A 576,716-nucleotide genomic window follows, 5' to 3' on the forward strand; every position below is an offset into this window, starting at 1 on the left:
GTTTGGGCGCCGGTGGCGGTATATCGTAGGATCAGCTTCTTCAAACAACGCTCGAGCCTTCGTAGGGTTAATTAAAAAAAAACTAACCTTTCAATATCCATATAGGATCTCCGTGAACGTTTCTCCTCATCCGGTTCCATGGTGGTATCTATCTCGTCCTCAAAGAACTCGTCTCTAGTTGTGGTAGGTGGCATGGTGGTGGTGGGTGGCTTGGGCGCAGGTGGCGGTATGTCGTAGGACCTCCTCGGCTTCTTGAGGCAGCGCCGGCAAGACTCCCAGTTTAGGCCAGGGTCATCTTTGTCGTAGTAGGATCTGCCATCACCCATTATGAGTTCTGATTCTGGAGGGAATCTGTCACTGGGAACAATGGAAAATATTATTATTATAGATCAATAGGTCTATGATGCTCCCTAAAAAATATTGCTGTCTCTTTCGTTGCGATGGGATGAAAGAGAGAGCAAAGGTGTCGATTCCACCGATATTGGTAGACACGAGAAATGCCTTTGACACATGCTAGGTATTATATTGTATGAAAAGTAGGGTGTATAGGGTTCCGTAGAGTAGCATTTTAAACCCTTATAATGCTTAAAATTACTGATAACGATATTCCACACTATGGGATAGACGAGAAAAAAACTATTGTCACTTTAATATACACATGTAGAGAAGTATTTTTTTTTATTACCATTTTATAGATGCTTTTACAAGATTATATATACCCATGCCAAATTACAAAAAAGCCGTGATAGCTCAGTGGATATGATCTCTGCCTCCGATTCCGGAGGGTGTGGGTTCCGATCAGGTCCAGGGCATGCACCACCAACTTTGCAGTTGTGTGCATTCAAAGAAATACCTGACAATTTTCTTAATTCTCTGCGTGTGTGAAGTCTGCCAATCCGCATTGGGCCAGCGTGGTGGACTATTGGCCTAACGCCTCTTATTCTGAGAAGAGACTCCAGCTCAGCAGTGAGCCAAATATGGGTTGATAATGATGATGCTAAATTACAGCTTTCTAGTAGTACAAACGGTAGTTTGTTGGTAAGTTGCTAAGGTAAGTTGGTTGTTGGTTGGTTGGTACATTGAATATGGCTTTAGTAGAGAGTTAAAGTTTACTTACTTTGAGAACACATCGGTGATATACGCCCCCAAAACTGGTTGGACCCCATGCGCCTCCTCATAGTCCACCACCGTCATGTCCCTCGGTGGGGGTAGGTTGCTCCAATCAGGGTGTGGTCTCAAACGCACTATGTATATCCTGGAAATAACAAAAAAAAAATATGTTAAATTCATATTCGTTAAGCACTTCTTGGCACTCAATTGAAGTCGTCACATTTGCAAATTTAACCTTAAAATCAATCCTTAATGTTGAATTTGCTCTAAATTGGACTATATTGAAAGGCCTTTAGGTATTATTTTCTTTACCAATAATTTTAAAACTGTCAAAGCAAAATTGGCCAGTTTTTAAGTGAAAAGGAGATGGTCCCTTTCAGGTCCAATCTTGTACCCCATATCATTAAAACTTAAAAATACAAGTATTTTATTAAAATCTAAATAAGTAAATAAATCTAACTAAATAAAATTAAAACCCAAGTTTTTAAATTTTATCAAGATGGCGTCGATATAGCAACTATGACATGACAATTGACATCAAACGTCAATACGACTACTGCATTGAAAACATCAATCCGCCATTAATACCCATGTCAGTGATGCATTACTTGGGAGAGAACGAATATTATTTCGAAAGAATTAAAGTAAATTCGTAGATTTGAATAATCAAAAATACTTTGAAAAAATATTTTTTTTATTTCCGCCAGGGTACAATGACTGATCCTGGGCTCCATACAATTTTGGACAATATCCTTTCTAAATGATTGTGCGTCTTTTTATCATAATAGGTCAATGATTACTATACATACCTGTAGCAACATATACGTCCGTTGCGTTCCGTTATTCGTGGTAGATCGACGGGAAACACGTATTTGTCGTCTGCGAACACCTGAAAAAGGGAAAAGTCTTTAGATGTTTCAACAAAAATATAGATGCAAAAGGATGAATCTAGCTCTAAATATCTAGGTAAGAAAACGCGGTTAAAAGACCAATAATGAACAATAGTGCAGTTTTTTTATTCAATGACTGCGATCTCAAAGTCACAGACATAGCTCAGCGAGTCGCGAAGCTGCAGTGGCAATAGGCAGGGTATACTTTGAAACTTCACTCGAAAATGAAACCCTAAATTGAAAGAAGTTTCAGGGAGCCGCTGGATGCTGGCGACCGTGGTGTTTGGAAGTCCATGCAAGAGACCTATGACCTGCAGTGGACGTCCATCAGTTGATGATGGTGATGATGATGATGATGATGATGATGATGATGATGTTGATGATGATTATGATGATGATTTCGATGATGATGACGATGATGCCGACGTCGACTTCGACGTCGACGACGATGACGACGATGCCGACGTCGACGACGACGACGATGAGGATGGTGATGACGATGATGCCGACGTCGACGACGACGACGATCGCGGTGTTTGGAAGTCTATGCAAGAGGCCTATGTCCTGCAGTGGATGTCCATCGGTTAATGATGACGATGATGATGATGATGATGATGATGATGATGATGATGATGATGATGATGATGATGATGATGATGATGATGATGATGATGATGATGATGATGATGATGATGATGATGATGATGATGATGATGATGATGACGATGACGATGATGACGATGATGACGATGACGATGATGATGACGATGATGATGATGAAGATTATGATGATGATGATAGTGATGTAGAAGATGGTGATGATGATGATGATGTAACAAATGTGAGTGCGCACCTTCCTCCAGCGCGGCTTGGGCGGCGTGTCGGGCGGCGCGGGCGCCGTGGTGCAGTGCCGCACCTCCTCGTCCCCCCGTCTGCGCGTGCGCGTCATGGCGCTCAGCCGGATCGTGTAGTTGGTGTTCGGCTGCAGCTCCTCGAATCTGATGGGTAAAACAGTGAAATCTCATTTGCCGTTCCTGTTTTCACTTTTAACTCTTTTAGTTATTTAGAAACTTGCAACTAACCTTTCGCTTCTGGAATCGTTTGTCTTGAACTTAGAGAGCGGTCCCCAGCTGTCCTTCTGCAATATCCCAAACCGATCTCTGTATGTTGCATTGCCAGTTAACTCCATCTAGTAGGGAAACATAAAACATTAAATGATAATTTTGATGATGATGATGATTATTTATATCCCAAGTAATTGCTAGAAGATCATAGACAAAGTTAAATGAGTCACGAAGCTGAAGTGACAATATAGATGATGATGTTGATGATTATGGTTATGGTGATGATGATTATGATGATGATGATGATGGTGATGACGATGATGATAGATGATGATGATGAGGATGATGATGATGATGATGATGATGGTGATGAGGATGTTGATAGATGATGATAACGATGACGATGGTGATGATGATGATGATGATGATGATGAATGAATCGTTAAAAATGATAAACCAAAATTCTCAAGTCTTCAGTCAGTACGTTTGACAGATTTCTTGGCTAGAGAAATTTTTGGGATACATGTATTTGGGCTGTCAGCCACCAAAGTTGATCTTGATGGTCATGTGGTGTGATGATGAGTCATACCGTATAGCCTTTGATCTCAGCGTTGGGCTTGAGCGGCGGCTGCCAGGTGAGGTTGATCCAGCTGCTGGCGCAGTGCACCGTGACGTTGCTGGGCCGGCCGGGGATGCCGTCGCCCGTCGCCGCCGGCATGGTGGCCGACCAGTTGCCGCAGCGCTTCGTGAAGTCGGAGCATGCGCATACCTACGAACAAAGATTTTTTACTGTTAGCAGAAAAATACTTTATTGCACACAATAATATTGAATATAAAAAAAACATAATAAAAAGAAAAATTAGCGTACAAATGCGGCCTATTGTCAAAAAAGCAATCTCTAACAGTTAACTCTTGAGTTATGGTTTTCAAAAATGTACTCATAGTCATAAAAATAAAATGATAACTTTTCAATCAAGATAATTTTCTTTCATATTACATATTGGACAAATGAGTTAAGTTCAAGATAACAGTGTAGTGATTGTGTATATATACACCGGTAGTGAGAGGGCAAGCAGTCTATCGCTGGCATCGAAAGGAGGCGGAGACGTGTGCTGCTGGCCATTATAGTGTAGTGGTGAGATGGTGACTTACTGCTATTACGGTAAGGACAAGGGACCTTACAAACAGTATAAATGTATTAATTTTATTACACAAATAGGAAAAGATATTACAAAGTATGTTTTTTAAAAATTCAACAACCATAATTATGGTATTTAGTGGTTTGTTTACATCAGTCAAGGTCCAAGACACTTTATTGCCAATCTCTATGTCACAGACCATAGCTACTTTTGTTCAGCTCAGTTTTGACCCGCTAGTGACATGGATGAAGATTTAACAGTTTCTTTGAAGTAAATGGACCTAATCAATACTGCTAAAAGTACAATTTACTTTGAAGAAAATTGAGGTTTAAATGTGTTTTTAGGGTCCCGGACCCATCTGGCCGTCTATCACCAGGCTATATTTGATAACTAGACAGTTAAAATTTTCAAAGCAATGCAAGATATTATATTTCATAGAGAACCTCTAATGTTCGTACACATGCGTTTGCTAAAAATCTAAAAATTTAAAAACGCAAAATACAATAAAGATACTTACCCTAAAAACATATGTGCTGTGGGGTTCCAGATTATCAAACATGTATGGCAGATTCCTGTTATCCCTGGAATGGTACGCTCTCCTCGGAGCCACCTCATTCATCTTCCTCGCCTCCAACAAATAGTAATGGATCAACTCCTCGATATCCTTAGGTGGAGCTGCCCAACCAATCGTCACAGATGTAGCCGAGAAACCATTAATTGAAATATTAGGCACAAATATCGGATCTTTATCCAAAGTTGTGACAGTAGATTCATAAGTATGAGGCTTACTCCTCCCATACGTTGTAGCAACTTCGAGTCTCAACTGGTATTGTGTAGACTTTTCCAAGCCCTCCATCACAAATGATATGTTTTTGACACCGATCTTCTCTTGCGTGTACTGATTGAAGTTTGTCGAAGGCAGTCTTCGGTACATCAAGTAGTAGCCAATTATATCTGAGTTGTATGACTTTATGGTCCAGTTTAGGAATAATTGTGACGCACTGATGGGTATGACAGTGTCTATGACAACTTGTGGTGCTGCGTATATTATGACGTCAATTTCTCCAGTGACATTGGTAGAATTGACAGGGTCGAAAACTTCGCAGACGTAAGTGCCGTTGTCTTCTGGGTTTCGGATGTGTAGATCGTATTGGCTTTTGATTTGCTTGAGATTGATTCGTTTCGCCGGTTTTGTTGTTAATTCGATTATGTCGTCGTCCTTTCCTCTCTTCCACCATCTAACTTCAGTGGTTTTGTAAACTGTAAGAAAGATGGGAGTTTAAATAGCAGCAAACTAAGGCTATGAGAGTATTATATGTACAATATCTAATTTACAACTGTTGCCTATATTTCTCTGAAAGTGTCGATATGGGTTAGAGATTAGATCGATAGGACACTGCTAAATTAAGCAAAAACGCGGCTATTAATTTGACGATAAGTTGTGTTTCTGATAAATTTAAGTGTTGTAAAAACGGAAAAAAATATCAATCAATGACGTTCGTTTCGAAATCAGAGATCTGTAACGCTATTCTGTAATGATGTTTACATAACTCGCTGATGCGAGTTTTAATTCACCTCTATCTCTCTCTAACATGATACTATAGAACGAGAAAGATAGAGGTGAATTCGAAACTCGCTCTGGTGGAGTTATACAATACATCGTTACAAATTAGTTTTTGGGTAGAAGTTTGAGGCATACTGAAAACTTATTTGTTACCTATAGTACCCTAACCCAGAACTAGAAACCTAGCTGGGGTATAGTAGTTTTTTTTTTAAATATCCCTGAGGCAATCTGATTTTTTATACCTTGAAATTGAACCGAAAAATGCTGACTAGCTTTTGGAGTAAACTGGAGGTTTGCCTTGACTATACATACCTGGAGAGAAGTGGGACTAATTTTCTCAAAAAACGTCTTTTAAAGTAATCTGAATTTTTTATACCTTGAAGTTTAACCAAAAATGCAGACTAACTTTTGGAGTAAACTGGAGTTTTGCCTTGACTACACATACCAGACTATACAGTAGTAGTATTTTTCTCAAAAAATATTCCTGGAGGCAATCTAAATTTTTTATACCTTTAAATTGAACCCAAAAATGTCAGCTCTCGGAATACGAGATAGACTGGCCTTAGATAAACATTTTTCGAATTACCTTCAAAAACACACATCATCGTAACATTAGCTTGCTCTGTGACATTTTCCTTTATCGGCCCCGCGGTTTTATTCACAAGTCTGCCAGGATAACTGAGGTCCAAAACAACACTCCTCTCCACCTTCGCATCCCCCAGTTTAGCTCTGCACGTATAGTTGCCGTCATCGGTGGTGGTAGCGTTGGTGAGGGTCAGGTTGTACGATTTGTACTTGCGCGGGTTGCCGTCGAGGTCTTTCTCTTGTAGCTGCCTCTCTTGGGCGTGTTGGTGTATTCTGTGGAGAGATTTTGTTTACTATGGTTGTCATGAGTAACTATTCTAATAGTACGGGAATTAAAAGGGGGTTTCTGGTTTTTTTTTTTGTGTAAGTAAACGCTTAGCTGCAATCACTCCTGATGGTAAGCGATGATGGTGGAACGCTCTTGCCTAGAAGATGCTTATTCACTCTTGACTTAAAGATACCCATGTTGTAGGTGGTGGGGAAAACGGACTCGGCAAATGGACCTATACCTAGGCAGTAGTATGCACTTCATAGATCTCACACACACACACCTTGAGACAAGACGGAGGTCCTGGGTTCGATCGCCGACTGGGCCGATTGAGGTTTTCTTAATTGGTCCAGGTTTGGCCAGTGGGAGGCTTCGGCTGTGATTAGTTGTCGCACCTTACTAGCAAAGTTGTATCGCCAAGCGATTTACCGTTCCAGTACGATGTCGTGTAGAAACCGAAAGGGTTGTGGATTTTCATCCTCCTTCTAACAAATTAGCCTGCTTGCATCTTAGATTACATCATCATTTACCATCAGGTGAGCTTGTAGACAAGGGCTAACTTGTAAAGAATGAAAAAAAGAGAAAAGGGAAGAAATGCACATAAGTCAAAGCGAAGTTAGTATTTTATAGAGGAAAAATTTGATAGTTTGTTTGAATTGAATATGATCTGAAACTGCAGAACCGATTTGAAAAATTCTTTCACTGTTGGGAAGTTGCACTATCCCCGAGTGCTATAGGCTACATTTTATCCCCATATTCCTACGGGAACGGGTACCACGCGGATAAAACCACGCGGCGTTTGATAGTACAGTTTATAAAACGTTTTTATTTGTTTTAGCTAGTTATTTAGCATTATTATTTAACTCACACGGCTATAGTAGGTTCCCCAATTTTCAAAAACACTTTTGACATTCAAAAAATAAATCATGCATCCCACTATGCAGTGAAACAATAAGGTGGCAGGGGGTTGGAATACAATCGAAAATGCAAGGGCAATTCTTGAGTGGCGACGGAGGGTGTAAGCTGTACATAGAGTTACTGTGGACTGGCAGACCCGACAGATGTCCTGGCTGATATTTAAGTTATATGATATTTAACTTATAAAACGGAGGTCCTGGGTTCGATCCCCGGCTGGGCAGATTGAGATTTTCTTAATTAGTCCAGATTTGGCCAGTGGGAAGTTTCGGTTGTGGCTAGTTGTGGCACCATACTGACAAAGTTGTATCGCCAAGCGATTTAACGTTCCGGTACGATGCCGTGTAGAAACCGAAAGGGGTGTGGATTTTCATCCTCCTCCTTACAAGTTAGCCCGCTTCCATCTAAGACTACATCATCACTTACCATCAGGTGAGATTGTAGTCAAGGGCTAACTTGTAAACAATAAAAAAATATATATTTTTTTATTTTTGAAAATATTGGATAATGATTTTTTCAATGCAAATAAAAATTAAAGTGCTTGTCTGCAATTTAAAAATAACATTTATTTGAATAAATTTAACATTGGAATAAGCCATTTAAAGGCCATCAGCTCTGTTTAAATCGACAAAGATAAGAATTACAACACCATCAGACTGATGCTTTTTTTACTAAGGAACCCAGTAATGGTTTTGTATTTACGAATCTTCAAATCAAAGAACTCCTGTATCATCATTATCAACTCATATTCGGCTCACTGCTGAGCACGAGTCTGCTCTCAGAATGAGAGGGGTTAGGCCAATAGTCCACCACGCTGACCCAATAAGAACATTCTCTGGTATGCAGGTATCCTCACGATGTTCCTTCACCGTTTGAGACACGTGATATTTAATTTCTTAAAATGCACACAACTGAAAAGTTAGAGATGCAAGCCCCGGACCGGATTCGAACCACACTCCGGAATCGGAGACAGAGTTCATATCCACTCTCATTCTCTCTCTTGTATGAAAATTATGAATTAATTTTGTGAGCTCCAAGCCGATGATAGTCCTTAGGCATTTGTCTACTTCGTCCAATGCAGAGTTTCCCAAACTTTTTTGTGTCGTAGACCCCTTGCCAAGTTTTTCCGTGTTGGATAGACCCCTAATTATTTGATATTGAGTTTCTGTATCATACAACTTACACAATTTTATAAACATTTATAATATTTTTTTTTATTCATACTAGTTTAATAATGTATATGTTTTGATATTATAAGATAATATGATGTAAAAAATTGGTACAATCAGTGTATGTGTTATGATCCACTATCGTGGAAACCATTTTCATTTAATGGAACCCCAAATTTTTTTTCACTGACATAGACCCCTCGGAGTTTGTCATAGACCCCTAGGGATCGAGATAGACCACTTTGGGAATCACTAGTCCAATGGTTAAGTCGGCCCTGTCTATTCATTACCAACTCTATGGTCACAGGTAGTCACTGTACGTATATGCAATAGCTCGCCGTCAAACCTACAAACATTCCTACCCTAGACACTTAGGAGCCCACTCAGTACATCTAACACGCACTCGAACCTAGACGGAAGCTTAAATGGGGGTACTTTACAATATTAGGCGGCATTTTTTACACCTGTCTTTACTACGAGAAAGATTGCTGAAAATAGGGATGATGACAAGGTTTGAATATATTGATTTTTATGATACACTAGCTGAAGCCGCGCGGTTTCACCCGCGTGGTTACCGTTCTTGTAGGTATACGGGGATAATGTACAGCCTAAAGCCTTCCTCGATAAATGGGCTATCAAACACTGAAAAAAAAATTCAAATCGGACCAGTAGTTCCTGAAATTAGCGCGCTCAATCAAATAAACAAACAAACTCATTAGTTTCATAATATTAGAATAGATTCGAGTAAATAAAGTCAATGTTAACTAATTTATACATATATTATTTATACATATATTATTGACTGGATATTTGCAAAGTAAATAAGATTAGAAAATTTCAAAATCTTATTATATATTCTTTGTGAATAACTCAAACAAAGTATTGGCAATTTGAACACCGGAAATCGAACGCAAAGCCTTTAGCCCTTGTTTACGAGGCGGTCGAGAACCGCTGACTCAGACATTTCTAAGAACTTCTTTGCAAAACGATCGCGTTTCGTCGGAATAATTTTCTCAGTATTAGTACATTTTGTTTTCGAGATTGGCAATGACATATTATGATTTAATAATAATAATAATGTCCTCCTGACTGAGTTTTAGTCGTGGTGGCCAACTTTTCCAAAAACTTTTAGCCTCAACCGAACCCACTCATACAATGGATCCACCTTATCTACTGGAATATTGTTGTACCCATTCCTAGCATATAGTTTACCCTTAGTTGGAGGGGAGAGAGATCTAACCAAAAATCCACATAATATAGAAAAATCACTTAAACCTGCAGCTGTATGCACGTGAGAAAGGGTAGCCAGACAGAGTTGTAAAGGTCCGTTTATATCTACAGACATTTAGCGTGCTAGACACTTGCCGTGGCAGACAAAATAATATTCTTCTAAGTGTTTATTAACATATTTATATCTATCGTAACGCGGCCGCGCAGAAGTTGAAAGACACGGGCCGCGCCCGGCCAGTATTAGCGGAAAAAATATTTTGTCTGTGCGGTTCATGTCTGTAGAGTCCTTTTCATGAAACCTGAACTAAAATTGACAGCGCCTTACACAAATGGCAATTAGACCGCCATTACCAAATGACAATGAGCGCCATTAAGACATTAGCGTCGCGTCTGGGGGACTTCTTTCATGAAAAGGACTTAATGTGTCTCTAGCTACCTGCTGGGCAGTGGAAATAGACGGTGTCTGTGGGTGTCTGCCACGCTACTTGTCTGTGAAGTACTGTGTCTGTACATATAAACGGACCTTTACAGTTTATCCTCCCATATGAAGTTATTACTTCAAAAACAAAAGAACTTACCTGCCATCAATTTTAAGTGGTTCACCATTGAATAGCCATTCCACAGTAACTTCGATTGGCATAACACTGCAGGTGATGTTGGCATCAAAGCCGAGGGTCCCGTTAAGTAGCTGCACGTCCAATATCTCTGGTGTATCTTGACCTGCAAATAAAATCATGACAAATCATACTAACATTTTAAAGGCGAAGGTTTGTGTATATGTTTGTTCCTTCTTTACGCTGCGGCTACTGAAACAATTTAGCTGAAATTTGGAAAGGAAATAGATTTTTCTCTGGATTAACACATAGGCTACTTTTCATCTTGGAAAAATCCATGGATCCCGCGGAATTTGTGAAAAGCTGAATTATACGCGGACGAAGTCGCGGGCGTCCGCTAATCACAATAAACACACTAATATTACAATGGCGAAAATTTGTGTGTGTTTGATCCTCTTTTACGCTGCGGCTACTGAAGCGATTTGGCTGAAATTTGGAATAGAAATAGATTTTTGTCTAGATTGTCATGGTTGAAATTATTGTGAAAAACTGAATCCACGCGGACGAAGTCACGGGCATCCGCTGGTATTAAATAATTCAATACATAAAACAAAATTGAAGTGTCTGTATGTGATTTCAAAATAACTATATTTTATCAAATGCTTATTATTTACACCGTACTACACACAACAAACAACTTTTTGATAATTCATGTCTGTATGTCTGTCTGTCTGGGTAGGGTAGAGGTAGGGTAGGAGTAGGGTAGTATAGGGTAAGGATAGGGAAGAAGTGCACATCAGTCAAAGTAAAACTTGACCGGGTCTGCTAGCATTAGTATAGGTAAAGAAATGCTGTTAAGTAGTATCAACCCATATTCGGCTCACTGCTGAGCTCGAGTCTCCTCTCAGAATGAGAGGGGTTAGGCCAATAGTCCACCACGCTGGCCCAATGCGGATTGGCAGACTTCACACACGCAGAGAATTAAGATAATTCTATGGTATGCAGGTTTCCTCACGATGTTTGCCTTCACCGTTTGAGACACGTGATATTTAATTTCTTAAAATGCACACAACTGAAAAGTTGGAGGTGCATGCCCCGGACCAGATTCGAACCGACACCCTCCGGAATCGGAGGCAGAGGTCATATCCACTGGGCTATCACAGCTCTTAAGTTAAGTAGTATAAGAAAATTCTGGAAAAAGGTTAAAAATAGTTTGGGGACCCCTGTGCTAAAACAAAAAATAGACATTTTTTGAATTGAAAAAAGCTTCAGTGTTTTTTATCGTAAGATACAAGAGTGAGCCACATTTTGCAATTCTAAGTGTATTATGAATTTCAATGAAGGTCGATTTCAGATGTAACCATAATATTTTTTTCCTTTGATATCCCAGTGTATAGTTACTTACTCCAAGTTAGCAACATATCTCATGGCGAGGCCGAATGACGAAGCGAAAACGCCTGTTGTTACTTATCTCAATTATGTATTGGAAAAGAAATTTTCCATTTTCTTTGTACAGTGCCTACCTTATTTAAAGACCTTGTGCACGCCACTGGACGAGAAATATATATACTGCATTACTGAGCAAAGAGCAACCTACATTGGTTCCTCAGCAACACTCCAAGAGGCAATCAGCAACCTGGGCGGCCTCCTAATCTTCTGGAGTGTGCTCGACTGCATATAATGAATGCAGCAGTGACCTACACCAAACGACCCATGCACAACTGCTAATCACTTGGTCAAGTGCTGATATAGCCCAGAAGGAAGGATATACTGTCAACCAATAATGGTAAAATTTTAAATATCCCAACATTTTTGGCTGGTGGGAGGCTTCGGCCGTGGCTAGTTACCACCCTACCGGCAAAGACGTACCGCCAAGCGATTTAGCGTTCCAGTATGATGCCGTGTAGAAACCGAAAGGGGTGTGGATTTTCATCCTCCTCCTAACAAGTTAGCCCGCTTCCATCTTAGACTGCATCATCATTTACCATCGGGTGAGATTGTAATCAAGGGCTAACTTGTAAAGAATAAAAAAAATAAAAAAATGACGAAAGAGATAGCAATATGTTAAACAAACAAAGACTTTCTTGTAAAGCAAATTCTAGGCTTGTATGACCAATGGCTTAAGATGGCCTCAAAGAGATAATTTTGACTACTAGTAGCTCTCTTTGGTCTCATCACAATGAAAGAGAGAGGGATAATTATACAGAGAGAGAACAATATGTAGGAAAACATAGACATTCTTGTGAAGCGCATCCTAGGCCCATAGCCTAAGTTAAACATCAAGAGATAATTTTGACTATTTTATTTTTAGTCTTGTTTTAGCCCCCCTCTCTGGTGATCTGATCCCATAGAAATGAAAGAGAGAGATAATTATTTATGCTATTTCTTTTGTTGAGATGGGATAAAAGAGAGTGACTTGGAATCAAAATTATCTGGCTTTTGCTTTAAGTGGTGTGCACTTCTTCCCTACTCTTACTCTACCCTTATTCTACGCAACCCTACCCCACCCTAAAAATAAACCTACTCTACCCTGCAATTTGATTTGATTAAATGAATTGTTGGTATGGGAGTGTAGAACAGTGTTGTTGTTTTTTAATTTGTAATTTTTGCATTATACAAATCTAGTCCCAACAATAATCAATCAATCAATCAATTTATTTATTTGCAGATACATGCATTATATATACAGGTGGTCGGTAGATGTAGATGGTAAATGTATCTTGCCAATTTGGCTTGCAAATTATTTATTAAGTATTTAAAGGTTTAAAATGACAATTTCATTATTTAAAATTTACATCTTTACAATAATTTTATAAGTAAAGAATGAATGTATAAACTAAGAATCATTCAAAATGGTATGGTACAGTTGTTCAAAAGTTATGCGGTCACATACATTTCGAAGACCCATTTTTATTTATCTAGATATCTCAGGTCTGCAGGACTTATACACATGACTTCTGATAGGAGTGCATCACTACTAACTTCTCACCAGTTTCTTACAAAGAAGGTAATACCCATAGTCTTATTTGCTATTAGAGATCAAATTAGTAAATTAGGATAATTGTTGTAAACATATATAGTAGTATTAGGATAATTGTTATGAACAATTGTTTCTAATCCAAGCAATACAGACAAAAAGGAAGTTAACAACACTGAATGATGTCCAAAGAAACATATTTTTTACCCTTTTATGTGTAAGTTGTTTATAACAGTTCATTAGAATCATCACAATGTTTTAACTAATCTTTCTAGAAAGGCTTACAAAACGGAATTTCAAAAGTTTTTGAAACACTACATTACCATTCACCAACAATAAATTGTCGCTGCACTGTGCAGCTGCGCTTTTTTATGCATTACTTCATCTCATTGCTTCGGTTTCGTACGAGAAAAATGTGCAATAGCGAAATGTATGTAAACGTAATCTCTATTGAATACACAACGGGCATGTAAATATTTAGTTTACTATCGGAATTGTATATAAATAATGCTGGTTACTCACCAAAAACCGGATAACAAGATAAGATACACCCAAAATAAAGCACAAACGTTATGGTGTACTTCCCGACCAAGTTCACCATTGTCATGGCGGAAGAAGCAGCTTTACACGTACACTACACACGATCCCGTAATATAAAACACATTGCACGATAGTTAAACCATCCTCCAGTTCATTTACCAAAAGATATGGCTGGTTATTAGTTTAATTATTACAATAAAAAATTTACAAAGCGGCTGACACCCAAAGCCGAACAAACAATCGCTCTGAGCTGTGTTGCCTGTTTTTATTATGTGCATTTATTTTTGTTGTTTGCTACAAACTTTTATAAGCGTACTACAATCTTGCCGAGGTCAGGCCAGGAGCACTCCGTGTTTTAGTTACAGCTTTTGGTAGAACGCTACAAGTAAACGGTCGGGCCAGTTTAGAGTAGTAAATTCATGCGGGTGTCTAGTGACTTTTCCAAGTAAGCCCGCTTCCATTTTAAATTGCATCGTCAGTTAACGTAAGCTGGTGCGATCATAGTTAACTTGTCATTGAATAAAAGCTATAACCGCTCAACTACCCACTGCGAATTTTACAAACACTTTTATATTATTAGATTTCAGTTCACCTACCTACTTTTAATATATTTTGTCTGATTTACAACTAAGATGTAAAGTTATAAGCACACAATACGTTTCGGTTTATTGTTGAAAATTAAAAGAACTAAGATTAAATAAAAGTCATCTAATGGTCTAAGGACGTATGTTATTATGTGCGTATGTATGTGCAGCGTGTTATAAAATAAAAGTGGAGGAGCATTGTACATCCAAAGATAACTTGTCGAGGGGATGCTCACGGTTCTTTGTCATGAGGCACAGACTGGAAAGAGATCGTTATTTTGAAATCTTCTAAATACTCGTTAATATGTTATTAGTTCTTCTTGAAGAAGAAGAAGAAGAAGAACTAATAATATTAAAACTAATAAAATAACTTATTATTTGTTAACCTACACCACACCACTAATATTTTAATTTATTCTTTCTTCTTTGATGATATTCAGTTGACAGTTCGTTCTAAGGATTAACAAATGCTTGTTCGTTATGAGTGTGGTAGTACTATACTCACTATAGAAAATCTATTATTATTTGTACTAAAAAAGCTAAACTGATGTTGTAGAAAAATCGCAATAAAAATAAAGATTACAAATAATGTGAATGAAGAATTTTCATCAACATTATAAAAATGTTTAATTAATTTAAAAAATAACTCGACGTCACCTACTAAAAAAAATAGCTCTTGGACTTTTTTCACGCAGCAACATTGGTTGTTTATTGACAAGGCCAATGACAGGCGGCGGGGTCCTAGTTCTATGGCAGCTTCATTGAAACAATTTGTAAGAAATAAATGACTTGATAAGATTATTGTGTCCGCCTTTAAGTTAAATTGAAGTGAAAATGTGGTGTATAAATATTGTGTAAACTTTTTTCTTACGAGAATTTTCAGTATACTGTAATTTAAGATGTATGTTCATTACTCTGTAGGAGCCATTTTTATTGTATTTATTTTGTGCGTTCATTGTGATAATGCTGCTACTAACAACGAAATCTTGGAAATATATGGTGAGTTTTATCAATTATGAATTACATTCCTACTGTTTACAGAATATCCGGTGTTGTGTGTTCCTGCACATTTCGATGTTCACGCCTTTACACTCGATCTGTCATTTGAATCGCACAATGCAAATCTTCCAAATTGTTAATCGTAAATTAATATTCAATAATACACTTCTCATTTTCTAATTAGGTTATAAATATCCCATCAATTTGACTGAACAGCTTTTTTCAGCTTTGTTAGCCCAAAATAAAACCATACAATATAATGGATTATAGATAAATGCGTCTGTTACGTTCTCACATAAAGACCGCTGAACCGATTTTGATGAAGTTGGATGCACTTATAGATTGGTTTTCTTGGAGGCTCTCTTCGGTTTTATTTTTATTTTCACACAAAAAGCAAGTAATAAACTCAATAATTCAAAGTAAAGGAGCCTGACTTATCACTGAAAGGATTTGACACCTTCTGAAAGCTCTTAGAAAGTACAAACAATTAAACAACTCTAAACAATCATCATCATCCATCATTAACAGCTGATAAAAGTCCACTGCTGGACATAGGCCTCTTGCATGGACTTCCAAACAAAACAGTCTTGAGCGGCCAGCATCCAGCTGCTCCCTGCAACCCTCTTGATGTCCTCAGTCCACCTAGTGGAGGTCGACCTACACTGCGCTTTGTGATGTTGGGTTGCCATTCCAGCACCTTGCGATTCTAACGGCCATTGGCTCTTTGAATTATGTGCCCTGCCCATTGCCACTTCTGCTCCTCTGTGGATCTTCTAATTTCTGATTCAAGCATGCAGAGAAACTCTAAGAATAGCTTGCTCCATCGCCCAAATATGGCAAATATGATTACTTATATGTAGGGTTGTTTATTGAAAATTCATCATCATTGCACGGTGCTATCCCCATAGCGGAATTTGCTGGTTAGTATAGTATGCCGAAAATCATTTCAATTGTGAGTAGTCGAGTCTAGTCTACTCTCTAATGTTATCCAACTATTTTCTCCTTGACGATCAGCTTCTCTGTGTGTGTGAAGTCTGCCAATGCCAATGGGCCAGTGTGGTGGACTATTGGCCTAACCCCGCTCATTCTGAGAGAAGATTCGAGCTCAGTAGTGAGCTCAATATGGGTTGATAATGATGATGATGATGATGATGATGATGATGATGATGACAATGTCTATGTTGGTAGTCTTTGTTGTGCTTGGAATCTGCTTACTGCTTTTACACTAAACATTAAATGGCTTTTCTATTATTTTAATAACCCAGTAACCTTAAGAATTATTTCTATATTTTGTACTTGCACTCGCGCCATTTATTACCAACTCCGCTGTTCCTTTGTAAAGTAAGTAGGCCATAAGACAACAAAAGGATGCATTTTTCAGAGTTCCGCCCATTGTTTCACACTTGAAAAGGAAATACTGGATTCGTGCTTGATTAAATTAAACCAAAAGAAACTAAACAAAACAATTTACATTGTTAATCTGTCGTTTATTTGCATAATTTATTTTTCAATTTGTAACATTGCAAAAACATAAAAAGCTTATAAAAAATAAATTGATCTTTCCATTGTATTTTGGATGGCCATTGCAAACCCAGGTCAGCAGACTAATTCACGAACTTTGGTGTCTGTTCGATTTTTTTTTTAAAAGAATATTTGCCATATCTTTATTTAAATATGACCAATATTCCCATTCCCCTCCAATTAGTAAAGACTATGTTAGGAGTGGGTATGACATTAGACCAACGGGGAGGGGATCGAACCATCACCGTGATGAGTCCGACCGCCCTTACCGTTGAGCTATTGAGGCTTTTAAAGTTTAGGTTAGTTGATATACAAATTTGAGATTCTATGTGATAAATGTCATCCAGTGCCGTCTGGCAACCGTTCCTGGATATCAGTAGGTAGATGACATTTCTCAGTTGTTTTGATGTTTATATTAATAAAGACCAAATAGTGAATAGGTCATCAAGTCACTGTTCAATATTTAATTTCTTAAAATGCACATTACTGAAAAGTTGGAGGTGCATGCCTAGGACCGGATACGAACCTAAGCCATCTGAATCATCGGCAGAGGTTGTATTCACTAGGCTATCACAGCTCTTACCAGTTTTACCAACTATTAATAATTATTCAATACTCTAAAAGTAAGTTTTGTCACTTTCCTTCTTTATATCAATTCACTAAAAACAGCTATGCATGGTGGAAAGCATGGTGGGTCCTAATCCTAATCTTACTGTAAAGTCTCGGATTATCTATACTAATATTATAAAGCTGAAGAGTTTGTTTGTTTGATTGAACGCACTAATCTTAGGAAGTACTGGTCTGATTTGAAAAATTCTTTCAGTGTTAGATAGCCCATATATTGAGGGAGGCTATAGGCTATATATTATACCCATATTTCTACGGGAACGGGAATCACGCGGGTGAAACTGCGCGGCGTTAGCTAGTCCGAGACTTTACAGTAAGCATTCAAAACTAGGCTAACAATGTGTTAAAAATGTGTAAATGATGCATTAAATATTGACACTAAAAAAAAGAAAAAAACTTTCATAAAAGTGAAACAACCATAAACAAGTAGAAACAATGAACTATAAAGTGACATAATGCGTTATGGTCATGGAAACTCAGTCATGGCTCTTATTTATAATTTTATGCTCTGTTTATATTGTTTACGCAACGCTAACTATTATTATCTCATTAATGCACGCGGTTTTGCGCACGCAGTTTTTTATTTAACCACCGCCATTCAACGATCTTATATGTTAACACTTCCTCTTTGTCAACATTAGAAAAAAAATACTTACCTTTTTTTTTTTTTAATTCATTACTATTGTGCAATCAGCTGCAACAGCTTTAAGCAAATTGCTTGTGGGTACTACATGGCATGTGTAGCTGACCTTCCATTGAAGGCCATGCTAATTTATTTTATTTGTTAATTTTTTTTTTATACAAAAAAAAAAATATTTGTTAATATAATACAATTTTATTTGTTAATACAAAAAAAAATTAACAAAAATACTTACTTAAGATTTTTTAACTTGACAGAAATTTTCCTTTACTTTTCAGTTAAGCGATACGCTTTGCTAGGAATACGATGTATAATGGAAGTTGGAATAAGGATATATTTTATATAATTAATTTATATCACTAATTTACACCCCAAAAAAATATTTTTCGAGAATTTACTTCACGACTCTTCCATAGGTAGTCTCTGAGCTAAGTCGCTAAAACGCACATGGCGAACTAGTTCCTAGTTGATCAAGGAACGAGATCTCATTCGTACGAGAGCTTTTTTAACGCCCGTTAAACAAACTCTCGTGCGAACGAGGGCTAAAAAGGTAATTTTGAAATTTAGAATCGTTCTGCTATGAAACTTGCGTAAGCAATAGATTCCTTCGAATCCAAACGTATATAGTTACAAATTACGAGTAAAACAGAAACTGTCAAGACGTAAGAGGAAGGTCATTTCCATTAGCCCTGTGACTCATTGTACTACCGGTGGGATATCGCCGTGATGCATATATAACAATGCTCCATCGTTGACACGAGTTACGTCATTGTTGCGTTCGTAATACGGTCTATTATGCGTTGGCAACATTGAAAGTGCATTGCGATAAAGTAATGGATGGGAAGGGCTACCAAAATTTTTGTTGTACGCACCAAGATTGGCTTACGAGTAAGGGTGCTTTCATATTAACCGTTTGTCGCGAGAAATGGTGCTGTCGTACTTTACTTGTAAAGATCAGAATACATCATCATCATTAACAGCCGATGGACGTCCACTGCTGGACATGGGCCTCTAGCATGGACTTCCAAAAGAAACAGTCTCGAACCACCAGAAGGTCGACCAACACTGCGCTTTCCGGGGTCGCACTTCCAGCACCTTGGGACTTCCATCGGCTCTTCGAACTATGTGGCCTGCCCATTGCCACTTCAGCTTCGCGACTCGCTGAGTTATGTCAGTGACTTTGGTTCGTCTGCGGATCACCTCATTTCTGATTCGATCACGCAGAGGAACTCCAAGCATAGCTCGCTCCATTGCCCGCTGAGTGACTTTGAGCCTTTTTATAAGGACACACCCACACGCTTTTTCATTGCGTTGAGCCAGCCACTGACGATCAAGTAATTTCATATGCCTGCAGCGCTAACGGCTTGACAGCCGATAAAATAGATCGTGCGTGTGTCGCGATGTGAATGACATCATGCCGATCGAGACCGACACACGATCAGTTTTATCGGACGTCAAGCCGTTGGCGCTGCAGGCATATGAAATTACTTGATCGTCAGAGAATTAGACAAAATATCGGACGATATTTTGTCTATTTCTCACTTAGTCGCATTTTAGCACTCCTTGTATTTGTAAGGTGGAGTGTGCTAACCTATGGTAGTAGCGTGGGTTTTAAAACTTTCAGCTTTTATACACAGACTAGCTGACGCCGCGCGGTTTCACCCGCGTGGTTCCCGTTCCCGTAGGAATACGGGGATAAAATATAGCCTATAGCCTTCCTCGATAAATGGGCTATCTAACACTGAAAGAATTTTTCAAATCGGACCAGTAGTTCCTGAGATTAGCGCGTTCAATCAAACAAACAAACAAACAAACAAACTCTTCAGCTTTATAATATTAGTATAGATAAAGAATGATACAGAACAAGCAGCGTGGTGGAGCCGGTGAAACACATAAAAAAACAAACCTCACGCGTCTCCTTGACATCCGCATATACAAACTTTTTCATAATTTGTATTTCAAGGTTACTAAACTAACAACAATTACGTAAATTAATACTCGTATAATAATCAATAATTATTTATTACCTATAAGAAAATACTCCATCTTATTTTTTTAGTTTTAGTGAACAGTTTTTAAAATATTTAAAAACATAAGACATAATTTTTCTTGAATAATGTTGAAAATTAGTGATGCGACGCTTCATGTCGTACTGACTCGAAAATGTATTCGTTTTTGAATTTGTATTTAGAATGGCATCCCTTCCTTGTTCCGTACGCTCTATCTGCCTATTATTCTTTAATCTGTGCTTATAAATAAATAACGTAGTTCTGGCCATCGCAGTCACTAAGTACATAACTGCTAAATGTTAGCGCGCTAATTAGTATGGCTACCATGCGCGAACAATTGCCAAATGATCTGTTTTCTTTGTTACCGGCTTGTATAGACTGTAGGCTGTTCAGCATACAATACAAAATGTAAACAAACCTTAGCCATAAAATAGGCGCCCTTAATGCCGGCGCATATCTTTCATAGTAAGACAATCTACTAGCAACTCGGTATTAATTTTTATTTCCACGCTAGACGCTACATTACTATCGTAAATAAAATAATAACATAAAATTAAAAATTTTGAAAACCCCCGAATGCTATGAAATTATTAATTACACTCTCGATCAACTCATCAATATTCCCTTTCAGTGCGCTTTCATTTGAGATCGCACTCGAGTATATTTGCAAACATTCGGTTGCTCTACCCCACTTTTACCCCCCACAACTTTTAAACGGCTCAACCGATTTTCATCAAACATGTCTAAGAACACCCGCCCGTAAGTCTCCTTTAATAAAAAAAAAACCAAATTGAAATCGCTTCATTTGTTACTACATTATTATTACTTAACTTTAACTATTAACGCGACACTTTTGTGCTTTATTTCGACAAATCAAAACGGGCAACTTTAATATGACTCTATGCCTCTTTATATGAGTTATAGAGTCAAAAATCAATCAAAAAACAATATCTAGAACACTAATATTATAAAGAGGGAAAGTTTGTAAGGTTATAGGGGATAATCACTGGATCTACTGAACCGATTTTTAAAATTTTCTTACCAATAGAAAGCCACGTTATTTGCGAGTGTCATATCCTATGTTTTATCCCCGTACTCATACGAGAACGGGAATTGCGCGGGTGAAACCGCGGGGCGTCTGCTAGTTGTACTATAATTTGCGACATTTTTTTTTAAATTTCGCAAAGCAGTAATAGTTTGTCAATAACAAACGTCAATGCCCCGCGTCTCGTCAAGTGTGCAGTGGCCTTAAGTGTTTAACTTAAGTATTTACGATGCCACGTACTGTAAGGTCAATTTGACCTGTAGTACCCGTGTCCACGGAGACCCAAGGGTCCCGGGGGTCATGGCCCATTAGTAATGACCGTGTTCCATCTATAAAAAAATATATATCTATCTATAGCTTTATTAGTTGGGCTCTGCGGTTTCACTCGGTTTGCGCTATGGGTTATATGGTAAAATATGGCCGATGACACTCACAAATAACGTGGCTTTCTAGTGGTAAAAGAAGTTTTAAACTCGGTACAGTATATCCGGATATTACCTGCTCCCTACAAAACCACAAACTTTACCTCTTTATAATATTAGTATAGATTAGCTGGGCTCTGCCGTTTCACCTGCGTATTTTGCATTCCTGTAGGAATATCGGGATAATATTGGGACTGCTACAAACTATGATAGACAGCAGACTATATTCTATCTCTAAGCTAAATTGCATCCACATTCGTTCAGCATTTGAGTCATGATTAAGTAACAAACTACAAACATAATCACAAAATAGTAGTTTTAGTTTTCTGAAAATTTCCTATTTTCTGAGCAATATTCTTATTTTTTTATACTACTACCGAGGAAAGATTTGATAGTTTTTTTGTTTGCATTGAATGAGCTCTGAAACTATTGCATTTGTCATTCCCATATATTTTTTTAATTTCCTATCGTCCTAGAAAATTGAAATGTAACATGGCTAAAGCGTTCATCCGGCCAACAATTTAACTATCTGCAAAGTCTAATAGTCCGGGATCCGTAGAACATTTTTTACAAGTGATATCAAGTTTATTTGTCGTGAGTAGATTCATCTCGATGAGACGATGAATTTTTTATTCTACGAGTTACTAGGAAATGAAAATTTCTGAGCGTCGGAACGAGATAATGTACCACGCAATTTGTAGGACATTGTGGCTGTTAAGTTGTATAACTATCAACTAACAACTGTAAAATAACAGCTGGTTTGTAACAACTTTTAATAATCTCTTTATTGGTACAAGTTGGGAGGAGGGTAGTATATCAAAAGTTGTTTCTAATCAGATGTTTTTATTTACTGTTGATTAATTAATAGTTATACATACTTAACAGCCACATGTCCTACAAATTGCGTGGTACATTATCTCGTCCCGACGTTGTGAAATGAGATGGTCCAAAATTGTATGGAACCCAAGATCAGTCATTGGACCCTGGCGGAATAAACAAAAAATAATTTTATTAACTATTTTCTATTATACAATTCTACGAATTTACTTTAATTCTTTCGAAATAATATTCATTATCTCCCAAGAAATGCAACATTATTATGAGTAACAATGGCGGATTGATGACGTTTTCGACGTAATAGTCGTTTTGACGTTTTGCTGTCAAATGTCATGTCATAGTTGCTTTATGGGCGTTAGAAAAAAAACAAGCTCAGTTCGGAAGTGTAGAAAGCAATTAGAAAACAGTCGGGACCTTAGATATTGGATACAATGATTTTCTTCTACATTATTTAATAGGTTCCGACTGTTTTCTAATTTCTTTCTACACTTCTGGACTGAGCTTGTTTTTTTCTTTTCAGTTTTTTTTATACTTTATGCAGTCGGGTTTTTTTATTTGTTTAATTAATTAATTTATTTCATTTTATTTAGTTACATTTATTCACTTATTTATATTTAAACAAATAACCTGTATTTTATAAATTTTTATGATACGGGGTACAAGAGTGGACCTGAAATGGAGCATCTCCTTTTCATTTCACGGTAACTTCGTTAGCTACCAGAATCAAGAATTTTCGCAAATAAAAAAGTAGACGTCTCATCGAGATGAAGCTACTCACATAAAATTAACTTGATAGTAATCACTTGTACAGAATCTTCTACGGATCCCGAACTATAAGCGGTTTTAGCGATTTCATATTATTGAATGAACAAGCGGGGTCAAGCAATAAATAATAAGTCAGTGGCTTAAACATTTGAATAATGATCAAACAATAATAGTTTTAACACGTTTAGGTTTCTCTTTTATTTCCATACCTACATCCTTCCATGCTAAAGTGATAAGACGGGAAGTGATACGTAGCCGATAGCCGATAGTCCTCACTCGTTAGCCGATAGTCGATACCCGCTCTCCAGTGTCGGAGTTAATCACATAATTGACTTTGACGGCTAATACTTAACTCTAGCTTAGTTGAAAAAGGATAGTTAGGTAGATAAAGTCGATGGATTACCACTTACCACGAAGTGGAACATATTATGAATAAAAAACTTTACATTACCATATATCTATCTATCAGATAAGTATAGGTACTTATAATAAAACTAAACTTATAATTCTGTACATTGAAGATATTTTGAAAATTTTTGTTGGAGGGCATTATATAATCGACCAGCTGACGCCGCGCGGTTTCACCCGCGTGGTTCCCGTTCCCGTAGGAATACGGGGATAAAATATAGCCTATAGCCTTCCTCAATAAATGGGCTATCTAACACTGAAAGAATTTTTCAAATCGGACCAGTAGTTCCTGAGATTAGTGTGTTCAATCAAACAAACAAACAAATAAACTCTTCAGCTTTATAATATTAGTATAGATAAGCCAAAAATATTTAAAATAAAAAGGGGGTGAAATAGGTGTTGAAAGTTTGTATATAAAGTCCTTCATTTTTAGAGTTACAGTTTTAAAAATTTGTTCATAAATCATATAAATAATACGAAATATAATGTGATTCAAAAGTTTTTAAAATTCAACCCTTAAAGTGGTGAAATAGTGCTTGAAAGTTTACATTGAATTCCACGCGAAGTCGCGGGCTAGTCATGAAATAAAGCATTTACTGATTACAGCCAATAATGATAAATTGCAACTATTGTGTTGGGGCTTTGGACTAATCTATTTAGTCTATTTTAATCACGGACAGACAGACAAAAAATCGAAATAAAATATTTTTGGCTTCAGTATCGATTATATGTATATATCCCTCCAACAAAACCCATTGCCAGAGTACCCCAGTCCCAGAGTACCCTAGGGGTACTAATTGGGAGGGGGGGAATTCCACTACAATTTTCTACCCCATTCTACCCGATTCCCCGAAGGTCCTATTAAATAAATTAATCGTCTTCGTCTTCGTCCGCGTGAAATTTAGTTTTAACAAATCCCGCGGGAACCGTGGATTTTTTCGTTATGAAAAGTAGCCTATGTGTTGTTAATCCATCTTTAAATCTATCAGCCAAATCAGTCCAGTAGTTGCGACGTTAAAGAGTAACAAACATCCGTTTATTAGTGAGATTAAATTAATAATTAACAAACCTACAAAGAATAAATCAGGAAAATTAACACCGCTAACGTGTGAAGGGGACTATCCTGTAACGCTTTACAAAGGGGGTGTCACTTCAATTGCAAGTAAAAAAAAAAAACATGTATCTATGGTGTTCATATGGTATGGCGGCGACCCTACGCATCTTCATGTCTCACAAGCGCCCGCATATAGTTAAATGGGAGAAGTGCTTAACTCTCGAGAGCAAGATACGAGTGCGTATAGACACGGGAGTTATTTTGTTTACCCTAACGCAGTCTCAGTACTGTCTATTCTTTATTGTCTTTGGTAGCAATATTTTGACGGCCTCCGTGGCGCAGTGGCATGCGGAGTGGATTTACAAGACGGAGGTTCGAGTCCCGGCTGGGTCGATTTAGGTTTACTTATTTAATTCGTTCAGGTCTTGATGACCGTGGCTAGTTACAACCCTAGGTGCCAATTTAGTTTTCCGGTACGATGTCGTGTAGAAACCGAAAGGGGTGTGGATTTTTATCCTTCTCCTAACAAGCCCGCTTCCATCTTAGATTGCATCATCACTTAGCATCAGGTGAGATTGCAGTCAAGGGCTCGGGCACGGGCAGGGCACGGCATCGTACCGGAACGCTAAATCGCTTGGCGGTACGTCTTTGCCGTAACTAGCCACGGCCGAAGCCTCCCACCAGCCAGACCTGGACTAATTAAGAAAATCTTAATCTGCCCAGCCGGGGATCGAACCCAGTACCTCCGTCTTGTAAATCCACCGCGCATACTACGTCGGCGATCTAACACTGAAAGATTTTTTCAAATCGCACCAGTAGTTCCTGAGATTACCGCGTTCAATCAAACAAATAAACTCTTCAGCTTTATAATATTAGCGTATATAAATATAGCGGATGTACGTTCATTCGTGGAAACACGTCGATATCTTTATCCTTAATAGGTATTTCCGATATTGTTATCTTTCTACCTTCGGAAGAATGTTTGCCTTCGGATGTAATGCTGGCTCCACATTAGTGCCGTGAATTCACGCGCGAATTCTCGCCATGAATTCACGGCACGAGTTCCACATTCACGGGATGCTCACAATCGCTTGAAAATGGACGTAGAATCTGCTGCAGCAAAAAAGGTACTTTTCACATCTAAAATAGCATGCTAAAAACGTGCTATTAAGCATGCTCCATACGAGCATGCTTATCATCAGTTTACATTACAATACAAAAATTAAAAACTTTTATCATGACTTACATCCCTTTTATTTACCACTTAGGAAGTTAGGAGTAGAATTTACAAAATTCTACGCTTTTCCCATAAAGAAAAAAAAAACAATAATTTCAAAAAAAAAAAACACGTAAAACAATTTGTCTTATTAACGTCCCGAACAGGGAATAAAGAAGGTGGTCGGAATAAAGTGTATAAATTATGCACGACATTAAACCCACCCACGCGTTCGCGTCATTTAATTGCTGTACCCTAAATGTGATTAGACGCAACCGTATACAGCTCGTGCAGATTAACTTGACACCTGGCTCTAATGACGTTTGTATTGTGTTTGGTAGTCAGGTGTCGAGTTAACGCGCACGAGTTATACCTACTGTCTACGGGTGATAATTCGACGCTGGGTCGATGTTTTTGAGATTGTATCCTTAAAAAAATATAAAAGACCAGTCTAAGGGCTCCCGCACACGGGCCGCCGGCCACTAAACGCCGCTACCGGCATATTTCCTGTAGTTTTCATATGTATATTTTACATAGACTCACCGCAGACGGTTGACACCGGTGGCTGCCACACGCTACAGTCGTCGCTGATCGCTTCTTGTGGCCCGCACCGGCCACTAAACGCCGACACAAAACGTCGCCACACACCACGCTCACTGCATGGGTTAAAAAAGTAGCAGCCACCAATGATATTAAATACTGTTAGATGTGTTACTAGCGACGCTCAAAACAGAAAATTTATACTCAACACAATGTTAGTCGTGGTCAACAACGAACGTTATTTACACAAATAATACCTAAATATCGTCTACAATGTGGAGTTGTATGTTCAGGAAGTGTAACAACTATATATCTATACTAATATTATAAAGCTAAAAAGTTTGTTTGATTAAACGCGCTAATCTCAGGAACTACTTAACCGATTTGAAAAAGTCTTTCAGTGTTAGATAGCCCATTTATCGAGGAAGGCTATATATATTTTATCACCGTATTCCTACGGGAACGGGAACCACGCGGGTAAAACCGCGCGGCGTCAGTTTGTTAGTTATTCATTTTATTATGGAATTAAAGACAAAATTGTGCATGTGTCCGCTCAGTGTTATAGCTTATTATTCGATCACTTTTTGCGGTGATTTTGTAGGGACGTAAACGATCTATAGTATAAAATTATCATTGGCAGCCACAAGTGTCGACCACCGGCCACAAGTGGCACGCTTCAGATACTTTTGTGGCCTCTTCTTGCTTCTTGTGGCGGCGTTTGTGGCTGTCGCGTGTGGCCCGTGTGCGGCGACACTTGGGATAGCTAGAGCATCATCATCATTAACAACCCATTTTCGTCTCACTGTTGAGCATGAGTCTCCTCTCAGAATAATAAATAGCCACTTGTGGCCGGTGGACGACACTTGCGGTCGGTGGCTGCCACTTTTTTAACCCATACCTACATACAATATCATAATCGCGCGAGTGGCGTGTGGCGGCTTTTTGTGTCGGCGTTTAGTGGCCCGTGTGGGAAGAAAGAAAGAAAAATATTTATTGGTCAGTAAAATTAAAACTAAGCTTTTATATTTTACAAAGAACAAGAAAAGTGAAAGTAAAAGCGCACTGGCCAAATAAAGGTCTCCCACTCAGCTTAAAGCTGCAGCTAGCTGCAGCGCTGGTTTTCAGTGGAAGCCTTTAAAAGGGTGACATCACGGGCGCAAACAAGAGTTATCAAAAATAATAAAATAAGTAAAAGCAAAAAAAAAAATACATAAAACAATATAAGTACAAAAATATAAAATACTAGCGGACGCCCGCGACTTCGTCCGCGTAAATTTCTATGTCAACTTTTCTACTACCCCTACCCTACCCTACCCCTACCCTACCACTACCCCAACCCTACCCTACCCAACCCCTACATCTACCCTACCCCCACCCTACCCCTACCCTACCCCAAACCTACCCCTACCCTACCCCTACCTTACCTACACCCTACCCCCATCCTACCCCTACCCTCCCCGTACCCTATCCCTTTCTTACCCCTATCCCACCCGTACCCCTATCTCACGCCTATCCTACCCTAACCCTACCGCTTCCCTATCCTACCCGTACCTCTACCCTACCTCTACCCCTACCCTACCACTACCCTAAACCCGGCCCTAAACCTACCCTACCCCTACACTTCCCCTACGCTTCCCTACCCGTACCCTACCCTACCCTGTAACTTTTCTATCTTACTCCTACCCTTAGCAAAATCGGTCCAGTTCTTCGAGAGTGGTGGTATGACCAAGAGACATAGAGACTTCTATGCTAATAATATAAAGGGTAAAGTTCGTGTGGTTGTAGGAGGTAATCTCTGGATCTACTGGACCGATTTGGAAAATTGTTTTACCAATAGAAAGCTACGTTATTTGCGAGTGTCATAGGCTATGTTTGATCCCCATATTCACACGGGAACGGGAACTACGTAAATGAAAGCGCCGGGCGTCATATAGCGGAATTTCTGCGTCTTTTAGAAATTTTGTAATATGTCCGAAACTATTTAAGTAATTAACATACTGTAAAGGGCAAATCTTATCTCCATAATATCCTTGTAATTATTAAATAATTTATTTTAATAAGGATTAAAGTTTAGTTGTATAAATAATGACGTAAACCTAAGTATATAAAATTAATAATTTTTAAAACACAAAAGGTACTATATCTGCTAATATATAGAAGATAGATATATGGCGTCGCGGACTTTTTTGTAGAACTTTTAAAGATACATAAAGCCTCCATACATTAATTTCAATTTTTCACAATGGTTAAGGCAGCGCATGCGAATAAGTCTGTTTAAAAGGTTTTTAATCTGACCTGTATGACATAAACTGGCATAACTCGGCTAATATATATGATACCAATATAAAATATAGCCTATAGCACTCCCCGATAATGTAGCATTCTACTGGTGAAAGAATTTTTGAAATCGGACCAGTAGTTCCGAAGATTACCCCATTTAAAAAATGTGACAAACTTACAAACTTACAAACTTTACCTCTTTATAATATTAGTATAGATAGATATAGAAGTATAGATAACTAAATAAACAATGCCTAAAAATAATAAAATCACTACAAGTACTACATTACACTAAAAACTAAAAAAAAAAAGAATCGAGCAGCGACGATTGGGGCGCGTGGCGGCCATTGGCGGCAACTGTGTGCGACGAGTCTTTTTTTTTTATTCTTTACAAGTTAGCCCTTGACTACAAACTCACCTGATGGTAAGTGATGATGCAGTCTAAGATGGAAGCGGTCTAACTTGTTAGGAGAAGGATAAAAATCCACACCTCTTTCGGTTTCTATACGGCATCGTACCGGAACGCTAAGTCGCTTGGCGGTACGACTTTACCGGTAGGGTGGTAACTAGACACGGCCGAAGCCTTCCACCAGCCAGACCTGGACAAATTAAGAAAATCTCAATCTGCCCAGCCGGGGATCGAACCCAGGACCTCCGTCTTGTATATCCACCGCGCATACCACTGCGCCACAGAGGCCGTAGAACCGTAGTCCATATAAAATGTGTGAAACTACATGAAATATGCCGGTAGCGACGTTTTGTGGTTATGGCCGGTGGCCCGTGTGCGAGAGCCCTAAGACAATGGGTCAAGTAGGTATGTTGTGTAAAATGAATCAATCAATAACGGAAACGGGCTTGTTTCCTTCGTTTATGTAGGTACGCGTTGAATCTATTATTAGCCTCAGCTCGGGAATATCTAGACATTGGGCCTGATAGGTTCACACATCGTTCATTGGTGACTCAGTTCCTTGAATGAGATTTGTTTTAGAAGCGATGCGAGGGTAAGCCGCTTCGTAACGTTACGCGTTACGGCGTCACTATGTCTGGCTTGCCTTTTTAACACTTTTACTATGTACCTATGTAAGAAAATCTTGGAATTTTTATTTGACCCACTTCCCGGTCTTCGATTAGGATGACATTTTGCACACGCTCTGAGTTCTGATGACAATACATGACTGGCTAAGAAACGTCATTACAAATCCAATATGGCGGCCTTCTCAATATGGCGAACTGGCTGTTTGAAATCCACCCCCATGATATGGATATCAAATGAAAGGGTTTGCTGTCAGGAATACGAAAAAAATAGTCACGTGACTTAAATCCAATATTTGTAATTTTTAAAACGTGTTTTTAAAACGTGTAAAACGTCTATTTTTCAAACTATTTAAAGTTATTTATTGAAATTATAACTTTTTATGGGCGGATAAACCGCTTTGTAACGTAACGCGTTACGGTTTCACTCTGTCTGGCTTCCCTTTCTCACGCATGCGGCAGTTAAGTTATCACTTCTGTCGAGCGTCTCGAGACGCACACATTTTTTTATTGAAGTGATAACTTATTATGGGAGGATAAACCGCTTCGTAACGTAACGCGTTACGGCGTCACTCTGTCTGCCTTGTCTTTCTCTCACGCATGCGGCAGCAGGTTTATGTTATCACTTCTGAATATCGTCCCGAGACGTATTTTTCATCAACCCATATTCGGCTCACTGCTGAGCTCGAGTCTCCTCTCAGAATGAGAGGGGTTAGGCCAATAGTCCACCACGCTGGCCCAATGCGGATTGGCAGACTTCACACACGCAGAGAATTAAGAAAACTCTCTGGTATGCAGGTTTCCTCACGATGTTTTCCTTCACCGTTTGAGACACGTGATATATAATTTCTTAAAATGCATACAACTGAAAAGTTCGAGGTGCATGCCCCGGACCGGATTCGAACCCACACCCTTCGGAATGCAGAGGTCATATCCACTGGGCTATCACATGCTCATGGCCCGAGACGTATACATTTTTTTATTCTTTGACAATTTAACCCTTGACTTGAGGCTTACTTGGAAGAAGTTAACGTTCCTTTGCTTTGACGGTTACTATGCGGCGTCGTACTGGAACGCTGAATCGGAACTGAAACTAACGGATGCATAAAGGTCTCGCGTAGAAAGAGCGGGAATATATATACAAATAAGTGATTAGCCTATCGGCAGAGTACGTAAAGGCGTATAGAAACAAGACCGGCTAAACTTGACCTAGCCTAATATCGCCTAGGGCTAGACAATGCCAACCGGCTGTGGAGAGCTCTCCGAGGTCTTGTGTCAGCAATACGCTCGGATTAGCGATGCTACACTTTGAAAACTAGTTTTTTACCCGACTGCGTCAAAAGGAGGGGTCAAGTTTGTATGGATGTTTGTTACTCTATAACGTCGCTACTACTGAAGCGATTTAGCTACTAGAAATTTAGAATGGAAATAGATTTTACTCTGGATTAACGCATAGGCTACTTTTTATCCCGAAAAATCCATGGTTTCCCGAGATTTGCGAAAACTGATGATTTTGATGATATGAATGTTTGTTACTCTTTCACGCCTCAACTACTGAATTGAATTAGCTGAAATTTGGTATTAAGATATAGTATAGCCTGGATTAACACATAGGCTACTTTCCATCCCGGAAAAGTCCATGGTGCCCGAGGGATTTGTAAAAAACTAAATTTCACGCGGACGAAATCGCGGGCGTCCACTAGTTGTCTGTATAAAATGGATAAAACATAGCGTGAAATTGTAAGTCGATAACAATAAAAAAAACCTAGGCTGAGTTTGAAGCTCGTCTCGAACCAGGGCACGTTTGGAACCGTCGTGATTTTTAGAAGTTTGCGAATCAGTCGTAACTTTTATTTCTGCTAATGTAAATAAATAATTCACATACCTGCGGAAGAAGGAATTCGAAAGGCGAATGAACTCATAAGTAATTTATTTATTACAAGCGGACGCTCGCGATTTCGTCCGCGTGAACATCGTCACTCACAAATAACGTGGCTTTGTGAGAGACGATGTCTCTTAACCGAAAGGACTTTGTGACCTGCGACTCCGATCTGCACACATTCCAACTAACACGTTTGGTTTCCTGATGGGAAAAGTTCCGTCACCAAATTGCCCAGACTGTGACAGGCCAGAAAACATCTACCACGTGTTGTTGGAGTGTGTCAGAAACGAGGCAATGCGACGGGAAGTACTGCTAAGACTTCCTGCACTAAGAGAGGTGGGCGGCTGTAATAGTGCACTGGCAGATCCTCAGTCAGAGGAGGCCAGGGCACTGGTACAGCTTTATAAGAAAAGTTTTAAGCTAATTAATTAAATTTTAAGATTAGCGTTGTTACAAAGGCGGCCTTACGGAACGGCATAGTCCAAAATGGACTCAGCTCCTTAATAAATAAGATATATTGAAAAAAAGAAATGAAAAAAAAACATGGCTTTCTATTGGTGAGAGAATTTTCAAAATCGGTTCAGCAGATCCAGAAATTACCACCTGAATCCTAAACATCTGTTTAATTTTCAATGGGAACTCTACAATGTTTCGATGCGAATTTCGCATTTGATTAGATTGATTTTCTGTAAAAACTAGGCGACGTTTTCGCTTGGATGCATCGGCTTTTCGCGGATAATAGCAAAATAAATTGATTAGTCACTAACAAAACAAAAGTTATTAAAATTCCGTTACTTTGCGGAATTTCATTATAAATAGTTTAATAATTATTGTGATAAATAATATACCGCTTTTATTTCATGTAATTTAATTTAAATCCATTTAATTAAATAACGTCAAGTGATTTTGAAATGTTCTGAAAAGCCGAGAATAAACCCGTTTGAATACGGGAATAAAATATGCCTCATGTTACTTCCTAATAATGTAGTTATCTATTGGTGAAAGAATTTTTCAAATCGATCTAGTCATAGAACATAAAAACACCAAAGCTAACGTGGGTCCAGTAGTTGATCTTATACCTTACATACAGACATACAAATCTTCCATCTATATATTAGTGTTGATAAATTCTTACTCGTATCATACATGCAGATAAAAGCATTTCACCATTAAAGCTGAAATTTTGTTTAAACTTATTTATGCATTGGCAGCTCCGAAATTGCTTTAGAAGGGATTTTATTATGGAAGCGTGTACCGACCCCTTTCTCATCTGAATATTGAGGCAGATACACAGCATTGTTCATTTCAGTGAATTGGGTGATATTCGAACTGATAATATTGCTAAGTGTGGTACGGAATACCCACGGTATAAACCTGCAGGCTTATTCACTATCTTGGTCGTAGTTGACATAATATATGAAATTGAGATTTTATGGAACAAACTAGCGGACACCCGCGACTTCGTCCGCCCTTATACCTCTTTAATCCAGACCTTACAGTAGTATCGCTGTAAAAATGGAGTACGTAACTTCTGCCGTTTTCCCAACATTTCCCTTCACTGCTCTGCTCCTATTAATCGTAGCGTGATGAAAAGTTTACTATAACCTGCCCAGGAGTATGAAGAATAATTGTACCAAGTTTCTTTAAAATCCATCGAGTGGTTTTTGTTGTTAAAACGAACATACAGACAGGCGAAAATTGTACTGATTGCATTATTGGTATCGATCACTAATCACCCCCTGATAGTTATTTTGGGAATATATTTCATGTACAGAATTGACTTTTCTACAGATTTATTATAAGTATAGATGAGTGAATGACTATCAGAGTGAGGGAATAGAGAGTGCACCAGAACTTGCGCACACATTTGTGCTCTATAATATCTCCTGTGTACATGGTTTATCTCACTGTAAAACAGCCATGGCCGAAAAAAAAATAGATTTTGTCTCTTATAAATAAACCTGAATTTTTGTAGACAATGGCATTAAACTATTCAATAAAAAATTGTAGCACGGTTTACCCGTGTGGTAAAGAACATTACCAAACGACCTGGACTCGTAGAAATTAATAGGTTTGAGGTTTTATATTGAGTACATTATGAAATGAGAGTGGAAAAACCATATAAATGTATGGTTTCTTTAATTTTCTTTTGCACTAAAACAAAATTTCTTTATTTTCCAGTTCCGTCCGCCCCGCAAAACATCACAGCGAACCGTGTCACATCGACAGAAATACACCTATTGTGGGCCCCGCCGATCACTTACACCGTACACGTACGATCCAACCCAGACACAGACAAACAGACGCCCAAACCTGAGTCGGAACCCAACCTGACTGTCATAGCCAAAGAAGACGCACAAGGGGACGAACCTAAAGCATCAATATACCCAGTAGATGACCATTTAATATTAGACACAACCAATCAGGAAAGACCAAAAGACATAGACTATACACTGTATAGAAATGACGAGCGAAAATACAACAACCAGTTCTCCGAATCGGATATATTGTATAGAAGTAAAAGGGATCCAAGATCCCATAGACATAGGAAGAGAAGACAGGACAGTGTGAGCGAAAAACATTTAGAAATGGAGACGCATCAGGCGTTTGAATTGCCGATTGGAGTGGTAAAGAAATCTATGTCGATTCCTTTAAAAAAGGACATCACCCAGATAGCTTATGTGCTGTATTATGAAGAAGGAGTCATAAAGAGAAAAGGGGGAAGCGATTCCTTACTCATATCTGGGGTACAGACCTCGGATCAAGTTAAAGGGAACGTATTTAGAAGCGACTTGGGAATCCAGGATTATTTGAATGCGACGAAGAATCTGACACTCTTGAATACTTCGGGAGCTCAGAGTTCGAAGTTAGTGGGATTTAGATTGAGGAACTTAAGTAAGTACTATTGTGAAATCCTTTACTGATAGATATTAGTTAACACTATCCTTTAATAATAGATTGTACACCTAGTCCTGTGCGAGGTCGCCATTCCACCACCGTTTATTTGGCTCTTCGAACCCCCAACTAGATAGATTGATGACATCAAGCGGTTAACAGATAACCGCTGGCTGCTGGCGGCTCAGGACTGTGATGTTTGGAAGTCTTTACAAGAGACCTTTGTTTTCTACAGAGAGGTCCTGGGTTCAATTCTTGGTTTATCTTGCATAACATGTATAAGAAACTTCCAACCAAACTGCCTAATACATAATATCCAATACTTAAGAGATATCAGATATCTGGAGACGTGAAAGCCCATTGGATATGACCTCGTCCCTCGATTTGTATGGCGTAGGTTCGAATTCTGTCCGGGTCATGCACCTCCAACTTTTCAGTTGTGTGCATTTTAAGAAACTAAATATCAAGAGCCTCAAACGGTGAATGCAAAACATCGTGAAGAGACCTGCATACCCTTGAATTTTCTTAATTACGCGTGTGAAGTCTGCCAATCCGCATTTGGCCAGCGTGGAGGACTACGGCCTCGCCCCTCTCATTCTGAGAGGAGACTCGTGCTCAGCAGTTGGCCGAATATGTATTTAACTTTTTTTAATAAAAATATTCTTTTTCTTTTTCAAGAACCATTCACCCCATACAAGGTGTGGGTGCGGGCGTTCTACAACTTCCCCCTAGAGGGGGTGATGTCCTCTGACCTGTTGGAACGTCTCGGGCCCGAGTCAGAGGCTCTGTACGTTCTGACCGACGTCAGACCGCCGTCTGCGCCTGTCATACTCAACTTGACATGCGAACAGCCAAGTGGTAAGTTAATTATTAACCACCGACGCAAAAGAGGAGTGTTATAAGTTTGACGTGTCAGTCTGTCTGTGGTACCATAGCTCTCCAACGGATAAAGCGATTTCAATTTAGTTGAGTGACTTACGGGCGAGTGTTCTTAGACATGTTTGATGAAAATCGGTTGAGCCGTTTAAAAGTTATGGGGGTGACAGTGGGGAAGAACAACCGAATGTTTGCAAATATACTTAAATGAAAGCATACTGAAAGAGAGTATTGACAACTTGATTGAGGGTGTATCATGATATTGGAGTTTAGGTCTGAAAAAACTGCTCAAAAGTATGGTAAACTTAAGGTTTGCCTTTATTGTGAATAATATTAAATGCACATTTCGTAATATAAAATTATTTCTTATCAAAATAAATACTTTATGACATCTTGTCTGGTATCTGGTAAGTAAATATTTTTATCTTAGAATAATGCGTTTCATTCACTATTTTAAATCTATATATATAAAAGAAAGTCGTGTTAGTTACACTATTTATAACTCAAGAACAGCTGATAATTGGTTGAGAGGTAGCTCAGATCCAGGAGACACATAGGATACTTAGCGTAGGGGTAAAGTTCGCGGGCATTCGCTAGTAATTACTATATTTATTGCAATTCCTGAGGCAAAAGTTTTATTAGAACCTAAATAATACTTTTGCCTCAGGAATTGCATTAAATCGCATAAAAAGAAAAGGTCAATAGTTCACAACATTTAGCAAAAAATTTTATAGAGGATTTTTTTTAGTTAACTTTTGATTTGCAGCACTCTAGAAGACTACTACCTTTAGGCAGGGAGGACAACACTAACAAAAGCAGAGTGTTAGTTAGCGAGTAATACAAAAATTCCTTAACCCTTCTCCCGGGTTTCTGGGCTTTGTATAGAGGAATTCTCTCTGCCACACGATGGACCCCGACGATGAATCTATCGGTTTTTTCTGCCACACAATGGACCCAGCACTCGCACAATGAACCTATTTCGATAGAATCATTGTGCGAGTGCTGGGTCCATTGCTAAGATGTTCATCTCTTTACAGGCATACTGTACTTGCAATGGCGTCAACCGCGGGAGTATGACAACTCGCTCGACCAGTACGTGGTAACATTGCGGAAGATACCGGAGCAGCAGCCGAGGACAAGACTCACCCTGCCCACAAACAAGGATGACATCGAAACCACTATCAGTGTCGTAAGTTTATTCGATACTAGCGGACGCCCGCGTGGAATTTAGTTTTTCACAAATCCCTCGGGAACCATGGATTTTTCCGGGATAAAAAGTAGTCTATGTGTTAATCCAGGCTAGGAATTTCAGTTAATTCGGTTCAGTAGTTGAGGCGTGATAGAGTAACAAACATTCATATCATCAAAATCATCAGTTTTCGCAAATCTCGGGAAACCATGGATTTTTTCGGGATACAAATTAACATTATGTGTTAATCCAGAGTAAAATGTATTTCCGTTCCAAATTTCAGCTAAATCGCTTTAGTAGTAGCGGCGTTATAGAGTAACAAACATCCAAACATCCATACAAACTTTCGCGTTTATAAAATTAGTAGGATTCGTTCTGACTTACGTCAGACAATCGTTTGCACTTAATATACTATATAATGCTCAACTTGACTCTAGTTGATGACCAGTAATGACACAGGATCACGACTACTGAACGGTTTCTAGTCAGAGGTTCTCTTCGTTCTGATTTACGTCAGAATACGCAGTTTCACCAAAGTTTAAGACCATTACGGAAGATAAATTAATTTGACAATTATAAATAACCTAGTTTTAACAGACCACTGTAGGATACCAAAGATTTGGCGTTTAGGCAGAGGCTCTTTGCGTTCTGATATACGTCAGACCGTTGTCTGCATTCAACATACTCAACTTGACTCTACACACAGAATCACAACCACTGCACGATACTGTATCGGTTCCAAATCAGAGGTTCTCTTCTTTGGGATGGGATGGGATGGGATAACGGTATCTATAGCGTTATCTAGATAGCGATGATAGCTATAGCGAACTTCGTTCCATCCGGGTGTCCCTTGACGCCTCTCAAGGTTTTTTATGTTCTCACTTACGTCAGACCATCGTGTGTGTTTATCGTATGTACTCAACTTACAAGGATAACATTGAGACAACTATCAGTGTTGTAAGTTAATATGTACATCATAAATATCACTGCGTGATGGAAATGTTTCGGCTTCTAGTCAGAGGCTGCTCGCTGCGTTCTGATCGACGTCAGACCGTGCGTTCTGACTGACGTCAGACTGCGATTTACCTCTTATGTTCTCCTACTTTCTCTACCACACGTTCACATATGGTTTCTGTTGGCAGAAAGTGGAGTTATGGAACGTGACGCGGTACGAGGTGAAGATATACGCTGTGACGTCATCCGTGACCAGTGCCAACAAGCTTATCAACGGATCGGAATCGCCGCCACAGGTAATCATTTGTCTCATGGTACTATCTACATCAATCTTTGGTGATCAGTATGCTGAAACATGGTAAAAATTTAATGTAGAATTTATCGACTTTTTTTGATAGCGCGACATCTAGTGAAATATTGGGAAGTTGAAAAGCCTTCTTGTCTTCCACAAGGCGCTTAAGTTGCTCGTCTTGTTACCTTTCTAATGTTTTTTTTTTCAATCTTTATTATGTTATGTTTAAAGAAAGGCTTTCGAATTATATTTACACTAAAAAACTTTCCTGAAAAATTGCATTTTTATAATCTATATCTATACTTATAATAAATCTGTAGAGAAGTCAATTCTGTACATGAAATATATTTCCAAAATAACTATCAGGGGGTGATTAGTGGTCGATACTGATGCCAAAAATGCAATCAGTAAAATTTTTGTCTGTCTGTCTGTCTGTCTGTCTGTATGTTCTTTATAGAAACGAAAACTACTCGACGGATATTAACGAAACTTGGTACAATTATTCTTCATACACCTGGGCAGGTTATAGTATACTTTTCATCACGCTACGATCAATAGGAGCAGAGCAGTGAAGGGAAATGTTGAGAAAACAGAAGTTACTCCATTTTTCAAGTTTCCGTCGCCGTCGCGTGGTAGGGTAGGGGTAGAGTAAAGGCCGGGTTGGGTTAGGGTAGGAGTAGGGTAGTGGTAGGGTAAGCATAGGATAGGGTACCCTACCGTAGAGGTAGGGTAGGGTAGGGGTAGGGGTAAAAGTAGGGTTTCAGGCGGACGAAGTCGTGGGCGTCCGCTAGTGTAAACATAAAATTTCTATCAGTGTGTGAGAATGTGCATAGATTTAGCTATCTTAATTAGAAATGTTATGGAGGTCGGTTTACCGGCACCTTTGCAGGTCGTGTGGAATATGGTCTTTATCAGTAGTTCGTGATTCGCATGAACGTGATGTTCTTTATAAGAAAAGGGTTTTTTTTTCTGATTATGTAAGTGCCGTAGGTGCTTTAATGGGACCTCGGCGGCGTCACCGAAGGCTTTGGGCGAGCACAGAAGTATCGCCTGATGGGACCCAAAGGCAGAAGCAAAGTAGATGGGTGTAACAACTCTCTAAGGGTGTCTCCTCTGAGGCTCGGACCTCGGCTTAGAGGCTTAATCTTAGCTTGTGTTGCCTAGGAAGCATTGTCGTTCGATATGTCATCATCAGGATCGTAAAGGACGTTTTTTGGGCGTCAAGATCTACAATCAGCGTTTTTTATTTAATTTTATTTAATACACTTTATTTGTACACCACAAAAATAAAAGAAAACAAGCAAAACAGAAACACAAGAAAAAGTAGAATACAAAAGGCGGCCTTATCGCTTAGTAGCGATCTCTTCCAGGCAACCTTAGGCTTAGGAACTTATTAGGACAACTGTAGGTGGTGTGTACGTAATAATATTGTACATATACATACATACAAATAACTACACACTAATACATAAACCATAATACACAAATTATATAATAATTATAAATATCATAAAATAAACTAATATATAAATATATCATTATGTCGTATGATAAATATTCTAATAAAATAAAATATGTAACTAGTGACTAAGATAATATGTCTTAACGGATTTTTTAAACATATCAAGGGATTTGGATTTCCGAATGTCGACTGGGAGTGCATTCCATAGCTTAACAGCACGAACAACAAATGAACACTTATAAAATTTACTCCTATGGAAAGGCATACACAGAGTAAGAGCACGACATGTTCTTAGCTCTGATTGCACTCCCAGAAATGTGAATTTCTCCTTAAGATAAGGAGGATATTTTGGATTAAAGAGCACACAGTACAGAAGAGAAAGTACATGCAGATCCCGGCGACGGCGAATAGGAAGCCACTTGAGTTTCTGACGAAATTCAGATATATGGTCATATTTGCGAAGGCTAAATATAAACCGAATTGCAACATTTTGAAGTCGCTCAAGTTTATTAAGATAGTCCTCAGTCAAACTGGGATAGCTTGCGTCCGCATAATCGAGAACAGAGAGTAGGAGAGAATTTGCTAACATAACTTTGGTAGGAATTGGAAGAAGAGAACGTTGAGCATTGGGGTCAGGGTGTAGTTGCAAGCTTTAACCACTTGGTTGGTTGGTTGGTTTGGGCGGCGGCTCTCTTAAAATAATTTTCTAGAGCTGTTTCATATAATGGGCTATTGTGGGAAGATTTAGGTCTCTATGTAAGTTGTTATTGCGTACAAACACGTAGCGTTCGTGGGCCGAGGCATAAATCGGTTTTGAAGGACTTATTAAACGGATGCAGGTCTTTTAGAGTGAACTTGAAACGGAGGAATAATTTGCTTTTAGCGCCTATGATAGAGTAGAGACGACGCATCACATGAACAGCTCTTTTTCTGACTTCCTTTTACAAGAATAGGGCACTTGTTCAAAATTCAAAATTCATTTATTTCAAGTAGGCTCAGTTTACAAGCACTTTTGACACGTCAGTTGACTATTTGTAAAGATTTTACCACCGGTTCGGAAGGCAGGTTCTGCTGAGAAGATACCGGCAAGAAACTCAACAGTTGCTCTTTTGTGAAAGTCATACAGTATTATAATTTACAATTGATAATAATTACAATTTCTTATAGTTTTATTTCCTGTGTGAAGGTGGAAGCTGATTTGAGCAAGCACCTTTATTATTACGTTAAGGAACTCATCAATAGTGTAGTAACCTCAACTAAGTAAATGTTTTTTAACACATTGCTTAAAGTGCATTGGCAAGTCCATCACAGTCTTGGGGATCTTGTTATAGTAGTAGAGGAGCGGAAGAGGGAATTTTTGCAGTTACTCGAGCGCGGCAGATAAACATAAAGGACTATACCTTACACTTTGTCGAGTACCTCCACCGAGTATGGGCCCTTAATATTGGTGGGTACGTTTAGGGCAACCAAAAAAAAACTAACTTCATAAATACTCAACCAGCACGTCAGATTAAGATAAGGTAGGTGAGTTGATAGCTAAAAACTGCACATTTCGAAAATCTGACGATTTGAGCGTAACGTAATGGAATGGGAGGGTTTCAAAGTTACAAAAATAAACCCTTATATTTTAGTGCTCGAGGTACGAGTGCGATTAATTTTTTACTTATTTTTAAGGAAACAATCTCCTAATTAATCGCTAAAATTTTCTTACAATTTCAGTAAGCCAAAGTAATAAAAATTGTTTTTAAAGTCTGTAGTTTTTTTTTCCACCGCTAAAAGCGGAAAAAGTAAATAACCATTTGTTCTTCCTATAATTTAATCTACCAAATGTAATCGGTCTCAATGACGCTCGAGTAACTGCAAATTTAGCATCCCGGGCTCCCCTACTATAGAAGAGTACACCCAAAGCCACAAGGATACAAACGTGTGGATCTTGACATTTCCCTGTCGTTCGCAGGAGGTGTCGAGCTCGCTGTGCTCCGCGCACTCGGAGGCGATGTCGCCCGCGGACGAGCTGCAGGTGACGGAGGCGGGCAACTCGCTGCTGGCGCTCGTGGCGGTGGCGCTGCTCACCGTGCTGGCCGCAGTCAGCGCCGCGCTGGTGTACTGGAGGTAGCTCATGTTGTTGGATACAAGCTGGCGTTGCTTTGCGGAAGTTCATCATGATTATATAATGAAAGAAAGAAAGAAAAGTTTATTCAGAATACACATCATACAAAGAAAAGAGAGAAAAAAAACAATATATTAAATACATTGCAACTTGCATGATGTGATCCTAAAAGGGTCACCACTCAGCATATTGCAGTGTCCGTAAGGATACCGCGCTGATCTTCCGTGGAGCCATTAGGGTGACGTTTGGACGGTATCGAGACGTGCGGAGCGCCTCTAACAAACTTCGACAAATATTAAAAAGAGACAGATACGTAAAATAAATACAAAAATATTACTAGTAGAAACAAGTAGTAAAATAAGCCAATTATAAATAATAATACAATAAATAAATGATAACATAATAATTTGGTAAATAAATATTATAATAAATTAAACAAAACAAAGGACCCATTACTTACATGTTTTGAATTAAAAGATAATGTTTTCTAATTTTGGTTTTAAAAGTGGTCTTGGATATTTCTAAATTACGAAGAGGAGGAGGCAAATCATTCCAGCACTTTGTTGCCGCGAATTTAAAGCTTCCTCGAAAGGCAGCTCTGAAATGTTGCGGCATTTTAAGGGTCCAGACTCGATTTGATCTTGTCAAGGATGTTTTGTTCCACTCTAGCTTATCAAAAAAGTAAGCAGGCTGCTGAGACTTCAATACTCCAAATAGAAGTGTGGCAAGGTGAAGATTCCGTCTCGCTTTCATATTGAGCAGTTTAGCTTCGTTTATAATAATTTATTTATTTTTATAATTTTTTTATTTATTTTTATCATCCATGCGACAACGTCACCCAGGTCCGATAAAATACGCTCTACGTACGTTTCACCCCGAAACCGGAGCATCCTCAAGAGATGTTGACTCTACAACGTGCAATTGCAAAAGCACGTTTTTGCAGTTGCACGCTGTAGAGTCAACATCTCCCCGCATGGGTCGATCCTTTTAGAAAGCATTAACACTCACCTCCCCTGCCCGACATGTTCTATATGCCCACACTAAACAATTTATGATCAATAATTACAACACGAAACATTATGGCACAAAATCACTAAGGCGACTAGCAGCGTGACGGTGTTCACGTTGCCTAACAAAGAATTTAATTCAAGTCATCTAATACCCTTTTATTTATACCATCACTGTTGCAACAACGTCGTACATACCTCCTTTTTATCGTAATTTTATCCTAATACTAGCTGACGCCGCGCGGTTTCACTCGCGTGGTTCCCGTCCCCGTAGGAATACGGGGATGATATATAGCCTATAGCCTTCCTCAATAAATGGGCTATCGAACACTTAAAGAATTTTTCAAAACGGACCAGTAGTTCCTGAGATTAGCGCGTTCAACAAACAAACAAACAAACCCTTCAGCTTTATAATATTAGTATAGATTATAAAGGCGAAAGTTTGTGTGTCTGTGTGTACGTTTGTTCCTCCTTTACGCTGCGGCTACTGAAGCGATTTGGCTGAAGTTTGGAATTGAAGTTTCACTACTCTACACATACTACACTACTCTAATGGTTCCCGTGGGATTTGTGAAATAATGAATTTGAATACTAAACGTACTATAGATATTTTGACGGCCTCCGTGGCGCAGTGGTATGCGCGGTGGATTTACAAGACGGAGGTCCTGGGTTCGATCCCCGGTTGGGCAGATTGAGATTTTCTTAATTGGTCTAGGTCTGGCTGGTGGGAGGCTTCGGCCGTGGCTAGTTACCACCCTACCGGCAAAGACGTACCGCCAAGCGATTTAGCGTTCCGGTACGATGCCGTGTAGAAACCGAAAGGGGTGTGGATTTTCATCCTCCTCCTAACAAGTTAGCCCGCTTCCATCTTAGACTGCATCATCACTTACCATCAGGTGAGATTGTAGTCAAGGGCTAACTTGTAAAGAATAAAAAAAAAAAAAGAAACTCGTAACATACTATCAAATCCAACATTCCAAGCCGTAAGCCCTCGTTATGGGAATGTCCTGACAGTCCCACAAGACTTGGTGTCTGTCCTCGTCGCCAAGGCGGCAATGTATTGAGAAGGGTGTGCTTCCCCAGGTGCAGGTCCCGAGTGAGCAAATGCATCAGCGCCGCCTACAACTACTTGGAGGAGGGGGGAGAGCGCGCCGCCAGAGCACCTCTCAACACGTATAAAAAACCTGGTGAGTTTTGTATGATAATCATCGTCATCAACCCATATTCGGCTCACTGCTGAGCACGAGTCTCCACTCAGAATGAGAGGGGTAAGGCCAATAGTCCACCACGCTGGCCTAATGCGGATTGGCAGACTTTACACACGCAGAGAATTAAGGTAATTCTCTGGTATGCAGGTTTCCTCACGATGTTTTCCTTCACCGATTGGGACACGTGATATTTAATTTTTTAAAATGCACACAACTGAAAAGTTGGAGGTGCATGCCCCGGACCGGATTCGAACCCACACCCTCTGGAATCGAAGGCAGAGGTCATATCTACTGGGCTATCACGGCTCATGTATAATAATAATTAAAACGATTATTGGCGATAGCGAAATATACTTCATTTTTGAAGTGATAACTTCTTATGCACAGAGGAAAGAATAATTCAGAGTTAGTCTTTACAAGCAGCGTGGTGAAGCCGGTGAAACCCACGAAAAAAAGGTCACGCGTCACATTGACGTCCGCATATACAAATTTTTTTCATAACTTGTATTTCAATATTTAACACTAACCACAATTACCTAAATAATATAATAATCGATAATTACCAATGAAAAAAATACTCCATCTTATTTCTTTAGTTTTCGTAAACAGTTTTTAAAATATTTAAAAACCACCGATGGGATGAAGCGATTTCGACTTAGGTTTTTTTTATGTTAATAATTTAATTTTTTTAATGTTTATGTGACTTATGCGCGAGTGTTTTAGACAATATATTTGATGAAAATCGGTTAAGCCGTTTAAAAATTCTGGGGGGTGAAAGTGTGGAAGAATATCAAAATGTCCGCAAATATACTCGAGCGAGATCTCAAATGAAAGAGAATATTGATGACTTGATCGAGAGTGTAATTAATAATTTCATGACCTACTACCTTTTTCAAAATTTTCAATTTTATGTTATTACTATAATCATGATCTAACTGCTAATCCATACGTTTTAAATGCAGTCATTCACATGCATCTAGTCTCGTATCTTGTCTAGTGTATAAAAAATCTCAAGGTGGCATTTTTATTAGAACTCTATACAGTTTATAAAATGTAACACATAAGTGTTATGTAGTACAACATTAGACTTATATTACAAAGACTTATACAACATATAGACTTGACAGAGTCACACAAGCGCACTATGCAAATAAAAATGTCGTATCAAGTTCCAACGTAGACAAATAAGTAAATAGACATGTGATTGGCGAGCCGTTGCAAGTCAAAGTACACGATTTTGGAATTTCATATATTATGGAATGCCTCGTTTCTGTTTTCCCTACAACTTATAATATATAGTGCCGTACACAAGACTTAGAACACATTACCTTTGTATTGCACTCAAATTCACCAACAAAATCGTCTGTCGTTCTTTCAGGGGAACGAGGTGAACTCACATATCGAAAATATTTAACACAAATAAATGTATTTTGTGTCCTTAAACTTAAATCGTAATACACACACGTGTAATTTTAACACAATGAAACACGTTAGATCGTGATCATATACTTTAGACAGAGGGGTAACGTCTAGCAAGGCAGGTCTATGGTGTATGAGACACAAAATTACTAAATAGAGTATATATAAATAAGGTAACAGACAGACACACTTTCGCATTTACTCGTAATATTAGTATGAATATATACGAATAAATCGTTGAAAGTTCCTTTCTCAATACAAATTGTAAATGAGTCTTAACAACTTCTCTGAGGTCCATCAGGCGTTATTGCAGTCAAACACTAATATAATATTATTTCAGAAATATATTTACATCTAATTGGTTATTTATAACTTGCAACAAATTAAGGCCTTAATTTCGTGTTCCCCTTACGGTTACTATTGTTTGGACCATCATCGTGCCTGAAAAAAGGCACGTGTCACAACACTAAATGCGAAATGCCTTGTCTCATTTTTTACTTCTACAATAAAATTGAAAATTTTGGAAAACCCACTACTAACTAAAAAATATTAATTACACTCTCGATCAAGTCATCAATATTATCTTTCAGTGCGTTTCCATTTGAGAAAATCCCATTTGAGAAAACCCCACTCTAGAAAATTTTTGCAGACATTCGGTTATTCTTCCACACTTTCACAACTTTTAAACGGCTCAAATAAAACGATTTTCATCAAACATATATATGCTCGCACATAAGTCACCTTTAATAATAAAAAAAAACTAAATCGCTTTGATCGCTAAATCGGGTTGATGCCACAGACAGACAGACATACACAAATACGTCAAACTTATAACGCGTCGGGGTTTAAAAATAGAACAATGTTTATATCTTTTTTTATTGAAAGCGACGGATGCTTCTTATCTGTCTATTTACTTGTCTGTCTACGACATACATAAACGTTTATGTGCAGATATATTGACATATTGTTTGACTTTGAGAATGAGAGAGAAGTTAGTTGTGTAGTATCGTTCAACAGTATGGGATGTGTTATATGTGGATTGTGTGTGTTGTGTTATTTTGCGTGTTAATGTGTATATTGTGGAGATTGTGTAAGTGTTGCTTTGCTATTCAAGTGATAGAATTATTAGTTTTTTATTTATTTATTTATATTATATTGTATAAAACTTTGGGGCTTGATAGCTGTCTATGTGTGTAAATGCTAAATGTCCAAATAATGTTATAAAGTTTTATTAATTTCCATATAAACCTGAAAAGTAACACAATCTAATATTACATTTCAAAAAATATTTTTTTCTTGACGTTTTGGAGATTAGCCAGGATAACCAGACAGACAGACAGATAAAAATTTTATTTTGTATCGTATAAATAACTCTCACTGGTATAAATGCTCCTTCAAGTTAGGTAACCTAGAGATCACTATTAGTGATAAGGTCGCCTCTGGTACTGCATTTTATACTTAGTTTTTAGATTTTGTATGTTTATTTATATGTTTGTTGCAATAAAGTTATTTAAATAAATAAAATAAGTACATAATAAAACGGTTATTTTGAGATCACAGTCAACACTTCAATTTTATTTATAACTCACTGACGCCACGCGGTTTCACCCGTGTGGTTCTCGTTCCCGTAGGAGTACGGGGATAATATACAGGAAGAAAATTTTTTTAGTGCGGATATTTTTATATTTTGTACATAAACAAAATTTAACGATCACGTATTTTTTCTTTTTTTTTTTAACTCAAAAATAACAAAATTATCGTTAGCTAAAGTTATAATATTTATTTTAACTTTTGAACAGAATTTTAGGGTCACCCTATTGTGCGTTTATTTTATTTTCGTTTGATACCTAAAGGACGTCACCAGATCACTTTTAAGCTGAATATATCTTGTTTAGTAATAATATGTACATTATTTTGTAATTTTAGAGACATAAATTAAAAAAAAAAATTACATAAAATGTATCGAACTGTTTGTAGATTTATATTCTATTAATGATACAGAACCACGAAAAAAAATATCCGCACTAAAGACCGAATCACCCTGTATAGCCTATAGTCTCCCTCGATAAATGGGCTATCTAACACTGAAAGAATTTTTCAAATCAGACCAGTAGTTCCCGAGATTAGGGCGTACAAACAAACAAACTCTTCAGGTTTATAATATTAGTATAGATTACTAGTTTTAAGGTTAATTATACCTACTCTCAGTTATTTATATAATGACATTTTTAACAAAGTTGATAACAAGGTTGTTTATTATTATTACATACCTCGTATATTAATAATTCCAATTCTGACAACAGGAAAGTTGTACATTATTCACTTTGCAAACCCCAAGCAACATTTTCATGATATTATTGTATTTGGTAATTTTACCTCATCATACATAAAACTTGTTTTGTGTGCCGTTTTGTCAAATAGCTCTCTTTGATATACAGGGTGCTCGGGAGGTATATACAGCATTTTGAAGTTATGGGAACTTCAAGGTGACGACGAGTCCACTTATAGGAGTCGAACTGCATAACTAATATTCTTCAACTAAAAAATAAAAACTTGCTAATAGGAGGATGTCAATCCACATCCACACCCCTTTCGGTTTCTACACGACATCGTCGACGCTAAATCGCTTGGCGTCTTTGTCAGTAGGGTGGTAACTAGCCACGGCTGAAACCTCCAACCAGCTAAATACATTGGTTTTTAGTCATAATATTGTTTGTTGGTGCACATCGAGCATGACTGTACAGTTCGTTTCATGTAGGATGGTGCGGGTGACAGCTAGTTTCGCTTTTGAAAGTTTGCCGCGATTCACGATAATAGTACGTATCAGGAACTTCATACAGGCAGTGGCGTGCATACGGTTGTCGATCAGGGTATGCACTAGTAATAAAATTGAGCAAACTGGAAAAATCTGTATTTAATAAGCAGTAAGAAGACAACTCTTATGGTATCAGTACTTTAATGCATGCATGAAGTGCACGCCACTGCATACAGGGGACTGTCACTGTACTCATGCTATCTGAAAAACACTTCAGTATACGTAACGTTTTTGTGGCGCAGTGGTATGCGCGGTGGATTTATAAGACGGAGGTCCTGGGTTCGATCCCCGGCTGGGTAGATTGAAATTTTCTTAATTTGTCCAGGTCTGGCTGGTGGGAGGCTTCGGCCGTGGCTAGTTACCACCCTACCGGCAAAGACGTACCGCCAAGCGATTTAGCATTCCGGTACGATGTCGTGTAGAAACCGAAAGGGGTGTGGATTTTCATCCTCCCCCTAACAAGTTAGCTCGCTTCGATTTTAGATTGCATCATCACTTACCATCAGGTGAGATTGTAGTCAAGGGCTAACTTTTAAAGAATAAAAAAAACAACCGTGAAAAGCCGGGGCGGATCGCTAGTGACTCATGATTGTTTACATCAATAAACAAAGTCGTCGAGACATTTATCTATAAGACCTTGAATCGATCGTAGATAATAATGAGTCAAGTTATTAATTATTTATTTGACACGCATTGCTAGGTAATATTTATCCTATACTTTGTTTTTAACTGGCACTGTATAAGGAAACCTTTAAGTTAAAAGTCTGGCTGATGCCCCGCGAATTCGCCTGCGTAGTTCCCGTTCCCATGGGAATGCGGCGATAAAATAAAGCCTACGTTATTCGCTAAAGCATTAAAAAATCGATTTGTTTTTGTTGGCCTAAGTTATCTGAATTTGTTTTTGTCTTTCAGAATTTATTCCGAACATACTTATTTATTTATTTATTTATTTATTTATTTATTTATTTGTAACGCCAACAATGACAGCAGAAAACATTATATATAAGTGAGTTACAAAATTCTTGAACTACTGCAGCCATCTTTTACAGGCATTCACAACACTGCAGAGTCCGGTTAAAAACTTAAAGTAAAAGATTAACCTACAATCTAAAATAATTTACCAAAAATTTACAATAATAATAATAAGCAAATACATTGTGACATGTTTACTAAATTATCTGTAATTTGTCAACATTTAACAAAAATTGTTTTAGTCTTTCAGACTTTATTCCGGAAACACTTCGTGACATAAGGTTACTTTAAAATAAATCTGTGACCTCTTATGAATATAGAGCTTTTACCCACCGAGTGTCTGTCTGCAGCCTGTTTTCGAGTTTTATGTAATGTCTGTCTGTGCATCTTATACAGCCTGTTGAGTTTTATGTAATGTCTGTCTTTGCATCTTGTACATCACATCACACATCTCTTGTTGTGTAATTCTTTATGGGTTACTTGGGATAGGCGGGGAGAGTGACTTGAGTGGAAAAGGGGAGTGTTTGATAACAGTCAAAGGATCATTTAACCCTATACACATCGTTCACAAGTGCGTGACTTCACTCAAGGTCATTCTCTGCCATTCTAGAGTCTTATTTTGGTTACAGTTTGATTTGTTAATTAAGTTGTCCTGACAAATGTTGTTCGACATTGGCTTTATTATTTTTGTAATCACTTTTGAGTCTGCTAAAAGGTACATCATATTCCGTAAATTCAATTATAATTTGAAACGTTTGACGTTGTTGTCAATTAGAGGAAAATGGCTCATTAAAAGCGATTGATCCAACACGCACGTACATTCATGGAATTGGCCGTATCACACTGTAAGTTGATATTTATAATAACTCGTACGATACTACCGGGAACATTATGAAAGATGACACTCTAGCGATAATGTTGAGCGTGTCAACAGTGTTCAGGGGAATCCCTCAGGCATATTGTGTGATATGACCTCTGCCTCCGATTCCGGAGGGTGTGGGTACGAATCCGGTCCGGGGTATGCACCTCTTTTCAGTTGTGTGCATTTTTAGAAATTAAATATCACGTGTCTCAAACGGTGAAGGATAACATCGTGATGAAACCTGCATTCCAGAGAATTTTCTTAATTCTCTGCGTGTGTGAAGTCTGCCACCTGTTGGACCTACGTACAACGGCCAACCCCTGGTGGCCAAGTTTAGAAAGAAAGAGTTTAAAAATCTACCGTTAAAATAAACTGACAATCACGATACCCTAGGGATTCCCTGTGTACAAATTCAAATATATGACTTTATACACAGGGAACTCCCTCTTTTCCTGTTACACTCTCGTTTCCTTCCACCATTGTCATCATTATTATTAACAACCCATATTAATGTCCAAATACAGCTAAAATGTCAATGTTCGATGCGTTGGAGTCTTTACTCAATGCAATTAATTATTTGATCCCCATACTATGGAGCGAGTTTATAGTGTTTACTATTATCTAAATATACCAATATCATAATATACCAATATCATAATATACCTAACCCCCACATTCTTTATCCACTATGGAAGCTTAAAAGACGCATCAACGCCTTAAGGTTCGTTTTTTTTTTCGTGTTGAGTAAGTGCCGATGGCTCCATGTGGGACCACTACGGCGTCACCGGGGGTTTGGACGAGCGCAGAAGCATCGCCTGATGAGACCCGAAGGCTGAAATAAAGATAGAGGACGGAACACCTCTCTAAGGGCGTCTCCTATGAGACTCGGACTAAATATTCGTAAACATAAATATAACGTACTAGGGAATCTTTTGGCGTTGTTACGTCGTTTGAGGTACGTCGTGTCCGTACTGTTTGTCTGTACGTGTGCATCTCTGTCAGTGGTAAACTGCTCGCCGCTAGTGTCGTGCGCGGGCGGCAACGGCGCGACAGTCGAGGGCGCGGCCGCGACGCGACCGCCGCGCATGGCGGGCGCGGCGCACCCGCTCGTGCGCGCGCGACAGTTCCCCGCACATGTCGCGTCGCTGCACGCGGACGGTGATATTGGCTTCAGGTGAGATTACCATGTGTTACTGTCTAGAAGTTTCCAGAAGGTTATTTATGTGCGGTGTACGATTACGAAAAAGATCGAAATAAGTTGATCAACTAACGTAATTTGATCTTTTTTTGTTTTTTAATTTATTTTACGGCCCTGGATAGATGTCCTTATAGGCCCTGCTTTAAATGCAAATAAATTTGATCCTTAAAGGTTTTTCGCACAGCATCATGCTGTGTCTATCAGCTGGGTAATTTTATATGTCAGTTACGATTCAAAGCACTATCAACTACATTGTCTTTCAACTATTTTTCGTTATTCAACTTTTTTCAACGAAATGACCTTGACAACTTCATTTTACTTCAAATGGCAGTGTATTTTTATTTTTATATAATCTAAATGTACGGCATAATGTTCAAAATATTATTTAACACGGACAATATAGTTTAATAGATTTGCCTCCCAAAAAATATAGTTAATATTTGTTTATATAAATAATTATCTAAATGCTTAGAGTTATTTTCTGATATAGTAACAGCGTTCTAAGTGCTATTCAAGTTAGTTCATTTGACAGGTAAATTTTAGCCATGTGCCTGTAGTCTATAACGTTACTGCTTGCTACTGCCACTTCTGTACTAATGCCACGTTCCTCTGAACTAAATATATAAAAAAAAACATTTAAATAAATTAAATTAATCTATAATTTGCAGTAAAGAATACGAAATCGTGGTGTCAAAATCAGCGGCATCGGGTCACACAAGTCATCACAGCTACAGACCAGAGAATAGACTGAAGAACAGATATCTAAATATTACTGCATGTAAGTACCTATCTAAGATTTGTCTCCCTGTGGTTATCGGACTCCCTTCCCCATTTGTTAGTTACTGGAAGCGATTTTGATGGTTTTATGACTCCACTGTGTGATTGAGTTTGTCTAGCCTATCATTTATCTCAAGTGAATATTTCAGGATATATCCCTTTAGTGTAAATGTATTCACTCATTATTTCTGTTTAGAAAAACTAGTAAATGTATAGTTAAGTAAAAAAAAATGTGACACCAAACAGACTGGGCATACAGTTTAGCATGAATGCCATGAATTGCAAAATGCAATAGCTTACGCTGACTTTTAGCTTCAAAAGAAAAAAAAAGGAGAAAAAAAGCCACAAAAGAAAAAAAATGGAGAAAACCATTTCTTAGAAAAGTTGTCGCATTGTTTCATTGTATTGGTTGCCAGAACTTCATCAGGAAGTATAAGATTTTATATTAATTTATGGTATTTTTACATTTTGCAAATTTAGATACCCGCGTCTACGTTTCAGCTTTGAAATCCATACTTATATTCTTATTAATGCGAATGCGAGTTTGTTTGTACTACTCAGACAGAAATCTATATTATCAGCGTGTAACATACGTTATGTCTCACAGACGACCACTCGCGCGTATGCGTGTCGTCGGGTGGGCGGTGCGGTGCGGCGGGCTGTGTGGGCGCGGGGCGCGGCGCGTCATGCGACTACGTCAACGCCAATTTCATCGACGGCATGCTGCCCGCGCTCACGGCGCAGGCCGCCCGCCGCGTCGAGCGACGCCTGGAGAGACGCGCGAGGCCCAACAGGTAATAGAATTCACAAGACATAAACTAAGCTACTAAGACTAAGCAAAGTGAAGCAATAATAAGTTCAGATAAAAAAAATCAGGTGTACTATAGACCACACGACTGAAGTGAAACTTCTTTCAAAATTAAAGCGCCATCTATGAGCCTCAGGCATAACTGCATCGCAATAGGTTTGCAATTGTTTTAAAGTTCTTTATGAACGCCATCTATTGGTGGTTTAGAATAACAAATACTGTTTCACTGTGCCTGTTACAATTTTCGCAACGCATTCACCAACTTACTTCTGAAGAAAATAAATTTTATTTCAAAGTCTCCTTCAGGGGGGGGGGGGGGAGGGATCTCCTTTAGATATATGTATCAGGAAGAGAAAGTGATTTATGTGAGACATTTCTACTAAAACTTGGTGACCACACCATGTGCATTTTACTTGATTACCTACCCTTCAGTTTATCTACATTATTAGCCATGTCCATATCTTTTACCTATAGTGTTTTTCAGATAGTATGGGAACGGTGACAGTCGCCTGTATGACGTTCATAATATGTACCATTATCGTGAATCGCGGCAAACTTTCTAAAGTGAAACAAACTGTCACCCGCACCATCCTACATGAAATGAACTGTACGCTGTCGCTAGCTGTCAGAGTTTACGATGTCTTATTTACAGCTTCATCATTAGTCCTCTTGTAAAAGCATGTAAACACCACGGATTCGAGCCGAATCTGAATCCAGTGTGGGGGTTAAATAATTTCATTGATATCAACAGGCAGCCCTCAGTGAAAGCGAGCAAACCGCCGCCCAACTTGGCGGAGGGGATAGAGTCCGCCTTCCTCAACATCGAGTTCTCCGGCATCGTGGAGTCGGAAGACCAGGCCGAGGACTCGGACAGCGAGAGAAGCGACGACGACTCGGAGTTGGATGATGTTTATGTGGATATTAGTAAGTTATATTAAAAGCTATATTGGTTACTAGACTACACCTATTGAAATTAAAACTTTTGTAAACCCTGCGTAAATCAAATATAGGACATTGTGACTGTTCATTTTATACTGTTGTTTTATTAAGCAACAGTAAAAAAACAGCTGATTACTTTTAATAACCTCGTTATTGATACAAGATACAAATTTTTCTCTCCTCCAGAATGGCCCTCTAAGCCGAGGTCCGAGTCTCATAGGAGACGCCCTTAGAGAGCCGTTCCGTCCTCTATTTTTCTTTCAGCCTTCGGATCACATCAGGCGATGTTTCTGCGCTCGCCCAACCCCCCCGTAGTGGTTCCGCAGGGAGCTATCGGCACCTACTCAGACAGAAAAAAAAAAAAAAACAAATTTTTATTTCCTGGTAACCAGAATCAAGAATTTTCGTAAAAAAAAGTTGATCGTCTCATCGAGATAAGCTAGGCACTCACGAAAAATTAACTTGATAGTAATCAGTTGTAAAAAATGTTCTACGGATCCCGAACTAATGAAGTATACAAAAAAGTATGACTATGAGTTACAAACGTGGCTTATAATATTGTGCTTGTGCTTTATAAATACGTTAATAATGTTAACTAGGGTTCGAGGATTTGGAATTAAATACCTGGTGACTCGTATAAAACTTTATTCCACTTCTTAATCCAAGTATCAATACACACTTCCAAACGTAGGCAATTCGTTGTCCAAAATCGTAGCCGAGTTCACTTTCACTTGAATCTTCACTTCACTCCGTTTCGAAGTTAACTGTTCCAGATAATTCTAGGACCGGCCTACACGCGTGTTGTTTATTCCACGCAGTTCATTAAATCAAAACAATAACATAATAATATGTGATCAAAACATCTCGACTTGTAAACAACTCGAAGGGGTGTGCGATTATGACCCCTGTGTCTGTAGTAATGGGGTTGTTAATTTGTTTCAGACGGTGTACCTCGTCAGATAAAATTGGAATGGGCGGTGTGGCGGCGGCGGTACATCGCCACGCAGGGGCCCACGCCGGCCACGCTCGACGCCTTCTGGCGTATGATCTGGCAGCACCGCGTGCACACGCTCGTCATGATCACCAACCTCGTGGAGAGAGGACGCGTGAGTACTCGTACCTCGCAGAGGCGGTATATCGTACGGGAATAAATATCCTCTGAAAAGTTGGTTTATATAGCGGAAATCAATGTAAACTTTCAACCCCTATTTCACCACTTAAGGGGTTAAATTTTAAAAATTCTTGAATCACATTGTTTCGTATTTTTTTTTATGATTTATGAATAAATTTTTAAAACTGTGACTCTAAAAATGAAGGACTTTCCATACAATTTACAACCCCTATTTCGCCCCCTTGTATTTTTATTTTAGGGTCAAAAAGTAACATATATTGTGCTCCAAGTTCTCATTTACCATTATACCAAAATTCATCTTGATCGATTAAGCCGTTTAGCAGTGAAAAGGTAACAAAGGTGACTTACTTTCGCATTTATAATATTAGTATAGATTTTATGTGATGACGTCATGTGAAAAAAATGCCTATATTTACGTAATTACACTACTCCATGAACTTTTTTCTTGTTATGTTCTGATAATGCCACTTGATGGTGTTGTATAAAATGTGTGATGATAAATTAAATGCCCCCGCTATCAATGGCCAAAAATTCAATTTTTACAAAAATAAAGTTTCATAATGATAGGTCAACTTTGAAATGGAAAAATTACGCTTTTTCATGCGTGCAGCCGATGTTCATCGACTTATAAGACGCTATCAAAAATATAATAATCCGCAAAATGATGTGCTCTGTTTGTTCATCACAGAGGAAGTGCGACATGTACTGGCCGGCGGGCGGGCGTGGCAGCTCTGCGGACTTCGGCGGCATCCACGTGACGTTGCTGTACGAGGACGTGCGCGCCGCGTACACCGTGCGACATTTGCGTGTGCGCGGGAAGCCGCAGCCGGTGAGGGGCGACTTGACAGAGCAATATGTATCGGAGGGGGGGGGGGGGGGATCTAGCATGCGACTAACGACATACTCGTGAAGAGAAATATACAAATTATTGTCGATCAATGGCGCCGGAGTAGTTCCAATCGCATCTTTTTAAGGTCAACTCGTGAAAATTTAAATAATTGTTAAAACACTTCTAATCTTAAATAATTACTAGAAGTGATTTCCTAAATTAATTCACAATTACAAATTACGCACTTCAATCTCGCTGCTTGAAGCGAACGCATCTCTGCAATCAAGAAGTGAAGATGTATCAATCAATTTGCGAAGTCTTAACACAACTACTACTAGGTTCCTTTGCTAATGCGGATGTGATTTGGACGTGAAACGAGTCTAGTGTATGTGGAGTATATATGTGTATCAGTAGAATAAACCTCTCGCCTTACAACAGTTCCAGTGACTCGAGGCGCTCTGCGGAGCGGCGTCTGGTACAGCAAACTCCAAGCATAAAGCTCTCGCTTTCAAATTATATCAGCAGGAGTTCATGATATAATGATAATGATATCACACCAAGTGACAGTGAAAGGCTTACTTGCGTGTCTATGAAAACAACATTCAAAGTCATAATTTACATTAATTCTTAATACTTTATATTTTAATAAAAATTTCAATATTTTGCCGTTAATTCAATAAATATTTTAAATTTGATAATGTCATAAAAAGAAGTAAAATACCAAAAAGAAATAATGCTAAAGAGGTTTTCTTTTTACATGTATTTTTAGTCTATCAAATATTATGGCACTTCCTGGGCCTGCTATGTCAAAGCTTGAAAAAAATGCTTGAAAGTGTAATCTTTTGTTTCAGATAATAATACCACAGGGCAGCGAATCAAGCAGCGAGTCGAGCTCGGCACAGACGGCGAGCAGCAACGAGGGTCGGCACATAGTGCAGTACCACTACACCGTGTGGCCCGACCACGGCACGCCGCGCCACCCGCTCGCCGTGCTGCCCTTCGTACGTGCCGCCGCCGACCCCGGCACGGTGCTGGTGCACTGCAGGTACCTCATCATTATCAACCCACTCAGACCAATTATTGTGTAGGACCTACCTCGCTAGACGTCCCTTTTCTGTCAAAGTATATGATCAAAGATCTAATGCGATTATAGAAACTGTCTCTATAGTATCGATGTTAAATAGTTGTAATCGTGTTCGTAGTTTAAAGAGCTCCGTAAAAATACCTTTTTGTGTAATTGAATTGTGTAAAAAACGGGCAAAAACTTCTACTTTAGTATAAGATATATACCAAATCTAAGCTCGTTTTCTTCAGAAATTGGCAGACAATTTTGTTCGTAACTATGGGTGCGATACAGGTCCTTCTATAATTGGTCTGAGTCAACCCATATTCGGCTCACTGCTGAGCTCGAATCTCCTCTCAGAATGAGAGACGTTAGGCCAAATAGTCCACCACGCTGGCCCAATGCGGATTGGCAGACTTCACACACGCAGAGAATTAAGAAAATTCTCTGGTATGCAGGTTTCCTCACGATGTTTTTCCTTCACCGATTGAGACACGTGATATTTAATTTCTTATAATGCACACAATCGGAAAGTTTGAGGTGCATGCCCCGGACCGGATTCGATTCCACACCCTCCGGAATCGGTGGCAGAGGTCATATCCACTGGGCTATCACGGCTTTTCTGCAGGTACCTAATAATATTGAATATGTTTCGCCAATCCAACATACAGGGTGTTCCGTAACTAATAGATGAAACGCAAAGGTATATACACTATCCAATTATCTAAACTGCACCTATTTTAAAACTAATTTTAACAGTTATGAAAAATCCCTAGATTTTTCTATATTGAATTAGATTTTCGATGTTGTTGCTGCTTTAATTAAGATTTTTAAAATCAGATTTTTGTTAAACATTTGCGTTTTATCCATTAACTGGCTGACGCCGCGCGGTTTTACCCGCGTGATAATATATAGCCTACAGTCTTCCTCGATAAATGGGCTATCTAACACTGAAAGAATTTTTGAAATCGGACCAGTAGTTCCTGAGATTAGCGCGTTCAATCAAACAAACAAACAAACAAACTCTTCAGCTTTATAATATTAGTATAGATTATGGGACACCCCGTAAATCCAAGTTTAAGGCGGACAATCCTACGTACCCAGAACCTACGTAACAGAACGACCAAAACAACTGGCGATTGCGTTGTCAGTATGCCTCCACGCCGCACGAAATACTCCATCATCAAAACGTTTGTTGCCTTTACGAAGATTTTGAAGAAGTAAGAAGAGGTGGAATCGCTTCATGCGTATATGTGCGTAATTTGCGTCCATATGGAGCGTGCAATTTTTGGTTACGCACGTGTATTTTTCGTTCTTTTGGCTCGGGTAATTCTTGTGGTCGCGTCATTATTGAAGGATCATTATTAGTCATTAGAACCACATTATTAACCCAGTTATTACGGATATGCCTTTTGTTGCTAGATCATTGTAATTTTTCGTACACAGTTTATTTATGATCTCAAAGGACCTAAAAAAATATCAAAAAAAATTTCATTCCTTTGGAAATTGTGGAAAATGGTGTTTGATAAAAGGAACGCTAGTAAAATGCCTTACTGTAAGCTGATTTGTATCGTGCTTGTATGTACTACGTATTATATTATAAATAAAAAGAAAAAAAATACCGTAACCAAGATAAGTTTTATTTTATATCACACGAGTATAGCATACCGCTGCATATTATTCAATTATTAGGCGTATGAAAAGCTTCAAAACAGCTTTTTGGATGAAGAGTTACAGAACATTTTTTACAAAACAAATTGGCATTTTTATGACAAAATGTACATTGCAGCTGTTCATTTTGATATCGGATTATATGGCCTATGTTGTCATAGCGAGAACTCTCATGATCATCTTATGACAATCCACCAGGCTTTCGGGGAATGCATTTATTGTATGTTTCTAACAAAAAAGTGGAAACACTCCTTCGAAATTTGAGATGGTCGTAATCTCCTCTGTTCATTTTATATAACTGCCATTCATTATGGACAGTCATATCCAAGCAGTGGAAGAGCAAATATATTTTTTTCCCAATAATAGAATATGTTCAGTACAGTCCAATATTTTGATCTGAGCGATCTACTCCATCCATCTTTTCATTATATATTTTTATCAAAGCTGACTGATGAATATGAATTTATTTTTTCTGTTGCTGCGGAAATCTTTTAATTTATATAGTCAGTTAGACTGTTGCTGCACTGGAAACCACAGTAACTACATACCATTTGCACACGACAATTTCTTCGGCTCTGGTAGATTTATACCTTATCCTGCCAGGTTCTGTTTTCTGCAAGTACTTATTTTTTCCTATTCTGTCGGATTGTTCCTGTGGCCTTTAGAACCCAGTGTTAGTAACTTCGTTATCTTCGTCGCTCATATCCGAATCTGGCGATGATATGCTGACGTTTATTTCAGCTGGAGCTTTCAATTGTGGCCCAAGTCAATTTGGAAGAGATATTTTCATCCCCAGAATCTTCATCGGTGATTTCAATGTTATTATTTTCAGGGGGAAATATAGTTAGGAGTCTGGAACAGATTGTTCTTCATTACGTTCCAGATCCTCAATAATCTCATTCAAGCTCAAAGCTTTTGTTTGACGCCTAAAAAAAACAAAATAATAGTAGTTGATATTACTACTGTTTGATATAAGGAACGCCAACTTTCATACAAATATAACTTCAGTAAATCTAATGCAATTGCAAATGTTTTTATACTTGTAAATAAAAGAAGTTCACTACTTTCATGATTTCACAAAACATATATAAATGTACAGATTAAACATGTTTTAACTTACATTGACAAATCCATAACGAAAAACCACTAAGTTACAACTTGCACAAGTAAATCACGGAACACGATAACAACCTCAAACCACTTCTAATAGCTTCACACACTGAACAACTAACTGCAAAGCCATAAATATTTTTTTAAAACTACCCACTTTTTTGTTTAGAATTTTATTTCTCACTTGATCTTTTTATCAAACGATAGTAACAAGTGGGTTAACATCTAAAAAAATTTTGATATAAATTTTGCAAATTATTGAGTTGGTAGATTTTTAATTATAACTCCTTTACCACCCACAGCGCGGGCGTAGGCAGAACCGGTACATACATAGTAATAGACGCACAACTAAACCAACTAAAGCTGACAGGCACACTGTCTCCCCTCGGTTTCCTCTGCAGAGCGAGAACACAAAGAAACCATCTAGTCCAAACAGAGGAGCAATACGTCTTCGTTCACGACGCATTATTAGAATACGTGCGTTCGGGTAACACAGAAGTGGAATTCACAAAAGCGAGGGAATACTTGGCGAAACTTCTCGAACCCATATCTGATGAGGAACTGGCGGTCATGGATCTCAACCCGCCGAAACGGAAAAGCGTGAACGATTTGACGAACGGTCTGAAAAATGACGTGTCGAGTTTAAAGTCGGTCAGTCACGAATGCAGCAGCGAACAGATAGTGGAGAATGGCAGCCAGGCGTCAATAAAGACGGATGAGTGTAACACTGAGAGTAAGTCTTCTGATAATCAGGAGAAAGATGTTTTGGTGAACGGGGAGGATGTGGAAGGTGTTTACGACCTGGCTCCTCGGTCAACGGATACGTACAGCAAGAAGATGCAGGCTTACAACAGTATGAACGAACAGGAGAAAGAAGAGATGAGGAGGTGAGTTTTGAAGTAACCTGTTATAGGTTTTATATTTTTAATAATAAAAGGTTTTTGTTACGGCATTTTTGTAAAGTTTAGACGTTTTTACTTTACTTTTCATATTTTTTTTTTTAAATATCACTTCTTTATGGATAAACCATCCCTATGTCATTGGCATCCCTAGAACTGGTACGAAACGATTGGTCCCTCATTTCTTATACGATGTCAGTATTGCCTAATTCTTACAACCTGGGCATCTTTAAGATGAGAGTGAATAGGCATCTTCTAGGCAAGCGCGTTTCACCTTAGGCCACATCTACTCTACCTACCATCTATCTATCATCAGGTGAGGTCGTAGTTAAACGCGTATTCCTTATGAAAAAAAAAAAAAACTCGAGACTTAACTCGACTGATTGCTCGTCTTCGCGATACAGGGTTTAATTTTTTTTTTCTAAAAAATAAAATTGGTATAACTAAAAGTACTTATCGAGACTAATCTCAACTGATTCCTCGTCTGCGCGAAACAGAGCTGCGCGGAATAATAGGGGAGGATCTAGTTTTATGAGTTTGTCTTTAAAAGAAATCTTTAATATATAAATGCTGTTTAAATTTGTTGGTGGTCCAAATAATAAATAAATAAATACAAAAAAATTAATGCGAAAAATCATTCATCACGAAATCTCGAAAACCACTTGACGTACAAAGATGTAATTTGGCAGGGAGGTAGATATTATTTAGTAGGTATCCACTAAGAACGGATTTTAAGATAGGGTCAGATTAATGAGGTCTAAGGGCGTACGAAGTCGCGGGCGTCCGCTAGTACTAATATAGGTACAATACTTCTCTGTGTCCACAGGGTGAACAGAGCCGAGAACTACGCGCTGTTAGAGAGGATGCGATCACTGTCGAACAGGCATCAACTGTACCAGGGACCGCCTCCTGTTAATTTGTTAGAAAAACAATTCCAGGTAAGCTAATTTTTTATTTTATTTTATTGAGGGCTTACAAACAACATCATAGTACATAATCATATTATCATAATAGTAATATAAATAAAAATTATAACTATGACACCAGCTTCGGAAACCACAGATTACAATACTATAAAGTAGACTCCTAAATATTTTATATAAAATTATTACAAACAAATTAAAAAAAAAAAGTTAAAATGAAAAGTGAATTAAAAAAAAAAATAGATGAAAAATAAAATGATGAAGAATAAAGACTGAAACTAAATTATTAAATTATTAAGTAAGCGTTTTATAACCAACCTCCTGAAGGTACCTACACGTGTGGAAAAAATATCAATATTATTGAAGCACTCATTGTAAGATTGCGTCATTCTATATAATGGAGAACGTTTGCCCGCATTTGTACGGCAGTTGGTGGTAGCAAAGAGCTGGTGCGAAATGATTTTGATTAGAAATAGTGTAAAACTAGTATGAAACTATGATTTGGTGTCGTGTTTTCTTTCAGAACCCTTTGAGTCACGAAGAGAAATGAACTATGTTATACCTCCAAGTTGATCGAAGTTGAATACAAATTGAAAACGATAGTGTAGACTGAAACTTTGCATTGATTCGTGCTTCCGATCGTTGTCAGTTTTGCGCCCGAGTCAAAGGACTCTAAAAGATCTGAGGTTACATATATAATAAAGAGTTAAATTTTGTAGTATTATAGGGGGTAATCTCTGAATATACCGAACCAATTTTGAAAATTCTATTACCACTAGAAAGTTTTGACGACCTCCGTGGCGCAGTGGTATGCGCGATGGATTTACAAGACGGAGGTCCTTGGTTCGATCCCCGGCTGGGCAGTTTGAGATTTTCTTAATTTGTCCAGGTCTGGCTGGTGGGAGGCTTCGGCCGTGGCTAGCTACCACCCCACCGGCAAAGACGTACCGCCAAGCGATTTAGCGTTCCTGTACGATGCCGTGTAGAAACCGAAAGGGATGTGGATTTTCATCCTCCTCCTAACAAGTTAGCCTGTTTCCATCTTAGACTGCATCATCACTTACCATCAGGTGAGATTGTAATTTGTAGTCAAGAGCTAACTTGTAAAGAATAAAATGAAATTTAAACTTCTTTTACCACTAGAAACTCCTGTTATTTGTAAGTACCATAAGCCGTACTTAATCCCAGTATTCTCACGGGAACGGGAACGACGCCGGTGAGACCGCGGGCCGTTAGCTACTGTATTAAAAATATAACATTGCTTTATATTGTTTCAGTTGATAACTCGTTCGTGCGTGGAGCCGAGCGTGTGCGCGCGCGCCGCCCACAACGCCGACAAGAACCGGCCCGGCGGCATCCTGCCGTCCGACGCCGCGCGGGTCATGCTGGTGCCTAAACCGGGAGTCGAAGGTCAACTTGATGATTGTGTACTAGTCTGTCAACTTGTAGGAGCCTTTGGGCGGGTTGCTAATAAATGTTTTTTTTTTATTAAAAAAAAATATTTATTCCAAGTAGTAGGCTTAGTTTACAAGCAGTTTTGAAACGTTAAGTTTGACTATTTGTAGAAACTCTACCACCGGTTGAAGGCACGAAGGTCCTGCTGAGAAGAGCCGGCAAGAAAGTCTGAAGATACTCTTTTGAAAAAAAAAACATACAATATTACAATAATTTACAATTGTCAACATCATTAACATGTTCTATAGAAGTCCGCCCGAGGGTCACGTCGAGAAAACGAATAAAACAAAATCCGTGTGTGCTGTAGTACACACAACTAAAGTGAAACTTCTTTTAAAAATAAAATAATAGCGCCATCTATGAGCCTAAGGCGTAACTGCATCGCAACAGGCTCTTAAAGTGTACAATAAGGTTTAAACTAACAAACACTGTTTTACTATGCCTCTAGATGGCAGCATTCATCGCCCGATTACAATTATTTTCGCAACCCTTTCGCCAACTTTCTCGTGAAGTCGAGGGTGCATAAAAAAGTTTTACTTCAAAAACTGAATTTTGTTAATTGGTAGATTTTAGCTTTTTTGAATGACTTTTGTCTTTAGCGAAATAGATTATTATTTTGAAACTAAATCGCTTGGCGGTACGTCTTTACCGGTAGAGTATTAACTAGCCACGGCCGAAGCCTCCCACCAGCCAGACCTGGACCAATTAAGAAAACTTTAATCGGCATTTCACTTATCACCAGGTGAGATTGTAGTCAAGGGCTAACTTTTAAAAAAATCCCAATTGGCTATGGTTTCCAGGTAGCGAGTACGTGAACGCGTCGTGGGTGTGCGGGCGGCGCCGCATGCGCGAGTACGCGGTGGCGCAGCACCCGGGCGACGCGCCCGAGCTGTGGCGCCTGCTGTGGGACCACACGGCGCAGCTCGTGCTGCTGCTGGCCGATAGCCCCGACGACCCCGTGAGCGATGTTTTTAATCCCCCTTACTCAGTGCACTGGGAATGTTAGGGGTAAAGGGAAAGCAAGAAAGAATATAAATTTATTTAAATCTAAGTTATAGACGGTCAGTACCCTATCCTTATGACAGCATGTCCGTCTGTAACCCTTAAATAGAAATGGTGTACAGCTCAGCATATGAGAGAATTTTGATTTCACTCCGTTTTTCGAAAATAGAGTTTTTGAGGCAATAAGAAGCTATTCTATTTTTTACGGTATTTGTGTGTTTGAATGCTTATGACTATGGTTTCAACGCAATTTCGGTCAAAACGTCTAAAACTAAAATTAAAAAAAAATTAATTGTCATTATTCGCTAACGTACTGAGTGTCAGAGCTTCGGTTGATCTCAATTTGTCACAAATCTAATGGCCTTGAAAACGTATAAAGTAGCCTTGGAATGTATGTATGTATGTATGGATTAGGAGATGTAGAGCAAAAATTAAAACTAGTCAAATTTCGTTTATAATTTTATTTCAGTATTGCAAATTTGGATATCCAAAACCCTTCATTGGGTTCAAACAATAGACTAAAAAATCAGAGATACATCATGTTTTGAGAATTTAGGGACGTTTTTACTTTCTTTAATAGATTTTTATATTTTTAGAGATTATTCTAAATAAAGAAGCTTATGCTTATAAGAATAATCTAATGTATTATCATCTTTATAGGAATGCGACGTTTTCTGGCCCACGGAAGAAGAAAGCGAGTTATTCGTGGCAAACTTTAGAGCGAGTTTCGTCGCCAAACACACGTACGTAGCGTCAAGGAGATCGGAACGAAAAGTGCAGCCCGAACCCACCGAGCCAGAGACGAACGGGTACAGGAGGACAGAGGGCAGTGACTGCGCTGATGATGAATGCCTCATACCAGAGAACAGTCCACCAGTCGAGTCCCCAGAACCAGGATACCGATTCGATAGGACGGAGCTGAGATTGGAACGTCTCAGTGGCAACAGAGATCTATCCGCCCGAAAATCAATAGCCAACGGAGACTTGTTTTCTTCTCTGTCAGAAAAGAAAAACGGCCCCAAGTCACCGAGAAGTCCATCGAAAATGTCGTTGAAAAACTTCAAATTAAGCTCCCCCACGAAATTCAAATTCCCCGAATGGGGGTCAAGGACGGCCGGTTCGCCCCCTGATACAGCACCCCCACCTCCTCCTATAGCCCCTTCGTTGACGGTGGCACAAGAAGCGGAGCTACGAAGACCAGTGTATGTGTTTCAAACGGTTTCGAACGTGCCAGAGGGTGTGTCTCCTGACAGGGTGATCGAGGTGACGACAGTGTCAGTGCATTCGCTACAGGACGATTACCAGTTGACAGTGAAGTTCCTCAAGTGCAGTGGTTGGTTGGACAGTCGCAACAGTGACTATGTGACGGGTAGGCCTGATGACAATGAGTGTGTTAGGGCAGTGAGGCAAGCCAGCTGTGAGAGTCAGAGGGAGGAGGCCATTGACAGGCTGATAGCACCGTTCCAAGACTCGTTCGCGTTGATCGAGTTTGTCGCGGCCAGTCAGATGGAGTTCAAGAATGGACCAGTGGTCGTTGTTGACAAGTATGTGGTTTTTGAAAACGGTTCTTATTTTTGGGTTCTGTAGGTCTGAATAAAAAAGAAAACATTGTAGGATCACTCGTGTTTATTCCGTTCGTCAATGTTCTCAAAATTAATAATCTGATTAAGGTGAAAAGTACTCAATGCTTGTGACCTGTGTAATGATAATAAAGGAGGTAACTTATTGTGGACAAGATGGAAAATTAAAAAACAATCGTTAATTGCATTGTGTGCATTAAACAAACGGTAGAACTTGTAGTGCAGATTTTTTTTTTTTATATTCTTTACAAGTTAGCCCTTGACTACAATCTCACCTGATGGTAAGTGATAATGCAGTCTAAGATGGAAGCGGGCTAACTTGTTAAGAGGATTTAAAATATGTGTAATTTTAAATTAAATAGTATTTAAGATTTTCAATGAAATATACGATAATTGAGCAATTGCCCTCCCCCTTATTTCAGAAACAAAACCTAGAATTTAAAAAAATATTGTAATGTTTTTAATGTAAATAAAATTCTGACTAAAGCAGCAAATGTGATTTTGAGACTTGTGCAGGAGATGTCCTAGTGCACAAGAGTGCGAGCATTAGGATTAGGATGGTGGGGTAGAAAGAAGTCAAAAATGGTAGAGTTCCTGCACAAACTCCAAAGTATATCTGTTATCTGTCTAAGTTCCTCGAGTACGGGTGGTATTAAAAATCCTTTAAAACCACACTCAAGGTCACAAGTCCCGGGACCTGCTCAAAGTGTTTCCTCTACCACAAAATGATGGTACACTCACTGTCGATGCTACCCGTCACACGTTAGTAAATCGATGATGAGTTGGCTATAAGACTATTTTTTGTAATTAATGAATTTCATTTTATTAACTGTAGATACGGAGGCTGGCGCGCGTTGACCTTCTGCTCGCTGAGCGCAGCGTGCGGCGGGGTGCGGAACCCGGCGGTGTCGGAGCCGGGCGCGGAGTTCGCGCCGCCCTGCACATCTGCGGATCTCTACTGTAGCAGCGCGCTCAATGCACACGCGAGATGCGCGCCGCAAAACGCACACAACGCACACAACGTAAGCAATCATCATTATCAACATATCAACCGATGGATCACGATCCTGAGCCGCCTGCATCCAGCAAATCCCAGAGACTCGCTTGGTTAACTAACACAGCGATTTCTTGGGACCCCAACTTTCATCTTCTCTTTGAACTACTACTTCTATATCTGTGATTTTGGTTCTTCTGCGGATCTCCTCATTTCTGATTCGATCACTTAGATCACTCAAAGCATAGCTCGTTCCATCGCCAGCGAGTCAAAAGGTTCTCAACAAAGTGCTCATTTAATTTTTTTCATATACAGGGTAACGCACAGAGCGCGTCGCCGAGCGGCAGTGGCACGTTGTCGGACGCCCCGCAGGCGCACTCCCCGAAGGCGCTGTTGGCGGCGTACAGCGCTCTCGCGGCGTATGCGGAGAAACTGCCCCGCCCCGACAGCTGAACCAGGTAAGTGACACGGTACATTTGCTTCATACTTCTGTGTTACCTCAGTAACTTCTGGTTCGAATTAAAAAAATATTTTTGTGTTGAATAGTCCGTTTATCGAGGAAGGTTTTATAACATCACGCAACGAGCTATTGTAACGTAGTACCAATGAAAACTGTAGCAAAGTTTATTTTGAGAGCTTCCTTAGCTTTAACAATAACGAAAACATTACATGTGGTACATAGTTCCCATTTAAAAAGTCAGCGTTAGCATATATCTTTTGAGGTTATGATATTAATACTATGATATTATCCTGATCCAAATGAGTACTTACAGTATTCGTCAAAAATATTTAGTTTTGAACAAAATAATTGCCCTTGGCATTAATTACTGGCACGGATGAATGACGTCATCGATCTTAGTGATCGTTAGATTTATATGGGCGTTCAAAACAATTTTTTTTTATATTTGTGCCTTTATGTTTATACTTCATACTATAAAAAATATGTTCATCTAATTACGATAAAAGAATTTTAATAGATTTAGACAGTTAATAATCTTATTTATTTTAAAACAATCTTTGTTTTTTTATGTATTAATCATTTTATATTAATGATAATGATAATGGCTTTATTTTGTAAATGTCTCATTATCATCATCATTATCAACCGATATTCGGCTCATTGCTGAGCTTGAGTCTCCTCTCAGAATGAGGGGTTAGGCTAATAGTCCACCACGCTGGCCCAATGCGGATTGGCAGATTTCACACACGCAGAAAATTAAGAAAAATCCTCACGATGTTTTTCCTTCACCGTTTGAGACACGTGATATTTAATTTCTTAAAATGCACACAACTGAAAAATGGGAGGATTTGAACCCACATCCTCCATCCATCAGAGGCAGAGGTCATCAGGTCAGGAGCTTTTATAGAAATGAATATATTCAAACCTAGTCATCATCCCCGTTATTATAATGATGAATTAATTAAAAATAAACAAAATATTATTAATATTATATAATTTCTTATTTCCAGGTCGCTGTCACCATCACAATCGGAGTCATTGTAAATGAACTGAAGCAGTACATTGATTTGTATGAACTGAATACTCAGTGTGTTGTGCGCTCTCGTATCACGTCACGTGACAGCTGTGATCACGCGTGATCATCACATCACATCACGTTCCACATCATCACATCACAGTAAGAACTGATTGGTGCAAACACTTGTGAATATTTCTGTTGAACCAATGAAAGTGACGACGGAACTATGACGTAATAAAACGCCTGTATTTGTATGTGTATCCTTATTAAAGTGTTACAACGTCAAAGTGAAATGGACTTTATGTATTTTGTTTTAGAGTTCAAATTTGTACACAGTAAAGTGATTATCTGCGGTATGGGATTTACAACTTTATAATATAGTCCGTTAGGTTAGTTTTCTATTGTTATGATATGGTTAGTCTTTTCTCCAGTACTATCAAAATATTATGACATCGAAATAAAAGTTTGTTCTATCGTGAGTGTCTATCGTGAGTGTTATTCATATTAATTGATTATGGAACACGGCTAAAACTCACGTGATATTACGTCGGAGTATGCCGGACTAGTTTCGAACCCATACGGGGCCCTTAGTCATGAGCTGGTTCTTGCATCGCGGCACGATCCAAACTTTGTTCATATTGTAATGATTGTCTGCGGTATGGAATTTACAACCTTAAAATATAGCCTGTTAGGTTTGTTTTCTAACGAACGTTTTTCTATTGTTATAACGAAGTGAAATCAAGTTTTATGTAGCTTATTTTGAAGCTCAAATATATATTTAACGATTTTTCTTAACTGTCATTAAAAATTAAAATAATTATTTATTATTTTTATATGTGCCATAACTTATTTTTCACTTTAAATTGTCCAACGTGAAATGATCTATCGGTTATGTGGTTTCCGATCATGACGTCCCGGGTTTGACTCCTGAGTCTGTCTATGCAATAATGGATTTTTGTTTCTTACAAGAACTTTTTAATAGCCGAAATTGGGAAGACGGTGATGTTATATTCCGTACATCGTAGTGATACGTCAACTCTCTTTCTACAAACGCTAACCCTTCGAAAACTAAAAAAGATGTGGGAATAACAGATCTGATCTATAACTTGATCAAGTCACCTATTATCGATAGGTCACAAATGTGACCTATCGATAATATGACACATTCTTCGTCTTTCCCGACTTATTGGAGGGAAAAGGGAATATTGGTCATATTTGAAAAAAAAAAAGATATGGCAAATATTCTTAAAAAAAAAAAAAAAAAACTAGGAAAGGAGGAAAGGTTTGGACTATGTGACACTTATCAGAAGGTAGTAAAAACCTTAATCTAATAGTGAATGTACAGATTTTGATCGTTACTATATTCGATGTAAACATATTAGGGATAGAGTCAGGCTATATTGAATGTATAGGGCATAAATTGGTAAGGTTTCGTCTATTATGAATATGCGGTTGTGTATAACTTGTAGATATCATAGAGTACGGGTAGTGTGGGGACTATTGCGCAGTGCAGTTGCAATCATATTGAATAGAAGCTAATTACAATATTTTTTTTTTATTTGAAGTTTTTTACCTAATATCTGATGAAGCTGGCGTTACTTTACAAAGGTTCATTATGAACATTGAATAATTAACAAATATCTGCAACAATACGAGAATTCCAAAGGACAGCTCCGCCTAGAGCCGATAAAAAAGTCGTGTGTGTTTACACTACAGAAGTTACAATAAAAAAACATAAATGACCTTAAAGTGAAGTGATGTTGGGTAGAAAAACGCAACGTTTTTAGCGACGCAAGAACGAATTTAATTGTCAACTTTCAGACCGGGCGCCTTATATATAAAGCGTTTCTTAAGGATTAAAATCCAAAAACATACTCATGGTCACTCCGAATCCGGATCCTACTCAGGATTCTTTACAATTGAACATTGTAGAGTGAACCTCTCTTCAGGATTCTTTGGCTTTGAAATATACGTAAAGAGAGGTGGTTTATTGTCGGGTCAGGGTCGCAATGTCGCTTGGATTTGTGAATTTTATGCGGAGAAGAGCAAAATAAATAATTTATTCATTGCATAAATTGCAATCAATCGGGCCATTTGAAACAAGTGTGAATTTGCGTTTTCGATATTACTTTATCGTACGATTGTAACTGCGTTACGCAATAAACTTTTCGCTTTTAATCAGTTTGTGTATTCTGTAAGTTAAATAATATGTTATAAAATATTCGATGTTTTCAACAATTTATATGTATTATTTAACTTTTAGAATAGAGTGACGTTGATTATGCAGGACACATTTTGTGAGATTTTTTCGAAATATTAATACTTCGAGAAGAAGCTTTGGTGTTTGAATATCCTTCGTATCGATACGCGATGTGAATAGTATTGATTTCTGTACAGACAGGTGATATAATTGGACAGTTGAAAAATGGTCAAATGTTTTATGGTCGCGTGCGATTTACCAACGGATCGACGGATGATGGTACGATGCTCTGTCTAAGCTCTGTTGTGACGATGTTCAGTGTTTTTCCATTGTTGAGACGGACTTAGTATGACGTGACGACGGGTACCAGCGACAGTGGTACCATCATTGTGTAGTAGAGGAAACAATTCGCTCAGGTCTCTGGACTTGTGACCTTGGGTGGGTCTCGGCGGCTGCTGCTGAGACGTCGCTGACTGCAGTCGGCGACCGCCGTCGACCGCCGCTGAGAGTCGTCAACTGCAGTCGTCGGTAGCAGCTGCCGCTCGTGTAAATGTACACTAAAGGAGGATCCCTTTAGTATGCATTGACACTCACCTCGCTAAACCTACACCCAAGGTCACAAGTCCTGAGACCTGCTCGAATTGTTTCCTCTACTACAAAATGATGGTACGTCACCGACTGCAGTCGACTGCGGTCGTCGGTAGCAGTTGTCGTTCGAGTAAATGAACCCATAGAATGCATCCCCTGCCAGACATGTTCTCCATGTTCACAATAAATGATCAATAATGACAATATAAAACATTATTAATATTACAACAACGCAATAATGCGTTTATTTAGTTTAATTAGCATCGCCGCCTCGTCCTTTTCCTGATCCCGTTTAGTATGCGGCGACCTTTAATAGGTTAACACTGCATGCAATAAAGTTGTTATCTTAGGTTTACAATTAACTAGCGGACGCCCGCGACTTCGTCCGCCCTTAGACCTCCTTAATCCGGCCCTATCGCTAAATCCGCTCTTGGCGGATACCTACCTGCCAAATTTAATTTTTATACGTCAAGCGGTTTCGAGATTTCGTTATGAGTGACCTTTCGCATTTATATATTGAGATTTCAGCGCGACATCTTCCGCCCTTAGACCTCTTTAATCCGACCCTCTCGCAAAACATGTCTATCTCTGCCAAATTTCATCTTAGTACGCCGTACTTTTATAATATATTGATTATGTGAATTATTTTGATCGTTTTCCCACTGTCCAAAATGTACTGCACACAAATAAAAAAAAGAAGAATACAATGGAGGTAAATTGTGTACTCGAGAAATTCCTACTAAATCAAGTAATGGTCCAGTATTTTATTATAGTAATAATCTAGTGTTGTAATATTGTATTATCGCGGAGACTGCTTTTGTGGTACGTCAATTATAATGTTTGGTTCCGTAGGGTGTCGTAGGGTGTCTCAGGCGGCAATTCTTGTGGGACAAACGTTTGAATTTCATTGATTTTGTTGAAGACAACAAAATATTTTTTTTTTAATATGTGAAAAAATAACTGAGCAAGTTGCAATTTTTCCAAGCGCCATTTTGAGACCAAGATACGTAAACGATTTATTAGAAAAACATGTATGTTTTAAATATTTTGTTACTAGCGGACCCGGTCAAGCTTCGCTTTGACTAATGTGCGCTTCTTCCCTACCCTTTCCCACCTACCCTACCCCTACCCTACCCCTACCTAAGGAGACAAAAACTAGCCTATGTCACTCTCTATCCTTTTAACTATCTCTACTTAAATCACGATAATTTGTCGCTCCGTTTTGCCGTGAAACAAAACAACAAACACACAGACAAACAAACAGACGCACACACTTTCACATTTATAATATTAAGTACGGATGTTACAATTTAAACTATCGTGAGTGTTATTCATTATATTATAATTATTTATTATAAAACACGGCTAAAACTCACGTGATACAACGACGGAGTATACCCGTCTAGTTTCAAATCCATACGGGGCCCTTAGTCATGAGCTGGTTCTTGCAACGCGATCCAGATTGACATACTCCAACTTGTAACTCACGTGAATTGTATCCGTATTTTATTATAAATTTATATGAATATAGTTACTACTCATGATAGTTTAAATTTTATAACATAACAAAATATTTAAAATATTGTGTTTTTCTAATAAACCTTTTACGTGTCTCGATCTCAATTTTTTTTTTTTCTCTTGTTTCTTGGTCTATCGGAGATCAGTTTCTGGACCATAATCCGATCAAATGACTATTTAGATCTCAAAATGGAGCACTAAAAATTGCCATTTTTAGTTATTTTTTTCATATATACTCAGAGGCACAATTATCCGCCCACTTTAATATACTCGCGTCATATTAAAGTGGGTGGATAATTGTGACTCTTGAGTATATTAAAAAAAAACAAAGAACACTTAAAAACGGTGTTTCACACAGAATTGTCTATCCGAGGTGTTTCTGCTAAGTGTTCGTAATATGGGAAAGATATAACCATGTATATATAATTCAGATTTATTACATAACTCTTTTCAGTTACATAATTAATATATTATTTTGAATCAGTTTTTCACTTCGTCCATAACCTGTAACTGTAATCCTATCCTGCCTAGTGGCAGTTTTCAATGTTTCTGTGACTATCGCGTTACCGTAAACGTGAATATCTAAGGAATTGAAACAGTTGTGCAGTACTGCCACTAGATGGCGCTGTTTCAATTCCTTCGAAATTCGCGTTGAAAAACGTTCAAAAACATTGAAAACTGCCACTAGGCATACATACATAATGTGTCTTATTTCGGCTGGTAGGAGGCTTCGGCCATGGCTAGTTACTACCCTAGCGGCAAAGACCTACCGCCAAGCGATTTAGCGTTCCGGTATGATGTCGTGTAGAAAGCGAAAGGGGAGTGGATTTTCAACCTACTCCTATCACTAAGTTAACCCGCTTCCTTAGATTGCGTCATCACTTGCCATGTCAAAGGTTAAATTGTAAAGAATATAAAAAACAATTAAAAATAGTAAATAGCCTTATTTTAAGTTGTACAATTAACCCAGACTTGATTAACAATAAAAAAAAAATCATGTCCGTCTAGCCATTTTTGAGTTTTAGCTATCTACTATGTAATGTATGTTAGTTTCTCTTTGCAGAAAATTAATTATAAGTGCCATAATAAAGATTTTGTGTATTATAAATAATTAACTGCTTGATTTATTAGGTAATCTTTATATTTGACAGTACTTTTTACACATCTATTAAGTAAAAAGAAAAGTTTGCCGTCACATGATGACGGTGACGGCAAATAGTATGACAGTGTTGTGCCGTTTGCCGTCACGGAATTTGAGTAGATTCTACTGTGAAGATGTCTCATATCAAAAATGTAACATGTACAAAAAATATTATAAAAGTTTTTGTTATAAACTAGCGGACTCGGTCAAGCTTCGCTTTGACTTACGCCTACCCCTACCCTTCCCCTGCCCTACCATATCCCTTTTTCTTTGCTATAAACCTCACGGAGCCCGAGACCTTTCCAACGAATGCAAAACCGTGGAAATCGGTTCGTGCGTTCTGGAGTTATAGCGTCAGGAAGGAAAACCCGACTTATTTTTATTATTATAAATGGATTAGCAAAACAAGTTATTTATAAAGAGAGCTTAAGTGAAAAACTGAGTCAAAATTGAACCGTGCAATCGAAATAATGTAAAGATGTACATATACAAAGCAAATAAAGGTCCGTTGAGCACAAATTTATGTTACGATATAATAGTATAACAGAATAGATGTTTTCATATCACGTACATTTTGCGCAACGGCAAAGGTTCACGGTGACGGTGGCTGTAACGGCAATGCAACGGCAACGGCAATGCAACGGCAACGGCAACACGACAGTGACAATACTTTACGTTTTCATAAACAGTAAATCCCGTTCGTATTCTTTATTACTGAAGCTCGTGTCTGAAGTGAAGTGTCCTTCACAATTTTGTTCCACTTAGTCCAGTCCTTTGTCTTTTTGATGGTAGTGGTAAGCTCGGTTTTTACCAAGTGGAGCGGACTTCTTAACAACAAGGCGAAATTGACTTTTTGATCGAATAGTTATGCGTTTTCACGAACAAAGAGTTTTGCTTGTTGATTGCACACTGCAGTTTTTTGCAATTTAAAAAAAAAACTTTGAATGACACACAATGATCAAAATGAGGGTAGTTGTTGTTTTTTTAACTCGACTATGCAATCGAATTCGTCTTTTGTCTCTATCTTTAGTATGGTATTAGACAGAGAGATATAGATATGATCTCGAGACTTGCACTATCACTCAGAGTTTTGAAAAAATGATTAAAAAGTTTCTGGTAATTCCCTTCCGCGTATACATAAATGTGTATTGTCCTTGTCGTGGACATATTGACGGACGCATTTGTGGTCGTGGACACGTCCACGAATGCGTCTAATCAGAACGGACGCATTTGCAATTTCACCGTGAACCAGCATAAGGCTGTGGTCGTACCACTCGAGCTGTAATATATTCAAAAGAGTCACTACTAATTAATATATTAATAAATAGAAATCTTATATCGAATCATGATTAAATATATTGTATGGCCTAAAAGAATGCTTATTATGTGATGTTACAGAGATATCAGTGTCTAACTTTCCGATTCAAATAAATTATATTCATTCATTCGCAATGTACTTTTGCAAGTTCCTCTGTATTATCGAAACTATTTACCGCTATTGACTAGTTTATCGCATGTTGCTATATAAATAAAATTGAATTTAAAACTCCAAAAATGTATAAATCTCTTAGAATACATAAATCTGAAATAAAAAAAAATATCTACTGCAAAAATGTTTTTAAGATTTTTAATATTATTTCATTGGTCGTTTATTTACCATTGTCATACATAGTGTTTAATGTTTATATATTAAATAGTATTTAGATAAATGTATATAGCATTATAATTAATTATTTATTAAACAACACGTATTTGAAGGATTTCTGTTTTTTTTTTTTGTTCGAAAGATATTTTATTTTGCGTGGTACGACCCCAGCCTTATATTGTTAGTATGGTTACGAGCGGACTATGTTTTGTGCGCTGGAAGCTATTGTATGTGCCATTTTAGGCTTAGTTAAGTATAATCGCGTAGTTAGTTTGAATTCTATTCCGTATACAATATAGATGTTTTTCGCTTAGCAAATTTTTTCTTACCCCCTTTTTTATATTCTATACCCGTATTCAATAAGGCTGGCACTCCATTAGAGATACGGCGATAAAGATATTCCGTGCAGTAAAAAATATGAATTAAATTAATAGATTTATCAGAATGCATTTCTTCATACCGACAATTTTTTCAAGTGTTTGATACACTTGAAAAAATTGTACTCATTTTAAACCATTATGTTAGAAAGTATAGCAAAACGTATTATACAGGATGTTCCGTAAACATTACCACATACTTTACAAGGTGATAGCTGATGGTGCATGCAGCATGGTATGACGAATCTGCGCTGAAGATAGGGATTTTTTGTATTTTGTACAAAAATCAATATAACTTGACAACCGTAAAATTTCTGCTAACATATATTGCGTTATTTTATTAGGCCTTGATGTCAGCTATCACCTTGTAAAGTATGTCGTAATATTTACGGAACACTCTGTATATCGATGTAGTATAAATAAAATGGAAAATGTGTAATTTATCTGTTTCACAGAAGTCATGTAAAACTGATTTAGTTTTAGTGGTAGGTAGGAGGTAGGTAATAAAAAATTGCTTACGGTTTTTTACTCACCAATCTCTAATAGAATGCCAGTCTACCTACAGTGTAACTAATGGACGACTGTTTATTATAAAATACTATAATATAATATTATATAATATAGTATAAGTACGTAGCAATCACCCGAACTATCATTTATTAACTGGCATACAGAAAAGAGCTTATTAGCTACGCACATTGTGTACAACATGCCTTACAACATTTGTTTAATTTTATTTTTATTAAACATTAAAAAATATTCATTAAAATTCGGATGTTACTAGCTCATAAATATTCATTCTTTTTGAAAACTACGAATATTGAAATTTTTTTAATCAATTTTTTTTATACTTCATGCACTTGTTCTCAAAGATTTTTGAAAAGTTGCCCACTTATTAGTAAAGTGGGACATGTCTTGTCTGATTTGGTAGTCGGTATATTTAAAATATTTGACAGAAAGTCCTTTTTTATATACAGAGCGAGTTAAAAGATACTGTAAAATATTTTAAATTACCCAATACAGTGTTTCTAGTCTGTGCGTACTTGTATTTGAGCAACTTTTTATAACTTTCTTTGAGCGTTTGTTTCAGTTTGTGTAATGTATTTTGTTATAATTTGAATTTAAGATATTTTATACTTTTCTATTTAATTATTATTAGATTTAGTTAAAATATCACTTTAATAATGGTATTTAAATGTATTTGTAATAACATAAACTTTACAAAATATTATATGTGACATATAGTGACATTTTATGGATATCAATTGTATCCAAGGTTTGTTTATGTTTAAAAAAATACTTTTTTCATAAAAAACATTATTGTCTTCGATTACCAAAGAAGTTGTACGAGATTCGTAGGAAATTTTTTTATTTTTGACACGATTGGTTTAAAAGCCGGCTTACTGTGCATTTATAATTTATATTAAATTAAATTAGGATTAAAAAAAACATTTGATAAACTTGTCATTGGTTGTAGATGTAAGTGATATTTTATCTGCAAATTTAAATTAATGGGTGATAATTTAAATTCAGCTATATTTTTCTGAAGTACCAAAAACTTCTGTCTTAGTCCTTTTTTTTTAATAATAATTAAAAACAAAAAACATTAATTAGGTTTGCAATAAAAAAGTATAATAAATAAGGTACAGACTTAATAACCTGGCATTGAAATAGAAAGGAAAAGTGTCGATCAGTTGCTCTAGTATAGACATTCCAATGTAGTACAAAATCATCCCATTAAAGTTAATAATACTCATAAACCATACACTAACAATATAGACCGATAACCATCACCCGACAAAAGACTTGCATATTGACCTGTATCTATATAAAATCTTTTTTTGATTTTTTTTTACAAATCTCAAACTACTATGTATACTGTTAGTATAAAATGAAGATACTGACTTAGCCAATAAAAGTAAAGGGCCCTAGCAAATCCACTGCAAAAATCAGTCAGTGTTTTGTTAAAGGTAAAGGAATTTTTGCTGTAGTATACATAGAAGTATTTGACACACAACTTCCATTTTTATAAAGATTTCTTTCGTAGATGATTTCGCCATAATCCCATCAAAAGTATAGTTTATCTACTTTTGGAAGTCTCATTGGCGTTTGACATTAAATAGTTGACAGATAGCGCGTTAGTGTATATAACGGAAGGTATGTTCTTATAGGAAATTAACCTAAAGGTTATACACACAAGCGCACTTGGTCTGTTATTACCACTACATTCAAAGGTAAAGAGATTTCCGGAATAGATAGCGCATAGCTGAGTCTTCGTCTTCGCAGTATAGAGGTGCAGAGTAGAGACCAGCAGGCGGCACCAAGCGTATCATTAATGAATGAATGAAGAATGCGCGTGCCATCTAGGGTTGTCAACCGTACTACGTAATATATATTGTACTATTTTTCGGGTCTGCGTGCTACTATACTGTTGAAGAAATATTATATAGAACGCAAAAAAACTATATTTTTCTGAAAAAATGTTGGCAACCCTACTGCCACCCGTGACTCTCTCCCTCTGTCGTCATATCTGCATCTCTGTACAGTGCAGGATAAGGATAATATGGATGTGGTTTGTCGTAAGTCATATCTACGATGATAATCTTTATCATTTTCTACATAAAACTAGTTATATCTTATAAGAAATTCCTCAACATAATGGACTGATACCCCTTAATTGCACAATTACAATAATTAAACGTCCCTTTTACAGTAGATTACTTTTAATCATTAGTGGACTAACCGTTTTTTACTATTTTATTAATTTTTACATGTATTAGTAAAGCACAATAACTAAACACTAACAAAGTCTGCAATAAAAAAATGCATGAAAATGTATCTTTATGCATAGGTTCCCAAATTGTTTTGAGTCGCCCACGTAATGACAATTTAAAAAAGCCGCGAAAAATTATTTATCAAAAAGTTTAATCGTTTCAAAATCGCTATCCTGGCTTGGTTCCACCAGGTTCTAATTGAACCTAAAGATTTTTACCTTTTCATAGTTATTTTAACTAAAATAATTGCTTTGCAATATTGATAAGATCGTTCTTGTCAATGTTTTGAAGCGATGCTTCTAAAGAAACCGAAGCGGCTATTGTATAGCTTTGCTTCTGTACAAAAGACAGTTTTTGTATTAATTATACTGCGAAGAATCAAAAAAATACATTCAAATGTACTAAATAATATTACAATACATTCAAATGTAATGTACTAAGAAACAGTCTGTTCCATTGTTTAGTCAACGTGATTGCTGTAGTGATATAATGTTACATCTATTTGCATAGAGTTAAAACTCGTAGAAACGCAATCGGTGCGAGCGAAATAAAGTCTTCTTAGCTTAGGTAGTAGGGCTCTTTATGACATAGTTGGTACAGGTGATTTTTGCTAAACAAAATAACTAGGTCTGAAGAGTATGGTTGTCGGTGAAATTAGTGGCCCATGAGGCTTATACATTAGACATCAGATTGACTGGCACAAGCTAGAGCATTGTAGGTGTACCTATTGAGTAAATAATACACTAAAATGTGTCTTTGCTTTTCAAAAAAATCTTTGTTTTTTCGTATCAATCGTTATAATGTTCAAAATCAAATTCAGTAGGAATAATGAGGTTTATTTTAAGCTATGAGTTTCCAATCTAACATGCTTCTGTTTGAGAATGTAACAATACCTCTTATTTACAAATCTATTGAGTTATGGAATTATAGTTAGCTTGAGTTTCTTATTGTGTTCTTTCTCAATAAAAAAGAAGTTATGGTGTAATAGACAAACTGAGATACGATACTACATACTCGCACATGAAATCAGAAGGCTTACTGCACTTTACTTTGCGTGCTCAGATTGTGTTTCTACGCGTAACAATTCTATGCGTTTTTTGTATTTTTTACTCATGTGTTTTGTGTACAGATTAATTAGTTATTATTAATTAATATTGAAAATGTATGTTTATCCTTAAGAAGTCGGAACATCACATGTTTGTCTGTGTAAATCAAATACGAAGATCTTATTTATTTCTTATGTAACCGCCTGTATTATTATTTGAAATGTAAAAAAATATATAAGAAATTGTCTACTCTGTGGTTTTTTTATTCATTCATCATTTGAATGTTGCAGATGTCCTATAAAAAAGAATTCGTACTAATAATATAAACGCGAAAGTTTGTATGGATGTTTGGATGTATGTTTAACGCCGCTACTACTGAAGCGATTTGGCTGAAATTAGAAATGGAAATAGATTTTACTCTGGATTAAAACATGGCTACTTTTATCCCGAAAAAATCCATGGCTTCCCGAGATTTCCGAAAACTGACGATTTTGATGAATGTTTGTTACTCTTTCACGTCTCGACTACTGAACCTAACTTGTATAATTCTTATATTGAATTATGTAATATGTGTGGTATAGTATTAAATAAATAAATGAATACCTTGTGCTCGCCACTGTACAAGATTGAAACTAAGCCTTGACTGAAGCAACTATCTGAACAATAACACTCAAAGTTCAACCCTCCACGTGGCGGTAATCTCTTAGACAAGGTCCAAGTTACGGAGAAAAAATATTGAAAGTTTATTTTTGTATTCTTGGACTAAAATAATAATTGTAAGATTTGTACAAAAACTTCCAGCTTATTTTAGATTGTTCGACTAAAAATAACATAAGCTTGTCATGGTCAGACTTACCTCATTCTATGAAGTCTGATATAGCTTGGCCACTTCGTTCGTAACACTCCCGATGTTGCGCGCGGGCCGGGCCGGCGTGTAGCGATGAATGAAAAACCCACGACTGATGCACGTCACTTCCCCGCACGCACGATTTCACACCCGCGCAGTTTTCCCCTGTCGCGCGCATATCATGGGAGTGTTATCAACGAACTTGCTAAACTATAGTCAGTTCATGAAATGGCATAGCTAGATAACCAAGGGCCCTGTAGCAAAAAGGGGCCCCACTACTAATTTAACTTGAATGGTTAGGTCTTATTACGTAAGAAAATTGAAAAGAGCAGTTCGTGCAATATATAAATTAAAATCACGCGAGTCCCTTCGTCAAAAGTTGAAAGAAATAGGTATACTAACAGTAGCCTGTCAATGTATATATAACAGCATAATCTATGTGAGACAAAATATTAATTTGTACAAACGAAAAGGAGATTTAAGCCCACGTCTTACTAGACACGGGCATAAGTTAGTTATTTCTGCATATCGTCTCCAAAGAGTAAAAAAATCTTTTGTAGGTTTGGGTGTACTCTTCTATAACAAGAACCCAAAGACTGTGATGGACCTGCCAATGCATAGCTTTGAGCAATGTGTTAAAAAACATTGCTTAGTCGAGGGTACTACAACATTGATGAGTTCCTTAATGATAAAGTTGCTTGGAGGCCGTTGGATCAGCTTCCACCTTCACACAGGAAGTAAAACTATAAGAAATTTTAATGTTGTCATCAACTGTAATTACCTATAATAATTATTGTATGATTTTTTTAAAAAGAGCAACTGTTGAGTTTCTTGCCGGTTTCTTCTCAGCAGAATCTACCTTCCGAACCGGTGGTAGAATCTTTACAAATAGTCAACTGACGTATCAAAAGTGCTTGTATACTGCACTACTTGAAATAAATGAATTTATGATTTTTTTGATTTTGATTTACGTAAAAAATTACAAAATATACTTTAGAAATGCTAAGCTACTTAAGTAAATATCAGCTTTTTATCATGCACTGCAGTGCAGGCAATAAAAATATTACACCAGAGATCTTCTGTCAATGATAATTTTATGCTGTAGATCGGTTACGTCCCTACGAAATCACCGCAAGAAGCCGATTTGAACGAAATTTGGTATTGAGATAAAGTGCACCTTGGAGCAGAACATAGGTTACATTTTCCTGGAATAATCCACGGACTAAAAAAAACATATTTTACGCGAATGAAGTTGCGTGCATCTGCTAGTATTATAGTCATTCTCATACTTGGACGGATGATGGTCCGGAAACCTTCCAAAGCCATCACACTAAAGTCAGCCATTGACGGTCAATTATTCTCACGTTTCAGCAGCGCAAACGGCAGCGAAAAAGTTTCATAAGTCGAGCCGTCATGCACGCAGCGACCAATACACGATCAGTTATAGTCGTGGGTGCTGCAGAAACGAGAGAATAATTGATCGTCAATGGCGTGCATAAACTATTATTAGCTTCCAGGCCGTGCTTAGGTGTACTTCGGTGCATACAAACTTACACCCTCGTACAATGAGGTAGGTCTGGTACTACATGCTCTTAGTCCATCAGTAAAAGCTACCTATGCTCTAAAAATATCTATAAAGGAAAATGTATAGAAGGGTATTCCTGTTACGTCTATCAAACCATATTCGGCTCACTGCTGAGCTCGAGTCTCCTCTCAGAATGAGAGGGGTTAGGCCAATAGTCCACCACGCTGGCCCAATGCGGATTGGCAGACTTCACACACGCAGAGAATTAAGATAATTCTCTGGTATGCAGGTTTCCTCACGATGTTTTCCTTCACCGATTGAGACACGTGATATTTAATTTCTTAAAATGCACACAACTGAAAAGTTGGAGGTGCATGCCCCGGAACGGATTCGAACCCACACCCTCCGGAATCGGAGGCAGAGGTCATATCCACTGGGCTATCACTGCGCTGCGTTACGTCTATAGTTCGTGTAAAAATACAATATTCGCACGGAACTATTAATAATCACACAGCGAGACGAAATAAGTTAAAGCTTCGAAAGAAATAAATATTTTGCACACTCGTGTGGAAACCGCGTCAAAATCTTGTCACGTAAGATAGATGACTGACGTAGATAAATTCACAACATTAAGTTTATTTACGTTACGTAGTTACGTAACTTACATCACATCTAAAAGCCTGGATGTGAAGGCCAAGATTTTGTAAAAAATCTGAATGAAGATACTATATTTACGTTACGTAGTTACGTAACTTACATCTAGAGTCTGCATTTGTGATGGACTACCTAGATTTTATAAAATAACCTAAAAGAAGACAATATTTGTTACTTATTTTATTTACCTGACAGGCTTTTAAAAATATTGTTGGTACTATGTTTCAGGGTTTCGTTTGTGTGTCTACGTTTAAAGTGCCAAATTTTGTTAAAGTCTACGTTCGTAAATATTCCTAACTAGCGGACGCCCGCGACTTCGTTTCAAAAAGTCGAAATTTAGTTTCTCACAAATCCCTCGGGAACTATGGATTTTTCCGGATTTCATCTAACGCCATTCTTAATGCCGGTGAAAATTAACGCGATAAATCGTGGCTACAATACGGTATAACCAGATATATAATGTATGATCTATGATAACTAGGGCCGGCCCGTCCATACGGCGAACGGAGCAGTCGCGCCAGGCGCCAAGTGCTAGAGAGTCCAATAATACATTGTAATCTTTGCTAGAGAGCGCCTAAATGATAATCCTAGTCAACCGTAGACGGTACTACGACTGTTATTTAATTGGTCACCCCAGAGTATGATCGAGATTAGTCACCCCAGAGTATGATCGAGATTAGTCACCCCAGAGTATGATCGAGTTCTTCGTGTTTCATTTTTACTTTACACTAATAATTTGGTATAGGTCTCATATAGACATATTATTAGGAGCAAACAGGAGAGGCGCCATAATTGGATCTCGCTCCATTTTAAAATTTGCTTCGGGCCGGTGGGTATAATGCCTTAATTCATTGCGTTTCCCGTTAGTGTGGCCCCAGCATCAAAGAGACAATATCAGTGACAATACACTAACAGCCAGTTTCTTCATGTAAAGCTAAAGTAATAGTAAAAGTAGTTAGTAGTAAAGAACACTTCATTTTTCCGTGATTAAAACCGTCACTTTTGCTTTATGACGTTTCTTTGACTGTTACTCACGATGAATAATAAACTGGCCGTTAGTCTATATAGTTAATATATTTTGAATAACATTTTATAAACAAGCAATAAATAATATAAAATAAATAAGTGACATGTGATTTCTACCTTCAAGGATGCGAATAAGGGACACATTTTAAGATCTATTTACAAAATAAATATTATTTACCCCAAAAATATTAATTTTAGAACACAAGTTCGTTGATCATTTTTAATTAATTTTCGATAAAGAATATAACCCCAGAGTTATGGGAAAAGGAAAACTATATCAGCTAAGTACCTAGTGATTACAACTGAAAGAGTTAGTCGGCAAATATTAAAATGTAGGTACTTGAAGCACGAACATTTAATACAAATTTCCTTGTTATTTAATTAGTAAAAGTTGTTATTTTTTATTAACTCAGAGACTCCAAAATGGAGTCATGGCCTGGTAATGGAGGATTACTATAATATTATGGAGGGGTTTGTTTTTACAAAAAAATGATTTTTGAGTAAGGGTTCTTCATGGACGTGTCGCGGTCATCTTCTACGTAAATAAGTAATCCATCCATCCAAATAAATTCCATGCAGCATAAAATAATTAATGAGAAAAGGACATTATACTTAAATTGGGTTCGTACCTACTCGTACCTATTTAACGGAAATTCTTTGCATTTCACGTTGGCACATTCGTCGGCTTACACGCTGGCCAATACTTTGGCCAATACGCTAAAGATGATGTCAATCAAGTAGTCTGGTTGATCCAAAGCTACCGCAATGTTGGCGCGAGCCGTGATAGCCCAGTGGATGACATCTGCCTCGATTCGGAAGGGGTAGGTTTGAATCCGGTTCGGGTCATGGACTCCATGGACTCTTCAATTAGGTGCGTTTAAAGAAATTAAATATCACGTGTCTCGTGGAAAAACATCGCAAGGAAACCTGCATATCTAACTTAATTCTCTAACCGTGTGTGAAGTCTGCCAATCCCTCTTATTCTGAGAGTGTTGTGTGATCCTATCGTGTTTAACAGTGAGCCGAATATAGGTTAATGATCAATAATGACAATGTTGGCCAACATGAAGACATTATTGGCCAACGTATTGGCCACCATACTGGCCAATATGTGGGGCAAAGTGAAGAGGAGGCGTTACGACATCGTCAGCCGCCTTTCCAATCCAACTTTACGCAATTTGTCCTTCAAACTTTTGCTCTCGTTAAATTATTACAACAGTGAAAAGCGTTTTCATAAAATGAAAATTTTACCTGAAGCTCATCGCAACTCTGTTTTGAGAGGTTTCCTTTTGTCGTCAAAAGAAGGCCACGTTTTGACGCTCTGTTACCAAGGTCACTATTATGATGAAATGTTAAGGCCAGGGATTTACTCGTATTTGACGGGGAAACGTGAATGGATGCCCATAGAAGTGAAAATTTCTATAGTTCAGTTGAGCAAAAGTAGCGATCATATTAGGAGTAGGTACTTTCAAGTTCTGGAGTGTATATTTTTTTCTGATTGTGTAAGTACCGAAGGCTTCATTATGGAACTTCAGCGGCATTACCGGGAGATATGGGCGAGCACAGAAGCATCGCCTGATGGGACTCGAAGGCAGAAGCAGAATAGATGGACAGAACGACTCTCTTAGAGCTCCTCTGAGACTGGATCTCGACTTAGAGGGCCATTTTGGAAGTGTGTTATGACCTGAGTGCATCAGTCCAGACGCCGCCGAGATAGTGAGTTCAAAAGCCCACGTCTGAGTTTCTAGAATTTCACAAATGTATAAAAGTTATAATACCGGACCTAATACAAGACCTTGTGAAACCCCAGCCTTCATATATGTATTTTAATTCTGAGTAGTCATTATCTTGTATTATTCTAAATGCTCTATTTGTACCTATAGGATTTTAGCAATTTTTTAGTTAACATTTTTCTTTTTTCCCAAATAAAACCTTGACGCCAGAGTGTATCGAAAGCTCTTCTAATATCAAAAACAAAATGAAAATCAAAATGCTCGGAGTAAACTATCTTTATTTCACCAAAATAAAACACCAATTAAAATACACTTTAAAATATTAAATGTTATGGATAGAGTTATTTGTATAATATATTATTCGTACACACGCGGCCAGCCTCTAATAAACTCTATCGCCTTACACACAAGGTCGATATTGGCTCCGTCCGTTTATTGTCAACATTATTGTCACATTTTCCTCAGACCGCGTCACAATCTTAATTAATTTAACATTAATTAATTTACGATTAAATAGTTTAGAGGTATTCCAAGCTATCGAAAGCATTAGTAACTATTTTTCAATAAATTATACGGTTTGAACGTTTAATCTTTTTAACGATTTATTTTTATTGTATTGGTTTTAGAAAGAAATCGATTATTTTGTCTGTGGATTTTACCGTGCTTGTATGTACTAATTACTTTTTCTTAATTATTATCTAATATTGTGTTAATGTTTTGTCATTTTCGATAACTTGAAATCCCTAGAACAACATTTATAATTTTCTTACATGATATGATTACTTCATAATATGTCGGTTAGGCAAGATACATTCGTTTAAGATTATACCAAGATATGTAAACGACAAACTATTTAAGTACATACAATAAAAATTTTCGAGTTTAGTCCGTTAATCGAAAACATCTAGTTATTTTGCAATACGCCATTCACAAATGCTACACAATATTACTTATATATGACAAATATTATGACAGTAAAAATAATTCATTACACCGGGTACAGACGTGTCATATTGAGCTGTGATGTGTCCAATGTTCATGTCATGATAAGTTTCGTTATTGGGCTATAGCTATTTAAGCTTGTGTACCCTTAGGTACAATATAATGTCGTCGGCTTGTCGTTGTACTCATCATCTCCTTTTCCTTTTTTCCAATTCTATTATTAATTATTACTTTTCCCATCGTTCTATCATTTGACATCTACTCCTTTTCCACGCACTCTCTCAAAGAGATGATTGCCTTTCTTTCTCTCTTTTTGGCCTTTCTCTTCTCATATGTCCATCCACTTGCAATTTCATAATTCTTCTGGCAATATGAGTTTCATCCCTTCGAATCATAAAATCACAAACCAAGTTAACCTTTTATTCCTCAACTTTTTCGTCACTAGCGCTATTTTCAGACCTCCCCTTATATTCATTCCTTATTTTACCTATCAAAGTCATATCACATCACATATCCACACCAACATACCCATTTCATTTGCATGAATTATTTTATAATACGTTTATTTTACTGCCAACTTTCATATCCATACATCACGACAGTGGTTTTCAAAATTTTCAACGTCTATTTAATTTTGATTTACTTATATTTGTTTTCTCATCGCATAAAAACACAAGTAAAGTTTGCAATATGATTTTCGTCCCTTCGAATCACATGCCTATACCAAGCTAGCCTTTCACTTAACTTTATCGTCACTGACGCTACTTTCACACCTCCTTTTATATTCCTAATTTTACCAATACTTTTTTTTTCAAAGGTTTTGTCGTTGTTTCACTCGAAGTTGGATTGACGATCGGCGTCCGCATGCCTCGATCTTTGTTACGTTCCACACTGGTCGTAGCATATCAACGTCTATTAATTTTTCATTTACTCATATTTGTTTTGTTATTGCACATTAAGAACAGAACAGATAAAAGCTAACACTTCTTGGTTCCAAAATTTATATCCTCCTTTAATTTATAAATAAAACTTTGATAGAAATTTAAATTATTTTATGATTAACCATAATTTCAAGTACAATATTATTGATCGTAAGCCAAAAGCTTACATATTTATAACGTTATCAGTTATAAGCCCTTTAAACCCAAAATAAAAATTTACTTTAGATAAAATAACACCTGTAAACTCCGCTAATGCTACCGGAAATATTTTCTACCATGACACCTCAATATGACAATACGTAAGCCCAGCAAAAAGCTATGGAATATATTGATATAGAAAATCATATTATATATAAATATAAATAAAATGTATATACGTTTTATATATCGCTAAATGCGTAGGATAGGACTGTTTGTCCGTCAATAAATAGAAGTTTAATGGAATTTGACTATAGCTTAAAGCCGTAAAATACATATGTTATATAAGTTAAAGCCAATGTTATAGTCTGTGAGGTTATGTCGACGAACTCAGTCGTTTAGTTTGTCGTGTCCACGATTCGCCATTCATTTTCATCTTGCGTTTTATTTTGTCGCATGTGTGTTATGCTTTTGTCTCTAATGCTGTGTGACTTATGACTTCGTATGACATATACATAAGATCAATAGGATAGTTGACTCATATCATATCAAAGGAGATGGTCCAAAATTGTATGGAGCCCAGGATCAGTCATTGTCCCTAGCGGAAATAAATGAAAATATTTTATTTACTATTTTTGAGTATACAAATCTACGAATTTACTTTAATTCTTTCGAAATAATATTCATTATCTCCCAAGAAATGCGACACTAATAAGGGTATAATAATGGCGGATTGATGACGTTTTCAATGCAGTAGTCGTTTTGACGTTTGCTGTCAATTGTCATGTCATAGATGCTTTAAGGGCGCCATCTTGTTATAATTCAAAAACTTGGGTTATAATTTTATTTATTTCTTTTTATTTAGTTAGATTTATTCACTTGTTTAGATTTTAGTAAAAACTTTGTATTTTATAAATTTTAATGATATGGTGTACAAGAGTGGATCTGAATTGGACCATATCCTTTAACTTAGACTGTATAATTTTGAGTAGTACTTGCATGGAATAAGGATTTCATTGGGTTTTATAAAAAACTTAATTTAGAAATAATGTATTTATTGAATTTTTTCAAACGTCAAAAACGCTGTCGTCCATTTTGTGACGTTACGATGTTAATTGGTGTCACTAAAAGAATAAACGTCAAACTAATTTACCAGCTAGTAATAATAATAATAATTTATTTGCTGAAACTGTGGGTTACAATGGTTCTTACACTATAGAAAAAAAAGTTCCAACACAATTTACCGTGTAAAATAATTTTTCCAAACACTCCGTTTGGTTAAGTTTTAGGTTTTAAGGTAGTGTTTAAGTTTATTTAATATTACATAAGTTCATTAATTAATAGTTAAGTTCATTAAGTAACACAAACTTCTGGATCGTTGGTAAAGTTTTTACAAATAATCGAAGTTTTCCAAAAACCACGTAACTGCGTGAAATATCCGAGTATTGATTTTGAACGCATGACAGCACGCTAATACCGTATCTTTGATGTATGCTAGTTAACATATACGAAATTGAGATTATTTATCTATGTAATATATAATGGGTTTAGTATTTTAATTGGTTGTTAGTAAAGATCAAAATGGTATATATGTCAGCTGTGTAGACGCAAGACGAGAACGAAAGATCACGGGTGAACACGCCAAAAACGAACACGTCAATAGATATAGACAATTAATATATAACTAGCACATAATAGTTAACAACATCCTTACATTCTAACTCATCTATACATACCATTTAGTGTTGTTGAGTAGTCATTTCTGCTAATCTGCTCACATCTGTGCATAGCTTTAGGATTGGTAGGATTTTTGGTAGGGGTTATGGTAGGATTTTTGGTAGGATTTGCGCGTCGCGGTAGAAATTGAGAAAATATATAGTTTTTAAAATAACCTTGTCACTGAGACATGAATATTATTCCATTCCTTCCTATCAATTAGTTGTTATTGAGCTACAGTCCCTTCTCACTTGGATTATTGAACTACGAAAATCGAAATATTGTTAAAAAATTCATTACACTACAATCCGCAGTTTAGGTCGTTATAATTTGTAAACCAGTCAAACTTGTACACAATCATATTAATATATAATCTACTGAAATACTATTATTAGTATTTCGTTAAAAGACTCGAAGACGAAAATTTTATTTTTCCCTGAAGTTATGCGAACATACTCGACTGGTAATATTTTGGCCTAATGTCAGTTGAACTTTTTAATGCCGGAAAACATTTTCATTTGTGATTTTAAATTTTGTGATCTTCTAAAATTCCGAAATAGAATAGATTTGTAAAATTTCAACAATTTGGTTAACTCAAAGCAAGTCATGATGTTGAGTTTGTAGGTATAATTTTTATTAAAAAAAGCATACGCGTTTAACTTACCCGCAGGGAAATGTTAGAAAACTTCAGCAACACTTTACAATTCAGTAAACCACTCCAAAAAGTATTTCCATCCGTATCATATACATCTAAAATTCATACAAGAGTAGATAGGTTGACAAGGCGCGACGCGCTTTCTACGAGTAATATACAAATAGGTAACTAACTTGAAACATTTAAATGTAGTTAAAGCATTTATCTGCCGGCTCGGCTGAGCGAATTTAGCCCTTTTACACACGCAATAAAGTCTACTCTTCCACAGTAACCGCCCACCGATACCGACTTAGCCGTCCTTTAGGCTGTTGGAATATATTACAGGATAATCTTAGTTCCTAATCACAACGACAGTTATACATATGTGTAGACATTCAAACTACGTGATCGTTTTAATTGTATATTATATAATTCAGCATATAATATAGCAACAATTATCAATTTTGAGAATAACCATGTCTTAATTATATTACATAATCTTAATGCGATTTCTAGGTAGGATATTGCATTGGGGTAACACGAAAACTATATGGGCAACACTTAAATTGAGCTATTTAAAGGAAAGGCCGTAAGTCTTTAGTCGATAACTCCGAGAATTATGAGTCGTTAATAAATACATGTTAGATATTTGCAGAAAGTTCCTATAGTATTGAACTTATTGTGTAAAATAAAAAAAAATATTTATTTAAGTAATAAAATTACTTAAACCACTACCTTTACTAAGATTTTTTAAAAGAGATCTTTATATTATTTATTGTCAGACTACATCTTGTATTATTGTCAATTTTTATTATCGTATATTGTAAAAATACTGAATTTAAGTACTTTTAATAATGTAAATATAGGTTTATTTTTAATTAATCAACTGAATATTATTAAAAAATGTATATAATTACTCATTCAAAAATACATCAAATGTAATTTAATGTCATCATGTGGTTAGATATTTAAATTAATTCAATTATTGTTTTGCTACATTTACTAATTAAGTACAACAATATCTATATAAAATCAGTAACCAAATACGCTGTACAAAATAGACTTAAAATTAATTCACTTATAAATTATAATATAATAACTTAATTGACAAAATTAATATACAAAGCTTTTTTATCTATACAATAACGTATAGCCATTACATATACACAATAAGTTATAGAAAGAATTATAAAACATTAACAAAAAGTTAATTCCCTTGTTATCTTTAACTAAAATGCTTAATATTATAAATAAATTTTTCTTCCACGAGCCGTCCGTCGGGCTCTCACAGAGTCCCGTGAAAATTAAAAAAGAACAACATAAATATCTACAAAATATTATACATAATAGACTGGCGAATCCAAAAAAATGTTTTCAATACTTGAATTACTTGTACTTGCACAATTTTCAATATATATACGCCGTTATTTTTGGAGTTTACTCCTTAAGAATCGATTTTTCATATACAGCTCCCGGTATGAAAAAATATGGGCAGTAAAATTCGATGAACGAATGACAGCGTTACGTTTTTTGTGCGCAACCTATTCTGCGCACCTTTCACATGTGTGCACCGCCAACAGTGTGCACACGCCAACAGCATGTGCACACTGTTGGCGGGCGCGCATGCCGCGGCCTGCTGCTCCTCAGTTGCGCACCTTTCACTTTTCAGGCGTATGTATTGAGACGTACATAGTGTATGCTACAAGGCAACATACATCTATTTAGACAGTCGATCTGAGAGAGTAAACTCCATTCGTGCGTCGGATTTGACACACACTTTTTTTTTAAATATACTTACAATACTAATAAATATTGAATTGAATTTTTAAATACAATAATATAATCATCTACAATTTTTTTTTGGGTAAAACGTTATTTTTTTTATTATCCATTTATTGTCATCTTGTAGTCTCGGAAATTGACAGTTCCCAGTTTGTTCAATTAAAAATTGATTAATAATTGATCTTAATAATTTTATATTATAATAAATTTTATTCAATAGAATTAAAAGTAAACATTATTGTCGACTCAAACCTGAAAAGGTTACACATTTCTAAGCCAGCCTAAAACTGGCACGAGGGAAAATCTTAATTCTATAAAAATACAATCTTAAAATTGGGATTCAAAATCGCGTATCTACAGACAAAATGCGTTTTATAAATATAAAAATACTGTAATAAGCGGCTGCAAGCTCGGTTTTCTTCAAAAAAAGCGAATAGAGGGATATGGTTTCCGATATGGCCATTTTTAATACTGATAGTGATTTTTTTAACTCAATAGTTTAGGAGCTTGTGGTAAGTTTGATACACTTCATTGTTTGACATATTTTAGGATTATCATACAAATTAAAAAAAAATATAGCAGCTGCCACTTTAAATGTTGATGCAACAGATTTTAGACAACATTTAGATTTCTCCGATTTTCTGATTTTCGTCTTGTGTTTTTTTTTGTATTTCCTTTTGTTTACATGTATTCCTTTGTCTTAAACCATGTATGTTTTATTAGCAAACTAAAAGAAAGCATTTACTCCGATTGAAAACATTAGACAATTTTTAACCGACTTAAAAAAAAGGAGGAGGTTATCAATTCGTCGGAATCTTTTTTTTTTCTTTTAGCGACCTTCTATTGACTGATTCAATACAGTTTTAACTTTTAGCGACGTTATAAACAGCATATTTTTGATTGAATTGTTTATTATTGTACCTACATCAGTGCTTGTAATATCAATGGCACAAGAGTGTATTGAAATTCATAGCGTGTTCAATTTAATTATGGTTCCACAGATAGGACAACGAAAACATATTATGTAATGTAATCGTCTTCTTTAAAAACTTTTTACGTTTAAGTAAGTGTATTAATACCTACGTCAAAAGTACCACAAGCTCCTTAAGTACAATTAATTAATTATAACAATGAATTGGAGTTATTAAAGCCAGAGAAGGTTTTGTACGTAAAGGAGTGTCCCGTATGGAATGTTCTGGATCGTTCTGGTATGTTCTGAGACGTTCTGGATGCGAGTGGCTCAGTAGTAGGGGCCGTATTCGGGGATGTAGTCGAAGTAGGGGTGGTAGAACGTGCGGCGCACCGGTGGTAGCATGACGTCAGAGTAGCGTGAGAACTGTGACACTTGACGACTGCCCGCTTGTGGTTTCCTGTGGACGAAGTCAAAAATTGAGTAATTACGAAAAAATTCTGTCGTAAAAAGCCAAGAGTTGGGTTTATTGTCTTACACTCCGGTTAACAATCGGTACGGTTAACTTCAAATCAGCGCTATTGTTAATCAGCGATTATGAAACGGTGGCTAAATGACGGTCATTAAAGCACTAGTTGGATTTTATAAAACGAACGAAGTGAGTTTTATAGTAGGGACACGAGTTAGTTAAGTTATGCACGTTTCATACTTTATCTAATCTCATGAAATAGGAACTTAACAAACTAAACAATTTCTACAAATTCAAAGCTAAAATGCACTTAAAATATAAATTTGTAATTAAATTAATAATGTAATTCGAGTGGCTCCAAAATTATATTACAAAATACAATATTTTTTTAAGTGGCAAAGATTGACACCGGTACAGCCATGTCTTCATTACTGTACTGTTCAAATTGTTAATGAATAAAATTAATTAATTATTTAATTACAATATACCAACTTGAAATTTTAAAATATAAAATATAAACAAAACATTCTTAAAAAATCAAGAACCCATGCTGTACAAAAGACCAAGAACAAAGAGCTCTAACTGTGCTATAATAGTAAAAAAGTTATATTATATCACATGATGATGATGACGATGATGATGATGATGATGATGATGATGATGATGATGATGATGATGATGATGATGATGATGATGATAATGATGATGATGATGATGATGACGATGATGATTATGATAATGATGATGCTGATAAAGATGATGATGATGATGATGATTATGACTATGCTAATGATGTTTTTTATTTTTTTTTTATTCTTTACAAGTTAGCCCTTGACTACAATCTCACCTGATGGTAAGTGATGATGCAGTCTAAGATGGAAGCGGGCTAACTTGTTAGGAGGAGGATGAAAATCCACACCCCTTTCGCTTTCTACACGACATCGTACCGGAACGCTAAATCGCTTGATGATGATGATGGATGATGATGATGATGGTGATGATGATGATGATGATAATGATGATGATGTGATGATGAAGTACTCACTTCCCGTGCCTGGCAGCGGGCTCGTCGGCTGCATACTCCAGCTGCTGCAGCTCACTCGGCTCTTGCTCCCCGTATGTTCCGTATACGTAGTCCTCGTTACTGCAACATTGATAGCATTGCTATACTTTGAGTTTGAGTCTATACTAAAACTCAAACTCTTAAATAGCTCAAAAGATATAGAAGAGTAAATGTATCTAAGATTGACAATATTTAGTTGTAAAATGTTCTTCGAGTTTGTTTTTTTTTGTCTGGCATTACGCTGAAACTATCGAGCGAATTAAAAAAAAAACTGAGCACGATTTGAGATCATAATACAATGACGGTTATACTCAGACCAATTATAGAGGGACCTGTATCGCACTCATAGTCACGAACAAAATTGTCTCTAATTTTCTGAGGAAATCAAGCTTAGGTTTGGTATATATCTTATACTAAACTAGAAGTTTTTGCCCGTTTTCTACACCATTCAATTACACAAAATGGTATTTTTACGGAGCACTTTAACCGACGAACTCGATTACAACTATTTAACATTGATTCTATAGATACAGTTTTTATAATCGCATTAGATCATTGATCATATACTTTGACAGAAAAGTAACGTCTAGCCAGGCAGGTCCCATACAATAATTGGTCTGAGCGGTTATAGGATACTTTTCGTCGCGAAAATAAAATCTGAGCCTGAAGGGGGTGAAATAGGGTTGTTTTTGAGTTATAACTATTTATTATTTCAACAACATAATCTTCTACTATATAAAAATAAGCCGGGTTTTCCTTCCTGACGCTGTAACTCCAGAACGCACGAACCGATTTCCACGGTTTTGCATTCGTTAAAAAGGTCTCGGGCTCCGTGAGGTTTATAGCAAAGAAAATTCAGGAAAAATTTCAACGTAGGGTAGGGGTAGGGTACAGGTAGTTGAATAAAAATGGGGCGAGCGAGAGCGAATTAGCGGTTGAAAGCAATTTTCTCACGGAATATACTTATAAAATAAAAATATTTTTTCTTTATTTATTACCAGATACTATAACAGTATCTGTGCCAAAAATTTTTGAATAATACTTTTCTTGTACAAAAATATACTATAAAATTCGACATGATTGATGTTTATAGGTCCTCGATAAAAACTCTTGAAGCGCGTTATAAAATAATAAAGCGCCATCTGTTGGCAACCACAAACCCATTTGCATTTTTTTTTACAGCTGACGCCGCGCGGTTTCACCCGTGTGGTTCCCGTTCCCGTAGGAATACGGGAATAATATATAGCCTATAGCCTTCCTCGATAAATAGGCTATCTAACACTGAAAGAATTTTTCAAATCGGACCAGTTATTCCTGAGATTAGCGCGATCAACCAAAGAAACAAACTCTTCAGCTGTTTAGATTAGTAGAGAACACCTATAACCGTCCAACTTTCCATACAGAAAGAATATTTGGATAAATGCCTCTCGATACCTCTATAATATAAACTAGCGGACGCCCGCGACTTCGTCGTAAAAATCGCTGTGAACTTTTTTCCCTATTTATACACACGCCAATTTTCATAAAAATGTGTTATTTACCCTATTTCACTCCCTGTTTTTTTTATTTATTTTGGCCTGTTTTATATTAAATCAATAAATTTATAACCATTACCCACTTTAAAACAAATACTAAATCGATGGTAGGCAATAATTCGTATCCCTGTGACATTTTTTTTAAAATTCTATACAAGTTAGTCCTTGACTACAATCTCGCGTGATGGTAAGTGATGATGCAGTCTAAGATGGTAGCGGGCTAACTTGTTAGGAGGAGGATGAAAATCCACACCCTTTCGGTTTCTACACGGCATCGTACCGGAACGCTAAATCGCTTGCCGGTACGTCTTTGCCGGTAGGCTGGTAACTAGCCACGGCCGAAGCCTCCTACCAGCCAGACCTGGACTAATTAAGAAAACCTCATTCTGCCCAGCCGGGGATCGAACCCAGGACCTCCGTTTTGTAAATCCTATAATCCTAGTCTATACTAATATTATAAAACTGAAGAGTTTGTTTGATTGAACGTGCTAATCTAAGGAACTACTGGTCCGATTTCAAAAATTCTTTCAGTGTTACATAGCCCATTTATCGAGGAAGGCTATAGGCTATATATTATCCCCGTATTCCTGCGGGAACGGGAACCACGCGGGTGAAACCGCGTGACGTCAGCTAGTATAGTATAAAATCTATGGGTCCGTGAGGTAAGACGGGCTTGAATCAAGAATGTAGACATTTTGCATAAAACATTAAGCACACACCCGTTCTTCGCGAGCGTCTTAAAACTTTGTGCTGAAAAATTGTTTGAATATCTTTTCCACAAGCTCTCAGCTTAAAACTTGCCTTCGTCTTGTAAACTTTTTTAATACAATAATTTTGTCGAACAAGGGGTGGAAATTAAAAAGATTGTCTTTTAGATTGAAATTCTCGTTGGCTTAAATAATGGTATGGGAAATTGGATTTTTAGACAATTTTTTGGAGTGTACTCCTTAAGAATCGATGTAATATGAATCCGGTATGAAAAAAACATGGGCAGTAAAATTCGATGAACGAATGACAGCGTTACGTTTTTTGTGCGCAACCTATTCTGCGCACTGTGCACACCTTTGCGCACCTTTGCGCACCTTTCACTATTCAGGCGTCAGTATTGAGACGTACATAGTGTATGCTGCGGGGCAACATACACCTATTTAGACAGTCGATCTGAATGAGTAAACTCCATTCGTGCGTCGGATTTGACACTTTTTTTAATTTTATACAAGTTAGCCTTCTCACCTGATGGTAACTTGGTAAGTGATGATGTAATCTTGGATGTAAGAGTAACTTGTAAGGAGTAGGATGAAAATTCACAACCCTTTCGGTTTTTACACGACATTGTATCGGAACACTAAATAGTACAACTAGAAATGTGTTTTTTTTATTCATTACAAGTGCCCTTGATTACAATCTCAGCTGATGGTAAGTGACGATGCAATCTAAGATAGAAGCGGGCTAACCTGTTAGGAGTAAGATGAAAATCCACACCCCTTTCGGTTTCTACAAGACATCGTACCGAAACATTAAATCGCTATGCGGTACGTCTTTGTCGGTAGGGTGGTAGCCTCCCACCAGTCAACTAATTAGGAAAACCTGAATCGGTCCAGCATAGGATCGAACCCAATAAATCCACCGCGCATACCACTGCGCCACGGAGGCTTTCAACAACTATGTAACTTCTATATCAAAATTCTGAAGCAACAAGTACTTTTATTTTGTGCTTGGATTTCATTTAACGTTACAAAGGCAACATCAAAAGTTAATCGTGATCCCCTAAACTAATTGCTTTCATGAAAAGCGTGGGCTGAGAGCTCATTAATCTTGACTCGTGATTTTTCATCTTATGATTGGAATGTAAACAAGAGAGGCATGATTGATTGCCAGCAACCAGTGGCAGGGGGCTTCGGCCGTGGCTATGTACCTACCGATTGGGATTTATTTTGAGTGCCCTTTGTTATTTAAAACTAGCGGTCTAGCTCTTTAATCCAGCCCTTACAGTAGTATCGCTGTAAAAATGGATACTCTTCTCCCGTTTTCCCAACATTTCCCTTCACTGCTCGGCTCCTATTGATCGTAGCGTGATGAAAAGTATACTTTAACCTGCCCAGGAGTATGAAGAACAATTGTACCAAGTTTCGTCAAAATCCGTGGAGTAGTTTTTGTTTCTATAACGAACGTACAGACTGACAGAAAGACAGTCAGACAGACAGACAAAAATTTTACTGATTACATTTTTTGCATCAGTATCGATCACTAATCACCCCCTGGTGGTTATTTTAGAAATATGTTTCATGTTCTAAAAGATACCAATATACTCACGAACGTACATAAGCGGAAACTAAAGAATTATTTTTTGGGACAGCCTGTGTAGCGTCGCAGCACCGGTTCACTCACACTTTTTTTTTTAACTACCCTATAATGTTTATTCTTGGTATTTATCCTCTTCTGTTTGTTAATCTGTTTATTTATCCTCTTCTGTTTGTTAATAATGTTCTGTTTCTTCCTAAATATTGTATTTATTGTATGCAATAATAACCAGTGCACAGTAAAACTAACTGTGGTTTGTGTTGCACTATGGTTAGGCTTAATTTCAATGTGTTGTTTGTTAAATAATAATAAATAAAAAAAAAATGTACAGAATTGACCTCTCTACAGATTTCTTATAAGTATAGATAAATAAAATAGCCTTTATTAATGAAGATTTTAGGTACAGATTTTAGGTACAGTTAAATTATGTCCCTAATCTTATTGTGCCTCATGGCAAAGGCCTCCTCCAGCTCCCGCCAGTGCAGTCCAGTCTTCTCCAGAATGGGCCAGCTGTAAGTTTCAGTCTTTTTGTATATATCGAGAAGATTGACTGTTATCTCACCTGACCTTAATTGGCGATGTAACCTGCCATTTTGGACCGACTTTTGGTAAATTATACAACATCGTTACGAGACTTTGTACCAGAAAAAGGTACATACAAGTAGGGGAAGCGAAGAGGAGGTTTTGGGTTGCTGGGTTTCCCATTCTAGCATCTTGGGAGCCCACCGATCGACTCTTTGAAGTAAGTATATTTTACCTACAATTTTAGCATTGGAACTCGTTGAGCTGTGTTGACCGGTTGAAAGCAGAAGTGCCAATGGGCGGGACATGTAGCTCGAAGAGCTGATGGATGGTGTGGTTCTAAGGTAAGTCATTTCATTCTCATTCTCTTACCCTCGTCCAGCCGCGATCTCCTTCAGCTCCTGCTTCTGCTCCGTCTCGAATTTCCGCTGCAGCTCACGCACATGCTCCTGGCGGATGAGTTTCTTCAGTGCCTCGAATCTAAAACAATAGTATTAATTATAGTACAGTCAGTATATTCATGGAAGTATTTTTGGTTTTAATGTAGTGGTAAGATGTACAGAAAAAAGTTTGACGGAAGCGTTCGGGCGTAACTGACTAGTATATCATCATCATTATGTATTAGGGGCGAAGTTTTAGAACGTACAAATGAAACTAGGAACTTGGGTGTTCTAACTGACAGTGACCTTCGGTTCGAAAATTATTTACTTAAAGTAGTCCGAACTTGTTTTTACAAGCTAAAAATTTTATACCGCGTGCGACATTTTCTTGACATACGAGTACGACTTAAGGTTTGCGAGTCTCTAATATTATCAAAATTAAATTACACCGATGCACTGTATGGTCCTGGCTTATTAGCCCGTACTCAACGATTAGTGCAGCGAATACAAAATGCTTGCATTCGGTACTGCTACGACATCCCTCCCAGATCTCACATTTCACCATATATTAATAATGGCAACTTGCTAAATATGGCAGCTAGAAGAAAATTGCACTTGGCAACTCTTTTGTTTGGCGTTCTTAAAGACAAAGAACCAAAATATCTCTTCGATAGATTGGGACTGGACATTGGGACAAAGAGTCTAGCGCCCGTTCTAACAGAGTCTGGACACTGAGAGCACCTCAACACTTTACTGCTGCGTTTCGGGGTAGTTTTAGATACGCTGCCACCAAGTGCTGGAATAATCTACCTCCCCCCATGCGCAATGTCAGTAAGTCCAAAGCCTGGTTTAGGAAATCGGTAAAAAACCTTTTACTTTTACAACAGCAGGGTAAGTAACAATCCCAGGCTCCTCACCTACCCTCTTTAAAAATTAATTAATATTAAATAGTCTCCGGGAAGGTTTTGAGGACCCAATAATTTAATTTTATTTATTTCTACTCTATATTATATTTCTCACTGACAACTACTAATAATTTATTTAACACACTATATATATATATATATATATAAATATAATTATAAAGGTATATATATATAATTATTTATTATGTTCTTATTATTAATTATCAATTAGTAACACTTCTTCTTGTTGTTTCCGCCCGCGTCACCACATGGTTCCACGGAAGACCAGCGCTGCGCTGGTGCATCCATCACTAGCGTAGCACATGCTGAGTGGAGACCATTTTGGTACCACACACATCATTTTTTTGGATTTAATTTAATCATTAGTTTAATATCTTTAAATTATTAGTTTACTATATTTTTAAAATTTCTGTCTTTTGTTTTAGGTATTTGTTGTCTTTTGTGTATTATGTGTGTGTGTGTCCAAATAAAATAATTTTCTTTCTTTCTTTCTTTATTAACAGCCGATGGATGCCCACTTCTGGACATAGGCCTCTTGCAGGGACGTCCTAACAAAACGGTCTCGAGCCGCCAGCATCCAGCGGCTCCCTGCAACTCGCTTGATGTCCTCGGACCACCTAGTGGAGGTAATACTTGGCGAGCGAGCGAGCTATGTTTGGAGTTTTTCTGCGTGAACGAATCAGAAATGAGGAGATCCGCAGAAGAACCAAAGTCACTGACATATATCAGCGAGTCGCGAAGCTGAATTGGCAATGTTCATACCACGTAGTTTGAAGAGCCGATGGACGTTGGGGTCCCAAGGTGCTGGAATGGCGACCCTGCACCGAAAAGCGCAGTTGATGGTCGACTAGTGCATACATAGAAATAAATAGTCGCCTTCGATGATGAGGATGAGGATGCTCCGTCGCATTCTCTCAAAAAAGAAGCAAACTTATGCGTGAATTCTGTTAAGAAACGAGACAAGTCGATTCGATATTCGGTGGTTTTACGCGTGGCCATTTTTACAGAACTGTTGTCAGATGGATCAGGATTTTGTATAAAATGTAATTGAATTGATTATGTCCCGCATTATACTACATCTACCAAAACATAATTAATATGGCGCTGATTGACTTAAAGGTTACCTTAGCTGTAACAAAAGGTTGCCTTACCTGTCCCTCTGAGGAGGCACCATGAAGGTGGGCTGGCCGCGAGGTCGGGAGGGTCCGGAGTAGCGCAGTATCTTGCCTGATGTGTGGGGCACGTTGAGCATGCCGAACATCTAACACAAACAAATAAATAATAAATAAATAAGCCGTTTATTCCATATTTACATTTACATTTCTAGATTACATTTCAAAAGTTGTTAGTAGTTTGTTAGCAAGTTTTCTTAAATTATGTTAGTAATATTTTTTAGTAAGTTCTTATTAAATATGGACCCCTGACATCTTCTTCCACAACTCCCTGTCTTTGCCAGATTTCATCCATTCGTTTCCGGCTATCTGAATGATATCATCAGCCCACCGTCGGATTGGTCTTCCTACATTTCTTTTTCCTAATGGACCTTTCCATCGTGTTGCTTCAATAGTCCATCTTTTGTCCACATATCTTGAGATGTGGCCGGCCCATTTCCATTTAAATGTGTGTGTGTGTGTGTAAATTACATAGATTAATCCTACTTAATTAAAATAAACGCGAAAGTTTGTATGGATGTATGTTTGGATGTTCGTTTAGATGTTTGTTACTCTTTAACGCCGCTACTACTGAAGCAATTTGGCTGAATCTTGGAATGGAATTAGATTTTACTCTGGTTTAACATATAGGCACTGAAAAAATCCATGGATGCCCGAGATTTGCGAAAACTGATGATTTTGATGGTATGAATGTTTGTCATGACGCGCCTCGGCTACTGAACCGTATAACCTGAAATTTGAAGTAGAGATAGGTTATAGGTCTGGATTAACACATAGGCTACTTTTTATCCCGAAAAAATCCATGGTTCCCGGGGGATTTGTGAAAAACTAAATTCCACGCGAAGTCGCGGGCGTCGGTTAGTTATTATTTATATAAGAACTGCCTTATTGAGCCTATAATTTCTGAGCATGGATGTCTTGGGGTCCATTGGTTAAAATCCCTTGATAAGTGTCACAGAGGTAGTAATAGGGTGGCAATGGTAGGCGTCCACTGATCCGCATCGGACGTATCTGACGGATTTTTAATTTTACGGTAGGTAAAATCTGTTCGATGCGATCTGTACGATGCGGATCATTGGACGGCTGCCATAATACAACCTTTTGAACTCTAATTTTGGCTAACAATTTCATTCAATATTTTCATACTTTCATCAGTTGTACCCATTACCAAAGACCACATGATCGCCAATTAATAAACTTCGTTATCCTTTAATTGAACGCCTCTTTCTTTTTAGTATAGAATTTCAAGGTAAGACATTACCTACTCAGTGAAACTGTGCACGCCATTAAGTGTTTCTCCCAGACGTGAAACACCGCTAAAGCATATACACTTATAGAGATTGTAGTACAAGAGACCAACCACGCAAAACAATAGGCTAGTTACCGTTGGTTGCTCTTTCACTCAAAATGCCCCGGAAATGCTGGATTATTTTACATTTTTCTCAATAAAGAAAGAAAGAAAGAAAGAAAAGTTTATTCAGAATACACATCATACAAAGAAAAGAGAGAAAAAAAAACAATAAATTAAATACATTGCAACTTGCATGATGTGATCCTAAAAGGGTCACCACTCAGCATATTGCAGTGTCCGTAAGGATACCGCGCTGATCTTCCGTTTCACAATAAAACATGTAAGTAAAAATATTGTGCAGACAAATACATTCTTTCGAATTTTCACATAATAATTGTTAATGACTAACTTAAATAAATAAAGGAAACTTTCATCTGAGGTATTTTATTATGCGTCCAGATCAGGTAAAAGACATTTGAGCTAAAAATTGCTGATCGACGTAGCGGTGACCAATTTTAAATAAATGTAGATAGTAACGATCTAAAACAGTATCTGGATACATGGACGCTTAGTAAACATTTCTAAGGAGAAAAGAAGACAATAATTATTATTGTTATCTATAATATCTATAAGAGGAAATATTTGATTGTTTGCTGAACCGATTTGAATAATTCTTTCACTGTTGTGAAGCACGGCTAAATTTCACGACATACAATGTCGGAGTACTGACTATTAAATTCTAAATTGTTATTGTTCTGCAAACTAAACAATTTTTACGATGTCTCTTAAACTATAACGTCAGCTAGGCATGCGTAGGTTGTAGGTAATGATCTAAACGGCAAGTCTCGAAGGTCAATTGCCCTATTACGTAGATACCCTGTGATAATATTGCGAATCTGTAGGGCTTCTTAGGGAAAACCTCGAATACTCCTAGGTTAAGGGAGCCGAGAGGTCTAGGATTCTATCTCGACTATAGATTTAAGATTCGGTACAGAGTAATATAATAATCATTATCATATTAGCCGATGGACGTCCACTGCAGGACATAGGCCTTTCGTAGGGACTTCACGATCCTGAGCTGCCTGCATCCAGCGAATCCCTGCGACTCGCTTGATGTCATCAGTCCACCTGGTAGGGGTTGACCAACACTGTGCTTTCTAGTGCGGGGTCGCCATTCCAGCACCTAGGGACCCCAACTTTCGTTCAAATTTCAGCTTCGCGACTCGTTGAGCTATGTCGGTGACTTTGGTTCCTCTGCGGATCTCCTCATTGCGGACTTTCTGATTCGATTACGCAGCTGAACTGAACTGCTGAACGCATTTATTACATCTTGGTCTTGAAATATTTGTGGAGAAAAATTGAAATAAAGGTGAGAAAAATTATAATAATAAAAATTACCCTCTTCTATTTCCTATACAAACGTTTAAGAGTCAAGCGGTAGGGTAAGGGTAGTGGTAGGGTAAGGGTAGTGGTAGGGTAAGGCTAGTGGTAGGGTAAGGGTAGTGGTAGGGTAAGGCTAGTGGTAGGGTAAGGCTAGTGGTAGGGTAAGGGTAGTGATAGGGTAGGAGTAGTGTAGTGTAGAGTAGAGATAGGGAAGTGCACATAAGTCAAAGCGAAGCTTGACCGGGTCCGCTAGTATTTTCTTCTTAATCGTACACTCTTGGCAGAGTGGTCGCGGTTGCAGTGATGAGCGACGCCTTCTGTGCAATGCTCCTCCACTTTTGGCGATTGGCTGCATTTTGAGTACACTCCGCCAAAGATGACTGTGTAGCAGCCTTAACTAAATCCGTCCAGCGCGTTGGAGATCGGCCTCTGGATCTTTTGCCTTGGACTTGCCTTGCACTACCAACCGTTCTATAGAATCATGATTTCTGGACTCAGACCAATTATAGAAGGACCTGTATCGCACTCATAGTCACGAACAAAATTGTCTGTCATTTTCTGAGGAAAACTAGCATAGATTTTGTATATATCTTATACTAAACTAGAAGTTTTTGCCCGTTTTTTACACAATTCTATTACTCAAAAAGGTATTTTTACGGAGTTCTTTAACCGACAAACACGATTACAACTATTTAACATCGATTCTATAGAGACAGTTTTTATAATCGCATTAGATCGTTGATCATATACTTTGACAGAAAAGTAACGTCTAGCGAGGCAGGTCCTATACAATAATTGGTCTGAGTTTCTGGAGATGTGGCCAAATAACTTTAAGACCCGTAAAAGCACAGTCGACGAAAGCCTTTCTTTTATTAGCTAGTATTTTATATAGTATCTAAAACTTAGTTAACTTTATCCCATTCCATGAAGTTAATTGTAAAAGAGCAGACATTTTATCACCTGACAGTACAACAATGGAACAGCGGCGCGATGTAAATTGTTCGCATTTGGTTTCACACGGCCTCTGCGCCATTGTGCCTTTGTAGCCGCGCTGCCTTTCATGCCGCTGCCATGTTGCCATTGAATGTAGCGTTTGAGCGACTTAACGAACTTTTACACTTCCCTACCTCATTAAAAAAGGTGCAGTTATTATAACATAGAATACGTAATAGTTGATCTGTCAAACGTTGTTTTGATTTATAAATTTTGTGGTGGATCAACCGCTTAATAATAATAATAATATAATTTATTTCAGAATTACAAATCCATATATTGTAAGTATATTAGTAGGTAACATTTTTATCTTACTTATTAAATTAAATTAGTACAGTTAGTAACATTGGAATTTTTAATAATATTTTAAACAAACAATCATCCCCTAGCCTAGGCCTAGTATCGGGCAGTCGGGCCTAGCAGACAATACCCTTATGCCATTGCTGCTAGCACGTAATCTCTGTAGGAGAGACACCGCTTTTTTACGCCTTATTGCAAAATAGTAGATTGTTATAAAAGGGGCTAAAAAGACCCATTATATACGAGGTATTTTTAGGGCCCGAGACGTAAGGCGAGGGCCGCCTAAATAGAAACCGAGTGTGTATTATTCATGCCAATTGTTTTTAAAATTCTCTCTTTTTAATTTTATTTTTTTCACATGAGAAAAAGGCAAAGGTATTATACCGTACATGTTGTCCCATGTCTTCAAATCTCGCTCTATTTGCAATTCAATAAAAATTAAATAAAAAAATTAACGCATTCCACCGACAAGAACGCTGCATTTCATTCCAATTTAAAGTTTTTTATTAATTTTACAAATCCATATATTGTTAGTATATTAGTAGGTAACATTTTTATCTAACTTATTAAATTAAATTAGTACAGTTAGTAACATTGGAAATTTTAATAATATTTTAAACAAACAATCATGAACGCCTTATAGCTACTTCCACACAGTGGCCTAGTATCGGGCAGTCGGGCCTAGCAGCCAATACCCTTAGGATGCCATTGTTGCTAGCACGTAATCTCTGTAGGAGAGACACCGCTTTTTTACGCCTTATTGCAAAATAGTAGATTGTTATACAAGGGGCTAAAAAGACCCATTAGGTATATACGAGGTATTTTTAGGGCCCGAGACGTAAGGCGAGGGCCGCCTAAATAGAAACCGAGTGTGTATTATTCACGCCAATTGTTTTTAAAATTCTCTCTTTTTAATTATATTTTTTTCACATGAGAAAAAGGCAAAGGTATTACACCGTAATGGATGACCCATGTCTTCAAATCTCGCTCTATTCGCAACTCAATAAAAATTAAATAAAAAAATAAACGCATTCCACAGACAAGAACGCTGCATTTCATTCCAATTTAAAGTTATTTTATTTATTTTTCAAAACAATCGGGGCCTTACCAATAATTATTTTATTTTTGAATAAAACCTCCTCCGTTTTATTGTAGGCTAGTACTTTGCTAGTACTCGTAACAGACAAGAATTAAAAAAATAAAATTACTTTAGCCCCTAGAGGCTGAAATGCTTGGTTAGCCCCGCTGTGGAGTGGTAATATGACAGTGTTTTTGAGCAAGAGTAGTGAAAAGTCATTTGTATGCGCGTCTGCTAACATTTTTGAGGCGCTACAGCACCATGGCAGCCTCAACAGCATCCTAAAGGCATTGTTATACTAAACACGCACAGATTTTATACTATTAGATAAATTACTAACGCGTCTAAACCAGACCTGTGCACGCTCTGTTCCTTCACTCTCATAGTTGTGACGCAGACCGACACGATCGGGGAAATATCAGGCGCAGGTACGATGCCTTTACGTGCTCTCAGAGGCACGGGTGGCACTAATCGCCGGTTACTGTAAAATATGTAGTTTAAACCCACCTCTCCATAATCGGGTGTGCGGACAACGTTAGGGGGTGCCTTGGTGATGACGCGGCCGTACGCCTCGCGTGGCACGGACGGGTACTGGTACCGGAATCTGTAAGAGATGTCATCTTTATATTATCAGGCTAACTGATGCCGTGGTTCCCGTTCCCGTAGGAATAATACAGCCTTCCTCGATAAATGAGCTACCAACTTATCTGATGACAGTGAAAGAATTTTTCAAATCAGACCAGTAGTTCGTTAGGTATACTTAATCTTTCATTCATCACCATTATCGACCCAATAGTAGACGCCTCCGCGGTTTCACCCGCGTGGTTGCCGTTTCCGTGGGAATACGGGGATAATATATATCCTATAGCCTTCCTCAATAAATGGGCTATCTAACAATGAAAGAATTTTTCAAATCGGACCAGTAGTTCCTGAGATTAGCGCGTTCAATCAAACAAACAAACAAACTCTTCTGCTTTATAATATTGCTCTTCAGCTTTATAGATATTCGGCTCACTGCTGAGCTTGAGTTTCCTCTCAGAATGAGAGGGGTTAGGCCAATAGTCCACCACGCTGGCCCAATACGGATTGGCAGACTTCACACACGCAGAGAATTAAGAAAATTCTCTGGTATGCAGGTTTCCTCACGATGTTTTCCTTCATCGTTTGTGACACGTGATATGCACACAACTGAAATGTTGGAGGTGCTTGCCCCGGACCGGATTCGAACCCACACCCTCCGGTATCGGAGGCAGAGGTCATATCCACTGGGCTATCACGGCTAATAATATAAATAAATGCTTATTTCATTTCATTTTATTTTTATCAGATCCACAGAGGCCTTGAAGATGTTATTATATATTTAATCCTACATACTTAATCCTATGAAGGATTTGTATTTTTATGCTGATATATTTATATAATTTTTAACCTTCAATCCGTTTCTAAAAGGAGGTTCGTTAATAATTTGTTTTTATGATAAAATAAACATTAAATTTCATTTTAAAATCTGTTTTAAACTGAATTCAATATTCAAGGAAAGGAATTACGCCTCCCACATGATAATATAAACATTCTCGGAAAATTATTTTACTGAAAGGTTGAAAGGTTGAAAGGGAAAGTTGGTATTACACGCCCACTGGGAAAGCGGTTCATACTTCAACGGTTTTGGATTGGCATGACTTCACACACTAAAATTCTCAGATATGCATGTTTTCTCATGATGTTTTTCCTCCACCGTTTTAAATACACATAACTGAAAAGAAAGTGCATGCCCCGGACCGGATTCTAACCTTCGCCCTCCGAATCGAAGGCACAGGCTATATACACTGGGCTATCACGGTTTGAAACTACGCACTACAAAGCGCAGTGTTGGTAGACCCCCCTCCAGGTGGACTGTCAACATCAAGCGAGTCGCAGGGATTCGCTGGATTCAGGTGGCTCAGTATCGTGATGTTTGGAAGTCCCTACAAAAGGACTATGTCCTGCAGTGGACGTCCATCGGCTGATATGATGATGATGATGATGATGATCAGGGCTTGAGATGTTATGTTACCTAATACCACCCTATAATACCTATATAACCTACAGCAAAGAATTTCCAAGAGGCATAAAAACTAAAATTGAATTCCAATGTCAACTCCCTAAGGCGCTACGATAAATATTCCTCTATACGCGGCTTATTTTGGGCGGCGAAGTTAAAAATAGATAGAATATTCCAGACATTTTTATTTGTATAACATTTTGTTGGGAACATTTTACGTACAGTTCTCGTATGTGTAAACATTGGTAAATGTAATAATGGAAAGGAAAAATACAAATGTAATCAAGTTTATTAAGTACTAGCGGATGCCAGCGACTTCGTCTGCGTGAAACTCGATGTAAACTTTCAACTACCCCTACCCTACCCCTACCCTTTTTTCTAAATATTATTAATATGAACTTTATATAATAACAATAAAGCTCAATTGATTACGTTTTAGTTAGAAAACTTTTGTAGAGGAAAAAGAAAAGTGTTATTTTTTATGGTTTTTCCATTCTGTTTTTCCGTAATGGTTTTTCCATTTCTTTATGGTTCCAGGAACTATCAACACAATAAGTGTGTTGAGGGTTCCTGCTCAAAATGTATCCCATTTGTGGTTGTACATCAGCGGGTCGCGGTAGGAGTTCACTTCGTTCATTATCTCGGGAGCTCGCGCTTGCCGTTTGTGATTACCTGGGTGCGGCGCGCGGCATGGCGGTGTAGACGGGCCACTCGTTGTACATCAGCGGGTCGCGGTAGGAGTTCACTTCGTTCATTATCTCGGGAGCTCGCGCTTGCCGTTTGTGATTACCTGGGTGCGGCGCGCGGCATGGCGGTGTAGACGGGCCACTCGTTGTACATCAGCGGGTCGCGGTAGGAGTTCACTTCGTTCATTATCTCGGGAGCTCGCGCTTGCCGTTTGTGATTACCTGGGTGCGGCGCGCGGCATGGCGGTGTAGACGGGCCACTCGTTGTACATCAGCGGGTCGCGGTAGGAGTTCACTTCGTTCATTATCTCGGGAGCTCGCGCTTGCCGTTTGTGATTACCTGGGTGCGGCGCGCGGCATGGCGGTGTAGACGGGCCACTCGTTGTACATCAGCGGGTCGCGGTAGGAGTTCACTTCGTTCATTATCTCGGGAGCTCGCGCTTGCCGTTTGTGATTACCTGGGTGCGGCGCGCGGCATGGCGGTGTAGACGGGCCACTCGTTGTACATCAGCGGGTCGCGGTAGGAGTTCACTTCGTTCATTATCTCGGGAGCTCGCGCTTGCCGTTTGTGATTACCTGGGTGCGGCGCGCGGCATGGCGGTGTAGACGGGCCACTCGTTGTACATCAGCGGGTCGCGGTAGGAGTTCACTTCGTTCATTATCTCGGGAGCTCGCGCTTGCCGTTTGTGATTACCTGGGTGCGGCGCGCGGCATGGCGGTGTAGACGGGCCACTCGTTGTACATCAGCGGGTCGCGGTAGGAGTTCACTTCGTTCATTATCTCGGGAGCTCGCGCTTGCCGTTTGTGATTACCTGGGTGCGGCGCGCGGCATGGCGGTGTAGACGGGCCACTCGTTGTACATCAGCGGGTCGCGGCAGGAGTTCACTTCGTTCATTATCTCGGGAGCTCGCGCTTGCCGTTTGTGATTACCTGGGTGCGGCGCGCGGCATGGCGGTGTAGACGGGCCACTCGTTGTACATCAGCGGGTCGCGGTAGGAGTTCACTTCGTTCATTATCTCGGGAGCTCGCGCTTGCCGTTTGTGATTACCTGGGTGCGGCGCGCGGCATGGCGGTGTAGACGGGCCACTCGTTGTACATCAGCGGGTCGCGGTAGGAGTTCACTTCGTTCATTATCTCGGGAGCTCGCGCTTGCCGTTTGTGATTACCTGGGTGCGGCGCGCGGCATGGCGGTGTAGACGGGCCACTCGTTGTACATCAGCGGGTCGCGGTAGGAGTTCACTTCGTTCATTATCTCGGGAGCTCGCGCTTGCCGTTTGTGATTACCTGGGTGCGGCGCGCGGCATGGCGGTGTAGACGGGCCACTCGTTGTACATCAGCGGGTCGCGGTAGGAGTTCACTTCGTTCATTATCTCGGGAGCTCGCGCTTGCCGTTTTGAGAACCTGCAGAAGAAAAATAAATTTGTAAACTTGTTAGATCAGTATTCGTTTAAAATCGAGCAAACAAAGTCGTGATAGCCCAGTGAGCCCTGCCTCCGATTCCAAAAAGTGTGGGTTTAAATCCGGTCCGAGGCATGCACCTACAACTTTTCAGTTGTATGCATTTTAAGAAATTAATTATCACGTGTCTCAAACGGTGAAGGAAAACATCGTAAGGAAACCTGCGTACCAGAGAATTTTCTCAATTCAATGCGTGTGTGAAGTCTGCCAATCCGCATTGGGCCAGCGTGGTGGACTGGAGAGGACACTCGAGCTAAGCAGTGAGCCGAATAACGACGACAATCATCCTAAAATTTAGAATAGAGGTTCTAACTTCAGTGGTTCGTCTTGAGGTATCAATCCATAGTTGCTTACGACATAGCTGGTAAGGGTCTGAGCTGACAAACTTTCAGCTTTTATAAAATGAAGAAAGTCTGGCACTGCGGGTACTTACACTATATGTAGGAAATAGTAGTCTGAAACGAATATGACTGGCGACATAAGGACATCTGACGGCCTCCGTGGCACAGTGGTATGCGCGTTGGATTTACAAAACGGAGGTCCTGGGTTCGATCCCCGGCTGGGCCGATTGAGATTTCCTTAATTGGTCCAGGTCTGGCTGGTGGGAGGCTACGGCCGTCAATAGTTACCACCCTACCGACAAAGACGTACCGCCAAGCGATTTAGCGTTCCGGTACGATGTCGTGTAGAAACCGAAAAGGCGTGTGGATTTTCATCCTCCTCCTAACAATTTAGCCCGTTTCCATTTTAGACTGCATCATCACTTACCATCAGGTGAGATTGTAGTCAAAGGCTAACTTATAAAGAATAAAAAAAAAAGGCGATCGTCCCCAACTCTTGTTGTGTAATCGTTCATGGGTTATTTGGGATAGGCGTATTATAGGACTCAAAAAGTGATTACAAATATAAGAAAGCTAATGTCGAACAAAGGTTATGATTCACAACACTTGTCAGGACAACTTAATTAACAAATCAAACTGTAACCGAAATAAGACCCTCAGAATGGCAGAGAATGACCTTGAGTGAAGTCACGTACTTGCGAACGATGTATGTAGGGTTAAAGGTACCTTTGACTGATATCAAACACTCCCCTTTTCCACTCAAGTCACTCTCCTCGCCTATCCCAAGTAACCCATTACACAACAAGAGATGTGGACGGCTCGAACGCCACGAGCACACTGAAGCCAACACGAGATCGAGCGACGTCATATCCGTCACAGACTACTATTTCCAACACTAAACGGTGATAACAGGCGGGATTTGGGATAACACCTTTGAAATAGATTTTACTCTAGGTTAACACATACTACTTTTCATCCCGGAAAAATCAATGGTTCCCGCGGCATTTGTGAAAAACTGAATTCCACGCGGGCGTCCGCTAATACTTTATATCGAGAATTATCGGATGCATAGAGCCGGACTGATGCGTTAACGCAAGAACGCATCGCTGAGCCTCACTCAACAACGCAAATCAGAAACAATACATTTTGTTAAACAAAAAGTGACTTTATAGTGTAAAACATAAAGTTCATTTTGATAATCATCTACTGTAAATGAAAATTCGTAATGATAATTTTCCATTTGATGTTTAATGAATATTAAACAAAATAAATGGGTTGCAATTGAATTGGTGGTAAATATTTTCACTATAATATTTTTCATTTACGTACGTGAATCGTTATTAATTAATTATTTTAATGTTATGCAAGGCTTACAATCTTAATATATAAATGCGAAAGGTCATTCATCACGAAATCTCAAAAACCGTTTGACGTACAAAGATGGAATTTGGCAGGGAGGTAGTTTAGAGATAGAAGAGGTCCGCTAAGAACGGATTTTGCGAGGAGGCCGGATTAAGGAGGTCTAAGGGCGGACGAAGTCGCGGGCGTCCGCTAGTATTAGATAATATAAATTTTCATTTTGGAACTACTTAATGGTCAAGAATGGAATTTGGACTGTGGTGGTTTTGGAAGGTAACTGGTTCGAAGGATCCAGACCCTCAATATTAGGCCTCCGTGGCGCAGTGGTATGCGCGGTGGATTTACAAAACGGAGGTCCTGGGTTTGATCCCCGGCTGGGCAGATTGAGATTTTCTTAATTGGTCCAGGTCTGGCTGGTGGGAGGCTTCGGCCAAGGCTATTTACCACCCTACCGGCAAAGACGTACCGCCAAGCGATTTAGCGTTCCGGTATAATGTCGTGTAGAAACCGAAACGGGTGTGGATTTTTTATCCTCCTCCTAACAAGTTAGCTTACCTTCAGGTGAGATTGTAGTCAAGGGCTAACTTGTAAAGAATAAAAATAAAAAATAAATAAAAATTGTACGCAGTTGTCAAATAAGAAAATTCACAATCTCTTTCTAATTAATCCCGATTTTCCCATCCCCTAGTCTGTGGAATGGAGCGAGGAGTAAATAATAAGTTTAAAAACGAGATAATGACATAATGTGCCGTGGTTAGCGGACCATGAAAACTTTTCTGTGCTCATATTACAAAAAGGAATGATATTTTCTACCCGACAGAAGATATATTATGTATATTTTTCACAAGTTAAACCTTGACTAAAATCTCACCTGATAGTAAGTGATGATCCAATCTAAGATGGAAGCGGGATAACTTGTTAGGAGGAGGATGGAAATCCACACCCCTTTCGGTTTCTACACGACATCGTACCGGTACGCTAAATCGCTTGGCGGTACGTCTTTGCCGGTACGGGTGGTAACTAGCCAAATATGTTTACCATGTAGGGTAGACTGAGGTGAAACGGATCAGTTTGAAGCATAATTATTTGGTTTTTTAGTTTGTGGTGTTGGGAGTAATCTCTGGATTTAGTAAACCGATTTGAAAATTCTTTTACCACTAGAATGCCACGTTATTTGTTAGTGTCATAGACTATATTTTATTCTCATATTCTCAATTATACGTGAGAGGAACTGCAGGGCTTCGGCTAGTGATATTATCAGGAGGTTCCTTCCCCGCTTCCATCTTAGATTGCATCATCACTTACCATCAGATGAGATTGTAGTCAAGGGCTAACTTGTAAAGAATATAAAAAAAAGGTAAAGTATGTGAATTTGTGAGATAGCAAGTATAAGCCGTGATAGCCCGATTCTGGAGGGTGTGGGTTTGAATCCGGGCCATGCAGCTTCAACTTTTCGGTTGTGTGCATTTTAGGAAATTTAATATCATATGTCTCAAGCGGTGAAGGAAAAACATCGTGAGAAAAACTGTATACCAGTGAATTTTCTTCATTCTCTGCTTGTGTGAAGTCTGCCCATCCGCATTGGGCCAGTGTGGTGGACTATTGTCATAACCCCTCTCATTCTGAGAGGAGACTCGAGCTCAGCAGTGAGTATGATTTTATAATGATGATGAGGTATAATCTCTTGATCTAATAAACCGATTTAAATTATTTAAAATATCACTAAGCGATGTAAATAGATAATTTAATTACACTTTATGACCAAAAATAAATTATAAACAGTGAAAATTAAAAATATTCTGCGGGTTTTTCTTGCGGGTGAATTGGCTCAAGTAAACTGAAAAATACTTGTAAAAATTTAATAAAAATCAAGTAAGTAATGCCCAAATATTAGTATAATTACTTAATTTTTTGTCACTTTTCGAATTTTTTTGGCTTGTTTGCAAATGTTGAATATATTTTTTTCATTTATTGTTTTTTTAATTACGCATAGATAAACGTAATAAATTAATAATGTTAAACATGCATGCGCACATTTGATGCGCTAGTGCCATATAAATTAAATAAAATAAATTGATTCTCCTTTTTTTGAAGTCGGTTAAAAATGGCGTTGCAAATAGGCATTAAAATTGACCTTTAATCATGTCATACAGCAATTTTTCGACCTTTTTTACAATATGTCAAATATATAAAAAGTTTCATTTCATTTCGTGTTTACCCCCTCCTCCTCCCACCATTATCGGGGAGCTCAGGAGGATTGGAAGGCCGTAATCTTTATACGCGAACTTCGCAGCTAATGATGCCTATTCAATAAGCAATGCCTACTTTTGTTAAGGGATTTCGTAAGTAGGGAATATCTGACATAAGCTTCTGCCCAACGACATTTTATACTAGACATGTTATACGCCTACAAAGACACCGCAAAATGTGACCCGAATTTTACTGCATTAAGTACATACTTGCACAATTTTATGTTTAATTTCATTACATTATAAACATGTATATACAGTTTTTAAGGTTTCTAAAGCTCAGACCAATTATTGTATAGGACCTGTCTCGCTAGACGTTATTTTTCTGTCAAAGTATATGATCAACGATCTAATGCGATTGTAAAAACTGTCTCTATAGAATCGATGTTAAATAGTTGTAATCGTGTTCGTCGGTTAAAGAGCTTCGTAAAAATACCTTTTTGTGTAATTGAATTGTGTAAAAAACGGGCAAAAACTTCTAGTTTAGTATAAGATATATACCAAATGTAAGCTCGTTTTCCTCAGAAAATGACAGACAATTTTGTTCGTGGCTATGAATGCGATACAGGTCCTTCTATAATTGGTCTGAGTTTTAAACACACAACTGGACATTGTACATTTATTATTTGCTTAAATAACTTTCGTTGTTTTCCTGACATTTCAAAAGTGCTTGTAAACTAAGCCTAGAATTGAGTTGAATTTTGAATTTCAAAAAAAAAACTATGCAATTCAATGAAATCATAAAAATACAACATGAAAAACATCTTCATTTATATTTCTATACTAATATTATGAAGAGGTAAAGTTTGTGGTGTTGTAGAGACAACTTTAATTAACTTTAATTCAAAGTAACTTTAATTCAGAGTTGACCCTCTGGTCATCTCTGAATCTACTGAACCGATTTTGAAAATTCTTTAACCAAACCACGTTATTTATGAGGCTATAATTTATGCCCGTATTCTCGCATGGGAGCGGCAACTATGCTGATGAAACCGCGGGGCGTCTATACTATTATTATAAAGATAAAAAATTATTTGTTTATATTGATTGGCTTTGAAACTACTAAACCGATTTGAAAAAATTATTTCACTGTTGGGAAGTTTACTATCCATGAGTGCTATAGGCATATATATAGGTAGGAATACGGGAATAAAATATATATATATATATATTATTCCCGTATTCCTACGGGAACGGGAACCACGCGGGTGAATCTATACTAATATTATAAAGCTTGTTTCTTTGTTTACTTGATCGCGCTAATCTCAGGAACCACTGGTCAGATTTAAAAAATTCTTTCAGTTTTAGATAGTTCATTTATCGAGGCAGGCTATGTGCTACAATATCCCCGTATTCCTACAGGAACGCGAACCACGCGGGTGAAACCGCGCGGCGTCAGCTATACTTAACCCTAGATAGCTAACCTCCGTCGATTCGACGGGCACCGCACAGAAATATCGCTGTAATTTTCTAACAGTACACCTAAATGTTTCATCTCGGCTAACTCTGTTGCCAGCAAGGTCTCCGCGGTAGTGTATGGGTCGGGTAGGTAAGTTTTATACTTGAGTTTTGCCCGTCGTTTCGACGGGTGGTTAGCTTAAACAGGGTATGTTAGAACGTTAGCTATCTAGAGTAGAAATATATACTATTTTCAACACTTTCTCTGCAAAATCTATTTAAACACTTTATAGTATAAACTGCATAGCATCCCAACTTGGCGTATTTAATGTTTAATATTGCTCTAGTCCTTTGACGTGTACTTATACCTCGGGGGGTATTTAAACAGGATGCTAGCGTGGAACTCACAAAGTTTTGCATGTAGCTTTTCTTATTTACGTACTGCTATATATGCTTAGATACTAATACCTAATTGTTGGGCGGTGAAAGGGATGGATAGTAAACGAATGCAAGTGAACGAAATGCGTATGTTGAGATGGATGTGTGGTGTGACAAGAATAGATAAAATAAGGAATGAGTATATAAGAGGAAGTCTGAAGGTGGCGCCAGTGACAGAAAAATTGAGGAGTAGGTTAGCTTGGTATGGACATGTAATGCGTAGGGAGGAAAGTCATATTACTAGAAAAATGTTGAATGTGCAAGTGGAAGGTCATAAGAGGAGAGGAAGGCCAAAGAAGAGATGGTTGGATTGTGTGAAAGAGGACATGTGTATAAAAGGAGTGGATGATGAATTGACGAGTAATAGAGACGAATGGAAAAGATTGACATATTTTTCCGACCCCACTTAAGTGGGATAAGGGTAAGGAGATGATGATGACTAATAACTAATATAAAAGTGAAAGTTTGTATGTAAGTGTGAAAGTGTGTTTATTCCTCTTTTACGCTATGGATACTGAAGCGATTTGGCTGAAATTTGGAATGGAAATAGATTTGACTCTGGATTAACACATAGACAACTTTTCACCCCGGAAAAATCCATGGTTGGAGCGGGGTTTGTGAAAAACTGAATTGCACGCGGACGAAGTCGGGCGTCCGCTAGTTATAGATATAGCCTGTGATAGAAAGACCTTCTAAAAATTACGCCCCCCCCCTCCCCCTTATATACGCCTATGGACATTGGTTTTTGAAAAAAAATCACATTTAAATAGGTTGCCTAGTTAAATTGCGGTCACATGTCACATTAATCATAAAAAGTGCAAAAACGAAAACACGATGAAAAACGATGAATTGACTAATTATTTTCATGGTACTCCGAGACACATAATGCTAGCCACAAACGGTCAATTATTCTCATGTTAGCACCCACGACTAATTGGTCACTGCATACATGACTTGTATAGTATGCCACGTGGGTACTGCCGTTTGTTTTTCAGAAACGTGAGAATAATTGACCGTCAATGGCGACCTTAATAACTCTGCAGGTGAGTGATCAGTTTGGTCCGTTACAACAAAAGAAAATCTATCCTGATTTATATTTATAAATCCCCACGTTATCCCGGATTATAATCCTAAAAGAAAATAATAAAAAGTTACACAGTCTATTAATATAAGAACCTCGTTAAAGACGGACATAATTACAAATTCTTTAATCAAAAGCCAGTTAAAGGGAGATCACTTGAAATTAATTAATCTGCCAATCTAATTTGAGCCTTACTTATTTAAATCAACTACCCGTTTTAATTGAAATGCTCTGAAGTTATATCCGGATACCGAGATAAGCTTTTTGTAACTTATCTTAGCATCCGGATATAACTCCGCTGCTGGAGTCTTGTAAAGTATCTAATGACCTGTTTTACCGCCATAGTTGGATAGTCTAAACCAGAGGTTCTCAAACCTGTTTTTCTCATAGGGATTTCTCTCTTTCTGAATAGGGATGATGACAGTTTTTTTAATTGTATATAGCCTATAGCCTTCCTCGATAAATGCTCTATCTAACACTTAACGAATTTTTCAAATCGAACCAGTAGTTCCTGAGATTAGCGCGTTCAGTCAAACAAACAAACAAACTCTTCAGCTTTATATCTTAGTATAGATACGTTATCAACCCATATACAGCTCACTGCTGAGCTCGAGTCTTCTCTCAGAATGAGAGGGGTTAGGCCAATGCGGATTGGCAGACTTCACACACGCAGAGAATTAAGAAATTCTCTGGTATGCAGGTTTCCTCACGATGTTTTCCTTCACCGTTTGAGACACGTGATATTTAATTTCTTAAAATGCACACAACTGAAAAGTTTGAGGTGCATGTCCCATACCGGATTCGAACCCATACCCTCCGGAATCGGCAGAGGTCATATCCACTGGGCTATCACGACTTTCAGAGTATAGATAGGTGAAGTATAAATACTATCACCGTTCCAATTCCAATTCCAGCCAAATCCATTTAGTGGTTTTTGCGTGAATGAGTAACAAATATCCATTCAAACTTTCGCATAATATAAGCAGGACATTTCCCATCCAGAAATAGAACCTGCGTTTTATTCCAGCTCGCTTGTTTCGCAACTAGGTCACGATAGCCTAAAACCCATTTCTCTTGTATTGTGACAAGGAGCTTTTTCGTTGTTTTTTTTTATTATTATTCGTAACAAGTTAGCCCGTCTACAATCTTACCTGATGGTAAGTATTGATGCAATCTAAGATGGCAGCGGGCTAACTTGTTAGAATGAAAATCCACATCCATTTCGGTTATTACACCACATCGTACCGGAACGCTAAATCGCTTGGCGGTACTACTTTGCCGGTAGGGTGGTAACTAGCCACGGCCGAAGTCTCCCCAGTCCGTCTTGTAAACCCACTGCGCCACGGAGGCCGACAAAAAATATAATGTATTTTCCCGTAGATATAACTCACAAGCAGCCATTATATTGTGAAGGCTTTTGAAGGCTTCGAGGCATTATGTGTGAAGGGTGTAGGCACTTTTGCATACCGTACGTTGACATGAGGAATTTCGCAAATCATCCCTCGGGAATTTAAAGGGATAACTTAATTGCAAGAATTCGCTCCGCGCCTAGATTGATTTGACGTAAGGTATTTCGCCTGTTGAAGGCTTGAGAATGGAAATTTCAAATCATTCCTAAATCTAAATTAAAATTGATTAGTAGTCAAGTAAGCTTAATATCTTATGAATCATAAATGGGAGCCAAATTGTATAACACAAATAAATGTGTCATTATCGATTATGCCAACAAAGAACTGATATCTAATTGGGTGCCAAATCTATAGATTATAGAACTTAGAATATATTAAAGCTGTCTGGGCTAATTTTTTAATAAAAGTATAAAAGTATCTTTATTAATAACTAGCTAATATTAAAATATTCATTTTAGAAAACATGTTCCTTGAGCATTTTAAATTGATTTTTGTTAGAGAAAACCCTAGTGTTATGCAAAATACTCCAGATCACTCTGTATATTTTTTAACCGACTTCAAAAAAGGAGGAGGTTATCAATTAAGTATGTTCACCGATTAGTAGAAGACGCCTGAACCGATTTGAATAATTCTTTTTTTATTTGAAAGGGTTAAGGTAAGGCCTTTCCAGTTGATCCCATAGTAATCATGTCAGGATCTGATGTATTAACCAAGTTAGTGATGTATTAATACAAGCGTTTAAATCATAAATATTTAAGATTTTCAGACATTTTTTCAGAAACGGCTTTAATTAACACATCACTATCTTGGTACCGCCTTCAAACTGATCGCACTGAGCAAACTGAGAATACAGCACATACGATGTTATTTTTCGCTTTTTAGTTTAGTTAAAAGCATTTTTATAATTTTCGGTTGTATTTAATTTTTTTTTTAACGATGGTATGCGCAGTGTATTTAACTGATTCTTGAGAATTCGTCTAATTTTTTTTTTATTCTTTATAAGTTAGCCCTTGACTACAATCTCACCTGATGGTAAGTGATGATGCAGTCTAAGATGGAAGCGGGCTAACTTGTTAGGAGAAGGATGAAAATCCACACCCCTTTTGGTTTCTACACGGCATCATACCGGAACGCTAAATCGCTTGGCAGTACGTCTTTGCAGGTAGGGTGGTAACTAGCCACGGCCGAAGCCAAAAATCAAAATCAAAATCATTTATTTCAACGTCAGTTGACTATTTATAAAGATTCTACCACCGGTTCGAAAGGCAGGTTCTGCTGAGAAGATACCGGCAAGAAACTCAACAGTTGCTCTTTTGAAATTAAAAAGTCATACAGTATTATAATTTACAATTGATAACAATTAGTGTTTACATTTCTTATAGTTTTACTTCCTGTGTGAAGGTGGAAGCTGATCCAACGGCCTCCAAGCATCTTTATCATTAAGGAACTCATCAATGTTGTAGTACCTAACCTCGACTAAGTAAATGTTTTTTAACACATTGCTTAAAGCTATGCATTGACAGGTCCATCACAGTCACCTCCCACCATCTTCTCAACAACAACAGTTCTCACTATTACATATAGGATATTTTAAATAAACTCGAACGAAACCGAAGTTAAAAGCTAGTAACCTAAAAAGCCATTTCGACCCACGCTCTCGATTGCGAAGCGCCTCATATTTAGCAAGTTCGTAAATTATTTTATCGATAATCCAATTTTAGATCAAAATTCTCGATAAAGTATTTTTCATTGAAACAAATTCTATTAATTAAAATTGGTCCGTGGATTCGTGCAAAGCGATGTAGCATGCGATCGCCAGACCTACCTTTTATTTAGGAAGGTTGAAAATACGTCAGCATATGGTTTAACTATTGGTAAGTACGTTAGCCAATTATGGAGTTTGTTGTTATCAACCCATATTCGGCTCATTGCTGAGCTCGAGTCTCCTCTCGGAATGAGAGGAGTTAGGCCAATAGTCCACCACGCTGGCCCAATGCGGATTGGCAGACTTCACACACGCAGAGAATTAAGAAAATTCTCTGGTATGCAGGTTTCCTCACGATGTTTTCCTTCACCGTTAGAGACATGTGATATTTAAATTCTTAAAATGCACACAACTGAAAAGTTGGAGGTGCATGCCCCGGACCCGATTTGAACCCACACCCTCCGGAATCGGAGGCCGAGGTTATATCCACTGGGCTATCACGGCTCTATACGGGATTATGGAGTTTAGACTGCTATTCAGTGGCGTGCATAAGGCTACTAAATATTGCCCGGCCGTTCAGAGATTGCGTATCCGACAGGTCGTGAGTGAATGGGACAAACATTCAATTACATTGTCTCGTTTTTTTTTTAAATTCTTTACAAGTTATCCCTTAATAACAATCTCACCTGATGGTAAGTGATGATGCAATCTAAGATGGAAGCGGGCTAACTTGTTAGGAGAAGGATGAGAATCCACATCCCTGGTGGTTTCTACTATATATTGATTATTATGATACATTCGGGTAAAGAAGGTCAATGTTAACTAATTTATACATAAAAAGCAAAGATTGTGTGGATATTTAAAAAAAAAAATTTGATTATAAAATTTCAACAAAAGGCCCATGTCCTGCAGTGGACGTCCATCGGCTGATATGATGATGATGATGATAATGAAGTATATCTGGCATTTACAGGTTCTCGGTCCAATAGATAGAAATATAAAAGAGGCATTATTCGGCCATTTTGAATTATCCACGTTTGACAGTTTTGTACAAAATTGTGAATAGTTTCATTAAAATTCCAGGCGCTAAAATTATATTGTAATTAATAATAATGATTGGTAGTGAAGGTATTTTGCAATTAGTAGATATTGTATGTTAGATACGCTATCGTGTGTAAATTAATAAACAGTTGATTGCATCGTTGGTCGAGTTACGGCTTCCGTGGCGCAGTGGTATGGGCGGTGGATTTACAAGACGGAGGTCCTGGGTTCGATTCCCGGCTGGGCCGATTGAGGTTTTCTTTATTTAGTTTGTTTTGTTAGTACGAATAGCGTGGTTAACCAAACAAAATTCAGAATTCATTTATTTCTCAAGTTTTATTTAGTTTACAAGCATTTTATAAACGTTGCCAAGCGTACTATAATATATTGTATTGTAGTATATTTCGTACTATATACTGTTGAAAAAATTATAGCACGCAAAAATATCATATTTTCATCACTGAAATCTAACAAACAAAATTTTCATTTCAAAACTTTATGAACATTATTTGACAGATGCAATGTATAAAAGTGAATAAATATTGTTTTATGAAAATAAATTTCGATTTTTTGCTTATTCCATAAAATACTATATTTTATTTAAGCGTATGTAGTATTTTTTTATTTTAACTACTAAAATTTTCTGTAAAAATGTTGTCAACCCAAATACTATGGTGATAAGTAAAGTCGACAACTTCGCATAGACGACTTTCCCATTTATAATTATTTAATACTTTATCAATACTTTTGTAATGCATTAAAGAACGAAATCATTACACATGAGGGTCAAATTGAGTATGTCACAGAGTATATATATTTGGGCCAACTAATATCCCCTAAGACGCAATGCACTGGAACTCAATATCGTTAGGGATGGGTAGGGGTACGGTTGGGTAGCGTAACGTAGCGTAGGGGAGAAGTGCACATATGACTTATGTGCACTTCTTGACCGCTAGTGTAAAATCTTTGACTGGGATGCTACTACGTCTCTCTGATTGTTGTACTCTTACCTCCACATAGCTTTGAGCTGGTCGCACGTCGGCTCATCAGGCTTGTTGTCCCGGTCGCGCACCCTGGCGGGCCGGGTAAGCACCGCCTCCTGGTCTATGCGCTGTGCCACGCATGCGCATATGCACACCACCAGGCTCCACACGCGCCAGATCAGCCACATCCTGGGGAAGACCATACGTGACATTCAATAAGGTTAGTTTTGAAATGAGAAAAGTTCTCTGCAATCGCAGTCTTAACCATTTGACTCCTAAATGGACGACCGGTCGCCCATCGTATCCGTTACGTGACATGTAAAAAATATAAAGTAAACTAAGGGCAATAGGCGAGCACAGTATCATGCTCCGCGCGATAGAGGAATATAAAGATTTTTTAAATGGCTCACAACGGTAGATTAAAACCGCATTCCCTCACTGTCGGCTTCTTCAACGCAGACGGGCTTTTCGATAAACTGAGGACATCAGGAAACGTATAGAAGCATTCGAAATATGGGCGTTTAGACGCATGCTGGCTATCAGTTGGACTCAAAGTGACGAATGCCGAAGTTCTGCGACGCGTCAAACAGAAGCGTGAACTTTTGCAGACCGTCAAGACGAAAAAAGTCGCGTATCTAGGGCACGTGCTACGACACGAGAGATACGAGCTTTTACAGCTCATCTTGATGGGAAAGGTTGCTGGTAGAAGAGGCGTTGGTCGCAGGAAGAAGTCTTGGCTGAGAAACATCCGAGAGTAGACCGGATCGCGAGCGCCGCACAATTATTTCGCCTCGTGAAGGATAGAGACGAGTTCAAGAAACTGACTGCCAACCTTCGCTAGTCGGAGAGGCACCCTAAGAAGAAGAAGTTTTGAAATAAGGGGGCATGAGGGAAGAGGGGGGATTAATAACAATAACAAACATAGGTCACTCAGTTGCTTTTCACGAAAAATGGCTGCTAGGTATTAATTATTCTTTGCAACGGACAAGGAAAGCTATCAACTATTGTCCGGGTTGGTGATAAGGTGAATAGTGACGTTGGGGACGAAAATTCAAGATTTTTAATATTTTCTTTTGTCTGATAATATGTAATGTTTTTAAATAGGAAAATCTAATATATTTATTATGTGTATTAAATTTTTCGCGATATCTTTTCGTCCGATTTTTGTTGCTAGTGATGACCTATGGTTCGGATACTTGGTCGCTAACTATGGGACTCATGAGAAGGCTCAGAGTCAAACAGTGGGCGATGGAACGAGCAATGCTAGGAGTGTCTCTGCGTGATCGCATTAGAATGAGGAGATCCGTAGACGAACCAAAGTCACCGACATAGCTCAACGAGTTGCGAAGTTGAAGTGGCAATGGGCGGGGCACATAGTTCGAAGAGCTGTTGTTCCCAAAGTGCTGGAATGGCGACCCCGCACTAGTAAGCGCAGTGTTGGCCGACCCCCCACCAGGTGGACTGACGACATCAAGCGAGTCGCAGGGATTCGCTGGATGCAGGCGGCTCAGGATCGTGATATTTGGAAGTTCCTACAAAATCTTTCAGTTCCTATGTCTTGCAGTGGACGCCCATTGGCTGATATGATGATGGTGCAGCACAATGCTGAGCTGGTACCTTTATAATGGTAGTGTTACATAGTTTAAGGTAGTTCTTTAATAATAATTGATTCCATATGTAATGCTCAAAAATACTTTTCTTCTTTGATTCTTACTGTGTATACAGTAAGAATCAATTTTATCGGCTATCGCGGTAGGGAAGGAACCTAAAAACCCCCAAAAAATTCATTTTTCAAACTTTCTTTTTACCACTTTATAGCCGTAATTGATATACATACGCAAACGGATAGACGGATGGACGGACGGACAGATAGACTTACATGGTAAAACTACAAGGGTTCCTTGTGGACTACGGAACCCTAAAAAGCTCGAAAGAAAGAAATACACTATCGAAATACAAAACACTTTTCGACCGAGTGATTTTTCATTACATCAAATCTAAAAACGTTCCTGGAAACATCAGAAAATAGGATACAAACGCTTGTTGCATTTTTCTTTTGCTTTTTGCTACCTTCCGACGATTTCTGGTCGAGATAGCGTTTCGCTCGAATTTTAGTTGAAATGGTTTCGTTGCAATTTTGGCGCAGTGCCCAAAATTAAACCACACCGGATACGCGAGTATTCTAGCTCAAACCACAGCGTTTATAGCTCCTAATGGCATTGACACAAAATCTATTGTAAATAGATTAAAATCAACTAATGTTAAGCCAAGAAAGAGCAGTGATAGCCCAGTGGATATCACCTCTGCCTCCGATTCCGGAGGGTGTGGGTTCGAATCCGGTCCGGGGCAAGCACCTCTAACTTTTCAGTTGAGTGCATTTTAAGAAATTAAATATCACGTGTCTTAATCGGTGAAGGAAAACATCGTGAGAAAACCTGCATATCAGAGAATTATCTTAATTCTCTGCGTGTGTGAAGTCTGCCAATCCGCATTGGGCCAGCGTGGTGGACTATTGGCCTTACCCCTCTCATTCTGAGAGGAGACTCAAGCTCAGCAGTGAGCCGAATATGGGTTGATGATGACGATGTTAAACATTTGACTGCACAAATTTTAGACGGAGGTCCTGGGTCGATTGTATTTTATTGTGGGGCAAGGCTGCCGATATACAATCTATATTTGTACTTCAAAAAAGAGCAATTCGAGCAATATATCAATTAAAATCACGCGAGTCAAAAGTTTAAAGAAATAGGTATACTAACAGTAGCCTGTCAATATATATATAACAGTATAGTCTATGTAAGACAAAATATTAATTTGTACAAACGAAAAGGAGATTTAAACCCACGTCTTACTAGACACGGGCATAAGTTAGTTATTTCTGCATATCGTCTCCAAAGAGTAAAAAAATCTTTTGTAGGTTTGGGTGTACTCTTCTATAACAAGATCCCCAAGACTGTGATGGACCTGCCAATGCATAGCTTTAAGCAATGTGTTAAAAAACATTTACTTAGTCGAGGTTACTACAACATTGATGAGTTCCTTAAAGATACAAGCGCTTGGAGGCCATTGGATCAGCTTCCACCTTCACACAGGAAATAAAACTATAAGAAATTGTAATTGTTATCAATTGTAAATTATAATACTGTATGACTTTTTCAAAAGAGCAACTGTTGAGTTTCTTGCCGGTATCTTCTCAGCAGAACCTGCCTTCCGAACCGGTGGTAGAATCTTTACAAATAGTCAACTGACGTGTCAAAAGTGCTTGTAAACTGAGCCTACTTGAAATAAATGATTTTTGATTTTTTGATTTTGATTGAAGTTTTCTTAATTGGTCCAGGTCTGGCTGGTGGAAGGCTTCGGCCTATAGTTACCACCCTATCGACAAAGATGTACCGCCAGGCGATTTAGCGTTCCGGTTAGATATGTAGAAACCGAAAGGAGTGTGGATTTCATGCTACTCATAACAATTTTGCCCGCTTCAGCTTAGATTGCATCATCACAATCACGTGAGATCGTAGTCTACTAGCCGTGGCATACTAATGGTAAAAGAATTTTCAAAATCGGTTAAGTAAATCCAGAGATTACCCCTACACTATCACAAACTTTACCTCTTTTTAATATAAGTACAGTTAATATAGATGACCAGAAGAATAAACTCACTATGTTGCGAAAAAAGGCAACTTTTTTACCAAACTAACACAAACTTGTACACATCGAAAATATTGTAACACCATTAAATATATTCTGTGTCTATACACCATACACAACTATTTTGATTCGCAATACACACACGCGTAATTTTTACACAGAATAACAAACACATCGCTTAGACTATCTACAGAATATATACCTAAATAGATTATTCGATTACTTGATCGATGTTTTGCTGTTCCGTCAAAATAATCGATTATTTTTAGATATTGTTTTTCTAATTAAGGTAGAAATACTTGCAAATGAAACGTTACTCCATCTTTCACTAAACTACAGGTTGTTGGCCATTTTTTGTTTAACTACATAAATCGGCATTTTTAGGGAGCTCTTTACACGACGAAAACGATTACAACAATGAAACATCGATTCTATAGCAACAGCTTTTATAAAGGCCTTAGATCATTGATTTTTTACCTTTGCCAGAGGGGTACTGCCTGTTATTAATGGTCGAAGATTTTACACTTTGTTTTGGCGCCCCCAAAATTTTTTTCGTTTCCCATCAGACTATAAATCCACTGAAATCTCGTACGAAATTCCTCTATGACTGAAATGGACCTTTACCGTAATACAGATTGTGAATCGTGCATTACAGCAGGTTTACATTTATTTTTAAACCAAAGCCTATCTCCCGCCGGATATTCGCGGCGCCATCCGGATATTGCCTCTGGCGGCTCCGGACCGGCATCCATTTTATCAGCGCTTCAACCGGAATGAATAATGGCTGCCAGTACTCTTTGCTACGGAACCGGACAAAGAAAGCTATCAAGTGTTGTCGGCTTTGGTGATAAGGGCGTATGACCAACCCCTGTAGCCAAGTGGCAAGTCGATTCTCTTTCTACAATCGCAAACGTTTCGAAAACTAGAAAAATGTATGGGAATATCGATAGCAAATGTCATTCTAGACTATAATCTATACCTACTTCAAATTTCAGATAATTCAGTTCAATAGCCGAGGCGTGAAAGAGTAACAAACATTCATAGCATCAAAATCATCAGTTTTTTGCAAATCTCGGGAAACCATAGATTTTTTCGGGACAAAGAGTAGCCTATGTGTTAATCAAGAGTAAAATCTATTTCCATTCCAAACTTCTGCTAAATCGGTTCAGTAGTTGCGGCGTTAAAGAGTAACAAACATCCAAACATCCATACAAACTTTCGCGTTTATAATATTAGTAGGATTGTAGAAAGTTTAAGGATATATGTATTTGTATTTATGTATGAATCTAGTTAAACCAGTAATACCCAAATCTATACTAATATTATAAAGCTGAAGAGTTTATTTGTTTGTTTGAACGCGCTAATCTCAGGAACTACTGGTCCAATTTGAAAAATTCCTTCAGTGTTAGATAGCCTATCGAGGAAGGCTATAGGCTATATTATCTCCATATTCCTACGGGAAAATCAATCAAGCGAGTAAAACCGCGCGGCGTCAGCTAGTTGGTATATATGGGGGGTTACTCCAATGGTATTAACTACCTTGCATGGGGTCGATGTTAGTGAAAAAGAGTAATTAGGAGTCTGGCGAGTGCAGAGCAGCATTTTCTTTTTATCAGCTTTTCACGAAAAATGGCGGCTAGGTATTATTCTTTGCAGACAAAGAAAGCTATCAACTATTGTCCGGGTTGGTGATAAAGTGAATAGTGACGTTGTCGAAAGTTCAAGAAAGTTTACACTTTTAAGATTTTCTTTTGTTTGATAATATGTAATGTTTTTAAACGGGAAAATCTAATATATACTCGTCAAAACAAAATAGGGGCCACCAGTAAATCTATACAATAAATTAAAATTACTTTTGTTTATTGACTCGAATGGTTTCTAAAGGGCGTCTTAAGGGTTGCTTAAAGTATCACTAACATTTCTGATGGTAAATTGGTCAAGTGTTAAAAGTTGTGCTTACTGATATGTAAAAAAGCTAAAAATATTAGATAGCCCTTATTTTGTTTTGACGGGTATGTTTATTATGTGTACTAAATTTTTCGTGATATCTTTTCGTCCTAATTTCATAGATAGATATTTTGTATAGATTTCTAAACATCACGATCCTGAGCCACCTGCATCCAGCGAATGCCTGCGACTCGCTTGATATCGTCAGTCTGCCTGGTGGGGGGTCGACCAACACTGCGCTACCCGGTGCGGGGTCGCTATTCCAGCACCTTGGGACCCCAACGTCCATCGGCTCTTCGTATGTGTTAAACACTGTATGAAAATGTAATTTGTGCGCCTCGTCTCTAACATCTGGAGTGCCGTCATTAGCTGAAGTCTGTAGACTTCATAACGATGTAGGGATAATGTTTATTTAACTACTTTTTATCTCGTTGCTCCGGTGGTTATCCCGATCACGAGGTCATGGGTTCGATTCCTGGGTTGAAGAAATTTTCAGCCATTAAGCCATTGCCAGCCATTATCATTACTGTTAGTAGTATTTAATGAAATTAACATTATCACCCTACGCTCACCAACCCATATAGGAGCAGTGTGATGGGTCTACACTCCACTCCATATCCCCTATGCTGTAGGTATAGAAAGCTTGGCCTGGCTAGTGGGCCGTTAAAATAGGCTGATATAAATAGTAATATAGCCCAGGACGACATGATCCGAGGTCACATAGGCCAAATTCAATTATTTTGTTCTATTAAATTATGCTTATAGTCATGAAAGAGACATTGTTAAGAAACTGTTTAACGTAAAGGAGAACTTTAGACTTCATCGACCCCTATTTTTATTTACTGTTACTGCTGACCCCCGAATCGAAAGCGACCCCTGGGAATACCGACCACTTTGGGAATGAATGAATCTATGTGATAGAATCAGAAATGAGGATATACGTAGAAGATACTAAAATCAACATATAAAACCTACTTATTATAACATCAATACATGAAAAAAAATCACTGGAAGATAGAAGAGCATGCGCAGTGGATTTACAAGACGGAGGTCCTGGGTTCGATCCCCGGCTGGACCGATTGAGGTTTTTTAATTGGTCCAGGTCTGGCTGGTGGGAGGCTTTGGCCGTGGCTAGTTACCACCCTACCGGCAAAGACGTACCGCCAAGCGATTTAGAGTTCCAGTACCGTGTAGAAACCGAAATGAGTGTGGATTATCATCCTACGCCTAACAAGTTAGCCCGCTTCCATCTTAGGTAGTATCATCATCACTTACCATTAGGTGAGATTGTAGTCAAGGGCTAACTTGTATAGTATAAAAAAAGGTATGAGCAAGATATAGGCTACTTTTTATCCTGATAAAATCCATAACTCCCACGGGTTTTTTGAGTCTGAATTTCACGCAGACGATATCGCGGACGCCCTGTAAATGAAAACTCAGTAACAAAAGGTATTAATTAAACAATGCCTGATTGATTGGACAGTAAAATTCCGCACGCAAATCCAATATTATGCTTATTTGTAATCACGCTTTTGAAAGCTGAACTCACATCTGCAATAAATAACAAAGGACAGTTAATAAGAGCTATATCATATCAATCTTTGACAAAAAATCAAGATGTACGAGGGGTGTTCAAAAAGCAAGGTTTTCAATTTTTACGGGCAACATACATACGATTATCGATTTTTTGATGTTGTTGTGTTGCTACACATCTCCCAAACTTATGTTCAGAGTTTCAAATTTATAGCAAACTTAGTTTGAATTTGACAGATAAAAGTAAGAGGTACTCTGTAGTGCTCGGCGATTTTTTATTATTATAAAAAAGTGGACCAAAGAATTTCAATCAAATTTTGTGTGAAAAATCAAGTACTCGTCAACACATCATCGACTCCCTTTACATACATTGTCCTCTTTCACACACTCCAACCATCTCTTCTTTCTTCCTCTAAGTGGAAAGACACAATAGGTGTCTCTTTCCACTTGTAATTTCAACATTCTTCTAGTAATATGACTTTCATCTCTCCGCATTACCATACCAAGCTAACCATAAATTTTGAATAACCCCGGAAGGTTATGAAATTGTAAATTACACTCTTGATCAATAAATAATAGTAGGCTGATAATAATTGGCGACCCCGCACTAGTAAGCGCAGTGTTGGCCGACCCCCCACCAGGTGGACTGACGACATCAAGCGAGTCGCAGGGATTCGCTGGATGCAGATGGCTCAGTATCGTGATGTTTGGAAGTCCCTACAAAAGGCCTATGTCCTGCAGTGGACGTCCATCGGCTGATATGATGATGATGATGATAATAATTAAAAGTGTGCGATACGAAGAGCCGTTATAGCCCAGTGGATATGACCTCTGCCTCCGATTCCGGAGGGTGTGGGTTCGAATCCGGTCCGGGGCATACACCTCCAACTTTTCAGTTGTGTGCATTTTAAGAAATTAAATATCACGTGTCTCAATCGGTGAAGGAAAACATCGTGAGGAAACCTGCATACCAGAGAGTTATCTTAATTCTCTGCGTGTGTGAAGTCTGCCAATCCGCATTGGGCCAGCGTGGTGGACAATTGGCCTAACCCCTCTCATTCTGAGAGGAGACTCGAGCTGAGCCGAATATGGGTTGATGACGACGTGCGATACGTACGGCGCGCTGTTGCGAATATGTGCGTTCGCCTTTAATCAAGCTTCCATTTAAATTGGGCATTTTATTCACGTCCCTGGCGCGTCGGATTAAAACTCAGCCCATTTGCAATTCAGCAGTAAATTGAAAGTCTAATTAGTGCTGGGAACACATTAGTGACATCTGGGGGGAGTCATTAGGACTGTTGGAGTTCTTTAGATGTTTGCTTCACGGAACCCTTAAGAAACTTTTACATTTTTCCTCTTTTGACGTCGAAGAGTTTTATTTTTATTTTATTTATTTATTGGATATGCTAACAATGGTAGCAGTAAAACGCTAAAAATAAAATAAAATTGAAAATTTTGAAAAACTCCTGAAGGTCATAAAATTGTTAATTACACTCTCGATCAGTAGTGATCAGAAGTGATCAGTATTTTCTTTCAGTGGGCTTTCATTTTGAGACCCTTTGATCGAATTTCTGCAAATAAACTCGATTTGCAGAAATTCGATCAATAATATTCGTAAAAAAAAAACGATGATCGTCTCATCGAGATGAACTATCAAGTTAATTTTTCTCACGATTTCTAATTGATCTGACTACTAAATGAATTCTATTTTTCCAACATTAGGTCCAGTTAGCGTCAATTATTTGTCTAGATATCTTGAAATCTAGACAGGTCGTTATAACTGGACAAAGACTACGAGTTTTTTATTATTATTCTTTACAAGTTAGCCCTTACAATCTCACCTGATGGTAAGTGATGTAATCTGAGTTGGAAGCGGGTAACTTGTTAGGAGAAGGATGAAAATCCACACTCCTTTCAGTTTCTACACGTCATCGTACCAGAACTTTAAATCGCTAGGCGTTCGTCTTTGCCGGTAACTAGCCACGGCCGAAACCTCCCACCAGCCAGACTTGGACCAATTAAAAAACCTAAATTGGTCTAGCCGGATATCGAATCCAGGACCTCCGTCATGTATTTTTTATTAAAAGGCCGTCCGTTAAAACGTTAAATTCATTCAATTTTCCAACGTTAGGTCCAGTTAGTGTTAATTATTGTCTAGATATCTTGAAATCTAGACAGCTCATTATGACTCGACAAAGCCCACGAAGTTTGCTTATGGAAGTTGTGGCTCCTACTTACAACGACCTTATACTAAAACTAGCGGACGCCCGCGACTTCGTCCGCGTGGAAATCAATGTAAACATTCAATCAAGCCTTATTTCACTATTTTAGAGTTTGAATAATAAAAATTTTTGAATCCCATTATATTTCGTATTTTTTTATGATTTATGAACAAATTTTTACAACTGTAACTCTAAAAATGAATTATATGAAATATTTCACCCCCTTTTTATTTTATTTTCGCAATAAAAAGTAACCTATAACCTTTTCCGTGTTATGGTTTTAAACCGTGTAAAGTTTTATTTAAATTCATACAGTAGTTTCAGCGTGATGCCTGAATAACAAAAGAACACGGACAGACAGACGAATATAATCGAAAAAAAAATTTTAGCTTCAGTATCGATTATATAATGCCCCTCAACAAAAATTTTTAAAATATCTTCAATGTAGTGAATGTACAAAATGTACAGAATTCGTATTATAAGTATAGATTCTAGATGGCGCTGGCGTCAGTTATGTCACGGTAACGTTTGTTGTTACAAATGTTATAAGTAAAATCTCAAATTGCGAATAAATGTATAGAATTCGACCAGTTTTATTATAAGTATAGATAGATAGTTTGATATTTTATAAACTGAGCAAAGACTTTCACAAAGAAATACAATATCGCTTCGAACAACAGCGATTTGTCGAGTTCTCTTGAGAGCTCAGCAACTTCGGGCGCTTTGTCAAGTTTTAACGAACATGTCCGGATTTTATGACTTTAGCTACCGTAGAATAGCTATAGACTAGTTTATAGTTAAACTAGCGATCGCCGCGACTTTGTCTGCGTGAAACCTATCCTATGTCCGTCTCCTGGTTCTTGCTACCTCTCCACCAATTTTCAGCCAAATCGGTCCTGCAGTTTTTGAGTAATCAATAGTGTAACTAACACGACTTTCTTTTATATACATAGATAGATATATCATATATATATTTTTTACCGTTTTCAGTAACCTACCCAAGATTACGGATAGATAACTATCCTCATCATCATCATCATCATATCAGCCGATGGACGTCCACTGCAGGACATAGGCCTTTTGTAGGAACTTCCAAACATCACGATACTGAGCCGCCTGCATCCAGCGAATCCCTGCGACTCGCTTGATGTCGTCAGTCCACCTGGTGGGGGACGCAGAAGAACCAAAGTCACCGACATAGCTCAACGAGTTGCGAAGCTGAAGTGGCAATGAGCGGGGCACATAGTTCGAAGAGCCGATGGACGTTGGGGTCCCAAAGTGCTAGAATGGCGACCCCGCACTAGTAAGCGCAGTGTTGGTCGACCCCCCACCAGGTGGACTAACTATCCTCGATTATCAGTAATTATCGATTACCAGACATTAATTTTCTCATTTTTGTAATCACCTCTGAGTGTGCTAAAAGATATAATTTATCCCCGTATTTCCACAGAAGCGGGTAAAACCGCGGGATGTCTGCTAGTTAGTACGTAAACATGTTAATCAATGTTTTCGTACCGTAACGTAAATGGTAATAAATAAAATTACGGCGGCAAAATAAACAACGTCTGGCGAGCGTGAGTTGGGAAATCAAGCGATTTGCATAATGTGTTTACCCTGCGCTTATTTGGCACGAAACAGCTTAATTTTGGTGTAAAAAAAGCTATAAAATTCACCAGATTAGCGTTTCTGGATCGTTGTATTCTATTTTTACAGGCTTTTAGTTAACTGGCACTTTACGCTATTTCGTGGATGCGTAATAGGCTAGTTGACACTTGTTATGGTCTTAAATTGTTTATTATCGTTATATGGATCACAGAGTAACCAGAGAGAGTCTTTGCCTTTACACAAACTGCGTGCTGAAGCCGGTGCAACCCATAAAAAAAAAAACAAAAGTCACGCGTCTCCTTGATATCCGCGTATACAAATTTTTTTCATAATTTGTATTTCAAAATTTAACACTAACAACAATTACTAATAATATAATAGCCAATAATAACCAATAAAAAAATACTCTATCTTATTTTTTTACTTTTTGTGAACAGTTTTTAAGATATTTAAAAACGTATGACGCCATTTTTAACCGACTTCAAAAAGGAGGAGGTTCTCAATTCGGTCGGTATTTTTTTTTTTTTTTTTAAAGAAGCAGGTAGAACATATTAAGATGTTATTTTTCGCTTTTTAGTTTAGCGGGTACGTTTTTAGGTTTTGAAGTCGGTTGTATTTTTTTTATTAATTCTTGAATAATATTGAAAATTACTGATGCGACGATTCGTATCGTACTGACAAGAGAACGTATTCGTTTTTTAATTTTGTATCCGTGACGGGTACGACACCGTCATCTCTATATTATTGGTTAATCTGTGTACTAGATTTAAAAAAAATCTACCGAGATCGAGACGGAATTAAATTGAAAATTTTAGTTTTTAAATATGTTTTTGACAATACGAGCCAAAACGCCTGTTGGACATGACGAACTATATTTTAATTGTTTCATGACGTCACTATAATAAATCTATTACAAACGGAGCGTTTGACAAAAATATTCGTTCGTTATTCGCACTTCGTTATCTGTGCAAAAATGACAAGCGTATAAAAATTGCATCTTATGGAAAACAGGCAAAGGTTCTGCATTAATTTTCAGAAAGTGTGTTCAAAGTGTGTTTCCTCGCAAATGTGTTATAAAACATCGTATTACATACGTGCGCTTTTAATAATTACAGCCTCTGCTTCCATACTATAGCTCTCGCCTTTGGCTCGAGCTGCAATACGCCTCGGCTGCAATTTTCACCTTATCGCACTGTTGGGAGGAGGGTAGTTTATAAAAAAATTGTATTATATAGATTTATAGAGAAACCTTTATAAAGTAAAGTGTTGTAATATTGCAAAGGGAAAGTATTCAGTAGGCGTGGATTACGTTTTCTGGTGCGAGGCAAAGAGTGAACCGGGAGCGTAGGCGACAGTCTGCGAAGGACTTAAATCTCGTTTATATAATTCCATTTCCATTCCAGACGGATTTACCCCGAGCTCCCCTTTCAGATGGAGTGCTTCAGCTACTTATAATTGTTGTATATCAAATTTAACAACCCTCTTTCGGCTTACTGTTGAACACGAGTCTCCTCTCAGAATGAGAGAATTAGGCTAATAGTCCACCATGCTGGCCCGAATAATGTTAACTATTTTTAAATGTTAGCTTTCTGTATTCTCCGTTGAAAACAAAAAATACTCGTGAAAGAATTATTTCGATTTCCATTCCAAATTTCAACCAAATCGCTTCAATAGTAGCGACGTTAAAGAGTAACAAACATCCAAACAAACATCCATACAAACTTTCGCGTTTATAATATTAGTAAGATTAGTAGGAAGTAGAATATAACAACTAAATAGCCGTGATAGTCCAGTGGACATAACCTCTGCCTCCGATTCCGGAGGGCGTAGGTTCGAATTCGGTCCGGGGAATTTATTAAAATGCACACAACTGAAAAGTTAGAGGTGTATCCTGTAACTTTTCAGTTGTGTGCATTTTAATAAATGAAATATTATCACGTGTCTCAAACGGTGAAGGAAAAAGATCGTGAGGAACCCATATATGCATACCTGAGAATTTTCTTAATTCTCTGACTATGAAGGCTGTTACCTCTTATTCTTAGCTCAACAGAGAGCTAAATATGGGTTGTTTATGATAATGATGATGAAGTTTAAATTCAAAAGTTATTAACTTATTTCTGGAAATATCTTTTGAGTAGTAATAAAGCGTTTAAAAATAACCTTTATCCATATCGAGCAGAGCTAAGTTTATCCAGCTCTTATCTCTATCCGTATTGAGAGAGTTATCTCTTAGATCTGGCAGCTTATTAAAACAGCGCCGGGTCCTTTCACCGTAATCTGACGGATGGTTATTGTTCGTGCCGCTTCTATTTCCTGTAGCTTAAGTCTGTGTATTTATGATGTTATTTTACTCAAAGGTTTCTCGTTTTTAGAATTGAAATTATGAATTTCTGGTGAATTATTAAAGTACTAGAACGTCTGTGAGTTAGTCTGCGTAGAATTCCAATTAATTGGTTTAATTCTTATTAATTAATTATTAAAATTAATTAGTTATTACTGGGAATGTGGAAGGAAAAAAAAACGGGGGCGCAACTAGGGATTGCAATCCAGCGGCGTTTTCAATCCAGCGGAATTTTTGCTGGATTGAACTGAATCCAGCTGGATCCAGCGCGGATCCAGCAAAACGTAGAACGAAAATAAAAAGACGACATTTTTTAGACTTTTTTTATTAATTTGTACTTCTTACGATAATCTTTGAAATCTTCCACTCATTTGGTGATATCTTATATTAATTTGCTTTGGTTTTTTAATAATTTGAGATCAAAATAATCAACATAAAATTAAATAACAAACATATAACCTTATATTCATATAACATTTAAGATAATGTTTCTAAGTAAGCACTATCTTATTAATTACGCTTATGTTAAATGATAGGACGGCTAATCAGTAGCAATCAGTCTCACAAATTCTTTTAAAATTAACTTAATTAACATTCTTTTAAAAAAGGACTCTCATAAACGCTCATTTCTTTTTTCAGGATCTTTTCGTAATCTAATTGACCACTTGGCTTTTGTTTATTAAAGTTCTCCTTCTCTCTTTTAAGTTCTATTTCAAGCTCTAGCTCTAAAGTCATTTTAACGGGTTCTGCGTCATCATCTACACGATCTTCTTCTATCTCCATGGTATCTTCTTGCACCGGCTCTACAATATATTGTTTATTTACTCGTTTTAACAATGTTTTTATCTCCTGCCGCATCGCATTCTTTTTGGCAATGGAAAATAGCCAGGTTTTTTTACTGCTTCTTCATACTTTTTTGGATTTTTCAAGTACACTAACGTACCAGTAACTTCGGAGAGGCGTCGTTCTGCGATTCTGTTGCGTAGTGCTTCAGCTAGCTGCGCGCTTAGGGAAGTGCCCTGGTTATTTAGCTTGTCTAAGACAAATTTCAGGGTTGTGTCGGCAGTTAACAATGTGGACTCTCTTCTGCAAAGAGCTTCTACAGCCAGTTTCAACGGTTGTAGACTGACAATCAACTCATTGATTATTGACCATTCATCGCCGGAAAATTTGATTCGAAAATGGCGGCAACTCAAAACTAAACAATAGAAATTGATACGTTTGCGGATCCGCATTGCTGGATCAAGATGTATGCTGGATCCAGCATGTTTAAAAAGGCGCTGGATCCAGCTGGATTGCTGTATGCTGGATCCAGCAATTGCAATCCCTAGGCGCAACCCGATGCGTTGGTCCACTGTTTACGATTCTCTTCGCGTAGCCGGAGATAGAAAAAGATATCATACCATAACTAAGGACAAAGATCAGAGATGGAGGTGGTCACGACCCTCACACATGAGGATTACGACTCACGGAGGAGGATTCTGTAACGATGGTTTGCCTAACTCGCAAATGCGAATTTCGAATTCCCCTCTATCTCTTTCTATAGTATCGTGTTAGAAAGAGAGAGACTTAGGTGAATTCGAATCTCACACTTGCGAGTTACACAAGACATCGTCCCAGAACAGACCTGCTGAGTGCCTGGTGGCCGTTTTCGTACTGTGACGGTCGCGTAACGTAAACGCGAATTTCTAAGGAATTGGAACAGCGCCATCTAGGGGCACTACTGGACAACAGTTTCAATTATATAGCCTCAATAGCTCAAATGAGGAGCAGAAGAACCGACACCGACGTAGCTCAGCGTGTCGCGAAGCTGAAGTGGCAATGGGCGGGGCACATAGTTCGAAGAGCCGATGGACGTTGGGGTCCCAAAGTACTGGAATGGCGACCCCGCACTAGTAAGCAGTGTTGGTCGACCAGGTGGATTGACGACATCAAGCGAGTCGCAGGGATTTGCTGGATGCAGGCGGCTCAGTATCGTGATGTTTGGAAGTCCCTACAAAAGGCCTATGTTCTGTGTACGTCCATCGGCTGATTTGATGATGATGATGTCGGGAAAAAAATCGATATAAATTTGCGTTTACGTTTACGCGATCGTCACAGTACGAAAACATTGAAAACTCCCACGAGGCAGTCTGATCCGATCACACAGAAAAAGTCTGAGCGTAGTGCGCTACAGAGTGCCCAGTGAAAAAGAAAATAATATGAATTCGATAGCCCAAGGGCCCAGATTGATCCGTCCCGACCGCGGGCATATGTCATTACAATACGTTTTACACACGATCCCACTTTTATTTGTTCATCCCTTCGTGAAATTGAAGAGGGATGATTTGATTTTGTCCATATACTGGACGAAATCTAATATAAGTGGTAATAAGATTAAAGAGTCGTGATTGCCCAGTGGTTTTGATTCTGAGGGTGAAGCAGCGCCGGCCCGAAGTAAATTTTAGAATGGAGCGAGATCCAATTATGGCGGCTCTCTAGTTTCCTAATAATATATACCTATACCAAATGTGAGTGCAAAGTAAGTATGGAACGTGAAGATCTCGACCATACTCTGGAGTGACCAACGTTCTTTACCATTTAAGCGCCCTCTAGGATTTGGCGCCTGGAGCGACTGCTCCGTTCGCCGTATGGGCGGGCCGGCCCTGGGGTGAAGACCTCCAACTTTTCAGTCATGTGCATTTTAAGAAATTAAATATCACGTGTCTCATACGGTGAAGGAAAAACATCGTGAGGAAACCTGCATACCTGAGAACTTTCTTAATTCTCTGCGTGCGTGTATCGCCGAAGAGATTTGGTATATTGTTACATGAATAAAGCGATCTGCCTCCGATTCTGCAGGGTGTGGGTTCGAATCAGGTCCGGGGCATGCACCTTCAACTTTTCAGTTGTGTGCATTTTAAGAAATTAAATATCACGTGTCTCAAACGGTGTAGGAAAAAAATCGGGAGGAAACCTGCAGACCAGGGATTTTTTTTAATTCTCTGCGTGTGCAGTCTGCCGCATTGCACGTGGTGGACTATTTGGCCTAACCCTTTTAATTCTAAGAGGAGACTCGTGCTCAACAGTGAGCCGAAAAGGGTTGTTAATGATAATAACGTATCTAATAAGATTTAGAATATAAAAAGCGGGCTGTTCATTTCAATAAAATAAAATCTTTGCCGTTTTATATATTTTCTACACATGTAAATAAATACATTGATTGATTGACTCATTGATTGAAATGGACTGATAATTACTGTGATAGCAGTAGGTATCTACTACTGTATAGCGGTCGGGTATCGAACCCAAAACCTCTCGGAGTTACGTTACCCTTAACCGATCTATTGAGTCTTGATGATGTAAAATATAATATCATCTAAGAACCGTCAATTGGAAGTGATAGCCCAGTTGACCTCTGCCTTCGATTCGGAGGGCGTAAGTTCGAATCCGGTCCGGGGCATGTACCCCCAACTTTTCAGTTGTGTGCATTTTGAGAAATTAAATATCGCATTTCTCAAACGGTGAAGGAAAAACATCGTGAGGAAACCTGCATACCTGAGATTTTTCTCTGCGTGTGTAAAGTTTGCCGCATTTGACTATTTGGCCTAACCCCTTTCATTCTGAGATGAGACTTGTGCTCAACAGTGAGCTAAATATAACATTTTATGCCTTTCTGGTTAGTAAAAGGTGTTTTAACGTTACGGTACGACATAAATCGATATCGGAACACGAGGATCACAGAGGTCATGAGAGTTGAACCGGCTTAGAATTGAATAAGAAAAGAAGTCTTGGAATAATATACTTAAGCTCTGTCGATAGGGTTGCCACAATAATAAAATTCAATTTATTTATCTTATTATGAATTATGTTTAGGAGTCTCACAATAATTGTCTAAAAAAGACATCTTTAAATAAAATATTCCTACATCTTACTGATATAAACGCGAAAGTTTGTATGGATGTATGTATGTTTGGATGTTTGTTACTCTTTAACGCAGCTACTACATAAGTGATTTGGCTGAAATTTGGAATGGAAATAGTTTATACCTATACCTACGCAAGGGTGCCATAATACCTTAATTATTCCATTACTAGCGGGCGCCCGCGACTTCGTCCGCGTGGAGTTCAGTTTTTTTTAATCCCGCGGGAACCATGGATTTTCCGGAATGAACATAGTTAACTATGTATTAATTCAGAGTAAATAATTTCCATTGCAAATTTTAACCAAATCGCTTCAATAGCGGCGTTAAAGAGAAACAAACTTCCAAACAAACTTCGCGTTTATAATATTAGTAGCATATTATGTATTTATGTTTTGCTTCTACATTATATAATATTATCTTTTGTATTACACATTCTAAAACATCATCATCATCTCCTTACCCTTATCCCACTTAAGTGGGGTCGGAAAAATATGTCAATCTTTTCCATTCGTCTCTATTACTCGTCAACTCATCAGTCGCTCCTTTTACACACATGTCCTCTTTCACACAATCCAACCATCTCTTCTTTGGCCTTCCTCTCCATTGACATTCAACATTTTTCTAGTAATATGACTTTCCTCCCTACGCATTACATGTCCATTCCAAGCTAACCTTCTACTCCTAAATTTTTCTGTCACTGGCGCCACCTTCAGACATTCTAAAACATACGAACATAAAAATGTCAACGAATTCACAACACAAGAATGTGTTACAAAACAATTATTTGTCCAGTTGCAACCCTACCAAAGCAATAACACAATTGTAATCATCCCTAGTTTAGGATTATCGTTTAAAATAGAAGCACTTTACATGCAAACTGTTTAGTCACAGTAGATATATTACAAGCAGTAGTTGGACTTCATACTAAAGGTCGAAACGCGAGCTATACCTACGCAGCTCGTACGTGGGGTGATCGTGGGGTGAAGACCGTTGCGACTGTGCCTCGGTGACGAACGCAGTGTATTGGATTTTTTAATTATGACGACTAGGAAAAAAGTTATTATTTTTATAAAGTTTGATTAATATTTTGTATTCTAAAGGCATAATTTAATAAATATATATATAAATAAATGCTTAAATGATAAAATTGTGTAAATAGGTAAATGACGTAAACGTTAATATAATATTATTAAATAATTATTTATTAAGAAGTTAATTTAGGTTGTTTTCTTTGATTATTATGTAATACATAGATTTAAATCTTATGACATGTATGTTTTGTATACCTGTATTTTAAGGTAATAAAGAAGTTACGTAAAGAAGTTGTTTGAATTTAACAACATTATCGTGTTGCTCATACTTTAATGTATGTAAGATAAAATTAGTTGTGTTGTAGAAAATAAACAAGAATGTGTTGTTTCTGAAACCAAAAATTTTATTTTACAAAACACACAGGTTATGTAGTTTGGTACTTAAAACAAAATTAACCAGACATACATCAAACAACTCACCTGAAACCAAAAAAAACAACATTCAAAGCTTATTATTCCACTGTTATGGTTAGGTGAGAAATTTATTACAAAATTAACAAAATTTTAACCTCAAAATAAAACCGTCCCTCTTATTGTTTTAAGTTTCTGTCAAATGTCAAATGACTCAAATGTCATTGTTGTCTCTGAAGGACAGACAATAAATGCGGGCAAATACAATAACAGAATATAAGTAGTTTTCTTTACATCCCCCCTCATCGGGTAAGAAAATATATTCATATATTTTCTAGCTTAGGAGCCGGAGTCAATTTGGTGACATGAAAGAGATTTGATTCAGGTTTTCTATGTCCAGTGTTGATTTTGTATATGGAGTTTGATATCTTCTCTATTATTTGGTACGGCCCCACTTTTAGCTCATCTAATTTTCTCCTGTTTAATTTGTTACCATTTTCTACAAAAACCATATCTCCTACATTGAACTCAAAGTATCTCCTATTTTTATCAAAAATATTTTTATTGTAATTGTGGGATCTCATACTATTTTTTAGAGCTATATTTCTATCTCTTGAAAGATCCATTTGCGTTGTTTTTTCTTTAAGTTCCTGTGGTATCAATGTAGTATTATCTCCTTGTAACAAGTAAATAGGTGTAAAGCCTGTAACCGTATGTTCAGTTTCATTGTATTTTTTCACACATTTTTGTGCAAGTGTTGACCAGGCTACTTTATTATTTTCTTCATTGATTTTACACCTTATTTTGTTAATCAGCGTTTGGTTGAGTCTTTCATTAATACCATTGGAAAATGGTGCATTTACTGCAGTAAAAATTATTGGGATATCTTTCTCTTTTAGAAATTGCTTAAATTCTTTAGAATTTATTCCTGGATACTGATCTGTCAGGATCATACCAATGTTATGATTGTCTTCAGTTACTTTTTTAAGAAGTTTTATAAAGTCGTTTGAGTTCTGTGTCTTTGAATTAACAATATATGCATACCTCGTAAAGTGATCTACTAATAGATGCATGTATCGTTTGGTAGATCTAGACCCACCAAATCCACCTATTGTGTCTATAGACATTATTTGAAATGGATATGTGGCAGGTCCCAAATGAGACATCAGTCCAAGTTTATCTTGACCTCGTGATTTGTTCTTAATGCAGACCTCACAATTTCTACATACATTTTTTATATTCTGTAAAAGATTTTTAGCTGTGTAAAATGGCATAATTTTATTCTGCATCTGCTTTATTCCCATGTGACAGTATCTTCTATGTACATTCTCAACAAAACCTTTGCTGAGGTCTTCAGTTAATACAATTTTTTCTCTATTCTTTATTTTCTTGTAGTAAATGTTTTGTTTTGATATTAATTTATTTTTTTCATTTTGTAGTACTTCATTTTTTTTCTGGTCATCTATGATATCCTTCAGGTTAAGTAAATTAACTACCCTTAATTGTTCTTCTTCATTATCATTTGCTTCTAAAACTGGATTCCGACTCAAACAGTCGGCTTCAACATTATTTTTACCTGGAGTATATCTAACTTCAAAATCATATTGAGAGAGGTAATATGATAATTCTCCCAATTCCTCGTCTGTTCGTGATTTGATATTCATTTTTTCCAAAGGTTTATGATCAGAAAACACAGTGAATTTCTTACCTATGAGCCAGTGTTGCCAGTATTTAACTGCTTCTTTGATTGCTAGGCATTCCAAATATATCGCCTTTTTTCTTTTTTGGACTTCATTGAGTTTCTTGGAAAAATATGCAACAGGTTTTTCTTTTGTATTTTTTTGTCTTTGTTTCAGTACAGCTCCTATACCAAGAATACTTGCATCAGTGTAAATTAATATAGGCAAATCTGGGTCATATATTTCTAATATAGGTTGAGAGCACAGTAAGTTTTTTATTTTCTCAAAGGATTGTTGACATTGCTCAGTCCAAACAAATTTTTGATTTTTTCTTAGCAAATTGTGCAGTGGATCTAGTGTTATTGCAATATTTGGAACATATTCATTATAGAAGTTAATCTTTCCTAAAAATTGTCGCACATTTTTTTGATTTTGTGGCACTGGAAAGCTTTGTATTGATACCAAGTTATCTTTTATTGGGCGAACTGAATTATTATGGATAATGTGTCCCAAATACTTCACAGAATCCGCTCCAAAAGTACATTTAGACAATTTTAATCGAAAGCCCTCTTTTTTTATTGTTTGTAACAGTTTTCTCAAGTGAATTATGTGTTCATCAAATGATTTAGAAAAGATCAATATGTCATCTATGTAGTTTACTGTGAAATCCGTAAGACCATGTCGTCTTATAATACTACTTAAAATCCTCTGAAATGTTGAGGGAGCTGTTTTTAAGCCGAACGGTAAACATGTCCACTGGAAATGCCCCTCTTGTGTAACAAACGCAGTCTTTCTTCTGTCTTCTATTCTTAACGGTATTGACCAAAAAGCAGAGTTAATATCAAGCGTTGAAAAATATTTGCAGTTTCTCGTTTTAACCATTAAATCTTTCATTAAAGGGAAAGGCTGTGATTGTGGAATTACTAGCTTGTTTAACTCTCGGAAGTCTATGCAAAGCCTTGATTTTCTATCCTCATCTTTTTTGAAGGCTAGTGTTACTGGAGCAGCAAATGGGCTGTATGACTCTTCAACTAGTTTTTTCTCTAATAGCTTCGATACTTGAAGTTCTATTTCTTTTTTATCCTCGACATTACATCTGTAAGGTCGTTTACTACAGTATTTATCTACTATTAAATCAATTCTGGCTTCGTAGTCCTTCACAGTTCCAATGTCATATTTATCTTTTGCAAAGATTGATTTAAACTCTTCAATTAATTTATTAATTTCTGTTTTTTGTTCGTATTCAAGATGATTTATTACCAGTTTGAAATTCATTTGATCTATATGTTCATTAAAATTAACTGTAATCATTTCACAGTTATTTATGGTTTCTTTCTGTGTAATACATTTCATTTCATTTTTTATATTTTTATTTACTTGTGACAATTTTTGTGTAATTTCTAATTTTTCATTTTGAATTAATTGAAAGAGTTTTATCATATCCAATCCAATTAAAAAGTCGTAATTGAAGTTTTCTTTGTTTATTACAAATACATTAACTTCTTTTTCCATATCAAAAATCTTTATTTTCAGTTTTACCATTCCATTTGTTTTTTTCACACCATTAATCGTAGTTAACTTCACACTCTGAGAATTATTTATTTCTCCATCTCTTATTTTTAACAATTTTGAATTTATCAATGATATATTGGAACCAGAGTCGTATATACCATATGCTTCTAGCTTATTGTTTAAAATTAGTTTAACTTTAATTAATGGCGGCACTATAAGTTTTTTTGATTCGTGTCATTTAATTCTGTTTCCAGTTCAGAGTTGTTTACAAAATTAATAACATTTTGTTTTTCTTTTATGCTTTCATTCCCTTTAAACCAGCACGAGTATTCAGAATGATATCTGTTACCTTTATTTAATTTTCTACAGATTTTGCATGGTTCTTTAGCCTCTTTTATTTTTATAGTCGGGTATAAAATTTTCCTTTTATCAAAATTTTTTTTATTGACTAGGTGTTCCAAGTTTTTCACCTCATTAAACAGATCTTTAGTTTCTTTTATTTCCTTTCTATTAATTCTGTCTGTTATGAAGTTAGGTAGACCTATTGCAATAAGATTTATTAAACTATTCTTATTGATTGTGTTATCCATTTCTAACAAATTTTTTTCTTTTTTAATGGCATAGTCTAATAAAGATCCTGTTTTATATTTAAATTCTATAGCGTATCTTATTGGTGTCCAGCCTTTATCTTCGTAGGTGTCACAAAAATCATCTCTCCATTGTTGCCATTTGGAGCTTAATGTTAGTTTTAATAGCATTGAACTATACCAGTTCAAACAGGATTTATCTAAAAACAATCGGAAAATTTCAATCTTTTGCTCATCTTCATATATTTCTAATCTCGCACATTCTCTTTCAAAAATTTCCATCCATTGAAAAACGTTTGAATTTTCCCCATTGAATTTTTCAATAACAAACTTATCGGAGACCTTATTTATATTAACCTGCTTCGGTAATTGTATATTCATATCAACAATCTTTTGAAGGACACTTGAGAGTGACTCCTCAGATATACCTTCACTTATTCGAGGTTTTGTCAGTCCAGATTTACTTGTCACTTCGTCTAAGAAGTAATCTTTAAAACAAATGTTTCCATCTGCATCTAGGTAGGTACTTCTTAGTTCATCGGACAAAGTTATCCATAAACTTCTTTTCTCATGTCTTTTTTGCAATGTATTTTTCAATTTTTAAAAGTTTCAGTCTTACTCAAATGCTCGTGATGTTTTATGGGCTGTAATTGTTCTGGTATAGAATAAATAATTTCGTCTATTGTTGTTATTGAAGTCACTGCCAATACATTTGTCTTTGGGTCATCAAAGCATTTTAGTGTAAATTCAAACTTGAGTTTGTCCATCCTAGTAGATTATTACAGTGAATGTTGTTTTGTAAGATAAAATTAGTTGTGTTGTAGAAAATAAACAAGAATGTGTTGTTTCTGAAACCAAAAATTTTATTTTACAAAACACACAGGTTATGTAGTTTGGTACTTAAAACAAAATTAACCAGACATACATCAAACAACTCACCTGAAACCAAAAAAAACAACATTCAAAGCTTATTATTCCACTGTTATGGTTAGGTGAGAAATTTATTACAAAATTAACAAAATTTTAACCTCAAAATAAAACCGTCCCTCTTATTGTTTTAAGTTTCTGTCAAATGTCAAATGACTCAAATGTCATTGTTGTCTCTGAAGGACAGACAATAAATGCGGGCAAATACAATAACAGAATATAAGTAGTTTTCTTTACATGTATTTGAATAAAAAAAGTAAAGAGCCAGCTGATATCAATATACCTATCCAGATTTTTTTATTAAACTACTAGCGAACCCGGTCAATCTCAATTTGTTTTTTGTAGTTCCTTCCCTACATGCCAAGTCAGGGTCAATTTTTTATCGTCTATTCTATAGTGTGGGGGTATCGTTATCGGTATTTTTGTACATTACATAAGGGGTTAAAGTGCTAACATAATCTACGGAACCCTACACTGCGCGTGGCCCGACACGCACTTCACCGATTTTTTATTATTTGGTCACCTAGTGTGGTGGTAATAGATAGATGGCATCACCAAAATAAATATATGAAGGTCCTTCAAGATCATTGATTAGAATCAGCCTTATTTAAATCTACCAATCAAAAAACAACACGCATTTTATTGATCACTTCCTATTTTACTACAATTTACAAAGTATTTTATTTGTTTATTAAAAAAAAAGTATATTTACAATCACATAACTAAATGGAAACACAAAGTTGGCAAATGTAATCCCTAGCCAATGTCAGCCCTATCACATGTTTACGGAGCGCGCGGCTGTAGGTATTTATTTCAAAAATATGGCCGAGTTATTATACTGCTTGTAATATATATACTGTGGTTTAGTGCTCAACTTAACCATTCGCGGCTTAAGGCTTCCTACACTCTGACATTTGAACTACGACATTTTAATACAGCTTAAGACTCGTTTGAGAAAGAGCTTTGTCCAAAAGTCTTTCTCTGCTAATTAGAATGTGTTTTTAAACATACGAAATATCACTATTTTCCGATGTTTTTTTCTTATTCTATACAAGTTAGCCCTTTACTACAATCTCACCTGGTGGTAAGTGATGATACAGTCTAAGATGAAAGCGGGCTAGGAGAAGGATGAAAATCCACACCCCTTTCGGTTTCTACACGGCATCGTACCGGAACGCTAAATCGCTTGGCGGTACGTCTTTGCCGGTAGGGTGGTAACTAGCCACGGCCGAAGCCTCCCACCAGCCAGACCTGGACAAATTAAGAAAATCTCAATCTGCCCAGCCGGGAATCGAACCCAGGACCTCCGTCTTGTATAACCACTGCGCATACCACTGCGCCACGGAGGCCGTCAAAAAATGTGTTTTTACGAAACATACGAAATACCACTATTTTTCGATGTAGGGATCTATCTGTATTATATATGTTAAGGTTTAAAAGCTAATTTTTGTTAGAGTCAAGTGCATAGATAGATGTTTGTTTGGATGTTTGTAACTCTTAAACTTAATTTCAGCCAAATCTGCCAAATCCAGCCAAATTTCAGCCAAAGATTTGGCTGAAATTTGGCTGGATTAACACATAGGCATCATTCCAGAAAAATCCATAGTTTCCGAGGGATTTGTAAAAAACTAAATTCCATGCGAACGAAGTCGCGGGCGTCCGCTAGTAACAAATATAACGGCGATTCAAAAAGTTCGGCTGGCTTATTCACTATTTTGGTCTATAACAACCTATTAAAATAAACATGAAACCAATTGACAAAATGTCCATTTGGCACCGGATGACATTTGTTACATATAATCTCAATTCCGTAAGAAGTTTAAAAAACATTAAATTGCATGTACCTAACTTCATAAATGGGTATGGTAAGCGAAGGTAAGAATATATTGTTCCAACAATCTTTAACGATTTTCCGGATACGGCCAAAAATCTTTTAAAAAATACGAATATATTTACGAACGCACATAAGCGGAAATTAAAGGAATACTTTTTGGGATGGCAGCGGTTCACTCACACTATAGTTATGATATTTATTTAACTACCCTCTAATGATTGTTTTTTGTTTGTTACCAAATGTTTACTTAAATATTGTATTATGTAATAATAACCAGTGCACAGTAAAACCAACTGTGGTTTCTGTTGCACTATGGTTAGGCTTAATTTAAATATGTTTTTGTAGAAGAACAAATAAAATAAAGTCAAAGTCAAAGTCAAAATTCATTTATTTCAAATAGGCTTAGTTTACAAGCTCTTTCGAAACGTCAGGTAATAATATTAAACTTAAGATAATGGTGATAATAATCATTCGAATACTTAAAATTAAAGTTACGAGGGTTCCAAATGCGCCTTGGTCCGAGAAGAGCCCACAACAAACTCAGCCAATGTTTATTTTTTTTTATTTATCACCATTTTACAAACTTATTTAAAACTAAGCACACAGTCGTATAATACAGTTTAACACAAAGCTTTTTTATCATTTAAATACTCATTGACACTATAATAAGACTTTACTAAAAGCTTGCGTTTAATAAACACTTTGAACTTTTTGAATGACATTCCAGTGGCTTCATGTGATAGTTTATTATAAAAACGTATGCAATTGCCCTTAAAAGAATTATAATTTTTTTGTAATCTAGTGTGGTGTGCAACAATTTTATTTTTATTTCTGACATTAATGTTATAAATAAATAACGTTCTTATTGAAATTACCAACGAAACTTTTAATATTTTTTGCGACCGTCGCGACTGTGTGATCAGCCTTAGGAATGGTTCAACCCAGCGTTGGAGTGCTCTCGCCGCGGGCACTGGGCGGGGCGTGCTATATTTAGCCCTTTGTGAGGATTATCATATTGAATGTTTATTCCTATACTTGCGTCATAAACGCGGTTATTGACTGAAGACAATTATTGAGGAAGCCTTTGCTGAATAAACTTACATACTGTCCAAGTGATGGGGGGAGGGGGCAGGATCTAGTGAAGAGGAAAACTGGGGCATCTGCCCCGATCGTCTGTTTTTAGCGGGAGCATAATATTAACTGGATCCAGTTAGGTAGGTCCAATTTCGAGGAAGAGGTGAACCGCCGAATCCACCTCAGCTGGGCTGCATTCGGGAACCTTCGCGACATCTTTTTGTCCGAAATTCCTCGGTGCCTGAAGACAAAAGTCTTCGAACAGTGCGTGTTGCCAGTGATGACCTATGGTTCCGAGACTTCGTCGCTAACTATGGGCCTGATAAGTAGGCTCAGAGTCACACAGCAGACGATGGAACGAGCTATATCAGGAGTATCTCTGCGTGATCGAATCAGAAATGAGGAGATCCGCAGAAGAACTAAAGTCACCGACATAGTTCAACGACTCGCGAAGCTGAAGTGGCAATGGGCGGGGCACATAGTTCGATTAGATTGGGGTCCTACAGTGGATGATGATGATGATGATGATGATGATAATATTTAGCCCTTTGTGAGGATTATTGTATTGAATGTTTATTCCTACTAGCGGACGCCCGCGAATTCGTCCGCGTGGAATTTAGTTTTCCACAAATTCCTCAGGAACCATAGATTTTTTCAGGATAAAAAGTGAACCTGAAAAAGGCCAGCAACTTCGTCGACATCCTCAACAGGAGCTTGGATGCAGAAGCTTCGAAGCTGTTAGCTGATTTGAGAGACGTCCGATTACCTAATAAGATCGAAACTACTAATAGACAGAAGTAAGTTTAGAAAGAAAGAAAGAAAGACTCCCTGCAACCCGGTTGATATCCTCGGTCCACCTATTAGGAGGTCAACCAACACTGTATTTTCCGGTGCTGGGTCGCCATTACCCATAGGAAAAGACTATGTGTTAATCCAGGCTATAATATATCTCCATACCAAATTTCACTTAATTCGGTCCAGTAGTCGAGGCGTGAAAGAGTAACAAACATTCATATCATCAAAATCATCAGTTTTCGCACATCTCGGGAAACCATGGATTTTTTCGGGATAAAAAGTAAAATCTATTTCCATTGCAAATTTCAGTCAAATCGCTTCAGTAGTAGCGGCGTTAGAGAGTAACAAACATCCAAACGTACATCCAAACATCCATACAAACTTTCGCGTTTATAGTATTAGTAGGATACTTGCGTCATAAACGCGGTTATTGACTGAAGACTGAATTATTGAAAAAGCTTTCGCTAAAAAGTAATTTAATGTAGGCCAGGTTATGTAATAAAGTTAGAGGATTTTTAATTTTTAATTTATATTGGAGGATTTTATAGAGACTCAAGATAAAGAGATTAGAGAAAGGAAGCGTGATGAGGCCTGTGTCGAAAGACAACCAGAACAACAAAGTACTTTTTATTTTCTACTTTGTTAAAAAAAAAGAATGATTTTGTTAATGTTAAGTAGTATATTTTAATTAGTATTTTTAGATTGTATTTATTGTAGGTTGTATTTATAAGTCAAAAATGAAATATTTTTTTCTTCTTTACAAGTTATCCTTTGACTACAATCTCACCTGTTAATAAGTGATGATGCAGTCTAAGATGGAAGCGGGATAACTTGTTAGGAGGAGAATGAAAATCCACACCCCTTTCGGTTTCTACACGGCATCGTACCGGAACGCTAAATCGTTTGGCGGTACGTCTTTGCCGGTAGGATGGTAACTAGCCACGAAGCCTCCCACCAGCCAGACCTGGACCAATTAAGAAAACCCAGCCGGGGATCGAATCCAGGACCTCCGTCTTGTAAATCCACCGCGCATACCACTGCCCACGAAGGCCGTCGTGTAATCAGGTGTTATTGATCCAAATCACAGAAAGCACATAACAGTAGCACACCTGACACCGAATATATCAAACTACGTTCTATTTGTAAGCCCCTGATTAAGCCCAATCAAAGGCTCTTGTAAAACTGAATGGACTAACTAAGAGCCTGTAATAGCCACACTTACCTCATTTTAACGTTGAAAGTTCTGTTAGGTTAAATAATTGAGCCGTGATAGCTCAGTGAGCCGTGATAGCTCAGTGGATATGACCTTTTTGCCTCTGATTCCGGAGAGCGTGGGTTCGAATCCGGTCCGGGGCATGCACCTCCAACTTTTCAATTGTGTGTATTTTAAGAAATTAAATATCATGTGTCTCAAAAAACGGTGAAGGAAAACATCGTGAGGAAACCGGCATACCAAAGAATTTTCTTAATTCTCTGCGTGTGTGACATCTGCCAATCCGCATTGGGCCAGCATGTTGGACTAATTGGCCTAACCCCTCTCATTCTGAGAGGAGACTCGAGCTCAGCAGTGAGCCGAATATAGGTTGAGAATGATGAAATAATTGGCTTAGTAAAATTGCAAGTAAATTAAACAACATAACGAAAAACAAAATAGCCATGTTCAAGATATGTACCTAATTAATTAAAAAAAAAAATATGAAAATAAGTTTGCTTTTCCTGAGATTGAAAGCAAAATGTGAGCAAAACATGTATTTTTCAAAAAAATAAATTATCGAGTAAAGTTTTACAAATTCTGCATTTTGTATAGTCATAACGAAGCTAACACTCTGAAATATCATTTACCCAAATATCAGGCTCCTAACTTTTCCAGAATCTGAGATCCAGAACCATTTGTAACCACCAAATTACATATTGCACACTTTTAATACTAAAAAGGTATGTCTGGCTAATGCAGGCTGTCGTCCTAAAATAGATTCTATTCCTGTACGCAGTTTATATCTGTCTGTAAATGCATTGGAAATCTAAATCCGTGCCTAAACTTTACAATTCGCGTTCGTTTGTGAACATTCGTGGGCGGATAGCGGGTTTTCAGTTCAATGGGCGAATGTATTATTTTTTCTTTTTGCTCGAATACGTGGTTTATGGTATGTTATTTGAGGATTACTTACTAGCTAACGCCCCGCGGTTTTTGCCGCGTAATTTCCGTTCCCGTGAAAGTCTAAATCTACATGATTTGACCCATAATCGGCTCACTGCTGAGCTCGAGTCTCCTCTCAGAATGAGAGGGGTTAAGGCAAATAGTCCACCACGCTGACCCAATGCGAATTGGCAGACTTCACATACGCAGAGAATTGCGAAAATTCTTTGGTATGCAGGTTTCCTCACGATGTTTTTCCTTCGCCGTTAGAGACACGTGATATTTAATTTCATAAAATATACATATATAACTTTAAATAGTTTAAAAAACTAAAACACACTTTTACTAGCACGCACAAAAAATTAGAAATATTGGATTTAAGTCACGTGACTATTTTTTCGTATTCCTTACAGAAAACCCTTTCATTTGATATCCATATCATGGGGGTGGATTTCAAAAAGCCAGACTGCCATCTTGGGGAGGCCACCATATTGGATTTGTAATGACATTTCTTAGCTGTATTGTCATCAGAACTCAGAGCGTGTGCAAAATTTCATCCTTATCGAAGATTGGGTCAAATTAAGATTCCAAGATTTTCTTACATAATCGTTAAATTGTAAAATACGTTATTTTATAATCTCACTCGTGATATAATAATCTACTGTCATATTGTGAACTGAAAATGCTGATTACAATTTAACGTGTTATTTTTTCGGTATATTATAATCTATCGGAAGTGAGAGGGAATGACATTTGATATCGACAGGTGACGTGATCAAGATCTGTCATTCCCATACATATTTCTACTTTTCGAAGCGTTTGCGATTGTAGAAAGAGAATAGACGTGCCACATGGCTACAGGGGATAGTTAGATGCTCCTGGACTCCGTTCTAATATAAATCTTAGCCATGTTATAAAGCCGAATACATTTTCTCCGACAACATTCTCTTAACAATCTATACTAATATTATAAAGCTGAAGAGTTTGTTTGTTTGATTAAACGCGATAATCTCAGGAACTACTGGTCCGATTTGAAAAATTCTTTCAGTGTTAGATAGCCCATTTATCGAGGAAGGCTATAGGCTATATTTTATTCCCGTATTCTTACGGAAACGGGAACCACGCGGGTGAAACCGCGCGGCGTCTACTACAAGTATATCGATAAATATGAAACTGTACTTGTTATGAAGATTCTATTAGTCGAGTAAATTGCCTTCGCTAAATAAGTTATCTACCTACGCTGGCAATTTTCGCTCGCATCATTTCAATAAGTAGGTACTTCGCTAAAACATAATGCATAGTGTTTTAACAAAAAAGGAGGAGTTTTTCAATCCGACGCGTAGGTATCTATGTTTGTTTTGTTACGTCATAACTTCGTCATTTACAAACCAATTTTGAAAATTCTTTTTATGTTTGAAAGAGTATACTTCCAAATTAGTCCTATTTCATTTTCATGAAAATCGGTTCAGTAATTTTGTGTTAAAATCAAAATAACTGAAACACGTCTTTGAAGTCGGTTCCACTATATGTTAAAAAGAATATTAGGGTACCGTACTTCAAATTGGGCAGGCCACATAGTTCGAAAAGCCGATGGACGTTAAATGTTGCTTGAGAAAACACAGACATACACTTCAATTTTATGTATATGTATTGATAAATAGGTAGCTTTTGTGGCGAGGGAGTTTATCCCGAAGGCCGTCGAAGTAAATAGTGCGAGATAATGGGATAGATTGAGTGGAAAATACGGATAATCTTACGATACATTGTGCGGAGAAGGTATTTAATCAACGTACATACAGAAGGTACTTTTTTATATTATTATATTGACGCTTGACTGCGTTCTTGATATTATTTAATCTCATTTATTTCGTCGTCATCAATCCATATTCGGCTCACTGCTGAGCTCGAGTCTCCTCTCAGAATGAGAGGGGTAAGGCCAATAGTCCACCACGCTGGCCAAATGCGGATTGGCAGACTTCACACACGCAGAGAATTAAGAAATTCTCTAGCGTGCAGGTTTCCTAACGATGTTTTCCTTCACCGTTTGAGACACGTGATATTTAATTTCTTAAAATGCACACAACTGAAAAGTTGGAGGTGCATGCCACGGACCGGATTTGAACCCACACTCTCCGGAATCGGAGGCAGAGGTCATATCCACTGGGATAGCACGGCTCATTTATTTATTTCTCCTTTTTTAATTTTTAACAATATTATACATACAAAATATACAAAACACTATTAAAACTTTTAAAAAAAATTGTCATTAAAAAATGTCATTGTCAATTAAAAGAGTGTCCAAGCAACCGGTGGTCAGGGCTCCAGAGTGAGGAACCTCCTCACAATACGCGCCGTCTCAAGAATCACTGCCTTCTGTATCCGACTCTAGATCCAACAGTTAAGTGAAAGCTTCTTAAGATGTTGGTCGAAGCTTTTCGCTATAAGACCATTGACTGAAACAACTATCGGAATTAATCTTGATATTATTGTTAAGTGATGTATAAGGTGATATTGCGTTATTCTTACTGTGGGTTCCGTATAAATTACAAATTAATTAACATTGCTCAAGTTTTTTTTATTCTTTACAAGTTAGCCCTAGATTATAATGTCACCTGATGGTAAGCGATGATGCAATCTAAGATGGAAGCGGGCTAACTTGTTAGGACTAGGATTAAAATCCACGCCCCTTTCGGTTTCTACACGACATCATACCGGTACGCTAAATCGCTTGGCGGTACGTCTTTGCCGGTAGGGTGGTAACTAGCCAAGGCCGAAGCCTTTTAACAGTCAGACCTGGACCAATCAAGCAAAACCTCAATCGGCCCAGCCGGGGATCGGACCCAGGACCTCGCGTCTTGTAATTTCACCGCGTCTTGTACATTCATTAATACCACTGCACCACTTAGGCCGTCAAAAAAGTTTTCTTATGCGTATTTTTTATAAATGGCCGGATATTTCATACCCTTAAGGGGCCTGCTAATTACTAAGAGTGCAGCATACGTTAAAATACCCTGCAAATGGAGGGAAAAGTTGTCCAAAATAAGGCTTTAAATAACTTAACACGTTCGCTGTGGAACGAGGTCAAATGACCTCGTATGTCTAGCGTGTTCGAGAGTTACGAGGTCGATGAACCTCGTACTGCACCAGAGGAAAGTACAGAAAAATCAGTGCCGAAACGGTTCTAAAATTAAGGAATGCCGTAAGACATTCCTTCATTTTAGAACGTATAAAAAGCGTAAGACAAAACTTAGGTCGCTTTAAAATTTCAGACGCTTTGCTGTATTCGGGAGGCTTAAACTTACTCAAACTTGCAAAAACTTTGGGAACTCTATATTGTTCGAGGGGCGATCTTTGGGAACACCTGGACGTCAGACGGCCAACTTTGACTTCAAGTTTATACGGATTTAAAAAATAATATTGCATTCGTGTACGAGCGTATTCCTATTCCTATCTTTTTCTTTTGTTATCTGCTTGGTCAGTCTTTTTTTTCTTTACGAGTTAGCCCTTGACTACAATCTCACCTGGGGTAATTGATGATGCAATCTAAGATGTAAGCGGGCTAACTTGTTAGGTGGAGGATGAAAATCCACATCCCTTTCGGTTTCTACACAAGATCGTACCGGAACGCTACATCGCTTGGCGGTACGTCTTTGTCGGTAGGGTGGTAACTAGCCACGGCTGCAGCCACCAGCCAGACATGGACCAATTTAAGAAAACCTCAATTGACCCAGCTGGGAATCGAACCCAGGACCTCCGTCTTGTAAATCCACCACGCTTACCACTGCGCCACGGAGGCCGTCAAAAGTCATCTAGTAAAGAAATGTTTTATTTCTTCGTTTACACTTGATTAACACCATTAAAAATCATGACATAACTTGACATTTCAAATGTTCTTGTTAATTACGTAGAATTGAAATACATGAACTGTGACTTTGACTTACAGAAAGATCTGTGTCAAAAATAACGAGCACAAAGGAATCATGTCGATACCATTTATCATGAAACATGAGTAGGTATGGAGACCCGTATCAGATTCCGTTCAAAATGGAGTATCTGCGTAAAAATCCGTGAATTATCAGCCGTGATAGCCCAGGTAGCCCAGTGGACATGACCACTGCCTTCGTTACGTAGGGCGTAAGTTTGATCCAGTCCGGGACATGCACCTCGAACTTGTCAGCTATGTGCATTATAAGAAATTAAAAAACACGTGTCTTAAACGGTGAAGGAAAAACATCGTGATGAAACCTGCATACCTGAGAATTTTCTTAATTCTCTACGTGTGTGTGTGTAAGTCTGCTAATCCGCATTGGGTAACCGTGGATTATTAATCACTCTCATTCTGAGAGGAGACTCGTGCTTAGTGAGCCGAATATGCGTTGTTATTCTGATGAATATACATTCCCATTGATGACCTATGGTTCCGAGACTTGATCGCTAACTATGGGCCCCATAAGAAGGCTCAGAGTCACACAGCGAGCGATGGAACGTGCTATGTTAGTAGTATCTCTGCGTGATCGAATCAGAAATGAGGAGATCCGCAGAAGAACCAAAGTTACCGACATCAACGAGTCACGAAGCTAAAGAGGCAATAGGCGGGGCACATAGTTCGAAGAGCCGATGGACGTTGGGGTGCCAAGGTGCTAGAACAAGACCTAGCACTAGAAAGCGCAGTGTCGATCGACCCCCCAACAGGTGGACTGACGACATCAAGCGAGTCGCAGGGATTCGCTGGATGCAGGTGGCTCAGTATCGTGATGTATGGAAGTCCCTACAAAAGGCCTATGTCCTGCAGTAGACGTCCATCAGCTGATATGATGATGATGATAGGAAATACTTAGTTATGTTATCGCCGCGTTGCAACGACTTGCGGTACGGACGGCTTCAGTGTGCTCGTGGCGTTCGAGCCGTCCACATCTCTTGTTGTGTAATTCTATATAGGTTACTTGGGATAGGTGGGGAGAGTGACTTGAGTGGAAAAGGGGAGTGTTTGTTAATATTCAAAGGATCCTTTAACCCTATACACATCGTTCACAAGTGCGTAACTCCACTCTTGGTCATTCTCTGGCATTCTAGGGTCTTATTTTGGTTACAATTTGATTTGTTAATTAAGTTGTCCTGACAAGTGTTGTGAATCATAACCTTTGTTCGACATTAGTTTTCTTATATTTGTAATCACTTTTGAGTCTGCTAAAAGTTATACAAACAATGCCATATAAATAACATAAAAGTTTCCTAAGAGCTTTTATACTCAGATTTTTCTAAAAAAAAATACAATAACGTTATAAATAGATTTATCAATGAGGGTGAAACTAAAAATAGCTTCCGTCAAACCAGACGTAGGTATAATGTGTCGCGGACAATTCAATAGAGAAGTTTTTCATCAAAGAAAGTATCTATTGTTGAAGAACAAAATCAGACGAGATAACTTGTTGACATTCTGTGGGCGGCAATACTTAGGGAGCTTTTCTACTGGTTCAAGATCCGGTATTAAAAATCTATAATATAAAAATGAATCGCTAAATGTGTTGGTAAGCGCTTGAGAACGGCTAGACCGATTTCAATATTTTTTTGATGTGGTTGTTATTATCAGAAGAAGGTTCTTACGATAGTAAAAAATTAAAAAATTGAAGGGTAAGGTAGGGGTAGTAGGGATAGGGAAGAAGTGCACATAAGTTAAAGCGAAGCTTGACCGGGTCTGCTAGTGTAATTAATAATAATAATTAGTGTCCAACCGAAAGCTCAGTTTCGGTTTCGGTTTCGTCCGAGTTTCGGCTAAAAATCAAATTTCGGCGGCAGTTTCGGTATCGGCCAAAATAGGCCGAAACTTTTGCCGAAACCGAAACTGATTTCGGAATTAAGACTAATAGTAATTTTAGTAATTATTATTTTTATTTAAGAGGTACCTAAAAGAGATTTTTTTTTAAACAAAGTATTTTTTTTATTATTATTGGGGTTAACAAACGGAATTACGACTAGTAGTTACACAAGAATATTAAGTTAAGTATTTTTGTTCTTCGTATCCAACACCGTTAACCACAAATTACAAGTAGTAAATTAATAAGATTTAATTTACTACTTGTAAAAATTAAGATTTAAAGAAAAAGGTTTAAAAAAAAAACACCGCCAACTTCCCAACTCCAGGTTGTTATTAAGATTTTTCTTGTAAGAAAAATCCCGATAACCTATTTTTTTTGAGGTATCGCCCTAGCTAGAAACAGAACTAAACTGTTTTCCCGAATTATATTATTTATCTGAACCAAGCTAAGTTAATGAAACATACCAGAAATATAAAGGAAATTCTTATCTCAATTAGAGATCGCTTTTCTTTGTTTCAATAAATTATCAATAGCAGCCCGGAGTTAGGATGTCGGTGGTACTAGCCCTCATTCGCACGAGAGTTTTTTTGACGAACGTTAAAAAAACGTTCAAATATAATATGAACCTGAATGAAGGTCTATTTCCAACGCCCTAAACTTGAAAATGGAACACTGCTCAAAATAACACGAAAAAGAAAATTTTGAAAAGCCCCCGAAGGTCGTGAAATTCTTAACTACGCTCTCGATCAAGTCATCAATATTCTCTTTCAGTGCACTTTCATTTGTGACCCCACTCGCATATTTGCAGACATTCGGTTATTCTTCCCCACTTTACCACCCACAACTTTTAAACGGCTCAACCGATTTTCATCAAACATATCTAAAAACACTCGCCCCTGAGTCACCTTTCATAAAAAAAAAACTAAATTGAAATCGCTTCATCCGTTCGGGAGCTATGGTGTCACAGACTGACTGACAGACAGACACTCTTTATCTTCTATTTTTTCTCTTGGGGGTTAAAAAAGCGTCGTGTTTCAAAAACGCTGTCGTGTGAACTATGGCTGGTGGGAGACTTCGGCCGAGGCTAGTTACCACTCTACCGGCAAAGACGTACCGCCAAGCGATTTAGCGTTCTGGTATGATGTCGTGTAGAAACCGATTGGGGTGTGGATTTTCACCCTCCTCCTAACAAGTTAGCCCGCTTCCATCTTAGACTGCATCATCACTTAACACACAAGTTAAGGGCTAACTTGTAAAGAATTAAAAAAAAACTTGGGAATGCATTTGTTGTATTTGAACGCTTTTTTGACATCCGTTAAAAAAGCTCTCGTGCGAATGAAGGCTTACTCCCACGCTTCAATGAGCACGGTAAGCCGTCGCGTTAGTACCGGTCATTCGTTATACTACACGATACGACTACAATCGTGACAGAGTCATGTTTTATGGACTAGTCACAGATTAAAGAATAATAGACGTAGAGCATACGTTTTTATAATAAACTACCGCATAAAACCATTGGAATGTCTCTCAAAAAGTTCAAAGTGCTTATTAAATGATAAAAAAGCTCGGTGTTAAACTGTATTGTACGACTGTGTGCTTAGTTTTAAATAAGTTTGTAAAATGGTGGTCAAAAAACAAAACCTTGGCTGAGTTTGTTGTGGGCTCTTCTCGGACCAAGGCGCGCTTGGAGCCCTCGTAACTTAAATTTCAAGTTTTCGACTATTATTAACACCATTAGATTAAATTAAATTATGACATAATCCTGACTTTTCAAAAGCGCTTGTAAACTAAGCCTAATTGAAATAAATGAATTTTGAATTTTGAATTAGTGTGCGCACGGAGAACAAGTAAGGTGAGTGTTAAAACATACCAAGGACCCTTGAAACCTACACCATGAACCTACACAAGTCCTGACAACTACTCGAGATGTTTCCTCTACCACAAAATAATGTTACAATCCGTCGTTGCTACCCGTCGTATTATAATCGTACTCGTATCGTATAGTGTAAAGAAAAACCGGGGTCTTAAGACCGCCAATCCGCATTGTAGCAGCTTGGTCGAAGCTCCAAATCTCTCCTTATAGGAAAAAGGAAATATAGAAAATCTGTTATCACGTGTACTGCATAGTCGCTTCAGTGGTTAGGCTATGTGGTTTTTTACCCGACTGCGTCAGAAGGAGGGTAATGATTACCTGAAGGACAACCCTTCAAGGAGACACTTGACCCAGTCTTAGGCCATTAAAATAGGCTGGTTCAGATAAGGACCTAACAAAGCTTCATCATCATCATAACTACAATTTTCACATATTAAATGTGTTAAAAAATCATTTATTACGTCGAGGAACACAATAATTGATGAATTTATTAATGATGCAGAGCCTAGTGGATATGACCTGCCTCCAATTCCGGAGGGTGTGGGTTCTAATCCGGTCCGGGGCATGCACTTTCAACTTTTCAGTTGTGTGCATTTTAAGATATAATATTAAATATCACGTGTCTCAAACGGAAACCTGCATACCAGAGAATTTTCTTAATTCTCTGCGTGTGTTAAGTCTGCCAATCCGTTTTGGGCCAGCGTGGTGGACTATTAGCCTAACATCACTCATTCTGAGAGGAGACTCGTGCTCAACAGTGAGCCGACTATGAATATATTAATATTGATTTTATCTAACCCGATAGAAACTGTCGCTGTCTAATCTATTGCCACATAGTTATTATGTTAAAGTGCAGATTCAACTTGCGGGAAGCATAACTTCAATAGTTTACAAGTTAGTTTACAATGTAGGGGTTATTGAAGATAGCTTCTTCAATAAATCGTTAAGTAATATATAAATGAGATTAAACTTGGATAGGCAGCGGGTTGCGTGGGCACTATGCGTTGCGCCGTCTGTGCTGATGCGGGCTTGTCGTCGGGGCACATAATGGGGAGCAACAGCTGTTGCCCCCCTTCTGTTAAAGGAGGAAACGACCCCCAGCCGCGGGCCAGTGAAAAGAGTCCAGCGCGGGAGGATATGCCGTCATGACCAGACACACCATATTAGCGTCCTCCAGATGAAGCGAAGAGCGCGTCGGGATGTCAAAGTGCATGCACTTCGCGATCCTTTTACATCCCAATATGACGCAGGTGGCCCCGCTGGGTTTTAGTGGGTATTCTGGTGTTCAGCGAGTCCCACATACCCGACCGTAGACTGCACAGCTCCGACTGTGGAGTCTCCGGGCGGGATGCGTAAACGCATTTCCCAGCGACAAAAAAAAATAAAAGATTAAACTTGGATAGAGTAACTAGCTAACGCTAGCGAGGGAGCGTAGTGGAGAAACGGATTAATGCGGAGTTGCTGCGAATGTAAGAAAATAATGTGAAGCGGAGTTGCAGACTATCTTCTCCACTTCCCCGTACGTGAATCCCCGCTCTGCTTACTGGTTTTATATGAATTTTTAAACTAGCTCGTAAGTGGTAAATTATCTACTATTTCCATTATTCTCATAATTTTTATATTACTCGTATATACTTATACAACTAAATACAATAATATTTAAATTATTAGTAACTAACCTAACCTAAACTTATTATAAAAATAAATAAAGGATATGACCTCTGCTTCTGATTCCGGAGGGTGTGAGTTCGCATCCGGTCCGGGGCATGCTCCTTTAACTTTTCAGTTGTGTGCGTTTTAAGATATTAAAAATCACGCGTCTCAAACGGTGAAGGAAAACATCGTTAGGAAACCTGCATATCAGAAAATTTTCTTAATTCTCTGCGTGTGTGAAGCCTGCCAATCCGCATTGGGCCAGCATGGTGAACTATTGGCCTAACCCCTGTCATTCTGAGAGGAGACTCGAGCTCAGCAGTGAGCCGAATATGGGTCGTAAATAAGACGGTTATAGCTTAGTCGGCTATCTAACCGCGAGTCCCTGCTTATTATTCCAAGGTCTTCATTACATAGCACAATGTACATACATGTTATATAGGGTGGCATCCATTAGCCCTAACCTTTATGTAAATGTACATTATGTTTGTTTTCAGGGGCCAGGTCGTTTCTCACGGGGAACAATTTATAGTACGATGTTTAAAAGATTTACGGACAGATATTTAAGTAAGAAATTATATCAGACTCAGAAGTGATTACAAAAATAAATAAACTAATGTCGAACAAAGGTTATGATTCATAACACTTGTCAGGACAACTTAATTAACAAATCAAACTGTAACCAAAGTAAGACCCTAGAATGGCAGAGAATGACCTTGAGTGAAGTCACGCACTCGTGAACGATGTGTGTAGGGTTAAAGGTACCTTTGACTGTTAACAAACACTCCCCTTTACCACTCAAGTCACTCTCCCCGCCTATCCCAAGTAACCCATAAAGAATTCCACAACAAGAGATGTGGACGGCTCGAACGCCACGAGCACACTGAAGTAGTCCGTACCGCAAGTCGTTGCAACGCGGCGATAACAGAAATAAGTGTAAAATAATGGCCACTTTGTTGATTACACGCCCATAAATTGCGGGCGACTGGCGGAGAAGAACTGCGCGGGTGTGAAGTCGTGCGAGCGGGAAAGATAAGGACTGCGTGGGCATGAAGTCGTGCAAGGGGGCATCGCTTCCCCTCTCCCGGATCCCGCGGACCATCGGGAGTGTTACGAACGAATTTGAATATAATAGGTGTTGGTTGTTGTTGTTGGTCTACCCCCCACTTGGTGGTCCGAGAACATCAAGCGAGTTGCAGGGAGCCGCTGGATGCTGGCAGCTCGAGACCGTTGTATTTAGAAGTCCATGCTTGGGCCTATGTCCAGCAGTGGACGTCTGTCGGCTGATAATGAGGATGATGAATTTTTTTTTTATTTACCTCGGCATAAAATGAGAAATCATGATATTGATGAATTTCTTAACGACAAAGATGCCTGAATCAGCTTGCACCTTCACACAAGAATTAAATGAAACAGTTAGATACCAATATAGAACCAATGTATATTATAGATACATAGATAGTGGTATGGGTTTATGGATTTACAAGACGGAGGTCCTGGGTTCGATCCCGGCTGGGCCGTTTGAGGTTTTCTTAATTTGTCCAGGTCTGACTGGCGGAAGGCTTCGACCATGGCTAGCAAGCGATTTAGCGTCCCGGTGCAATGTCGTGTAGAAACCGAAAGGGGTGTGGATTTTCAACCTCGTTCTAACAAGTTAGCTCGCTTCCATTTTACATTGCATCATTATTTACCATCAGGTGAGATTATAAAGAAATAAAAAGGGCTAACTTTTAAAAGAAAACAAAAACACCTTTTAAACTAAGCAATAGGTAGTTATCTCTCCATATTTTTACCAAATCACCACCATAATTAAATTCTACCATAATAGAACCTTCAGGCCCGAAATGTTATTTCCAAGGTCATTTGCAAAGGCTCAAACCATTAGGAGACATATAATTTGCGTAGACATTCCTGAAACTTCGTCCCCGACGAGGGACATTTAAACAACGCGCTAGCGACACCTGAATGTTGGTATGCTGCCTTCATTCCTTCCCTCATTACTTTGCCAAGGTCTCCATTATAAGGGTGAGGTAACATCTAACCTTGAACCTTACACTTATAAAAATGGATTAAAATACTGAACATTCATACAAAAGGTCTATCCCATTTCCTTCTCTGGAAATTTCCTAAATTTAAAATATACTCAGAGGCACAATTATCCGCCAACTTTAATATGCTCGCGTCATATTAAAGAGGGCAGATAATTATGTCTCTGAGTAGGTATAGATTGAAAACACCGAAATTTCCTCTATCATCATCATCATCATTATCTATCCATATTCGGCTTACTCCCGAGTTCGAGTCTCCTCTCAGAATGAGAAGGTTTAGTCCAATAGTCCATAGATCCAATTGGCAGACTTCACACACGCAGAGAATTGAGAAAATTCTCTGATATGCAGGTTTCCTCACGATGTTTATCCTTCACCATGGTTTGCCACCAGGAAAAACATCGTGAGGAAACCTACATACCTAAAAATTGTTAATTCTCTGCGTGAAGTCTGCCACTCAGCATTGGACCGGCGTGGATTTCTTCGCCTAAGCCCTCATTCTAAGAGGAGACTCAAGCTGAGCAGTGAGCTGAATATGGCTTGATAATAGTACTTGGTATAACATTCATTAGGTACATAACGTTTCTCAAAGCCATAAAAGAATAAAAACGTGTTGAAAACGATCAAATGCAATCCCGATTTCTTTTAACTGGATTAAAACTCGGGCTTTGTTGAAAACTGTAATTAGAAAAGGTATCGGAAACTACTCCGAGATCCATCTTTACAGGAATAATAAAATCACGTAGAGTTTTCTATGCAAAATTGTTCTCGCTTACCTTGCAAGGTAAAACGTGTTTTATTCCCAGAGTCATAAAGGTCAAAGTGGAGGTGATCGCTTTTATAGTACAAGAGAAGGTCGTGCGAACTCGTCAGCCTTTATGTCGGTGCTATCGGTTAGATGCAGGCGTTAATCGGGAGACGTTAAGTGAATTAGGGTTGCCACCCTTCGAAATTGAATTATTTAAAATCTTACCTTGTGAAATTTTAATCTACATTTACATTGACGAGCTACCTGGCAGTAGAATTTTTGATTCTTAAGTCAAAAAATTTTACGTAATATTTTTCAAATCTACTTAAAAGTAGGTGCGAAAGGATACAAAATTCAAAATTCAAAATTCATTTATTTCATGTAGGCTCAGTTTACAAGCACTTTTGATACGTCAGTTGACTATTTGTAAAGATTCTACCACCATGATTCATAATTCGTATTTCAAAATTTAAAACTATAAAATTACGTAAATTAATATAATAATCAATTACCAATAAAAATACTTCATTTTATTTCTTTAGTTTTTGTGAACCGTTTTTAAAATATTTAAAAACATAAGACGTTATTTTTCTTAAATATTATTGAAAATAACAGATGCGACGGTTCGTGTCGTACTGACTCGATAATTTATTACTTTGTATTCGGAGCGGCTACGATACCGTCGTGTTCCGTACGCTCCATCTGTATATTATTGATTCATCTGTAGTTGCACATTAAAAAAACACAAAATTCTTACAAACTTTTCATTGTAAAAGTTTTGTGTTTTGTTTCTTCTTATAGCGACAACCCTATTGTTAACAAGTTTCAGAACAGTCTGAGAATCCCAGCGGAGAGTCGGCTTCAGCGCAAGGCAGAAACGCGCGGGGGGCTCCCGGTAATCAAGGTAAGCTTGCAGTAATCACTGGGGTATCTCACTGTAGACTACCTTCATAGTCACACTATATATATTTTTTTATTCTTTACTAGCGAACGCAAGCGACTTCGTCCGCGTAAAAGTCGATATAAACTTTCAACGACCCCTACCATACCCCTACCGTACCCTACCCCTACCCTACCCCTACCGTATCCTACCCCTACCCTACCCTACCATACCCTACCCCTACCTTACCCCTACCCTACCCAACAAGGAGGTCGTCAAACAATAAAGTTTTTATAGAACGCAAGCTTATACAAAAATCTCAATACGGTGATAAAGATTACACATAAAATAGGATTTAAGCCTCAAATTTAATGAAATCTCCACTTTACTATAAAGAAAATTAAGTTTTAAATCTCAATCCATGCTTATGAATATGGCGGTAAATTTTCTAAAAAGGCTTCCACTCGGACAAAGTCGCAAGCTATGGCTAGTTGTAACAATTTTACTTAACTTATTAACATAAAATATATACTTCAAAAACATAGGTATTTCTGTTATTTTGATTTTAACACCAAATTACTAAGCCAATTTTAATGAAAATAAAATGGTACCATCTCTTTCAAACAAAAAAATAATAATTGTTCAAAATATGTATTATATATATCAAACAAAGTCGGGTTTGTTACAACACTTATAAATTGATCTGCTGGACCGATTTCATGGTTTTTGATTCGTTGTATAGGTCTCCGCCCCCGAATAGCAGAATACATCTTAAAAACAATGAAAAATGATTTCAGGGGTAGGGTAAAGGTAAGGTAAACTAGGGAAGGGTAAGGGTAGGATGGGGATAGGGAAGAAGTGCACATAAAACAAAGCGAAGCTTGACCGGGTTCGCTAGTTAGTTAATAAATGACGAAGTTATGACGTAACAAACATAAAAAAAATACATACGCGAATAAAAAACCTCCTCCATTTTTGAAATCGGGTAATAAAGCACCAATAAGTCCAATTTATCCACGCGGCAACATCAATCTAACCGAAATCAATTTCTCTATAATCGGCCGCACGCAATTCCATCATCAATCATCACAACCAAATCAATATACAGACCACAACATACGTACATACATATATATGTCATATAACTCATTCCAATTTACTGAACTCTGTTTATTTTGCCCGACCGATCGTTGAGCAAACTTATCAAAAAACTTGCGTTTATTGCACACGGTTAAGCTCGCTCGTATATACTTTGCGATTTCGTCCGCGTGGAATTCAGTTTTTCACAAATCTTGTGGGAATCATGGATTTTTTCGGGATGAAAAGTAGCCTATGTGTTAATCCAGAGTAAAATCTATTTCCATTACAAATTTCAGCTAATTCGGTTCAGTAGCCGAGGCGCGAAAGAGTAACAAACATTCATATCATCAAAATCATCAGTTTTCGCAATTCTCGGGAAACCATGGATTTGTTAATCCAGAGTAAAATCTATTTCCATTCCAAATTTATCATAAATTGTTTAGTGTGGGCATAGAAAACACGTCTGGCAGGGAAGGTGAGTGTTTATGCATTCTGAAAGGATCCTTGAGCCTACACCCAAGGTCACAAGTCCTGGGACCTGCTAGAGGTGTTTCTTCTACCACAAACTGATGGTACAATTCTATTCCGTATAAGCCGTTCCAGAGGTTTCACTCGGACAAAAAGAAACCGACAGACAAACGCGTGAAACTCGATGTAAACTTTCCACTACCCCTACCCTACCCCTACCCCTTCAATTTTTTATTTTTTTTCTGTCATAAGAACCTTCTCCTGACAATAACAAACACATCAAAAAAATTGTGAATTCGGCCCAGCCGTTCACGCGTGATGTCGTGACCAAGGGATATATAGATTCATTTTTATATATTTAAGCATATAGGTATTTATTTAATTATAGTGTTTAAAGGAATTATTTAACTTAAATAAGTATAATTATATCAATCGAACTTAGGATCTCGAGACAAGTCGATTATATTAATCAGTTGGTCTACTGATGAGGCAGCTAAAATATTAATTATGTAAATACAGTTCAAATATTCAACTTACTCGTTATAATTCATCTCGGTTCTCTCGAAATATTTTCTTTATTCAAAGTATTTTAACGCAAAATGCGTGGGTGGCAAATTATGAACCTACATTTTTGGCCTCTCAGTCCGCCCGTAATAGGGTCGACAGGACCTTTTGTGAATCTAGGACATAATCCGTAAAATGGAACGAAAATAAGAGACAAAATAATTGGACATTTATTATACAATATCAAAGACAATAAATAATATTCGTTAAGATAAAAGAAAACAAAAATGAAAAATAGAATGATGATGTTACATAAAAATACGTTTATTTTAATAGTTGTCAAAGAACAAATTAGTGAATAGCCCGGCAGATCTAATGGGGATGATGACTAGGTTTGAATATATTGATTTATATGAAACATTCGGGTAAATAAGGTCAATATAAACTAACTAATATGTAAAAACAGAGATTGTCTGGATGTTTGCAAAATAAATAGGATTATAAATGTCTACTATATTCCTTATATAAAATTCTTTTGATAATAGGATTATAAAAAGAATTTTATGTAAGGAAGCTAAAAAATCATACATCTTTTTTTTCCTTCATTAAATTAATTAATTAATGTTCCTTACATTAAACATGACATTTTTAATATTTGTACATTATACATTGACGCACAAATAACAAAGTTATTTGTAATTTAGTTTGAACGCCCACACAAATCTAACGATCTACGACGTCATTAATTCGTGCTATTTTGTATGAAACGTTTTTTAGGGATCCGTGGTAATGATCGCAGATATCCTGTTACTTTTAGAAAATTGTTTTACTATTAGCATACTCCTAATTTGTGTACCTACAATTTAAAAAACACCATTTGTCACCATCCCTACCGTACCTCACCGTACCCCACCATACCTACCTACTACATATTTTTGACTTTACCGATATTGGCCAACAATATAGCATCTCTTTCATCACAATGTCTTTGTAGTATGTTGACCTTTGATATTGGTATATAGGGTTAGGCGTAGGAACTACAGATGATCCTCAAAAATGTCCGAAAAGAGAACCAGACGTTAAATGGTCACCGAAGTCCAAACTAAGCTCAAAATAAATTCTACTAATTTATGTAATTTCTACTTAAAACTTTTCACGGACTCGAGGGAATATTAATTTTGTTTAAGTAAATAAGTTAAATTGCCTCGATGGTTCAGTGGTTAGCTTATGTGGGTATGGGTCATAGGGTCTTGTATTCAAATCGGTTTGTGAAATATTGAGAGCAACCCGGAGGTTGGAAGTTATAGTGGAAAGACGTAAAGCCGGGTCCAGACGTGAGTAACGCGTAATGTAATCCACCGTGTAATGTAAAGCGAATTCCACGTGTGGACGGCACTACGAGCATTTTATACGAACGCGGGGTTCGGGCTGATTCGTCGATTTTATGCAAAGGTGTTTGCTGCTCGCTACTGTTAGAAACAGCTTTTGAAATAGATTCGCGTAGACAATGGGGATGATGACTAGGTTTGAATAAATTGATTTTTATGATACATTCGGGTAAATAAGGTCAATGTTAACTAATTTATACATAAAGATTGACTGGATATTTGCAAAATAAATTAGATTATAAAATTTCAAAATCTATTAAAAATCTTTTATCGTAATTAGATGAAAATTCTTACAGTTTTAGCTTTCTTACATTAAATGTGACATTTTTTAATTTATGAACTATAAACATAAACGCACAAATAACAAAGATATTAGTAATTTTGTTTGAACGCACATACAAATCTAACGATCATTACATTGCCTACGACGTCATTAGTTCGTGCCATTTTGTATGGGGCGTTTTTCAGGGATCCGTGGCAGCGCCGCAAATCTGACCCTTTAAATCCCTGTAGCTCCGAAAGTAATGATCGCAGATACCCTGTTCCTTTTACAAAATTGCTTTATTATTAGCAATCTCTTAATTTATATACAATTAAAAAAAACTGTCATCATCCCTATTCGCTTTGATTTCGTGTGCCGTCCACACTGTTGAAACTAAATAGGCTACTCGCCTGCTGTATAAAACTAAGAAGATTTTTGCATATAGGCAGTTTAGATGCCTAGAAACTCTAATCACATTTATATTTGTGAAAATAATCTCGTAATTGTAATATTGTTATAAAACAAAATTGTATTTTTATCACGTCACCGCAAACGCCAATCATAAACTGAGACGTCAATCGCTACAAGGCATCGATTTGTGATTGGCGTTTGCGGTGACGTGATTATATCACATCACTGCAAACGCCGATCACGCTGTTATCTCTATGAATGACGTCACTTGCTAATGTGTTGTGTTTCGGCGGCAAAAATTTTACGTAGATATTTTTTTATTTATATTAAATTTTTTACTGGTTATTAATGACTGGACAAAATAAAATATAGCTTATAATGCTTCCATAAATCAGTTTAAACACTGTTTACAAAAGAGGTAAGTAGCCGATAATTACACGTAAGCTTACATTACGCGTTACACACGTGTGGACGCGGCTTAAAGTTTATACAAGGCCACGTTATTTTTGAGTATTTAGGCTGTATTTTATTCCCGTATTTTTACGAGAACGCGAGAATTACGCGGGTAAAACAAATATAATTGAAGGAAATCTCAGAAATAATAATAATTATTTATATTAATAATAATTAAAAAATTGAGATCCAACAAAATATTTTCTTTAACATTTTTCTATACATTATGTAAAACACATTTCCAAACTTAATATAAGGCTGTTGATTCGATGGTTTTACCATATTTGCCTAAGCCTAACGGCACTCGACTAGTGGTGTTAATAATGAAAAAGAAAGACAGAAAGAAAGAATATATGTTTTGCAATGCATCTTATTTCTGCCTGGATCTTATATTATATTTTCGATAGACGTTGGGGTCCCAAGGTGCTGGAATGGCGACCCTGCACTGGAAAGCGCCGTGTTGGTGGACCCCCCACCAGTTGGACTGACGACATCAAGCGAGTCGCAGGGATTCGCTGGATGCAGGTGGCTCAGTATCGTGATGTTTGGAAGTCCCTACAAAAGGCCTGTGTCCTGCAGTGGACTGCCATCGACTTCCTTCAGCTGATATGATGATGATGATGAACCTCATAACCAATAGCTGAATTACAATAGGGATGATGACAGTTTTTTAAATTGTGTATAAATTAAGAGTATACTAATAGCAAAGCAATTTTGTAAAAGTAACAGGGTATCTGCGATCATTACTTTCGAAGCTACAGGGATTTAAAGGGTCAGATTTGCGGCGCTGCCGCGGGTCCCTGAAAAACGCTCCATACAAAATGGCACGATTTAGTGACGTCGTTGGCTCGCTGATTGTTAGGTTTGTATGGGCGTTCAAACAAAATTACTAATATCTTTGTTATTTGTGCGTTTATGTCTATAGTTCATTTATTGAAAAATGTCACATTTAATGTAAGGAAGCTAAAACTGTATGAATTTTCATCTAATTACGATAAAAAAAATTTAATAGATTTTGAAATTTTATAATCTTATTTATTTTGCAAATATCCAGACAATCTTTGCTTTTATGTATAAATCAGTTAACATTGACCTTATGTACCTGAATGTATCATAAAAATCAATATATTAAGACCTAGTCATCATCCCCATTGGAACAACGAGGCAGTACCTATAATATAACCGACTGCAGAATACTGACTGCGAGCTCGGATAAAGGATTGCCTGTTATATCCGAGATATGATTGGATTACAACAATACGACTCGCAAACTGGAAAACATGTCACGGGGTGTAGGGCTGCCACATCTAAGTTTTCTATACAGGGTGCTCGGAAGTATTTTCCATTACTCTATGGTTTTCTTTAACCCCTTATTGCATGAATTATGAAGCAGATGGAAATAAAAAGATTTTTTGATGAAAATATATTTTATGTTCTTTAAATTATAATTAGTCATAATTAGAAAAAATAAATATAATTTTAGGAAATTGTATACAAAGCCTATTATAAGGATATAACTTCTGCCTCCGATTCCGGAGGGTGTGGGTTCGAATCCGGTCCGGGGCATGCACCTCCAACTTTTCAGTTGTGTGCATTTTAAGAAATTAAATATCACGTGTCTCAATCGGTGAAGGAAAACATCGTGAGGAAACCTGCATACCAGAGAATTATCTTAATTCTCTGCGTGTGTGAAGTCTGCCAATCCGCATTGGGCCAGCGTGGTGGACTATTGGCCTTATCCCTCTCATTCTGAGAGGAGACTCGAGCTCAGCAGTGAGCCGAATATGGGTTGATGACGACGACGATACAAAGCCATGTATGGCTTCGTATGCAATCTCGTCGAACAGTATAAGTTTGACGACGGGGCATACTAAATACTACTTCTGATAACGGAGAAGCTGTAGCCTCAGAGCAGGTTCTAAGCTTTACGTGTCAAGGATGGCAGATACACAAAGTATACATACACACTATCGGTCATTACTGGAACGACCATTTAACTTGCTGATACAGTTTCACTATGCTTTATGCTATCCTCTAACTACAATATTGATCAAGTACAGCGCCGATACCGTCACATGTAAACCAGGGTTATCTATCATAGGGCAGGTAGTCAAGCACGAGCGAGATTACGGGCTGGCAAACGCTAGTAACTGGGTTAAAGGGCCCTTTTATTACATGTAAACGCTCCCCATCCCCGCTCGTGTTGGCTCCTAGCAAGTAACTAACAATGAAATGGTCGGACTATACTGATAACTCACCCACTGAAGTTCCAAAACACTATCACTATTTTAACATTGCATCATTACTATTTCACAAATGGAAGACGACCATCCATTCCAATAACTTGATTACACTGAACTGCTCAACCAGCAGGCTACAAAGCGGCAGGGCGTCTCTACTCCGTAAAGCGTACCGCCTACGCGCCATTTCAACGCAATACTATTTGACGAGAGTCACGTGATTAATCTTTCACAGTCTTATTTATTTAAACAGTAAATAATTAAATCCTTATTACATGAAAATCTGATTCTAATATTATCACAATAATTATCCTAGATTTAGCTAACCGATCAAATAACTCATTCGCCGACAAGTTCATAAATGGCTACGTATGCATTTAGTGCAAAATACATTTTGGTCTAAATGCATTACATACCATAGTCGCCAACCCTAAGCAATCCAATCCAAACATAATTATATTTTCCATGTCCCAGGATAGAGTTGGAAACTCGCTTGATATTACATTCAATATTACGTACGGAAAACTATGATCGTCAAAACCTGACACGAAGTCATGTCAAGTAATACAGAGCCTAACTTGATTAATTAAATCTATACTTACATATATAGAACAAAATCTACACTCTGTCTATTTCATTCTTTACATGTAAGCCTTTGATTACAATCACACCTGATGGTAAGTGATTGTAGTCTAAATGGAAGCGGGACTTGTTAGGAGCTGGATAAAATCCACACTCCAAATAGAAACCGAACTACACGATATTGTACCTGAACGCTAAATCGCTTGGCGGTACCATCTTTGCCGGTAGGGTGGTAACTAGCTACTACCAAAGCCTCCTACCTGCCAGACTTGGACCAATTAAGAAATCCTCAATCGGCCCAGTCGATTAATCAATCTAATGAACCGATTTTAAAAATTCCTTTACTGACAGAAAGTCACGATATTTGCTAGTGCCAAAAGCTATATTTTATCCCCGTAATCTCACGAGAACGGGAACTACACGGGTGAAACCACCGGTCGGCTAGTTTATAAAAAAAACTCAAATTGTAAATACTTATGAAATGAATGCTCAGTAGGCAGAATTCACAACGAATGCGACATAAAACGAAGTCAGCGATAAAAGGCGGCTAAATTGCGCGTTTTCAGCTAAATTCACCCCATTTGTGTACGCGTTAAGCCTGACTGAGCCGTGCTAAGCCTGGCTAAGCCGAAATGACGCACGATCTTAGACAAACATCTTTTAGGTAATCTTCTAATTAGCGCGTGGAAATGGGCCTTCGCACATGGGCCTTTTGTAGTGAGGTTGAGCTAACTTTTCGGCCCTTGTAAAGACCCAAATCAAAGAAATCTATATTTGCCTAATCAGTTAAATTACTTGTTACAGGTGGGCAATAATTCGTATCCCTTAGACATGAAATTCGTTGCATTTTAATTCATCTCATTCATTCATTTACTTTGACATTGCGTTAGAAAAGACAACAGACAATCAGTGAAAAGTGCATCAAAGAGGATAATAAATCACTACGATCGGTGTGAAAATAATGCTAATACAAATTATTTCGGTTAAAATTCTAATGGAGTAATCTAGTAAAATATACATGATTTTTAGTACATTTTTCATTTCTGTATCGTTCTGAAAAGGGCCCAATTTCGGACATCTCCTTTGCTGATAGAGCTTACTTCTGGGCCTTTGCAGCCATCTATTAATTAGCTGATATATCTGTTGGATCAAGGTAATTTATCTAAATGGAATAAAAATAGGCATTTTTACATTGACGATGCGTCTTGGATCGAGGTTCGAGCTAACTATTGGGCCCTTGTACGAGTAACCATCTATAAATTAGGTGTTATATCTTTTGATCCAGGTAACTTCCCTATCATGCCCATGGCACTTATGATTTAACAATGATTTGTTTTTAAAAGCAATAAACAAACATTATTTTATATGTTGTTACTGGATCAAGCAGAAAGCATCGTGGTCATATGTAGAACCTTAACATTTTAATTAAAGTTTGTTATTTGGTGGCACAAGACACGGCCATCGTCAGAACATACAATATTAAATTTGCCAATATATTCAACATTATCATCATCATATCAGCAGATGGACGTCCACTGCAGGACATAGGCCTTTTGTAAGGACTTCCAAACATCACGATACTGAGCCACCTGCATCCAGCGAATCCCTGCGACTCGCTTGATGTCGTCAGTCCACCTGGTTGGGGGTCGGCCAACACTGCGCTTACTAGTGCGGGGTCGCCATTCCAGCAGTTTGGGACCCCAACGTTCATCGGCTCTTCGAACTATCCAATATATTATATTACATTAAATGTATATTACCAAAACGACGATGTAGATTACGACGACGTGATAGCCCAGTGGATATGACCTCTGCCTCCGATTCCGGAGGGTGTGGGTTCGAATCCGGTCCGGGGCATGCACCTCCAACTTTTCAGTTGTGTGCATTTTAAGAAATTAAATATCACGTGTCTCAATCGGTGAAGGAAAACATCGTGAGGAAACCTGCATACCAGAGAATTATCTTAATTCTCTGCGTGTGTGAAGTCTGCCAATCCGCATTGGGCCAGCGTGGTGGACTATTGGCCTAAGCCCTCTCATTCTGAGAGGAGACTCGAGCTCAGCAGTGAGCCGAATATGGGTTGATGACGAATATTACCAAAGCCTGAAGACAAAAGTCTTTAATGAGTGTGTCTTGCCTGTGATGACGTATGGAGCGGAAACGTGGACACTGACGATTGGCCTTATCCACAAATTTAACGTCGCTCAGCGAGCTATGGAGTGGACTATGTTAGGAGTCTCTCTGAAGGATAAAATTCGGAACGAGGAAATCTACGGATAACTAACTATATCTAATCTACGGATATCTAACGATAATAATTGATGTAGTCCAAATGATTAGCAAAATGAAGTGGCAGTGGGCGGACCATTTCTGTCGTAGAACAGATGGCCGTTGGGCCAGACGTGTTCTGGAGTAGAGACCGCGTACCAGCAAACGCAGTGTAGGACGCCCTCCAGCTAGATGGTCCGACGACATCCAGAAGTTAGTGGGAAGTGGCTGGATGAGGAAGGCTGAGGATCGTGTGTGGCGCGCTCTCGGAAAGGCCTATGTCCAGGAGGCCTATGGACGAATACGGGCTATTGATGAAATGTATATTATGTTTTTTTTTATTTTTTTCATTTTTTTTTTATTATTCTTTACAAGTTAGCCCTTGATTACAATTTCACCTGATGGTAAGTAATGATACAGTCTAAGATGGAAGCGGGCTAACTTGTTAGGAGGATGATGAAAATCCACACCCCTTTCTGTTTCTACACGACATCGTATCGGAACGCTAAATCACTTGGCGGCATGTCTGTGCCGGTACGGTGGTAACTAGCCACGGCCGAAGCCTCCCACCTGCCTCAGCCAGACCTGACCGGACCAATTAAGAAAATCTCAATCGACCCAGCCGGGGATCGAACCCAGGACCTCCGTCTTGTAAATAAACTTATTTATTAACTCCCGACTTCAACTGCTCAATTAAATCCTGATTTATGGAGATGTGGAAGAACTTTAAATTAGCATAACATTACCTACTGAAAAATTGCGTACAAAATTCAGTTCACTTTAAAAAGTTAGATAAATTTTTAACGGGTAAATTACTACCGCACGAAACTCACAAGTTAAATAATAGTTGTTTGGCGGAGTTCCTCGTACCCACCAGTGTATGTTTCAACGTTCTAGTTAAATTGTAACTGTTGCAGAAAATCGTAAAACACAAAATTGTGTTGTAAAACTGTGCCAAAAGCTTTTTAACTAACTTATACGGGCACTCTAGTTTGTACGTACATTTTCGTTAAAGTTTATCGTGCACAGGGTTATTTTATAAATGTCACCAGTGCCGGATTGACCGCGTAAAGAGTAGGTGATATGGGCCCTGAGCAAATAAGAGCCGTATCGAAACCAATATGTACTCGTATATGGTGGTGATAATAAAGAACTTGGCTTATTTTGTTTTCGGTTTTCCTCAGGCTAGACCGCATTTCGAGCTTTTAAACGTTTGCTAAAAATGGTTTGAAGTCTTTACTTATATCCATTTTTTAATATAACATATGAAACAAAATAAACTACAAATGTTTCAGCGAATCAAAATTTAATTATTGTTATTGATAAGTATTAAAAACATTGAAATACTAGCAGACGCCCGCGACTTCGTCCGCGTGGAATTCTGTTTTCACAAATCCCGCGGGAATAATGGATTTTTCTGAGATGAAAAGTAGCCTATAGGTGTAAATACAGAGTAAAATCTATTTCTATTCCAAATTTCAGCCAAATCGCTTCAGTATCCGCAGCGCAAAGGAGGAAGAAACATACACACTTACACACAAACTTTCGCCTTTATAATATTAGTGTGATTAGTATGATGTACCAGTATAGTAAAAAGATTAACAATTACGTACTTAAATTATAACATCATAAGTTTTAAACTATTAGCTTCTAATTTCAGAGGCAACCTCATTTCAGACTTTATGCACTTATTTTTTTTGAAATTTGCTACGGGCACATCTACTTAATCCGGCCCTGGATGTTGTAAAATTAAGCCAACGTTACCACATATTTGTAATAAACATTTTATCTTAATTGCATGCGAGAGCTTGCTGCCTTTGTCTATCCCACTGAATTAGTGTCAAAGTATAATAAAACAGAATTAGCAATGCTTTACTGACGAAACCCTTTTCTATACAGCCTTGTACGGCTTAGAACTTAACACATACTATTTTATAATATAATGTAGGAAATAGTAGTCTGAGACGGATCTGACGTCAGGTGATGCGACTTGTTTCGTAAAGAGTAGGGATTTAGAGAGGGGTAGCGATCGGTTGGCGGGAACGATTTGCGATATAAAGAGCTTGTCGTATTGTCGGCGTCAATACGCTCGTGGCGTTTCAACCGTCTACAGTCCACATTTCTTGTTGTGTAATTCTTTATGAGAGTGACTTGAATGGAAAAGGGGAGTATTTGTTAACTGTCAAACACGTCTTTAACCCTACACAACGTTCACAAGTGCGTGAATCCACTCAAGGTCATTCTCTGTCATTCTAGGGTCTTAGTTTGGTTACATTTTGATTTGTTAATTAAGTTGTCCTGACAAATGTTGTGAATCATAACCTTTGTTCGACATCAGTTTTCTTATTGTTTGTAAGTCACATCTGTGTCTAATAAAAATAAGTTCTAACTTCTAATTTTTGATTATTCAAAGCTATCTTTTAATTGGATGAAATCATGTAATATCCCCAAATCCTGGAATTGAATTTATTTATTTCGATTTATTCGTGGAATTTAGTTTTTCTCTCTGTTTTTATTTAAGCTTTCACGCCTAAATCATAAAAACCGATTTTAAAGTAATTCTTTCACCAATGAAAAGCTACGTTATCAGCGAGCAACATATTACAGATAAAAGAGCCGGGCGTTTGCTAGTATTCACTTAAACATGGTATTAAAAAGGCAATGTTCTTTAAATAACACCGTGGTGACACCAAAGAATAACTTTGCCGAGTTTGTTTACAAAGGTTCATAGACAAATAACATTGTGGTAAGGTTACACCAAAGAATAACTTTGCCGAGTTTGTTTTAGGTTCATAGACAATATATTTCAATAATGCTCAGTTACCTCACTGACCACAGAGCTGTCTCATTGAACTTGTAGCAACAAGAACAAAACAACTGAATAAAACAAAAACAACAGCACAAAGTAGGTGTAATTTGTTTGTTGTTTTGTTTGAAACTAAAAGCTTTTGTACCGAGTTAGTAAAGTTCTACTTCCGTTTCATTTATTACTAACTAGCTAACTAGCGGAGGCCATGTGGTTTTACCGCGTAGTTCCCGTTCCCGTGGGAATATGGATACAAATTTGCCTTTGTTCATCATTATCAACCCATATACAGAATTAGAGGGGTTAGGCAAATAGTCAACCACGCTGGCCCAATGCGGATTGGCAGACTTCACACACGCAGAGAATTAAGAAAATTCTCTGGTGTGCAGGTTTCCTCACGATGTTTTCCTTCACCGTTTGAGACACGTGATATTTAATTTCTTAAAATGCACACAACTGAAAATTTGTAGTTGCATGCCGCGGACCGGATTCGATCCCACACCCTCCGGAATCGGAGGCAGAGGTCATATCACAGCGCATAGCCTTTGTTCTTCAAGGATATAATGTAGGATTCTAATGGTGAAAGAATTTTTTAAATCGGTCTAGGATACAAGAAGCCTATGTCCAGCAGTGGTATGCGTGGTGGATTTACAAAACGGAGGTCCTGGGTTCGATCCCCGGCTGGGAGATTGAGATTTTCTTAATTTGTCCAGGTCTGGCTGGTGGGAAGCTTCGGCCGTAGCTAGTTACCACCCTACCGGCAAAGACTTACCGCCAAGCGATTTAGCGTTCCGCTACGATGCCGTGTAGAAACCGAAAGAGGTGTGGATTTTCATCCGTCTCCTAACAAGTTAGCCCGCTTCCATCTTAGACTGCATCATCGCTTACCATCAGGTGAGATTGTAGTCAAGGGCTAGCTTGTAAAGAATAAAAAAAAAGGATACAAGAGGCCTATGTCCAGCAGTGGATGTCCAACGGCTCATATGATGATGATGATATAAAGTATGCGATTACTATCAAATGTATTAGTATTCTAAAAGTATAATAAAGTAATTTAGCAGAAGTACAACTCCCCATATTTTTGTGTTATATTACAACGTTAACTTGTATGGGCGTACAAACATAATTAACTACAGCTTCGTTATTAATTTTAGAATTAAAATATTTTCATTAACGAAGCCCCAACCCACGCGTATTTATTCTAAGCAGAATCAAGACCTCGATTCTCCTTCTACGATCGCAAACGCTTCGAAAATTCAAAACGTAAAGGAATGACATTCGCTATTGACAAGTCACGTGATCAAGTTGTCGATCGGATCTGTCATCCCCATACTATATTCCCTTTTGTTACTTTTCGAAACGTTAGCGTTTGTAGAAATAGAATCGACGTGCCACATAACTACAGGGCCAGATTCTTTAACCGCCCACAACTTATGAATAATTGCTTTATAATATATATAGCGTCATGTAAATTAATTTATATAAATACAAGGCTCTTGAAAATGTCGACGTTTCTCCTTATAATATTAGTTATTAGGCCTTTCAATAACACCTCTTATTCTAATTCTGAAAAAAATCTGAATTTAATTCTTCATATTTACATTACTAAAAAAAATTTTAATAAAAAAAATTCAACCGACTTCCAACTCAAAAAATAACTTTAACTAAAAAGCAAAAAATAACATCCTACCTATGTGCTACCTTCTGATCAGTTTGAAGGCGGTGCCAAGCCAGTGATGTTTTAATTAAATACGTTTAAACTACAAAATTTCTGTGGTTATTCCAGAAAGAGCTTTAATTAAAACATGACACTGGCTTGGCACCGCCTTCAAACTGATCAGAAGGTAGCACATAGGTAGGATGTTATTTTTTGCTTTTTAGTTAAAGTTATTTTTTGAGTTGGAAGTCGGTTGAATTTTTTTTATTAAAATTTTTATTTTTTTATTTTTAGTTTTAGCATACCCACTGCGTGTGTACAGTCACAACCTATTTAAGTGGAAAGTTCTTATCAATACAATATTATCAAGTCCAAACACAAGGTAGCTACTGTGAACCGTCGAGGAGTTCTCTTCACTGGCCCTCGTCTTCATCACCAGACCCTTAATACAGTCACAACCCATATAGGTGGAAAGTACTCATCAATACAAATTAATCAAGCCTAAACATAAGATGACTGCTGTAAATCCTTGACGAGTTCCATCGTTTGTGTTTCGGCTCCATCATCAGACCAACTCCAAACTTTCATAAAGTTGTAGTGGTTTAAAATACCTTATGGAAACACTAACAAACGTACTAGCCGTCTCTACAACTTTCGAAAGTTCCCCTCAATTTCTCCAGGATGCCATCATCAGATCCTGGCATGAAAAAAATGGGACCACCCTGGAAGTAAACCCTACAAAACAAAAAAAGAATTTTCAAAATCGGTCCATAATTGACGGAATTATCGCTGGACATACATAAAAAAAAAAAAAAAAAAACATACATACAGCCGAACGTAGAACCTCCTCCTTTTTGGAAGTCGGTTAACAATTGAGCATTGTCAATTACAGTTCAATTTTAGCATCAAAATCTTTCTCTGAGGGATAGTTGGTACAATAATCCTTTTTACTCCGTCCAACTAAATCCCCGGCTGAGTGAGAAATTGACAATTTATACCTGACCTTTGGTTTAGTTTGAATTATCTTTCACCAAATTGTTATCTAATAGACAATTTTAAACCTCTAAAATTGATAGTCGACAGCTGTGATAGCCCAGTAGATATGACCTCTGTCTCCAAATCCAGATGGCGTGTGTACGAATTTGATCCGGTGCATGCACCTCCAACTTTTCAGTTGAGTGCATTTAAAAAAATTAAATATCACGTGTCTCAAACGGTGAAGGAGAAACATCGTTAAGAAACCTGCATACCAGAGAATTTTCTTAATTCTCTGCGTGTGTGAAGTCTGCCGATCCGCGTTGGGCCAGCTTGGTGGACTATTGGCCTAACCCCTCTCATTCTGAGAGGAAACTCTAGCTCAGCAGTGAGCTGAATATGGGCTATACAATACTACATACACTATCTCATGTACATTGGTAGTGGGGGCATAACAACAACAGTCTGTCATCGGCGCTTGACCGGGGTTGTCGTGTGTGGTTTACTTGTCATACCAGTGTAGGAATGAGCCAGTGCATTACTTATCTCATAGTAAGTACGAGGGTCCTTACAACTGTAATATTGTGTTACAATAACGTTTAACTAAAACAATTGAGCATTGTAAATTACATTCCAATTTAGCCTCAAAATCAATCTCGATGGGATAGTTGTTACAATAATCCCTTTTACTTCGTCCGTCCAACTAAATCCCCGGCTGAGTGAGAAATTGACAATTAACACCGACGAACTGACCTTTGGCTTAGTTCGAATTATCTTTCACCAAATTGTTATCTAATAATATTACTGTCTAATAGACAATTATAGACCTCTAGAATTGTCATTTAATTAGGTTTTGCGAATGTAGCACAATATCACAATTAATTACAACACAATAATTAAAACACAATTAATGACGGCCGCGTGGCGCAGTGGGTAGTGACCCTGCCTCTCTGCATCCACGGCCGTGGGTTCGATTCCCACAACTGGAAAATATTTGTGTGATGAGCATGAGTGTTTTCCAGTGTCTGTGTATTTATACATTATATATAAGTATTTATATGTAGTATATAATTGTATATGAATATTATAATATCAACTATCTTAGCACCCATAACACAAGCTACTCTGTATGCTTACTTTGGGGCTAGATAGTGATGTGTATTGTTTAAGTATATTTATTTAAAAAAAAAAAAAAAATTACAGTATAATGATTAATATTGTATTGTAATAAAATGAGTATTTATTATAGAGTTGCAATTAGTTTCCAAATTGACAATCATCATTATTTATTTGTGCCCGAAACAGCCTAGTATTATAAAGTTTGTGTGTGTGTATGTTTATTACGTCTTATCGCCGCAACTATTGAATCAGTGAAGCTGAAAGGGAATTAATTGCCCCTCCCCAGCCCTGGCCTACCCTAAGCACCTGACATTTTACTAATATCTAAAAACTCTTGATAATTCTACTTTGTTTTTTTTTTAAATAATAAAATCATTCCTTTATCAAAAAGTTTGCCTTTATTTTATTCACATGCCTGCAGCGCTAACGGCTTGACAGCTGATCGTGTGTTCGATCAGCTTCCATCACCATCACCATCAATCCGCATGGTCGCAATCATGCTGATTGAGACCATCAATGCGGATTGGCAGACTTAACACACACAGAGAATCAAGAAAATTCTCTGGTATGCAGGTTTCCTCACGATGTTCTCCTTCACCGTTTGAGTCACGTGATATTTAATTTCTAAAAATGCACATACCTGAAAATTGGAGGTACATGCCCCGGACTGGATTTGAACCCACACCCTCCGGATTCGGAGGCAGCGGTCATATCCACTAGGCTATCACGGCTCACACATATTTTAAACACGAGCGTTTCTTCATGTTCGAAGTAGTCAAATTTTAGTTCGGGTTAGCCCGCTTCCCACCAATCCACATTGCAACAGCGGGGTGAGACAGCGCTTCATAATATCCGCTCTCACAAAAGAATTTAGGCCCTGTAGTCATAAACAATGTCTCGATATTCCCACAAAAAAAGAATCTACACGGGTTAAACCACGAAGCAAGCCATTGTATAGATAAAGCTAAGCATCTTAACCCTAAATAAATTCTTGCTTTCTCCTCGACATTTTACTACCCCTCGCTCCCTTATCTCCGCCAGGAGGTTTAAATTCCCCTTTGCATCCGGGCTAAAGGAAGACGGAATAATTCCCTAACGATGTGCGAGCTCACGGCGAAATTTTGCGACAGTTTGTGTCGAAAACTCCTGAAAACACACGGCGGTGTATTGCGATTAGCATATTTAACAGGTTACCTAAACTTCTAGCAACATTGGGATAACTTTAGTAACCCCCCACGCAAAAAGGTCATAAGTTTATTGTATGTTTATGTGATTTTTAACTGCCGCCTTGGTCTAGTTTTTTTTTTTTTTTTTTTATTCTTTACGAGGTAGCCCTTGACTACAATCACACCTGATGGTAAGTTATGATGCAGTCTAAGATGGAAGCGGTATAACTTGTTAGGAGGAGGAAGAAAATCCACACCCCTTTCGGTTTCTACACGACATCGTACCGGAACGCAAAATCGCTTGGCAGTACGTCTTTGTCGGTAGGGTGGTAACTAGCCAAGGCCGAAGCCTCCCACCAGCCAGACCTGGACCAATTAAGAAAACCTCAATCGGCCCAGCCGGGGATCGAACCCTGGACCTCCGTCTTGTAAATCCACCGCGCATACCACTGCGCCACGAAAGCCGTCTAGTTTGTTTAAGATAATGAGTTCCTGGATCAAAGAGTCAAACGAGACGATGTCTCAAGACGTTCCCTGTCGCCGTCGAATTAAGTCGTAGCACCGCCTTCAATTTGATCAGCAGGTAATCAACAGAAAAGCAGGAGGAACATAATAGGATGTTATTTTTCCGCTTTATAGTTTAGTACGTTACGTTTTATGTTTTTGCAGTCAGTTGAAGTTTTTTTTTATTCATTTGTGTACTATATTAAAACGTCTCGAGAGTTCCCAACAAGTTTATGAATGAAACTCGTTTCAGACTAGGGTTGCCAACCGTACTATATAATATATATATACAATACATATAGTATTGTACTATATTTCGGGTCTGCGTACTATATACTGTTGAAGAAATACGAGATACTAATATATAGTAAAACGGTGAAGGAAAACATCGTGAGGAAACCTGCATACCAGAGAATTTTCTTAATTGTGTGCGTGTGTGAAGTCTGCTTATCCGCATTGGGCCAGCGTGGTGGACTATTGGCCTAACCCCTCTCATTCTGAGAGGAGACTCGAGCTCAGTAGTGAGCCGAATATGGGTTGATAACGACGACTATATAGTACGCAAAAATACTATATTTTCAACAACTATACAAATTTTTTCAAACATCTTTTATTTTAAAACTAGAGACACTAGCATCCAATTTGAACTTAAAATTAACGATCAAAAAGTTGAGTTTCTGGTTTTTGAAATATTTAACGTGAAAAATGAAAAAAAGCATATCTGTTAAGACAAACAGACGTATTTTTTCGTTTATTTCGTAATATACTATATTTTCTTAAAGCGTACTATATTCTTTATGGCTGAATCCGAAAAATAGGTGCTATATTTATGAACCGACTTCAAAAAGGAGGATTTCAAGGAGAAGACTATAAAAAGGTTCTGAATTCGACTAGTATGTTTTTTGTTTTTTTTTTTAATAATGTTTGTTGCCTCACAACTTCGTCATTTATTGACCGATTTTGAAAATTCTTTTTTTGTTTCAAAGAGATTCCAGATTGATCCCATTTCATATATCGGTATAGAAGCATGTTAATATTGAGCAGTTGCTACTTACTAGCATGTGTATCGCAACATTGCTAATAATGAGCATGCTTATTTTGAGCTTGCTCAAAAATCAACAGTCGTGCGATTTATGAGCATGCTACATGCTGCGCGGATGGAAGGAGGTGTGCTTTTAGCGCGCCTGAACAGGTTTGCTTATTGAGTATGCTAGTCGATCAGCATTGCTATTCTGTATTCTGTTCACCTTCATCTCTCATACAGCGATAGATACAATTAGCATGTGTAATTAGAATGTTGGTTTTGAGCATGCTTATTCAGGAGCATACTTAAAAATAGCATGCTTATTGCTAGCAAATGTAAACTGATGAGAAGCATGCTCGTATGGAGCATACTTAATAGTACGTTTTTAGCATGCTATTTTAGTGCATGTGTAACAGTACCTTAAGTCTTTGAAGTCGGTTCCATTTTCATTTTAAATAGATTATTTTAAGAAATGTTGGCAACCCTATCTCAGACAGTGTTTACATCCGCACAGTTGACGTCATGTCCAGTAATATCACAGACTCCTGACGTCATGACGTCACGCGTGCGTCAGGCGACACTACACATGTTGTCGCGAAGATCAAAGATTTACTGTGATACGCAGGGGGAGGCAACTTTGTATGGAGTCACTGCAGACTTTTCATGGAAACATTTAAAATGAGACAAAGAGATTCTTTGTCTCATTCTTACTGTGACTACAGGCTTCAAAGGGCTAGAACCCAGAGCCGTAAATCCAGTTTTAAAAAAGTTTTTTTGTACTTTATACTTTATCACTGTACGTGGTATTTTTTTTTTACTGGTCACTGGTTTAAAAATAAGAAAGTTTTCTTCCCGAAGTTTTCATATTTTTAGTGGTTTTTCATGTGATTTAGTGATAAAGTGTTTCTATTTTTCTCTCCCTGTTAGCTTGAGGATACTCGCAGCAGTGTGATTGAGACTAATAGCAAATTGAAGACAGTGACTTTTGTTATTTTGAGTTTGTGACTCTTTTCTAGTTTGTTAGATATTTTAACATGTCTGACAAATATAGAAAGTGTGTTAAGTGCGGTGCATCAGCTTTTAAGGACCCAACGCTTACTTTCCATTCTTTTCCAAGAGCCGGAAAGGCATCTAGTTGTTCAAGGTAAATATGATCATGTCTCTCATTTTCGTCTCCCTTTTTTCCCTTAAAAAAATCAAAATATGTGAGCAAAGCTCAAATCTGTGATGAATTTTGGTTTATTTTAAAATATTGTGATTTTTCAGGCTTCGAATTTGGGCAGAATATTGTTTTGCAAATGTAACTGAGAAAGAGTTGAAAGGCTTGCACGGAAGCCACAAGTTATTGTGTAGTAAGCATTTTCATCGCAGTGCATATACAGATGATACAATGAAAAAGTTAAACCGTAATGCTGTACCAAATGTGTCAAGTTCACCAGTCGAAACATCCCAGCAACATTTCGTTTCAGAGGTATGAAATTTATTACTAGAAATTTATACTATCTTTATATTAAACAAAGCCATTACCTGTATGCCTCTTTTTTGGAATTAAATTTAAAAAGCTACTACAGAGCAAAGTTTTGGTATATAATTTTCAAGATTTTGTATAAATTGGTAGAAGTATGGCAATAATTGTTGGAAGAGTCAGTTCTGTTCTGTTTAAAATAAAACAATAACGTGCATGGTAGGTGCAAACTCTTCTATGATTCTACACCAAGTCTGTGATGGCATATATGAGTAGGTATCTTATAGCATCTGCAGATTTTGTACCTCAGAGCCATGTTAAGCCATCAGTACTGGTTATTATCATTAACATCTGATAGTCATTAATGGATTTAACATTATCACCTTATGCCTGTCAACTAGCATCAGAGCAGCATGGTGGGCTTAAGCTCCAAATCAACTCTCCTATAAGGAGGAAAGCTGGGCGTTGTAGTGGGATTTTAAAATAGGCTGATGATGATGAACATGTACATATTGTATTCCCATGGGTATGGAATCTATACAGGTGAAACAGCAGTGTTCTGCTAGTACGTTATTGTAAATAGAAAATAGGAAAAGGGGAATGCCTATCCCCTGCCCAGGCTTATCCTAACCACCCAGCAATTTACTTAAGTATATTAGCAGCTGATAATTTATTAATTACATTGGAATAGAGTAAAGAATAAAGCAATCATAGCTTGTCCCCGTTGTTGATTTTGAATGTTTTTCCTTATTTCAGGAATTGTCAGTGCCTCTACAACCCACTATACCAAATGTACCCATCTTGTCTCAGCCACCAGATACACCACATAAATATTTAAGTCAAGTGGTATGTAATAATATATAAATATGTTGAAATATTTCATGTAATTTTAAAAATAGTATGATTTTATGCTATAATAAAAATTGCCTTATTTCAGAATCCTTCTGTGCCTTCACAGTTATCTGTACTGGATGAGCCTATATTGGTTCTGCCAGATCCATCACCGCAAACTATAATTCTAAAGGTATGTAATGTAAGATGCAAAATATTTTTTTTAAATATTAACTTAAGATAGTAATTTCACTGAACTAAATGTTTTAAATAATAATTATGACCTATGTGGCAAAAAAGTCAGAGCTGTGGTCTTATAAATGGAATGTCCTGGGTTTGATTCCTGCTAAGGAAATTCAAAACATTTATAACAAGTGGACGCCTGTGACTTTGTCCATGAAATGCAGTTTTTCACAAATACTGTGTGAATCATAGATTGTTTTGGGATAAAAAGTAGCCTTTATAACTTGCTTTCAGTTGTGTGCATTTTAAGTAATTAAATATAATATTAAATTTAAGTAATTAAATATATATGTTACATGGCCTTTGTGGCGCAGTGGTATGCACGGTGGATTTACAAAATGGAGGTCCTGGGTTCGATCCCCGGCAGGGCCGATTGAGATTTTCTTAATAGATCCACCTTACCGACAAAGACGTACCACCAAGCGATTTAGCATTCCGGTACAATGTCATGTAGAAACTGAAAATTAAGGGGTGTGGATTTTCATCCTCCTTCTAACAAGTTAGCCCGCTTCTATCTTAGACTGCACCATCACTTACCATCAGGTGAGATTGTAGTCAAGGGCTAACTTTTAAAGAATAAAAAAAAAATATATCATGTGTCTCAAACAAGGACATGAGACAGTGCGTGCATGAAGTTTGCCAATCCACATTGGACCAGTGTGGTGGACTGGAATTGGCCTATCCCCTCTCATTCTGAGAGGAGTCTCGAGCTCAGCAGTGAGCCAAACATGGGTTGATAACGACAACATTCAGATACATAGTAACCCAGTTGGTCTGGTGAGAGGCTTTATCTAGTTATTATCCTACTGACAGAATACAATCAATTTAGCAATCTGGTATTATACGGAGTTTTAACTGCCAGGTTAGGTGCTCCCATCTTAGACTGCTATCAAATACCCTCAAGTGATATTACAGTCAGGGGCTAATTTGTATCATTAATAGCATCTTTCTCTATAATTTATATTGATTACTAATAATGCACATTGCACTTTATTATTCCAGAGCCCTTCTGTGTCAAAATCTATACACCCAGAAAACCAACTTGGCAAGCAACAACTTAAAAAATGCAAAAAATATCTGAATAAAATATATAGGCTGAAAATGGCCTTGAAAAAAAAGAAAAATGTTAAAGGAAATAGAAAATGCTTTTTAGAAGCTCTGACAAAAACTGAATACTTAGAAAAATTTAATCAATACTTAAATCCAGCTTTTGGTGTGCTTCTACAGAGTCAAATGACAAATTCACGTAGGAAACTACAGGGCCGACGTTGGACTTTAAATGAAAAAATTTTAGCATTAGCTATTTATAAAAAATCTAGTGCCTGTTACAAATTGCTGCGAAGAATGATGTGCTTGCCAAACCCAGGTACATTAAAATGCCTTTTAAACAGAGTATATTTACCATGTGGAGTGAATAAAAAAGTTATGGCAAGTTTAAAAGAAATTTCACAAGGTGAAGAAAAAAAAGATAACTTATGGGTTTTATTATTTGATGAGATGTCAATACGAAAAAATTTGATTTATAACCCAAAAACGGATGCCATTGAGGGGTACCAAGACCATGGCTCTCAAGGTAGAAACCAGCAAATGGCTTCACATGCCTTAGTTTTCATGTTAGTGGGACTGAGAAAAAGGTGGAAGCAACCCATAGCCCACTTCTTCTCAGGAGACTCAGTGACGGCAGATAGACTTCAAGCCATTATTAAAGAGGTATTAACTTAAGCCATACTCAATGTTCACTGTTACCAATAAACAAATTAAAAGTGTGGGTATAAATCGCTAGTCATTACACACATAATAATAATTATACTTAACTTGTTCCAAAGTTAGTGAAAATAGATTAATAAGCTTAGAACAATTAGACATATTTAGTTATGAAATTATCAAATGACATGCATTCTCTACCTTTATTTCTAATTATGTTTGTTGGTGCACAGTACACTACATACTTAAGCCATACTCTATGTATAAGTAGGTAGATTATATATTTCTGTAATATAATATAATAATAGAGTAGTTGACTCATATCAATTTCAATTACTATATTAATTTTGTGTAGTACATGGAATAAAAGTCCGAAATATACTGATACTGAATAATAAAATTTAAGAATTTCTTGTAAAGCTTAATTCACATCACATTTTTTTTCAAATTTTCCTAATGGTAAAAATGCTGTAGTACAATTTGTAACGTGACAATTTTACTTGATATTGATCCTAATCTTATTATTGTTAACTAATATTTTTGTCAAATGTTCCGATTGGTATAGGATTTGTTAAAGTGACATCATGAAACATAAACCATCATGGCCAACAGTGTTTTGGCTCGTATTGTCAAAACAATATTTACAAATAAAGATTTTCAGGTACTTAATCACATCTTGAGAAAAAAATTTAATCTAGCAGAACAATAATGGACAATTTGAGACTGTTTTAAAAAAAGTGTCAACTAGCCTATTGCTCAATGTGTACTAAGACAACAATTTTTCTGTCTGATTTTTATAAATTGTGTATACTTGTTTTAAAGTTAATTTTTTTTAGGTATTGGCTGAGTGTTTCTCACATAACTTGGTTGTGGTTGCAACTGTTTGTGACATGGATGGAGTAAATATGAGGGCGTTAAATGCGTTAGGATCCACAGTTGATAGACCTTTTTTCATATATAATGAAAATGAAATTGTAACCATAATGGATCCTCCGCACCTATTAAAATGTTTTAGAAATAATTTTCTTAAACACAACATAAAGTGTCCAGATAATTTTGCAACCAATGCAGTATCAGGTACTGATATTTTTTTAGAATTAATAATTGACTTTATACTGGAAAAGATTGAAGTATTTGCAAGTCTGGCTAATTTATTTCTTTATTTACACTTTACAGGAATAGCAAAATGGGAGCACATTAAAGAGTTTTTTAAAAATGACAATAATAATCCGAATTTTGTTTTTGCACCTGCACTCACAGACCAACATATACATCCAAATGGGAAACAAAAAATGAAAGTAAAATTAGCAGCGCAAGTGTTAAGCCACTCAGTTGCAGCTGGGATTTTTGCAAAAGTAGCCAGAAGTAAGTCATCATCATCAGCCTATTTTAACCCACTACAGGGGCAGGCCTCCCTCCTATAGAGAGGGACCCACCATGCTGCTCCAATGTGGGAGTATGCAGGATAAGAGTGATGTTGTTAATTTAACGGCCACTATCAGATGTTATTGATATTGCTCAAGACCAACAGGTATATCTGAGGTGCTCTCTGAAGTATGAGGCAGAGAGGTATAAACCACCAACTTTTCAACTAAATGATTAGGATTCTTAATGAATTTAGAAGATAGAATAGCTCAGTACTAGGTATGCCATTACCCAACCCAGGAGTCTAACCAAGGATGGACCTTGTGATTCAAAGGCAAATGGGTTTATCAATATCATTCCATTGGATCAACGAGGGGAATAAAGTAATTTAAGTGTTTAAATTCAGTGATAGTAATTATAGTTCATACAAGATTATTCCATAAAATTAATTGCATATATTTTTTTTTTTCAGATGAAATTTCACCTGAAGCAGTTGTTACAGCCACCTTAATTAGTAAAATGGACAACATATTTGACTCACTGAATGCAGATACTCCAGATTTAAAAAGAGGAAAACGATATTTTACAAATATAACGAAAAAAAGTGAACATTTACAGTTGTTTCATGATATGAAAACACTGTTTCAAAATATTTGTTTCATTGGGGTTCGCTGCGCTCCTCCTTCTGTCAATGGTTGGATCCGTACCATTAGGGCTGTGGAAAGGCTTTGGCATAACTTGCAAAAACTCAACATTAATGCGTTAGCTACCCGACGACTAAATCAAGATCCTCTAGAAAATTTATTTGGTTGCATAAGAGGTCACTGCGGGTCTAACCCGAATCCAAATGTACCACAATTTATTGCAGGATTGAAAACAAGTATTGTCAATAATTTAAAATATAAAAGTAGCCTCAAAAATTGTGAAGAAGATGCAAACTCATTGATGACAAATATGACCACTTTCTTAAAAACAAACACATATACATTGTCCACAAATTCAAATACATTGTCAACATCTAATAATATTCCTGACGATAATACCATTATGCCAGACGCAGAGTCTGATGAAATGCAGGCATGCGCATATGTGTGTGGGTTTATTTTTAAAAAACTTAAAAACAATACTTGTAAGTTTTGTAAAAATATAATGATTACTAAAAATGTTGAACCCATACATATATTCACTACTTTTAAAGAATATAATGACAATAAAGAAAGTTTAAATTATATGAATATTGCATTTGTTCAATGTGTAGAAACATCTGCCATAATTATTAACGAATATTTAGTAAATCATTCACATACTTCAGAATTAAAAAAGAATATCAAAATAAAATTAAATGAGGTAATTACATTTAATTGGTTAGATGGATGTCTGAAGCATAAAATAGAGAATATTGATGACATTATTAATTGTGTGTCAGCAATATGCATCAAAAGATTCTGCACATTAAAAAATAGAATGTTTTCTGCAGAAGCATCCAAAAATGCGCTGCATCGGAAAATTAAAATTCTTAAACATGACTGATTAAGGTTAAAAATCAATTATTAACCTTCTTATCATGTGAGATTCGTGCTTAGTAGTGAGCCGAATATGAGTTGTCAATGTTAATGATGCAAAGATAATAATTAAGATTAACTATAATCTATATAGGTAACTCATTAATAGACCTATGGTGAATTTCTAGAGGATCTAGAATAAATTAACTTTTCACAACCCTCATGATGCATCCACTAATGATTAAATATCTTGAAAGAAGGGACAAGAGACCTTCCATTGGTACAGGGGGCAAGCAAATTCATGGTAGGCCAAAGGCTAATTGGAAGTGGCCCTTAAAAGCGTAGATGTAGGCTGCCAATCTGTCCTGGATTATGCTAAAAAATACAGCCTTTGGCTTAATTTAACCTGTTACTGTGATTTTTTTTATACATGCTGTGATTGCTGTGCTGATCATTATGACTATGTAATAAAACACTTAAAAAAAATAATTTTGTTTGCCTTTTGTCATTCATCTAATATCTTCAGAAAAATATAAGTTAAATGATTTAACTTTGTTAAAATCTTGCATGTTTAGTAACAATAATGCTGTATAATACAGGTTTATTTTGATGCAGCTTTGTTACTGGGCTGCTTTTCAATTGCAATATGATTTTGACTGAGAAATAAACTCTGTTAAAATTATTTTGCGATTGAAAAGCAGCCGTATGAGAAAAAAATTTCAAATTTTGTGGTTCGTAATTTCGCGCCAAAACTTAGTTAGATAATTCGTAATTTCGCGCCAAAATCTTAGATAGTTCGTAATTTCGCGCCAAAAGTATAGTTTAATGGAACCACTACTAGTTAGCGTGACAGCGCACAGTCTGCACCTATTTTATACGTAGTTGTGCTTCTTCTCCGTGAGTATTTGTATTCTATGGTGATACGTCAATACTGGAGTGAAGGAAGACGAAAATTGCGCAACCACTTTTACTGTTAGTCAAAATGTCTCAGTCTAAAGTTCGTTTGAGCCGCGAAGCTGAAGTGGCAATGGGCAGGCCACATAGTTCGAAGAGCTGATGGACTTTGGGGTCCCAAGGTGCTGGAATGGCGACCCCGCACCGGAAAGATCGGTGTAGATCTGTGCGATGCCTAGCAGTCCTGTGGTAGAAGTGGTGGCACAAGATCGAATAGTTCCTGAGCGCACTCCCCGAAATATATATTGTAAAACACCGACAGACAGGACAACTTTTCGTCGATGCCCTAAGCTTTGAAGTTAAGAGTTTGTTGCCTCATTACCAATGAGTCTTCTAGTCACGTTTATCCACTGAATCCAAAGCTGCAAATGATTTTAAACGGGTTCATACCACGATAAAACGACGAGATTAGCTGATGTCAACTTCGCATCTCACAACTTCAGTCCCGTCGTGACCACGATCCATGCAACTGGGTCGAAATATCGACATTAAAAATCTCGTTGTTTTTTCGTGGTATGTACCTGATTATTCAAACTCATTACTTCAATGGAGTCGCTGTAAGCTTATTCCAGCTTCTTAACAACAACAACATAACAACAAAGTTACACAACATCACGAAATCCTTCAAAACTCCATAACAGTTCAATTTCGCCAAAAGTTGTTTCTTTCATAATAAGTAAACAATACAAAAAGTTCCAGCCGGTGGAATGTATAAAAGTTTCGCAAAATTTTTTGTCGCGGAAGAATTTTATATGGCTGCTTGTATGATGTTTTAATTAAATACGTTTAAACTACAAAATTTCTGTGGTTATTCCAGAAAGAGCTTTAATTAAAACATGACACTGGCTTGGCACCGCCTTCAAACTGATCAGAAGGTAGCACATAGGTAGGATGTTATTTTTTGCTTTTTAGTTAAAGTTATTTTTTGAGTTGGAAGTCGGTTGAATTTTTTTTATTAAAATTTTTATTTTTTTATTTTTAGTTTTAGCATACCCACTGCGTGTGTACAGTCACAACCTATTTAAGTGGAAAGTTCTTATCAATACAATATTATCAAGTCCAAACACAAGGTAGCTACTGTGAACCGTCGAGGAGTTCTCTTCACTGGCCCTCGTCTTCATCACCAGACCCTTAATACAGTCACAACCCATATAGGTGGAAAGTACTCATCAATACAAATTAATCAAGCCTAAACATAAGATGACTGCTGTAAATCCTTGACGAGTTCCATCGTTTGTGTTTCGGCTCCATCATCAGACCAACTCCAAACTTTCATAAAGTTGTAGTGGTTTAAAATACCTTATGGAAACACTAACAAACGTACTAGCCGTCTCTACAACTTTCGAAAGTTCCCCTCAATTTCTCCAGGATGCCATCATCAGATCCTGGCATGAAAAAAATGGGACCACCCTGGAAGTAAACCCTACAAAACAAAAAAAGAATTTTCAAAATCGGTCCATAATTGACGGAATTATCGCTGGACATACATAAAAAAAAAAAAAAAAAAAAAAAACATACATACAGCCGAACGTAGAACCTCCTCCTTTTTGGAAGTCGGTTAACAATTGAGCATTGTCAATTACAGTTCAATTTTAGCATCAAAATCTTTCTCTGAGGGATAGTTGGTACAATAATCCTTTTTACTCCGTCCAACTAAATCCCCGGCTGAGTGAGAAATTGACAATTTATACCTGACCTTTGGTTTAGTTTGAATTATCTTTCACCAAATTGTTATCTAATAGACAATTTTAAACCTCTAAAATTGATAGTCGACAGCTGTGATAGCCCAGTAGATATGACCTCTGTCTCCAAATCCAGATGGCGTGTGTACGAATTTGATCCGGTGCATGCACCTCCAACTTTTCAGTTGAGTGCATTTAAAAAAATTAAATATCACGTGTCTCAAACGGTGAAGGAGAAACATCGTTAAGAAACCTGCATACCAGAGAATTTTCTTAATTCTCTGCGTGTGTGAAGTCTGCCGATCCGCGTTGGGCCAGCTTGGTGGACTATTGGCCTAACCCCTCTCATTCTGAGAGGAAACTCTAGCTCAGCAGTGAGCTGAATATGGGCTATACAATACTACATACACTATCTCATGTACATTGGTAGTGGGGGCATAACAACAACAGTCTGTCATCGGCGCTTGACCGGGGTTGTCGTGTGTGGTTTACTTGTCATACCAGTGTAGGAATGAGCCAGTGCATTACTTATCTCATAGTAAGTACGAGGGTCCTTACAACTGTAATATTGTGTTACAATAACGTTTAACTAAAACAATTGAGCATTGTAAATTACATTCCAATTTAGCCTCAAAATCAATCTCGATGGGATAGTTGTTACAATAATCCCTTTTACTTCGTCCGTCCAACTAAATCCCCGGCTGAGTGAGAAATTGACAATTAACACCGACGAACTGACCTTTGGCTTAGTTCGAATTATCTTTCACCAAATTGTTATCTAATAATATTACTGTCTAATAGACAATTATAGACCTCTAGAATTGTCATTTAATTAGGTTTTGCGAATGTAGCACAATATCACAATTAATTACAACACAATAATTAAAACACAATTAATGACGGCCGCGTGGCGCAGTGGGTAGTGACCCTGCCTCTCTGCATCCACGGCCGTGGGTTCGATTCCCACAACTGGAAAATATTTGTGTGATGAGCATGAGTGTTTTCCAGTGTCTGTGTATTTATACATTATATATAAGTATTTATATGTAGTATATAATTGTATATGAATATTATAATATCAACTATCTTAGCACCCATAACACAAGCTACTCTGTATGCTTACTTTGGGGCTAGATAGTGATGTGTATTGTTTAAGTATATTTATTTAAAAAAAAAAAAAAAAATTACAGTATAATGATTAATATTGTATTGTAATAAAATGAGTATTTATTATAGAGTTGCAATTAGTTTCCAAATTGACAATCATCATTATTTATTTGTGCCCGAAACAGCCTAGTATTATAAAGTTTGTGTGTGTGTATGTTTATTACGTCTTATCGCCGCAACTATTGAATCAGTGAAGCTGAAAGGGAATTAATTGCCCCTCCCCAGCCCTGGCCTACCCTAAGCACCTGACATTTTACTAATATCTAAAAACTCTTGATAATTCTACTTTGTTTTTTTTTTAAATAATAAAATCATTCCTTTATCAAAAAGTTTGCCTTTATTTTATTCACATGCCTGCAGCGCTAACGGCTTGACAGCTGATCGTGTGTTCGATCAGCTTCCATCACCATCACCATCAATCCGCATGGTCGCAATCATGCTGATTGAGACCATCAATGCGGATTGGCAGACTTAACACACACAGAGAATCAAGAAAATTCTCTGGTATGCAGGTTTCCTCACGATGTTCTCCTTCACCGTTTGAGTCACGTGATATTTAATTTCTAAAAATGCACATACCTGAAAATTGGAGGTACATGCCCCGGACTGGATTTGAACCCACACCCTCCGGATTCGGAGGCAGCGGTCATATCCACTAGGCTATCACGGCTCACACATATTTTAAACACGAGCGTTTCTTCATGTTCGAAGTAGTCAAATTTTAGTTCGGGTTAGCCCGCTTCCCACCAATCCACATTGCAACAGCGGGGTGAGACAGCGCTTCATAATATCCGCTCTCACAAAAGAATTTAGGCCCTGTAGTCATAAACAATGTCTCGATATTCCCACAAAAAAAGAATCTACACGGGTTAAACCACGAAGCAAGCCATTGTATAGATAAAGCTAAGCATCTTAACCCTAAATAAATTCTTGCTTTCTCCTCGACATTTTACTACCCCTCGCTCCCTTATCTCCGCCAGGAGGTTTAAATTCCCCTTTGCATCCGGGCTAAAGGAAGACGGAATAATTCCCTAACGATGTGCGAGCTCACGGCGAAATTTTGCGACAGTTTGTGTCGAAAACTCCTGAAAACACACGGCGGTGTATTACGATTAGCATATTTAACAGGTTACCAAAACTTGTAGCAACGTTCGGATAACTTTAGTAACCCCCACGCAAAAAGGTCATAAGTTTATTGTATGTTTATGTGATTTTTAACTGCCACCTTGGTCTAGTTTTTTTTTTTTTTTTTTTTTATTCTTTACGAGGTAGCCCTTGACTACAATCACACCTGATGGTAAGTGATGATGCAGTCTAAGATGGAAGCGGTATAACTTGTTAGGAGGAGGAAGAAAATCCACACCCCTTTCGGTTTCTACACGACATCGTACCGGAACGCAAAATCGCTTGGCAGTACGTCTTTGTCGGTAGGGTGGTAACTAGCCAAGGCCGAAGCCTCCCACCAGCCAGACCTGGACCAATTAAGAAAACCTCAATCGGCCCAGCCGGGGATCGAACCCAGGACCTCCGTCTTGTAAATCCACCGCGCATACCACTGCGCCACGAAAGCCGTCTAGTTTGTTTAAGATAATGAGTTCCTGGATCCACAAGTCAAACGAGACGATGTCTTAAGACGTTCCCTGTCGCCGTCGAATTAAGTCCTAGCACCGCCTTCAATTTGATCAGCAGGTAATCAACAGAAAATCAGCAGGATCATAATAGGATAACTTTTCGCTTTTTAGTTTAGTACGTTACGTTTCATGTTTTTGCAGTCAGTTGAAGTTTTTTTTATTCATTTGTGTACTATTTTAAAACGTCTCGAGAGTTCCCAACAAGTTTATGAATGAAACTCGTTTCAGACTAGGGTTGCCAACCGTACTATATATACACATATAGTATTGTACTATATTTCGGGTCTGCGTACTATATACTGTTGAAGAAATACGAGATACTACTATATAGTAAAACGGTGAAGGAAAACATCGTGAGGAAACCTGTATACCAGAGAATTTTCTTAATTGTGTGCGTGTGTGAAGTCTGCTTATCCGCATTGGGCCAGCGTGGTGGACTATTGGCCTAACTCCTCTCATTCTGAGACTCGAACTCAGCAGTGAGCCGAATATGGGTTGATAACGACGACTATATAGTACGCAAAAATACTATATTTTCAACAACTTTACAAATTTTTTCAAACATTATTCATTTTAAAACTAGGACATTATTATCCAATTTGAATTTAAAATTAACGATCAAAAACTTGAGCATCTGGTTTTTTAAATATTTAACGTGAAAAATGAAAAAAAGCATATCTGATAAGACAAACATTCTTGAAAAATGCAATAAGTGTAAATAAATATAGTTTTTATAAAAACAGACGTATTTTTCGCTTATTTCGTAATGCCTACTATATTCTTTATGGCTAAATACTATATCCAAGGACAGGACTATAAAAACAGTTCTCAATTCGACGCGTATGTTTTTTGTTACCTCCTTAACTTCGTCATTTATTGACCAATTTTGAAAATTCTTTTTTTTTTGTTTCGGAGAGTATTCCAGATTGATTCCATTTCAGTTTTATGAAAAGTATTTCAAATATCGCTTTAGTATTTTTGCGTTCAAATCAAAATAACTGAAATACAGCTACTGTTACACATGCTCATTTCACGAAAGCATGCTTCTAATGAGCAGTTGCTACTTATTAGCATGTGCATCGCAACGTTGCTAATAATGAGCATGATTATTTCGAGCTTGCTCAAGAATCAACAGTCGTGCGATTTATGAGCATGCTATTTGCTGCGCTGACGCGGAACGGCGCGTGACTTTAGCGCGTCTGAACAAGTTTACTTATTGAGTATGCTAGTCGATCAGCATACTCAATAAGTAAACTTGTTACAGCGATATACAGCGATAGATACAATTACCATGTGTAATTGGAATGTTGGTTTTGAGCATGCTTATTCAGGAGCATACTGCTAGCAAATGTAAACTGATGATAAGCATGCTCGTATGGAGCATACTTAATAGCACGTTTTAGTATGTTTGTATGTAGTTTTAGCATGCTATTTTAGAGCATGTGTAACAGTACCTTAAGTCTTTGAAGTCGGTTCCATTTTCATTTTAAATAGATTATCATAAGAAATGTTGGCAACCCTATCTCAGACAGTGTTTACATCCGCACAGTTGACGTCATGTCCAGTAATATCACAGACTCCTGACGTCATGACGTCACGCGTGCGTCAGGCGACACTACACATGTTGTCGCGAAGATCAAAGATTTACTGTGATACGTCAATACTGGAGTGAAGGAAGACGAAAATTGCGCAACCACTTTTACTTTTAGTCAAAATGTCTCAGTCTAAAGTTCGTTTGAGCCGCGAAGCTGAAGTGGCAATGGGCAGGCCACATAGTTCGAAGAGCCGATGGACTTTGGGGTCCCAAGGTGCTGGAATGGCGACCCCGCACCGGAAAGATCGGTGTAGATCTATGCGATGCCTAGCAGTCCTGTGGTAGAAGTGGTGGCACAAGATCGAACAGTTCCTGAGCGCACTCCCCGAAATATATATTGTAAAACACCGACAGACAGGACAACCTTTCAGCGATGCCCTAAGCTTTGAAGTTTAGAGTTTGTTGCCTCATTGCCAATGAGTCTTCTAGCACGTTTATCCACTGAATCCAGAAAATGATTGTAAACTTATTTCGTGGTTGTTCATTATGAATATTATTTAAACGAATATATACCACGATAAAACTACGAGATTAACAGCTGATGTCAACTTCGCATCTCGCAACTTCAGTCCCGTCGTGACCACGATCCATGCAACTGGGTCGAAATATCGACATTAAAAAACTCGTCGTTTTATCGTGGTATGTACCTGATTAGTCAAACTCATTACTTCAATGGAGTCGCTGTAAGCTTATTCCAGCTTCTTAACAACAACAACATAACAACAAAGTTACACAACATCACGAAATCCTTCAAAACTCCATAACAGTTCAATTTCGCCAAAAGTTGTTTCTTTCATAATAAGTAAACAATACAAAAAGTTCCAGCCGGTGGAATGTATAAAAGTTTCGTAGAATTTTTTTGTCGCGGAAGAATTTTATATGGCTGCTTGTTTTGCTCCAATCCGTTTATATTTCGTAATATTTTAATTAGAATGTTTTTATTCGGCGAACTCTTAAAAACTTTCAAATTTCATAATTAATTTATTTACTAAGTAAATAAATGAATTTGTGATGAGTTTTTGACACATTGCTTAAAGCTATGCATTGGCAGGTCCATCACAGTCTTGGGGATCTTGTTATAGAAGAGTACACCCAAACCTACTAAAGATTTTTATACTCTTTGGAGACGATATGCAGAAATAACTAACTTATGCCCGTGTCTAGTAAGACGTGGGTTTCTCCTTTTGTACAAATTAATATTTTGTCTCACATAGATTATGCTGTTATATATATATTGACAGGCTACTGTTAGTATACCTATTTCTTTAAACTTTTGACGAAGGGACTCGCGTGATTTTAATTGATATATTGCTATTGATATATCGAATTGCTCTTTTTCAAACAGCTTGTCTTGTACAGACAAAGGCTTCCTCTAATATTTTCTACGTATTTCTGTCTTTTGCTAATCGCATCCATTGTGGTCCTCCTATTTTCTTAAAATCATCTTCCCATCTCTTCATCTGTCTTCCTCTATCTCCTCTCAGAATGAGAGGGTTTAGGCCAATAGTCCACCACGCTGGCCTAATGCGGATTAGCAGACTTCACACACGCAGAGAATTAAGAAATTTTCTGGTGTGCAGGTTTCCTCACGATGTTTTCCTTCACCGTTTGAGACACGTGATATTTAATTTCTTAAAATGCACACAACTGAAAAGTTGGAGGTGCATGCCCCGAACCGGATTCGAACCCACACCCTCTGGAGTCGGAGGCAGAGGTCATATCCACTGGGCTATCACAGCTCTCTAGGGTACCATTTCGTTATTATTTTTGTCTATTCCAGAGAGATCAATCGGATAGAAAATTACTATTTTAGCTAGTTGTTAACCCTATATTTTATTAACATTGTTAGCAAGTAACTACTTGTATGTAATGATAAAACCAGCAATAAAGGCTTATTTTATTTTTATTTTTTATTTGCTCTTTTTTGAAGTACAAATATAGAATGTATATCAGCAGCCTTGCCCCACAACAAAATACCGTAAGATATTATGCTTTCTAAATAAATAGTCATACATCCCTAGAATATTTTGTAGAACTGATTACTAACAAGCTAATTTTTCGTGCGCAGCTTCTATAATGACTTGATGAGACGATCTACTTTTTCATTTATAAAAATTCTTGATTCTGGTAGCTAACTGAGTTACCAGGAAATGAAAATTTCAGAACGTCGGAACGACGGCCTCGTGCTATGCGCGATGGATTTACAAAACGGAGGTCCTCGGTTCGATCCCCGGCTGGGCAGATTAAGATTTTCTTAATTAGTCCAGGTCTGGCTGGTGGGAGGCTTTGGCCATGGCTAGTTACCACCCTACCGACAAAGACGTATCGCCAAGCGATTTAGCGTTCCGGTACGATGCCGTGTAGAAACCGAAAGGTGTGTGGATTTTCATCCTTCTCCTAACAAGTTAGCCCGCTTCCATTTTAGACTGCATCATCACTTACCATCAGGTGAGATTGTAGTGAAGGGCTAACTTTGTAAAGAATAAAAAAAAAAAAACGAGGTAATGTACCACGCAATTTGTAGGTCATTGTGGGTGTTAAATTATTTAACTATTAATTAAACCCGTGATATTAAATTTCTTAAATTGCACATAAATGAAAAGTTGGAAGTGCATGCCTCGGTCCGGATTCGAACCTACACCCTCCGAATAGAAGGCAGAGGTCACAGCTCTAATGTATTCTAATGTGCACGCGTAATAATATAATCAAGCCTTATGTGCCTGTAATTATACCGCTTTTACTTCTACTTAGTGTAAAAGCTTTGGTTTCTTTCAATACTGACAGACCCCTTATGTACACCCCGGTGCGGCGGTGAGGGGTCCATCTAAGAATTAATCTAAGAGAGTGTCAAGATTGTGGATCACATCAAGCGTAAACCTGTCATGTATAAATAGAAAAGATAGGCTACGTTCTTATTGGGCTTTGGCGAATCTCACTGATGATTTTAGCCATTTATTTTATTTATTTATTTATTTTATTATTAGGATAACCAACAGCTATTACAATTTCACATGTTAAAGATTTACATTCAAATAAATATATGAGTAGTTATTGCACAGCTAATTATAGGTTAACACAGCGTACACAAATTAATATTATGTCAATACTACAGTTGTCAGAAATGAATGAATGTCAAATTACACAATACAAATTAATATGCAACAAATGTCAGACTTCAATAAACTAAAAGCAATAAAATTAAAAAACAAGTCACATAAAATTAAATATAAAAAACAAAAAAAAAATGCTATCTAAAAATTACAAAAAAAAAAAAAAAATTACATTACTAAAGATTACAATACAATTACAATTAAAATATTATGTTATAACTATTATTACATGTCATTATTATTATGTTTCGCAGCTTCATTCTTTGCGATTTACAGGTTTACATAGTGTAGTAGTGCCCCCACGCATTAGCCTTGCACGGATGTTTAAATTTGACTTCTTTTTAAAACTTTTTTACGTTACCCCCACCGTCGATACCCCCGCCGCCATTGCTGTCGGCAAGTTGTCAGAAATGAATGGATGTCAAATTAAACAATGCAAATTAGTATGCTAAAAATGTCATGAAAAATTATATAGATGTTTGTTATTTTTTCAGGCAAAAACTATAGCTTGGCAACTTCGTCCGTAACACTCGCGATAGCCCGCGCGGGCCGGCGGGCGTGTGGTGATGAATGTAAAACCCACGACTGACTCACTTCCCCGCACGCACGATTTCACACCCGCGCAGTTTTCCCTCCGTCGCCCGCATATCATGGGAGTGTCATAAACAAACTTGCCAGACTATAATAAAAGGATTAGGCTGAAACTTTGAAAGCTATTAGAATATATCTTGTTTTTATGCTTAACATTTTTTCTTTATTATGGTAGAATTTTATTATGGGGGTGCTTTGGTAAAAATATAGAGATATAACTTTTTTTTTTAATTTATTTTATACTATGATGGTAAGTGATGACGCAATCTTAGATGGATTAGATGAAAATCCACACTCATTTCGGATTCTACACGACATCGTATAATAACGATAAATCGTTTGGCGGTACGTCTTTGTCGGTACCTGGACAAATTAAGAAAATCTTAATCTGCCCAGCCGGGGATCGAACCCAGGACCTCCGTCTAGTAAATCCACGGAGCATACCACTGCGCCACGGAGCCCGTCAAAAATAAATAAAGGAGAGAAATAACTAAGTTTCAAAGGGTTAGATTCTATGCAATTCAAAGGAAAAATAGTCAAAATACTCTTAGATAAAGGATATGTTGTGGGCTCTTCTCGGACCAAGGCGCGTTTGGAACCTTCGTAAGTTTAATTTCAAGTTTTCGACTATTATTACCATCATTAGATTAAATTAAATTATGATATACTCTTGACCTTTGAAAAGTGCTTGGAAACTAAGCCTAATTGAAATAAATGAACTTTGAATTTGTATTTACACAGTAGCAGAGTTCCTTAATGACAAATTATTTTATATCAATAAAAAAATGAATACCTAATGTTTTGACAGTATTTTACCCTTGGTTTAATCTTATTTTATTATTTTTGTTCGTTGACTTTAATTTATGAAACGACATTGTAGATAATTGACAATTGTAAAATAACTAAATAAAAATTATTATAATGTACTCTGCTTGCACACCTATGTTATAGATTGTTTATGAACATTAAAATGTAACAATGTGGGACGGTGCTAATGTGGGACGCTACATGCGTTGACACATTAGCACCGTGTCATAACAGGGAGACAGAATCAAGACCGGGAGCCGCAGCAGAAAAATCTGAAACCGGTAAGTGGCTCAAGTATGACAGAGAGTTACATATTTGTACCTTTTGCCATGGAGACCCTTGGGCCATGGAGTCGCAGTGCCAAAAAAAATTACCGAATCATTTCAGCGCGCCTAGTTGCTTCGACTGGTGACAGAAGGGCTGGCTCATTTTTTGCGCAAAGGATCAGCCTGGCTGTCCAGCGCGAAAATGCAGCCAGTATTCTTGCCACCATTCCACGTGGGCATGATTTGTATAGTTATTAGGATAAGTTAGCTTAAGTTCCATAATGTATTCTTTCCCAAAAAAAAAATAACAATATCCATATATGACCACATTCTGGCAATAAATGATTTATGGTTTGTCAATGCCTACATGCTACGAAGCACAGACCAATTAATATAGTGCTACGAAGGTCGTAGACGTAGCGAAGACGCCATGAAAACTACACGTAGCTTCTTAGACCCTTCACTAGAGGGGTTGAACCTTTGAAGTTTTTTTTAACCAACTTCAAAAAAGGACTGCAGTCAAAATTCAAAATTCATTTATTTCAAGTAGGCTCAGTTTACAAGCACTTTTGATACGTCAGTTGACTATTTGTAAAGAATCTACCACCGGTTCACCGGTAAGAAACTCAACAGTTGCTCTTTTAAAAAAATCATACAATATTATAATTTACAATTGATAACAACAATACAATTTCTTATAGTTTTACTTCCAGTGTGAAGGTGGAAGCTGATCCAATGGCCTCCAAGCATCTTTATCATTGAGGAACTTATCAATGGTGTAGTAACCTCGACTAAGTAAATGTTTTTTGACAAATTGCTTAAAGCATTGGCAGGTCCGTCACAGTCTTGGGGATCTTGTTATAGAAGACTACACCCAAACCAGTCAGCCTTGGGATGGTTCTGCAAAATATCAGCTTGATGCATAAGAATCGGTAGATCGCCGCCAGAAGGATAATTGATAATAAACCGTTGACACAGGCGAAATTGCAGACATTGCAACATCGTCGCAATGTATCTTTCTTTCGGTTTTTTACCGGATATACTTTTATGAGTTAGCTCAGGAATTTCACCATCTGTTGCGGTAGTTTAAGAAATGTTCCCGTGGCTCAGTCATCAGGCGGCAAATCGGTATACCGTGGTGTTTTAGTCGGTTGAAGTCCGACATAACCTTCTTGGCGAGATCCATGAGGATTTCCCCACGTTAAAAAAAAATAAAAGGAATTTCTAGAACCATCTAGTTCCTCCTTTCTACCACAGAACAGCAAGACGTCGCGAATGCTGGCATCCATATATTGTGGATGTCCAGGCAAGTCGTACGAAAAGATTTGCATCCACATTTCTAGTTCGTACAGCAAAAATTTGGAATGCTCTTCCGGCGTTTGTGTTTCCTGACACTTATAATTTGAATATCTTCAAAGCAAGAGTGAATAGGCATCTTCTAGGTAATCGCGCTCCAACTTAGACCGTATTAATGATTCAGGCTTAATTGTAGTCAAGCGCTGGCCTATCACACTAATATTATAAAGGCGAAAGTTTGTGTGTAAGTGTGAAAGTGTGTAACTATGTTTGTTCCTCTTTTACGCTGCGGCTACTGAAGCGATTTGGCTGAAATTTGGAATTGAAAAAGATTTTACTTTGAATTAACGCATAAGGTACTTTTCATCCCGGAAAAATCCATGGTTCCCTCGGGAATTGTGTTAAACTGAATTCCACGCGGACGAAGTCGCGGGCGTCCGCTAGTGTTCGATATTTCATAATCATCATCATTATTTTCCACTGCTGGACATAGGCCTCTTGCATGGACTTCCAAGCACAACGGTCTCGAGCCGCCAGCATCCAGCGGCTCCCTGCAACCCTCTGCTTGATGTCCTCAGTCCACCTAGTGAGGGGTTGACCAACACTGCGCTTTTCGGTGCGGTGCTTGATATTTAATTTCTTGTAAATTGCTACTTCCTAAAGTCAGCACAGTACGAGTTCAAGCTAGATTTACTGACGGCCTCCGTGGCGCAGTGGTATGCGCAGTGGACTTACAAGACGGAGGTCCTGGGTTCAATCCCCGGCTGGGCTGATTGAGTTTTTCTTAATTTGTCCAGGTCTGGCTGGTGGGAGGCTTCAGCCGTTAGTTACCACCCTACCGACAAAGACGTACCGCCAAGCGATTTAGCGTTCCGGTATGATGTCGTGTAGAAACCGAAAGGAGTGTGGATTTTCATCCTCCTCCTAACAAGTTAGCCCGCTTCCATCTTAGACTGCATCATCACTTACCATCAGGTGAGATTGTAGTCAAGGGCTAACTTGTACAGAATAAAAAAAAATACTCTGGCAAGTTCGTTGATAACACTCCCATGGTATGCGGGCGACAGGAGGAAAGACTGCACGTGTGTGAAATCGTGCGGGGAAGTGACGTGCATCAGTCGTGGGTTTTTCATTCATTGCTACACGCCCTCCGTCCTGCGCGGAACACCGGGAGTGTTACGAACGAAGTTGCCAAGCTATAGTTTCCTACCTTACTTACCTACGGTAATAAATATTCAGCTTATATATAAGAAAATGAGGGTTTTTTTAACTGGTTAGGAGCAGGAAATCCACACTCCTTTTGGTTTCTACACGACATCATACCGGAACGCTAAATCGCGTGGTACGTCTTTGTCGGTAGGGTGGTAACTAGCCACGGAAGCCTCCCACCAGCCAGACAGACCCAGCCGGGGATCGAACCCAGGACCTCTCCGTCTTGTAAATCCACGGAGGTCGTCAAAAATGCCGGACGTTCTGACATTCACAGACCAACGGGCGCTGGGTACTAGTATCTACGTGCCGCGGTGATTTAGAGAGATTTATGATAGCCTTCAGTTGACCTCACATTGGGTGTGCCCAGTGGCGCGCACAAGGACTTTAACAGGGTATGCATTTAGCGTGTACAAACTACACGAAGTGATAAAGGAGATTGACCATTTTACATACCTTGCTGGGCGTTTAAACTGCTTACTCCGCCAATTTCGCGTAATCGTCATCAACCCATATTCGGCTCACTGCTGAGCTCGAGTCTCCTCTCAGAATGAGAGACCACGCTGGCCCAATGCGGATTGGCAGACTTTACACACGCAGAGAATTAAGATAATTCTCTGGTATGCAGGTTTCCTCACGATGTTTTCCTTCACCGATTGAGACACGTGATATTTAATTTCTTAAAATGCACACAACTGAAAAGTTGGAGGTGCATGCCCCGGACCGGATTCAAACCCACACCCTCCGGAATCGGAGGCAGAGGTCATATCCACTGGGCTATCACGGCTCTTATTATTTCTTCTCTTATTTCGCGTAATATTGAATGGGATTTGTCTATACTCTCTAGCCACAGTTAGGTTATCGTTAAAAATGCATTCGTTCGATGTTTCGCTTAGTATTAGAACAAAATTTTTCTTCGATATTCGAGGAAAACATTTTAGGCCAAATGCACACTTACCATCAGGTGAAATCGTAGTTAAAAACACTGGCAGGAAGTGGAAGAAGCATATATCATGCTCTTTTAGAATTACTGAAAACATTTTTTAAAAAGAGTTTCGAAAATTAGAATGCGACGGAAAATCAATAAAAAAAAATACTTAATAAATAATTATTTGAATACTTATTGATATTATTATAATTTTTAACGGAACGATGATTTATATTGTATTTAGTTTTTAAACACAAATATTAATAAAGTAACATAAAATTAAAAGAATTAAAAATTACGAATAAAAATTATACATACAAGATTTTGTGCGATGTCAAAAACGCGGAAAAATTAGCGGAATCGATAGCCGCGTTACGCATACGAAAACATAATTTCCCACAGAAGAAAATGAATGATGAAAATTGTGAATGGATGCTCACCTGTTGGCTGCCACTAGCGCCACCTCGTGCCACAAAACCTCGAAAAAAAAATCAAATTTTCACGTCAAAAAAATACGCGAAAAAAATTACAAAACGCTCAAGAATTATTATTGTTGAATATACTCGCGGAACGGGTGTCAAATCGACATACCCCGATCAAAATTCGATCCGTTTGAAAATTTTCATTCGCCGATGACGTGTGCTCTGCACCGCTGTCGGAGCGATACTGAGCTGAAACGGGGCTGAATCGGTTTCACGTAGGAGCTTGAGTGGGTGTCTTTCAGAACGGGATGAAAATATACAAATAGCGTAAGTGTGACAGAGAAAGTGCTAGAGGTAAGGGAGACCGCTCACGTAGTAGGCTCTTGAAAGAAATTTGTAGGCCTTGGCGATTTAGAGTACGTCACAGTTGAGATAACTGCTAATATTATAATAGGCCATTAGGGTTTTAGTGATACCGGGTATTCTTTGTTGATAGCTTCCCAACGTCATTAATGGGTTCATATTCAGCTCACTGCTGAGCTCGAGTCTTCTCTCATGAGAGGGGTTAGGCCAATAGTCCACCACGCTGGCCCAATGCGGATTGGCAGACTTCACACACGCAGATAATTAAGAAAATTCTCTGGTATGCAGGTTTCCTCATGATGTTTTTCCGTTTGAGACACGTGATATATAATTTCTTAAAATGAACACAACTGCAAAGTTGAAGGTGCATGCCCCGGACCGGATTCGAACCCACACCTTTCGGAATCGGAGGCAGAGGACATATCCACTGGGCTATCACGGCTTTTACTGGGCTATCTCGGCTTTTAATGGGTTACCTAATCATAAATACCAATAAGCCTCATATGCAGTGCAGATAGATCATTGGTTCCCAAAGTGGTCCAGGATCCACGGAAGACTCAACAGGGGTCTACGTTGTCGTAACAAAAAAACGAACGTGAACGAACCGTGAACCTCATTGGTTCACGGTTCGTAAACGGGGATCCATGAAATTGTATCTACGGGTATAGCTTGGCAAGTTCGTTGATGACACTCCTATGATATGCGGGCGACGGGGGGGAAAGACTGGGTGTGAAATCGTGCGTACGGGGAAGTGAGGTGCATGAGTCGTGGTTCATTCATCGCTACTCGCCCTCCGGCCCGCGCGGACAATCGGGTGTGTCACGAACGAACTTGCCAAGCTATAGTTTCATACTGAACGTTGTGAACGTCGGGTTAAAGGATCCTTTGACTGTTAAAAACACTCCTCTTTTTATCCGCACTCGCCCTTTACCACAGAGTATTTCAGCCACAACATTTATTATATAGTCCGATTGCGTGGGCGAATGTCAGAACTGTAATTTACATTCCAAATTAACAAACAACAGGTATTCAACTATAGATAGATAGATAGATAGATAGATAGATAGATAGATAGATAGATATTGCACACCACAAAGACAAATACAAGTGAAATAAAAACATATTAAGAAGAGATCAGCTCAAAGAGAGATCAAAAGGCGGCCTATCGCTAAGTAGCGATTTCTTCCAGGCAACCTTCGGTTTGGAAAACTTAAGGACATCAGCAGGTGGCGTAAAACAAAAATAACCATAGTATTAGTAATACACATACATACAAATAATTAACATCCTAATACATAAACAATATTACACAAATACCTACAATAATGAATAAAATACATATCAAAATAATAGTAGACGCCACGCGGTTTCACCCGCGTGGTTCCCGTTCCCGTAGGAATACGGGGATAATATATAGCCTTCCTCGATAAATGGGCTATCTAACACTGAAAGATTTTTTCAAATCGGACCAGTATTTCTTGAGATTAGCGCGTTCAATCAAACAAACAATCTCTTCAGCTTTATAATATTAGTATAGATACTAATAAATACATTATATTGAAGAGAAATAATATATACAGATCGTCTTTACTGCACCAGATAGTGAGTCTTTACGGCATTTTTAAAAATGCAGACTATAGCAGAGTTCCCCAAACTTTTTTGTGTCGTAGACCCCTTGCCATTTTTTTCCGTGTTGGGTAGACCCCCTACTTAAATGATATTGATTTCCTGTAAGCTGTAGTAAAGTTTAGTGTTAAAAACTTAAAATAAAAACACATGTTAATTTATACATTTATTAATTAAATTTAAATGAAAACTACTCAAAATCAAATTTTGTATCTGTTATGTAAAATAGTATAAAATTATCATTGGGTTGTATGAATATTTGTTACTGTTTCACGTAAAAACTACTTATTGGATTTGGATAAAATTTGGAATGGATACGATTTATGAAAAAACTTTGGTGAATCCTCCGGACCGGATTCGAACCTACGTCCTCCGAATTGAAGGCAGAGGTTATATCCACTGGGCTATCAGGGTTCTGTCACATAACTATGCATAACGGCAAACATCACGATCAAGTGTGGAAAAGATACAAAAAGTAGGTAGATAGGAAATCTCTGAAAATTTTGTGGTAATTGCCAGGGAATGATCTCGGCCAAATTGCGGTCAGTAACTATCATCGATTGTAATTAACAACAATACAAATGTCTCAAACCAATTTCCCAAAGTTTATTTCTAGCTATTGTTGTGTAAATCACATTAATTTTGATCTGAACAGCTTTATTCGAAACTCCATTGTAGGTATAATAATAGAACAAATTGTATCGCCGGAGTTTGTAAATCCAAAATTAGAAACAATGCTACGTAACTACTAAACTCGTCAATAAACTAGGGGTTTCAAATTAATTGAACAATAGGTAGCCACGGTTTAATTATTGTACAGTTCGGTATTAAACTGAAGAACAATTTTTTTATTTATTTATTTATTTAATTATATATAATAATTACATGATAAAAATTAAAAGGTGCAGACATAAACTTGTTAAAGTTTTTCTGCGCACCCTTTGCCGTTGACAATACTGTAATTAAATCTACTACTATATAATACTATAATACTAATCTACTATGAACTTAAATAATAACTAGCACGGGGCAGTTGGAATAAAGTAAGATAAAGGAAAAAAAGAAGAGCCGTGATAGCCCAGTGGATATGACCTCTGCCTCCGATTATGGAGGGTGTGGGTTCGAATCCGGTCGGGCACGCACCTCCAACTTTTCAGTTATGTGCATTTTAAGAAATTAAATATCACGTGTCTCAATCGGTGAAGGAAAACATCGTGAGGAAACCTGCATACTAGAGAATTTTCTTAATTCCCCTGTCATTCTGAGAGGAGACTCAAGCCTCAGTGAGCCGAATATGGGTTGATAACGACAAACTATTTTTTCTCCTTTTTTCAAGTGCCGCAGGTACTTAATGGGACTTCAGCGGCATCAGCGGGGTGGTTTGGGTGATTGCAGAAGCATCTACTGATGGGAACCGAGGGCAGAAGCAGAACAGATGGAAGGACTGTCTAAATCTCCTCTGAAACTTAGACCTCGACTTAAACGACCGTTCTGGAACTTCTGGAAGGGTAGGGTAACTAACATAGCGAGGCTTCGCAGGACGTACAAAGAACACTTCCAACAAAGTGCCGCCGTACTTCTTTTGGTAGTAACTTGCACAAAATCTCAGAAAGTGCTTTGTGCATTTGTAATCTAATCTAGGGCGTTTATGTCGTCACCAGTAGTATATTTTTTTAGGGCCATTGCAAGACCAGGTTCAAATTCAAACCTCTTTCCTTGTTCCACGGACTTTTTTTCACGAACCTGTTTTATTAAACAACGCTTTACATAAACGGGTTGGTGGACTTTTGACTCTATATCGAATCACTATTAGACATTAATGCTCATCGTCATCGTCAAGGGACTGACGGCTGGATCAATACACAATTGCACAGCCAAAAACTACTAGAGTTACACCATTAGCACTTTTCATATTTAATTTTTTTTTTATTAACAAAAATGTACTTATAAAAGTTGTCAAATAAAAGCACAGGTCACAAGCATACATTAACAATAGATTTAGCCACTTGACTAATAAATCAATCATCGATGGTCATCTCTCTGAACTGTACACTCACTAAACCGCGGTGGCACTAAGGGTTTCTTACCCCAAACTTAATAAAACTCAAACAAGTGGGACACAAAGCCATCAAAAAGTTTCTCAAATGCGTCCATTTCAGTTTGTAGTTAAATTGACGCCATCAAACGGTAACGAATTGACGTATTAACCCACTTTAAGTTTTTGATAGATGAAGAAAAAACCACCCTGACTGAGTTTTATGGGGACTTCTTTTTTACACTGGGCATTTGGTACACTCATAGCTTTAAATCATCATTATCAACCTATATTTGGCTCACTGCTGAGCACGAGTATCCTCTCAGAATGAGAGGAGTTAGGTCGATAGTCCACCACGCTGGTCCAATGTAGATTGGCAGATTACACACACGCAGATAGTTTCCTCACGATGTTTTTCCTTCATCGTTTGAGACACGTGATATTTAGTTTCTTAAAATGCACACAACTGAAAAGGTGGAGGTGCATGCACCGGGCCGGATTCGAACCCACACTCTCCGGAATCGGAGGTAGAGCATCATCATCATCGGCTTATTTTAACAGCCCACTCCAAAACCAGCTTTGGCGTGTGGTGGGTATAAACTCCATATCTCCTTACTAAAAGGAAGGCTTGATCGTAAAAATGGGCTGATGAACACATCTGCCTCCTATTCCGGAGGGTGTGGGTTCGCATCCGGTCCGGGGCATGCATCTCCAACTTTTGAGTTAGTTAAAAATCCCGGAACCATGGATTTTTCCGGGATAAAAAGTAGCCTTGTGTATTAGCCTTGTAGTAAAATTGTTAATCCAGAGTAAAATCTATTTCCATTCCAAATTTCAACCAAATCGCTTCAGTAGCCGCAGCGTAAAAGAGGAACAATCATACACATTTACACAAAAACTTTCGCCTTTATAATTTGATTAGTGTGATTTTGAAAATATTTTATTATTGGTCCCATTTAATTTTTACGAAAGTCAGTAATTTTGTGTTTAAATTGCCCATACTGTGGTGTTTAGAATGCTATGACACACTAGCACAGAAAAATAAAATATGATTAACAAAAAATTTAATCGATTTCAAAGGTACATTACTATAAAACGCTTTACGCTTTAAAGTTGGTTCAATTAAAAAAAAAAGAATTTATTGTAATTATGAAACTGAATGAGTGAATAGGACAGCTGACCAACAACTATCTCGCTCACTCTTAGTACCGGGTACGTCGGCTGAATTACAATAGGGCGTAACAAAGGACGCGTGTAAGAAAATGTCAAGATATTTTTAAAACAAGAATGGCCTATTATACTCTTAAGTGAAGGAGATTGCTAAAGCTGAATGGCGAAAATACGTAAACTGTAGTAATAAATATATTTTCTTTCTTTCTTTCTAAACTTTAAGACATATTGTTGACCAATTGTTTCGTAGTCTTTCTAATTTCTATAGTGTCATTAAAAGTATCGACAAAATGCATAGAGTATGACATAAATCAGGGAAGGACATGTCCCAAAATGGGCCTTTATTATTTGTAATTTATAAGCAGGTCGATAGTATATTTTACGGATAGAAGATACAAATTGCTATTGAGAAAATAATTTTCAGAATTTTTGGAAACCGTATACATTATATAAATATTTTTTTTTGTTTCGCTCCCTTGTCTACAAATTAAACATAGACTATACAGTAAGTGTTCAAAACGGCCAATAAAAACACCTGAAATTGAATTCATATCCGGTGTAAGCTGTCAATGTTACGTAATATTGTCAAATGTCAATAAGACACAAGTTAAAAAGAAACATAAATCGTAGACAGAGAAGCTTTAAACCAAAAAATCCTTAAATTGCTGTAAAAACGCCATATACGAACGCTACTACTTAAAAACACTAACAATCTGTCAAGGTGTGAGTTACAAGCATGTTGCCATGATAAAAATTCTTAATTAATGTTGTCAGCTAAAAAAAAATGCGGGTTCCAAAATATTTTTGATTTCGGTTATTTTATGTTCTTTTAAGATAAAAATAATTTGTTCTGCTTAGTTGACACTCGAAATTGGCCCAGGTTCCATACAAAATTGGGGCATGTCCTTTGTTCAGACGTATCCGTACGTCATCAGCTGTCAGCTGTCAACTGTCACTTGTCAGTCAACACAAGTAGGACCGAGAGCCTATTCTACTTCAAACGCTCTGAACAACACGTCGGTGTTCATATATTATCATCCATCCATACAATCAATCGTACCAAGTTGACAGCCAATATTCAAAATAGCCAGACCTGCAGCTACCTACAGACGAGAGGTACACCGGAAAAAAGATCGCGCTAGCAAGACAAGGTACATCCAACATCTTTCCTGGTTGCTCCTACTTTCGGCTCCACGAACCCCTGTTAAAATTTCCAAGTGATAGAGAAACCCCTTACTAACTAATGGACCCCCCCCCCCCCAAAAAATACTGTTGAAGATTGAAAGTAAGGTATAAAAGAGGATTTCAATATCATAAAAGAGGATTTCAATATCACGTGTCTCAAACGGTGAAGGAAAACATCGGGTGGAAACCTGCATACCAGAGAATTTTCTTAATTCTCTACGTATGTGAAGACTGCCAATCATCATCGCAATCAATCGCATTGGGCCAGCGTGGTGGACTATTGGCCTAACCCCTCTCATTCTGAGAGGATACTCGAGCTCAGCAGTGAGCCGAATATGGGTTGATAATGAATGAATAAAAGAAGGAAAGTAAGGTATAAAAAGTAGCAACAAAGTACCAAAAGAAATGTCTGCAATATTAATGTTATGGGTGTGCTTGTTTCTTGTCGCAAATGTTTTCAATGTTAGGAGTAATTACGAACAATTTTAACCTTAATTCTGACTTGGTATCGGTTATCAAGCCACCATTACGTAAATCTTGTCGCGAACCCCCTACCGTCGAATGGCGAACCCCTAGGGGTACGCGTACCCCACTTTGAGAAACCTGGTCCTACACCATCATATTTTGTTACTACCTAATATTTTTCGGTGAATATTCTATTCAATAAAAATTAATAAAACTTTATTGCATCCATGACAAAGGTAATTCAAATCGCATTTCCATTTTCAACATTGAGGCGAAATGTCTGCATTTGAATACAATATCAAAATTCTCTTTGATCTGATATTCATAATTCCCTATATCTTTCTATGAATGAAAATTCTTTTGACGTGTGACAGAGAACTTACTAAAGTCAGACATCCCTTATTTTCTGAAGGCTGGAATATTGACATCATCATCATCATCATCATTATCATATCAGCTGATGGACGTCCACTGCAGGACATAGGCCTTTCGTAGGGACTTCCAAACATCACGATACTGAGCCACCTGCATCCAGCGAATCTCTGCGACTCGCTTGATGTCGTCCGTCCACCTAGTGGGGGGTCGACCAACACAAATATTGTCATAGTCCAGTAGAATTATTATTAACAACCCATATTTGGCTCACTGCTGATCACGAGTCTCCTCTCAGAATGCTAAGTTAGGCCTTAGTCCACCTTGGCCAAATGCCGATTGGCAGACTTCGCATACGTAGATTTTTAAGAAAATTCTCAGGTTTCCTCACGATGTTTTTACTTCACCGTTTGAGACACGTGATATTAAATTTCTTTAAATACCCATAACTGAAAAGTTGCGGAGCATGCCACGGACCATATTCGAACCTATGACTTCCGAATTGAAGGCAGAGGTCATATCCACTAGGCTATTACGTAATCCCTGTCTGTAATGAAAAGCCACGACTGATGCACCTCACTTCCTCGCACGCACGATTTCACACCCGCGCGTCTTTCCCCCGTCGCCCGCATATCATGGGAGTGACATTAACGAACTCGCTAGACTTTAATGCAGTATTTATTTCCTAACAGGTATGTCAGGCCACTGCAGGCCCTTTTTCAAATGAATCCATCAATGAATGAACATTCTTTTGACGCACAAAAGACCGTGTCGAAATGAGTGATATTTAAGGAAATCAATGAAGTTCACGTGAAATTCGTAAATAACTTGACATGTAAATGGGATCTCATTTCATTCATTGATTTTATCTTGAGAGTGGATATTTCTTTACATGATTAACTACATGACTAACTAACGCTTACGACTTCGCTCGTTCGCAAAATGGCATATGTGTAACACGACTTTCCTATAGTATCTTGTTACTCACTATTTCACCTACCTCACTTTTCACCTACAAAAAAATCTTTTTGGGTTTGGGTGTACTCTTCTATAATAAGATCCCCAAGACTGTGATGGACCTGCCAATGCATAGCTTTAAGCAATGTGTTAAAAAACATTTACTTAGTCGAGGGTACTACAACATTGATGAGTTCCTTAATGATAAAGATGCTTGGAGGCCGTTGGATCAGCTTCCACCTTCACACAGGAAGTAAAACTATAAGAAATGTAAATTATTAGTAATTGTTATCAATTGTAAATTATAATACTGTATGACTTTTTCAAAAGAGCAACTGTTGAGTTTCTTGCCGGTATCTTCTCAGCAGAACCTGCCTTCCGAACCGGTGGTAGAATCTTTACAAATAGTCAACTGACGTGTCAAAAGTGCTTGTAAATTGAGCCTACTTGAAATAAATAATTTTTGATTTTTGATTTTGATTTTATTTATATGTTGTCTGTGGTTGTATCTATGAGTGGGTCGCCATGTTTTTTTCAGAATTACAGAGAGGAACGGCTTATAAAAACTAAGGTGGAAGCAGGCTTATTAAGAGGAGGATGAAGATCCACAACCATTTCAGTTTCTACACGGTATTGTACCAGAACGCTAAACCATTGCAGTCTTTGCTTTGATTACGAGAGTGTGGCCCACACAGGCTGTTAGATCATAAAGGTTATTTTGCGGAGGTTTTCCGTGGGCGGTGGAAAGGCAAATCAAAGTGGAGTATTATGAAATATTACAGTAAATTCTCTGAAGTTTTCATTTCAATAGCTCTTAAAGCTCGATAATTAACATACTTATTTATGAACTGATTAAGGAAAAGAAGATATTTTAAAAGTTTAAATAATAAAAATTTTAATAAAAAAAATACAACCGACTTCAAAACCTTAAAACGTACCCACTAAACTAAAAAGCGAAAAATAACATCATAGTATGTTCTACCTGCTGATCAGTATGAAGGCGGTGCTATCGTATCGGCGGCGTCACAACCTATCTATGTGGAAAGTTCTCATTAATACAAATTAATCAAGCCCAAACACAAGGTAACTGCTGTAAATCGCCGAGGAGTTCCCTCGTATGTTTTATGGCTCCATCATCAGATAGATTTTAAACCTTCATGAAATTGTAGTGCTTAAAAGTACTAAATGGAAGAGTTTACGAACACACTAGACACCCATATAATTTTCGAAAGTTCCCCTCAATTCCTCCAGGATTCCATCATCAGATCTTGACATGATGGCAATGGGACCCAATGGGGACTATACCGTTTCAAACAAAAAAAGAATTTTTGAAATCGGTCCAGGCGTCTTTGAGTAATCGGTGTACATACATAAAAAAAAAAATACCGACCGAATTGAGAACCTCCTCCTTTTTGAAGTCGGTTAACAAAAAAGTTTTTTTTTTAATCACGCGACGCCTGGCAGATGTGAAACATTGACATTATTTTGTAAAAGTTAAACACTGTATACATTACGGAGTATACACTATATGTATCCGAGCTCAGTGTAGCGAGAGAGATGGCTTAACGCCGGATCGAGTGGGAGAGAATCGCACAGCCGATTGCGCATGGCGACGCGTCGCCACACCGTACACACTATTGCATATAGACTGTATATATGTACCATCATATAGATACCACCGATTTCTGGCGTGGCGATGTGTCGAGAAATCGGTTAAAAAAAAAATTACTACGGTTTATCGGTTTAAAAAAAAATTACTACGGTCTTACTCAAGTTCTCTTCAAACCATGTGCCCCGCTTATGGACGTTGGAGTCCCAAGATGCTGGAATGGCGACCCCGCACCCGAAAGCGCAGTATTGGTCGACCACCAGGCGAACCAGCGGACGGCGGACGACATCGATCGAGTCGCAGGGATTCGCTGGATGCAGGCGGCTTAGTATTGTGATGTTTGGAAGTCCCTACAAAAGGCCTATGTCCTGCAGTGGACGTCCATCGGCTGATATGACGATGATGATGATTCGCTGGATGCAGGCGGCTCAGGCTCCAACTCGACTGGGCTGCATTCGGTAAAGACTAAAGTTCGCGACATCTTTTCGTCCGATATTCCTCAGTGCCTGAAGACAAAAGTCTTCGAACAGCGTGTTGCCCGTGATGACCTTTGGTTCTGAGACTTGGTCGCTAACTATGGGCATTATAAGAAGGCGAAGAGTCACACAGCGGGCGATGGAACGAGCTATGTTAGGAGTATCTCTGCGTGATCGAATCAGAAATGAGGAGATCCGCAGAAGAACCAAAGTCACCGACATAGCTCAACGAGTTGCGAAGCTAAAGTGGCAATGAGCGGGGCACATAGTTCGAAGAGCCGATGGACGTTGGGGTCCCAAAGTGCTGGAATGGCGACCCCGCACTAGAAAGCGCAGTGTTGGTCGACCTCCCGCCGGGTGGACTGACGATATCAAGCGAGTCGCAGGGATTCGCTGGATGCAGGTGGCTCAGGCTCGTAATGTTTGAAAGTCCCTACAAAAGGCCTATTACCTGCAGTGGATGTCCATCGGCTATGATGATGTTGATGACGTAATTGCTGGTGAGTAGTAAGGCGTTTATTTAAAAACTGTTGCTTAGTAAATACTTACAGATAGATGATATCGTCGTTATCAACCCATATTCGGCTCACTTCTGAGCTCGAGTACCCTCTCAGAATGAGAGGGGTTAGGCCAATAGTCCACCACGACTTCAAACATGCAGAAAATTATATGGTTTCCTCACGATGTTTTCACATGTGATATTTAATTTCTTAAAATGCACAAAACTGAAAAGTTGGAGGTGCATGTCTTGGACCAGATTCGAACCCACGCCCTCCGGAATAGGAGGCAGAGGTCATATCTACTGGGCTATCGCGGTTCATAGATGATATAATTAAACAAAATTTAATAAATAAGTTTCTGTTTTACTAAAACTACTTTAACTTCACACACAATTGTCTGTCTGTACTTACTATTACAGTGAAGTCAAACCGATTTCCAAAAATAAAAAAAAATCCATACTAACTTGAATCGTAAAAAATCTCGCGAGTTGTGACTTAAAACGGTCTCGCTAACCTCCCCCCTCCGCTCTTACGGTAAGGGTATCACAAAATCAATATCCTTCATATAATGTCAATGTAAATATCACCCACGCGCAAATCATATTACCACAGAGCTGTGAAACTAGAAGTGGCAAAAGGGAAATATACAAAAAATCGGAGGAGTGCGACCAAACACCGTTACACCAGATTTAATATTAGACTAGCTGACGCCACGCGGTTTTAACCGCGTGGTTCCCGTTCCCGTAGGAATACGGGGATAATATATAGCATATAGCCTTCCTCAATAAATAGGCTATCGAACACTGAAAGAATTTTTCAAATCGGACCAGTAGTTCCTGAGATTAACGCGTTCAACCAAACAAACTAACCAACAAACTCTTCAGCTTTATAATCTTAATATAAATCAAGTTTTGCCTCAAAAATTTTATATTTCCTACTTATATGTGTTTTATTGTACATACGTGTAGTTATTATTCAATTTTATCTATTCTTCTTTGCACGGAGTTATCTCTGGATCTACAGAATCGTTACTGACTTTACCAATAGAAAGTCACGTTATTTGTGAGAGTTAGTACTTATTATTTTATTCCTATAATATTCCCATGGGAACTTCACAGTGCGGTGATACCGCAGGTAGTTTAGTCTTATAATGGTAATGGTGATGATTAAGAATAGAAAGTCACGTTAGTTGTGAGAGTCATGAATTATATTTTATTCCCTTATTTCCATGGGAAGGGAACAATGCGGTCGATACCGCAGGTCTAGTCTAGACTAGACTATGTCAGTCTGGTCTAGTAAAGTATATCTGTGTGGATTTTGTTCTTATGAGAATACGAGTATATAAGTACAATATTGTACTGTGAAGTTGAAAATAGTAAGCTTGTTTGTTGATAGTAATAATGCTGCCTTTGTAGATATCGTAGGCTAAGAGCCAGCTGTTGTAAATTACTTATTATTATTTTATTTTATTTTTTCTTCTTCAAAATATATATATTGAAATTTAGCTTGACCATAATGCAACACAAACCACAGTTGGTTGGTTGGTATAATAATTATACAATATTAAAAGCTAAGAAACAAACAAAAAGAGAAAAAAAAATAATTAGCGGATAGTAAAACAGCATAATTATCGTGTGAGTGTATCGCTGCTGTGACGCTATACAGGCTGTCGAAAAAGTATTCCTTCAATTTCCGCTTAGGCACGTTAAAATTACATGTACGTTTCGTATATGTAATCATGCCTTAAACTACTCGATCAAGCATCGTGTCTATGTATTTTGTCATGCGTATTAATATGTTTAATTAGTTTAAAAAACTAAAAAACACACTTTTAGCACTCACTAAAAATTATGAATATTAGATATAAGTCACGTGACTTTTTTTTTCGTATTCCTGACAGCAAACCTCTTCATTTGGGGTTTTCCAACAGCCAGACACAGCCATATCGGATTTGTAATGACGTTTCTTAGCTAGTCATATTGTCATCAGAATTCAGAGCGTGTGCAAAATTTCATCCTAATTGAAGAACGGGAAGTGGGTCAAATTAACACAAGTGAAGCTAATATAAGCGTGTTAAAAAGCATCAAGGGTACGATTTATCTAAAAAAAGTACTTTACCTGAATGATAAAATAGTAGTATTAGACTTCGTAGTAGAAATTTTTAAACTTCATACAATATGTGTTTTACCTATTACAAATAAATAAATATTGATCATCTTTAACAACCCATATTCGTATCACTGTTGAGCACGAGTCTATTCTCAGAATGAGAGAGGTCAGACCTTAGACCACCTCGCTGGCCAAATGCGGATTTGCAGACGCATCCTTCACACACATAGATAATGAAGAAAATTCTCTGGTGTGCAGATTTCCTCACGAGGTCATATCCACTGGGCTATCATGTCATTCCAATGTAAATATGATTCATATAATAATTCTTAGGCACAATAACTGATATCAGGAGATTTATAATACTAGAAAATAGCAAAAAACAAATTTCACTACCTAATTTTTTACTTATCTCAATAGGTAGAAAATGTATTTATATATAATGTATGTAATAGAACCTTAAATGGAGGAGTAAAAATGTAAAGAGCTTATAAAATGCAACCAAAAAATAAAATATGTATCAAAATTTCGTATCTTGACGAAGACGAAGACGAGTTAAAAACTGAATTCAACCCTTTTTCAAGATGGCGGAAAATATACAAAATTTTTATATATTTTCCGAATATTTTGTATATTTGTTAGTAAAGACAGAGAAAAAATATAGACATTAATAACAAGGTTCAACAAAAAGTATTATGATGATGATAAAAAGAAAAACCTTTTTTTATCATCATCAAAAATTAAAAAAAAAATGTATACAAGTTTTATTTTTTACATACAAAATAAATTATATACATACATTTTATTGTCTGCTTGCTCTTGGTCTACGTCGACGATCATCTATTACCGCAAAGCCAATATCATGGCTTCGTAATAAATGTCGTTGATTGCACTCAACTGGCTACTCAGTCTGGAAAATAATGGAAAATGTGGTTACGTATTATAATAAAACATAAATCCAATAAGCTTTTACATGAAAATCATAAAAAACCTATAGGTAAAAATGTATATAAACTTATTCTCTGTTTACGAGGATTTTTAGTGTTCAGAGGCAACCGGCGGTCTTGGATGTTGTGGTGGTGGTGTAGTTTAGAGGATGTATACGAACCTTGATATACAAGTTAAAAGAAAAGTTAAGGTTACTCAAAGCATTTTATTAAGTTACTAGCGGACCCGGTCAAGCTTCGCTTTGACTTATGTGCACTTCTTCTTACCCTACCCTACCCCTACCCTACTCCTACCCCTAGCCTACCCCTAGCCTACCCCTACCCTACCCTTACTCTACCCTACCCTACCCCTTTAATTTTTTAATTTTTTATCTATCATAAGAACCTTCTCTTGATAATAACAAACACATCAAAAAAAATTATTGAAGTCGGTCTAGCCGTTCTCGAGATTTGCGCTTACCAACACATTTAGCGATTCATTTTTATATTATAGATTACCCACATCATTCACTGAATCGACTATCGCAATAATAAATAGTTGACTCAACCAATCAACCTAACCTAACACCATCCATTATCCATCCAAAAAAATACAAATTTCTATTAAAAAAAATCTAAAACATTCATAATAGGTAAATCTAAATACAAACTAAATCCTTTTTTAAATTGTAACTTAAAATAGTTTTCGTGTTCTGACATATTTATCTCCAAAAAGAGTTTTTTGTAGGAGGTGAATTGAAAATTTTTCACTTTAAAATAGGCTTTAAAATGCACCAAATTAAATATAACCTTATAGTTTGTAATTTTAATTTAAATATTAAATTTAGACTAGTAAATTGAATTACGGAGCGACAGTATCACCCTGTGACAGATCAAAAATAAAATTAAAAATAAACCATTAGGATAATAAGTAAAAACAGCAAAAGTTGAGAAAATCGCAGTACAAACGATTCTCGTCTCATGTAGGAAAATTAAGGCTTTAGTAACAGTCTTAAGTAAAGCTATTTCCATTTCATTGTTGAATAAAGTTTCGCACATAGAAGCTTTCAAAGTTAATTAAATTTTCCATGCCTTTTGATATATTTGACAGGGGTAGGAAATTTTGGAGCGTGGCTCGGAGTTTTCACTTTCAATCATGTATAATTAACATTTTATTTCATCAAATCCAAACATGAGCAAACGCAAGCTCGCTTTCATCTCGAGACTGCATCGCCATTTAACATCATGTGAGATCGCAGTCAAGGGCTAACATTTTTTTTTGTTTTTTCTTTACAAGTTAGCCCTTGACTACAATCTTACCTGATGGTCAGTGATGATGCAATCTAAAATCGAAGCGAGCTAACTTAAATAAAATAAACAAATAATGGTTTCTACACGACATCATACCGGAACGCTAAATCGCTTGGCGGTACGTCTTTGTCGGTAAGGTGGTAACTAGCCACGGCCGAAACCTCCCACCAGCTAGCTTGTATTAGAATAAAAAAAAAAATCTTATCCTAGGTCGATAACAGATGAGGGTATATATTCCTTCACCGTTTGAGACACGTGATATTTAATTTCTTAAAAAACACATAACTGAATAGTTTGAGGTGCATGCCCCGGATTCGAACCTACGAGCTCAATCGAAGGCAGAGGTCATATCCACTGGGCTATCACGGCTCTCTTACTATACGGACTATACTAGTTCTGTGAAATACACGGCCGATATCGAAACCAATTTGGAATTTGGGTCTCCGCCTACGCTGTGGAGTACATACCTACTAAGGGTGACATTTCATCACAGATCAGTGCCGATTAACTGTCTGTGACGTCAAATTCTTGATGTCAGTCTTTATGACGTAGTTCATTGTTTCAAGGTTTTCATTTAGTTTGTTGTTTGTTTGTTTGCGTCAAATCTCTTTTGAAATAGTTATTGTCCAACCCTTTGATCTATAAATACATTTTTTTAATTACAACCGATCTCACCCTTTTGATCTATAAATATATTCTTTTGATTAAAACCGATTTCATAATCATACCCACGAAACTAAAAAAAGAAAAACAAAATTATTATATTTTCTTTTTACTTACTAATCACTTTGAAGGTAGTGCCAAATGATATATTATCTGATACTTACATCAAAAGAAAGAACTTGATAAGAGGATCTTAAATATATTTTAGGTATTTTTTGTAATACTAATAATAATAAAGCTTTCAAGTTATATAAATATAAAATAATTATAGAAATAGACGAAAATTGCCTCCACAGTCCTTTTCTCCGAAATTATCGAATCTAAAATTTCGCAAAAAAAAATTAACTTTCTACTTGAATATTTTTGGAAAATCGACTATTAAAAAATGTCTTGACCTAAAAGTGACCCTTAAAAGCTACAACGGAGTTTTTACACCCAGGTGATTTATGTTTGTTTGTTTGTTTTTAAAGAATATATTTTAATTTTTTATAATATGACCAATATTCCCAAACCCCTCCAACTAGTCGGGAAAGACTGTGCTAGGAGTGGGTACGACAATAGACCAACGGGGCGGGGATCGAACCACCACCCCTCGGTGATGAGTCCGACGGCTCTTACCGTTGAGCTATTGAGGCTATATATAGTTTTGTGTCTAACTTTTTTCGTTTTTAGCACAGCGTCATGAGATTTCGTGTATTTTCCTAAGTCTACAGTGGCCCTAGAACACGCGGAGAAAAGAGTTTTGAGCGAGCCCTGGTTTTGAGATGTAATCGTAACCCGGTGTTTTTACACCCATTGTAGTCGTAGTGGGGTACATAATTTATTCCAATAATTAAAAGATTTAATTTACATAACTAGCTGACGGCGCGCGGTTTCACCCACGTAGTTCCCGTTCCCGTAGGAATACGGGAATAATATATAGCTTATAGCCTTTCTCGATAAATGGGCTATCTGACACTGAAAGAATTTTTCTAATCCGACCAGAAGTTCCTGAGATTAGCGCGTTCAAGCAAACAAACAAACTCTTCAGCCTTGTAATATTAGTATAGATTTATTTCAATAATTAAAACCGGAAGTATTTTCACCCATTGTAGTCATAGTGGTATATAAAATCATTTTAGCCTTTAAGGGTTAAAAAAAACTTAATATAACGGTTACTTTTGGGTCATGACACATTTCAAATTAGACCAGAGCTATGCTAGCCCAATAGATTTGACCTCTGTCTTCGATTTAGAGGGCGTAGATCAATACGGTACGGGGCATACCTCCAACTTTTCAGTTATGTGCATTTAAAAAAAATAAACATCGCATGATCGCATAACGGAAAAACATCGTGAGGAAACCTGCATACCTGAGAATTTTCTTAATTCTCTGCGTGTGTGAAGTCAGCCATATTGGACCAGCGTGGTAGATTATTACCCTAACTAATCATTTTGAGAGGAGACTCGTGCTCAACAGTGAGACAAATATGGGTTGTTAATGATGATGATGATTATGTTTTTTAAACAAGTTAAAAAAATAATCATCATCATCAAACTATCTTGACATAGTCAAACTATCTGTCAGTTGGTTATTGAAAACCAGATAAGAACAAAAAGATAGATATTATTTTTATTAAAGATAGATAGATTTTTTTTTATTATTCTTTACAAGTTAGCCCTTGACTACAATCTCACCTGATGGTAAGTGATGATGCAATCTAAGATGGAAGCGGGCTAACTTGTTAGGAGGAGGATGAAAATCCACACCTATTTCGGTTTCTACACGACATCGTATCGGAATGCAAAATCGCTTGGCGGTACGTCTTTGTCGGTAGGGTGGTAACTAGCCGCGGCGGAAGCCTCCCACCAGCAAGACCTGGATTAATTAAGAAAAACTAAATCGACCCAGCCGGCAAAGACGTACCGCCAAGCGATTTAGCGTCCCGGTACGATGCCGTGTAGAAACCGAAAAGAGTGTGGATTTTCGTCCTCCTCCTAACAAGTTAGCCCGCTTCCATCTTAAATTGCATCATCACTTTCCATCAGGTGAGATTGTAGTCAAGGATTAACTTGTAAAGAATAAAAAAAAAAGCCGGGGATCGAACCCAGGACCTCCGTCATGTAAATCCACCGCGCATACCGTCAAAGATTTTCTTATCTTTACTAAGCGAAATGGATAGATAGGTTATTGAAAACGTCTGTAAGTGTACCGTGACATAACATCACCCTGTATATACATATAGCTGAATGTAACGCGGTTCATTCTAAAGGCACCAGTTGCGCCATGAATGGGTCCATTCAATACTGCGGCGGCGACCGCGCGTGCGCCGCATCGACCGGGCCCGCGACCGCGCGGGGCGACGCGCGGTTTCCACTGTCGCACGTCACCTAGGGCGTGTTCTTTTACTTTTGCTATTTTTTTTTGTATTATTATTTTTTTGTTATTTACAAGTTAGCCCTTGATTACAATCTAACCTGATGGTAAGTAATGATGCAGACTAAGATGGAAGCGGGCTAATTTGTTAGGAGAAGGAGGAAAATCCACACCTTTGGTTTCTACACGACATCGTACCGGAATGCTAAATCGTTTGGCGGTACGTCTTTGTCGGTAGAGTGGTAACTAACCGCGGCCGAAGCCTCCCACCAGATAAATGTCACCTTGGGCGTGTTCTTTTACTTTTGCTATTATTTTTTTTAATGCGGATTCAGATATACAGAGTGCTGGGTATTTCCTATAACTTCAAGGTGTTGACGAGTCCACTTATAGGAGCCGAACTGCTAATAACTAATATTTAAAAAAAAATCGGTTGTCTTTAAAGTCGGTTTAATGACGACAGTTGAACGTGACTACGTCATAAGAAAATACTGATGGAATGTTTGCATTTTTGAAAAGAAATTGTTCGTTTTTCTAAAATAAAATACTTAATAATCTTCATAGACTAGAATATACTTATTTCTTGTAAAGAAAATTGGCAACCCTAGAGCGAGGGAACGACGCATGACGTCATCTTTTTTCGAGCATGCAGACGGCTTCATCGAATTATAAGACGTTGTCACGTCAAAAAAAAATTTTTTTTCAAAGTAATTCAAATAATTCCGACTATCCATGTAACACACGACTTGTTCAATCCTTGCATGTTAAAATTTTAAAGTTTGGCTACGTCATAATTGTAAGGATTCGTTTAAGGGACACATTTTAAGATCTATTTGCAAAAGATATATTATTTACTTCGAAAATATTAATTTTAGAACACGTACAAATTTTACAACAACGAACACGAACACGTCTTTGAATGTTTTAAATTAATTTTTGATAAAGAATATAGCGTCAGATTTATAGTAAATACTTCCGATCATCTTGTATATTAATGACGTCGCAGGCACTTAATGATTGTTAGATTTGTATGGGCGTTTAAACAAAATTACTAATATCTTTGTTATTTGTGCGTTTCTGTTTATAATTGAAATATTAAAAAATGTCACATTTAATGTTAGGAAGCTAAAACTGTATGAATTTTCATCTAATTACGATAAAAGATTTTGAAATTTTATAATCTTATTTATTTTGCAAATCTTCGATCTTTGCTTTTTATGTATAAATTAGTTAACATTGACCTTATTTACCCGAATGTATCATAACAATCAATATATTCAAACCTAGTCCCCATTCCCATTGTCATGATAATTCGTCGACCGTATATCGGAAGTGTCACTGAGGAACTCATCAAATTGTTACGTTTATTGTCGACCGTATGTCGGGAGCAGTGGACAACCGCCCCGCCCGGAGCGTTACGTCGCCACGTAGTACCTCACCCACACACACATACACACTATTTATTGCCTATAAATATCGGTTTTAATATTTTTAGCGGTTTCGCTCGCTAAAGTGCCTCTTCCACGAGCTTTACCACTACTTTTGCATGTTATTTAAAACATACACGATTTTGAGTTTTATTTTTTTAATCCATACTTCATGCTTATTTATATTAGACTTATTTACTCGTATTAAAAGAAGCCGTGATAGCCCAGTGGATATGACCTCTGCCTCCAATTCCGGAGAGTGTGATTTCGAATCCGGTCGGAGCATGTACCTCCAACTTTTCAGTTTTGTGCATTTTAAGAAATTAAATATTACGTGTCTCAATCGGTGAAGGAAAACATCGTGAGGAAACCTGCATACCAGAAAATTTTCTTAACGTGTGTGAAGTCTGCCAATCCGCATTGGGCCAGCGTGGTGGACTATTGGCCTTAACCTCTCACATTCTGAGAGGAGACTCGAGCTCAGTAGTGAGCCGAATATGGGTTGATAACGACTCGTATTATAAACTTGCCGATGTCCCGTGGTTTCACCTGCATAGTCCCCGTTCCCGTTAGAATACGGCAATAATCAACGGGTTATGACACTCATAAATAACGTGGATTTCTAGTGATAAAATTATTTTCAAAATCGGTTCAGTAGATTCATAGATTACCCTTACAATACCACAAACTTTACCTCTTTATAACATTAGTATAGAACATGTGAAAGTCCGTCTGTTTGTCCGTCTGACCTTTTCACAATTAAATCACTGAACCGATTTTTATAGATTTAGTTAAAAAAAAATTGTACCTTGAGGCAGAACTTAACCTACTTTTATCCCGGAAAAATCGATGGTCCTTGGCGTTAGTACAGTCATTTGGTGCTAAAAAATGAGGTTACCGGTTAAAAAATGAGGTAAGTTTTTCGGGAGTTCTGAAAATTTGTAATCTTATAGGTTTCGATGCGCTCTTTGTGAATTTCAACTTTGCCACCTCGTATCTTTGCTGCTTGCGCCGCCATTTTGTAAAGATGGTGTCTAGAAGGAAAATCATCGCGAGGAAACTTGCATACCTGAAAATTTTCCTAATTATCTGCGTGTGTGAAGTCTGCCAATCCGCATTGGGCCAGCGTGGTGGACTATTGGCCTCTAACCCCTCTCATTCTGAGAGGAGACTCGTGCTCAACAGTGAGCAGAATATAGGTTGTTAATAATGAAAAAAAATCACGACTCTCACTCACTAATCGCACACTCCTTTAGAATCGAAGATAGAGGTCATATCCACTGGGTTATCGCGTCTCTCATTAAGTAAACCTTATTAATTAAACTGTAACCGACTAAATAATTACTGAAATTAATAATTCTAATGTATATTCATGTATTATATTACGTAACTTCATTCACGTGAGCTCAGTAAAGCTAACGTATGCGAACATTAATTCACACTGTGCTTCAATGGCTCTCCATAATGCCTGCTAATTCCTATTTACTGAAATGCTAATGCTACGCGATTTAAATTAATTTACTTGGCGTAAATCACAGATTAATCAATAATATACAGATGGAGCGTACGGAACACGACGGTGTCGTAGCCGCTTCGAATACAAAATTCAAAAAGTAATACATTCTCGAGTCAGTTCGACACGAACCGTCGCATTAGTAATTTTCAATATTATTCAAGAAAAATGGCGTCTTATATTTTTAAATTTTTTAAAAACTGTTCACAAGAACTAAAGAAATAAGATGGAGTTTTTATTATATGTATTGAGATGTGGGGGCTAAGGAAAATGTTCAAAATTTCCTGGAAAGATTTCGTCTCGAATGATCAAGTTTTAAAAAGAGCCAATTGTGACCGAAGCCTCATGACAATCATTAAGAGGAGGAAAATTGCATTTTTCGGGCATCTGTAAAGGGGATCCCTCTATGAGTGTCCTAGGTTGATCCTAGAAGGTAAGATACCCGGAAAACCTGCTCCAGGAAGACAGCGAAGACAGTGGATAGATGATGTCAAAGAGTGGACCAAGTTAACACACAAACAAACAAACAGATACACACAGCTTAAAAATATTGCAAAAGACCGGAAGAGTTTTCTACACATGACTGCCAAACTTCAGCTGGAAGAAGGCACCTAATGGTGATGATTTTTTATTAGTAACTAGCTGACGCCGCGCGGTTTCACCCGCGTGGTTCCCGTTCCCGCAGGAGTACAGGGATAATATATAGCCTATAGCCTTCCTTGATAAATGGGCTATCTAACACTGAAAGAATTTTTCAAATCGGACCAGTAGTTCCTGAGATTAGCGCGTTCAATCAAACAAACAAACAAACTCTTCAGCTTTATATATTAGTATAGAGTATAGATTAATGATATTAATTTACGTAATTGTTGTTAGTGTTAAATTTTGAAATCCAAATTATGAAAAAAGTTTGTAGGCGGAAGAAGTCACGGTCGTCCGCTAGTCAATCTACCTATAAGTGTTTTCCGATTTCATTCGATTTTTCACTCACGCAAACTGAATTGACTCACGCAAGAGTGTGATGGACAGAGTGACGGCGTGTTAATAGGCTCTGTCGACTGGCCCCAATACTTGACGGGTAGAGTGGTCATTTGAGATGGGTCCATTCGGGAGCTACGTAATTGCAATGTGAAAACCTTTTCGAAGAACACGTCCTTCAAAGGTTTACAGGCTCGAATATCGCCTTAAAATTAAGATTCAAGATAGAAAATTTTGAAAAATCCGTAAATAAAAATCTAACTTGGTCATCTAATTTTCGTATAGCGATAACAAGTTAGGTGAAAACTCTGTCCATTTGAGTTTTGTGAATTTGTTATAAGATTTGTTAACGAGTTAGACCTTTGATTTTCTTTAAATTTTTATTACAAAGTACATGTGTGTGTAAATAAATTATTTGTATGTCGTAATTTTTATTAAATTACCCAACTGGTTCCTAAAATTTTTGGAAAGGATGCAAATATGAAATTTGGCAGGGTAGTTTATAGATAGTAGAGGTCCACTAAGAACGGATATTACGAGAGAGCCGGATTAAAGAGGTCTAAGGGCGGATGAAATCGCAGGTGTCCGCTAGTAAGACATATTTCTTATACCTCTTTTTTTTAAATAAAAGAACATTTGCCATATCTTTTATAATATGACCACTAGCTAGGAGTGAGTACGATAATAGACCAACGGGGCGGGGATCGAACCACCACCGCTATGTGATGAGTCCAACCACTCTTACCGTTGAGCTATTGAGGCTTTTTATCTGACTACGACGGATAACAGGAAGGGTAACGATTTTAGCAGTCTATAGATAGATATAGATTATAGTCAGCTATGTATGGTTGATTTGTTACATTTCTCCGTAGCAGCTAAACTATTTATTATTTTTTTATGAACAACTAGAGACGCCCCGCGGTTTCTCCACGTATCCTGGTCCCGTTAGAATATGGGGATAAAATAAAGCCTATGATATTAACAAATATGATTTTCTAGTGGTAGAAGAAATTTGGCCGATGAGGTTTTCTTAATTGATTCAGGCCTGGCTGATGGGAGGCTTCGAGCGAGACTAGTTACCATCCTACCGGCAGAACGTACCGCCAAGTGATTTAGCTTCACTTCACATCATCTTAGATTGCATCGTAACTTACCATCAGGTGAGATTGTAGTCAAGGGCTAACTTGTGAATAATAAAAAAGTAGATCTAGAGATACCCCCTATAAGAGAGACACCACAAACTTTACCTCTGATTTACCTTTTAATTTTTATGCGACTACGACGGCCAAAAGGAAAAGTAATGAAATCATATCATCTATCAACTTTATGTTAATGGAGCAAGCTATGTTAGGAGTTTCTCTGCGTGATAGAATCAGAAATAAGGAGATCCGCAGACGAACCAAAATTAACTGACATAGCTCAGCGAGTCGCAAAGTTGAAGTGGTAATGGGCAGGCCACATAGTTCGAAGAGCCGATGGCCGTTGGGGCCCCAAGGTGCTGGAATGGTGACCCCGCACCTGGAAGCGCAGTGTTGGTCGACTTCCCACTAGGTGGACTGAGGACATCCAGCGGGTTGCAATGAGCCATTGGATGCTGGCGGCTCGAGACTGTTGTTATTGAAAGTCCATGCAAGAGACCTATGTCCAGCAGGGACGTGCATCGGTTGATAAGGTAAGGTAAGTTAATTTTCCGTTATTAGCTTCATCTTGATGAGACGTTCAGAATCAACAATGTTCGTAAATGTAGAAGTTGAGCGTCTCAATATGCAGCTACTCACGGAAAATTAACTTGATAGTAATTAATCAATTGTAAAAATGCTCCTCGGATCCTGGCTATTATCAGTCTATGTAAGTTTGTGTACGTTCCTCCAGTTAACTATTCATTCGAATTTGATGAAGAATGTCTCAATCAATTCGTTATTATAACGCAAGGTAACATGGGCTGCATTTTAACCAATTTTAATCATAAGGGGAGTCGGATTTACCTTGTAAACCTATATTTTAACTGATTTGTGTCATTGTATTATACCTTTGAAAAGCCATGCATTTTCATTGCACTGTATCTAAATATATGAAAAAGCGGAGTTTGTATCACATTAGATGAATTTCCTTTTTTTTGGGACTGCTTACTTTCATCTAAATTCCATCCTTCGACACTGCTAGGTGTGTAATATTTTAGTATATTTATTTAACTTTGCGGGGCTTAAAAAATTACAATGTTCAAGGTTGAAAGAAAACTGCAAAATCTTTATATATTCTCATTTATTTCCTAAAACTCATGAGGTAAACAACACTAAACTATTTGTCATACCAATCAATTTTAATCTCAACAGTCTGCTACATTAATAATTCGTAATCAGATACAAAGTTACTACTTACAAAATTGGTTGAAAACAGTTTGTACGAAAACCCTTAAATTTTTATGACAGAAGGTATTAAAAACAATCCATTTGTTATATGGGTACAATACTGCATTTGATAGAGGAATTCAACTTAAACACTAATAATTTACACTACATAATACTAAATACATAAATAGTCGAGTAATTAAAGTTTGTGAATAGATGAAAACGTAAAAGAATCGAAATTAAAAAACATGAACGTAAAATTAGATAACGTAACAAAGAATAACAACCAATAATTATGTTTGAAATACTAACTTTATTGCGGAGAAATTGTTTGTGACAGAGAAATTGATTTAAATAAAACTACCGGTGTTTTTAAAGGATTACACAACATTTAAGTGAGTAAGTGAGAATAATATTTCGTCTACATTGAGTGAACACACTAATACAAATAAAGTTACAAATACAAAATAAATTGAAACGATGACTAAATATTTATGGCACGGCCTTTTTATCGTAATAAACGAAAGAACTGCTAATGTATAAAGTTACGAAAAAATAACTAGTGAAATAAACTGCTTTATAGTTGATACAGAATCGTAGGAACAATAGGAAAGGTCTACAACTAAACAAATACTGATACAAGCTAGGAATTGAAGAACTGATAGACTTGTCGAATAATATCTTTTTAACTTAAAAACAGACTTCAGTGACATATTTCACTTAAAGACAAAATTACTGTTTCAAACAAAAAAGAATTTTCAAAATTGGTTAATAAATGACGAAGTTATGAGCAAACATAAAAAAAGACATATGCGTCTAATCACCTCCTTTTTTGAAGTCGGTTAAAAAGTATATCGACTCATCGAAACAGTTCATCAAAAGTCGTCTATAACTAAACACGGGAATGGACTATAAATGTAGCCGGGAATAAAACAGGAATGCAAAGGTTCATAAATATTGTAACTAATACTGATCTTGATTGTGCAGAACTTTATTTTAATTTTAAAATCATTAAAATGAAATAATATGGCATTTTATGGCTACTTCATGGATCACATTATGTTAGCACTCGTTTACTGTACAGTGACCAATTTATTTGTTTTTTATACATTAATATTTTTTTTTACCAATAATCGTATAACAATAAGATTTTATTTAACATATCTTTTTTTTCATATATCTAATCTTATTTACATTTTATAAAATTGACGGCTTTTTTTTTCTTTCATTAAATACGTTTAATAGCTTTTTTTATATATAAATTTGTGTGTTTACTAATACTAGTTGTTTTTTGAAATAGTTTTCAACAATGTTAACAATTAAGTATTTTATACTTCTGAGAATGTATTTTAAATTAATGTTTTTAATGTGACTTTTTAGTTCACAGAAAGTTCTTTTTTTATATATTTTTTTGTTTAAATCACAGGAATATTGTTAACCATTCTGAAAACTATTTCAAATTAAGATTGTATTGTCACGAATTCACCTCCGAGGCACAAAATGGCGTTCTTAACCCAATTGTTATCGCCCTCTATAATTTTACGAAACCTAAATTAATAATACTATTCGTAAAAATGTCTTTTTCACGGGAAGTAATAAATATAAATACTTTTATATTAACTATACCTACATTGGTCAGGATTTAGGATACACACTTATATGACATGCACTTAATTTATTAGACTCATTTCTAAAATCTCTTCTCTATGAAATCCTATCGAGTTGTATAAAATGCATTTCAAAAGTTATTCGAGAAATGAATTACATATAAATATTATATACATGCATCGAGTATACTTCATGTAATTTATAATTGTCAACAATGTACAAATTGTTAATATCATAAAATTTGGCACACATTTCGCCAACCACCTTAAAATTTAATCTCAGAAACTATTTTGCGTCTAAGGCACAATTTTCGAGGGACTTTTCATCAAGAGTACTACTAAGTTTACAATTTTATTGCGTGGAGTGATGCAGGGTACATCGGGTCCAGTATTATTTAATATAGTTAACAATGATATAGTAGTCCAAATTTGTTGGATTAAAGTTAACATTAGTATAGTAGTACCATAAATATTTTGCAGTTATCAAATATAATATAGAAAACTACGCAAATATTCACAAGAGTTGGTATTTTAAAAAATCCCATCAAGACAAAAATATCAATTTTATAGTACATTAACTGATAGTCTACGATTCTATTCGATTGTTTGCACTATATAATGTCTTTCATATCAAAACTTGTATAGATAAATCTAAAGATTTGAACTGGTAGAGAATATGTCAGTTAGTCGCACTGGTGGAAGGGCCAAGGTTGGCCTCCTGATGTTTGTACTTGTGGGACGTCATTTGAGAGAGCCCGAGTACTGCAAAACCACATTGTAGGCAGTGGTAGTGAGTTTGCTTCTTGCTGTGGATGCATTGAGGCTCGTAACCACAACCTGTAAACAAAAAATAAATAATGTAATACTTATACAAAAAAATATTTAAAATTTTGTATATTTGATTAATCTGGTAAAAATATTAAGAGTTATTGTAATTTTACTTGATTGAGATTGCAAAAAGATAACGTTAAGACAATAATATTGTTTAGATTTGATATAACTTCTGTAAGGATAAAATACTAATTATCACAATCTCAAAATTGATAAAGAATGTCAACCTTAATGTTCGTAAAGGTCCTTATTACAAATACAGAAGTGAATTTATTTATTTGGCTTTATCGATTTTACTCTTTAAAGCGACCACCGTGAAAATTTGATTATTACCAATGGATAAAAAAACACTCTTATGACCGAGTGAAATAAGTAAGAAATGTGAAAAAAACCTCACCTTTGCTTGGTTGGAATTTGTCAAAGCCAGCCGCCTGTATCGAGTCAAGCTTCTGATGTTGTCTACGATGAGCCACCACTTTGTTAGTATCAGTGCAAACGAAGTCGCACTTCAGACAGTGGAAATGGGACGCTTTGTTTTGACCTGTACCTACAATAAAAGTATTAAAACAATTAAATCACTTATAAACAAAAATAAAGACTGAAAAATAAGGAATATTTTATTAAAGAGCAAATGGGTTCAAAAATGCGTGTATACAAAAGCTTCTTGAAATAAATAGATTTGAAATTAACTTCGAATTTGAATGAAAAACATAATCGTAAAATAGATATTAAATAATGTTTAAGTTTACTGCAAAAAGGAAATAAATGAAAGACGGGAAAAATTTAAATAAGGTAAAATAAAAGTTAACTATAATCAGGATAAAAACAAAAAAAAAATCTTTCAAACTATGCAATTTATATTGCAATCTCAAAACTTGAATAATTTAATAAACGTAGATAATTAAAATAATATGACATTTACCGAAAGTCGAAGCGTGTGGACACTCAGGTCTTTGGCAGTACACATTTGCTCGGTACTGTTGGAAGTCTCCGCCCATCAATGTGTCTAATCTGTAACAAAATATAAATCTTAGATAAATAGCTGATTAAATGGTGGCGGCAGTTATAGAAACTATGTAACAAAATGTAAATCTTAGATAAAGACCAAATTTTATTTGTGTCCTTTTGAATTAAAGAAACAAAGGCTTTTTAAAAGAGTAATAAATAAAGACCTAATTAAATTGAAATATCCATTTCTGTTAATAGTTTCTTCATAGGCTTTTTGGAGAAAGCCAAACAACAAATGAAATTAAAATGGTGCCCTCTTATAGAAAACAAGGCAAATTTTCGGAAATTAGAATAAATACTAAATTACACATGCTACCAAGATTTTCTTTTTAGATTCTTGTAATTGAAGTAGTGGTAGAGTTTTTGCAAATATTCAAACTTGCCGTTTCAACAGTCATATCCTAAGCCTGCTTGAAATAAATTAATTTAAATTTTTGATTTTAGATATAAAGCAAAGCAAGTCTTTCTCGTATTTCGATGCCTTGTGATTTTATCCTTAAGAAACTTTGGTTGAAACTAGCAGTACAAAAGCTTTTAATCGATTTAATAATCGTATCTTAAAACTACGAGTATCAATGATCTGAAAATCATCTTACCTTTCATGTCTCGCCGTATGTTGGACGAATCTTGTTTTGTCGCAGAAAGAGTAGCCACAGTCCTTTCTGGTGCAGTGGAAGTGGGTTTGATGTTCCCTAAAAATTATAATTGAAATTAAAAACTAAATATTTATTTATTTATATTTTTCATGTAATATATTACTTTATCTAATTTTACTAGCATGCATGAGCCATGGTTTATTTACCGAGAAGTCTCCAAAGACGTCGTGGGACGTCAAATAAAATGAAATAAACACAGTTAAACATAGGGTTCAAGATTTTGATGATAACGATGATAAAAATATGACTAGAGGGAGCCTAACTGCACCGGTTTGACTCTTAGTTGTTTCTCACCAAAAATTATCAGTTTTAAATTTACTCATCAAGAACATAAAGATTATTATTAAGGATTTCAATAATCGAGTTAACTTAGCAGTAATTATGATTTTACCTGTAACCACATTGCTGATAACCGCAGTCCTCATTGAACCGGAATCGAAGGTAGCCTTCAGGGATGGGCTCGTCCTTCAGCACCCTCATGTGAGGTCCTCTGGGAGTGTGAGTGCGCCTGCTAACGAAATGAAAAAGCTCAATTACATACATGTGTCTGATTATTTATTAATCAAATTAAAATTTAGTTCAAACAAAAGAAAAAAAAGATTAAGTAAAATTATTACGTTCGTTTCCATAGCAAGTTTCTTTGTGAGTTTGTAACGAAAAGTTAATTTTAATTTTGGCCTATAGTTGACATTCGATAAGACGTGTTATGGGTGAAAAGTCGATGAGTGTAAAATACCTTTAAATCAATAATAAGTCAAGGTAATCATTTAAAAAATTAAGAATTAAGTAAGAAAATAAATCCCAGGAGAATAGAGTTATGACAACTAGGGTAACAGTAACCGGATACCAGACCGGATATTTTGAGTTCAAGCAGGTCTCACACGGTCTAAAGCCTTAAAGGTAAAGGTCCAGCAGTTGCAGTTGACATCCATAGGCTGAAAATGATAATGAATAAGTGAAATTAGAATAACAAGATAAACTCACGATTTAGCAATAAGCTCGGCTTCTTTGTCCATTCCAGGCGGAAGACCGTGACCTTGGAGCAGACTCTGCTCTAGCAGCAGTTCCGGTGGGTACATCATCGTTGGGTACAACGGGAAAGCAGAACCTCTGGAATGAAAACAATTCAATTTATCAGTATTTTAGGAATATCATTTATTATTATTATTATACGAGCCACGACCAAAATGCGTAAAGATGAAAGTCATATTACCAGAGGAATGTTGAAATTGCAAGTGAAAGGACACAAGAGGAGAGAAAAACCAAAGAAAACATGGTTGGATTGTGTAAAAGGGTAGCTTATGTATGAAAAGGGAGGGAATGAAAACAATTCAATTATTAATATTTTTAATAATTTTATATATTATTATTATCATATGAGTAACCAAAATGCGGAGAGATGAATACAGAAGAATGTTGAAATTATACATGGAAGGACACAAGATGAGAAGAAGGCCAAAGAAGATATGGTTGGAGTATGTTAAAGAGGACATGTGTGGACATGGAGGAGATTGACATATTTTGCCCACTCAAGTGGGTCAAGAGATGATGATAATGATGAAACGAGTGACCAAAATATAAATGCTGTAAAATGATAGCACCAGTAAAATAAGCTCAAGCTCGGAAACTTCAAAGTACTATGTAAGTACACATATAAAATTAATATAAATGATATAAATAACATTAAAGAATTAAAAAATATCTCACCCCTGCGAAAACAGAGCAACTTGAGCAAGTCCTGGAAGACCAGCAAGAGATGCTGTGTACTGTTGCTGCATCTTCAGCTGTTCTTGGAGACTTCCTTTCCGGCCACCTGCCAGATACTGCTGGAGGAGTAGACTTTGGACTGCCTGTACCTAAAACGGTAAAATAAATTATTTTTAAGTGATTTAATAGGGAAACGAATATGATGCTAGAATAGAAAATCTGACAACCTCAGTTAAATATACTTGTGAAATCTTAGTTGCTTATGTCAGATGTGTAAAATTGTTAAAAAATAATATGCTTACTTGCTCTGCAGGATTCGGAGGTCGTTGACATGGTGACAAAGATTGTGCATTTGATGACGTAGCAGTCGAAGGCAGTATTGAAATTTCTGGATACTCTCTCTCAAGGGTTTCCTAAAAAGACAAGGTTAATTTTGAATAAAAAAAGCTTGGAAGAGAAAGCAGTTAATAGTAAAAGACAAAATTGAAACAATTAAACTTAAGAGTACAGTTTAGATAGTTTAATTTTTTTTACTGTAAGTGAAAGATAGACAAAACTCAAAGATGAAATTTATAAACTTAGACTATTTGCTTACCTTGGTAGCAGCTAATCCTATGGGCCCAGGATCCATGGTGTTGCTATGTTTCTTTACCATATGGCTAAACAGGAGTTTCAAATCCACATACGCCTGACTGCAATGAGGACAGTGGTAGTGCAGATTCATTCCTCCAGCGTTCTTATTCAAAGGACAAGCCTGATCATGACACGATGGTGGTATGGTCGGTCCTGGCATTTTTGGGGCATCGAAGGGTTTTTTCTCAAACTCTCTCATTTTCATCTCCTTTGACGGTGACGCATCATAGATGCTTCTTGGTGAAGGAGATGATGTGTTGCTTCGGAGGTGAGACGACGGATAAAATGTTCCAGTCGCTTTTACTACTGAAATTAAGATTTAGACTTAAGATAATGAGATAAAAATATGGAACATGAGTGTTATTTTCAATATATTTTTTATAAACTGACATCAGCAATACACTATCAGTTCGAGTATGTGATATTGTCAGAATTGCACGGTTCTTTTACATATTAATATTAATCCGCAGTTTATAAACATGTGTGCCAAATTTCATAAAAATATATGTATCTGTGTGTTTTTCTGCACATATTTCTAACACTACAATTTTTAATTACTAGTTTATTAAATTACACGTTTTGGAAAGTTACAATAGAAAAATGCTTACCCGAAATATTGTCCTGTTCTTTTTCAAACTCATTTTTGATAGAGAAATTAGTAGGGCCATAGTCCATTTGCTCTTTCATAGAGGCGATGCTATCAGCTGATGCCCTTTCTTTAATAGAATAATCTTTGGCTTCATCATACGACTTCTCTTGTTCTTCACTCTTTATGACAGGAGTTCCTCTACCATGTTTATGTGTTGCCAGCGCTGAATATTGTGTCAGGATTGCTGGACAATTGTTTCCCTGGGCGCAATGGAAGTGGGATCTTAATTGGTTTTTGAAGCAACTCTTTCCACCGCATTGGTCGAAAGATGAGAAGTAATCAAACCCTTCTAACAGTGGGGCTAAAGCATGGGATTCTCTCATGTGGGTTTCCATGGTGATGTGTGTTTCACTGGTGAAGCTGCAGTAGAAGCAGTGGAGATGAATTCTTGTTGAGCGTAACTGACAGTTAGGATAGTATTGCGAGCAAGTCTCGGATACGGTGAATACTTCGAAATGTTGGAATTTTATGCGCTGTAAGATTAAAGAGAAATATGTTATAATCAACTTGTTTAAGTAAGAATACATGGACTTAATATTTAATGCTAGAGAAGCTAAGAAAAATCATGCAACCTGATTGAAATATTTTTGATTTAACTAACTTAAAGATTACTGTTTCTTTGCGACTAAAACGTCACGTAATTCATGGTGTTTACGCATTTCGCTCAACAAAGTAAGTTAGCAAGATAACGTTTTTCTCATTATAATATTTTTAACATGGTCATGATGTACCATTTTAAAATCCTAATAATTATCCCTTTAATTTGATACCCATATTGTATAAAAAAATCACTTCGAGTCTATAGTGTCTCACACGATATGTTGTTTTTTTTTTCATCTATTACTCACACTTGGGTGATATGATAATAATAATTCGCAGTAGGGTAAAAAAAAGAAGTGCAACGATATCGCCGCATTTTAATGAAAGTCTGATGTGAGTCTTCTCTAGTACTTAGTACATGTAACTCAATGGTAAGATAGAGTTATTTTTAGTTGTATTGATACTCACAGGAAACTCCTCCACAGTAGTGATGACTGGTGTTTGTATGACAGGAGGTAGTTGATTGCTTTTTGGAAGTTTGAAAGATGTGAATATAGCTTGTGGAGTCACCTGAAATAAGAAGTTTTCTTTTTAGTCTTTTATTTTACTATTTCTTTTTTAATTCTTTACATGTAAACCCTTCACTACAATCTCATCTGATAATAAGTGATGATGCAATCTTAGATGGAAGCAGGCTATGTTGTTAGGAGGTAAATGAAAGTCCACGCCCCTTTTGGTTTCTACACCACATCTATTAGTTCTACTGCCTTAATAGTTATTGTGCAATTTTTATAATTATTTCGGGCGTAAGTTTAAATGCTTAATTTACATGATTCAATATATTTGGTAACAATTTTTGTTAACTTACGTTGTCGGTCCAAACTTCTACAACCCGGTTTTTGGGTGGTCTTCCCCTCTTCCTGCTAAACATCTCATCCAAAGAAGTTGACGGATTCACATGTTGAGGTACTATTCCAGTGTTTGGCCCAAGACTTAGTTGAGCTTGCAAATTCGGGGTCAACTGGGTTGATAGGCTTGGAGTCATTTGAGCCAAATGTGCCAAATTTGTTGGCAGGTTTGGTAGATTGGCAACTTGGCCGAGTTGTGCTGCCATATTTGGATGTAACTGCGCTGAGAGTTGCGGAGTGAAGTTTGGTGCGAATCTCGCCGCTAAGTTCGGTGACATAGGGCTCAGAATCGCATGTTGACGATGGTGTTCAAGACGTCTAAATGGATGTTCTTCTGAGGAGAGGATTACTGCTCCACAGTTTTCCTGTAAAAGAAGAAAAACAATTATTTATGAGTGAGCTATGCACTGTTTCTTTAAAAAATAAGACAATTATCCTTTTTTTCGAAATAAGTATAATTATATTAGTATTGAATAAAAAATGTTCCTACGACTTTGCTTTACTACGGGTGGAATTTTAAAAAAAAGTATTTGTATAACATTAAAAACGTAGCCTGAATTATTCCTCATACCATCAGCTATCTGTCAGTGAAAGTCCCGCAATCAGTTCAGAATTTACTCGTAACAAACACATAGACAAATGAACAAAAATTTTGAAGTGGCAATGGGCAGGGCACATAGTTTCAAGAGCCGATAGGGAATGTACCCCGCATTGGAAAGCGCAATGTCGGTCGACCCCCTACTTGGTGAACTGAGGACATCAAGCGTTTTGAGACGCTAGATACTGGCGGCTCAAGACAGTAGTGAAAGTCTATACAAGAGATCTAATAACCAGCAATGAATCATCGACTGATGATGATGATAATGATATTTATGATGAAGATGATGATGATGATGATGATGATGATGATGAAGATGATGATGATGAAGATGATGATGATTACTCACCCAAGTGCAATGGTAATGTGTGATGTCCCGGATGTGCTGGCAGGCGGAGTTGGTGCAGGGGTTGTTGCGGGTGTAGGTGACGAAGTACGCCTCCGTCACCTGGTTCTGCTGCTCGTGCTCCATCACGTGCTTCACCATCGTGTTGTGGCAGCTGTAATGAGGAATTTACTATTGACTCACTGCCCGTATAACTATAGACTATAGTTTGGCAAATTAGTTCGAAACACTCCCGATGGTCTGCGGGGGCCGGGGGTAGCATTGCCCCGCGCACACTCCCGTTACCCGCATATCATGAGAGTGTCATCAACGAACTTTCTAAGCTATGACTAATTAACTATTGACTCATCGTTATAAAGTTCAAATTATTATCATTTCCCGTAAAGACTAAAGTCTGACGAATTGACTGAACGTTACCTGTCTAACGAATTGTCTATTGATTTATTACCCGTAAAGTTCAAGTTAACTATTGACTCATTATCCGTAAATTTAATATCAACTATTGACTCATTTTCCATAAAGTTCAAATTGACTATTGATTCATTGTTTCCTATACAATCTAACGAATTGACAATGACATGATAAGAGATTATCTACGTTAAATAAAAATACACATAGACAGCTAAAAATAAAATAATGTTTAATGTATATGTTAATGATAAATTACCTATGAGCTAACTTGCATCCTTCAGCCAAGCAATGGTAATGCTTGTTGCAAGCGCTGCATTTGTTGCATTTGTCCTCCAGATCCTTTCCGCCGTTGAATGTCTCTATGTACTTGCGCGATACTTCGTCCACTAGCGATTGGTTCTGCAATATAAAGTTGGACATTGTAAAACTACTGTCTCAATCCTAAATAATCAATATTAATCTAAAGATTAAGGGTTGATCTGCAGCAAATGAGTGAGATTGATTTTATAAGTCACAGAAGTCAAAAAATGAGAGAAAAAAATTAACACGGAGCAACGAAAGATCATTTAATACAAGTCTCGGTTTTACTGATTTAACTTTTGAGAAGAGAGGGGTCTCAATGTCCAATTTGAAATTGTGTGCTCCCATTGTGACTTGTTGAGTTACGAGCAGTAATTTTGAATTTTCTGTAGATCTCCTCGTTTTTTAATCGATCACGCAGCAATACTTCGTGTATTGTTTGCACTATCAATGAGTGACCCTTATTAGGCTCATATCTCCAACCGATCTTTGGATCCAAGGGTGGCAACTGGCACGCACTGTTCGAAGAAATATGTCTTGAGGCACTAAGGCTTGGATTTTGGATGCGACGATATCACGAAGTTTCCCAAAATCTGCCTAGCCTAGAGCCCAGATAGAATTAAGAAAATTCTCTGGTACGCAGAGTGCCTCATGATGTTTTTCCTTTACCGTTTTGTCTTGAGGCACTAAGGAATTTTGGATAAAACGATATCGCGAAGTTTACCAAATGCTGCCTAGCCCATTTAGAGCCGAGACAGATTTAAGAAAAATCTCAGGTATACAGGTTACCTCATGATGTTTGACCTTCACCGTTTGAGATGTGATACTTAATTTTTAAAATGAAGCGAAAAATTGGAGGTGCATGCCTTGGGTCGAATCGAAGGCAGAGGTCATATTCACTAGGCCATCACGGCTCAGTTACACTTAGAGTTAGGTTAGTTTTATAATATTGAAATAAATAGTACTTACAAATGGCTGAGCATAGTCATCCATGATGGAGCTGGACATGTCGTCGTCGTGCATGGTGCTACCGGGCGAGTACATGCTGAGGTCAGCGCCTTGCTGCAGCAGCGCGCTCTGGATCACCGAGGGGGGTAAGCTGTAGACAGAAATATGAAAATTAAATACTATTAAGGCATTCTTTAGTACAAAATTTTGCGGCCCTGGTGGGTTACATCCTGTGTCTAAAAAAGAACGATATCATTATCATAATGACCGTCAGGGGTTAAAATATTCAGTGCCATGAAACGTACTTTAGCAGTCAGTTGCGGTCATTTCTCGACTACCATTTTGGACTACGGTTGATATATTTGGCACTCGTATTAAAGAGTCCTTGATTATTTTGGTCACATTAACAGGAGAGAACGAGATAACATGGAGAAACTTATTATCATTGACAAAATGGAAGGAAAGAGACCTCGAGGACGTAGCCCGATGCGTTGGTTAAATCAAATCAGCACCAGTCTCAGTATACAAAATTCTACAAGTCACGAAAAGTCAGCCAAACGGAAAACAACTCAAAAATGATTATCAGTAATGAGGAATACGAGGATCTAAATATCCAAAGCTATCAATAATTTTACCTAAACATCGGAAAAAAGTTAAAAATTCCACTAACCCAAAACTCATCTCTTGCTCCTTCCTCTCATGCTTTCTCTTATGAGTGAAGATCTGACTGCTGGAGTGCAGCACGTAGTTGCAGTGAGGCCTGATGCAGTGGATGTGGTTGCAGGTGCGGCTGAACCGGCAGTCGCGGTAGGGGCAGGCCTCGTTCTTCATGTACTTCTTGAAGCCGTCCTTGGACAAGGCCTCGTCCTTGATGTGGTAGGTTTTGTGCTTTTCTAGAAAGAAACAGAATTTATCTATATTAATATAGAAAGGTAAATTTTGTGAGGTAAGGTTAATCTCAAAATATACTGAATGAAATATGACAATTCTTTTACCAAAGGAAGAGTTCATCTAAATTGAATTTAATATTATAGAGTTAACATTTGTGAGGTAACTTCTGAATCTATTTAACTGAATTTGAAAATTCTTTTACCAAAAAATACACATTATTTGTTAGTGTTATAACCTTGCATATATATGCATGTTTTTATCTTCGTATCCCTACGGGAATGGAAACTAAATGTGTGAAATCTGCCAGTATTAATTATTTAACAAGTTCACATTCTAAAAAGTATTCTAGTTCTCTACTATAGATGATTACTAGTGCTACGTGATAACTGGCCATTCAAAATACTTCAATTACATTTCAGTTTTGTTCGTACAATTTTCCTGTGTTCTTCGAAATCATAAAATTTAAATGTTCAATTGGTTGAATTGCTTACTGTCGTGAATACTTATACAAGATCACATTCGCTCATTTTGCATGGTCATTCTTAGTCATATTGGAATGTTACTGTATTAAGGTAAATGTCATTTTTCAGAGATCTCTGATGCCTTATTTTCTAGATGTCCTTGTTCTATTGTCAATCGAAAGCTATTGATGTGTTGGTCGTAGCTTTTTGATGGAAGACCAATAACAAACAATAACCATTGGCTCAACATTCCACATCGGAAAACCTCGTAAACAAGGTTGAAGTATTTATATTTTAGTATCTTGAAATCGGTATTTTGATTATCAGCTAAATGATTTGTGTGCTACGCATGAATCACACTATAAATTACACAAATATTAAAGAATAAAGATGATGGTGATGATGATGATGATGATGATGATGATGAAAAGATGAATGTGCTTACCCATATCAGCTTTATTCTTAAACGTGTATGTACAGCCAGGCCTCCTGCAGTGGAAATGTGTGGTTCTTTGGCCAGCAAAGATGCAGTGAGGAGCTGAACAACTCTCAGTCGCACGGAACCTTTGGAACCCTTCCTGCAGGATAGCAGAGTCCTTGCGGTGGTAGTTCGCATGCATTTGAACATCTGACGTGGATATGTACACCTGGAAATTCGAAAATTAAAAACTTAATAAAATATTACAACAAGACTTATAGGAATAGTTAATGGAAAACCATTGTCAATAATAGAGCAGCACTTCCCAGGACATACAAAAAAGTCTTCCAACGAATTGCTCAAAAGTCAACCTGAGGCATAGTACTTTCTTGGAAGAGTAAGTTGCAAAAATCTCTAATACTACAATACTGCCTACTAGATACTTTGATATCTAACAACTTCTATTACAAAATACATTGAGATCTAAATATTATTCTACATTTCAGTGTGATGTTGCTAATCAAAAGCCTATTACAAATCCAAAATAAGAAGCAAGCGTACATTATAGACATAGATTTCACCTATATGGAAATGTTATGACAATAAAGCTCGCTCATGATAATATTATAGAAAATGTTCAAATTTAATAACAAATTGATATAAGTACTAAAATATTTAGAAATCAGTTTGTTGTATTTTATCTATATTTACAATAAACAAGTAAAAATACTGTAAATCAAAATCCAAATTTTTTATCTTAGCTTTGATTTCGGAAACTACTCAACAGATTTTCATGCGGTTTGAGGTTAAACAAATCAGAAATATTCAAGCTTTGTTTCATCAATATCGTGATATATATACGAGTAAGTAAAAAAAGTTATCCAAAAAACAATGAAACGGTGTTTTACTCGTTAAAAATTATTTTACCTTATCACAACCATCTTGTATGCAATGGTAGTGGGTTTGACTCCTGTTGTGAGGACAATCGCTGAAGCGCTCGGAACAGTCGTCCAGAGGAGAATATCTCATGAACCCATGCGCTAAGGACTCGTCACGTTTCTTGTGCCACTGAAAGAAATAATATAAGCTTTTGTTTAATTCCCCTGTTGTTTGATAATGTTAATATTATGTCTATGGAAGTCTTTCCTTTTCACCAGTCGAACCTATTAAGCATCGATTGGATACAGAAGTTTTGACACCTTTTTAGCGCAAAGGATCAGTCTGGCTGTCCATCGCAAAAATTTAGCCAGTATTCTTGCCATTCCAAGTGAGTATGATTTGTTCACTATTAGGATAAATTAACTAAGTCTAAGCTACAATGGTTCTAATTCCACAGTTGCTTACTGCACCTATTGTAGGAGCAAAAACTTTAGTTTTCATAAAACGACAAAAGTCTCTTAGACCATTTGGACGTACTTTTTGAGCAAGATAAGTGAAAATGGCATATATTTTTATTCACGTCCGCGACTTCATTACCTTTAGACCTCCTTAATCCCTCTTGCAAAATCCTAAAAATTTCTTGCCAAATTTCATCTTTGATTACGTCAACCGGTTTCGTGATGACCCTTTCGCTTTTATATTAAACAGAAGATTGTGTTGTGTAAATGTGAATTTACCTTAAAATGCCTGATCATCTCCTCCTTCTTGCAGAAGACCCTGGCAGTGCAGTCCATGCAGTGGAAGTGCTCCCGGTAGCCCAAGTCCTTGCAGTACGAAGAACCGCATTCCAGAGTTGAACTGTACCTACAAATAATTGCAGTGAAACGGTTAAAAATATAAATAACAAGCGCGGCTTCGTCAACCCTTAGATTTCCTTAACCCTTCCATGATGCAAAACGTCTAATAATAGCAGACGTCTAATAACTATAAACTACCTCTACTGCTTTACTGGTCTTCTATCTTATAAGAAAGAAAATATTTCATAGCCCAACCCAGGATTCGAAACCAGGACCTTGTGATCAAAAACCAGCTAACCAATAGATCAACAAGGCAACTTAAACTAAAATACACTGTCATAATTATGAAAACTGTTACACGTCAGATATACACTATCTGACGTCACGCGGTTTCACCCGCTTGATTCCCGTTCCCGCAGGAATACGGGAATTATATAGCCTTCCTATAGCCTTCCTCGATAAATGGACTATCTAACACTGAAATAATTTTTCAAATCGGACCAGTAGTTCCTGAGATTAGCGCGTTCAATCAAACAAACAAAGAAACAAACAAACTCTTTAGCTTTATAATATTAGTATAGATTAAAGCTTAATTTCATAAGGAATTCAATCATAAAAAGCTTCTTCGTAAAATTAAATTTCACATGAAGCACATCATCTTTAATTTGGATACTTTCTCTGCAATAATCTCATAATTTGTTGTATTCTAGAAAAAGTAGAAAGTTATCCATCAAACTAATACCTAACCTAGACGCATTCATACATTAAGTAGGCGTGCTTGATCTATTCAATTAAAGTATCCCATACAAAACTAGGATGTAACCGTAGAATAAATGGAGGATTATGTAAATGTTATAAAAGTATTTTTTAATACTATTAAAGGAGGATTATCTCTGACACTAAATCGTTTACCTTTTGACGTATCTGGAGTAATCCACGGTCGTTTGCATAGAGTTCTTGCGCGCCTGATCCAAGTGATTTAAGGCTGACAGCAGACCTAAACAAAAAATAATGGCTTAGTACAAAAACTCACTATAAAAAAAGAAAAAATATGTTAAAGATCAAATTCTAAGGGTCGCTAGAGAGAAGCTGCCACAAGGCTAAGTGTCTGATGATTTGGGATTTCTAATCATCATCATTAACAATCCATATTCGGCTCACTGTTGAGCACAAGTCCCCTGACAGAATGAGAGGAGTTAGGCTAAGAGTCCACCAAGATTCGGTGCACCAGTGCGAATTGGTAGACTTCGCACACGTAGAATTAAGAAAATTATCAGGTATACAGGTTTGTTTTCCATTACCGTTTGAGACACGTGATATTTAATTTCTTAAAATGCTCATGACTGAATAGTTAGATGTTTATGCCCCGGACCGGACTCCTTTTCTCATGACATCCCGCAGAGAAGATCAACAAAGAATATTTTATGTTTGATAATAGATAATTTGGATCTTAAAAACCTACTATCTCCCAAAACCACCAAGTTCCAAGCTTTCTACTTGCCTAACATAATTAGAGCATAATCTGACAAAGTTTCAGATTTTATAAAATGTGGAATATCTAGCCCCACAAGCTTAGTCCGTGCGTATTATGCTAATAGTGGCAACAACAATAAGCGAGCGATACATTCAACCGTTCCTTTTCCTCAAAAGTTATTCTTTTGTTTGGAACAGCCAAATCACCTCGATGCATCATATTCAAAACGAACAATGTACTGTTTTCATCGTGTAGGAAATATTTAATAACTTCCAAGTCGGTATCATTCAAATCACAGACGTTTGCTTTAGTATTAGTGCGCTTGTGCACTACACACGACTTAAATTCCGACTTTTGAAATATCTCATTTTCAACTGTACACAAAATCACTAAAAATATTCATTTGTTTTAATTTTGATTGAAATAAATGTTCTGAATTGAAAATTCGTTGATTTTTAATAATCGTCGACTCTAACGCCGATTTGGAGGGTAGGATTAGATAAATGGAGAATTAGTGAATCCCAAAAAGTACAGGATTTAAAAAACGGGAATCTCAGAAATATATAAAGAATTTGGGTATTTGGGAAATTACAGAGTAAAGAATTATAAAACTACTGTTGTTTGTACTATTGTTGTACAGACACTGGCTACTGGCTACTGGCTGGTGGGAGGCTTCGGCCGTGGCTAGTTACCACCCTACCGCCAAAGACGCACCGCCAAGCGATTTAGCGTTCCGGTACGATGCCGTATAGAAACCGAAAGGGGTGTGGATTTTCATCTTCCTCCTAACAAGTTAGCCCGCTTCCATCTTAGACTGCATCATCACTTACCATCAGGTGAGATTGTAGTCAAGGGCTAACTTGTAAAGAATAATAAAAAAAAAGACATGCTGTCATAAGGATAGGGTATTTATTGACTGTATGTAACTTTTAGATATTAATAAATTTATTTTCTTGCTTTCTTTCTTCTTATTTCTTAAAAAGCAATGCTAAGGAATAATTGTAATAATTGCTGAATAAGAAGGCATGTCTGTGCGTATTGTCTCGGTTTTATATCGGATGTAGTGCACAACCGATCGCAAGCGTGAAGCGGCGTACTTTTTTAGTTCAAAAGAACTTAAACTAGCTCGTAGAACCGGCCCCTCCCCACATCAAGTTTTGGAGTATCAAATAAATTATTATGGTAATTAATCAATGTTTTCTCCAAGTCACTCTGGGCCATGCCATTGTGAGTGATCGTTGACTCGTCTACATACATTACATCACAAATCCGTTTTTGTGTATCAACGTTTTTGGAATGGCAGCCGATTTTATCAGTTAATAAAAAATCTGTATCTATTAGTATTGATACAGTTACTTGATCTAACTTTTTGAACTATATCATTCGATTTGTTTCTTACACAGTCATTGCGAAATGAATTAATAGATTCTGAAGGCTCCTCGTAATTTCTTATTGTTTGAAGTTTTCACAATTCCTTTTAGTGTTACAATTGTAAGTTGCGTATTTCACAATCGTTAATAGAATTAAATCGATAATTATATTTGTGATCTTATCGATGTATAACACTTTAAGTGCTAATATAATGGCCTACAAAATGATGTTAATATGAGTATATATTTCTCTATAGAAAATTAATGGTGTAATGACAGATTTGGTAAGATTTTTGGTAAAAAATCTGTGGTGGCAAAAAATGGTCTCCAAAAATTTAAAATTGAACTACCGATGACGATTGACTTATATGATTGATGAGGATTAAAACAAAGTAGTTTAGAAGACATAGTTAGTACCACGTTGGTTACCTAACATACGTTATACATATTAAACAATATATTATAAACGATTGTGTTGGATTACTTTAAATAAGAATGGATACATTCTCATTCTTTGCAAACGTCGCTTTGCTGTATAGTAAATTTGAATTACCAGTTTTACTACAATTGAAATATGTCGAAACCCACACCTCCGTAATTTTTTTAACTGTTAGAAAGAACCCTTAGAAAGAGTTTGAATCTTTCCTCTAGCTCGAATCATATTCATCTCCGAGTATCAAGCACACATTTATTTTGTAAAAATAGTTCAAAATATTATTCTAATGAATATTAATATAATTAATATTATTATTAATATTAATATAACTATGATTGCACAAAATATAAAATTAAAATAAAAAAGAAAACTAGACAACTGAATACAAAAATGCCTCAATAGACACTGACAACACTTCTTCAATTGCTCCTAATATTCTGTTTCATAAGTAATAAGGCTTAATCGTGTTATGTTTACGAATGTGAATCAACTTGTGTGTTGTATTGATGTATCGATGTTAGAGAAAACTATTTATTTTCCTAAACCTTCGACCAAGGCTCTTATTACTCCAACTCTAAAAGTATCAATATTGAAAAGAAGTAAGAAAATCATATAAATTACTCGATCATCGATCATAGTTCCCAAAACCATCGATTCAAGCGACTAGCGAGTACCAACCTCGTGCTAAGGGCACGCAACAGTTTTGCAAGACGAATTAATACCTATATTTATGTAGATTAGCGCTCAAGACACAATGGCCGCTAACATACGGACTGATAATTCGTGCGTTACATAACACGCGTGTAATAATAGACGCGAGAGAGCAGGTTATTACAAATGAGGGAGAGATCTCTCTTGTTCTTAAGTTTCGGTACTTGCGGTGTTTTTCCATTGTACATATTATATACGTCGCGTCACGTTAGTGAAACGTTTTAGTTTTTTTTTTCGGTGATAATTCTCTTAATAACAGCTGTTATATTCACGTAACTATGATCTGTTTTGTATTGTTTTGTCAATTAAGTAATATATACATTTTTAAAAAACTAATTTGTTGATATCTGTCTATTTGTATTTTATTGTGGACAAATTAATCAGTTCGTTGTCGTGAGTGTTAAAATATTTAATTGATCATACGATTGATACAATTAAAAAATAGTTATGGTTAATATAAGTAACTTAAAATTTAAAGTTACGAGGTTTCTAAACGTGACTTGGTCCGAGTTGGTAGGCCCAATACAAACTTAGTCACTTATTCTTTGTCTATACTTAGTGGTAATAAATACTTCGTGGTATTAGTTGCATGGTTAGTTCTAGATTCTGAGTTATCTGAGTTATCTAAGATTACTTCTATTGTAACCATGACAATTCCAAAAATCAAATTGGTTGACTTAACATACCAGTTGATTTATTTCATCCGGCAAAATAATTGGACGCTACATGACGATGTATAACGGAAACGTGGTCGTAATAGTTCACGATTTTGTAAGTGATTGTGCGAAAAACGATATAGAAAACGTAAGTTTAGTATATTGTTACGTCTGTCCGTGTGTGAAGAGTATTTATTGCTTTTAATCCGTGGATTTGATTGGAGATATGGGGGATATAATGTGGATTTTTTGAAACAATGGGGTCTTTGTTTACGGACCTCCTCGTGGATGAGATCGTATTCATTACGTTTCCGCTGTAGCATGAGAGAGTGATAGTGACGAATGTATAAACCGAAATTTAGTAATCATCATCATCAAAATCTTTACATGGCCCACTGTAGGGAAAGCTACTTCATGGGAGAGGGTTTATGGAGTTTAAACCCGCCAGGCTGTATGGAGTTTAAACGTCAATGGGGGTTGACATATAGAGTGGTAATAAATATTATATTTGCCTCTTTAACGATCACATTTTTTGTAAATCTCAAAGATGTTAATGATAATGATTAGTACAGACGGCTTAACGTGCTCTCCGTGGTACAGAGATACCATAAAATCGGAAGAAATTATTACTCAAAATACATTATTACGTTATAAATGGGATCTAAATTCTTCACTACTTCTGCTGCCTTGGTACTTTATTTTTGGTTTCAGCGTTATCTTACTATTGCTGCCAGTTCAGTTTACTAACCAGCGTAAAAGAACTTCGTTCTACAAAATTTCAGTATGTCGAGATTAGCATACGAACCTAAGATCTCGTGAAGCCAAATAACCAAGTGATAATTATCAAAGTTTTATTTTTAATATTGATAATTTGAGGTTCTTAAATGTTTAAATTTCGTCATATAATTTTCTATATCGTTTATATAACCTATGCCAGTCGGGCTAATGTTACAATTCTTTGAAATCTCATTCATTAAAATCGGTACATAGATACATATATATAAAGATACTACCAAAATCATTACCCTTCATTTTGACTTCGCCGTAATCGGGTAAAAAGGTTTTGAAACAAAAATCAGTTTGCACAATGCGAAAGTGCTTGCCAATGGCACGGCGGGCGTAAATGCAAAATGATCTACACACCTTCAAGCGTGCCGCCTTCTTTGTTTACGAGGCACGCCCTCTTCTAGCTCATTCCATGGCTTTAAAGTGTATTTTTGTCATACATTTACGTGTTACATGAATACTTATATGCTGCATTAATTATGCTGATAATGTTAAAGTTATCCTGATGGCCATAGAAATTCTTAAATGAAAGAAGCCCATAAAGATTCTGATTTGATTTTTCAATCACTCAGGCGATTTTTTGTTGAAATTTTGTGCATTCATGATACTGACAATGATAAAGTTAGTCTGATATGTCAAAATACGGCTAAAAGAATTCTTAAATGAAAGTCCTTGGAGCTAATTAGCTCATCGAGTAGAGGCATATTTCCGCACAAGTTTTCCAGTTCTGGAAATCGAATCCATAGCAGAGGATGCAGAAGTAGGGACACTACCCACTATGCCACACGACCTACATTTTAATGATGCTTATAACGATTGCACTAGTCTTAATAAGTCAGAAGACGCCCATAGAAACTGTATCGAAGAAGGTGAGTTGAGATTCATTTATTTTTGCAAACACCTAGGTGGTTCTAGTTAAGATATTAAGCGATAATTTTTGTTTACAAACTAATGTTAACTAACTCTACACTGGTAGACAACAAAACAATCGCATATATTCTTATTTTTTATGAATTTGGTTTAGATGATGACGAAAAGTTAATTATTGCGAACCCACAAAAACGACGACGAACACAAAACATAATAGGACAGACGTAAATTACACCAAAATAAAATTAAACGAACCCAAAGATTGGAACTCTCAAATCGTAAAACACGAATCAAAAACCTCAGAACCATAAAATCGTCGAGAACCCAAAAACAAAACTCCCATACACGAAAATATCATAAACGAAATCCATCAAGCGTAAAGAAATTCCGGCAACTTTAAACCAATTCTGTTCTTTACGAACGTCTAATTTTCTCAAATGTAAATTCACATCATCTCATTTTGACGGCTGCCACGATATAAAATAAGATCGCTTTCAGATAGACAGCTCGGCCGCGCGATTCTATCGTGCCGGTAAATCGCCTTTTTAATTTACACTCTATAGTCTGTTTCGTAATTTTTATAGGTTTCAAAATGTAACAAATAGAACTTTTCGTTTATATTTAGAAAAAATAAAAAAATGGCTTAAAAATATTGACAACGTGTGTTTTACAATAATTATTTAGTTTTTCAATAACTAATGATGGCTTAGTTATTGAAAAACGTTTAAGCCAATTTTTTATCTAAATCTAAACGGAAAGTTGGTTTCTAAAAGGGGATAAGTAGGACTCTAAAGAATTATTGAGATTTTTAACTTTCCAATCGTAATTCTTTAGTTTATGGTATGATGTTGTTTACTTAAAACTAGTAATACATTTGATTTACTTTTAGTTTTAACATATTTTAATATTAAATATTAATTATTGACATTTAGAATATTACAATGCATCAGCAGAATAGTAGTAGAAGTAGTTAGCTTAGTAGCGATTTAGAATTTTTTAATGCTAGTGTTAGTCGCGCGTTAATTCACCATTATGACAGAGGTCTTAGCCTATGGGGGAAAACAAAAAAAAAAGACAATGGTGAACTCGAAACCACATCAGATAATGTTGGACATAATACACATTTATACTAAGGTGGTTTTTTAGGAAATTTCGTAAGATATTGTGCCGGTCCATTCAACCGAAACAATGGGGTCCTCATAATGTACAACATAATGGGTTTTTGAATTCACTCATTGGAACCATACGTTGTGATCGAAAGTTTTTAAGGCGTACCATACATCATAATTTCATAGATCGTTTTTGTTGGGAACGCTACACGAAAATTATTGGAAAATTTTTAATCTGTATAAGGACAGGCATTTTGTTACGAACAATGAAGTTGATAATGAGAAATTAAATCGATATTTTATCAACAATTTTGCGGGCCTTACATGAGTGGAATAAGGACATGAAGGTGAGAACCAAACTAGCTAAGATTTCAGCGCTTTACAAATAATATTATTACAAAGGTAAGGTTAAATTTAATACTCAGCTTTAGGACTTTTAATATTGCTCTCAGAATTCAAATAATTTCGAAGATTTTATCTGTTATAGCAATTTCAATATACAATTTGAAAAATATCAATATACACGAGAATTACGCTAAATTTTTGATAAATTTGTGTGTTTGTATACTTAATACTGCAACCATTGAATCGTTATGTTAACTCCTAGATTACCATACAAGCTACTTTTTGTGCCATTTAATTACACGGTTTCCGCGGGATTTGTGAAAATCACAATGTGTAAAATCGTGGGATTTGCGGAAGTCGCTTCTTTGGATGAGTACTAAGCGGTTTGGTTCCTCATTCCTTATACGCATTGCAAATATATGAAATGCCCTTCCAGCTTCTAGTTCCTAGTTTTTCCTAGCACCTATAACATGGGTATTTTTAAGTCAAGAGTGAACAGGCATCTTCTTGGCTAGCGCGTTACTCCAAAGGCTGCATTAGCATTATATCAAAAATAGCATGTAAATAGTATGAGGTTGTGGAATGTACAGATACCCTTAACTTAGCATCTGATTCGAAGAAACGGGTGTGCCCACAAACCAACCGATCGATACTTTTCTAAACGGCTACCGGTTTCAAAGTCTTTATTTTAATACAATGCTTCAATCAATATCCGATTGAAAGTTACAAATGATTTCGTTTGACCCGTTTGAACCTTTTTGGCGTTCCGTAACTACGTCCTGTTGTGATGAAACGTTATGTTTATAATAATTAGCTGATTATATCGACTCAGTGGTACAAGAACTACATATTTATGTTATATTGTTGCTTCTTTCTTTTCTTCTATTTTAATTTCTAAGTGTCTATTTTTGCTATCTTTGTAGTCTAGCTAACCTATTCACTAATTTGGTATTTATTAAACACCTATTAAAATAAACATCAAATCAACAGGTAATGTCATCTAAAAGGGCAGCGGATGACATCTGTTACATAGAATCTCAATTTCCTAATGTCAACTAAAATACGTCAAAAATAGGGACTTAACCTGCTAGTCCTAATCTGTAATTTAGTTCTAATGCATTACTTTTTATCTCGAAAAAATATAAAGGTTTCGAGTGTTTTGTGAAAAGATAACACGAAATTCATAGATAATTAAAACTCATCAGTAACAATTGTCATACCTACTTAATTACCAAATCTTGTGTTTACGTGTTTGTAGGTTATTAAGTAGTCATATTTTATGTAAATACTACTATTTATAGAACTACTATAAATTAACGATATATATTTATTTAAATCGATTCGTTGGACTTTGGACGATGTTTTCTAGGAAATAAATCACTTTTAGAGGATAAATCTTTCAAACAAAATTGAGTTCAGCAAATAGAATATCGCGGGTATATTCGGTTGCCCAATCACCAATTCGGAATAGAGTATGCGATTGACTGTACGATAAACGTTTGATGGATTTACTGTACCCAATTTAATCAGTTCGAGATAATTTGTCAGACTTCTTTTTTTTTTTGGTTGCGTTAACTTGAGCTCCTGTTTCACGTCTGTATGATTATTGAAGTAATTATTAAAATTTTGATTGCGTCAACTAACTACTTTTACGATTGCAAAGTTATGTGTAAGATAAATGATAGTATTGTAAGTAAGCCGTCGTTTTGCAGTTTCATCTTTATATTCGTCGTTCCCGTTTCAGTAAGTTATATGGAGATAAAATATAGCCTATTTTACTCGGTGTGTAGCTTTTTACTGGTGAAATCATTTTTTGGAAGGGGACAGTTTTTTATTTTTTTTATTTTTAATAAACAAGCGTTTAGCTGCAATCATGCCTGATGGTAAGCGATGATGCAGCCTATGGTGGAACGCGCTTGCCTAGAAGATGCCTATTCACTCTTGACTTGAAGATAACCATATTGTAGGTGGTGGAGAAAACAGTGATTTAATCGTGAAAGCGTAATAAACAAACAAAATCACATTCACATTTGTAATTACAGTTAGGATACTTATGTCAATTAACTTAAATATTAACCACAGAACATAGAAAACGCTAAAGCAGACGCTTTAGTAGTTTTAACAAAGTATTTATATGTAAAAATACTGATAGAGTTCTTTGTATTGTAGAACAAAAGAATAATTTCTACAATGCTGCTTCTGATGGATTTGATTTAGATGGTTTTCTATTAAATACTTCTTTGAAATAAATTTTGTTGATATTTTGAAATAATATTATGAGAGTTTAAACAAGATCTCAAATATAAAACTTCTTTTCTAAGTAAATTATTATTAAATATACGTGTGTAATTGAAAAGAAGTTTGTTCGTACATCGCAATATATTCCCATGTCATTTAACGATATGACACAAAAATTACTATCTGTAATCCGTTCCTGACATTCAACGGAGTGAAAAATGGATAAATGTCAGTACCGTCGAAACATCTTGAGCTAAATCTCTCATTCTTTTCCTTCTAACTGTATTTTAGATAAACACATTTTAAAGGTCGCCATATACGTGTACGCCGGTTTCTGTTAACAATCTCATCGATATCCAAAATCATTGAAGCAAATGTTTGACTAGAAATGATTTCTCTATCATCTACTAGTAAACGATCGACTTCGTTTTTACAATGTGACTTTTGCTAATGAAAAGCTAAAATTTTTACCATTAAAATTATCAACGAATCCAATAATAATATCTATTTTGTTTTCTTTGTTATTGTTTTTGTTTTGTGCAATAAAGTATAAATAAAATAAAATAAATAAAAACTATTTTTTTTTTGTCGAATTCGGTAGACATAGTCGCATAGATTTATCAGTTTTTTGCGGAGAATAGTAAAATTAATCAACTATTACATACACATCAAAAGTATTTTGTTAGTGTATTAAATTTTTTTGTTTTTATGCCTGAAGTAACAGATAATGAGGTAATACTGCTTGTCAATTTTGGTTGATTGGTTTTTTACGGTACATATTAAAATTAGGTATTTTGTTAGTTATGTTTGTTGTTTTTGTGTCATCCTCAGTCACAATGAAATAATACAGTTCTAATAAGAGCACGTTTATTTCCCCCTGCCCATCTACAATCTGATTATTATCATCGAGTTCAATAACTGCATCATCAATTCTTCGCATCCGCGCTCGGTCTTCCATCTCAATTGACATTTATTCCCTGCAAGTATCTCTAAAATGTAAATGCGGTTATACGCACCAACCCACAACTACCCAACATTACCCACCCCAAACACAATATCCACCTCTATTCCAAAGCAATAAGAATCAAATGCATCATTTCCAACTGCATCATCATCGTGTCTTTCACCACGTACGTCTGTTGTAACTTGATACATTGTAATGATTGGTTTATTAAGAGCATGTATAGAAACGAGGGTTCACGCTACGTTGGTGTGGTGGTATAGTAAATTTCATAGCGCTATGAAAGAGGCAATGAGGCGGGGCGATAGGTGTACGTACGGACAAAGATCTGGCTATTGACACACAGTATAACCACCTACTTTGGGTTTATTAATGAACTTATGTGCGCATGTTAATAACTACTTTTCAACTGACTGATGACTGCGTTGGAATTTATTCTTATTATCAACAAAAAGGTCTGCCAGACTCATATTTCTAAGAAAACTGGAATTCGATAACATCTTGTATAATAAATTCTTTTATTTGAAGGCTTTTATATGCTAGGGCTTTTGAAAAGTCAAGTCTGCGAATCTACAACCAGTTTGGAAAACAGATTCGGTCTAGACCGGCTGTTTTGGGTTTTGAGTTTTACAATCTGTAATCAACAAATCAGATAGGCTTGCTATCAAGTTTTGTGTGTAAAGTAAAAACGATAGATTCCGTGGTTATTAAAAAAACATTAATTTTATAATCTTAACCATTTAAAACTAAAGAAAAGTCTAAAACTACCTTTGAAATTGACAATTGCTTTCTACCATCATCATCATTATCAGCCTATTTTAGTTGTAGCTATAGAATTAGGCCTCAGATGAAGGGTTAAATGATTGTTTGTTTCTATTGCATTTTGTATTACGTTTAATTGTACAATACAGAACTCTATCTGCCTTTTTACATATAAATACTCAGTTGCACCACCAAAAGCGACAGCTTTATCGTTTTTTATGCTTTATGATTGAAATTTAAGGGTTAAGCCTCAGGTGAAGGATTATAGAGCTTATATCCACCACGCTGCTTCAATGATTTCTGTGCTCTGCTCAAAATATGATATTTCATACAAAGAGTACATTGAAACCATGCAAGAAGTTAACAAAGAAAACAATGATCCATAGGGTACGCTTATTATAAATTTAAAACAATTACTGCCCCCGACTTAATTCAATTGACATTAATAAAACAAAAATGGATTCCACTTGAGACTGCGGCGTATCTGGAATCTCGATGTACACGGAACAAAACAAAACGAAAAATCACCCGCAGATATTATTGATGATAAAGATTACAAAGGAAAACGAGTAAAAGAAGTACTGCACTGTGTGCCTGCAATAATCAGACTTACCTCATTTTAGAAAGGCAAATAACTGTCAGTTTATGCTTCTAACATAGATAAGTACGGCCTATACGATAACAGTTTTTTTAAATGTATCAAAATACTTGGACCTTGGTCATGAAATTACTGCCATGTGGAATGTTGAGTCAACTATTATTGTTTTGATAGTTGTGGTCCAATGGTCTTATAGCGAAAAGCTTCGAGCAACATCTTATAAAGCTTTCGCTTAACTGTTGGATCAAGAGTCGGATACAGAAGGTAGTGATTCTTGAGACAACGCGTAGCTTTGGTAAATAGCATGTTTCCAGGCTCCTCAATTGTCCAAGTATATACAATTTTTTTGATATTTTCTTCAAAATATAATGAGGAATAACTCCTCCAGTTACCAGATTCATACCTTTGTGACCATACGCTAGAGACCCTTAAAGCTTTTTTTAAAAAAATCTTCCACAGTGTTTTTTGAAGGGTCGTCGCGAAGCTGTGATTATAATGATATTAAATTGCTGAGGAAAATATTAATAATATACAAAAAAAGTCTTATATACTTGGACGGTTGAAGGTATAAATATTTGAAAACTACCTTCCAAAGCTACCAATTATGAAATTCTGATACAGGTCTACCAACTGTACTACCAACACTCAATAGAACCAGCCCAATCAGTTATGTAAACTTGATAAAACTTGATACTTATTGCTTAAAATTAGAATTTGGCTGCCGCTCTTTCGCGCGTCTCGGTAATAAAAAATCTTTCTTCCTATAAATGCGGTATGTCTGACTGTCGCAGTCTCTCGGTCTATACGCGATTCTTTTACAAAACATGACTATATTTTCTGAGTATGAAAACGTTTATGGACGTTCCTGGATACCTAATTGAATTAAAATAGAATGCTCATGTCCATGGTATGGAACGAGATGAATCATAATACATGTCGATTGCGTCAATGTGCTGGTACTTAATATGTTTTGCTGTCATTAGTTTTAGGAGATTATTTTAAACCTTAAGGCATTGGGTTAAGATCGTTTTTGACGTTGTTTGTTTTAAAATAATATAAGTTTGTTGTAAAAGTTTAGATATTATCAAAATATTTCGTCTTTATAGAGCCTTCATACTAGCGTTTATTTAGCATAAGCGTTATAAAAATAAATGCGCAGCGAAGTCACCTAAAACACGTCACTGATAAAGATTTAATTGTTTTTTCGTGTGTTTGTATTTGATAAACAGGCAGACCAAACAGAGTTTGCAACTTTGAAGATAAGTCATAAACTTGTTTGACGGTATCGTCACTTAACATCATAAGATTATAAATAGGTGATAGAATCATCATCATCATCATCATCATCATCATATCAGCCGATGGACGTCCACTGCAGGACATAGGCCTTTTGTAGGGACTTCCAAACATCACGATACTGAGCCACCTGCATCCAGCGAATCCCTGCGACTCGCTTGATGTCGTCAGTCCACCTGGTGGGGGGTCAACACTGCGCTTACTAGTGCGATAGAGTAGTCAAGAGTAATCTTTAAAAAGTTGCTGGACCCCTAATTTTCGATGGTACAAATGCTTTAGTTAGTTTTATGAACTAAATATACCCTTAGCATCGTGCTACTATAGTTATATTATTATATATTAAATGGAATTAGTAACTTAAGTATTATTAACTTAAGTATTATAGTGTTAATGAGTATTTAAATGATAAAAAAGCTTGCTGTTAAACTGTATTATACGACTTTGCTTAGTTTTAAATATGTTTGTAAAATGGTGATAAATAAAAAAAAATAAACCTTATTGTTAAGTTTAATTTGTTGTGGGCTCTTCTCGGACCAAGGCGCGTTTGGAACCCTCGTAACTTTAATTTTAAGTTTTCGAATGATTATTATCTTAAGTTTAATATTATTACCTGTCATAAATGAATTTTGACTTTGAATTTTGACTTTGACTTTGACTAAGTAGTTATTAAGTAGTAGTAACTTAATCATTACAATTATTAGCATTGTGCTACTATAGTTATAATTTTGTTTTCTCTGGCATTAGTAACGTAAGGTTAACCTCGCGTTTTTGCAGCGTCACCTAAACGCTCCACAAACGCCTACGCTAGTATACGTACGTCAACCAAGCACTCATTTTCTATTGAAGCTGATCTGAGATTGGGAATAATATTACATTTTCCTGTATAGATAAAAATACATATACTCTGTGTTTCATTGTTATTTCGCACCGTGGGATCTTTTTGTGTTCGTACACCCAGATCGGTAATAATTCAAATTTATACCAATCCTTTTTTGTTGGCTTGTTTTGTTGAGTTTTTTTCTTTATCTGCTTATTTTTTATAATCTCCGCGGCATATAGTATCATTTTTCTGATAAATCTTTGTTTGCTCACCGGTTAAAAATACCAGTTTCATTCCAATCCACTTGATTTATTATGGCTGATTTGCGTTGGATAACTTCAATGGTTTTGTCTAATGCTAACAGTATTTTTTTATAATTTACAATTTTAAATTGCTGATTTAAAATGTACGCTTGTCAATCAAGCTTGACGTTCACTAAGATACACGTTAGAGTGGAAGATTTCTAGTGAATTAAACATATTTAAAGGAAACGTTGTAAAATAATGAAAGTGCTCAGAACTTTAATTGTAAAACAGTGGATCATTAATCTATACTAATATTATAAAGCTGAAAAGTTTGTTTGCTTCAACGCGCTAATCTCAGGAACTACTGGTTGGATTTGAAAAATCTTTTCAGTGTTAGATAGCCCATTTATCGAGGAAGTCTATAGGCTACATATTTATCCCCGTATTTCTACAGAAACGGGAACCACGTGGGTGAAACAGCGCGTCCTCAGCTAGTCATTTATATAATTATAGTTCCTAGTTAATGTCTGCTTGCTTGTAGAAGCTTGTTTCTTTTTCATAGGAAGAGATATAGTTTTTTGGTGAATCCATGAAATGCCAAGATATTCGTCTCATTTTTACAAATTTTTATATTAGCTTCACTTGTAACTATGTATGTAAGAAAATCTTGGAATCTTAATTTGATTCTCTTCCCGGTCTTCGATTAGGATGATATTTTGCACACGCTCTGAGCTCTGATGACATTATTTTTATACTATTGCTTATTTGTATACCAAATCTGATTTTGTTCAGTTGAGTATAAAATCCGTAACAAACGAAGAAAGTCTTTGTTGTAATTTTGATAATATCAGTATGTGTTTCACACTTTCCAGTGAAAAGGTAAAAAAAACACTTTATAACAAGAAATACATTCGAAAAATTGTTTTGTTTTATAGGGTCCAAAAACTGGGCAAAGAATATGCCGTCTCTTTCTGAAAACTTTAATACAACATAATGGTAGCGTTCATTAATTACATACGTTGTTCTTATACATTTTTATAATAACCTTCGTTGCAAAAATACCTTATTACGAGCATTACTCATCAATCGTATAAATGGATACTTTATTATTGGTATTAAGTAAAGTCAATTAATTACTTGGCAGTATGAACGGAGACGTTTACATAGTACAGGCGGCCATAAACTTCGGTCGGCGGATGAAAGGGCAGATAATTATGAACGTACGCATGCGTAGATCAAATCGGGGCCCGACGATCGATAAAGGATCTAGATTATGTTGAGATCGATCCCTCGTTGCATTTAATAGTTGAATAGAAATATAGACTGAAATCTTAGAACACGATGGCCGCTGTAATGCTTTTTTAGTTTCTGAATGTCATTTTAAATGTAGAAAAGTTGTTTTACAAAACTGTTTTACATAAAGTTTTGTTTTGAGAGTTTTGTGATCGAGTTATTTTGTTTATTTACTATAATTAATTTATCTTCAATTAATAGTTTTGATTTTACGTGATCGCTTTTTGAGGTATGGGCATTGAATAAATTAAAGTACCTAGTCAATATTTGTATCAATAGAACCGTGATAACCCAGTGGATATAACTTCTGTCTCCGATTCTGGAGGGTTCGAATCCGGTCCGGGGCATGCACCTCCAAATTTTAAGAAAATAAATATCACGTGTCTCAAACGGTGAAGGAAAACATTTTAAGGAAACCTGTATACCAGAGAATTTTCTTAATTTTCTGCATGTGTGTAGTCTGCCAATTCGCATTGGGCCAGCGTGGTGGACTGTTAGCCTAACCCCTCTCATTCTGAAAGGAGACTTGAGCTCAGCAGTGTGCCGAATATGGGTTGATAGCGAACCTAGTCAATAAAATAAATTAAAAAATTAAAGTTTTGTTGTAGCTATTTGCAATATTGACGACTTAATCTTTCAAGCGAATAGATGTAAATTGCTGAATTTCTTGCTACAGCAAGAATTGTCAGTAATTGCAATGTACAATAGCTAGCACCGGTAAATCTTCGGCTTTGTTCGTCCATCTCCGCTCCACCCTGGGCCGTGATTGGCGTAAATGGATCGCGTCATCTTGTTCAGTTTTTGCTCTCTTTACACTGCCGTCTGCTAAGTTTTTCGTTTTTACACACGGCATGATATAGCGCCTGTAATGGTCAGGCTTACCTCATTTTAATTCAGCCAATAGGAAAAATGAGAACAGTTTTTTAAATTGTATTTAAATTAAGAGTATGCTAAATGTTATGCGATATCTGGTATTACTTTCGGAGTTACAGGGATTTAAAGGGTAAAGTTTGCGGTACTGCCATGCAAAATGCCAAAACGCTCCATATTAAATGGCACAAAAGAATGACGTCGTCGCTAAGAGAGATCTTCAAATTTGTATGCGTTCAAACAAAGTTACAAATAGCTGTGTTATTTGATATTTTTATCTGTGGTAGCAGCATCATCATTATCAGCAGATGGACGTCCACTGCTAGACATAGGGCAAGGACTTCCAAACACAAGGAGTCATCTCGAGCCGCCAGCATCCAGCGGCTCTCTGCAACCCGCTTGATGTCCTCGATTCACCTAGTGGAGGGTCGACCAACACTGTACTGTACAGAGTCGCTATTCCAGCACCTTGGGAACTCTTCGAACTATGTGGCCTGCCCATTGCCACTTCAGCTTCGCGACTCGCTGAGCTATGTCAGTGACTTCGGTGCGTCTGTGGATCTCCTCATTTCTGATTCGATCACAAAGAAACATCGATCATAACTCACTCCATTCCCCGCTGAGTGACTTTGAGTGGTAGTAGCATAGGCTGCGAATTTTTCAGCCTTAAGGCAGAGATATACGTGAATTCGGCGTCAATATGGGTACATCGTTCGCATTTTTCTCTGTAATTTTAATCCAAAAAAATATGGAAAATATATATGTTGATCTCCACAATATAACGCATGTCCTTGTGATTTTCAACAATATTAATTTAATTTTCAAACGTCCTATATAAATACGCAAAGCAGCCTCTGTTTTTGTAACTTGTATCGGTTTTACTTCCAAATTATGACTCTTGAGTTTTTTTTGTTTTTTTTATCATATGAAAGAACACAATACTTACGAATTCATGCTATTATTAATGTAAATAACGTTCTTAATGATTTTATTTCATAACTAGCTGACAGCGCGCGGTTTTACCCACGTGGTTCCCGTTCCCGTAAGAATATAGGGATAATATATAGCCTTCCTCGATAAAGGGGCTATCTAACACTGAAAGAATTTTTCAAATCGGACCAGTAGTTCCTGAGATTAGCGCGTTCAATCAAACAAACAAACAAATTCTTCAGCTTAATAATATTAGTATAGATTAAAAAATGTGGTAAGTGTGGCTGCTGCAGGCACTTAGTCCAGTAGTCAATTAGTGCTTTGAAACCTCCCTTTTTTGTCTAATTCAACCCGATATGTATCGGAATCTCGGAACGACGTAAGTGATTTAATTGGTGACGGACCGATGTTCAGCTTTTAAGATAATTGTTTGCACGATTTATCTACTTTGTTTTTTGTCTGTTTGTTTGTTATTTTCAAATTGTTGCCCTGTGTAATTAGTTCAAAATTGTTTTCAGTATTTAGATGGTTACCGAGTATACACCGGCTGGTGTATAAATACCAAGACTTTTTAATGATAAATCGGTTTTTGAAGTCGACCACCCGAAATTTTAATTCTTAGTCTATACTAATATTACAAACAGGTAAAGTTTTTACAAGTTAGCCCTTGAGATTGGAAGCGGGCTAACTTGTTAGGAGGAGGATGAAAATCCACACCCGTTTCGGTTTCTACACGACATCGTACCGGAACGCTAAATCGCTTGGTACGTCGGTAAGGTGGTAACAGAAAGGGGTGTGGATTTTCATCCTCTTCCTAACAAGTTAGCCCGCTTCCATCTAAGACCACATCATCACTTACCATCAGGTGAGATTGTAGTCAAGAGCTAACTTGTAAAGAATAAAAAAAAAATATTGTATTTATCCTAGATAAAATACTTCAGTCCCTGATTGTATAGTTTATGCTTAGAGGAATTCAATGGTATATTGTTGGGTTAATATAAAATCGATTACCCATCGATTCTATCGTGTCCCGATCGATCAACTCTCTCGGATCTTTTCTCTTAGAACGTCTCATACAAGCACTGCTAATTGGCCAGCCGATTTATTTGCGATTGTGTAATTATTTTCAGCTCTCCTCTATCATACAATTCTATTACATGTTCAATCTATGTTATTCATTGGTGTGATAACCACATTGATTTAGTTGTTAGTTGGAGCTTCGAATTGGGGTTCTTAGTTCAAGTTCTGTGTCGGGTTTTGATATTACTAGAAGACGACACGCGGTTTTACCCGCGTGGTTCATGTTGTAGGAATACGGGAATAAAATGTAACCTATAGCATTCCTCGATAAATGGACTATCTAACACTAAAAGATTTTTCAAATCAGACCAGTAGTTCCTGAGATAGTGCGTTCAATCAAATAAACAAACTCTTCAGCTTTATAATATTAGTATAGATTAAGCTTCTCTATCTTTCGAGAAATTCTCAGTAGCAGATCAGATTTGATACTATAGGTGATGTTACACTCCCGTGCCTAGAATAGAACCTTGAAATGTTAGTCCCGGTCATTATCATAATCATCTGATAGTGATTGTTATCATCATAATCATCATCATCATCATTATTATTAACAGCCGATGGACGTTGGCCTCTTGTATAGACCAAACATCACGATCTCGACCCGCCAGCATCCAGCGGCTCCCTGCAACCCAGTTAATTTTTTTTTTTTTTTTTTTTCCGGTGCGAGGTCACCATTGCATCTTGGAACCCCAAATGTAAGTGCCGTGAACGTTCTGATTGGCTAGTGGCAGTTTGATACTGTTACTATCGCGTTAACGTAAACACGAATTTCTAAGGTATTAAAACAGCGCCATCTCGTACTACTGCACAACAGTCTCAATTCCATATAAATTCGCGTTTACGTCAACGCGACAGTAACAGTATGAAAATATTGAAAACTCCCACTGAACGCTCAACAAACAAACGTAAACAAGTGACTTATATTCTGACAAAGCAAGTGTCAAATGTAAAAAGATGTTATTTTTATATTTCATTTGGAAGAGATGACCTGATCTTACTCTCTTTTTAAAAAACTAATCATGAAAATTTCTGACAGAGAGTCTGTATTTTTACCACAAACCAGAATTTATTTAAATTTGACACAAGCAAAACCGCAGGTCACGACATAATTACGTAAATAAAGTTGTTCAATCATAATACATAACGGTTGTTTCGCTAAAAGAAGTTTAAAAGATAATAATTTTCTTATAATTGATTTGTGTGATGCGGATATTATAAACGACGGACTAAATTAAATCATTCAAGTTTATAGTTTTAAGGTCGAGTCACACTTGACAGGTGCATTTAACGCACGCAACGCACTATAAGTATAACAGACTTAGCAGTCATCACACGGTTTCTTCCGCGTAGTTCCCGTTCCAGTAGGAATACGGGGATAATATATAGCCTTCCTCGATAAATAGGCTATCTAACACTGAAAGAATTTTTCTTGAAAAATGGAAAATGGAAAAAAGTTGCTTGCACTCGAATGTCCCACAACGGGAGGGTTGTTTTTTTTTATAAAATTTCAATAGTTTTTTGTATTTATCAACATTGTTGAAACTAAATGTAAGAAAAGGATGATACCTATATAAATTATTATATGATCGTCGATTCGGACGAATTCTACGACGCCTGAGTCTTTAGATATAATTTAATTTAAATTAAGTATATTTCCTTTTAAATTTTTAATAATATGTAGTTATAGATAGGTACGTTGTTTTAATATTATTGTAAAATTTAAATACACCAATAAAGTTATTCATTTCCTACAAAAAAAAAAACAAAATATATAAATTATCTAAAGTTTTTATTAAATGTTCGTGGTCAGATTCGCATGTAACAGTGCGTTGCGGTTGTAAGCATCAGATAAGTCTGATAGTACCTTTATGTAGAACTGAATTATTGGACGTAATTATGAGTTATATCGATCGAATTATGAGATTATCTCGTTCGGATCGAGAACATGTTCCGATTATCACCTGCTTGAGAATCGATTATAGATTATAATCGATTAAAACATCGAGACATTATTAGGTTTCCATTTGATAATTACTCTATGTTAAAAATTTCGCGCGAATATTGAAAAATCAGAAGCAAACAAAATCCTGTCCTCAAAAGTCTTAGAACTAAGATAGCAATTGTATTCCTTGTCATAAAATAACAAATAAAATGTTGTTAAGTAGCCTCAGTAGGTATAATCCTGTATTTGTAAAGTTATTAGTAGTAACTGTACAACAAAATAATTTTATATATATAAGTATATAAGTTTCATAAATTGATTTTAAGTATTTACTGCCCCGTATTCTGTAAAGTTACAGCGATGTGACATCGCTCGTTTCCATGGCAACTTCGTTGTTAGTGACATAGACATAAAGTTCAAAAACTAATAAAACTTCTTAAAGGCGAATATTAACATTGTCAAGTGTAAAATAGTGGAATCACAACACTGAAGTCAAATCAACCACTATAGAAAACGTCAAAAATCATAAAAGTTATCGCACATTACATAACATTGCACTTCCCAGAACGTCTGTACTCCGTAGACATAATATTTAATAGCTCAACGAATTGCGAAGCTGAAGTGGCAATGGGCGGGGCACATAATGCGAAGAGCCGATGGACGTTGGGGTCCCAAAGTGCTGGAATGGCGACCCCGCACTAGTAAGCGCAGTGTTGGCCGACCCCCCACCAGGTGGACTGACGACATCAAGCGAGTCGCAGGGATTCGCTGGATGCAGATGGCTCAGTATCGTGATGTTTGGAAGTCCCTACAAAAGGCCTATGTCCTGCAGTGGACGTCCATCGGCTGATATGATGATGATGATGATGATGATGATGATGATGATGACTTCAAATCGTGAAATATGAATGCAAATTTCTTTACTGAGAAATCAGTTTTACTTAATTTTCAATTTATTTCACGTAGAATATGGTGTTGAGATTGATGGCGTCGTTATATTAATAAAATAGAAGTGACTGGTGTAAAACACTCTATATGGTATAATTAATGTGACAATATTTCTATTGTCAAGCCTACTTTATGATGTTGCGTAAAAAAACTTTGAGTTTTATTAAAAAGTGTCTAAAAATGGTTTTTGTATGCCTTACCTACCTCGAAAACTTTACCTTAGTTTTAAGTTTACTGACCAAATAAAAATATTTTTCTTTCTTTCTTTCTTTCAAAAACAACCCAGTGAGAAAGCTTCTGCAGATATCGAGGTATAGCTATACAACTTGAAGGTGAAAGCTTTTGTGATAAGACCGCCTTTGCACAACGTAAATCGTTTAAGTTCATTTTTATGTTCCTTGTATATTTGGGTTTTCAATAAAGATTTCAAATAAATAAATTACTTAAAATTAATCTTGCGAATTGGGACGCATTTTGTACATAATTAAAAAAACGATTGGAAACAAAGAAAACAAAAGGGACCGAATTTAACATGAACCCGTCTTTTGTACACGATTATAAATAAACGCAAATATTACCGCAAAGTTTAACTTATTCGAAGAAATCTAAAGTTATTGCTTCAACCGAAAACTTGAGCCGATAATACAAGTTTTGGTTTCGCAGTTTTTTATCAATCGGCTCAATTTTTGGGTGTTGTTCGCGGCTGATTTAAAGTGGGAAAAGTCAATTTTACAATTATCGTAAGTCAAGTAAGCCGGGATTAAAGATGGATGCTTTCAGATAAGGAGATTGAACCTAAGAGGCCTTTTAAAAACTTTTAAAACAGTTTTAAACTTGACACTTCAAGATGTAGTCTGTCATGAATGACGAAATTATTTGCATTGTTAAAAAGGTTTTTGACAATACAAAAAACACAGATGTATCTCTTTAGATAAAAAATTTTAATAAAAAAAAATTCAACCGACTTCCAACTCAAAAATTAACTTAAACTAAAAAGCAAAAAATAACATCTTGTATATGCGCTAACTTCTGATCAGTTTGAAGGCGGTGCCAAGCCAGTGATGTTTTAATTAAACCCGTTTAAACTACAAAATTTCTGTGGTTCTTTCAGAAACAGCTTTAATTAAAACACAACACTAAATTGGCACCGCCTTTAAACTGATCAGAAGGTAGCCGAACGTAGAAACTCCTCCTTTTTGGAAGTCGGTTAAAAAGCCTAAAATTAAATAAATAAGTAAATTGAATTATAATTGATCTATATTGAATATAGAAACCTTCTAAATTATTAAGAATACGATAATTTGTGAATTCATTTCAAAATAGTTTTTTAGACTATCAGTGACCTCTAAATTTTAATTTTTATTGTTGTGATTAAGCGTTGCCCAATCAAAACAATTAAATAGTTATTTTCAGCCTCGTAATTATCAAGCTAGTTAACAAATAAATATGAAATCCACTCAAAGAATTAAATCCTCACATTTAGAGTGCACACAAGAATCATAAATTTCTGTGCGCGAAGACGTTACTAGGCCTTTTTATTAACAAAAAGAAGCGACGCATGGTCGGGTCACATAATGCATTATAATTTTATACCGCGATACAAGACTCAAATGAATATGCAAAAGATATGTGTGCACGATTGAGTTATTGTTGGGCGCGGTGTTAGTGTGCGTACGCCTTTATGTCGACGAGCCATATTCACATTAAAGAGGATGACTTGACGGGCTCGGTGGCTTAATGGTGAAAATGTGTATTTGTGGAAAAAAGTCCCGGAGTACGCAGACTATAAAAATTAGAATTTGGCTTACATTGAAGATTTGTCATGTAAAGCGTAAATCAAACTACTAGGATAACAGAGATCTATAGGAGATTGACTTATACACTCGCTACAATATGTTTTTTTTTATTTTTTACGAGAAAGTGCTAATGCCGACGAAGTCATACACAATCTCCAAGTACCAGAGTAACAGAGAGATTAGGAGGCTGATTTATATACTCACTTCTCTCTTAGTTATAGTCACTATAATGAGCCCGGAGTACCAGGGTTATAGAAATTGTTAAGAGGTTGATAATTCACTCTATATACGTATCTTTCGCATTTGCCCCATTTTTAGAAAACACCCCCGTTACGTGTATGCTTAACAAACATACAAACTCACTTGCACATTTAAAATGTAAGAATTTAACTTCTTATATCGTATAAATAATTTACTGTAAAAAAAATAACTTGAAAAAAAAATAAGGATCAGTATATTATGAAGTCTTCCTTTTGTAGGTCGGTTGGAAACAAGACAAACTCATATTAATAAATTGTAATCGTTTCAATTATATGCTCTTCATTCGAGCATAATTTCTTTATTTCCATTTAGCTGTATAAAAGGTCAGTAATAATGAATGCATTAATAAAAAACACAAAAAAACACAACCTCCGGGCGATGTTAAAGGACCTTTTTGCTTCGTATGAGTGCATGGAATACACTAAAACGAATCTAAATGTAGGGTTGTCACTCATTGGATGTAACAGTCATGGGTATATTGCAATAATTAATTCTACAAATAGATGTTATATTCTGTATGTTCTAGTGTATTTAAACAAATAACGGAAATAAAATCCATCAATGCAAACGTTGTCGTGGGCAGGACTTCGTTAGCATTGGTGGATTTTCATACAAGTTTTCAATCCCTTTATCTAGTGGTGAATGTTTGTATAAAAATCCTTCCAAGGTGGACTATTTTGGGGTTCAAGTTTTTAAAACTTTACTAAATTAATATCACCCAGTGACTTTTCTTTTATATAAAATAAATGTTTCCATTAAATCGACTTTAGTTTATGTTAAGTTTTATGTCATTTTACAATGTAAGACTTGGATGACGAGTTAAGATTATGCAGTCTTATATTCCTTGGTACCTACTATATATTATAGTAGGTAACAAGGAACATCAATTTTATATTTTACATTTTCAAGAGGAATTCCTGTACTTTCCTTAACAAACACATAACTGTTAGTCATTGGCAACTGCAGATATAATTTTATAAAAGACAAAAATAATATTTTTTTTATTAAAAAAATAAATTTTCTGAAACTTGTCAACCCTATCCACATGCGCAAGAGTGTGCCACGCGTAACTAAAAAGATTTCGCGTGTGTGCAACACTTATGACAAACGAATAGTTTACATGTGTGCGTCTACGTATCACGAACACATAGAGAATATGGGGAGAATAATTGTTTATGTGCGCATCCACGCACACATGTGAATATAGGAAGAAATGCAAACTTTATGATGTCTGCTCACATTCTCGCGGTGCCACAAAGAAATTATACGGACATTAAATCCGTGGAGGTGTTATTTTTTTTTATTATCTTTTTATCATGCCTACACGTATACAATAACTAGTGTATCCTGGATTCGTTCGATATCACTTCGAGGACGATTTATTCTGGCATTCAACTCGGTTTGCTCTTTGTTTTTGGCGTTCCTTTTTTTGTAAGTGCCAAGGATAAGCGGAATATTACATGTAAATGACTGCGATGTTTGAGAGATGGGCACGGAATTGTTCTTGATGGACTGGAAACGTCTTTTTATAAGAATTTTTAATAAGTAGGTAACTAAGTAAGCATTATTATCAATGTATTTTTAATTAACTTCTACTCTATGTTAATTATAGAGGGGGATTTGGAGTTGACTTAGGCCTACGTGAATTTTCCAGTGCGAGATGGCCTTAGTGTGATAATGTTTGAATCTTTAACAATCACTATCGTTACAAAATTAAACATTACCACCCTAAGCCAGCCAACTCGCATTAGAGCAGTGTGGTGGGTCGAAGCTCCATATTCTGTTTATATGGAGGAAGGTCTAGCCTTATATTGACCAGTTAAATAAGGCTGATAATCAAAAAAGTTCGTTAAAAGAAAAAAATATTAACATAAATGGTAAAAATATAGTTTAAAGTAATTTGCTCTGTAAAATGGAAAAATACATCGGTATTTAAACTATTAATATGGAACGCATATTGTTTTAACTCGTACATACCCATTTTTGAGCAAATAAATCTTATTTTAAAAGTTTGACAAATAATATACAAGGCGACTCCATTCATCCCATGTTCCAGCGTTCAGAGGATACGATGTTAATTAACGAAGGCTGACACATGTTTCTGAATGGATGCCGTTTCCTCTAACCCGCGGAGATGTAGGAAGCTAAGGAAATCGAATAGCCCCATTATATCGATTAAGTAGTCGGCAATAAATGTCTAATCGAACTATTCGACTCGATCTATAAGTTTATTTTTTAATACTTTTTGGGTTGAGTTCTGAGCTTTTGCGTTTCTAGCTCTCTATTGAGTTTTCATAAGGTTTTCTCAATGAATTCCGTTTCTCTTAGCCCGTGGTGATTTAGGAAGCTTAAGAAATCGATTAGCCCCATTATATCGATTAAGTAGTCGGCAATAAATGTCTAATCGAACCTTTCGATTTAACATCTATAAGTTCTTTCTTTTTCATTATTTTGCGCAGAGTTCTGAGCTTTTGCGTTTCTAGCTCTCTATTTAGTTTTCATAAGGTTTTCTCAATGAATTCAGTTTCCTTTAGTCCGTGGATATATAGGAAGCTTAGGAAATAGATTAGCCCTAATAAATCGATTAAATGTCACTAACAATGAAGTTGCCATGGAAACGAACGATGTCACATATTTGTATAAATAAATGTAATGTTTCTGACAAATAAATGATTCTGATTCTGATAAGTTCAATAATAAATACTTAATGATCATAATTATAACAGTTAAAGAAACAGCTTCCAGCGAAATTGAGTTGCTTTAGCATATTTTATGGCTTATTCGCTTAGATTTACAACAGCATAACGATCTATGAAATAATTGACCTTTTATTGCCCGAAACATCGATTTAGATGAACGATTATCATAATCGATAACTAATTAACAGTTTAATCGATTTATTTATCGATTAATACAAAACCGTTCTCGGTTAGGTATTGTTATGGTAACTGTCTTTTTGATAACCAAATGTTGCTTTAAATTACAAGCTTTTGAATTGGAATAAAAAAATCTTATAAAAAAACTAGCGGACGCCTGCGAGGAAATCGATATTAAACTTTCAATCCCTATTTCACCCTCTTGAATTTATATTTTCACATGTTTTATAAATAATAAATAGTTCAATAATCGTTTAACAAAACTATCAATAACTCAAAATTTAAACAATTTATATTTAAACAACTTCAACCTATTTTTAACCTTAAAGAGGTAGAATTTATTTTCCAAGTTTCATCTAAATTCATTTAGTAGTTTCAGCGTGATGCCCGGTCAACAAAAATACGGACAGACAGACATACTCCCCTGGCTAAGTTTGTTGTGGGCGTTAAGGCGCGTTTGGAACCCTCGTAACTTCAATTTTAAGTTTTTTGACTATAATTATCACCATTACATCAAAACATAATTTGTTTCAAAAGTGCTTTTAAACTAAGCCTAATTGAAATAAATAAACTTTGAACTTGTATATGTATAGTGCATACCCTAGTTAATAAGTGCTGTGCAAGCCATTCCCACGTGACCCCAATTATAAATCCGTGTTGGTTACGGAAACCGATGTTTTATGGATATTAATATACAAAAAGTAGTTAATAATAACTAGTATGTGATAGAAACAGTCTTAATAACCGTAATTAAAGATTTTAACCAATGAATAATGACTTCATCGCCTCGGGATTGGTCCAAAACTTGTTACAGAGAGATTGTGACGTATTGAAAAGAGTTAGAGAGATGTGGGAATGTTTTTTTAGTTACCTAACTATAGTAGACTAGCGAACGCCCTGCGGTTTTTGCCCGTGTAGTTCCCGTTCCCGTGAGAATACTGGGATAAAATATAGTTTATGACACTCACAGATAACGTGGCTTTCTAGTAGTAAAAGATTTTTTAAAATCGGTTCAGTAGATACAGTTACCTCCTACAACACCTCTTTATAATATAGGTATAGATGAAAAGTTGTTTTATTTTTTTTTTTATTATAACAAAAAATACAGCAATTTTATAGGCAAAAGACGACCTTATTACTAATAATGATCTCTTACAGGCAACCTAAAATGTCACAAAATCGTTTCTGTTTTCTTTAGTACTCTTCCAATTTTAAAAGATTTTGTTTCAAAAAAAAATCCAAAAAAAGTATGAAATTATGGGAGTCTTCTAGTATTTTACCTTGATGGTTACTAAGTTACAAATTAACACTAAATTCCCGCCTAATCATATTGAACGAGCATAGTGGGCCTGAGCTTTAGAAAACCTATTCCCAACAGTGGGACTCGACTACGCCTTAGATAACAGGAAGTGTTAACAATAGAAGCATTAAAGAGAATTTACACTCAAATGATAGTCTAGATTATGCGGTATAAATTAGCTTTGAATACATAACATCTGATATTGTAAATGGTACTGCATATTCAGAAATAAAGGCCCCTTCACACGCGCGTTTTTCGAATAAGCTTCGACTGAACAACGCTAACGGAAATGAATCAATTTCAGGGGAAAAATTCATTGCTATTATTCGTATTTCATACGAGTAATAGCAATGAATTTTTATTTTTTGATAATAAATTATGCGCTTTTAAAATATACTAAAACGTTCCCAGATAATATAGCTTAATTGATTAGTGAAATCCCCATCTAAATGGATTGTATGAATGGATTAGAACGAATAATAGAGTTGTTTTTGACATAATCGCTGAAATCCAGAATATAAAATTACATTCATAAATACGGAATGAATACAAAACCTCTTTCCAAAAGAAAAAATCTATAATTATTAGTTAGATTCGCGGTCTTAAAGCAGCATATTGAGATTTAGAAATATTTTACACTTATAATATGGATTTTGGTTGTAACTAATAGCAATGTCTATTTTTTACTCTTTTAATTAAATATTATGCTATTAACTTTTGACACTGCGTAATCTGTGCCGTTTATAATTGCATAGTTTACTACAGATAATGCATCTTAAATAAAATATCGTTATATCTTGTAGAGTCGAAGCGCTAGTGTGTAAGGGCCTTTACACTAATTTGCATATATGTCTAGACCCCAACCCGTTGCGAGTTTCGGAGAAATTAATGTCAAGCTACAATGTCAACGCGAACTAATCGTATAATTAGATACGTATTAAATATCAGGGTAATCGAGATCATTGATCTTAGACTATAATTAAAGCAAGTTACAGTAAGAGCTGTTTGTTTTTTGCATTAAATTACTAGTTAGACATTGATTTTTAAGGGTTCCGTAAACTTATTTCAAAAGGTTGGTTTTAAGCTCTGTAGGTATTTCAAGACCTACCGCTTCTCTAATTAATTTAAGTGTAGCCCGATTTTTAGGCATTATCTTTTTATTTTAGACGTAAGTATAAATAAATCTCCTTTATTTCCTACTTTTTTAAAGAGAATATTAGCCATGTATTTAAAAAAAAAAGATGATTAGATCCCCTTTCTTTCCTTCAATAGAAAAATACTGTGTAAAAAGTGTAAGAAGCGACAGAGGCTTACGAAACAGTTCAGTCAGACTGTATTACTTTAAAAAACGGATAATAAGACAGTCGTTCGTGTACGAGGTGCCTAATCCAAAGTTTCCGAGGACGGTGGGGCACGCAATAGGCAAATAGTTTCCCATTTAATGTAATAGTGGCGACGCGTCCGGTGCGCGCCGATTTGCTTTATTGTCGTGCGACCGCCAGCACGCCTCGCCGCGGAGTGGCGGGTCACCTGCACTTTAGCTCTCGACAATTACTGTTTGTTATCTATTGTCTATTGCGGTGACAGACAATGAAACAACTTCTATTGGTGGATTCCAGTAGTTTATTTTTAATCAAACAAGTGTTGACAATGCCTACTGATTCTGCCTCATTGGTCCAATGGTTAACATATGGGGTTTCAAATCGCGTGATCCTGGATTCGAAATGGGTCGAGTCATGCAATAACTACTGATACTTTCTCTCTTCCAATTAATTTGCAGTAAAACTCTCAGCTGGTGTTGGAAAGTTTTTTTTCCACTCCCATTTCGTCTACTCAATATAAAATAGTGGGCGCATAATTGTGCCTCTGAGTATACTTCCGCAGCATTGGCTACGAAAATTCAGACTTCCATAAAAGAGACAAAATCGAGGAGGCCAAGACCAACGCCAATTGCAGGGGATCTACTGAACCGATTTTAATTTTTTTTCGTCAGTGTCAGTTATATTTTATTCCCGTATTCTCACGGATACGGGAACTACTAAAATAATAGCGTACATTTTCAAATCATAAAGTGGTTAATTTTTTTTACCAAATCATAACGCAACTGTAAAATGATCTAATAACAGAGTGTGTCATAAGTAGTTATGACATACGGACTGTATAATGTTATGATGGAAATAAACTACATTTTCGCCGAGTAACAATTATAGTAAGGCTAGAACGCGTTATGTACAAGGCTATATCCCCGTATTTATAGGATCGGGGACTACGCCGGTCAAAACGCAGTGTGTCTCTACTTTGTAGCGTACCAAAAACTAGTTTAGGGTGGTGTTGTAAGTTTAATTTTTAATAAATACTAGTCAAAACGGACAAGTGTAGAATGATCTATTAGCAGAGCGTGTCACAGTTGCGACACCGCAGTGAGTCGCTCCCAGGCGCTCAATTGAGTGAATTCGCTCCATTGAGGAGATTAGCTGAGGTTTCCACTATTAGCGCTGGGGCCACAGGAAGGATCTAAAACAACTCAATTGCTACCATTTTTTATTGCTCAACTGGATTTATTTTGGTAACGGATTTGACTTCTTTTTGTAATGGATCATCTGGTAGACTTTTTATCTCAATAGATTCACGATTACGAACAGAATACAAATCTGAAAGGACTAGGGTTTGGCTAGTGGGAGGCTTCGGCCGTGCCTAGTTACAACCCTACCGGCAAAGACGTACCGCCAAGCGATTTAGCGTTCCGGTATAATGCCGTGTAGAAACCGAAAGGGGTGTGGATTTTCATTCTCCTCCTAACAAGTTAGCCCGCTTCCATCTTAGACTGCATCATCACTTACCATCAGGTGAGAATGTAGTCAAGGGCTAACTTGTAAATAATGAAAAAAAAAAAAAATATTTTTGTTATATGTCAACCGACCTGTTAGACTTTGTACCATCTTATATAACTTTCAGTAGCTCTAAGACAAGGTAAAATTGTCCAAAATTACTCCTAATTGAATCGATTTGCAACAAGAAACAAGCACACCCATCACATTAATACTACAAAGACATTTGTTTTGGTACTTTATGTGCTACCTTTTATTCAAACAAAAACTTTATTTTCTTCAACAGTCAAATATTTTTTCTTTGGGGGGGGGGGGGGGGGTTTCCCCATTAGTTAGTAGGAAATTTTCACAAGGGTTCGTGGAGAAACTCTGCTCTAAGGTATCTAAGGTTTTTCAAGGTCAGAATAACGAAATGGTCGGGACCTAAAGGATAATGAGGCAATGGCAAATGAATTTCATCGGCAAAACTGGCTACTGAAGGCAAAAGACCAATCAAATTGACCGCATCTTCACCGCAAAGAAGGATTTCTTCTTTTAAATAAAAGAAAAAATCATTTCAAATTATAACGCACTTATAAAATTAAAACACTTAGTATTGAATCAATTGTAAACTATTAAGAAGAAATAAAAGGTTTTTTTAAATTTATTTTTTATTTTTATTTTATTTATCTAAGATTTTATCTTTAGGTAGTGAATATTAGTCTGTTAGTATATCGTATAATTTTGAATATTATAACAATTTCCGATTTTGTCCATAGCATTCATGATTTTTTGTTATTACCTCAATAATTTCATAGTATCTTTGACTTATTAAAAGGCTTTTGACACATTTTTTGAATTAGGTTATAAAATATGTAAACAGCGTAACACCGTCTCACACTCAGTTGACTTTACAAGTGTGAACTAGCCCTAAAGGTCAACGCACACAAAACCAAATATTCCAGTAATGCGATATTGATAATGTAACACTGTCTTATACTCAACTGACATAACAAGTGTTAACTAATCCGGATAATTCTCTGGATCTTCTGAACCGATTTTGAAAATTCTTTTATTATTAGAATGCCACGTTATTTGTGAATGTCATAAGCTATATTTTATCCCCATAATCTCGCGGGAACGGCAACTACGAGGGTGATTCGATAGTAATGTAAGATTGTCTCATTGTTTGTACAAGTGTGAACTAGCCCTTAAGGTCAACGCACACAAAACCAAATATTCCGGTAATGCGGTATCGATAATTAAAACAAAACCGAAGCGCACCGGCCATCGAATAAATTAGTGAGATGTCACATTTCGCGGCAAAGTGTAAAATATCCCCGGTTTTTCAAAAATGTCATACTTATGTCGGTTTTACTGAGATCTCGAATTTTAATTCTGTTTGCCTTGTATACAATTAGTGTGACAGTTATGTTTTATATACGCGGCACGATATGAAGACCGTTATGACTTTAATAAAGCTTTATAAAATTTAAACATTTTTTTTTATAGGAACAATTTTTGACTACCTTTCAGGCGCAATCGGAAAGCATTGCTTCGTTACCGAGTATTTTAGTTAGTAGTTAGTCTGTTAGTAGGTTTCGGTCGTGGCTAAATATCGTCAAAGAGATACCGCTTAGCATTTAAGCGATTTTTTGTAACCTATACAAGAGCTGGTTTAGATTCCTAGCTTAATTTAGGATTTTAATATCTTCGATATTGGCAAAAGTTTGGTCTGTTAGTAGATTTCGTGGTTAGTTACCAGAAAAATAAATTGCCAAGTATTTTAGCGATTTAGAACAATGCCGCGTGGAAACCAATCGACGATTTAATTCAAAATTCAAAGTCTTTTACTTTGAAATTTAATCTGTAACCAACTTCCTCTTCTTCTTTTTGGTTTATTGGCTCTAGGCGTCTAAAGATTGAGCCACTGACAAGTGTTTTTAGTTTTTGTTTAGACAGAAAACACGTAATTTCGAAAAAGGCAACGCAGTTTTGGATAGGATCAAATGTGCTCTAGTCTACACCTAATCAATTAAAAAGTTCAAAGTGAAACTATTCTACATCTAGGAAATACAATATTGTGCAACCACAAGATATTGGCCGTTGCTCGGTTAGGTGCTGGCGACACATTTTTGTGCTAATTAAGCCAATTCACGGCGTACGCATAATTGGTGCAAACTGCTGAGGACGGGAATTAGCAACTTTACTTTGTTGTGGAAAGTTTTGTTACAGATGCACAACCTACAAGTTTAGTTTAAATCTTAAATCTAGAATAAGGCTGCCTTTGCAATTTTTTTTTTTTTTTGTGTACATAAAGTATTTCTTCTTCTAGCATGTGAACCAATGTTTTAAATATCAAAGGAAATAACTAAGTAAAGATTATTTGATTTGAACTGTGATAGCCCAATTGATATGACGTCTGCCTTCGATTCGGTGGGTGTAGGTTCGAATTCGGTCCGGGGCTTGCACCACTATTTTTTCAGTTGTGTGCATTTTAAGAAATTAAATAACACATGTATCAAACGTTGAAAGAAAAACATCGTGAGGAAACCTGCATACCAGAGAATTTTCTTAATTCTCTGCGCGTGTGAAGTCTGCCAATTCGCATATTTCTAAATCTAGTAAATGATATTCAATAAAGTTACAACTAAACTCACCGCTAGCTTGCATTTTCCTTTCTTGCGAATCTTCTGCATCCATCATTGATTGCTTTTGGAAGAAATTCTGTGGAAATTAAATAAAAAAGTTTATTTCATCTGTATGATAACACTGAGTTTAATGTTTAAAAAAGATAGATGAAGTTATTTTATTGCTTTTCTTAACAAAATATGAGTATTATAGAGGTGTCTGCCAAGGGACAATTATGTGTCCCAATTCTTTAGGAACGTACGCTTTGCACTTTTACCCACCAAGGTCGCATTTCCGTATGAATACAGGGATAAATATAAACAAAATTTCTCGCTGATGATGTAGCTTTCCATTGGTGAAAGAATGTTTTTAATCGGTTCAGTTGTTTAGCCATAAAAGAGTAACAAAAAAAAACTTTAATTCACATACAGATTTAAGATACCTGAAAAATATCTATACACAATATTTAAATAAGTGGACTTTTGTTACCTGCATTTGTAAATTGGACAGGTCTTCTAGATTCTTCCTCATCATCATGTTCTGATCAAACTCGGAGACGCTGTTTCCTGCACTTGACGTCGTCGACTGCTCCTGTGCAAATAACCTCATAAATATTATATTAATTGCAAAAATAAGCCTGTCTGTCTGTTTTCAGCTTTTGATGGCTAAGCTGCTGAACCGATTTAGATGAACTTTGGTTAATAAGTTGGTTTTTGGGTGAGAACAAAGTTTTATCTACTTTTTATTTTTTATCATATATAGCGTTACTTAATAGGATGTGGTCACATACCTGTCCATCAGCATCCTTGGATACGCTGAGGTCTAGGGTTTGTTCTCCGTCATCTGAACTTGCTTCTTCATCTTTACTTAGCAGCCTCATTATGTTTAATGTCCTTTGCCTGTTCAAATAAACGCTTATTAAAAAACATATATTTTTAATTTGACAAACAAGTAAGAAAAATAAAACGTGCTTTATTAAACATCAATAAACGATTGATCACAAAAAAAATATTATCTCTGTTTGTCAATATCTGTATATATTATGAACTAGGTAGTGTTTTTTGCAATTAGAAGTTATTTCTGTAAAAATAAATTCTATAGATTTTTTTTTGTATTTTACTTGTATTCTTTGTTTTTTTTTATCTAACGTAAAATACTGAATATAGGTGTATGTTATGCTATATCTAAAAATAAATAATAATAAAAACGTACACTTGAATTGAGAACTTCCTCCTTTCTTAAGTAATTTAAGAAAGTGAGTAAAATGTCTTTTACACAATTTGAAAATTTTTAAACACTTCTTTTTTTATACAGATGTTTAATATATGGCTTTACATATTTATTAAAAATACTTACATTGTAGATTTGATGTAATTGTCAGGTGTTTTCGGTGGAGTGATGTTGGTGGACCCCTCGTCCTCCGTAGCTGATGAGGACCTTCGTAAGCTCCTGTCTGTTCCATCGCCGGAGTCGTGACGACGTTTCAGACTTCGAGGTAGTTCGGTGAAAGGCTTTGGGACTGTCAAAAATATATAAGAGGTCAAAAGCTTTACCTATTTCAATTTTCAGTAAATGATATTAGAAATAAGCACAATTATCAGTAACTTTACAAAAACTTTTCGACTTATGATGAAATTTCATACTTATCATATATTAATACAAAAAAAAATTTACACTACTTTGCTCTGCGTTGTCATGTTAGCATTATATTTTTGTTTCCGTCAAAATAACAGTACACAATATTAAATAAGTTCTAGTCGAGCGAAATTCCGTGTGCAAAAACAACGAATTAGCTGTTTTTTATGCATATAATTAGGATATTAGATTTACTGCAATATAAAACCTAATCACAGAATATTAAAATCAACGAGTACATTTTTATATATCGACTAGCGGATGCCCGCGCCTATTTTTTTTTAAATCACACACATACTTCGGTATATATTCATTTATAAAAACTCAACAAATACAATAGTAACGATTATGAGTGCTCTTACCTTGTAGTGCTTGGAGTGCTAATATTTGCCCACTTATAGCGTCAGCCACTTCATTTGACGATAGACCGTATATACCCAGTAGTTCCTTCATAGTATTCATTGCGTAGTCCCTTAAAATTCTATTCGTAGCGTTCGACGCATCACCGTTCTGTTGAGGCTCAGTCGTCTCCAGAACTTGTGGGTTCTCTAATCTCACACTGGTATTCACATCCTGGTCTTTCCCCTCATCGTCACTATCTGAATCCCTTCTTCTAGGCGGTGAATTAGTCTTTATTAACTGGGATATAGCAAACGGATTTTTGGCACAGAAGGTTTTGTTTTGTAAATTACTAAAGTTTAACACTGTACGATCCCTGTCCGCATCCTGGTTCATTTGTAAGCTATGGATATAGGAACGCTGGAAGGAGTCGACTTTTTTGTCATCTGACAAATTGTTTTGGTAATTTGCGTCTATGTTTTCATTTGATTCAGTGCTCAATCTCCTACTGAGATCTACTGCACCGCTTTTTAGTAAACTAAAGTTTTTAACACCTATTTTAGCGTAGGTTTCATCTGTTTCATCGACTTGATCAGGTGTCGTCCTTCCATTGACAGGGCTTGGTAGTTCACAGTTGGCACCATTGGATTCGTCTGAGAATGTTGTCGTGTTTGGAGCACATCGCGGTTTGAAGTTCTTCCTCTTGTTTCTTTTGGGCATGTTGTAGTAAGAAGACATATCTGTGCTGTGCTCTTCTTGGTGATCAGAACTATCCCATGTGTGCATGTAGAGGGGTTCCTCGGGTCCAGCTTGCAGCCTCTCGTGTAAAGGATCCTGGTGCGCTGCCATCGCAGTAGTCATCTCTGGCAACTCGACGCAACTCCGACCTGACAATACAAACTTACTTTCAACAGATTGTAAACAATCGAATTTGAATTCAACACATTTTACCGTCCAATAATAACAGTGATTCATTTTCGTTAATTTTAAATGGAGACAATGTGTCAAGATGAGACAATGGGCCTTTGTTGACGCGCAGATTAGCTGAATGCTGTTTTGGATTCGATTTGAAATTTTCTCGCTGCTGTTTTTTAAATAATAAAAGTGTATCGGTTTTCATTTTTAATTGTATTATTGAACTTTGACCTCGTAACTTATAGAGCCGTGATAGCCTCCGATTCCGGAGGGTGTGTAAATATCACTTGTATCCAACGGTGAAGTCAAAAAATATCATGAGGAATACCAGAGAATTTTTTTGATTCTCTGCGTGTGTGAAGAACAGCGTGGTGGACTATTGGCCTAACCTCTCTTATTCTGAAAGAATACTCGAGCTCGGCCGAATATATGTTGATAATGATGGTGATGATGAACTTACCGAGGATTTGGTTTGTTGTAATTTACATTCTAGTTTGATTGGTACATAATTGATCAGTCTTCCAAATCAGCCAACGTTGTCACCTGAAACAAACAAACAAAATTTAAGTTTGTTATATTGACAATAGTTTAACAAAGATGATTAGATACAATGTTATCAGTATTTTTATAAAATATAAAATCTACTCTACAAAATAGTACTACAAACAGTAAATTGCAAAAACTTTTCAAAATTGAAAAAAAAATACTGTAAACGAAATTAATTACCGCATTTTTAAGTTCCGAAAGACAAACTACATACTATATGTATACTCGTGTGTCCGTCTATCTTGTCACATTATTTGTATTTAATTGTAACATGTCAAATAGTATTTTTCTAGCATGATGAAATGATTTTAAATCAATATAGATTAGTATGGATTAGTAGAACGCTTAAGATAAATCCAGTTATGTATCTATAGTTAAAGTCATAACGTATTTAAGTAACGTAACGGTATATAGAAATATCCACGTAATATATTACTCAAAAAACTTAATAATTCCGTAATCTATAGTAATAAAGAAAAACTTGTAGGTAGATAATTACTCTAGTTCGGTAATGCTATATGATTACAGTGCGCGATGTCTGCTAAGATTAAATGTTTAGAGTTGGCCAGAGAATTAAGTGCTGTAAACAAAATCGACTAACACGCCAAAATCGCGTAAACCGATATTATATAAAATAGTTGAAGAGACAGTGGCCTTTATAGGGAGGTCAGTTTATAATTGCGTCGAAAATTTTCGTGTCTTAAGTTTTATAATTTAAGAAGGAAACACGTCGGATGAATTCGATTTAATTTGACAAGAAGAAGGTTCGGTTCCTGATCATATCTATGCAGATAAATGTAGCCCCATTCGGGAAATTCAAGAAAACTGTTTACTGGTTGTTTGTTGGTAAACGCTTTATGACTTTTTAAATGCATTATCATTTAGAAAATGTTTTTATTTTGGTAGTGGTCTTGTGTTGTCTACAATAATATTCGAAATAATAGCAATACAAGTACAATAGGCAATTCTCAAGTTCCAGAAAATTAAGAAAATCAATGCATACTTCGAAATGAATTCATTTCGTTTATGACTTTTTGAATACAATGTAATTTAGAAAATGTTTTTATTTTTGGTAGAGGTCTTGTCTTGTCTTGTCTACAATAACATTCAAAATAATAGGAATACAAGTACAAGATAATAGGCAAGTTTCCAAAAAATTAAGAAAATCAAAGCTTACTTCGAAATTAACAAATTCAGATTCTAAATCACTTTAAAGGCTTCTAAATTGGTTTTATATTTTACGATTATTTTAAAAAAACGTCGGTAAGTATTATTTACAACAAAAGACTACTTAAGCACATATTAAAATTTTCCCACTGGCTCTTTGCACAAAATACACCGTTCCGTTTTCTAGGCGAATTGACGTAATTCGGCCGTAATTTAAAGATAATGATACAGAAAAAAACACACCACACCGTAGCAAGTATTTCTTGTATCACGCATCGATCAACCCGGTATGAAATTAATTATATTCAACGTATTAGATCTATTTTCGAGAAAACGAGATTGCTTTAAGCGGACCGCGAGAAAAAACCAACGTATTCAATATTCATGTTGAAATTGGTTTAACATATTTCTGGTGTACCGGTTTGTTTTGTTTTTTTTTTTTTTTTGAATAAAAAGTTTTGCATCCAAAATATGATATGTCATACATGTATGACATGTCATATGTAATACATAACTGGTCTGGTCTTAAATGTTGTTTTTTTTATTATGCTACGGTCTCTAGCAAAAGGTAACAAAACTAAATAACCAGCGACATTATTTATCATTTTCATTAACAACCTTTATTCAGCTCACTGTTGAGCACGAGTGTCCTTTCAAAATGAGAGGGGTTAGGCTAATAGTCCACCGCGCTGGCCTAAGACGGATTGGCAGACTTCACACACGTAGAGAATTATGAAAATTCTCGCAGGTTTCCTCAAGATGTTTTCCTTCACCGTTTGAGACACGTGATATTTAATTTATTAAAATGCACTTATAAAAGTTGTAGGACCGGATTCGAACTTACGCAGTTCGTATCGAAGGCAGGGATCACATCTACTGGGCTATAGGAGACAATTGCCTTTAAGAAATCAAATCTAAGACTTATTTTCTTGTGGCAGTAATTTGTCATTAGTGGGTGTAGGTACCAGCGGCGAAGAGTTCATCCAAGCCGATTCATACCAGGTTACCTTCAAAAATCCATGCATATTCATTGTTGTACTGTATCTAAATATATGAAAAAATCAGATTTTGTATCGTGTTATATGAATTTCCTTTTCTTTGGGACAATCGGCATCTAAATTCCATTCTTCGCCACTGGTAGGTACATAAGTCTGTGCATAATATCACGTCTCCAAAAATTTTGTATTAGTAGTAGGTAGGTAGGATAATAAACGGGTAATAAGTATTTCATTGAATGCAAATTTTATTATGCAAATTCACGATTTTTTACACAGAATTATGTTATCATTCAAATAATATACGCGACGAGGATATAAATTTTTATTTTATTTATTGATAGACAGGATCATTTGAAGCGCTAATTGTCCAGTTTATCATTTTGCGTCCATTAAAAAAAATTAAAGTTTGATCAGAAAAAAAAGGGCATATAAGTACCTTTTTCTTGTAATTACATAGTAGATAAGAGGATTTTTTTTCTTTTATTTTTTGGTCGGTTGAATTGTAGAAAAGTAGTCGTTCGTTTACCGTTTTTGAGGAATAATAAAAAGTTAATTGCAGATAGAGCCGCGGGCAATATCCAGCATCTAAAAACGTTTTACTGAATTTATTTACGGGAGATCCGATTGGGTTTGAATGTAGTGGTGAGACAGCGCATTTGTATGTATACATTTAGTTCTACATACCAACGCTGTCAATTAACTGTCTACTGTCAAATGCTTATACAACCTTACCATTACATTTTGTAATGGTAAGGTTAAGACAAACAGACTTGCAAAAGTTGTCAATTTATAACAATAAAAGTTGCCCATAGCCGCTCTATTTTTGTTAAATCTCTCCGTTACTTACATATTTACAAAATGGCGAACACGATTGTATTCTTCAAGTTTTTGTCGGCGGTTCGTTAAATATTTTAATAAATCATTTTTCTGAGTAAAGAATTAAATTGATGGCGGAAAAAATTGCGCTCCGACGGCTGTTTCGTGTTATTGTAACAAAAACTTGGTAAATGTGTGTTAGCGAGCGTTAACATTAGTTAACGGCATAGATAATTGTCTATGGATTTGATGAACTAGAAAAAAAAATCTACTATAAACTAAACTAAACTGTATATTTTTCCACAATCTCAATGTGCAATGTGGTTTGCTACCAAGGTCCTGGGTTCGATTGCAGTTTGGGTACATTTAGGATTTTATATTTTACTAACAGACGCCCGCGACTTCGTTGTCGTTTTTTTAAAAATCCCGTGGGATTTTTGGGACAAAAAATAGCCTACGTTCTGCTCCTAAGGTAACTGTGGACCAATCTATCTCTATACCTACAAATTTTCAAGGGTTAACCATCATTTTACAATTAAAACTAACTACCTAATTATAAAGAAATGCAACTAATTTCAAAGAAATGAAGAGCCGTGATAACAAAGTGCGTATAACCTCTGCATAAGAAATTAAATAAGTATGACTTTTTCAAAAGAGCAACTGTTGAGTTTCTTGCCGGTATCTTCTCAGCAGAACCTGCCTTCCGAACCGGTGGTAGAATCTTTACAAATAGTCAACTGACGTGTCAAAAGTGCTTGTAAACTGAGCCTACTTGAAATAAATGATTTTTGATTTTTCTTTTTGATTGAAATATCACGTGTCTCAAACGGTGAAGAAAAAACTTCGTCAGAAAACCTGTATAACTGAGAATTTTTTAAAATTCTCTGTGTGTGAAGTCTGCCAATCCGCATTGGGTTTAGCGTGGTGGACTATTAGCCTAACCCCTCTCATTCTCCGAGACTCGTGCTCAACAGTGAGCTCAGTCTATTACATTTTTATTGTTAATGATGAACCGGTTTCTACAATAGGTATACGTTATGGACAACACATTGTCAGTTATATAATTCAACACAAACAGCTTTTAAAACTAATCACAGATAAGTCAACAAACGCTCATTAGTAAGTATAAATGTATGTGTTGCCTCACATACGTAAGGCTAAATCTTATCAAAACGGGTTTCCGAAAATGCCGATTGACACATATCGATAAAACCACGTCACTAGTTGTCACATCACAAGGTTTTGACAACGCGTACGATGTCGACGTGTCTCGTCACTAGTCTTTTAAAACAATAGATGATTTATTGTTGTTGTTGTTATGAAAACTTTAATTTTTTTTTGTTTTCCTTGCCATTTATTGTAAACCCGTTGTGAAAATCAGGAGTTCGGATTGTGTGTTTAAATTAAAAAATTCATTTATTTCTAATACACATATTGTACTAATTTAAAAGTGTGTACGTATATAAATGAAAAAACATACATACAGCCGAACGTAGAACCTCCTCCTTTTTGGAAGTCGGTTAATAAATAAAATTGGAATCCTCGGGCTTTCATTCCAAAGGAGTGCCGGTAGGCTATCTCGGCATGGCATAAACGATATAAAACTGAAATCAAAGTTACTTATTTCAAGAAGGTTTAGTTTACAAGCACTTTGTTAACGTCAAGGTTGATTATTTGTAAAGCTTCTACCACCGGTTCGGAAGGCAGTTTCTGCTGAAAAGAGCCGGCAAGTAACTCAAATTTGCCGTCCTTCTCATTCGTTACTGCCTCCTTAAGCTCATCGACACATGAGTCACTACGAGATTTGATTTTCGGTAGAATTAGGTTTTTTGAGTTAAAGTGATTTTTGACTTTAGAATTGATTCTGTAGATCGTTAGTATACAAACAATACCTATCAAATTATGATAATTCTAGTGTTAGTTAGGTATTTTTTTGTTTCGTAACCCATAGCGGGGTTAGCAGTTCTGTTTGAGATTGCCATCTGACCTCTGTGCGCTATGTCGAGTACTGCTACTACACTGGTCACTTCAGCTTTCTACACACGTTCCAACAAGTTCACTACCAACTCATATCAGCTCTGACTATGTTTTTCTACGTATTCAAGAACAAGCTACCGGCATAGTTCAATGAATCGCTATGCTAAAGTGGCAATCAGTCGGAAACGAAAGAACCGATGGACGTTAAGGTACCAAGGTATTGGAATCTCTGTGTTGGTTGATCCCCTTTCATAGCTAACTGACAGCAATAAAGCTGGATGCAGGCGGCTTAATATCGTGGTGTTTAGATGTCCTTACAACAAGGTTATGTCCAGCAGTGGACGCCCATATCGGTGATAATGACGACGATGATGAATATTATTAATAGTTTGACTGTAACAAACACAGTTTCATCGCAACTTGTTAATTGTCTCATCATTATTAACACATATTCGACTCACTGCTAAACTCGAGTCTCCTCTCAGAATGAGAGGGGTTAGACCTATAGTCCACCACGCTGGCCCAATGCGGATTGGCAGCCTTCATACACGCAGAGGATTAATAAAATTCTCTGGTATGCAGGTTTTCCTCACGATGTTTCTCCTTCACCGCTTGAGACACGTGATATTTAATTTCTTAAAATGCACACAACTGAAAAGTTGGAGGTGCATGCCCAGAAGTCATACCCACTGAGCTATTACAGATCTTAAACCAATTAAGAGCCGTGATAGCCCAGTGGGTATAATTATTTGTCTACCGGTTCTGTATTGAAGTCGGCAGTTGGAGCGTCTATAGTCGGCTTTAAACGCGTTAGATCGAATTAATCGCGTACCAAGTGAAGTGACCAGAGAGATCGCTATCACACTATCGTGATGACCCGAGACTGACAGATATGAGCGTATCACGTCTGGTGAAAGGGGAAAAGGTGACGGGATTATATGGACCAGTTCCCTTCATGTGGAACTAATTGGAAAAATGGGAGGCATTCAAAATCACTGAGCTGTGTTAGCCCAGTGGATATGACCTCTGCCTCCAATTCCGGAAAGCGTAGGTTTGAATCCGGTCCGAGGCATGCACTTCCAACTTTTCAGTTAGTTAGTTTAGTTTCAGTTCAGTTTTCGGTGATGGAAAAACATCGTGAGGAAACTTGCATACCTGAGAATTTTCTTAATTCTACGTGTGTGAAGTCTGCCAATTCGCATTGGGCCAGCTATTGGACTATTGGTCCTCCTCTATCATTCTGAGAGGAGACTCGTGCTTAGCAGTGAGCCGAATATGGGTTGATAATGATAATCCACACTAATATTATAAATTGGTAATTAAGCCTAACTAGACTAGACTGCTACCTTTTTACGATTTGGATGAATTTTTGTATATATTTTAGAATGAAAATAGAAATAAAAATATATATGTAAATGTAAGCATGAACGAAATGTATTAGCGATTAATTTTCCAATATAAATAAATAAACTAAGAAAACTTTTCTAATTTAGTAATAATTTATAGACGAAAATAATGTATTAAAAATTGGGATAGTTACAACTAGTAGCAATTCATATAACTATAAATACGAATTATAGCCTTTCACGATAAAATCCATGTATCAAAATCCTTAACAATATATTTTTTAATCAAATCGATAAACAAAATATCATTATTTCAAAGAACAAAAGACACTTTCAGTCGCTTTGTCCGAAAGTCGGTCAAATCTTAACCGTTTCATTACATGAAGGCTAAAGGTCATAGATAATAGTTAATTGCAATCACAATTACTGATTTCGTAACTATGCTCTATGGTTAGAGATTTTGTAGTAATTAAAGAATATAAATGAGTATGATTTGTCTATGCTATAAACCTAAATATAAGATACGTAGATTAAAGCGTGTTTGGCATATTCGTAGTTTTACTTTTATAGCTAGCAAACGCACAGTTTCACACGCGTAGTTCTTGTTCCCGTAGAAATACAGGCATATAATATAGCCTACAGCATTCGGGGATATTGTACCTTTACAACAGTAAAAAAAAATCTAAACAGTTCAGTAGTTATATGATATATGATGATGCCTATTCAATGCAAATAAACGAACAATCAAATCTTTCCTCTTTATAATATTGGTATATTCTTGTACATATGTATTGTATGGTATAGAATATAGATTATAGACAACCTACCAGCTAGTAATGATTAAGATCGCGACTTTCTAGGGGTTTTTTTGGTGTATAGAAAAATGTTTTGTTAAATCCTTATTTTTCTGTGCTGTTCTCATTCGTTAAGACACGGTTTTTCTCGCGTAAATACCGATCTCAGAGGAATTACAGAATAAAAAGTAGACTTTATATTTCTCAATATTGCTCTATCTCTCAGCAAAAGTCCCATTAAAATCGATTCAGTTGAAAAAAGCATGAAAAAAGACAGACAGGACTAGAATCCAGTACCATAAGATCAAAAGCCACAGGCTAGCTGCATCAACAAGGCATTAAGGCATTATATCTTTAAAACTCGAGCACCAATAAAAACTACTGTCAAACAAGTCACGCACGTAATAATGAGGTGTGGCATGTAATTGTATTAAATCGTAAAAAAAGCCTTTATTACGAAACACAATACAATCCGTGTGCCGCAAATACTTGTGAAACTTTAAGCTCTGTTTGAGCAACTTCCGGTGTCCTTCAGCCATCTTTGAAGTTAAGTTTAAGAGTGTGCAATATGTAATTTTGTGGTTACAAATGGTTCTGGATCTCAGATTCTGGAAAAGTTAGGAGCCTGATATTTGGGTAAATGATATTTCAAAGTGTTAGCTTCGTTATGACTATACAAAATACACAATTTGTAAAACTTTTCTCGATAGTTTATTTTTTTGAAAAATACATGTTTTGCTTTCAATCTCAAGAAAAGCAAACTTATTTTGTTAAATTTTTGTTTTGTATAGAAAATTAGGTATATATCTTGAACATGGCCATTTTGTTTTTCGTTATGTTGTTTAATTTACTTGCAATTAGGTAAAAATGGTTTTGACGTTCACGTCATAAAATTTGCGTCGCGCGTCAATCGCTCCGTGCTTTTCACTCACGTGAAAGTCATAATTCGGCGTCTCGCTTGCGCTTCGAATTTTATCCATATCGTACCGACGCGCTGCGCGCTCTTAAGTCAACGATTTTATGCTATAAGACTAGCTGACGCCGCGCAGTTTCACCCGCATGGTTTCCGATCCCGAAAGAATTCGAGGATAATTTAAAACTTATAGCCTTCCTTAATAAATGGGCTATCTAACACTGGAAGAATTTTTCAAATCGGACCAGTATGTAAATAGACTAAGATTAGCGCATTCAAACAAACAAACTCTTCAGCTTTATAATATTAGTATAGATACGTCAGTAGCGCGTCAAAACTGAGGCGAATCGGCTAATTGTCTTAATTTCATTGAGTCGCATAGTAAACAAAGAAAGTAATTTAAACAAATAATACCTAAATATTGTGTGTTTAGGAAGTGGAAAAAAGTTATATACAAATCAATATAAAATGAAAACACGATATCACTTTTTGCGGTTATTTTTGTTTTTATCAGCCTGAAAACCCACATTAGAGTTGTGGGTCTCATTGTCTCCCTATCATTGAAGCAGCATGTCGGGTCTAAGCTCCATATTCCTTACAATGAGTACCTCCTTTCAATTTTAATTTTCACGGCCTCCATGACGCAGTGGTATGCGCGGTGGATTTACAAGACGGAGGTCCTACGTTGGCTCCCCGGCTGGGCCAATTGAGATTTTCTTAATTGGTCCAGGTCTAGCTGGTGGGAGGCTTCGGCCGTGGCTAGTTACCACCCTACCGACAAAGACGTACCGCCAAGCGATTTAGCGTTCCGAGACGATGTCGTGTAGAAATCGAAAGGGGTGATTTTCATCCTACTCCTAACAAGTTAGCCCGCTTCCATCTTAGATTGCATTATCACTTACCGTCAGGTGAGATTGTAGTCAAGGGCTAACTTGTAAAGAATTAAAAAAAAAACAAAACCTCCCAATAGTAGCCGCGAAATCGATTGAATGAGTTACACGCATACTAAACCCATAACATTAACGGATCCAAACCCCATCAAAGCACACCAAGCGAACGAGCAAGGGCCACATTATCCTCAGCACGTCCAAACTAAATCCATAAAAGTGTTAAGCGTCGCCATAAACGTTGGTCATGCCTTTTTTGCGCCAACCTTGGGCCAAACAATATCCAATAATAACAATAAAACAGTCACAATTACGCGCGCGTGCATTATTAATACTGATCGGGACAAAATGGCGGATGTCCCACACTGGTGCATTTTGATACCGTAAACACAGATTAAAGAATAATAGGCAGATGGAGGATAATAGGCAAAAAGTAATACATTCTCGAGTCAGAACGACACAAGGCACCACGTTGTGTTGCGATGCATCAGTAATTTTCAATATTATTCAAGAAAAATGGTGTTTTAAAAAAAATTAAAAACTGTTCACAAAAACTAAAAAAACAAGATTGTAAAAAAACAAGAGTGTATTTTTTATAGATACTGATTGATGAGTCTATTACAATATTAATTGTTGTAATTGTTGTAAGTGAAATTAAAATTATGAAAAGTTTGTATATGGTAGATAGCAACATTATGCGGATGTCGAGGAGACGCACGCGTCACGTTTGTCTTTTTAAATGTGGTTTACCGGCTTTAATGCGCGGCTTGTAAAGACTCATTCTGTATCATTCTCTATTTTATGATCGTAAATTGGATCTACAAAATTATGGGGTTCCCAAAATGTCCTTTACTGGCTTTTGAAAATTAATGAAAAGCGAAGCTTAGGCACCTGCCACGAATAACAACAACAACAAATCAAATCAAATTAATGAGAATTACTTGTAATTCCTACAATTTTTTTTTTCTTTATTCTTTCCTGTATGTAATTCCTACAATTTTAAATACAATGTTCTTCCTCTTTCTGGTTTATTGGCTCCACGCGTCAGGCGATTGAGCCAAATTATTTTTTTTTAAATGAGGTTACAATTTTAATACGTACGAGAATGTGATACTATCAATTTAATATGCTATTATTATATTTGTAATTTATTTAATAGCTACAAATTAATTTTAATTTAAAAAATAAAAATGTTGAATTTCTATTAACAACGAAAAATGCAAATCTAAAAATTATTTTTAGGGGTATAGAAAGGAAGTTATCGTCCAATGTTTTTATTTTACCTAAAAGCAATTCTTTTTTTTTTATTTATATTATGTTTTAAAAATTATTATTACCGAGGCTTGAAAGTTAAGTCATCCTAAACAGTTGTAACCTTAACCGTTACACTATCTGGTTAGTTACAGCTAACGTAACCATACCACATGTTAATTAAATGAAATGAAAAACTTAAAACACAGTTTTCAGTAGCAATAAAAACGTATACAAAGGACACCTGCGTGCAGTGCAAAAACCAACACCCACATTACATTTCATCAAACAATTGCTTTAGGAACATAACCTTTATTTTCTTAACAATAAAGCTTACATGTAATTTTAGGAAGTGCAAATAACATGTTTGTAAACGCACGCGTTCCAATTTCTAATATTTCCACTTAAATTCAAATCTTATTGCGACAATATAACATTTGCGTCTATTGTACAACTTATACGACTTTACGGTGTTTGTATTAGAGTTTAATTTAGTGTGACATTCTGTTTGACGTGTGTCGAGTTAATTGTACTTATGTTTTGATATGGCGGAGTGTTCCAAGAAGAAACTGAGGTCCTCTTTATAACAATAACAGTTTTGTTTATATCTCCGGTGTTAAGTTACGTTTGATTAGTCTCGATTCGCAGATTTGTGCGTAGGTTTTTTTTTTTCTCTTTGTTTGATAATCGTGGTAGGTCTGTAATGAAACCATAGACGGGAATTTTACTTGCCTACTTTTGTGTTATATTTTTTTTAATGACCGGCTCTGGGTTCTAGCTCTTTCGATATTTTTTTGTTAGTATTTAAATAACGTATTTTTAATTAAGTACCTACCTTTGTGTAGATTACTATAGCATAGTGGCGTAAGTACTCACTTTTATAAATTCTCGTTTATATGTATATAAGTAGACTTTTTTATTTATTTATTTGTTCACCTAATTAGGTATTTATTATTTGAATTGTAGGAGTACATTTAAGTTAATTGATTTATTTTTTACCGTAAACTGTATAAAGGGCACAGACCTCATACTGATAGAAGAGTAAGATATATGACTTAGACTCACCACGCCCCACTGCAAATTGACAGACTTAGGGTAGTAATGTCTGCATAACGATCACTATCAAGTGTAAACGATAATGACCCAACCTTGCACGATTACCAGGGCCAACTTAATGTCCTCGAGGCACGGCCACTTACTTCCTAATTACCACAAAATTACTAATTATCAATTTATGAAATTAAAAAAAAAACAAATGTCCTCCAAACCCCGACTCAAAACTTGAAACTAGCACCTCATAGTCTACAATCTACATCAATACTAAATCAACAAGGTAATTTGTAAAAAGAATCAATACCCAAACCTAGGACTTTTACAAATTGTAATTAGTACTAACAGTCGAGTTAAGTGTTATCAATTATAACAATTTGATGACATCTCATAATTAAGAATGTCGATTTGTATATGTAAACCGACACTCCGTCGCTGGGTGGTGTGGCGTGTCAAGACATATTTATCTGCTTGGAATTTGTCGATTTTGTTATTGTAATATTATACTCTGCGTTCTTTAATTAAATTTTGCAAAATAGGCGTTATTTGTCATGCCATTGTTCAGTTACTAACGACTTGCTGGAAGAGATACGAGTAAAATGCTTATCTGGTTTAATCGACTTCTAAAAAGGTAACGTATATTTGTATGTATGTACCTTTTATGTTTGTATAAACGTAATGTACATAATATTACTATTATTAATGACTTGCTGACGCTACGCGGTTTTTCCCGCGTGGTTCCCGTTCCCGTAGGAATACCGGGATAATATATAGCCTATAGCGTTCCTCGATAAATGGGCTATCTAACACTGAAAGAATTTTTCAAATCAGACCAGTAGTTCCTAAGATAAGCGAGTTCAATCAAACAAACAAACAAATAAACTCTTCAGCTTTATAATATTAGTATAGATAATAATGGTCTTTTTTTATTTCAATGCAAAATTTTCATGCAACCTTTTCTCGTATAATTTGAAAGTGGTGTATTTTTTCATACTTTTACACACAGCTTTTGTATTCAATGGCTTAGGTATAATCTAAATAGTGCGTAGTCCAGAAGCGGTAAAAAATTATTATAATAAACACACAAAGTTTAATTTAAAGGGCTTTTCTTTATTTCAATGCATTTTCAGCAAGTTTTTCTCGTATAATTTGTAAGTGGTGTATTTTTCATACTTTTATACATACAACATATTTTGTATTCATTAGTTACTGTCTAATCTAAATAGTAAGTAGTCTAGGAACGGTAAAGAATTATTATAATAAACACACAAAGTTTATTGTTAAAGAGAAGTGAACTCTTGAAATATTTGTTGGCACAAAACAAAAACAATATTTCAAGCACCTTTTAAACTTTAAAATAAATAACGCCACTCGAATGTAATGAACGATTTTTATCGAATACCAAAAAGTTAAAATCGATTTCAAAACCACCTCGCCCGGATGCATTCACATCTAATAAATCTTAAAAAGACTCGAATCCTGCACGAAAAATGATTAAAAAAGCAAAAGAAAAAAAAATACACATAAGCGGTAGTCGGCCATAAAAAAGGAATTAAAAATTCAAATAAAAGAATGGAGGATTCCTTTAAGATAATGCTTATTCATTCCACATTTAAAATCAAATTTTCAAATAAAGGCGCGGCGACCGATCGAGCGCGACCGAGCGAGACAAACGTATAACGGGCCGTGTAACAGAGAGAGACAGATAGCGTGTTATGATTGACAGTTGAGAACGGTTAGCCTTGAAATATTTGAAACATTATATTATTATGAAGTACACTATCTTCGTTGAACATACGAGCAGAGCGGCCATTTGTTTATTTGAAGTAAAAGCTCGTTATCGAGCTTTTTATTGCTCACATCTGGGCAAGACTTATTTATTGCTGTACTTCGTTTATGCCTACGCTAGGTTATAAAAATCAATATTTGAGTCAAAAGTTAAGTAACTCTAAAAATGTATTTTTTTTTCTAGGAGTAGCTTATTTTGTGGTAAATGTGTATTGAATATTAGGTATCTTCTATATTGAAAAACATACAAATTCCTTATTTCTATGTAATAATCACTTCGCTCTTGCTTATCTAACTTATAATATGTTATATTATTCAAGTAGTACAAAACCGAAATATTCAACAATAACATTTTCAAGCTATGATTGTTTATTCAAAATTATACAACAACATTTTTTTTTACAATTTGAAATTTTTTTTTTTCTCCAAAAGTCCGGTTCGCTCGTAAGCAAGTCTCTCATTACCCGTATGTATAATGACGTCGGTCGTCGCCGCTAGATGTTCGTTTTTAGAAACGTCGAGTTTCTCCGGAACACGTTTTAAATCATAATTCGAACGCCATTTTTGAATTAGAACGTTGACTTTTTAAAATCTTATTCTGTAATCTCTGGCCCGTAATATGTTTGAGTAAGAAGTTTTTAATGCTGAATCGATTTTATGGTTCGTATAAAATGAATTGGTAATAATTATATGAAATTGATAGAGTGTGTGATTTAGAAAGAGTTTTTTTTTATGATTATATGCGTTGTGGCTTCTGAACGTACTTAACTTTAGACATCTAAATCTATTTTGACCTAATGTTACGAAGTATAAGCAATATTTTTTTTATTTATAGTAGGCATGGCATGTATATTTGAATAAAAAGATATTTTTAACAAAGTTTGAGATTTAATTGAAGATACTAATATGACAAAAACTAATTATTTATGATGAAGTAAGAACACTTTACAAATACCTTGCTAAATTATAATAAGAAAAATTAAGTTATTACAAAAATCTTGCTAGCGTAACTGCAAACACGATTCTTACGTAGGTTTTTGTCTGTGTATTAAGTGTTCTTTTTTTTTAATTGACAATTGTGGAATACTAGTTTAAGTTGTACGCTTTGAGTTGACAGCGTTTAATAGATTAGCTTCGGTATTCGGTACGGACGGTTAACTACCTTAGGGCACAGATTATGGGAAAAATGTAGACGAGATGGAAATTCAAATTTCAAAAACTTACTGTATGTACGGTACAATACAGTAAATTTCGTACACATTATAACTTTTTAAAATGACTTTACTGTAATAAATAAAAATTTAATAAATTAAAATATTTGCCGGAGCTTTTAATTTTCTAGATGGCATGGATTTTCTTTGTATTCGGACGAATGAAACAAAACAAACATGTAAACATACTTTGGAGCGATAAAAAGTCTCAAACGTATTGGTTATATTTATTCATTGGTACTGAATTAAACAAATTATTATTAATTGCATCTGTGGGACTCTCATTGTTTTTGTAGATACGCCAATTTTTAACCGATGCTTCTATGTTTTTGGTGGATCTGTGCGTTTGGTTGTGGTATGTAATATCTAATATTAGGCTCGCGCCTTTAATTGGTCCACCGTTTTTTAATCGTTTTAGTTCCGAATTACGTAACCATGTCTAAATTTATTTAAATACCTTAGTTTTACGTATGTTATGAGAGAGAACAAATTATCGAAGTAATTTTGAATTTAAAAATAACTAAGTTTTTGTCATCATAATATGTTCGACTAGATACAAATTTGTACGTTTAGAGTTCTTTTAGTCATGACCCTGTTCTAGCAACGCTATGTAAATATTTATTCGTAAAAAGTAAGGTATGAATTGGATGTAAGCAAACAAACATTCGAGCCTATATTATACTTTTTACTATTAATGGAAATTAAAATTATTACTCGTTTAATCTAAGTAGATAATTGCAAAAAAAACATATTGACATGTAACAAGTTACTAAATATTTAAATTAAAATTAGCGGAAACGGTTTTGCGCACAGCAGTTAGCAGTAGTATCATGTTTAATGTAGAAGCTTGACTTCCGGTTCCGCGTTTACGAAGAGCTACGAATCTCGTAGACCGTACTACGAAATTTACGTAGATACTATTTTTTTTATTTAATTTATGGTTTATGCAACTTTATGGTAATGGTTTATAATTATTTATTTATGTAAACAAACTCAATTAATTATTGATTACATTCATTATTAAGCTATGTATAAAATCAACAGAAAGTCAACAAAAATCAATTATAAAATTCTCACTATAAATGTCAAAAAACTTGTTAGATTCTGTAATCTACATTTTCTGTGAAACAATCGAAATACAGAGAAATAAAATAAAGACCTTAAAACCGATAAACAAGTCAATATAATAAGACGACTGTCAGACTTAAATGAACACATCAACAATTTTATACGACGTCTTCTCAAGTCTGTGGCATTAAATATTCGAGTGTTTGAATATTCACGGCGCTAATCTGTTTTATCGGCGACTTTACGGCCTATAATGATCACTTGTGGATCGGTCGCGTTCTTATATACGAGATCGACATTCTTTTTTCAAATTTCATCAAACAAAATTGTGTTTTAAAAAAAGAACGTCTTGTTTCATTCATCTGTTGAATAATTAGTTTATAAAAGGAATTTAATAGCATTCTTTTGTCGGAAATTAATTATCTATACTTTAAATTAATGTTCTTTTTTATTTCTATATTAAAATGTTTTGTTCTTACTCTTAAAATCTCGCCATTTGAATAAAAACGTTACAAGACATTGGCTTTGACATATTTTTTTTTATAATCATTGTTGAGGCAAATACCTCATATCATCCATTTATCTATTAATTTTATTTTTTGAAAATTACTATTATTTTTTACTTTGCATTATATTGTATTTAATTTGATTTTAAACAGAAATACTTTAGATATGTAAGTAATATAATTTTCCTTATATTACATAAGCCTATTGATTTTAATACTTTTTATGAGTAGAATGATTGATTAATATTTTATATCAACAGAAATAAAACAACAATATCTTCTACTTACACCAATGAAGACATGTGATACCCTTTTTTTCTCCGCAGCTTTAGATTCGGGCCCTTTTGACCGCGTAACACTTTCTAAATGTGTCATAGACAAATTTTCTTATTAAAAACTAATTAAAATATACATGTACACGAGTAATAGACACCGCGTTTATAATATAATATAACCAAATATAATCTGTACTGATTTGTAATCAATGACTACATAATTTAATTAGTTGATCGCGTAGGTAGAGCGTGTTAGCTGTTTTCCATTCGATATTAATTTTAAAACGTTGGATTTTCGTTCGTTATTTATTACTCGCTAGCGGCGGTATCTTGTAAACTAGCTCGCTTTGGTTTTTTATTAGGCTTTGCTTCGATTTGACTTGCTATATAATGTGTTTTTAACCCATTATGCTCTTGATTCTATAAACTCTATGTATAGAGCTCATTTATGACTTCATCAATACTTAACATAAGATATGATACAAACAGCAAGCTAATTGGAAAGTTTTTATACCTATTTATAAGTGGTTACCACGACGGATTATTATTTATAAATTTCAAAGTACCCACGGATTATTTTGAAATTCAGAGGTTTTTTAAAATATAAAGAGAAAAAATGTATTTAAAAAATTGTGCCATACTTCACAATGTCCAAGAAAGCACTATTGTAGTGTCCGATGCTTCAAACATCTGAACAATTGAAAATCAAAAAATACAAAATAAAATGAAAATAAATAAAAAAAAGTAAATAAGTAAAGTTTTTTTTTTTTAAAGGAAATATCCGCCTTTTATAACCTCCTAATAAAACATTTCTTGCAAATTCACCCATCAAAATAACATTCTAAGTTTGTAAGAAATTTGCTATTATACCAACGAAACCTTATTTCATTAAAGTCGGTTAAACCGCACAGAAATTACCACAAAAACAATTTTACAATACATTTCAAACGTACATAAATTATGTAGATGGGAGACGTAGGCAGAAGAAATTAGTTATAGCGAATTGATTACGGCAAATAATTAATGAGCTACATTATTGAATTAACAGCTTCTATCAATTTATTGGATCCATTTTGATGTGATTCCTCCAAATATGACTCGAAATTAGGCATCTGTAGCCTAAAATGGCCAATGTTTTAGCATTTAAGTACGATGCCCTGTAGATAGAGTGGCTTGATGATGTGAAAAATATTAATAACTATTTGACTAATTAACTATAGACTAAAAGACTATAGTCCAAGTGGTGGCACGCAAAAAGTTTTGACTAGTGGAAATACTATACGTATAAATTGTAGAAGAAGAAGAAGAAGAAATACTTTATTGCACACCAAAATACAATTATAAATTGAAACATTAAAAACATAAATTAAACTTAGCATGCAAAGGCGGCCTTATTACTATAAGTAATCTCTACCAGGCAACCCCTGACGAAAGAACTTGCGAAGAAAGAGAGGGAAGGTGCAATACACTATATGTAAATTATGTACAAATGTATTGTACTAAATGGAATAAATTGACGATTTACATGACGGAGGTCCTGGGTACGATCCCCGGCTGGCCGATTGAGGTTTCTTAATTGGTCCAGGTCTGGCTGGTGGGAGGCTTCGACCAATGCTATTTGCCACCCTACAAAGACGTACCGCCAAGCGATTTAGCGTTCCGCTAAAAGGGGTGTAGATTTCATCCTACTCTTAACAAGTTAGCCCGCTTCCATCTTAGATTGCATCATTGAAATTGTAGTCAAGGGTTAATGTGTAAAGAACAAAAATGAATTTTTGGATTAGTCCATTTTTGCATCCATGAAGTGCACCTCACTGAGTTCACTTTGGGCATCTATGTCTTACACTCCAATATTATAAAGAGGTTACGTTTGTGAGGTTGTAGGAAGTAATCTAAAAATTATCCTAATAGAATACTGTACCAATAGAAAGCCACGTTTTTTGGATATGCCATAGGCCATATATTGTCCACGTATTCCTAAGGAAGCGAGAACTATTCGAGTGAATCCGCGGTTCGTCTACTAGCTAAATATGTTAAATGAAATATGTACTCAATAACTGCATTTAAAATGGACGGCATCAGTCATAATAAAATACAAAACGACATGAGTGTTAATTAAAAATGGATGTGTGCGCACAGTGGCACAATTTCTGCTTATTATTATACATATAACACCTTGCGAACCTTTATTGCAAATGTGCACAGTGCACACTGTGGAATTTGTCGCTGCGGTGCAATTAAACGAAAATAGGAAATAAATTTAGATGTTTCTTTACTGTCGTTCGTTATGAATGCATTGTTGATTAGTTATTCTATTCTCCGTGAAAAATCAATTAAAGCTGAGGTGCACAACGCAATAGAAGTCTTTGATGCACACTTTACATGACTACACTTAGCAATTCTACATTGTAGAGTCGACATATCCTGGAGTCTATGGAAAGTGAAGCATATCGCTTCACTTTCCATAGCGGAACAGTCATTCCAACACCATAGACTCCAATGGCTTTTTGGTAGTTAGATTGATTGACTTAAGGCAAAATTATTATAACTCAAACAATATAAATAATTTTCAGTTGTATTTTTCGTGGTGTTTGTAAGTTCTTACAACAAGCCTGTGTCTAGCGTGGACGTCCATCGACTGATAATGTTGATGATTGATGAAGTAATACGCAACGCAGCGGCGATCTCGGCAGTGAGTACACAGCCTAAGCCGATATTGCAATAAGTCATCGTGATGCGTCAATTAGGCATTCCGACCACGGGCGCGTAGACGAGCGCATTCTAAGCGACGCGCGTCCGCCGCGGCCTCCAGCGCAGGAAAATAGCGACCGATTTGACGGAAAATTTACATTTTATTATATAAACTGATAGTTTCCATTGTAATGTATACTATATGATACATACCAGAACGAAGAAAACATAGTACAAGAGTACTGAAAGGGTTTTCCGTTGGATCTGCGTGATGTTGTTGTTCAGATTCGTCGGCAATAGATAAAATAAATCAATTATTTAATATATGAATAAAATGAAACAATTGAGTGCGTGGTGAACGTACTTTGACTTCTAGGGTGACTATTAAGGCAGTAGTGAAACCCATAGAAAAATAGATTGACCGTTGAGAGAGACATGGGCTAGTAAAAAATTGGCATTGATAATGTTTTGAAATATCATTACAGTCACTGAATGTTTAATGATATGAAAACGTTTTAAGGTATGATTTGAATTATAAAAGAAAAGAGAAAATAATTTAGGGGATCCAGAAAATTAACATATTCAAAAGAAGCGGTGGAAAAGATAAGTTTAAGAACCTATGATCTATGGGTATCGTGTAATTATAATAAAGTTCAGACAGCAGTTTAGACCTATCCCTCACATAGACAACTATTAAGTAGACTTATAACAACTTTTTAAATAGTATTCCATTCTTAAAGTAGCAGCTAAAAACGTACTTTAAAAACAATAGATACAAGGCGTTAGCTATCGAAAATTCAAAATAGTTATTTAGTGACATCATTGTTTGTAACATTACGATCCCTTCAATTGATGTGTTGACTCACATATGATACATTGTAATATATTATGGTAATCATTCGATGATAAAAGCCGTGATAGCCCAGTGGATATGACCTCTGCCTCCGTTTCCGGAGGGTGTGGGTTCGAATCCGGTCCGGGGCATGCACCTCCAACTTTTCAGTTGTGTGCATTTTAAGAAATTAAATATCACGTGTCTCAATCGGTGAAGGAAAACATCGTGAGGAAACCTGCATACCAGAGAATTGCCTTAATTCTCTGCGTGTGTGAAGTCTGCCAATCCGCATTGGGCCAGCGTGGTGGACTATCGGCCTAACCCCTCTCATTCTGAGAGGAGACTCGAGCTCAGCAGTGAGCCGAATATGGGTTGATGACGTAATCATTCGATGAGTTATTGTAATTCATTTAACAATGATATTTTGTTCAAAAATATACATAGAAGCAGAAGGAGAAAATAGTTATTACATAAACAGAAACACCAAAAAGCAAATATACATTACTAACTGACTACGCGCGGTTTCACCCGCGTGGTTCCCGTTCCCGTAGGAATACGGGGAAAATATATAGCTTATAGCCTTCCTCGATAAATGGGCTATCTAACACTGAATGAATTTTTCTAATCGGACCAGTAGTTCCTGAGATTAGCGCGTTCAATCAAACAAACAAACAAACAGACAAACAAACTCTTCAGTTTTATAATACTAGTATAAATAGGAAAATAATAATATCAATGAAGGTCAAATTAATAAGTGCGAGCTCTTCGAACTAATTAAAAACTGTATTTCTTAGCACCTAACTAGTTAAATACTTGAGTTGAAGCAGGCTTTGCAGAAGTATAAATAGAAACTTATTTATTTTGCTATTATTTGCGAAAAACCGACGAATCCAAATGACAACCTCACTCAGATTCAACAGAAAACCAATCACATCTAATTCAACACCTAAGGAGTCTCCAGCACAGAATATATATGTACGTATAAGTACCAGTTTCAGATGAGGATTTTCTGTCGATTCTGAGTGACGTTGTCGCTTGGATTCGTCGGTTTTTCGCAGACAATAGCAAACTAAATAAATTAATCACTAGCAAAAATATAAATTAACTTTGTGCTATTTATTTTATTTACATAGATTACTTTGTGATGAAGCTCTTTCGAATTTTTTCCCTATATTTATATTATATTAATTGCCAACTTTTATAGTTCTAGGGCAATAAAAAGTATTCCATGACTTTTGATTTCTTTGAGAGTGTCGAAATGTACGTTTTTTGCGGAATAAACAGTGCAGTATCTCTTTTTTACGTTTAACTTAGAAGCTTCAATGCAAAAAAAACAACAAAATCTTATCCAAAGATCAGCCTTGTATCTCAAATCCGATATAATAAATACGACATTAGAGGAATAAAAGCTTGAAAAAAAAAAAAACTAAATTCAATATTTCGTAAACCGGATGTGCTGTGGCAATGAACTAGTTGCCTGACAGCTCGTTGTAACCGCGTTAACCGGATATTGAAGTTTTACTTATAACACGCTGTTTAGTTTCGATTAGAGTGATTAAAACATTTTAAGTAATTGTCATTTAACTAGGCCTATGTTTAATGTATGTTTATAAAAAGTGAGAGTGGTGTTACATCAGGTTAATTAATTAGTTTGGTAGAACCTCTATAGTGTTTATAGAGTTTGGATAAATATATTAATAATAATATAGAATAAACCGAGGACATCAAAATGCAGGGAGCCGCTGGCGGCTCGAAACCGTGATGTTTGGAGGCCTATGTCCAGCAGTGGATATTCATCGGCTAATAATGATGATGATGACGAATATAGAATTGCAGTATGTTTATTTCATTGGTATTTTGTTTTTATATAGTAGGTAATCATGGACGGACTAAGCAGAAAACCTTTTTAGAGTTCTGTAGTCAACAAGGAATCTTTATAGTTTCGCCATACCCGTCTGTGATTTAGTTTAAGATTATTAGCTACTACGAGTACTAGAAAGCTGTACTTTAGCATGAGTTACAAACTAGCTGACGCCTCGCGGTTTCACCCGCATGGTGCCCGTCCCCGTAGGAATATGAGGATAATATATAGCCTATAGCCTTCCTCGATAAATGGGTTATCTAACACTGAAAAATTTTTTCAAATTCAACAATTAATAAAAAACGTACGTCTAGTTTTCCAAATATAACCTACAAGCAATGAAAGCTATAAAGGAATTCCACTCTTGCCTCGAGATTACAATTTTTTGGTACAATGAAAAAAACTCAAGCGAGCATTACGAGATTACAGATTCAGTTTAGGGCCTATATTTTACCTACTACTGTAGGTACCTACGTCTGGTTTTCCAAATATTATAAGTACAAGCAATGAAAGCTATGAAGGAATTCCACTCTGGCCTCGAGGTAACAATTTTTTGGTACAACGAAATAAACTCAAGCGAGTATTACGAGATTATAGATTCAGTTTAGGGCCTATATTTCATGACTCAAGGCATTATAAAATCCAGCTAGTACGTCTAGTTTTCCAAATATTACAAGTACAAGCAATGAAAGCTATGAAGGAATTCCACTCTTGCCTCGAGATTACAATTTTTTGGGACAACGAAATAAACTCAAGCGAGCATTACGAGATTACAGATTCAGTTTAGGGCCTGTATTTTATGACTCAAAGCATTATGAAACCCAGCAAGCAATAAAATAGGTACCTACGTCTGGTTTTCCAAATATTACAAGTACAAGCAATAAAAGCTATGAAGGACCTCCACTCAGATGACAATTTGGTGGGGCAAAACTCAAGCGAGCATAACGAGATTACAGATTCAGTTTAGGTCTTGTATTTTATGACTCAAGGCATTATAAAATCCAGCTAGTACCTACGTCTAGTTTTCCAAATATTACAAGTACAAGCAATGAAAGCTATGAAGGAATTCCACTCTTGCCTCGAGATTACAATTTGGTGGGGCTAGATAATTCACTATTAGCATACAAAGGGGAATTACCGTGCGTGGCCGGGCTTATGCCACGCCTTGTGGCTGTCATATGTAGCCCAATTAGGAATGCGTTGGGCTGTTACTGTAGCCTGTACTGGGCTATTGTTGTTGTCGTGTTACGAAAAATTACACGTTTTGCGCGACAGTGGGTAAAGTTGCGTTTTCTACGCTGGTTGTGAGAAACTATCTTGGTTTGTTGCTATATCAGGTTTTTTTTTAAATTTAAACTACCGTGTTTGCCGGGACCCAGTGCTCGTTGGTAGAGCTGAGGTTGATGGGCTCACGACGCGTGCTAAGAACCAGCTAATGATTAAGGGCCCCGTATGGATTCGAAACTAGTCGGGCATACCCCGGTATTGTATCATGTATGTTTCAGAAGTCTTTTTTAATATACTATATCGAGATTTTAACCTATTGTCATATTACGAAAAATTATACGTTTCATGCAACAGTGAGAAAAGTTTAGTTTTCTTCATTACTTGTAAGAAACTATCCTGTGATTGCAACTATATTAAGATTTTGATCTGTTGTCATGTTATGAAATATTTAATGTTTTGTGCGACAGTGGGTAAAGTTATGTTTTCGTCACTGGTTGTAAGAAACCCGGAGTTTGCTACTATATCAAGATTTTAACCTTTCGTCGTTGTATCTATACCGTTGAGCTATTGATGCTTCGTTGCAGGATTGAACTCAGGACCTCGCGATTAGATTCCAATCATTAAACTTAAAAGAGTGAGTTAAGTAGGTACTTACGTTTATTGGCGGGCATGTGATATGAAGTTTTATTCCTGAAACAATAAAGTACATTATAAGTTAAACAGTTTTAGAACATAAATTCAAATAACAAAAGTACGCAAACTTTTTGACTGCCTCCGTGGTGCAGCGGTAAATTTACAAAAAACGGAGGTCCTGGGTTCGATCCCCGGCTGGGCCGATTGAGATTTTCTTAATTGGTCCAGGTCTGGCTGGTGGGAGACTTCGGCCGTGGCTAGTTACCACCCTACCGACAAAGACGTACCGCCAAGCGATTTAGCGTTCCGGTACGATGTCGTGTAGAAACCGAAAAGGGGTGTGGATTTTCATCCTCCTCCTAACAAGATAGCCCGCTTCCATCTTAGACTGCATCATCACTTACCATCAGGTGAGATTGTAGTCAAGGGCTAACTTGTAAAGAATAAAAAAGAAACTTTCAATTTTAAAATAAGAACTCAAAGGAAACGTCGACAGTTATATCTGTAGAAAATTGTCTATGCGACGTCGTTTCGACCATAAACAATGAAACTATTCAATATTTATATAATAGGGCACCAGGAAGACATGGCGCGGTTTACATAGAACTCTGTCATTAAATTCCTAACACTTTTCTCATTTAAATTCATAAATTTCCGGTGTTAGTGAGCCCATTGTGACACGGGGCACGTTCGACCGATTGCACACAACACACACACATTCCTACTAGTGATAGACACATGAAATTGTGTCTGTATCACACACATTCCTAGACACTTAGGAAATTAAGTCTACATATACCATTCGAAATTCGAATTTGGAATACATTGCGAATTAAACGAGTAAGTTTAATTGGTGTTCGAAATTCAATTATTTTATTATTTTGAATTGTTTATCACACATTCCTAGACACTCAGGAAATTAATTCTACATAAAGAATTCGAAATTCAAATTTGGAATACATCGCGAATTAGACGAGTAAGTCTAATTTGTGTTCGAAATTCAAATAATTCTAAAAAATTATGTTTTGAATTGTTCCACAACTGCAATAGATTGTATTTGAAATTAGAACAAATTGTCTTTTTTTTAGTTTGTTAGAGCATTAGCAATAGTTCCCATTTTTGTGGGAATACGGGAATAAAATATAACGTACTCGGTGATAATGTAGCTTTCCATTGGAGAATATTATGTAGTTAGGTATTATAAATCCAACCGATTTCATTCCGAAAATACAGTATAAATTAAAGTTGAAAAATTTCGTTTGTTTACCAGCAAGTCAATTAAAACCCGAGGTAAGTAAGACTTTGAAATTAATTGACTATTTTGTTTTGTACATTATTTCTAGGCCGCAGTTGAGTAATAGGCACCATTTTACGTAAATTCAAATTACGTAACGGAACGCGTATTTTTTTATCTGAGTCGATCTCTATTAGAACATTTTTTGCAAAACTATCGTTTTGTATTCGACGACCATTTCGTAGTGATCTACCGATTTGTGATAAGAGCTAGTGCAATATTCATTCGGAGTGTTTATACACTTTTAAACTCGATCAAAATCATTCGTATTGTTTATTAATTTATATTTAAAACTCCGATAGTATGATGAATGGATGTTTTATCGAAAGTTAGACAATTTATATTTAAATCATGTTTACATAATTAATAGTTTACATTAATGTCAATGTGTTTGTTTGCTTGATTCATCATGAAATTTTGAATATAATTACATACATACACATATCGTCTTGAAAAAAAATAATCTTTATAAATAGAATAATTTATACTGACAGTCATTCAGCAAGGTAAATCGAATAATATTATCTAACCAAATAGGTACGAGTACATTGGCGAACAAATCCGTGAGCAAAAAATAGTTCTATTTTATTAAAATTGCTAATTCTCTAAATCGGCCGCTTATTCTACATTTTTGTATTGATGTACAAAAGTATACATCTCATTAGATTTAGGTTTTTTGTAAAGATTTCTAAGACACGGCCTTGGAACGCGGGTCCCTGTCGTTTGATATCGTCTGTCTACCTCGTAGGGGGTCAAACAACACTATTCGACGCGTGCTGGAATGGCGACCTCGCACCGGATTCAAATTTATTACAGTCTTTTTGATACATAGATTAAGCAATACAAATATATTAATGTTATAATTTGTTGTCATTCTTATTTAATAATAGTTTTATATTTAAGTTTTATTAATAAGTATTCGTTTTATTGTTTGTATAAAAGGTAAACTAGTGTGTTAATACCGTTTTTCATACCAAGTTTTCATTTATTTCTTTTGTTAAACTTATACCACGATAACTCGATTAATTGTAGCTAACAATTAACAATACTACCTACTAGTAGTATTGGACACTCAGTAATATAGGTTTCCCTTAATTTTAATTAAAAAAAAATTATAAAATATTTTATCACTTAATTTTAATTTTACGGTTAGGGTTAAAGTATAAAAAAATTAAAAGTTATATTTTTTACGGTCAATCATGGTTCATCTCCTAGACTATCATCTACGGGTCAATATAGAGTGGTTACAAACAACAAAGTTGAAGTAACAAAATACGCAACTAGAATTTCATTTGCCACACAATACAGCACACACGATTCCGACATCGAATTCAAAAAACTTAAAAAAAAAAGAACAGAGGCGTAGGTAACGAACCGGCCACGAGAATTTCAAATATGGAACCATTATGGAACGCATTCTATTCTGATTTCGTATTCTTAATTCGAATTCAATTATTATTTTTCAATTACCGTGGGTTTGGTCGTGAGCCGAGTTGTGCTATTGTCCTACATTCTTTTTTATAGTTTCAATATGAAACAATGATCTTGTGTTTATGGTAAAATTGTAATAAGGTTTTTGTAGACTGACATGGTTGTTACTTCTTTTTACCATCGATAGAAACTAGTGTTGTACTTATGTTTGAAAACTCATTTTATGCATAAAAATTGTCATTTTTTTTGTTCTGTTTCAGGTTATTACAGACGATTTAGAGCTGTCTTTAATTTAAGTTTCTTTCGTTTTAACAACCCGTACAAGTCGAAAAGACTGTTAGTGGTGGATACGACAACAGTCCATCGGGTGGAGATCGAACCCATGATCTTACTCGTATCTTGGAGCTTTTGAGACTTATTATTATTATTTTATTATTGCAAGAGACCTACTTATAAAGCAACCTAGACTCGTATTTCATAATACCTTGATTAAGAAATCAACGAATGTTTGCATATTGCTCTGTATTTTCCTAATTACAATTATTATTATTAAAAACTGACTCCACCAGTTCAACGTAAGTACATTTTCAAACAAACAGACAGTTTCGGATCACGCCAGATTAATGACCCCCCGACGAACCGTTCAAAATATCGCAACTCTCATTCTAATACCAACCGGTTAGCGACTTCTTTGTAAATTGTAATAAACAACTTTTTTTTTGCATCTGTACACACCGTTTAATTTTATCATGGGAATAACGTGAGTGTCGAGTTTCGAGAATTCGATATTTAAAAATATTTCCTTGCCTAGTTCGATATTTAAAATATTTAAACATCATTTTAGCTAGTCTTAGCTAAAATTAAAAAGAAACTGTACTGCCAACATGACGTAAGAGCTTAATACGTGTATTGAACTTTATAAGTTCAAATCAGTTTTAAAAAAATCAGTTTTAAATATTTTTTTTATTTTATTTTAGCTAGTCAGTACTGTCAACATGATGTAATGAGCATAGTACGTGTATTGAACTTTATAAGTTCGATATTTAAAAATATTTAAATACCTTTTCTTAGTTAGGTGATAATAAGCATGTTTTCAATAAGAATACTCAAAAATAACAAAAGTATCGATTTTTTTAAATTCGATGTTTAAATAATAATTTGAATATATCTGCTTTCCTAGTATAATAAAATACGATTTTAATTGCAAAAGTGAACATTTTACGAGTTAATGCAAAACCATTATCAGAAATAGACGATGCAGTAAAACGCAGAATTGACATTTGAATTTAGAATATACTATTCTAATAATAAAATTCTTTGCATACAATAAACATCGTTGTTTTATTATTTGAAATACAAACGACAAATATTCGTTTTCAATATTGTATTTCAGTAGTCAGTTCATTCTGAATTTTTTTCTTCTTTGATTATTAATATTTAATTTTTTAATATTAACTATTCACTTGTGCACTTCTTCTCTACCCCTACCCTACCCCTACCTAGCCCTACTTTGCACAGGCTCGAATAAAATGAAGTTTAATTCAAATTTTATTGTAATTCAATTACCCGTTTTAACAATTCATTCTCAATTCAAAAAATGCACACAAATTTGAAACTGTTCCACAAATCAAAAGTTCCAAATACAAAAATTTGAAAATCGAACACAAAGTTCGAATTCGAACGAGTTAATACGTAGAACATAATGATGCTGTCAATCGTACCAACCGATATATTTATAATGAAAATAAACGATACCAAACATTTCGAATAAGGCCAGGCCGGGCTAGTAAACAGTAGGAGAAAAAAAAACGGGGTCAACGACCCGAAAGTGTTCCCAGCCACTCGAGTTTTATGAAGAAAACACTTCAAAACACATATAACTATTTCCATACTTTAATTACATACGCACCCACGTTGATATTATGATACGCACTCACACTACCATCTGGCGTCTGTTTTTTAAAAAAGGTATAATTTGAGGTTGTCATAACTTTAAGAAGAGAATTAACTTAAATAAAAGTTAGTAAATTAACTAATTTCTATAATTTATTTAGTAAGCTAGTAATTCATTTCTAAGGAATGATATCGACCGATCTTTGCTTAGTGTTTTGTTTTTACATAAAATTACGAGTGTTCTAAAATTAAAATTTTCGGGGTAATTTTCTTTGTAAATAGATCTTGAAATGGGTCCTTTATAAATGCATCCTTATAATTAAGACTAATCATTTTAAAATACGTAAAACTTAGCTACAGTTTTACGTATTTTAAAATGCAAGGTTATCTAATGCTAGTCACAAACGGTCAATTATTCTCACGTTTCTGTAGCACCCACGACTATAATTGATCGTGTGTTGGTCACTGCGTACATGACTTGTATAGTATGCCGCGTGGGTACTGCCATTTGCTTTTCAGAAACGTGATAATAATTGACCGTCAATGGCGACCTTTAAGGCGTGTGTTAGGTACATGGATAGTCGGAATTATTTGAATTACTTTGTATGTAGTTATGGGAAGTCCCGAGCACCCTGTATAGTTTCGTATGTAACACCATAAGATTAAAAAGATGAATTGTCTTTAGTACCTTAAAAATAATCTGTAAGTCATTAGATATTTTAAAACTTTAATTATCATCTTAATTCAGTTCATTAATAGAAGAGCCTAATGAACTTTATAAAAACGTTATTACTTTAAACAATAGCCTACCATCGACTAGAGAAAAAAACAGTAGGTACCAACCTAATTGCTTATTGTGTTATCTGTGAAAACGTTGGCAACACGCGCCGCCAACAGGAATAAAAGAACTCGTTCGACATTTAAATTAGTTAGGAATTTGAATACGCGATTGTCATTGGTTGACAATCAATCATTATAGTTTTTTTTCGAAATTCAAATTCCATCGCGTTTGATTCGATCAAACTGACGTATGGTAGGGACTTACCTATGTTAGGCTTTTTTGTTTATTCAAATCTGCAGTAATCATTATGGTAACGGTTTATTAAAAGTTTTATGAAATTTCGTCAATTAAACTCATACTTATTAGTTACAGGGGTAGTTGGATTACAAAAATATATATGCTAATCGCTATATTATTTATTATGCTAGGGGATGCCCGCGACTTCGCCAGCGTGAATATATTTTTTTCAAATTCTTACTTTTTTCCTACTTTAGACCTAAATGAGAACAAGCTGATAAGCAGGAAAACTATTGGAAACTAACTGCTAAATATTAACTGTTTTATGCAATAGTTGACGCCGCGCGGTTTTACCCGCGTGGTTCCCGTTCCCGTAAGAAAACGGGGATAACATATAGCTTATAGCCTTCCTCGAGAAATGGGCTATCAACACTGAAAGAATTTTTCAGATCGGACCTGTAGTTCCTGAGATTAGCGCGTTCAATCAAACAAACTCTTCAGCTTTATAATATTAGTATATATTCATTTTTTAATTAATAGATTTTATTCTATAAATTGGTTTACTTATATTACATATTACCTTTTAGCACTAACCTCTAAAATTAAATAAAGTTACGATCTTAGAAGTTATGAATAAAATAAATATTCCAACACAAGTGTCATAAAATTTTTGACATGTCGCATGTTTACATTCAAAATACAGAAGCGGTGAATGTAAACAATAAAACCGAGTGTCATTTTGTTTGTATTCCACCCAAATCTTTGTGTAAATATACTCAGAAAACGAGAAATTTCGATTTTCGATTTACGACTTTTCCAAGTGTTTGATCGCGGGCTTTGAGATTTTTTGAAACAACATGTTTGAGGGTACTTGTGTGCGTGTTGTTTTGTGTTCGAGAGGGTGTTATCTTGGTAACGGTGAATGAGTTGTAGGGCTTTGCGATCGGGGAAGTACTACAGTATATAATTTTTTTTTTATTTATTCTATGCAATCTCACGTGATGATGCAGTCTTAGATGGAAGCGGGCTAACTTGTCAGGCGAAGGATGAAAATCCACACCCATTTCGATTTCTACACGATATCTTACGTTTCGCTTCGCAAATCGCTTAGCGGTACGTTTTTGCCGGTAGGGTGTGTCGGAGAAAAGGGGTTTGATATCAGGAGCGGTTGTCTGCGAAACACAATTATTGAATGAAAGTCTGTCAGGTCTAACAATTCCCACTAAGAATGTTACCAATAAACCCTGAGTGGCAGAGACTGACCTTGAGTGGAGTCACGCACTTGTGATCGATGTGTGTAGGGTTAAAAGCGCCTTTGACAGATATCTAACAATCCCCTTTTCCACTCAAGTCACTCTTCCCGCCTATCCCTAGTAACCCATAAAGAGTTACACAACAAGAGATGTGGACGGCTCGAACGCCACGAGCACACTGAAACCGTCCGTACCGCAAATCGTTGCAACGCGGCGATAACAGATGGTCACTTGCCACGGCCGAAGCCTCCCACCAAACTTGGACCAATTAAGAAAAATTCAATCAATCCAGCTGGGGAACCTCCTCTTTTTTGAAGTCGGTATAAAAATATTCGTTTACACGCTAGATACATGAGTAGGCTAGGTATACCTAAAAGTATTATTCAATCAAAACAACTTACGTCCATCATAAAAATCACAGCCTTTCTATCTCAATTGCTGAGTGAAACTCAAAAAAGCACAAAATTACAACTTGCGCACAATAAAAATGCGTAAATGTCGGTAATTATGATCGTTTCACACGGAATGTGTTATCCGAGCCCACTGATAGTAATCGCTGGCTCGGACTCCGTGCACATCGTGCCGGAACGATATAAAATGTTACAAATTATATTTTATGTTCCAAAAAATATTTTATGTTACAAAAAATATTTTATGTAACAAAAAAATATTTTTTGTTACAAGAATTGTTTTATGTTATAAAAAAGTAAACATTTTATAATGGAACTGTAAATAATTTAATTGAAATGTAATTTATAATATAATTTTATACAAAATTTTAAAAGTTTTTATTTATTCGTAACTAATTAATGACCTATTTTGCATGCAAATTTTTGGACAAAATGCTCTCAAACTTCTTCTAAACTTAGTACTGGTTAGATATTTAACCATGCGTATTTTTGTTAATTTCACAGCATTTTAATAAAACAATACTTTTTATTAAATAATCACTAGTGTATAGTGTAGTGTGTGTTATTTCATTTAAATCTTACTATTTTACACAGATTAAGAAGCAAACTATAAATATTTTTTTAATACCTTACGACAACCATACGATATTTTTTTCTTCCCGACTCCCGAGTACACAGTGAAAACGTGCTACAGTTTTCCATCAAACCGGAGTTTCTAATCGGATTCTGACATAAGAATTTGGAGCGAAGTTTTGTAGTTAGTACCGTAATAGCCCGCGGCGGTCAGTGCAACCGGTGTCTTTACAGTTTACCTTTTTTTTACCAAGTCGGTTATTTACGGCCAGTTCATATTGTTCAAGTAAATATACTTGAGTTATTAATGAAATAATTTACGCAATATCTGAAACCGATTTTAATGGGATTTTCGCTAGAAGGTAGAGGTTCATCATCATTACCAGCCTATTTTAACAGTTCACTACATTGTTCAGGCCAGGCCTCATTTACACACGGTGTAGAGCAGACCCACCACGGTGCTTCAATGCGAGTTGGTGGGATATAATGTTTAACTCTTTATTATATTTATAAGTACTATTTCGGCAATGTATTGTCTATTGTGATTTGATTTTCTTTTAACTAGTATGATACTGTTTTGTAATGAGTGCTGTTGCCAAAGAAAAAATCCCGCCAACCCTCAATGGAACAGCGTGGGTCTATGGTCCATATTCCGTTTTCAATAAGGAGGAAAGTCTGCGATGGATCGTTAATTATCGCCTGAGAGGTCGTCAGAAGTGGTGAGCCTCGCTTGCTAGTGCCATTCACTGGAACAATGTGAATCGGCCTTAATGATTGTAATTTAAGTGGATAATATCGAAATTGCGTTTTGTATTACAACGCGAGTTTTGAAAGTTTTGGGTTTTCTCAGTAATTTTGTTATTGCATACAGCTGTTATGATTTTATTATTTATTAGATTACATCTAGTTGTTTTCCCAAGTTTGAAAGTATTAATAGATTAACTATCAACAACTTTGTGTATTATTAGTTGTATGTAGTAAATAAATAAACTTATTTAAATTCGAATTATTTATTATTTTCTACACATAAAGGGGTATAATTAGTTATCAAATATGTACAATTATTATTTACACCAACTAAAACAATAATATTTAAATAAATTACCTCAACCTAATATAAAAATAAAATAAACCTATTATAATAAACAATAATTTATTATTAAAATAAAAATAATAATTATTTTTAACGAAAGAATAAATTAAAACTGAAACTAACTATATCTATTGTTACGCATACATCCTACGTATTTACAAACACACAGATTTTGTTTATTTTTCGCGCTAACTTCACACTACTCGACTTCGGATTTTCATAAAATTTTCACCAATAAAAATCATCAACCATCACTATCAGATATAGTAACCGGTTCTTCGAGGCACAAGGAAAATCCTCGCTCCGAGCTAAAATGATTTTCCAAAAGTTTTTCAAAAGAAAGAAAAGCTTAGTATTTCATAAGCAGGCATCGAACCCAGAACTAGTATTCCAAAGAAACTTAAGCTAACCAGCAGTGGAGTGTCTTCTATAGATGTTAAAATGCCTTATTAATATAACCTTTTGCACGCCAGTGCAAACCACCGTACCATCGAGGCAGTTTACTTATAATATTCATCATTATCAACCCATTAACGGCTCATTGCTGAGCTCGAGTCTCCTCTCAGAATGAGAGGGGTTAGGCCATGAGTCCAACACGCTGGCCCAATGCGGATTGGCAAAATTCACACACGCAGACAATTAAGAAAATGCAGGTTTCCTCACGATGTTTTTTCTTCACCAATTTATTTATAAATAGATATTTAATTTCTTAAAATGCACAAAACTGTACTGTACGATATAAATAGAACTAAATTACATTATTCCTGTAAATTTCTGGTTACCTTACTAGTTAAAATACATCCAATAAATTATCTGTACAAAAGTTATGAGGTCCAAAAATAAATATTAACTTAAACGCTTTTAAGTAATAAAGATAACAGAGTAACCATCGAGTCTTTCGACGGCGTTAATCTTCTCATTTGCATTTATTAGTGTAGTCCAAGAGCGTGTGGCAGCCACATCTTCGTCATTTTATAAAAGATGAATGTTTGTCAGCACATGATCTTCTAAGTTCAGTAAGTAACTTCATAGTTTTGATCGATGTTTTAGGAGCTAATAAATGACAAGGCTTTCAATCTTCCAATTAATATAAAGCGTTATTTAATATTTTCTTCGATAATAATAATATATAAAACATAAGAAATAAAGTCTTCAGTCACAAGACATCAACTTCATGGCAACCCTTCGAGATACATCTTTGCAGGTAGGGTGGTAACTAGACACGGTCAAAGCCTCCCACCAGCCAGAGTAATTAAGAAAATCTCAATCGGTCCAGCCGGGGATCGAACCCAGAACTTCTGTTTTAGAAACCCACCGTGCATACACTGACTGCGTCACTGAGAAATGAATGATTTTAGAAATATGTATTCATGAGTTATTTGCTCAGCACACTTCCGAACCGGTAGTAGAGTCATTATTAATAGTTAACTCTTTAAAACAAATTTTAATTTGATTATCCCAGACAAAAATAACGCTGAATACTTGGACATTTGCGGATCTCCGCATGTTACATTAGGTAAAATAATTTTAAGATCAAAACATGTACAATATTCTAGCATATAAAAAATAATGGTTTAGTTGATTTGTTGCTTGTCACGTCTCTCAACGCCACTATGATCCATGCTCTTACTTATTTATGGTAAATTCGCTGACAAACTTTCATGTGTTATAAAATGACAAAGGTCTGGGTACCACAGGCTCTTATACCAATTTATTAGTAGACCGATACAGACGCTCATTCGGTTGTTGATATAAAAGTCATATTTGATGGACGTTTTATATTTATTACTATTGTGTTTGTATTCAATGAAATTACTTATTTTAAAATGTGTCTTTATTATTGGATTCCATTTTTGAAGTTTGGTTCTAAAATAATATAATTTTAATTTTGCTAATTCTGAAAAGATAATTCTATGATTGAATTATTTTATTTTCTTATTATAAACAAATAATTACTCAAATAAATCTTATGTCTAATAAATTATTTCTAATAGATAAATATTATTTTAACAAACCTGTAAAAAATAATATACATAAATTATAATTATTATTGTAATCTTTATGAATAAATAATGTGTTACTTATTATAAAAATTGAAACCCTAATTTGCTTGTCTTTGTGTTTGTCAACGTAATATTAATTATTACTGTCGTAATACAAAACAAATATTTTGTATAAATCGTGTAATATTTCACAGAATACTTTACCTTAAAGCGACAGATTGTCCAAACCCAAAATTTGCATAATATTAGCCTTTAAATAATTCCACGATTTAGTGTAGTGCTGAGTACCGTTAGCAAACCACTATTAGGTTATTAGATAATAATAAGTTACATTATAATTCTAAATTTTTGAATTTTGTATTAATTATAATAATCCCATCCTTCAATCGAAGGGTAAGTTAAGCATATTATGTAGAACATAAAATATTTAAATTTAGAATTGAAATGTAGATTCATTCTATTCTAAATTTATTTCTAAATCAGCTGTTAAAAAAATATGTTTGTCCACATTGTCTGATTGTTTATTGCAGTAGTACACAGAATCACTATTGATTGATCTCTATGTGGCTTCACTAATATATTCGTAAGGGTTTATTTAATTGATTGAAAAAAATTTTAATTAGCACATGTGTTATTATATATTAAGTGAATTTAGTATCCACAATTTTGATTTTTTCTTCTTCTTCATGAGTGACTACAACCTCCGAAGGTCAGCTTCATAATATAGTCTTCCTTATTTAATATACATAAATATATTAAATCTAATACTCTAATGTCATGTTAATTTATAGCAATGTTACCTCAAGCGACTCACGCGTGCATGAGATTAACCGTTCAATTTACCAAGAATTGATCCAGTTCCCCGAATTCTATGATCAATTAGAAACAAGAAAAATACCATTCGCGGTCGACAATGTATCGAGATAAACATAATTAATCGCCCTTGAAAAATTACACTTTCGAAACACAAATGCAAATACAAAAGCGTGGCACAGTTTTATCCGCACAAGATCACGATTTCGAAGTTACTGTTACTTGTCACTTACAAACAAACAAACAGATTTAAACCTATGTGATCGATCCGGACAGCGCATGAAATTAATTAACTGATGCAACTGGCTTGCGCAAGTAAGTCGGCTTAGGAAAAAAACCGGTACGACAATCCCGTCGACTTTGGATTTTTTAGTGACAGATAAGTGATCTAATTTATATATGAAATAGCGAAACAATGGGCGGAGATAAGACGCGAAATTGGAACCAAATCCCGTTGCAGTCAATAATCTATTGGTAATTAGCATTAGTTACAAAACAGCTCCAATGACGAATAGAAATTATCATACCGGCTGTTTTTTTCAACCCACACACGATTTTTTAATAACGTCTTCTTGTTACATATAGTCAAATCGTAAGGAATTCAAATCTGTACATTATTTTTTTAATGTAAGTATAAAAGTGAATAGGTAAATATATAAAAACAAAACCCAAAACAAGCGTTATTTAAATTTTTATTTAATATTTATTAAAGTACAAAATAACGGGCTTATTTTTCATATTTCCGTTGGTATAGATTAAAGGAGCATAATTAGTTCTGTTGAAATACGGCTTAATAAAAAAGAAAAATATCCAAAAAACAGAATTATATCCACAGTCGACGGCGTTTGCTAGTTCATTAAAAATATGCGAGATTATTTCTAGTTTTTATGATAAAAATAACATGTAAAGTTACTTAAAATTTGCGCGTAGGTTTCGGTGATTTTGTCTCAATAACGCCCATAGTTGATTTGATTGATCAGTATATTTTAGTTTCTTATTTTCGGACAAAAATAATACAATACAACTTGAGATTTTACATCTATAATAATTTATGTAATAATATTTGTAGATTCGTTAGTAAAAAGTTCGTTTATTAAGAGTTATAGTTTAAAGATAATAGTGTAGTATCGTTATCATTTATAGTCATAAATCTGTAGATAATTAATTTATTACTGTTCAAGAATAATCAATATACTTAATTCATTACAAATTATAATTAATCAAGCAACAATTAATTATGCTATAAAATTAATTCTTGAGAATAAATTATAGTGTTTAATTGAATTGAATTACATTCTCATGTAAAGTTGCGAATGTAACGAAATAAATACGATTTTAACTAAAATTGCAATTTTTAAACTATTCCATTACCAAAAAAGAATATGTTTTTAATTTTATAAATAGTTAAATGTATTCTGAAAAAATAATTATTATGAATAATTCAAATGAAAATCCAAATTTCAAATTTTCAAAGTGTAAAGCCGAGAGCGTGTATTATTAAAACAAAAAAATGTTTTTAAGAACATTATCGAAATGAGAAAATTTGTAGAAAAAATCTATTTAAAAAAAAGGAGATGTCGAATAGTTTAAATAAAGAATCCACTACAATACCTACATCAGAGCTACTGTTAGTTACGAGCTGAGACAGCCGTATCGTGGTAGCTGGCGACCGTACCGCCGCTTATCACGGTCGTGCATCAAACTTAGCATTATTTTGAGAAGTAATTATTAATGTACTGGCGGTTACCGAATTTCAGGTCGATCGGGAGATGAGGCAAGGGAGGGGGAGATACAATGAGCTAATGAATAATAGAAAAGCGACTGTCCAAGTAGCCGATATTGGTCGTAGATAAATGATGAATGGGTTTTCGGTAGAGATTTTTCTTTTTGAGTAATTATCGATTGTTACGTACTTTCTTTAAGGCTGGGACAGACTTATTAATATTTCGGTATTGTAATTTTATAAATCGACCAAAAAAGGAGCGGGTTCTCTATTCGACGCGTATGTTTTTATTAGTTTGTTACTTTATAACTTTGTCATTTGTTACCTAGGCAATGTTGTTTTTTTTAATGTAAAAAAACCTAATGAGCCTATTTGGCTTAGACCACCTTCAATGTGATCAGTTTTCACTTTTATGTGTGTGTTAAGAAAATTCAATCGACTGTGGTTGAATCTTTTTGACAATAATTTTACTGCGTTTTAAAATATAAATGAATTCGATGATTATTGTACTACCTCCATTTAATCACAGCAAAGCAGTTCTTATAAAACTCTTGATTGAGGCATTCTCATAAAAATATGTCAATAAAAAATTATTGAACAAATTAAATGATAAGCAATGTCTTTCCGCTTACATGGAAGCTACAGCCCACCGTGATTGCACCGCTAAAGGCAGATACACATTAACTTCCAACCCATAAAAATAGGTGACGTTCATTAGGAAAATCCAAACATTGTAATCGATGACGACTAAGTAGTGTTGCCAGGTCCAGTGTACTGAATATTGGAATTTGCGATAGTTGAAAGACCTATAAAAACAGGATTTTGGTAATCAACATTTTATTTTTTGCGAATTCTTCGTTATTATAAATAAATAAAATAAAAAAAAAAACTGTAAAATCAAGATATTCATAAGAGTAAAACTACGGATCTCATAAGAAGGATCAGAGTCACTCAGCGCGCGAAGAAGTACTTCTGCGTATTATTGGAGTACTTCTGCGTGATCGAATCAGAAACGAAGATATATGCAAAAGAAGCAAAGTTACACGACATAGCTAAAAGCAACAGGTGGGGCACATAGTTCAGAGCCAATTGACGTTTGGGTCCCAAGATGCTGTAATGGTGACCCAACGCTGGGAGACGCAGTGTTGTTTGACTTCCTACTAGGTGCACGAGCGGGTTGCAGGGAGCTGAATGCTTTCGAATCAAGCCGTGGTGTTTGAAAGTCCACACAAGAAGCTTATGGTTAGCAGTAATAGGAACATTCGATTGATTTTGTATAGTCCATAATATGAACATTCAATCAAAGTAATGCAAATATACCGAAAGTGGGTACATCTCGCATATATCGGGTAAACCTGGCAACACTAAAAATACGATGTTCGCGCAAATTTCGGGAATTTCAAAGTCGTATACTCTCTAATGGGACAAGTGAAATGTTTCCATGCGTACACACGTAAGATAATAACCGGCAGAAAAACGCCAGTAGACGATGATTTCGGTAAAGAATCCCCCACATGGCCACTTTATCGGGAGCCGCGGACGAAATTTGACAAAAGAATTTTATTAACGTATAAATTCAACATGTCCGTCCGTCGGCCGATCGGTGTACTTTGGTACTTGGCTCAATTTCGGAGAAACATCGGCTTTTTGCCCCCAAAGACTCCAACTCGTTCAATTAAAGGCACAAAATTAACGATTGAACACATTTTATAGTTGTACAGACAATGCAACAGTCGCATTGATTCATTGATTCAAAGGAAAACAAAATTCAAAATTAAAAAATATATTATATTTATTTTTTACATTGTACAATAGTGTAATAATCTAAGACTAATAAAATCAATGTAAAGCGCTAAACCAATTCGTTTATTCATTAAACTTTCTATTTTTTTTGAAAATTGTTAGTTTTAATAAATAAATAAATTCTAATTATGATAAGATAATTATTCAAAAATAATATTCTGTTAGAATAATTAAAGCATTATAATTTCACAGATTATTTTACTTGTTACGTTAAAGAATAATATGTTGCCTGTAAAATGATATATTGTTTTCATCATTAAATTTGAATGTAAATATTTTCTGATTTTTAGTATTATCGTTGATGTTTTAATGTTTATCAAAAAACTGTAATTTGTAAGTTAGGGACATACATATTTTTGCACTTCAAATTTGAATTTTGGCATTTATTAAAAGAGATTTTCTCCACTCATCTGTTGTCAAAATTCTTTCAGTACATATTTCATTTAGTGATTGTATACTAATTAGTACTTATTGTAAGCTGGCTTTTAATAACTACTCAACCTACTACCGGTTCAAAGCAGATTCTAACTGAGAAGGCAGCAAAAAACTCATATTCTTTATACGGTGTGGATTAATACTTCGTGATATTATAAACACAAAAATGTCTGTAATAATACTTTGTATTAGTATAAATGGAAGTACGTAATTAAACAACAGAATTCGATATCTACCAGACATACGCACTCACATGTAGCCTGGATCGGTACAATAGGATTACATAGCCATAAATGGATCGGAGCAACCAGTTATGACCGCTTATGATTCTACTATACGATACTTAACATTTTTGTACCTTTTGTTTTGTATAGAACTTGTGTTCTTGCATTTTAATTTAGGCTTAGGGGGCAATGAATTAAATGCGTGCGCTGTAAGCTTTATTTCTGTTCTTAATGCTTTTGATTTTGTGTCAATGCGCGCTCGGCTTTAAGCTTTACGTAATGTTGTTCTATGTATTTACGTGTACTGTAATGACGTCCGTCCGTCTATATTATACAACTTTAACAAAATTATGAAATATTAGAAATACTAAATATGAAATGTAGTTTATATCATAAACAAGCTACATTGTCTGATTCGGTTTATTTGCAAAACCAACACAAAGTTAGATGAGTTTTACTTTTCTGTTATTAATATTTCATGAAAAATTATCAGAGATAGTTTATAATATAGTCTTAAAAGCTTTCTATAGCAAGATTGAGTAATTAATATAATTATAGCATTAGAGAAACAAACATCATAGAAATATAGAGCTAGAGTTGCGTAGCTAACTCAACTGACATAAATAAATAACTAGAAATGTTTTATTAAGTAATTGAACTCAACATTGTTAAAGGCAGTAATTAAAAGAAAGAAAAAAGGAAATGCAATATAAAATCTCATATTATAATGATGGCAGAAACAGTTTTCTTATTATTAAAAATTAAAGGAGCATTAATCACGTAAGACACTTACGCATATTGAAAAAACTTACATACATAGATTATTTATGTACCTACCGATATATCATAATCGTGTACATTACAAATATATTCAAAGTTATGCCAGTAATATAAACCTGTTGAATAAAAAAAAACGTAGATCTCTTAAAAGGCGATCGCGCGGCGCGATTTTAGTTTGGAAGCGGGCTATTATCAATCTTTGTAAAGATATAAAATTACTTAACGATATTTTACAACCATTTATTCCTCTTTTATGGATTACCGAGACCATTAAGAACATCAAACGGAAGCCCAACAACAGAATATGTAGACGAAATAAATTTTAATAAACCATGCGATGTTGAATCGAAAAGAAAAAAAAGATCCACACACAAAGACTGGAGTCCGGAGCGAACGGGTCAATATTAAAAAAATTAGGAACAATTCAAATCAAATTCGAATTCTTGTTAGAGAAGGACGCTTGTAGGGTTGATGACCCGTTGAAATGTCAGCACACATCTGTCTCGTTCTCTCCACGGGCCGATGTATACACTTATCGCATTCTATGAGATGTTGATCTTGATACGTCACATTTTTAATAAACGAACTCCATATGACATGGCGCACGGAAATTCGTTCCAATGATTAATATGGCCGCCGCTTACGTATACGAAACTAATACTTTGTTTCTGAACGTTATTAGAAATATTGATAGTTTCATGTCATTGCTCGTGTTTGTGATCGTCCGATAAACGATTCGAAGATAGAAAGTCTGTCGAGTAGAGAATTGAATGCATGAGAGAATAGACAATAATATGTAGGCAGCGAACGCAAAAAACACAATTCGAATCCCACTATCTCTGTATCTTAAATAGTTATAAATGTCTAAATTATTATTATTTGTTTCAATTCTTTTTTTATTATGCTCGTATCTGATAAGTGCTAGCTAACGTTTTGCGCACAACATGTATTAATTAGGACGTTTCTTACGGTTGAGCGAGTTCAATAACGTAATAATCTTGTCGCCTTTGGCATTCTTAGCTGTTGCTCGGATTCCTATTTTAATTTTGACATTAATAAGTACAGCAGACGGACAGACAAAACGAATGAAAAACGAGCGCCGCGATCCAACAAAAACCTCGTCGAAGTGTACTTACTAGGCATCACACTGAGCCGTTTCATTACAACGGAAATAAAAAAGTTCATATTTGACGTTTAACAAATTGTTCCTTTTTCAAATCGACCAATGAGACCATTGTATTCTGTTCCTAATGGCGTGTTCTATTTTCAAATCTCATTCTCTTTTCAAATCTCGCCCGCCTTTCAGATTCATTCGAATTTGGAATGTGTTGCGTCGGATACGTTTTCCCACACGTCTTTTTGAGTTGTTTGTCTTTTAAATGAGTTGATTAATAGGAGGTTGCGTTAGTGCCGATTGTTAAGACTCTTTACATGTGACGACTTGTGGTGATATCTAGAGTACAAGAAACACATTCGCCGGTCGGGCCGATGTTACGTGGACTTGTCGGAACATGTAACAAAAGTGAAAATGATTTATTGTGATCATATAAATTGTCGACGGCGCATTTGAGCACGGGTAGAGTGGCATTAAAGTTTTAATCTAAAATATGCATCAGCGAAATCCTCGAAATGGCCAAATGTCGTATCTATCCGGGCGGGAGTTATTGCCAAAATGCATAAACATCAAAGGGGTTTTTTGAAAAAAGATTTAAAATTGAAGGGCGCGTCCCTAGTGTAGGCAAAAATGGCGTCCGAGATTATAATAACGATTTTAAAGTCCCCTTCGTCTATTTTTTTTTATTTTTAGTATTTTTTGGTAGGGTTGCGTAAGTGGACGCGGGGTCCGGTGGAAATTTTGACGCTGATGCGAAATCTAAAATGGGGTGAACCTCGACACGTATCTCAATTTCGTAACTCTATTATGAATACGCTTTACACACACACACACATGTAAACTATACTAAAGCTTTTATTAAATTACATATTCTAGTTAAATATAGAAAAACCATGGGTAAATGGGCAAAGCAAATGTAGAAAATAGAAATAAATAAAATAAAACAAATTAAAAGCACTTTTACAATTTCAAAAGAAACCTTTAATTAATTTTGAATTTTGTAAAAATAACTAATAAAGAAATAAAAAATATATGGAATTAGCATTTTAAGTACGAGTAAGTGTGTAAAAAGAAGATTTACATAATTTCTTTTCAATAAAAATCAAAGAATCCAAACTATTATTGTTGATGTACTATGTACTATGACATGAGTAGAGTACGTAAAAGACATTTCACAATGGCGTACTCGATTCGAGTCAATTCAAGACCAAATCTGTACCAATTGTCCCGTCGCTTTATCAATAAAAATAAAAATCCTCGAGGAAGTCACCAATTTGTGTAGCGAGTACCATAGGACGAGCGTAGTGCAAATAGCGATCCTATTCCATAAGCGATTAAGTTTGTTTTTTATTATAAACCGTTTTATGGGGACAATCATTATTGTTTATGCCGTCAAGAGCATGGTTTTGATATTGATTATTTTATGTGAAGATGAAATATCTGTAAATTTATGGAATTGCTTTTAGTAAATTACCTTTAGTACTTTTATAACTATATTTTCTTTAGATAATCTAAATAACTTGGTTATGGTCATTATGCTTATAATTTTGTGTAAGTGTTTTTAATGTAATGTTAAGTCTGTCTTTACTTAATATAATACCTGTATTTTCACTAATAAACCAGATAGCAGAAATTGCGCGAGTTTGCAAAAGTAGGACTTTTAAAATATCAGCAACATTTTCATTATTATTATTAGCATAATCATCATCATTATCATTATCATCGTCATCGTATCAGCCGATACGATGGACGTCCACTGCTATCGTCTTTTAGTAGCGACCAAAAATAGAGTTCAATGGTAATCCAAGTCGGTCAAAAGCAGGAAGTACAAGAAACCTAATACATTGTACCGCATTATAAGGTACTTGATCTGAGGGTCCATTTTCGCCAATACCGTTAGAAACTGATTATATACAAATGATAGCAGATATTTGAAATTCAATTTTCTAATATGAAATAGAATCAGGTGTTACTTTCCGGAAGTTCTTTGAGTAATTATTTTTTTTTCGCAAGATACTTTCATATAGGTACGTTAAAACTCACCCGTATTTCGTCAGTCCTTTCTTAGTACGTAGAGCGACTTGGATAAAAATTAAATTGCATTTTACTTAATGCTTAATTTACTTTGTGTTTTAATAACGTTTTATCTAAGTCAGTTAAAGTTCAAGTCTTCTATAAGAATTATGCTATGCATATTAATTATCTTACACAGAACGATCTCTTATCAAATAAATAAAAGAAAAATCATAATATATTACCAGTTTAAATTTCTAGTATGTACCTATTCCTAGTATTTCATTAGGTTCTATTTAATATTCCACAGCCATATTCCACAGGCTACCGGTTTTTATATCACGTAGTTTTCAAACATCGAACGCCGATGCCTATCTACACCCGGGTTTACGTATTAAACGGATATTGTCGTAGCGTTCCAATTTCAAATTTCAAAAAAATATATACAAAAAGAACAATCGGAAAACGCCAGCACGTCGCGGCGATAACGCAACGGATTCGAAATTTTAAATAGTTCCATATTCAAACGCCGATTTCAAATATGGCCGGCCGATTGTTTCCCGTTTTCGCCGGCCGTTTAGTCCGAGCGATGGTTTTTAATATGCGGGCTACGCATTTATTGAAGTTTCACAATGGGGCAATATGGCTACTAGAATTACTGCCCATATAATTGTTGGTCCTTTCCTTTCCTTAGCTACTAGTGCGTAAGTCATTTTTTTATCAACACGAATATGTTTGTTGTTGTGATTTTTCATAATGTTAAGACACGGACTAACGTGTACTAAAGGTTTTAAAGTGATGTTTTAGTTTTAAGACCTTTGATTATTTTTATTGATAACAATGTTAATAATATTCATTCATGAAATATTTCCAATCACATAAACTTCCTTGTTTATACGTCGAAATTTAAATTTAACATCAACTAACATACAAAATACATTACATATCGCCAAATATTTAATTGCAACTGAAATGTATTTGAAATTTAACTGCGATTTGCATTATCAAAGTTTACACCCCCGCTCTATTTTATTTATCTTTTAATTTATTTTCTTTATGCTTTCAGAAATATTTTTTTTTATTTAGTGTTGCCATTTCAACTAAATCATATTCAGCGTTTAATTCATTAAAGTTTTGTAAAGTTATATCTTACTCAAAGTATTATTTACATACCAATTAAAATACAATGCTCAAATGTCACACCAATAAGCAGACTAAGTCACGGGCATTAGCTAGTAATTAATATGTTGTATTATAATGTATATGTGTTACTCACTGACATTTTACACGCGCGATCCAAATAGAAATGTCAGTGGTATTTTAAATTTGTCATAGGTGCCCTTGCGCAACTCAGATAGCCTTTGTAAATATTGATTTACTTTATAAAATCTGTTTTCAAGGTTGCCATCTTGTAAAATATCACCTACGACAACTTTTTTACTAACATATTCAAATTATTCAATTACCAGAATATCCATTACAAGGTAATTTAAAAATCGAACGCTTGTGGTAGAAATTATAAATTATACTTAGAGTCAATACTATCTAATCTATCTCTTTATAATATTTTGAATTGCAAGCATAATTCATAATACATAAACTAAAATAACTTATTATTTTAATATAATATAATATGTATTTTAATAAAATTGTTATCTTTATTATTTTAAATCTAATTATTCCTGAATAATTGAGTTCTTTATACTTTTACGTAATATTTTTTTGTCTTTTACATTAAAATTAAATTCTAACGGATATTTCTTATACCTAATAATTTATTTTAATTAATTTAAGAGTTTTAAAGTTTCTTATATTAACAATCAAACTGCACAGCAGTTTGTTCGTTAATGAAGGAAAAATAATGAAAAAATAATAAGTCATCTAGTGAAATAATATTTTCTATAGTAGGTATTCTTTATTATTTTACGTGAGATACATGCAACGTATATTCGATAAAAAAGAAGCATTTACAGACTGTTTTAAATTACGTTCGTTATATGGAATTTTAGTTTAAAACGATGTATTTTTTTTGCTTTAATAAAAATCACACTCAAAACACGTAAGTTAGTTACAAAAATTAAAAAGCCAATCAGTATGCGTTCCAAGATTCGATTCCTGCTCACGTCCTGTAGAAATTAAAGTGTACCGTACATATAATGTTATTACGACTTTCTATACCGTTTTCGGCGTATCAAGTGTCCATTATAGGTGGAAAAATGTATTTTGTCGCTTTTGCATAATCCGACGTTATGATTGCCCACTGCCCATTGTTGTAAGGCTGTGGTCTTTGAATATTAAATGGCAGTATGTAGGCCGTTGTTCGTTCAAATGTCTAAATATTTGTTTAGCGGAAAATGTTATTTAGATTTATAAATTTATTGTTCTGCTTTGTAATGTCATTGTCACTAAATAATCTTTGGGTCTATAATGTTAAGCCTATTTTTTATATATTTACCAGCAAGTGTTATCTGGATACAGATGCTGACTGTAGAACCAAAAATATTTATTTAATATTTTTGGTTCTACAATAATTAATATATATTTTTATTATTGTGATTAAGTATAATAAAAGACTGGATAAAGGATGTATCAATGAGCAATGACAAACGACAATAATTTTACTATCACACTATAAATATTATACTTACGACCAAACATAGAAACTCCTACTTTTTGGATGTTGGTCAGAAAAATATGAATAAGCGATATTCAGTCTAAGAGTGACATATCTAAAATCAACGAAATTCACTTTGCATTTAATTACTTAAAAAAGTCCTCCTAGTAAATAGCCTTTGAAAGTATTATGCATATTTCTAACATGATTATGATGATTCTTTTGGTGGGGATGATAATGCTGCCATAGCTGATTATGATGATATTAATGATGACTCAGATAAAAGTGAATGCCCAATCATTCAGTTTATAAAAGTATTAACAAAATATTATGTGCCACTATACTTAATTAGCCCCAACTACAGTTACAAATCAACGTTTTACAATCTACCAATTTATATATCATAAATAAAACGAGCAAATATAAGCACTGTTATTTAAACAATAAGGGCAGTATTCGCTTGCATGTATTTTTCTGTTTTCGGTAGATAATGTCATGCACTATTACAGATGGGATCGAATGTACGGAGTGAGATTTTAGAAGCGGTCAGCGAAGAGAAACTTAATCTTATTGTTTGTAGCAAACTTGTAGATTTGCTTAGTTAATTTTAAAATTAAATCGGAATCCAAAGTAGAAACTATCAGAATAAAGTTTGGCCCCAAAAAGCTCATTTTTAGTAAATAGAAACATATTTTCTCAAAAACCCTGTGACTAAACCAAAAACAAATAAACTGGCTGACTAGGCAAACGCGTCCCTTCGACCTAATTATAGCTTTTCATCAGCCTTGATTGTAGATAGGTTCAAGCATCTGTAACTGAATAATAAAGAGAAAATATTTTTTTATTTATTTCTTTGTGACAAACAGGCTAAGCTATTAAGTATTTTCCACCAATAGAGATCTAGATTATCAACGAGTGACGCAGTCAAGGCAGAAAAGTGTCTGCTAGTGTGATGTACAAAAATAATAACTATAAAAAAGTTAGTCTAGCCTCACTGACCGTTCTCAAAACCCCACCCTCCATCGATACCAAATGAACACAATGTATTGATATTAAAAATCGTGTTTTTGTTCCGTCCCGACTTGAAACAAAGCGTCAGTAACTAATTCGTATGGAATGACTTGCACTCTGCAACCATTGTCCGTTGCTATACAAAAAAAAAGTATCGTACATTTTTTTTCTAATCATAGATAATTGTCGTTAATAATTGTATTCGTTACTTGCTTTTACATGCTGCTCGGACTGTGTTTTGTAATAACGAAAGTACCCAGATACCAATTTGTTACACTTTTTTTAACTAAGGCCAACGTAGGGCTTCAATCTTATATTGCATCGTCACTTAACACGTTCACAGTTTAGAGACTCCGAAAGGAGTAGTAATGGAGCTTTTCGCACTTCTATGACTCCTCGAGGAGTCTCGCACCTGAAATGGTTAATGTAGTATTATTAGAAGAAAGACAAGATGGTATCTCCAATCATAAGAGGAATAAGATCGCCTATAACAGGATATCATGTTGTAAGGCATATATGGTGCAATTTCCAGCACTTCACAGATGCATAAATGCCCTGAGGACTCATTACGAGATTGGTTAAGTTATGTTATACATAAACTTAAATTAAATATTTTTTTAAATGAAAATGAAATATCAATAATTGAATAATATTTCTTATGAAAAAAAACTTACATTTTTTTTATAACTACAAGTTAAAGTTTTTAAATACAATTTTACTTGGTATATGTATATAAAGTTAATAATTTATATACATATACCAAGTGAATATATAAAGTGCACGCTTGTTGTGTGGAACGTTGGTTGTTGGAGGTTTAATTCGAAAATCGATTCGTCACTCGATTATAATGACGCCCGTATACGGAATGAAATTTCAAAACGATTTCTCGATGAACTGAAGTTTTGTCTCGAAAACTTTTATTTTTCTGGAATCGGCAACTTTATGTGTTGAATAATTTATGAACAACTCACTTTCCGGGGCTTTTGGGTAACGTTTTTCGATAAAAATTCGTTCGAAAAACGCCTTTTATATACACATTAACATTATTTATGTGGTTTGGAAAGAGCGGTTGAATATAATGTGCGGATTGTCAAAAGTTTTTGTAGCCTTTTATAGGAAATTCTTTTTTAAACTTTATTACAATATTATTACAGCAAAAACCTGACTTGTTGTATTTAGCATGCATTTATGAAACCATTGTCAAAAAATAATAATAATTAAGTATTATTTAATTATTTATAATATATGAATATCTATTATTACTATATTAAGTACTAGCGGACGCCCGCGACTACGACCGCGTGATATTCAGTTTTTTACAAATCCCTCAAATTCCCAAAATTTCAGCCAAATCGGTACAGTAGTTGTGGCGTTAAAGAGTAAGTAAAAAACATCCATACATACTAATTTTCAATTTTATGTAAATAAAGTAGAAAGAATAAAAGTAAATATTAATTGCAAAATTAAAACATGGTAATTAACAAGTTGTCAATTTTAGGTAGGTACATATGAAATCCACCCACTCGGCTATTATAGTAAAATAATATTATATTTCATGAATAATTTACTAAAGATTGTTAGTTAGATTATTCCGTAAACTAAATATACCAGCAAATATTAGAAAAAACATATTTTTTAATATAATTAAAAATTGTAAGTTTTATTTTAAAAATTTTGTTTAAAACGCTCGCGGATTATTCCATTTCTCAGTACGTAAACGGAATCGTAATATTTTCATCAAACAGCTGCAATAATCACATTGTTGCGAAGTATCTCACGATGCAATCATCCCGTGTAAGAACTCGCGGAACTTTTTAACGCTAAATATGGTATTCATAAAATCCAGAAGCTTTTCGTAGAAAAATACACGCGTATTTAGTGTGTCGGATTTTGGTAATGGTTCTGTAATTTGCACTTTGTTAAAGCTGTTTTCATGTTTTAGTATTAACCTGTAAATGATCGGTAGGTGTAAGTATTTTAAACATGTATTTATTTCTTAAAAATCATTATAGATGCCAAAGCGAGTTTGTTTTGTTACGTTTTTTCTCAAGAGTGAATAGGCACTTTCAATTTGTAGTAAAGCGCAAACATATTATATTAAAATAATTAATTTTAGTACTTAAATATATTATATAAAAATAATATTTCACTAAATTAAAAAGAAAATTAAAATACTCGCACACGTGTTCGTCACACATACACACATATACAATAATCGTATGGATGCGTAAATAACTTGTGTCTGTACGTATCCCTCATAGCGGGATTATGAAAGGGGTGAGTCCAGTTCCATCATCAATTATTACACGAAAACGCGAGCTTTCCATTTTTTAAAATAAACTCCAATGGGGGACTGTAATAAAATTACACATGGGGAACGAAAGCTGCTGGTTTATAGATAAATGTATTTTTAAGAATAAATAATACATTTGGTTCTTATAATCCGTCGTTTAGAAATGGATGCCTTTTAAATGCTAAAAAGTTGTTAATTGCAGAGTTTTTTTTATTACCGCATGCGTTTTTTGTTTCTAATGGCTCAAAGCCCGTTAGGAGACATCCAAAATGTTGATAAATTTTCAAGGCAAATTTGGCTGATAAGAGATTGCATCACGCATGACATAAAAACTTATTAGAAGTTGAAATATCATTATTAAAATAAAATAGTGTCAGAAGTATGAACATTATTTATAAGTATAAATCAATCAATTGTAAAATAAAAGATATTAGATTATATTATTTTATTTTACAGTTTAAAAGTGATATTAGGGTTTAAAATAAAACATTTAAACATTGGGTGAACAATTAGATGGCGTATATTTTTTGGTAATATATTATTCTTTTTAAATTTACATTTAACATTTGTAAAGCCTTAGTTTTAGTATACTACATTAAATTATATACATTCTTGTACCTAACATAACAGAAACAAACTTTCAACCTTAAAGCAAATATTATAATAAAATAATTATTATCATCGGTATTCTAATAAAATAAGCTTAACAAAAAGTTCAAGATCTTCAGAATTCGAAACCAAATTGAGAAATAAACGTTTATATATAATTTTGACTCATAGAATTCAAACCAACGAAGTCATATTGGACAATTCGAATTTCAAGATTCTCTTTTTATAATATCCGTTCAAAAACTTTTATTCCAATTAGGATGTAATCACTCACGTCTTCTCGGAAAAGTTCGTGACAATTTGCGCCTTTCCGTTGCACCTTCGACTCCGCCGCAAATTTCTAAACGAGATTAGGATTGTTACCTGGAAATAAGGAATACAAATTTAAAAATCGAATTCCAATACTATTATAATTTTTTTTCAGCTAACTTTACGGCTCTGAATTGTAGCCCTTTCAGGCTACTTTATCTGCATGATTAATACCATTTATACAACATTAGCCTTTTGCTTATTTGGAGAGAAATATTGGATATTAAGAACAAAAAACATGTGTGGCTTTAGAATCGCTTCCTGTTCAAAGCTTAATTTATAAGTCACGCGTTATTAGGTACAATATTTTTAAAATCTCCCTCATTAACCCTTCTAATAATCTAATGAATCTCTATGTACAAGTACATTTAAAGTTCGAATTCGAACCCAATCGGAATCGATTCCAAATTTAAAATCTGATAGACGCAACAGCCGCCGTATTGCCGATACAAAGGAATGGAACGAGCATGACGTTTCAAATATTTTTGAAAATGGAATATTAAGTGAAGCTATTATACGATCGGATGATTACTATTGCTTTTTGGGAAGCGCATAGACACGTTACTCTATTATTAATATCTACTTTTGTATACGAAACATATAAATTATTTGTAATATCTGCCGGCCATTACGACTTTACGATGTTTCAATCGATAACGAGACAGACAATGTACATACCTACGAGATGAATACAGTCGTTTATTTTTTCTTTGCTTATATTGTTTCACAGATTAAACAAAAAAGTGTAGACGCTGGCTGTTTTTTTTTTTGTTTAGACCAGTACTCTATTTTACAAAGTTTAATTTCAGTGTAAAAAATTATTCCAAGGATTGGTTAGGATCGATAACATAATCGAATACGAAATTATTTCTTAATTGCAATTTTAAAATTTATGTTGCTACTTCAGAGAGTCTATAGAGTAAAATAGTCATCAGTTATATTAAGAATACCTACAATATCTATATTGTGAAAAAAAACAATTTTATTTCTAAAAGTAATTAAGTTTATCTTGTACATAGTGTAAAACAGACAGTGCACTAAACATAAATACATTGATTGTATGTATAGGAGATTCCGTATATTTCTAAATACGAGGTTTTAATAATAAATAATAATATATAATATAAAATCTACAACCAATCCCAATTTTGAAAGTACACAGATTAAAATAGATATTCTATTTATAGGCACACAATATCTTATGGTATCCGTATAATACTTTTTTAAAAGTCAACCACTTTTAAAAGTATGTAGGTACATAGAGTAATATATTCAGTAGCTCCATTCATAATCTAAGACGTAATATGTGTCGATTATATAGGTGTCTTAATAAAGGAGCCCCGTATCATATTTTTAAATTCCAATTTTAAAAATTCAATCAATTTCATCTCTAAAAGTTCGTGCGTCGATAGAGTAAAATATTCAGTAGCTCCATTCATAATCTAAGACATTATATGTGTCGATTATATAGGTGTCATAATAAAGGAGCCCCGTATCATATTTTTAAATTCCAATTTTAAAAATTCAATCAATTTCATTTCTGAAAGTTCGTGCGTAGATAGAGTAAAATAGTCAGTAGCTCCATTCATGATCTAAGGCATAAAGTGTCGATTATATAGGTGTCATAATAAGGAGCCCCCATTTGCGTATCGGGGTCAACGACTTGCGTATGCTACCAGCGTACTGTGCCTCAAGTGACCCCTTAATGCGACTTATTGGTTACTCATAAGCACGAATTGACACAGAATAGTCGAGTTGCATTCACACGCTGTTTACATACTGCTGTGTTACTTCGTACGGGCGTCATTTTGTTATACTGTGGTTGCAAGTCTTATTGCCTTATTGGTTTCTCATACTTTTTCTAAATGCAGAACTGCGTACAAAATAAGATTTAAAAAATGCAATTTTTATTATTAAATATACACTGATAATATTCATCGTCATATCTAAATATACAAAAACGAAAGGTCACGAAACGAAATGTAATCAAAAAAATTATCATACTTTTGAGACATGAATACATAATACTTTTCATTTTTAAGTATTAATTAGTTTGTCTTTTATTCTTTCAGTAACATAAATTAATATCGTGACGTCACAAAATGGACGACAGCGTTTTTGAAGTTTGGAAAAAATTAAAAGAACACATGATTTTTAAATTGAGTTTTCTATGAAATCCTATTAATTAATATCGATATATTTTGGACCCTTATTCCATGCACTATACGAAATTAATATTGTTTATATAATAAATTTGTTATGAATCTACTACCCTATTTATCAGAAAGACTATAATATGGAATGGGTACAAGAACACTTAGCGGTAATCGAACCCATGAACACTCGGTGTTGAATCCAGGTCCTTTACCGTAGAGATTGATCTTATTGGTTTCTTATAAGGACACATTGCCACAGCATAAGGAAGTCCCGTTCAAAATTAACTTACATACTGCTCTATTACTCCCAATAATGTGGAGACTATTCTACGCTGTGGCCGTATCAAGTCTTATTGAAATCCCATAAGGGCTCATTGTGATACTAAACAAATTGCCAGTTAATCGAACGCTGGATATAAAACTTTATAGCACATACTCTCTTATTAATGTCAATAAATTTTGAATAACAATTCATAATAACGTATCTCCGTCTATGCGTAATACATCTTCTTTATCATAGACGTGGAGAATATAGAGATATGCCAAAAAGCTATAAATCAAGCAAGATATTATAGTGCTCCTTTTTCAAAGTATAGGACCACTTGGTCAAAGAAATAAGTCTTTAGTGACGTTTACGTTTGTCTTTTGTTTGCAGATAAACTGATTTTTGTGTTAAAAATTTAAGTTTCTGTTAGAAGGTTTTGTCAATATGACTGTTTTTTGTTTGTCAAACTATAACCAATTTATTCAGTTTTACCCGTGTTGTTCAGTTAACAGCTGTTTTATAAGTCGTGAATATGATACAACAATTTATTAGAAATAGGATATTCACTAGATTAAAATCTAAAATATGTGGATAGAGATTGAACGTAGTAATCTGCCCACGCGCAGAATAAAAACAGATCCGCGGAGAGTTCCACAGAACATCATTAAATTCAAAATTTCGTTTAAAAAGCACTCCACATATCTCGACCATTAATCACTAAAACTACCGACCTTCAAGGAGAAACATCGGAATAAAATCGGCAATCGAAATAAAGCACTTAAAACCGAAACGTCATTATCGCACAACATAAATAAAAAATAAGAAACGGCGGAAAAAATTGAATATCGGAGTCGATTTAAAGTCAGAATACCGATTTTAAAAAATACGGGGCACAGTCGAGCGGCATTAATTAAAAATTCTCGGTAGAATATTCAAAAATAGAATTCGCATTCGAACACTCCTTGTACGGGCTTGAAGTTTGAATTTGGAAGCAACAAAAGCAGAGCGCGGGAGCAACCCTTTTAGCGCTGATAATCTGTTCCCCGGCCGTGTAGTGTTGTGCTTTATTTTTATCTGTTGTCACTTTTTTGTACACAACATTCTTTACTTCGAAACGAAGCTTTTTGAACTCCTCGAGGCTAAAACCTTTTTTTTGGTCCCTTTAATAACGAGTCCCCTTCCATTTTAATTGATGAATGATCTCGGGGAATATTAAGCCCAAAGATTAAGTTGAATGGTTTTTTTTTCGAGGTCAAATTGTTGTTTGACATTTTATAGAGTTGAATCGCTACCGAAATACTTAGACCATTTAATTCAATAGTACATAACTACATAGTAATAAATAAAAATACATAAAGATTGAATTGAATTAGACTTTCAATCATAATCAATGTAAAAATAGTGATGTTACTAAAAATGTGCCCTATTAATTAATCGTTATCGAAATTCGAAACACTTCCAATTTCGAACGTCGAATTCTCGATCATACGCGATAAACCAATACATACGACAAGCCGTTTCTGTTGCATCGGAAATAAATAAATACCGTCGTGTATTGTTGAAAGTATAATTTAAAATCAGAAATGGAATATAAAATAATGATTACAGTTAAAGACGAATTCCGACGTTATAATTATTGATATTTATTTTTACATTGTTTAAAAAAAATAACAAGTATTGATTCTTATTTTTTTAATACATAATGTAATTTTTTTTAATAATATACTATTGATGAGTCTTAAAATAGTAAATAGTTGATTGTTGCACCCGATGATGAGTGGTAAATAGTAATATATCGACTATAAACTCCAATAACAGAGCAACACTAATTCACAGGACATGCAAGGAACATATCCTACTAGAGTTTCTCTACGTCAGTCAATCTAAGGCATAGGTGTTAAGCCTCAAATGCCTGTAATTAATTAACCTTCAGACCAGGACACACAGCAATGTAGAGACAAAGTTAGTAAAAACAATATGCTACTAAAATTTTTGATTAAAATAATAAATGCGAGTGTTCCAAATACGAAACTAATTAAAATCAAATTTCGTATCAATTCGAATTTCAAACGTCGAACGCGCGAAACAAAAATATATGACGGGCAAAAAAACGTAAAACCGTTTTTTATTGGAATGGAAATAAATAAATCGCTCCGGTACAAAGAGTCTGGTCGCAGTGAATTGTTGAAATATAAAAATTTAAAAATAGAACTCAATCCTTCCGCCCTCGGCTTGGTTAGTGCTTTACATGAAATATTATTTTATGGAATCAACATCTGCGGCTACGCGTGTGTGTGCGTGGAGGGCTTTATGCCTTTATGTACACAAGTGAAATTACTTAAAAGTAAAACACTCTCAAGTGGATGGGAACATTTGAAACTCTGTTTTCACTCATGTTAATTTTAGATTTGAGTGCTTCTTTCATTATAAAAATATTTTCGTTTCGTTTGTGGGTATGTTGTACTTGAAATGTTCATTTGTAAAGATTAGTTGAGTAAGGAATTCTTTATTTAATGCGTAGAGAACGTTCGAGATTGTGTAGTGTTTTTTTACGTCTTAATCGATCTAGTTCTTGAGTGAGTTTTAAATGTAAAATCATATTTCATGAAACGAAAGTTATAATGTTTTCAAACTGATCCTGTCAAACGTATTGATCAATAAAGACTTTTTATATTTACATAGCATGTTGTAATTTAAGCGTTGCAATATTTAAATATTCATTACAGAGTACATTATTCTTTTTCCAGTGGCATATTCAATTTTACTATAATTTTAAGTAACTTGAAAAACTTTTTTTGTGCAGGAATTGTAAAAGGTGATTGCCGTATTTATGGATTTTAACTCTAAGCTGTAACTCCAATTTTAATGCCTTACAAAAAAGTACAAAATAAAAAAAACAAAAATAAAAAATTATAACTAGCTCGTTACTGCATGTCGCATCCATTTTACAATCCGTTCGAGTCGTCAAATCACTCGTCGCGAGTTCATTTTTGTGGAATTGGAACGCAAAGCGAAACCCTACCATTTTCAAATTGCGTTCGTCATGCTGGCTCCCTTGCCTTTTTCTATACAAAGAGGTTACCAATGTAACTGGACACAAAGAAATTTAAATTTGGAATTCATAAAAAATTCTTTGTGCTTTCCGAATTATGTTAATAAATCGTATATGGAACGAGATTTTTGAACGTTATTCTTAATTTAAAATTGATAACGATGAATTATTTTTACAACAAAATTAATTTAGTTTTTGCATTAATTTAAATACTGATTACTAAATAAATAGACTGCTATGTTCTTATTTTTAAATTTGGAAACGAATAACTATTGAGTAAGGTCGTAAAAGTTTTGTCATTGTTTAAAATAGGAAGGCTTAGTTATCCTTGAGGCGTAATTATTTCATGTTATACTAAATTAAGTTTTAACATAATTACTAAAGGATATTGTTTGTTAACCTTTTAATTTCAGCATTAGCTAAAAGTACATTATTTTTTTACCACAGATAGCAATCGATACAATAAACAAGCTATTGTGTTTTGAATTAATTGTGTTTTGTTTGTTCGATACAATAATGTTTGCGTAATACATCTGTGCGTTTACATTTTGCGCAAACATTTTTTGTATTTTGATTTTAGAACAGTGAGATGTTTTTACTTCTAGAGTAACTTCAAATTATAGACCTTTTTTAATCATGGATATTTGTGATTTGAACTTGTGGAGTTTTTAATCATGATCTTAAATTTAAATTGAAGTAACCAATATATTAGTATAGTTTTCTTAATCATTCAATGAAAGGTTGCCTGTGCAAAATGATGATCAATGACTTGTTGACCCAATCCCAACAATCTGGGAATCGAACCCTGGTCCTTACCGACCACAGCATTCTTGCCAGAAAGATCGTCAAAATTTTATTTTTCATATTATTTTTTTTTGAAAAACAACATACATACTATGATTCTAACTAAACCTATTAGGTACGTCTATAACAAAGCGGTCCAAAGCGCTTGTATCGCTAAAAATAAAGCGATTTAAAGCGCTTGAAATATAAAACTAGTCGTTATATTGTGGGATCCGCTCAGCTGTGTTAGTTTACGGATTAAGTTTTTTTTGTGACTACCCCCGATTTTAATTTTAACTCTTTTGACTATTTTAATATTTCTGGAACATTTTTCGGATGGGGCGATGGTAGGGTTGCCACTCGCAAACATTTTTGTGCAAAGTTTTTTTATTACAGATTAGTTTACGCATGGTAATAATAAACGTTTTAAAATGTGAATCTAATTTAACCATGCCCTTCAGACTGTAATACAGCATTGCTACTTAGTGGTAGTGTTTCTCCGGATGAGTTATGTTACAAAAATATCTTCTACTTCTTATATTGACATATGTTAAATACAATCAATGTACTTTTGACAACATTTTACATGTTCGTCTAAATCAAACTACATTTTTGAAAACTATCCGTTATTACAGCATCTCGTATCCATTAGTAACTCATTTTTTGTACTTTATTGACTCTTTTTTTTATTTACTTACTTCCGTCATGAGCTTATGGGTTCGGGTACTTCATCCGGTTTCATTATCATGCGTAACCCGTCTAACAGCATTGAATCAGAGTGTTGGGTTTAAGTCCTAATCTTAAATGAGGCAGGCCTGGCCCTGCCAACTTGAGTTTTTTTCGGGTCTTTATAGCAGAACCTGCCTTCCGAACCAGGCAAACTAACTACAAATAGTAAAAACTAACAATTCATTAGTATTGAATTAAAACTACTAGATATAAATGTTTTTTTTTGTTTGAATTAGAATTATTTTTTAACTAACAGCGTGGTGGCAACCCTGCAAGGGGGAGGTGTTTTTGTACACAAAGGGTTACATTTTCTATATGCGGGCGTCTAATTTTATTTTTTAAATTGATCGAAACGTGCCGTCTCTACTCTGAATGGGTTTTTATTCTCTTAGCTATGGTTTTTAAACCTCGCGCTCCTTTTATTGTTCCGAATTGATTTTTATCATAAAAATATAGTGAGATTGGATTCGATTGTTCGGAACGAATTGTAATTTGTTGTTTTAAATTCCCCGATCATTGTGTCTTGTTGCTACTTTGTTTTTAATAGAAACATTAATTGGTGTTGCTTTTTTGTTGTTTTCGTTGCTGCCAACATATTTTTCTGTAAGTTTCCTTTGAGTTGTTGTTTTGTTCAATAAGTTGCAAGTCTGTGTTTCAATCTGCCTTACATAGTCTAGTCGTATATCATTATGATTGAGCCACGATATCCCAGTAGATATGACCTCTGACTTCGATTCCGAGGGTGTAAGTTCGAATTCGGCATGCACTACTAACTTTTCAGTTATGTGCATCATAAGATTCCTCGATATATGGGCTATCTAACACTGAAAGAATTTTTCGACATTGAAAGAATAGGACCAGTTGTTTCTGAGCTTAGCGCGTTCAAACAATCAAACTCTTCAGCTTTTTAGTATAGATTCTGTGCTCAAAATTCTAAATTGTTTCAATTTATTACGATTACGGGCCAGAATCCTCCGAGCAGGCACAGATGAATCAAAACGGCTGTCAACAGTGACGTAGGCGCACAAAAACCATCACAATTAAAATTGTATAAAAACCGTGTGGGGATAAAAAGGAAGTATAATGCCCGGCGCAGACCGGCGGACGGGAAAGCAGAGGACTTTAATGTTTGCGACTTTTCTTATCACCATTAGATTTTTTGTATAATATTGAAGTAAATTTTCATGACTATTCAAAATTAAAATGTAAAACATTTAATGAGTTTTGAATGATTTTTTACTTTGCCTTTTAAAGTTTATTTTTATTTGGGCAGCGACAATTTTTTTTCAACGGCTATAAGTAATTGTAAATAGTAGATTTGATTAAAAAATAATTTTACTTAATTTAAATTTTATATTGCAACTGAGATTATTAAAGTTGTTAATTTAATGTTTTTCCAACCAAAATAAGTTATATATTTCAATGCTTAGTGATTTAATTCGGAGCATTAAGGCGCAGTTTTTGCTACTAGTCTGCGCTAATATGCGCTATTGTGCTGTGGAGTCCGCCAAAGTGCTCTCTTATCATCGGCCTGTGCATCATCATCATCCATTTCATGGCATTTTGTAAGGTTAAACCTACCATGCAGCTCTTATGCAGGATAGTGGGCTAAGAATGACAAAGTTTTATTTCTAACCACCACTATCTGAGTGCCTAGTAGAAGCAATGTTTTCATACTGTGACGATCGAGTAAACGTAACCGCGAATTTCAAAGGAATTTAAACAGTTGTGCAGAAGTGCCACTAGCTGGCGCTGTTTAAATTCCTTATTAATTCGCGTTTATGTTTACGCGATAGTCACAGTATGAAAACATTGACAACTCCCACTAGGCACTCAGATGTTAAAGATAATAACCAAGACCGATGTTATAAAGTGTTCTCCGCTGCGCTCCGGCAGTGTGCGCAGGGCATTAGAATCGTATAAAAACCGTACGGGGATAAAAAGGAAGCTATATGTTTCGTGGAAAAAAAGGCTAGGGTTAACGTCCTTAAGGGCTGAAAGTTATTACAACTGTATCGAATATTATATAATACATCGCTCGTTGTGTATGGTCATTGTTGCCAATGGATCGGTAGTAATGCGTCGATGTATACGGATATGTTGGGAATGTTGGAATGTGTTATGTTACAGGATGTTCACTTGAAGAGTTCTCGTTACGATTGCGGTGTAAGAGACAGCCGTCGATTTTTTTAAGATAATTGATTTTTTTTTTGAGTAATATAAAAATTGCCACTGAAAAAAATCTGTACGGCTATTCTATAACGTTGTTTTGTATAACTCGCAAGTGCGAGTTTCAAAATCACCGCTATCTTTCTCATTCTATAGTATCGTGTTAGACAGAGAGAGATAGAGATGAATTCGAAACTCGCACTTGCGAGTTATAAAAATTTCGTTACAGAACAGCCTAGCATAACAGTTATTTTAATTAATTCTTACGTCTGCTAATCTATTCTAAAGTAAAATCTAGCTAATAATTATTATTTTATTTCTATAGTAAAACTAATGCAATATTTAAACTATATTGAATGTTATTCATATTAAATTGTAAAAAATGGCTTAAAGGGTTTTAGCCGTGTTTTATAATAATTTAATTCATTAGTATATATGTATTACTTATAATTTACATTCTCAATACTTATTATTATATTATCCGTATTCATTAACAATTTACCAGTCAAATAGTTTTATTTAAAAAAACAATAGATAGATAAGTGTGTAGCAATACACTATTACTATCTATACTAATATTATAAAGCTGAAGAGTTTGTTTGTTTGATTGAACGCGCTAATCTCAGGGACTACTGGTCTGATTTGAAAAATTCTTTCAGTGTTAGGTAGCACATTTATCGAGGAAGGCTTTAGGCTATATATTATCCCCATATTCCTACGGGAACGGGTACCACGCTGGTGAAACCGCGCGGCTCAGCTAGTAATTAATATGAGTAATATAAAAAGATTCTATCAATACATTTTTACAATTTTTTATGAAAAAGAATACAATAACTAACATAAAATAAGTTAATTTAAGTTTTTTATTGTTTTGTTTTTCAATTAATGGCATAAAAATATGGGCAATTTTAAATTAAAAATATTACCAAGTGGACAATTACTTGTGACACCGTCTCCTAGCCTATAAGAATATTACGTATTAGATCACGTCAGTAAAAAAGCTAAGGAAAGCACACAGCTGTCACACACTGCTATACAAATATGAGTTTTAAAACTATAGCATTTGGGTACATTATTGCTTGAATTGATGTGTAATTGAATTTTTCAAGTATTTTTTTCTTAGTACGGCATTTATTGTACTAAGATTATGGTATTTAAGTTATTAATAGTACTAAGATCATGGTATTTGGTTTATTCATTGCAATAAATTTCAAATATTAAGGGAAAAATAAATGTGACTCAAGAGTAGGAGTGCTGTCTTGCAGTCTATGCAAAAGATCCATGTTCAGAACAGAATAACCATCGGATGATGATGATGATGATGATGATGATGATGATGATGATGGAGTATGGTGAAAGGTAGTAAAAATGACATATGCTCTAAGAAATATTATAAAGCTTTGACGTACCTACCAACATCGTAAACTTTTAATAAAAATAATAGATTCTAAAAGTTGAAATATCACCTATAAGATACTCGTAGGTACATATGCTAACTTTCTCAAATTAAAATATAAATTTAAATTACCTCCCTATACAATTCGATTCATATTAGAATAAACTGTCTCTGACAAAAAACACAGTCGAATTGGATCAGTAGTTTTAAAAAAATCGCTTTAAAAACTTTTATACCAACATATTATATTATGTAAATACTTTTTAATTTTTTTTTTATTCTTTCCCGTAGGGAAAAGGCAAAGGTATTACACCGTACAGCCACCTACTTTTTAGGTTAAATGTTATTTATATAAAGTTTCAATTCTCAAACGTTCAAAGCATAATTTAATTTCGTTCATAAGTTCAGTTTCACATAACACTGTAATGCTCTATACTTCATAGAAGCCATGAAAGGTTTACGACTGCTTTAACAATAAACAAGTGGGCAGTTAACTCGCTCTAAGTATTACTGATGGTGGTAAATGTTGTTAACTTTAAAGCTTTTTAACCCGCTGTTACGTCTGACTCCCGTTCTTAACCGATTTTTGTATAAACCAATTTTTTTTCACAAATATTAACTAAAAACTTATGGCTGTATGAATGATGACCTTTGCCTCAGTTCAGAGGATTTAAAAAAAATGTTTTAAATCTTAATCTCAGATTGAGCTGTATATATCTTTGCTTATTTAACAAGATTTGAAAAAACAACTGATTCTGAAATTATAGAGCATATTTGTGTTCATCAAAAATATTATTTTTATATTTTTTTTTGGTCTTGCTAGTATTTATATTTACTTGAATAACTTAGTTATACACAAAATAATTAATAACACAAACACAAAAGTACTTCCTATATTTTTTTTTGGTATTTATGAGTAAAATTTTAAAAGTAGTAAAAAAACTCGTAACTTTAGAAACTTACAAAATCTAATTCTAAACCTGTCCCATTCTCACAGATAAAAGGATAAAAGTTCGATATTCGAAATTACAACCGTCATGTAAAACGCAATCCAGATTATGACGTAACGGAATACAAAAATAATCCGCGTACCGCGATGTAACACACGCGAATTATGTCTCGGAACAACAAAACGTACGTACTTACCTACGCCGCAAATAACCAGACGTCTGCCGCGGCTGTGTCACCGACAACGTCACATCCATACTCAGACCAATTATTGTAAAGGACCTGCCTCGCTAGACGTTACTTTTCAGTCAAAGTATATGATCAACGATCTAATGCGATTATAAAAACTGTCTCTATAGAATCGATGTTAAATAGTTGTAATCGTGTTCGTCGGTTAAGTAGCTCCATAAAAATACCTTTTGTGTAATTGAATTGTGTAAAAAACGGGCAAAAACTTCTAGTTTAGTATAAGATATATACCAAATCTAAGCTAGTTTTCTTCAGAAAATGACAGACAATTTTGTTCGTGACTATGAGTGCGATACAGGTCCTTCTATAATTGGTCTGAGCATCCATACTACGATACAACGCTGAACTTTTTCGATTAATTAGTTTGCTTTTTTTTTCTCTCAATTTTGTGGCAAAGATCTGTGAGCATACAGCCTTTATTTGTTGAGATTGTTCTATGCCAAAGTTAATGCTTTTTTTTCCATTTGAATTACTAAAAATAGAATTTCATTATTATATTATTAATTTATTATATTTTGTATTAAACGTAATCAATCTTGAGTTGTGTTATAATTAAAAGATTATTGTTAAAAAATCCTGTTCTATTCTATTTTTATTTTTTTATATTTCTAATTTTTTGGATTTTATCTATAATTCACGTAATCAGTTTTAGTTCGAAGGCCTGAAAGGACTAGTATTCGGGGCTGTAAAATAAATAAAAAACAGTTTTAGTTCAGTATTTTATCGGAATGGGATCTGTTGTAGTGCACAAACGGTGATACAGTCACAATGTGTGACGAGGTAACGTAGTGCATGGTCACAAGTCACAGCACGTCAATGGAACGACTAGCGGCTGTTGACATCACTCTATCGAAACCTCGCTCGATCTTTTATAGTGACAAACCGAAGATTACACAAAAGTTATAATTGTAATACAGTTAATTAATTATTTAATGGATGATATTCGTCGTGGTAATTACAATTGCTGAATTTTAGCTGACTCTAATAAAAGTTTTGCACTGCAAACACTTTTTAAAAGCGTTTATATACTCGTAAGTAAGCCTACTTGGTGGTTTTTTTCAATAGATTCTGAACTGTATTTTTTTTTAAAAGCATATTTACAATTTTACCATATCTTTTTAATTTAATATTTTGACCAATACCCTATATTATAAAATATGTATATTCATTTAGTCCGGTGGGAGGTCTCAAGCCGTGGCTATTTGTCACCCTACCGGCTAAAAATTGAATTTTGAACTTGAAATATTCGAAGTTTCACATTTTTTTCTGCATTTTTAAATTATCTTTTTGACACATTGCATAGTGTGCGAGTTGTAAGCGCGCACTATTTTATGGAACAACAAAACGTGGCCTGGAAATAGCTAGACACTGCTCTAGAGCGTTTGTGATGTCCGAAATAACGTTTCAGACGCTGTGGTTATACTCCTGTCTTTACTCATAAACTAGTCAATTAATTATTATTAGTAAAATTTAAATACTAAGAAAAAGTATATCTTGTTAGAACTGTCGTTATGTCGTTAAATATGTAAAGGATTAAAATTGTCTGCTCGCAGTATATCGAAAATGGAGAAGAATTATAAAAAAATGGAGGTTTAAAATTATGAAAACTTGGAAAAAAATAATTGAACTATGATAAATTTACAAATAAGTACATTGAAATAGTGTAGGATTCAAATGAAATGGAGTACTACTTACTTGGTTGTCTTGTTGTGCTTAGCGAATATGTCAATTTCTTTATTCAAATGTAATCTTACCATGATGTTTATATTTCAAATTCCAACTGTAAATCAGCGCATACCTGTTGAACAAAATTATAAAATTAATAACAAAACTCTCAGATTTAGAGATTCAGAAGCGTTGTTGGACATATACTTAACCAACATATTACTAAACGAAGTTTTCTTTATCTATTTTGTACATTTACAGAATTGCATTTTTGATATCTACAATAATTTTATAAATAAGTGACGTTTGTGATATTAAGGGGGAGTAGGTAATCTCTGGTCACACTGAACTGATTTTGAAAATTGATTCACCAATAAAAAGCCACGTTATTTGTGAATATCATAGGCTATATTTTAGCCCCATTTTCTCACGGGGACAGGAAGTGAAAAGTGCGAGTGAAACCGCAGGACAGGGGATAATTCTTTATATCACAAAATGACATACAAACAGCAAACATCCAAATGATAAATAATGATGCACAGTTCACACAGTTGCACGTAAACGACATTTAAGCAACGTCTAAGACATTCCTTGTTTTGTTCCACATTATTCCTTGTTTTGTTCCACATTATTCCTTGTTTTGTTCCACATATTCCTTGTTTTGTCCCGCACATTGAATGCAGACGCATAAATAACAACAATATTTCGTCGGGACTTAGAATAGTAATATTAATTAACCTGAGCGTGTCCCGTATTTCATACGCGGCCAGAACTCCGGTTTGTCTGTTCTTTTGGTTTCGATCTCGCACACCTGCCATGCAGTGTATTACGATTTTAGTTTATTGTTTTAATAGTAATTCTTTATTGTTAATTTATTTTTAGTGAATTCATTCTTCATTTTTTAATGATTGATTTTTCTTTCATTAATTCTACATTGTTATTTATTTTTATTTTATCTCTCATGTGTATACAAAAAAAATAACATAAGCGTTTACTAGTATACAGAATCAGCTTTTAAAGCCGGTGTATAATTATTTTTCTGTGTATTCATTCTTGATTTTTTATTTTTATTTTTGTGTCATATCTTCACTATTTAAGTGTATTGTTATTTGTTTTTTTGGGCGTTTTTCCTTCTATATTACTTTTTTTAACTTAACATTTGATAATAAAAACAATTGATATCCATTAGACTTAAGTTTTAAAGTAGAAAAACAAGTAGAAAAGTAACTCATAATAATATTTATCATAATTATATCAATGTTTCCATTGCTAATAATTTTTTGAACATTGAATCTTAATTGTCAAATAATTTATTTAATAAAGGAGTCTTCAGGATTTACAAATCTAATCAATTTTAATTATCTTTAATTTCTTATTTTAATTGATTTTCATGATTAAAATGTGCATCTAGCACACCATTTTGAATTCAATTACGATATCGAGTATTCTGTAAAAAAAAACAAAATCTGATAATACAGAAATTTCAACCGATACCCTTCATTCTTAATCAGTATCATAATTTATTTAACAGAAAACGTATCGCATTCGGCTTTTCAGCTTACAAGGAAATAATAAACAGTTTAACAAAAGAGAGAGGCTCATTAATTTTCAAAAACACAGCCCATCCGTGCGTTATTACCAACGGATCAATAAATTACAATCATTTGCATATCATCGCAACATGCAACATGCATGCATATACATGCATACGAAAGATAATACGCGTACGCGATAATAGACTACGCAGAAAGCGAAACGATAAATCTGCGCGTATTTTTCGCAAACGCATAAAATTCCGAACGCACTATATAATTGAATTGAGAAACACTGACATACAACATTCATCTCTTTCTATCTATATACACGCGTCTCTGTTTAACAGTGCACGCGCCGATAACACAGCTCAGTGTTAAAACGTTCTATTAAAATTTAATTGTTATTAGAATTTGTGTTCTATTCCGTTATAATACAGTTCGATTTCACTAAACGGTTTACTTGGATAAACGTCTTCACTTTAGTCACGGAGGCAATTGTATCCATCGCGACTGTCAGATAGCTCTGCGTCTCGTTTCACCGCGCTAGCTCCGTCCCTCTCGGTCACATGTCAATGCAGTTTATTGTGAACGTTAATGGCTCTGATTACAAATGTAAATTTTTAGCTCGCGTCGGCTTTGGTTTGCTTTTTTCGATGCAAACTAAATATGGTGTTAAATAATGGAATTGTATTATGTTTATAGAAAAAGTTTTCCTCGAGCTTTTCGCCTTTTACGTAAAACTCGAAAAGTTATCCGACTGATTTAAGTATTTCTGACTTAATGTATTATGGGATAATATTACGGTAATGGAAATATTTCCTAATAAATATTTAAATATATAGTAGATAGTAGATAACTATTTCCTGTAGACTTTTTCAGTCGGGAAAGTAGTCTAATGTCTGACTGAAGTGGTTTTATCTGTTTCAATGTAGAATAGGTAATTATTTAAATTAAAATGCCTAATTTAATAATTTACTTGCAATTCATTTTATTAAACTAAATATTAAAAAGTCGAATATAAGTACGTTTGAAATAAATTCAAAATGGCGTTCGATCGTAACTATTTTAGGTGACGATAACGCGTTATTGTGTCAAACAGAGATTATCATTTTGGAGGCAGCAACTGTTCTAGATATTTTAGGTATAATTATATATTTATGACGACAATTAAGGTTTAAACCTCGAATTAAATTGTTTAAACAGGTATTTATAATTATTTTACTAATTATTCATGCAGGTATACAGATGGAGAACAAAATTTCAGGGGTACTTAATAATTTTAAAATAAAATTACGAATTAAACAATTATTTTATAATTAAATTCTTTTTTTTTCAGGAACCTCATCCAGCGACCCTTACGAATCGTTTTAAGTCGTCAGTTCTAGTGGGGGGTTGACCAACACTGCAATTTCCGGTGCGTGGTCGTTATTCCAACACATTGGGACTCTTAAAAATTTAAAAAAAGTTAGCTTCGTGACTTTGTGAGCTACTTTAACTCTACCGATAATTTCCTGATTCGATTTCGAAGAGGTACATCGCGCTATAATTTAATCTGAGCCTTCTTACGAGGCCCACAGTTAGCAGCCAAGTCTCGGAACCACAGACCATCACTGGCAAAACTAAATGATAATGATACCACAATATTTTATACATATAGAAATTCAGCAGCAGCCTTTGTGACAAACACTAAACCTCTAACCTTTAACTGCATCGTTATAAATCCTTCAGCGCGCATGCAAATAGGAAAATAGAAATAAATCACAAATACTTCACACGTACTTGTCTATTATTCACATTACAGGGTTTTATTTATACAACCGACCAGTCAACGATGGCACATCCCTCAGTGTGATTTCATCTGAGATTGTTTGTACGCGGGGTCGTATCACGGCTCTTGGTAAACTGGTGAGTTGATTCCGCAGCGACCAGCGTAATGTGGTATATCCATCAGTTCTAATGCATACAAATGATGTGTTTCCTTGCACTGGTCAACTGTTTCTCAACCGAATGCCTTTCTGTTAGATGTACGGCGCTGCCAATTTTCAGAAAGACAGAACTAAAATAATTGCAAAGTCGCCCTATTTCGAGTCGGCGGCACTGTAGATACGATTTAATTCTAGTTGTGATCGAATCATTCTTATAATGTGACTCATGTGTAAATTGTCCGATTTCAATTTATTCTTCTTTGTATGGTGATTTTTACTAATTTTATTTTAAAATGAAGTTATTCTTCTTTAGATGAGATATTTAGTGTAGTTAGGTTATTAAGTTTCAAAAAAAAATATTAATTTAAAAAAAATTACAAAACCAAAAAATAATTATTCATAAAAAGATGTAGAAGTCAAGCAATATTTTCATAAAATACGATATTTTGACGATATCTCTCGAGCGCAGTTGGTAAAGTTTGGCTACTGAAAGTATACACTGAAATCGCTCAACAAATAAAAAAAAAATCGGAAAATAAAAAAAAAGCATAAGATTGAAAACGTTACTAAATATACAAAAATAAATTAAATTGCAAGTATCAAACTGAGTTATTCCAATATTTGCACTATAATTTTGGGATTGTCGTCCGAATTCTTTTTTAATTTACCAGCTTATTTCAGTGTTTATTTTTTAGCCAAACTAATCTTTCAATGGAGAGGAGACTTGGAGAAGACCGACTGAAGAGAAAACCGCATACAATTCGCACTTCTTCCAACTAAGTCGCTACCATCTTTGACTGCATCGTCATTTAGCATATAAGTTACTAAAACCTTACATATATACATAAATTAAGTAAATTACTCTATACCTTCTTAGTTTGGCGGGAAAATCTTAGGAATCGCCATGTACTCTCATTTTAGAGTTTTATTGCATAAAGTTGCATTTTAATCAATATAGTCCTGTAAAAATTCACTCCACTTCACTTGTGTCCTGCAGATTTTGTGGAGTGATTAATTAAATTTTCTCGGTGGACTCTATCAAAAGTTTTAGTAAAGAAAAGTTTAGTACAGATGATACAGTGTCATGCAAATTTTAGTAGATATTTTAGTATTTTATTACAATATTAGTTAAATTTCCAATACCCGATTTTTCCATGTGTATTTAGACATGTTTTTCTTTATTTCCGTTACAAAATTAAGGTTACCTTCGCCTTACTAAAGCATGACTTAACCAGGACTACGTATATCTTCTTCTATTAATACATCTCCTATCGGTTAGCAATCATTAAAGCTAATTTTACTTTATCCACTACACACATAAGACACAACATTAGAACACAAAAAGGGCGTCAAGCCAATAAATTGTCTATTCCGCACCAATAAACAGTATCTGTGGGCAGATTAATAAATTCCGCTAACGAACAATCGGCGTTGGGCGCCAAAAATAATGTCCTATATCCGAGACACAGCGAAATCTATCTTCGCCATTATCTCTCGTGATAAATAACTTTTGATACGCGGACGGATATATTTAAAATGCATCCGTCTCGTCCACGTCGCTGTGACGGGCTGCGGAATTCCTAATGGTCGATCTTTGTGCAATTTGTTACGTTATGCATTTGTAATTAATTCATTAATTTATCTTAATCGTGCGTGTGTTAAATAATTTTACTTTTTACAGATATTAATGTAGATAATTACAATTTGCTTGTCACAGATCTACGACATACATACAGGGCTCATATAGAAATTTAAAATAAGTAAAAGATGTTAAGTATATGTTAATAAAAAGTTAGATTTAATTATAGGCTATATAGAAAAAGTTTTAGGATTTTATAATACACAACCGTATAATATTGTAATCTAATATGTATATTGTGTATAAAAAAAAATAAAAAAAAAACAATCATCTTGATAATCTCTTTCTATTTGAAGTTGGTTAAAAAGCGAAATTACCAAAGTTAAATTTGGCAGGGGTTATAGTTAGGAGACGTTCGCTAAGAGAGGATTTTTCGAGAGGGCCGGATTAAAGAGGTCCAAGGGCATTTTGAAATGTCAACTTTGACTAATCATAAATAATACCACTGTTTCGGAAGGTAGGTTCTGCTGAGAAGACATGGCAAGAAACTCTGAAACAGTTGCTATTTAATAAGACATTCATTATTATAATTTAATTTATATCATATTCTTGTTTTTTTTACTTCCTTGTACCTGTTAATTCACCAGCAACTAAACCTTACAGAGTGGAATTCAACAATGCTGCAAACATTTGCAAATTCTTTAATTGAATTCAAATAATTTTCATTTCATCAAAACATTTTCTTAAATTGAATTAAAATCTCCTCAGTTCGATCTAAGTACATGGCTATTGTTGTAATGCAATGTTTTAAGAATTGTGACACGAACAACAGAATTTTTGGCAGTATGTCGCTGGCACACAAGAGATACATTACCTAAGACGTGTATGTGCATATTCGGAGATGGATTGCTGGATTGTGCATTTTTGATGTATATTTATATGTATTTGTAATTCGTTTACTATAAAAACTTTAAATTAGCGGATTTCAATTCAATCTATGTAGGTTGGAGCCACTGAATTGCATAATAATATTTACAATCAATTTACGAAGAAATATTCTCCAAATACTCTAAAGTTACCAGACTTGAGTCACCGAAATAAAAACTAATATAATATAAATATTATTGTAAAGTAATGAATAAAATAACAAAATTAAAATTGACAATTATCATGTTTTATATAGATATATAAGCAATACTTTGTGAGCCAAAGAAACTTTGTTAGCAAGCAAAGAAAACTCCTACGCAACATTGACAAGCCATTTACGTCTTGCAAGAAGAAAATATTCCCCAATCTCTGCATTTACCAGACTTGAGTCACGGAAATAAAAACTAATATAATATAAATATTATGAAGTATATAATAATGAATAAAATAAAAGAATAAAAGTGAATTAAATTCGCATAGTAAACATTAACAGACATAATATTTTGCATGGAATTAAACGCAATTCTTTGTTAGCAAGCAAAGAAAAGTCCTACGCAACATTGACAAGCCATGTACGAAGTCTTGCAAGAAGAAAATATTCCCCAATCTCTGCATTTACCAGACTTGAGTCAATAAAAACTAATATAATATAAATATTATGAAGTAATGAATAAAAGTGAATTAAATTCGCATAGTAAAAATTAACAGACATAATATTTTGCATGGAATTAAACGCAATCCTTTGTTAGCAAGCAAATAAAAGTCCTACGCAACATTGACAAGCCATTTACGAAGTCTTGCAAGAAGAAATAGTTCCCAATCTCTCCATCTACACTGGAGTCGGGCTAAACAAAATAAAAATGAATATTTAATTCACTTAGTTAAAATCGACGGGGAACAATCAAGAGTGGCGGACTTGTGTATGAAATGCGGAATTTGTCCGTTTTTAGCGGCATTCCCGTGCCGCGGCCGCAAATTAAAAATGTAAGAATTCTCGCTTCCCAAAGGAATTTATATTTTATTTCATTTCATTAAAATCCGCCATCTTTTGTTTCCCCGCCCGTTCCGATCGGAATTCATATTTTTCTGTGTTTTGTTGTCGGTTTGCTGGCGTATTGTTTTATTGTTCCACCCGCTCGGATAGTGTGAGAGCTAGTGGGTAATTTGTTCTTATTAGCTATTAGCGGACCCGACATTGTAGGTACCGTACTCTTTGCATTGGATACGCAATCACAAGACTACATTCTTTATGATTCAGTAGTATTTCTAAACCATCTAGGGACCTATTCAACATTACACATACATGTACACAATTTCATCTAACTCAATCCCACAGTTTTGGAGGATTTTGCTGACAAAGGTGCTTAGAAAATAACGCAAAGGGAATAAGAGAATAAGGGAATAAGTAGCCCAAAAGAACAGTTGTAAAAATTTTAATTTCGCATAATTAATAATTAATTACCGAATAATTTCACTGCGGCTAGTTGCCTCGACTGGTAACAGAAGGGCTGGCTCATTTTTTGCGCAAAGGATCAGCCTGGCTGTCCAGCGCGGAAATGCAGCCAGTATTCTTGCCACCATTCCACGTGGGCATGATTTGTATAGTTATTAGGATAAGTTAGCTTAAGTTTCATATTGTATTCTTTCTCAATTAAAAAAAAACGCATTGCAAAATATTAGTGAAATTATCGTACTAAGTCTCCTAAACCGTATTATTGTTAAAGTAGATCTAGATTCCTTTCAGTTTCCTTGTATTTAAGTATTTCTGAAACACTATGTATGTTTTGTATGATTAAACTAATATATAGTTATTTATACCCAAAATATCAGCGGTCGAAAAGGTGACGAAGCTATGTAACTGTTTTAGTTTTAATGACGATCTATGTTTGATTAAGGATTACCTAGAAATTTACCACTGCCTCTTCGACTATTAAAGTCTAAACGCAGCGGTTCACGTTCCGGACGCGGGTATTAATTATTTTCTTATTTTTGATGAATGCGCCCGACGAATTTTAAGACGTCTTTTAGTGCCGATTAAGCGGGCCGATTATGACTCGGATTTTAGGACCTCAATGACCGATTTTCGTTTGAAATCCGCAGGTGCGATCGGACCGATTTCTTTATTCATTTCATACGTGAGTATTATCTTTTGATTATCGAGTTTTTTTATTGCTTTGACGTAGTTACAATTACATTTAATTGTGATATTTTGCCTCGTGTGTTCAGTGGTTATTATGTTTGAATGGTCCTGGATTCGAGTCTTTGTTTGGGCTATAAAATACTGGTCCTGTTTATCACTACTGGGATAAAAATTCGATGGTATAACATCCCCATGCTTCAGAGAGCATGTTATATTATTTATCGCGGTTATTTTTTTTTTAAAACTCTCTCGCTCATTTCTTTATTTGTCCTTTTTTTTAAGTTTTCACCAAACCGCATTGTAACAGCGTGGTGGTTTATTCCAAGTTCCAATTCTACGATTTGTTGGTAGCTCAATAGCTCAGCGTTTAGAGCCGGACTCATCTCCGAGGGGTGGTGGTTCGATCCCCGCCCCGTTGGTCTATAATCGTACCCACTCTTAATTCAGCCTTTTTCGACTAGTTGGAGGGGAATGAAAATATTGGTCATATTTAAAAAAAAGATATAACAAATATTCTTTAAAAAAAAATAGATAAATTGATTGATAAAATCAATCTGATCTGATATTTCACTTTCATTTCGTAAAGATCACGTAAGGGAGCAGTAGTCAAACCCACCAACCTGCATTGAACCAGCGTAGTGGTTCACTCCACGCTCCCGTGCTAAGATAAAGTTCGCTCTATAGTTGGCCTTTATAATACGAGCTACAGACGATGTAAGCTGCGTTGTAGACGTTTAGAGGGGCTTAAGTTGTTTTCTTTCCTACATTGTGTGCAAATTCTATTGTTTGTTTGTGTTGTTGTTACGTTTATACCATAACATGATGGTTCAAGACTTGTACTATACTAGCAATACTAAGTAACAGCGGCGAAGAGTTCATGCAAGGCGATTCCCGTCGGTTTATTATACAAAGATCGTCAATATCGAACCAAAAACGATTTACGGAGCATTCATTTAATACACATCAACATAAGACTGTAGAGTTTGCAACAAAAACAAATATTCCGTAACTTTGTTGCCAGCATCAAGTTTATCGTGCAAAGCTAAATAAATAAGCCAATTCCAGTTACAGACGCGTTTACTGGAATCAAGAAAAGCCTTCATAAATATACCAGATTGGACGGACGCTCGTAAAGATTATTTGTATGACGTATGTATTGCCCTATTGGTTCAGTGGTTAGGATATGGCTGTGGTAAGAAGATCCAGGGTTCGAGCCTCGGGCTATAAAATACTGAGCTCCTACGAAATTTTCAATAAAAACGTTAATTAATCGATCGTGATCTTTATCATTTATAATTAACAACTCATATTCGGCTCACTGTTGAGCACGAGTCTCCTCAGAATAAAAGCGGTTGATGCAACTGTCACCATAATCAAGTAACTACTTAAAAAACGTTCGATTTCAAAAAATATTAATTTGAATTCTAATTATTTGGTTACTTTGATTAAAGAAAGAATTTTTCGTAATTTTTTTTTCTGTAAAGTGGCTCAAAATGGTCGCTCTCCTTTCATGTAAAAATTCTCAGCACGGAGTTGTTTTTACACCCCGTGAATTTTTCTATATACAAGTTTTATCAAGATGGCGCCTTTAAAGCAACTATGACATGACAATTGACAGCAAACGTCAAATCGACTACTGCAGATTTCACACCCGCGCAGTCTTTCCCCCCGTCGCCCGCATATGGGAGTCATGATATGCGGGCGACGGGGGGACAGGGGTCATCGACGAACTTGGCAGACTATAATCAGACGGCCGAAGCGAAGCGTACGCTGGTATGTATAAAATATCGTTCCGTTTGCGACGCAGAAGCAATCCAGATGCGTTTAGTTATTGAGCAGGCGATTGATTCGTTTTTATTTATTTTCCAAACACTTGTAAGTAAATTATGTCAGTCTATACACGCTATCTCATAAAAACGTCTTTATCGAAAACACGGGAATATTTCACAGCTGTCCCAATAAAGGTTATTAATTAAAATGAATTTACGATTTTAAAAGAATTGAGAATCAAAAGAGATGGTCCAAAATTGTATGGTGCCCAATCATTGTACCCTGGCGGAAATAAAAGAAGATATATTTTTTAATTATTTTTGATTATACAAATCTACGAATTTACTTTAATTCTTTCCAAATAATATTCACTATCTCCCAAAAAATGCAACATTATTGTGGGTAATAATGGCGGATAGATGACGTTTTCAATACATTAATCGATTTGACGTTTGCTGTCAATTGTCATGTCATATTGCATCTTGATACAACTCAAAAACTTAGGTTTTTATTTTATTTATTTCGTTTTATTTAGTTAGATTTATTCACTTTAATAAATTATAATAAAATCCTTGATTTTTTTAAATTATAATGACACGGGGTACAACAGTGGACCTGAAATGGACCATCTCCTTTCTTAGAAAGAGGAATAACTCAGTAGAACTAGAAGCCACGACCTTGTGATCCCAAAATCATAGAGGCTTACCACTGGACTAGAGGGATTAAATTGGGGTGAATATTTGTCATACATTAAATTTAGCGCCTAAACTGCACTACAGAATAAAATTATAAAAAAAAATATATACATAATTTACAAAAATAAACCAACCGGGCATCGAAACCCGTACCAGTATTTAATAAATGCACCGAAACGGGAATGGCAAGTTAATTATCAACATCGACAAAGTTATATTAATTAATTGAGTTTAATAAAAAAAAAGATGGCTACATATGGATAAGAGTAGATTACCTAATTGCTTTATAAACTATGTGTCGATAACATCCTTTTCGATACGATACCTGTAAATAAAACCTTATTAATAAATTACCTTTTTGAAAAGCCAAGTACAAAATACGACATGCTAATTTTGCGTAACTACAGTACCAACTAGCTTTTATGAGTAATTGTTAAGTAAAGTGATTTTGCATTCACTATTTACTTGCTAACTGATTAAAATTACTAATCAGTGTGTTAAACATTGAGATTTTAGTTAAAAATGGGCTTTACGGAATACGACAAATGCGGTTATTATTGATTAGATGTTAATTATATTAAGTGGCTAATAAACCAAAGTTAAAGGAACTAGATATTGTTAGTGACCATTCTCAGACCAGTGATCTTTTATATATTAAGATTGGTAATACAATATTATAAGCACAGAGAAAAGAATAATCCAGAGTGAGTCTTTACAAGCAGCGTGGTGGAGCCGATGAAACCCATTAAAAAAACGTCAGGCGTCTCCTAGACATCCGCATATACAAACTTTTTTCATAATTTGTATTTAAAAATTTAACACTAACAACAATCCATTGTATCAACAAGCAATTTAAAAATAAAATATTTTAATACCAAATTAAAAGACGTATCTACGTATTTTTAATAGTCTGCCTTTTCTAAGTAGACTTTCTGTAGTTGATCGTTTAAACGTGATCCGTTTGATCGATCGATCGGTAACTTTCGAACGATCAACAAAAAACAACATTAAGCTTCTTAAAAGTAAACCCGCCGTTGAGTAATATTCCAAAATAATTACACCGCAGTATGAATTAGGTAAAAGCACGTATATGTATAAGGGATGGATCACACTGCAGGATTTTTTTCAAGGCTTTTTGCTGATCGTTTTGGTTTTTAAATTATAGAAACACAAACTTATTTGACACGGTCAGGATGGTGCGGTTGTCGTGCTTTGAGTATATTTTGTTGCAATTTTTTTTTTGCCAAAATTGGAAAGAACCTTCTCGTTGTTGGTTCCAATTTAGGCCTTGAAAATTTTGTGGCACTATAACTTATATTAATTTAATTTGAATTTGGACTTTGGTTTAAAATTAACTTACGTTTAATAATAGTTATCACATATATTTTAAAGAAAACAATTCGCGTGTTGTATGTATGTAACTTTCATGTTGCAACTAATCTAATAAAATTCAAACCCTGCAAAATGGATTTTTTTTTAAATTTTATCGGAGGTGTTGTATATATTGTAACAAAATTACTTATTACTACTTTCTAACAAAAAAAGAATCATCAGAATTGGTCCATAAGCGACGAGGCTATGCGCGAACACACATAAAAAAACAAATATATATATATATACGGTCGAATTGAGAAACCTCTTCCTTTTTTTAAAGTCGGTTAAAAAAGTGTATTTAAATAAATAATGAATCGATTCGCTCATATTCTTATTTTAAAAGTTTTCTACCGGATATAGCGACATTTCGTAAAACTATCCCGCGCGTGTGTTCTTTGCGCTATAAAAAAAAACCACCCATCTATCTAACTTATCGCGCGCACTCAGGAATTCTATTTTTAAAAAGAAAACCGCGTTCGATATATCGAAATGTAAAAATCATATCGGCCGTTACTGGATACATGATTGATTTTATTGCCATACGAAATGATGTTTGTATTCTCGGCCGGGTTTTTGTGTTGCCGTGTTATTCCGGGAATCATTCCGCCCGGTTATTGGGAACGATGACAGATTTTATTGTCTATGGATACCGCTGGCTTTTTTTTTATTAATTCATATAGTGCGATTTTATTGAATAGCAATAGTTTGGAATATAGTTTATTTTATTATTTTTAATAAAACCGAAAAAGTGACTGTAGGTTTTTTTATTAAGAATTCAGAATATCTACTTACTCTTTTATTAAGTATTCAGAATATCTACTTACTCTTTTTGTAATACATGCAAATTTGCATAACTACCCTTTTTTGCAATTAACTTATTTTCACTTTAATTTTATTAAAGTGTAATTGCAAAAAAGGGAACCAATTAAAGTGTACCTAATTGCAAACCACCAATATTTATTTTAAAATTGTAAAATTCCTTTCACAGTGGTTTCCTTATCTTAAGGGCAATATAATACCAAAATATATCTAATAAAAAAATTAACAAAAATTGAAAAAAAATTCACTCTTTAGTACTTACTGGTTTCTGACATAAAATAGTGGTAGTGGTTACTCAAACTGTTTCACTAAAAACACTACTCTACTCAAAGATAATTTTATACTAGGTATAGATCGGTTACGTCCCTACAAAATCACGTGATCAAGTGATCTGAATAATTTGCTACAACACTGAGCGCACACATCCACATTTTTGTCTTTAATTCCATTATATATTTATGTGTATATAGTTTTTACACTTCCTGAACACACAACACGACATTGTAGATATTTAGTTATTATTTGTATAAATAACGTTCGTTGTTGACCACAACTAACATGTGTATAAATTTCCTCTTTTGAGCGCCTCATTTTTCATGCGCTAGTAACAGATCTAACAGTATTTAATATCATTGACTTTATTTAATGTTTGTCCTTCGCTCCAATCTAATTTTACTTACTATAGATATGTGGATACATAGTAGTATATTATTTATCTATTTTAAATTTGGAAACAAACAACGCAACGCTCTCCCGATCAATCCGTGACTCAGACCAATTATAGAAGGACCTGTATCGCACTCATAGTCACGAACAAAATTGTCTGTCATTTTCCGAAGAAAACGAGCTTAGATTTGGTATGTATCTTAAACTAAACTAGAAGTTTTTGCCCGTTTTTTACACAATTCAATTACAAAAAAAGGTATTTTTACGGAGCTTTTTAACCGACGAACACGATAACAACTATGAAACATCGATACTATAGAGACAGGTTTATAATCACATTAGATCGTTGATCATATACTTTGACAGAAAAGTAATGTCTAGCGAGGCAGGTCCTATACAATAATTGGTCTGAGGTCCGTGAGCACACCCTGGGGTCATGCCTGGAAATCAGCGCTACAGTTACTTAGCTGTAGCATAGAGCTGAGGCAGCGCCCCATTCAGCCGAAGCCTTAGTATTAAGTTAGTATTAATTCCCTTTTTTTTTTTTTATTTATGTTGTGTTTTTTTTGGCTAAATAAATGTTTTTATTATTATTATTATTATTTCATTGTATACGGTAGTGCTTCCTAGAACATTTTTCTATCACAAATCGCCCTACTACGCGGCGCACGTACCGGCACGCGCTGGAATGCGTGCCACCCCGCGGTAGCACGCGCCGCTCACAATGGTTACGCAACCACACGCGACCAGAATGACCACGAGCGGTTTCACTCTAAACGTCACTTTGTCGCCGGTTGACCATAAAAATTGTCTAGACATTGCTTTTTTAAAATCTAACAGTATACTGAGCCTTGATAGCCCAGTGGATATGACCTCTGCCTCCGATTCCGGAGGGTGTGGGTTCGAATCCGGTCCGGGGCATGCACCTCTAACTTTTCAGTTGTGTGCATTTTAAGAAATTAAATATCACGTGTCTCAAACGGTGAAGGTAACATCGTGAGGAAACCTAAGAATTTTCTTAATTCTCTGCGTGTGTGAAGTCTGCCAATCCGCATTGGGAAAGATTGGTGGACAATTGACCTAACCCCTCTCATTCTGAGAGGAGACTCGAGCTCAGCAGTGAGCCGAATATAGGTTGATAATGATAATAATGATCTTTGTTTATTTTTCTTTCTAATAAATAAAACTCTGTAAGTTCCTTCGAATTCATGTACGTTAGCAAAATTTAACAAAAACCCTGCATTTACAATTCTCGTACGATACTATCACCACGTCGAGGAGATTCACAATGGCGGGCGTGGCGAGGTGGGGGGTAATTACCCCTCCTTCATTGAGCATTGTCTCGTTCTGACCCCTAGCATTGTCAGAACGAGAACGAGAGCGGTTCTGATGACGATATTCCTCAACAAATCCTAAAACACGTATATTTCAAATAAATTCGAAACAAGGCCTACGTCTTGCATTCTCAGACCAATTATAGAAGGACCTGTATCGCACTCATAGTCACGAACAAAATTGTCTGTCATTTTCTGAGAAAAACGAGCTTAGATTTGGTATACATCTTATACTAAACTAGAAGTTGCCCGTTTTTTACACAATTCAATTACACAAAAAGGTATTTTTACAGAGCTCTTTAACCGACGAACACGACTACAACTATATATGGAGACAGTTTTTATAATCGCATTAGATCGTTGACCATATACTTTGACACAAAATAACGTCTAGCGAGGCAGGTCCTATACAATAATTGGTCTGAGTCTTGCATTGGACATCTATCGGCTGATAATGACATTCGACTATCCAAATTTCATTTGTAAATCGATAATGATGATTAAATCGTATAAAACATTAAAATAGTTAAGTCGATATCTATTGGGGATAAATAAAAAAATAATCCATTCTATTTTCAAAATAAGAACAGCGGAAGATGGGAGACGTAAAAAACTAAAACAATAATTCTCGAAAACAGACCGTTCCAAATTCAAAATAATACGAGTGGAGTGAAGCAATTGAAAAACGAAACGTTTCAAACTTCATATTACAAGCGCGTTCCAAATTTAAGTGTATTCGAATTTCGAATGTCGGGATTATGACGAGGATGAGCTGGAAGTTTCCGAGTCAAATTGCACTAAAATAATATGAATTATGAAATACTTGAATAAAATAACGTAAATCATGAAAATATTTTGAATAAAAATGTTTATATACCTTCAACAAACATACTCAAGTTTTGATGAATTACTTAAACAGATTTTCAGTTTTCACAGATATTTTCAGATGATCTCTCCTTACGTCCGATCTTATTTATTTTGTGTACAGTGTTATATTTTCAGGGGATGTCTTTTTCAGGTGATCTTTTTGTGTGATGCCTAAACAAATAAACAAACATGAAACTGTTGTTATTTATTCCAAAAAACATTAAACATACAGATTTGGCTTCCTTACCAATATATTGTAATATATCTATAGATCAAGTGAACAGTACACGGAATTAAAATTCAATTTTCCATCGATAGATAGTTTATCACCAATCAATCCGCCATTGATTGGGAATTAAATATTCTTACAAACACGGGGGCGGTCGTGCTATGCAATACATTCTTTTAAACCCTCTACAGACTATCTGATCACAGTTGGTTACACGACGTGATCAAGTTGGTCGACTCTACGGACTCTACTGAGCCGTGATAGCTCAGTGGATATGACCTCTGCCTCTGATTTGCCTAACCCTTCTTATTGTGAGAGGAGACCCGAGCTCAGCAGTGAGCCGAATGTGGGTTGATAATAATGATGATGATTACTAGCAAAATAACGGATTCATAAAAAGATTTACATGTTCCTGGATTCAATATAATATAAACATATTACTATTATAAGCGTTTCTCCACTAACTAAACTATATAACATATACTACATATATGTATTTGTGATAAAATCGCTTGGCGTTTTTAAAGTGTGTAAACTAACACACTTGAAACTAACTTATTTTAATTTGAATTTTAATTCTGGTAGGACTGAGTATGATAATAGTTCTAATATTTATAAATATACATTTTTAATTTATTTGCCGAATGCTCGTGTATTAATTAAAATTAAAAACCTAACTTTTATAGGATAAATAGAAATATAATTGTGACATTTATTTAAGATATCTGGAAGTAACCAACCTACCGACCATCCGACCATAAGTCGGTGCGTCTAAAGAGGCCAATCTCTTTGTACATTTTTAATTAAGTCCAAAACATCGGTACATTCTAGCGCGCCACACACTTGGGGTCAACACTCTTAGAGCAGCAGATCACCGCTCTACCGTGACACCTACACGCGCTTCACAGCCATACTGCTTACAGGTCAAACTGGTTTGGACGCGGGATTAGGGTTGGCAGATTTCAATTTTTTTTTATTAATGTAAATATAATTTTTATAAGTATATTTATATTTTTTCTACTCTAATAGATAATACTGCTCACTTAAATTACTATCAACACATAAATACAACTTTGGAATGTAAAATAGAATAGACACTCTGTACATCAAATCCTATATTATATTACAGCCCATGTCCAACGGCGAAAGATCAGCTTTTTGTCATTACCGGAAAATGTGATTTTTTAATCACACTAATATTATAAAGGCGAAGTCTGTGTGTAAGTGTGTATGTTTGTTTCTAATTTGCGCTGCGGCTACTGAAGCGATTTGGCTGAAATTTTAAATGGAAATAGATTTTACTCTGGATTAACACAGGCTACCATGGATTTTTTTTTCATTCCGGTAAAATCCTTGGTTTCCACTGGCTTTGTGAAAATATGAATTCCACGCGGACAAAGTCGCAGGTGTCCGCTAAGATTATATGGATACAGTCAGTATATAACGCACTGTTTTAAGTACTGGTTTAATTTAAAAAAAAACTTTTTTTTCAGTAAGTGGCAACCCTGTCCCATAGCCCGCAGCGTGGTCACCCATCAATCAATGGGATCATATCTCCGCCGAAACGAAACTAGCCGCGTTCAACGTTATGAGTTTACGTTCCACTCATATTTTATTCAAATCTGTTTAGTTTGTCTATGATTGAACGATTTAGTTAACATGTTCTGTTTTTATTACATCCAAAAAGATTATATTTTTATTTAAAATATTACCTATTCATCTTGTTACGGATTTCATTTGCAATTTAAATAACATTATAGATCTTTTTATATTGCTTTGAAGTCGTGCAGAATACGTGCTAATATGTCAAATATGACACCTTTTCTTTCGATAACTATCATAATTATAATCGCAAATTATGATTATCAAATAAAAATTTTTAATAAACAATTTAAAGGATCCTTAATTATGACTCACTCAAAGTAACCAGTAAAAACTACATTCTAAATTCAAAATAATTTGCTATTCCATTTTTAAATACGTTAAAACATTTTACTGATATTGGATGACTTCAACTCATCTTCGAGAATTAACATTCTATTATTTCATTTAAAAACTTTTGAAATAAAGAATGGCATTCATCTAATTTCCTGAACGCGTCGTATGACTCAAGGCACTTAGAACGTAGAGTTTTCTAAAAACGAGTTCTAATTCCGAAAGTGTTCTATTTTCAAAACAGAAAGAATATGAACCCCCGTGCTGGATGATCGAACGCTCCCCGTTTGTAATTCGAAATTGGAACGTCTTGCTCTTATTATGAATTCGTTAACCCGTTGTGTGCACTGACAAGGAAAATGGGGTATTTTGGTAACATAAGTAAGCCAATCTCGAAAATTATAAGATTGTAGAAAATTGTATATGATTACAAAATAATGCCAATTTTCGTAATAGATATTGCAAAGATATTATCAAATTATTATTAACTTGTTTTGTTAAAGTTCAGTTACTTAAAATCAGTAAAGTTCTGTATGTATGTATAGTGTATAAAAATTACTAAGTAGTCACATTTGTTGGGTGGAGTTTAGAATGTATTATAAAGATTAATAATTTTGTAAAATTATCATCTAATGATGGTACTTACCTGAAAAATATTTATTTAAAACCAGGATCAAACTTTTTTGAAAAATCGAGGACATAACGTAAGTTAACTTTTGCGTCACATAAAGAACATTAGGCAATTTTCTAAAATTGTTGTAAAACAAACAAATGCAATGACGCTACAAAAGCACCGTCATAAAGTAGATTTTAATAAAGGAAAAATCTTTACGGTTAGACTTACTGTGGGTATATCAGACCCCAGCATACCCGTGTAATGTGTTATAAGTAACCTAGCAAGTGGAGGGTTAAGGATGCGCAAGAGCATGCCCCTGACGGTTTAGTAACTGATGCATTAATGCCTCGAATGATCTCTTTTCTTTCTCTTTTTTTTTTGTCCGCCGCCCGGAGATTGGTCATTACACATCTGAATATGTGTTCCTTCACAAAAAGACGGATCACGATTTGGTAAAAAGTTTTTGAAACGGGTCTTTGTACACAGAGTAATGGGTATAGACGAAGTGTTGAATAGATGATGAATCGGCTTTGCTGTAAGCTATCGCATCGTTCTGATAAAAATTCAAAGAAAAGAAAATCTTTATTTATAACTTTTGCCTGACACACACCACAATATTCTAAATCTAGATAATCAGTATTCTATTATGTGATAGCATGCTATGCATCCTTCCTTTCAATCCTTGTTTTTGTAATTGATAAACTAACTGTTTTTGTAATTGATAAACAAACAAACAATCGATTAAAACAAAACTTAAAGAACTACCTGTTTGGTTTGGCACCGCCTTTAAAACGATTAGCAGATACGATTGATACTAGACTTCAGAAAATATTTTATTATTTGAAGGCGTTGATTTACCTCTACTCTAATTTGTATATTTTTTACAGCCACTTAACTTTTGGCTATTCTTAATGGCTTCCGAACTGGTGATAGAGTTAAGAGTCATTACAAACAAACAACCCTGATGTTTCAAAAGTGCGTGTAAAGCTTTCTTGATATAAATGAATTTTGAATTTTAACAGCGAAACAGATTCCGTCTATTTTCCGTTTAGTCTGTGTCATAGTGATGTAAGTAGTAACTAGTAAGTGAGCAGCAAACGTGCTTTTTATGTTGTTAGAATTTGAAGTTTCCGGACCGAATTGAAAGTGGGTACGCGTTCATGCCTCACTTAATTGATGTTATTCAAATATTGATTTGTTCTATTTATGAAAGAATACAGGAACCATAGACAAACTTTTTTTTTTCATTTTCTTAAAACGGCAAAGGTTGACCGCATACAGCCTAACAATAAATTTGATCGATAATCTACATTTAAAAATATAAAATTGTTTGGTCATTTAAGACAACATCACGTTTGTTATTTCGACAAATATTCGTAAAAGTTTGAAAAGAACAAAAAATTTGTATCCAATCTGGGACAAAAATTTTTGTCTTTGACTTTGTCTTAAATCTAATATCATAATAGCTACCTAATACGTTTTATGTAACCTCACATGAAATCATTATATCTTACGTAGCTATATTTCGTTAAGCCAAAAAGTAGCACACCAATTAAATAATAAATGATCAAAATGAAAAAAAAACTTCTCAGACACGATAGAGCAATTTGCATCAAATGAAATAATTTTAAAAGCTCTAAAGTCCAAAATACATTTTATGGCTTTGTAAAAAGAATATAAAGTAGTAGGCCAAAACAAATATTTGTATACATCAAACAAATACTCCTGGCACGCTGTATGATAGTGACATCGAATAGCATTGCCTTAAAAACTAAAGAAAAAGAAATAATTCAGCAGTGTGCGCTTCATAGATAATATGCAAGTGTTCCATTTTCCAATCAATAAGTGTATACTTGCTCTTAGGTGTATATTTATTACTAAATTATTGTGCCTATAAGGACTTGTATCCAAGGCCGTAAAATAAATTAAAAAAAAACTAAATTATTGTTCCATTTTCAAAAGAACACTTTTCAGAATCTATGTATCTTGATGTTGTAATATCGATGTCTTTTTTCTCTCTATTTCTCAAGCGTACGTCAGTGCGTAATTAAACTCCACATATTCCTTAAACACGGGAATTAACCCCAATTGAGGGATCGCTCTATTTAAATTACTCGTGGCCGTACTATAATTCAGCTTTCTGGAAGTTTGACACGTCATTTTAATCTATTTTGTCTATGAGGCCCATAAGAAGCGCTCGACATGTAGATTTGAAAATGGAACAATTATAATATCATAGATATTTTTTGCTTTTTGTTTTAAATTTAAACTTAAGTGCACCACCTTACTGTTACAGATTTTATTAATTTCAAACATAGAACGCAAATTTTTTGATATTACGCAATAAGAAGTTAGGTACCTAGATAATATTTGGTGCTTTTTAAAATTAGAATGCATTAATTTATCTAACAACGTGTAATTTTAAAAACAGAACGTATTAAGAAAATATATAAATTGTCTATTGCCAAAATAAAGCTTTCTACACATTCCATTTCAAAGCGACTGAACCAGTGGTCAAATCTTGTTCCATGTTTGAATTTAGCGATTGGAACAGACTTGCATTTTATTGGTAAACGCATGGGTATTGGCCTTGATATGTAATTAAAAAGTTTTGTGTTATTTTGTAGATAACATTTGGAGGTTGTAATACCTTGTAAGTACATGTATTATTTCTATCTAATAAATGTTACTTAGTGTTATTTGTAATAATATTTGCATTTTTATCGTTTCACTGTCGATTTCAATTAGTTTAATTACTTTACTTTTATGACAATACTCAAGTTTATATGTAAGTATAACAAGCTTTTACAAAAACATTATTATAATGGAAAGAGTTTTATAAGCAATGGTAGTGCATGGGAATATCTGCTGACATATAAAGTGTATGTATATAGTAAATATGTACATCATAATAGATGGTGATAACAAAACGGATTAATTTAGTTTATTAAAGGGAATCTTGTCTTTTGAAGACGTACTTCAGGATTATTATAAAAATCTTTTATGTGTACGATCCAACCAAATCATATTACCTATGTGCTTATTATTTTCGTTCTTTTGAAAGTTTTCTTAGTGAAAGAAAACTTGACAAGAAAATAACTTCATAAAGAAACATGATTAAGTTACATTGTATCGCCCATCAACCCACACTATCGTAACATGGTGAGCTACAAACGAGTCGTCAATTTTCAAGTTTTTCGTTTTATAAATTCGATCAAGACGCATAAAAGCTTGTAAAACAACATTATCGCAAACCTGTGCTTATTAATAATCTCATATTTGAGCTCGTCCGGCAGCCATCTTTAAAAACAATGAACGTTATTGTCTCTTCTTAATTCCATTTTTGAAAAAATAATCCATTTCGCATTTCATAACCAAGAGACTCGTTGATTGTTCATACACATTCTAATATGAACTTTAGTAACATACAATAAAAGTTCAATTTCATTTATCTTTAAATCAAGCAGCTGGATTTTGTATATCTTATTTATTCAAGCAAAACTAGATGTTACAGTAATGCTGTTAAGAGTTACTTTCGCTTGTCAATTATTTAATGACAATTGCATGTGTGGGAAACGAGACGGCTATAGCGTGTGAGCGAGAGGTCAAATAATGCACGATTCTTCAATGTGTTCGTTTATTATGATAATTATGACAAAATTGTAATAAATGTTACTTTGAATGAGTCATAAATAATGACATGATTTTTTTGTCAAGTTTCATTACTTATTCCGTTAAAAACAATTCTGAGGATGAGTATAAAAGAAAACATAAAAGAAAGACTATCCTTTTTAATTCTGAATCGTGTTAAATATATAGTGTAAAGATGAAATTATTTAAATTTTGTGTGGAAACGAATATGACATAGAAAAGTACTAAGAAATCCCCTAATAAGTAGTCAATTACTACTAGCTCATTATAATCCAGAACCATAAAGATCATAGTTATTTTTAAACAGAATTTATGCAGATAGGCACCTACTTACCGAGTTCCAACGACATAACAACAATGCACATAAACACATTGCATACACCTACAGATAATTAAGTCTGTAATAACTTCATTAGTATTTCAAAAAAAGAACATCACAAAACAGATAATTACATTTCGAAAAAAGAACACCATAAATATTCCAATTCATCCTCTTAAAGGTGCGCGCGCATTCTATTTTAATATATCGCCAATAATAATGAGGTATTACCATCAAATGTCAAAAATAATAGTTCCCATTCCGGTAATGGAGACATCGGCTGAATAAATTGGTGATCTACAATTGTAAGCTACAATTAATGATCTGTATATGGTTGCGTGGATCGTACTGTGACAGACAGACGGCTTGTTACGGACCGCCAGTACCGAGATGGCTTCTTCTTGTTTAGAGTTGATGTAAGTTGATGGGAGTTGATTTGGTTTGGTCACAGAGTTTTAGTTCAATATACGGAATTGGTGAAATAACAAACACTCTACCTACTTTAACTTTATGAGTACGGTATCAATTTTAGAATTCGTGTTAGAATCTAAGAATGTTTTCAAATAAGAAAAAGTTGCAAATCGCAAATTCCCTAACTATTAGGGAAAACAAAAATGAAATACTCAGAAATTCAATATTCACTTATTTATCTGTGCATACTTAGCCTAATAAAATACTCCTAATATATTTCTCATGAAAAATTTATATTTTTGTGTTCTTTTACTGCCGTAATGTGCGTCGTTCATTATAAGGATTTCACTGAGACTCCAAATTTGGCAACAGAACGAGGCTGTATGATTTATGCTCTTTGCCTATCTATGACTCTATGGTATTAAAAAAGGAAACATTTGAAATTGGAATGCCGTGCTCCGTCAGAGGATTGAGTACTTTTAAAAATCGAACACTTATCGAAATCATTCTTATATTTGAATGAGTCACGTGATATGAGTCAATACTATTGTTCTGTTCCTATCGAAGACTTTGATTCAGTAAATAGAAAGGCTAACAGATTTTTTTATGTTATATACTTTATTACAGTTCTACCATTATTATATGAAACAATAGTATGTAAACGACAAATTAATACTCTCTTGATTAACACAACTTATTATATTTTAAAGAATGTTTAGACCATAACCACATTCGACTGTACCGAATTAGTAGTGCGTGGAAAAAATTACTATCTACTTTCGCTTTCAAATCGAAATCAAAATACGATTGTCTATGTTATGTTGTTTGTTAGACGTTGCTGACGTTGCTGACTTTACTTATACAACAATGAAATATTCATTTTATAAAACTTTACACACAAACGCATTTATGTTAATACTCCATCCAATAGACCTGAAATAGGATAACTTTAACTATACCTAACTTGTTAAAACATCACGTAGTGTCGGTAACTAATGTTGTTAGTGCAAGTAAGTCCTCTCTTTCATTAAATTAAATTAAATATCCTCGTCAACAATACCGCGTAGGTACCAACACAATACTCGAGTCCGAGTAAATTAGGAAATGTGTTTTTTATTGGAAATCCATTTGGAATTACAATTGGAAGATATAATATTATGATACACGTACGATTCCAGTTAGCACCGTGAGAGTATTTGAATATTATCGGAGCTCCTTTAGCGGTGTTACAAACCGATGCTCCCTTTGTATTTGTGTGTGTTCTTTGTCAAATTACCGGACCACATGGTCTTATTGTTTTGGTGATTCAAGTAAAACAGATAATAATACAAAATTTATTGCTATTTATATGACAACGGCGCATGTTGCATTCTGATTCCATTCGATAGCATCTTTAGAAGATTATAAAAAATGTGATCGTAACTAATTAAATAGCCAAAGCTGCTATGCTATGGGCTTTTTCTCAGGACGGGGGTGCTTGAAAGCACCATAGCTTTTTGAAGTTTATGACTTAACATAAAAGCTACTTTATAATATTTTGTTAGAAAGTATAAACCTATCGATACATAAAATGCCAAAAGTAAGTGTACTAAAGGGATGTGAAGAACAGCGATATAAATACAAAGGTACTGAGTTTCTTGCCAGGTCTATTCAGTATTCCGTACCGGTATAGTAGACAAATAGACATAATAGGATTTTCAAAAGTGCTTGTTGCACATTAAAGACTTTATATAATTATTGTAGATTAACTTTTTTGTATTGCCTTTTTAGGAGAAAATAATTTCAATTGTGAAAAAGTGTCTTATTTGAATTTTTCGAACTCTATCAGGGGTCTGACCCCAGTCAGAATCACTAAAGACTATGTCAGCTCTTTAACCATATCACTCAATGCCGCGTGTCGTACGAAATGTTTATGGTCGCATCACAGCGGCTGTATAACAAAGACCTTTGCCTCGAAACACAATGATAAATTTAAAAGAAAAACAATTGTTTATGGTCATAAACTTTTTTAAATTACATTTCCACACCATTGATGTATAATAATAAAGATAGAAAGATGTATGAGGATACGCGTTATAAATACAGCTAAAAATACTAATCAAGCCATGTCATGCTGTAGTAAAGCGAAGGCTTTTACCAAAACTTTTTTTTTTTAACCTCCACTTCATTTGTGTTTCTGTACAGAACTATATTGAATAAAATAAAAGGCGTTGCTATGCCAAATAGGCTCTTGAAGTTCATTTTGATTTTTTGGCACCGCTTTCAAATCGATCAATATAAAGGACATAGTGCGTCCTAGCATAGAGACCATAAACACAACATTATGGGCAATTTTGTGTAGGTAGTTATTTTTATTTTAACACAAAACTATTGAATTGTGAAATTAAATGGGATCAATCTGGAAGTATACTCTTTCAACTAAATACAGAATTTTCAAAATTGTATAATAGTTATGAGGTAACATTAAAAAAAACAAAAAAAACATACGCGTCGTTTTGAGAACATATTCTTTTTTTTGATGTCGATTAAAAATGCATTCTACTTTGAGCAATAAAACTCTAAAATGCAACAAATTAATGAAAATAAAGCGAAAGCTGCATGTGATTTTCTTTTTATTCTTTACAAGTTAGCCCTTGATTACAATCTCACCTGATGGTAAGTGTCGATGCAATCTAAAATGGAAGCGGGCTAACTTGATAGGAGAAGGATGAAAGTCCACACCCCTTTCGGTTTCTACACGACATCGCTAAATCGCTTGGCGGTACATCTTTGTCGTTAGGGTGATAACTAGACATGGCCAAAACCAGCCATCGGCCCAGCTGGGGATCGAACCCAGGACCTCCGTCTTATAAATCCACGGAGGCCGTCAAAAACGGATTGCTACGATTTCCCGCCTTTCCTTTCCAAGAGCTACAGCAAAAATCCAAACTTTCCTTTCGCTTCCCGCCATAACATCCTCGTATCGGATAAGGTCGCGAGCCGTTCGTTCGATCATTCGTTCAGGATTTCGACCGGAAGCCGGCCTTATCAGGCGGGCGGAGATGACGTCACACCAAACAATCAATATGAACCGAACGTGAGTGTTGTATAAATAAAAAAATGCTTCTCCGTAAAACAATGCGAACCGGGAAACGTTTTACTGTATAAACACACGAATGAATAACAATAAACCTGTGCAGTAAAATTATATTATAGCTGTAATATAACTTTATTAAAATGTGATATCCACAAAACAATAAAAGGAATCCATGGAAATAACCACATAGGTTTGTAGAGGCGATCATGTCTGCTTTTGCTGATGTTCGAACAAGTGAGAAATTTTTCTGACAAGTTCTTTGATGACACTCCCATGATATGCGGGTGACGGGGGGACTGCGCGGGTGTGAAGAATTCTTCGCTACACGCCCCCCGGCCCGCGCGGGAGTGTTACTTTGGACTGACGACATCAAGCGAGTCGCTGGGATTCGCTGGATGGAGGCGGCTCAGAATCGTGATGTTTGGAAGTCCCTACAAAAGGCCTATGACCTGCAGTGGACGTCCATCGACTGACATGATGATCTCCTTTATACCTAAAAATGTTTTCACGTATCTATACTAATATTATAAAGAGGTAAAGTTTGTGGTATTGTAGGTGGTAATCTCTGGATCTACTGAGCTGATTTTAAAAACTCTTTTATCACTAGATAGCTATATGTGAGTGTCATAGGCTATATTTTATCCTCGTTTTGTTATGGAAATGGGGACGAAAACTAAGCGGGTTAAACCGCGAATAAAATATAATTATAGATTGTTATAAGACAGACAGACATTATAAGAAATGGGTGTTTGTGTTATTTTAATCTCCTTTTATATTACTAGTAGGTATACCATACATTGAAAACGCGTATAGTGACCGAATGGGTGAACGAATTGAACGAAACGACCGAATTGAACGAAACCGAACAAATTCAACTTTGCACAGTTAGAGGACGGTCCTGATAACGAGAGGGCGTGACCAATCGATGCGTCAACGTTTATGTGCATGCATAATTTTGGGAATTTGCATTTTTTAATGCATGCGGCGCTTTATAATATATTTTTTTTGTGTTTTTAGATAAGCTAACGCATAAGACTTCCCACTTGGGAATTGTGAAAAGTGAAAACTGCTTATGGTAAACCGCTTCGTAACGTAACGCGTTACGGCGCCATTCTCTCTGTCTTCCCTTTCTCTCACGCATTCGAGTGTTCCAAGACGCACTGTTTTTTTCAGTTTACTTAAAAAATTGCGAATATGATATGCAGATTCTGAAATTTAACACAAAATACAATGATTTTACAATACCTATATTAATGAAAATTATTTAACTTAAAATACTTAAATATCAATATCAGTTAAACAAGAACAAACACCAATTAATTAACTTTACTTACGTAGGTAAATAATATCATAATTAATAAATTTTCTTATTTTTCATTTTCTTGAAATATAGCTGTTTTTCCAACGCAAGACAATCCGTATTACTGAGTTAAAATTTAAAAATCTTTTAACGCAATTAAGTAAAATTCATACATTTTTAGCTGGCTTACATTAAATGTGGATTTTTTTATTATTTGAAGTATAAACGCACAAATAACACCCTTACTAATCTTTTTTCCATAAAGTGACATAAGCCGAAAATTCATCATTATCATCATTATCTCAGAACGAGAGGGGTTAGGCCAACAATCCACCACGCTGGCCCAATGCGGATTGGCATTCACACACGTAAAGAATTGAGAAAATTCTCTGGTATACAGATTTCCTCACGATGTTTTCCTTCACCGTTTGAGACACGTGATATTTAATTTCTTAAGCCGAAAATTATAATTTTATTATTTTATAATCGATCGCATTATAAAGTAAAATACACTTGTCCGTCTTTTGAAGTCACTTAAAAATAAAACCGAAATAGCAATACAACAAAAAGGTCGAACTTTTTTATAAAACCTACTTAGAACATTATAAAAACACACTGACGTAATTTGCTAAATAACAAATTTTCCTTAATTTTGTTAAAAGCATAAACAAAAAACCCATTTTAAATTCTCAATTGTGTAATAATTTAAAAAGAATGTTACAAAAAACATGAGGAAAATTACAAGTTTACTGGAATCGTATGAAATCATCTCGTCAGCAAAAAAGAATTAGTATTTATTAGACCTTTTGAGCTCCACTGAATGTATCTTTACTTAAATACTAATATTATAAAGGTAGGTAAAGTTTGTAAGGTTATAGAGTCTATAATCTATGCACCAATTATTTGTTTATTTTACTACCCGCAAAAAAATCCTTTTTTCTTATTTTGTTTTTTTTTTTTGTTTTTATTATAATAAATTATAAAAGTGGATATGACCTCTGCCTCGGATTTCGGAGGGCGTAGGCTTGAATCCGATCCGGGTTATGCACCTCCAACTTTTCAGTTATGTGCATTTTAAGAAATTAAATATCACGTGTCTCAAATGGTGAAGGAATAACATCGTGAGGAAACCTGCATATGAGAGAATTTCCTTATTACTCTACGTGTGTGAAGTCTGCCAATCCGCATTTGGCCAGCGTGGTGGACTATTGGCCTAAACCCTCTCATTCCGAATATGGGTTGATAATGATGAAATATAATTAAACAGTGCACAGTAAAACCAACAGTGGTTTGTGTTGCATTATGGTAAGGCTTAAATTAAATATGTATTTTGTATAATAAATAAATAAAATAAAATGTTCTTTTACTGATAATTTGGAGTATTTTGGAACAAGGATCTGATACAGAAAGATGAGGAAGAAGAGAGAAGAAATTAATAAAGAAGGTGCTTAATGTGAAGAAGTTTCTCACTCTAGTTTTATCCGCCGGATACTTGGACGTCAAGCTTTACAATCAAAGGAGCGGGTTAATTTAGAAAGAAAGAAAGAAAAGATCATTTAAAATATACATCACACAATAAAACAGAGAGAGAAAAAAACTCTCATTAAAATAGATTACAACTAGTATAATGTGAATGTGATCCTAAAACAGTCTCAGCATATAGCTAAGTGGAGATTTTAGATAAATAAAGTAAAGTTTTTAAAAACTTATCATTTAAATTGAAATAACTAAATGAGATAGCTTATACATTATGATATTTTTATCATACTTATTACGAGTGTATCTGCTCAATAATGAAAAAAAATGGTGCAAGAACGTGAAAGAAAGAAAGCAAAATGCCTATGTTTGCTTTTAGATGAGGTTATTTCGAAACTACTGTATGGATTTTCATGCAGTTTTCACCAATATAAAGAGGTAAAACAAGCGCAAGCTTTAAATATGTGATGGTTAAATATGACGCAGGAAAATGCTACTGGTACGATAATAATATTTTTAACGTAACTAAAATTTCTTTACTTTCCTTATATTAAGTACGCTGCTACATTTTAAATGCAAAAATAACTGGTAGGATGCTTAAAATTTAAAGATATTTTGAAGATGCTTAATATTTTAATGTAATACCTAATTGTTTTTTATATCTTACTCATATCATAAGCATTTGTAATCTTGTAGATACTTCTCAGATACATAACTAAGAATAAATTATAAACTAAGTAAGCAAATGGTTAACAAAAAAAAATCAAAAAGTAATTACAACATATATCAAGCTAACTACTTGCTAGTAAAAACCAATTTATGATTACAAAAAAACCATAGTTTCTGGCCCTTAGAAGTGAATAAAAAGCAGTTTTTTGTCGGTGCTATTTGCTCGACTTTCTGCCCTGCGGTGTTAATTACGCTTTTTCTGTAATTACTCTACCTAAATTGGTAGCTGTGATTGCCTTCCATTAGAAAGGTATCTAAAAGAATTTCATGTAGATATAGAATGAATTACTTAAAGAAAAGGTGCGATAAATTAATTAAATTTACCATATCGGTCCAAACAATTTTAAATGAGCTGAAATTACTTAATTTATTTATTAGTTTTGTTACTTTTAGGCGTAACTAATAGATGCTTGCGAGTTTGTCTGCGTTTTTTTTTTTTTTTTTAATTATTTGGTTAACCAACAACCTTACATTTCTTACAAGCTATATAATATTTTAATTATATAAAAAGTTTTAAAGGATATAGAGGAAAAATTCCAATATTACAGTAGATATATCGATTTTTTTTTCGTAAACGGCATAAAACTACTCAAAAATTAGGTATCTAAGTAAGTTTACATTTACGCAGCGACACACAACAGTCGAAACCTTTCAAAAAGCGATATCTTTTTCTTGTTTTTTCCACATTTTCTTTTATGCATTGCTCTTTTTAGTCATAACGTATTTTTATATAGCCTATAGTCCTCGATAAATGGACTATATAACCCAAAAAGCCTTTTCAATTGCTGAGAATTGCGCGTTAAAAAAAATCAGCTTTTTAATATTCCTAGCTGATACCCCGAGGTTAAACCCACGTAATTCCATTTTCCAGGGGAATACGGGGATAAAATGTAACCTATGTTACTCCTAGATAATGTAGTTTTCCAGTGGTGAAAGGATTTTTGAAATCGATTTTTTTCAAAGCCTTTCAATGCAAACAAACAATCAAATCTTTCCTCTTTATACATGTTATTATTTATTAAAGTTGTTACAAAAATAGCTATTTTTGTACAACTTTTCACTTATCTCAAGATAATATTTTATTTTATTTAGATTTACTTAAGTATCACTATAATATATTAAAAAACAAAATTTTCCGCCGCGTCCATAAGTTTGCGATAATCTTACAAAGTAACGAACAGATTTCCAAAAAGGAGGAGGCTCTACGTTCGGCTGTATGTATGTTTTTTCACTAATAGAGTGAATTAAAAAGTAAACAGTTTGTCAATGTATTATGTAAATTGGTTGACGTTTGTTGTTGAAAATGTCATGAGTAGTTTCATTGAAAATGCTACCTAATCTCTTTGAAATACCTATTATAACAAAACTATTGCTATGCATAGTGAATTATGCACGCATATGTTATGCATGGTGAAATATTCCTCAAAATACAAAATTCTTCATTTTAGTTTTTTTTAATATAAATAGAGTGATCGCTTTACCGATTTTGCCTGTAAAACTATTCCCACGTAATTACGCAAAACCTACATATATTAATTTATTGAAGATCTACTAAAATTTGTAATTTCAAGATGTTAAAAGATGCACATTCTGGGATGGCAAAGGATTAAAAAAACATTTTGTTTTAATTAAACTTTTGTTAATTTAATCAATGAAATTTGAATTTCAAATATAATGGAAATTAATGATGTTGAAATTGAAATATCTTATTTCAATTTCAACATCATTAATGTCTTTATAACTACTCTTTGTGAATAATTTTACTTTTTAATCAAATTTTCTTGGTTTTTACTAAAACGGACAATAAATTTATCCTACAAATGTTCCGATTATTTTTACAGAGGCCTAATAAGTAAATAGTTTTAGACACTTAAGTATGTAGATTGTTTTAGAAAACGATTTTATGAGTTAACAAGATTGCAATGAAATTAGGCATTCCGTTCCATCGAGATCGAACTATGAACCTTTGCTCTTTAGATTGTTTTCTCAGACTTCTCCGTACCTAGGTATAAATCTTCTTAAAGTTTATGCATTGCATATTTATTTGCTCAACAAAATAACTTAACCATTACTAAAAAATACTCATTTAGATACATTATTCTATGTTAAAATTGTTAATTTGAGTTTTTAAAGGTCTAAGTAATTTTTACCATTATACTTTACAAAGAACCTATTATAAATATTTAGAAAAAAGCCTTTCTAGGTAATTTAAACTGTCAATTTACTTTGTAAATAAGCTATAATGTATGTAAATATACCATGTTAAGGATTAATACTTCATGAATTATTATTAATTTTATGCGTCTACCTTATTTTAATAAAAAAAAATATTGTGATCTTACCTTAATCTATGACATCCAAACACGCAAAGAAAGAAGAAACAAACATCAAAGTCACACGTCACAAAATCCAATTACGATCACACACACAGTTTTGTAACGCAATAGAAAAAAAGTTTGTACTAAAAACTTGCACAACTGAAAAAAAAATAAAGTTTCTAAACGCCCACTCGCTGGGAGCGCGCGAAAATATTCGAAAAAAGAACGCGAAATCGGAACTCAACGGGAAGGATACAGCCGCGCGCGCTTTACACACGCGACTGAAAAAATTGCCACAACCGCGTAAGACTCGGAAACTAAATCAAAATACTCGATAGGAGAGGGACGAGTCAGCGTAGGCCCCACCCTTCCCCCACCGCCGCGCGACACGCAAAAACATTCATAAAAACCACGCACGATTCCAACGCGAAATTAAAATGTTTATAACATACAAAAATGTAAACTCCGCTCAATCCCAGGGATTCATTAAACAATTAACATTATAACACAATACAATATAACCGAACGGTGTCGAAATTATTTTAAAACAATAACCCACCGCTTAAATTGTATTGAAACATAACATAAACATGTTCGTGTTATTGAAAATATTCGATTCTTCGAAACGCTTCGTTCGACCGCCGGTTTCTATCTTCTCTTCTCTGTTATCTATGATATGTATGACGGCTGTCAAATTTTCCCGCGCTCCCAATATGTTCGAAAATTCGAAATTTGAATTACGTTGTATGCGACCGCTCGTTGCAGCCGCTTGGGCACGAATACTGGAGCGGGTTGAATAAGGCGTTCGTAGAGTTTTTTTTACGCCAAAAAACGTAAGCAAGGGTCCTTAGCTGTTTAGTTTAGGGTTAACTGTAAGGTCGGACGATGTTTTTATTCTCATATTGAGATGGAATCTGGGCCGAGATGGTACGTTTGACCTTCGACCGAACAATGTTTTCGATATTGTTTGATTGGCAATTTTTCTTGTTTATTTTCAATCGAGACGAATTCGTACATATTTATAAGCTTCATCATTGTTGTACTGTACGAATAAGCAAACATACTTCGACAAATAAGGCAGTTTCAAATTATTATTATAATTTTATGCGTATGTGAATTTTTATTCAAGAATGAATAGGCATCTTCTAGGCAAACGCGTTTCATTGGATAGATTGCATTTTCACTTACCAGCAGGCGTGATTGCTGCCAAATGCTTACCATAGAGACTATAGTCATAATTATAACCAGTCTTTAAAATGACCCATTACCGTGCCTCCCTCTTTATAAGAGAGAGAATATGGAACTTGGACCCACCATGCTGTCCAATGTCTATACAGAATACAGAGTAAAAAAATACCTTGACAAAAAAAGTCGCATAATTATCAATGCTAATATTGATTTGCATGCCTAATAAAAACTATCATAAATAGATCTGTTATGATTTCATCAAAATTAGCTAAATAGATTTTCAGGGTAAAAAAAATTCGCTATAGAAAAAACTTCACAACACCACAGATTTAGATTCGAAATTAGGTATACCTACTACTGTAAGACTTATGACTCATCAATTTCTTTTTCATTAAATGTCGTTAAATATCATAAAATAAATAGTATGTTAATAATTAATTATTAATGAGATAGAAACAGTTGAAAAACAAAACATTAATAAACTATTTCTTGTCAAAACTTTCTGAAATTATTATAAATCTGAAGTAGGTAATTGTTAGTACCTAGTACAAACTAATTTCAGGAAAAAAAAATGATTTTTTTTTATAATTTTTCGCATTTAAATTCTTTCAGTTTTGGATAATCCATAACGATCTTGTGTTTTGAATTCGTCTCTACCTCTCTTTTTTAACACCATATAGACAGAAAGAGATAGAGACGATTTGGAAACGTTGAGTTACATAGAATAGTGCTCTTTGTTGCAAAAATACCTATAGTTATATATAATCTACTTTGTCCTAAAGATCGAACGGAGAAGTACCGGTAAATGATTATTTCTGTTCATAAGCAGCTTTGCTGTGTGTTGTTGTTATTGTTCTAAATGAAAGTCAGCATTGCTTGATTATTAGCAACCCATTTGAACTCAGACATATTACATTTAGACTATGGGCCTTATTAGAAGGCTCAAAGTCACTCAGCGGGCGATGGAGCGAGCTATACTTGGAGTTTCTCTGCGTGATCGAATCAGAAATGAGGAGATCCGCTGACGAACCAAAGTCACTGACATAGCTCAGCGACTCGCGAAGCTGAAGTGGCAATGGGCAGGCCACATAGTTCGAAGAGCCGATGGACGTTGTCCCAAGGTGCTGGAATGGCGACACCGCACCGGAAAGCGCAGTGTTGGTGGACCCCTCACTATGTGGACTGAGGACATCAAGCGGGTTGCAGGGAGCCGCTGGATGCTGGTGGCTCGAGACCGTTGTTTGGAAGTCCATATAAGATACCAGATACTGGACATACCTACCGAAGTAGACGTGTCATTCCCAATTCAGCTTGCAACTCGTTGAGCTATGTCGGTGACTTTGGTTCTTCTGCGGATCTCCTCATTTCTGATTCGATCACACAGAGACACTCCTAGCATAGCTTGTTCCATATATATCTTAACTATTAATAAATAATCTTTTTAACATGAAAATTTAACCGACTTCAAAACGTACCTATTTCACTTATTTTGATTTAAACACAAAATTACTAAACCGATTTTCATGAAAATAAAATGGGACCAATCAAGTCATAATTGGATTTCTAGAAAATAAGCGCTTTAATATCATTAATTGCCTACGACGTCATAAGTTCGTACCATTTTGTATGGGGCGTTTGTCAGGGATCCGCGGCAGCGCCGCAAATCTGGCCCTTTAAATCCCTGTAGCTCCGAAAGTAATGATCGCAGATACCCTGTTACTTTTACAAAATTGCTTTACTATTAGCGTGCTCTTAATTTATATACAATTTAAAAACTGTCATTATCCTTATTGTTAATACTTCTAAACGTAATGACACCATAGACACAGTACACAATGTGAATCGAGACAGTAACCACAGCGGTTAGATTCTCTCAGTCGTGCAAATGTCACGGTTTATTTCTGCGTCGCACAATGTACCGGATTGTCTCTCGTACGTAGCGCTGTTGCTTCTTTATTTGCTTTACTAAAATGACTAATCCTAATGGTGTAAGAGCCAACGTCAGAAAATTGTACCCTCATCTGTTATTTATTATTGACTAGCGGACGCCCGCGACTTCGTCCGCGTAAAAATTGATGTAAACTTCTCTACCTCTACTTTACCCGGCTCGTAAACCTACCCAACCCTACCATACCCTACCCCTACCTTACTCCTACCCCACCGCTAACGCTAACCCTACCCTCCAACCACCTTACCCCTACCCTAACTTTACCCGTAACCTATTCATACCCTATCCTACCCTACCCCTAATCTACCCTTACCCTACCCCTACCTTACTCCTACCCTACCGCTAACCATAACCCTTCCCTACCCCTACCTTATTCCTACCCTAACCCTACCCGTAACCTATTCATACCCTATCCTACCCTACCCCTAATCTACCCTTACCCTACCCCTACCTTACTCCTACCCTAACCCTACCCGTAACCTATTCATACCCTATCCTACCCTACCCCTAATCTACCCTTACCCTACCCCTACCTTACTCCTACCCTACCGCTAACCCTAACCCTTCCCTACCCCTACCTTATCCCTACCCTAACCCTACCCGTAACCTATTCATACCCTATCCTACCCTACCCCTAATCTACCCTTACCCTACCCCTACCTTACTCCTACCCTACCGCTAACCCTAACCCTTCCCTTCCCCTACCTTATCCCTACCCTAACCCTACCCTACCCGTACCCTACCCCTACCCTACCCTACCCCTATCCTACTCCTCCCCTACCCTATACGTTCCATATCCTTCCCCTACCTCTACCTTGCCCCTACCCTACACTACCCCTAGCTTATCCGTACCCTACCCTACCCTACCCTACACTTTCACTGAATTACCCCTACCCTACCTCTATCCTACCCCTTCCCTACCCCTATCCTATCCCTACCCTCAGCAAAATTGGTCCAGCCTTTTGTGCGTGGTGCATTGACTAAAAAACTATAATTTCCCAAGCGACTTCTATATTAATACTATAAAGAGGTAAAGTTTGTGTGGTTGTCGGGGGTAATCTCTGGATCTACTGGACCGATTTGGAAAATTCTTTTACCAATAGAAAGCTACATTATTTGCGAGTGTCATAGGCTATGTTTGGTTCTCATATTCACACGGGAACGGGAACCACGTAATTGAAACCGCGGGGCGTCATATAGCGGCATTTCTGCGGCTTTCAGAAATTTTGTATTATCTCCGAAACTATATAACTGATTAACATACTGTAAAGGGCAAATCTTATTTCTATAATATCCTTGTGATTATTAAATAATTTATTTTGATAAGGATTTAAGTTTAGTTGTGTAAATAATGACGTAAACCTTAGTTTAAAATTTAAATAATTTATTAAAGTACTAAAGGTACTATATCTGCTAAAATATAAAAGATAGATATATGGTGTCGCGGACTTTTTTGTAGAACTTTTAAAGGTTCAAAAAGCCTCCATACATTTATTTCAGTTATACGCAATGGTTGAGGCAGCGCATGCGAATAAGTAAGTTTTTCGGCCCGACCTGTAAGAGAAAACCCGCGATAACTCAGTAGTTATAAATGATAGAAATATAAAATATAGCCTATAGCACTCCCCGATAACGTAGCAATCTACTGGTGAAAGAATTTTTAAAATCGGACCAGTAGTTCCGAAGATTACCCCATTTCAAATAATTGTTACAAACTTACAAACTTACAAACTTACAAACTTACAAACTTACAAACTTACAAACTTTACCTCTTTATAATATTAGTATAGATAAGAAATAAATCTATACTAATATTATAAAGCTGAAGAGTTTTGGTTTTGGTTGAACGCGCTAATCTCAGGAACTACTGGTCCGATTTGAAAAATTCTTTCAGTGTTAGATAGTCCATTTATCGAGGAAGGCTATAGGCTATATATTATCCTCATATTATTATGGGAACGAGAACCACAAGGGTGAAACCGCGCGGCGTCAGCAAGTGACAGATAAATACAGTGACACATTGCAAATAGGTAAATTGCGGCTAAACACAGTGTTCATATAAAATCTAGGAAATCATGAACTATAACAAAAGAATTTTAGTTTTAAAGTAAAATTAAGCAAAAAATAAGATTTAATTTGACATTTTAGACGACTGAATAACTGATGAGAGTATTTATATAAAATTAATTAATTGTTTATATCTGGCAACCCCACAGTAGCAGTGTCAAAGCAGGCACCTTTACGTTTTTAATTCTGTTGGGTATATTCGTTTAACTACTGTACGATTTTTATTAATAAAGCAAAGATATTAAATAAATTAAATAAAAAAAATAATAATCTAATACTCACCGGGCGCAATTTTACTAGACAACCTATTTGCAATGTGTCACTGAATATTTTATATCATTTATTTCTTACCCCAAATAAATAACAGATGATGGTATATAATCCTTATGCTGGATCGCGTACTATAATGTATTTCATCAATATAAAAATGAGAAAGAATACAATAATAAATACATATTTTTGTAGATACATAGGTTTAAAGACATTTTGCTGTTGCTGGCAAAAACTCAACAGTTAAGTTTAGCTTAACACCCCACTATAGGGCTTTCTTCTTTGGATAAAGGATATAAGCTTACCTTAGATTACAGGCACAAACACTTTTGAAATGTCCAATATATATTTTTGTAGATACATAGCTTTAAAGGCAATTTCTGCTGCTGGCAAAAACTCAACAGTTAAATTTAGCTTAACATCCCACTACAGGGCTTTCTTCTTGGATAAAGGATATAGTGCTTGTGCTAACCATGCTACTTCAATGCGAGTTAGATTGATAATGTTTGATTTTTTCCAGGACCAGGACCCGCGTGTCTTGTAGAGCACGTTAAGCCGTAACGTGCTCTACGAGGCACGCGGATGTATCATCATCAACTTCCCAACTCCGGACTGAATTCGATTGAAAATTTCTAGGACGAAAGAAAACCTTCGAAGGGACTAAACCCGTGATTCAAAACCATCATATTATTAAGTACTGGCCGACGCCCCGCGGTTTTTCTTGCGTAGTTACCGTTCAAATGATAATGTGGAGATAAAATATAGCTTATGACACTCACAAATAACGTGGATTACTAGTGGTCAAAGAGTTTTCAAAATCGGTTTAGTAGATCCAGAGATAACCCTCTACAACACCAAAAACTTAATCTCTTATTACCTAGATGGAAATGGTATAATTAATTTTGTAACTGCCACTTTGAAGTCTAAAATGCCCGTATAACGTATAAACAAACGTTGTATTTTTTTTATTTTTACATTCGCTTAAGTTAGCCATTGACGGTCAATTATTCTCACGTTTCTGCAGCGCAAACGGCAGCGAAGACGTTTCATAAGTCGAGCCGTCATGCACTACTCGTGGGTGCTGCAGAAACGTGGGAATAATTGATCGTCAATGGCGTGCATTACATAGTTGATTAATTTCCACTAATGTATAAGCTCCTTGTCGGTTTTGATATATTGATTACTCAAATCAACGATCACGTAATCAAATAAATAGATAATCAATTAATTGAAATGCGTCGTTTTTGACATTTCATTAGTTACTAAAATATTATTTTTTGCGAACTTGAATACCTACCTCGGTTTTTATAATTATGTACTTACTTACTGTACGTAATGAAGTGTAAATATTATGATTATCAATTACTAAATTAGCTCCACGGATTTAAACCGGAATTAAAACTGAAAGTTCCTAGGTTCGATTGTCCTAATATTTTAATTGCTGGGTTTGGGGTAAAGTGAATGTATATTATGATAATTAAACACAGTAGACATAAATACAATACATAAACATACTTACGATTTATATTATTAGTTTAAATTAGCGGTCGGCCGCGTTTTAACCCGTTAATTCCACTTCCGAGGATAAAATATAGCATATTTTACTCGCTGATAATGGTGTTTTCCATTGAAAGGATTTTTAAATAGGTATTAGTTATTAAAACGAAATTAGATATACATACATACAAACGCACAAACTCTTCCTCTTTACAATATTACTATAGTCTAACCGAAGCCGCGCGGCTTCGTCTGCGTAATTCCAGTTCTTGCGAGAATACGTGGATAAAACATAGCTTAGACACTCAAAAACAACGTTTTTCATTTTGATCATTCTTTTAGCAGTACAGTACTGAAAGAATTTTCAAAATCGGTCAGTAGAGCTAGATATATTACAAACTTACAATACCACAAACTTTACCTCTTCATATTATTACTAGATATAGATATTATAGATTATTGAACAGTATCGTAAGCAATGTAGACCCACACACACGCGAGTCTTTGTGTGCGTGTGTGTATACACGCCGACGCGATAAATCATATCAATGTATTTGTGATCGGCGCGCGTAGAGATGTCTCTGCGCTGTGACATCGATATCAACTAATCTATACTAATATTATAAAGCTGAAGAGTTTGTTTGTAGAACGCGCTAATCTCAAGAACTACTGGTCCGATTTGAAAAATTATTTCAGTGTTAGATAGCCCATTTATGGAGGATGCTATAGGCTATATATTAACCCCGTATTTCTATGGGAATTGAAACCACGCGAGTGAAATCGCGCGGCGTAAGCTAGTAATATCCTAAGACCGGCCGCATACACTCGTTTTTTTCCGAAACACTTTTCCGTTTTCGGAAAACCGAATGCATGAAATCAATATATAATACATTAACTGATACATACTCAGATACGTTTTCTTTCCGAATGGAACATCTTCCCCGTGTACGTAATGAATGCATCCCTTGCGATGTTATTAAACATACCGAATGAAGAAAAATGAAAGTAGTTTTACGGAATTCCAAATCGGAATTACGATTAAAATTAAATTATATTAACAAGTCCTATATCAGAACGGGTATCCAAAGCTGCTCTAATAGGATCTTACCAAATTTGGTTAGGCAGGGAGAACAATACAAGCCGAGAAGGGGAGTGTTAATCGATTGTCAAAGAATTCCTTAGCCCTACGTCCTGTATTCACAAGTCCAGGGCTCGGAGAATTTTCTCTCTACCAAGCGATGGACCCGGCACCCGCACAGTGAATCCATGGAATGCTAAGGTATTTGTCTCTTAGGAAAACGAATTTATGCGGCCGGCCTTAAGCTTAGGCCAACCACCATTCAATAAGTCCACGTGCCTTGCAGCGCTAATGGTTGGACATCCGATAAAACTGATCATGTCGCGATCGACATCATGTCGAGATGATGATCGGTCGCGATTTGCATGACGGCTCGACTTGAACCTATTTTTTTTTCTAATCTGCCGATCTACGCTTATATTACGGCCATTTTGCATGAAGCGTTATGATAAAGTTTTATACGGTTGTGGACCCATAAAGTTTCCCCTGAAAACCAGTTCCACCTCACTTACTTAACGTGCTTTCGTGATGAGGATTATTAGAAACCTAATAATAAGCATATTTCCCATATCTTTTAAATATGACCAATATTCACATTCCCCTCCAACTAATCGGAAATACTGTATTTATATGTTTCGTATATCTCAGTTATTTTGAGTAATTTTCTATTGTGTGTGTGGAAAAAAGTATAACTCTATACACTATTAATGAATGATGTTATTTTTAGTTACATTTCAGTGCGACGTCATATTTTTCGCTCCATAGCAGCCACAGTTATTTAATATTTTAGTATTTTGACACAATATTCCACATCACACCACTTTATACTTTATTTGCACGTTTGATAGATCTGAGAATAGATCGTATAAGTATCTTTAACACTTGTATTGATAGTGATTTAATATCTTTGCATAAAAGAAATTTACAACGTTTGCCGGATCAACTAGCTTACTTACAAATATATCGATCAAATTAATTCGAAGTCGATAGTTACAATACATCCCTATAAATTTAAATGTGTGCATCAATAAACACGATCGTAGTTTGTCAGTGTGCGTGTCGTGTTGCACTTCTTTCTCGTATTGTAATTTATTGGGCTGTAACGAAGTTAATTAATGCGATTTTTGTATTAAACGATGGAACTCCAATGGGAGATTATTTTTAGCTCGCAGTCTTTTACTAAGAAACTGTTTTGAATCGTTTTCACATAATAAGCGAATGATTTGCAAGTTTTACGTTTTTATAAATAAATAAATATATAAATAAACAATACACATCACTATCTAGCCCCAAAGTAAGCATACAGAGTAGCTTGTGTTATGGGTGCTAAGATATTATAATATTAATATACTATTATATACTACATTTAAATACTTATATAATGTATAAATACACACAGACACTGGAAAACACCCATGCTCATCACACAAATATTTTCCAGTTGTGGGAATCGAACCCACGACCGTGGATGCAGAAAGCACTACCCACTGCGCCACGTAGCCGTCAAATAAAAAACTTTTATAATTTTTATTTAACAAGTGATAACCCAGATATGACTTCTGCCTTTGATTCGGAAAGCCTAGGTTCGAATCTGGTCCCGGGCATGCAATTCCAACTTTTCAGTTATATGCATTTCAAGATTATAAATATCACGTCTCTTAGGTGTGTCAGGAAAAACATCGTGAGGAAAGCTGCATACCTGAGAATTTTCTTAATTATCTGCGTGTGTGAAGTCTGCCAATCCGCTTTGGACAAGCAATGGTGACTCACTATTGAGCTTGAGTCTCCTCTCAAAATGAGAGGGGTTAGGCTAATAGTCAGTGACTAATAGGCTAGTTGACACTTTTTTTAATGGTCTTAAATTGATCATTATCGTTCTACTAGATGAAAAAAAAATTACCATATATTTTAAAACGTGATTAGGTACATGAAAATTTTAATTTTTAAATATTTATTTGACAATTCGAGCCAAAACGCTGCCGGCCATGACGGTCTATATTTTAACTGTTTCATGACGTCACGTTAAAAATCCCGGAGTACATACAGTCGGAGCGTTTGATAAAAATGTTAGTTATTAATAATTAGATTGACATTTAGTAAATCAAGTAACATTGTGACGTCCCAAAATGGACGACAGCGTTTTTGACGTGTTGAAAATTCGGAAAAATACATGATTTTTTAAATTAAATTTTATTAGAAATCTCTAATCTATAATATCCTCCTCTCCCTCCTTCCTCTGCCTCCGATTCCGGAGGGTGTGGGTTCGAATCCGGTCCGGGGCATGTACCTCCAACTTTTCAGTTGTGTGCATTTTAAGAAATTAAATATCACGTGTCTCAATCGGTGAAGGAAAAACATCGTGAGGAAACCTGCGCATACCAGAGAATTATCTTAATTCTCTGCGTGTGTGAAGTCTGCCAATCCGCATTGGGCCAGCGTGGTGGACTATTGGCCTTACCCCTCTCATTCTGAGAGGAGACTCGAGCTCAGCAGTGAGCCGAATATGGGTTGATGACACAATCTATAATATAAAAATGAATCGCAAAATGCGTTGGTAAGCGCATAACTCAACAACGCCTGGACCAATTTGGCCAATTCTTTTTTTTAAATGTTCGTTGAAGTTCTAGGGTGGTTTTTACGGCGACAAAAATTCGAATAATTGCCGGAAAAACCATAAAAATAGCCCCTTTCTTTTTCCCATACGAATGTTTTCAAACTAAAACGTAGTCTATTTGAGCTTTATTGTTATTGTATAAAGTTCATATTAAAAATAATTAGAAAACGGTGTACCGGTAGGGTAGGGTAGGGTAAGGGTTGGGTAGGGGTAGGGTAGGGGTATGGTAGGGTAGGGTAGGGGGGAGGGTAGGGGTAGTTGAAAGTTTAGTTTCAAGTTTCACGCGGACGAAGTCGCGGGCGCCCGCTAGTTTTTAATAAAACTTTCAATAATATCGATATAGTCGTATTTAGGACTCTTATTCCATGTACTACATGAAATTAGTATTGTTTATATAAAATTTGATCAACAACCCTATCCCAAACCCAATCAACTACCCTAATAACAATAAACAACAATCATTATCATTACAATCGATGTTTTTGTAAGAAAACATTTTCAATATTTAATACAATAACTTGTACTTATTACAAAGCACTTTATACACTTTATATGGCGATGTAAAAAAACAAGCAACGCCGCAGAACTGGTACTAGTTATTTAATATTGAAGCAATTATATAGGATTCTTAATAACTGATGGAATTAATTTTAAATGGAATTTTCTGTTGCTTGTCGTTCGATGCTTGGGATAAAAACGATTTTCTTAAAAAAATGTCGGCTATCTTTTTTTTATTAACTTGCGATAGCCACATACCTCATCATCAATCTTCACCATCATCAATACATTTTGACGGCCTCCGTGGCGCAGTGGTATGCGTGGTGGATTTACAAAACGGAGGTCCTGGGTTCGATCTACGTCTGGGCCGATTGAGATTTTCTTAATTGGTCCAGGTCTGGCTGGTCCAATTCTCGGCCATGGCTAGTTACCACCCTACCGACAAAGACGTACCGCCAAGCGATTTAGCGTTCCGGCACGATGTCGTGTAGAAACCAAAAGGGGTGTGGATTTTCATCCTCCTCCTAACAAGTTAGCCCGCTTCCATCTTAGACTGCATCATCACTTACCATCAGGTGAGATTGTAGTCAAGAGCTAACTTGTAAAGAATAAAAAAAAAAAAAAAAAAAAAAAAAAAAAGAGTGAACTACCCTATTAACATCCTAATAACAATAAACAACAATCATTATCATTACAATCGATGTTTTCGCAAGAAAACATTTTCAATATTTCATACAATAACTTGTACTTATTACAAAGGACTTTATACACTTTATATGGCGATGTAAAAAAACAAGCAACACCGCAGAACTGGTACTAGTTATTTAATATTGAAGCAATTATATAGGATTCTTAATAACTGATGGAATTAATTTTAAATGGAATTTTCTGTTGCTTGTCGTTCGATGCTTGGGATAAAAACGATTTTCTTTAAAAAATGTCGGCCATCTTTTTTTTATTTTGATAATAGATCGAGAACTTGCGATAGCCATCGCATCATCAATTTTCATCATCATCAATACATATAAATAAAATTGAAGTGCTTGTCTGTGATTTTAAAATAACTGTGTTCAAGTCATCATCATCATCGGCTCACTGTTGAGCACGAGACTCCTATCAGAATGAGAGGGGTTAAAATGCACACAACTGAAAATTTGAAGTGTTACCTAGTTTAATATTTGAGAGACCATGATAGCCCAGTGAATATGACCTCTGCCCCTGATTCCGGGAGGTGTGGGTTTGAATCCGGGCCGGGGCATGCACCTCCAACTTTTCAGTTGCGTGCATTTTAAGAAAATTGAATATCACGTGTCTCAAACGGTGAAGGAAAACATCGTGAGGAAGACTGCATACCGGCGAGTTTTCTTAATTCTCTGCGTGTGTGAAGTCTGCCAATCCGCATTGGGCCAGCGTGGTGGACTATTGGACTAACCCCACTCATTCTGAGAGGAGATTCGAGCTCAGCACTGAGCCGAATATGGGTTAATGTGGGTTATCTTTGTGGCCTTAGTTTTAAGTTTAAGTTATCCAATTAATATATACAGTAACGCTGTTGATTACAAATAAATATATAACATAAAAATATATATATATAAGAGTAGGTACTTAATCAACACCAAAGAACGCTTGAACTATTAATATCTAGATATTACACTTCGTCATAGTCTCACGAGAACTCCCATCACCTGCAAAAAAAATTTAAAAAAAACTGTATCGAATTTCAAAAAACCCGGGGTTAAGTCTAGTTCACAATGTCGAGACCTCATCAGGAAACGGGGTCACATGCTTTTATCATTTTTAACCAAAAAAAATACGCGATTTCGAAAAAAGATGCACTTTTAAACGTATCAGCGTTTTAATGCTCGAGATAACCCTAAAATTGGGGTGAATCGTGGGAATTGGTACTGGTTGTACGAATGGGGTCTCTCAGACCGCGGATTGAATAGAAGATGCCAAGGTTAAACTACATTAAATATGGTTTTTTTATCTGTATAAAATTATACGCGATTAATATTTTTGTTAAAGAGTCTTAAGGTTTTGTTTTTTTTTCTTGGTTTTATTATTCAAAGAGATATTGTGTTGTTAAAGTTAAAAATATATATGTTTTAGCAGCTGGTTTATTCTTCTGGTTGATTGCATTACATTTAATTAGTTTATAATAAAAAAATATTAAAAAGTTATAAATTCATAAAATAAGCATATTTAAAAAAAAATTAAATACAGATTACTTTAGATTTCATGTATTAATTATATGTATAGTGCAATCATTGACCAGAAAATCGGTGAGTGCAATCTACTACTAATTACGAAAAACTTTTTGCACAGCGAAGTTACAGTAAAATTTTTAAACAAAAAGATAATTTCGAAACTGCTAATAATTGTATAAAAAGTTTCAAGATTATTGAACCTCACAAACTTACATATAAAATAATAATTTATTGGTAACTAATGTATTTCTATGATTTTTTCCACAAGTCACACAAATATTACATTTCTTATAAAATTTACAATTAAAAAAATCATTTGTCAATAACTATAACCTTTGACTTCCTTTAACCCTTTTGTCTGTACCTAAAAAGTGACCCCGGGTCACACCGATATCGAATTACCTTAAGAAAACACACAATTCTGGAATCCAACCCGAATATTTGCAATATAGAATAAATTTGACCCTCATTTCTTTAAAAGTGGGCCAATAAACAATTTCTTTGTCCACACAATGGTGTATCGTGCGACTCCTGACCCCAATGACCTTTTTCCTTCCCTGACCAAGGCGGTCGGATAAGAACACCTCTATTGTAAAGTGGACAATACCGTTTGATTGGGAGAAACGCAAAAAACGCGACAATGTGTAGAAAAAAATTACAAAAAATGCCCGGTCGTGTGGACCCGTAATAGGTGGACAATAGGTTAAATAATGTGTTTATTAGAAACCAGCGCCCTACTGCCGGTTTGACCGTCATCTAACGCAGTAGAAAAAAAGTATTTAATGGATAATTGGACAACTTTGGAACGTATGCAGTTATCTAATCGAATAAAGATAAATATTAACAACGGTAAAAAGTAATGGACAAACATAAGTATGTCAATATTTTTACTAGTAGAAATACCGTAAAATAACAACAGTTTAAAGTATTTCGTAATTCAATTAATTTTAATTAACACATAATATAGATAGTATTAGGAATTTTAATTCATTTGAGTATGCACAAACTTAAAACAAACAAACTTCTTCATGACCCAGATGATATAGGTATGAGTAGGTTGTTATGGTTACATATCTGACTACCTAATGTAACTTATAAATCGATATTTTACGGAAAGCCGTTATTATAAATCCCGAAAAGATTCAAAAAATCCTCCACAACGGTAAAAATGTCTATAAAAGTCTCAAATTACTGCAAACAGTAATAAATCAAGCGCACAAAAGTGTTATAATGAAAAAAAAGAATCTCACGGCGTATCATCTGTTACTTCCTAAAAGGGGTGAATTTAAAAAAAATACATTTAATTCCAAAAACGGTACCCTACAACAGTTAGGTGAGTTAGCAATACAAAAAAGAGCACGGAATATATCATCTTTCGGGAAAAGGGAGCTTGCTAACTCTTTCCCATGGGTCTTAACCTTGGCGAAACTGTTTTTTGTTAAAAATTGAGACACCTTTGCCATCTTTCCCGTTTTTTGTAAATTTTTTGCGTGGAACAGACACAGGGTGAGGGGTCGAGGTCTTTGTGCTTGCCCTTTCATTGTGTTGCGCTAAGATTTTGCAGGTGGGTCATGCGGACCCCTGATGTTATTTGAGTGTTAGATCACAAATTATCATATTAAAGTTGTGCGAATTTAACTTAGGTATCTAAATTAAATTAAAAACCGGAACTTTTTATTGAAAAGTAAGCATATTTTCAAGTTATTTTTACTTCGCACTACAGTACATTCAGACATCGCGAGTGCTCAAGATATCATGATAAAACAATGAATAGTTGATTTTTTTTGTTATTCTTTAAACGCTACATTTATCCCCGTATTCCCATAGGAATTGAAATACGCGCGTAAAGCTGCGTGGTGCTTGCTAGTTTAACATACGACAAAATTAATCAAACTACAAGAAAATTACAAATTGTTTCAAAAAATTAGCTGGCCTATTCACTATTTTGGTCTTTATTATCAACTTATTAAAATAAACATCAAATCAAATTGACAAAATGTCATTTAGTTTACTACTGTATGTTAGACACCAGTAGGCACTGGATGAGATTTGTTATATAGAATTACAATTTCGTATATGTCAACTAGCATACGTCAAAGTTAGTGAATTAGCATGCAGTTGCAGACTTTACCATTAATTGTTTTCAGTATTAGAGTCCTTATAGACGTCCACTGCTGGACATAGGCCTCTTTCATGGACTTCCAAACAAAACGGTCTCGAGCCGCCAGCATCCAGCGGCTCCCTGCAACCCGCTCGATGTCTTCGGTCCACCTAGTGGGGGGTCGACCAACACTGCGCTTTCCGGTGCGGGGTCGCCATTCCAGCACCTTGTGACACCAACGTCCATCGGCTGTTCGAACTGCCACTTCGCGACTTACTGAGCTATGTCAGTGACTTTGCTTCGTCTGCGGATCTCCTCATTTCTGATTCGATCACGCAGAGACAGTCCAAGCATAGCTCGCTCCATCGCCCGCTGAGTGACTTTGAGCCTTCTAATAAGGCCCATAGTTAGCGACCAAGATCACATCCGTAGGTCATCACTGGCAACACGCACTGTTCAAAGACTTTCGTCTTCAAGTACTGTCGGTAACGTGTATTTTACTAATTGTGTCGTATAGATTCGCCGACTTACGAAATTTAAATTGAAATAAAGATCGTTTTGATTAAAATAAAATTGGTTTGTCTAAATTAATTCAATTTATTTCTTCTACTTTATAGATAGCTAGGGAGATATTTTTAAATATACTTTAATTTATTTCAAACTAGCGGACGCCCGCAACTTCGTCAGCCTTTAGACCTCTTTAATCCAGCCCTTACAGTAGTATCGCTGTAAAAATGGAGTAACTTTCCCCCGGTTTCCCAATATTTCCCTTCACTGCTCTGCTCTTATTGATCGTAGCGTGATGAAAAGTATACTATAACCATAGTCCAACAGTATGAAGAATAATTGTAAATTTCGTTAAAATCCGACGAGTTGTTATTTCTATAACGTAATGATATATTCAGACAGACAGACAAAAATTTTACTGCTTGCATTTTTGGCATCAGTATCGATCACTAATCACCACCTGATAGTTATTTTGGAAATATATTTCATGTACAGTATTGACCTATCTACATATTTATTATAAGTATAGATTAATAAGAAACTAAAATTCCATTCAATATTTCTTACTATCCCGGCGGCCAAGCCGCGGTTCGTATTTCCAGAATACAAGCTACTTTTTTGGCGCGTAATTTTCTCAAAATCGTCGCCACCGATCGCTTAGCGGATGCGCAATTATGCCTATTTTGATGGAGCTTTTTCCAACAGCCACTTAATACATCATTGTGTATATTTTTATGCCGAATTGCGTCGGCAATTTGATTGGCCTAAACACGGCATACGTTTGAAAGTGGACAATTTTTTATTCGCTCAAATGTTTGAACGAAAATGGCTTGTTGCACTTGAAAGAATGAAATTATTCTGTTCTGAAACTGGACTAAAGGCCTGCTTTAGCCAGACATATTTTTGGGTCTATACTTCTACCATTCGTCAAATGCAAAGTCAAAATCCATTAGTTTCAATTAGGCTTAGTTTATAATCACTTTCGAAATATCAGATAATTTTCATGAATTATCAATACATATTCGGCTCATTGCTGAGCTCGAGTCAGCTGCACATTTTTGCTTTTACCTAAGAATTTCGAAAAAGTAAAAAAAACCATCATTAGCAACAGTTGAAAAAATCGAAAGATTTTTTATTTCGAAAAAAAAAATGTCGTTTCATAACGCGTTTTCTTGCACCCGGCTGTAACATGAGTCGGCAGTATTGTCAAAATATTACACTGTAGACATTTTTTTTTTTTACAAAATTACCCCGTTTTCTGTGCACTGCGGAAGGGTTAGCCTATTATCGGTAGACATGTGATATTTTTTGCGATCTAAGATAAACTGAATCAAGAAATAGTTTTTAAAATCTCACTGTAGGTTACTTTGCTATATAATTGGGGGTTTTGGGTTTGATTTTCAAAATAAAAATGTCAGCTCCGATAAATATACAGCATACATTTAAGTATATTAATAAAAGTTTTTTTTTTAATAACTTCGTAAAGCAAGTTATTTAGCCATTTCTTAGTTTAAATATTTGCTGATATTTGGTCTAATAAAGTAATACATATTTTTAGTTTATTTTTTGAATCATCATGATTGTGGTGGTGGTGGTGATGATGGTGATAATAAAATAATCGTCAAATTTTCAAGCCGTTTTCGCTTTTAACTTGATAATTAGCGCTATTCTGTAATTTTTATGAAGCGAGTTTCGAACTCAAAAATATCTCTCTCTATTTATAGTATCGTGTTAGACAGAGAGAGATACAGTTAGTTGCTGTTTTTCTGTTTGTGACGTATGAAATTCAATACAAATATTATATTATAACATATTATATACAAATATTATATTGTATATAATATTATGTTATATTGTATATAATATAATGTTATATTTGTATATAATTATATACAAATATAATATATTATATTATTTTATTGAATGAAAAGGTAAGCAACCTAAAGAATGACCGAATTCCATGCGGACGAAATCGCTGGAACCCGCTACTTAAGAAAAAATTGGCAATTTCGCTTAAAGCACAGATGAAAAATATTCCAATAGCAAAAACCTCTGCTGTAAAAATTATAAAAAAAAAATTGTATTCACAAAATCACGAAATATTTCTAATTAAATCACCCGACCCGTAGGACGCGCAGGAATTCGTCGGCGGCCGGTATATTAATTTTCGAAATTTAAACAAAACTGACATTTCTCCGTTCAACAACAATGTCGGTAAAAGCGCGGCAAATATTTCTGCGTTCCATTTTTAAGCGCTCCGTTTGTGACGCCATTTCTTCTGAACGAAACAGATGCGTGCGGAAATCAAAAATTAAGTTTCGAACTGAGAGTTTGGCGGGACAATCGTAGGAACGTTTAAGAAGCTTTCGTTTTATTTTCGTTAATTTGCTGCATTTTAGAGTTTACATAAAGTAGAATGCATTCACAGAGTAACCAGAGTGAGTCTTAAAACCATTAAAAACGAAGCCGGTTAAACCCATTAAAAAAAAACAAACGTCACGCGTCTCCTTGCTCATCACACACTTTTTCCATAATTTGTATTTCAAAATTTAACACTAACAACAATTACGAAAACTAATATAATAATCAATAAAAAAATACTCCATCTTATTTCTTTAGTTTTGGTGAACAGTTTTTAAAATATTTAAAAACATATGACGCCATTTTCTTAAATATTATTGAAAATTACTGATGCGTTGATTCGTGTCGTACTGTCTCGAGAATGTATTACTTTTTGAATTTTGTATTTGGAGCGACTACGACACTGTCCTGTTCCGTACGCTCCATCTGTATATTATTGATTAATCTGTGTTTCGAACGTACGCGTACCTACATCAAATCGACTGACACTGGTCTAGTGGTTAGCGAGTGTGATTTCGGATCACGAGGTCGTAGGTTTGAGTCTTGTGTCGGACTTAAAATAATGAGCTTTGCTCTTTTTTATGAAATTTTTAAGTGCTAAAAAACTCAGGAGTCCTTGGTATATGAAAGCTTTTCTCTTTTAAGAACTTCTCAGTAAATATTTATATTATCAGCCCGGAGTTGGGAAGGGAGTCCGTCGAAATTATAGTTCCATAGACCATAAATCACAATACTTACGATAACCTACATAAGTATTAAGTATCTGTAAGTGGATAACAAAATCAATAAATAGCGTAACTTATCTCATTTTAAATACAAAATAGGCTCGTGCTAGACAATCATGTCTAACTCTTCAACACATTCCGGGAAATTGTTGAAAGAAAGAATAAACAGCCACAATCGGCTTATGCTAACCGCTAGACCAAAGAAGCAGTTATAAGAAGAGTACATTAGAGATGCCATTTAACAAAACAAAAATAAATAAAGGCAATTCCATAAATATAAAAGAGAGGATTCCGTTATTTTCGCTTATCCATATTTCGAAGTTTTAAATGCATCCTTCCATTTTAGAACAGTTTCTAAATTCAAATATTTCAAAAGAACTAAATTCTTATTCCGTCCGCGTCGCGTTCTAAATATAAAAACGCTTTTTTGTCAAATATGGAAGGGTTAAGTTAAAAACGTTCTATTTTCGAATTGTTAAAAAGTCTACATTGTATGGAATACGTCAAAACTCTAAAGCTTGAAAGCATGTGGATAATATTTAGATAAATCATTATGCATTCTAGTTTAACATTTTAGCTGGCTTTTAGAAGATTTTTAATAATAAGGATATTTAGGAATTTATAATTCTTTTTCGGCCTAAGCGTAATCCAAGAGTGTATTACCAGCCTACCTAATTTTTGTAGTGACAAAATGTAAGCATAGTTTAGCCTCGCAAAACAGTTCACAAAAATTATAGAAATAAGATAGAGTATTTTTTTTATTGATTAATATTATATTAATTTACGTAATTGTTGTTAGTGTTAAATTTTGAAATACAAATTATGATAAAAGTTTGTATATGCGGATGTCAAGGAGGATTCCGTGCACACAGTCAAATCTTTACTCTTTTAAATAGTAGTAGCGATTAAGTTTTATCTCACAAACGCGCATACACTATGAAAATATGATTCGTTTTTCAAATGATACCAAAGACACAGGAAGCGTGAGTTTTTTGTCACTTCCACATATCGCCCAAACAGATTCACGTCTAACATCCTTGTCACTCCTACACACTTTAACATACGTACAACAGTGACAGCACGATTCGCCTTCAGGTGTGTTGACAATAACAGATGTTTAGAAGATGGCGGGGCATATTACACAATTACAATTCTATTTAATTATTTTTTTCTCGTTTGTTATTTAGTATCCGTGGGTGTTAGACTGTTCGTAGAAGAACAATTGAAGGTTTCTGAACGTGTCATGTTAACTGAGGTGAGTCGTTCCGTTACTTTCCTAATTTTGTAATTCGTAATGACGTTTATTTTTTTTATGCGTAGGAGGCAAAGATCGCTGCGGTTGATGTTTTAATTGTTCCTATTTCTTTGTTTAGGGATGTATGTTAGTTTCTATGTCTATGTCTGGCCCAAATATGTTACTTAATATGATATTAGAGTAAATTAAGTATTTCAGAGAATATTCACAGCTTGACAAAAAAAGACGCTATTTTTAACTGTGCAATTTTAGCTGTACAACCGAAAAGTTCATTTAAATGCGTCATCATTATCAACCCATATTCGGCTCACTGCTGAGCTCGAGTCTCCTCTCAGAATGAAAGGGGTAAGGCCAACCTGCTGGCCCAATGCGAATTGGCAGACTTCACACACGCATAGAATTAAGAAAATTCTCTGGTATGCAGGTTTCCTCGCGATGTTTTTCCTTGGCCGTTTGAGACACGTGATATTTAATACCATGCAAAGTCCCGCTACGTAATATTAAAAAAGTTCGTTTTATTTGCACGAGTAAATCACGCGCATGTAATCTAAAACGCACAAAATTCTAAACTTAAAACTCACAAAGGGCCCAGCACAATACAATATCTCATTATTGTAGGAATCAATGAGAAAATACCAGATTTGACCCAAAAAACTACACCCTTCGCACTAAAGGGTTAAAGAGCGAGAGGGAAGATCATTTTTGCCGTATTAAGCTGTGGTTACATTGGTCGATGGTGAAAAAAATTGCGCAGGTAATTAGGGTTTACTATTACTGGAACAATTTATGATTTATTTAACATAATTGTTTCAGTAACATTTCTGCGCTTAGTAACTTTCTAATTTTTTGTTTATGTAACAACTATCTATTTTTTTTATTCTTTACAAGTTAGCTCTTGACTACAATCTCACCTGATGGTAAGTGATGATGCAATCTAAGATGGAAGCGGACTAACTTGTTAGGAGGAGGATGAAAATCCACACACCTTTTCGGTTTCTACACGACATCGTAACGGAACGCTAAATCGCTTGGCGGTACGTCTTTGCCGGTAGGGTGGTAACTAACCTCAGCCGAAGCCTCCCACCAGCCAGACCTGGACAAATTAAGAAAATCTCAATCTGCCCAGCCGGGGATCGAACCTAGGACCTCCGTTTTGTAAATCCACCACGCATACCACTGTGACACGGAGCCCGTCAAAATATGAATAAAATAAAATCGGTTGAATCTCAAGTTATGGCGTGATCAATATAGGGATTTATTTTTATACTTTTTTATAAAGATTAATATCACTGATTTTTATTTTAAAAACATGTTTTGAAGTTAAGTAAGAGAAAAACCTTCTTTTAAGATCCTCTTTTGTAACCTACGCTATGTGAATAGACGTTTCATGTCAAAAGTCAAACAAGGAACTTTAACACAATTGAGATTTTACGAGAAGGCATTTTCATTTCTAAAATTACGTCACAGATAACCAGTATGTAACCTCGCCTTTAAACTGAGATAAAACGCCGAGTTAACCCTTCCACCGCACCTGGACCGCTTTTTTATGTCGAACCTTTTTTTGTGTCCAAATTTAAAAAAGTGCAAAATTTCGCTTTGTTTGGGGTCAATATTGATTTTTTTGGGTTCAAATAGACCTTTGTACAATGCGAGTTCGTTATCACACTGTTCAAATGAGGCCATTACTCTTTGCTATGAGGTTAATGTCAGTTTCCTAATAGAAATGAACTATATTCAATATCTATAATAAAAAATATGTTCTTTGTCAAGTTTATATTGTTTACTTCTGCCGCCATGTCAATGGCTCAAAGTCACTCACCGGGCGATGGAGTGAGGGGGTTCTCTGCGTGATCGAATCAGAAATGAGGAGATCCGCAGACGAACCAAAGTCACAGACATAGCTCAGCGAGTCGCGAAGCTGAAGTGGCAATGGGCAGGCCACATAGTGCCACCACAAGAGCCGATGGACGTTGGGGTTTCAAGGTGGCGACCCCGCACCTGAAAGCGCAGTATTGGTAGACCCCCACTATGTGGACCGAGGATATCAAGCGGGTTGCAGGGAGCCGCTGGATGCTGGCGGCTCGAGACCGTTTTGTTTGGAAGTCCATGCAAGAGGCCTATGTCTAGCAGTGGACGTCCATCTGCTGTTAATGATAATGATGTGATGAATTTTATAACAAGATCCCCAAGACTGTGATGGACCTGCCAATGCATAGCTTTAAGCAATGTGTTAAAAACATTTACTTAGTCGAGGTTACTACAACATTGATGAGTTCCTTAATGATAAAGATGCTTGGAGGCCATTGGATCAGCTTCCACCTTCACACAGAAAGTAAAACTATAAGAAATTTATTTATTTATTTGTTTTATAAATTGCAATGTTGTCATCAATTGTAAATTATAATATTGTATGATTTTTTTAAAAGAGCAACTGTTTTCGGAAGGAAAAAGAGTTTCTTGCCGGTATCTTCTCAGCAGAACCTGCCTTCCGAACCGGTGGTAGAATCTTTACAAATAGTCAACTGACGTATCAAAAGTGTTTGTAAACAGCCTACTTGACATAAATGAATTATGAATGTTTTGTATTTTGATGATGATGACTTCTGCCATCATGGTACATCGCTCATGTCAACCTAAAGGGTATACAATAATATGGTATATATAGGGTTTTTGATGCTTAAGATATCTGCCTAAGATTGACAGACGTGAGACGTAAGGTAGGGTGGTAACTAGCCACGGCCGAAGCGTCCCACCAGCCAGATCAGGACCATTTAAGAAAACTTAAATCGGCCCAGCGCATATCACTACGCCACGGAGACCGTCAATATATTTAGAAAGACAACGTTTAAAAGCCCAAAGTCCCGGGACAAAAGCACCGATTTCGCCCCGGGCGAACGTCCCGTAAACTTATAAAACAAAAATTATAAATTAAAACGTCTCAATGCGATGCGAACAAACGCGTAATGCAAAAACGAAGACCGTGCGGAGTTACATTTTGAAAAAACATCAAAAAGAGCACAAAGAGTAAGACAATCAAATGAGGGACGCACAAAAACGGGAATAAAAGGAGAGACAAAAAGCAATATGGCGGATTGTTTTTAATTATCGAGTATCGGCATAAATCGATGCCCGTCGCCGCGGGCCCGCCGACGCGCGCGCAGGCGCATCCGAGGAGACGATGGTTATTAAAAATATTTAAGTAAGAATGATATAATAATAACTCAATGAATAAATTGTGCCATGCAATAATTTAATTGTTGATATTACCGTCCCACATGACGATGGTTAAAGCCGGAAATTAAAAGTATCAAAATAGACCTCGCTCACGAGATTAAAAACCATGTGGAATGTTGAGTCAACTATTGTTGTTCCGGTAGTTGTTTTAGTCAATGGTCTTATAGCGAAAAGCTTCGACCAACACCTTAAGAAGCTTTCGCTTAACTGTTGGATCAAGAGTCAGATACAGAAGGCAGTGATTCTTGAGACGGCGCTGTGAGGAGGTTCCCCACTCTGGAGCCACAGGTTGCTTGGACATTCAAATGTCCCGCAGCGGGATGGTTAGTTTTTTTTTAAATAGTGTTTACTTTAGTATTAATTGTTAAAAATTAAAAAAGGACAAATAAATAAATGAATATTAAAGTATTGAATAGAAATTCCATAATAATAATTAATCTAATTTGCGAGAAACTGACGAAGTAAATTTACACATGCACTTGAACGTTGTAGTCAACATCTAAGGATACTCCAGTTTCAAACATTTGTAGAAAGTTTTCAATTCAATTCAATTTATTTATTTGCAATTTTTTGAGGTGACGTTGTCGCATGGATTCGTCAGTTTTTCATGGATATTAGTCATTATTTATTTATCAACAGTTAAAGAGGCCAGGCACATAGATATCCTAAGTCTGTAACTATAAAATACACCCACAAACGATTTTTTTTTGTATCACCTTACTAGGCACTACATCCATAGCGAAACTGTCTTACAGAAATAGAATATCAGCTACATGAAGAGATTTCCCTACGACTTCGCACGCAGCACTACGTAAGTATATTTATGTTTCTCACCATTAATTCCAATAATTAAATTATCAAGAAAATTATCAAGAAATAACTTAGTGAAGTTCACAAAAAACTCAGCCAAGTGTTTTTTATTATCATCATCTCACAGTAATAAAAATTTATATAAAAAAGTTAGAGCACAAACATCGTCTCTACGCTATCGCTGTGCTCTATTCATAAAATTCATATGTATGGGTGAAGCCAGCATCTCGCGGATGTACGATATATTTAACTTATAAATAAGGGAACATTGTTGTGCGTCTGTGCAGTTGTGCCTTTGTCGTGCCGGCTGTGCTGGTCTGTGCATCAACTGTGCATCAACTGTGCATCAACTGTGCAGCAACTGCGCATCAACTGTGCATGCGCTTTGCTGGGAACGAATTAGTCGAACGGTGTTAATTACGTTGCTCCTTAAATTAAATCCTTGGATTTTAAAAATTCAAAATCTAAAAATTCAAAACTCAAAATTCATAATTCAAATTCAAAATTAATCCCACTTTTAATTTCACGTATTGTTTTTCCCTTGGGATTTAAAAAAAATCAGGTCAATAAATTACCCGATGCAAATGCGAGATATCGTGATCTAGCCGCTATAATTTTATGAATTTAAAAATTTTAGCAACCATTGTTTAATGAGTAAGTGGTGTAGAGGGTGACCCTGACTTCTGCATCGTGGTCGTGGGTTCGATTCCCACAACTAGACAATATGACACCCACCAATAATACCCATATTATCGTAAACTAGAGTACTTAATCTATATTACCTATTTCACTTCTCCACCCAAAACTATGATTTTCGTACTTTGGTGCTCGTTGTTTTTTTTTTTTCTGATTGTGTAAGTGCCGTAGGCTCCTTATGGGACCTCAGCGGCGTCACCGGGGGGTTTGGGCGAGCGCAGAAGCATCGCCTGATGGGGCCCGAAGGCAGAAGAAAGTAGTGGGCGGAACGACTCTCTAAGGGCGTCTCCTCTGAGACTCGGGCCTCGACTTAGAGGGCCGTTCGGGAAGGGTGTTTTGGCCTGAGTGTATCAGTCCGGGCGCCCCCGAGATCGTGAGTTAAAAAGCCCACGTCTGGGTGACGTCAGATATCGGGGACCTCGTCTTCGCCGGCTCGTTGTCCTTTGGCAAATATTCATCAATCTAAAAAATCATAAAGCTGCATGTTCAATTTTCTATAAAATAAATAACAACAATACAGACATTTTAAATAAAATTTAATAGATAAAAAAAGTTGTTACATTATTCATTATTCGTTTTCTAATTTAAGATAATTCACGCTATTAAAGAAGTGTAACAAAAATCACCACCAAAAAATGCCGTAACACAAATGCTCATTAATTTCCAAAAAATTTAAAACCCCACGTAAACCATAAACCACGTAAGCCACTAATAACTAACACACCGAGATCCGAGCGTCATAACCCAAGGTCGATGACCCTGACCCATTGTCTCCTGCCCCGAAGGGCGGCTTCGAAAACGAAAAAAATCCCCAAAAAGACCTCATTCCGTCATTGTGGAGCTGTCATTGATCATTTCTCAAAAAAGCCCCACAAATTCCTCCCAACTTTAAATTGAATTTCGTTTGGAATTACGAAATGGTACATATTTCTTAGTTTTTGGTTTTCTTTGTATTATTTTGCTTCTCTGGTCCGTAACGGCTGAAGCCTCCACCAGACCTAGACCAGCCGGGGATCGAACCCAGCTCCGTCTTGTAAATCCACCGCGCATACCACTGCGCCACGGAGGCTTTCAAAATTATATATGGGTAAAATTAGCTTTTTATATTGTTCATTGCGTGATAGCCCAGTGGATACGACCTCTGCCTTCGATTCCGGAGGGTGTGAGTTCGAATCCGGACCGGGGCATGCACCTCCAACATTTCAGTTGTGTGCATTTTAAGAAATTAAATATCACGTGTCTCGAACGGTGAAGGAAGACATCGTGAGGAAACCTGTACACCAGAGAATTTTCTTTGTTCTCTGCGTGTGTGAAGTCTGCAAATCCGCATTGGGCCAGCGTGGTGGACAATTGGCCTAACTCCTCTCATTCTGAGACGAGACTCGTGCTCAGTGATCCGAATATAGGTTGATAATGATGATCATGAACTACTGAACCGATTTACAATTCTTTCACTGTTGGCAAGCTACACTATCCCAGAGTGCTATAGGCTATATTTAATACCTATATTCCTACAGGAAGGGAACTATTCGATTAAAACCACGTGGCGCCTAGTAGTCAACAATAAAAAAAAATCAACTACCCTATGTTGATCTTGTCTCAGCAGAACTTGCCTTTCAAACCGGCGGTAGAGTATCTCACAAATAGTCAAACAAGACGTTTTAAAAGCGCTTGTAAACTAAGCCTACTTAGTACTTTGGCTGGTGGGAGGCTTCGGCCGTGACTAGTTACCACCGCCATGGAGAAACCGAAAGGAGTGTGGATTTCATCCTCCTCCTAACAAGTTAGCACGCTTCCATCTTAGATTGTATCATCACTTACCATCAGGTGAGATTGTAGTCAAGGGCAAGGCAAGGGAAAAAAATACACGAATTTGAAGAAAAATATTTTTATTTATAAGTTTTTAGTAATATGAATTTGCGCTATATCAGAAATAAGGCTAGTATACTAAAAACCTATTCATTAAAACCCCAACATCCGTCTCAACTTCAACAACTTATAAAAGAACGAAAAACAAAACAAAATGCAGAACCTATTTCAATGCGAATAACAACAATTAAAGAGATAGAAGTAATTGTGTATGTAGATAGCACACGCATGCCGGGAATCGAACCCGAGACAGAACTTAAATCAGTACAACTCGATCGCGCAAATAAACGACCGCGACCAGTTACAAAGTGGTTTAAGCGAAATGACACAGCCGTGCGTGGAGTAGACAATTTACATTTTTGTCTAATATTTATTATTTAGTTCTACCAATGTTATTGGTATGTAAAATCTTTATATACAAATAACAAAAAATTGTTTTTTCAAATCGGCGTCCGCTAGGTTAATATATTCTTCGAAGTCCCTTTTGAGCTTTGACGTTGTTAAATTGCAATACCACTATGAAATTGCTGGAATTTGCAAGTATTCGATTACAACCAATTAAATGTTTTCGCTTATACGAGTACGTATAGAGAAGGGTCATATCTGAAAATGTTCATTACTTGTAACTATGTATGTAAGAAAATCTTGCAATCTTAATTTGACTAACTTAGATTAGGATGAAATTTTGCACACGCTCCGAGTTCTGATGACAATACATGACTAGCAAAGAAATGTCATTACAAATCCAATAAGGCGGCCTCCCCAATATGGCGGACTGGCTTTTTGAAATCTACCCCCATGATACGGATATCAAATTTAAGGGTTTGCTGTCAGGAATACGAAAAAAGTCACGTGACCTCAATCCAATATGACGGACGTTCAAGATGGCGGACAGGCACATGACATGACATTTGAAATACAACCCTATGATATGGGTATCAAGAGTGTTTTTTAGATTTTTAAACTATTCATGTTATACAAACTATTCATGTTACAACACTACGGCAAACGCAAGATAGTTTAAATTCTAATAAGATTAGCAACTCCACAGCTCTCGCTGTGCCAAGTCCAAGAAACGAATAAGATATGGAAAAATTAACAAAGGTATGCTCCGACACACCCGACCGACGCATTCGGAATGAAATAAGCAAAAATTATGAACTCCACTTTTTTAATACTTCACAATAAAATCAAAATGACATTTGACGAGTTGGTGCGCCCTTTCATTTGTATATTTCGGTAAAGTTGATAAAATTATATGCAAATTAATATTTTAAAATATTTTTCAACAAGCAAGCTTGGCACATCTGTGCATAGGTAGGTATTAGCCCTCTGACTGATTATTAGGAAAATCGTTAGTCCAATTCTTTCTTTAAATCGCGAATCAAAATTCTCAGTTCGGAATTAGAAAGTCGTTGATGTTACATCCCCGTGCTGTGTTACGAATTTGCTTTATTAAACTCTAAACAGAAGTTGTTATATACTTTGTCCGCATGACTACCCTACCCTACCTCAAACCGTCTCCTGGTTTTAAGCTCTCTCCACCAATTGTCAGCCAAATTGGTTCAGTTCTTAGGTCATAAAATAGTGTAACTAACTTTCTTTTATATAAAGGTATAGGTAATAGACATTTATATTAAGTTATTGTAAATAATTGTATAAGCAAACTTATGTTGAAAAAAGGTAATAGATTGAGATATGGGGACAGAAGTAAAAGTAGAATACGTCCAAACAGTGGGTGTTAGAGCTTCCCATGCAAACGAAGAATTCTGCATTTAACTTAACAAAAATTAAGTATTATTGTATGTGGTATTGTAAGGTACCGTAAATTTTAGTTTAGAAAAAAAATAAAATTAATTGATTTCCAAACGTAATAAACGGATTGCTGCGAACGAGCGCGGGCATGCCGCAGGACTATAGCATAACGGGGATAAGGTTCTATAGTTGCAAGCGTTAGTAACGTAAGCATTAATGAAATAAATACGTTGTTGTAGGTAAACCCTACATTATAAATAATAAATCATATTACAGAAATTCAATTTATTTAGTAACTAGATTCCGCCCGCGTCTAACGAGTGTCACCCTTTGTCCCATAACCTAAAGCGTAATTTTAAGCTTCGTGTCTGTAATGTGACTTTCAGACCGGAACGCATTATAATGCTTAAGTACTACGCTTAGATTAACAACTCTTGCAACTTTAAGACCGTATCCCCGAAACAAAGAAAAATACTTTTTTTTAATACCTATACTAATATTATAAAGAGGATTTGCGGTGCCGTGTGTCAGAACTAAAGTGAGCCAGCATGCGCCGCTGGCTCTAGCGCTGCGCCTGCTTAATGATCTCACTAGTAAAAATTTAGAATTTGACAGTTTTCACACTCCTGTCTATCAGCTTATAAATAAAATTAAATTGTTATTAGAATAGATTTTATGTATATGATTTTATTTTTAATTTTGTTATTTGAATAGTTAATTTTGTTTGTTATTTTTTTCGTGTATTTTAATTGTTGACTATTATTATTAATTTATTTGAATTGTTTAATTTTAATGTATTTGAATTGGTTAATGTTATTTTATTCTTAATTTTTAAATTTGTTCGAATTTGAATTTATTATTTTTAATTTATTTTGTTTGCTTAATATTCATTTTGTAATTTAAGATTTATTGTCATAATTATTATTCCTGATTGTTCGAGAAACGAATTGGGAAACTGTAATGTTTCTCTGAGCACATGTCATGTCATAAATAAATAAATAAATGAATAAATTTTGAAAATTCTTTTATCAATATAAAGCCCCGTTATTATGCTTATCATGGACTATGTTTTAACTCGATATTCCCTAACTAGTATGCTAGCTAATAGTAAATGTTACATACAACGCACTTAACTCTTACTGCCAACGTCGTCGGCATTTGACATACTGCTAAATAACAGCCGTTGCCTAGAATAAGAAGAATAATTAAAAAAAATCTCGGCATATCCTCACTAAGACATCGCCAATCCATCAGATCCGAGAACCGCGTAAGAAATTCAAAAATGGAATGATTTTTAAAAAATGTATCCGAACGGCCGCGTTCATTTATAATAAGAGAAACCGAACGGAGGAAGAAAATAAAAAAAAAAAACTTTAAACCCTTTTTCGAATTTCGTTCGGAAAAGAACGATCATGTGATAAATATTGAAATATGGGAGATGTGAGTAATGCGATGCTTTATTTTGTGTCTCGGTCATTTATTGTTTCTGTTTTAATTTTAAGTTAATGGCTTTTAAAGGACGCGAGGATGGGCCACTGTTTAGTGGACCATTCGTTTTAGTGGCACTATTATGGTGTAGACTTGCGACTAGACATGGTGAGATATTGAAATTGCTGGGCTATTTTTTGACATTAATTGTTATTAACCGACTTTTAAAATAGAGGAACTTCCATGTGCAGCTGTAATGTATATTTTCTATATTAGTCTATAATCCGTATTTAATACGACCTTCACCAATCATCAAATTTAGTACATTATAACATACAGTGTAAACTCCATGTAACGTCACTCGATTTAACGGCAAACTCGCTAAAGCTTTCCGTGCAATGACACACTCTTTATAGCGTTACATCCACTCTCTCTATAACGACAATTCAGTAATAAAAAGTAGCTTTTAAGTTGTCAAAATTAGTGAAAACCGCGCAGCTTTCTTTTTCTATTTCCTGGCCAAACTATTATTATCTATATAGGTAATGATAGTTTTTACATATTTTTTGACATCATAATTTTGATATAATAGGTACTTCTCATCAAACAAAAATATATATTATGTGAAAATCATTTCTAATACGGATTTTCTACTATCTCAAGGTACAGACAACGGCTCTATCGAGACGGTAACGGAACGTGGTTTTAAATAAACAACACGTCTCCGACCCTGACGGCGCCGTAGGTACTAACATCCGATCCATTAATGGCCTTGATCCATTGTATGAAAAGATATTTCCAAAAATCCCGTTTATAAAAAAGTAGACAAATGTGTTGTGTCGTCAACCGTTCTCTCGATTTGGCTGACGCTCTCGGCACGTCTCAATACGTTAAGGTATGCAGCGAGCTTAATTAGTGTCTCAAGTCTGCGCTGTCTTTTTATTGATGTAACAAAATGAGTCCACACGTTCTAATAAAGTAAGTTTTATCAAAACGAATCTTTAATTAGTTTGATTTGACACCGTTCGGTTTGGAATTAAAATTTGGCCTCGAGTCTGTGGTAGCCATATCTTCGTTATTTTTAAAAGTTGAAAGGAGATGGTCTATTCTTGTACCCCGTATCATTAAAATTGAAAAAATACAAGGATTTTATTAAAATCTAAATAAGTGAATAAGTCTAACTAAATAAAAAGAAATGAATACAATTAAAACCCAAGTTTTTGAGTTTTAACAAAATGGCGCCCTAAGCAACTATGACATGACACTTGACAGCAAACGTCAAATCGACTACTCCAATGAAATCGTCATCTAAATGAATATTATTTCGAAAGAATTAAAGTAAATTCGTAGATTTGTGTAATCAAAAATAGTTAAAAAATATATTTTCTTTTATTTCTAGGGTACAATGACTGATCCTGAGCTCCATACAATTTTGGACCATCTCCTTTTGACAGTTCATGCTTCTACGGTAACATGGACAAATCAACCCCTTTTATTAGGGGTGGAAATTGCTTTTTTTTTTTGGGAATAATTTAGTTTTTCACAAATCCCTCGGGAACCATAAGTTTTTCCGGGATAAAAAGTAGCCATGTGTTAATCCATGCTATAATATATCTTAATACCAAATTTCAGCTAATTCGGTTCTTTAGTCGGCGGCGTGAAAGAGTAACAAACATTCACATCATCAAAACCATCAGTTTTCGCAAATCTCGGGAAACCATTGATTTTTTTCGGAACAAAAAGTAGCCTATGTGTTCCAGAATAAAATCTATTTCCATTCCAAATTTAGCCTAACCAGCCTAATCGGTTCAGTAGATGCGCCGTTAAAGAGTAACGAACATCCAAACATACAAACTTTCGCGTTTATAATATTAGCAGGATAGGATTCTATTCGATACTGCTTCTAAACTTCTTAATTCCATCAAGAATATTTTCCTAAGACATCCACTTACTCGTTAGATATACTACAATGCATGGACGTGACTAAGCACAAATTTCTTATACAATCACTTATTTTTAAATATCAAAAACTCCAGAACAAGTTTCCTTGGGTGCATTATTTCATTGCTTTCTTTTTCTCTTCACTTTTTTTTATTTACAATCCGGCGAAGTGACGAAGCATATGACATTAGTAGGTTCATCATTATTTAAAAAGTAGTAGAGGTTTAAGTTTGTGGTGTTTATTGGTTAATCTCTGGATCTACTGAAGCGAGTTTGAAAATTCTTTTAATTACCACTAAAAAGCCACGTCATTTGTGAGTGTCATAGGCTATTTTTTATCCCCGCGTGAGCTAGTATTAAATATATAAGGACCAGCACATATCAACGTATCGATTTCAGTCGTCCGGTATTAGACTGAGAGCCTGCAACAGCCAGACTTACCTCATTTTATGATGGCTGTCAAGTTTGTAAGCCGTAGTAAGTACTTTAATTAATCATAGAGTAGATTTTCTTGCAGTCTTCTCGGCTGAATCTGTTTTCTAAACCGGTGATAATGTCCCTATAGTTTATATTATTTTGGACTTTTATAGAAATACTAGCTGAAGCCCGCGACTCCGTCAGCGTGGAATTCAGTTTTTCACAAATCCCGCGGGAACCATGGATTTTTCTAGAATGAAAAGTAGCCTATATACCAATCCAGAGTAAAATCTATTTCCATTCCAAATTTCAGCCAAATCGCTTCAGTAGACGCAGCGTAAGAGAGGAACAAGCAAATTTACACACTTACACACAAACTTTCGCCTTTATAATATTAGTGTGATAAAGCCTTCACACGTCTTAGTCAGGGATCCGTAGAACATTTTGTACAACTGATTTAGTAATCTTTTACTTGATACGAAACGAAAAATTTTCTTGATAGTTTAAGTAAATTTTTCGTGAGTAGCTTGATCTCGATGAGACGATCAACTATTTTTATTTACAAAAATTCTTGATTCTGGTAGCTAACTGATTTACCATGAATCATAAATTTTCGTAAATAAAAAATTTGATCGTCTCATCGTGATGAAAAATTAACTTGATAGTAATCAGTTGTAAAAAATGTTCTACGGATCCCTGACTAACTAATACTATAAAGCGGAAAGTTTTTGCAATTTATTTATATTTGTAGAGAATAGACTCCGAAACCATTGGGGACCGATTTTAAAAAATTATTTAAATCAATGAAAATATATTATCTGCGAATAACACCGGCTACATTTTATCCCTGTATAACTGAAACGGGAATTACGCGGGTCCGTTATTTCAAAATGTTAACACATTTTGAGGTACAGACAAAAAAGTTTAAAGAAAAAACCAAAAAAAAAATGTTTTATTTTCTTTATTATCGCTTATAATATCGCAGTTTCTGTTACATACATGAAAAAAAAAAATGAAAAAAAACACTTCAAAGTCAATATTTAAGTACACTCGATATGAAATCAGTCAAAATACAACTTAATTTTAAATCTTTTACAAGTTTACAATACACATGAAAAGTTATATGCTGAAGACAGATCCCTATCTACATCAATGGTAATAATATGTAATGACCTGCGATAGCTAGACATGCCACATTTTAGGAAGGCTAAAAATGCAATGGGGTCCCAAAGTGACCAGAACCGCCTTCAAAGTGATCAGAAGGTAATATACTATGTTATTTTACGCTTTTTAGTTTGTGATTTCGAAGTCGGTTTAATTATTTTGTTAAAAATGTTTTACTTTTTTGTTTTTAGTGTGTCCTAGCTTAGTGAACGATAGCACCACAGTACGGGAAATTTCTTTTTTTTAATTTTAACACAGAATTACTGAACCAATTTTCATGAAAATTAAATCTAGAAGTAAAACTCTTTCAAACGAAAAAAGAATATTCAAAATCGGTTAAGAAATGACGTGGTTATGAGGACTGAGACTGACTGAGAACAAACATAAAAAAAACGAATTAAGAACCTCCTCCTTTTTTTTAAGTCGGTTAATTAGAGAATGAGCCAGCAACTGGTATGGAGCGTATTTTTTATATTTTCTTCGGCATTAATGGCTACCATACTTATGGTAATATACCTAAAATAGACTGACGAACTTTAGGCCTTCATAAAATAAAGTATGTCTAGCCATTGCAGGCTATCGGTCCAATATTGTAAAATAATAGTAGATTGGCTAAGATGACCCATACAAGGGGCTAAAATGACCCATTATGTAAGAGGTATTTTTAGGTTTAGCCCCGCGTGTTACACTAAAAACAAAAAAATTACGCATTCCACAGACATTTCGCTGACGCTGCATTTCGTTCCAATTTCAAATTTTTATTAAACAATCAGGGCCTTACATATTATGTACTCGTAACCAATATAAAATGATTCTATTTAGGAATAAAACCTCCTTCGTTCTATAGTAGCCTAGTACTCATGACAGACAAAAATTAAAAAAAAAACAAAATTACTTCTGCTTTATTGGCTAAACTAATTTTTTTTATTTTTTATTTTTGCTTGTTGTTATTGGCTGGAATGCTTGGCCCTGCTGTGGAGTAATATGACATTGTTTATAAGCAAAGAATAGTGAAAAATATTTTTATAAATATAATAAAAATTTTGTTATTTCTGAGGTTCTGTGTAAATATTTCGATTGCAAATGTGTAATCTTATAAATTGTAAATATAAAATATGTAAATATTTTCCTTTCCAAAACAACCACCGATTTTTTATGTTGTGCGTAAAATTCACAAATAGCACCTTTTATCTAAACAAGTAGATTATAGACAATCTATAGGGAAGTCGAGCGCGTTTGTATACAAAAACAGAAATATATATAAACAGGAATATATAAATTTCTGTTTATGTATACAAACGCGCTCGACTTCTCTATAGATGACTATAATCTACTTGTTTAGAATATATATATATATATATATATATATTTATATAAACAGAAATATTTATATTCGAATACAATCTTTGACTTTTTGGAACATCATAAATAAATTTCTTAATTTCAATATAAAATCGTCGCATATATTTTAATAAAATATTTTTCTATTAATTTTTTTAAAAATTTATTAAGTTTTTCTATTAATTTTCAGATCAAAATTAGCATATTATATTAATGAAATGGAGAAATAAAATAAAAAAGTATTAATAACAACTTAACAGATATATGATAACAGATTATGCTTAAATAATTTTGATAAATACGACACGATAAAGGTATATCCACACTAACCATTGCTGTCAAATTAATATTGTTTATTTTTCTACTTCAGCCCCCCTAGTCGATTCTTTTTCTACGATCGCTAACGCTTCGAAAACTAAAAAAAATATATGGGAAACATTTTCTATCGACAGGTTACGTGATCCTCTTGTCATTTTCTAGTTTTCGAAGCGTTAGCGATCCTAGAGAATCGACTTGCCACTTGGCTAGGGACCTGGTTTGACACAAACTGCTAAATGGCTTATGTGAATGCACCTTAACTCTCCATACATATAGTAAGGGAAAGTTCCTAAAATTATATTTATGTAACTTTTATATATTTAATAGCAAATATATCGAAAAGTACATAATAGGAGTAAAGAAAAAATCCATAAATTATTATTATTAAACCATTTTCAAAATATAACGATAAAAAAGTTAGTAATTTTCGTACAATGGGGGTATTTATTAATCTTTACAAGTTAGCCCTTACAATCTCACCTGATGGTAAGTGATGATCACCCATTTCGGTTTCTACACGGCATCGTACCGGAACACTAAATCGCTTGGTGGTACGTCTTTGCTGGCAGGGTGGTAACTAACCACGGCCGAATCCTCCCACCAGCCAGACCTGAACCAATTGAGAAAACCTCAATCGGCCCAGCCGGGGATCGAACCCAGGACCTCTGTCTTATAAATCCACCGCGCATACCACTGCATCACGGAGGCTGCCAAAATACATAGATATAGGCATATATTGACAATATAATTGAAAAATATAGTTTAATAATAATTTATGGACAAGTTTATTTAAATTGCACGTAATATAAGGCACTGTTTATTCAAAATGCTAATTTCAGTCATAATAAATATACAAATAAATATTTTGTCATGAATGTAAAAAAATTGTATTATATTTTTATAATACTAGGTTGTCATGAAATTTTATATTAAGGCGATTTGTCCTTAGACTTATTAGAAACAAAAATGGAAATTATGATAAATATATGATTTAAGGGTATCTTCTTAATAATGAAGTTTTTTATTTAAAAAACTAAATCCCTTTCAAATCGATTCGAGATTTTGACATTCTCTTTTTCAAATAAAAAAAAACAAACATGAAATTAAATTATGAAATCTTGTGAATATTCACCTTAAATTAATCTAACTAATACTTTAGACTAGATTCCTTAAACTAATGAATAACTGCTTATTTATAATAATAATAATAATTGATAAATTAAATAATTACAATAAATGAAGAATCGAATATTAATACAAACATCTGAAACTATTGCTTGGCGAATTCGTTCGTAACACTACCGAAGGTCCGCGGGGGTCGGGAGGGTAAATAGCCATGCCCCGCGCGTACGACTTCACACCCGCGCAGTTCTTACCCCCGTCGCCCGCATATCATGGTAGTGTTATCAACGAACAAGTTATACGAATCACGTATTCTCTATGACATTATACTTGATATATTTGACGTCACGAAAATTGTGACACATCTTTTTTGACGTCGCAAATTGTTGACACTCATTTTCGACACAACTTTTATGACGTCACATTTTTCAAAAAAACGTTTATTACGTAAGTTTTAACTCGTCTTTTTGACGTCACAATTTTCGAGTGCCAAAAACGCATCATGAAATGTCATAGAGAATCGAGGATTAGAACAAATTGGATTACAAGCTACTAAGAGCGGTTTGGATTATAATAAAATAAATAAACAGACGAACTTTGTTTTAGAAGTCAGAACAAGCTCATGAACAATAACTCCAAAACTTTTTAAAACTAGTCGGGTTTTTCAGCATATTAATGTGTGTTAATTTGTTTATTTATTTCATTACAACACAACAAAATAATTTGGCCTTTAAGAATATTTTTAACAATTCGGCAAGATTTTGCAATGTTTAGGTAAATTCTTTTAACCTGGCTCATACATTGTCTTATGTGTTTTTTTTATATTATTTACAAGTTAGCCCTTGACTACAATCTCACCTGATGGTAAGTGATGCTGCAATCTAAGATGGAAGCGGGATAACTTGTTAGGAGGAGGATAAAAATCCACACTTTTAGTTTCAACACGACATCGTACCGGAACGCTAAATCACTTGGCGGTACGTCTTTGACGGTAGGGTGGTAACTAACCGCGGCCGAGGCCTCCCTCCAGCCAGAATGTGTATAGATAGGGAGCCGAAAATATTTTGGGTTTTACTAGAGCGCCTCAAGTAAGCCTAAGGGAGCAAGTTTTCATGCTATTGAGTACCTTCACCAAATATCATCTCTCAATGGTGGCTTAGGGCAACTAAAAGAAAAAAATTCTCAACCGGAACGTCAGGTAAGGATGAAATTGGTCAATTTATAGCTAAAATGTGTGCCTTTCGAAAATATTAAGGGATTCAAAAGGTTAAAAGTTAAGTTTTCGACTATTATTACTACCATTAGATTTAATTAAATTGTGACATAACTTGACATTTCAAAAGTGCTTGTAAACTAAGCCTAATTGAAATAAATGCATTTTGTTCTTGAGCCATGAGCACGGTCATTTTTTTTTTTAATTTAAAGAAAATAATCCCAACCTAACGAAAACAAATTTGACGATTTTCGGGAAATTAGCGGAAATTTAATTTATAACGTTTTTTTTTACCAAATGGCTCTTTCGCGACGCTCGAGTTAGTACACATTTAGCATCATGGGCTCCCTAACCACTATGAATAAATAGCATAATGTGACTTAAAATCTTTTCTGTTTAATGATTTTTCTTAATCTTTTCATTCACATCTTGGGCTTACTCATAGACACAACAAAAGTAAAGAGAATGTATGGCGTCAGGTTAAAATGATATACAATATATGTATTATGATTTACGATGTTAAACTTATAATGTTATAATGCTTTGGCAGATTTAGCGGCTGTGTGGCTCTCGACAGTCACTGAAAAAAAAAAACATAATAAAATGAGAACAAAAAAACAGCATAAAAATAACATTAAACAGTTTAAAAAAACTAAAAAAACATGCTATTAATATACAATTAGTGCGTTTTTTTAGTTTTTTAAACTATTTATCTGACGTCTTAAGTCGTCGTTTAAGTTACGTGACTATTTTTTTCGTATTTTTGACAGCAAACCCTTTCATTTGATATCCATATCATGGGGGTGCATTTCAATTACCCAATCCGCCCTCTTGGATGTCCGCCATATTGGATTTAGGTCATGTGACTCTTTTTTCGTATTCCTGACAGCAAACCCTTTCATTTAATACTCTACTAATATATCATGGGGATGCATTTCAAATAGCCTGTCCGCCATATTGGATTTAAGTCATGTAACAATTTTGTTCGTATTCCTGACAGCAAACCCTTTCATTTGATATCCATATCATAGGGGTGGATTTCAAACATCCAGTCCGCCATCTTGGGGAGGCCGCCATATTGGATTTGTAATGACATTTGTTAGCTAGTCATGTATTGTCATCAGAACTCAGAGCGTGTGCAAAATTTGATCCTAATCGAAGACCGGGAAGTGGGTCAAATTAAGGTCCCAAGATTTTCTTACATACATAGTTACAAGTGAAGCTAATATAAAGCGTGTAAAAAGATCAGTAAAAATCTGCATTCGACTCAATTTCAATTTCATACAAACTTTCATCCGACGTCGCTTATAAAAAAAACTACCACAATTTTTTTTTAATTTGTCGTTTTTAATATTTCTTTAAGTCAGAATTGGTTCAAATTTTTCATTGTTTTTATAAATCTAAGTTTAGTAAAACGAATTTTCTTAATTTTCTGAATGGCAGACTTATATGCCAATCCGCATTGGGCCAGCGTGGTGGACTATTGGTCTTACCCCTCTCATTCTGAGAGGAAGCTCGACCTCAGCAGTGAGCCGAATATGGGTTGATAATGTTGAAGTTTAGTAAATCGGTTAAGCCGTTACAATGTTGGTTAAAAGTTCTAGAACTTACCACAAATCGATTAACTTTAGTCGCAACAGTTTTGTTGACGGTAGTCGTCTGAACTTTCATGTTTTCAAACTTCTCACGCAAACTGAAAAATACAAAATTAATTTTTTAAACATTAATAATAAGTAATGCAGGAGATTTATAGTAAAAACTGCTTGACCACTTTCAGAATTAAACTCCTATTAGTTACTTTAAGAATGCAGATTATCTCTTGGGGCTAATACATCGATGGAGTTCATTCTTGGGACCAATACTTTGATGGAGTTAACTCTTGGGGCTAATACATTGATAGAATTCATTCTTGGAGCCAATACTTTGATGGAGTTAACTCTTGGGGCTAATACATCGATGGAGTTCATTCTTGGAGCCAATACTTTGATGGAGTTAACTCTTGGGGCTAATACATTAATGGAATTAATTCTTGGGGCTAATATTTGATGGAGTTAACTCTTGGGGCTAATACATCGATGGAGTTCATTCTTGGAGCCAATACTTTGATGGAGTTAACTCTTGGGGCTAATACATCGATGGAGTTCATTCTTGGAGCCAATACTTTGATGGAGTTAACTCTTGGGGCTAATACATTAATGGAATTCATTCTTGGGGCTAATACATCGATGGAGTTCATTCTTGGAGCCAATACTTTGATGGAGTTAACTCTTGGGGCTAATACATCGATGGAGTTCATTCTTGGAGCCAATACTTTGATGGAGTTAACTCTTGGGGCTAATACATTAATGGAATTCATTCTTGGGGCTAATATTTGATGGAGTTAACTCTTGGGGCTAATACATCGATGGAGTTCATTCTTGGAGCCAATACTTTGATGGAGTTAACTCTTGGGGCTAATACATTAATGGAATTCATTCTTGGGGCTAATATTTGATGGAGTTAACTCTTGGGGCTAATACATCGATGGAGTTCATTCTTGGAGCCAATACTTTGATGGAGTTAACTCTTGGGGCTAATACATCGATGGAGTTCATTCTTGGAGCCAATACTTTGATGGAGTTAACTCTTGGGGCTAATACATCGATGGAGTTCATTCTTGGAGCCAATACTTTGATGGAGTTAACTCTTGGGGCTAATACATTGATGGAGTTAATTCTTGAGGCCAATACTTTGATGGAGTTAACTCTTGGGGCGAATACATTGATGGAGTTCATTCTTGAGGCCAATACTTTGATGGAGTTAACTTTTGGGGCTAATACATTGATAGAGTTCTTACTTAGGGCCAATACATTGATGGACTACTTAATTCTTGGGGCTAATACATTAATAGAGTTAACTCTTGGGGCTAATAGATTGATGGAGTTAATTCTTGGGGCCAATACTTTGATGGAGTTAACTCTTGGGGCTAATACATCGATGGAGTTCATTCTTGGGACCAATACTTTGATGGAATTAACTCTTGGGGCTAATACATCGATGGAGATCATTCTTGGCACCAATACTTTCGATGGAATTAACTCTTGGGGCTAAAACATCGATGGAGTTCATTCTTGGGGTTAATACTTTGATTGAGATAACTCTTGGGGCGAATACATTGATGCAGTTCATTCTTGAGGACAATACTTTGATGGAGTTAACTCTTGGGGCTAATACATCGATGGAGTTAATTCTTGGAGCCAATACTTTGGTGGAGTTAACTCTTGGGGCCAATACTTGGATGGAGTTAACTCTTGGGGCTAATACACCGATGGAGTTCATTCTTGGGGCTAATACTTTGATTGAGATAACTCTTGGGGCGAATACATTGATGCAGTTCATTCTTGGTGGAGTTAATTCTTAAAGCCAATACTTGGATGGAGTTAACTCTTGGGGCTAATACATCGATGGAGTTAATTCTTGGAGCCAATACTTTGGTGGAGTTCATTCTTGAGGCTAACACTTTGATGGAGTTAACTCTTGGGGCTAATACATCGATGGAGTTAATTCTTGGAGCCAATACTTTGGTGGAGTTCATTCTTGAGGCTAACACTTTGATGGAGTTAACTCTTGGGGCTAATACATTAATGGAGTTTATTCTTGGGGCCAATACTTTGATGAAGTAACTCTTGGTGCTAATACATCGATGGAGTTCATTCTTGGAGCCAATACTTTGTTGGAATTAACTCTTGGGTCTAATACATTAATGGAATTACCTTTTTAATTACCTCTTGGGGTAACACAATTTTGAGGTTACCTCTTGGGGCTAACACAATTATGAGGTTACCTCTTGGCAGTCTCCAGCTGCGACTCCCCGTCCTCCTCGTAGTATTTCTCCCGGAGTGCGGAGGGCGACCGGGGCTCCGCCTCCCGCTCGCTCTCTGACCAGTGCTCGAAGCGGTCGCGGAAGCTCTTTGTGCGTGCTAGCTGCTGGGCCTGCAACAGTATCATCATCATCATTATCAACCCATATTCGGCTCACTGCTGAGCTCGAGTCTCCTCTCAGAATGAGAAGGGTTAGGCCAATAGTCCACCACGCTGGCCCAATGCGGATTGGGCAGACTTCACACACGCAAAGAATTAAGAAAATTCTCTGGTATGCAGGTTTCCTCACGATGTTTTCCTTCACCTCTTAAAACTTGTGATATTTAATTTCTTAAAATGCACACAACTGAAAAGTTGGAGGTGCATGCCTCGGACAGGATTTGAACCCACAGCCTCCGGAATCGGAGGCAGAGGTCATATCCACTGGGCTATCACGGCTGCAACAGTATACAATTATTGAAGATTAGACTTATTTTTTTTTATATTCTTTACAAGTTAGCTCTTGACTACAATATCATCTAACGGTAAGTACTGATACAAACTAAGATGGAAGCGGGCTAATGATGATGAATGATGAAAATCCACATCCATTTCGGTTTCTACACAGCATCGTACCGGAACGCTACATCGCTTGGCGGTACGTTTTGCCGGTAAGGCAAACTAACTACTAACTAAACTAGCCAGACCTGGACCAGACAGATTGTGTTAAGCTCACTAACCTGTTTGAGCGCCTCGTCCCTCTGTACGGCCTCCTCGTACCGTCGACGATGCTCCTCCTCACTGTCCTCTTCGCCCTCCGAGCTGTACTCCGATGAGGAGTCCGCGTGGCGACTCTCCTCCCCGGGCGGTGGGGGCGTGAAGCGCTTCAGAGGTTTTGGCCCTGAAAACAATAAAACATCATTAAGTGCTTATATACGATCTATAGGAAAACGGAGATGATCCTGTTTTTTTTAAAACTTATTATTAGTTTTAAGTTATTATTACGTTGTAAATGTATTAGTTTTAAGTTATTATGTAGTTATGTGTTGTGTTAACAAATAAATGATTTCTATTCTATTCTATTCTATTCTAAAATGATGCAAGAAAGAAATGATAATAAAAGTGGCTAAAGTGACCTTACCTTACCTTACCTTAGTGAGTAAAATAGACTTTATCACAGGGGGATAAAGTCTATTTTAGATTGTTAGGAACAAACCTAGTGGTTGAGGCAGTTGCGCTGCTCTAATAAGTAATGGACTAATACTGGTCGTCTATTTACTCTATCAGAGAATCATACGAACTGAAAGAGATCTTATCATTGGATGACAAGGTCGCTATTACCGTACCTTTCTGGTAGTAGATTTACTCTACCTGAGAACGACACAAGCACAAGCTAAAAGCGACCTTATCACTGCAGGATAAGGTCGCTTCTAGTTCGTCCGCAGCTCACCTTGATAGTCCTCGATTTACTTCACTAGAGAATGACACAAACTAAAACCGACCCTATCACTGAAGGGCAAGGTCGCTTTTACCTCGTCAATAACTTACTTGGTTAGTCGTCATGTTACTCCACTAGAGAATCATACAAACTAAAAGCGACACTATCACTGAAGCATAATGTCGCTCTCAGCTCGTCAGCAACTCACCTTAATAGTCCTCGATTTACTCCACCAGAAAATAACACAAGCAAAAAACGACCCTATCATTTTAGGACAAGGTCGCTTTTACCTCGTCAATAAATGGTCAGTCGTCATGTTACTCCACTAGAGAATCAAACAAACTAAAAGCGACCCTATCACTGAAGGATAAGGTCGCTTTCAGATCGCAAACAACTCACCTTCGTCAGTACCTCACCTTGCTTATAGCTAATGACACAAGCTATAAGCAACCCTATCACTGTAGGACAAGGTCGCTTTTACCTCGTCAGCAGCTCACCTTGCTGGTCGTCGGGGCGGTTGCGCTGCTCCTCCATCTGGCGGAAGACGGAGATCATGCGCGAGGCGGTCTGGCGACTGGCCGCTAGCCCCGCGTCCGCCACCGGCTCCGCACTGCGCACCACGCTCGGCTCGTGGTACAGCTCCGGCGAGGGGGACTTCGGACGCTGTGTACAAACAGACATACCATCAGTTGGGAACTTGGACAGTTAAAAACGGGACCTGTCTCGCTAGAGGTTACCCCTTTGTCAATCTAACGTGTTTATAAAACTTTTGTTCTTTTGGGCAAAGCTTGGTTTAGGTTACTAGGTTTAGGTTTGGGTATACTCTTTTATAACAAGATCCCCAAGACTGTGATGGACATGCCAATGCATAGTTTTAAGCAATGTGTTAAAAAACATTTACTTAGTCGAGGTTACTACACTATTGATGAGTTCCTTAAAGATAAAAGCGCTTGGAGGCCATTGGATCAGCTTCCACCTTCACACAAAAAGTAAAACTATAAGAAATTGTAATGTTATCATCAATTGTAAATTATAATATTGTATGATTTTTTTTAAAAAAAGAGCAACTGTTGAGTTTCTTGCCGGTTTCTTCTCAGCAGAACCTGCCTTCCGAACCGGTGGTAGAATCTTTACAAATAGCCAACTGACGTGTCAAAAGTGCTTGTAAACTGAGCCTACTTGAAATAAACGATTTTTGATTTTGATCGATTTTGATTTTGGGATTCGCATGGGGTACGGTTGCAAGCGATAACACACTGTGATCTGGTGGCATCTTATCGACTTTTTCTTCAAATACATTAGGACTTCATCGTCGTCACCGGGGTTTGGGCGAGCGCAAAAGGATTGTCTGATGGGGCCCAAAGGCAGAAGCAGAATAGATAGGTGGAACGACTCTCTAAAGGCGTCTCCTCTGAGACTCGGACTTCGGCTTACAGGGTCATTCAGGAAAGGTATTTTGGCTTGATTGTATCAATCTGGGGGCCCATGAGATCGTGAGTTAAAAAGCTCACGTCTGGGTGATGTCAGATGTTGGGGACCTCGTCTTCGCCGGCGAAGATACTGTGTAGCTTGTGTTTGTTGCCTGGGTTGTCGGTCGTTATGTTATCGCCAGGATTGTAAAGGCTGTTTTTTGGGCGTCTAGATCTACAATCGGCGTTGGAATCGGGGGAATAGAATCATAATATCTCGTATCTGCATAGGTAAAATGTCTTAAAAATAAATTCATCGCGATTATCCCGGTTTCTATAATTCCAATGATAATAATTAGCTTTCATTCCAAGGTTGACCTATTTATTTCCTTTTTGGCTGGGGTAGCTGACACCCTAAAGGGTGCATTGCAGTTACGTTGCATTTGAATATCTCTGTGGAGAATAGCCTAAGAACAACCTTTGTTATCCTTTCCTTTTTCCTTTCTGGAGAACTTCTTGTTGGCGTGATATACTTGGCAACTCACCTTCCATATATTTTGGTATTGTTGCGGAAAAACCAGGACACCAAAAAACAAAACCAAACTTAACAACCACATACACAATGTAATAAAGATCTTAACAATGGAACAGCGCGCGAACGGATGACACATTCGTGCACTCAGAACATACGTGAGGAGCCGAATGACAATAACTCGTCCCGGCATATTGCTTTGTTTCTCAAAACAAACAATCCAATCAAAACAAATAAGAAAAGCGACAAATTCTCTTTTAATGGGAAAATATCGCAGCCTGTAATTTGAACTATGTGATTTTAGCGATGACATTTCAATCTCGAAATCGGGAAAGAGAAGGTTTGTTACAACACTTATAACTCAAGAACGGCTAGACCGATTTGACTGAAATTTGGTGGAGAGGTAGCTTAGAACCAGGAGAAGGATATAGGGCACTTAGGATAGGAGTAGAGTAGGGGTAGGGTATAGTAGTATCAGTGGCGTGCACTGGGTTCTTTACTAGGGTAGGCACTTTACGTACAAATAGTACAAAATAGAAAATTCCTCCTCTGATACAGGTTCGTAATAAATTCTCAGGGTATGCAGTCGTTTATGCATCTATGAAGTGCACGCCACTGGGTAGGATAAATGTAGGGAAGGGGTAGGGTTGAGTAAGAGTATGGTAGATAATGAGTCAAAGCGAAGCTTGACCGGGTTCACTAATTACAAATATCTAAAAATTTCGTAAATTTTACCATCGACAGATCACGTGATCCAGTTAACGATTGGACTAGTAAGAGTTTTCAATATTTTGATACTGTTACTATCTCGTTGACGTAAACGCAAATTTATATGGAGTTGAAAATTGTGCAGTAGCGCCATTAGATGGCGCTGTTTCAATTCCTTAGAAATTCGCGTTCACGTTAACGCGATAGTAACAGTAGACCCTCGGATCTGTCTTTACCATACATTTTTTTAGTTTTCGATGCGTTAGCGTTTATAGAAAGACAATAGACGTGCCAAATGGCTAGAGGCACTACAATTGAGGTTATTTGCGGCATTTTTATGAAATAAACGATTTTTCTTTCTTTCAAAGTAGGTCGGTAGGTGAATAGGTAGGTGAATAGGCATTTTCTAGGCAAGCGCGCTCCAACCTAGACCTCATCATTGCTTTCCACCAGGCATGATTGTAGTAAGGTCCCTTGTCCTTACCGTAATAGCAGTAAGTCACCGTCTCACCACTACACTACAATGACCAGCTGCACACGTCCGCCTCCTCTCGATGCCAGCGATAGACTGGTCGCTCTTGCCCACTACCGGCGTATATATACACCAACACTACAGTAGTCAAGCGCAAGTCTATTATGAATAAAAAAAAAAAAGGTAACTACCTGGGTGTGCCTGGGCGGGGTCATCCTGAACTCCTTGCGTTTGCTCTCCGGCTTGTATGTCTCGAAGAACTTGAACCTGTCAGAAATGTCTGCGGTCTCAATCTTCACGTCCTCCAACTTGTCCACCGCTCTGACCACGTCTTTTGGCACAAACGGCTGAAAGTAAATGTTTCAAAAATATTTTTCGTATCGTATCGGATCACTGAGCTCGAGTCTCCTCTCAGAATGAGAGGGGTTAGGCCAATAGTCTACCACGCTGGCCCAATGCGGATTGGCAGACTTCACAAACGCAGAGAATTGGGAAAAAAATCTCTGGTATGCAGGTTTCCTCACGATGTTTATCCTTGACCGTTTTTTTTTTTATTATTTTTTACAAGTTAGCCCTTGACTACAATCTCACCTGATGGTAAGTGATGACGCAGTCTAAGATGGAAGCGGGCTAAGTTGTTAGGAGGATGAAAATCCACACCCCTTTCGGTTTATACACGGCATCGTACCGGAACGCTAAATCGCTTGGCGGTACGTCTTTGGTGGTAACTAGCCACGGCCGAAGCCTCCCACCAGCCAGACCTGGATAAATTAAGAAAATCTCAATCGGCCCACCCGGGGATCGAACCCAGGACCTCCGTATTGTAAATCCACCACGCATACCACTGCGCCACGGAGGTCGTCAAAAATTGATACGTGATGTTAAATTTTTTAAAATGCAAATAACTGAAAAGTTGAAGGTGCATGCCCTGGACCGGATTCGAACCCACACCCTCCGGAATCGGAGGCAAGGGTTATATCCACACTATCATATTTTTAGCACTCTTTATTGGCTACCTTAACTAGCTGAACCTCGCAGTTTCACCCGCGTAGTTTCAATTCCCATGTAAATACCGGGATAAAATATAGCCTAAGTTACTCCTTGATTGGTAAATTTTTTTTTAATTAACTCATATGTTTTTGAGTTTATTTACATACAGAAATACAAATCTATCCTCTTTATAATATTAGTGCATAAAATACTTAATAAATTCTCAGCAGTTGTTTCTGTTAGGAATATTAATTAGTAATTTTTAACGCCCTCCATGGCGCAGTGGTGTGTGCGGTGGATTTACAAGACGGAGGTCCTGGGTTTGATCCTCGGCTGGGTGGTTCCACTCTACCAGCAAAGATGTACCGCCAAGCGATTTAGCGTTCCGGTACGACGTCGTGTAGAAACCGAAAGGGGTGTGGATTTTCATCCTCCTAACAAGTTAGCCCGCTTCCATCTTAGATTGCATCATCTTGTTGAGAATTTAAAAAAAAAGAATTGCTAATATCCTTACCAGTTCCTTCCTCTTGGGTGGTTCTTGTGCTGGTGGCGACAGTGGCGCCATGTGTTTGGCGTTCGCGTCCAATTCAAGAAATATGGACCTAGACTTTTTGGCGATGCCTGTGAACAAGAAATGAAATGTTTGATGCGATTTGAGTAATTTCAAGAAAAGATCTTTTTTTTAATATGACCAATATTCCCATTCCCTTCCAACTAGTCAGGAACGACTGTAAAGTTCAACGGGGCGGGGATCGAACCACCACCCCTCAGTGATGAGTCCGACCGCTCTTACTGTTGAGCTGTTGAGGCTCTTATTCATCGTCATCAACCCATATTCGGCTCACTGCTGAGCTCGAGTCTCCTCTCATAGAATCGGAGGCAGAAGTTATATCCATTGGGCTATCACGGCTCTTATTCATCAAACTTCCAAAATTATCATGAATAGGTATTTACATAAAAAACACAAAAAGCCCCAAGTGAAACGTAATCTTTATGAATGACGTCACCTGTCCATTTGTAGTATTTCGTTTCATGTGGATATTGTTTATTTTACTTTATCATTTTTACTAGTTATTATTGACAATATAAAATAAATAATAAAATCGTACTAGTATTATAAACGCGAAAGTTTGTTTGGATGTTTGTCACTCTTTAACGCCGCAACTGCTAAAGCGATTAGACTGAAATTTAGATTGGAAATAGATTTTACTCTGGATAAATACACAGACTACTTTTCATCCCGGAAAAATCCATGGTTCCCGCGGGATTTGTGAAAAACTGAATTCCACGCGAAGTCGCGGGCGTCCGCTAATACTTAAATAATTAAGTTTAAGAACTATTTAATAAGAAGGCATGTACCCTATTTTATTTGCATGTATTGATTTAGACAAAGCAGTGATAGCCCAGTGGATATGACCTCTGTCTCCGATTCCGGAGGGTGTAGGTTCGAATCCGGTCCGAGGCATGCACCTCCAACTTTTCAGTTGTGTGCATTTTAAGAAATTAAATATCACGTGACTCAAACGGTGAAGGAAAACATCGTGAGGAAAAAAAGAATTATCTTAATTCTCTGCGTGTGTGAAGTCTGACAATCCGCATTGGGCCAGCGTGGTGGACAATTGGCCTAACCCCTCTCATTCTGAGAGGAGGCTCGAGCTCAGCAGTGAGCCGAATATGGGTTGACGACGACGATTGATTACCTTACCGTACCTTCATTAAACAGTGAGGTATCCTCCAGCTCCCTGTTCCTGGGAGGCTGGTTCTCATCATTGAAGATCTGTCCGTTCTCGAAGCGCTGCTTGATGGCCTTCGCCTTCTCCGCGTCCAAGTCCAGCTCGCGAGCTATCTTCTCTGCTGACGTCACGCCTGTGGACACATTGTCAGCCTTCTTCAACAAACAGCCAATAAAGGTAAAAAATAAGGGTTCTGTATATGATCATAATAAAAAGTTCAGAAATCGAATTGCGCATTTTGCTGAGCTTTTCCCAAAATTTAGCTTTAAAAAAACATTTATATTTTTAGCAGATTCAGAAGTGGATTACAAAAATAAGAAAACCAATGTCGAACAAAAGTTATGATTCACAATATTTGTCAGGACAACTTAATTAACAAATCAAACTGTAACCAAAAATAAGACCTTAGAATGGCAGAGAATGACCTTGAGTGAAGTCACGCACTTGTGAACGTTGTGTGTAGGGTTAAAGAAGTTATTGACAGTTAACTAACACTCCCCTTTTCTACTCAAGTCACTTTCCCCGCCTATCCCAAGTAACCCGTAAAGAATTACACAACAAGAAATGTGCATATCTTCTTCTTCTTGGACGGTTTTTTACGTAAACTTAGAAAAGGAAACTAAAAACTCACTCTGTTCGCATTGCATCACCGATTGCTCGTACATTTCTTTTATCTTCGCTTGCTTGCCCTGAAACAATGTGTAATTTTTAACATTTTGTGAGATTTAAAAGTCTATGCTGATAAAACATTGGTCCACGAGATATTTGTATAAATTTGTTTTATTTATCGTACCTTTATCTCTTTCGTCTCATCACCACGAAAGAGAGAGCGTAATTCAATTTTCGCTGACATTGATTGACAATATATAGCTCACTCTTGCCACATGGTCGCGTCATTTGTTTGTACAAGACCTATGAACAAACCTCTAAGGTCACCAGGAACCATCTGCTGGTATAAGACGTTTTGATGAATATCCAATTTCACAAGAGACCAACTGATAAGACGAATCACCAAACTCACCAGACGTCATCTGCTTATTTCAGAACATTTTAAGCGTAGGATCCTCGTCTGCGAATCACCAAACTCACCAGGAACAAGCGACTGCGTATGTTCTGTATCTCCTGCTTGCGCTGGTTGTGTCGCGACTCGTTGAGCGGGCCGCGCTCGAAGCGTCCCACCAGCTCGTTCATGTCGCACAGCGCGGTTTGCTCGCGCGTCGCGTTGTGAGCGTACGAGCTCTTCAACACCGAGTCCTCGTCTGCATAATAATATAAAATATTCTTAATAGTCGTCAGATGCTGGAAAACTTTAAACTTATAAATTACAGGAAAACTTGCATAAGTATATCTTTACCTAACAAAGACGAATATCTTAGCATTCCATGGATTTACCGTGCGGGTGCCGGGTCCATCGCGTGGTAGAGAAAAACTCCGAGCAGATTCCTGGACTTGTGACCACTAAACGTAGGGTTAAGGAATTTCTTGACAATCGATTAACACTCCCCTTCTCCGCTCGTGTTACAGGAAAACTTGTAAAACTATATCTTTACATAACAGAGACGAATATCTTAGCATTCCATAGATTCATCGTGCGGGTGCCGGGTCCATCGCGTGGCAGAGAGAAAAACTCCGAGCCTCTAATCCTGGACTTGTGACCAAAGGTCGTAGGGTTAAGGAATTCCTTGACAATTGATTAACACCTTTCTCCGCTCGTGTTGTTCTCCCTGCCTAGCCAAATTTGGTAAGATCCTACTAGAAAAGCTTTAGAGGACGGTAGTTAACTAGCTAACATATTGATATTAATATTATGTTTAAACACTACTGAGTCTCTATATGAGGGCCCCACTGAAGTTCTCCAACACTCACCGTCTCCATCCTCGTGCTCGCTGGAGCTGGCCTCGGGCTGCACCCCGTTGAGATACTCGTCAGAAATACCGATGTCCATACCCTTCGCCTTGAACCTTAAATAAAATTAATTAAGTTCAATCCAAAGGTCCTCTCATGGGTAATCCAGATACTTAAAATTTAGGTTTAAGATCGTCTTTTGCTTGTTAAATAGTCTTAACAAGCAAAATTCATTTCAAAAGCCTTGTGTGCCAACAATTTTATCAGCAACTCTTTCTGAGTTTAGATCCAAACATATATATTTTTTGATGGCACTTATAAACACGAAGACAATATATATCACATAGACTAGGTACTGAACTTGCATGTATGATATCCCATCCCACCTACCTAAGTTGGTCAGTCACCGACCAAAGTAAAATGAAACTTTGGTAAACTTAAATTGGTTAAATTGGTCGAAGCCCCATCCCAAGTGATAACAACGAGATAATTTAAGAAGCGACCTTATAAGCCTTGGTAAACTATGGCCCTCATAAAAAGGCTAAAAGTCAGCGGGCGATGGAGCGAGCTATGCATGGAGTTTCTCTGCGTGAACGAATCAGAAATAAGGAGATTCGCAAAAAATCCAAAGTTACTGATATAGCTCAGCGAGTCGCAAAGCTGATGTGGCAATGGGCAGGACACGTAGTTCGAAGAGCCGATGGACGGTTGGTGTCCCAAGGTGCTGGTATGGCGATTCCGCACCGCAAAGTGCAGTGTTGGTCGACCCCCCACTAGATGAGCTCAGGACATCAGGCGGGTTGCAGAGAGCTTCTGGACGCTAACGGATCGAGGCCGTGTTGTTTGGAAGTCCATGCAAGAGGTCTATGTCCAACAGTGGACGTCCATCGGCTGTTAATGATGAAAATGACCTTATAAGCGTAATTACCCTTTATGTTTAGGTAGTCTGGAAAAGGCCAATGTTAGTAATAAAGTCGCCTTTTGCTTGGAAAAACTACTGTTTTTTTTATTTATATATTCAGTAAATATAAAATGAAACCTAAGCAAAAAGCGTTCCTTGAAAATTTCTCTATGATGGACACTTGACAAACACATCTTTTGACGTATTCAAAGTAAATCTTTGAGTATTATTTCGGTACGTCGTTGATCTCTGTCTACGCGGTAGGTACGTAGAGTTTCATAGACAATCTTATATTATAATAAAAGTAGACACGGAACTGAATAAAACTTTAAGCTTTTATCTATGGTATATATCACTTCAATGCCTAGTTCGGACTACTTTAGTATTTTAGTAGAGTATGAATCATTTTTGGATTTACCACCCAATAATCAAATAGGTAGACAGATAATTAAATAGACAGATGAAAATTAACTTGGTCTACTTTTATTTCCAGGAGATGCATTGTATTTTAGAATTTAAGCTATCGTGAGTATTATTTATATAAATTTATTATAAAACAAGCTAAAACACACGTGATTATAAGTTGGAGTATGCCCGACTAGTTTTAAACCCATATGGGGCCCTTAACCATGAGCTGGTTTTTGGTTGGCTGGGTTGGTTGTATAACGTGAGTTTTAGCCGTGTTATATAATAAATTAATATAATTACATTTTATATTAAACTCGGCAAACAATTGTTTAACATAGCATAAAAAATATTATTAATTAATATCATCTAGATATCAGAAATAATATTTTTAATATGTACTATTAGCTAAGTAGGTACCTACTCTATATTTCTTGAAATTTAAAAATTATTTTTTCGTAACTTTTTAAAGTACTTTACCTTTATTATAAACAACGCGACTTTATTAACTACTCACCCGTTCATTTTAACTAATAACTCCAAAAAATCTTAATTATGAAATAATATAACTAATACGCTTGAACAAAACAGTGCATTTTATAAAGTAACTTTGAACAAAGCTGAACACATACTGGTCGGAAAGAAGAGATATGCTTTCTTTTTTTAATTACACCAATTTTCATTTACATCCCCCAAAAGTATTAATCATCTTTATAACAATACAAATAAGATTCAAAATTGTATGCACTGAAATGAAACGTCCGCATAAAAGCTTGCCTTTACCACTAAGTAGACCAATTTTTTAATACATTTAACAAAATTTCTACTAACCTTTATGTGTATATAAATAAGATTCAAAATTGTACGTACTGATTTGAAATGACTGCACAAAAAGTTGCCTTTACCACTGAGTACAGGCGCGATGTATTTAAAAAATGGGCTCTATTTATTTGTGAAGGATACATTGCGTTTTTTATTTATAAACAGTATTAAAATATTGAGAATTAGTGAGTAATGGATGTGGTTTAATTTCGATGAAAGATTTCGTTCTGTGCTCCGTTCACATGTTGATGAGAGTAAAAATAGTGCAATGACGTCATAACTTTTAGTCGTTTTTACATGTGAAGTGTGTTATGAGTCTTTGATACTTGCATTATATTTGTGGATGTTTAGTCTGAAATATTAAGACAATTGTTTATTTTACACATATTTATGTAGATCAAATTTATTTTGCCTAATTATTTACATTATAATTATATTGCTTATTAATAAATCTTTATTATGAGTGAAATTACTGATAAAAGCGACAAAAAGTAAAAATATTAAATTTTTTATAGTAAAAACTTGAAAAAAGAAAAACATAAATTGATATAGTTGATTTAAAACTTTTGATTTAGTTTTGGATAATACACATCACTGGACTTAAAATATTAAATAAAATAGGTAAGAATAATTACAGAAAATGAATTTTCGAATAAGTCTCACGTAGATTTCATGATTTAGAACCGCTCAATGTAATCGACTATATTCCGAAAAATTAATGAAAATTTAGCATAATATACTTATGTACATTGTTGAGAACGTCCTCCTTCTTTTAAGTAGGTTAAACATTACTTTACTGTAAAGTAATGGTGATAAAAAATATACATATATTGATTACGAATAATAAACGTTATTTCCCAAATATCAAAACTGTTCAATCGGACTGCATCACCACACTGCATTAAACTGTTCTTTATGGAGAATCGTGAGTCAAGTATTATCGTAAAAATATGTTCTTTCATAAAACTATACTCGTATATAAATAGCAGAATGCATATCTTTTGTTATTACATATTCATAAAATTATATGTTAATTGCAGATTGCGACTAAACGCAGGCGTCCACTAGTATCTATATCTATACTAATATATAAAGTTGAAGAGATTGTTTGTTTGTTTGATTGAACGCGCTAATCTCAGGAACTACTTGTCCGATTTGAAAAATTCTTTCAGTGTTAGATAGCCCATTTATCGAGGAAGGTTAAAGGCTATATTATCCCTGTATTCCTACGGGAACGAGAACCACGCGGGTAAAACCGCGTGGCGTCAGCTAATAAATATATAAAAGTCACATTTTCTGAAACTAATCATCTATAGCTAAAGTAACATTTTTTATAAAGATTTTTCTTACATAGAGAGTAAAAGAACCAATTCTCATCAGCTTCTTGCTTTGGGGGGTCGAAATGAAGGCAATTAGTGGTACATACCCAATTTATAGCATTAGCAACCCATCTAGTTATTGAGGTCAAAATGGAGGTATCAAGGGAGCAACTTCTTGTTTTGGGGGCAAAAGGAGTTACATAGGGGTACATCCCCAATTCAAAGCAACCCTTCTTGATTTGGGGGTAAAAATGGAGGTAACTAAGGGTACATAAATTCATAGCAACTCTTCTTCCAATTCCTAGCAACCTTTCTTGATTTGGGGGTCAAAGTGGAGGTAACTAGGAGTACATACTCGTAAATTCAAAGCAACTCTTCTTGTTTTGGGGGGAAAACGAGATAACTAGGGGTACATAATTTCAAGCCAACCCTTCTTGTTTTGGGAGCAAAAGGAGGTAACTAGGGGTACATAAATTCAAAGCAACCCTTCTTATTTTGGGGGTTATAATAGAGGTAGCTAGGGGTACATACTTGGCCAATTTGGACAACACAGCTGAGCTCTTCTCCCTAGGGACGTGGGACTCCAGGGGAGGCTCCTCCTCAGGCTTCGCCTTCCGTTCGAACACTTGGAATCGGGACTTCACGTCCAGGGAGGCTAGTTCTTCGAGACCCAGGTCTGGCTTATCTGATGCTGAAATGAAATATTTGATAAACTGCTTTGTTAGTTCACCTGTACTAATATTATAAAGAGGAAAGATTTGATTGTCCGTTTGTTTGCATTAAATAGGCTCTGAAACTATTGAACCAATTTGAAAAATTCTTTCACTGTTAGTAGGCTACAGTAACGCCGGGTGCTATAGGCTATATTTTATCCCCGTATTCCTACGGGAACGGGAAACACGCGGGCGAAATCGCGCGGCGTCTGCTAGTATTTTCTAAATTCAGGTCAGTCCCCTTAGCCAATTGGCACGTCGATTCTCTTTCTACGATCGCTAACGCTTTGTAAACTAGAAATATGTATGGGAATGACATTTGCTATCGACAGGTCACGTGATCGTGATCTGTCATTCCCATACATTTTTCTAGTTTACAAAGCGTTAGCGATCGTAGAAAGAGAATCGACGTGCCACTTGGCTATGGGGGCTGATAATGGCTAGTTAATCTACCTATTGGCAAAGTCGTATCGCCAAAGGAGACTTTTTTATCATTATTTACAAGTCAGCCCTTGACTACAATCTCACTTGATAGTAAGTGTTGATGCAATCTAAAATGAAAGTGGTCTAACTTGTTGGATGAAAATCCACACCCCTCTGTTTCTACACGACATCGTACCGGAACGCGAAATCGCTTACCGATAGGGTGGTAACTAGCCACGGCCGAAGCCTCCCAACTCACTTGATACAGCGCAAGCTACGCCACTGCTTACCTCTAACGACATCTGGCGGCAACTCCACCGGTTGACTCTCGCAAATAATCATTTGGTGCCTTTTAGGTGTTGCTGTAAAAAAAAAATAGTTTAAGTGCGTCATCAAAGAGTCATAATAATTATAGTACGATTATTAATTCCAGTCAGTAAAATGACAAGTGCAACTGTCACTGAAATCTCATTTTACTAGTATTTTTTTTATTATAGTCTGGAATTAATCCTCAGACTATTAAAAAAAACCGGTCAAGTGCGTGTAGAGCGATGCGTTATCAAAAAGTTGATCTAGTTTATGGTTTAGATGTATTTATTATCCGGATAAGATTACGTAAACGCCACCTACAGTAATTTGTCCTTAAATGAGTTCCTAAGTAATCAGTAATTTGTCCTTATATAAGTTCGTAAGCCTAAAGTTGCCTGTAAGAGATCGCTACTAAGCGATAAGGCCGCCTTTTGTGTTCTACTGCTTCTTATGTTTCTGGATCCACGCGGGTGAAACCGCGCGACGTCAGCTATTATCCATAATCCATTTAAGATAGTAATAGTGGTAATAGTAAATAGTAAGTAAAATGTAAATAAGTACAACGCCATCTATCGCACACTGCATTAACTAGAACAAAGTACAGCGCCATCTATCGCGCAACGCAGTAACTACATCAAGTACCGTCGGGTTCGTCGTCGCCGTCCACGGGTTTGGGCTCGAACAGCTGTCGGAAGTGAGGCTTGCAGTACAGCGTGGTGTGGTCGCTCTCGTACGTCTCCACTCTGTAACGAATGTATTATTATATAATGATTTATTTATTTTGCTATCATCCGCGAAAAGCCGACGAACCCTTACGACAACGTCACCCAGGTCCGACGGAACACTCTCTACGTACGTTTCACCCCGAAACCGAAGCATCCTCAGGAGATGTTGACTCTACAAAGTGCAACGTGCAATTGCAAAGTAAATAAATCATTATATAATCATGATGAACTTCCGCAAAGTAACGCCTGCTTCTATCCAATACGAATGTATTAGTTTAGCAAACAGATTGAATGCGGCCTCGATTTATATTAATTTGTATTTTATTGTAAGAAATAGTAGTCTGAGACGGATATGACGTCAGGTGGGGCGACTTGTTTCCGTGAAGAGTGGGGAGTTAGAGAGAAGTAGCCATAAGGCGCTTGCCGTACGATCTAGTTCATTTTTGTCTTGGCGTTTGATCCGTCCACACCTTTTGTTGGATAATCGTTAATGGGTGATTTTGGAATAGGCGGGGAGAGTGAATATTGTGAACCTTTGATCGACTTTTCTTATTTTTGTAATCCATTTCTGAGTCAGCTAAAATTATATTTCTTTTTCTTTTATTTTTTATTTTATGTTAGCTGTGGCGTCACACGGGTCCTGAAAATCAGCGCCGTGTATTATGCTTGTACACGGCATATGCTAAGCTGAGCCCTTTCTTTTTAAGGGTTATAAACAGACATGCTGTCTTTAGGGTAAAATACTGTTTGTAACTTTTAAATCTGAATAAAGGAGATGGTCTAAAATTGTATGGAGCCCAAGTCCAGTCATTGTACCCTAGCGAAAACAAAAGAAAATATTTTTTTTAACTATTTTTGATTATACAAATCTACGAATTTACTTTAATTCTTTCGAAATAATATTCATTATCTCCCAAGAAATGGAACACCACGCAACACAAATACAGTAATAATGGCGTATTGATGACGTTTTCAATGCAGTAGTCGATTTGACGTTTGCTGTCAATTGTCATGTCATAGTTGCTTTAAGGGCGCCATCTTAATAAGACTCACAAACTTGGGTTTTTATTTTTTTTTTCTTTTTATTTAGTTACATTTATTCACTTTAATAAATTTTAATAAGATCCTTGTATTTTTAAATTTTAATGATACGGGGTACAAGAGTGGAACTGAAATGGACCATCTCCTTTATTGTCTTTCTTTCTTTGTATTTAGTGCTCACGTGAGATGTTTGTTGCACTGCACACATCGGAAGCACTCCTTGTGCCACGCGCGTCTCTCCGCCTTGATCCTCTCCATGGCGTACACGGGGCGCGCGCATTTCACACACATGGGGTTCTCGTCGGCGGCTTTCATCTTTTTGTACAGCTTTTCCGAACTTTTTGACTGTGAACAAATGTTTTTTTAGGAGTATAGGGTTTCATTCTAAACTCACATACATTTCAGTCAATTATATTCTCTTTTTCAGGATTCCGCACCCAAAGGGTAAAACAGGACCCTAATACATGTATTTTAAAGACCTAATACATGTCTTTAAAAGACCTATCCCACGATATCCCACAGTATGAAATAAGAGTAAAAAAACTCATCCCTACTTTACATGAAACATCCTACTAATATTATAAAGGCGAAAGTTTGTGTAGATGTAGGTATGTTTGTATGGATGCTTGTTACTCTTTAACGCCGCTACTACTGAAGCGATTTGGCTGAAATTTGGAATGGAAATCGACTTTACTCTGGATTAACACATAGGCTACTTTTTATCCCGAAAAAATCAATGGTTTCCCGAAATTTGCGAAAACTGATGATTTGATATGAATGTTTGTTACTCTTTCACGCCTCGACTACTGAACCAAATTAGCTGAAATTTGGTATTAAGATATATTATAGCTTGAATTAACACATAGGCTACTTTTTATCCCGAAAAAATCCATTTATAATTATTATTAGGTGTGAAATGACTAGTGATTTATACCCTCATTTTTAATATGTTTGTTGGTAAACAGTACTCATTAAGAAAGGCTGTATAGGCAACCCATGTGCAATACGTCAACATGAATATTTTCTCATCATTTATTTCTTATACCAATTAAATAACAGATGAGTTATATTTGTTATGCCGGATCCCATACTATAAAAAAATAAAAAAAAAATAAAAAATCGACGAGGATGGGATTCGAACCCACGCGTGTAGAACACATTGGATTAGCAGTCCAACGCCTTAACCTCTCGGCCACCTCGTCACGTGGTTGAATTGCGAAATGTGCCATTTCTTTTTGCAATTAATTAGCTTTTCTTTCATCATCAAAGTTGGTGGTGGGATTACCAGTAGTCTAAATATGCTGCAGCCAGGGGCGGCAGATTTTAGCGGGCGGCAAAGTTTTTTTTAATAGAAATAAAAAAAACTATACTCTTGAAAACTTCAATGAATTGTGTAAGGCGCTGTCAATTTTAGTTCAGGTTTTAGCGGCAGGACTTCTTTCATGAAAAGGACTCTACTTAAATAAAATTGAAGTGTCTGTCTTTGATTTCAAAATAATTGTGTTTTTTTCATGGGAATTGGCAGACTTAACACGAGTAGAGAATTAAGAAAATTTTCAGGTATGCAGGTTCCACACTTTTTTTTAAATGCCCATAATTGGAGTTGGACCCTAACCGGATTCGAACCTACGCCCTCCGAATCGAAGGCAACGGTTGTCCTCTGCCTTCCAGTGGATACGAAGCCACTGGGAAGATTGAAGCTTGGAGATTACTCACCACAGAAATAGTGCCTTCATCTTTATGCCGTCGCGACTTGCTCTTCTTGACCTTCCTCGTCTCCGTCACCACCTCCTGGTAGTGAACCCTGGACTCCGACTGGATGAGGGACTGCGACGCCTCCACTGTGGCGGCCATTTTGTTTCTGTAAACAAGGTTTTTTTTTTTAATGACCAATATTCCTGTGTCCAATCATACGGAAAAGATTGTGTTAGGAGTGGGTACGACAATGGTCCGGCGGGGATCGAACCTAAGACCCCTCGGTGATGAGTCCAGTCCCTTTACCGTGGATCTAGTGAGAGTTAGATTATTTATTACCTTAGGCAATATGAACCTTAAATTGACCACGCTGCTTTTAATTTTTATGTTTAATCTAGTTAGGCGGGTTTTTGATGATGTTTGATTTTATAATGAATGTTATTTAAACGGGTACATACCACGATAAAACGACGAGATTTTTATTGTCGATATTTCGACCCAGTTGCATAATAACAAAAGCGATGTCGTGAGTGTGGTTTGCCTAAACAGCCAAAAACGCGAGGTCGTTGAAAAAAGAAAAAGAACAAGAAAGAGGGTAGATCGATTTTGCCCCTAACAGCTGACTTCACTTCTCATCTCGCAACTTCAGTCCCGTCGTGACCACGATCCATGCAACTGGGTCGAAATATCGACAATAAAAATCTCGTCGTTTTATCGTGGTATGTACCCGTTTAAATAACATTCATAATGAACAACCACGAAATAAGTTTAAAATCATTATTTGATTTTATAGCCTAGATGTAGTGTTTGTGTATACTAAATAGATACCTATCCTCTTTTAAAAAAAAAAAATTACTCACGGTTTTTCATCTCGTCGCCACCTCGTCGTCTAAATCTATTAAGCGAACACTTTGAGTGCAAAAGGAAGGGTTGTTGTATTTTAGGTATCTATTTAGTAGACACAAACACTATATCATTCAATTATAGACTGAAATTTTTTACTAAGAACTTCTTGATATCAACAGCATCCTAATATTTCATCATCGAACGATACATTACGATACATTCTAAAGATTTTATAAACAATTCTTCCCAGGTAACACAAACACAGCGTCTTCGCCGTTGAAGACGAGGTCCCCGACATCTGACGTTAAATCGCTAAATTCTGAGAGGAGACTCGAGCTCAGCAGAGAGTATGAATTTTTATTTTTTTAAGTAATGAATTTTTTTAGTTTTATTTTTAGTATGTGTGTATGTATTGTTTATCATTATTCACTTGTAGTATTTTAGTAGTATAATTACATTAATATGCTAGGTGTTTAAATCCAGAATCAAATTAACTGAGTCTAGTTAGTTTAAATATATTTAGGTAGGAGAACCTTAAAAAACATTTTCTAGTTCGATGGAACATTTAAAAAATTTAGTTTAAGGACATGTCGGTCTTTAAATCAACTTAAAACATCTATACGCATATTTTATCCTTTTAGATGTAATGATTTGAGATCTCAATTTTAGCATGTTTAACCTAAATTTCACACAAGGTTGACAAAGTCACTAAACAAGTAGAGCTTGCGCTGGTTAGACCATCCTCAGTATATACAAGTTGACAGTTTGTCAGTTCTTTCTTCTAAGCCCACGTCTGAGTGGTAATAAGTAGAGATGCGCCGAGTATGACTTTTGCCGATTAGCCGACTAGCCGATTAGTCGGTTGTAAAGATGCCGACTAGTCGGCCGATTAGTCGGTAATGCCGATCACGGGTCGGGGATTTCCGTAAAGCTGGGTTTAGATACAGCTGATTTAAGCGCAAGTCGCTTGCGAGTGTGTCGATGTGTTTTTCTTAATTTTCGTTTGCGCGTAATGGCGAGCAAACGAAGGATTATAATATTCAAAAAAAGAATCCCGAGTGTCACGTTTCCCCTTGAGTGTACGAGAGGTAATAAATTTGCTGCCGTGCTCAACAAAATTTGTAATCTCACTACAGCGTAGGAAATAAGGCTAAGGAAATAGGCTAAGTATAAAAAAACCTTAATTTGGCAATACCAATCAATAACTCTGTAGATGTAAAATTAATATTATATTAAAGATTTAAAATTTAATCATGACAAAAAGAAAATCTTCAGTAAAGATGTGTTTTCTTAACATAATATTATTGGGAAATAAATACAAAATAATAAGCCGACTAGTCGGCGCTTTTTGCCGACTAATCGGCTTTACCGACTAGTCGGCGACTTTGCCGATTAGTCGGCTTTACCGACTAGTCGGCAACTAGTCAGCGCATCGCTAGTAATAAGTATTACATAAATCCTTTACTGAAGGAAACTTATATTTAATCATCACCATTATCAACCCATATTCGGCTCACTGCTGAGCTCGAGTCTCCTCTCAGAATTAGAGGGGTTAGGCCACCACGCTGGCCCAATGCGCATTCCGGAATGCGGATGAAAAATGTCACATTTAATGTAAGGAAGCTAAAACGGTATGCATTTTCATTTTATTGGTACAATAAAAGATTTTTAATAGATTTTGAAATTTTATAATCTTGTTCATTTTGCAAATATCCAGACAATCTTTGCTTTTTATGTATAATTTAGTTAACAATGACCGTATTTACCCGAATGTATCATAAAACTCAATATATTGAAACCTAGTCATCATCTCCATTAGGTACTGTACTGATACGTAAATGATCAGCTTTTATGAAATACCAAAGATCTGGCTATGACAAGCCATCAATCGAACACTACTGCACCTACATGCAGTTTAATACGAGTATCAAGAATACAAGCATTAAAACATTTAAATCTATCGAAAGATATCGTATCAAATAACTTTAGACCCACCAAGCTGCTGCAAACTGGCACGGCGGGCTAAATATACACCGTCCCAATTAAACGTAACGCGACACCCTATTTTTCCTACCATCAAACGAAAACACGCGAAGAAAATGGAATAAAATGCTCCATGCGCACTGTGGAAACCGCTATCTACAGTTAAACTGAGTTTGGTTTTTAGCGGACTCAGAAGTGATTACAAAAATAAGAAAACTAATGTCGAACAAAGGTTATGATTCACAAAATTATATAATGATTTATTTATTTTGCTATCATCCGCGAAAATTCGGCGAACCCATGCGACAACGTCACCCAGGTCCGACAAAATACTCTCTACGTACGTTTCACCCCGAAACCGGAGCATCCTCAGGAGATGTTGACTCTACAACGTGCAATTGCAAAGCACACACAAAATTTGTCAGGACAACTTAATTAACATAACTCTAGAATGGCAGAGAATGACCTTGAGTGAAGTCACGTACAACGTTGTGTGTAGGGTTAAAGGATCCTTTGACTGTTAACAAACACTCCCCTTTTCCACTCAAGTCACTCTCTCCGCCTATCCCAAGTAACCCATAAAGAATTACATAACAAGAAATGTGGACGGCTCGAACGCCACGATTGAAACCGTCCAGACCGCAAGTCGCTGCAACGCGGCGATAACAGGTTGATAGGTGTTATCTCCGAAACTACTAACATAATTACAAAAGTCCTTTACTAAACGAAAATTATATTTGCGTACTTACATTAAGATTTGGGTTTAGTGTTTATCATAAACACAGTAATATTTTCATAGCTTTAGACATTTCTCAACGCAAAATAAAATTGCCAATCTGGTTTCGTGGCTAAGTTCCAAACATTGACACATTAAATAAAATGAATAGTTGTAATAAATAAAACTTCAAAAGCGTCATAACTTATTGAACAACATTTTAAAGACCCTGGGTTTTTTAAAATCTACACTACATAATTTAAATAAAGAGGTATGTTTGTTTGTTTGTAATAATTTATCTCAAAAACTCATCCAATTTTTAAAATTCTTTCACCAGTAGAAAGCTACATTTTCACCGAGTAAAATAAGGTAATTTTATCCTCAAATTCCCACGCGAACAGGAACTACGCGCATGAAACCGCGGATCTGCTAAAATTATTGATAGCGGACGTCCGTGACTTAGTCCGCATGGAATTCAGTTTTTCGCAAATTCCGCGGGAACCATAGGTTTTTCCAGGATGAGATGGATGGATGAGCTTATATGTTAATCTAGGCTATTATCTAACTTCGTTTTAAAGGACAATGGTCTGGTGTTTGTTGATAGAATTCATAAGCGTCTACTAATGTAAACTATTACAGTTTGTAGAAAATAATTTATTTAATTTTATGAAACAGAGCAAAAGGTCTAATTAAGTCCAAAAACTAAAATATATTCACATCAATTACATTTAAATAATTGAGTATGGCAACCATACTATTTATACGAATATTGCATAAATCGGACAACTAGGGACGCGCACGATACCGAAAAGCCAGTATCGAATCAAATAAAATATCGTCATTGAACTACACGTATTCAATGACATATCAGTTTAATTTCAGTAGAACAAACATATAAACTAATATTTATGACGAATTAATATAATTATTTTGAAATATATCTATATCTATACTAATATTATAAAGAGGTAAAGTTTGTAAGTTTGTAAGTTTGTCACATTTTTTAAATGGGGTAATCTTCGAAACTACTGGTCCGATTTTAAAAATTCTTTCACCAGTAGAATGCTACATTATCGGGGAGTGCTATAGGCTATATTTTATATTGATATCATATATATTAGCCGAGTTATCACAGTTTTTGTCATACAGGTCGGACTAAAAATCCTCTTAAACAGACTTATTCGCATGCGCTGCCTTAACTATTGTGTAAAATTGAAATTAATGTATGGAGACTTTATGTATCTTTAAAAGTTCTACAAAAAAGTCCGCGACACCATATATCTATCTTCTATATATTAGCAGATATAGTACCTTTTGTGTTTTTAAAATTATTAATTTTATATACTTAGGTTTACGTCATTACTTATACAACTAAACTTTAATCCTTATTAAAATAAATTATTTAATAATCACAAGGATATTATGGAGATAAGATTTGCCCTTAATAGTATGTAAATTACTTAAATAGTTTCGGAGATAATACAAAATTTCTAAAAGACGCAGAAATTCCGCTATATGACGCCCGGCGCTTTCATTTATGTAGTTCCCGTTCCCGTGTAAATATGGAGATCAAACATAGCCTATGACACTCGCAAATAACGTAGCTTTCTATTGGTAAAACAATTTTCCAAATCGGTCCAGTAGATCCAGAGATTACCTCCTACAACCACACGAACTTTACCTCTTTATATTATTAGCATAGAAGTCTCTATTTCTCTTGGTCATACCACCATGACTCTCGAAGGACTGGACCGATTTTGCTAAGGGTAGGAGTAAGATAGAGAAGTTACAGGGTAGGGTAGGGTACGGGTAGGGAAGCGTAGGGGTAGGGTAGGTTTAGGGCCGCGTTTAGGGTAGTGGCAGGGTAGGGGTAGAGGTAGGGTAGTGGTAGGATAGAGGTACGGGTAGGATAGGGAAGTGGTAGGGTAGGGGTAGGGTAGGCCTGAGATAGGGATACGGGTGGGATAGGGGTAGGAAAGGGCTAGGGTACGGGTAGGGTAGGGGTAGGATGGTGGTAGGGTGTAGGTAAGGTAGGGGTATGGTAGGGGTAGGGGTAGGGTAGGGTAAGGTAGGGGTAAGGTAGATGTAGGGGTTGGTTAGGGTAGGGTTGGGGTAGTGGTAGGGTAGGGGTAGGGTAGGGTAGGGGTAGTAACATCGAAATTTACGCGGACGAAGTCGCGGGCGTCCGCTAGTATAAAATATTTTGATTTTCAAACAAGAAATAGTAATTAATTTAAATGCAATAGGTACACCTATTTAATTTAAATTACTTATTTCTAATCATGACAAAATACTGCTAAAGTTCACTCTTACTTGGCGGCATTTTACATTTAAGTAATAAAATAACCAAAATGTAATAGTCAAACATGTTAATAACAATTATTAACAACAGTAAGCCATATGATATATTTTAATAATCAAAGGAAAGGAACAAGTGTTTACAAACGTATTTATTGTTTAAGTATGTTCGACATGATTTTAAATAAAAGTAAAAATAGTAAGTAATTTCCTGAAGATTACTTATTGATTACAAAAATAACAGTATCGAAAGGAGATCGATAATCATTAATCTATACTAGTAAAGTATCGATACTTTTACGTGTTCCTATGACAAGTCATGCACTAACAATTCAACTGTGAACTGTCAGTCAGTTGTCACATCGTGTCGTAATTTCGTTGTTTGCGTACTTAAGCGTCTTGTAAATCTTGTTGCATTTTTGCGATACTTATCAAATAATTTTCTGTACTTACACTCTTTTTTAACGACCGCTTATGTTTATGGACACCGATTCTCCCGCTAAACTACTGACTTAAAACACTATTGTATTAAATTCCACGTTGGTTTTTAGGTTATTATTATATTCATAGTTATAATTATATTCATTTTTATAAAGTATGTATATTATCCATGTCAAAGAGAAAAATGGGGATCAAACCTACTTTTTATGTTCTTCGATCGAACCCAAATACCCGGCTTCATAATCGTGGAATAATTAAGACTTCAATTTAAAAAGTAGGTCTCTATTCGTTGTTGACAAAACATAACCTCTAAAACTTCAAACATAAATATCTCGAATTCCAGACTTCACATAACATTAAACCATAAGAATAAATTGTTAAGAAAATTATTATCTATCATTTTATATTTTTTTCATTCATAGACGCTTAAAAAAAATGTCAGCAAAAATTTGTTTGGAAATAGACCATTGTCCTTTCTGTCAAACCGGTTCAGTAGTTGCGGCGTTAAAGAGTAACAAACATCTATACAAACTTTCGCGCTTATAGTATTAATAGGTTTCGTCATACTGCAGTGCGAATAGGGCATCTCTCTGGATGAGTCGACCGGTTGACTTTTCGGTGTATAAATATAGAAAGCCATTACGTTTCGTATTAAATGATCTACCTGCCGCGCTCGTTCCAGCTTAGTGCCACGGATTCTGGGCTGATTGGACTATTGGGCTGATTAAGACTGATTAAAATAGTAAAAATATTATTTTTACTATTTTATGAGGAAACCAACATAAGAATGTTGGTTTCCTCATAAAATAGTAAAATTCGTCATTTATTAACTAGTTTATAAAATGAAACTTCTAAGTTAAAATAATACGCAAAATACGTATATATCGACTTTTTTTAACTTTTTAACTTTAATTATTCATATTAATTGATAATGAAACACGGCTTAAACTCATGTGATACTAGGTCGGAGTATGCCCGACTAGTTTTGAACCTATACGGGGCTCTTAATATGAGCTGGTTGTTGCAAACTAAACAATAAGTCGGGCATACTCCGACGTTGTATCAAGTGAGTTTTAGCCGTGTTTCATAATAAATTATATTTCGACTCTTTCAAAGTAATCGAAATTCACATGCATCAATATTGTTCTGTCTGGTGGAAGACATCGGCATAGTAGGTCTAAAACATGCGTGCTTTTAGAGCTGTTTAACAAACTTTAAGCTGTTTAGGTAGATATGTATTGAAGCTGTATTTAACTTTAATCCGTTTGCGCACTCGTAAAGCGGAGAAATTCCGCCACATTCCGCCCACGCTTCCAAATACACGTAAACAACGGAATTTATAATTTTGGAAACGCGCGAACAACGCTGATACGTATCTGGTTTTGATGGCTATTTATAAATTTATCCACCAACACCACAATTTCAACCAATATTCGGCTCACTGCTGAGCTCGAGTCTCCTCTCAGAATGCGAGGGGTTAGGCCTAGTCCACCACGCTGGCCCAATGCGGATTGGCAGACTTCACACGCAGAGAATTAAGAAAATAATTTAATTAATCTCTGGTATGCAGGTTTCCTCACGATGTCTTTCCTTCACCGTTTGAGACACGTGATATATATTTTTTTTAAATGCACACAACTGAAACATTGGAGGTGCACTGGATTCGAACCCACACCCTCCGGAATAGAGCCAGAGGTCATATCCACTAGACTATCACAGCTCAATTATTTTTTTTTTTAATTTATCCACACTAAACTATAAATACGAATGCCATGTCTGTTTCTTCATTTGTTTCATGCTTTCATCATCATCATATCAGCCGATGGACGTCTACTGCAGGACATAGGCCTTTTGTAGGGACTTCCAAATATCACGATACTGAGCCACCTGCATCCAACGAATCCCTGCGACTCGCTTGATGACGTCAGTACACCAGGTCGTCCGGGGGTCGACCAACACTGTGCTTTCTTTTTTTTTTCAAATAATTTCAACGACAGTTAACCCTTGACTACAACTTCACAAAATGCTAAGTGACGATGCAATCTAAGATAGAAATCTCATGATATCCCGATAGCAAATTCATGATATCCCGATAGCAATATTATGATATTCCGATAGCAATCTCATGATATCCCGATAGCAACCTCATGACATCCCGATAGCAATCTCATGATATTCCGATAACAAATTCATGATATTCCGACAGCAATCTCAAAATTCCCGATAACAACCTCATGACATCCCGATAGCAATCTCATGATATCTGTATAGCAATCTTATGATATCTGTATAGCAACCTCATGATATTCCGATAGCAATCACATGACATCCCAATAGCAATCTCATGATATCCCGATAACAAATTCATGATATCCCGATAGCAATCTCATGATATCGCGATAGCAATCTCATGACTTCCCGATAGTAATCTCTTGATATCGCGACAGCAATCTCATGATATCCCGATAGCAATCTCATGATACCCAGATATCATGACACATCTCATGATGAAGTATGTCTGGCTATCGTAAGCTCTCGTTAACAACAAATTGATCTTTGCTTATGATACAGTATCGACACGAGTCATTTCCGCACGATTAATTGTCAATCAGTCTAATTTGCTCGAAAGCGTGCAGCCGTTTTGCATTCTACTTTTTTTTTGCACACAATTTGCACGTCTCACTATCACTGACTTTCTGTCTCATACTGAGATGTTTTCTTGCTATCAACTACTATTTTAACGCGACTTCGCTGGCTTAGGATGTGTTTTTGAAATTTACCCGACTGCTCAAGGAGCATTTTTTTTTTTATTATTCTTTACAAGTTAACCCTTGACTACAACCTCACCTGGTAAGTATGGTAAGTATGGTAAGTGATGATGCAGTCTAAGATTGAAGCGGGCTAACTTGTTAGGAGGAGGATGAAAATCCACACCCCTTTTCAGTTTCTACACGACATCGTACCGGAACGCTAAATCGCTTGGCGGTACGTCTTTGCCGGTAGGGTGGTAACTGGCCACGGCCGAAGCCTCCCACCAGCCAGACCTGGACCAATTAAGAAAATCTCGATCGGCCCATCCGGGGATCGAACCCAGGACCTCCGTCTTGTAAATCCACCGCGCATACCACTGCGCCACAGAGGTCATCATTCTGTTTTTAACCGACTTCCAAAATTCTAGCGATAATTTCGTCATTTATGGACCGATTTTGAAAATTCTTTTTTTGTTGTATCTCAAATATGGTATATTTTAAAAACATGCCTTTTTACATTGCACAAGCTGATGCCTAGGGTTACTAGGGTTAGAGGGGGTAAACTAGGATGCAGCATCGCAAATCTTTTCTTTTTCAATAAGAAATTGATAACATAATTTTAATTTCTGTAAACCATTCAAAGAGGTATCGTTATGTAATTATCTATACTCAATACTAATATATAAAGCTGAAGAGTTTGTTTGTTTGAACGCGCTAATCTCAGAAACTACTGTTCCGATTTGAAAAATTCTTTCAGTGTTAAATAGCCCATTTATCGAGGAAGGCTATAGGTTATATATTATCCCCGTACTCCTACGGGAACGAGAACCACGCAGGTGAAACCGCGCGGCGTCAGCTAGTAACAAATATAATAATAGATGTACAGACACTCTGTTTCCACTGTTTTACTATACGTAAGTAGATGCAGTGTATCTAAATACGTGCATGTCCCAGTTTTCACTTACAACTGGTATGCAACACTCCCGTATAAGGAGATCCATGTGTAGGTATGACCACACTGGATTTTTTTCCATCTATAGGTAATAGGGTTGCCAAGATTTCTTCGGAAAAATATACCAATTTTTGGGATAATTATTATAATTATAAAATATAGCCGACGCCCGCGACTTCGTCCGCGTGAAACTCGGTGTAAACTTTCATCTACCCCTACCCCTACCCCTACCCTACTCCTACCCCTACCCTACTCCTACCTACCCCTACCCTACTTTTCTGGTTGATTTTTTACACCTTGTGTCCGAAAAACCCAAATATCTTACGGAAAACCTTTTTTTATTTTCAAAATAAAATTTAGCCTATGTTACTTGTGAATAATGTAGCTTTCGAATGGTAAAATAATTTTTAAAATCGGTCCAGTAGTTTTTGAGCCTATCCATTACAATCAAACAAACAAACAAACAAACATACAAACAAAGATTTCCTCTTTATAATATTAGTATAGATATTAGTATAGAAGTATAGATAATAATGAAAAAATTGTATTTTATATTCGATATCAACCCATATTCGGCTCACTGCTAAGCTCGAGTCTCCTTTTAGAATGAGAGGGGTTGGGCCAATAGTCCACCACGCTGCCCCAATGCAGATTGGCAGATTTCACACACGCAGAGAATTAAGAAAATTCTCAGGTATGCAGGTTTCCTTACGATGTTTCCCTTCACCGTTAGACACGTGATAATAATTTTTTCAAAATGCACGCAACTGAAAAGTTGGAGGTGCACGCTCCGGACCGGATTCGAACCCACACCTTCCGGAACCGGAGGCAGAGGTCATATCCACTGGGCTATCATGGCTCTCGTATCGACTCGTATTTTATGTAATTAACGAAAAAAATAAGACGACTTTATACTTTGGGCAAAAATTTAAAATTCAAGCTTTAAAAAATACGATAATGAAAAAAATAGTCCTTTTTTTTATTCTCTACAAGGTAGCCCTTGACCACAATCTCACCTGATGGTAAGTGATGATGCAATCTAAGATGGAAGCGGGCTAATTTGTTAGGAGTATAATGAAAATCCACACCCCTTTCGGTTTCTACACGACATCGTACCGGAATGCTAAATACAGGTAATACAGACTGTTGTTGACAAGTAGAACCCTAAAAAAATCGAACCCTGAACCACAGCCAAAACACATAGAGTGTAAAACAAGCGGAAGAATACATACGAATCACTATACCGGAAAAGTATGACAAAAAATTAATTCACTATTACAAGCCTCAGCTAATAATGTCGCCGTTTGAACAACTAATTAACTATTACATTCGTGTCTGTGTGTACCGGTTCATTTAACAATGCAACACAGTTGCGTGAACAAGGTGTATGACTATGGTAAGCACTTATGTACCTACAAATTGTACCAAATGGAAAATTCCTTCAAAAAACCTCCTGAGTGAGTTTGTTGTGGGCTCATATCAGAGTTTGGGACCCACGTAATTTAAATTTACAGTTTTCGACTTTATTTACCATTTACTAGGAAGCCAACATTGTATACAAAGAAAATATAACTAATTAAACATAACATACATTAAGATACCATACCATACCTTATTATTATAACATAATCTGACGTTATAAAAGTGCTTGTAAACTATGCATACTTGAAATAAACTAAGGCCTAACTAAGCCTACTTTTGGCTGGTGGGAGGCTTCGGCCGTGACTAGTTACCACCCTACCGACAGACGTACCGCCAAGCGTTTTAGCGTTCCGGTATGATGTCGTGTAGAAACCGAAAGGGGTGTGGATTTTCATCCTCCTCCTAACAAGTTAGCCCGCTTCTCTCACTTACCATCAGGTGTGGTTGTAGTTAAGGGATAACTTGTAGATAATAAAAAAAAACATAATCTAACGTTATAAAAGTGCTCATAAAACTAAAACTCATTTATTTGAAGTAGGAAGGCTTAGTTTACAAGCACTTTTGAAACGTCAACTTTGACTACTTGTAAAGACTCTACCACTGGTTCATAAAACATGTCATGCTAAGAGCCGGCAATATACTCAACAATTTCTCTTTTAAAAATTAGACAACCAAAAAAATAAAAATAAAAAATATTAAAAAGAAAAAAAAGACAACCAAAACTCTATCTAAATCGTATCGTATTAGTAGATTTTAAGAAAATCGCAAACATATAAACATAAACAGACGAATACATCTATACTTAACCTATGGTTCCGAGACTTGGTCGCTGCTATGAGCCTCATAAGAAGGCTCAGAGTCACACAGCGGGCGATAGAACGAGCTATGTTAGGAGTATCTCTGCGTGATCGAATCAGAAATGAGGAGATCCGCAGAAGAACCAAAGTCACCGACATAGCTCAACGAGTCGCGAAGCTGAAGTGGTAATGGGCTGGGCATATAGTTCGAATAGTAGATGGACGTTAGGGTCCCAAGGTGCTGGCGACCCCCTACCAGGTGGACTGACGACATCAAGCGAGTCGCAGGGATTCGCTGGATGCAGGCGGCTCAGTATCGTGATGTTTGGAAGTCCCTACAAAAGGCCTATGTCCTGCAGTGGACGTCCATCGGCTGATATGACGGTAATGACATTTATATATTAGAATTTAAACTATCGTGAGTGTTATACATATTAATTGATTATGAAACACGGCTAAAACTCACGTGATATTAGGTCGGATTATGCCCGACTAGTTTCGAACCTATACGTCGCCCTTAGTCATGAGCTGGTTCTTGCAGTTGTTTCAGTCAGTTTGGATCGTGCCGTATTGCAAGAACCAACTCATTACTAAGGGCCCCGTGTGGGTTCGAATCTAGTCTATCAATACGTGTTTCATAATCAATTAATATTTATACACCTATTTTTAAACTCAGTTAAAAAACCATACGCAAACCATTAAGAAACTCAACTGCAATAACTTGTGTCCCATCCCGACCTAGTTTTAAACCCACTAACCAAAGTTCAAAGCGAATTGTGGGTAATTTAAATCAAGTATGCCGGAATGGCATGCCAGTATCTCACCTGGCCGCTTGGCACGCCGCCCTGGGTAAAATTAAACCACTGAAGGGTAAAGGGTAACCAATACATTCATAGTATGCGTGGTTTCACCCTCGTGGTTCCCGTTCACGTAGGAATACGGGGATAATATATAGCATAAAGCCTTCCTCGATAGATGGGCTATCTAACACTGAAAGAATTTTTCAAATCGGACCAGTAATTCCGGAGATTAGTTCAATCAAACAAACTCTTAAGCTTTATAATATTAGTATAGATAACACTGGAATAGTCTAGCTTCCCAACAGTAAAAGAATTTTTCAAATCGGTTCAGTAGTTTTGGAGCCTATTCAATGCAAACTAACAAACAATCAAATCTTTCCTCTTTGTAATATTAGTATAGAATTGCCCGATAAGAATATTACAGCCACGCTAGCCTAGTAGACATGACCTCTGCCTTCGATTCGAGGTATTCGAATCCGGTAGTCCACCACGCTGGCCCAATGCGGATTGGTAGACCGGTGCGGTGGTTAAACTATCTCGATATACCATTTTATATCATATTTTCGTTTTGAAAGAAAGAAAGATTATTTTTAAGTAACTGTCCTCTTAAACAGTGGAGCAATAAAAGCGATATATTTTCAACAAAATAAACAAATGATAGAACACAATGCGGTTATTTTCCGTTCCATAAAAATGTCTTGTGTGTTACTATCACTCGTCTTGTCGCTTATAGGTACTTCATGGGATACCTAATGGGTGTCAATGGGATCGTCATGTACCTACTCATGTCATTAGAGACGCAAGTCATGAAAAATCCATTAAGCCCTCATTCGCACGAGAACTTCATACTATGTTTAAACTCTTTTTTAACGCCCGTTTAAAAAAACTCTCGTGCGAATGAGAGCTCAGACTGGTAAAATACAGTACTACAGTGATAAGTTTGAAGGCGGTGCCAAAAAATCAACATAAAACTTAATAAAATAGGAAGTAAATGAATACAGTACATAAATACATCTTTGTGTTTAATGATGTTGGTATTTTTTTTTAATTTTATGTCCATCTAGGAGACGCAAGGCTTCTCCCACGTAGTTCCCGTTCCCATGGGAATACGGAGATAACATATAGCCTATGTTACTCGGTGAAGATGTAGCTTTCTAATGTAGAAATATTTTTTAAAATTGTTCGAGTAGTTTTTTAGTTACAAAGAAATCTGACCTCTATAATATTAGTCAATGATTTCCTTTAATCCCGTGTATTATATATTTGTTTCATTTCACAAATATATGAATGTATTCTTAGAGTTAAATCATTTATGTGCTGGCAAACTCATAAATACATTCGGCATGTTGAAAGGATTATAACGCATCCCAATATCAGCACTCACTTAGCACTTTCAACATTGGGTTCAACACCCTAAATCTGGGGTGATTCAATCGCGACTGGCAATACCATGCCATTTATAGCATTACAACTTTGAAACAATGGGGAGACTAGGTTTGAATATATTGATTGTTATGAGACACACAGGTAAATGAAAGATTTAAAAGAGCAACTGTTGAGTTTCCCGTCGCTCTTCACAGGAGACTGCGCCTTCTGAGCTGGTGGTAGAGTCACTACAAATAGTCAAACTTGACGTTTCAAAAGTGCTTTTAACTTAAAATTACTTGAAAATACAATTTTGAATTAAATTAATACTTGTTTACGCGCGCGAAATGGGAATTTCATTGAACCGAGTTACTCGACCGAGTACTCGGTTGAAAAAAAAATTGAACCGAGTAAAACTCGGTACTCGTTATTCGACAAAAATGTTACTCGGCGCATCTCTAATATTAACTAATAATTATGTAACAAACAAATCAACTAAACATCTTTCATAGTAATTACAAACACAAATAACAAAGATATTTGTAATTTTGTTTGAAAGCCCATACAAATCTAACGATCATTATGACCTACGACGTCATTAAATCGTATCATTTTGTATGGGGCGTTTTTTACGGTCTTTCAAGGCCGTGGCAGTGCCGCAAATATGACCCTTTAAATTCCTGTAGCCCCGAAAGTAATGATCGCAGATATACTGTTAACTTTTAGAAAATTGCTTTACTATTAGCATACCTACTCTTATTTTATATACAATTTAAAAAACTGTCATTATCCCTATTCAATCTACCGCCGGTCTATAAGCAAAATTTACCGAAAAATTTCTCATAATATATCAACATTTAATATAACAAACATCTTAATTCAGCAAGCGATCAAACAATCCCAATTTTAGCACTCACTTAGTTTCATTGAGTTCAACACCCTAAATCTGGGGTAATTCGCGTATACTCGCGGCTGGCAACACCGACGCACCTGCGATGCGCGCGCGGCTAATTTAACCAACTGTTATGTCACGACAATGCGTCCATATAGATTTAGCTATGATAGGCCGAGGGCCTGCGGGATCCAGACATACCTCATTAGGCCAAAATTTTATACTATACTAGCGGACGCACGCGACTTCGTCCGCGTGAAACTCGATGTAAACTTTCAACTACTCCTACCCTACCCCTACCAACCCTACCTATACCCTACCCCTACCCTAATTTTGTTGGTTGATTTTTTACACCTTGTGTCCAAAAAACCCAAATATCCTACGGAACCCTATTTTTCCTAAATACAATTTAGCCTATGTTACTTGTGGATAATGTAGCTTTCGAATGGTGAAAGAATTTTTAAAATCGGTCCAGTAGTTTTTGAGCCTATTCATTACAAACAAACAAGCAAACAAACATACAAACAAAGTTTTCCTCTTTATAATATTAGTATAGATACATGTTACGTCATCAGAATTTAGCTACTCCACTGTCAAAATTTTGTGTTTACTTACATTATACAGGGTTCTCGGGAGTATTTCCCATAACTCTGGGGATAAATTCTTTACTTACCGAAAATTAATTATTATTTTATTTTTAATCTAGTAGAAAGATAATGACTGGTGGACTGACGACAACAAGCGAGTCGCAGGGATTCGCTGGATGCAGGTGGCTCAGTATCGTGATGTTTGGAAGTCCTTACAAAAGGCATATGTCCTGCAGTGGACGTCCATCGGCTGATATGATGATGATGATGATGAGAAAGATAATGAACTATTTCAGAACATTTAAATAAAAAGTGTCAACTAGCCTATTGGCTACCATTCTTACCTATTGTAGAAGCATGGCTACAGCCTTCATTAAATGAGGTAGGTCTAGCTAACATAGGCTGAAAGTCCATTCTGTTTATTGCTTAGTTTCCTGGTTGCGTTTGCGCATTCAGGTTTATTCGCGGATAGTAATTATGTGTCAGGTAATTGCGAACGTCTTGATGCTTGGATACTACAAGCGGCGTGCATAGGACTTTACCAGAGTAAGCACTAATCAGCCTAATTACACCCAACCATGTATAGTTTACTTTAGTAGTATACCTAGTGTCAGCCATTGACGATCAAGTAATCTCACATGCCTGCAGCGCCAACAGCATGACGTCCGATAAAACTTATCGTGTGTTGCTCGCGATCGGCATGACATCATTCCAATCAGAGATAAGTTTTATCGGTTGTCAAGCCGTTAGCGCTGCAGGCATGTGAGAAGGCTTGATCGTCAGTGGCTGACATGGTCTTACTATCATCTTTATCATCAACATTAGACATATTCATCATCATCATTATCAACCCATATTCGACTCACTGCTGAGCTCGAGTCTCCTCTCAGAATGAAAGGGGTTAATTAGTCCACCACACTGGCCCGATGCGGATTGGCAGACTTCACACACGCAGAGAATTGAGAAAATTCTCTGGTATGCAGGTTTCCTCACGATGTTTTCCTTCACCGCTTGAGACACGTGATATTTAATTTCTAAAAATGCACACAACTGAAAAGTTGGAGGTGCATGCCCCGGACCGGATTCGAACCCGCGCCCTCCGGAATCGGAGGCAAAGGTCCTATCCACTGGGCTATCACGGCTTGTTAGCAATAGACATATTATCAAATACAAAATAAATTAGATACAGAGATTAGCTGACGTGTGAGCTATTTGCTGACATTTGCAGCTGATGTTTGTATTTTGCTGAATAATGCATTTGTTGCAGCATGATTTGCTGATATTTGAGACAAGTTATTGTTATTTATTGGCATTGTAGTAATATGCTGTTTGAAGATGATCTGTAAACGGCCGGGGCCTTAGCCATGTGGCACGTCGATTGTCTTTCTACAAACGCTAACGCTTCGAAAACTAACAATATGATGATTAACTTAGACTACCTATCGGTATCTATACTAATATTATAAAGCTGAAGAGTTTGTTTGTTTGTTTGTTTGATTGAACGCGTTAATCTCAGGAACTACTGGTCCGATTTGAAAAAATCTTTCAGTGTTAGATAGCAAATTTATCGAGGAAGGCTATAGGCTACATATTTTCTCCGTATTCCTTCGGGAACAGGAACCACGCGGGTGAAACCGCGGGGCGTCAGCTAGTAAATAGATATAATAGAGCCGTGATAGCCCAGTGGATACAACCTTTAACTTCGATTTGAAGGACGTAAGTTCGAATCTAGTTCAGAGCACTTTTAACTTTCAGCAATTTACAAAATTAAATATCTCGTATCTCAAACGGTGAAGGAAAAACATCGTGAGGAAACCTGTACACATGAGTGTATTCTTAATTCTCTACGTGTGTAAAGTCTGCCATTCCGCATTGGGCCAGCGTGGTAGACTATTAGCCTAACCCCTCTCAGTTTGACAGGAGACTCGTGCTCAGCAGTGAGCCGAATATGGGTGGTAAATAATAGGTATAAATGAAACAATGTGTAAAGTCTGCCAATCCGCATTGGGCCAGCGTGGTGGACTATTAGCCTAACTCCTGTAAGTTTGAGAGGATACTCGTGTTCAGCAGTGAGCTGAATATGGGTGGTAAATGATAGGTATAAATGAAACAATGTCAAAACTTGCCAGTAATGAGTCAGACAGTACCGTCATCCAATGTTATGATAATGAACCTTTGTTTAACTTAGTCCTTACATTAAAGGCCTGCACCCCTAGCTAAGTGGCACGTCGATTTTCTTTCTACGATCGCTAACGCTTCGCAAACTAGAAAAATGTATGGGAATGACAGATCTTGATCACGTGACCTGTCGATAGCAAATGTCATTCTAGTTCTGGAAGCGTTAGCGATCGTAGAAAGAGAATCGACGTGCAACTTGGCTAGGGGGCAGACAACATCTTTGTATCGACATTTAGGTTTTATTGCATTGAAATAAAAAATAAAAAACTGTGACGGACACGCGAGTTAAATTAAATTTTTAGGTAGCGTTTTCAAAGGGTAACAAGACAATATTAACACTCCACTCCGTCCGTTCGTCAGTCCGTCCGTCACAAGGTTGTATCTCATGATCCGTGTAGACAGACAGACAGTTAAAATTTTCACAGATAAATATTTTTGTTGCCGTTATAACAACAATACGTTAAAACAACAGGTATACTAAAGAAAATTAATTTTAATGGGCCTCCCATAAACAAACACGATTTTTGGCCGTTTTTGCGTATTACGGAACCTATGCGCTAATCTGACTCGCACTTGACGACATTATTTTATCTTATATCTATACTAATATTATAAAGCTGAAGAGTTTGTTTGTTTGTTTGATTGAACGCGCTAATCTCAGGAACTACTGGTCCGATTTGAAAAATTATTTCAGTGTTAGATAGCCCATTTATCGAGGAAGGCTATATGCTATAATTTATCCAAGTATTCCTACGGGAACGGAAACCACGCGGGTGAAACCGCGCGGCGTCAGCTAGTGTGCTATACATGTAAAAGCGACCTAGCAACACTGTGCCTTCGTACCAGTAGGTATATGTGACGGTGTGAGTGTTATGGTTTAAAGCACGTTTCTAAATAGATTCTATGACTCAATCGGACCCATCGTACGATGCAACTAGTTACATGTATATGACTCATCATTATCAACACATATTTGGGTTCACTGCTTCAAAAAAGTATTCAAAAAACATCGTAAAACTCAGGCTGTATGGTCAACGATCTTAGCTTGTCCCCGATGTGGACCATTTAAAGATGAATTAAAAATGTCGTAAAACGTTGTAGCAAACTATTTTGATAAAGTAATGGTTTCATTATTAAAGTAGAATTAGCAAGATATTTTTAGATATAAGTAAATAGGCTACTCGCCTGCTGTACAAAACTAAGAAGATTTTTTGCATATAGGCAGTTTAGATGCCTAGAAACATTAATCACATTTTTATTTGTGAAAATAATCTCGTAATGGGGATGATGACTTGGTTTAAATAAATTGATTTTTATGATACATTCGGGTAAATAAGGTCAATGTTAACTATTTTATACATAAAAAGCAAAGATTGTCTGGATATTTGCAAAATAAATAAGATTATAAAATTTCAAAATCTATTAAATTATTTTTATCGTAATTAGATGAAAATTCATACAGTTGTAGCTTCCTAACATTAAATGTGACATTTTTCAATAAATGAACTATAAAAATAAACGCACAAATAACAAAGATATTAGTAATTTTGTTTGAACGCCCATACAAACCTAACGATCAGCGAGCCAACGACGTCACTAAATCGTGCCATTTTGTATGGAGCGTTTTTCAGGGAACCGCGGCAGCGTCGCAAATCTGACCCTTTAAATCCCTGTAGCTCTTAAAGTAAAGATCACAAAAATTGTATTTTTATCACATCACCGCAAACGCCAATCATAAACTGTAACGTCATTCGCTACAAGGCATCGGTTTGTGATTGGCGCTTGCGGTGACGTGTTAAAATAACATCACTGCAAACGCCAATCACGCTGTTATCTCTATGAATGACGTCACTTGCTAATTTAAAGATATGTTGTGTTTCAGCGCCAAATATTTTACGTAGATATTTTTTTCATTTATATTGAATTTTTTACTGGTTTTTATTGACGGGACCAAATAAAATATAGCTAATAGTCTAGTCTCTATCATCATTATCAACCCATATTCGGCTCACTGCTGAGCTTGAGTCTCCTCTCAGAATGGGAGGGGTTAGGCCAATAGTCTACCACGCTGACCCAATGCGGATTTGCAGACTTCATACTCGCAGAATTTCCCTACGATGTTTTTTCTTCACCGTTTGAGACACGTGATATTTAATTTCTTAAAATTCACATAACTCAAAAGTTTGAGGTGCATGCCCCGGACCGGATTCGAACTTACATCCTCCGGAATCGGAGGCAGAGGTCATATCCACTAGGGCATCACGGCTCTTACGTATATATACACTATCTATACGTATGTATAGATACGTTAAGGCGTGATAGCCCAGTAGATATGACCTCTGCCTCCGATTCTGAAGGGTGTGGGTTCGAATCCGGACCGGGGCATGCATCTCCAACTTATATTTCAATTGTGTGCATTTAAAAAAAAATATCACGTGTCTCAAACGGTGAAGGAAAACAACGTGAGGAAACCTGCATACCAGAGAATTTTCTTAATTCTCTGCGTGTTTGAAGTCTGCCAATCCGCATTGGGCCAGCGTGGTGGACTATTAGCCTAACCCCTCTCGTTCTGAGAGGAGAATCGAGCTCAGCAGTGAGCCGAATATGGGTTGATAAAGACTTCACTGTAAAGGAAAAATCCTAAGGAAGCTTAAAATTTAATCGAATATTACTTTCACCGTTAATTCAATTTGTTCCTCACGCTATCGTCGACCGAACATAACTGTCATATCGGTTATTATGCGCTTAGCGTTAAAAAACGGTCAAGTGCGAGTTCTTAACTGCCTGACCAGTGTCTACGTTACTTCGAAGTTCCTGAGTTCGAAATATTGTCAAAAAATATTTTTCTAGATTTCATGTACGACTTAGTTTTAAAGTTTGTATGGATGTTTGGATGTTTGTTACTCTATAACGCCGCTACTACTGAAGCGATTTAGTTGAAATTTGGAATGGAAATAGATTGTACTCTGGATTAACACATGGGCTACTTTTTATCCCGAAAAATCCATGGTTTCCCGAGATTTGCGAAAACTGATGATTTTGATGATATGAATGTTTGCTACTGTTTCATGCCTCGACTACTGAACCGAATTATCTGAAATTTGGTATTAAGATATATAATATAGCCTGGAATAATAGACTACTTTTATCCCGGAAAAATCCATGGTTCCCAAGGGATTTGTGAAAAACTAAATTCCACGAGGACAAAGTCGCGGGCGTCCTTTTAATGTTCGACTTATAGCTTGGCAACTTCGTTCGTAACACTCCGCTGTCCGTGCGGGCCGGGGGACGTGTAGCGATGAATGAAAAACCCGCGCAGTATTTCCCCCCGTCGCCCGCATACCATGGGAGTGTCATCCACCAACTTGCCAGACTATAGTCGACTTTATAGTACACAGATACCTACTCATATTAAAATATTGACCGTAACTGGAAGCTTTTATATTGAGAGTAGCATTTCCGTTTCCGTCGATTTCATACCAGTTTTCGTACTTTTATTGACGTCACGTCTGGCTATGTGGCGCCACCTGGCGGTGTCGGGCTCGGGAAGTTTCGTAAATCGCTGAGCGCGACTTTAGCTCATTGGCGTTTTGTTTGCCGTCGAAGCAACATCTTGCAATCAGTTGGTACCCGACATTGCAAGATAAAGTGTAATAAGTGAAGTGAATTCGCTGTGAGTACTTTATATTTTATTACGTTGTAATTATTACGTTGTTACATACAACGTTAACGTTATGTAAAATGTAAATGTAAAATTTCAAATTTCATTTGAAAATAGTATGTGATCATTATTTTAACGGTTTTTCCGTTCGGATCACTACTTCATATGTTTGAAAGTCTTGCTTTTTTGCAAATGTTTTCGTACTTGCATGTATATAATAATATTTTCTTTGTAGTGATTTTTCAACAGTTAAAAAAGTATTAAAAGTGGCGGGGCCCAGCGGGCTTCCTAAAAATGTGAACTCAGAAACCAAAGTGAACGTTCTAGCAATAGACTGTTGTCTAACATATATACTACAAAACGAACGCGTGGCCAGTGGCTTTCGTTTCAAAGGAGTACGTAAATTACGAATGCTCGAAGACAAGTTAGACAAAGAGTTTTTGGAAGTTACTCAAACATATTGTTACTTCAATTCAAACCGGCATTGAAAAAAGGTTCACAAATCCCGCCAGAATTTAGCACAGGAATTTTGATTCGCCACCCCACGCAGGGGCAAGGCGTAGACACTGTTAACGTGCCTGGACACATTTGCAGTCAAATATCGGTCTAATAGTTTACCGCCCCTCGCGGGGGCAAGGTATACATAGTTTTTAACCGACTTCAAAAAGGTTCCTCAATTCGACCGTATATATTTTTAACGTTCCTGGACGTATTTGCAAAAACAACTTACTGAGTAAGATATAGAAAGTTTAAATATTCCTGGACGTATTTGCACAGTCAAATACCGGTCTAATAGATTACCGCCCCTCATGGGGACGAGGTTATAGAAAGTGTTAACATTCCTAGACGAATTTCCAGTCAAATACTGAGGATCGCCGCCACTCGCAAGGGCAAGGCACGAATAGTGTTGAAATTTCATCACGTAGAACACACAACATGGAATATACGTACAATGCGCAATCGCTCATGCACAGCCATGCTTGCATGATAATTACAACCCACCCTCGCGGGGTGTTTATTTCTTTATATAAAATATTCAAATACCGGTGTCCTTGATCGCCACCGTCGCGGGCGTATGCATGAAGAGTAATGTTCTATCGCGTGGAACATACAACACGGATTATATCTGTAATGCGCACACGTTCATGCACAGCCTTGCTTGCATGATCAATACAATCCACCCTCGCGGGGTGTTTATGAAAGATGTATGGATACGAATATCTTATCTATCTATATAAATTATTCAAATACCCGTGTCGATGTCGTGTGTGTGATCGCCACGCCTCGCGAGGGGAATGCATGAAAAATTTTAAAATTCCATCGCCTGGAACGCACGACAGGAAATATACATACAATGCGCATACGCTTGCACAGCCTTGCTTGTATGATCATTATAATCCACCCTCGCGGGGTGTTTATCAGCAATGTACAAGAGTCTAATGTCCTAAAGCCCTTGCAGGCTGACTCGCTATCTTTTACGTTTGCTAGTTGACATATACAAAATTGAGTTTCTATGTAAAAATGTCACTCATAAATAAATAAATAATAAATAAATATACTTAAACAATACACATCACTATCTAGCCCCAAAGTAAGCATACAGAGCAGCTTGTATTATGGGTACTAAGATAGTTGATATTATAATATTCATATACATGTATAAATACACACAGACACTGGAAAAAACCCATGTTCATCACATAAATATTTTCCAGTTGTGGGAATCGAACCCACGGCCGTGGATGCAGAAAGCAGGGTCACTACCCACTGCGCCACACGGCCGTCATTGCTTACTCGTGAATATCCCACAGTAGGTAAATGACATTTTGCCAATTGATTTTTTGATTTTCAAAATAGTGAATAGGCCAACTAGATTTGTAACCAATGGGTGAATTAATTACTTTGTGACAATGGCGTGAAAATCTGATGAACGAAAGCGTCAGAATAAACATCATGTACATTTTGGTATAGAGGTTAAAGTCAGGAAACTTATTTTTCCAAATACATCTAAGTTTTCTAAAGATATTACTGGATCTATACAGTTTATTATTTGCATACTCCAGGTTTCATAAACTTAGAAACAAACGAAAAGGTAAAACATATTATGATACCCTCCGTCACCTAGCAAAATGTAGAAAAACGCATAAGCGATAACATAAAAAATTTCTATCAAAGCAAAGGATTCTAAATGAATTCTTTTTCAGGGGCTCGAGGCCCATCAAGGGTATTATGTATGCTTTAAAGTTTAATGTATCCAGAAAACTTAAAGTATTTTGAGATAGACTTCATTTCAAGCGGTCTTTTTAGCCACCTTTTTCACCACCTTTTTCAATGGGAGAAAATGGTGGCACCAAAAACGTACAGAGGTTAATCTGAGGTTATCTCCTACCGTTCTCTCGAATAACCTCGTGTTTTTCTTAATCTATATGAAACATCGTTCCACACTCCTGTTTTGGAAGAAATATCATTAATTGTCTACTTAATGAAATACAAAGGATCATAAAAGCACCATGCTCTGTTGCTAATTACGCATGGTCCACTTGCTAAATACGCACAGCATCAGAAACTCAGTTTGAAGAATAGACACAAGCCTACTTGCATGTGTATGTAATAAAATTCCAAAGGTGCTTCCTACGTTTTGTATACAGGGAATTGTTGGAGATTACTTCCTTGTCATTTGAACTATGCATGTCTCTTTCTCAAATACTTTCTCAATGCTATCGAATCGGCAGCATGTTTTGTAAGAGATATGTGGAATTAAGAATCCCGGTTCATATCGACAATTTTATCATTTACTAAGAAAATAATACGAAACGTAGATGTAGACTATATCGAAAAATTGCCCGTACCATTGAATGAATCAATGACCTTGTTTAATATAATCAGATTGCTAGCTACCTACTTCACTAACACCCTCAGCCAGTGTTTTTGTTAGTAGCAAATGCCTTTGACCACGCTTGGGCAGCGTTACTAAACATTCACCCTCTGAGGAATTCATGGTCACGAGAGGAATAGGTACTGCATTCCAATAAAAAGGAAATGTATGTCATACTACTCATATATGCCCCTAGAATCAAGCTCACCTCCTAAGCAACATTCAATAGGACAAAATGACAGCCGTTACATATTACGGAGGAAAAGAGAGATGACTTTAAATATAGAATATAACAGTTAGAATTGCAAGATCTTTATGTCTAATAACCTTAATTAGACTATCACTAAGTTCACAACAGTACACAATAGTATACGCGGCAGGAACAACAAGCATGCAAATCACTTGTTATACAACATCGCCATCTTCCTTAATTGGCGCTTTCATTACTGTAGCATAGAAAAAGTGAGTGTGAAATAGGGTATCTCGGTGACTGATCTATACTCATTAAATAAGGTACACGTAGTCCATGATTACTTGTACGTATTCCGAGATGTAACTTACGCTCAAGTTGTTTTATACGATGTGTACAGTGTGTATAGGGAATTTCCCACTTGCTTTATGGTATCGCCACCACTTACACTGATTCTCAGAGAATCATCAGAATCGGTTGACAGGAATATATTTAATAGCCTTGATAAGAGTAAGTCTTATGTCATTTGGATCTCAGATTCCGAATGCTAGCAGTACCGATAATTCTATAGAATGAAGACAAATTTATTATAATCACGACAACAGACTTAGCAGTTACAAAACTGTTAGAGGTAGTCTTCAAGAAATATGGGAAAACCTGAAATAATTTTTAAATTCCTGTCAAAACTTAAAAATCGGCTTGTGTAGTGTTTGTCTAAAAGTAAAAGTTTTAGTACATTATATGACTTAATGTCTAAGAACTGACTCAGTTTAAGTTTCTTGAATCTTCAAGTAACCTACTTAAGAGATCATAAATTTGTAAAGCATATCCTTAAATTCATGCCAAATCGTTAAGAAAGCCTAAAAATTCTATGCCACCAGTTTGGCATGTCAGTAACTTCTTAATAAGTTATTTTTTCAATAGTTATATTTTTGTAGGTACTCTCTGAAAAGCGTGTATATGACCTAACATTACTTAGTATAGGGACAACATGGTATAAAATCTGATGATTTTATTTAATTTTGGCCGAAATTTGGCTCAAAAACCGATAGAAGTATTTAATCTGGCTGGAAATTATTTGTAAATAAAATAATCACTATCATAATTTTCCTTCAGGAAATAATAAGTCTATTTCATTATTGAATGAAATAAATGAGTAAAGACGTCACGTAAGAAATCTTCATAACGACTATATCGGTCAGCAGTGTTTTTCCTAAATTTTGTGTGAATATCAATTATATGATGAAATCCTTAAAATTTATTAATATTTGTAAAATATAGTGAATAGCTGATGACATATTATGACACTTGAATGTCCAAGAGATGACAGTTTAAATAAATAATATCCACAGACAATAGATACTTATTACTGGCTACCATTCAACAAAATGCATTATTAACAACAAAATGCATTATTAACAAAATGGACTATTGTATTATGCACAGACACAGTCAAGCTTCGTCACTAGCTTGTTCTCTAAATAAAGTCTAATCGAATTAGAGATAATATTGTTATAAAAAGTTTTATTTTAATAATCACATTGGCGAAATAATATCATAACGTGGCGTCACCAGGCGAAAACAAACAGGCTCTCAATATAAAAGCTTCCAGTTACGGTCAATATTTTAATAGCAGCGTTTTACCTGAAATAAAACGCATATTAAAATACTTACCTCACTGGAAGCTTTAAGTAATTCCTGCCTGGTGATATATTGAGCCAATGAGCTAAAGTCGCGCTCAGCGATTTACGAAACTTCCCGAGCCCGACACCGCCAGGTGGCGCCACATAGCCAGACGTGACGTCAATAAAAGTACGAAAACTGGTATGAAATCGACGGAAACGGAAATGCTACTCTCAATATAAAAGCTTCCAGTGAGGTAAGTATTTTAATATGCGTTTTATTTCAGGTAAAACGCTGCTATTAAATTACAACTTTCTAGTAGCAAGTCTTTGCACGAAATCGCGGACAGACAGACAAACATCATCGCGAAATTAAAAGGGTTTCTTTTGGACTACGGAACTCTAAAAAAAGCAACTGCCGTTCCTCAGAGAGCACGTTAAGACGTCTGTTCTCGTCATTATCATACATTAAACCACTGTACCTATCTATTTTAAAAAATCTTACGGAAGGCTACATTATCAGTGAGTGATATAGGCTATTTATACCCGTATTCCTACGTACAATGGGAGAGTCAAACCGCGAAGAGTCTGTAAATTATATTAAAAAAACTAAACTCCCGTTATTACTGTACATGTACAGTATGTTCAACCATATTAAAGTTCATATAGAGCCCTTAGTCATAAACATGTTCATGCAAAACTACGAAAACCAAACACGACAGTTTAAATTCTAAAATCACCTTATCTACATACAATCAGAATAACATATATTCTTACTGTTGTTAATACTTAGCGATATGTTTAATAACTAATAATAACATTGATTGTGATGTATGTATGTTTACAGACCTAATTGGACCAATCAAATCAATTGCCTTACCACAATAACCACCGAAATAAAATGCATCGTGTACTTTGCTGCATGGCGTGCATAAGGTTGTCGATCAGGGTAGGCACTAGTAAGAAAAATTAACCATGTTAGGAAAATCTGCATTTAATCTAAACCTAGCAAAATCTCTTAGGGTATGCAGAACTTTAATACAGGTTTTTTTTTTATTCTTCACAAGTTAGCCCTTGACTGCAATCTCACCTGATGGTAAGTGGTGACGCAATCTAAAATGGAAGCGGGCTAACTTGTTAGGAGAAGGATGAAAATCCACACTTTCGGTTTCTACACGACATCGTACCGGAACGCTAAATCGCTTGGCGGTACGTCTTTGTCGGTAGGGTGGTAACTAGCCATGGCCAAAGTCTCCCACCAGACAGACCTGGACTATTCAAGAAAACCTCAACAGGCCCAGCCGGGGATCGAACCCAGGACTTCCATCTTGTAAATCCACCGCGCACACCACTGCGCTACGGAGGCCGTCAGAAGTATGAAAAAGGCAGGTATGAAGTGCACGCCATTGCATACATTCATACTTATAAACTAGCTGACGCGCCGCGGTTTCAATCGCTTGGTTCCCGTTCCCGTGGGAATACGGGGGTAAATAAAGCTCATGTTACTCACTGATAATGTAGCTTTTCATTGGTGAAAGAATTTTAAAAATCGGTTTATTTATTCCCATGCGAAAACAGGGATAATATACATATAGCCCACGTACTTCTATATAATGTAGCTTTCCACCGACGATATTTTTTTCAAATCGGTCCAGTACTTTCAGAGCCTATTCAATACAAACAAACAATCAAATCTTTTCTTTTTACAATATTAAATAAGAACATTAGATGACATCCAAAAATAATCTATACTAATATTAAAAAGGTAAAGTTTGTGGTATTGTAGGTGGTAATCTCTCTCTACTGAACCGATTTTGATAATTCTTTTACAACTAGAAAGCCACATTATATGTGAGCGTCATACTGTATTTTATCCCCGCATTCTCACAGGAACGGGTACTACGCGGGTGAAAACACGGGACATCGTAACTAAATATAAACATGATTTCAAAAGTAAGGAAAGAGAATCGTCATAAACAAACCACCTACTGGAGTCACTGTTTGAATCTCGTCCAAATCTGCAACCATTAATATTCCTGCCAACTTGTATTTTATTTGACCTTTATTTAGTTTGCACCTCCCTTTACCTAATATTTATTTTGAGATTTAAGGAAAATTGAAATTGCAAAAAAAAAGCTTGTAGCAATAGTTTTTCTGATAGAATTTGTCTAGGGGAGTATTCCACCATGTTTATTTGTCATCAAGCAGTATTAATGTCCTCAATAGCTCAAAGGTAACAGAGGTTGGACTCATCACCAAGGGGTGGTGGTTCGATCACCAACCTGTTGATCTATTGCAGTTGGAGGGGAATGGAAATATTGGTCATATTATAAAAGATATGGCAAATATTCTTTAAAAAAAAAATAACTATGCCTCAAGTTAATTGACACAAGGTACCACTTTATAGAAGAAAGAACGTAGAAAGTTACCACTTTGTAGAAAGTGTTCTTTGCATGCTCTGCAAAGTGCTAAGTACCCTGTTCAGGCAATTGTTTTTCACTTACTATGAGGTGAACCATTTTCATGTTCTGTCAATTATAACTGTAAAAAAGTTGCCTAACAAATAAAGGAATATGCCAAATAGTATCTTGGGCACTATGAGTATGTCTCCAATTCAAATAGATCAATTATAAAAAAATGGACGCTAGAGACTCAAAGGCTTTTGTTACAAGAGACATAAAAGAAAACATAATAATATAACTCACTCCAAAGACATATTTCAGTTATTTCAATTTTTTTCAAAACACAAAATTGCTAAACCGATTTTCATGAAAATGATATGTGACCAATCTGGAAGTATATTCCTTAAAACAAAAAAGAATTTTCAAAATTGGTTAATAAATTACTAAGTTAGAAAGTAACAAACATAGAAAAGATAATTTTGAAGAAAGAATTTTTTCAAGAGAAACAATTGAGAAACTCCACCTTTTTTTAAAAATGGTTAAAAATTTAGGTATGCAATAGTTCTAAATAACATAAATTACCCAATTTCCGTTAACAATACCAACACAGCCATTATCAGAAGTTGGAAGTAATCCAGAGAATGTTACTGTTTACCTCACTAATGATTTGTTATCTGTCACTTAGCGATACATCACTTGTCACTACACACAAATTATCCTTTTTAACCGACTTTGAAAAGGAGGTTCTGTTTACTTATTACTGGTAAAGCCACTGCCGTTGAGCTGTGATAGCCCAGTCAATATGACCTCTGCCTCTGATTCCGGAGGGTGTGGGTTTGAAACTGGTCCAGGGCATGCACCTCCAAATTTTCAGTTGTGTGCATTTTAAGAAATTAACTATCACATGTCTCAAACGGTGAAGGAAAAACATTGTGAGGAAAGAAAGTCTGCCAATCCGCATTGGGCCAATCCCTATTGGCCTAACCCCTCTCATTCTGAGAGAAGACTCGAGCTCAGCAGTGATAAGGGTTGATAATGATGATAGCCACTGCAGTTTTACCTACATAGTAGCCATTCCTGTGGGATTATATGGATAAAACATGCCGATGCCTATGGTCATCAGAGACAATGTAAGATACTAATAGTAAAAGAATTTTTCCAATCAGTCTCGGTAATTTCAGAGCCTTATTCCTCTTCTTCCTAATGTGGTCCCATGTGAGGGTCCGCTTTCTGGCATAATAGTTTCAAAGCCTATTCAATATAAATAATAAACAGTCAAAAAAAACTTTCCTCCTTGTCTTATCACTTTGTAGCTTCCAAGAAATAAAGAAGAGATAGACAATAGCACAAAAAAGCATTCAATATGTTTTGATATTTAATCTTTAATTTAAAAATTCTGGAATTTTAAGTTAAAGATTAGAAGAGCACAAGGAAAGTTCTCTCTTAATCTTCAACTTAAAATTCCAGATTTTTTAATTTTTTTTAATTAATGTAGCAGTTTATATTTAGTAAATTATTTAGGTAAGTATATTAATGAAAACTAAGGAATTGTTGATGCACATACAGTATCATTTAAAACAAAGAAAAGTAGTTTCTTAAAAGAATTATATACATTTTATTTTATTTAAAAACAAGTTTAAACAAATGTTCCAATTGGAATTTTTTTTTTACATATTTAATACTTTATGGATTAAAATGCAAATATCCAAAACAAGTAAAAACAATGTATAATGTATAATATAGTGTTGAATTAGCCACAAAATTCATTGCTTTCAATATCTTTTCAAAGTCATTGCTTTTAGAACAAAAGTTTATTCTAAAAAAATATTATGTTTTAAAAATAGAATGCTCTCTCCACAGAAAGTATTTAGGCTAAGGTAAAACAAAATAGGTACCTATTATTTTCAGGTATGCTAACCCTCACCTACTAACACGAATCCATCGTCATTTACATGTTTCAAGATGATCCCTCGCATTTTAGCTATTTTAAGAATCGGTGCGCGCAAGACTTCGAAGTTATACACAAATATTATTGGCGCCAATTTCTGATTTAAGATAATAAAGAACCCACTTTCGGCAAAGATCGAGACCACGCAATGCATGTGGAATGCAACAGAACAGATACGCGCACAAAGCTTTTTTTAATTTCTTTTTCAGTTCTACTTATCAAGCATTTCCGGGAAAGCAACGAGTAACGACGGTCCAAAACAACTCCAATAACACAACTGTGCTGCTAAACTTAATAACTAATAAGAAAATTATAATGTTTAAGTCAAAAACTTACATTTTTCCTTAGAATATCACTGCATAAAATTCAAACTTTTGTTTAACTACACACACGTTCACTGCGTTCACCACTGACCCGCGATCTGTCAAAAGTTTTAACTTTCGATGTCGATGTTGCAAGTTGTAAAATTAGTTTTCCCCATATTTAAAACTTGACAATCTGAAATGAAATTAATTAAAAATGCACTTTTTTTAAATAATGGTGTTCAACTAAAATACATCAAATTTAAACATACAGAAAAATACTAATGAGCGCAAACTACATTTTGATTCTGACAAAGTTGCCATTACAATAAGTAGCTCCCACATCGCCAGCTGAGAGGTTCACGTTACCTACATTTATTATTATTAGCAGTGGGCAGTGACTAAAAATAGGTCAAATATTTAAAAATGCTCGTTGGCACGTACTGCGGTCCAGAACGGTTGTAATCACATTCGCGATGTGTAATGCAAGACCAATTTCTTTCTTATAAAAAGTTCTCAATATTTTCTGTTACATAATAAATATTCAGCTCAACAAGTTTGTTTTGAAAATGACATGAAAAAATAAACATGCTGGTATACTGTATAGCACAGTTGGAGCCATCAAACGTTCAAGAGAAAAAAAAACAGAGTTCAACGCTCTTGAAAGAGATCGGTACGGCACGATTCACTAAGGAAAAATAAGAAAGGACTCATAAACCTGGTTTAGCGGTCTGAGTTTTATGGATTCCCAAAATGTTACACCGTGTTAGATTAATTTGTTAATGTTTTACTCATAAGCATTAAAGAGTTACTCATGTTTTGTTACATACACACAGTAGTTTGATACACAAAAGGCTCTATCCTATGTTTTTGTAGGGGTTTCTAGTAATAATAAATTATAGCAGTTCAATAAATATTTGGATTGGCACAGAAATTATATCAAATAAATAAAAAATATTTCTGAATATCTAATAATGTGCTATTTCTTGACCACCAAGAAACTTAATCAGTTTATCGGTAGATGACATGCTAAATCAAATTGTTAGTTTATTTAATGTTTATAAGAAGTTGTTGATTTTAAGATATTTATTTCGCACTATGCGATCACTGTTGATGGTAAGATAACAACGTTAACTTACGAAGGTTGTTGTTTTTACATTTTTTTTAAACTTGTAATAGGTAATTACCTACCCTTGTCAGTAAAGAAATTGAGCAACGTTTTCTTCACAATACTCGCAAAGTGCTGGTGTGTTTCCAATATTAGATATTGTGCTTATCGAACTCCCGCCAATAAAGTCTATGGGTACCATACCATATTATAACCATATTATGTCATTATAGTTAAGTTACTAGTACGCAATATTATGAACCTTACTAAAATGACACAGGTAAATTAAAACTTTTTATTTGCTAAATTAGAAACCATCAATTCAAAAGTCAAAATCTTTTTGCTAGTCAAATTAGCTAAGTTTAATGTTTAAAGTTAGAATAAACGCACATATTTGTAACATAATCAAATTGGAATTAAAAAAAATTAAACATCAAGAGAACAGTAAACATTTTTATTTTATTGTAAATATTATTTTATTGTATCATCGTGGAACTCGCGATGTGCTTTTTGTACTGAAGCAATAAATAAACACAAACTTGACAGGCACATCATTGTCTGTATACAACGGTGTTAACAGTTACAAAAATACGCACAAAAAATGTGGCCGGTAAGTATTTTAAAACAGAGGTTTGAAAAATCCGAAAATTATTTTTAGTAATCCCACTATAAACATTTTATATATTCGGTCTGTAAATTAAATTCTTTTAATATTAGTAGAGATGAGGTTTTACAAGTATCTTTGTAGCATAGACACTTTGAAATATTTAGAATACATTAAGTTTATTTTTACCTAAACTAATTTAGTGGTCTATGTTAGTACTTTTCAATATACTGTCGCAAAGAATCACAGGAGTGTTAAATTTGTATACCTAGACACGAATACACTAGTTGTTCACGATCTAACCACTAAGCCATCGCGAGTCGCTCCATGTGAAGATTTACAAGCATTAAGTACTACGACTATGTAACTTCAGTCGGCTTATAATGCACTTACACTAGACTTCCTTCCCTTGAGCGTTACCATTAAGTTGATTACACATTGCTTCAAGAGCCACAACAATCATTAAGCGCATGGGCATTAACCTTACGGTAGTTGCGTATTCCGCTGCTTTCACCTCTTATGCCTCTTGTGACAATGTGCAATCACATTGATTATCCGAATGCGAATGCCAATCCACACGAGCTTGTACTAAGATACAAATTGTCAATATTTTTAGAATGCAATATGTTGCATGTATGTAGATAATTTCTATAAGGGAAATTTCTACGGTGTTTACAACTGCAGTGGTTTGTCAACAACAAATGTTTGCGCGACCCCTAGACAATGTACGATTTTTACATTTTTATATAATACAATTTAAGTTAGTTGAAGGTTTCTTCAAAATAGAATTTTGTAGAAATCTGAGAGCAAGTATGAAACTACTGTTTTATAACATCACAAAGTGAGTCCATCAGTTAAATTGAAAAGGCTGTTAATTAGAATACAAAAACACAAACACTAATTCGAATGTACTCAGATCTCCAAACTGAACGAAAAAGACAGATTTTAAAGCTGTAAAAATAGAGCTATATATTTAACAGGGAACACTGAAAATATAGCGTTCAATTTAGGCTTAGTCAATTTAGTTTAGTTTAATGTGTACAATCGAATTAGCATCCTAACTTACTTAAGTAAAAGCATACTAGTTAGTACAAGATTCCAATTGCCTTTTCTTCTCTCTCTCAATAAAACTAAAACTTCATCATAATCGTGTGAAATGGCATTGCAAAATAATTTGATCGAAAATATTATTTCTGCTTACCATAAAAAAAAACATAATAAAGGTACAAACTACAAAATTAAATGCGTGTCCTATGATTTTTATATTGTTGACTGGAAAGAGTTTTTTTTTTCATTTGTACTGTGTTGTAGTGCCGATGAAAATGTCGCTAAAGTGTAAATATCACGAGTGATTATGGGTGGTTGTGTTGAAACACTTCTATGAAAATTTGAATAATAATAACTCTCTGCCCCAGAAGTGTTGAGAGATCGTTATATGATTTATACATTTACGTATTATAATTATTATACACGAAATTGAATGCTCTATAAATATATTATAGTGTGCAACTAAGTAGTGTTTTTTCGCAATGATATCTGATAGACAACGCCACAATAATACGAGTACATGTACCAAATTTATTATGGAGTAGGTAATTTTAATAAATTATAATTTTCGAAAATCATTAATTTTTAAATGAATAAAAAAATAACTGATATCTATACCTCGCAAGCCGTCTCTGTCTTTATAAGGCGAATCGTCTGTCTTATTATTCAACCGTTAGTTTAAAGTTTTACCTAAAACTTTCTTTAAATATTCAACTAGTTTTTCAAATAACTGTATGTCAATTATTAGCGTAGAAGAATAATTTTTATTAACAAATATACATATATAATATATGTTTTTATGTTAGTAAATATTTGACGACTATGCCAAGGTAAATTTTAATTCTAATGTCGATTAGATTTTATTAGAATCTAAAGAGCGTTCAAACTATAGAATTTATTATTACAAGTCAAAACAGTTCCTAATTATGTATTTTACAGCTTCCCTCGAATAACTTTGAGTATAGAAATAACATTGCCGGTGCTATCACTATAAACCTAAAGAGTTATGTAGTAACACTAAATTACACATTTGTTTTTTGCATAAATGTAAATGCTAGACTAGACTTGAATTACTGATCAAAATTAACGGAATCTACGGAGATTGCGATCGCGAAGACATTTAAACTATAATTTTACAAATTGCATAGTTTTGGTGTGGAATATTATATTCCTCCAAGCCAATATTGAACTTTAGTTGGTTACATTACCATTCAAATATTTCATTTAATACAAACATCTTCATCAGCAAAATTATCCGTGAAAAGCTGTAAACATTTTTGCAAAAATACCCCTAAACGAAATATATTTCTTCTTATTAATGTTGAATTTTCGCCAGTTATATTTTTTACAAAAATGCTATTCTGTTGGTAGATTGAGGTAAAGACGCTACATTTGCGAACTCACAATTTGAGTACCCGTTATTAATATTAGAAAAATATTGCTTTTTAGTTTAGAAAAAGTTGCATTGAAAACTGCACTACAGAACTAGGATATTAAAACACTCGTTAAGTTGTTAAAGAAGAGAAGAGGAGCTTAAACACGTAACACAAACTTTTGATTTGCTTTTCCTAACTTTCTTATTTGAAAAAAATCTTATCATATTACTTGAATTTAGTAATTTTGGTAATTATTAACAAAATTATAGTATACATACATAAAGGTAAATTAAATTAATAATTAATTTAAACTGTTAAAATATGGTGTTAGTACAAAGCCGCAGATACCATTATTATTTATTTTCGTTTATAAATAAGAACCCCTGAAATATTTATATGCTTTACATACACTTTTTCTCTATCATATTTGGTTACAACAATGTGTTAACATATTTTGTAAATATTTTTATATATTATGCCGTCTCAATTATAACTTGCACAAAGCGATATGTTTTCTTATTGTAGCATCGAGTTTACATGTACTTTACGCTTCTTTTCTGTTTAAGTATAATGTTTTTCTTTATATCAATCGTGTTATCAAATACTAATCTTAATATTCACACCTAATATCTGTTTCAATAGAAGCTATATTACGATGAAAACATAGTTTACTTTTTAAAACAGAAAAAAGTTTAGTAGCGCAATTAATTTTTGATTTCTAGTTTTCCCTGAATTGTAACAAACATTTGTTTTGCTACGTATTGCAACACTGGATTTAAAAGCGCGTTTTATTTTTATTTTGTAACATGTTACTGGAACTTCCCAACCACGATTTTATATCTATAGTATTTAATTTATTTTCTGGGACTTTATTTTTAATCAGCAATTTTTATTAGCAAATATTTATATTTATTTAATATTCTATAACTCTATTCTGTTGAATTATCTTAAATTTCGGTTGAATAACAACGGGATTCCGCAGTATAATTTCGAATTTAGTTTCTATCAAAACAGACTAAAATACATGTTTATTTTGCTCCAAACGAGTAATGTGACTAACTGTACATAAAGCTTTTTTTATAAAATAAAATCTAGAGTTTTTGTTTACACTAGTTTTTGACTAAGCTACATTCGCTTACATTAAAATACTAAACGCCAAGTTTATAATATAACCTCTTGCTGAAATGAAAACATGGCGGACATTTAAATTTATAGAGTTGCCATATAAAATATAAGCGGAAAGCCAATGGTTATTTGGAATAATAATTATTTATTTAAAAAAAGTAATTACGTATAGATACTACCGCATGTAATTAATATTTCATTACATTTTAATTCGATTTATATTATTGTACACTTTTTGTTACTAACATTTTAAAATAAATTCTAGTTTTCAATTTATTTTTAATATATCTTTAAAATCATAGAAAAATTATTTATGAAAAATGCTGGCAACCCTAAAACGTATTGAAATTGAAAAACAAATGAAGACTTGTTTCTGTGATCAAAAATTTTCGACATCATGTGGAAAGACAAAGCAGTTCTTTATTTAATACATCGATAATATTGGTAAAGAACATTGAGTTACTATGTAGGTACTAGATACACCATTAAACTCTGCTGCGTTCCGTTCAACTGTGGCGACATCGCTGCACAACTAAATAGTTTCTTGTATAGGTACAATCCGATGCAAACTATAGAACGTTTCGGAACATCGTGCTTTCGATTTTTTTTTTAATTTTTAGGTACAAGTAGCGATGCAGCGGCACCTCTTGCGTATCGTAACTTATTTACGATAATATATACCTACGATACGTAAACAAATGAAAACTAAGTTAGACACAAAAAAAAAATATTCTTGCCATCTAGCGCTGCATATGTTAATAGCAAGGTTAACGTAAATAATGTTTTAGCGCTCCAGTAAAATACTGATGTTTGTATGTCGCGACATGTTTTTATTTGTACCAGCATCTCTAGTACTATAGTAACTCAATGGTAAAGAAAAATATTATGACACTATGACATCGATAAAGATTTGTAGTTGTCCTAAAACCAAGACGAAGCGCCGCCCAGCTTTGTCGACAGCTCGCCAATGCCACGACCAAACATGTTGCCCATCTGTGAAACGTTCAAAAATCATGGTTAGCTTAATATTCTCTACCATGATATGCGGGCGACGGGAGGGGAAGGACTGCGCGGGGCATCTTTACCCCCCCTCCCGGACCCCGCAGACCATCGGGAGTGTTACGAACGAATTTTCCAAGCTATAGTGACAATAGTGCGCGTGACATGTAATCAAACGACAAATCTGTAGTAATATGCGATCAGACGACGTATTTCGTGTAGATAAATAGACAAAATAAGTGAACCAGTAGCAGCGTCAACCGGAAACATTGATTCGTTCCGTTGGGATAAAATAGATGGGACTGAGACTACTCCGCTACCATTGGTTGATATTTTGTCTATTTCTCTTAACGATATATTATGTCGATTGCCGCATGCTAGACATTATGTACAAAAATCAAGAAATTGTGTACATTTCATAAATGCAAAAATGCACTGTCTTCTGTACCGACTCTTAAGTCTATGGTCTATCGCACAGATTAATCAATAATAGGCAGATAGAGCGTACGGAACCCGATGGTGTAGTAGCCGCTTCAAATACAAAATTCAAAAACGATTACATTCTCGAGTCAATATTTTCATGTACTTACAGCTACCTATAGGCTACGAGAATTCAGGTGTGAGTTATATGAAATCAGTCAGTAAATTCATGGGTGACCATAATTAAAATAAAAATTGGATTTGTTAAAATTTGAAATTACAAGCAGAGCCATCTATTTTCTATTTAAAGCATTATAATTGGTGTTTTAATGTAGTACGATAGATGGCGATAACTAAATTATAATGTCAGTCATAGATGGCGTTTTATCATAGCAAAGATAAAATCTATGTGTCTTTTAAAAAAGTGTCTGTGAAAAGGCGCTATATTTGGGTGGCGCCAAATTTCAACTTTGTACGTCAAGTGGTTTTTGAGATATCGTTATGAATGACCTTTCGCATTCTAAAAATAATATTGAAACAGTTGTGCAGTAGTGCTACTAGATGGCGCTGTTTCAATTCCCTAGAAACTCGCCTTTACGTTAACCGTCACAGTATCATACTATAGTAAAGATTGAAACAGTTGTAAAGAAACAGTTGTGCACTAGTGCCACTAGATGGCGCTGTTTCAATTCCTTAGAAATTCGGGTTCCTCACAGTATGAAACTGCCATTAGGCCCTCAGCATTACCAAAGAGGTCGTGAAAACTCAAAAGCGGTACCTTTCCAACAACAGCTCCAACGTTCCCCAACTTTGCCTCCTCTGTGAGTGACTCTAACTTCGATTTGCCGCTGCGAGCGCCTTCCTCTGAACCGCCGTCGTCGCCATTTCTGTAAACATTGTAATGTTATATCCTTAAAGTGTTTTCAAAGAGAAAAGGGAGGAGGAGTGTGGTCTATTTTCTTGAATAACTTGGAATCTATTTATTTCAAAAATTACAACAAAACTATTTTGAAAACCCTTTCATTCATTCGATGTGTCACATGATGCAGTTTCAAAATTTTTCAAAAATACAAAATTCAAATTCATTCAAAAATTTATTAATTTCAAGTAGGCTCAGTTTACAAGCACTTTTGATACGTCAGTTTGTAAAGATTCTACCACCGGTTCGGAAGGCAGGTTCTGCTGAGAAGAAACCGGCAAGAAACTCAACAGTTGCTCTTTTAAAAAGTCATGCAATATTATAATTTACAATTGATGACAACATTACAATTTCTTATAGTTTTACTTCGTGTTTGAAGGTGGAAGCTAATCCAATGGCCTTTATGCCTGTTTATTATAGAGGAACTCATCAATAGTGTAGTAATCTTGACTAAGTAAATGTTTTTTATTTGCATTTTGCATACCTGAGAATTTTCTTAATTCTCAACGTGTTTGTCAATCCGCATTGGGTTAACGTGGTGGAGTATTCGCCTAACCTTTCTGATGGGAGATTACAACTCAATTGTGAGCCAAATATGGGTAGTTACAATAATAATTTTATACTATAGATCTATTACGTCCCTACAAAATCATCGCAAAAAGTGATCCGAATAATAGGCTACAAAACTGAGCGCCCACTTGCACAATTTTGTCTTTAATTCCATTATTTATCTATGTATATATAGTTGTTACACTTCTTCAACACACAGTGACACACATCTCGACATTGTAGACGATATTTAGGTATTATTTGTTTAAATAACGTTCGTTGTTGACCACAACTAACATTGAGATGTGGAAAGGAGATGGTCCAAAATTGTATGGAGCCCAGGTCCAGTCATTGAACCCTAGCGGAAATATAAGAAAATATTTTTTTTAACTATTTTTAATTATACAAATCTACGAATTTACTTTAATTTTTTCGAAATAATATACATTATCTCCCAAGAAATGCAACACTATTAAAGGTAATAATGGCGGATTGATGACGTTTTCAATGCAGTAATCGATTTGACGTTTGCTGTCAATTGTCATGACGTCATAGTTGCTTTAAGGGCACCATCTTGGTATAACTCAAAACCTTGGGTTTTAATTTTATTTATTTCTTTTTATTTAGTTATATTTATTCACTTTAATAATTTTAATAAGATCCTTGTATTTTTTAAATTGTAATGATACGGGGTTAATAATTTTAATAAGATTCTTGTATTTTTAAAATTTTAATGATACAAGAGTGAACCTGAAATGGACCATCTCCTTTCCTCTTTTGAGCGCCTCATTTTTCATGACCGAGTAACACAACTAACAGTATTTAACATTGGTTGTTAACTCAGACTAATTAGATAAAGACCTGCCTCGCAAGACATTATTTTTCTGTCAAAGTACATGATCAACGATCTTATGCGATTATAAACACTGTCTCTATAGAATCGATGTTTCATAGTTTACAATCGTGTCCGTCAGTTAAAAACCTTCGTAAAAATACCTTTTTGTGTAGTTAAATGGTGTAAAAAACTAACAAAAACTGCTAGTTTAGTATAAGATATGTACGAAATCTAAGCTCGTTTCCTTAGAAAATGGCAGAAAATTTTGTTTGTGAATTTGGGTGCGATACTAGTCCTTATGTATTTAGTCTGAGGTTTTTAATGATGAATTTCTCTCACCCCTGGTCCTGCTGCGCTAGGAGCAAGCTGCACGTAGCCTCCTCTGTATGCATTCGGCCCGCGACCGTCTGGTACGCCTTGGAGTTGAGTTTGTCGTCGATAACGCCTTGCAGCTCGAAGTCGCTGTACATTTTCTGTGAACAGTTACAATAGGGATGATGACAGTTTTTTAAATTGTATATAAATTAAGAGTACGCTAATAGTAAAGCAATTTTGTAAAAGTAACAAGGTATCTGCGATCATTACTTTCGGAGCTACAGGGATTTAAAGGGTCAGATTTGCGGCGCTGCCGCGGATCCTTGAAAAACGCCCCATACAAAATGGTACGAACTTATGACGTCGACGTGATAGGCAATTAATGATCGTTAGATTTGTATGGGCGTTTAAACAAAATTACTAATATCTTTGTTATTTCTGCGTTTATGTTTATAGTTCATCTAATAAAAATTTCAAATTTAATGTAAGGAAGCTAAAACTGTATGAATTTTCATCTAATTACGATAAAATATTTTTAGTAGATTTTGAAATTTTATAATCTTATTTATTTTGCAAATATCCAGTCAATCTTTGTTTTTTATGTATAAATTAGTTAACATTGACCTTATTTACCCGAATGTATCATAAAAATCAATATATTCAAACCTAGTCATCATCCCCATTGACATGATGCCGTGGTAGCCCAGTATGAGCCGTAAGGGTGGCCTCTCACTGTCAATTTTTAGTTGGCCGATAGTTGGACGACTTTTTAACTGTGCGTGATTTAGTTGGACAGATGAGCGGGCTGTCATACATCGCTATACCTTGTTCTATAATCGGCCGACTAAGTCGGCCAACTAAAAGTAAAGTTGTAAGTGAGCGAGAGCTCTAATAGCGCAGTGGATATGACCTCTGCCTCCGATTCTGGAGGGTGGCTTCGAATCCGGTCAGGGGCATGCACCTTTAACTTTTCAGTTGTGTGCATTTTATGAAATTAAATATCACGTGTCTCAAACGGTAAAGGAAAAACATTGTGAGGAAACCTGCATACCAGAGAATTTTCTTAATTTTCTGCGTATGTGAAGTCTGCCAATCCGCATTGGGCCAGCGTGGTGGACTATTGGCCTAACCCCTCTCATTCTGAGCTCAGCAGTGAGCCAAGTATGAGTTGATAATGATGATTTGATACATCCAGTTGTTGTGTGTGAGTGATGACCTACGGATCCGAGACTTTGTCGCTAACTATGCGCCTTATAAGAAGGTTTTGTACCTACCTCACTCAGCGATGGAGGAGTTTCTCTGGAACCAGAAATGAGAAGATCCGCAGACGAACCAAAGTCACTGACATAGCTCAGCGAGTCGCGAAGCTGAAGTGGCAGGACAGGCTACATAATTCGAAGAGAAGATGCATGTTGGCGACCCAACGAGCTGGAATGGCGACCCCGTACAGAAAGCGCAGTGTTGGTCGACCCCCCACTGGGAAGACAGAGGACATCAAGCGGGGAGCCTCTCGATGCTGGCGGCTCGAGACCGCTGTGTTTGGAGGTCCATGCAAGAGCCTTGTGTCTAGCAGTGGATGTTCATCGGCTGTTAATAATGATAATGTTTTTGAGGTAGACCTGCACGCTACTGCTCGAACAGCTGCCACCTCCTCCTGTCACCTGTCACCTGTCACCTGTCACCTGTGTCACCTGCACTCAACCCTACCTTGAGAACGATGGAGAGGCAGGCGACCTGCTGCGGATGCAGCGCCGGTCGCTCCGCCAGCCAGTTGTTGATGAGGTTAATTTGCACGCCGTACCACTGCTCGAACAGCTGGAGGATCCAGAGCTCGTCTGTCACCTGGAATTCATTTCATTTTGTCATCATCATTTATGATGTAAATACATTGCTACATACATACACGACACAGGTCTCCTGAAACATTTTTTCTGTCACCTGAAATATATTTAATTTTGTTATCATCTCATTTATGATGTAAATACACTGCTTGAAACAGGTCTCCTGAAAAAACAAAAACAAACTAATAATCTTTTGTCTGATGTTGACTAAATCCATTGCTGAACACGGGTCTCCTGAAAAATCTTTTCTGTCACCTGGAATATATTTAATTTTGTCATAATCATTATTTATGATGTAAATCCATTGCTGCACACGGGTCTCCTGAAAAATCTTTTCTGTCACCTGGAATATATTTAATTTTGTCATAATCATTATTTATGATGTAAATCCATTGCTGCACACGGGTCTCCTGAAAAATCTTTTCTGTCACCTGGAATATATTTAATTTTGTCATAATCATTATTTATGATGTAAATCCATTGCTGCACACGGGTCTCCTGAAAAATCTTTTCTGTCACCTGGAATATATTTAATTTTGTCATAATCATTATTTATGATGTAAATCCATTGCTGCACACGGGTCTCCTGAAAAATCTTTTCTGTCACCTGGAATATATTTAATTTTGTCATAATCATTATTTATGATGTAAATCCATTGCTGCACACGGGTCTCCTGAAAAATCTTTTCTGTCACCTGGAATATATTTAATTTTGTCATAATCATTATTTATGATGTAAATTCACTGCTTGAAACAGGTCTCCTGAAAATACTTAAGCCACCTGTAAATAGCAGCTTACTTAATACAATGCTGGAAACAGGTTTCCTGAAAAAGCTTTTTATGCCACCTGTAAATAGCAGCTCCCTAGTTACAGCAGAAAATACAAATTTAGTGGTGTTACATTTCCATGTCTAGTCAATTCATATTATAAATAGAATCTGATAGGGATCGTTACAAAAATCAAGCATTAAATTTATCATCCTAAATCCACCAATTAGCTTTAAAGGGAGTCGTAGTGAGCCGCTAAAACAATTATTCTGTCATGTTTTGCATAATTTACGTGAAAAAGGAATCAGCGGTTCACGAATTAATCAAAATGACGGCAGCTTGATTCAGGTGACTACGTAAATGTGTTCCCACGCACCCAAAAATAACTATCTTAAATATACACTAATAATAGAAAGAGGAAAGATTTATATTTTTATTTATAAATGTAACGAATAAACTCAAAACTACTGGACCAATCTGAAAAATTCTGTCACCAATTATCAGCTACAATTACCAGGTAGTAACCATAAAGTCAAGTAAATCGATTTTAATGTTCTTTTTTAATAGAAAGTTAAGTTAATTATGAGTATTATAGGCTATATTTTATCTCCCACCATCCCTTTTATCAAATACCCAAGGGAATGTGAACTAGGCGGATGAAACCGTGAGGTTCTGCTACACAAAACTAAAAACAAAAACAAACTAATAATCTTTTGTCTGATGTTGACTTCTCTAACCTTAGATCTGATTTGGTCCATGGAATTCCTCATGAAGTTGACGTATCCCTGCCCGATGTCCTTACCGGAGCTCGAGACGTTCGCAATATTCAAGAACGAGCCTATTAGACTGTGAACATTCGTTATAAAGTATAAGTATCTCCCATAAAACCTCATTGTTAAAACCTCTGGAACATTATGAGTATTTTTCCAAGCCAACAAACCTAACTTGGCAATAAACTATTACCTATAACCATTTTTTAGTTGCTGATGCCATGTACTTGTTTGCGTGGAATGGGGTTTTTCAGAATTCTTAAAACATTTTATACCCCTAACTCGAGAAACCAAGAGTCGTATCATTTACATCTCTCAATTTACATTTTAATTGTTTTGTTTATTTTTTTTGTATCAGAAGTTTTTTGCAAAACTATCAAATCAAAAAAGAAAGTATTAAAGTCACTTTCGCGATGATTCTCTAGTTTTAGAGTGTGAGTCATTTCTTGATCATTCTCTTGTGTTGTAGAGTGACGTTGCTTGATACATTCAAGATCAGATAGATCAGATATGTGTTTTCGCAGATAATTGATATTTAGCTCCAAAACTTTTCCATTCGTGGTGAAACTTACTCTTAACAAAAATAGGTCAGAATTTTTGCTACAAAAAAAGTTACAGTAGTCTTTATACAGCTTACAAGATACTGAAAAAACCGAAGAAATGTAGAAACTAGCAAACATCAGATCAAATGACCGTCCCTATATGAGCTAAATATTATTACAATGCCACTGTTATATTTGTTGACTTGAAAATCTAATACAAGGTATTATGAAGAGTAGAAACACCGTGTAAGACAAGACAAGAGATATTGGAAGACATAGAAATAGAAGAAGTTAGAGCTGTGAAAGGAAATAATTTAATTAGTTTTTGTATGGATAATGTATGTATGTATGGTAATGTATGAGTTTGTGTGACGTAAAAGCATACGATTTTGTATGAAAAATGTATTTTGTATTACTTTAATGTATGGTTAGCTAACTTTTGAAATCTTTAATGTTTTTTTAATAATGACGTTTTTAATTTTCGGCTTGCAAATTTATTAAATGAATTACACATGTGATATTAGTATGAATGTTTGAAAAGTGTATGGGAGGCTATTAATAAGCAAATTAGTGTTTTTTTGAATGGAGGTAATAAGTAAGAACTTTCAAAAATATGTCTTGTTTTGAGTATTTTTCTCGTACGGATCGTAAGTCAACTATGGTGTATCTATGGTGTCTTTCTGTAGTAAATCTCACATTTCCAGATCCTCGATATTTTTAACTTTATCAGTTTATAGCGTATTTAGACAATTCCTGGGTCTATTTAAGAAATACAATTAGCTAGGATCGAAAGCGTTCTGTTTTGTGATCGAACCCAACTATAAAGTTAAAAAGATCGTAAAAACAATTTCAAGGATATTGCTAATACTAAAGTCTTGTTAATTTAGAAATATAATTTTGTACAAAAACTGAACTTCTGATGTTTCTGTTGTTTCTGTTGATTCTGATTCACTATGAAATCCATATCGTTATTGATTTTTATTATAAAATTTACAATTGTTTACAGAGGTAGAGAGTATATTAAAAATATTTAATCTAAATTTAAAAAGCTTTACTTACATCGAATAGTCATAATTTCATTATTAAAAATTCATTTTTAGAAAATTGGCGGTTATACAAACTAATAGAAAAACACGTAGCAGAAAACTTAACAGAAAATGATAAGTGAAGGTTCTGAGAGAGGTGTCAATAACAGGTAGGTATAAATATATGATTTCTAAGACTGGATGTCTCATTACAAGAAGAATATCAAAATAGGGAAGGAACACGGCAGAAAAGGTCAAAGAGATCATTAAAATGAGAGACGAGAAGGAAGATTTAGATATATGTAAGAAGAGTATAATAAAAGTAAATGAAAGAAGAGAAAATAAGTTAGATAAAGATGCGATGATAACAGTAATATAACATTAAAAAATTATAGAGCTTACTTCCTAGCCTTATGGCTACATTATTAAATACTGCATTCAAAACTGACTTCGATAACACAAACGCCAAGTACGAATACGATGTGGATCTCATACAGAATCAGGCTTTTAATTTAGTGTAAAATTCTATAGTATAGTTTTTCGAAATTTCTCACTTAATACTTGATCTCCAATCCGGTCCAGCAGCGGCGAGGTGGTCGAATGAGGCGGCTTGGTCACTCACCTGCCCTCGTCGAAGCGAGCCACCTTGGCTAGCGTGGACTCCAGCACAGCCGCCAATCGCGAGGTCATCCCCGTTGACATCGCTTGCAGGCACGCCTCGATCTGAGCATCCATTTTAGCATGGTACTGGTACTGTGAGAGATTGTGGGTGTTAACATTGAAAGCGTCAAGCAAAATAACCCTTGTGTTGTCTTTACCTACCGGTGCCAATATATGTTTTGGAGTCTTCCCGCCGTCCGCGCACCTCAATTTTGTTGATGGTTAAGAATACGAGACATGTTATGTGGTGTCACGTAAAAGTAAAGTCACACCTTAACACTATATCAAAAGCCAAAACTTATGAAGTCTATAAGTAGACAAATTGTAACATAAAAACTATCTTATTTATTTAAAAGACGAAGACTTCTTCATATTGTCTTTATTAATTTGGTTTATCAATAGTACAAATATCTTAGAACTAGCTGCCGCGCGGTTGCACTCGCATGATTCCCGTTCCCGTAGGAATACGGGAATAATATATAACCTATAGCCTTCCTCAATAAATGGACTATCTAACACTGAAAGAATTTTTCAAATCAGACCAGTAGTTCCTGAGATTAGCGCGTTCAATCAAACAAACAAATAAACAAACTCTTCAGGTTTTTAATATTAGTATAGATAACTATTTCATATAATTTACTCTATAAATAATCAGGATTTCGATTGTTAAACTTTTAACATCCTCTACCTTACACATAATGTCAGAAGACGATAATCAAGTACACGAAGAGAACCAACCGGTCCCATTGGAAGGTATTTATAAAATTTCTACAGAAGATTTTATCGTCCGTATGGATAATAATGTTAGAGTTTACAGGCGTTATATTAATTAGCACAGGGGACAGCAATTTTACGTTACGCTACAAAACGTGACTCGTATTCTTAATTTACCCCCAATGCATAAGAATAGCTTTCTTGCACCAGAATACTATGGATGTAAGATAATCTAATAAACCAATGGGATTGCTTTATTGTCATTATTAAAACAATGATAAAGCGACCATGATATTAAGGAGCATTTTGCTCCTTAATATCATGATAATACCTCTTTCGCTATGAAACAAGGCAGATTCTTGGTGAAAAAGCAGCCATGTGCTTATGCTTGGTGGAGTGACGACAATAGTCCAACGAGACTGAAAGATCAATCTAGAATGTTGAACTATCGAAGCTTTGAGTTGAATTTGACGTTTGCGGAAAACGGACTGGCAACAAGGAACGTCATGCACAACTTGCAGATTTGTGCGGAAAAATAACAAAAAAAAAGGAAATTTGTAACAAAAACGCAGTTTGCAAACCAAAAAGTTCATGCAAAGTATTCATAACGACAGGCAAGAAATTAAAAAGATGAATGCAACTAATGTGGTGAAGTCACAAATTCTGCAAATCATGCTTGACGGCTCCATGAGGTAAATATTTTGGTTGCAGAACTAAATGGAATGTCACATTCAATTGGCACTAAACTTGCAGCCCAAAAGTTGTATCGCAAAAAGCGATTATTTTAAATTGCTTATAAACAAAGCAGCCAGAGTTGTCTGAAATTTCGATTGAATCAAGGGGTTAGGTTTTGTGATATACAACAGTTTACTGGCAATCGAATGTGACAATAATTTTATGAGATACTAACATAACAGCTTGGGAGTTCATTTTGTATTGTCAGCGGAATTTTAGATTTGGCTTTTTCTCGGTATTGCCTAACAATTGGAACAGTGACTAACTGTTGCCTTTAAATGAAATGCTTAATCATTGTCCGATTTAAAATAGGCAGAAACAATTCAAAAGTTACACATTGTGTATTATGACACTCTTTTAAGGTCCCATTCTCTAGTTTGACCAAAATTGACAGTATGACAAAAGATGATATGTTAAATGTATCGTCGAAATTGTTGGTAAGTCTCAAATGATTAAATGACAATAAATCATGGCGTATTTGATATCTTTATCATGTCTCATGTCATGCGTTGATTTATGATTAGTTGGATCATGCCATGCATGCACGCTTTAAGAAGCTACTGTTATAGTAATGTATGTTTTTGACTCAGTTACATTGCTATCTGCTTTGGCATATCTTCTAAAGCCTTTAAAAATTCGCTATCACAAGCGTGATCGTTTGCATATACTAATATTGCAGTTGTGCTAATTTTTGTGCAGCATTCTCATGACTTAATGTTTTGTTATTACGATCTAATAAAAGTTTCATTCTTCATCATGAAAACCGCTATGATTCGCCACATTCCAAACGATGTTAACATCAAGCACCAAATAAAGCCAGTAATATCTAAAATTGAAGACATTCAATTGCAATTGATTACAACAACAACATCTCGCAAAGTGGCGCCTGCATCTATTTAATAAGAGTAACCTATTTTGGATTTAGAGGACAGGAAAGGACTAACTGGTGTGAACCCACTATGGAGGTCGTAGGACTATTAACGTTAATAATTCAAAAAAACGAAGAAATACAAATAAAGTAGTCATCGAGAGCCAAGATGGACGTGTACAACCAGGCCTTCAATTTCCCTTTATCTTTCCCTTGATAATAAGCTGAAGCAGATTAGGTTTTGTAATTAACCTTCTGCCTACCAGAGATATTTTTCGTCTATTATGTTCTTTTGTTCTTACGTACTATGAGTAAGTAGTACCGATGTAGGTAGGATCAATTTCAGATATCACTGGCTTCTGCATAATTTTGGTTGCAATGATGGATGATGATGGGTTGATGGGAAGCCAACTCACGATGTCGACTCCTTCCACCGCGCACAGCTTCAGCGCCTGGTTCTTGGCGTCCAGCGCCACGTTCACCATCGCACAGATCTCCGCTGGCAGGATGTAGTCCGTCGATATGAAGGACACGCTCTTTTTCAGCCACGCCTGTAATTGCATTTAGTCGAGATTTTAATTTAGATCTACTGGCTACTAATATTATAAAGAGGATTTGATTATTTGTTCGTTTGCATTGAATAGGCTGAAACTACAGAATCGATTTGAAAATATTCCACTGTTAAGAAGCTAAACTATCCCCAAGTGCTACAATAGTCCACCAATGACCCTATGTGGATTGGCAGAATTCACGTCGTTATCAACCCATATTCATCTCACTGCTGAGCTCAAGTCTCCTCTCAGAATGAGAGGGGTTAGGCCAATAGTCCACCACGCTGGCCCTATGCGGATTGGCAGACTTCACACACGCACAGAATTAAGAAAATTCTCTGGTATGCAGGTTTCCTTACGTTGTTTTTACTTCGCGGTTTGAGACACGTGATATTTTATTTCTTACGATCCAAACCTACGCCCTTTGAATCGAAGGCAGAGGGCATATCCACTCGGCTATCAATTTCATGGCTCTTATTTTTATCACGGAGAGTTATTTCGAGCACACACTCGTTCCATCGCCCACTGAGTGACTCAAATTAATAAAATGGCAGTTTCACCTGAAAAGAAGCCTCAGTTTTCTGGATGCAGGTCTCCATCATGTCGCTGGCCATCAGCTTGAGGCGCTGCTCCAGGTGCGTGCGGAACTCCTGCTCTGGCCAGTGCAGGTCCTTGATGAACGACTGGAGCGCGTCCAGCTTCCAGAACAACTCCTCGCTCGTAGAACAGCCGTTACTATGAACAACGAAAAAAAAACATTTATTGATTGCATCGTTAGACCATAGTCTATGTGGTTTCGGATGACGAGGAGGTTCGAATCCTGGTACGGGTTTATGAGATACTGAGTTATTTTCTTCTAAGAGATTATCAGTTGTCTCTAGAGGGTCTAAGTTTCATATACCCTCCTCTAAAAGGATAACGCTGAAAATGCTGACAGTTTGAGACCGTGGAGTTTGTTGTTCATGCAAAAGGCGTATGTTCAGCAGTGGTTGATGATGATGATGATGAAAATGATGATGACGATGATTATGATGAAGGAGAGAGGCCCGACCCTGTAGTGGGGTTTAAAAATGGATTGATAATGAGAAACAGAATAATTTACTGAAAAATTGCTCACCCCTTGATTTCCCAGCGTTCTTTCTCAAATCCTTTGTGAAGCGACTGCGCTATAGAAGACTCCATAAGATCCACATACCGCACCACGAGAGGGGCGAACGTATCGCGCAAATGCTCGTGGAACCTCCCATTTCTCAAGTTATCTGGAAATAATCATTTTTGAACCGTTAATTCTGTGTATTTTAAGAAATTAGATGTCATGTTTCTTAAACGGTGAAGGAAAAACGTCTTGAGGAAACCTGCATACCGGAGAATTACCTTGATTCTCTACGTGTGTACCCCTCTTATTCTAAGAGTATTTACTTATTCGTGCTCAATAGTGAGCCAAATATAGGTTGTCAATAATGATGATGAGTATGATTATGATGATGAAGATGAACCGTTATATCTGATATTTGTATTATGTGGTCTAGTTCAAGTTTTACGTTGATCAATGTTCCTACGTCTTGAGAATATCGAGATTATAAAATCTGTTACTGAATCAGATGACAATAAATCATATTACGAACAGAAGGCAAACATATTTAGGCATTTCAAAGAAACATTGTTTAATTCATTTAAAGTAACAAGTATTAGAAAAAAACTTGACTCGAACTTCTGTCGAGCTGTGTTTACCGATGTTATCGAGAACGTAGACTCTCAGCAGTCGTTAGTAAACCCCTACATAGACGCAGAAAATAAAAGATCACCCAATTGAAGGTCATAAAACCATTTTTATTGGCTACTTTACAGGCTACTGACCAATCACAGAACAGACATCGCTAAAAGCTAACACTTGACCAATGATTGACTCGACAAATCCTGGAACAATGTCTTACTTACCATCGTTCCTTAAATAGTCATTCAAAATCTGGAACAGTGGGAAGGAGTCCCACGTGTCAGGAGGTTGTTCAGACAGCACGCGGTCCATGTCGACGGCGAACAGAGCCCAGAAGATCTCAGCATGCTCCACAAGTAGCTCGGAAAACCACGCAAACGCCTGCATAAATACATTCAAAATTAAAGGAAACACAAATATGTTATTGATAGCAAGTTACATTACAAAAATTCTCAACAGGGGCACAATTTCTTGTTGTGACATGCATTTTCTTTTATATAATGTGCGTCACATCATTTCCGTGTATATTCGCTTTCACATCCTCTGTATTATCCTCATTATGGAATATTTAGACCCTACAAAGACAGTAACACTATAGAATCTAATATATATATATATATATATATATATCTATCTATCTATATATATATATATAGAATCTAATATAACATTAAACATTTTGCTTATTAAGTTAACGGTAACATTCGGCGGGTTCAACGACCATCCAACGTTGATATTCGCTGCAAGTTTGCATTTCTGAACGCCTACCTTTAGAAAATTTCCATCTACATATTGACATTTAGAAGAATACATTTCTTGGTGTGTTTGCGATTCTATATGTATTTAACCAGTTTATCCAAAAACTATGAAGAAACCTGAAAATCGAATACTAGGAAAACATGCACAAGTAAATAAATTAATCTAATTAAGTTATGATACAATATTAAAGGTAGTAATATAAAATACTGATGAAATAACTGCAAACTGTATGCACAGTAATTTTCAAAACTATTGAACGCTACCCTGTGAATTTTAAACTTCACTCGTACTTTACAGATACCATATCTGAATAAGTACTAGTCAATATGGTTCTCACAGATTTGGTTTGTGGTGAGATTTAAAAAGGTCATTATTTTTTACTGTTTTTTTGGATAAGTGCAGGAATGACAGGATGTGCTATGATAGAATGAAGAAAAAATTGATTCCACACGGAAGAAATTGTCACTTCTATTCAGAATTTAGAATTATAACGCAGTATACGGCTAATTTAATATAAATTAAAGATAAATATATATATGAGCCTCATCCACTCGCCACTTCTGTGTTAACCACGCTTATTTGATCGCTCAAAATATCAAAAAAGGGTGAAAAGCTGCGGAAACTACATAGTTTACAGATAGCATTCTACATAGCCGTATAAAGTCCAGTGCCCCGGAGGTGTATGACATTCAAATCTTAATACTTTTATTGAAATTAGTGACGTCATTGAGAGTATTTTTGTACAAATAGTAAAGTCACTAAATAAATTAAGATAAGAAAGTCTTGTGCTAGAAATCAATAATCTATTTAATCCAAAAAGACACAAATCCATCAAAGATCTTAATACAATAATTCAGTGTGTATTGCATTGAAGATCAATAAGACGGCTCAAAATTCAGGATTAAGAGTTATTATTTTCTAACAATAGGAAATCAGGAGTGAATTGTAATCAATCTTATAGTGATGTGATGAACAGAGTGGTTGAATGTCAGAATATGTTTGTACGTTGTCAAGTGAATTTTATTGAATTGTTTTGAACAGATACTTTTCATTTCAGACATTGTTGTCGATAGCTCGCCAATTATACTCCAACGGTTATAGAATCAAAAATATATCTTAAAGAATTAAATGAATTTTGGGTTCCATGGCCTAGAATGAAAAGTTACACAAGGCTTGGATTTAAAGCAGCGTCTACTAATTTTTAATCAGCTAATATTTTTTTTAAGACGACTAAATTGAAAAATCGATATCTATTTTTCAAAACATCTTACAAATGTAAGACGTTTTGAAAGAAGAGGTTTCCTATAGTCCATATCACCATAAATATTGCACACTTTCACGTTTTTTTTCAATAACTAATTTAAAATCATATTTTGATAGTTATTTTTTAAAAGATCAATTAATATGCGACATAATCTGAGAATGTAGAGAAAGAAATATAATAAATAATAATGAACTCATATAAATGTAGTAAGGATTTACAGATTTCTCTTTAAGAAAATTTATTATTTATAATAATTTCTTTAAAGAATTAGTAGTAAATTAAAAAGAAGACCCTAAAGAAACTAATTACAGTTTTAACCTTCAATATTTGAAAATAGATATCGATATAATTTGATTAAACGAGAATTACGTTGGATTCAGTTGTAAATGCTACTAGTCTAAGGAAAGCACTAGGTTTCTCCTCTAGGCTTATGAAATTTTAAATTGCATGTTTTCAATTTCCATGCATTTGTTATTTCAACTTTCTATGACATATTCTACGCTGTCCAAGCGAGTGAATTTAACAATAAATGTGACTACTTTTCAAAAATCTGTGATCAAATCTTAAGTGAGTATGATCAAGATCCAGTGAACGAATTGACAATTGGTTTTTGCGAGCATTCAAACAAATGAGTAGTTACATTTTGTTGACCGCTAGAGTCCGGTTTTGTGTTATAAACCTGCGGAGAAATAAAAAATAAAGTAGAAGTGGACAATAAAAAGTTATATAGTTATTTGCGAGTAAGTCCTCAAGAAAATTTCGTCTGAGTTGAGAACATTTAGTTGAAATAGGTAAAACTACTGTTAACTAATTGTTATTTGTTATTTATGATGTTCGTATTCTTAATATTCACCTAGTAGATTGTACTCGTACTACAAATAAATATTTGCTATGAATTACAGATTTAATACATACAAATTTGCTTGAGGACAAAGCGGCATAAAATTATAAATAAATACATAATAACCAAAATAAACATCACGTCATTTCTAATGATGCGATAGACTTGGAAGTTAATAGGGATTTGCTTTTAAATCTTTTGATTGACAAGAAAGATTTACAATTATGTATTAAAGAAACAATTCATATGATTAAGTCTATCGCATTGAGTACACTACAAATACAATTAAACAAATTTTAAACCTATTTTGTGATAATCAAGATTAGAATAAGAGTTTGTAGTATACCAACAGAACTGCAAATATGTTAAGAAACCTAAATATCCTCTATATTGTTGTAGTTCCTTTTTTTAATTGATTAATTTAATTTATTGGCCTCTATTACTCTGTAGTTGATTTATTTGGTTTTCTTTTTTTCTATTTCCAGTTCTGCTTTTCTGTTAACATACTAGCTCACATTCCCCATACTAATAGCGACAGGAGAATTGGGTGCTATTCCAGCAAACATTGACCAATAATGGTAAAACTTTTACGACAATGTATCAAGTTCAGCATTACTACTCGTATGATTATTTTTAATATATAGTGTTGTTTCCAATTTAACTTATTTACATTATTATTTGGCTTACTGAGCATTTTAGCTTATACAACTTTGTATATTGCTAAAAAGTCTTTTAGATTTATATCTAAATTAACACATTATAAATGAAATTTATCAAATCAAATTAAAAGTGTAAAAAGTTTTACCATAGGAAAACACGACATTAAGATACGATACGATTATTAAACTAGCATAGAATGTGCAACTCTTAAGTTTATTATTTAAATTAATAGCAACATTTCAATGAAAAATTAATAGTTATACATTAATTAATATTTGAAATAAAACTAATTTAATAGAGTTCTTGTATTATTAGGATAAAATTGAGTTGCCGTTTTTAATTTGCTTTGTTTGCTTAATGGTTTCCTTTTTTCTATTAATTAATATTTATTCAATAAGTTCAATTTGTCACAATATCTTTTGTGTCTAGTATACTATGGTCAATCATTGCCCACTTACTTACTTTTTTATCTTAATATGTATCTTTTTTATAAAATATTTTTTTTTTATTTTCTTGGAAGCAGAATTTTTTTTTCAAAAATGATATCTAATTTATTTTTCTGTACCTTTGTAGAGCTTGTTTACTAAATTTTGCATTGGTTTAAAATATGTAAACGTAAGAAACCAACAAATTAATTCTATTAGTTATTTTTAAAAAGAAATGAATTTATTTTAGTTTGTCAAACCCTTTCGATAACTTGAAATTAATTTGTTACTTACGTTAAATGGCAAACCTAACTTAAGTATTGTTTTTTATTTTTTACCTTATTTTACCATTAACCTATTGACCATTTACCAAAAATCTATTAATATACCTTCCCAGTTTATATTCTCAATTACCTCTGCGTAATGTTCTTCATTTTGTTGGAGCAGATCTACACAAAGTTCAGCTAGATGAATAAGATCTTCCAGTTTCTTGGCGGGTGTCACCATGGTCTCACCACGGAGATCCTCTGCATGAAATATATTACATACTATTACCATAACAAAAGTAAAAAGTTGCTTCTGGATCTATTGATGGTAATAAAGTACCAATAAACTTCCTAATATATCGTTCAACCAATACGTGCCATTGAAATGTTTTTCAATACTTACCACAAAATTAGAACAGATTAAACTATTTTTTAATAAAAGATTTATAAAACAATATAAGAAATTTCAATCCAGCAAATACATTCTCTAAAAACATTTTGCGTTGCTTTTGGCTTCTTAACATTTTGATGTTAATGAGGGTTTTCTACGAAAGAGATTCTGAGTATTTATATCATCAGAACTTCATAGTAGACAATAGATCTTCTTTCCGAATAAAAAGCCTTTTCGGTTTCTACATAGTATAAGAATTTTCAAACGTACCTTCAATATTAGCTTTTTGACTGAGCTGAGTGTAGTTAAGAAGCGCTGCATTTTCTAAACTTGTTTGAATCATCGATCGTACTTCTTCAGGAGCCACCGGCGTCACCACATCTTTCATTAATACCCTCTCCAATAAAGACAAGGTTGCCTGAAAAAAATATTCCAATTTAATAGTAAAAATTTATATTGTTTTCTTGTTTGAGTTTATATTGTGTTTTATTTTTATAAATGCTTTTGTCTGTAGGTTTAAATACACAAACATGAAGCTTGGCACGTTTGCTTTAAGTTAACCGGTGCAGAGTAAATTATATGTAAGACGTGCATGTCCTGCTAGATATTTGTGTTAAAGGTTGTTTTCCACTTAATTTGTTCCTTTAACTTTTTTTTAATTGATTACATGTCATCTAAGATGGAAATGGGCTTGTTAGGAGGAGGATGATAATCCAAAATTGTGTTATAACTTCAATATATTTCTTTTTTTAGATCTGTTGTTCACTTATATTTAAGTTCAGCATCATCATCATTGTCAGCCAATGGACGCCAACTGCTGAATATAGTCATAAGGCCTCTTTTAAGGATTTCCAAACAACACGGTTTTCACATCTGCATTCATCGACTCCCTACAACCCACTCGGTCTCAACCTCGGTCCATCTAATGAGAGGTCGACCACCACAGTTTCTCTGTTATATGCCCTGCCCTTTGTCTCTTCAACTTTTTAGTTCTTTTGCGTATCTTATTGCGGAAATATGTTTCGGTTAAATATATCTAAATATGACGCCCCCGCATAAGGAAGCAGAGTGTTAGTCGACCCCTCACCGGGTGGACTGATAACATCAATTGACTCGCAGGCATTCGTTTGATGCAGGCGGCTCAGGATCGTGATGTTTGGACGTCCCTACAAAAGTTCTATGTCCTGCAGTGGACGTCCATCGGCTGATATGATGATGATGATTATTATGATAGGTAATAAATACCTTCAAAGCGCCTTCTGGCCGTCCGAATGGGAAAGCGTATCTGAAGTTTGTGATCTGATGCTGCAGCAATGTCTTCAGCCGTTCCTTGATCTCCGCGAACTTCTCCTTCTCCTGGACGGTGATGCTGCCCACGCCGTCTGGCCTGCCAGGCAACGTGGCCGTACTGTGAAAGGGTTACTGGCTCACACTAGCAGGGTTGAAGCAGGAAATAAGGGTTGGAGTACGCAATATTTTTAAAATTTTTAAAACTATGATGAAATTTTGTATTTTTGAAAGTGGATGAATTGATGATTTTTGAAACACGATGCTAATGATAATCCAGATCAAAAGATGTTCTATTATTTGTTTTAGATTTGTTTGGAGAATGTATAGGAGATTTCGTAGTACATATATTTTTGGTGTGTTTTTTTAAAATAAGCTTATAAACTACAAGCACTTTCGAAAGGTCAGCTGTTCAAAACATTTGTTGAACAACGGTCGCTATTGAGATTTCATCATCATGATCATCATCATCATGATTATCATCATCATGATCATCATCATCATCATCATCATCATCATCATCATCATCTTACCCAAAATAGTTGAAATGGGACCAACTAAGCATTATAATACGGACCAGTAGTTCCCGAGGTTACCGCGTTCAACCAAACAAACAAAAAAACTCTTCAGTTTTTTAATATTAGTATACGTATATTTTAAAATTTTGTATCATTTCTCACCAAAAGAAATTGTATAATCGCCAATCATAATTAAAATTAGTATCAATTTTCCATAATTATTGTCCTTAGCATCGTATTGTACAAAAATCCTCATTTTTTTTTATTTTATTAAAAACTGCATCTGATTTTTAATATTGCGACCTCCATAAAGACAGATTAGTATGGGCAGATAGTTAGAAACATACAGTGGGAGTTATACGAAGAGAATAGACAGACATTCAAATCTAGCAAGATTCGAGCATTGTTGCATCTACTTTTTAAATGGATGTGCATTTCGCTAGATACTGTGTGATTTATTTCTTCTTCTCTTTGATACCTACATATAATTTGTTTATATACTTCGCGCCATAAAGAAAGTCCCGTAGACGCGGCGCTAATGTCTTATTGGCACTCATTGTAATTTGGTAATGGCTGTCTTATTGTAATTTGTGTAAGGCGCTGTTAATTTTAGTTTAAGTTTTAGCCGACTTCTTTTGTGGCGCGGAGTCTAGTTTATATTTATGATATTAATAAAGTAAAGTTTATTAATTTCTTTAAATTATTCTAATCCAAGTCTGTTGTATGTTGTTCTGAAGTTAAAAGAAAACAAATTATCCATCCACACAGTATTGAACATTTTGACAATATTTAGGAGATTTGATGATCTTATTTCTTTATATCTTTAAAACTTGACATAGAATTTATATATTCATCAATTTTGCCTAATTTTATAAGAATATCAGGTGCATAGTTTAGCAAACCTTTATCAATTAAGTTCCTCTTCAAACTTTCTATATTATAAAGCAATAACGGATGATCCGCGGTTTCACCCCGTTCCCGTGGGAATACGGGGATAATCTATGACACTTATAAAAGTATAAACTATGAGATTACCCCCTACAACACCACTTAACTCTTTATAATATTAGTGTAAATTACTCCATTTTGAATTTGCATAGATCAGCTGTTTAGTGGATAATTTGAGCTTCAGACCTTATCATGATTTGGATTTAAGGTACATACATCTACGATTTTAGTTAGTAAATTGTTAAAGCTCCAAGAATGCTGAGTTATCCAAAATTAAGTGGTTTAATAATATAACATGAATTACTCTTGAAGAAGAAGCCTGAGTATAATTAGAGATTAAGCGAATTTACCTTTGGCGGCCTCCGTGGCGCAGTGGTATGCGCGGTGGATTTACAAAACGGAGGCCCTGGGTTTGATTCCCGGCTGGGCAAATTGAGATTTTCTTAATTGGTCCAGGTCTGGCTGGTGGGAGGCTTCGGCCGTGGCTAGTTACCACGTCACGTCCTCCTAACAAGTTAGCCCGCTTCCATCTTAGACTACATCATCACTTACCATCAGGTGAGATTGTAGTCAAGGGCTAACTTGTAAAGAATAAAAAAAAAAAAAGTGAAGTTCTATCCTAATTATGCAAAGGCTTCTTCCGAAGAGATTAGCCCGCTTCCATCTTTAAATTGCATCATCAATTACCATCAGCTGAGATAGTCAAGGGCTAATTAAAAAAAAATGTCCTACAGAATCACCAACAAAAACAAAATCACCATCATGAGATGTCTTCTTTAAATGATATGGATGAGAAATTGGTTGCTACAAAACACATAGCACAAGTACCTGTTCCCATGCACGTGGCTGGCGCAGAAGGCGAAGGAGTAGTGCATCAGGGTGGGGTCCACCGTCTGCTGGCCGCTCTCGGCCACGTCTAGCAGGTCGGAGAGGTAGCACAGGTGCCGGTAGCAGCCGCGGACGCCGTAGCGGGCGCAGTACTCATCCAACACGAACACTTGGCCGGGAGAAAACCAACCCTGGACACGCATCATCATCATCATTATCAACCCATATTCGGCTCACTGCTAAGCTCGAGTCTCCTCTCAGAATGAGAGTGTTAGGGCAATAGTCCACCACGCTGGCCCAATGTGGATTGGCAGACTTCACACACGCAGAGAATTAAGAAAATTCTCTGGTATGCAGGTTTCCTCACGATGTTTTCCTTCACCGTTTGAGACACGTGATATTTAATTTCTTAAAATGCACATAAATGAAAAGCTGGAGGTGCATGCCCCGGACCGGATTCGAACCCACACCCTCCGGAATCAGAGGCAGAGGTCATATCCACTGGGCTATCACGGCTCCGACACGAAAGGTTGTAAGTACTGTATTAATGGATATTCTTCAATATTGTTACTAAAGCCATAAGGTTCATAATCATTCGCCCCTTTGAAGTGGTTTACAACTTGTGTTGTTTACCTCCCGTTATCTTTTGTTATTGTTTTGCTTTGTCGAATTTCGTGGAATAAACAACACGCGTGTAGGCGTTTTCAGAATAATCTAGAATCATTGTAATGAGTATAAATACGCGACCGACACGACGCTCGTGGCAGTTGACTTACGGAGATCAGCGAAATAACATAAAGTGATACCAGCGATACAAGTGAACAACAGTGAACTCGTCTACGATTTTGGACAACGAATTATCTACCTTTGGAAGTGTGTATTGTTTGCTATTGGCTAGCAATTGTTATTAATAGTTTCAATATCAATATCATTCAATTGAACTATCAAATTAAATCTGTAATTTGGCAAATAATAATAGCCACTAATACTCCTAATGGTTATAAAGCTGATTATGTTAAAGTTGATGATACGCTAAAGTTATAAAACACTTACCAAGGAACAGTAAGGATCTTGGAGGCGGTATTTCAAGGTGAACGACTGCAGCAGAGTGAAGAGTTGATGATGATCGAACTGGCAAGGGTCCGCCTGGATGTAGTCCTCCATGCCGTGCTTACGGGCCTTGTCTGCGTCTGCTTAAACGATAGGAATTGGAATATTAGTAAACATTAGCACATGCACCGTGGTTTTACCCGCGTTGTTCTCGTTCCCGTGGGAATATGGAGATAAAATATAGTCTATGACACTCACAAATATAGTGGCTTTCTATTGGTAAAAGAATTTTTAAAATCGGTTCAGTAGATCCAGAGATTACCCCCTCACAAACTTTATCTCTTTATAAAAATAGTATAGAATAAAAGATTAATTGTCTGACGCACGACTTCTGTAAGTACCTACTCTTGACTTGGTGAGTATGCTGGTAAAAAGACGTTGCGAGGGAGATATAGGTTAGTGAAAATAGAAAGAGAGTCTAAAGCACGCTCGTAGTTTTATTTACAGAATATTTTAAATATGATCTTTTCTTATTCCTCTCCCACTAGTAGAAATGAAAACACGGAAAATACTGTGTTAGGAGTGCGTACGGCTATTATATAGTCCGATTACGATCCATCGTTTAAATATGAAAGATATGTGTTTTAGAATTTTTAAACTTTCATCCCTTTTTGTTATCATTATCTACTTAATATTATAAACAGGTAAAGTTTATGAGTTTGTGAGGTTAATATATATGAGAGTAACATTTTTTAATTTTTTTATTAAAGAATATTTTCCATATCTTTCAAATATGACCAATACGCCACTTTTTATCGGGGACGAAGTTTCCATTAGCAATGGCTATGGTTAAATGCAATGGTGATTAAAAGGGGATGAAAGTTTAAAACAATGATTTTCTCGGGGACGAAATTTCTATTACTTATAGTATGATCCTTAACTTACCACCCATGATCTTGATGTGCGAGTCGGAAGTGGTAGGCGGGGTGGGTTTGTGGCTCTGGCCCGTGGCTCGGTACAGCGCCATCACCCACAGGTGGCATTCGTTCTCGTCGCTCACCCCCATCAGCACTGACTCGCCGTCGCGCACCGCGTTCATGAAGTACTTCGCGCCTTCCAGTTCTGGTGGAAGCATTTCATCATCATAATTATCAGGAGATCTTGAGCCGAAACTGCACCTTTTTTGCTGCTATTTTTTTAGATATAATCAAATTTCTCGGTTAGAAGAATAGGGATGATGACAGTTTTTTAAATTTTATATAAATGAAGAGTATGCTAATAGTAAAGCAATAACGTAAAAGCAACAGGGTATCTGTGATCATTAATTTCGGAGCTACAGGGATTTAAAGGGTCAGATTTGCGGCGCTGCCGCGGATCCCTGAGAAATCGGAGCTACAGGGATTTAAAGGGTAAAATTTGCGGATCCCTGAAAAATGCCCCATACAAAATGGTACGAATTAATGACGTCGTAGGTACATAATGATCGTTAGATTTGTATGGTCGTTCAAACAAAGTTACTAATATCTTTGTTATTTGTGCGTATATGTTTATAGTTCATGTATTGAAACATGTCACATTTAATTTAAGGAAGTTGAAACGGTATGAATTTTCATCTAATTACGATAAAAGATTTTTAATAGATTTTGAAATTTTATAATCTTATTTATTTTGCAAATATCCAGACAATATTTTTATGTATAAATTAGTTAACCTTATTTACCCGAATGTATCATAAAAGCCAATTTGTTCAAACCTAGTCATCATCCCCATTGTGAACTGTCGGGATTCTAATACCTTTTCCATATACCAGATTATTGTAATGTAAAACAGTAATTTCAATAACTTTTGCTTAAGCTAATTTTGTGATAAGTAAAATTTGCACATACCTTGTCCAACCATCAGCTGGGCTGCAAAAAATAATAGTTTTTAATTATTATTATTAACATACATAAATATCAACCTAGCCTTAAGAGTACTATTTATCACTATCACGGGGGTTGACCCCACCCCACCAACTTCGCAATTCTCTATGAGCGATGACTCAATAACATCTTGGCTTGGCTTAGTGGTAAAAAGAATAGTTAAAAATAGATTCAGTATATCCAGAGACAGCCCCACAATACCAACAAACTTTACCCCTTTATAATATTAGCATAGAAGTATAGATAAAGTATTTTTTTATATTCTTTACAAGTTAGCCCTTGACTACAATCTCACCTGATGGTAAGTGATGATGTAATCTAAGATGGAAGCGGGCTAACTTGTTAGGAGGAGGATGAAAATCCACACTCCTTTCGGTTTTTGCACGACATCGTACCGGAACTCTAAATCGCTTGGCGGTACGTCTTTGCCGGTAGGGTGGTAACTAGCCACGGTCAAAGCCTCTCACCAGCCAGACCTGGACCAATTAAGAAGTATTATAGTCTATAGTATAAATAATATAAATAACCACTCGTAGCGCTCGTAGAAGAAAGAAAGAAAGAAAGAAAATAAATTTATTCAAATCTAAAAGTTACAGACAGTCCTACCCTATCCTTATGACAGCATGTCTGTCTGTAACCGTAGCCGCGTAGCATTTGACGTAGCACCTCTGTAAAAGTAATATGAAGAAATTTTCAATTTTAACAATTTTGCTTTCACTTTATTTTACTTTTTAACGATGTTTTAAACTATAAAATACACAAAACTATTAAAGTATCCAGTTGCAAGGCATTGTGAATGGCCAAGCAATCGGTGGTCAGGGCTCCAGATTGAAGAACCGCCTCACTCTGTAATTGATTTCGCCCTTTAAATAATTTTTATCATTCAGTTTTTATATATCTCCATAAATTTTGTTTGTTTTGTTTTGTTTTGTTGCGGTACGGACAGCTTCAGTGTGCTCGTGGCGTTCGAGCCGTTCACATCTCTTGTTGTGTAATTCTTTATGGGTTACTGGGGATATTAGAGTGACTTGAGTGGAAAAGGGGAGTGTTTGTTAACAGTCCAAAAGGATCCTTTAACCCTACACACATCGTTCACAAGTGCGTAACTTCACTCAAGGTCATTCTCTGCCATTCTAGGGTCTTATTTTGGTTACAGTTTGATTTGTTGCTTAAGTTGTCCTGACAAATGTTTTGAATCATAACCTTTGTTCGACATTAGTTTTCTTATTTTGTAATCACCTCTGAGCCCGTAAAATATTGTATTATTAAATGGTATTACCTGCATTTACGGAAAGTTACCTGTAAATTTTGATTCCGTTGAGTGTGGAAATCGAAATATACGTTGTTCCGTTATGCCTCCACTAATTCAAACTTCGCGCCATCGATAACAAACGTTGCACAGGATTTAAGGCAATGGCAACGCAGCTTACGTACACTGCTGTCATGCACATCGTATTTATAACCAATTGCAGCTACTGTAAATCAGTGGTTCATCTCGAAATGAGAGCTGTAGTCACTAAACCGGTAGTTGGTTGAAATCGTTAAAATCCAACGCGTCGCGCGAAGAGAAACAAGAAACAAATCTTCAACAAATAAAAATTCCCTGTACGTGGAGTCAACGAGAGCAGTAGCAGTCCAAGGTACGTCGTGCATTGTTTTGTTATTGTTTGATCTTGTGTAACACGTTATCGACAAACACCCAACGTGGAGTTTGAAATCCCAGTGTAGCCGGGTCACCAAAGTGCGGGTTGCTACATATGTTTTCGCGGCATAAACAGTTTTTACATAGCTTCAAAGACAATTATACCGCAATGCGTTCCCGTAATTAAGGGGCAAGACAAGGTTTCCTTTCAAGGTCCGGAACCCTAAAATACAATAAATGCAACTTACCACTGGCCAGCTCAATGTAATCCACCGTGAAGCCGTCCAGCTGCATCATCTCAGCGGGCTCCGACTTCTTGTCCTTGTAGGAGCACAGCGCGAAAGTGTACTGGCTCACTTGCACCAGCACCATGTACCGACGCTTCCATTTACGCCACACAGCCTTGCCGATCACGTGGAGGTAGCTACACAGACGAATATCTTCACTCCATGAGTTTTGGCATAATTTTTTTTTTTTATTATTTACAAGTTAGCCCTTGACTACAATCTCACCTGATGGTAAGTGATGATGCAGTCTAAGACGGAATCGGGCTAACTTGTTAGGAGGAGGATGAAAATCCACATCCCTTTCGGTGTCTACACGGCATCGTACCGTAACGCTAAATCGCTTGGCGGTACGTCTTTGCCGGTAGGGTGGTGGTGGTAGCCACGGCCGAAGCCTCCCACCAGCCAGACCTGGACAAATTAAGAAAATCTCAATCTGCCCAGCCAGGGATCGAACCCAGGACCTCCGTCTTGTAAGTCCACCGCGCATACCACTGCGCCACGGAGGCCGTCAAAATCTTTTTTTTTTTTAAAGAATATTTGCCATATATTTTATAATATGACCAATATTCCCATTCCCCTCCGACTAGTCGGGAAAGACTGTGCTAGGAGTGGGTACGACAATAGACCAACGGGGCGGGGATCGAACCACCACCCCTAGGTGATGAGTCCAACCGCTCTTACCGTTGAGCTATTGGTATATTATATTTTTTGGTATATTACTTATTATATTTTATATTGGTATATTATTATTGGTATACGAGCTATTACACTATTTAGACTTCTTAATTCAATGGGGATGATGACTAGGTTTGAATATATTGATTTTTATGATACATTCGGGTAAATAAGGTCAATGTTAACTAATTTATACATAAAAAACAATGATTGACTGGATATTTGCAAAATAAATAAGATTATAAAATTTCAAAATCTATTAAAAATCTTTTAACGTAATTAGATGAAAATTCATACAGTTTTAGCTTCCTTACATTAAATGTAACATATTCAATAGATGAACTATAAACATAAACGCACAAATAACAAAGATATTAGTAATTTTGTTTGAACACCCATACAAATCTAACGATCACTATGACCTACGACGTCATTAAATGGTACCATTTTGTATGGGGCGTTTTTCAGGGATCCGCGGCAGCGCCGCAAGTCTGACCCTTTAAACCCTTGTAGCTCCGAAAGTAATGATCGCAGATACCCTGTTACTTTTAAAAAATTGCTTTACTATTAGCATACTCCTAATTTATACACAATTTAAAAAACTGTCATCATCCCTATTAGGTTTTGGTTGCCTTCGCCTTACTAAAGCATGACATGACTTGACTTGGACTGATTGACGGATACAAAATAGGTTCCCAAGGTACTGGAACGGCAAGCTCGCATCGAAAAGAGTATGGCGAACTTTTTTATTCGCCCACACTAGTTCTGGCCATCAATATTTTCATATTTCATATATTTCAGTTTAATTTTCAGAACTAGCTTTAACTTTCAAGCCCTATTTTACCACTTTAGGTGTTACCACTAAAAATTATTTAATTAATTTAAGAAATTACATATCACATGTCACAATCGGTGAAGGAAAACATCGTGAGGAAACCTGCATACCAGAGAATTATCTTCATTCTCTGCGTGTGTGAAGTCTGCCAATCCGCATTGGGCCAGCGTGGTGGACTATTGGTCTAACCCCTCTCATTCTGAGAGGAGACTCGAGCTCAGCAGTGAGCCGAATATGGGTTGATGACGACTAAAAATTAATTACATTATATTTCGTATTTCTTTCTATGATTTATAAACAAATTTTTAAAACTGTAATTCTAAAAATGAAGGACCTTCCATACAAACTTTCAACCCCTATTTCACCCCCTTCTCATTTTATTTTTGCAATGAAAAGTATCTTATAACCTTCTTCGTATTATGGTCTTAAACCGTGCCAAGTTTTATTTGTATTTATTCAGTAGTTTCAGCGTGATGCCCGAATAACGAAAAAAACACAGACAGACAGACAGACAAAAAATCGAAAAGAAAATATTTTTAGCTTCAGTATCGATTATATAATGCCCCCCAACAAAAAAATTCAAAACATCTTCAATGTAAAGAATGTACAAAATGTACAGAATTCGTAATATAAGTATAGATTCTAGATGGCGCTGGCGTCAGTTATGCCACGGTAACGTTTGTTGTTACAAATGGTATAAGTAAAATCTCAAATTGCGAATAAATGTATAGAATTTTACCACATTTATAATAAGTATAGATATAGAAGATATAGACTTACCCACAATGTTTCATGTTCAAAGGCCTCTCCATTCGACACGCTATTTTAATCCTAAGGTCTTGGTCCGGTAAGTTCTTCGGTACAGTCATGCGGTGCCATTCTGGTACCTGTGTATATTAATAAATAGTATTATGTAAGGACAGCGTTATGTAAGAACGAAGTAAGCGACCAAATTAAAAAAAATGAGCTTTGAATGCAGATCGATTCCAGGCATTATTAACTATGTATTCAGCTAATTTTTTTTTTAAAAAAGTAACCTCCTCCTAACAAGTTAGCCCGCTTCCATCTTAGACTGCATCATTACTTACCATCAGGTGAGATTGTAGTCAAGGGCTAACTTGTAAAGAATAAAAAAAAATATATATATACAAGTATTTATTTTCACATTCCGCCTCAGTTTTTGTTTTGCCCTATCTCTGGTGTCAAATACCTATCATTGCATAGGATTGTCACCGTACCCATGCTATCTGAAAAACACTTTTAATCTAACATCTCAGCATTAAGAGCGCGCAGCGCGTCGGTACGATATGGATAAAATTCGAAGCGCAAACGAGACGCCGAATTATGACTTTCACGTGAGTGAAAAGCACGGAGCGATTGACGCGCGACGCTAATTTTATGACGTGAGCGCCAAAATAATTTTATACTTAATTGCAAGTAAATTAAACAACATAACGAAAAACAAAATGGCCATGTTCAAGATATATACCTAATTTTCTATACAAAACAAAAATTTAAGAAAATAAGCTTGCTTTTCCTGACATTGAAAGCAAAATGTGAGCAAAACATGTATTTTTCAAAAAAATAAACTATCGAGAAAAGTTTTACAAATTGTGTATTTTGTATAGTCATAACGAAGCTAACACTTTGAAATATCGTTTACCCAAATATCAGGCTCCTAACTTTTCCAGAATCTGAGATCCAGAACCATTTGTAACCACCAAATTACATATTGCACATTCTTAAAACTTACCTTGCTAGACAAAGGAGTCGGCCTTAGTACAACCTTCCCTAACTCTTTGTCTTCAAGCGCTAAAACACCAGGGTTCTCAGTATATAGTTTGACTTTTACAGCTGGTAGAGGCTGTGTTGTACTGAAGTCACCTTGCGTGTCCCACCTAAGATGCAAAATTTAAAATGAATGACTTGTTAATGCACAATTTTCTTCGATGATGAGCTTTATATTTCTTAAACGGCTAATGTTTCTGTTTATTGGTTGCTCACGTCACTGTATTAGCCAATAGGGAAGAAAAAAATGCACAAAACTTAATGCGACGTTTGATTGGATCTGCTAGTTAAAAGACATTACGTAAAAATATTCTTATTTATAATATGCCACGGCCAAACGGGTTACTAACACCGCCAAATTCCCAACTCATTGTCCATAGCTGAACCAGCTAACCACGGGACCAATGAGGAAGTTAATAATTAATTTTAAGCAATCTATAGTGCCTAACTTATAACTAAATAACTTTAGTCAAATTTATTTCGTCCATATTGCCAAAAGAATATTTATCTTTAATATGTGTTTAAGACAAGTCATTTGATTATATATATTCATTTTTTTTCCATTGCAAGTAGTAACTCCGTGGAAAATACTGTATTTAATATAACATATCCAACTTACATAGGTTTCGACGCCTCAGCCTGGTCTGTCTGCAGTTTATCCCCGCCTTCAACCTCCATCGTGCAGTACACTATCCGGTTAGGAGCTAACGACTTCAATCCTTTGACCTCCATTACAACCACCTACAATTGTATTGTGATATTTTATTTTGTTCTCACCATGTAGAATAAATTACCTTTCTCATATACACCATTGAAATCTGGAGTTTTTATCCGACGATTTTTTCGACGATCTAATATAGTGTTAGAATTTTAATTATAAGATGATTATGAATACATTGAATAACCTGTAGGAACTAATTTGTGGAGCTGTATATTTTGGTCTGTGATAGTAGTGATTATTGCTTTAATCTGTGGTCTATGCTCGATGAAAAAGATCAAGATGATGTTTAATTTTAATATGAATCAATGGATAACCTTCGATGTAAAAATATGTAACTATTTTATAAAGTTATATAACAAGTTTTAAACTGGCTTGTGGAATACAGAATTAATTCAGTTTACCTGTCTTTTATTTCGCTTTGCTATTAATAGAAACCTTCATATTTGAATCAATAACCTCCTTCTAGAGCGTACTACTTAAACTGAATCGTTACAGTTAGTCATCCACTTTATTTACTTAATTAAAAACATAAGTTCTATTACTTTGTTCGTATACATCTTGCATACTATTTAAAGACATTGTTTTTGTGGTAGTGATTATTTCGTTTTTGTATAAAAATGTTGATTGAAAATTAAATTATTCCTGTTTCATGCCTTGTGCTTAGATCAACATGTCTTTTTTCCAAGTTGTGATTCGTTAGATGTCTTGTTCATTTTATTTGGAGTTTTTTATTTACTTTACTATTCTCTAGGAAAACGAATTCAAGTGATGTCAGTTATGTTCAGTTGCAAAATTTTGTAATCTAGACTCTCTAGTTTCACTCCGAAAACGGAGCACCCTCTAGATTCTAGAGGATATTCCGGTTTCGGAGTAAAACATACGTAGAAGATTTTCTGTCTTTATTGTCGTTTGGATTAGACAGCTTTTCGCGGAGATAACCATAATAAATCGGAATTAACTTCCGCAAAGCAAGCCCTGCTTCTTAATACTTATCCTTTAAAATTATTCTATCATTAGAAATTTTCATTATTACCTCAATCTGGAACGTAAGAACTACGTCCATTTTAGTTAGCTGTGTGTCGACGTCACCACCATCCGCTTCACCCGTGAGCTTGTTCGCTAGAGATCCTTGCGATCTGAAACATAGCTGCTTACTCAACCTTGGACTCGGGTCTGGTCCAGCGTTCGATCTATTCACAAAACCCACCACCAAACAACCAAAACCCACCACCAATCAACCAAAAACGCCACGACTTTTAGCAAATTTACAACGTTACAAGGATATTGTTATTTTCATTAGCGTTATCAAAAAATATCAGTTTGTGTAGATACGATAGAATAATAAATAATTATATATTTATATTAGTATTTATATATTTATTGAAATAGTATGGGATAAAATAGTAGATATTGTAAATTGTATACATAATTTAAAATTTAATGATATCAATATTTAATTTTATAAAATAGAAGATAAGAACAATTCAAAAGATAGAATCAGTAATCATATTGATGTAAAGGACAAGATAAGAATGAATCGTTAAAGATATTGGTTAAGTTAGCATGTTTGAAGCGAAGTTACATACAAATAACATGTGAAAGGTGGTTATGATGACATTCCCATGGGAGGAGGTGGCATTAAATGGAACCATCACCGATACCAAGAATGATTAAGCATAGCAAATGGGAAGTGTTAAATAGTTTTTGGCACATACAAACAGTTGTGTATATCTAAGGGCTAAGCGAAGACAGAGCGATATTTTCAGAGAGCAAGTTGTAGAATTTTTTAATTCAAAATATCTGAATGGATCAAATCCATAAGTGGTATTTGAATTTGATAAAGCTTTTTTATATTTATTAAAAAGTACTAAAATATGTGATTTATCACTCGGCCTACACTTATCCCTAAGCAGGATAAAAAGGGTATAAATAAGGTATTAGTAATCGTTGATAGGTATTATAAAATGGGATGTTGTAAGCAAAGCGCTTAAGCATTAAGCGTTTTTAATATTACTTAGCCAGAGTAATATAATACCCAAATTCATAAACATAACTATGAAATCTCACAGGGCGTCCAAATTAACGGCATATTTTCAACTAATAAGATTATTGAAAGGTGTTGTTGTAAGTCATCATTCTATAATCTTATTGGTCCATTCTTAGCTATGTGTTTGGATGCAATGTGAGTTTTCGTTACACAGTTTACGAATTAAGGTTAAGTAAATTAACTTATTGAATTGACGTATAGTCATGTAAGAGGAGGAAAAGAGTAAGATAATATTTGTGAAATAAATAAAAACAAAAGCCGTGTTTCCATTGTTATAAGCCTAGGTAATGTCAATACATTTGCGTAAATACCAAACGTTTCTTTGCTAAAAAGTACTCTAGTATGAAGCTCTTGATTTCAATTACGTCACTAGCTATCGTTATGTAAATATTTCAAAACCGTTAAAAATCTCAAAGCATATGAATATCTTGATGTTTAGAAAGCGTTACTTTCCTTTGTTGTCCTCATTCAAACAACCTTTTGTCAGACCACATGCTTTGTGCATTATCATTTAAATGTTTCTGAATAAATTGCTTTGTTTATTCAAAACCTTAACTGATGAAGAGACAAGGGTTAGGCGAGGCAATCGTTACATTTATCTAGCCAATTGTGAATTCAGTGTTAAATTATGTGAGTTTCACTCAGTGTTTATGTCTAATCCTTTGCTTTATTGCTAAAGTTTGTATTGTTATTCTAATAATTTTGCAAGCTATTGTTGTCTCATGACTATTACTGTTGAAAGTACTTGTAAGTATGAGTATATACTTCTACTGTTCTCGATTATAATTGTAATATTCGTCATCAAAAATCAAAAATACTTTTATATTGTGTTTTTAGTAACACTTGACAACTATCGTTAAATAATACAATGTGCTTAATATATTTGATCGAATTTTATAAGTGATTTTTTAACGGCATGATTGCAAAGAATACATCAAAATTTAGCAATAAAGCAGTTGTATCATTTAGCATAATAAATTCTTTAGTGTGATTTTGTTTCATATCTAAAATTGCATCTTCATTAGTTGTATCTAAACTATTACTACTGTCTATTTGATCTATATCTACAGTGGTCTAAACTGTGACAACGGTAGGGTCATCAAAATCGTTTGTGTCAGGCAGGTGTTAGGTTCCTAGACAAGACACGTGCGGATTATCATATGATGGAGTCATTACTTGTACTTCCTTTTTACCGTCCAGATTTGTGCCAGGGACAGAGAAAACCAAAATTGGAAATGAAAAAGTGAAAAAGGTGGCATTGAGATAGTCAAGTCATGCAACCAGAATCATCTATTTCGTGTAAATCAAGATATAATACTAAAAATAATTTATTTATTCATTAATTATTTAAATTCTAGTAATGTAAGATTTATTTAAATAGATAGTATCGAAGAAATAAAAGTCACTTATAAGAAGTTACTAAAAATAGTTATTAAAGTTGATGAACTGGTTACATATAAATGAAAATATAAGAGTTTGTTAGTTTATAAATCAAGTCCTGAACCTGTAAGAAGGGTAATAGTTATTAATAAACAAGAATAAACAAATAATAATTAAATATCTCTGTAATAATATTCAGTGTTGCCAAATGTGTTGAAACTCATAAAGCTTCTTAAATTAATTAATTAAAATTTTGTTTTAAAGGTAATTTATCATCTGTTATTGTGTTACTTGCCTAGACTGAATACACATTTGTTTGAAACTGATGTACAGTAATAAATAATAATATTAGAAAGTCAACATACCTTGGGTATAAATAGAAAAGGAACACAATAAAAACAGACAGAGAGAGCATCGAGTGTAAGTAGACTTAGACTTAAGAAACCATCTAACGACCAAGTATTTCATTTAAAAATAGAAATTTTAAAAATTATTCAGACGCTTTTGACAACATCTCATGTGCTCAAAATCTCTGTTAGCATTTGAGGACTGGAAAATTATCATTTTTTTACACTCATTATATTTGCTGATTACGTTGTTATTTAAATTGAATCATGTATTTATCTTACATTCGAAGCTCCTGTTAGACTTATAATATGCTTACAGATTACACAACTCAGTCCTCTATTGTGTGAAATAAATCGATTATCTTTCGGTATACTCGTAGATCGTCGATTCTCTTTCTACAATCTCAAATGCTCAAATTAAGAAATTTATGGGAATGAACTTTATTTCATTCATTATCAAGTTATCAATCGGATTTGTCATTCGCATACATTTTTTTAATTTTCGAAGCGTTAGCATTTGTAGAAAGAGAAACGACGAGACACTTGTCTACAGGCTCTGTATTGGAGAAGGAGTTGCCTATTGTTTGTAAGTGCTCTACTGTAGCACAAATACGAGGACTGACTTATGTGATTTGTATTATGTCACCGTTAAATTGTAAAATACGTTAGTTTATAACCTCACTCGCGATATTGTAATCTGTCGATATATTGTGAACGAAACTTACTGATTACAATTTAACGTGTTATTTTTCGGTATATTATAATCTATCGAAGTGAAACCGTTAAGTTGCAAGTCGCTAGTGAGATTATAAACTAGCATATTTTACAATTTAACGGTAACATGTATTTTTCGGGACTTAATTTGGTACTGACTAAGTGCAATGTCCACTGACCTGTGATTATACCGCTTGATCTTATGTAGTCCGTATTTAGAGTCCGCGCCTCCCTTCGACACGGGCAGAGACTCCAGGTTGGCCATCAGCAGGTTGATGGAAGACTTCAGCTCCTCGATGTAGAGGGATTCCATCTCCTTCAGCACGAACTTGGGCATCAGCTTCCGGTTCTACAACGTTTGAATTAACGTTTTCATAGTTATTTTTTCCAACGTTCGACTTTGCAGTATTCAAACGTTTTTGGCGTTGGCTGGTAAAAAAGGCATTTTAGAAACCGGTGTCTAAAATCTAAAATGAAAATTATGTTTTAAGTATAGAGTCGTGGACCCTGTACCGTTCGCGTGATATTCTGTTTTTTACAAATCCCACGGCAATCATAGATTTTTCCGGGTTATAACTACATACCTATGGTGTGCTCCAAGGTCCAATTTATCTCTATACAAAATTTTATCTAAATCGGTATGTCTGTTGGTTAAGCTACTATTAACCACCAGACATACAGGCAGATTTACTTTCGCATTTGATAATAATATGAATTTGCTCAAACCAATTTTGTTTAACTTTATTAGATGAAACGTAAATAATAAGATTTTAAATTATTTTGCTAAATTTACCGCTTCTTTTATAGTTGATGTTTTTTGTTTTGTTGCTTTTATCTAGATTAGATAACTTTGTATGCTACTTACCTTCTCCATTTCATTGACTTTCTGCATTCTCCCATCCAGTTCTCTTCGGATCGCTGCAGCTTGCTCATCAGCTGAATCCAGCTGAAATGTGAAGAAAAATACTTCTTCAAACACTGCTACGGCTGTTCTGATCTCATGCCTTTCACCGGTTTACTATAGAACTGTCAAGCTTCGTAGAGATGTTTTCCGTTATTATGTAATGAAAACGAATTCAAACGAATAATTAACGAAAAACAATGTAGAGGCTGATTATTTGAGTCATCATTATCATCATCATATCAGCCGATGGACGTCCACTGCAGGACATAGGCCTTTTCTAGGTACTTCCAAACATCACGATACTAAGCCTGCATCCAGCGAATTCCTGCGACTCGCTTGATGTCGTCAGTCCACCTGGTGGGGGGTCGACCAACACAGCGCTTTCTAGTGCGAGGTCACCACTTTATTTGAGTGGTACACCGAAATACATAATAACTCTGCTGATCTGCTGGAATACCTTCACATACACACACACACACAAACTTCAATTTGAGTATCTGAAATCATGTATGATGCGTTGTTGCAGTCGCCTTGAGAGTGCAGTGTCGGTGGTCTCACCATTAGGAAGTGGCACTAGATGAGCGTATTCCATAATAGGCTGTTAATCTTAAACTCCGGCCGCTCAGAGATTGCGTTTCTGACAGGTCGTGACCGAATGGGACAAACATATTGCCTCGTTTTTTGTGTCATAACTACAAGGACAAACAGTTGGCATAACCTTGAAACAAGTTCATCAAGCTTGTACGCCAGCTCGAAGTTACATCGCTATTTATTAGAAACGCAATCCCTGAGCGACCAGACATTAACGTCAGTTCAGTACTTCATTAAACACATTTCCAAAATAGCAAATAAAAGACTGTGAAATCACGAATTAAACGTAAATGTGTCATAAGTATTTTGATCTATACTAATATTATAAGCTAAAGAGTTTGTTTGTTTGTTTGAACGCGCTAATCTCAGGAATTACTGGTCCGATTTGAAAAATTCTTTCAGCGTTAGATAGGACATTTATCGAGAAAGGCTATAGGCTATATATTATCCCCGTATTCCTACTGGAACGGGAACCACGTAGGTGAAACCGCGTCAGCTAGTTGTTTAATAAAAGAAGAATGAGGAAGCGAAATGAAGCAATATGAAATTCAATTCAGCCTGGAAGGAAAACTTTCTAATAAAAAATAATTTTACTTCAAAACAAAAAGTTTCCCAGCAATTCTGTTGTTCATATAGTTTCATTACAGCGGGAAACTCGGCGAAAATTAACTCTTAACTACATTGTTCTCGTTTCTTTATCTTATTTCTAGTTTTTCCAAGCTTTTATTAACCTCTGAGTGTTATGTTGTATGTGTGTATGGGACTAGAACTAACTTCGTTAGAGTAAAGAATCCTACTAATATTATAAACGCGAAAATTTGTATGGATGTTTGGATGTTTGTTACTCTTTAACGCCGCTACTACTGAAGCGATTTGGCTAAAATTTGGAATGGAAATGGATTTTACTCTGGATTAACACATAGGTTACTTTTTATCCCGAAAAAATCCATGGTTTTCAGAGATTTGCGAAAACTGATGATTTTAATGATATGAATGTTTGTTACTCTTTCACGCCTCGACTACTTAACCGAATTAGCTGAAATTTGGTATTGAGATATATTATAGCCTGGATTAACACATAGGCTACTTTTTATCCAGGAAAATCTCTCTCTCTTTTTAAAGTAAACAGTCACTACCTAAACAGGTAATTTTGAACTAACTGATATTTACGAAATGTGTATGTTTCAACTGTTAAGAATTATAAAATAATATTATATATTTCAATACAAGAAATCATGAGAAGAATATTCACGATAAAATAAAATAGTCAAATCAGTTAGTTTTCGCTTTCGTGTGTTGCATTGAATTATGTGAATTTTCGTTAAATGTAAAATAATTAACTTAGTTAATTCTCACATTTTGCACTAGGTTAGAAAGGATAGAAAGAGTTTGGCTGGTGGGAGGCTTCGGCCGTGGCTAGTTACCACCCTACCGACAAAGACGTACCGCCAAGCGATTTAGCGTTCCGGTACGATGCCGTGTAGAAACCGAAAGGAGTGTGGATTTTCATCCTCCTCCTAACAAGTTAGCCCGCTTCCATCTAAGATTGCATCATCACTTACCATCAGGTGAGATTGTAGTCAAGGGCTATCTTGTAAAGAATAAAAAAAAAAAGAAAAAAAAAGTTACTTTGCACATTTCATAAACTATGGCAGCTACAAAATGACGGTTAGTCAGATATTTATACGAAAAAATAGTGATTTTAATGACATTCGAAAGAAAGAATGAAAATATATTTATTACTACATTATGCCACACATCACAATTATTTAAGAATAATACCCTGCGATATGTAGCATAACCTAGAAAAAGGTCCTCGCTCAGCATATTGCTGTATGCTCCCCATAAACAAAGAACATACAGCGCTGATTTTCATTATAACTCAAAATGGCAATTTTTGGACTTGGTAACTTTTCGCTCTAACGACGATAACGGAACGATAATTTCCATAGCATTTTAGCAAGTGAAGTTAAAAGTCAATCAATCAATCAAAGCCTTTATTACTTCTTAACAATAAATTACATAGTTATTTCAAGTTTATTTAACATATACTATTTGTGTTAGTGTGTTAGTTTATTAATATTTAGCGTGTACATTTTTTTTTACAATTGTGTGTTGGAAATAGTAGTCTGTGACGGATATGACGTCGCTCGATCTCATGTTGGCTCCAGTGTGCTCGTGGCGTTCGAGGCGTCCACATCTCTTGTTGTGTAATTCTTTATGGGTTACTTGGGATAGGCGGGGAGAGTGACTTGAGTGGAAAAGGGGAGTGTTAGTCGACTGTCAAAGGATCCTTTAACCCTACACACATCGTTCACAAGTACGTGACTCCACTCAAGGTCATTCTCTGCCATTCTAGGGTCTTATTTTGGTTACAGTTTGATGTGTTAATTAAGTTGTCCTGACAAGTGTTGTGAATCATAACCTTTGTTCGACATTAATTTTTTTATATTTGTAATCACTTTTGAGTCCTATAATAGTTACTAGTATAGTATGTTAGTATGGTACTTATTATTTATGTTAAGAAGTTAAAAGTACTCTTTAGAAAATATTACTTTATAAAACTGACGGAACACGTTAACCGACTAAAAGACTCTCAGTTCTTTTTATGAAAGCTAACATTAACAATTTCAGCGTTTATTTCTTTTAGCAAACAATAGAAAACGTAGCGGTGAAACATAATGAGATTTTCAAGGTCACAACGCAAGCGGTAGAATTTAATATTTATTCTACCTGAGCTATGTTGATTAATATGAAACATATTTCCTTTGAATGCCTTTTTAGAAAACTTTTATTCATTTATAAGGAACACGTGGAGCGTAAACAAGCAATGGGTAAACATTTCTCGAAGCAAGAGGGTTTAGACGTAAAGGGAAAATGTTCTCAACAAGAGAAATATTTTGATACTCCAGTGAGTATTTATGAAATAATTAGGCCCAATTCTCTTTTAGGTCACTGAGTTTACCGCATGGTCTGGTTCAGGGATGTAACGGAGATAGTTTTATCGGAACCGAAATCGGAATCGGAGTTTTCAAATTTGGTTTATCGGAATCGGAACCGAAATCGGAGGCAGGGTCAGTTTGTTTAAGGACAAATAAAACATGATTTATAGTCAATTCTTTTCATTTTATTTTTTATTATAAAATAAAAAACAACTGTGAAAAAAAAATTGGCATAATTCCAAATAAACAAAATTTTCCATTTACTTTCCACCACAATAACGGATCATCACTAATACTTATACGTTTTTGAACATGTATGAACCTGTTCGGCACAGGCCGTCGCGCGCCGCCCGCTTTGTTTCGTTCGACCTCCGATTAACATCCGATACAAAAGTATCGGAACCGAAGTCGGAACCGAAAGTGTAATAATAATCAGAAGTTCCGACTTAACGGAACCGGAATCGAAGCTCCGTTACATCTCTGGTCTGGTTATACGCTGATTATTAGTTATGATACAGATGAAAATTTTTGGTAGCAAATATTTTAGAATTAGGGCCGAGAGACGCAGTGACCCAAGTGTGTCGTGGTTTGGAAACATTAAGGAATAAGCTATTTAAACTAATCAGAATTGTTAGAGGGAAAATGAAAAAAAAATAACTGTAAGGATTTTTTTTTATTCTGATGGTAAGTGATGATGTAATCTAAGATGGAAGCGGGCTAACTTGTTAGCCACCATGGCTGAGTGACTGAGTGGAATCTAATGAAGCTAGGAACCTAAAGTTTGGACAGCAATTTCATTTTTGACGTGACAACGTCTTATAATTCGATGGAGCCGGCTGCACACTCGAAAAAAGATGACGTCATGCGTCATTCCCTCGCCAACTTTTATAAGAAATAAAGTATATTCTGGTCTATGAAGATCATTAAACAGTATTTTAGAAAAATTAACACTTTCTTTTGATAATGCAACCATTCCATCAGTATTTTCTTATGACGTTGTCACGTTCAACTATCGCCAGTAAACCGACTTTACAGACAACCGATTTTTTAGTAGAACTTTACTGAGAAAGAATTATCCAAACATTTTTGCTTACAAAGACGTAAATGAAATGAGAAGGTGGTATAAAAATCAGTTAGAAGTTTAGAATTTACGAATTGATAGTAAGGGTATAATTAACTAGAAATGACGATGTCTTTAACGTATCCGTCAATGGCGACATATTGACTTCAACGTCTAGAGTGCGCCCGGATGTGACTAGCAAAATCAAACTTAGCTGCACAACTGGGAGATCAGTGAAGGAGTCCTCAAGAAGAAATTTTTCCTTGGGGACCCTATCACTGACTGATGGATTTATTTGCTATTAATAGAAATTGTCTTTCTTTATTAATTTAAATTTCGTTTGTCTTAATTGCATAAACATAAAATCTATTCTAGTAACAATTTAATTTTATTTACAAGCTGATAAACAGGTGTGTGAAAAATGTCTAATTCTAAATTTCTACTAGTGAGATCATTGAGCAGGCGCAGCGCTTGAGCCAGCGGCGCATGCTGGCTCACTTTAGTTCTGCCACACGGCACCGCAAACAACTGGCGACGTCGGCAACTTACATACTTGTCGGGAACATGTAAATCTATTGACCCTAATATAACAGAGTTACTTTTTTCACCTCTCATTAAATTTATTATGTACTGTAGCAGTGCTACTTTACGTCTTATCTCAAGTTTATTGTACCCTGTCATACCCAGAAGAAAGACGTTTGGATAAATAGTAGGATAACCCACTGAGTACCCATATTGTTTCCTATAAAGCCAACGGACGAACTTTTTTTTGAATCTTTTCTATTATATCTATGTATTTGTACTCAAACGGACTCCAAATGATGGCATTACATTCGAGTTTACTTCGCACATACGCATTATACAGAGTCTTTATTGTATTATATTAACCCCGTACCAGCCAGTCTTTAATATATAAATGCGAAAGGTCACGAAATCCTGAAAACCGCTTGACGGACAAAGATCAAATTTGGCAGAGTGGTAGTTTATTGTTAGTAGATTTCCACTAAGAACGGATTTTGCGACAGGGCCGGATTAAAGAGGTCCAAGGGCGGAGGAAGTTGCATCCGCTAGTTACTTATAAACTTACACCACGATAGCCTTTAATCTTCATGAATAAGAACTAGAAATAAGTCATCATCATCATCATCATATCAGCCGATGGACATCCACTGCAGGACAAACATCACAATACTGAACCCAGTGAATCCCTGCGACTCGCTTGATGTCGTCATTCCACCTGGTGAGGGGTCGGCCAACACTGCGCTTACTAGTGCGGGGTCGCCATTCCAGCACTTTGGGACCCCAACGTCTATCGGCTCTTCGAACTATGTGCCCCGCCCATTGCCACTTCAGCTTCGCAACTCGTTGAGCTATGTCGGTGACTTTGGTTCGGTTAGAAATAAGTACTTACCAGCAATGCGTTGAACAACAATTGGTGTTCAAATTTCTTCACGCCCAAGATTTGTTGGAACATATCGTACAGTTGCTCTTTGCTTAGAATGCATTCCGCATTCAAGCTCTGCTGTTGTGCCCGCGACGGTCGTTTCGATTCGTCGTCACCAGGTATACCTATATAACAAATGGTTTGTTATGTAAAATGTTATATTGTTATATCTCCTGATGTAACTTTGTTATGGTCTTAAATCCGTTGATAATATCATAATTTGTATTAGTTTACTGGTCTACCTATATAACAAATGGTTTGTTATGTAAAATATTATATTGTAATGCCTCCTGATGTAACTTTGTTATGCTCTTAAATCAGTTGATAATATCATAATTTGTATTAGTTTACTGGTCTACCTATATAACAAAAGGTTTGTTATGTAAAATGTTATATTGTTATGTCTCCTGATGTAACTTTATTATATCCATAAATCCGTTGATAAATATCATAATTTATATTAATTCATTGGTCTACCTATATAACAAATGGTTTGTTATGTAAAATATTATATTGTAATGCCTCCTGATGTAACTTTGTTATGCTCTTAAATCAGTTGATAATATCATAATTTGTATTAGTTTACTGGTCTACCTATATAACAAAAGGTTTGTTATGTAAAATGTTATATTGTTATGTCTCCTGATGTAACTTTATTATATCCATAAATCCGTTGATAAATATCATAATTTTTATTAATTCATTGGTTTACCAATATAGCAAATGGTTTGTTATGTAAAATATTATATTGTTATGTCTCCTCTCTGTTATGTCCTTAAATCCGTTGATATATATCATAATTTATATTAGTTTATTGGTTTACCTCTATAACAAATGGTTTATTATGTAAAATATTTGTTATATTGTTGGTTTTATCGATGTAAATTATAATCAAATAATGTTTTAAGCTTTGTTATTTAAAGGCCTTTTGTAACATCAATATCAGTAATGTTTTGTATTTAAATTTTACTTAACTCGATTTTATAAGTATTTGGTATATTTCTCCTATTATTATCATACGTTTTATGTTAATCATTAAGCAAAGCATAAAGTTATCCAATAATCTCAACCAGTATTGATTACATTAAATCTTCAATATTATTTTAGTAGTAAAGTAAGATCTAATGTACTTAAAACTTTAAACAATTAGATATCAGTCTTTATTTATCCAATACTTTATTATATTATTTCTTTTCGCTAACGAAATGTCTGCAAAGTTAAAACCGTCCAATGTTTATTGCAAAATCTATAGAGAAAATAAAGTTGGCAGTAAAGCTTTGCTGGAGAAGTTTTTAATATCAACTCGAGCAACTGGGAAGTTACCAGACTTCCATTTAAATTGAAAATATTTCTGCCTCAATCTACAAGCTTTTCGTAAACATAATAAAAGCAAGACGTAATGTACAAATTACTGAGAAATGTAGTGTTATATAAATATAAAATGTTTTTGAATATTTACTGAATTTCGTGATAATAAAAGATTTGCAGACTTCCTTTTAAATTGAAAATATTTCTGCATCAATCTACAAGCTTTTCGTAAACATAATAAAAGCAAGACGTAATGTACAAATTACTGAGAAATGTAGTGTTATATAAATATAAAATGTTTTTGAATATTTACTGAATTTCGTGATAATAAAAGATTTGCAGACTTCCTTTTAAATTGAAAATATTTCTGCATCAATCTACAAGCTTTTCGTAAACATAATAAAAGCAAGACGTAATGTACAAATTACTGAGAAATGTAGTGTTATATAAATATAAAATGTTTTTGAATATTTACTGAATTTCGTGATAATAAAAGATTTGCGACCTCCTTTTAAATTGAAAATATTTCTGCATTAATCTACAAGCTTTTCGTAAACGTAATAAAAGCAAGACGTAATGTACAAATTACTGAGAAATGTAGTGTTATATAAATATAAAATGTATTGAATATTAACTGAATTTTGTCATAATAAAAGATTTGTAGAAAGTTAGTATAGTAAGTGACAACGCAAATAGAGTTAGTTGTGTTTTTAATGAACGTGAGAACGTTACAGAACACAGTTCACAACATCGAGATGTTACATTCAACATCAAGCGATGCAATGCACAACCAGCAAGCCAATTCACTAATAAACATGGATTATTTAAACATCAAAGTAATTTAGACCTAATCATTAATCCTTAAAGTTCAAATTACTTTGACAAAAATTGTTGTTTTTTTTAATTCATGTTTATTATATAGGTGTTAGTGTGTGTGACATGCCACGCGATACGAGCATGACAATAGTAACTGTCACATTTATTGACTGTCAATTTACACGAACTTGACAGAGCCGTGCTAATGACAATGCACCCTAAATACTACATAGACAGAAAAAGAAATAGACGACTGTTTTTAGTCAAAGATATTCAATTTTGACGGGGTTTTCATATCATAACACACTACACCATTTTTTTCATTTTGAGCTAACGGTATAGTTATAATTTATAACAAGTCGAGGAAGTAATTTTTTTTGACACACTTGTATAAATAAATATAAAAACGTAACGTAACGCTTTACGGCGTCACTCTGTCTGGCTCTCCTTTCTCTCATACATACGGCAGCTGGCTAAGTCATCACTTCTTACGAGGGTCCAAAGCGTTTTTTTTTATTAAATGCATAAAATTTATTTTATGATGATTGTCAAACTTTTTTGACCTATTGTTGGGTCTGAAAAAACGGCGAGGTACGTCATACCGAACATCGCTTGTATGGTTTATTTACAGTGTCCGCGTATAAGTTGCTCTCTTCTTTGAGGAAACGCGACGGATGCTAACTATTCGTCTATCACTTTCTCTGTCTACGACAAAGTCTACAAGAACAAAACACAAGCAATATCACAAGACACAAGCTGAGTTTGTAGTAATTAGGAATATGAACCGTTCAGAAGCGATACCTGTTATTCCTGGGAGGTGTGAAAGGGAGAGAAACACAGACGTGAGACAGATGCAAGCCACACACATTTTTTGATTACATTCAATATTAACACAGTCCAATTAGTTATAATTCACTGGCTAGTACAGTCAGCAATAATTGCCAATTACAATTTAAATTAAGTTAAAAAAAAAATATCGAGAAGAAAATTAAAGATAAATTATTTTATTTATACGTCATGTCTTTTATTCAATGCAATATTTAATAGAAAGAGGCTTAATTGCATTATAAATTAACCTAAATTCAATATTACGTCATGACATACAATTAATGCGTAAATGCCTTATAACTTATGCTTTTTAATGAAACATATTTTTATTGCTGACTGTACTCATTATTAAATTGCAAACAATTGTTTTGTTTTAGTTTTTTTTTATACAAATAAATTTACAGCGAATCTGAAGATTAGGAATAATCACAGATTATTTATAGAATTTTAAGGAAGCTAAATAAATAATAGCGAATAATTGAATAATAAATCATACCAAAATACAAATAGGTAGGTATGTCAATTATTGAAATATTTATTTATTTAGGTAAGTACTTTTAGGTTATGTATCTAATATAAAATGAAAATAAAGAAAAAAAATTAAATATACCCAATATGCGAATGAGTTTTAAAAAGTTCATTTAAAAAATATATAGAGAAGTACATATACATTCATTTTGTTTCGTTTCAATTGTTTGCAATTCCATATATTTAGCAGTTGCTTTACGATTATTTCGCTACAAGTCAGAGCCTTTAGGTTTGATGATTATGTTTTATGGTAATATAATATATTTTAATAACGTTAACGTTAAAATAATCAAATTAGTCAAAAAATTATATTTTTTAATTTTACGTTACATAATCGTCAAAATTATTCAATTGAAATGAGATTGCTATACTAAAACTAGTTAATATTCTTTTTTTATGTTAATTATTATTTTTGTAACTAATGATAAGCCGTCGGACAAACACCGACCAAAATGTTTCGGTGTTTATTCAACTGGATTTTAATTTATTTATAATTTGTAATTTATTTATGATTGAAGGCAATTATTTTTTTAATTATTTAAGATAAATTGATGTCAATCTCATTTCTATATGTAGAAATTTACAGGACAAATCATTACAGAGAGTATTTCAGGCAACACACAGGGTTCACGCTAGGTAATGGTTAATGAGACACACAGTGTAAAAAGATACAACCCGACTAGCTCAAATAATTAATATTCACTTTAGCTTGTTATTTAAAAGGGAATTATCCTTAAATAAACTGCTACTTTAGTTTTATATTCAGATTGAAGCTATGTTATATGTGATAACTAGCTGACGCCGCGCGGTTTCACCCGCGTAGTTCCAGTTCCCGTAGGAATACAGGGATAATATAGCCTATAGCCTTCCTCGATAAATGAGCTATCTAACACTGAAAGAATTTTTCAAATCGGACCAGTAGTTCCAGAGATTATCGCGTTCAATCAAACAAACAAACTCTTCAGCTTTATTATATTAGTATAGATATACAGATCTTATAATTTATTCTAATAGCTTAACTCTTTGTTCTAGTCGGGATGTCATAATATTTTTCTCTGTAAGAGGTATTTCTCCCCATTACTGACGTAAACGTACCTCTTCTAGCTGAAAATTTTAAATTTATTAAGTCCATTTATATGTTTAGTTAGATCTGTTATTATTGGTTAAGTATACTTTGTAAAAGAATAAGTGTAAGTGACGAAATGAGCTCATAGAAAACGTTGTCAGTTGTCACGCATATATAATACCGCTATAAACGCTAGATGTGTGTCGGTGTATATCCAACCAAATCAAACTACAAAAAAATTGATTTGTTAAATTAATTAAAATATTTAAATAAATTTATTAGTGCCCATTAGGCTGGCGGCATTGCCTTTTTGAATAGCAATTTCAAATCATCAACAGTTTTTCAAAATTTCAGATCCTGTCGGATATACACCGACCATCAAACATCTACAGCGGCTTAATCATAACTGACTGACATTATTAATAAAACTAAAATAGTCACACATCGATAGGCTTTTGCGGAGTGAAGCATTTTTTTTTCATTTGATGCTTTGCACACTGCGGCATGCGTAGAAAATCCCATTCCTCTATGCTATAGATATAGGAGCTAAAAGATTTAGAAGTGCCTATACACAGTGCTGGGAAAATCTAAGAAGATAGAAACGTCAAGGATCGTGAGGATAAAACTATATATCTTAATTATACATTTTAAATTATAGGTAACTTTTTTCATTTTTTATTTATTGTACATTCCAGTTTATAAATACGTAATTATTACATAATTATTATCATATGTTTACCATTTACAATAGTTGCTATGCTAGCCAACAATAGTTATTTGTTATACTAACAAAATTGATCTTTACTGTATTGAATACCGAGCAAGCGAAAGATTTTAAGATTGAAAAAGAATCCCGAGCGTCGCGAGGTATTCAGAGGGACGATGTAAGTAGAACCAATTTGTTGCCAAATCAAATTTTCACGTCGCTACAACGAGGAAAATGCTAAGTATAAAAGCCTGAATTTGGAAAATACTACATACGTTTATTGTAACTCTGTAAACATTCATAAAACTATATGATATCTACCACACATGGTCACGTATCTTTACAATTCTCAATTTCGAGTACCAATCAATTGGATAAATATAAAAAAATACCTTTACATACGTTTGTAATTTTTACATTTATTTTGATATTTACAAATATTAATTTAAATTTATTTTATTTTAGACTTAAACATGAATTAGTACATGCGTATTTTATTAATTAATATGTATTATACACTGATTTGATGAATAAAACATTAAACTTTTAGCTCCCATATTTTTTTAAATGAACACAGATAACTTGAATATTTTGAACTCACCCGTTCCTTTCATGATGCAGTCCAGTTTGGCTAGCCAAGTGGTTAAAACTGTTTCTTTGCTAAGACCGTCGATTTCCGGTAAAGACCTGTAAGAGTTTACTTGGAAATTAAAATTTATTATATTTTATCTGATTTGTAAATTAAATATGTCTAATTTGGAAGTTGAAATATTTCAGAATTTTATTACTACATTATTTACCACTTAAGGTTAAGACCACAGAAAAATTTAATATAATTGAGATTGAGAAAATATTTTGTTGTTTTTATTAAAACAACAAAATATTTTCTCTTATGACATATCTATATATTTATTTGTTTATTTTATGATAATTATCATAGTTTCTTTATTATTTATATAATCTGCTTTATGTATTAGTGATAGTAGTTATTTTAATGTATAAATAGTAGATTATTATACGTGACATAAAAATACCAATTATATATGAGGGGTTTTTAGGGCACGAGCCGTAAGGCGAGGACACTTAATAGAACTTGAGTTCCTATGACATTTTTACTTTGACATTATATTTTTTATTGTTAATTTCCCTTAGATTTAAGTATAGTTTAATCTAATTTTATTTTTTTTAACCGTACGCTGCAGTGCTGTATTTGCCTTTATAAAATGGCTGCTGTAGTATAAGACTTTTAACTCTGTAACTGATTATTTATCCTATAAATGAACTAAGTAACTGGTTATTTATCTTTTAAATGAAACAAGTAACTGTTTGTTTATCTTGTTAATCAACAACCAGTACGACGAAGGTGGCTCTGGGTTTTAGTCAGTATTCTATCCAGCCAGCGAGTCCCACAAATCTGGCCGTACTCGTAGAATGTGCAGTTCTACCTGTGCACTCTACAGTTGGGATGCGTAAAAGCGTCAAAAAGAGTAACTTATTGTTTATCTTTTAATGAAATAAGTAACTGATTATTATTTATCCTATAAATAAATTACGCAACCGATTATTTATCTTATAAATGAAATAAGTATTTGATTATTTATCTTCGTCGTCATCAATCCATATTCTCACTGCTGAGCTCGAGTCTCCTCTCAGAATGAGAGGGGTTAGGTTAATACTCCACCACGCTGGCCCAATGCGGATTAGCAGACTTCACACACGCAGAGAATAAAGATAATTCTCTGGTATGCAGGTTTCCTTACGATGTTTTCCTTCACCGATTGAGGCACGTGATATTTAATTTCTTAAAATGAACACAACTGAAAAGTTGGAGGTGCATGCCCCGGACCGGATTCGAACCCACACCCTCCGGAATCGGAGGTAGAGGTCATATCCACTGGGCTATCACTGCTCTTTATTTATCTTATAAATGTTTAATGTTTTTGCTGACACTGTTGTTATTTTCAATAAATAAATAAATTATTTTCAATAAATAAATAAATTATTTTCAATAAATAAATAAAATAATGTTATCTTTCCAACCTGACTCTCTTTTCGATATTATTTCTGAAGACCTCACGGAAGTCGTGGTGCGAGCAGGCGCCTGACCTCACCATCTGTTCCACTCGCTCACTCTTGAGGAAAACGTCGTAGTACGATTGTACTGCGTTCTGGAACGCTTCGTCTGCTAGGATCTGCGTTTCTCCTTTTAGGAAAGCCTGGATAAACAAAGATATTGGTACTACATGTATAACTAGTGAAGCGTGTAGACTAGAATTAATTAAACGTGTGAGTTAGCCGTTAGTGAATGTAGTAAAATGACGTCTTATGTAAACAATATGGTACTGACACGCATCTCGCTGTCGATTGTTGATCCCTGTAAAATAGTCGATCAGTAAACTTCCTAACGTGAACACGGCTTTTATTTAAATGCCATCTAACCGTAACAACATATTATAACCAGCGGTTTATTGTATTAACCTCTTGACTCCTAAATGGACGACCGGTCGCCGTATCGTGTATCGTATCCGTTACGTGACATGTAAAACAATATAAAGTAAACTTAGGGCAATAGGCGAGCACAGTATCATGCTCCGCGCGATAGAGGAATATAAAGATTTTTTTAAATGGCTCACAACGATAGATTAAAACCGCATTCCCTGACTGTCGGCTTCTTCAACGCAGACGGGCTTTTCGATAAAATACTCGCGGGCAGCGAATGGTTAAGACATCATGTAGGCTAATTCACTAACTTTGACGTTAGTATATATATATACGATACTAGCGGATGCCCGCGACTTCATCCATTTGACCTCCTTAATCCGATTCAATCGCAGAAATCTCTGCCAAATTTCATCTTTGTACATCAAGAGGATTTCGAGATTTGTGTGTTACATGAGATTCTATGTAACATATGTCATCCGATGCCTACAGACAGTTTTGACGGCCTCCGTGGCGCAGTGGTATGCGCGGTGGATTTACAAAACGGAGGTCCTGGGTCCGATCCCCGGTTGGGCAGATTGAGATTTTCTTAATTTGTCCAGATCTGGCTGGTGGGAGGTTTCGGCCGTGGCTAGTTACCACTTTACCGGCAAAGACGTACCACCAAGCGATTTAGCGGTCCGGTACGATGCCGTGTAGAAACCGAAAGGGGTGTGGATTTTCATCCTCCTCCTAACAAGTTAGCCCGCTTCCATCTTAGACTGCATCATCACTTACCATCAGGTGAGATTTACTGAAGACGTAGGAAGCAATGCTGAACGTACCTGAAACCTAGCCTGCATGGTTTCCAGCTGGTTGGGCGTCAGTTTGGTGTGTCGTCGGGTCATGTCGGTGGGTTGCTTGGCGTTGAACGGATGGGCCACACATCTTGATACGAATACATACAGTTGCAGCCGACGTTTCTTGTCCTCTTCTAGTTTCTCTATTTTCTCCTACATAAAGAAAAACTTATGAAAACGAATGTCGAACAAAGGTTACGATTCACAACATTTGTCAGGACAACTTAATTGACAAATCAAACTGTAACCAAAATGAATGTAAAATGAGAATGGCAGAGAATGACCTTGAGTGAAGTCACGCACTTTTGAACGATGTGTGTAGGGTTAAAGGTACCTTTGACTGTTAACAAACACTCCCCTTTTCCACTCAAGTCACTCTCACCGCCTATCCCAAGTAACCCATAAAGAATTACACAACAAGAGATGTGGACGGCTCAAACTCACACTGAAGCCGTCCGTACCGCAAATCGTTGCAATGCGGCGATAACATATATCATCAGAGTTAGACAAATGACCTTCGATTAGAACGGGGGGGAAGGTTTGAATCCGGGGTATGCACGCAACAATGTAATAAAAACAACAATTCTACTCTACAATACGAGTAAATCCAGTAACACGGTTATTAAGAAATTGCTTTTAGTTTCCAAGTTTGAAGCGCGGCTTTAGAAGCAATATAAAGCCTTTTCAAGGCTTTAATTTGCGGCTTCGTTGTTATACTATGAGTCGGCAAAAACGGACTTTTGTCGATCGTCAATACCAATAATGAAAACACTATGAGACAAAAGGCACCGAAACTCCAATATCGATGGCCTTGACTTATAAAATAATAAAGGCTTTGACTATTAAAATACTAGCTGACGCCGCGCGGTTTTATATGCGTGGTTCTCGTTTCCGTAGGAATAGGGGTAAAATCTATGGCCTATAACCTTCCTCGATAAATGGGCTATCAAACACTGAAAGATTTTTTCAAATCGGACCTGTAGTTTATGAGATTAGCGCGTTCAATCAAACAAATAAACAAACAAACTCTTCAGCTTTATAATATTAGTATAGATATTCATTAAAAACAAATAATGTCACGGGTAATTTGTTTCAAAATTAAACTAAATATTCGTAGCAAGTACGAATATTATGCTTACTTTGGTAAGGGTTATAAATTACAATATAATGTTTATAAACTTCGTAAATAATAATGCATTAATTTAGAAAAAAAGAATTATAAAAATAAAATTTATATTAGATATTCAAAGAAAGACATTAGCATTGTGGCCTTATTTTGCAGAACTTTTAACACATACGCTGAGGTACGAGGTCAATTGACCTCGTGCGTCTAACGTCTTCAAGAGTTAGGAGGTCGATGGACCTCGTAACGGACCACATAAAGTTCTAGTATGAGGTCAAAAAACCTCGTACCGCACCAGAGAAAAGTACAGAAAAATCAGTGCCTCAGCGAACGTGTTAAAAGGCAACGTTTTTTTCTTTCTTCGTTGTTTGTGGTCGTGGTCGTGGTCACACATGAGGTCCCTTACCTGTGGGTCCTGGTCCTTGTCGGAGTGGCTGGTCCCGGAGGGGCTGGGCGAGGGTGCAGGCGCCTCCCCCGAGCTGGCGCTGCCCGTGGATGTCCTACGCAAGAAGGATCTAAACGCGCAGTTATTAAGGCTTTAATGAGAGTGGCACTGGTGTACACACACTGACTCCCTTGCTCCATAGAGTTAGCAAACAGCAAACTGGTTTCTAGGTTTCCGAATGTATGCACTGTTTTCACTCTCCAGTCTGGGTGGAGCTAGTAAAACACCAAGACCCAAGCAAACTATTTATTTATTAAATTCGCTTAACAGAAGCCGTTACTCGATTTTTTTTATTCTTTACAAGTTATTCCTTAATTACAATCTCACCTGATGGTAAGTGATGATGTAATCTAAGATGTAAGCGGGATAAATCGTTAGGAGTAGGTTATACGACATCGTACCGGAACGCTAAATTGCTTGGCGTTACATCTTTGCCGGTAAGGTGGTAACTAGCCACGACGAAAGCCTCCCACCAGCCACAGTTTATTTTATTTATTTAAATTGCCCAGGTCTTCATCGTCATTCTCGCTATAACTCGCTGAGAAAATTAAAATTAAACTACCCTATTGGAAATACAAAGTTATTTTTAAATATTTTGTACAAAAGAGTTACGTTAAAAATATTTTTTCAAATTAAAATTCAAACAATACAATCTGAAAAATAGTTCATACAACCAATTTGCTGCTTGAAATACACTTACATTGCAAAATGTAGGTAAATTATCTTTAAACATTTCGTTTCATTGCTTTATTTTAAGTCAGCGTATGCATACCTTTGATTATGTTATGAATCTAAAAGCTTCTATAGCATACTGTAATATAAATCTAAACAGTATATTACTAATTATTCATCTAAATATATGACAAAAATGTTGCCTTTACTATAGAAAATTATATTTTTATACATTAAAACAACGAGTTTTCGAAGCTCTCCATTTCAAATATAATAAAAATCGATCTATACTTTAAATTGAAAATGTTCAGGATCATATTATTTGACTTGATTTTATATATATTTTAAAAGGAAAAGCAATACAATATCGATAGACACGCATTCCTCAGTCGACTGCGTGGTACTGAGATATAGAGAACCAAGAGTACTAATATAATATAGCTTTTGTTACTTCCTGATAACGTAGTTTTCTATTGGTGAAAGAAATTTTCAAATTGATTCAGTACAGTTTTTGAGTAAGACAATTTTTAGACATACAACCTACTTGTATTAGGAGTGTAGATTAGCTGACGCTCCGCGGTATCACCCGCGTATTTCTCGTTCCCGTAGGAGTACGGGGATAATATATAACCTATAGCCTTCCTCGATAAATGGGCTATCTAACACTGAAAGAATTCTTCAAATCGGTTCCTGTGATGAGCGCGTTCAATCAAACAAACAAACTCTTCAGCTTTATGATATTAGTATAGATTTCATTTGATTTGATTTAGAATTTTATAGAAAGATAATCGACGTCCCACATGGCTACAGGAACTGTATAGATGTATAGGGGTTGCATTTGGAACATTTTCAGTATTTTAGGATCTAATTTTGATCTTTAATAGAAAAACATTGCTTACAATAGAGTATCACCTTAATTTGACCATTTGCAATTATCATTTATGCAAAAATCTAATAAAACTTTATTTAAATCGAATATAAAAACATATCTATCTACGTAAGCAAAAATCTATAAAACTAATCAACAATTATTATTATGCAATCGCCCAATGACCTTTAAAAAGGACATTATAATAATGGCTTACAAACGGCGTCAAACCATTAAATAATAACCCAAAAAATGTCAAAAATATTGAAATGAAAAATATTTTTTAATTTTGCTTGCTCTGGGTAAAACTCTTGCTTATTAGCAAAACACATATGGGCAGGATCTTAAGTCTCTTTTCTCTCTCTAAGAATTTTATGTTTGGAAAGGACGAAGTTACATCAGATAAAATTACATTTTAAAAGTTTAAAAACGCCATAAATATAAAACATTGAAATAGTTCAAATGCAACCCGGAAGGTATGTTTAACGAAACGAGATAAAATCTATAAACAACCTAACCGTTGCTAACTTACATGCGAAAAGGAGCAAAAAAGCAATAATTTTGTCAATTTGTTTACATATAGTATTTAGCTTCGTTAAACGTACCTTTAATATAATCTAACTACATTCTATGCATTGTCAAAGTTTAGCCCAAATCTCTTTAATGTTTCATGAAACGAAATGGACGTGAGCTAGAACTTGATAAATATCAAAAGTTTTTGTGGTAACATGTTCGGATCAAATTCGCTGGTTTTTTTGGTTTTTTTGCGTTATTTGTTAACGCCAAAGAATGGCTTTGTTGATAGTGTGATCGAACCCTATATTCTGATAGTGTGGACTTTAGCTTATAACTTATAAATGTGTCATTTGTATTATTATTTTATGTAACGTCATAATTCTTGTCTATATAAATCTTGTATTTAAAATTAAAATTAATCAATCAATCAATCAATCAATCAATCAATCAATCAATCAATCAATCAATCAATCAATCAATCAATCAATCCATCAATCAATCAATCAATCAATCAATCAATGCATCAATCAATCAATCAATTTATTTCTTTGCAGATACATGCATTATATATACAGGTGGTCGGTAGATGTAGATGGTAAATGTATCTTACCAATTAGGCATGCAAATTATTTATTAAGTATTTAATGATTCAAATGACAATTTCACCATTTAAAATTTACATGGCTGGTCCATTTTCAACGGACACTTCGCTGCAAAAATTCAAACCATTCGTTTTTTTTCTCACATTCGACATGACAACGTCTTATAATTCGATTGAGCTGGCTGCACACCCGAAAAAAGATGACGTCATTCCATCCATATTACTTGGAGAATATATTTATTTCAGTAATTAATATCTATGGTTTTTAAAAGGTAGCCCGGCGGGAATCGACCTGTATGGACTCTTCGCCGTAGCAAGTGATCCGAACAATGTTCCACGGAGGATGTTCCAGTACTCACGCGTGTTGTGGAGGTGCGAGGGCGGCTGCCTCCCTCTGGCGGGTGGCGGGATGCAACGGCGCAGCTAGCGGCGCTGACGTCAGCGAGCTCGCCCCTGTTTACACGGATGTTAGGATGTTGTGGTACTGAGAATATATCCTAATACATCTAATATTTCGACGGCCTCCGTGGCGCAGTGGTATGCGCGGTGGATTTACAAAACGGAGGTCCCGGGTTCGATCCCTGGCTGGGTGATTGAGATTTTCTTAATTAGTCCAGGTCTGGCTGCTGGGAGGCTTCGGCCGTGGCTAGTTACCCCTACCGGCAAAGACGTACCGCCAAGCGATTTAGCGTTCCGGTACGATGCCGTGTAGAAACTGAAAGGGGTGTGGATTTTCATCCTCCTATTAACAAGTTAGCCCGCTTCCATCTTAGACTGCATCATCACTTACCATCAGGTGAGATTGTAGTCAAGGGCTATCTTGTAAAGAATAAAAAAAAATGGGCCTTATTAGAAGGCTCAAAGTCACTCAGCGGGCGAAGGAGCGAGCTATGCTTGGGGTTTCTCTGCGTGATCGAATCAGAAATAAGGAGATCCGCAGACGAGCCGCTGGATGCTGGCGGCTCGAGACCGTTTTTTTTGGAAGTCCATGGAAGAGGCCTATGTCCAGCAGTGAACGTCCATCGGCTGATAATGATGATGATGATGATGATGACATCGATTCCCAGGTGGACCCCCAGCGCCCAGGGGTCTACGGAAAAGTCGGCGGGAGTCTACGTTGACGTGACAAAAATGGGGGTTCACGATTCGTAAAGGTCCATGAAAATTTATCTGGTTTCATATCGAATGGAAAGTTTTCTAAAAAAACAATTGTGAATTGATTACTTCCTTGTGCTGTAAGTAGCTATCAAAATAAAGTTGAATGAAATCATTTTTTCCTGGAATTAATTAATTCACTAAGTAATCAATTCTCACTTTTTTACCGATTTCAAAAAGGAGGAGATTCTCAAGTTGACCGGTATATTTTTAAAACTGTTATTTTATGAATCTAATTACATTTTTCGTTAAGTTTAGGATACAAATTTGGCAGGGGGGTCCACCGGGACCAGTTAAATTTTAAAGTGGTCTGTGAGAAAATAAAGTTTGGGAATCTGTGCCCTAATATTTTATTATGTAAGACTAGGTTTATTTATTAGGATAGCCCAGTGGATATGACCTCTGCCTCCGATTCCGGAGGGTGTGGGTTCGAATCCGGTCCGGGGCATGCACCTCCAACTTTTCAGTTGTGTGCATTTTAAAAAACAAAATATCACGTGTCTCAATCGGTGAAGGAAAACATCGTGAGGAAACCTGCATACCAGAGAATTATCTTAATTCTCTGCGTGTGTGAAGTCTGCCAATCAGCATTGGGCCAGCGTGGTGGACTATTGGCCTAACCCCTCTCATTCTGAGAGGAGACTCAAGCTCAGCAGTGAGCCGATTATGGGTTGATGACGACGAGGTTTATTTATTTATTCCCTTTTCAGGGTTCCAAAAAATTCTAAGCTATAGTACAATTTGAACTATTATTGAATGTCGTCAGTTACCTGTGCCAATGCCTGCTGTAGATCCTCTGGGTAGCTCAGGCTTGCCTCTTACAGACGGTCTACCACCAGTCAGTCCCCCCGGTGGTACCACTGCAAAGAACATACCATTGTAAAGGTCCGTTTATATCTACAGACATTTAGTGACCCTGCTTTCTGCATCCATGGCCGTGGGTTCGATTCCCACAACTGGAAAATATTTGTGTGATGAGCATGATTGTTTTCCAGTGTCTGTGTGTATTTATACATTATATAAGTATTTATATTTAGTATGTAATTGTATATTAATATTATAATATCAACTATCTTAGCACCCATAACACAAGCTACTCTGTATGCTTACTTTGGGGATAGATAGTGATGTGTATTGTTTAAGTATATTTATATTTATTTATTTATATATTTATAGTAGTATAGAAAAACATTTCACAGTATGTCTTGTCATTTTTATATTCTCTCAGCAAAGATTATCACTACTGATTTGGAAGTGAGCCAGTTCGAAAGTTTGCGTCAGGCGCAATCTACTAAATGGAATGGGTCTTTACATACTATACTGTAGTATATATTTGATAGGTAGATACAATGATATGTTATACTATAGACTAGCAGTAACACCCGCGTGGTTCCTGTTCCCGTATGGGAACAACAGATGGTGAATTTCAAATTTATTTGTTACGTTTGTTACAAAGTATATACCTACGTCCAACCGAGGTTAAGAGTAAGTAAATATTCAAAAAAATCGACGGAACCCTCGGAGGGCGAATCTGACTCGCACTTGTGCGATTTTTATAATCAATAAATTTAATTTAGTCTATTTTAGGTGTTTTATAACTTCGACGTTTTATAAAGTCGTCCGCCTCACGTATTTTGTATGGAAAAGAAAGAAAGAAAGAAACCTCGATTTTTTTTATATCGATTCTAAAGTGTCACACAGTCGTCTTGTTGGTTTTTTTCTAATTTCACCTATCTAAGAACACTTAGGTTATTAAAACAAATCTAATATATCTGAATTACGTAAATCCGTTCAGCGGTTTGGAAGATATAAGGTAATAAAGAATATTACATACATACAAGATACGCGCAAAAAACATAACCCTTCTTGCAGTCGGGTAAATAGCCATAGCCTTCCTCAATAAATAGGCTATCTAACACTGAAGGAATTTTTCAAATCGGACCACTAGTTCTTGAGATTAGCGCGTTCAAATAAACAAACTTTTCAGCTTTATAATATATGTTACGCGTCCGAATTTAGTTACTCCAGTGAATGCACACATGCACAATTTTGTGTTTACTTTCAATATATATTTATGTATAATACTAATATTATAAAGCTGAAGAAATTGTTTGGTTGAACGTGCTAATCTCAAGAACTACTGGTCCGATTTCAAAATTCTTTCAGTGTTATATAGCCCATTTATCGATGAAGGCTATAGGCCATATATTTTCTCCGTATTCCTACGGGAACGGGAACCACGCGAGTGAAACCGCGCGGCGTCAGCTTGTAGTTTTATACTTCCTGAACACACAAATCGACATTGTAGACAATATTTAGGTTTTATATGTGGAAATAACTTTCATGGTTTAATAAGCTACTAAATGAAATTAAGACAATTATGCACATTTTGTCCGCCTCAGTTTTGATGCGCCAGTGCCATGTCTCTAGTATAAAATATCGTTGGGTAGATAGTTATGTATATACTAGCGGATGCCGGTGACTTCGTCCGTGAAATTCAGTTTTTGTATGGACCATTGATTTGTCCGGGATGTAAAGAATACAACCGACATCAAAAACACAGGCGTATTCAGTAATAGGGATGATGACAGTTTTTTAAATTGTATATATATAAACTAGGAGTGTGCTAATAGTAAAGCAATTTTGTAAAAGTAACAGGATATCTGCGACCATTAATAATAAGCTACAGGGATTTAAAGGGTCAGATTTGCGGCGCTGTCGCGGAACCCTGAGAAACACCCCATACAAAATGGTACGAATTAATGACGTCGTGGGTACATAATGATCGTTAGATTTGTATGGACGTTTAAACAAAATTACTAATATCTTTGTTTATTTTTATCTATACTAATATTATAAAGCTGAAGAGTTTGTTTGTTTGTTTGTTTGTTTGTTTGTTTGTTTGTTTGTTTGTTTGTTTGTTTGTTTGTTTGTTTGTTTGTTTGTTTGTTTGTTTGTTTGTTTGTTTGTTTGTTTGTTTGTTTGTTTGTTTGTTTGTTTGTTTGTTTGTTTGTTTGTTTGTTTGTTTGTTTGTTTGTTTGTTTGTTTGTTTGTTTGTTTGTTTGTTTGTTTGTTTGTTTGTTTGTTTGTTTGTTTGTTTGTTTGTTTGTTTGTTTGTTTGTTTGTTTGTTTGTTTGTTTGTTTGTTTGTTTGTTTGTTTGTTTGTTTGTTTGTTTGTTTGTTTGTTTGAACGCGCTAATCTCAGGAACTACTGGTCCGATTTGAAAAATTCTTTTAGTGTTAGATAGTCCATTTATCGAGGAAGGCTATAGGCTATATATTATCCCGGTATTCCCACGGGAACGGGAACCACGCGGGTGAAACTGCGCGGCATCAGCTAGTAGTTCATATATTAAAAAATGTCATATTTAATGTAAGGGAGCTAAAACTGTATGAATTTTCATCTAATTACTATAAAAGATTTTTAATAGATTTTAAAATTTTATAACCTTTTGTTTAGCAAATATCTAGACAATCTTTGCTTTTTATGTATAAATTACTTAACATTGATCTTATTTACCCGAATGTATCATAAAAATTAATACATTCAAACCTAGTCATCATCCCCAAAAGACTCATTTTGGATCATTCTCTATGTGTATTTTAATTAAAAATTCTCTTGAAAGGCAATGTCTATCTGATAATTCCCAGCTTTATCTCTCTGATACGAAGCCCACGCGATCATAGGTGGCTGTGAACAATAGGCTTTTGTCTGACGTCTCATAGATATGTCATGTATCTATATCGTATGTGTGCACAAAGTACTAGACATTTTTTCTTCAACAATAGAAGAATTTCTTTCGAGGGTTCCGTAGTCAACAAGGAATATACTTTCGCCATGTACGTCTGTTTTTGACGACCTCCGTGGCGCAGTGGTATGCGCGATGGATTTACTAGACGAAGGTCCTGGGTTCGATCCCCGGCTGGGATTTTCTTAATTGGTCCAGGTCTGGCTGTTGGGAGGCTTCGGCCGTGGCTAGTTACCACCCTATCGACAAAGACGTACCGCCAAGCGATTTAGCGTTACGGTACGATGTCGTCTAGAAACCGAAAAGGGGTGTGGATTTTCATCCTCCCCCTAACAAGTTAGCCCGCTTCCATCTTAGACTGCATCATCACTTACCATCAGGTGAGATTGTAGTCAAGGGATAACTTGTAAAGAATAAAAAAAAAAAAAAAGTTCCTCCGGGTTTAGCTCTGCAGGGTCATTATGTAACTCGGTGTATGCTTCAAAAATCACAGTCACTACAACAAATGATAGCGATTTTTTGTTTTTGCGATCATGTGACATGGATTTCCCACCGAAATGACGTCATCTTGGATCGAAAATGCTATTTACAAAATTTGTATTACAGTGAATATGTAATTTAATCCGTAATGTTTAACAAAAATCAGATCTTCAAAATCTTAATTCCATCAGCTGCAGCATTAAAAAAACAAAATAGAAAATTTGAAAAATCCGAAAAAAAAATATAACCTGGTCAAGTGGTCACCCTAGGGATTTTTAGAAACTATTCAAAGTAATATTATACAACTATTTTAGATAATTAGGTGGTGTATTTTATTATATACTAGCGGACGCCCGCGACATCATCCGCGTGAAATTCGTCGTAAACTTTCAACTACCCCTATCCTACCCTACCCTACACTACCCTACCCTATCCCTACCCTACCCTACCCTACTCCTACCCTACTCATTAAGGCTCCCACCGCGAGTCGCGTCGAGCGCGGCAACCGTTACAAAAATAATCCTTAAAGCATGAATTACACGCGCGATGGCTTAGCGTATTTCATGTATAACTTTGGTGTTTCTTTACCGATTTTCATGATTCTTTTTTTATTAAATAGGTAATAATGTTAACTTTTTTTAGGGATGAGTGATGAGTGTTTTAAACTTAAGAGTAGACAAATATAATTAGAAAGCTCCGAACTGCTAAGCTATGTATATCTATGTAGCTTTAACCATTAAGGCTGTACACGCGACGGAAGCTTAAAAAATGGAGTAACTTCTGCCTGCCGTCTTCTGTTTTCTCAACATTTCTCTTCACTGCTCTGCTCCTTTTGATCGTAGCGTAATGAAAAGTATACTATAACCTGCCCAGGAGTATGTAGAATAATTATACCAAGTTTCGTTAAATTCCGTCCAGTAGTTTTTGTTTCTATAAAGAACATACAGACAGACAGACAGACAGACAGACAGACAGACAGACAGACAGACAAAAATTTTACTGATTGCATTTTTGGCATCAGTATCGATCACTAATCACCCACTGATAGTTATTTTGGAAATATATTTTATGTACAGAATTGACCTCTCTACAGATTTATTATAAGTATAGATTTCATTTGCGTTTTATGCATTATCTACGGAACACCGTGTATATATACTATTATATACCCTATACTATTACTATATTAAAGCCATACTCGACTGTTTACCAACAAACAAAATAGAAATTGAGGTAGAAAAATCATATCATTACATAACTTATTTATTTTAAGTTATGTATTGTTAAATCTACCTCCGATTCTGGAGGCTGTAGGTTCGTATCTGGTCCGGGTTTTCCAACTATTCAGTTATGAGCATTTTAAGAAATTAAATATCACGTGTCTCAAACGGTAAAGGAAAACCATCGTGAGGAAACCTGCATACCAGAGAATTTTCTTAATTCTCTGCGTGTGTGAAGTCTGCCAATCCGCATTGGGCTAGCGTGGTGGACTATTGGCTTAACCCCTCTCATTCTGAGAGGAGACTCAAGCTCAGCAGTGAGCCCAAATATGGGTTGATAATGATGATGATGATGATTGTTAAATGATGTTCAAAATATATTCTAGATATCTATTTGTTTTAAGATTGTGAATCAAATTTTTTAATTTAATTAAAATTAAGAACAAGTTAATTATAATTATTCAGGAATCAGGAATGAGGAGATCAGGAATGACATAGCTCAACGAGTCGCAAGGCTAAAGTGGCAATGGGCAGGCCACATAGTTCGAAGAGCCGATGGAAGTTGGGGTCCCAAGGTGATGGAATGGCGACCGCACACACATTCTTTCCCCCCGTCGCCCGCATATCATGGGAGTGTCATACCTGGTAGTTTAGACGTTTGTTTCTTGTGTTCTTCATCACTGTCTTCTTCGGATGAGCTCGGGTCGATCATGTTGCTGTCTCTGTAACAAAAAAAATGTGAGCCGACTTATTTTATAAAAGTAATGTGCAGAAAAGAACAGTGGGAGAGAATCTTTACTCTGGATTACCACTTAGACTACTTTTTGTCCCGAAAAAATCCACGGTTTCCCGAGATTTGCGAAAACTGATGAAAAAAAAATCAAAAATTCATTTATTTCAAGTAGGCTCAGTATACAAGCACTTTTGACAGTTAACTATTTGTATTACAAATTGTTTTTTTTTTTTCAAAAATCAAAAATTCATTTATAAATCCGGAAAAATCCATGGTTCCCGAGGGATTTGTAAAAAACAAAATTCCACGCGAACGACGTCGCGGGCGTCCGCTAGTCTCGAATATTTTATTTTACAAAGGCAATTATAAAACGCAGAGGCTACTTCATGCCAAGCTTTTAAGTTTCAAGTGAAGTTAGGAACGAGTGAGTCCTTTTGCGATACAAAGTCGTGATTATTAATGTGACCTCTGTAAAGGCAGGCGTATTATACTCATACCCACAAAGTATTATAAGAGTAAAACCATTTATAACCGACTTCAAAAAAAAAGAGGAATCTCAATTCAACTTATTTTATTTTTAAACAGAGGACACCCGCGACTTCGTCCGCGTGGAAATCAATGGAAACTTTCAAGCCCTATTTCACCACTTTAGAGTTTGAATTTAAAAAAATTTAATCCCATTATATTTTGTATATTTTTTATGATTTATTAACAAATTTTTAAAACTGTAACTCCAAAAATGAAGAACTTTCCATACAAACTTTCAACCCCTATTTCACCCCCTTCTTATTTTATTTTCGCAATAAAAAGTATCCTTTTCCGTGTTATGGTCTTAAACCCGCCAAGTTTCATTTGAATTCATTCAGTAGTTTCAGCGTGATGCCCGAATAACAAAACAAACATGGACAGACAGAAAAAAAATCGAAAAAAAATATTTTTAGCTTTAGTATCGATTATATAATGCCCTCAAACAAAAATTTTCAAAATGTCTTCCATGTACAGAATGTACAAAATGTACAGAATTCGTATTATAAGTATAGATTCTAGATGGCGCTAGTAGTACTCTATGCCACGGTAACGTTTGTTGGTACAAATGATATTAGTAAAATCAAATTGCGAATAAATGTGTAGAATTCGACCAGCTTTGTTATAAGTATAGATATAGAAGATAGATAGATCATAGAAGATAGATAGATATAGATATTAGATATACATGTTTGTTACCTCATAACAGAATTTTTTCTTAACGAATTTTGAAAATTATTTTTTTGTTTAAAAGAGTATACTTCCAGATTGGTCCCATTTAATTTTCATGAATGTGCTACCTTCTGATCACTTTGAAGGCAGTGCCAACACAGTAATGATTAACTTAAGCCGTTTAAATCATGAAGTTTTTAGGATTTTTAAACTGTTCTATCCAGTAATGGTGGAGACATTATATCCAGAGACCCTCTACAATCTCACAATTTTTTTTATAGTATAACTAAAGGGACTGGATGTACTATAAAAATATTAGTGAGCAAAATCGTCCGCCATTTAAAAAAAAAGAAATCTCTACAAAAGCATAATTATAGGCAGTCAACGTATTGCATAACGTATGCATATCTCATACATTATGCATGTAGCATGCGCCCTACTTATTGAGGGTGAAAATCCGTTTTATAATTTTAGCGTGAAAGAGTAATAATAATAATAATAATAATAATAATTTATTTATTCATCAGAAAGCAGGTTTACAAAGATTACTTAAATATAATAAGACCCTGATACTCTCTACCATAATAATTTGGTGTATGAAAAATTTAAATAGACTATGTATAATCCTAATTTAAAAGCAAACAAATAAAAAAGAAAACATATGTAATAGCTTATATAATTTAACATTTTAAGATTCAATGATTATGACAAATGTAACTCAAAACTACTGTGACAGATAAAATAAAATAATAGTCGTAATATATACTGTCAAAATTATTAAACCTTGTTAAGTAAGTTGTAAGTAACCTTGTTGAGTAGCAAACATACATTCACACAAACCTTTACATTTATGTGTAACCGACTCAGCGCGGTTTCAACATCGTGGTTGCCGTTCCCGTGAGAATATTGGGATATAATATAGCCTAGACGCTCACAAATAACGTGACTTTCTAGTGGTAAATGAATTTTCAAAATCGGTTTAATAGATCCAGAGATAACCCCTAATAACAGACATAAAATTTTTAGAAGAAAGAAAAACTCAGTATCTCATACCCCGACTCAGGATGCGAACCCGGCACCTCGACATCCGAAACCACAAGCTAACCGCTGGACTAACGAAGCAGTTAACAATCCTAATGCCTAACCACTCTTTAATTGATTATAAAAACAGGCTAAAATTCGCATATACAACGTCGGAGTATGCCCGACTAGTTTCGAACCCATACGGGGTCCTTAGTCATGAGCGGGTTCTTAAGCGCGCCACGATCCAAACTTTAGCCGTGTTCCATAATCAATTCAATCACTCTTTGGCCTAAACCTCGGACAGATGGACATGAAGAAACTACAATCCTTTTTTTTGGGTTCCGTAGTCAACACGGAACTCTGAAAAAAGGAAATCAGAAAAAACGAGAAATAATTTAACCCGTACAAAGTCACGCGGACCAGTTCTATAGAAAAGCAAATTTCAATTGCAATGACCCAGTCGAATGCATTTTGTATGAATAATATATGAGGGATTCGCGTGTTGAAGGGACTTTTAACCCTACCTGTTGTCTACGACTTCGCTCGTACTGTGCCGTGGTTTAGGCATTTATAAAATGTCATGTGAGGTTTTGATGTCCGCTCAGGTGCAGCTGGATATGTGTTTTACTTGTAGTAATAGTAGAGCATTTAGTGCCACAGCTCATCTGAGAGCCACCATTCATACTTTTGTCGCCAAACATTATTTCTATTTTTCGCGCTAAAGGTTGCCTGCAGTGGCGTGCCCAAGATTTTTGACTTGGGAAGTCATCATGAGTAAAAATTGTACAAAATGGAAAATTGAGAGTCTTCAGGGCAGGTAGTATTGCATCAATGAAGTGGATGTATATTATTTGTACAAGTTCTTTTCATCACACATCAGTTCATCCATCCACCCAAAATTAATCAAAATCATGACAGAGAGCTTTGCTAGGCATATAATCTCCACACACAAAAATGTTTAATTTAAGGATACTTAATTTATAAGCTATTAAGTGTAGCAGTAATGAATTTGAAGGAAAAGATGTCATAATCACGAATTCTTTACAAGATAGCCCTTGACTAAAATTTCTCCTGACGGTAAGTTATGATGCAATCTAAGATGGAAGATGGAAGCGGACTATTTAGTGTCTACTCGACATCGTACCGAAACGCTAAATCGCTTGGTGGTACGTCTTTGCCGGTAGGGTGGTAACTAGCCACGATAAAAGCCTCCCACCAGCCAGACCTGGACCAATTAAAAATGGAGGAAAAACATTCGATTTTTTTCAAGAAACATACTTTTATTGAGCAAATTAAATGCGTCATAACTTAGTGGATATGACCTCTGCCTTCGATTCCGGAAGATAGAGGTTCGTAAAATTAGATTGCTACAACCAGAGATACCACATCTCTGGTTGTAGCAATCTCTCTATGACAGTAATATATTAGGGAACAAAATTAACCCTTTTTTGGGTCAGGGGAAAACTAATTTAACCCCACGAAACAGCAAACTGTTATTGCTAACATCTACGAGGGTTGAGTAATTAAATTAATAACTTAATGGGGAAGTCCCATAGAAGTGGGGAATTCCAGGAAAGTTTTGTTCAAAAATTCTTATTATAGTACAAACTAGTGGACGCTCGCGACGTATTGTTAAGTATGTCAAGTGTAGTGTTGTCAACATTTCTTAAGAAAAGTATAGTATTATTCAGATTTAGCTATGAAAAAATATAGTACGTACGAAATTGCAAAACACAAATATTTATGTGTGTGTTGACAAACCTTGATATCTATACTAATATTATAAAGCTGAAGAGTTTGTTTGTTTGTTTGATTGAACGCGCTAATCTCATAAACTACTGGTCCGATTGAAAAAAATCTTTCTGCGTAAGATAGCCCATTTATTGAGAAAGGCTATAGGCTATACATTATCCCCGCTTTTCTACGGGAATGTGAACCACGCGGGTAAAACCGCGCGGCGTCTGCTAGTACTATATGTTTTACCACATTGCACTAACTTATCTAGTTAAAAGGCATCTAGTTAAAAGTAGTACAATGTAGAAGGACGGCCTCTCGTACTAAAACATAATCGCATTCTCTTTAATTTACTTATGATTGTATGACAGTGCGTGATCGAATCAGAAATGAGGAGATCCGCTGAAGAACTAAAGTCACCGACATAGCTCAACGAGTTGCGAAGCTGAAGTGGCAATGGGCGGGGCACATAGTGCGAAGAGCCGATGGACGTTGGGGTCCCAAAGTGCTGGAATGGCGACCCCGCACTAGTAAGCGCAGTGTTGGCCGGCCCCCCACCAGGTGGACTGACGACATCAAGCGAGTCGCAGGGATTCGCTGGATACAGGTGGCTCAGTATCGTGATGTTTGGAAGTCCCTACAAAAGGCCTATGTCCTGCAGTGGACGTCCATCGGCTGATATGATGATGATGATGATGATGTATGACAGTAAATACTTCAATAAGATCCTAAGTATTTATTTATTTATTAGGTTTATTTACAACCTCTCTCATTCTGAGAGGAGACTCGTAGCTCAGCAGTGAGCCGAATATGCGTTGAGATTGATGATGAAATAAAGAAGAACAGTAAATAAAAGATAACTTAAATATCACAAATAAAGAACATACACTCTCGTATTATTAACTTAAGAAGAAAAATTAGAGAATGAAAAAAAAAGAAGACTAATAGAGATAATAACTAATAACTAATAACTAGAGGACTGCCAGCGGTTTCATCCGTGTTCTCGCTCTCGTGAGAATACGGGGATAAAATATAGCCTATGACACTCACACTTGCACTGGCTTTCTAGTTCTAATTCTAATATAATTTTCAAAATTGGTTCAGTAGATCCAGAGATAACCCTCTTCAACACAACAAACTCTTTAAAACATTAGTACAGGAAGAATAGTCAGCTGCTGGCAGACATCATTAACCGTTAATTTTTTATGTTTGTTTTTTTTAATAAAGATAACTCTGACGACGTAAACCGTGCCATATCGCATGTGTCGCATTGGTTCACTGCAAATAATCTACTTTTGAATGCCAAGAAAACTAAATGTATTGAGTTTTCATTGCCAAATGTTAAAAAATTAGATAAGTCTATAATGATCGATGGTGAAACACTGGAAATGGAGAGTTCCACAGTTTTGCTGGGAGTGACCTTGGATTGTAAACTTCAGTGGGGTGCTCATATAGAAAAACTGTCTGGTAAACTTAGCTCAGCGGCATTTGCCGTGAGAAAAATAAGACAGTTTACTGATGTTGATACAGCTAGGCTTGTTTATTTTGCGTACTTTCACAGCGTAATGTCTTACGGTATTTTATTGTGGGGCAAGGCTGCCGATATACAATCTATATTTGTTCTTCAAAAAAGAGCAATTCGAGCAATATATCAATTAAAATCACGCGAGTCCCTTCGTCAAAAGTTTAAAGAAATAGGTATACTAACAGTAGCCTGTCAATATATATATAACAGTATAGTATATGTAAGACAAAATATTAATTTGTACAAACGAAAAGGAGATTTAAACCCACGTCTTACTAGACACGGGCATAAGTTAGTTATTTCTGCATATCGTCTCCAAAGAGTAAAAAAATCTTTTGTAGGTTTGGGTGTAGTCTTCTATAATAAGATCCCCAAGACTGTGATGGACCTGCCAATGCATAGCTTTAAGCAATGTGTTAAAAAACATCTACTTAGTCGAGGGTACTACAACATTGATGAGTTCCTTAATGATAAAGATGCTTGGAGACCGTTGGATCAGCTTCCACCTTCACACAGGAAATAAAACTATAAAAAATGTAAACAGTAATTGTTATTAATTGTAAATTATAATACTGTATGACTTTTTCAAAAGAGCAACTGTTGAGTTTCTTGCCGGTATCTTCTCAGCAGAACCTGCCTTCCGAACCGGTGGTAGAATCATTACAAATAGTCAACTGACGTGTCAAAAGTGCTTGTAAACTGAGCCTACTTGAAATAAATGATTTTTGATTTTGATTTTTTGATTTTATTTTTTTTTTATCCTTTACAAGTTAGCCCTTGACTACAATCTCACCTGATGATAAGTGATGATGCAATCAATCTAAGATGGAAGCGGGCTAACTTGTTAGGAGGAGGATGAAAATCCACACTCCCTTCGGTTTCTACACGACATCGTACCGGAACGCTAAATAGCTTGGCGGCACGTCTTTGCCCGTAGGGTGGTAACTAGCCTCGGCCGAAGCCTCCCACCAGTCAGACCTGGACCAATTAAGAAAACCTCGAATCGATCGAACCCAGGACCTCCGTTTTGTAAAACCACCGCGCATTCCACTGCGCCACCGTGGCCATAAAACTTCGTAATTTCTTGACCACTTTTGAAAATTCTTTTTTGTTTGAAAGATTATACTTCCAAATTGGTCCCATTTAATTTTCATGAAAATCGGTTCAGTAATTTTGTATTAAAATGAAAATAACGGAACCGACTTCCAAATCACAAACATAAATTAAAAAGCGAAAAAAACATTGCTACTTTCTGATCACTTTGAAGGCGGTGCCAACACATTGATGCATAACTAAAGCCGATTAAATCAAAAAATTTTAGGATTCAAAGACAGTTTTTTCCCGTAGTTCTTTCACAAACGGCTTTAATACGTCACTTGGCTTGGCACCGCCTTCAAAGTGATCAGAAGGTAGTACAATACAATGTTATTTTTCGCTTTTTAGTTTATGTTTGTGATTTTGAAGTCGGTTCAACTTTAAAACGTTTTTTTAAGCCCACTTTCATTTTAGATTGCATCATCACTTACCATCAGGTGAGATTGTAGTCAAGGGCTAACTTGTAAAGAATAAGAAAAAAATGTCAGGCATTACTCATTTCGAATGCTGAGTTTCGTTGACGCCTAGTGCTTACCTCAACCCGAAATTACATAACAAGAGATTGGAGATAAAAATAGACAACCTTGGCTCTGGTTTCTCTAAAGGGTAGATAACTCATCTTTTGTTATAAGCCCACAGTTTTAGTAGAAAAACACTTTTACCGTTCTTTTTAAATTTAATGTATTTGGTATGTTTTATTTATTTTAATTTCATTAATCATAGTCCATTTTTGTTTTATTGTGTTCGAGCTATAAATTATATGTTATTAGAAAAATGTTGTAAAAATAAAACTGTCTACAGTAAATAAAATTATAACCATTGAAGATATTTTGATTTTTTTCATTGGAGGGCACTTGATCTATAGGTACAGGGTGGTGTAATTTTTTTAATGAGCCAGTCATGGTTTCACAACCTATTCGGTGCAAACAAACAAACATTCAAATATTTCCTCTTTGTAATATTAGTACTAAATTATACAGGGTGCTCAGGAGTATTTACCATAACTCTGAAGTTTTATTCTTTACCGAAAATTCAATTCGTCCAAAGAACATGTGTTTTAAAATTAATATTTTCGAAGTAAATAATATTTCTTTTGTAAATAGATCTTTAAATGTGTCTCTTATACGCATCCTTATAATTATGAACGTAGCCAAGTTTTACGTATTTTAAAATGCAAGGATAGTTAAAGGTATGCATAGTCAGAATTATTTTAATTTTACTTGTTAGTGTTGACGGCCTCCGTGGCGCAGTGGTATGCGCGGTGGATTTACAAGACGGAGGTCCTGGGTTCGATCCCCGGCTGGGCCGATTGAGATTTTATTAATTGGTCCAGGTCTGGCTGGTTTGAGGCTTCCGCCGTGGCTAGTTACCACCCTACCGGCAAAGACGTACCGCTAAGCGATTTCGCGTTCCGGTATGATGCCGTGTAGAAACCGAAAGGGGTGTGGATTTTCATTATCCTCGTAACAAGTTAGCCCGCTTCCATCTTAGATTGCATCATCACTTACCATCAGGTGAGATTGTAGTCAAGGGCTAACTTGTAAAGAATAAAAAAAAGTTATAAAATATCACGTGTGCAGTTCGGCTCGTATAACGGCTGTTTTTAATCTATATATCCTCCATTTCGCTTACTAAAGTTAAGAAAATCTATCTTTCTGTTCTTATCTGCTTTTCAATAACCTACTGACAGATAGTTTGACTATGTAAAGATAGTTTGATTGTTACTGATAATCTAGGATAGCTATCTATCCGTAATCTTGGGTAGGTTATTGAAAACGGCCGTAAGTGGATTTGTCAACACCTTGAAGTTATGGTAAATACTCCCTGCAGCCCCTGCTCCCTGAGCACCCTGTATAATTAAGTACTAATATTACAAAGAGGAAATATTTGAATGTTTGTTTGTTTGCACTGAATAGGTTGTGAAACCATGACTGGCTCATTTAAAAAAAAATAATTCACCGTTAGAATTCTACATTATCCCTGATGATCATAAGCTATAACTTATCCCCTAATTCCCACAGAAATGGGAACTATGCAGGAAAAACCGCGTGGTGACTGCTAGTATTCGATAACAGCAGATTATTTTTATTTTTTTGTCTGTCTGTCCTTTTTTGCTGACCGGACAAATTAAACATGGCATGGTTTAAGTTTATCGAATACTACGAAGAAGGATATATTTCAAAAATAAAATATAGGAGTGAAAAGCTTAAAAGGAAATTTATTTTTAAAATTATATTTTTAAAAACTACATGTGTTCGATTAGAAAAATATTAAAAATAATGTGATTCAAAGTTTTTTTTTAAATTCTACCCTTAGAGTGTTAAAAAAGAGTGGTATAGTGTATGGTTCTTCCTTTTGCGAACTTATTACAAAAATCTAATAATAAAAACTATAAGGGTTCCTTGTGGATTACGGAACCCTGAAAATAGTGCGTCACACAGTCATCGCTTTTCCCCTGTAAGTTTGGTGTTGGCAAAATTTAATTTTTATTACTTGAGTAGGTATGCCAAACTTGGGTCTTTATTCATTCAAAATTCAAAATTCGTACCTTACGTAACACTTTTAAAACATCAGAACGAGTGGTACGAATTTAGTTTTCATGATTTAACATACTAACAGGACAAATTAAATGAAACCATGCAATTTAACACATTCGCTGCGGTTCGAGGTCAATTGACCTCGTGCGTCTAGCGTCTTCAAGAGTTAGGAGGTCGATTGACCTCGTACCGGACCACATAAAGTTCTAGTATGAGGTCAAATACTTCGTACCGCACCAGAGGATATACAGAAAAATGGGGCGCTCAAAAGAGGAAATTTCCACATCTCAATGTTAGTTGTGGTCAACAACGAACGTTATTTATACAAATAATACCTAAAATTTCGTCTACAATGTTGAGTTGTGTGTTCAGGAAGTGTAAAAACTATGTATACATAAATAAATAATGGAGTTAAAGACAAAATTTCTCTGATCACTTTTTGCGGTAATTTTGTAGGGACGTAACCGACCGTATATGAATGGTTTTAAAAACGGACAAAAACTTCTACGAGTAGTTTAAAATAAGATATATATCTAAGGTCGTTTCCTCAGAAAACGACAGACAATTTTGTTCGTGAATTTGTGTGCGATAGTGGTCCATTAATAATTGGTCTGAGATACTATCAATAACTACTGGTACGTAGGTATTTAGATATCCACTCGAATTTTCACATGACGTAATACCTCCATCTAATGAGGTTTTATCTATGCTCGTTCTATATTTGGTAAAGGCTTAATTTCTAAACGTACATTAAAAACAAATAGTTTAGAAACATAATTAGTGAATAACATAAAAATAATCATCTCTTATATTAGGCTTACGTTTACGAAATCTACTTCGCAGTCAACGCAATATACACACTTATGATGTCATATCCATTTATCCAGCTTATATAAGAACAAGAGATAACTACATACAGCCTAATAGGCTTAGGCTTTCTTAGTTAGAAAAAAAAAACAATATACAATTTCAGAACTGAACTTATTTTTTAAACTCACCTCTCTGACGTTCGATTCTAAATTCAAACACGTCCTGCTTTCATAGCAAATTCAAAAGTGGTTTGGGAAGTGTTCGATTTTTGAATTATTTATAGTTCTATTTACAGGTTCGAGGCGGCCGCGGTACTGCCTGTTGGGTTCCAGGCAAACGTCATACTGTCCGCATATATTCCGCGCATGCGTTTCGCTATGGCGGGTCGATAGTGCCGTATGATAAGGAATGAAGGCTGAGCACCATGGATATACAACCGCTAGAATACGCATAATAATATTCTTCTTCTTAGGGTGCCTCTCCGACTAGCGAAGGCAGTCAGTTTCTTGAACTCATCTCTATCCTTCACGAGGCGAAATAATTGTGCGGCGCTCGCGATCCCGGTCCACTCTCTGATGTTTCTCAGCCAAGACTTCTTCCTGCGATCAACGTCTCTTCTACCAGCAACCTTTTCCATCAAGATGAGCTGTAGAAGCTCGTATCGCACGTGCCCTAGATACGCGACTTTCTCGTCTTGACGGTCTGCAAAAATTCACGCTTCTGATTGACGCGTCGCAGAACTTCGGCATTCGTCACTTTGTGAGTCCAACTGATAGCCAGCATGCGTCTAAACGCCCTCATTCCGAACGCTTCTATACGTTTCCTGATGTCCTCTTTTACTGTCCAGGCTTCACATCCAATAATTGAAAGGTCCTCCAATTGAAAGGTCAATAAATCATCACAAAATCTCAAAAATCGCTTGACGTACCAAGTTAAAATTTGGCAGGGAGGTAGTATATAATTAGTAGACTTTCAATATGAACTTTTTCGGGAGGGCTGGATTAAGGAGTTCTAAAGGCGGTCGAATTCGCGGGCGTCCGCTAGTCTATTATATAAAATTTTCGTGAATATATAAAGTTAACATCACCTCGTAATAAGCATTATTTCTTCATTATTCCTTTCTCTTCCACTAAACATAAGGCTATGTTTTGTGAAACTATTTAAAAAAAAAGTCGTTCGAAAAAGCTAATCCATAAAATGATAACAAGGTGAAAACAAGGATAAGTCAAATCTTTGTGGTTTTTGTCGTTGTCCGTTTAATTTACCTTTTTATGTTTTGTTATTTTTTAATAAATAAATAAATAATAATGGAAAAAAAACAATTCATAGGTTCTCGTGATATTTCTGGTTGGCCCTGGTTTCTTTGATTTAGTTGGTTGCCCTTCACGTTGGACCAACGATGTGGCGAATATTGTGGTTACTTGAAAAAACCCGCAGTAAATTCTAGCCGACATATTAGCCAATATTTGGCCAACGAATTGGCCAACGTGTTGGCAACATGAAGAGCTGGCATTAATCAAGTGTGTATCTTTGGTCATATCAACGTCGCGCCCACATACCGGGTGACATTGTGGAAACGGGGTAATGTTTAGGAATCGAGGTCACCGTTTTTGTATTAACCCGCGTTTCCGGTTCCAGTGTAGCCCGCTCCTAAACTGTGTTGCCATAGAAAAATATTACGACTCCTTTTTCATGTTATGTAAGTTTGGCTCAATAAAGGAGAGACTGAAATGAAACGGCAAATTTAAAAAAATAGTAGATTGTTATACAAGGGGCTAAAAAGACCCATTATATACGAGGTATTTTTAGGCCCCGAGACGTAAGGCGAGGGCCGCCTAAATAGAAACCGAGTTTATAATGGGTTTAGCCCCACGTGTTACACTCTGCTTTTCACTACGATTGCGAGAAAATAAAATAGTTTAGTACAATGTTCAATGATTTATTTTAATTGAAAAATAAATGTTCAAAGTCTACAATTTTGGATATTAAGGGAGATGCTTTTACCCGGTAACATAATTTCCGACTACTGTAAAGATGAATAATGAGCATGCGAGGTAAACGTGGGAGATAATAGTTTTTATAAAACTCCTTTCGTAAGTGAATCCGTTGTTGTTTTCTCCACTTATTAAATTTTTCGTAGGTATTCGTAGGTATCGTAGGTAAGTATTTAAGTAAATGCGTCTCGACTTTGATGGTAACAGATTGAAAATTTCATCCATCTCCAAATTAGGATTCTCACTAGATGAAGACAACAATAACAATTATTGTTGAAAAATATTATGTAAGTTACGGTCACAAATTTACAATGAATTTCGGAAAAAAATCAAGTGTGTATTATTCACGCCAATTGTTTTTTAAATTCTGCTTGTCGCTCGGATGTCCCATGTCTTCAAATGTCGGTCTATTCTCAACTCAAAAAATATTAAATAAAAAAATAAACGCATTCCATAGACAAGAACGCCGCATTTCATTCCAATTTAAAGTTTTTTATTTATTTTTTGAAACAATCGGGGCCTTACCTATAATGATTCTATTTTCGAATAAAACCTCCTCCATTAGCTAGTACTTGGCTAGTACTCGTAACAGACAAGAATTTAAAAAAAAATTACTTTAGCCCCTAGAGGCTAATATGCTTGTTTAGCCCCGCTGTGGAGTGGTAATATGACAGTGTTTTTGAGCAAGAGTAGTGAAAAATATATTATATTAACATATTATCATCTCCATATATTTACTTAATTACTACTCCATATATTTTATACGTGTGTATACCTGGGTTCCCGAGGCGAGGTTGCATCCCCTTTAAATACAAGAATACTGCATACTTGCGCTTCCGATATATTTTAAATGAAGCACACTTGAAGTGCAAGTTAAAGTGTTTTTCAGATAGCATGGTGCGGGTTCGTTTCACTCTTGAAAGTGATGAGTTCGTACGCCGCGATTCACGATTATAGTGCGTATTATGAACGTCATAAGGCAACTGTCACTGTACCCATGTTGTCCGAAAAACCCTTTAAAATGAGACATTCATTTTAATTTGCTTGATATGTACGTATGTTTCTTATTTAATCGCCTATTAAAAGACACATACAAAGATAAACTATCGTAAATTCCTTCTTTTTGTTGTATTGTTGTTGGACGTGACTTTGTTGTCGACAAATTAACATACAAAACTATTTTGTGTCTCATTGCAATTTACAACAACGTTGTCTATATTTTTACTTGTATATTTAGCTTCTATATCTTCAGTTGTACTTTCTGGTGGATTTGTTTCGTCTCGGTTACGACTAGTAAATCTCCCTTTGAAATTATTCGATAGAACGTCAATACTATCAATTCCCCCTGTATTTCCTGGTTAATATCTATGTATTATTAACTATCATACATTCCTTCTTTTTGTTGTATTGTTGTTGGACGTGACTTTGTTGTCGACAAATTAACATACAACACTATTTTGTGTTTCATTGCAATTTACAACAACGTTGTCTATATTTTTACTTGTATATTTAGCTTCTATATCTTCAGTTGTACTTTCTGGTGGATTTGTTTCGTCTCGGTTACGACTAGTAAATCTGCCTTTGAAATTATTCCATAGAACGTTAATATTATCAGCTCCCCTGTATTTCCTGGTTAATATCGATGTTATAATGTATATAACAATCAACATTATAATAACCAGTACGCCTATCAATGGTAGATAAACGAGTTTCGGATCGACACCTGAAAAAAAAACAATGATATATAGACAAAAGTTAGCATAGCACGCACCATTATACGACTAGTTCTTGTGTTTTAGCATGGTGCGGGTGACTCTCGTATTATGAACGTCATAAGGCAACTGTCACCTGCACCATACTACAGCACACATAGTGTTGCACCTATATGTTACATATATTATGACCCTTTCTACATGCATGGCCGTGAGTTCAATTATAACAACTGGAAAGTAATAATAAATATGCTCCCGACCGACTTTTCGGCCACGGCGGCTAATCTCATGGTGAAATTAACCATGTACGCAGGAGATATTATAGTGCACAAGTGTATGCGCAAGTACAGGTGCACTCTCTCTTCCCTCACTCTCGAAATCCGATGGGACGGCAGACCGACACGACCGGTGAGAGATCAGGCGCAGGGCCGACGGCTTTACGTACTCTCCGAGGCACGGGGGTGTAGTAACACCGCCAACTTCCCAACTCCAGGCTGCTATTAAGATTTTCCTTGTAAGAAAAATCCCAATAACCTATTTTGTTTTTTGTTGGTCTGACCCGGGATTCGAACCCTGGACCTCATTGTCCGTAGCTGAACCAGCTAACCACGGGACCAATGAGGCAGACTGGAAAGTATTTGTGTAATGAACATGGGTGTTTTCTAATAAGGCACAATGTCTCAACAACAGAATAAAAAATGATCCAGAATGAATCTTTACAAGCAGCGTGGTGAAGCTGGTGAAACCCATAAAAAACACAAACGTCACGCGTCTCCTTGGCATCCGCTCCGTATATACAAAGTTTTTTTTTTAAATTTGTATTTCAAGATTTAACAACAATTTACGTAAAATTACGATATCATATTAGACTAATAAACAATAAATATCTATAAAAAATACTCCATCTTAATTTTTTAATTTTTGTGAACAGTTTTTAAAAACATAAGACCATTTATTTTGAATAATATTTGATAATTACTGATGCGACGCTTCGTGTTGTATTGACTGGAGTATGTATTTGTTTTTGAGTTCTGTATATGGAACGGCTACGACAATGTCGTGTTCCATGCGCTCTTTCTGCTTATTATTCTTTAATCTGTGGTCTCAGCTGAATAAAAATTGGAATGACAGGAACATCTCTTTAAACACTTTTAACACGGTCTTGTCCAGAGTTTTTTGTTTCACAAATTAGCTCTTGATTATAATCTCACCTGATGGTAAGTAATGATACAATCTAAGATGGAACCGGGCTAACTTGTTAGGAGGAGGATGAAAATCCACACTCCTTTCGGTTTCTACACGACATCGTACCGGAACGCTAAATCGCTTGGCCTTACGTCTTTGTCGGTAGGGTGGACCAGCCAGACCAGACTTATTAAGATAGCCTCAATCGGCCCAGCTGGGGATTGAACCCAGGACCTCCGTCTTCTAAGTCCACCGCGCACACCACAGCGCCACGGAGGCCGTCAGTTTAATCTTTCCAATATATGTAGGTACGTATGCATCTGAGAAAAGGACTATTAAAGTAAATTTTGAAATACCTCTGGGTGTATTTATACATTACCTTTTATTATTAGTGACGTAAATTTATAATTATTTACTCAAATTAAAAAAATAATAATTTACCACTAGCATTTCCATATTTTGATTGCTGTGTTGTTGTTGACTGTGAGGTTGTTGTTTGACGTAGGGTTGTTGTTGGACGTGGAGTTGGTGTTGTTTGTAGCCATCGGTTCCATGGTGTTGTGTATCGTTGCCATGGGTACCGTTCTGTTGTAGACGTCGTTGTCGTTGGGCGCGGAGTTGTTGTAGTGGTCGTTGTCGTTGGGCGCGGAGTTGTTGTAGTGGTCGTTGTCGTTGGGCGCGGAGTTGTTGTAGTGGTCGTTGTCGTTGGGCGCGGAGTTGTTGTAGTGGTCGTTGTTGTGGTTGAAGTACTTGTTGAAGTGCTCGATAAAATGTAATTAACTATATCTGTAAAGTAGAACCAATGGAGTTTTCGTTTTGTTACATTAGTACTTGCAAGGATGTGTTTATAAAAACATATATTTTCGTAATATTTATTTTCCCAAATAGATTCGTTCCACTTAGATTGAGAAGAACAGGAATATTATGGTCTAATATTATGGGAAAACACTATAATTTTCAAATTTTCTTTTTATCACTTTGTAGACGTAATTAATATACATACGCATTCCAAAGTTTAGACAAGCTTTCTAGTTTTAATAGACACTAAGTTATCTTAGTTTTTGGCTGGTGGGAGGTTTCAGCCGTGGCTTGTTTACCCTACCGACAAAGACGTACCGCCAAGCGATTTAGCGTTCCAGTACGATGTCGTGTTGAAACCGAAAGGAATGTGGATTTTCATCCATCTTAGACTGCATCATCACTTACCATCACGTGAGATTGTAGTCAAGGGCTAATTTGAAAAGAATGAAAAAATTTTTTCTAGTTTTCGAAATCTCCTGATAATTTCAGAGTAAGAATTCTTGCAACAATCAAACGCGAGCCTATTTTTCATTAAGAAATTGTTTAAGTTTGTATTCCTTACCATCAGTCAAAATATCCCAGTTGATTTCATCGTAATACGCGGAATAATCGCTATCTGCCATATAAGCTGAAATAACATTAAACAATAAAACTTCGTATAGTACTTTAAATAAGGGTCCAAACTATACCAATTCTAATAAAAAATAGTAAAGATTACTAGAAACACAACTTGAAAATTGCGTATTTTATCTATTTTTCCTAACGCCGAAAACAGTGATGTCTATTTCGTGACGTCATAGTAAACATGGTCATAGTAGGTACACGTTCTACTAAATGATGTCCGATTATCATTATCATCATATCAGCCGATGAACGTCCACTGCAGGACATAGGCCTTTTGTAGGGACTTCTAAACATCAGGATACTGAGCCACCTGCATCCAGCGAATGCCTGCGACTCGCTTGATGTCGTCAGTCCACCTGGTGGTGGGTCGATCAACACTGCGCTTTCGAATTCGGGGCCGCCATTCCAGCACTTTGGGACCCCAACCTCCAGCGGCTCTTCGAACTATGTCCGATTAAACCGATGTAAATCTTCAACACACAGTTTTCTTGGAATCTGGTTAAATACAGAGATGGTATTTACTGTCTTATGGAGATAACTGTACTTTTGGTGTAAATATTAACAATCATGGTTTTGTTATTAAAATAATGTCGCTATTTCGAGATTTAGACCAGACATTTTCCTTTTGTCCAAACAAACAAAGCGAATAGTACTTGTAGAGCTTACTGTGCCGTGGGAGACTAATATTCCGAAGGACCAGTTTAAAGGTGAATAAATATTATGACCTAACAAATGAACTAACTAAAAATGGATATGTAGTTAGTCTGTATGCCGTTAAAAAAAGAAAAAAAAAACTTGCTCAAAGACCTTGGCCTCTCTAGAAGTGCAGCTAGTTCTATATTAGACCGAGTATCCAAAGCTGCTCTAATACGGTCTTACCAAATTTGGCTAGGCAGGGAAACTACACGAGCAGAGAACGGGGAGTGTTGATTGATCGTCAAGGAATACCTTAACCCTACATCCTGTAGTCACAAGTTCAGGACTCTGCTCGGAGTTCTTCTCTCTACCACGCGATGGACCCGGCACCCGCACGGTGAATCCATGGAATGCTAAGATATTCATCGCAAAATAGTTAAGTAAATAGCACGGACACCAATATCACTTATATCATGGGTATTAGAGTAAAAATATTAGCAGGAAGGACTACGCTATCCGTCAGTACCATTCACACTGTTCTTAACAAGCATCTGAATCAGTCAGTGCAAGGGCAAAGTACCATTCACACTGTTCTTAACAAGCATCTGAATCAGTCAGTGCAAGGGCAAAGTACGATTCATACTGTTCTTAACAAGCATCTGAATCAGTCAGTCATAGGACTTACATGGAACGCCACTGACGAAATATGATCCGAAAGCCAAAATATATATAAAACGTTGAACAAACATTTTTAACTCAAAACACTATTAAAACAAAATATTTAAAATAAAACAAATTAAATTATAATTATTTAACGGGCAGGTTCTTTCTATAGTAATCCACAGAAAAATGATACAATATTATAAATTTATCACTATGTTCTATTAACAGGATTTACCAGTAAATCATTACAAATAATAATGTATAGAGTGTTCTTTTTTTTATAAATAAATTTTTGCCATAATATCTTTTTAAACATGACCATAATTCCCATTCCCCTCCAACTAGTCGGGAAAGACTGTGCTAGGAGTGGGTACGTCAATAGACCAACGGGACGGGGATTGAACCACCACCCCTCGGTGATGAGTCCGCTCTTACCGTTGAGATATTTACTGGATCTAGTTTTTTTCATGTTTGTCAAGTGGCACTGCCGTTTGCTTTTCAGAAACGTGAGAATAATTGACCGTAAATGGCGACCTTAATAGTTGAGTTGGCGTGAACAGGCAGAAAGGCAGACGCAACTGAAGACTTTGTTTTATAACTGCATAGACACTGAAAACCTTTATTAAAACACACTGTATATTTTACAACGGATGAAGTGGGCGTCAATAGTAATAATATGATGAAATTCATGGTGATATTTATTTTTAAAAGATAAAAAACCCTGGGAATACTGTTAAATATTTATATATAACTAAATGTTACTTAGCTACTATACAGTGTGTTTAAAAAATACCGTCCGATCCAAAATGTGCGTGTAAGCGTTATAATATTATAAACAGACAAAATATTTAAAAAAATATTATTTAATAATTAAGCATTTTTATCGTGATAATAAAGTTTCTAATTTTAAACATAAATTTTCCCAAAACTTGGAAAATTTAAAAAGTGACAACACTGTACTATCAATTATGGTACGTATATCTAGATTATTACCTCCTACCTACACACCTGTGGCACAAAAGTCGGCAAAATTGAAAGCCTTTTGACAATGCCGCGCGGCATATCGTAAAGGGTAGGTAGTAGGTATCATCGTTATCGGCACCCACTGTCTTTGAAACGCTGCGCCGCCGCCGACACGCGTTATGTCTGTAATGCTGCGTTTAGTTTACTTGCGCCACTCGCCCAAAATGCAGACTTAAATTAGTAGTACCTAGTAGATCTATTTGCGACAGAGCTATTACGGTGTTCTAGAGTAAAAGGGATAATAGTTTCTGGTGTAATGTACGTTCAAGGAGTGGAAAATGTGGAAAATTATCCACTAACCATTAATTCATCTGCCATCGTTCATCTGCGTAAATTAACTTTTCGTGTTTACACACATCACAACACGCCAGTTATGCAAGCACGCATGCATACTTGTACATAGCACAAGATGATAAAGCACCTTGACAAACCTATCACCTTGTTGTGTGTACTTGTGTGTTTACTTGCCCATTCAATACCGCTTTGAATAGAAACGTGTAAACGCAGCACAAAACATAGATGGCAGCGTTTTTATTTTGTAGTAATGCCTACTAATAATTAAGCTATCTCAACTTTTGTGTTGTCATGTAAGTTTTTATATTTTTGCATTTTTTTATGTTAATTTCGTGCAGGGAAAAAAATGTATTTCTTTAAAAATAAGGACTGCATAAAATAATGTATACACGATACCTAAGTTAATACTTAAGGGCCGGACGGTATTTCCTATAACACACTGTATAAACCTATTAATAATGATATGAAATGCGAGTTTGCTTCGTTGGTTTAAAGGTTTATTATATGGTTTCGAATCACAAGGCCCTCGGTTCTGTAATAACAATTAATTCTGGACTCCCCCTTACCTTTGGTCTATAACGTAATTTTAAAGTTACTTCTTAGGTTTATGACAAAATTTTAGGGTAACAAATGGTACTGTAAATAAAATCGTTGGGGAGCAATAAAATATATGTTAGAGAAAGAGGAAGTACTTAGAACAGAGTTGATTGTATAGAAGCAAATATTGTTATTTAGAGCTTTGAAAAGACTTCACAGTAGGTTTAGTTCATATTCAATTTGATTTCAAACAAAATGCAAGAAAATTATTTAAACATTCGAAAATAGAATAAAGGAGATTGTCGTTTTTGGCCTCAGTAACCAACAGACATTAGATATATACAGAAATTCTTAATTTATTTTAAGACGTATAATTCAGATGTTAAAATTCAGCGGACACTAGCGGACAAAAAATATAATTAATAATTAAATAATTAAACACTGTATTGACCACCATTTTCGTGTGAAAAAATCACGGATAGTAAAAATATTTCATTCATGAAAGTCTCTGTTCTTGTTTATTGTAAACTAGCGGACGCCGGTAACTGCGTTTACGAGTTCTGCGTTTTGTTTCTTTTGAAGCTAACTAATAAATTATTTTACATTATTTTTTATTATATTATTTACTTTAAATGTATATATGTAGTTTAAAAGTTAACCTCATAACCTCAAAACTTCGTGCCACAATCCCAAAACAACGCAATCAAGTGACTGTGTATTAAACATAACAATAAATTCATGAAAACTAACTATACTATTACAATCTCTTTCAATCAAAATTTCCTAACGTAATATATTTACCGTTCTTTAAAAAAAATAGAAACTTTCTGTTTAGTTTTGGCCGTCAGTCCGCTGTGTGTTGATCAAATTAAAAATTCTCGCCAAATATCACCGTCTCATGTACAAATCTCTGCTAAGGTTTATTGTTGGCAGTAGAGTATTGTTCTTAAAAATAAAAAATATTCAATTCATGAAGATCGTTCATCGCTTCAGTGCTTGATTAATTGTGGTAAGGAAAACCAACAAAGCAACAGTAGAATATCCCTAACACACCAACCCACAAACTTACAAACTACCTTTTTATAATATTAGTATGTATATCTTGTACTGTCAGTAATTGTCAATGGCACTAATTATTATGATGAAAAAATTTCGTAGACGGAGAAGTAAATAGACAAGTTCTTACCCGACTACGGTGTAGCCAAAAAGAGAGGTAATGTTGATATTTCGTTTATTTAATCATTTTATTTATTGATTATATTTGTTGATTTAAACGGAGGCAAAGTGGCTAGTTATCACCCTACCGGCAAAGACGTACCGCCAAGCGATTTAGCGTTCCGATACAAATGTCGTGTAGAAACTGAAGGGTTTGGATTTTCGTCCCCCTCCTTACAAGTTAGCCTGCTTCCATTTTAGATTGCATCATCACTTACCATCAGGTGAGGATGTGGTCCAGGGTTAACTTGTAAAGAATAAAAAGAAAAAAAAGGTTTGAACATATTCTACCTGCTGATCAGTAGGTACATCATTTATTATCAGTGCATCATATCATCGTATATATCAGATTTACACATATCAGAAGTGGAATTTAGACAATTCCCCGACATAAATATTTATTTTTTCAATAATCCAACTCCTGTTTTACACAGGTATCGGTTTGAAAGCGGTTCCAAACCATAATCTATTTTATTCAGTTTTTTGACACCGCCTTTAAAGTGATCAGTAGGTACTATGTTATTTATCACTTTTTGAGAGGTTTAGTTAATAAAACAGTTAACTTTATTTATAATAGCTTTTATTTATGGAATGCGATGAATGATTTATATCTGTCTATATAATTCTCTGTCTTCGAGTGCGTATCGTCATCTGTGATTGATTAATTCATTATTTTTCATTGATAATAATCATTGACAAGGTATTGCCGGATTGGACAATTTTATGACATTCAAAATAGGTATAATGACAGTGGGGCGCTGAATGTATGGACGAGAGACATTGTCCTTTCATATTTTTTCGCTACAAACTTGATATTTGGCTGGTTTAAAGTTGGTAGACATCTGTAACAAACGAATTTTGCGGCAGGGACGGATTAAGTAGGTAAAAAGGCTCTTGCAAGTTTGTTTGAAAGTCCTTAATTTTTTACTACAAAGTTGGAATTTGGCAGAGACGTAGTTAATAGTTAGTTAACGTCCGTCATGAATGGAATAAGCACCAGGGCTGGATTAAGGAGGTCTAAAATGTTTATGATTTTATTTTTGCTACGAACTTGAATTTAGTCGAGAGGTAGTTTACAGTTGGTAGAGATCCAGTAGTAACGAATTTTGCGAATATGTTATCGAAAGTCGTTAATTTATTTTGTTGTCTTTAGTTGGCCTAAACGAAATTGAGATACTATGTAACAAATGTCATTCACAACCCTTCGTGGATATCATACGGTATGTAGATTTTTTATTTTATTCTTTACGAGTTAGCCCTTGACTACAATCTCACCTGATGGTGATGCAGTCTAAGATGGAAGTGGGCTAACTTGTTAGGAGGAGGATGAAAATCCACACTCCTTTCGGTTTCTACACGACATCGTACGCTAAATAGCTTGGCGGTACGTCTTTGCTGGTAGGGTGGTAACTAGCCGCGGCCGAAGCCTCCCACCAGCCAGACCTGTACCAATTAAGAAAAGCTCAATCTGCCCAGCCGGGGATCGAACCCAGAATCTCCGTTTTAGTAAATACACCGCGCATCCCACGGCGCCATGGAGGCCGTCATTTCTTAGTTTATTTAATAGGTTGTTAATAAATACCAAATTAGTGAATAGGCCAACAGGAACACTGAACATATTTAAATCCAAACACGCTAATAAAGTGAATTAAAAAAAAGTCATTAATGGATTATTTTAATCACCAATTAAAAGTCACATACAAAGTTAAACTACCGTTAATTCCTTCTTTTTATTGTATTGTTGTTGGACGTGACTTTGTTGTCGACAAATTAACTTACAACACTATTCTGTGTTTCATTGCAATTTACAACAACATCGGCTATATTTTTATTTGTATATTTAGCTTCTATATCTTCAGTTTTACTTTCTGGTGGTTTCGTTTCGTCTTCTGGGTTACGATTAGTAAATCTCCCTTTGGCATTATTCCATACATTGTTAATACTATCTCTTCCGCTGTATTTCCTTGTTAATATCGATGCTATAATGTATGTAAGAATCAACACTATAATAACCAGAATGGCTATCAATGGTAAATAGATGACTTTCGGATCAACACCTGAAAAAAAAAAACAAAAATATATAGACAAAAGTTAGCATAGCACCATTAGCTTCTTTATACATGGTGTCCCGTGACAAGTAAGACTTACATTTTAGGAATCCTTATTAAATGGACATGTTTTTAAGCTAGATGTTCAACTCTGCCTAGTGTATTTTTTTTTCACCGTGACCGTGAAAATTCATGCAAAAAAGTCGTTTAATAGGATAAAAGGACTGTTTTTATTGGAAAAACTTACTTTGTAGTAGAAAACTTAAAGTTTCATTAGGTGAAACAACTATTCAAAAATAATTATCAAAAATCTTGAGAGGTTCTAGGAGCTATCGCTATCGCTATCACTATCGCAAAAAGTGTCGTTACAACTTTTAGTCTTAAATATTTCTGTCTAGTCCCCTTTCACAATGCGCGATAAGGAACTTTGATATAAAATCAACGCGCTAATCTCAGGAACTAGTGGTCCGATTTGAAAAATTCTTTCAGTGTTAGATAGCCTATTTATCGAGGAAGGCTATATGCTATAATTTCCCCGTATTCCTACGGGAACGGGAACCACGCGGGTGAAACCGCGCGGCGTCAGCTAGCTTAAAGAATAATTTACCATTATCATTTCCATGTTTTGATTGTTGTGTTGTTGTTGTCTGTGGGGTTGTTGTTGGTCGCCATGGGTTCCATGTTGTGGTTCGTTGCCATGGGTTCCATATTGTGTTTCGTTGCCATGGATACCGTTCTGTTGTAGATGTCGTTGTTGTTGGGCGCGGAGTTGTTGTGGTCGTCGTTGTTGTAGTGGTCGTCGTTGTGGTCGAAGTACTTGTTGAAGTGGAATTAGGGTCATCTGTAAAATATAATTATTGCTATTTTCTGTTTGTTACATAATAAAACACTTTTTTCCCATCTTTTTCGAAATGTAGATTCGCGTACGTTCTACTTAGATTATGAAGAACAGTAACTAAGTTTTAACCTATGATAACAGAGTAAAGTCGATACAGAACGAGTCTTTACAAGCAGCGTGGTGAAGCCAATAAATACATTGAAGAAATACAATAACAATACTAATGTTAACGCTAAAGACTGGCATCTTAATGTCACTTAATCAGAGTAAAAACTATTTCCATTCCAGCGTTTGTAATATTAGCAGGATAAAAAGAGGTAAAGTTTGTGAGGTTGTAGGTAAAATAATTTCGAACTCTTTTACAAATAGAAAGCCACGTTTCTATTTGTAAAAGAGAGGAGGAGGGGTTTCATCTATATTTGGATTCAGCCGTGGCTAGTTATCACCCCACCAGCAAAGACGTACCGCCAAGCGAATTAGCGTTCCGGTACGATGTCGTGTAGAAAGGGGTGTGAATTTTCATCCTCCTCCTAACAAGTTAGCCCGCTTCTAACTTAGATTGCATCATCACTTACCGTCAGGTGAGATTTTAATCAAGGGCTAACTTGTAAAGAATAAAAAAAATCCCTTAAGACCTTGAGATTCGTACGCTGAGTTTCGTGACTCTTATAACTTGGGTATTTTTAGAAAGAGTGAAAATGCATATTCTATGCAAGCGTGTCCCATCTTAGACCATATTTTCACTTACCACAAAGTGAGATCATTGTTAAAGGTCTATTTTGCATAAAAAATTCAATGTTTAAAAAAAATTATATCGCTTACCACTATAAAAAATATTCCATTCATCATTCGGATCTTTAGCTGCATATAATTCGTAATCGTATTCGTCATAAGAAGCTGAAAAACAATAATTTGGATGAATTACCGAATCAATTAGAGACTCAATAGCTCAACGGTAAGAGCGGTCGGACTCATCACCGAGGGGTGGCGGTTCGATCCCAGCCCCGTTGGTCTATCGTACCCACTCCTAATACAGTCTTTTCCGACTAGTTGGAGGGGAATGGAAATATTGATCGTATTAAAAAATATGACAAATATTCTTTAAAAAAATGTGTTTACATCAATTTTGACAAAATAACGGTTGTAAATAAAGTCAAGTGCGAATCGTAATCGTAAATCACGGCACGAAGGATTCCGTACCTTTATCTATAAAAACGGCAAAAAAACACGTTTGTTGTATGGGATTTTATTCTGTTTTTTAGAATAAATGTTTGTTGTGAAACTTTCAACTGTCTAACTATCACGGTTTATGAGTCTAGTCTCAGTCATAGGTAGGGTTGCCAACTTTTTTTAAAAAAAATACTATTTTTCAGATTTAGCTTTAAAAAAAATTGTAGGTTAATGACTTTTTGACCGAAAAACAATAAATCCGCCTCTCTACTTATCTTATCTTATGTTATGTTATGTTAAGTTAAGTTAAGTTTTACTTTGTAGTTACAACACCCTCACAGGGTTCCATTTGTAATAATTATGACATTTTATTTATGACATGTGTTAAATGTAACTTAAATGGATAAATAGGTACGCTTCAAGAAGATATAGTAGTAGCATTTTTATTTACCTACTTAATTAGGTAAATAAAATGCACTTTATAGTTAAAAATTATCAAAGGACTTACATAGAACACCACTAACGAAATATGGTCCTAAAACCAAAAAATATAAAAGACATCGACCGATCATTTTTAACTCAAAATACGATCAAACAAATTATATTATAATTATTTAACGGGCAGTACGTTATTTCTATAGCGATCCACTGAAACGATACAGTTATAAATTTATCACTAAGTTCTCAAAAGAGGATGTGATTAGCAGGGTTTACTAGCAAATTATTACAGATAATAATGTACAGGGTGTTTTATTTACTGGCTCTTAGTTTTTTTTGACTGCCACGTGGCGCAGTTGAGTTACCATGTTTTCTGCATCTGGAAAATAAACAGCCGTGATAGCCCAGTGGTTATGACCTCTGCCTCCGATTCCTGAGGGTGTGGGTTTGGGGCATGCAGCTCTAAGTTTTCAGTTGTATGCATTTTAGGAAATTAAATATCACGTGTCCCAAACGGTGAAGGAAAACATCGTGAGGAAACCTGCATACCAGAGAATTTTCACAATTCTCTGTATGTGTGAAGTCTGCCTAGAGCATCTACTCAATACCCTCCTCTATCTACCAGTGAAAGTCCTGTTTAAATCGGTTAGGCCGTTCCAGATATTAACCTGGACAAAAAGATAGACAGAAAACCACAGAACTAAGCTCACAATACTGTTTTAGGCCGATGGACTTCCACTGTAGGACATAGGCTTCTTTCTTGCATGGACTTTCAAACACATCGGTCTCGAGCCGCCAGCATCCAGCACCTCCTTGAAACCGTCTTGATGTCCTCGGTCCACCTAATGGATAGCCTCACTTCAGCTTCGCGACTTGCTGAGCTTTGTCAGAGACTTTTCATCTTCTGCGGATCTCCTCACATCTCACGTCACCTCACGCAGAGAAACTCCAAGCATATCTCGCTCCATTGCCCGCTGAGTGACATGAGCTTTCTAATAAGGTCCATAGTCAGCGACCAAGTCTCGGATCCGTAGGTCATCACTGGCAACATGCACTGTTAAAAGACTTTCGTCTTCAGGCACTGAGGAGTTTTAGACGAAAAGGTCAACGTCGTCATCAACCCATATTCGGCTCACTGCTGAGCTCGAGTCTCCTCTCAGAATGAGAGGGATTAGGCCAATAGTCCACCACGCTGGCCCAATGCGGATTGGCAGACTTCACACACGCAGAGAATTAAGATAATTCTCTGTTATGCAGGTTTCCTCACGATGTTTTCCTTCACCGATTGAGACACGTGATATTTAATTTCTTAAAATGCACACAACTGAAAAGTTGGAGGTGCATGCCCTGGACCGGATTCGAACCCACACCCTCCGGAATCGGAGGCAGAGGTCCTATCCACTGGGCTATCGCGGCTCTCACTGGGCTATCGCGGCTCTCCAAGTAGGTCAACGTGGCTTACCATTATTATTCTGATATATATTTTTTTAAAAATTCAAAAGTTTTTCAAAAGCTCCTATGGTTTTTATTTTTTTACACTGATAGCCTTTAGAACACACTGTATATTTTACAACAGAGGAAGTGGGCGTTAATATAATAGTATAATGTGATATGATGAAATATTTTTGGTGATACATATTTAATAGCTCAGATGAATTACATAGGGACCTGCTTCGCTAAACGTTATCCCTCTGTCAAAGATCAAGAATCAGAGATCTAACGTGTCTATAAGAAATGTTCCGATAGAATCGTTTCATTGTTGTAATCGTTTTCTTTGGTTTGTGTAGTTAGATGCCATAAAAATGGTCAACAACTTCTAGTTTAATAAAAGATAATGTAACGTTTCATTTGTACTCGTACCTATGTCTAAGTTAACTAAACATGTTATCTAAAAAATCGAGTGTTTACCTCGTCCCCTCAAAAAATGTCAAACAATTTTGTTGGAGAGTTTTGGGTTGCGATACAAGTCCATTTGTATGTGGTCTGAGTTTCAATGATAAAAAGCCTTGAGAATGAATTACTGAAAATTTAGTTACATACAAAAAAATAAATCTGTATAAACCAATGAATAATGCTATGGCATGTGGGTCTTGCGTTGGTACAAAGGTATCACGAGGTCCTGGGTTCAAATTAAGGGTCGAGTTTTAAGAGATACTGAGTTTTTTTTCTTCTAATAAATTTCCAAAATTTTCTTAGCATGGAGTTTGAAAGGTGGTGTGTTACCTTACCTTTTTTTTTATTCTTTACAAGATGCCTCCGAGAGCATATTTCTTTTATTAATTTATATGACCTTTACCTTTTGACAAAATACTAAAAATAAGGGTTCCGTTTTTGTAGGTACTACGTACGTTCGGAACCCTAAAAACGACACACGGTACATTTGAGTGCCCAAGCAACCGGTGGTCACTCCAGAGTGAGGAACCTCCTCACAATACGCGCCGTCTCAAGAATCACTGCCTTTTGTATCCGACTCTTGATCCAACAGTTAAGCGAAAGCTTCTTAAGGTGTTGGTCGAAGCTTTTCGCTATAAGACCATTGACTGAAACAACTATCGGAGCTATAAAATTCCACATGGCGGTAGTATCGTGAGCGAGGTGCATGCATTTTGATACTTCCTCCTTGTCAGCTTTAACCAGATTATCGTCCTGCAGAACTACTACTAAAATGACGTGGAGAGCATTATCGTTAACATCTGATAGAGTTCGTCAATGAATTTAACATTACCCATTCATAAGCCCGCCAACCCACATTGGAGCAGCAAGGTGGGTCATAGCTCCATATAGGGATATAAGGAGGGAGGCCTGACCCTCTCGGGGGCCGTCAAAATAGGCTGATAAGGACCTTGGACCTTGCTCACGAGATTACCGCCATGTGGAATGTTGAGTCAACTATTATTGTTCCGATAGTTGTTTCAGTCAATGGTCTTATAGCGAAATGCTTTGACCTTCATCTTAAGGGTTGGAAGACAAGGAAGATACATTCCTGAGACGGCGCGTATTGTGAGGAGGTTCCTCACTCTGGAGCCCTGACCCATTATATACGAGGTATTTTTAGAATATAAACCGCCTGAATATAAACCGAGTTTATATTAGCCCCGCGTGTTACACTCTGATTTCACTACGAATGCGAGAAAATAAAATAGTTTAGTACAATATTGAATGATTTATTTTATTTGAAAATTAAATAAAATAATGAACGCATTCCACAGACAAGAACGCTGCGTTTCATTCCAATTTAAATTTTTTTATTTATTTTTCTAAACAATCAGGGCCTTACCTATAATGATTCTATTTTGGAATAAAACCTCCTCCGTTTTTATAGTAGGCTAGTACTTGGCTAGTACTCGTAACAGACAAGAATTAAAAAACAAAATTACTTTAGCCCCTAGAAGCTGAAATGCTTGTTTAGCCCCGCCGTGGAGTGGTAATATGACAGTGTTTGTGAGCAAGAGTAGTGAAAAATACTTTTAATCCAATAAACAAATGGGTCGTCTTATATTCGGATCCTTATAATTATAATGAAAACACTTTTTTTATATATATATTTTTAATATGTACAATATATAATTTAATAACAATTACATAAGCCAATATTCAATGAAATTCAATAATATCCACGAATAGTACAGGATGTGCATGCTATTCGTAATATAGCCAGATATTTTTCTTTGTGTTCCTTATTGCTGCAGTGCCATGAATATACCTACACCGTATCTTCAGATATAGTGTTCTGTGGTAACACCCACGTGGTTACATGTACTGACATTTAAATGTGTAAAGCCGGATTTATATTTGTCTGACGTGTCGTGTCGTTACGCGTCAGAACAGAATCGGTAACATACATTTTGTATGGTAATGTGTTGTGACATGTCGTGATATCTAAACACGCGCCCGACTTTAAGAGTAAGTTAATAAAGGCGTTATGAAAATGTTTAGTGCGATGCGTGCTGCCATCTAGAGGCATATAAAACAGTGTTTGTTATTAAAACTACCAGTAGATGGCGTACTTAAAGAAGGTTGAAACAATTCCTTTTTGTTCACTTCTAGAACTTGTTGCGATGCAGTTATGCCTGAGGCTCATAGATGGCGTTATGTTTATTTTTTTTCATTTTTAACTGACTTCAAAAATAAGAGGAGATTCTCAATTCATTGGAATATTTTCTTTTAACACGCTTATATTACCTTCACTTGAAACTATGTATGTAGGAAAATCTTGGAATCTTAATTTGACCCACTTCCTGGTCTTCGATTAGGATGAAATTTTGCACACGCTCTGAGTTTTGATGACAATACATGACTAGCTAAGAAACATCATTGTAAATTCAATAGGCGACCTCCCCAATCATTTACATGGACCTATTATGTCAATAAAATCCTTGCTTGTAACTATGTATTTAAGAAAATCTTGGAATCTTAATTTGACCCACTTCCTGGTGTTCGATTAGGATGAAATTTTGCACACGCTCTGAGTTCTGATGACAATACATGACTAGCTAAGAAACATCATTATAAATTCAATAGGCGACCTCCCCAATCATTTACATGGACCTATTATGTCAATAAAATCCTTGCTTGTAACTATGTATTTAAGAAAATCTTGGAATCTTAATTTGACCCACTTCCCGGTCTTTGATTAGGATGAAATTTTGCACACGCTCTGAGTTTTGACGACAATACAATTAAGAAACGTCATTACAAATTCAATATGGCGGCCTCACCAGGATGGCGCACTGGCTGTTTGAAATCCATCCTCATGATAAGGATATCAAATGAAAGGGTCTGCTGTCAAGAATACGAAAAATATAGTCAATTTTTGTAATTTTTAGTGCGTGCTTTAAACTATTTAAAGTTATTTAAAGTATAACTTCAGTCACGTGGCATGACAGCTTTCTGTGAATTCTTGGTAGAGTATTCTACTTCAAGTGGTTTAACATCTTGTTCGGCGTTATCTTTATCACTGTATGACAGCTTTGTGTGAATTCTTGGTAGAGTATTCTACTTCAAGTGGTTTAACATCTTGTTCGGTATTCCGGCGAGAGTATGTCCCTACGATGTTCATCCATAGAGTATTCAGACTATCTGGTACATCAAGTCTTCGAGTCACAGCCACGAGAATAGAAAGAAGAATCAGCACAGTCACAATCAGCAAAACTGTGATGATCACGTAGATAACTATCTCGTAATCTGGAAAGAAAGTGCGAAATATTTTTTTTTTTGAATAATGTTAGCTATTGGCTAGCAATCACACTAATATTATAAAGGCGAAAGTTTTGTGTAAGTGTGTAAGTATGTTTGTTCCTCTTTTACGCTGCTGCTACTGAAGCGATTTGGCTGATATTTGAAATAGAAATAGATTTTACTCTGGATTAACACATAGGTTACTTTTCATCCCGGAAAAATCCATGGTTCCCGCGGGATTTGTGAAAAACAAAATTCCACGCGGACGAAGTCGCGGCGTCCGCTAGTTGTTAATAATAGTTTCATTATCAATATCATTCATATTTATCTATTTTTATTAATTGAATGTAATGAGCATGGTGGAACAATGACTTTCGCCAATATGGCGACTGAATGTAATGAACACAGTAGAACAATGACTTCCGCCAATATCGCGGCAAAATCGTCTGGCTTTAAAAGACGATGCTGGCTGTCATAGTAGCCTTCATTCTTTGTTCAACTGTCTTCGCGAGAACACCTATCAAGTTACTGTGGGTATGTATTGCAATATTATTAAAATATCAATTCAGTTTATTTAGAGTATATTGTATTATGTAAAGAAATAAAGAAATTATAGTGTGATAAATTAGTTTGATTTTACAATAATAATTGTCATTTTTTTTTAATATGACTAGTCTAAACATTTCTAGCCGGAAAAGACTGTTAGGAGGATTATTTCTACACGATTATATGAATATTAATCAAGTTGAAAAAATCTATAAAAAAACGCTTCAGCTAATTAATTACCGTTTATTCCTAATGGTTGTTGCCTTGTTGTTGGCGGAGGGATTGTTGTTGGCGGTGTTGTTGTTGTTGTATATACATAGTACTCGTGGACGTCATCTGTGTTCTCAAAAGAGAATGAAAATTAGAAAACTACATAAATATACATAGAAGTAATTTTAATTATTGTTATTTTAGAAATAAACTCAAAAACTATATATAAAAATATAAAAATTTTTCGTTAAAAATTCCTCAATGCTTTACGACGAAAGTCTTCGAACAGTGCGTGTTGCCAGTGATGACCTACGGATGTGAGACTTGGCCTTATTAGAAGGCTCAAAGTGACTGACGATGACGATGACGATGATGATGATGTGTATCGATTTTGATATTATCAAAAATCTTTTAAACTTTTAAATATTATCGTATTTAAAAGTTTAAAAGAACAAAAATAACCTGGAGATGGTAGACTGGTGGAATATTCAGCATCCGTGCACTCGCTTCCCTGGAGCAAGTTTGCATTATGTACCGTCAATGTCGCGAAACTTACACCGGGGACACCCTCTATGATGATCTAAATAAAATTAAAAACCAATTATTAAATAGACGAAACAATCGCATAATATTCACAGTTTATAAATCGAAATCTAAACGACCACACCTATAAAATACAGAAACAAACTCCTAAAGCCGGATTTATATTTGTCTGACGTGTCGTGTCTTGACGCATCAGAACAGAATCGGTATTATACGGCGGCACATCAGCAGGGTTATTATGTAACTCGGTGTACCATTCAATAAATCAGTCACTACATCGTTTATCATCGCATTTTCGATTTTGCAAGCATCTTACATTGTGTTTTCAACGAAATGACACAATAATCGTCATTTTACGTAAAGTAACATTAGTCTAGTAGTGGTAGCAGCAGGTAGTTACGTTATTTTAATAAAAAACGGATATTTTCGTTATTTTGTTGATATATTCATAAAACAAAACATCATTGCCACTTGATGTAAAATGGCGTAGTCAAGGTAATTTCGTAGAAAGAACTATATAAGATGATCACGAAAAACGAAAATACGACGACAATTTCTTTACAAGTTAGCCCTTGACTACTATCTCACCTGTATGATGTAGTAACTCATTGTTTGAATGGTACACTGAGATACATAATAAGGCTACAGAAGTCATCACGACATATCACAACACATAAGTGTAAACGTTGCGATATAAAATGCATGATACCGATTCTGTTCTGATGCGTCACGACACGACACGTCAGACAAATATAAATCCGGCTTGACATAATGAGTAATTAATATGTTAACAATAAATGATGAAATATGTTATAAGAATAACAGTGTTTATATATTTACTTCTTCCATGATTAACCCCATGTTTTCCATTGTTTTTAAGATTTGAAAAATATTCTTTTTAAAAAAAAAATCTTGCTTCATTGCATTTCTATTGCTAAAGCCTTTAGCCTCTATCATTAATCATTATCTATGTTCTGTGGATCTGACAAATCTCGTCGCATTAAGGTGGGTACAGATTGGTGCAATGCAACATGTAATGTAATATTCTGCCTTACATTGCATGTACCCTGCTGCCTTGGACGTGTGGCGCGCGCGATACGCGCATTGACTACGAATCAGTCGGCTCAGTCCTGCGCACACTGCGCGCCCCTTTGTGTTCGTACCAAAAACCGACAAATCTCGGATCGAACCGCGCACGAGTTGTAACGCTCGGAGCGTGCGCGACCCAGGCGCAGTTCGTGCGCGCGAGGTGTCCAAACCACGAGCATTCGTGATACATTGCAGCAATGTGGACGTCAAATTCTTGCATTGCATGTTGCATTACATGTTGCATTGCACCAATCTGTACCCACCTTTAGAATTCTTAACACTAAAAATATAGACGCACAAACGTCTATCATAGAAAACATAATATGTAGAACTCACTTTAGATGTACAAGATAGACTGCTAGATAAAAGTCGTTATTGTACTATATTATATGATTGGAGTTTCTCAACATTTGAATGGACATAGCCTAAATTTGTATGGAGCTATGTCCTAAAAAAATCAAATTACTTGTAAACAAAATCTATATCTATCTATACTTACAATAAAACTGGTCAAATCCTGACTTTAGAATTTGAGATTTTACTTATACCATTTGTAACACCAAACGTTACCGTGGCATAAAGAACAAGCGCCATCTAGAACTTATAATAAAACTGTAACAGGTACTTCAATGTATAGAATGTACAAAACATTCTGTCGTCATCAACCCATGTTCGGCTCACTGCTGAGCTCGAGTCTCCTCTCAGAATGAGAAGGGTAAGGCCAATAGTCCACCACGCTGGCCCAATGCGGATTGGCAGACTTCACACACGCAGAGAATTAAGATAATTCTCTGGTATGCAGGTTTCCTCACGATGTTTTCCTTCACCGATTGAGACACGTGATATTTAATTTCTTAAAATGCACACAACGGAAAAGTTGGTTGGTGCATGCCCCGGACCGGATTCGAACCCACACCCTCCGGAATCGGAGGCAGAGGTCATATCCACTGGGCTATCACGGCTCTTAAACATTCTGTACATTGAAGATATTTTGAAAATTTTTGTCGGAGGCATTATATAATCAATATCTGTCAGTCTGTCTGTCCGTATTTTTTTTGTTATTCGGGCATCACGCTGAAATTACTGAATGAATTCATATAAAACTTTTGCTCGGTTTGAGACCATAATATGGAGAGGGTTATAGATTACTTTTTATTGCGAAAATAAAATAAGAAGGGGGTGAAATAGGGATTGAAAGTTTACATTGATTTCCACGCGGACGAGGTCGAGGGCAACCGCTAGTAGATAATATAATGTTACGAGGGCCTACGAGTTCCATCTAACAAACTATAAATATACTAAACTATCTATATGTCTGTTATTTGCTGATAATAATTCTTCAATGTCATGATTGCAGTTTTTCGTTTATAAGATATTGATTTGACTAAACCTAAAGATTCTATCTTTAGCTTTATTATTTAAACTCAGATTAAAGTAAACTATTTACAGTTTATAATTAATTTAAATATTATAATGATATTAACTTCATAATGTTAGACTAAGCCGTAAAACTGTATAATTAAAAAGTAGTTGTAAGATACAGAAACCATTTTGAATTGTAAAACTGTTTGAGTCATAGTCGGTCATTATTTTGTCGTCTGGTAGTCAGTCGAGCGCGATCTTTGTTGGTGATAACACAGTTTGTTGGAACTATACGAAGATTTTCATTGCTGAATACACATTCCTGACGTCACGCTGCCCGTCTCAGTAATAATAACGCACCTGGAAACCATCGTCCTGTAGCTGCTTTAGTGTTAATAAAACGCTATAAAAAGGCAAGTCCCCTGGGTTCGCTCGTACTTCGAAAATGATGTAATCCTTCTTCGCTTCATCGCTCAAGTTGAGTAATTCATTGAGAGGTAAGTGATTCGGCTTTTGGTACACTCGTATTGTAGCGCTGTCAAACAAACGTATTTCGTTTACGGTACTATCTATATACCTACTCGTTTTTTTTTATTTTTTTTATTCTTTACATGTTAGCCTTTGACTACAATCTCACCTGATGGTAAGTGATGATCCAGTCTAAGATGGAAGCGGGCTAACTTGTGAGGAGGAGGATGAAAATCCACACCCCTTTCGGTTTCTACACGGCATCGTACCGGAACGCTAAATCGCTTGGCGGTACGTCTTTGCCGGTAGGGTGGTAACTAGCCACAGCCGAAGCCTCCCACCAGCCAGACCTGGACAAATTAAGAAAATCTTAATCTGCCCAGCCAGGGATCGAACCCAGGACCTCCGTCTTGTAAATCCACCGCGCATACCACTGCGCCACGGAGGCCGTCAAATCTATTCTTCTAAGTCAACTTATGTTTCTTATAAATTATATCAGTTATGAGATGAATATAGCATTCCATGGATGAACCGTATGGTCGCCGGAGTCAGCGCGTGGCAGTGAGAAAATCTTCGAGCAGAGTCCCGGACTTGTGACCAAAGGACGTAGGGTTAAGGACGTCCTTGAAAGTTAACTAACACTCCCTTTCACCACTCGTGTTGTTCTCCCTACCTAGCCTGAATTGGTAAGATCCTACTAGAGAACTTAATTTGCTTAATATAAATAAAATTTAACTGTCTTAAATCCCGCGGGAACCGTGGATTTTTCCATGAAATTCATTTCCATTTTACTCTGGATGTGTTAATCCATAGTAAAATCTATTTCCATTCAAAATTTCAGCCAAATCGCTTCAGAAGCCGCAGCGTAAAAGAGGAATAAACACAAACACACAAACTTTCGCCTTTATAATATTAGTAGGATAGGATTGATAGTAATTATTCGATGAGAAATGTAATGATGTGGAACTAAAAACTCACTTGCTGCCAGTGTATTTCAATTTGTATGATAAAAATAAACAGCCTCGTTCTTGATTAGCGGCAGCGTAATGTGGAGATATAATACGAGCTGATTCGTCTGCGACGGACAAGTGAGCATATACTGCAGTCGACATTCCATCATCTGGAAGTAGATATAGCTTATGCCTTGATCACACGTACCGAGCAAACGGGCGAGACAGTGCCCTCGGCCGAGTACTCAGTACGTATAAACATATCGACGAGTGCTCGGCCGAGCACTCGACCGAACGAAGCGCCGAGACAGTAGCTCGGCTCCCGTTCTATCTACTAAGCCGAGTGTCCACCCTCCCGCGTCCCCGCACTGTCTCGCTCACTCGCCAGGTCTGAACATGCATTGTCTCGCTCACTCGGCCGACGGCCACATGATTATCGTCACGTCGCCGCATGCGCTTTTTCTTATGATAATTTTCGTTTAAAACAATTCCAAATAAAATAAAATACACCATGTTTGTTAGTAACAAATGGGATGTCATGACATGTGAAACTATATAAAATAAACTACTATATAAACTAAATCCGACATTTTATTAATAGTGGAATGAGTAACTTCGTATATTTTCCAATAATCGTTTTGCGGTCCATCATAATCGAATTGTAGTCTCAATTTATCTGAACTGTCTGTGCTAATTTCAAAACACGTGTGAACAACTATTACATCACTGTCTCGACCGAGGAACATTTTACTCTCTCTCCCGTTTGCTCGGTACGTGTGATCAAGGCATTATTAAAGATCGAAAACGCTCAGTGAGCGGAAAAATCTCATCACGTAAATATCGAAGCAATCCAGCTACTCGACGTTACGAATACAGTGAGAAGACTTAAACGAACCAAACCATTTGAGTTAGTGTTTAGTGACTAGTGGTAGTGTATAGTGTCGGTGAAGGAAAACATCGTGAGGAAACCTGCATACCAGAGAGTTTTCTCAATTCTCTGTGTGTGTGAAGTCTGCCAATCCGCATTGGGCCAGCGTGGTGGACTACTGGCCTAACCCCTCTCATTCTGGGAGGAGACTCGAGCTCAGCAGTGAGCCGAACATGGGTTGATAATGATGATGATAGTGTAGTGTTAAGTGCTACATGGAAGATCACGTGAACAATGTGACCTAAAGACGTAATAGTTAGTGAAAGACTAAGATTAAGTTATTGGACATTATCTTAATATAATAATAATATATTATAAGTTTAGGTCAAAGATATATTACTAATTAGTCACATAAGTAGTGAAAAAGTATTTTTTTATCACCATCACACTGTATAATAGTCATCTAAAACTCACCGTAAGGATACCACATTTCGGTAGAATCTGGATCATTGCTCCACTTGCAAAAATCGTGTCCAGAATCACATGTGTATAATGGATCTGAAAATTTCAATTATCAATTAAAAAACGGAGGTCCTGGGTTCGATCCCCGGCTGAGCAGATAGCGATTATCTTGATTGGTCCAGGTCTGGCTGGTGGGAGGCTTCGTCCTTGGCTAGCTACCACCAAGCTACCTATCGTACCGCCAAGCGATTTAGCGTTCCGATACGATGCCGTGTAGAAACCGAAAAGTGTGGATATTCATCCTCCTCCTAACAAGTTAGCCCGCTTCCATCTAAGTGTACATCATCACTTACCATCAGGTGAGATAGTAGTCAAGGGCTAACTTGTAAAGAATAAAAAAAAAATTAGCATCATCATGCATATTTTAACGCTCCACTATGATGGTCGGTCGAAGAGTGTTGCGTGCAGAGCTAAAATCTGGATATAGAATAGAATAGAATAGAATATATCTTTATTTGTCCACACACGAGTAATAAAATAAAATAAAATAAACAAACAGAACATACAAATATCTGGTCGTGGACAAAACAGGTATCCACCTCAGCACGATGCCACAGCGAGCTGTGGCGCTGGTTTTCAGGTGAAACCTTGTGAGTTCACAGACGTATCTACGTGACGTGTCTTAACTTAAAACTTATACATGGATATGGGGTATTTTGGGGGTAGGATGCAAAATAAAAAAAAGTTTTTACTTAGATTAAAGTAGCAGTTAGCGATTTACTTAGATCAAAGTATAAATAACATGGTTGCCTACCTTTTACACTTTTTAACCGACTTCCAAAAAGGAGGAGGTTCTACGTTCGGCTGTATGTATGTTTTTTTTTTTTTTTTTTTTTTTTTTTTTTTATGTATGTCCAGCGATAATTCCGTCAATTATGGACCGATTTTGAAAATTCTTTTTTTGTTTTGTAGGGTTTACTTCCAGGGTGGTCCCATTTTTTTCATGTCAGGATCTGATGATGGCATCCTGGAGAAATTGAGGGGAACTTTCGAAAGTTGTAGAGACGGCTAGTACGTTTGTTAGTATTTCCATAAGGTATTTTAAACCACTACAACTTTATGAAGGTTTGGAGTTGGTCTGATGATGGAGCCAAAACACAGACGAGGGAACTCGTCAAGGATTTACAGCAGTCACCTTTTGTTTGGGCTTGATTAATTTGTATTGATGAGTACTTTCCACCTATATGGGTTGTGACTGTATTAAGGGTCTGGTGATGAAGACGAGGGACAGCGAAGAGAACTCCTCGACGGTTCACAGTAGCTACCTTGTGTTTGGACTTGATAAATTTGTATTGATGAGAACTTTCCACCTAGATGGATTGTGACTGTATTAAGGGTCTGATGATGAAGACGAGGGACAGTGAAGAGCACTCCTTGACGGTTCACAGTAGCTACCTTGTGTTTGGACTTGAAAAATTTGTATTGATGAGAACTTTCCACCTAGATGGATTGCGACTGTATTAAGGGTCTGGTGATGAAGACGAAGCAAGTGAAGAGAACTCCTCGACGGCTCACAGTAGCTACCTTGTGTTTGGACTTGATAATTTTGTATTGATAAGAACTTTCTACTTAGATAGGTTGTGACTGTACACACGCAGTGGGTATGCTAACACTAAAAATAAAAAAATAAAAATTTTATTAAAAAAAATTCAACCGACTTCCAACTCAAAAAATAACTTTAACTAAAAAGCAAAAAATAACATCCTACCTATGTGCTACCTTCTGATCAGTTTGAAGGCGGTGCCAAGCCAGTGTCGTGTTTTAATTAAAGCTGTTTCTGGAATAACCACAGAAATTTTGTAGTTTAAACGTATTTAATTAAAACATCACTGGCTTGGCACCGCCTTCAAACTGATCAGAAGGTAGCACATAGGTAGGATGTTATTTTTTGCTTTTTAGTTAAAGTTATTTTTTGAGTTGGAAGTCGGTTGAATTTTTTTTAATAAAATTTTTTTCGTCTAGTTGTTGTTGGCGGAAGTGTTGTTGTAGTTACAGTATGTATATAATATGCTTCAAATGTATCTGTGAATTTGATACAATAGAAAAAACATCTTTATTAATAGCCGAGGGATGATGACATTTTTTTAAATTGTATATAAATTAAGAGTATGCGAATAGTAAAGCAATTTTGTAAAAGTAACAGGGTGTCTGCGATCATTACTTTCGGAGCTACAGGTATTTAAAGAGTCAGATTTACGGCGCTGCTGCGGATCCCTGAAAAACGCCCCATACAAAATCGCACGAACTTATGACGTCGTACGTAGGTAATGAATATCTTTGTTATTTGTGCGTTTATGTTTATAGTTCACATATTAAAAGCTAAAACTCTATGAATTTTCATCTAATTACGATAAAAGGTTTTTAATAGATTTTGAAATTTTATAATCTCATTTATTTTGCAAATATCCAGACAATCTTTGCTTTTAATGTATAAATTTGTTAACATTGACCCTATTTACCCAAATGTATCATAAAAATCAATATATTTAAACCTAGTCATCATCCCCATTAAGCATCATCTCAGACCAATTATTGTGAACCTGTCTTGCTAGACGTTACTTTTCTGTCATAGAATATGATCAACGATCTAATGCGATTATAAAAACTGTCTCTATAGTATCAATATTTCGTAGTTGTAATCGTGTTCGTGTAAAAAATAAGTTTTTGTGTAGTTGAGTGGCGTAACTGGTAATTCTGGTTGACTTAGTTTAGTTTAGTTAGATACCAAATCTTAGCTCGTTTTTTTCAGAAAATGACAGACAAATTAGTTCGTCAATATGACATGACAGGATGTGTGATACAGATCCTTCTATAATTGGTCTGAGAGATTTATTATTTAATTTTTATATTTAATTATTATCTGTACTTATTTATGTATATTTTAAATGGGTGTATAACCTGAAGTAAATAAATTATTATTATTATATATTATATTATTATAATACATGATGAATGACGGAACCCATTTATACATAACTAGCTGGCGCCGCGCGGTTACACCCGCGTGGTTCCCGTTCCCGTAGGAATACGGGGTTAATATATAGCCTTTAGCCTTCCTCGATAAATGGGCTATCTAAAGAATTTTTCAAATCGGTCCAGTAGTTGCTGAGATTAGCGCGTTCAATCAAACAAACAAACAAACTCTTCAGCTTTAAAATATTAGTATAGATTGATTGTAATTGAGCTTGTTGTGGGCTCTTCTCGGACCAAGTCGCGTTTGGAACCCTCATAACTTTTACTTTAATTATCATCATTAAATCATGACATAACTTGAAGTTTCAACTTGTAAAGTAAGCGTAAATGAAATAAATATAATTTTGAGTTTGAATGTAAGCAGTCATACATGACAGGGGATGGACCCACCAGTCTGCTCTAATGCGGGGTGATGGGTCGCAAAAGTTTACCTGTTAAAAATGCCAGTTGGTTTTTATATTTTTATAGGTTTTAGGATTAATTTGACACCTATCTCTAACAAAGCTTGTACCTATGTTTGTTTGTTTGTGTTACATGTGTCAAGTTATACAAATACTAGCAGACGCCGCGCGGTTTCACCCGCGTGGTTCCCGTTCCCGTAGAAATACCGGGATAAAATATAGCCTATAGCCTTCCTCAATAAATGGGCTATCCAACCCTGAAAGAGTTTTTCAAATCGGACCAGTAGTTCCTGGGATTAGCGCGTTCAATCAAACAAACAAACAAACAAATAAACAAACTCTTCAGCTTTATAATATTAGTATAGATTCCAGCACACTTACCTGTAGATGGAGTAGTGGCAGTCATGTCCACTGCAGTGCAGTTACTGCCTTGAAGTATAGCGACTTTGTCTATTCGCGGAATTACGAAAAACTTATTGCAGGTCACTTCTATGATAATCTAAGTAACAAAAAATCGGATAAGTGCGAGTTGGACTAGCCTGAGAGTTCTTTAGGATCGTTAAAATTTAAGGAATCTAATTGCAAAACTAACTTAAAACACACTTGATTTTATCAAAAGCTCCGTTTGTCAGGGATGAGTTAAAGTGACGTCATGAAAAATATAGACCTTCATGGCGACAACGTTTTGGCTCGTATTGCCAAAAAAACATTTAAAAATTGAAGTGAAAACTTCAATTTTTAAATGTTTTTTTAATCACGTAAAAATAAATTTTATAATTTTTTTTCAATACTGATGAAACAATAATGAAAAGTTTAAGACCATTTAAAAAAAAGTGTAAGTAGCCTATTGCACCATTAGATAGCTGAAGTATTTGTATTAAGTTTTTGCACTTCGTTATCGACCTCAGAGCTCAGAGCTCAGAGGTGAGCCTTGACCCTTATTCGGCTCACCTCTGAGCTCACTGGTGAGCCGTCATTATAAATCATAAGTATCGAAAAGAAAAACCGTCAAAATGCCCTCAAATTAGCAGCGCTTCCCTCTCCATTGTATTTCCCTTCGACTTATCAGAGTCCTAAGTGCAGTAAGCCGTGAGCCCTTATAGACCAGTGTATATGACCCCTGCTTCTGATTCCGGAGGGTGTGGGTTCGAATGCGGTCCGGGTTAGATATCACGTGTCTCAAACGTTGAAGGAAATACACCGTGAGGAAACCTGCATACCAGAGAATTATCTTAATTATCTGCATGTGTGAAGTCTGCCAATCCGCATTGGGCCAGCGTGGTGGACTATTAGCCTAACCCCTCTCATTCTGAGAGGATCGTCGTCATCAACCCATATTCGGCTAGTGAGTCATTCTGAGAGGGGTAAGGCCAATAGTCCACCACGGTGGCCCAATGCGGATTGGCAGTCTTTACACATGGAGATAATTAAGATAATTCTTTGGTATGGAGGTTTCCTCACGATGTTTTCCTTCACAATAGAGACACGTGATATTTAATTTCTTAAAATGCACACAACTGAAAAGTTGGAGGTGCATGCCCCGGACCGGATTCGAACCCACACCCTCCGGAATCGGAGACTCGAATAAATAATATACATATAGAATTTTTGTGGCATATTGTATTGTTTTTTTAATGTTTAATATGTTGGCGTGCTTTAAATAAATAAATAAAAAAACACAGCTACATTTACAAGAAAAATGCATAAAATTTATTTTTACCTGAAAGTCATCATCGAATTTCTTAAGTGCTGTCACAGGGTTAATATGTGCGTCATAATGACCTGTCGTTGCCTTCGCCTCAAAGAGTATGTATTCCTTCTTCCCTATATTGTTGTTCTGAAGCAACTCTGTAAGTGCTACATTAACTGGTTTTTGATAAATCCGGATTGTATATCTATAGGTATAAAAAAAAAAAAAACATACATACAGTCGAACGTAGAACCTCCTCCTTTTTGGAAGTCGGTTAATAAAAGCGATTACCATTGAGACGCGATAGCCCAGTGGATATGACCTCTGCCTTCGATTCCTTATTTAATAGGAGGGCGTAAGTTCGAATCCGGTCCAGGACATGCAGCGCCAACTTGTGAGTTAT

At 35.9% G+C, this 576,716-nt stretch overlaps 11 protein-coding genes and 1 non-coding gene across 28 annotated transcripts in view; 2 read left to right on the top strand and 10 right to left on the bottom strand.

Annotated features, from left to right (window-relative positions):
• The window catches only part of LOC112048240 (tyrosine-protein phosphatase 69D), a 45,491-nt gene extending 31,237 nt beyond the window's left edge, over positions 1–14,254 (bottom strand). Inside the window, exons 1-10 of the mRNA XM_052889430.1 lie at positions 13,988–14,254; positions 10,513–10,654; positions 6,354–6,625; positions 4,721–5,463; positions 3,654–3,833; positions 3,083–3,189; positions 2,854–2,998; positions 1,920–1,999; positions 1,118–1,255; positions 88–357 (exon numbers count right to left, since the gene is read on the bottom strand). Coding sequence (XP_052745390.1) covers positions 88–357; positions 1,118–1,255; positions 1,920–1,999; positions 2,854–2,998; positions 3,083–3,189; positions 3,654–3,833; positions 4,721–5,463; positions 6,354–6,625; positions 10,513–10,654; positions 13,988–14,072 — 2,162 coding nt within the window. The 5' untranslated portion in view covers positions 14,073–14,254. The remainder of the gene's footprint in view (positions 1–87; positions 358–1,117; positions 1,256–1,919; positions 2,000–2,853; positions 2,999–3,082; positions 3,190–3,653; positions 3,834–4,720; positions 5,464–6,353; positions 6,626–10,512; positions 10,655–13,987) is intronic.
• Positions 14,255–15,310: 1,056 nt separating this feature from the next.
• On the top strand, positions 15,311–79,326 carry LOC112047381 (uncharacterized). Of its 2 annotated transcripts, none has more exons than XM_024084493.2 (22): positions 15,311–15,588; positions 34,048–34,761; positions 35,440–35,619; positions 36,675–36,826; positions 37,969–38,076; positions 41,492–41,646; positions 43,735–43,838; positions 50,930–51,101; positions 51,794–51,903; positions 52,510–52,696; positions 53,462–53,634; positions 54,592–54,755; positions 55,470–55,610; positions 56,462–56,655; positions 59,757–60,341; positions 61,180–61,291; positions 62,554–62,686; positions 63,532–63,689; positions 64,394–65,277; positions 66,149–66,335; positions 66,623–66,765; positions 67,778–79,326. In XM_024084493.2, the coding sequence occupies exons 1-21, from the start codon at positions 15,489–15,491 to the stop codon at positions 66,758–66,760; spliced, it is 4,851 nt and encodes a 1,616-aa protein (XP_023940261.1). In that variant the 5' UTR covers positions 15,311–15,488; the 3' UTR covers positions 66,761–66,765; positions 67,778–79,326. The 2 variants fall into 2 exon arrangements, with proteins under 2 accessions (XP_023940261.1, XP_023940262.1); XM_024084494.2 differs by having other exon boundaries at positions 43,741–43,838.
• Positions 79,327–85,119: 5,793 nt separating this feature from the next.
• Positions 85,120–205,634, bottom strand: LOC112047370 (uncharacterized). Its single transcript, XM_024084481.2, has 8 exons — positions 205,422–205,634; positions 121,552–121,713; positions 109,347–109,463; positions 105,843–105,939; positions 100,270–100,379; positions 98,185–98,292; positions 93,437–93,535; positions 85,120–92,382 (listed from the first exon to the last, which is right to left on the bottom strand). The coding sequence occupies exons 2-8, from the start codon at positions 121,710–121,712 to the stop codon at positions 92,253–92,255; spliced, it is 822 nt and encodes a 273-aa protein (XP_023940249.1). The 5' UTR covers position 121,713; positions 205,422–205,634; the 3' UTR covers positions 85,120–92,252.
• Positions 183,035–189,774, top strand: LOC128199498 (uncharacterized). The gene is made up of 8 exons (XM_052889431.1): positions 183,035–183,780; positions 183,903–184,107; positions 184,858–184,947; positions 185,039–185,125; positions 186,178–186,885; positions 187,716–188,244; positions 188,717–188,848; positions 189,671–189,774. The coding sequence occupies exons 1-8, from the start codon at positions 183,671–183,673 to the stop codon at positions 189,772–189,774; spliced, it is 1,965 nt and encodes a 654-aa protein (XP_052745391.1). The 5' UTR covers positions 183,035–183,670.
• Positions 205,635–229,688: 24,054 nt separating the features above from the next.
• Positions 229,689–377,103, bottom strand: LOC112047366 (uncharacterized). 6 transcript variants are annotated; one of them, XM_052889224.1, is made up of 29 exons: positions 377,073–377,103; positions 376,356–376,490; positions 304,542–304,576; positions 281,140–281,222; positions 279,788–280,651; positions 279,147–279,309; positions 278,581–278,689; positions 278,280–278,381; positions 277,820–277,886; positions 245,292–245,376; positions 244,320–244,446; positions 243,631–243,771; positions 242,731–242,932; positions 241,604–241,826; positions 240,955–241,084; positions 239,942–240,084; positions 239,278–239,428; positions 238,291–238,695; positions 237,891–237,992; positions 236,842–237,355; positions 236,196–236,539; positions 235,903–236,013; positions 235,601–235,749; positions 234,878–235,003; positions 234,285–234,404; positions 233,834–233,929; positions 233,152–233,240; positions 232,627–232,779; positions 229,689–232,235 (listed from the first exon to the last, which is right to left on the bottom strand). In XM_052889224.1, the coding sequence occupies exons 5-29, from the start codon at positions 280,623–280,625 to the stop codon at positions 232,078–232,080; spliced, it is 4,848 nt and encodes a 1,615-aa protein (XP_052745184.1). In that variant the 5' UTR covers positions 280,626–280,651; positions 281,140–281,222; positions 304,542–304,576; positions 376,356–376,490; positions 377,073–377,103; the 3' UTR covers positions 229,689–232,077. The 6 variants fall into 6 exon arrangements, with proteins under 6 accessions (XP_052745184.1, XP_052745185.1, XP_023940245.1 ...); XM_052889225.1 differs by lacking the exon at positions 377,073–377,103 and adding an exon at positions 331,194–331,282 and having other exon boundaries at positions 376,356–376,651; XM_024084477.2 differs by lacking the exon at positions 377,073–377,103 and having other exon boundaries at positions 278,280–278,375; positions 376,356–376,652.
• A 37,388-nt stretch (positions 377,104–414,491) lies between these two features.
• On the bottom strand, positions 414,492–466,528 carry LOC112049602 (uncharacterized). Its single transcript, XM_052889189.1, has 17 exons — positions 466,336–466,528; positions 435,297–435,441; positions 433,762–433,925; positions 432,457–432,557; positions 431,796–431,867; positions 430,901–431,060; positions 426,944–427,038; positions 426,167–426,336; positions 425,709–425,766; positions 425,055–425,210; positions 423,859–423,965; positions 422,546–422,701; positions 419,731–419,896; positions 418,536–418,696; positions 417,779–417,927; positions 415,567–415,648; positions 414,492–414,535 (listed from the first exon to the last, which is right to left on the bottom strand). Exons 2-17 carry the CDS (start codon positions 435,432–435,434, stop codon positions 414,533–414,535), a joined length of 1,938 nt encoding a protein of 645 aa, XP_052745149.1. The 5' UTR covers positions 435,435–435,441; positions 466,336–466,528; the 3' UTR covers positions 414,492–414,532.
• Trnas-gcu (transfer RNA serine (anticodon GCU)) lies at positions 434,701–434,782 on the bottom strand. The gene has a single exon. It is a non-coding gene; the product is annotated as a tRNA-Ser (tRNA).
• A 1,321-nt stretch (positions 466,529–467,849) lies between the features above and the next one.
• On the bottom strand, positions 467,850–544,681 carry LOC112049601 (calcium-dependent secretion activator). 11 transcript variants are annotated; one of them, XM_052889180.1, is made up of 34 exons: positions 544,524–544,680; positions 534,324–534,403; positions 529,003–529,092; positions 527,437–527,530; positions 524,382–524,475; positions 522,838–523,005; positions 521,615–521,790; positions 520,176–520,261; positions 514,290–514,447; positions 508,247–508,327; positions 507,561–507,730; positions 503,927–504,083; positions 502,792–502,913; positions 502,138–502,282; positions 501,165–501,271; positions 498,836–499,011; positions 496,910–496,930; positions 495,969–496,145; positions 495,027–495,166; positions 493,974–494,164; positions 491,638–491,800; positions 490,663–490,810; positions 490,150–490,262; positions 488,450–488,488; positions 486,011–486,167; positions 485,190–485,331; positions 484,633–484,807; positions 483,938–484,072; positions 481,167–481,297; positions 478,945–479,053; positions 477,306–477,440; positions 475,623–475,756; positions 473,759–473,867; positions 467,850–472,554 (listed from the first exon to the last, which is right to left on the bottom strand). In XM_052889180.1, exons 2-34 carry the CDS (start codon positions 534,391–534,393, stop codon positions 472,483–472,485), a joined length of 4,185 nt encoding a protein of 1,394 aa, XP_052745140.1. In that variant the 5' UTR covers positions 534,394–534,403; positions 544,524–544,680; the 3' UTR covers positions 467,850–472,482. The 11 variants fall into 11 exon arrangements, with proteins under 11 accessions (XP_052745140.1, XP_052745148.1, XP_052745146.1 ...); XM_052889188.1 differs by having other exon boundaries at positions 503,927–504,029; positions 507,573–507,730; positions 524,382–524,490; XM_052889186.1 differs by having other exon boundaries at positions 503,927–504,029; positions 524,382–524,490.
• A 171-nt stretch (positions 544,682–544,852) lies between these two features.
• LOC112049604 (uncharacterized membrane protein DDB_G0293934) lies at positions 544,853–552,114 on the bottom strand. The gene is made up of 4 exons (XM_024087558.2): positions 551,973–552,114; positions 550,590–550,655; positions 549,668–550,012; positions 544,853–548,052 (listed from the first exon to the last, which is right to left on the bottom strand). Exons 1-4 carry the CDS (start codon positions 552,034–552,036, stop codon positions 547,769–547,771), a joined length of 759 nt encoding a protein of 252 aa, XP_023943326.1. The 5' UTR covers positions 552,037–552,114; the 3' UTR covers positions 544,853–547,768.
• Positions 552,115–556,680: 4,566 nt separating this feature from the next.
• Positions 556,681–559,723, bottom strand: LOC112049603 (leucine-rich repeat-containing protein AAC1). Its single transcript, XM_024087557.2, has 4 exons — positions 559,584–559,723; positions 558,728–558,802; positions 557,675–557,908; positions 556,681–557,076 (listed from the first exon to the last, which is right to left on the bottom strand). The coding sequence occupies exons 1-4, from the start codon at positions 559,645–559,647 to the stop codon at positions 556,790–556,792; spliced, it is 660 nt and encodes a 219-aa protein (XP_023943325.2). The 5' UTR covers positions 559,648–559,723; the 3' UTR covers positions 556,681–556,789.
• Positions 559,724–563,080: 3,357 nt separating this feature from the next.
• LOC112049606 (uncharacterized) lies at positions 563,081–571,348 on the bottom strand. The gene is made up of 6 exons (XM_052889379.1): positions 571,202–571,348; positions 569,888–570,029; positions 568,802–568,976; positions 565,910–566,027; positions 565,478–565,573; positions 563,081–564,697 (listed from the first exon to the last, which is right to left on the bottom strand). The coding sequence occupies exons 1-6, from the start codon at positions 571,215–571,217 to the stop codon at positions 564,468–564,470; spliced, it is 777 nt and encodes a 258-aa protein (XP_052745339.1). The 5' UTR covers positions 571,218–571,348; the 3' UTR covers positions 563,081–564,467.
• Positions 571,349–573,188: 1,840 nt separating this feature from the next.
• The window catches only part of LOC128199499 (uncharacterized), a 9,864-nt gene continuing 6,336 nt past the window's right edge, over positions 573,189–576,716 (bottom strand). The window contains exons 5-7 of the mRNA XM_052889432.1: positions 576,344–576,518; positions 575,005–575,122; positions 573,189–573,271 (exon numbers count right to left, since the gene is read on the bottom strand). Of these exons, the coding sequence (XP_052745392.1) occupies positions 573,189–573,271; positions 575,005–575,122; positions 576,344–576,518 (376 nt within the window). The remainder of the gene's footprint in view (positions 573,272–575,004; positions 575,123–576,343; positions 576,519–576,716) is intronic.

The sequence above is a fragment of the Bicyclus anynana genome, chromosome 25 (genome assembly GCF_947172395.1).
Source record: "Bicyclus anynana chromosome 25, ilBicAnyn1.1, whole genome shotgun sequence".
Classification (NCBI taxonomy): Eukaryota; Metazoa; Arthropoda; class Insecta; order Lepidoptera; family Nymphalidae; genus Bicyclus; species Bicyclus anynana.

Excerpts from the sequence above, each read along its gene's own strand:
- LOC112049602 (XM_052889189.1), bottom strand. The coding sequence starts at position 435,434 with ATGGCCGCCACAGTGGAGGCGTCGCAGTCCCTCATCCAGTCGGAGTCC. Across the intron at positions 431,061-431,795 it reads GCCGCCAGATGTCGTTAGAG|CATCAGATAAGCCAGACCTG; the intron begins GTAAGCAGTGGC and ends ATTTCATTTCAG. Across the intron at positions 418,697-419,730 it reads CCGCCCCGACGACCAGCAAG|GGCCAAAACCTCTGAAGCGC; the intron begins GTGAGCTGCTGA and ends TATTGTTTTCAG.
- LOC112049604 (XM_024087558.2), bottom strand. The coding sequence starts at position 552,036 with ATGTTTGTTCAACGTTTTATATATATTTTGGCTTTCGGATCATATTTC. Across the intron at positions 550,656-551,972 it reads TTTCGTCAGTGGCGTTCCAT|CTTATATGGCAGATAGCGAT; the intron begins GTAAGTCCTATG and ends ATGTTATTTCAG. Across the intron at positions 550,013-550,589 it reads CTGGGATATTTTGACTGATG|ATATAGTTAATTACATTTTA; the intron begins GTAAGGAATACA and ends TCTACTTTACAG.
- LOC112049606 (XM_052889379.1), bottom strand. Across the intron at positions 566,028-568,801 it reads TACAGGACGATGGTTTCCAG|ATCATCATAGAGGGTGTCCC; the intron begins GTGCGTTATTAT and ends AATTTTATTTAG. Across the intron at positions 565,574-565,909 it reads CACCAGTCTACCATCTCCAG|ATGACGTCCACGAGTACTAT; the intron begins GTTATTTTTGTT and ends TTGAGAACACAG.
- LOC112049601 (XM_024087547.2), bottom strand. The coding sequence starts at position 534,393 with ATGATCGACCCGAGCTCATCCGAAGAAGACAGTGATGAAGAACACAAG. Across the intron at positions 496,931-498,835 it reads TTACATTGAGCTGGCCAGTG|CCCAGCTGATGGTTGGACAA; the intron begins GTAAGTTGCATT and ends TATTTTTTGCAG. Across the intron at positions 484,808-485,189 it reads GAACGCTGGGAAATCAAGGG|TAACGGCTGTTCTACGAGCG; the intron begins GTGAGCAATTTT and ends CGTTGTTCATAG.
- LOC112047381 (XM_024084493.2), top strand. The coding sequence starts at position 15,489 with ATGTATGTTCATTACTCTGTAGGAGCCATTTTTATTGTATTTATTTTG. Across the intron at positions 54,756-55,469 it reads ACCTCGTGGAGAGAGGACGC|AGGAAGTGCGACATGTACTG; the intron begins GTGAGTACTCGT and ends TGTTCATCACAG. Across the intron at positions 55,611-56,461 it reads TGCGCGGGAAGCCGCAGCCG|ATAATAATACCACAGGGCAG; the intron begins GTGAGGGGCGAC and ends CTTTTGTTTCAG.
- LOC112047370 (XM_024084481.2), bottom strand. The coding sequence starts at position 121,712 with ATGTGGCTGATCTGGCGCGTGTGGAGCCTGGTGGTGTGCATATGCGCA. Across the intron at positions 100,380-105,842 it reads GCACACCCGATTATGGAGAG|ATGTTCGGCATGCTCAACGT; the intron begins GTGGGTTTAAAC and ends TGTTTGTGTTAG. Across the intron at positions 98,293-100,269 it reads GTGCCTCCTCAGAGGGACAG|ATTCGAGGCACTGAAGAAAC; the intron begins GTAAGGCAACCT and ends CTATTGTTTTAG.
- LOC112047366 (XM_052889224.1), bottom strand. The coding sequence starts at position 280,625 with ATGACTACTGCGATGGCAGCGCACCAGGATCCTTTACACGAGAGGCTG. Across the intron at positions 239,429-239,941 it reads GGATGCAAGTTAGCTCATAG|CTGCCACAACACGATGGTGA; the intron begins GTAATTTATCAT and ends TCCTCATTACAG. Across the intron at positions 238,696-239,277 it reads CACATTACCATTGCACTTGG|GAAAACTGTGGAGCAGTAAT; the intron begins GTGAGTAATCAT and ends CTTCTTTTACAG.
- LOC112049603 (XM_024087557.2), bottom strand. The coding sequence starts at position 559,647 with ATGATCGGTCGATGTCTTTTATATTTTTTGGTTTTAGGACCATATTTC. Across the intron at positions 558,803-559,583 it reads TTTCGTTAGTGGTGTTCTAT|CTTCTTATGACGAATACGAT; the intron begins GTAAGTCCTTTG and ends ATTGTTTTTCAG. Across the intron at positions 557,077-557,674 it reads AAAACATGGAAATGATAATG|GTGTTGATCCGAAAGTCATC; the intron begins GTAAATTATTCT and ends TTTTTTTTTCAG.
- LOC128199498 (XM_052889431.1), top strand. The coding sequence starts at position 183,671 with ATGTCTGACAAATATAGAAAGTGTGTTAAGTGCGGTGCATCAGCTTTT. Across the intron at positions 186,886-187,715 it reads TTCAAGCCATTATTAAAGAG|GTATTGGCTGAGTGTTTCTC; the intron begins GTATTAACTTAA and ends AATTTTTTTTAG. Across the intron at positions 188,245-188,716 it reads TTTTGCAAAAGTAGCCAGAA|ATGAAATTTCACCTGAAGCA; the intron begins GTAAGTCATCAT and ends TTTTTTTTTCAG.